At 38.8% G+C, this 478,844-nt stretch overlaps 11 protein-coding genes across 19 annotated transcripts; 3 read left to right on the top strand and 8 right to left on the bottom strand.

Annotated features, from left to right (window-relative positions):
* Positions 1 to 690: 690 nt before the first annotated feature.
* On the top strand, positions 691 to 16,595 carry LOC127427930 (ninjurin-1-like). Its single transcript, XM_051675876.1, has 3 exons — positions 691 to 858; positions 13,303 to 13,537; positions 15,786 to 16,595. The coding sequence occupies exons 1-3, from the start codon at positions 802 to 804 to the stop codon at positions 15,929 to 15,931; spliced, it is 438 nt and encodes a 145-aa protein (XP_051531836.1). The 5' UTR covers positions 691 to 801; the 3' UTR covers positions 15,932 to 16,595.
* Positions 16,596 to 18,363: 1,768 nt separating this feature from the next.
* Positions 18,364 to 30,336, bottom strand: card19 (caspase recruitment domain family, member 19). Its single transcript, XM_051675871.1, has 6 exons — positions 30,300 to 30,336; positions 29,379 to 29,518; positions 26,015 to 26,171; positions 23,369 to 23,431; positions 23,191 to 23,256; positions 18,364 to 23,066 (listed from the first exon to the last, which is right to left on the bottom strand). Exons 1-6 carry the CDS (start codon positions 30,304 to 30,306, stop codon positions 22,960 to 22,962), a joined length of 540 nt encoding a protein of 179 aa, XP_051531831.1. The 5' UTR covers positions 30,307 to 30,336; the 3' UTR covers positions 18,364 to 22,959.
* Positions 30,337 to 31,714: 1,378 nt separating this feature from the next.
* Positions 31,715 to 51,007, bottom strand: LOC127427855 (protein bicaudal D homolog 2-like). Of its 2 annotated transcripts, XM_051675702.1 has the most exons (9): positions 50,410 to 51,004; positions 37,703 to 37,915; positions 37,274 to 37,426; positions 36,615 to 37,055; positions 36,204 to 36,533; positions 35,403 to 36,077; positions 35,104 to 35,255; positions 34,703 to 34,949; positions 31,715 to 33,405 (listed from the first exon to the last, which is right to left on the bottom strand). In XM_051675702.1, exons 1-9 carry the CDS (start codon positions 50,647 to 50,649, stop codon positions 33,403 to 33,405), a joined length of 2,454 nt encoding a protein of 817 aa, XP_051531662.1. In that variant the 5' UTR covers positions 50,650 to 51,004; the 3' UTR covers positions 31,715 to 33,402. The 2 variants fall into 2 exon arrangements, with proteins under 2 accessions (XP_051531662.1, XP_051531661.1); XM_051675701.1 differs by lacking the exon at positions 31,715 to 33,405 and having other exon boundaries at positions 33,417 to 34,949; positions 50,410 to 51,007.
* A 1,639-nt stretch (positions 51,008 to 52,646) lies between these two features.
* Positions 52,647 to 61,291, bottom strand: LOC127427908 (uncharacterized). 8 transcript variants are annotated; one of them, XR_007894996.1, is made up of 9 exons: positions 60,412 to 61,253; positions 57,073 to 57,210; positions 56,793 to 56,932; positions 56,598 to 56,682; positions 56,209 to 56,356; positions 54,770 to 54,854; positions 54,378 to 54,525; positions 53,465 to 53,592; positions 52,650 to 53,319 (listed from the first exon to the last, which is right to left on the bottom strand). XR_007894996.1 is itself a non-coding variant. In XM_051675839.1 (8 exons), exons 5-8 carry the CDS (start codon positions 54,875 to 54,877, stop codon positions 53,017 to 53,019), a joined length of 687 nt encoding a protein of 228 aa, XP_051531799.1. In that variant the 5' UTR covers positions 54,878 to 54,958; positions 56,209 to 56,356; positions 56,598 to 57,210; positions 60,412 to 60,480; positions 61,273 to 61,291; the 3' UTR covers positions 52,755 to 53,016. The 8 variants fall into 8 exon arrangements, 3 of the variants coding, with proteins under 3 accessions (XP_051531800.1, XP_051531798.1, XP_051531799.1); XM_051675839.1 differs by adding an exon at positions 61,273 to 61,291 and having other exon boundaries at positions 52,755 to 53,319; positions 54,770 to 54,958; positions 56,598 to 57,210; positions 60,412 to 60,480; XR_007894993.1 differs by having other exon boundaries at positions 52,647 to 53,319; positions 54,770 to 54,958; positions 56,598 to 60,325; positions 60,412 to 61,264.
* Positions 61,292 to 66,292: 5,001 nt separating this feature from the next.
* Positions 66,293 to 98,809, bottom strand: LOC127427869 (transketolase-like). The gene is made up of 14 exons (XM_051675743.1): positions 98,570 to 98,809; positions 96,576 to 96,693; positions 95,602 to 95,715; positions 95,036 to 95,133; positions 91,805 to 91,996; positions 90,834 to 90,952; positions 90,523 to 90,719; positions 87,678 to 87,842; positions 83,945 to 84,101; positions 81,815 to 81,945; positions 81,462 to 81,545; positions 81,174 to 81,267; positions 78,286 to 78,408; positions 66,293 to 67,153 (listed from the first exon to the last, which is right to left on the bottom strand). The coding sequence occupies exons 1-14, from the start codon at positions 98,674 to 98,676 to the stop codon at positions 66,966 to 66,968; spliced, it is 1,887 nt and encodes a 628-aa protein (XP_051531703.1). The 5' UTR covers positions 98,677 to 98,809; the 3' UTR covers positions 66,293 to 66,965.
* Positions 98,810 to 146,959: 48,150 nt separating this feature from the next.
* On the top strand, positions 146,960 to 293,077 carry cacna1da (calcium channel, voltage-dependent, L type, alpha 1D subunit, a). Its single transcript, XM_051675488.1, has 50 exons — positions 146,960 to 147,139; positions 152,341 to 152,722; positions 157,239 to 157,344; positions 194,077 to 194,216; positions 196,465 to 196,631; positions 197,380 to 197,532; positions 197,856 to 198,052; positions 200,244 to 200,347; positions 205,915 to 206,081; positions 209,526 to 209,600; positions 212,820 to 212,907; positions 213,386 to 213,412; positions 213,517 to 213,677; positions 213,817 to 214,042; positions 215,815 to 216,022; positions 216,123 to 216,243; positions 216,399 to 216,489; positions 216,603 to 216,633; positions 216,714 to 216,744; positions 216,830 to 216,956; positions 218,123 to 218,252; positions 220,240 to 220,299; positions 223,526 to 223,632; positions 225,339 to 225,426; positions 225,598 to 225,705; positions 225,852 to 225,904; positions 226,227 to 226,373; positions 228,862 to 229,063; positions 230,901 to 231,059; positions 231,540 to 231,650; positions 236,352 to 236,435; positions 236,716 to 236,799; positions 250,669 to 250,701; positions 251,887 to 252,015; positions 252,134 to 252,199; positions 255,801 to 255,892; positions 263,662 to 263,821; positions 263,910 to 264,037; positions 264,122 to 264,218; positions 264,422 to 264,524; positions 267,410 to 267,511; positions 271,670 to 271,803; positions 274,912 to 275,028; positions 275,984 to 276,369; positions 277,685 to 277,711; positions 281,477 to 281,605; positions 281,698 to 281,837; positions 285,157 to 285,263; positions 286,889 to 287,206; positions 288,618 to 293,077. The coding sequence occupies exons 2-50, from the start codon at positions 152,469 to 152,471 to the stop codon at positions 288,921 to 288,923; spliced, it is 6,381 nt and encodes a 2,126-aa protein (XP_051531448.1). The 5' UTR covers positions 146,960 to 147,139; positions 152,341 to 152,468; the 3' UTR covers positions 288,924 to 293,077.
* Positions 293,078 to 293,889: 812 nt separating this feature from the next.
* Positions 293,890 to 299,604, bottom strand: parapinopsinb (parapinopsin b). The gene is made up of 4 exons (XM_051675505.1): positions 299,274 to 299,604; positions 295,480 to 295,808; positions 294,880 to 295,113; positions 293,890 to 294,125 (listed from the first exon to the last, which is right to left on the bottom strand). The coding sequence occupies exons 1-4, from the start codon at positions 299,602 to 299,604 to the stop codon at positions 294,006 to 294,008; spliced, it is 1,014 nt and encodes a 337-aa protein (XP_051531465.1). The 3' UTR covers positions 293,890 to 294,005.
* A 4,508-nt stretch (positions 299,605 to 304,112) lies between these two features.
* Positions 304,113 to 375,995, top strand: cacna2d3 (calcium channel, voltage dependent, alpha2/delta subunit 3). The gene is made up of 38 exons (XM_051675490.1): positions 304,113 to 304,276; positions 305,067 to 305,148; positions 310,950 to 311,066; positions 312,767 to 312,826; positions 315,609 to 315,771; positions 319,255 to 319,386; positions 319,828 to 319,888; positions 320,280 to 320,430; positions 321,299 to 321,373; positions 321,494 to 321,583; positions 325,081 to 325,194; positions 331,032 to 331,110; positions 335,062 to 335,195; positions 346,147 to 346,164; positions 350,339 to 350,410; positions 350,891 to 350,971; positions 351,111 to 351,185; positions 360,770 to 360,853; positions 361,271 to 361,342; positions 361,534 to 361,595; positions 361,904 to 361,971; positions 362,679 to 362,724; positions 362,868 to 362,965; positions 363,295 to 363,388; positions 365,146 to 365,241; positions 365,387 to 365,508; positions 366,724 to 366,801; positions 367,279 to 367,340; positions 369,134 to 369,178; positions 369,742 to 369,804; positions 369,940 to 370,010; positions 370,101 to 370,176; positions 370,261 to 370,301; positions 370,393 to 370,448; positions 370,755 to 370,869; positions 372,140 to 372,255; positions 372,430 to 372,509; positions 375,209 to 375,995. Exons 1-38 carry the CDS (start codon positions 304,149 to 304,151, stop codon positions 375,299 to 375,301), a joined length of 3,270 nt encoding a protein of 1,089 aa, XP_051531450.1. The 5' UTR covers positions 304,113 to 304,148; the 3' UTR covers positions 375,302 to 375,995.
* Positions 375,991 to 414,727, bottom strand: LOC127428028 (uncharacterized). The gene is made up of 18 exons (XM_051676053.1): positions 414,593 to 414,727; positions 407,620 to 407,680; positions 407,092 to 407,169; positions 406,591 to 406,884; positions 406,146 to 406,442; positions 389,333 to 389,638; positions 389,005 to 389,052; positions 388,844 to 388,891; positions 388,684 to 388,734; positions 387,473 to 387,523; positions 379,302 to 379,352; positions 378,657 to 378,695; positions 378,477 to 378,554; positions 378,351 to 378,369; positions 378,084 to 378,126; positions 377,888 to 377,954; positions 377,520 to 377,569; positions 375,991 to 377,370 (listed from the first exon to the last, which is right to left on the bottom strand). The coding sequence occupies exons 1-18, from the start codon at positions 414,725 to 414,727 to the stop codon at positions 377,281 to 377,283; spliced, it is 1,806 nt and encodes a 601-aa protein (XP_051532013.1). The 3' UTR covers positions 375,991 to 377,280.
* Positions 414,728 to 439,524: 24,797 nt separating this feature from the next.
* Positions 439,525 to 439,836, bottom strand: LOC127428025 (uncharacterized). Its single transcript, XM_051676052.1, has one exon. The coding sequence runs from the start codon at positions 439,834 to 439,836 to the stop codon at positions 439,525 to 439,527; it is 312 nt and encodes a 103-aa protein (XP_051532012.1).
* A 34,620-nt stretch (positions 439,837 to 474,456) lies between these two features.
* Positions 474,457 to 477,511, bottom strand: LOC127428024 (low-density lipoprotein receptor class A domain-containing protein 2-like). The gene is made up of 3 exons (XM_051676051.1): positions 477,424 to 477,511; positions 475,352 to 475,852; positions 474,457 to 474,629 (listed from the first exon to the last, which is right to left on the bottom strand). Exons 1-3 carry the CDS (start codon positions 477,509 to 477,511, stop codon positions 474,457 to 474,459), a joined length of 762 nt encoding a protein of 253 aa, XP_051532011.1.
* Between the last annotated feature and the right edge of the window lie 1,333 nt (positions 477,512 to 478,844).

The following is a 478,844-nucleotide window of genomic DNA, read 5'->3' as shown; positions in this document are numbered from 1 at the left end:
TATTAATAATAATTGTTTGCATTAAATATGACTTTTAATGTAATTGTCACATGTTCCATTTACTCGATGGATAATTATTCTTCAGTTATACTCTTGAGACACTACTCAAAGTTGTTGTTATTAATATTAGGCTACATCTATTCTAGTTAGTCTGCTGATTACAATTGCACTCTTTATCCGGTACACCATTACACTTATGTGTGTTTTTTGGAGCAACCGACCACTATGTCAAATTCCTTAGGACTTATTTAACAACTTATAATTTATTTGATAACTTATTTAGCTAATACAGGTAGCCTAAACTCTGATTTTGACTCAATTACCACTAGATGGCAGCAGATGTCTATTTATTTGGCCAATCACTTTAAGTCAAACGCAAATCTCGCTGTTGGATCAAAGATATCACCACGGTCAGTTCCCTTTTTTCGTGGTCAGAAAACCATCTCGAACAAGCTTGCGCATCTTTTTATATAGGTAGGGCCTATTTCTACAATAACAATGCCACCAGTTCATTTTGACGTTAAAGCTTTAAATTGAATATACATGTATACATGCATTAGGAGTGATCATGCGAGAGTATTGTAAATATCGAATATCAACACTGATAAGAGCATGAACTTTGGTATTAGCCTGTGGACGTTTGGCGGGTTTACAACAAAGAGGATCACGGCTGCAGTTATTGGCAGTTCGTTTGTCCAGCCCCTTTTCTTTCCTTTTCATCCACCATAAGCTCATAATGCACCACAAACACACTCAAACTCAGCCTTTTACGGAGTGTTAGCTTCAATCAAAGAAACGGCTATGGCTTCAGAAGCGATGGAACTGAATGGAATTGCGACCAGAGGTGATGCAGAGGAGGTGAGTGATGCTTGAAACAGCCTCACAATGATAACACACGAAACATACACACACTGTACGCCTATGGGATGTTAGTGCCAAGTTTATCCGTGTCTGCCCCTATCCGTTTGTGGATGGTAGGCTACATGAAAAGTTTATACCATACTTTTGCGGTTGCCAGAATACGATTGCTGGCCTGGCTTATAATGTTAGGGGTAAATATGTAAATTATAATGTCTCATCGGGATGGGCGATACTACTTATTTTCTTTTCGATCCGATACCAAGTACTTTTAGGCCAGTATCGCCGATATCGATACCAATACCGCTAATAAATTTAATTTTTACGAATTCTTTGGATAAAATTAGTAACTTAAATTATTACTTAATTTTTTACATATATTCATAGGCCTAAGCAGAAAATTATTAGGCTGCTTTGTTTACCTTTTAAAAATTAGTAAGTATAAGCAACATATAAAACGACAAAATTAACCATAGATATTATTATATGGTTACTATTACTATTACAGTAATACTGTAGCAAAACCATGGTTAATTGTATCAAAACCTTGGTTACTTGCAAAAAACTAATAAACAAAAACATGGTTACAACAGTCGTGGTTACTATTCATGGTTAATACAATATTACTACAGTAAATCCATGGGTAGTTTTCATAAGGGTATCACATATCAACGAGGATTAAAGAGCATGATCAGTGTTTTAACACCTGAATTTAAATAAGCCTGTAAAAATGGTCACACAAGCCCATTATTATACATGTCACGTCTATGTTTTTAATTACTTGGTGTGAATAACTCCAGATGCTGTTTGCCTGTCATTACCTCAGGAAAGTACTACTCTCTCTTTGAACGAGCGCTGTAACTTTAAGGGTGAGCGCTGTCTGCTGGTGTAATTAATAGTTCCGGTGCCATGCAACAATTCGCTAATATAATTCTTTTTTCCACTTCGAAGCTTATGAGATGCATTAATATTCATGTTATCTAAATAATAAGATCATTAGTTAAAATAAATAAATAAATAAATAAAACTTAAGAATCGATATTTTTATGTGAGGATCGATATTCTTGATACCACATCAGTATCGGAAGTATCGATAGTTTAGTATCGATCCGCCCATCCCTACTGTCTCATTGTGGTCACTTTAGGAATGAGGCTCCCCAGGTTACCTACTGTACACAATTGGATGAAATTGTTATGATTTTCTCGATTGTTACTCCCACGCTGTAATGCAAACTGGGCACTTGCGTGGATCAAAGAACTGCTGTTTTGTTGTGGCCCATTGATAAACCGTGATTGCATCGAAGCTGCTTTCGACTGTATGGGATGTTTACAATTACAAGTAACGGACTGCAGTGAGATAGAAGTGGCAACGAGTCGATTAGGTGTCACTGGTCAACATGAAAGCTTTACCTTTACAAAAGCAGTTCAAACTACAAAGTTTTCCAGCAAAACTCTCATTCATTTTCAGCTTCACCTGTTCCAGCTCAAATGTATAAATTGCCTTGCATTAATATCAAGAGTCACAAAATGTCTTTTTAGTTTCTTCGTGGCACAACAGAAACATATTAGAGAAGAGATCACTTTATAAACAACTGTTGTTGTTTACCAAAGTTATTAGGGCGTTCTTTGACAAAAAGCATGGAAATAAATGTTTTATTCAATATAGGAATTCTGATTGAAAGTATAATGGTACAAAAAAAGCTACTGTGACTGCTCTCCATTTCGTTAAGTTTTTAACCATTTTCAATCATTATAATTGTATAATTGTCAATTACAATAATATTATAGTCACTTGCACCAGTTTTTCTAATTCAAGTGCCACCAGTCAATAAATAGCCTTGCGGCCGTGGCCGGATGTAGGCACGGGCAGGGGTGGGCTGAGCCCACACAAACGTGAGTCTTGCCCACCCAATCAGACATTTGGGAAACACGGTTTTAAATGATATATATATATATATATATATATATATATATATATATATATATATATATATATATATATATATATATTTTATTTTTTTATTTATCTTATTAACTAACATTGAAATGGAGAAAAATGGGTTGAATTATTTTGATGTGGATTTTGTTGTTACTGCATTTTCACACAATGGTTACTCTGAATTTCAGCATATGAGACAAACTCGTCTGTCACTGGACAAATCATAAGAGACCTGTTTCAGTCAGAACTCAGTTCTCACCACGAGGACCTACTAAGTAGTGGGAATTGGGCATTCCAAATTGGGGAGAAAAGGGGATAAAAAAAAAAAAGGAAAAAAAAAAAGGGAAATGCTGTTTGCACCCTGGTGCAAATAATGGTATATGCTATTTACACCCCAGCGCAAATAGTGGCAGATATTATTTGCACCCCAACCCTGGTGCAAATAATGGTAGGTACTAATTGCACCCTGGTGAAAATAGTGTCATACTATTTGCACCCATATTTAAATAGTAACATACAGTATGGGCATCACTGCAGTGTGTTTATTGTGTTTATTTAGAGTCCCACAGACATACTACATTAACCTCTACCCCTAAATCTAACCTTAACCTTACCTTAAAAAAATAACCATGGTTTCACCAAGGTATTTTTTGTAAATTTACAGTAACCACAAAATTAACCAATATTACTATGTTAACAACATATTACTATAGTAAGACCATGGTTAATTGCATTAAAACTATGGTTTCTGCCAAAAAACATTGTTACTACAATATTACTATAGCAGGCAAATACAGTGATGCAATCTACACACAAGCGATGCCGAGCCGCGGGAACAAGTGCGATCAACAGACTCCGCCTCCGGATCAAACCCTTTTCTGCACTCCCCGACATTCACCGTGACCAAATCACTGCGATGCGATCAACATTTATATACATTTTTATCTATTATTTTAAGTAGTATTAAAGAAAATATTAAGAATGGAAACAGGATATCAGATGGGAAAAAGAGTAGGACAAATCGCTGATTCAAACCGCAGTCGCTAGTACAACTCTATACATTCACACACCATCTTTACATCCCACACCACTGCAGTGACACCTGTTGCTTAGTTTGTCGTGTATTTCTGTGGTTCCACCAGACCAGTGGTTCCCAACCCTGTTCCTGGAGGCTTCCCAACACTACACATTTTGGATATCTCCCTAATCAAACACACCTTGGGGTGTCGCTGGCCCAAAAGTTGTTGAGTGGGGGTTCCCCCTTCGGCCTTATCGCCGCCAATTGGGCCCCATTTCGCAGCCGGCCTATGGCCAGTCCGCCCTGCCTCCAGGAACAGGGTTCGGAACCACTGCACCAGACTATTGGGGTGCAAATAGCTGCACTGTGGCAGATGCTATTTACACTGTACAAATAGACACTCTGTTTAAAAAATTACAGTATTAGGCTGTGAGATGTGAATGACATCATCACAATGAATTGCAAGTGAACATCAAACTTCAGTAACATTATGGGGGAATTCTTTGTAAGTTAAGGCAGGTCAGGTTAGGGAACTCTCCAGATATTTTAAAAATGTTTTATTTTTTTATTTTTTGGAATTAATTTTTTAATGCCATTAACTGCAAAACGCATGATGTACAGTTCAGTCTAAAATGGAAACTTAAAGATGAAATTATGTTTTTTTAAACATGCAGTGTTTGGCTACCTAGAATTGGGGTAGGCAACACAATTTTTACACATCACTTGGTGTTGACACTGTTACAAGGTTTCAATTATATCTTAATTGTCCATGCTAAAGGAAACAGAGCTTTCACTTTTATATATATTATTGTTTAATTCTTGATTCTAATTGGCTGGAAGATGGTCCTAGGTGTTAATGAATTATTTTATGAGTGCATGGCTATGAAGAACTTTCTACAATGAAAACCCTAATAAGTTGACTTTACTTGATTGAATGAGTAAACTCATACCCTTATTTGAATTGAGTAATGGTGTCTCCAAAACATTTGTAATTAAGTTAACTAAACTTGGTGTTCGTGTAGAATTAACTAGATGCAAGTAGGATTAACTCAGATTTGCTATTTACAGTGCATTCATAAAGTATTCAGACCCCTTAATTTTTTCACATTTTGTTATGTTGCAGCCTTATGCTAAAATGCTTTAAATGATTTATTTTTTCACATCAATCTACACTCCATTCCCCACAATGACAAAGAAAAAAACAGATTTTTGATAACTTTGCAAATGTATTAAAAGAAAAAACTGAAATATCACATTGACATAAGTATTTAGACCCTTTGCTGTGACACCAGAAATTTAGCTCAGGTGCATCCCATTTCTCTGAATCATCTTTGAGATGTTTCTACACTTTGATTGGAGTCCACCTGTGGCAAATTCAATTGATTGGACATGATTTGGAAAGGCACACACCTGTCTATATAAGGTCTCACAGCTGAAAATGCAAATCAGAGCACAAACCAAGCCATGAGGTCAAAGAAACTGCCTGCATAAGTATCCAGAGACAGGATTGTGTCGAGGCACAGATCTGGGGAAGGCTACAAAAACATTTCAGCTGCATTGAAGGTTCCCAAGAGCACAGTGACCTCCATAATTCTTAAAGAGCACCTATTATGGTTTTTCAAATATTACCTTTCATGTAGTGTGTTATATAGCTGTTTGTGAATGTGAAAAAGTTTGCAAAGTTTCAAAAATCAAAGTGCACGAAATATGGAGTTATTGACACCCAAAATAAAGAACCGATTCTGAACACCTGAAATGATTCGTTAGTAATTCCAGACTTAATTCCTGTTCTAATTTAGGTAATTTGGTAACAAAAAACCCGCCTCTGGTCTGCTTACATGTACAGCCAGTGCACTCTGTTAGCCTGTTAGTTGTTAGCCTCTGCTAACCGGCTAACTCACGTTATTGTCAAACTACATATTTTTTACATATAAACTTACCACTGAGAAACGTCCTGTTCTCGTCGTGCTTACGATGGTGGTTTGGTTTGATCTTCTGATGTATCACTATCGTACTCGGGCTCAAATTGGTAAGGTAAAACAGACATTTTTTCAGATGGAGCTGAAACTCGGATATGGTAGTGGCCATTTCCTTTCTGACACACTTACAGACCAATCACAACAGACTGGGACATCTGACCAATCAGAGCAGAGTAGGCTCCCTGAAAGGAGGAGTTTAGAATGAATCCTTTAGAACGGATCATTGAAGGAGTCGTTTGAGACACTGGGAAAAAAATTCTAGGACTCTTCCTAGAGCTGGCCGCCCGGCCAAACTGAGCAATCGGGGGAGAAGGGCCTTGGTAAGAGAGGTGACCAAGAACCTGATGGTCACTCTGGTTGAGCTCCAGAGATCATGTGTGGAGATGGGAGAAACTTGCAGAAGGACAACCATCACTGTAACATGCCACCGATCTGGGCTTTATTGCAGAGTGGCCAGACGGAAGACACTCCTCAGTGCAAAACACATGAAAGCCCACTTGGAATTTGTAAAAAAGCACCTAAAGGACTCTCAGACTGTGAGAAACAAAATTTTCTGCTCTGATGAAACGAAGATTGAACTCTTTGGCCTCGATTCCATGCGTCATGTCTGGACGAAACCAGGCGCCGCTCATCACCTGTGCAATATCATCCCAACGGTGAAGCATGGTGGTGTTAGCATTGTGCTGTGGGGGTGTTTTTCAGTGGCAGGGACTGGATTGAAGGAAAGTTGAACGCAGCAAAATACAGAGATATCCTTAATGAAAATCTTAATGAGAGTGCTTAAACTCGGCCAAAGGTTCACCTTCCAACAGGACAATGACCCTAAGCACACAGCCAAGACAACGCTAGAGTGGCTTAGGGACAACTCTGTGACTGTCCTTTAGTGGCCCAGCCAGAGCCTGGACTTGAACCCAATCGAACATCTCTGGAGAGACCTGAAAATATCTGTCCACTGATGATCCTGATCCAGCCTGATAGAGCTTGAGAAGATCTGCAGAGAAGAATGGCAGAAAATCCCCATATCCAGGTGTGCAAAGCTTGTCGCATCATACCTAAAAAGACTTGAGGCTGTTATCGCTGCCAAAGGTGCTTCAACTAAGTACTGAGTTATGGGTCTGAATACTTAGGTCAATGTGATATTTCAGTTTTTTCTTTTTAATAAATCTGCAAAATTATCAAAAATCTTTTTTTTTGCTTTGTCATTATGGGGTATGGATTGTAGATTGATGTGAAAACAAAAATAATTAAAAGTTAATCCTACTTGCATCTAGTTAATTCTACACGAACACCAAGTTAAGTGAACTTAATTACAAATGTTTTGGAGACACCATTACTCAATTCAAATAAGGGTATGAGTTTACTCATTCAGTCAAGTAAAGTCAACTTATTAGGGTTTTCATTGTAGAAAGTTCTTCATAGCCATGCACTCATAAAATAATTCATTAACACCTAGGACCATCTTCCAGCCAATTAGAATCAAGAATTAAACAATAATATAAATGATTGCTCGAATCTTCCAGCCAATTAGAATCAAGAATTAAACAATAATATAAATGACTGCTAGAATTTCTGCCTGCCTGGCGGACATCTCGGCCTGGATGAAGGAGCACCACCTGCAACTCAACCCAGCCAAGACTGAACTCCTTGTCTTTCCAGCCAACCCTGCTGTTGAACACAACATCACAGGGCAGCTGGGTGCAACTACACTAACGCCTTCCAAATCGGTCAGAAATCTAGGGGTAATCATCGACAACAGACTAAATTTCACAGACCACATCTCAAAGACTGCAAGATCATGTAGATTTACACTCTACAATATCAGGAAGATAAGACCCTTGCTCTCTGAACATGCCACACAACTGCTTGTCCAGTCATTTGTCATAACTAGACTGGACTACTGTAATGCTCTCAATGCAGGCCTCCCTGCATGTGCAATTAGACCCCTCCAAATGATCCAGAATGCAGCAGCACATCTGGTCTTTAATGAACCAAAGAGAGCACGTTACACCACTCCTTGTCTCTCTCCACTGGCTGCCGGCTGATGCACGTATCAAATTAAAGGCTCTGATGCTGGCATACAGAACAGTCACTGGGTCTGCTCCAGCATACCTAAAATCATTTATGCAGAGCTACGCGCCCACTAGAAGCCTGCGGTTGGCTAAGGAACGTCGCCTTGTTCTACCAACACAAAGAGGCACCAAAACACTTTCCTGGACTTTCAGCTTTGGGAAGGTCCTTCCCAACTCCATCCGTGAAGCTGACTCACTCTCTGTCTTCAAAAACGACTAAAAACACATCTTTTCCATGAGCACTTAACCAGTCATTAAAAAAAAAAACAATACTGTTGCACTTTATTCTGTTTTGAATACTATTATGATGCTAGTGATACTTCGTAATACAGCACTTTTCATACCACTGTCTCCTAAGATGATTCACTTATGTTTTCCTCTTTTGTAAGTCGCTTTGGATAAAAGCGTCTGCTAAATGAATAAATGTAAATGTAAATAAATAAAAGTGAAAGCTCTGTTTCCTGTAGCATGGACAATTAAGATATAATTAAAACTTTGTAACAGTGTCAACACCAAGTGGTCTGAATACTTTAAGAATGCACTGTAAGTATTACTGTTTCTACTTAATAATGTATTTGAATAGGCTCAAATTTAGATCATACAATAACAGCTGAACTTATAAAGAATATTATAACCGATTCAAGGTCAATCATTAAATAAACTAAATTCTCCACTGAAATGCATAATTACTTGTTCTTAAGTTGCACATGCACAAGGTGAACTGAAATAGAGTGAACAGGGTACAACTTTACCAAAGGGGACACAGATCACCCTATTGGTGATCTCACACTAAAAAACTATTTGCAACAAAACACCATGCATAATACTACAAGAGAGCTAAAACCTCAGTGAATCCTTAACAACTATTTAAATGCACCAATATTAAATAATTCAAGCGTAAGGGATTATGGGTATTCCCAATAGCCTCAAGTTTGTCCTCAATCGTTTGAGTTATTAACACTTAAAATCTTTCCGAACTAGAAACAGTGACTTGAGGTTTTTAAGCAAGATACTTAATTGGTGGCACAAATAGGTAATTTTACAACAGCGTTTCAGAGATTATAACTTGAAAAATGGCTTAAGATAAACACATTATATAGACACATACACATGGTATATGTGGAATAATTGATAATGATAATGGTCTGATGCTAGTTATTCCTTACATATTTACAGTATTAACATAGTGATGGTATGGACTTGGTTTTGAAAATTCTAAATTGATGAATTGCCCTTCAAAATCATAGGCAGCCTTTTTAATTTATATACATCACAGAGGCGAATTAGTGAAAGGCATACAGAATTCTTCCTCTTAATGGTCTCAGAAAGGTATAATCTCATGGATCGCATGACGGGCGATGGATTGTCTTGTTTAAATGGAGAGAGGGATTTCTTGAGATAACAATTCATTCAAAGGCCCTTCGTGACCAGCAAAGAGAATTATGTGAGTTCCATAACTTATGGACAATAAGGACTCAAGAACGTTTGAAGTCCAAATTCATTTGACTTAAAGCAAGGGTCTACTTTGTTTTTTCCACTTGCTGTTCCATCTCAGGAACTGTTGAGTGCTCATCCTTCAACGTTCGATGCATGCACACTACGCAGCGCTAAAGACTGCGACTAAAATGGTCGCAAATGCGATCAAAAATAATTGATTGCGACAATCATTTTAAATCTAGTCGCCTTTGGCGACAGTCGTGTTGTGTGCGTTCATATGCGGTTCCGTCAGATATCATCTTGTGAGTTATTGAACACATCTTTAGAACGGCAGTGTGTCTTGCGCCGCTTTACACCCTGTCTGTTGTGATGTGCTCACAGCCGTGCGCAACAACAAACCAAATGTGAGAGAGTCATAAACAAATTACTCTTTTGAACTGGGTCTTTTTCATGAATCACCAGAAAAGAACTGAGGGTTTGAACTAAGGAGCTCAGTTTTTTGAATGAGATTAACTTTCTCAGCAAATCAGCCGTCAGTGAGTTCACAATTGGGAGAGCAGACATTTCAAAATAAGAGTCCCATGTGTATTTCGGGCTTCTTTATAATTAAAAGTCCCGCATTATGACCTCTTTTTTCTTCTGGTAATTATTGATTGGAATTGGAGTAGTAAAATAAACTGCATCTGGGATTTAATTCAGTTTGCATTGAAAGACTAAGGCAATATTTTTAAACAATTTATATATATGAGATCCAGCTTTTGACACTTTGGACAATTGAGGGTAGTTCACCCAAAAATGAAAATTCTCATTATTCATTCACCCTCATGCCATCCTAGATGTGTATGACTTTCTTTCTTCTGAAGTGATATAATAGGTGTGGGTGAGAAACAGATACATTTTTAAGTCATTTTATGCTAGAAATGCTTCTCCCTGCCCAGTAGGGGGCGATATGCCTGAAAAATATGAATCACCAAAAAGAATGTGAAAGTTAAAGCTTGACCGAGCAGGCAGGGAGAATTTCTTGCATAAAAGGACTTAAATATTGATCTGTTTCTCACCCACACCTATCATATCACTTCTGAAGACATTGATTCAACCACTGGAGTCTTAAGGATTACTTTTATGGTGACTTATGTGATTTTTTTATTAGCTTCAAAATCTTGGCACCCATTCACTTGCATTGTATGGACCTACAGAGCTGAGATAATCCTCTAAACATCTGATAGCATGAGGGTGAGTAAATGATGAAAGAATTTCCATTTTTGGGTGAACTATCCCTTTAACTTTTACACAAGGTGCAAACATTCATTAAAGCTCAAGAAGACAAATACACCACTATATGCATACTAGGCCTATACTTTATGTAAATATCTGTAATGTAGATTCTGAAGATCGGTACTAAATAAAAAAAACCCATTAATCTCTTATATTTGTATAAATTATGAAAGAGATGTGAATATTTATGAGACAAAAGGGAAACGCAAACTTATCTTCTCAACTCTATATACTGTATATTAAACCTCAGATTAATGGGTTATCAGCTGTCTTCCTTTTCTTCAGCTTTCTATCTTGTTTTTGAATGGTAATCTAACTCGAGCAATTCTGTGATTTGCCTCCTTAATGTTTCAGTTCAGGAGCCAATGGCTTCTAAGTCATTTTGTTAGTCTGCTTTGTAATACTCTTTTAGCACAGTCAACACCAGGCGCGTGTGCAGACACTGGTGAAGTCCGCGCATACGCTGCTGATGACAATTTACGTCTCACGTACAGTTGCACACCGGCATGTGAGAAAGTATACTTTAGCCTCTTTTTAGAATGCGAAGATTAGATTTGCACACCCGACAAACAAGTTTTTATTTTTATTTTATTTTTTTATTTTTACTGTGAGCGTGTTGAATGCATCCTCACCTGGCGATGAAATGCCCAGACCAATAAAATCGGAGCTTTGGATCATGTGTCAGGAGCCACTGCAGTTACCAAAACCAGCGCAATTGGTGGCGATATGCGCAGACAGATGTTTTGCTCACTGACGTCAAAGGAATACTCCAGTTCAATACAAGTAAAGCTCAGTCGACAGCATTTGTGGCTTCAAGGAATATTTCACCCAAAAAATTATAATTCCCTCATCATTTACCTATCTTTATGCTATCTAAAACTTGTATGACTTTATTTCTTCTGCAGATATTTTAATGGAGATACAGTATGTGTTTATTTCCATACAATGCAAATCAATCAGGTCCAACACTTGAAGGTCAAAAAAGGACATAAAAGCAGCACAAATGTTATCCATACAACTAGAGTGGTTTAATCCATGTCTTCTAAAGCGATACGATCGGTTTTGGGTGAGAAAAAAAATAAAAATGTAAGTCTGTTGTCGCTAGAAATCTTGACATCCGCAGTCTCCTTGGCGGATCATGATTTGAAGCGTGATTACACTTCCTTGCATTTGACGCATGTGCAGAGTACTTTGTTTCCGGACACAATCTTCTTTTTTTGTGTTCCAAAGAAGAAAGTCCAACGAGTTGAGACAGCATAAGTTTGAGTAAAGGTTGACAGAATTATCATTTTTGGGAGAAATATTCCTTTAATTTTGATTACCACAAAAAATTATTTTGACTCGTCCCTCCGTTTCTTAAAAAAAAAAAAAAAAAAAGTTGTTTTAAAGTTTTTGAATTTACAGTGTTATGTCATAATGGCAACAAAGTTGTAAAATTAACAACTACAAAGAAAAGATTAGAAAGCTATTTTATCTCACTAAAATCACGTTAAAACGTATATTGTTTACGTCTTGTGGCTATACTTTTGAAACAGTGAGTATTTTAAGATGTATGGATTGGCCCCATTCACTTCCATTTTAAGTGCCTCACTGTAACCCAGATTTTTGCTGTTTTAAAGTAAAGGAGGGACAAGTCTAAATTAATTGAGCTTAACTTGCATTGAACCTGGAATCTTCCTTTTAAATTATATTTCGATTATTATTATTGAATGTAACTGTTTATTGAACAATGGTGTCTTTTATCGTACTGCTTTAGCCACAGTTTAATAAAAGCTGTAAGCCACAACAGGCCTTGGTTTACAGTGTTTTTTTTTCTTTGCACTATGTGAAGAGGAACCCCATTGCCTTTTTCTAGAACTCTCTATTAACTCTTGTTGTTTGTGCAATGTCTTATAAGTGCAGACTAGTGCAATTCAGTGACCCCAGTGCCCCATAGTGCTCTTGTTTTCAGAACATGAGAGGAAGTCTGAAACATTTCCCCAAAAATCTGCTTTAACTGGATAAGTGTACTTAAGCTCACTTTTGAGGTTAATAAATATAAAATTCTACAGGCAAGAAATATTCAGGGAAGTTAATTCCACATTTAATGTTTCTGTGTTGCAGAAGTTTGTAAAAACCCATCCAGTGATTCCAGTGTCTTATACTACAGTTGTTTACAATAAAGGAAATTGTGTCAGGGTCAACTGACCACTCGCCTCTTCCTCGTTCGCCACAAACATCCTTTAATAAAAACAGAACTCATTGTAAGTTCCTTCTGAAACTGAGAACAGAAATGACCCAGATTTAAACCCCAAACCAATTAACTTTTAATAGCATTAGGCTTACTAAATATTTCCTTGTTCAAATTACTAAATAAATTCATGTAACCAAGTGAACTTAAATTAATTTAATTGTGAACAATTGTTTCATTGAAAAAAAAAAAAAAAGTTTACTTTAATCCATTTGTGTTTGGACAACATTAATATATTTTTTTGTTGTTGTTGTTGTTCAGTGAAAGGTCCTACTTAAAAGGTCCTAGGAACATGTCCTAGTTGGGTAAATCACATTAAACATAAAATAAAACAGACATAGCACTGTGTTTTACCTCTCTTTCCCTGTTTGTGTAATGCTGTAAAAATTGCATGTTGCTCATGTGCTTATTAAGGTGGTGGTATTACCTTGTCTCGTTCCCATGGATGTAATAAGTAATACGACTTTGTATGTTTGGGCTTGGTTGCTTGTGTTTAGCATCCTCGGCCGAGCCACTGGTCAAGGAACACACACATTAACATGAACCATTACGCCAATAAAAAGAGTGCAGCAGAGAGCATGCTGGATATAGCACTACTGATGGCCAACACGTCCCAGCTGAAGACCATCCTAGAGCTGGGTCCTGGTTTCTCCTTCTACGTTCCTCTCATCACCCTCATCAGCATCTCTCTCATCCTGCAGATCATCGTGGGGGTTTTACTCATCTTCATAGGTGAGAGGAGCTCTACACTTTTAAAGGGATAGTTAACCCAAACATGTATGTGAAAACAAATACATACCCAAAAATGTATGATCCATAGAATTTATAAAATGCATCAGAAACTCTATATATTTAATTATGTTTTAAATTGTTCCGCTCCCCGAATATGAAGCCTGTGGCTGGGAAACTGTTATGTGGTTAAAGGGATAGTTCACCTCAGAAGTAGTTCACTATGTTGCATGTTTAATTCAGCCAGTGGTATCAAGTTAACATCTTGGAAATAAAGTTATTTTGTGATTTTGATCCAATTATTTGTAAAAAAAAAAAAAAAAAAGTCTTAAAGGAATAGCTCACCCAAAAATAAACATTCTCTCATCATTTACTCACCTTCATGCCATGCCAGATTGTGTATGAGTTACATTCTTCTGCAGAACACAAAAGAAGATTTTTAGAAGAATATCTCAGCTCTGTAGGTCCATACAATGCAAGTGAATGGCGACCAAAATTTTGAAGCTCCAAAAAGCACATAAAGGCAGCATAAAGTAATCCATAAAACTAAAGTGGTTTAATCCATGTCTTCTGAAGTGATCCAGTCGGTTTTGGGTTAGAAAAGACCAAAATATAACTCCTTTTTCACTATAAATCTTGACATCAGCAGTCTCCTTGGTGATTATGATTTCAAGCTCGATTACACTTCCTTGCGCCATGTAGCGCTTTGTGCATGCATCAAGCACTACGAAGAGTAATCAAGCTTGAAATCATGATTGTGCCTAGAGACTGCAATGGCAAGATACACAGTGAAAAAGGAGTTATATTTTGGTCTGTTCTCACCCAAAATCAATTACATCACTTCAGAAGACACTGATCAAACCACTGAAATCATAAGGATTACTTTTTATGATGCCTTTACGTACTTTTTGGAGCTTCAAAATTATGGTCACCATTCACTTGCATTGTATGTAAATGACTAGAGATTTCTTGGGGGGGTGTTGTCTGTTCCTTTAACATTTGGGGGATTGATTAAATAATGTCAAGAAAGAGATGAAAAAACACACTGTATGTTTACGGTTTATTTGTGACATTGGAAGGTCAAGTTGAGAGTACTGCATTGTTGGATCCAATATGTCACACCGAGTGCTCTGGTTGTATATTGAACATTTTGACAAATGCAGTAGGCCATCCTGGTATTCCATGCACAAAGACAAATCGCATACTGCGCACAGTATACATACAGCATACTGCAAAAATAGTCAAGTATACAGATTATTCTGAACATACCAATAACTGCAGAGAGTGAAATAAAAAATCTTATGAGCATGTTTGCAAACTAATGTGATTCACCACAAACAAGTGGTGAAAGTGATATGGCGCCACTGCCACCAAAAATACCAACACGCAAATAATCTTGCATCACTTTGGTATTTCTTATAATGTTTTTACTTCCACTTTTATTTTAATCTGCTTTGTCCAATTTATTAAATTATGTTAATCACATGAGCTCTGATTGCCCCAATTTGAGAAAAATGTTCCTTCTTATTGTCGCTCTTCTCAACTTTGGAAAGCACCTGCCCCCTAACCCGTTTCTAACATTCATTAACTGTCTGGTATTTCCTCAAACACAACTCTGTGTGCATTCCACTGCAATCTGTTCTCCCAGTAAATGAAAAATCTGCCATCATTCAGTCACCCTTGTATAGTTAGAACCCCATATAACTTCCTTTCTTCCATGGAATACAAAAGGAGATGTTAGGTAGAATGTTAGCTTCAGTCACCATTCACTTTTTACTACATCTTTTTTCTATACAATGAAAGTGAATGGCGACTGAGACTAACACTTTGCCTAACATCTCCTTTTGTGTACCACAGAAGAAAGTCATACAGGGTTTGGAACAATATGAGGGTGAGTAAATGATAAAATGTTTATTTTTGGCTGAACTATTCCTTTAAGATTTCAGTTGTACAAGAACAATGATTCTAATAAGCCATAATTGGGATAATTGGGTTCATCTGTAGTATTGAGGGATTATTTTTTACATTACGTTCTTATTAACTTGAAGGTAAGTGTGTGGTGATGTTCTAGACACCTGTCTTACAAAACCAAACATTTGAAAAAAAAAAAAAAAACCATTTGTTAAATGGGTTTAATAACCCTCCAATTGCACTTTTATTTAAATTAAATATGAATCATTTAAAACCTGTGAGGTCACTCTGTACTGTATTACAGAATTAAACAGTTGTTGTTTTTGCTTTTTTTCTACAGTGAAGTGGAATCTGAATGACACAAGTAAACACTACATACTGAATCTACTGGAGAACATTGTCACAGCACTCGTCTTCATCATCATAGTAATAAACATTTTCATCACAGCGTTTGGTGTCCAAAGACCAGAAGAAAAGAAAGCGTAACCAAAGCTCATGTCAGATAACAAGGTTTCTTACAGGTTTGTATAGTCGTTCTAGATTCAAATGGACAATTACTATTACACATTTTCTCGTTGTCATGACGTTATTTTGTGTGCTCTAAATTCTATGCATTATATTTTTACATACAGAACTTTGTTTTTAGCCCCCAAAATAAGGCAACAACAGCTAAATTTGGGTATTTGTGGGTTATAAATTCTGTTGAGTGCAAAACTACTTTTAAAAATATAATTAGATCTACAGTAATTGTTATATTATTATTTTAATATATTAAGTAATTATTTATAATTATATAATAAATGTAGTTAAAAGACACTTTGATTGTGAAATTGGACCAAATATTGAAAAGGAACCATTACTTTGAGACTGAAAACAAATATGTTCAAGACAAAGGACAACATCTGATGTATCTAAGCTAAAAAAAAAAAAGAAGAAAAAAAAAAAAAGAAGAAAAAAAATGCACAGTACCAATGCACCATGCAGGAGATCTCCATACTGCCTACCTGATAGACTGTATCTATAGAGAAATATAATGTAATTTCTTTATGTAAAACTATGTAATTATGTAATGTTTGTGTGTTCATTTTAACTATCTGTTCACATAACCATCTGTTCACATAACTATTTTACACATAAATTGCACAACAAGCTTGTGTTTGGTGTTATTGTATGGTGTTAAGTGTGAGAAGCCTTGCAGCATGATTTTAAGAAGTGAATGAAGAATTAAATTATTAGAAAGGTTTATTGAAATCTGTGAAGATGGTAGTTGCAGTGATGGTAAACCAGGCTGTAGCGCTGTAATGGAAATGATCTCACCCAAAATTCAGTACTTTTAAAACACATTTACAATAAACCTTGCTTCCCATATGAAACACTCATCTTTTCCAAAGATCTTGTATTGTGCTTTTGCCCGAATTGATCATAAATTAATGTATGTGTATGGAAGTTTCTTTTTAGGGCCCAAGCTCTGAAAGTGCGGAGGCCCTATTGTTCTTCTAAGAATTATTTATTATTATTATTTTTATTATTAGGGCCCAAGCACTGAAAGTGTAGAGGCCCTATTGTTCTTCTAAGGATTATTTATTATTGTTATTATTATTATTATTATTATTAGGGCCCAAGCACTGAAAGTGCAGAGGCCCTATTTTTCTTCTAAGGATTATTTATTATTATTATTATTATTATTATTATTAGGGCCCAAGCACTGAAAGTGCGGAGGCCCTATTGTTCTTCTATTAGGGCCCAAGCACTGAAAGTGCAGAGGCCCTATTGGTCTTCTAAAGAATATTATTATTATTCTTAATTTTTCAAGGTTTTCAGTACTTTTGGGGTACTTAACATGCGTAAAAACTCTTGAAATTTTGCACACACATCAGAGGCGTTGGCCATTAAGGATGGGCAAAGTTGGAGGGGGGGGGGGCTCTGTAGCACACCCATTTTCACCTACAGTCACCAAAATTGGTACATATATAGTTCTCATAAAGCTGAACAACTTTCATAATCAGTCATTAGCTCCGCCCAACAGGAAGTCGGCCATTTTGGATTTTCTGAAAATCGCAGGCTCTGAACTTTTAAATACTCCTAGGGGATTCATGTGACTGGCACCAAATTTGTGCAGCATCAATGCCAAGACATTGTAGATGCTAAATTGCGAACTGATTTTTGATATTTTGAACGGTGTAGCCACGGCTGAAGCAATACATTTATGGCGAAAATGGGAAAGCCTTATATCTTCTGTGTGCATTGTGTGATTTTGATGAAAATTCAGGTGTATGTTTGGTAATGAGGGCTGATCACATTGATGTGGCTATTATGGGTCACGGTCATAGTGCCACCAACTGGCAGCAGGAAGTATGGCACTTTTAACAGACTTTGAAATAGCCCTCGTGTTTACATGAATTGCTTCAAAATACTTTAGAATAATATCAAGACACTGCTGATGTAAAATTGTGAAGGAATATTTGATATTTTAAATAGTGTTGCCATGGCAACACATTAATTGTTATTATTCCTTTCTTCCTATATTGGGTGTTTTTGAGGCACTTGGCATGCTTAAAATTTAATGAAATTTTCAAATTTTTCATGAGTCGTTAGCCATTAGGGCTGGGCAAAGTTTGCGTGTGGGGGGGTGGGGGCTCTGTAATGCCCCCTTTAAAATAGGTGTGTAAGACGGTAGCACCCTCATTTTCACCTACAGTCACCAAAATTGATACATATATAGTTCTCATCAAGCCAGACAACTTTAATAATTATAGTCATTAGGTCTGCCCAACAGGAAGTTGGCCATTTTTGATTTTTTTTTTTTAATATTGCAGTCTCTGAAAATGTTAAATACTCTTTTTCGAAATTATTCATCAACCAGGTTTTTAATTCCTGTAGACAAGCTAAAAGAGGGTCAAGGGCAGATGAAAAAGATGTAAAGAACAGTTTTTTTTAATTTATTTTTTATTACAATGACTGTAAAACACAGGCCATTTTCAATACTGATGATGATGATCTTGAGGGCAAACAATTGTCTGAAATTAATAAAACAGCACTTTTGTATTGTATTATGTTTGTCAGTCATTTTTTTATTGTAAAAATGTTATCAGTTTTTCGAAATGTATTAATTGTACTTTATTATTACGTTTTGATTTACCAAAACAATCAGACCCAGATACATTACTAGTATTACCAAAGCATTATTTTTCTTAAGCTAATCAAATATACTGAAAAATTGCCAATTTAAAATCCAAATGTGTGACTGAGCCTCATTACAATATTCATTAGTAAGTTTGTGCTAAAGATTTTCTAGATTCAGACAACAAATTTGTGATTCTCAGACTCTACACAAGTCTTAAACATTTCTTACAATTCTACTGCTGAAACAAGGCCACAAAAGTTACAAATGTCCTTTAGAAAATTAACAGACATGATAAATTATTAGTAGACAAACCAGTGCAAACATGCTGCTAGTATAAAAGTAGACAAAGGTATAAACATGATAAAATAACAGAAACCTTAGCCCTCAAAATGACTTGATTATTTAAAAGATATAAACAAGGTAACAAATACTCCTAGGTTTGGATTTATAGTCTTTAGTCCATATTAAAATATTCTATCTATTTCATATAGCAGTTTTGCAAGTACTAAATTGTGTAGTTACTTATAACCCTTGTCAGAATTTATTGTTAATAATTATATGCAAATGTTATATACATGAGAAACAAATCAAACAGAATATGACTTGAAACATTTATAAAGCAGCTCAGAAGTAAATCCTTGAGTGTTAAAATAAGCTTGATTCCTAAATAACCAGTATCTTGCCTTTAAAACCCAAAGTTGTAAATCTAGGTCCCAAGTCTTAGTACTGCAAATTTATGGCTATTATTTCAAATGCATGAATACAATGTTTAATTACTGCTGTTTTAGAATATTGTAGTTGTTAAAATATTATATTGTAAGGTTATATTTAAAGGAGCACTCATTTTTGTGTTTGTTGCGCTGACATCTAGTGGTGTAGATATAGCATAACGCCAGACCAAATGTTCTGAGCTCCAATGCCATCTTAAAAATGGGCTTTTCTCAGTCAGCCATGATTAAATAAAGCAAGTCATATTTGGCTGGTCATATGGTCTCAACATGGCACTGCTCATGAATGTGCATCCAGCACCATGTAGAATAAAGCAGCTTTTCTCTAAAACTGATATGGCAACAGTTATTCATCTCAAACATAATTTAAAACATATTGTTCAAAAATATAATTCAGTTGAAAAGCATTGAAAGCAAAATCACTGAGTGCACCTTTAAAAATGCTTCGCTCAGAGCCAAAAAGAAATTCGAAATAGCTGGGGCAACGACATACTGTTTGCAAATGTTTAGACACCCGCCACGTCGCTGTGGATGTACAAGACTCCATGTAAAACATCAACTACAGTTGAAGTCAGAAGTTTACATACACTTAGGTTGATGTCATTAAAACCCATTTTTAACCATTCCACAGATTTCATATTAGCAAACTATAGTATTGGCAAGTCGTTTAGTACATCTACTTTGTGCATGACAGGAGTAATTTATCCAACAATTATTTACAGACAGATTGCTTCACTTTTAATTGACTATATCACAATTCCAGTGGGTCAGAAGTTTACATACACTAAGTTAACTGTGCCTTTAAGTAGCTTGGAAATTCCAGAAAATTATGTCAAGCCTTTAGACAAATTTCCAATTAGCTTCTCATATGAGGTGTACTGAATTGGAGGTGTTCCTGTGGATGTACTTTAAGGCCTACCTTCTAACTCTGTGACTCTTTGCTTGACATCATGGGAAAATCAAAAGAAATCAGCCAAGAGCTCAGAAAAAAAATTGTGGACCTCACAAGTCTGGTTCATCCTTGGGAGCAATTTCCAAATGCCTGAAGGTACCACATTCATCTGTACAAACAATAGTATGCAAGTATAAACACCATGGGACCACGCAGCCATCATATCGCTCAGGAAGGAGACGCATTCTGTCTCCTAGAAATGAACGTAGTTTGGTGCGAAAAGTGCAAATCAATCCCAGAACAACAGCAAAGGACCTTGTGAAGATGCTGGAGGAAACAGGTAGACGAGAATCTATATCCACAGTAAAACGAGACCTATATCGACAGAACCTGAAAGGCTGCTCAGCAAGGAAGAAGCCACTGTTCCAAAACCACAATAAAAAAGCCAGACAACAGTTTGCAAGTGCACATGGGGACAAAGATCTTACTTTTTGGAGAAATGTCCTCTGGTCTTATGAAACAAAAATGTAACTGTTTGGCCATAATGACCATCGTTATGTTTGGAGGAAAAAGGGTGAGGCTTGCAAACCTAAGAACACCATCCCAACCTTGAGGCATGGGGGTGGCAGCATCATGTTGTGGGAGTGCTTTGCTGCAAGAGGGACTGGTGAACTTCACAAAATAGATGGCATCATGAAGAAGGAAAATTATGTGGATATATTAAAGCAACATCTAAAGACATCACCCAGGAAGTTAAAGCTCGCCCGCAAATCAGTCTTCCAAATGGACAATGAACCCAAGCATACCTCCACAGTTGTGGCAAAATGGCTTAAGGAAAACAAAGTCAAGGAATTGGAGTGGCCATCACAATGCCCTGACCTCAATCCGATAGAAAATTTGTGGGCAGAACTGAAAAAGCATGTGTGAGCAAGGAGGCCTACAAACCTGACTCAGTTACACCAGTTCTGTCTGGAGGAATGGGCCAACATTCCAGCAACTTATTGTGAGAAGCTTGTGGAAGGCTACCCAAAATGTTTGACCCAGGTTAAACAATTTAAAGGCAAGGCTACCAAATACTAACAAAGTGTATGTAAACTTCTGACCCACTGGGAATGTGATGTAAGAAATAAAAGCTGAAATAAATAATTCTCTGTACTATTATTATGACATTTCACATTCTAAAAATAAAGTAGTGATCCTAACTGACCTAAGACTAGGAATGTTTTCTATGATTAAATGTCAGGAATTGTGGAAAAACTGAGTTTAAATGTATTTGGCTAAGGCGTATGTAAACTTCTGACTTCAACTGTAAGTAGGAGGGTCTATAATACAAGCATAAGAAATGTCTAATTTTTCAAACGATGCATTAAAGTGTCAATATTACAACATAGCAGTGTATGAGTAATAGAGAGAAAAATAAGTTTTTATAAAGTCCTAATCAGCTTTTGACCTTATGATTTGTGTGAATGTGACTAAAACACAGTTGTTATAGTCCCTCTAGTGTTCATTTCATCTAGAAACAGCAGCTATTTGTACCTGAAGACACGTATAACGAGTTTTGCAAAAATGTTTTTAGAGTCACGTTGAGACCAGGTTAGCTAACACACTATAATATGCGCTGATTACCCTCTGTTATTGTATTTTATAATGCCACTGATACATACTACTGCAATCATGGGTGTCTAAAACAGTGTTAATGAGTAGAATACAGACAAAAGAATAGGGCTTTTCACACTTGAAATCGTTAACCCCAGGTTATTCTAATCCCCGGGTAAACGGAATCCTGGGTTATCCTGTTTCATACTGTTCATACTGTACCCTGGATTAATAATTAATCCTGGGTATTCATGTTCCACACTGTACATTCGTTAACCTGGGTTAACGTTCTTATTTGCGGTGTCAATAACAATGATTGGATGAAAAAAGCTCTGTCAATGAAGCTGCTCTGCTCTTCTCTGGAAATGTCTCTGTTCGTCTTTCGCCTTCTGAAATGTGCCACGAAGACAAGGAATCATGCCAGTTATCGCATTTGCCACCACTGTTGGACACTTTACCTGTTTCCCTCAGATGGAGAACATAAACAGCATGTGAAAGTTTCTGTACAAAGCGCATGGATATTTAATGAGTTAGGTACTGGGTTTTTTTTTATGATTGGTTGTCTGTTGCTGAACAACTTTCTGAAACATTCTAACACTGCATCATTTCACACTGTATACCTATGGCACCGCAACACGGGGTTAAGCCCGCAAATGCAGGGCGAACCCTGCCCAAGGTAAAAAGCAGTGCTAAACCCATTTCAAAATTACAAATTTGAAACGTTGCTTTACCCAGGGTTAAAAGTGGAGTTTAGAATGAAAATTACTCAAGGTTAAGCGCAGTGTGAAAAGCACCTACTGATGACATAGACCAGTGACAGTAAAGTGCACAGCAGCCTGTACGAAGTTTTCCTGAATGATCGTGCTGCCGAGCTGATACAAACCACCGAAACAAACTCAAAAACTCCTTTGTTCTGGCCAGATTTTGTTCTATATGACGTCACACCCATTTGTTCTTCGATTTTGTATGGAGTATGCCGGGGCCTTTAGGCACTAAACCTTAAATGTATATCTTTGGAATCCTGCCTCATGGCAAAAATTACTTTATATACACACTATGTACATATTTATTTTTAAAATCCTGAGGTCAAATATTTTGTGATAATTTTGTTGCAGATACTTTATCTGAAGTGCTCTTAGTGTCAAAATTCTCAGAAAGGCACAAACAAATTCCATTATTTTCCATCTTCTGTGTACCAGATTAGAACCTCTCGCACCTTTCTACCAAGACCCAGCGCAGCCAGACCCAGAGCACTGCTTGAGCCTGACACCTCTCTGGACTCTGCAGTTAATAATAATAATAAAAAAATAAATAAATTAGAGTGTTTTCAGCCTGGGGAATGAGTTGAATTGTTTATTGATGTTGGTATAAATATGTTTAAGATAGACAAAGTTTGTGTACTTACCACCATAGTAATACAGCAGAGCTACTCCTACTGCTACACTGAAACAACTGAGGAAGAATAAAGGACCTGTGCAATGACAAAAAACACACACACACACAAAAAAAAACAATCAAACCTCACCCCTAGGATGGTAGGTGTACATGCATGTAGGTGGCGTCACAGACAAAGGCTGACTTACTTCGGTCGTTCAGTACATATCTGTCTGTGAGACTCGTGACTGGATCGACTGGATCTCCAGACTCTACATAGAGGAAAAAAACTTGGTTGTCAAAAAATAAATAAACTGCCTTTACAGGCTTCTATAAAGTCCAGAGGTACAACCAAAGTGTTCCCACTCTTTTCAAGGCACAATTTTCCAGGACATTTTATCTGCCCAACGGTTGTAATATATAAACTTTATGACCACCTGCCTAATATGCTATTAGTCTTCTGCGTGCAGCCAAAACACCGCTGACCCGTCGAGGCTTGGAATCTACAAGACCCCTGAAGGTGTCCCGTGGTATCTGGCTCCAAGACATTAGCAGCAGATACTTGTAGCAGTCCTGTAAGTTGTGAGGTGGAGCCGCCGTGGATTGGACTCAATCGGATTGAGATCTGGGGAATTTGGAGGCCAGGGCAACACCTTGAACTCCTCAACATGTTCCTAAAACCATTCCCGAACAATTTGTGCAGTGTGGCAGGGCGCATTATCCTGCTGAAAGAGACCACTGCCATCAGGGAACACAACTACCATGAAGGGGTGTACCTGGCCTGCAACCATGTTTAGGTAGGTGGCATGCATCAAACTGATGTCCACATGAATGGCCGGACCCAGGGTTTCCCACCAGACCATTGCCCAGAGCATCACCCTCCCTCAACCTGCTTGTTGTCCCACAGTGCATCCTGGTGCCATCACTTCCCCAGGTAAACGGCGCATACGTACACAGCCATCCATGTGATGTTAAAGAAAACAAGACTCACTGGACCAGGCAACCTTCTTCCACTGCTCCAAGGTCCAGTTCCGACGCTCGTGCCCATTGTAGGAACTTTCGACTGTGGACAGGTGTCATCATGGCCACTCTGAATGGTCTGTAGCTATGCAACCCCATATGCAGCAGGGTGCGATGCACTGTGTGTTGTGACACATTCCTCCCGTAACCATCATTAAAATGTTCTGTGACTACTGCCACAGTAGACCTTCTGTCGGTTTGGACCAAACGAGATAGCCTTCGTTGCCCTCACGCGTCGATGAGCCTTGGGCGCCAAACACAATGTCGCCAGTTTGTGGTTTGTCTCTCCTCGGACCACTGTCGGTAGGTACTCACAACTGCTGACCGGGAGCGCCCCACAAGCCTAGCTGTTTCAGAGATGCTCTGACCCAGTCATCTGGCCATAACAATTTGGCCCTTGTCAAAGTCGCTCAGGTCGTTACTCCTGCCCATTTCTCTTACATTCAACACGTCGACTACAAGAACTGATTATTCGCTTACCAATCTACACAGACCTTAACATGTGGCCTTGTTAGGAGATGATCAACATTATTTGCTTCACCTGTGAGTGGTCATAATGTTTTGGCTCATCAGTGCGGAACACGTTGTTGATCACATTCAGGGGTCTTGTAGAGTCCATGCCTTGGCGGGTCAGTGCTGGTTTGGTGGCACGCGGAGGACCAACAGCATATTAGGCAGGTGATCATAATGTTTTGGCTCTTCGGTGTATATTTATTCCATTAAATTCCAGCCTTTTGCAGTTTAATACATCACACTAGGACATATTGCTATTTTAATTTGCTTAATTATGCATTCAAATATAAATTTTTGTCCCAAATATCAAATTCTGTGTTTTATAACTATTGCCATTTTTATGACTGTACTCAGTGATTCTGTCCGTGTTTTCCGCATCACGGAAATCATAGGACCTTACATTTGGTAACTAAAGGTAGATCGATATATCGGTTTTACAGATTAATAGATGCCAATAGTTGCTTTTTGGAACTACTGGTTATCTGCACAAATCTATGCCAAAACATACATTTTTCAATTCTGCTGGAGGATTCTATCCTTAGAACAGTTTGGTTCTGCAGAATAACAGCGGCCTCTAGCGGTGAATCGATCACTAGTGGTAACCTCAGTATAAGCAGACCCAATCCCTGAATTATTCAAAATGTATTCACATCCCGAGGTGTAATGGCCGCATCACCACCCTACCACCTCGGGGTGTGAATTTGTCTTTTTTTTTTTTTTTTGAACTCAGTAGTCTGACCGTTGTCACTGACTAAAGTTTACAAGATGTTTTTGTAGTTAACACAAGAGCAATGTTAGAATGAAAAAAATCCTATTAACGCTATATCAATCATTAAACTATTTAGTCTGCGCAAAGCAGAGATGACAGCAGATGAACAGAGAAGGTACGTGACAGGGCTTTGTTCATGACAGTCAACCGTTAATGTTGTTTCCAAAGCGCAGCCGCGATACTAATATGAATTTGTGTATTTGACACCTATCCTGAGTCGTTACAATGTCTGTGTACACGTAACAAAAACCTTGTTAGTGACACAGTCAAACAGTTTTGTTATAATAAAAACATTTCCAGTACAAATAATTATTTTCCAGGACATTTAGGTATTTTTCTCATTTTCCATGACTGGAAAACTGCACTGCAAAATTCCAGGTTTTTCAAGACGCATGGGAAACCTGAACCACTGGCAATAGGAAATTATATGTTCCATGGAAGAACATACATGAGAAATTGGATATAAATAGCCTCAAAAGAAAATTCTGATTCTCAAAAGAAAACTTTGTGACTAGTTATGAGTGGAAAATTTAGGATTCTCCATGGAACCGACCTCGGAGTCGGAGGCGTGTGGGTAAACTGAAATAAACCTCCTCCACATGAAGATGCAGTGCACGGTAAAACTCCTGACAAGCCTCTTCTCCTTTCTCCTGTAGATGAGACAGCAGCTCCGCCAGCCTGATACAGGTGGGAACATCCAAGTCCCTGAACTAATATTTGGAAAAATCATTTAAAAATCATCATATTGTGGCATTGTATTGATCATATTTAAAAAACACAAAACGCCATAAGTCAGATGCTTCAAAATGTTCACCAAAACCTTAGCACAACCCTCACAAAAATTGACCAAGCTAACCATAGTTTCTACTAAAACACTATAGTTCCCACAGTAAAACTGTGGTAACTTGGTATTTGCTGCCATTGTCACCAAAAAAGAAAAACAAAATGCAGAAAGATTATGAAAGTTCTTTAACCTCTTCAACTCAGGATTTTTGGGCTGCCGCATGCCATTTTTTCACACTCAAATTTAAAAGCTCACCATTCACACATACACTGATCAGCAACAACAATAAAACCACCTGCCTAATATTGTGTAGGTTCCCCTCGTGCCGCCAAAACAGCACAAACCTGCATCTCAGAATAGCATACTGAGATGCTATTCTTCTCACCGCAATTGTACAGAGCGGTTATCTGAGTTACCATAGACTTTGTCATGAATGGCCATTCTCTGATGACCTCTCTCATCAACAAGGCGTTTCAATCCGCAGAACTGCCGCTCACTGGATATTTTTGAATTTGAGTAAATTCTAGAGACTGTTGTGTGTGAAAATCCCAAGAGATCAGCAGTTACAGAAACACTCAAACAGCCCGTCTGGCACTAATAATCATCCATGCGATTATCTAATCAGCTAATCATGTGGCAGCAGTGCAGTGCATAAAATCATGCAGATACAGGTCAGGAGCTTCAGTTAATGTTCACATCAACCATCAGAATGGGGGAAAAATGTGATAGTGATTTGGAGCGTGGCATGATTGTTGGTGCCAGACGGGCTGGTTTGAGTATTTCTGTAACTGCTGATCTCCTGGGATTTTCACACACAACAGTCTCTAGAATTTACTCAGAAATTTCTGTTGCTGTGAATAGTTAAGTGAATAGAAGATGAACTGATCTCCAAAAGGCATAAAGTTAAAGATGAAACATTCTTTTCAACATTTTAAGCAATATTAGTGTATTATTTTTATTTTGTACAATTTGAATTTGAGTGAAAAAAAAAGGAAAGGAGCACCATGCAAAAGTTTGGGCACCCCAAGAGATTTGAGCTCTCAGATAACTTTTAACAAGGTCTCAGACCTTAATTAGCTTGTTAGGGCTATGGCTTGTTCACAGTCATCATTTGGAAAGGCCAGGTCATGCAAATTTCAAAGCTTTATACATTCTCTGACTCCTCAAATCTTGTCCCAACAATCAGCAGCCATGGGCTCCTCTAAGCAGCTGCCTAGCACTCTGATTGATGCCCACAAATCAGGAGAGGGCTATAAGAAGAGAGCAAAGTGTTTTCAAGTAGCTGTTTCCTCAGTTCATAATGCAATTAAGAAATGGCAGTTAACAGGAACAGTGGAGTTCAAGTTGAGGTCTGGAAGACCAAGAAAACTTTCAGAGAGAACCCCTCGTAGGATTGCTAGAAAGGCAAATCAAAACCCCTGTTTGACTGCACAAGACCTTAAGGAAGATTTAGCAGACTCTGGAGTAGTGTTGCAATGTTCTACTGTGCAGCGACACCTGCACAAATATGACCTTCATGGAAGAATCATGAGAAGAAAACCTTTCCTGCATCCTCGCCACAAATTTCAGCATCAGAAGTTTGCAAATGAACATCTAACCAAGCCTGATGCATTTTGGAAACAAGTCCTGCAGACTGATGAAGTTAAAATATCACTTTTTGGCTGCAATGAGCAAAGGTATGTTTGGAGAAAAAAGGGTGCAGAATTTCATGAAAAGAACACCTCTCCAATTGTTAAGCACGGGGGTGGTTCGATCATGCTTTGGGCTTGTGTTGATGCCAGTGGCACAGGGGAACATTTCACTGGTAGAGGAAATAATGGATTAAATTAAATACCAGCAAATTCTGGAAGCAAACATCATACCATTTGTAAAAAAGCTGAAGATGAAAAGAGGATTGCTTCTACAACAGGATAATGATCCTAAACACACCTCAAAATCCACAATGAACTACCTCAAGAGGTGCAAGCTGAAGGTTTTGCCATGGCCCTCACAGTCCCCCGACCTAAACATCATCAAAAATCTGTGGATAGACCTCAAAAGAGCAGTGCATGCAAGACAGCCCAAAAATCTCACAGAACTAGAAGCCTTTTGCAAGAAAAAATGGGTGAAAATCCCCCAAACAAAAATGGAAAGACACTTAGCTGGCTACAAAAAGCTTTTACAAGCTGTGATACTTGCCAGGGGGTGTTAAAAAGTACTGATCATGCAGGGTGCCCAAACTTTTGCTTCGGGCCCTTTTCCTTTTTTGTTATTTTGAAACTGTAAAAGATGAATATAAAAAAGTAAAATTGCCTAAAATATTAAAGAAATGTGTTATCTTTAACTTTATGCCTTTTGGAAATCAGGCCATCTTTTGCTCGCTTAGCTATTCACAGCAACAGAAATTTTGATAAGGGATGCCCAAACTTTTGCATGCCACTGTATATGTTTATAACCGTATGATGAATAGAAAGTTTTTTTTTTGTTGTTGTTATTTGTTTGTCCTAAATTTCTAAGCGTGTAATTCTGGTTCTGTTCTTTCTGGAAACAATTATTTTTCTCTGGAAAAATAAATTTTAATCCCCTTCCATATCACCTTCCTTGGCCTCTAGATGTCATTAGAAAGCTGAGATCCTCCTTTAAAATTTTATCATCAAAAGTCAATAACATATTTTTCTGATGATTTGTGTAGCATGCTTTTCCTGCTTGGTTGCATATATTGTTCTGAAAATCTAAGATATACCATTGGATTATTCACACAAGCAAGTAAAAACTGGCTCATTTTATAGAAAACTGCCTAAAGAAAAAGCAGATATAAAGCTTGTATCTATTTGGGGCAAACAGCAGCAGTGATCGGCACATAAAAGGAGACGTTAGTATTTGCTGTCTTACAAAAATTATATTTCAGTTTGTGATTATTTTGAAAATCTCATCTAAAATAAAATTACAGCATTTTACTGGTAACTATGATTCCCATGGCACATTTTAAAAGGGATTTTAAAGGGGTGTTTATATTTGAAAGTAAAATCACACATGAGCTAAAACTATCATGTTTCAGAAAAGTTGAAGAGGTTAAGAATCCTCACAGCTTTAAGTACAGCACTTGCACAGAAAATGATATTAACAGTTGATCTGTCTGAATGAGACCTATTACCTTGGTGGCCTCCTTGTCAGTCAGGACCTGTGGGTAGATTCTGTTGAGCTGCAGAATGAGTTTATCTACCAGCTCTGTGTCCAGACGCCGGTCCGATTTCAAGAACCGGCTGTCTCTCCGCAGCTGTTCATGGAAGCTTTCTGTCATTTACAGAATGAAGATATTTAATGACTTTTTATACTTCACTGTGCATGTAACATGGGCAATATAGCTTGTTTTTGGATTTTAGAAGATAATGTAATCCATTTACATAATATTTTGAGACTGTACTTCATGAATGCAATGCGCATTTCGGCCAGAAGTTGGGGCCACCTCATGAATCTTACGAGCACTAACACTGGAAATGGACATTCAAGACTGTCAAATGTTTGAGGTAAAAATAAAGGTTATTCTTCTCCCTTTTGGGCCTACAAGGCGCTTTTGTGTTCTTAAATACTTTTAAATGGTTAAAAAGCTTCTAAAATACTCAAATTTAGACACAATAATAGAGCGAAACTATTGGCGTAACAAAACTAGTGTAAGCAACTTATGCCACGTGAGCAATATGTAGGCTATATGGATCCTAGGGATCCTGTATTTCATAAAGTGCATCTCATAAAAGTGAAAGCTCTTACCTAGTGTACGAATATTGTTTCACAAGCGCAACAAGTATGAAATGGAGCTCGCAGTTTACCTTGTGGTGTTTAAGGTACATGCTATGAGAATGAGTTCATAAAATACATCTAAAGCCAAATAACTTTTAGTGTATCTCTTGGATCTAGGTTTTTGAGTATTAGTGTCAGTGACATAGCACAATTGTTGTTACTTAACACATTTGTATTTTAAAGAGTCTCTGTTTAATCATCGCTAGAAAACATGGGTTATTAGTTAATAATTATACCTCAGATCAAACTGCAGTTAGCAAATGTATGTTTGACTGACCTCCCATTCTGAAGTCTCCTCTGCTGTCTTTTGTTTGGAAACGCCCATAACATTGTTTATGGAGGGGAGGAGACAATGCTGTGAATTACCGGAAGTTCCGTCAAAAAAGGAAAAGAAAAGTGACAAAACAACGACTTCCCCCGTCTGGAAAGGAAGTTTCCGTAGTAAGATTCGATTTGCTTGGTATCAGAGAGGAAACAACTGAATCGAATAGTTCACTATTTTACAGTGTAACATGCTATAAGAAATCTTAACCCTTGTCCAACCTTAATTTTTGTCTTTTTCATGTTTGTTTTTTCCAATAATTTTGGCTGTGTTAATGCCAACGGCATACATTTTGCCAAAGGTGTGTATTTTGGGGGGAATTTTGATATTTCAACCTCAGTTCTTATAATACATATATAATACAATGTGTACACAAAATAGTTACACTCAGGACCTTCAGGTCAAAAATGTCCCCTTTGAAACCCATTAAAACTGCTATATTTGATCCCAGTGCCATTAAAGCATAAAATCATGAATTCTATGATATTATGCTATCATTCCGGAGACCTGGCTTCAAAATGTAAATTTTTAATATTTTCCACCAGATGGCACCATTTTCTCATATTTAGCCTATGGAGCAAATACATGCTTTTTTCCAATTTTTTGTTTGCTGTTTTATAGAGGCCAATGAATAAATGATGCAGCTAAAATCGTGTGGGTGTGTTGGTATGGATGTCAGTGTGTTTTGTATGCATGTATTGAGAATTTTGTGTGTGTGTAAAAAACAACAGTGGCATTATGTAAACAAACTGGCATTTAAAGGGTTAAAATCCAGAAAATGAATAAATATTTGGTAGTTATGATCAGGACTGATGTTGGTTAAAAAAAATTTAAAAGTCAGTGAAAGGGGAAAATAATATTAATATATAATATTTTTATGGCAGTTTTTTTGACGCAGACATTTTTGTCCTCCAAGGACCTCAGAGTAACTTTTTTTTTATTGACGCACAAGGGTTGAACACTTTAAATATAAATAATAAAAAAATACATTTATATAAGTATAGTTTTTTTAGTACCAGTATTAAGAAAAAAAGAAAAACAACAACATCCACAACCATAACCACAACTACACAAACTTAACATACTAAAATTAAATGAGAGCAATATAATGTTTTATAGTAAAAAGATGAATGGAAACAAATGGGGTAAAAAGAGTTTCCTCAAAGCTCTAAGTAGGGTAGTAGTCCATGTAGTGTCCTATAGTGTGACGTTACACTATTTTAAAACTGATTTAAATATTATTAAACTGAATTTATATACTTTATCTAATTTATAAATGTATAGAATGTATAAATGTTTAAAATATACTGTACATAGTATAGAAAAAATCATGTCTATGACATTTGTCAAGTACCTGATAGATGGGCAACTCAATTTAATATTTGTTTATTTTTTTTGTTTGTTTTTTGTCAAATGAGCAATGTTAAGACAGACATGGGCCTATTCATTTTTCATCATGAAGAACTATGTCAAGCACAATGTTAAGAAAAATCACAACATGGCATCAGCTCAAAAAAAAAAAAAAAAAAATTAAAATAAAACAGGCGAGGCAGCCGAATTTATCTTACCCTGTTCCTGTAAGAATTCAAGTAGAAATGCAAAGAGTGGCAGCGCATGTGCCAGTTATTATGCATATTAACCTAGTAATTAATACTGAACTGATAGCCAAAGTTATGAATAAATATGAACAAACACACAAGGTCATTTAATAGAAATGTGTACAAATTAAAATCAAAACGTCACAAAGCCATGTCATGGCCGATGAAGTGGTTTTCAGTAAATAGAAAACTATAGCATCCTCTCCAGAAACAGCATAAAATTGCACATAATTTGTGGTCTAAAAACGAAAACTACTCTGAAACTTTACAATGTCTTAAATTTGAAATGGCACAAATATTCTGAGGCAAAGTTTTCTGTTTGCTGAAATACAAACAAATCGAAATTAGTAGCAAGGTTACAAATAAGAAAATAATGAATAACAAGATCATCAGACAGTCATCATGATCACCATCAGCAACCATTACTTCCTCAAAGGAATGTATGAATTACACACCTAATTCCTACTAACATTTAAAAACTGTTCGTCAAGGCAATCTGACAGGTTTTGACCTTCAAAAGTTGTGCTTTATTTCAGTCTAAATTTGATCTTTCCATACTGGCAATATGTCAGAGTTACTGAGCCAAATGGGCTAGATCTGTAGTGAGACTGACAGAGAACTTAAGACTATGGCTCTCAAATTTCTTACTGAAAACAAAAACCTTGCAATAACTGCATAAAGGCACAGGAGGTCTTATGAGGGTTATACAAAACAGATTTTAGTTAAGTCAGTGTCTAAAAACAGATATGTTTTGCATTTTAAAATACAAAAAAAGCTGACCTTATTGCAGTATTTGGCAAAAGAAAGTAGAAATTTGAATTTGCAATTATAATTATAATATGTATATATATGTATATATTTGTATATATATTGTATTTGTTGTGAATTTAAAACATCTGTGAACAACTCTGAAAATTGGCTCCAAAATTTTCAGGACCAAGTCAAAATCTGTTCTTTTAGTGTCATAATGTCATAATGTTTGGCTATTCAAAAGAACAAGAAACATATACAGGCCTATTTTGCATATTTTGTTCTTCCTGGATTATGCTTAGAACCGGGCAGTTAAACATTTACTTTTATAATACTATAAACAAACAATAGTTCTTATATTATTTCTTCAATTAAATACATAAAATTTGACATGGGCTAAGTATACTGAAATGTGCATCTCTTACATAATACTAACCAATGCACCGAAGGTGCACAGTTACATTAAACAAAAACAAAGCAAAAGAAAACAGATCAACAAAAGAAGAACATTACCACAGTAACAGTCAGAATAAGTATTACATAGTAGACCATCTTCCTGTAAATGTGAGCCTGTTTTTCTTGCAATCACATCCAGGGACAAATCTCTCATTTCCAAAATTGGACCAGGGATGTTTGTGAATTCTTGGACATTTAGCATAGTTTGAAGAAGGAAATTATCATTTTGGGGCTATTCTCCAGGGCTAATAAAATTACTGCAAAATTGAGAAACAAACAAAACAATCATAAGAAACATCACATCGTAACTGACGTTAAAAACAATTAAAATGTAATACATCAAAATAATTATTTAATTATTTAAAGTCAAGCTGATCACATGGACATGGACAACATGGATGTTACCGTGACAGTGGTTGTCAACAATGAGACAGGTTACACCCATTAGTGCACAGCAAAATATGGAGGATTCATTTCTCCCCACTGCAACAGACTGCAGGAAGCAGAGGTCTCGCATGCATCACACAACATGCCAATGAATACAAAGTGTTGTGAGCAACAGGTCATGCACACTACAGTAGCTCAGGGTCACCAGTGCAAAGACAACATGGACAATGTATGTTATGCTGGTTAAATGGCATGATGAGACAGTATTAACAAAATTACTTTGTCATGAAAGAATTTTAAAACAAAACCAGCTCACAAACAATCTCAATTCATCTAGAAGACCGTTAGCCTAAACCTTGTTCCATTAACCTTGCCTTGCCCAATTTCTGAATTACGTCTTTTTCTGTGTACACAAAATTTATAAATCTAGACATCAACTTTAACAAACCCGTATTCAATAGTCCTTGTTTTTTTATTATTTATTTTTTGTTTTTTTTAGTAGTTCTTTATAGATTTTATATAATTGTTCCTTTATAGAGTTTTCCATTTGTTTATCAGCAGTGGTGCCCTTTAGAATTGTAACCTGGATTGTAAAGCTTCCAGCAGGCTCAGTAAGGTACATCTCTGTCTGGATTACACAGATTTATTCCCACTGACACAGAGATTAACAGGATAGCTTTGTGACACTGGATTTAACTCATTCAGTATTTTCCGTGCTAAAGCATATAGCTTAGACATTCAGACAGAAAAGACATATTTAGAATGTTCAGACATGTTAAGACAGGGGTCCTCAATCCTAGATATCCTGCAGAGATAGGTCCATCCCTGCTCTAACAGACCTGCTTGTAATATTGTGTCATTCTAGATATATCCAGTCTTTCCAGGTAGATCTACAAGAGCAGAATTGAGAACCCATGCAACAAGTATTAATGAAGTCATTAAACTGTCAGGACAAACGCTAAAGTGCTAGCATTAGTCACTGAGTCCCTGGCACACATGCAGGGAGTGTTAGTGAGCATGACAACAATGATGAGTGACAGTTAGACGAAGGTGTTAATCAGATCCAGTGTCACACAGAATTTTATACTTCTCGCTGCAGAAAACTGCAGGACTTCCAATTAGGCCATGTGGCTGTGGTCGATTCTTACAGGGAAGTCTGGGACTTACATGGGGGCTGGAAAACGAAGAGGGACCTCTGCCACGCCCAGATGACGCTTTCCCACGGCCACCTGGCCCAGCACCGGATCCTCGTCGGGCTTGCTCGTGGTCAAACTCCAGATCCTCAAGTCGCTGGGTGAGGGCAAGTTTTTGTTGGATCGCCATACGCAGGAGGGAGTTTAGAGTCTTCTTCTCGTCTTCTGCTGCAGCCAGCTGCCTCTGCATGTCATCCAATTGTGTTACATACTCATCACATCTAAAGTACAGAAGAAAGAAGAGGAGACTAAGAGAGATGTAGTAAACCATTTTGTCTGGGTAGTAACCAGGATAATGGTAGGATTATTTGGTTCAGGCAAACCAGACAAAGAGAGCTTAAGGAAAAATGACTTTCAGTTGTGGTCCCGCACTACCTGGTGGCGAACATAGCCCTGAGAGAGGAGAATGTGGCGGCATCTTCTTTCAGGGCCTTCAGCTCGTTCCTAAGCTTCATCATGGTCTCAGTGACAATGGTCTTCTCATTTTCGTATTTGCTCTTCAAGTTAGCCAGGGCCACCTCTGCTGTCTGCGGAAAGGACAGAAACACACCATGATTCAGGAAAAGCTCTTGGAAAAACTACTTGTCATTCAGTCCATTTGAATGGTCTACAGCATGCTCAATTTTCAATCTAGCATCAAACACCTATGCCAAGCTAATTGCCCTCATTCTCACATGTTTGTTGGCCTTGAGGACAGTCCTCAGCGTGGCAATCTGTTCTCTCTTAGTGCTCAGCAGGGACTTGAGCTTCAAAATCTCCTCCATGCATGCAGCTTGGTCTTTATCTGCAACTGCAGCCAACTCCAGAGAGGCAACTCTTTGCCTTGACAACTCCGTGGTGCGGTCTACCGCCTTCTGTAAGTGACTGATCTGATCCCGAATTATTGCTACAAGGTTGTAGATGTCCATTGGCTCTGGACGTGGGCCTTCTCTGACTGAGGTCCCAGAAGCAGAGCTGTTCATGGTGGTGAAGTTGATCTCAGGTGCCTGGGTTGTTCTGCCATTGGTTAGTGTCAATGGAGATTGCCTATCTTTACATTCAGTCTTGCTTCCTTTACCCTCTTTATAAAAATCAAGCATGACGCGATTCGGGGTTTCGTTGTTGCACATGCAGACATGGTGGTAGAGGTTGGCAAGCTCTTCACTAAAGGCGACAAGTTCATCCTGGGCAACACTAAGACTGCCCTCTGTCTCGCCCGCAACTGCACTCACTTCCTTTAGCTCCTTCTCAAGCCGAGCGACCTGTTCACGGTCTGCACGGCTGCTGCTCTCCAACTGAGATACTTGGATACTGAGGTCATGTACCTGTCCCTCCAGTCGTCCCCGTACCTCCTCATGCTCTGCCTTAATCTAAAAGATTCATGGATGAACGTTACAATCCAAACAAGCATCACAATGCACCATCAACACATTAACGAAAGGCAAGCAACAGAAGAGGAACATGGTCATGACCACTTTCCTTTGCTCCATCCTTACCTCATCATGTTCCACCTTTAAACCCTTAAGTTCCTCCCTCAGCTCGCTAGATTCCGCTATGGCTACTTCATACTTGCAGCGTAGTATCTCTGGCCCATTGATATCCAGCTCATAGTAATCCACATCATTGTCCTCTCGACTGTCCCTCTCTCGCTCACTGTCCAGGGCCGATCGACGCTCCTTGCCTGCCTGTAGTCTCCTCATGGCACCCAAATCATCGCTAAGTCTCGTCATAGCTTCCTGCTGCTCGGCTAATGCTCCTCGAGCATGCTCTAACTGCTTCTGAGAATCCTGTAGAGTGGTGAGCAGAGCCACCTTCTCTCGCTCTACCTGCAAAAGAGAGGAGAGACAATCTAAGAAAATCTGTCAATCTATTTCTTATTGCTGCATTATCCACAAAGACAGCCACACCTGTAAGAGCTGTTGCTTGAGTTTCTGGATCTCAGAGATGTTCAGCTCGCTCAACAAGTCATCCACCAAACTTGGAGCGGGATGGAAATTTTCACCTCTCTTGGGTGTGGACAATCTGTTATCTTCATCATTACCATCACAGACTTTAGCAAATCCATTTTCAAATGTCAGAATGGCATCATCGTTATTAGGTTCATCTGGACTCAATTTAAGTCCATCTAATGAGCTGGCAAAGAGTGAGTCCCCCAGGGTCATATGATGTGCCAACTCTTTCCGAAGGGCTGCTTTCTGCTCCCGCTCAGTCTTCACAGTTTCTAGTGCCTCTGTTAGCTGGCGCTCAGCTATCTCACGTAACCGAATGGCATCCTCTAGCTGGCTGTTTAGGAACTGAACTTCCTCTTCCAAGCGCCGATTCTCGTGCTTGAGTCCCTCAAACTCAACCTTTGGAAGAAACCAGAAGTCAGAAATAGGCTAGTTATTTGTTCTATACATTTAAGTAGTCCTTTAGCAGATGCTTTCATCCATACTTCCAATACATTTACAAGAACAGTGTCCCTGAAGCAACCTGAGGTTAAGTGCCTAGCTTCAGGGCCACAATGGTGATGGTCCCACAGTGGATCACACCATCCCACATTTGATCAAAGCTCAGTTCTACTAACCTGACCCTGTTTGAGGGTGGAGACGTGTTTCTGCAAGCTGATGTTCTCTTCCTCCAGTTCTGTGTAGTCTTGCAGCAGACGAGACTCTCGGATCTTGTACTCCCGGATGTCGTCACATAGACGACTGCATTTCATCTCCACTATGTCATTATTCTGAATTACAGAATAACCAGACAAGAACAATCAGACATTTTGCTATTCAATATTTTACCCTAAACCCCCCCCCCCCCCCAAAAAAACAAAAAAAAAAAAGGGGATAAGTCTGCAGGTATGAATGTATGGCTACATAGATTGTGGATTATTTATTTCCATATATTAGTCTATTTAATCCTGCAACCTTAGATGTAGAACATGCTATATATGACCAATTGGTTCATTCGTATTTTTAATTAGCTCATTACTCTTAACAAAGTGCTCTACTGCACAAACCTCTCTCAGCTGCAGTGTGAGGGTGGCCAGACGTTCATTCTCTGCCCGAGTGCTGGTGAGAGTGTTTTTCGTTTGCCTCAGGTCAGTCTGTAGTTCCAGCATTCTTTGCTCATAATACGCCTCTTTAGATGCCGACTCCAGGATGAGGGACTCCTCCCTGCTTTCCCCATCTGCAGCCACCTTTCTGTGGGTGGAGTGAACCTGACCATATGCCTGTGTGGACATGATTGTGGAGAGAATGGTTACAGTAATGTATGAAGTCTGTGCACTATGGCTACAAACCAACTACTTGTTTTGGAGGGAGGTAGATTTATATTTAGAATCACGGGTGTGTATACGAATCTTGAGAGTATTAACTAAAAGAACTCCATGGGAAATAATAGTTAGATGAATACTAATTTATATTAGTTATCAGAAAAGTATGTTACAGAACTAATATGGCTAAATGTAATTAAGGCCCAAGGACGGTAAAATCATAAATTTTTGACAAAACTAATAAGATTCATGTTCAATGGAAATGCTAACGACTTGAAGTCACATCTGATGCAACTTTTCAGAATAGTTTATTGGTTGATTGGTTCTGTGTGAGAAAACACTCAGACAGGAACCTCTGATGTACGAGAAGAAATTTTTTATTTCTCCCTACAGTACTTGGTTTGCATCATAGTGTCTCTTTGAGGAAGTCTTCTGCAGTCTTCTGCAGAAATTACACAGATTTCACTCTCAACGTACTTATCAGTGTTGATATCACATCAAATCTTTGAAAGATTTTGAGGCACTCAGTTGGAGGTAAACTAAATATTTACAGGCAGAACTGTATTTTCTATTTTGTTTCTTTAAGTCCCATCCACACTTATCCGTTTAAGTTTGAAAACACTGTTTTCAGTTTCCTAACATCATAGTTTCCAAAGTATGCAACATTTTCAAAAGTCTCCATTTTTGGTGGAGGAAAATGCTGTTCTAGTGTGGATGAGTGTAAACGTTTAGTGAAATTAATGTGTTGCAAATGAAAACGTATTAGTGTGCACCTGGCCTTAGTTACGTCTTAATTTAACATTCACACTGATTCCATTTTAACCTAATTAATGTTTTAGGTATTTTTTAAGGCAAAAATGTCAAGCGAGTATACCCAGAAGTTGTGAATAAATTTCCATTGCTAGTTTTGTGTACAAATGCATCCAGTGGTGAGTGAATGGACCATTAGTGTGCCATCTGAGGCTGACACTACAGGGAAATGGGCTTGGAAAATTAAGCGAGCTGGACTCAAACCTGCATCACCCTCATAAACCACAGCTCTGACTATTATCATCATCTTTTAATTAGACACCTGTAGAAATACACGTGGTACACTCCAGAACTCCACATAAAGTAAATGTTTAATCAGATAAAGCCACAATTTTGATGAAAGAACTTTCCATTTAAAAACCTCATTGACACTACATTTTCCACTGCTAGGCCTAAGAAACCTCAAATATTTATACTTCTGCTTCTTTCAAATAGTCACAAACCATATAACTCACAACAAGCCCATAGATGGCCTGTATTCACTCTGTGGTGAGGGAGTCCCATCCCTGCACAGCTGTGGACCCACCACACTGGTGGAGACTCTATTCTCAACCCCCATTATTGGTCGAGACTAAATTTGACTATTCTTTTACATTTTACACCCATTCTGATGGACTGCACAGCTGACAAGTAATTAATGTTAGGACAGAAAATCCAAATTAATCAGAAATCTAAGGAGTAAATAAAATGTGTCTCTGTAGTTAGAGGGTTTTTAACTATTATTTAACTTAATTGTTTATTTGACATATGACTCTGGTGGGCTTCTTAAATCTCCCCAACAGCACCAAACAAGCCCAGAAAGAGCCCACCAAATTGACACTTTAAAACTACACATTGTTCAAACCCAAGAAAAGGACAGCTGTAACAAGGGATGCATGATATTTTGGCATCCATATCAGTATTGATCAACATTACCATTTTTACAGCAAATATTGGTTTTGATCTGATAAGGCCAATATTGGAAGCAAATCATTTTAGGTCTTAGGTTTTCCAATCAAAACTTTAAATTCCTTTTCTGTGTCAGAACAGAGCTAGTTATTTTGTTTAAGTTTACCATCTTTTCCACTGTATATTAAAGGTTTACTATGGAACTGTGGGCTCTCTATGGACATCTGGTGGTGGCAGCATTTCAGTTATTTATAGAGGAACGTTGTTTTGTTTTTTAGGTCAGTTGTGCTTCCAACGTGATCATACAGAAAGTCAGAATGTTGCTTCAGACTGCCCCTGACTTCGGCCTGATTATGTTGAGTTACTGACAAGCGCCAACTCCCATCAGACATTTTTGCATCAGTTCAAACATGTTAACCTTCTCCTGTGGGGCAACCGGAAGTGCATAGCTTCAGCTACGTGGCAGACCCGGGTTCTAGTCCAGTGTTGAACTAGGAAGTAATCATTGGACTCCCAGAAATGTATTTTTTCCTATGACGTTAATTATCCGGTCTGTTCCAAGCACATGTGCACTCTTTAAAATTCTGTAAGGATGCAGCCAATGCATTTACATGGCCACAAAAGCAGAGTTCTCTGTGAGAAATCTGGGTGTGTTAAACCGCTTTCTATTAATCTTTTAAATGGCGTAAGAAAAACAGTGTTCTCGTTTACATGATGTTTCAGAAAGATGCTTTCTGCAAAAACCCTGTAATAAACCATTTTCTTAAGTGCATGTAAACAAAGAGTCTGTGTTTCCCTGATTAAAGCTCTAGCGGGAAAAAGTGAAAGAGGAACTAATATTATCAGCCTGATGCCCTGATCTCATGAATTACTTGAACGTGGCAACATTTCTGCAAAACAAAACTGCATGCCTTATTACATGTTTTGCTGCAATTACCCAGTAAAATGTCTAGCAGGGGGGCACCAAAAGTGAGTGAAATTGTGTTGTAATCAGATGAGGTTTTTAAGGTAAATATTAGATGGAGGTTTAATAAGTAAAACGTACAGTGCTGTGAAAAAGTATATGCCCCATCCTGATTTCTTCTGTTTTTGTGTACATTTCATACTAAATCGTTTCAAAAATTCAAACAAAATCTAACATAAAACAATGGCAAACTGAGTAAACACAAAATACCGTTTTTAAATGATAATGTTATTATCTATTGAAGCAAATAAGTTATCTAAAACCAACTGGGCCTGTGTGAAATGTATTTGGCCCCTTAGTTACTAAATCCCCAAATCTATGAAACTGCAGTTCAGATGGATTAGACACACCCACGCCTGATTACTGCCAGACCTGTTCAATCAAATCAACACCTAAATAGAACTTTATCAGCAGCACACTATGCTAAGGTCGAAAGAAATCCCAGAAATTATGAGGAAAAAGGTGATTGAAATACATCAGTTTGGGAAGGGTTACAAAGCGATTTGAAAGGCTCTGGGACTCCAAAAAACCACAGTGAGAGCCATTATCTCCAAATAGAGAAAACTTGGCACAGTAGTGAACCTTCCCAGAAGTGGCTGACCTTCCAAAATTCCTCCAAGAGCACAGTGACGACTCATCCAGGACGTCACAAAAAAGCCAAGGATAACATCCAAGGAACTGCAGGCCTCTCGTATCAATAAAGGTCACTGTTCATGAATCCACTATGAGAAAAACACAGCCAAGAAATGGCATGCATGGAAGAGTGTCGAGGCAAAAACCACTGCTAACCCAGAAGAACATTAAGGCTCATCTGAATTTTGCCAAAACACACCTTGATGATCCTCAAACCTTTTGGGAGAATGTTCTGTGGACTGATGAAAGTGGAGCTGTTTGGAAGACAGGGGTCCTGTTACATCTGGTGACATCATACCTACGGTCAAGCATGGTGGTGGTAGTGTCATGGTGTGGAGATGCTTTGCTGCTTCAGGGCCAGGGTGACTACCAATAATTGAGGGAATATCCCAAAGGAGAATGTCCGGTCAACAGTCTGTGAGTTGAAGCTCAAGCTCAACTGGATTATGCAGCAAGACAATTATCCAAAGTTTAGGATTAAGTCCACCTCTGAACGGCTCAAAAGAAGCCAAATTAAAGTTTTGGACCACTCCTAGTCAAAGTCCTGACTTGAACCCAATTGAGATGCTGTGGCAGGACATTAAACTGGCAGTTCATGTGCGAAAACCCTCCAATGTGGCTGAACTAAAGCAGTTCTGCAAAGAAGAGTGGGACAATATTCCACCACAGTGTTGTGAAAGACTGATCTTCAGTTATCGGAAGCGTTTGGTTGCAGTTGTTGCTGCTAAAGGTGGCACAACCAGCTATTAAGTTTAAGGGGCAGTTAGTTTTTCACATGGGTGATATAGGTGTTGGATAACTTTTTTGCTTTAGCAAAAAAATTATATTTGAAAATTATATTTTGTGTTTACTCAGGTTGCCTTTGTTTTATGTTATATCTTGTTTGAAAATCTAAAACAATTTAGTATGACAAATCAAAAAAATAGCACCGTACCTCCCTAACCTAAAACTTTAACCTAAACCTAACCAATAGTGTTTTAAAAGCAAATGAGAGGTAAACAAAACAGACATGCTTACCCTAAACCCCCGGTTTTCAAACCAGGAGGCACATCTCCTCAGGGTGGCGCCAGGGGATGTCAGGGGAGGCAAGGAGAATTATGATAAATTCACCAATTAAAATCAAAAGATAAAAAACAAATACAATGAAAATGTATTGTGAAGATAAATGAAAATAATTGGCTTAATAAACCACAGTCCAGCTTAATAGACAGTAGCTCTGTGGCGTTATAATTCTGTTAAATGTCATGAATGCATGCATATCATGCTAAAGTGCATCTTCCAGTTGGGTGAGCGCAAACGTCTCTGCCCGCATGTGGATTTACTATACGCTGCTCTATGAAATCTCCCTGCTCTCTTTCAGAGAGTGCGTGTATGCTCAAAACTGGTCATGTGTACTCACAAATCTATTATAAAGCCATATAGCTCTGCCTTTGTTCATTCATCCAAATATTCTGCGTCTGTAGACGTGTTATATCACGGAAGAAACAAACCAGAGTTTGAGGAATAAACTCGCCATTTGGCCGATAACGATTACAAGAAATGCAGTATAATACATGGTTAAATTTGTATTGAATAAGAATGATATTCTGATGGTTGCTGATAAGATGTGAGCAAATCAAATGGTCAACTAAAAACATCTGCTGTGACTCATGTCTTCTGTCACGACAATGGAAAACATAGCAGCACAAGTTTATCTAAGATGCAGAAAATCTAAAAATGTGGAACAAAATCACGACATTCAACATGATATCAGGTCCAAGTGTCTTCATGTGTCTGTGTTTGTTTAACATGACGAGACAGAGACTAGCTCATGTGATGTGATTTTATCACAAATATAGGTGAAAAAAGTTAAATAATCCCATTGTCATAAGGACAAAAAGGTAGGCTATTTTTTAAATAAAAATAATGTAGGGGGCCTGGGTAGCTCAAGTAAAGACGCTGACTATCACACCTGGAGTTTGAATCCAGGGCATGCTGAGTGACTCCAGTCAGGCTTTCTAAACAACCAATTGGTCTGGTTGCTAGGGTGGGTAGAGTCACGCTGGGTTAACCTCCTCGTGGTCACCATAATGTGGTTCTCGCTCTCGGTGGGGCGCGTGGTGAGTTGTGCGTGGATGCCGTGGAAAAAAGCATGAAGCCTCCACACGTGCTACATCTCCACGGTAATGTGCTCAACAAGCCACGTGATAAGATGTGTGGATTGACGGTCTCAGACGCTGACGCAACTGAGATTCGTCCTCCGCCACCCGCATTGAGGCAAGTCACTACGCCACCACGAGGACTTAGAGCGCATTGGAAATTGGGCACAAAATAAATACATTAAAATAATGCAAATACTGTTTCATATTATTAATAGAAATATTTATTGCCAAATATGTATCACTCATCCAGTGTATGACGCATTGCTGAATGAGTCTGTCAGACTGAATGCAAGGTTATTGATCATTATTGGTGAATTGTTCCAACACCTGAAATATGATATACCTGAGAATAATTCCTGATAAAATTTCAAATAAGTGGCCAAAATGTACTGCTGTTTTTAGTGGAAGATTTTATTTATTTTTTTTTACATTTAGCATAGGCTATTTTATTTATTATTTACTTGGCTATTGTAAAGGCCTATATACAAAAGATCTTTATGTATATAAATCCACAAAAAAAAAAGTCTTGCACATTTTGCGTTGGGGGGGGGGGCTTACTGTTTAAAACTTTGAAAATCCCTGCCCTAAACAAACACCTAAGCCTAACCGATAGTGTCCAAAAACAAAATACTTAGGTAAAAAAAACATACTTTCTGAAGCAACCACGTCATTTCGTGTCGCTTCCATGACAGTCTCATCTCACATTTTAGCTTGCGTGTTTGGCTGGGCTCAACACGCAGACTTCCAAGTTCAAAGTTCAAAAACACTCTATGAGGTGAGCTACCGAGCAAGCTAATAATGTCGGAATATACTGTAATACAAGCCTCAAAATGTATCATTTTCCAAATGATGCGTGTGATTATGGGGGCATGGTCATGTGTCTGTTTGCAGGAGAGAGGGAGTAGTGTGGCTTGTCAAGCTGGTTAACATGATTTCTAACAGCTGTTTCTCATTACAGTGATAGCGGAGAGAGCCCTTAAAACAGCTGAACACGCCAAAGAAGGGAGAGAGAGAAAACGAGTGTGCAGCGTTGGCATCTGTTCGGGGGTCTGGCCAACCCGCTGCAGAATGGCTCTCTTCAAGTCAGCGTAGACAAGGAGGTTGGCTGCAGGAAGCTGTTGGGCTGCAAGCTGCGCTTCCCCGGAGAGTAACGGCAACTGTCAGGCCACCCACTGGTCAGGCGGCCATTCCCACACCTCGGCCGTCTTCTTGAAGAGATCGAGGTAGGCTTCTGGATCATCGGCCGGCCCCATTTTCACAAGGGTGACCGGCTGGACAGTCGAGGTGGGCTCCGGGGCCACCACAGCAACCCCCTCGTGTCTGATCAGGCTCCGGAACACCTGTCGGTCCTTTGCTTGGGTCTGGAGCAGGAGTTGAAAACGCTCCTGCTCCAGCTGCAGCTCAACAAGGGCCTGATGCTGGTTCTGCTGATGTTGGCGAGGGTATTGATCACCTCTGCACCAATGTGACACCACGTCAGGGTTCGTGTGTGGAAATGAGGAGACGCAGAGCAGTGACACGCTTCAATTTTCTTTGCCTTAGTGTGCAGCGTATGCACTCTTTTCAATGTTTTCACACAGTTCAATAATCAACACTCTCAAAATAAACAACAACTTCTTCACAAATACTCAATAGAGTCAACACTCAATGTAAACAGATGCCAACGCTGCACACTCGTTCTCTCTCTCTCTCTCCCTTCTCTGGTGTGTTCAGCTGTTTTAAGGGCTCTCTCCGCTATCACTGTAATGAGAAACAGCTGTTAGAAATCATGTCAACCAGCTTGACGAGCCACACCACTCCCTCTCTCCCGCAAACAGACACAAGGCCACGCCCCCATCACCACAATGAGTTATTCTAAAAGTGTTTCGTTATCATAACATAGCAGTGTGTGAGTAACAGTGTGAAAAATAAGTGTTTATAAAGTCATAATCAGCCATAGTAGTTATGATTTGTGTGGAAGTTAATAAAACGCACCATTGTTGTAGCAACTCGTGTTACTTTCAGCATGAAACTATGATGAAACGTAGAACGCGGCACGTAAAAATCAGTTTGCAAAAATTTTGTTATAGTAACTTTCATTTAATGAGACTAGGTTGAATATTACCAACATCCAACACAATAAAAAGGCAGGGAACATTTTTATAAATATTTCTACAAACAATATTGAGATACTATAAATTATGCAATTAAATATGATGCAAAAAAAAAAAATATATATATATATATATACATATATATATATATATATATAAATAATAAAATAATGAATAATAATATGAAATAGTGACAATGAATACATAACCAAAAATGTTACATTAAGTTTAATTACATTTATGGCTTTTTAGTTCGACAGTTTGATACTAAGCCTTGTTCTTTATAGGGCTATGTCTATCTTAATATTGAGAATATTTTAAGTAAGCTTACTTTGTGTTTGTTTATTTGATTATCAATTAATCAACCTACAGTATTTTTCTCAGCAAAAACGGCAACAACTGTTGTATTACCAACAGGGTAAATCATTTAACACTGACAGTGAGCCGAAAGCTTATATATAACCACGTATGACAGATCTCCTTATAAAAGGTTAATGATCATCATCAGTATCGGCCGATCAGATGACAAGAAAATCGGTAATCGTATTGGCTGTAAAAATCCTGAATGGAGCATCCCTAGTAATGCTTGATTTTAAATTTAAGATTGGATCTCTAGTTTGAAAACTGTTTTTACAAGGAAGCAAAAAGCAAAAATGTATAATATATGCAATCATATTTGTTATCTGATAAAAAACAAAAAAAACAAACAAACAATGGACACATATCTCTGTGCAAAAACTGTGGCAACACCATGGTACAGTGATGATATTTGATGGTAAAACCTTGCTACATCAGTATACAGTATTTGGTATTTTTCATGGTACAATGTGATAAAAAAAATGTGTTCATACCATTGTGCTAACTTTTTTCAAAGTGCTAGCTTTTCTTGTCATATAATGACATAAAGAATTTATAATAACCTAATTTAGAAACAAAATCTTGAAACTGTCATCTTGTATAAGGTCTCTAATCTTGGCACAACTGTTTTTGTGTCATAAATTGCTATGTTTGTGCTGTGTGATTTGAGAATGTGTATGAGTGTGGGTGTGTGCGCTTGCTGAGCGAGCAGGTGAGTTCAAACAGATGATAGAGCAGATCTGACGCATGTCGGGTGGGATTACCTCATCTCCTCTTTTCACCCTGCCTGTCTGATCCAGCGACTCTGAGCCTTGATTGAGTACACCTATGTTTATTGTGTTTGGCTCTCAGGGTTTAACATTAGTGTCTCATACTAACACTCTTACCACAGTGAACACATTTACATGCACTTAAGAAAACCAGAGTTTTTGCAGAAAGTGGCTTTCTGAAACATCATGTATACAAGAACACTGATTTTCTTACAACGTTTAAGGGATTAAGAGAAAGCGGTGTAACACACCTAAGTTTCTCCCAAAGAACACGACTTATTGTGGTCATGTAACCGGTTTTTGAGGAGTGTGGATGTCCGTAAACAGAGCGGATACAAACGTCATAGGATGGAGCCCAACAACAAGTCAACACAGTGGAAAAAAATGCGACATTTCTGGAAGTGAAGTTATACACTAAAAACTATACCCATTTATACACACCAATGTAAAATACCAACTGTCCCTCATGTTCGTGTGTACACGCCCGTACATTGGGGGAATCCCAGAGTTTTACATAAGAGGGAAACCCCACTATTGCAGCGCAATTCCACTGCAGATCGCGTTAGAAGGTGAAGCAACAATTCTAGAATATCTGGAAATAAAGCGAAGAAACAGAGAATAAATTAGGAAAGTCTTCCTCGGATTCCATGTTTGTTATTTACACAAGCGTCACGGGAAAATTACGTTGCAGTTGAGAAAACTGCTTACTGACCGAGCTGCATGTATATGGGACTAAAGTAAAGCCATGAACACAGCTCATGTTAACCCATACACCGATTTTGAGTCTAATGCAGCTTTCTCACAATAAACGGCTTTCTGGTGTCCATGTAAACATAGCTAGTGTAATAAATGCGAGAGACTGTGGATAGACAAACTAGAAACGTTTAAAATTACATTTAACCCTGGAAATAAACAAAGTTTTAGTATTTTTCAAGTTTACGAAAAAGTTAAATAATTCTGCAAAAATATGCATTATTTCTAGGTCACTACTATTCAAATGTAAGCAAATTTGTGACACTGACCATGTTTACCTCTTTGCACAAAAGGTCAGAGAATGTCTGGCTTCCGCTGAAGCACACAATATGCTCTTTGGAACATTCTCAAATCGTGCTGGGATAACATGGATCATCAGGTTTTGCACAAACTTGTCCATGCCAGGCCTTACAACAGTAATAAGGTGTCATTATTAGATTTCTTTATTAATTGCAGGCGTATTAAAGAAAATTTTAGCGAAGGTGCCATTAACAGCACGCGCTACAGCAGATCAGGGGCGGATGCCATATCGCAAGTTATCCTCCCAATGCCCTAATCACTCCGAAGTGCAGAGCCCTTGAAGTGGGTACTTTGAAGGGAACATTGCATTACTGTATGAATGTACCCTTGTGGTAGGCCCTTTCGAGAAAACATTGATTTTCTCACTTTCGTTTGGAACAAACTTTTAAATGGTGTCCCCTCCCCGCAGCAGTGCCCTTTAAGGGACCAAAAATGTTGTTTTGAATTTTCCCCGGAACACCGAAGTGGCATGGCCTCAGCCGAGTAACAGGTCAAATAAAAAGTCCACTATGTATTGTATTGCAAGTTCATCAACAGAATAATACTCAACTGCAACCGCTTTTCTGACATCGCACACCTGCAGTGTAGACAGCTTTATTAATTATTATGGGAGTGGTCACGTCACTATCATTGTTAGAAATTCAATACCTTTTATAGAATACTGCCATACATTGAAGAAGCTGTCTGATTCAGCCAAAGCCAGTTTGGTTTACCCTTGTACCATATAATACAAGAAAACGCATAAATGCTCAAAAAGCAAAGAAATTATTTAAGTATATATAAGTATTTAAAAAAAAAAAAAAAAAAAATACAAAGTGCCTTTTTTTATCCTTCCACACCTGGCCCTGCTGAGGTCTGTGGACGTCGCCACTGATATAGTGTAATAATCATATAACACCACATCACACACATTTGCACTGCTTTTTAAGTGTTTATAATTTCTCTTGTTTAGCTGATATTTTTTGTATTATGTATTGCTTGTGTTAATAAAATGACTCATGCAGGATAATCTGCATCCAAATATGTCTCCATGTATTAAGTCTTTTTGTAGCTTAAAATGATTAAAAGTATTTATAAACAGAAAGAAAGTTTAATAGCTTGCAGAGTGTGTCCCGTCTGCGCAGTGGACATGAGTCAAGACGGAGAGGCTATTTTTAGCCTGATTTCTCCCCCCGAACTTCTTACTGCCATGACGAAGACAGCGCTCTTTATTTAGAATTGCGTAGAAAAGATTAGAGTAGTAAGCAGTGAACAAATATCACTTCCAAAATAAGCTAAATAAACTATCATTCTAATAATCAGGATTAATGTCTGAACTTTTGACATGTTTGTGTGTGTGCAGTATGTGTCTGTGTATTGACAGGAAGTTGTAAGTGGAAAGAAGTTGTGCAGATGTGCTAAGAGCACAAGCAAAACTTGTGTGTTCACGTGGTTGTTTTTTTGGCTAAAGCTTTATTTCAGAATGTTGTAAACAAAACGAAGGGGACTTTTGATGATTAAAGATGCTTTCTCGTTTCACTTCAAGATATCACTTCTCGCCATTGTTTCATTTTCAGCCTTTGTTCGGCACTACATATAAGACTTTTATATACACAAGAATGTTGAATATTAGCTATGAAATTAACTAAATGTATAACTGATTTCCTATTATCAGATTTAAAAAAAAAAAAAAACACTCAGGACCTTAGAGGACAAAAATGTCAGCATCAAAAAACTGCCATAAAAATATTATATATTAATATTATTTTCCACTTTTACTGACCAACATCAGTCCTTATCATAACTACCAAATTTTCATTCATTTTCAGGATTTTAACCCTTTAAATGCCAGTTTGTTTACATAATGCCACTATTGTTTTTTTACACACACACACACACACACACGCACACGCACACGCAAAACACACTCTGACATCCATAACAACACACCCACACAATTTTAGCTGCATCATTTATTCAACTGGCCTGCAGTGCTCTATAATACAGCAAACAGAAAATAGGAAAAAAGCATGTATTTGCTCCATAGGCTAAACATGAGAAAAATGGTGCCATCTGGTGGAAAACATTAAAAAAATAATAATTTTGAAGCCAGGTCTCCAGAATGAAAGCATAATATCATAGAATTCATGGTTTTATGCTTTAATGGCACTGGGATCAAATATTGCAGTTTTAATGGGTTTCAGTGGGGACATTTTTGACCTGAAGGTCCTCTGTGTCCTCTGAAGGTCCTCTGTCCTCTATTTTGTGAACACAGTGTATTATAGATGTATTTTAGGAACTGAGGTTGAAATATAAAAATTCCCCAAAAAATACACAGCTTTGGTTAAATTTATGCCGTTGGCATACAGCCAAAATGATCGAAAAAAAAAATGAAAAAGACAAAAAGGTCGCACAAGGGTTACACTTCTGATACCCGATTATCTCAAAATGGCCAAATATCGGCAACACTATCGGCCTATCACAAATTGTGTACTGCATTTACATAGAACATATAATTTTTTTACACTTCGTATATCATATTTTGTGATTTAGTATTAATACTTGACTTAAGAAAGAGTTACAAAAATGTGTAAACAATTAAATTAGCCTCCATTAATTGAGTAACAATGTAACAATGGGTGGAGATACAGACTGTTACAGTTTTCGCTTGTGCGCCGCTGCGCGCAAGAACAATTTGTTACATTCCAAAAACAAACCGCAACATTGTAACATCCTAAAATGTTATTCTATAATTCTTTCTCACCTCTCTGAGTTGATCCAGCTCTTGTCTGACGGTCTCATGTTCGCTTTCTAGATCTTCAAAGCGTTGTTTCAGCTGCTGGTTTTCCTCCAGCACCACCAGCCCGTATTCCGCCGCCTGAATCTTTTCCCGGGTCGTCTCGCTCAGTTCCCGGGACAAACGCTCAATCTCAGCACGGAGCCAGTTCGGTCCGGACTCTGTGACCAGCTGCGCCTCGGGATACCCGTCATCATCCCCAGACATTTTTTACCCCTTACCCGGCAAAGTCTAATACAAGTGATAACGGACCGAGCCCGTTAATTCCTCATACTCAACCATTGAGGTTACATTTAAATATTTCCAACTTGGTGTGCATACAATTTTATGGATGCACTGTACTTAAATCAAAGTAAGTACAGGATAAATCCAATTTTCAAAACTTTTTCGTCCATGATTTCCTCTTGTTCGGGTCTTAGATTAAGAGGGGAAGTCAGTTTGCCGTGAGATCATCCAGCTGGAATACAAAGTGATTTTTTTTTACTCATGTCTTATGGGTAATGTAGTTCTATTCACACTTGAATGAGTTGTGAAGCTGAACAATATGGCTGTCACTTGACTACAACAACCATAGTGCTTTGCTTTCTGTACACGAAGGCAAGTCTCTCTTGTGTGTCAGATGCACAGATGGTTCTTTAATAAAATGCCATTCTGCGCTCAAATGTTGCTCAATGCTTCCACCTGCTGGTTAATAATATTTTAAATTGTGAATACCAAATGCAAATTTTGAAAATTAAAGCAATATTTCGGGTTAAATACAAGTTAAGCTCAGTCGACAGTATTTGTGGCATAATGTTGGTTAACAAAATAGTTTTGTCAACAAATAATTTGGACTTGTCCCTCCTTTTCTTAAAAAAAACAACAACAACAACAACAACAACAAAAAAAACCCCGCAAAAATCTGGGTTACAGTGAGGCACTTACAATGGAAGTGAATGGGGCCAATCTGTAAACGTTAAAATGCTCAGTTTCAAAAATATAGCCACAAGATGTAAACAATAAGCGTGTTAACATGATTTTAGTGTGATAAAATCACTTACTAACCTTTTCTGTGTAAAGTTATATTCAGTTTTCCAACTTGGATGCTATGCTGTTAACCCTAAAACCTTAAAATGACCATAAAAACGTTCATTTAAACAACTTAACAGCTCAAATAATACACAAGTTTTAATAGAAGAATTTATGTAAATGATTTAAAAAAATTATAAGCATCACATTTCTGCCTTCTATTGTAAGTGCCTCACTGTAACCCAGATTTTTGCCTTTTTTAAAGAAAAGGAGGAACGAGTTGAAGTTATTTATATGCTGTCATGAAAATGAAGATGTTATGTTTGATATAACTTACACAGATAAGATTAGTGAACAATCTTATCACACTAAAATCATGTTAACAAGTATAACAGGTTTACATTGTGTGGCTATACTTTTGAAATGGTGTGTATTTTAATGTTTATGGACTGGCCCCATTCACTTCCATTGCAAGTGCCTCATTGTAAACATGTTTTTTTCTTACAAAAAAACAAACAAAAAACAAATAGATAAATAAATAAAATCGTATTATTTATTTGTTTGTTTGTGGTAATCAACATTATGCCACTAATAGAATTCTGTTAATCGAGCTTAAAGGAATCGTTCACCCCAAAATTAAAATTCTCTCATTATTTACTATCATGTCACTTCTGAAGACATGGATTTAACCACAAGAGTCGTATGGATTACTTTTATGCTGCCTTTATGTTTTTTTTTTTCTTCAATGTTTTGGACCCTGTTGAATTCCATTGTATGGAACTACAGAGCTGAAATATGCTTCTAAAAATCTTTGTTTGTGTTCTGCAGAAGAAAGAAAGTCATACACATCTGGGATATAATGAGGGTGAGTAAATCATTACACTCTAAAAAATGCTGGGTTAAAAATAACCATTGCTGGGTTGTTTGGTAACCCAGTGCTGGGTAAATATTGGACAGAACACATGCTGGGTTTTTGACTCAGCTTGCTTTTAACCAGTGTGCTGGGTTGTTTCTTGACATGATGCTGGGTTAAAGCGACTAATTTTTAAAGGTTCTTTATTTTAGATAATCTACTACTAAAAATAGTAATAAGCATGCTATGCTTATTTAAAAACATGTTTATAAAAAACAAAAACAAAAAAACATGTTTCACAAAAATTCAAATAAACAACAGTATACATGTACAACATGAAAGTATTTTATTTAATTAGTAAATGGCCAGCAAAAATTATCATTTTATTCTGAACCAGGCAGAAAATTAAAAAACTATTAAAAAGCTTTTGGATGACAAAATAATAGCAAATAGTTATTTTACAGCATATCAAATTAAATAAATACTATCAATATTTTTATTTAACATTTAATTTATTTAGTCCAGCATCAAATAATTCAAACAATGTTTAATTAAATTTTTGGAACAAGGCAGTGCTTTAATTATTAAGAATGTACATTAATTCCTAAATTGTAGCAAATCAATTCACAATACACCAAATAAATAAATAAATAAATAAATATAGATACATACATGGATACAAAATACCTGCATTAGTTAGTTTAATAAACAATTTAGTCCTCAGCAGCATAAATGGAGGCACGCAAAAAGCGAATTGTTGAATTTTCGGAACCAGGCATCTCATAAACTACCTGCTGCAAAAACTCCCATGCAAGGGCGCATTGTTTTGGAAAGTGGGTGTCAAAGCAAAAAAAGGACTTAAAACAAACATCTACTGCCTTGAGGAGAGTCTGCTCTTCTAGGGCTTCCCCATTCACCACCACAAAAAACTGTCCACCAACTCCAAGTTCTAAGACAAATGGGAAGGGCCTCTCCTCCCTCTGTTTTAGTAGGTACTGCACCATGTTGGTTCCAGACTAAATAAGAAAATAACATCAAACATTAAAGTGTATGTACTCCTTACCAAAAAATTGTTACAGGTTTAGTGCATTTGATGAACAGCTGTAATTTAAAATAAATAAATGAGCCTGCTTTGGTGTTGTTTTCACATGTTCTACTTACTGGTTGTACATCAATGAAAGAGGTTCTGGCTTCCTCAATAGTTGGCTGGAAGGTTTTGTTGCCAATCTTGTACACTGATGGTGGAATGATCTGAGGTAAAATTTTCAGTGCCATGGTGCCTTTGGTATCTAAAAGGAGATAAAAGTTCATTTCAGTGATCCGATCACAAGCGATCAGCACTAAATACAGGTGTAAATGGGGCCCAAAATGTTTTGTAACTGGATCACAAAAAGCATATACTATATGGAGGTCATCAAAGCACAAGTGACCACATCACATTTTAGGTGTAAACACTAGTCCATCCTCAATGCGTCCTGGACAGTAGCTAAAATACACCTCTCAGCTCCTAAACAACCGCTGCACTAACAAGAATTTTAAATGTTGCTGGTTTTGTGTGGCTTTAAAGGAATAGTTCACCAAAAAGATCTACTTCTTTCACAGTTTTCTCATCCTCATGCCATCTCAAACTCATATGACTTTCTTACTTCTGCAGAACACAAACAAAGATATTTTGAAGGAGATGTCTGTTTGTCCTTTTAATACAAGTCAATGGGGTCCGAAACATTCCAAAACTGACCTAAAGGCAACATGAAGGTAATCCATACCTTCCAGAGTCCAGTGGTTTAATCCTTGTCTTCTGATTCGATAGCTTTGTGTAAGAAACAGACCAAAATGTAACTTCTTTTTTCCAGGGCTCCAGATTGCAACAACATTTTTCAACTGGTGCGACAATTTTGTTATAGTTCGCACACATCAACAATAATTTGTGTTTTGCAGAGGAATGAAAGTTATTTGAGTTTGAGCTAAACAGCATTTTAGTGTTTTTAAAAAGTGAGAAAAGAGAAGATCAAGAAGGGGCAAGTACTTTTAATGCAACTGTTTCTTCTGCATTTGATTTTACATAATTACTAACCTGCAGACATGTTGTCTAAATTGAGTAAATCCATTTGTCGTCCATCTCTTTTAGCAAAGGCCAGGATCTTGTCAGCAAAGTCAGGCAACCAGGATGAGCACAATTTGTCAGCAGCATCAGGGTGAAGTACACTAAAGTCTTGAGATATCTGTAGTTGGAAATTATGATTATGACAATTATGATTATAACGTCATAGAATTTTAGTGATAAATTCAATGTATTTTTTATTGTATTTTAATTTTACTCAGTTTTTTAAAGTGATGAAAGTGAGGCTGGCACTTTATCACATGATTAATGTTATTACAGTTATTATTAAATCAAAATTAGAATTCATCTGCTTCAATCTACTGGGCAACAGAGCGAAAAAGACACTGAGGTTATGTTGCATTTACCATGCCTGGGGTATCCATTAGACGAGGGAACTCTGATAAAATCTCAGATATTGGTTTGGAGCTGTTCTGGCGAATCCAGTGAGCCCTAAAAAGAGCAGTTGCTTTCATATACTGCTCAACCTGTGGTCTGGTATTGTTTTTTTAGCCATTCTTTTAATTGAATTGCTCTCTCAGAAGACAAAGTTGATGCTGTTGAGAGGTAAGTTGGCAATGTGAAAAGTCATACTGGTTAATTTACATCAGCTGTATATGTACAGTGCCCTCCACAAATATTGCCACCCTTGGTAAATATGAGCAAAACAGGCTGATAATCCTCTTGCTCTTTCATTCAAATATTCACAAAAATCTAACCTTTAAGTCAAGTAAAATGATTGAAAAATCAAAGTAAATAAATGTGGGGGGAAAATCCACAATATAATTTTACTGGAGTATAAATATGAGGTGACACACAGGCCAAATTTCTACAGTCATAGAATACAGTATTGCAAAAAAAGGTTGCTGAGATACACAAATCAGGACATCTCTAAGTAAGAATAAGTAAGAAGTTTATATCTACTGGTAATGTTAATAATGAGAATGGAAAAGGACATGTGTCAGTATTGACCCCATACATAGTGAGGAGAATAGTTTGAATGGCTAAATAATCTCCAAGACGAGAGTCATGGCAGAAGCAGGTAATCACACAAGCCCGTTCATTCGCTCGCTCTCTCTCTCTCTCACACACACGCACCCTTGTTACCCCAATAACTGATTAAAAGCACCATAATTATTTCTAAAGTGACACTATCAACTAGCTATGAAGACTTGTGCCACATTACACAGCAAAAAAAATATTTTTTTTTTACCCAGTATTTTTGTCCTGTTTTACTGTAAAAATATCTAAACATTCTTAAAACAAATTTTCTTGTCAAGCAAAATGGCATAAGATATTAAGTCTTGTTTTCAGAGAAATCTGACTTTATTCTTACAACAAGAAAAATAATCTGCCAACGAGGTTAAGAAAAATAAACTTGTTTTCCCAATGAATTTAAGTTGATTTGTCTTACCCCATTAGCAAATAGTTTTTCATTGTTTTAAACAAATCTTACTAAAATTTAGATTTTCTCTAGACATAATATCTTATGGCATTTTTCTTGTCAAGTAACTTTATGTTGTTATAAGAATGTTTAGGAACTTTTACTTGAAAAAAAAAAAATTAAGAATCTAATAAAATAAATAAATAAATAAAAAGACTTTTGTTGTCTACCACCTCTGGTTGTGCATTTGTTTTTTCAATAATTCAATGGATCATTATCAATTATTCCTTAAATTACTTAAAGGTTATATTTTAAATATTTTAATGAAAGACTAAGAATATAGACAGGAAAGACATGTTTCCACAGCTTGATTTTCTTATATTTACCAAGGGTGCTGTAGTTGTTTATAAGCAGAAGTCTTACTAGGAATGAAAGTCAACCTCTCCTCACAGACAGGCACTACGGAGGGCTGTGTTCTTAATCTCCGCATCCTCTTTCTTATATTGCGAAGGCGCTCCTCAAGAAATCCTGTGGAAGGCCTGTGTTTTCGCCCCTGGCTGAACCAGGCCTCCTGAAAGATAATGTTTGTTGTTGTTGTTATATAATGTTTCAAAATCTACATAGTATCATTTGCAACCTTAAATCACCAATGTGCAAAAAACACCAGTAATGGTGGACTCACATAAAAATAAAAATAAATCATAAAAGGGAACGAAAAGTTGACCAGTATAACTCAATATAACAGAAAAGTTAAATGACAGCTGAGATAGGTAATGTCAGTCAGCAGAATAAAATAAGATGAATATACTCACAAAGCCATTTCCTTCAGGGTCACGGAGACAGGGAAATGTCTCTACTAGAGACATGGCCATTGCCTTTTTGGTCTCTGTTGATGGTCTGTATTATGATTGCCAAATAAGAAAGAAAAACATTGTTTCAAAATAGATAGTCTCATTCTGTCTTGATTTGGGTGAAAATACATGCAAATACAACGTATTTATACTCACGTTTCGCCATATTTCTCAATAAGATAAGAAACAGTAATTCGCACCATTGCACGTCTTTGCTTGGTGGTAATTTTATTACTCTCTAGACTCTCCACAATGGAGGGTCCATGTGGTGCTTTCATCAGTATTGCACAGATATCCTGGTACATAGCAGAGTTGTCAGTAAACTACAGTATCTTACTGAATGCAAATAGGAAATGTTACTTTACAAAAAGGTACTGACAACAAATTAAAAATAGTTGTCAGTAGTCATGCTTTTCCTAGTTGTCAGGAAACATACAAACGTGTCATCTGGAAAAAGATTAAGAACAAATGTTGGCTGTGTATTTTCTGATGCAGAGTTGGGCTGTGCAATTTCAGATGCAATGGTGGCCTGCGCATTTTCATATGCAGTGCTGTGCTGTGGTGGGATACTGTTCTACAGGAAAAAAATTAAAAATAAAAACAATGTTTAGGCAAATACAATATACAGTATTCTATATAAAAATATAAGTTAACTTAATGCATTTAAAATGAACTGAGAAATTGATAAGGAATACTTGGAAATACAAATCATATTTCATATTGCACTTTTTGACTCACACAACTGCCAAGCCTGAAATGTGCACAAATTCTATGTCAAAGGTCTACTGGTCCTGACCCGTCTCCATAGCTGGCTTGTGGACATAGGCACCTCTGGTTTCACAGAACTCTATGCATGCTTGGAGCTAGATAATGATGAAGCTTGCCTCCAACAAAAAAATATCTTCCCCTACCTAGACTGTATTTGTTTGACAAAATGCAAACTGATTTTCTAAATAATTTTTGAAAAGCCTACACTAAGAAAACTTTATATGGATTAAACCAGATATGGTTAGATTACATGGAATTAAATGACATTATATTTGACCATTTTAAACAATAACTGATTTCAAATTTTTTCAGACCATTACAACACCCTGTATCGGAGAGACACAAAAACAGTCATCATTCTTTCTGAATGACTGAACTGTATGAACAGGATGATGATCAGTCAGATCAGTGACATCAATACATGTGATGGCACGAGTGTGTTGCACAGCAAAGGCAAATAAATGCCTTTCAAATCCAACAGTGACTAACTTCTCAACCACTAATATGAATTTGGAGTTAAAAGCCAAGCAGTGTCTTATACATCCAAATTGTGGGTCACCACTTGAACAGTAAGACACAAACACTGTCATACCTGGCCTATATGTTGTTCCCTTAAGTTCTACCCAGGCTGGCACATACACCTCTGTGTAGGATGGAATATTTTCCAAGCCTCCTTGGATTTCATCACATCTCTCAAGATCAGCGAGAATAGTGCTGTGACCTTGGCCAACTTCAACACTGTGATCAAAGACACCTCCAGAAAAGAAATTGTAACACAACATTACTTGATGTCTAATGGCCATCGTCTTACAGATATTCCTGAAGTTGCACGTGATATGGCTTATGCGTTTAAAGAAGCCATGCTTCGCTTCAAATCGCATAGTCCAAAACTGCACCAATGGCCCAAGCTGTCTTATGGCTCTTGGATAATGCAACATGAAGTGGTGTTTAGGTTTCAGATGTTGATGTGGGTACAACTCAAGAAAGAGAGTATGGTGCTCCTCTATTAGCCACTTCAAGTAGATTGTGCTCTCGACAGTGAGAGATGGAGAAAAAAATAAATTCCATGCAGGAAAGAAGGAGAAGCAGTAGCTCCCAGAACCTATTTGACTCTGGGACTAGATCTCCAACCATTAGAGGAAACAGTCTCAAAAGGCACCACATCTGTGCTGCTGTCTGCTTCATGACCCCATCTTTGTTACGCAGGTAATGCTTTGTAATCAAAGTGGGCTTGTTGTGGACATCACTAATGCCATAGTCAAAGCTTGTGATCCTGTAATTTAGTGTCTACAGTGAAGTGTCCTTCCTCAATCAGTGAGTTATGATCAGCTTCATCTCATAACTCCCTACACCTTCTAAGATGTCATGCATAATGTCTGGCGCCATGTTTTTGCTGACATCAAAAAAGTGGAGATCATTGAGGGCACTTGCACATTTTAGGCCAGTGTCTGAGACATTATCAAGACCAATGTCTCTCTCATTGGACTCAGCAGTTCGGAGAATGCCACGGTCTTCTTTTATCTGTACCCTAAGGACTTCTTTTGGAACACGGCACCACCAGCAAGCATAATTGCTTGCAAAGCTTACAGTAAATCCAAGAACTGCATTCAGCCCCAAATTATCACCAACAACCTGGCAGATGCTGACATTTACTGTTCCCTCAAAGGATGCTGTTTTGATATCAACACCCTCTTTCTCTAATGATTTCACGTCCTCCACTACGGGCTTTAAAACGGCATCAATGCCATAGGTTTTGGTGTCATCAGTTTTGTAGACTGCCAGCAAAAATAGGGAGGTAAGGCTGGAAAGCAGCTCTTTCGGTAAACATTTGATAGCAAAATACATAAATCCTAATTTGTGGACAGATGTCTTTGAGCCAAGGGGATTCACAGTCTCTACATCATCAATGTAAAGAAGAAGAGGAATAGAGACTTCATGGGAGAACAGGGCATGGTTTTTGCAGAGCTCACCATCACAAAAGTCTTGCAGAGCACCACTGTCTTGCTTCTGCCATGCAACGACCTTAGACATGATACCTGGCAGTTCAAGTATCTTTTTTAGGAGAGGTCTAAGTGGAATACGCTGAAACGTGTCACGCACTGAAATTTGCTTAACTGTACCACTGTTGGAATCTGTGTGCTGAACATAGGAAATGCCCGGGAAAGCCTCCTCAACTGGCTGAATGAAGTTGCCAGACTGCATAAAATACTTCATTTGCCTATATTCAGTTTCTAGGCCTTTGAAAGGCTCAGAAGCTACCTCGAATTGACTGTTCAATTCTTGTGCTTCTATGCTTTTGTCTTGTCCAAGATCTTTAAGCAAAGACATTGTTCTTTCCTGAAGCTTGGAGACAATATCAGACTACAGACTTGATGTTTCCTGCACTGTAAAATGAACATCAGTGAAAGTCTGTGAAGACTTCGATTTCAGTTTAGCCAGGAAAAAAGCTACCCGATCTGTCATATCCTCTTCTTCCAAATCATCCAAATCACAAACCCCACTAAAGTCAGACACTTCCTTACAAGAATGTTCTTGAGCATCAAGTGCCTCAAATTTCAAACTGGGAGCCTGGTCAGAATCACACCTAGCTGAGTTGCTGGTGTCATGGTCAATATTGTGTTGAACTAGGTGCCTTCTGTATGATCTCATATAATAAAAAGTCCTTTGACAACCATTCAGATTGCATTCAAAATGTGCAGAAGCACTGTTAATGCTGTGGACTGCCCTTAAGTGTGTAAAAAATTGTTTCAAGTCAGCTATGATTGCTTGGCAACGAAAACAGATATATTGCATGTATTGCATTACTAATTTTAGTTCTTGGAAATGTTTTAAAAAGTTTAGTCGGAGGCCAATTTTTGGGATGAGTGCTGCAATTGTGTTCTCATCCAATAACAAGAAACTGTCATCATCTATCTGCTCATCTGGAAGATAACAAACAGTAAAAGCAGGCATGGATTACATTATATACATTCTATTTAAACTGAAAAAGATGTTTGTGAATGGTTACCTGCAAATTTTTCAACGAGGCACTCAAGATTCCAGTTGGTGAGTTTTTGTTTAACAAAAATGTCCATTGCTGTACAAAAACACAAGGAGACATCTGATTAGCAATATCTTGACTAGGTTAGCTAGCTACTGCTAACCAAACCTAGCTAGCACTGTTGTGTGTCTTGCTAGCTAGCTACTTGCTAGTTTTTTGTCTATTTCAGCTATTCTCAAAGACATGTTAGGCATATTTTTGTAATATGCCTAACAATTCAACATTGTAAGGGTTTTAAGTGTACTATTTCGTGTTTAATAAAACATATTGCACCCCTTTTGTGATGACGATGACATGACGTATATGCTGGTCATTGGTTGTTACACAGCAGATGCCGGGGTACTGCACTTTGGTTGTAGTGAGTCGTCTGCCTAAACCTTACCTTACTGAATCCTCTTTCCTTGGTTTACTTAACGGTTTCATTGTGGCCTGATATTTTTTCATCGTATCATCGTATAATTTCATCGTTTGATAAGGCTGAAAAACGCAATATGGAAATAACCTGTTTTATACAACCACTAGAGCATTTAAGACGAAAAAATGAATATGTCTAAATAAATAATAAAAAAAAATAAAAATAAAAAACTACGTCTTGAAACGCAGTAACCATGGATTAAACTGAATAATTGACGCCGGCCTATTGAATTATTGTCATTAACGGGCACCCGAAGAGTAACGGCCACGACGCGATTACAACCTCAGAGTGTTCATAATTTTTGGATGGTCACTTTTTCCTTAATTATGTAAATCCCAAAAATATAATACTTCTCACTAGTTGAAATAAAGCTAGTTTTATAGATTTATAGCAAAACAAATATCATCACTCACCTTTACTCATATACTGTCCAACGTCGTCCTCTTTAGAGAATTTTCAGTATCGGGTGAACTTTCCCTTTAACTTGCGTTCCTTTAATTGTATTTGTCAGCTTTTCAGGGTTTTGTCACAGCAATTTCATGTGACTATTGAGCATACAATGTTTTGCTACATCTGGTTTTGCTCATCAACCGAAAGTGAAAATATGTTTTGGGAATTTACATGCATGCCATTTTTTGACATTCGTCACTGTCAATGTTAAAGGTTACAACACAATTAAGCCACTGTATCAAAGCAAGGTGAATGTATGTGACCCAGATGAAGTGTCGACCCAATGGTAAGAATATATGGTTATCATTTTGCTTCATTTGACCAAGTGAATTTACAATGTTTTTTTTTTTTTTTTTTTTTTTTTACAGGAATTTAAACTTTGCAAGACTACTTTGAGACCATAAATAATAGACCCATAATTTTGAAAAAAATAAATAAATACATGTGTAGTCTATGTGTTTAACTCAAACTAAAAAGCCAAATAAAACTAAAGTCATGATTATAATTCAATTTAATAAGAATCTGCAATTCTGTTTTAGAATGCTGTGGATTACTTCAATCATTGTAAGTTTGCTAAATCAACTCTTGTGAAATCAAAACTGAAAGTTGTAGTTTTTAGTATTTATTTTAATAATAGTGTTGACTTTTTTTTTTTTTTTTTTACCTCACAGATAAATTTTACCATTTCTTCTCTGTTTGCTTTGGCCTGGGCTGTGCACTAATACTCTACAGGCCATATTATTGTAAGAAATAGACTTTGTTTTCCATTATTTACACTCAACAACCCTAAGTGTTTGTGAAACTGATCATTGTTCATGTTTAATAGCCAGCTTTTGAGATTTTAGTTTCTCTTTCACTGAATACAAAAGGTGTGGTTTAACTGATACAGTCAATATATATATATATATATATATATATATATATATATATATATATATATATATATATATATCTTTTTTTTTCTCTCTCAGCCGCTTCTGTTCCTTTGGTCCTTGGTGTGTTCTTCGCCATCATTTTTGAGTTTGTAGGTGCATGCTGTGGTAAGATAAGTTATTGTGACAAAAATGTATCAGGGACATTGGTAACACTTTACAGTAAGGTTCCATTTGTTAACATTAGTTAATGCATTACGTATCATGAACTAACAATTAACTATATATTTTTAACAGCATAATTTATCTTTGTTAATGTTAGGTGTTCATTGTTAGTTCATGTTACTTCATAGTGCATTAACTAATGTTAACAAATACAACTTTGGATTTAAAAAATGTATTAGTATATTTTGATATTAACATTAATTATGATTAATAAATGCTGTAAAAGTATTGGTCATTGTTAGCTCGTGTTAATTAATGTTGTTAGGTGCACTCAGAAGTTTTTGAATAACGTCGAAGTGGCTTACATTGGCTTACACTGACACCTAGTGGCCTGGATGCAGCATAATTTAAACAGGTGCCCCTGTTCCATGTAGAATAAAAGAGCTTTTATTAGGTTACTGATATGACTGAACTCTTCATCTCAAACGAGTGGTCATGATTTTATATATATATATTTCAAAATTGCTGCTCATTTCTTTAAAAGTAAAACTATTTAAATGAGGACAAAAATTACTGAGTGAATATTTAACCAATGTTAACAAATGGTACCTTATTGTAAAGTGTTACCGGGACATTGAAAGATGTCAAATGTGTAAAGTATAATAATTATATAAAATTGTTATAGTAGTGGGGCAAGATGGCCCCTTTTCATAATTTTAAATTTTGTGCTAAGACAGCAGTTTATATTTCCCTTGATAATATATTGGATGGTGCATCATCATCCTGTATGCTAAATGTATTTCTATATATGGTTCATTTTAAAGTAAATTCACATTGTTTTTAAGGGGGGCATCTTACCCCATCTTCCCCTAACTTGAAATGATAGGCTACAGTTGATATTATATAGGTTTGGTTGAGCAGTTACTGTGAACAGGAGATTTTTTATTTTAATTTATTTAATTAATTAACTTATTTATTTATTTATTTATTGTCCATAAGGTTTGCCACCACACACTAAAAGATGTAAAGGGCCACCTTACCATAGGAAAGGTAATTTCATTAAGTTTAAATCAACTGCTTTAATCTTTCCACAGACCATTTGATATATATATATAATTACTTTATATTGAAAAAGCCTGTTTTCTTCATTCTCTCCTACTCTACAGATGTTATCTGGGGTTATTGTGCTGCTTTGTTTGTGACTATTCTGCATCTACACTCTTATCATGGTACCTTCCTCAATTGTGCTTTGAGACCAAAGATGTGCCTCTTCTGTGCAGCTTCTACATAAAAAACAATGCTTGAAAGTGCTGGATTGATAGAGATCCTTAGCTAAAATCTGTGTTTAATTTCCTAACATAAGGTCCCATAAGGTCAGTATTAAAAAGTGACAGTTAGAAGTCATAGACACATTAAACAATGTTGTATATTATTTTATAATATGGGGAGATCAGGTTTATTTGTCACACTTTGTACTTCAATGATATATCTCATGTAGGTTTATTTCTGAAAGTCAAATTCTTCTTCTATAAACTCAGTTAAAAAAAAAAAATAAATTAAAAAAAAAAAAAAAAATTATTGAACATTTCAACATTATTGCCCTGGTAAAGTTTATTGTATCACCACCACTATATAGGGTAAGTTGTATCAGTGAAACCTGCCAATTCCAACACGGTCGCTTGAGAAGTTGTAATAATAGTACGAGGTGGCGAAATCGAGTTGACTCACTTACATAAACGTACAACTTTTACACCCATACAGAAAATTAAATGAACCAACAAACAATATAATTATTTTTTCATATACTGAAAGTTTAACCCCTAACCCAAACCTAAGCCTTACCATAAAGTCTGACCCCTTACCCAAACCCTAAACCTAACCATGATTTTACTAGGAAATTAACTTTGTATACCATAGAAAAAATAAAATGGAGTTCATAACAAAACGAGGGAAGCATATTTCAGGTTATTGACATACATCAGTCATTTGTATTGCATAAATAAATATGGAATGAGTAACCAAATTTGTTCACAGACGTTTACAGTACTTGCTTAAAATAAAGTATTGGATAGGAGGCTATAGCAAAAAATCTGTTGCCTGTATTGTATCGATTTGAAAATCTGTTTGTTGATTGATTGGTCTCAATGGGAATAAAAGTCATACCTTTTCATTCAAGCCAAGTTGTAAGCAGACTGATCTCACAGTGAAATCGGAAACAATACGTTTTGTTTTCTTAAGCTAAAATCAATCTGTGTTTTCCGAAATTCGAAAGACTGCTCCCAGTGGCCAAAGCGATAAGTGTTGTTGGGCCAGGTGTAATGTCCACTGGGGGGCGCCAAAAGCGAGTTGTGAAGCTAGTTGTTAGCTAGCTGTAATTCAGGCTGTAATACAGTGAAGAGGAATAGATATTTTTTAAACTACTTCCCAACCCATACCCATACCCCAATCCTAAATCTAAACATCAGTGGAGGAAAAAGGAAAAGTTAGAGGGAAATATGTAACTTCCGAGTCACGCTCGCAATTTCTTCCTGGTTGCATCGCAGGATCCAACCGCGATGCTCTTCCGGCTGCACCAAAGGGGAAGGTAAACACGCTAGAGCCGATGTAAAAATGTCTGATAGGCAATGGCACTTGTCGGTGAGTCGGCATAATGTGGCTGATCCTAGGATAACGGAACTCTCGGAAACAACATGCCGGCTTCCTGTGTGATCATGTCACAGTACGATATATTACAATTTCGTTATCTGTACAAATTAGATTTGTCAAGTGGCTATATTTCTTAATTCACAAGAAATATAATTTAAAAGAGTTTTTAAATTAGATATTTGAAACCAACATCCAAAACCACTAGAGAAAACACATATTTGTATAATTTGACTTTTGACTCAATGACAACTAGCCCCGGTTCCCTATAATAAAGTGATCTAAGCTTAATTTTATTTTAAATAACAAACTTCTCTTATTGATTTACAGTTTATACTCTGTCCTGTGGCTGGGGCATTGCTGTGTTTGCTGCAAGAGGAGCAATGCGTAAATACAGTGCTCTGTGGTGAGAAAACATCCCAACCCCAAGACTAATCAAACATTAAAGAACTATATGAAATATATTGCAGATAATTTGGAGTTTCACAATGTGTGGCATTAGAGTAACCTTATTTATACACACTCTCAACAGATTCTGTTGTTCTTGGTTTAAAACAGGGAGAAAAATAGATGGTATCACTATGATTGAAGTGCAGAGCTAAAGGTAAGGAAGAACAAAAGTTAAAAAAAGAAAAAGCGTTGTATTTTGGTTCACAAACTAAAAATGTGACTCATTGTCAATGTCTGTTGCAGGTGTCAATTTATGCATTCATGTGGATATGAGGATTATAAATCTCACATATTCACTCTCTAACTGGCATGTACTAATGTAAATTAAACAGGCAGGACACACTTGAACTCTCAAACTCAAATGCAGAAGGCTTTACTCAATGACTTGTTGAGATACATAGAAAATTAACTGAAGAAGTGTCTGTTGCAGGTTAACAGTTTATATGTAACAGCAACCATGCCTCATCTTCTAAGTCCAGAAATGCACCATGTTTCGTGCTTATAACACCACAAAATGCCATTCCATCTTTGTAAACACCATACTACAAACTGTTTCACAGAAGACAACCATTAATTACTTGACTGAACAGTTTGAATTGAACCACCATACAGACATTCTAATTTGATAATCTTTTCTTATTGTTGTTTTGTCTTTGGACAACACTCTACTAATGTAATGTCAAATAATGTTTTAGCACACTTATATTATGTTGTTATTTCCCATGTCCCATGGAATCCAGCCCCGCCCCATCTTTGTAACAACATCATAATAAAAAACGCATTAAAATATAATGTTGCAAAAAGTTTTATTATTGGGTCTTATCAAACAGCACTGTTAAGAACATATGAGCATCACATGATACACCATATTGACGATTTCTGAGGTCATGATGCAAAATTGCAGCCACTATTTTAGCATTGCTGACCTTTTCAACTTTGAGTTTAAAGTCAACATGAAATCAAAATTGACCCTATTTAGTTCCTTAATACACGTTTCTGATCTTATTGTGAATGATTCATCTGTGCCTGTTATTTTAAAGAAAAAAATATGTCTACGTAATTTTTCCAAGCTCCACCTCTGAAACAACTTTCCTTTTCAACTGATGTCATTAAGGCTGCTTCAGTTTCAATCAACAAGCCAGCAGAGTTTCAGAAAGGAAGTAAGTAGTCCTTCACAATTTTTCTCCTTGAATAAGCGATTTCACTTAAAATACATCACATGGAAATAAAATGGGCTGCGAACACCATTTCATGTTGACTTTATCCTGTCAGTGACTAAAATAGCTCCTGTGTGTGCATTAGTATTTATTTGCAAGAAAACCAAAAAAACTAAATATGACCAATACTTCAAAATGAACACCACTTATTATCTCACATTACTATTTTACTCACATAAGGGTCATTCACAGTGAACAAGGTGGTGGGAGGGGCCACAATCTGAGGAGAAGTCATGTGACACTGTGATTGTAGAGCTGGTTATTTGATTGGCTGGTCTGGGTGGAGTGGGCGGGCCAAAGTGAACAGGTTCACTTGGCATTGGCCGAGCTGTTTAGCATCTTCCTGACCATCTGCACAATGGAGTCACAGTCAATGCCGTAGATTTTGAGCAGGTCGGACATTTTGCCACTGTGGGGAACATGAGAGACAGCCAGACGCTGCAAAGTGAAGCCGGGCTCATTCACGATTGCAGAACACACCGCCTCCCCCAGGCCACCTGTGGAATTACAACCAGTAGAAATAAGAAAATAGGTAGAGAACAACCTGAGGCCCTGTTATACAAGCGCTATGCCTTAAGCACAGAGCTATGCGATACATCATATGCGCAATTTCAGTGGGCATGGCCATGAACAAGTGGGTTGGCAAAACCATACTGCAAAGCGCTAATGGGCTGGGTCAAGTGTAATTTCATTCTGAGATTCTTCTCCAGTTATTGCACCGTCTTTGTCCTATTATATATTCCATTTCCTGTCAAGCAACATCTATACAAATAAAGCCCATTCATGAGAATTTGGTAGAGTAAATGGGCTGTATGCAATGCATCCCCGCGATGTACTGTATGTGTTGTATGTTCTCAATCAGCCCCTTTGGGACTGCTGGCTCTCGTCCTGCTCGCATGTGTCTCACCTCATTGAAATATGCTTTGTTTCTCTCCCATTGTTCATTGTTTCGTAATCTATATTTGCTATACTTTACTCTGTTTAATGTTTTATGTTTAATTTCTGTACAGTGTCCTTGAGCTTTGGAAAGGCACTATACAAAATACACTTATTATTATGTCATATTGATCTACTGACACACAAATCATGGCTAGTATTAAAAGTGATCGATTGCTTTTTGATATCATCTGCTGGTGGAATTTCAAACAGCAATGCAGGAACTGATTTTAGACTTTGCGCCAAGATTAGACATGGTTCTCAAACGTCTTAGCGTAATCACCATTTTCTGAGGAAAATAGAATATTGCGCTTTGCGCCAATTCATTAACATACAATACATCCACAGTTTGCAAGCATACACCCACAGATAGCGCAAACACTTCCACCCACACCCACTAGCACTTTGCGCTGGCACGAAAATTCGATAAGACCTAGTGCATTATCGTTGCGCTTCGCGCTTCACTTACCACGGTCAGGAAAATAGAGCCCCTGGTCTCTATATTCATGTTACTTTTCCTATATATTTGACAAATTATTTTTTTGTTCCTTGTTGTTCATATCGCAGCAGGTTCCTGGTGAAATGAACACTAGAGGCGACACAACAACACTTTTTATTCACTTCTACACCAATCACTAGTATAAATACTTACTTTTGCCTTGTTTCTGACACAGTACAACACAATTATGACATCAGAATATGTCATGGTTACTTATGTAACCTCCATTCCCTGATGGAGGGAACGAGACATTGTGTCGATGTAGTGACACTAGGGGTCACTCTTGGGAGCCCGAGACACCTCTGGTCTTTGATAAAAGGCCAATTAAAATTGGCGAGTGGTATTTGCATGCCACTCCCCCGGACATACGGGTATAAAAGGAGATGGTATGAAACCACTCATTCAGGTTTTATGCTGTGGAGCCGATATAAGGTCCGGCCATTTCAGCGGGTAGTTCAGCGTTGTGGCAGGAGGGACACAATGTCTCGTTCCCTCCATCAGGGAACGGAGGTTACACAAGTAACCATGACGTTCCCTATCTGTAACTCACTTGACGTTGTGTCGATGTAGTGACACTAGGGGTCCCTATACGAAACGCCACAATTGGCTGAACTGTTACGTGAACTGGCGGTGTGTGGTGGGCAGACTATTGTGTGCCTCATAGCCAACACACCAGGTCGACACGTAACCTCCCCCAACATAGTTATGAGTGTCGAATGGCCCTTTTTGGGGACAAGTCGACTACCCAAAAGATAGAGACAGGCTTAAACCAGTCATGGCCTCTTTTCCCCTTCTTTTTTTCCACTCCCTAAAAAAGAAGGGGGATTATCTGACTGGGCCGCCAGGTCTAGTCGGGGGTGTCCCTCCCAAGGAGACCACACCTCGCCCAAAGAGGGGGGGATATTTAAGTGGAAGAATACGTCACATGGTTTTTCCAACCATGTGAAGAGTCTTCAAGGTAGATCCTGCCCAATGGGGGAGGAGTTACTACAAACATGGAGACTAGGGCAGATGGGCTTTGCCCAGGGAAGACGCAGTTTGCCAACAGGGAAACGAACTAGCAGAAGATATATATCGCATGGGGTTAGCCTTACAGGGAACCGCCGCATGTGGAGCACCTACCCCAGAACAGGACTCTTAATTAGCACGTGTACTGGGCCAGCAGCGAGTCTCTCCGAAAACTCGACAGCCACAGGGCTCGGAGGAAGTCAACCAGGGAACAAAGTTGTGAACACTACTGGGAATTAATGGCGCACGTCTTCAGCTCCAAGGGAGGTGGAAGGCGCTATGTGCAAGCGATACACCCGGCAACACAAGCCAGCTATCCCGGGCTTATCCGCTTGTGTTGCGTGCCACTACCTGGGATGAAACCGGTTCCACCCTGAGGTGGTAGAACCTTGCAAAGGTGTTGGGTGTTGCCCAGCCCGCTGCTCTGCAAAAGTCTGTTAGAGAGGCACCTCTAGCCAGGGCCCAGGAAGCCACTACACCTCTGGTAGAATGGGCTCGTAGCCCTACCGGGGGCGGCATGTCCTGGGCGAGATATGCCATAGTTATGGCGTCAATGAGCCAGTGGGCGATCCTCTGCTTGGAGACAGCACTTCCTTTCCGCTGTGCACCAAAGCAGACAAAGAGCTGCTCAGAAATTCTAAAGCTCTGCGTGTGATCCAAATAGATGCGTAAAGCGCGCACCGGACACAGCAATGACAGGGCTGGGTCTGCCTCCTCCTGGGGCAGCACTTGCAGGTTCACCACCTGGTCCCTAAAAGGGGTGGTGGGAACTTTGGGCACATAGCCCGGTCGGGGTCTCAGGATCACGTGAGAGTAACCCGGACTGAACTCCAGGCATGTTTCGCTGACAGAGAACGCTTGCAGGTCACCTACCCTCTTGATGGAAGTGAGTGCAGTCAGGAGGGCAGTCTTCAAGGAGAGTGCCTTAAGCTCAGCTGACTGCAAAGGCTCAAAGGGGGCTCTCTGTAGACCCTGAAGAACTACGGAGAGGTCCCATGAGGGAACGAGGCGCGGTCTGGAGGGATTCAGCCTCCTGGTGCCTCTTAGGAACCTGATGATCAGGTTGTGCTTCCCTAAGGACTTACCGTCGACTGCGTCGTGGTGTGCTGCTATGGTGGCAACGTACACCTTCAAGGTGGAAGGGGACAGCCTCCCTTCCAGCCTCTCCTGCAGGAAGGAAAGCACTGATCCGATTGCGCATCTCTGGGGGTCTTCGCGTCGGGAAGAACACCACTTAGTGAACAGACGCCACTTAAAGGCATACAGGCGCCTCGTAGAGGGAGCCCTAGCCTGAGTGATTGTGTCTACCACCGTGGGTGGTAGACCGCTTAGGTCTTCCACGTCCCGTCCAGGGGCCAGACATGGAGATTCCAGAGGTCTGGGCGTGGGTGCCAGAGGGTGCCCCATCCCTGAGAAAGAAGGTCCTTCCTCAGGAGAGTTCGCCAGGGGGGAGCTGTCACGAGGAGCGTGAGGTCCAAGAACCATGTCTGGGTGGGCCAGTAGGATGCTACCAGGACGACTTGCTCCTCATCCTCCCTGACCTTGCACAGGGTCTGTGCAAGCAGGCTCACTGGGGGAAACGCATATTTGCGTAAGCCAGGGGGCCAGCTGTGTGCCAGTGTGTCTATGCCGAGGGGAGCCTTGGTGAGGGCGTACCAGAGCAGGCAGTGGGAGGATTCTTGGGAGGCAAACAGGTCCACCTGTTCCCGTCCGAATCGACTCCAAATCAGCCGGACCACCTGAGGGTGGAGTCTCCATTCTCCCCTGTGGGTAACCTGCCGTGACAGCGTGTCCGCTGTAGTGTTGAGGTTGCCCGGGATGTGAGTGGCTCACAGCGAATTGAAGTGCTGCTGACTCCAGAGGAGGAGATGGCGGGTGAGTTGTGACATACAACGAGAGCGCAGACTGCCTTGGTGGTTGACACATGCTGTTGATGTGCCAATGCAGTCGCGGGCCCGTCCAGAGGCCGGCGGCTGCGTGCCCGTTGCAAACAGCGCCCCAGCCCATCTTGGAGGCGTCTGTCATGACCACGACGCGCCTGGAGACCAGTTCTAAAGGAACACCTGCTCGTAGAAACGAGAGGTAGGTCCAAGGGCTGAAAAGACGGTGACAGACCGGTGTGATGGCCACGCGATGTGTCCCGTGGCGCCATGCCCATCTTGGGACTCGAGTCTGGAGCTAGTGATGAAGCGGCCTCATATGCAACAACCCGAGCAGGGTGGCCACCGCTGAGGATGCCATATGCCACAGGAGCCTCTGAAAAAGTTTCAGTGGAACCGTTGTTGTCTGTTTGAACGCCTTCAAACAGGCCAGCACAGACTGGGCATGCTCATTCATAAGGCGCACCGTCAAGGGGAGTCCAACTCCAATCCGAGAAAAGAGATGCTCTGAACCAGGAGGAGCTTGCTCTTTTCCCAGTTGACCTGAAGCCCTAGTCGGCTGAGGTGTGAGAGCACCAGGTCCCTGTGTACGCACAACATGTCTCGAGAGTGAGCTAGAATTAGCCAGTCGTCGAGATAGTTGAGAATGCGAATGCCCACCTCCCTTAACGGGGCAAGGGCAGCCTCTGCGATCTTCGTAAAGACGTGAGGAGACAGGGACAGGCCGAAAAGGAGGACTTTGTACTGATACGCCTGACCCTCGAATGCGAACTGCAGGAGGGTCTGTGTCGAGGAAGGATCGAGACGTGGAAGTACGCATCCTTCAGGTCTACCGCCACGAACCAATCTTGATGCCGGACGCTCGCCAGAATGCATTTTTGCGTAAGCATCTTGAACGGGAGTCTGTGTAATGCCAGGTTCAGTACTCACAGGTCCAAGATTGGCCGCAACCCACCGCCTTTTTTCGGTACGATGAAGTAGGGGCTGTAAAACCCTTTCTTCATCTCAGCTGGAGGGACAGGTTCTATCGCATCCTTCCGTAGGAGGGCAGCGATCTCCGTGCGCAGGGTGGCAGCGTTTTCGCCCTTGACCAAGGTGAAGTGAGTACCACTGAACCTGGGCGGGCACCTGAACTGAATCGCGTAGCCGAGTCGGATTGTCCGGATCAGCCATCGCGACGGATTGGAAAGCATGAGCCACGCGTCCAAGTTCCGCGTGAGGGGGACCAAGGGGACAACGTCGTCGGACGTACCGGCAGGTGGGGCCTCGCGGTGGGGCGGAGCATGAGGTGCCACACCACGTTGTGGCCGTGCTGAGTCTAAGGACATCGAAGCACTTACCTGGCTCCTTGTGACCACCCCCAGAAACAGCCTGGGATGGGGGAGGAAGAGGCCTGTCCTCGTAACCTGTGGAGACTGCCACATCGGGGGCTGTGTGCCACAGCTGGGCGCTCAGGGGCGGAAAGGCCACCACCGGAGCGCCAATCCTGCAAGAAAAAGCCCGTGGATGATAGTCGTGGTGATGACCCTACACACCGGGTATGTGACCCAGGGAGGAAGGAAGCCGCTCTTTTGCTGAACTGTTGGGTACCGCAGCCACTTGGGCATGCGGTGAAATCAAACAAAAAGGCAACAAAAGATTTTCCACCTGGCCCTCCACCGCGGGATGAGTGGTCTTCTTACCAGCTCCACGTGAGTGGGTTCCCTCGTCCCTGGGTCGCCCGTCTCAGGGGCGCTTCGAGGACCTCCGTGGGTTCTTCGGCACCGGCTGTGAGACGGGTGGCGTCGGCTTCCTGCGGTGGGTTCCACGCCGGGGCTGGGCCGAAGGGGCGGGCTGCGGCGGAGCCGGTGCAGTCACCGCAGGGGGACACCCTTGGCGACGAGCAGACGGGGTGCGGGATCTTGAGCCGCGCCGGGGCAGGATGTGCCGGATTGCCTCCATCTGCTGCTTTACCGGCGAGAACTGCTGGGCAAAATCCTCGACGGTGTCGCCGAATAGGCCCGCCTGGGGAATGGGGGCAGCAAGGAACCGTGTCTTGTCGGCCTTGCCCATCTCGACCAGGTTGAGCCAAAGGTGGTGCTCCTGGACCACTAGTGTGGCCATCGTCCGCCCGAGAGACCGCGCTTTGACCTTCGTTGCTCGGAGAGCGAGGTCAGTCGCCGAGCGCAGTTCCTGCATCAAATCTGGGGCGGAACTACCCTCATGCAGTTCTTTCAGCGCCTTGGCTTGGTGGACCTGCAGGAGAGCCATGGCGTACAGCAGCACTGTAGGCTTTAGCCATCAGGGATGACATGAGCCTACAGGGCTTGGAAGGGAGCTTAGGGCATCCGCACCAGGTGGCGGCACTCTGCGGGCATAGGTGCACCTTATCCACCAGGGGAATCGTCATATAGACCCTGGCTGCCCCGCCATCAAGGGTAGTGAGAGCGGGGGAACTGCGGAGTTGGGGCCGGGCAGTAAAAGGTGCCTCCCACGACTTCGTCAGCTCCTCATGCACTTCCGGGAAGAATGGCACTGGAGCGGGTCATGGCTGTTTTGAGCGGCGCCGCAAGCCCAGAAACCAGTCATCAAGCCGCGAGGGTTCAGGCGAGAGCGGAGGGTTCCACTCTAACCCGACGCTCGCGGCCGCCCGGGAAAGCATGTCCATCATTTCGGCATCGGCCTGTGACTGGGCAATCATCCCCGAAGGGGGAAGCCCAGCTGAGGCTTTTGCGTCTGACTGGACAAGCCCGCTCTCCGATGCTGCGCTCGAGAGCTCATCATCTTTGCGGGCTCCGAACAAGACGCCAGACTCGCCGGCGAACTCATCCGGATGCCCGATTGGGGCAGACGAGCGTGCTGGGGAATGGGAGGTCCGCGGGGGGATACCCGGCAGAGACAATCCCATTGGGGTCCCCAAATCGCCCCCAGTGCTAGCCGCACTGGCCTTATACCCGTAGGTAGAAGGACCGAGGTGGTGAGCCGCTGGGGTGGCTTGCTTTCTTACGACTGCAACGTTGCCATGGTCATGTTCTCGCAGTGAGAACATGAACCATTCACAAATGCTGCCTCCGTGTGGGTCGCGCCCAGACACGAAAGACAGCGATCATGACCATCCGAAGTTGAGAGATAACGACCGCAACCAGGAATAACACACAATCGGAAAGGCATCTTTAAAAAGATGCATCTTTAAAAAGACGTTCCGTGTGTGCGCTCTTTTAGAGAAATATATATTCTTTTAGAGGGGAAAAAAGCTCTTTCAGAAAATATACTCTCTGCCGAAGCACCCAGGGGCGTTCTCTGCAGTGCACCAGTGCAGAGGAGGGAGAAGCCGCTGAAATGCGCCGTCAGATCCAGCAGAGGTGAATGAACAGTAGTATTCAGCTCAATGAGCATGACCGTTCTGCTCCGAAGAGAAAATCTGAATGAGTGGTTGCATACCAGCTCCTTTTATACCCGTATGTCTGGGGGAGTGGCATGCAAATACCACTCGGCAATTTTCATTGGCCTTTTATCAAAGACCAGTGGTGTCTCGGGCTCCCAAGAGTGACCCCTAGTGTCACTACATCGACACAAGGTCGAGTGAGTGACAGATAGGGAACCTATGCTTTAATGCATGACTTGTAAGGTCATATATTTTAACATTTGCATTACATAACCAACTACATTTACAAACTTAATTAGCCACGATCAAGTTGCACGGTAACTCAACTGATAGAGCGTTGCACTTGCAACGCCAAGGAATTCAGGGTGTATCCTATCTGGATTACTTGTGTCACAATTTCAAAATGCCAAGTTTCACCATATTTTGGATAATTTCAGTGAAATTCAGTTGAAAACTATCCAAACACAGAACTTACATAGCTTAAAGCCCTGATCACACTAGACTCTGAGCATGTGAAATTATTTTGGACATTGCAACAGACCAGGGTAAGATGTCATTAGCGAGGGCATCTGGTTTTAATATATTATAAATCACAAAAAACAAATAATGTTATGTTGAAATTGTTAGAATATACCATCTACTCACTTTCCTGCAACAATAAAACACACAGCTTTGAAATATGTTTTCTTTGCATTGAGTCAAGAGATCAGTATATGACATTTCAATCTTCTTTTGGTCACGTGTCTTCTCGACATTCGGATTGGTGGGTCAGAGTTCACCAAACTTGCATCTTTGTACGCAATGGAATGCGAAATTTCTTTCCATGGTCTTGCATTTCTTGTCTCCTGCTCTTGGATGTGTTTGAGTGGAAGCAAATGGGGTGCAAAGTGTAGTGTGACTACAGCTATACTATAAAAAAGAGCAAACAGGGCGGAGGGCAATGGTTGGCAAGGTAGGATTGGTCAGTAGCTTAGTGAAAGTGTCAATTGATATTTATTTTATTACTCCATCCTAACTCAACTGTGCATGAAAAAGGACATTTAAACCTGTCACTGTTTGACCTTCTGCCCCTATGTTCTGCTTTTAAACACATCTGAAGAAAAATAGAAAAATATCTTGGCTCAGTAGGTCCTTAAAATGCAAGTGGACATTTGAAGCTCCAAAAAGAACAGATTTTCCACCAGGCAGCATAAGCATCATCCATACGACTCCAGTGGTTAAATTAATGTCTTCTTAAATGACACGATTGCATTTGGTGCAAAAAAGATCAATATTTAAGTACTTTTTTAACTCTAAATCATCACTTCTGGTCAGCAGCGGCATACGTAAATGACAAAATCGCTTTGGCATGTTGACACGAGAACTAACGCACATGCGACACATCCAGAAGAACAGCGCTGTTTACAACTGAGTTGGGGGAATGCTGTACAGAAGCTTAGTTGTTTTGCTTGAGATCTGTATTTGTATCTGTTTGTTTACTCACAATGGTGCATTTGTGTGCTTATCCTGGATGTCTTAACTGAGAGAAGAACGTGAGATTATGTCTGTAACATGCCAACATAAATACGTCACACGAGAGACCCCGTGAACTCAGTGCTGTAAGGCTGGCACCAGAATGTCTACCATCAAAAGGCGCCATTTCCGGTAAAAGTCAAAGAACTCTGCGAGAATCAACGTCATAGAACTCTCTCACAAAAGCTGAAATCTACACCTGAATATCACCACAGTGTGATAAATTGCAAATCACCTTGCTGCCCCCCCTTCTCTCTCCCCCTTCTCCCCTTCATCAGCTCTGGACCAACACAAAAGACACAAGATTTATATGTAAAAAATATAACAAATACCATGAAAACAAAGAATGCAACTGTATGTGTTTGATATAATTTAAGAGGTCTCTGTGCGACTGGTATAGTGGTCTCTTTCCCATGTTGATAAAACTAATGGTAACAAAGTTATAAGGTCTTTGCCAAATACTGCATAATTCTGGAGGTGGCTCCCCCTCCTTGACCTACAATTGAAATTATCTCCTGTATGTTAACAAGGTTAAACCCCAGGAAGTCAAGAACCCATTCACCCCCAAATCCTCATTGTTCAAAGGATAATACCATTTGGTACACAATGTTTATTCTGTCTAGATATTTAAGGAAAGTTGGCATGAAGTTCTGGGAATCTGTATACAGATCTCCCATGCTGTACCACTGCATGTAGTTTTGTCAGGTATGTTTCTTTGACTTGTCTTTTATTTTTAGTAATGCTTGTTTATTCTGATCATGTGAAATTGGCTTTGATTTGAATTTCTACAACAATGTTTTATATCCTACCTGACAAATAAATTGTTATTATTTGATTTATTCTGAATTCCTCTGAAATCATTACTGGATCTTTAATATAGGAGGAAGCCATTTAAAGACTCTCAGTTTGAATTTAAACCACTCAGGACAACCAGGTAGGACAACCACCTAGGACAGCCGGGTAGGATTTGAATTTCAATAGACCAGGGTAGACCATACTGGAGCTTTAATATAGGAGAAAACACTCAGGACAACCGGGTAGGAGAAAGCCATTTAAAGACTCTGTCACTGCTCACCGCCCGTCTTGTACGTGACTAAGCGGCAATATCATCTGGTTATGAGAAAAGCCAAACCAGACAATATTAGTTAACCCTACAACCCCTGACTAAGAACGGAACTGGCTATCCATTTTCAGGAGGTTTACGTAATTTAATAACGGCCGGCGCAAGTCTTCAAAGATCAAAAGGACAATGAATAGAAGAGGATTTAGAGTAATCAATAACCTAAAAATGTTAAATTAAAAGAATGATCAGAAATTAATTAGAGCTTAAATATAAATTAGAGGTCAACTTAAAATTGGAGTCAGATTAATATAAAATTGGAGTCAGATAAAATGAATAACGGAATTAAATGTGTGAATTAACAATAATTGATTTACTTCAGCGCTCAGAAAAGACAGAACAACGCAGAGACCTTCAAGGGCAATTTATTGAAGTTCCACTCCGGAATGGATATGAAAATTATTTATCCGGATTCCCTTTTCCTTTTTTACAGTGCTCTCGAGAATGCATATACTGCTGCTGACTGGAAGCAATGGTAAAAGTACTTAGATATTGATCTTTTTCACACCAAAAGCAATCGTATCGCTTTAGAAGACAATCATTTAGACGTATGGATGACGTTTATGATGACTAATTGTGATTATTAGAGCTTCAAATGTCTGGTCACCATCCACTTTCATTTTAAGGAACTACTGAGCTGAGATATTTTTCTATTTTTCTTCAAATGTATTTTGCTGAAGAAAGAAAGTCATACACATCTGGGATGGTATGAGGGTGAGTAAATGATGAGAGAATTTTAATTTTTGGGTGAACTATCCCTTTAAAGGTCTCCCCAAATAGTGCCTCTTTCATTCTTGCTGCAATCACATGTTCTCTCTTTCTATCCTCTTAATTTTCCCTGGGCAAAGGAGATGCTTGCTTTCAGAATGATTTTGGATGTTATTCTCTCTCTCTCTCTCTCTCTCTCTCTCGTCCATCCGTGCACCACCTCTGGCACGCAGGCAGTAATGCCACGTCCAGAGCTGTTTATGTTATCTAGGTCACAACAAGCCTCGTGGGCATGCCTAAGAAGACCTGACAGCCCTCCGCTTCTCGCTTTCTCTTTATCCCCTGAATGAACATGATGCGACAAGGCCGAAAAATCTAACTATTATGACAAGACAAAGCCTCTTGATCTCTGATCCAATGACAATTTGCCAACACATCATCTTTCTTCAAAGCAGCCAATTACAGACTGCCACAACATCACTCGGAGGCCTCATAGACCAACACAACCTCCTCGGCTGGACATATTCATGCTACTTGGATGTGCAACCATGCCGAAATGTATGTTGGAAACAAAAGAGACTGTGCTCTAAGGTTAAACCCACCCTCATAATAGTGATCCTCCACTGTGATGACTCGACCCCTGGTGGCACGGACATGGTCGATGATGGTTTTGGCATCCAGGGGTTTGATTGTAAAAGGATCAATCACTCTGATGTAGATCCTCTCTGAAATACAAAATACAAATCATGAGAAGAGTGTACTTTAAAGCAGGGGTGGAGAACGTCAGGCCTCAGGGCCGTATAAGGCCCGCAAGACCATTTTACCCGGCCTACGAGTCCATTTGAGAAATAATTTGAAAAGCAAAAAAATGGCCTTGATTCAATTAACTAAAAAAAAAAAAAGCACGTAATGGAATGTGTATGTTAATTTCAACCCACAATCAGAAATTGCAAGTAGTTGTATGGATAATTTCGTAAATACTCGAATGGACCTTAATGGGAAAAAAGGTTCCCCACCCCTGCTTTAAAGGAATAGGTATTAGGAAAAGTGGTTATTAAAACATCCTCATGTCATTCCATACCTGTATGCTGATATTTTTACATGGAACACAAAGGGAGATCTCATCATTTACTCTGTTTTTCAATTGTTTTTCGATGTAAACATGCGCTAAATGGATGTCTTTTACATTTTGTTGCATCTCGCTGTTTTTTTTTTGTTTTTTTTTCAGCATCTAGCACAGGACTGGCATGTTTTTAGATGACAAGTTAAAAACAACTTTTAAAAACATGTATTGAGACACCTGCGTTCTGTTATATTTCTTGTGTTACTATCTAGCTTTTCTAGCGTAAAAACGTGTGGACAGACATCTGTGATCGCTGCAGTGTCTTACACAGGAGTGCTGGGACGCTGTGGCATTATAAAGAACTGAAACTGTTAAAAACATTCTCAAGACGTCTGTGTTCTGTTATATTTGTTGTGTCCCTCTATAGCTTTTGTTTAGCGAAAGAATGTGTTTGTTCTGAACAGCCCCTCAGAGGTGCGGTAGACAGACATCTTTGACCATTACATTGCATCTTGCTGGTTTTTTAAGCATCTTGCGCAGGAGCAGCACGCTTTTTAGACACCATCTCAAGTTAAAATGAACTTAACTGTTAAAAACATTATTGAGACACCTGCGTTGTTATATTTGTTTTGTGCCTATCTAGCTTTTTTTAGCACAAGAATGTCTTAGTTCTGAACAACCCCGTAGATGTTTGCTAGCTAGACGGACATCTTTGACCATTTTATCACAACTTGATGAAACTGTTTTTCAGCATCTTGCACAATAGCAGCACATTTTTTTAGACGAAGTGTCAAGTTAAAATGAACTTCAACTGTTAAAACCTTCTTAAGACACCTGCATTGTGTTTCATTGTAACATTCTAATATCTTTATGCACTAGACGGGCATTTTTGTGCATTGTGCCAGATCTCGCGAGTCCTGCGCAGGAGAGGCATATATTTAGACAAGATGTCAAGTTAAAAAGAACTTCAACTTTTAAAAATGCATCTCGAGACACCTGCATTCTGATATATTCATTATGTCTCTATCTAGCTTTTTACAGTGAAAAATGTGTTCACTCTGAACGGCCCCTAAGATGTTCTCTAGACGGATGTCTTTGACTGTTGCATCGCATCTCGCTGTTTTTCAGTGTTTCACGCAGAAGCAGCATGCTTTTTAGTAGCTGTGTCAAGTTAAAAAGAACTTTAATAGTTAAAAACATTCTCGAGACACCTGTGTTCCATTTTATTTGTTGCACCTATATCTATAGTAGTTTTTTTTAGCATATGAAAATTTTAAGTCTAAACATCCCCTTAGACGTGCGCTAGACAGAGTTACGAGTTTTTTTCAGCGTACTGCGCTGGAGCGGCAAATTTTTAGACACCAAGTCAAGTTAAAAACAGGTTTAGCTTTTAAAAATGTGTCTCGATACACCTGCATTCTGTTATTTTCGTTATGTCTCTATCTAGCTTTTTTCAGCGCAAGGATGCGTTCCTTCTGAATGGCCCCATAGATGTGTGCTAGGTGGACGTATTTGACTGTTCCATGGCATCTTGTGGTTTTCAGTGACTTGCACAGGAGCGGCATGTTTTTTAGACGCTGTGTCAAGTTAAAAAGAACAAAAAAAAAGTGTTTTTTTTGTATTGTTTTTTTTTCTCACCATTTCTCCCCAATTTGGAATGCTGGGCCAATATGGTTGCTTAGGAGACCTGGCTGGAGTCACTCAGCATGCCCTGGATTCGAACTCGCGACTCCATGGGTGGTAGTCAGCATCAATTCTCGCTGAGCTACCCAGGCCCCCTTGTGTTCTGTTTGTTTATTTTTTCATTGCATCCCTATATAGGCACATATTTTGGTGCAAGTGTGTATTTTTTCTGAATGGCCCTTTAGATGTGTTCCAGATGGACGCATCTCGCTGTTGTTCAGCATCTTTCTCAGGAGCGGCGCATTTTTTAGCCATATCAGATTAAAAACGAACCTCAGCTTTTGAAAATGCACTTACACACTAGATGGACATCTTGGTCCGTTGCATAACGTCTCTCTGTTTTGTCAGCATCTCACGTATAGGAGCGGCATGTAATTTAGATGCTGTGTCAAGTTAAAAAAAGAATTTTTCGAGATACCTACATTCTGTTATATTCATTATGTCCCTATCTAGCTTTGTTTTAAGCGCAAGAATGTTCTAAACGACCCCTTAGACGTGCACTAGACAGACTCCAATGCACACCTCTTGCTGTTTTTTAGCGTCTCACACAGGAGAAATGCTTTTCATTTTTTTAAGCGCCATGTCAATTTGAAATAAAAATTAAACTTATAAAAACATGTCTCGAGACACCTGTATTCTGTTATATTCGTTGCATCCCTATCTAGATTTTTTTTTTTTTTTTTTTTTGCACAAGAACGTGTTTGGTCTGAGCAGCCTCTAAGATATTAGAGGTTTCATTTGTACCTTTCTTGAGCTGCTCAGCAGCAGCCAGAGCTTCATGAAGAGTCATTCCTGCTCCAATCATGGTAACCTGATCGTCCTTGCTCTGGCACACCACCTAATCACATATATGTACAACATCAGTAATGCAACATAACAGGCTGAATCTATACACATTTATTATTGAGTTGTGGTAGTATTTATTCAGGTTTTGTATCTTTAATAGACTAATATATTCTCAAATATATTTTATTACACCTCAATGGTAAAACAAGCCAAAACTATATTAACAATAATAAGGGAGGGATTTACCTTGGCTTGGCCGACATGGAAGTCCTCACTGCTGTTGTAAATAATTGCAGTCTCTGGACGAGTGGTCCTGATGTAGCAAACACCCTAAAGCAAAAACACAAGTGACAGATCCAGCAAATAAAAACATTTTGTGAAAAGGAAAATAGAGGAAATTAATATTTTTTTTACGACAGATGTTCAATAAATTATAATAGTAATGCTAATAAAAAATAATATACTGTTTGTAATTTACTGAGTGTATCAGTTCCTAAATGTAATACAAATATTTTAAATATTTTGATTTTAATTTTGGGTAAATATTATGTATCAACATTGGTTATTAAAAATCTGTATTGACTCATTGTAGTGGATACCTTTGTATTGGCTGCAAGCTCCACAGCCTTTTCAGCAGACACGCCATCACTGGGGTAGAAAATGGTAGTGGTGGGGATGGCTCTAAAAATAGCCATGTCCTCCAGCCCCATGTGAGCTGGTCCATGCTCTCCTAAAATACACACACACACCCCAGCCACATACTCACACTATTAATTTAGGAAGAGCATTGTTGTTGTAGATCAGATATGTCAGGCAGGTGTACACACATGCAAAAGGACAAGCAGACAGACAGGCAAGCAGGTGTACAGAGAAACGGACCAACTAACTTGATCTCAGTATTCCTAAGTATTCGTATTTTAGGTGTACTATCCCTTTAACAAGACAAAGTATGTAATTTTGCTGCAAAATATTGTAATAAATATTTGTTATTATTTATATGTTAAAAGTAAGAATTATATCATTCTAAGAATTAAGAATTATTGTTATAAATAGTTAATAGGGAAAATTTATATGAAGTTTAATAAGAATGTTTTTGTCTTTCATGGAAAATATTGTTACAATTATGATTAAAACAATAACCAGATGTTCCCAGAAGCCAATCACATTTGATTTGATTTTATTGAAATAGCTTTGTTTTTTTAATGTTAGGTCATTCAAAGCAGGTGTTTGTCAAATAGGTTGAAATATTAACCTTGTATAATTTAATGATATATACAGTTGTGAACTGTAAACTAGACACACCAGAATGCCATCCCATAATGCCTGAAAGTTGTCACTATTTTTTGGTAAAGATCTGGCAACCATAGCATAACCATTTTTTATTATTTTATTTATTATTATTTATTAATTTTTTTACAGAATAGATTGATTCTATTGCATTTATAATACATTTGATTATTTAAATTAATGTATCACATTTAACACAGTTAATGCATTTACATAATTTGACATTGTAATGGTTTAATTTTGTTCTTTGTAAGACTGGTCAGTCAGAACCAGTGACACACACATACAAACACACACACAAAATCAGTAAATGAGTGAAATACACATTTATGTTACTTTGCAACTTCGACAGTGTTTCATTTACAGTATACTGTACTTCATACTTGTTGAGCTTTGATGATAATTAAATTCAGCCATACAAAGAGTGCAAATGTCTTTTATCAGCCCATCTGTATTCTATTTATAAATAACTATGCCATTAAAAATTAATTTTTTGGACAAAGTTTCTCCATCATTTACCTGCTATGGAATTGTATCTGAGTATCAAACCTGCAGTGATACTGTCATAAAGCTTCTGGTTATTTCAGTGCCAACTAGTCTTCAGAGAATTCATAAAGATGTGTATGTCTCTAAAATTATACATACGTAAAAGAGTTTATGTTTTAGATTTACGTTAGCTGCCAATAAATTGATGTTGTATATTTGGTGTTAATCCGATTATCAGGGACGGATTATGACTTGCAAAGGCCCCGGGACAATTATCTCCAAGGGCCCCCCTCCCACAATATTTACGTAGCAACTGGCCCAAAAGTTGTTGAGCGGGGGGGTGGGGGGTTGTTGGTTACATTTCTGTAAAAAAATTTCGTTTTCATTGTTGATGGGTTTTCGAGGAGGGGATCGCCAAACTGGATCACGCAACCTTAAAGCCCAGGGCCCCCCCGGGCAGTCAAGGGCCCCTGGTAGTCAAGGGCCCCTGGGCACTGGCCCCATTGGCCCGGTCGGTAATCCATCCCTGCTGATTATAAATACCTATGAATATGAATGAGATCAAATCTCCTTGGATAAACAGTCAAAGTGGCATGCAGTGTACCTGTGCTAACAGAAGGGATGCCTGGTCACCCGGAGACAGCCTCCGAGAATCACAGGGGGGATGGAGAGGGGGAAAGGGGTTGGGTGCTAAAAGTCGCACCACCTCCAAACGACCAGGAGAATAAAACACACATTAGAAAGAGAGATTCAGGAAAAAGGGGGTGAATTACACACAAATCTATGAAAAACTTTGCAATTAAAGTTGCAAGTGCAGTGTGTGAGAGTGGAGGATGGGAGGTGCTGGAAAGTGGGTGGGGCTAAAAAGGAAGAAATTGACTGGAGAGTGCTACTATCTGTCAGAAGATGGGTTGGTTTAAATTGTGGCTTGTAAAACAGGAGGAAAAATATTTTACCAACTGATAATCCACAGTGGGAACCGCAGAGGTTTATGTTGCTGTCAGAGATGGCAGCCATTCGGAGCTGGTCGTATGCGCGGGCGAAGAAGGTTGCCAAGCTGCTGGCAAACACAATGTTTCGCTCACGTGCGGCACAGCCTGTTGCAACGTTGACCTATGAGGGATGGATGTTGGTATGTTAACAGATTTAGAATTTAGAATTGAACTGTACCTAAAGCCTGTAATTTCTGAACAGTTTACTTATTTGTGGTGTTTGCTAAGGCACTAGTAATCACTATTTCTATTGCTCATACTTAAAATGAGGGATCTGAACACACCCCTAAGCCTAAGTGTTAAACTTTGGCACAATGGAAAGAAATATTCCAATAGACTGACATTGAAGGAGGGACCCCTGCCGTATGTAGGGACTGGAATATCATAGAGATTTGGGGGTGGACTCTTTTCACTTTGACCAGTAAGCAACCACCTAGTAACCACCCAAAGCAACCTAGCAACCACCTGGTAATGCTCTAGAAACACCCTAGCAATGCTCTAGCAACAACCCACAACATCCTAGCATCATAGCAGCAACTTTTACACAAGCAAGCATCAACAAGTCATATTTTTCTGAAGAAAATGTACAAATCTAGTAAACATGTACCTCAAAGGGCATGGCATTGATAATATATGAATAAATAAACCAGAGACAGACAATAAATCAGGTAGATAGGTGAGGGTGAGAAACAGATCAATATTTTTTACTATAAATCTCCATTTTCACATTCTTCTTCTTTTGCTTTTTGGTGATTTGCATTCTTCGTGCATATCGACACCTACTGGCTGGCTGGTAAAAGGTGGAGATTTATAGTAAAAAAGGACTTAAATATTGACCTGTTTCTCATCCATACCTATCATATTGCTTCTGAAGACATGAATTTAATCGCTGGAGTCACATGGATTACTTTTATGCTGCTTATACAGTTGTGCTCAAAAGTTTGCATACCCTTGGAGAATTGGTAATAAATGTACCATTTTTAAAGAAAATATGAGTGAGCAGGCAAAACACATTTCTTTGATTTCTTATGGGATTCATATTCAACTGTAGGTTATAACAGAATGGCACAATCATAAAACAAAACATGGCAACCAAGAAAAAAATGAAATGATCCCTGTTCAAAAGTCTGCATACCCTTAGTTCTTAATACTGTGTATTGCCCCCTTTAGCAATAATGACAGCGTGCAGTCTTTTGTAATAGTTGTCTATGAGGCCCCAAATTCTTGCAGGTGGTATAGCTGCCCATTTGTCTTGGCAAAATACCTCCAGGTCATGCAAGGTCTTTGGTCGTCTTTCGTGAACTGCATGTTTGAGATCTCCCCAGAGTAGCTCAATGATATTAAGGTCAGGAGTCTGTGATGGCCACTCCAGAACCTTCACCTTTTTCTGCTGTAACCACTTGAGGGTCAACTTGGCCTTGTGCTTAGGGTCATTGTCATGCTGGAAAGTCCGAGAGTGTCCTATGCGCAGCTTTTGTGCAGAAGAATGCAAATTGTCTGCCAGTATTTTCTGATAACATGCTGCATTCATCTTGCCATCAATTTTCACAAGATTCCCCATGCCTTTAGAGCTCACACACCCCCAAAACATCAGTGAGCCACCACCATGCTTCACAGTGGGGATGGTATTCTTTTCACTATAGGCCTTGTTGACCCTTCTCCAAACATAGCGCTTATGGTTGTGACCATAAAGCTCTATTTTGGTCTCGTCATTCCAAATTACAGTGTGCCAGAAGCTGTGAGGCGTGTCAAGGTGTTGTCGGGCATATTGTAACCGGGCTTTTTTGTGGTATTGGTGCAGTAAAGGCTTCTTTCTGGCAACTTGACCATGCAGCTCATTTTTGTTCAAGTATCATCGTATTGTGCTCCTTGAAACAACCACACTGTCTTTTTCCAGAGCAGCCTGTATTTCTCCTGAGGTTACCTGTGGGTTTTTCTTTGTAACCCAAACAATTCTTCTGGCAGTTGTGGCTGAAATCTTTCTTGGTCTACCTGACCTTGGCTTGGTATCAAGAGATCCCCGAATTTTCCACTCCTTAATAAGTGACTGAACAGTACTGACTGGCATTTTCAAAGCTTTGGATATCTTTTTATATCCTTTTCCATCTTTATAAAGTTCTATTACCTTGTTACGCAGGTCTTTTGACAGTTCTTTTCTGCTCCCCATGGCTCAGTATCTAGCCTGCTCAGTGCATCCACTTGAGAGCTAACAAACTCATTGACTATTTATATACAGGCACTAATTGCAATTAAAAAAGCCACAATTTCTGCCAGGGTATCCAAACTTTTGAGCACAACTGTATGCACTTTTTGGAACTTCAAAGTTACAGCCACCATTCCCTTACATTGAATAGTCCAACAGAGCCGAGATATTCTTCTAAAAATCTGCGTTTGTGTTCTGCAGATGACAGAAAGTCATACACATCTGGGATAGTATGAGGGTGAGTAAATGATGAGAGAATTTTCATTTTTGGGTGAACTATTCATTTAAGTTGGTAGTAATATACTGAGAAAGAGATAGCCTACATGGAATCTGCTAAACAGGAAGTCAATTTTATCCTTCATATGAGAAGAATTACCAACGTGCAGCTCATACACTTGCTATCATTTCCTGTTCCCTTTCTCAGATTCTCTCCATGTGGCTCACTATCTAGAATGGTTCAGGCTTTAACCACAATAAGTCTTTTCAATTCCAAATATGGAATTCTCCACAAAGTATGGATAAGATTATTATTTTTTCTGCAATTTGTGTCAACATCATTAAAATATTGCATAATGCATATTTATTCTTTGACAGACTACAGTGCACATATCTCCCTCACTAGTATGCATGCACCAATCTATTTGTATATGCCATCTAATTAGTAGTAGTAGTACTGCATTACAGTAGGTTTTGGAACCCTTTGGACCTAAACTTATCATTAATATTTAGCTCTTGAGCATTCATTTCACAATTGCTTTCTATCACATTTAAGAAAAACGAACATGACAAACAAGTGACCTACATTTTACCTACCACTTATACCAAGGGAAACAATGACTGCATAGAGACAAAGCAATAAACTGGTATTTTAGCATATTGCATATGTGCTTATGAGATGTAAAAGAAGCAGAAAGGGTTTTCTGCATTGCTTCTTGGGTGAGGCACTGCAGAAGGGTGTGGTGCAAAATGGAGCGTAAGTAGGTCACATCTTCACTGCTGCATTATGGATAGAACTCCATGTATTATTCAACAAACCAGTGACTCAGATGCTGTGAGGGGCATTTTATGTGACCAATCCCAAAGCAGTGGGGGATCTAGGGAGTGTTTAGAAATATGTTGTTCACTACACGAGTCGCAGACCACTGATTTAGCTTTTAAACCCTTCAAGGGTGTTACCATGAAGCAATTACTAATATTATTAATATATGAAATACATATTTCATCAAGGGATTCAAAGCTTACAATGTGAGCTTATAGTTTGAACTCCAAAAAACAGAAGGACTTACCTTCTTACCTTCTACTTTTTTGGTATGGCACAAAAATAACATACGGAAATATGAAAAAAAAAAAAAAGTATAATTCTTTGTGTGTTTTATGAAACCATTGGAGTTAATTGTCAATGATTTTTTGAGGAAATTTTCAATGGCAGCCTTTTTTAAACTTGTAACTTTCTAGTTTCAAATATATCCATGAAAATAATTCATTATTTCTTACCATGTTCTGCTCTGCACTATAGCACTCAATGAAACGATTGGGATGCTCATTTTTAAAGATTTCAGAGTAGGTGAAATTTTTAGTGTCGACATCCATAGCCACGACACGTTCATTGTAACGTCCCAGTTTGGCCACTGCCATTCCGTATGCCTTACAGGTGGCAATCTGTAGGACAAAAAAAAAAAAACCATGAAGATGAAAGAGAGACCTTGACATTAAACTGCAAACCCATCCATTCATCCATGCATCCATCCATCTCTCCGTTCATCTGTCAATCCATCCATCATCCATCCAGCCAGCCATCCATCCATCCATCCATCCATTTCTTCCATCTATCCATTTATTTTTCAATCCATTCATCCATTTTTACATCTATCCATCCATCCACTCATTATCCATCCATCCATCCATCCATAGTATGTCCCATCAACAGTATGTAAAGTTGAAGTCAGAAGTTTACATGCCAAATACATTAAAACTCAGTTTTTCACAATTCCTGATATTTAATCACAGAAAACATTCCCTGTCTTAAGTCAGTTAAGATTACTACTTTATTTTAAGAATGTGAAATGTCAGAATAATAGTAGAGAGAATTATTTATTTCAGCTTTTGTTTCTTTCATCACATTCCCAGTGGGTCAGAAGTTTACATACACTTTGTAAGTATTTGGTGGCATTGCCTTTAAATTGTTTAAATGTTTTGGGTAGCCTTCCACAAGCTTCTCACAATAAGTTGCTGGAATTTTGGTCCATTCCTCAAGACAGAACTGGTATATCTGAGTCAGGTTTGTAGGCCTCCTTGCTCGCACACGCTTTTTCTGTTCTGCCCACAAATTTTCTTTCGGATTGAGGTCAGGTCTTTGTGATGGCCACTCCAATACCTTGACTTTGTTGTCCTTAAGCCATTTAGCCACAACTTTGGAGGTATGCTTGGGGTCATTGTCCATTTGGAAGACCCATTTGCAACCAAGCTTTAACTTCTTGGCTGATGTCTTGAGATGTTGCTTCAATATATCCACATAACTTTCTTTCCTCATGATGCCATCTATTTTGTGAAGTACACCAGTCCCTCCCGCAGCAAAGCACCCCCCCCAACATGATGCTGCCACCCCCTTGCTTCACGGTTGGGATGTTGTTCTTCGGCTTTCTTTTTGTTTCATCAGACCAGAGGACATTTCTCCAAAAAGTAAGATCTTTGTCTCCATGTGTACTTGCAAACTGTAGTCTGGCTTTTTTTATGATGGTTTTGGAGCAGTGGCTTCTTCCTTGCTGAGCAGCCTTTCAGGTTATGTTGATATAGGACTCGGTTTACTGTGGATACTCCAGCATCTTCACAAGGTCCTTTGCTGTTGTTCTGGGATTGATTTGCACTTTTCACACCAAACTACATACATCTCTAGGAGACAGAATGCATCTCCTTCCTGAGCGGTATGATGGCTGTGTGGTCCCATGGTGTTTATACTTGCGTACTATTGTTTGTACAGATGAACGTGGTACCTTCAGGCATTTGGAAATTGCTCCCAAGGATGAACCAGACTTGTGGAGGTCCACAAACTTGAAGGTAGGCCTTAAAATACATCCACAGGTACACCTCCAGTTCAGTACACCTCCTATCAAAAGCTAATTGGCTAATTGTCTAAAGGCTTGACATCATTTTCTGGAATTTTACAAGCTGTTTAAAGGCACAGTTAACTTAGTGTATGTAAACTTCTGACCCACTGGAATTGTGATATAGTCAATTAAAAGTGAAACAATCTGTCTGTAAACAATTGTTGGAAAAATTACTCATGTCATGCACAAAGTAGATGTCTTAAACGACTTGCCAAAACTATAGTTTGCTAATATTAAATTTGTGGAGTGGATAAAAATGAGTTTTAATGACTTCAACCTAAGTGTATGTAAAGTTCTGACTGAACTGTATCATTCATCCATCAATTTTTTCATCCATCCATCCTTTTTTCCAACCATCCATCCACAGTATGTACCATCAACAGTATGTATCATACATCCATCCTTCCATCCATTTATCTACATTGTTGTATTATCCATCCATCCATCCACAGTATGTCCGGTCAACAGTATGTATCATTCATTCATTAATTTTTTTCATCTATTCATCCTTTTTTCATCCATCCATCCATCTATCCATCTATCCACAGTATGTACCATCAACAGTATGTATCATCCATCCATCCATCCATCCTTCCATCTATCCATCTACAATGTTGTACCATCCATTCCATCCATCCATCCATCCACAATATGTACCATCAACAGTATGTTTCATCCATCCATCCATCCATCCATCTGCAGTGTTGTATCATCCATCCCATTCATCCATCCATCCATCCATACATACATCAACAATATGCATCATTCATCTACCCATCAGTTCATTTTTCCATCCATCCATCCATCATCCATCCATCCATCCACAATATGTACCAACAACAATATGTATCATCCATCCGTCCATCCATCCTTCATCTATCCATCTAGTGTTGTATCATCAATTCCATCCATCCATCCATACATACAGTACATACATACATCCATACATACATGCATCAACAATATGCATCATCCATCTACCCATCAGTTTATTCTTATACATTATGTATTATCCATCCATCATTCATCTGTCCTTCCATCCATCCAATTTATCTATACATACCACAAAATTATGCATCATCCATCCATCCATCCATCTACAGTATGCATCATCCATCCATCATTCATCTCTCCTTCCTTCCATCTATCCATCCATCCATCTACAATATGCATCATCCATCCATTGTACATCTGTCCTTCTGTCCATCATCCATCCATTAATTTCTTTCTCTCACTTTCTCTCCAGGATTGTAGTTGGGGGCGCTGGGCATGCGAACATTGCGAAGACTAACAGGTGGAGCATCCTCAACGGGTGAAGCTGGGTACATGCGCTTGCTACTGTTGAGGATGCGGCTCTGCAAGTCTTTCATCACACTCTCTGCCATGTCCTTCGGCAGAACCTTGCCGTGCCATCCCATCTTATCTTCTGCCACTGAGCACAACAGAGTGTTTTTGAACAAAGGATAGATAATGTCTATTGTGTGAATATGGCACTGGTCAGTGGTTATACAGTATATTAGGCAGATATGGGAAAACTGAAATATACCAGGAATGCCTTTGCCCTTGATGGTCTTGGCAATGATGGCAGTTGGTTGGTGGCGTGTTTGGCTCAGGGCTTTACACAGCTCTTCCACACTGTGGCCATCCACAATGATGGCATGCCACCTGCAAGCATGCAGAAAATAGGTTGGTAAATTGCTCTTAAATGCATATTCATAAATGTAAACAAACAAACAAACAAACAAATAAACTTTTAAACATGTATACATCCCACAAAACAAAGTTGTCACAGACGATCACAATGTTGATTAAAAGGAATCATGATTTAGGCAAACTAGCTGAATAAGACAAAACCAAACTAGAATAAACACCAGGTTATTTGGATGAATCTCACAAAAACATGCCCAGATTACATTTCACCCCAAAGTCAAATAAAGAAAAAGAATTAAGGCTAATAAAAAAGGCTATTTTTAGGACCATGAAGGATTTTTTTTGTATCGCAGAAGCATAAATAAACCCCAAATTCTCATTACTGTAATGCATGTTGACATGTTATTTTTGAGTTTTTTTGTAATTCTCATTATTCTCAATGCTTATTCTCATGGATTAATTTTAATTTTATGGTATTAGAATGGCATTTCATATCAATCAGCATAAATTAAAGGCAGTATTACAAATACTACCATGATGTAAATACTTTAAATAATACGTCAATGTATAATTTTTGCATTACGGCAAGGATAATTAGATGTCTTTGCATCACGGTAATGATTTTTTACCTAGACATGTTCTTGACAGGTTTAATAAGATTCACTTATATGTCAGATAGCAGACACAGTTATCCAAAGCGTTCACTTAGCTACTGCCCTCTTGGGGCAACTTAATGTTAAGTGTCTTGCCCAAGGGCACAGTGGTGATAGTTCATGGTTCATCCTATCGGGTGTTTGAACCAACAGCCTTGTAGTAGCCAGCCTATGCCCTTAAACACCACCTCCACCCAACCTCAATAATACCTACCCAAAGGCTTCACAGCGTCTCTGATACTTCTCCACATGGTGTTGGAGGGGTGCTGGATCGCTCTGCCCCAGGCGGTTGATATCTAGTATGGCCAACAGATTATCCAGCTGGTAGTAGGATGCAAAGGCCATGGCCTCCCATATGGCCCCCTCAGACATCTCTCCATCCCCCAGCAGGCAGTAAACACGGTAACTGCAGCACAAGATTGACAAAGCATTGAAAGAGAAATACATATTTGTGAGTGGTTCTTGCCCATGCAAAATTTGAGTTAGCTAGGTAGTTGTTGGGAGTTACCAAGACATTGCTGTGTGGTTGCTAAGCTGTTCTGAGTGGTATCTTGCATGTTGCTATGTGATTGCTACGATGTTCTGGATGGTTGCTATGGTGTTTTGATGTTCTAGGGAAGAGTACACCTGCTTTTCAAAAGTTCCTAAGGTTTTCAACCAAAAACATACATGTTTTTTGAGCTATTAATAGGGGATTGGGGCATCTTAGACTCCAAAGATTTAGGTTAATACAACATTCATTGCCTAATTTTGGATTTTAATTATTATTATTTATTTTTTGATGATGATGATTTTTTTGTTTTTATTTTGATGAGTTTGTTTTTCATTTTTGATTTATTTTTTAACTATTTATTTTTTCTTTCAAATAATTTCATTTATTTATCATGATTTGTCCATTTACTTTGTTTTATTCTATTTTTCTATCTTTTTTTCTTTTTCGCTTTGGCCTACTTGCTAATGTGTTAAAACGCATCAACCCAGCCCTCCTAAATAACACCTGACACTTTTCTGTCACACCAGTTCAACTATCTTCCACGAGTGAGAAGAGATAGATTCAATCGATTAGAAATCAGCTGGGATTAAATATAGAGTGCTCTTACGCAACACAGCAGACAATGGGCATCTGCACATGAAGCTCAGACAGATAATTTATTTATAAACTCTTACTATTCATTATAAACAGTGCTGGGTAGATTACTTCAGAATTGCAATCCGGTACTGATTACAAAATACATGACAAAAAATTTAAATAAAATATATAATGTCTTGGATTATATTTTTAGGTAATGTTATCTAATTATTTTTGAATTACTTTTGGATTCCCACTTACCTAACTCTTTTGATGTCACATGCAGTTGAGTTGGATAATCTATACTAATTTGACAATGTTGCTTAAATGCATTTAAGAACACTTAGTTAATCAAAATATGAGAATAAATATGATTTGTGCATGTGTGTGTGTGTGTTTTACTTGATATTTTTGTGAATTATACTTTTTTTTTTTTTTTTTTTACTATAGTTTTCCAGGTTTAAAATTTTGTTGTCAAGACTTCCAGAATCAATAATTAGTGAAGGACACTGGATATGATGTAGACATATTTCACAGCTATACATCAAACATGTTTAGTAACTTGCATAATTATTCATCATGAGAAGGCATGGTTTAATGTACAGTATATCAGAGGTAGGCAGATTTAGAATGAAACATTTTAAAGATTAAAAAATAATAGGAATTAGGGGGATCAATAAATTATGAATAATTCACTGCAATATGAATAATATGCAATCATATAATCTATAATAAAGTAACTGTAATCTGATTACAAGTGTTTTAAAAATGTTACTTGCACTGATTATAAAGAGGTGAGTTAGCTGTTCACTACCAGTTATCATACAAAAATTGAGTTTAAATTTGGGAAGGAATTGTGCAGCTATGCCTAAATGCAGTTCTATCCAAGATAGGTGCTGGGGCTTTGATTATTAGAGTAGAAGAATCGGGAAAACACAGCTTGTCGAGAAACTCCACACCTTTAAAATCCACAACATGCTTATGAAGCTTCTATACAAACACAAAGAGATTATAGCAAGCACTTTCATCAGCCTTTGTGACAAATACATAAGAGGCAGGTAAACTTAATGAATATCGAACCACTAGACAACCAACAGGAAAAGTCTTACATTTGTGATTACAATGTCACCCTTAATATTTTCTGTACCTTTAAGTAGTGGTAAACCAATTTGGATTTTTTGAATGGCCAATGCTCATAATACAACTTAATGCAGCCTGGGCTCATGAACATTACGTGACCGTGGCAACATTTTTGCAAAACTATGGGCCATATTACACATTTGTCTGCAGTTTCCCAGTGAAACGTCGAGAAAGGGGCACCAAAAGCGGGTGAAACGGTGTTGTCATCAGACAAAGTTTTTAAGGTGAATATTAGATGGAGGTTTTAATGAGTAAAATGTACCTTCCTCATGTAAAACTTTAACCTAAACTAACCCATAGTGATCTAAAATCAAATGAGAGGTAAACAAAACATACCCATGTCCAATGCCTAAACCTAACTGAAAGTATCCTTAAACAAAATGCGAAATGAAAAGCACATTTTCTGAAGCAACCACATCATCTTGAGACACTTCTATCACACTCTTGTCTCATGTTTCATCTTGCGTGCTTGACTGGTTTCCAAAGTCCAAAGTCCTATCAAGTGAGCTGCCATGGAAGCTAATCACATTGGAATAAGTGTGTAAATGTAGGTGAGTCTGTCTACAGTCAACAATCATTACAATGTATCGTTTTTTAAATGATGCATTATAGTAAAAGTGTTTTGATGTTATAACATAGCTGTGTGAGAGTAATAGTGCGAAATAGGTGTTTATAAAGTCACAATCAGCAGTTGTAGTTATAATTTGTGTGAATGTGTCTAAAATTCACAGTTGTTGTAGTGCCTGTAGCGTTGATTTCACCAGGAAACTGCAACAAAACTTAGAATTTGTCACGTAAAAGTGAGTTTGCAAAAATGTAGTTATAGTAACGTTCATTCTATGACACTAGGTTCCAGCAGTGAGCAAATACTGTAAGATTCACAATAAATATTTGAAAACAGAAAATGTCCATTATCCATTGACATGGCTGTCGGTTGATTTTGGAACATGGACGTGCACGTTCACATTGTGAAATGACCACTTCTGTTTATTGGCCAATCAGGCACCGTTACTGTGTCGGTCGATGCCAGTAATCTAAAATATGGCCAAATATCAGCAGATTAATCAGTCTATCACTATGTTTACGTTTTAAATTGAAGAATTAAAGTGAATATTAATTATTCTTTTCAAAAATATCAAATGTAACCAAACAAAGGCAATTCATCTCTTGGGATTACTGTAGATTTATTATATGCTGCTATCATAAAAATATCTGTGTACAGATTAACATTCTTACCTGGACTTATCAAAGTATTTAGCCGTATAGGCCATTCCACAGGCTACGCCCAAACCCTGCCCCAGGGAGCCAGTGGCCACATCCACAAACTGCTGCTTCTGTCTCACACACACACACACACACACACACACACACACACACACACACACACAGATGTTACACAAATTAATGGTAGGCATTGGTTAATGGCTTAGTATGTGGTTGCAGCCGGTTTAACTGGAACAATAATTTCTGACCCAGTAAACTGTAATATTTCTCACAGAGCTACTAATGTTTGCTGATTTAAGACCAATTAAAATAATTTCTCTCATTATACAGTTCTGCTCCTAAATGTACATAGCCCTTGCAGAATATACTTACAGTAAATATCTGTTATGCATCTTCTTTAGGGCAGTTTTAAATAAAAAAACTTTTTTATAATCTCTTATTTAAAAAAAAACAAATACTAAAAGTACTACCGATTATGCAATGGGTATGTAAACTTAGGAGCACAACTGTATATCCACTTAGAGCATCAACGTAGAGCAACTGATTTTAGATCAGTGTGTATCTACAGTATGACTCACAGGTGTGGGGTGTCCCTCCAGCATGGAGTCCACCTGACACATGCTCATGAGCTCAGACTCTTTCAGGAAACCGATCTCCAGCCACACAGAGTAGAGGACAGGGGCCGCATGACCCTGTGGACCGAACACAAATATTCATGATGCAGCCACAATATGACTATTATGCAATCATCAAACAATTAAAAAAAAAAAACTCACACTAAAGGATGATAAAATAATTTGTGTAGCCCTATATAAATAATCTTAATATAATATAATATAATATAATATAATACAAATGTAATTATATTAAAAATTAAATAACTATAATTATATATTTATTACATATTCTAAATATATATTATAATACATTATTATTAATAATATAATATAATATAATATAATATAATATAATACAAATGTAATTGTATTAAAAATTAAATAACTATAATTATATATTTATTACATATTCTAAATATATATTATAATACATTATTATTAATAATATAATATAATATAATATAATATATAGCTAATTGTGTGTTTGTAATTGCGTGACCATGTTTTTACACACAATGCTCCTCAAGGATACCTTTAATTATTTACATTTTTTTTCCTGAATCATCCTTAAGGAATTTAGCAGACACTTAAAAGTATCATGGTATTACTATAGTTTTTTTTTTTTTTTTTTAAAGAAATGAACCATGGTCTCACTGAGGTTGTCTTTGAAGTACTGTACTTTGGGGTACCATGTAAATACCATGGTATATTGACACAGTAATCAATCAGTACCATGGTATTTATCAAAGAACTATGGTATTTACCAACACTGTACCATGGTACTGCCACAGTACGTTTTTGAAAAACACCTGGCTTGGTGCCATGTTGGTTTAAACTTGGTTTAAACACTTACAGTACCAAAACTTGAATAAGCCTACTACAATCAGAGTCCAGTGCTGTAGTGTCTCTTGTAACCTGGTAACCATCAGCCTCACCTTGGACAGGATGAAGCGGTCATTGTTGGTGTTTTTGGGGTCATCCGGCCTGTACTTCATGGAGTGGAAGAAAAGCACAGACATGATTTCTGCCACACTGCAACATGATGTTGGATGCCTTGGAAATATAAATAAAGAGCCTGAAGGTTTGCATGGAAAGGTAAAGCGAAGGACGTTGTAAATGTAATTAATCATCTTGATACAGATAAATGTTTTTGGTTTAATAGTTCATGCATTAGGTATGATGAATAAAAATGAACAATAGTTGTTTTTTTTTTCACAGCATTTATTCAACCTGGTTAATGTGAATTATACAATTATTCATTGTAAGTTCATGTTAGTTCTTAATGCATTAACTTATGTTATATAACTTTTATAGTAAACTTGTTTGCCTATAATATATTAGTTTATTTAGAAATGAACATTAATAACTGCTGTAAAAGTATTGTTTATTGCTAATTCATATTAACTTTTTTTTAACATTAACTTTTGCTTAAAGATTGGTGTGCATTCTGTCTGGAATGAATAAGACAATTAGTGACTGGCCTACCCTAAGGATTTTAAAGGTGATCTTTAATCCAAGATGCCCCACTGGCACCATGCTTGTGGCATAATCTAAAGCTTTGAGCAAACATGCCATCCACTAACACGCAAATGGTTCAAGATTAGGTCACGGACAGCGTTAAGCACAGGTGATTCTGACTTTTACTGTATACATGGCCATGTGTGTATATGTGTGCGTGTGTGTGTGTGTGTGTGTGTGTGTGTGTGTGTGTGTGTGTGAGAGAGAGAGAGAGAGAGAGACAGACAGACAGACATACAGATAGATAGATAGACAGATAGATTTCTGCACATCATTTGTAATCAATAATACTGGATACAGGGGTTTAGCAATCATTATCATGACATACCTATCAACAACTACCAGAGAAACAGTAAAATATATGTCAAATAAGTGTTTTTAAATGTAATTTATGGCACATCTCATCACAAATATGAATAAGTGTGCCATTCACGAGACATGCATATCCGTGTTATATAAATAGCAATTTACTATACTGTATAATTATTAGCCTATGAGTCCTACCCTATACGTTGAAAAAGTCAATCAGACTATACATGCACCACTAAAAACTACTGGGTTCACTTTTAATTACACTAAATTGGGATGTTTGCAAATTATATCATTATTATTATATATTTAACTAATATTAATATAATTATATTATATAATTATTTAATACAATCATTATATAAATTCTTAGGGGATTATCGGCGACCCGCGACAGAAATTGCAAAGAGAAATCCAGCTCACTCAGTAAAACTAAGCATGTGTCATTTTTTAAAAGCTTCTCTGGTGCGTTAAAGCCAGCTCGCGTGCTACAAAGAGCGCTGCATTCCGCGCGCATTTCTGCAGCCTAGGGGTGCTTTAATAATCAATGACCCGCGATTTTAAAAGATTATGAGAAAAACTAGCTGCAAGTGCATTGCTGTAAAAATGTAAAAAAATACAAAAATAAAAAATTATATTTTTTTTAAAAATAAATACTAGGAGGAAGTAGCCTATAGATGTTTAAAAACCAAACGTCTCTATTTAAAAGGTAAAGTATATAATTTTCTTAGGCTCAGTTTGTATTGGCTACAAAGGACAAGTTAACTGTATACAGATTTTTTTTTTTCTCCTTTCAAATCAAGAATATTATTTATTTATTTATTTATTTATTTTATTTTTATTATTATTATTATTCCTTTAGCCAGTTCCTCAAGCAACATCACTTCATCATATGCCTGTTAAGGTTTTGAGGACCAAAATTATGCCTTGCATGAGGGGGTGATTATTAGGCTATAATATCTAACTATCCATCCATCCATCCATCCCTTCATCCATCCATTGTCTATCTGTCTGTCTGTCATCTATTCAGTTAAGTCACACCAAATACCAGGAATCAGAGAATCTGTGTTAAATCTTGTTGGATTGATGTTGGAGCTCTTACCCATTGCCTGCCGCAGTGGTGGCTTTGATAGAGTTGATTCGGAGGCGGTTGGCAATGTTCCTCAGAGCCTGCACAGTCTGCTGGTCTGGTTTGTGGTAGTCTTCCATGGGTTCAACCTAAGAGCACAAGAACAATAATAGATAAGAATGAGGTTGTGGCGAGCACACAGGCTGCGTGTGTGTGAGAGACAGAGAAAGAAGCAGGAGAGGAGAGGGGGTTTTATGCAAGCGCACATCCAGTTGGCTGCAGTCTCTTAACTCATTAGCAGATTATTGAGACTGGAGAGGACGTGTCTGTGTGTGTGTGTGTGTGTGTGTGTGTGGGACAAAATTTCCCTTTGGGGACATCTGGGGATGTCCTCATTTGGAAGAATGTTTCCTAAATATAATTTTAATAATAATTTTTTATTATAAATATGCAACATGTTTTCTTTTATATGTGGGCAGGGTTAGGGTTAGTTTGTAGCATTATTTACATTATTGTTGCATTATTACAATACAATGACTATGTTATGTCGTCATAGGATAACCAAGTAAACGTGAGAGAGGGAGTAGGCTAAAGGTTGTTAAAATAAATGCAACTTGGTTTATTTTACTTCCAGACCCTGAGATTGCCTGTCAACCATCACTTATTAATTATTGTTAATTAAACTTGAAACCAATGTTTTTCCAATGTTTTAATTATTAATATCTGTTTAAGCTCATATTTCATCATTGTTTTCCAATCAGTGGGCATTTTGAAACCGGGATTGGCCCTTTATCGCCAATTGTTTTATTACAGAAACGCCTATTCTAGTTTGAAAACACCCACTGATTATTACTTTGAGATTCCCTAATTTCATTGGATAATTGAAAAATGCCCATCCCGGTTTAAAAATATTCACAGATTGGGAAACACCTATTAAAGTTCCACAGAGACCTATCCTTTGCTTTAACAGTCTACTGTAAATGTAAATGGAATCCATTAGACAGATCTGATCTGGCAATCTGCTGGCTTGTCCATATGAACTGAATTAATTGGACACATAGAGAAACGTATATTTTAAATGTATCAGTAAATCTTGGATGAATTGTTCTGTGGTGATTAATGACCTTATTCACAGCAGTGCCATCTTTGATTTTTGACGGGAATGACAACGAGGCTGTGAGGGATAGACTTACCATCTCTTCAATGGCACGAATGGTATAAAGCTGTAAAAATCTAACTGATCACATCTGATTTTCGATCTTCAGGTAGGCCATAAAAACTGAAGACATACTGGAACAGGTTTTCAGCACATTCTATAGACGAGGGGAGCTTGTGCAGAGGCATGAATCTACAGGCCGTAGAGAAGTGGTCCACCACGGTTAAGATGGTAGTGAAACCCTGAGAGTTGGGTAGATCCGTGATGAAATCCACTGCGATATGGGACCAAGGACGTCGAGGGGCAGGCAGAGGCTGAAGGAGACCAGACGGGAGCTGTCGAATAGATTTAGAGGTGGCACACACATTGCAGTTCTTTACATATTCAGCGACCTCAGTCGCTAGGTTCTCCCACCAAAACTTGCAATAACCTGCAAGTAGCATGAGCACCTGGATGTCCCAAGCAGGCCGAGTCTTGAACCCACTGAAGAACTCTGTTACGTAAGGAGCTGGGAACAAAGACCTTATCTGGAGGGCAGTCAGCGGGAGTGGGTTCTTGGTTCTGAGCATGGGTTATGTCTGCCATAATGTCCCATTGTACAGGAGCAACAATGAGAGTAGGTGGGATAATGGAAGTCACAGGGTTGTTGCCAGTAGTGGACCCATGAATGCGGGACAGGGCGTTGGCTTTGGTGTTCTTGGAGCCAGGTCAAAAGGCGATGGTGAAATCGAACCTGGAAAAGAAGAAAGACCATTGAGCTTGATGAGGATTTAAGCATTTAACAGACTGAATATTCTCCAGGTTGCGATGATCCGTGATTACCAGAAAAAGGATGAAGAGCTCCCTCCAGCCAATGTCTCCACTCCTCGAAAGCCACCTTCATGGCTAAAAGTTCATGGTAGGCTGACATCATAATTTCTCTCAGCAGCTGATAACTTGCATGAGTAGAAGGCACAGGGATGGAGCTTGGTGGGAGATCCTTGTCGTTGGGAGAGTACCGCACCAACTCCTGAATTGGAGGCATCCACTTCCAGAAAGAAGGGTCGAGTGGGGTCTGGATGATGGAGAATGGGGGCAGTAGTGAAGCGACGTTTGAGGTCATCAAAGGCTTGACAGGCAGGAGGTGTCCAGTTTAGTTTCTGGGTTTTACCACAGAGCAATGAGGTGAGTGAGGCATCCACCGAGCTGAAACCTCAGATGAATCATCTATAGAAATTAGCAAAACCAAGGAAGCGCTGTAGTAATTTGACAGACACAGGTAGTGACCATTGCAGCATGGCTTGTACCTTGGAAGAGTCCATGGTGACCCCCTTGGGGGAGATGACATACCCCAGGAAAGAGATGGTTGACTGGTGAAACTCACATTTCTCAATCTTGGCGTATAGTTGATGTTGAATGAGGCGGTTGAGCACCACTCTGACGTGTTGAACGTGCTCATCAACAGAAGAAGAGTATATCAGGATGTCATCGATGTAGACTATAACCCATTTTCCAATAAGATCGCGAAAAATGTCATTAACAAAGGCTTGGAAGACAGATGGACTGTTGGAAAGTCCAAAAGGCATTATCTGATATTCATAGTGGCCAGTGTGTGTTGAAAAGGCTGTCTTCCATTCATACCCTTCCTGGATGCAGATTAGATTGTAGGCATTACGAAGATCCAGTTTGGTGTAGATCTTGGTGCATCATAACTGCTCTAATGCTGCTGGTACCAGAGGGAGAGGATAGCGATACTTGATGGTGACTGTGTTCAGGCCTCGGTAGTCAATGCATGGACGAAGACCCCCATCCTTCTTTCCTATGAAGAACAAGGCAGCAGAAGCAGGAGAAGTATATGGTCGAATGAATCCTCTTTCAAGGGACTCGTACTCCGAAATGTACTCCTCCATAGCTTTAGTCTCAGGTTCAGATAAGGGGTATATCTGTCCGCGTGGAGGAGAGGAGCCTGGCAGAAGGTCAATGGCACAGTCACAGGAACGGTGAGGAGGAAGCTGCGTAGCCTTTAATTTGCTGAATACCTCCTGGAGATCTGAATAACAGTGTGGCAGGATCTAAATCTCCTTTTCAGGGAGGATCGTTGTGGTGCTTACAGGAGGGAGAGAGATGGGTTCAGGAAGGTTGAGACAAGACTGGAAACAGCACTCCAATGAGTGATTTGTCCATCTCTCCAGGAGATCTCTGGGTTGTGAAGTCTCAGCCATGGCAGGCCAAGAACAATTGGATTCTTAGGAGAGTGAGTGACTATGAACTGAATCTCCTCATGATGAATGAGTCCAACTTGAATACGAATGGGTTGGGTGATTTGCTGAATCTTGCCAGAGCCCAGGTGTCGTCCGTCTAGCACTGAGACATGTAGAGGAGGGACACAAGGGACAAAAGACAAATTTAGATTCGTGGCAAGACCCAGGTCAATAAAGTTTCCTGCAACCCCTGAATCTAAAATGGCAGACAATTGATGGTCTCTATTAAGAACATGCAAATCACAGAAAGTTCAAACTGATCAATACGAATTAAGTTTGAAAGTTCTAAACTCACCGCCGCGTCCCCCTTCCTAGGAGATGCTATCGTCGTTCATCGAAGGAGAGAGAGGATTGACCCACTTGCAAGGGTTTGTGATGACTGGTTGCTGCGATGTCAAAGTGATGTGACTGTAGAGAACTGACTGGCTTTGATCAGGTTATCCAGGCGAATGGCGAGTTTGATGAATTCATCAAGAGATCTCCCCTCATCACGACATGCTAGTTCAGATTGAAGGTCAGGATTTAACCCCTGATGGAACAACAGCTTCAAAGTTTCCTCCACCCATACAGCTTGCACTGCTAGCGTGTGGAAGGATAAGGCGAATTCAGCAGCAGGCTTCTTCCCCTGTTTTAAACTCAACAGAAGTTCTCCCGGGTCCTTACCACCCTCAGAGCGCTCAAAAACTTCCCATAAACAAGCTAGGAAGTGAGACAAGGAACACTTTAAAATGTTCTCATGACTCCGAACTGCCATAACCCAGTCTGGTGCCTTTCCTGACAGCAGTAATACAATGAAGGAAACATCATTGTGGATACATTTGAGGTAGTTGAGATAGAAAAAGCTCACATTGTAAGAAAAATCCTCGACACTTACTGGGTGATCCGTCAAACTTCTCTGGAAGCAAGAGTCGAGGATTAACAATGGTTGTAGAGTGCGTTGTGCTGCAGGCTGAGTTGTTTGTGGAAACCCCCTACAGAGATACTTGCGGGTTTGGCTGCATGGATTTAAAGAGTTCTTCCGTGATTGAGGTGAGCTTGCACAGCTGCTGATGGTGACTGGTAAGCATAGCTGCTTGTGCTGTAACAGGTTTGTGTAACTGTTGGAAAGCTGCTGGATCTAAGTTGGGTGAAGTCTTCTGTAGCAAAGATGCCAGAGCAGTTGTGTTAATATCCATGTGCAGTTTAATAACAGAATAAATAGTAAACCAAAGCAGCAAAATAAAGGGAAAGCAAAAGGCAGGCAAGGGTTCGGTACACAGGCAGACAGTCCAGAAAGGCAAACCAAGTAAATCCGAGAGGCAGAGGGGTAATCCAGTAAACAGGCAATAAATCCACAAAACTCACAAGCAAGCTGGGAAATACGAGGAACAGGCAGGAGTCAAAACAGAGGGAAAAACAGGACTGGTAAATAACGCTCAGAAATGTTGACTAGGTAAACAAGACTTTGCGCTGAATGCGAGAAAACAGGGAACTTAAATAACCAGAGTTAATGTGGAACAGGTGTGAGAGTAATCAGTCTGAACGGAGGATTATGGGAAATGTATCTTGTGAAAAGTTAATGCTCAGGGGATGGCGAACTCTGACGGCATACAGAAGAGATAGCAGGCACTGCAGGTGCAACAACAAGCTGGGGAGACATGGATGAGCAGGACGAGAGCCAATAGTCCCAGATGGGCCGAAAGAGAACATACAACACTTACATCACTGTGCAGCACAGGCAATAAACATTGCATTGCATACAGCCCATTCTGCCATACTGCTAAATTCTTATGAAAGGGCTGTCTTCATTTATGTCGCCATTGCTTGACAGGAAATGGAATATACACGCAGATGGTGCAATAACCGGTGAAGAATGTCCGCACTTGACCCAGCCCATAAGCGCTTTGTGAGCATGATTTCACCAACCCACTTTTGCCTAGATTATTCCCATGCTTGCAAAAAAAAATAAACAATTCTTGGCCATACCCACTGACTTTGCGCGTATGACGTATCGCATAGAGATGCGCTTAAGGCATCGTGCTCTTAAAATAGGTTTTGCCTAAATTTCCATCATGGTCTTTTTTTATCTGTCATATTAGTTTTAATTTCCCTGATTCATAGTACAATTTGTACTGTCCCAATGTAGAACATCTTAAATTATTTAAAATGGCAATGCCTAGTAAGCTCTTGTCTGATGAAACAAGTGTTCTATTAAATAATTTGAAGGGTTGGCAACATACTTTTAAAATTGTACTTACATTCAAAACCGCAGAATGATAGGCCTAACTGTAGAGAGCACATCAATATAAAGACAAACTAAATGTTTTTTGTTTGTTTTTGTTTTGTTTTTTTGGCTCTAAAAAAGTGGACATATCTGTGAAAAAGAGGACATATGGTCACCATAAACAGAAAAAACATAAACAGAGGGGAAAAAATGGCTGTGGGCTGTGTTTGTTTAGCCAATCAGAAGACTTTATGCACTTTCTGCCAGTCAATCAGTGGTGTATTAGTGTCTGAACAGGTGGGCATACTGTGAAGTTATGAAGCCAACCCCCCACATGAAATTACAAAATGTATATCAGGATAAGTTTCTTGCTGGCAAGGTGTACAGTACACTACCAAGAACCACGGTGTTCAATATGAATTTAAATTATTAGGTGTCATTAACATTCCTTTCATTAGGCTACTCTGAAAATTGTTAATACTTTAAGTACTCTAATTAATAAACGAATAAATACATAATACGCAATAAACTGTTTATTGTATATCAGTGTAGTAATGTTCACGTTAACTTAAAACGTTGTCTTGTATTACCATATATAGCCTACATATGTTATTTGTTTTATTTGTGTATTATAATGTACTTTTCTGTGTATAGTGAAATTGTTTTCCTACTTAGAAATATAAATTGAAATGATCTGATATCATGAGAAAAAGGCATCACCGACAGCAGTAAAAAATAAAATAAAAAAAAAATAAGACATTTTCTGTATATACGGGACACAGTTGTCCAGCATCTGCGAAGAGCATCAAAAACTAGCATGGGTGCAATAAAATGCTGTATTTTCTCAAAGTTTAATTGCATAAGTTAAATTGAAATGTACTTTTAGCAGGGAAATAAATTTACAGTAGGAAGTTGTAAAATCCGACTTTCCGAGTTGAATGGAACGCAGCACTACTTTTCAAAACTTGATCCGACACTGAATGCTCAAGCAGCCTAATTTACACTTAGAAAACTCCTGATGTTGCTATAAAAACGCAAAAAGCATTTACCAATTTGCTTGAAGTGAAAATCAGTCCTCCTTTCCTGTTTAATAAATTAAGCAATCACACAGTCATGCAGAACATCTCCTGTTTTTAAATCCATAAGGATATCCTTCTCAATGGTGATGTAGCAGTGACAGCCGACTGTCAGCAAGATCTCGCGCTCTTCGCTTTCAAATTATGTTCATCACTTAAAGCATGATTGCGTCACTCAAGGCCAGCTAGAAGGCCTCGACCGGGACATATCCTAAAGATCACACCCACCAAGAACAAATAAATCAATCTGGTTGGCTGATGAATCTGACAATCTGACTTTAGTTGCTCATTCATTTGCACTGTTGAGGGATTCTGTAGAAATTCTGAAGGCCTGAGGGGGTGGAGCTCAGAATCACGCACTGCTTTGTGCATGCAATTTGTGAAACAGCTGTCACACTTTGCTTGTAAGCATCAAGGAATAAATTCTGACTGGATACATTTTTAGTTTTTCTCTATTTGTTTGTAAGTTAATTAATCGTGCGTTCCATTTGTCTCAGAAGTCAGAGCTCCGAGTTATTTTCCGAGTTCCGAGACTGGAACTGACAAATGGAATGCCCCCCGATGTCAGAATTCCTACTCAGAAAGTCGGACGAACTCAGGGGACACTGAGTTCAGAAAGCAAGATGGCTGCGAAGAGCATCGACTGTAGTATGCTGTGGGTTTAAAGTTTTTTTTAGCACTTTTGTCTTTTTTGTGTCCAATTTAGTAAGTCGTATACACAATACTGTATTACCATTGCCTATAGGCATGTTGCTACGATCCTGTTATGCGTGAATTACCGCGTAATGTGTTGTTTATAAACTGGTACAGCTAAAATTGGCTAGGTCACTGCAGCTAACAACAACAATGGTCGCTGCTGCTACAAGAACAATGGTCAATGGTTCTACAACAACACTGCCTAACATTACAAACCGTAAAACCTTTTACACATAAACCCCGTTAGGCAAATTTATATTGCAAATATATGTTTGCACTTCCATAGGACATTGCCCTTTGTTTACACTGCTGGTTCGATTAAAAACGTGGTAAACATGTTTTGATACAATCAAATACGCGGAAACATTAACATACCTTCTTCGCTTTACGTCATCTTCCTTGAGGTCTCTAAGGTGAAGGGCATACTTATTTTGTAGCTCTCTGTATTCCAAAAGAGCTAGTGCAACAATTACTTTCCTGGAGGTGTCCATCTTTTTTTCCGACTTGTCGTGTTGTGTGTAATGGAATGCATCCAACTCGGATTTCTTTTTTTTTTTACGGATATGACATCGATCTGAGTCCTGAGCTCCGACTTCCGAGACAAATGGAATGCAGCATAAGAGTGGAAAGCAGTTAAAAATACATAGGCATAAAGGTGATTGAAAATGGCTTGTTAGGCCAGCAGAGAAGGCTTTGCTCTTTCTCTTTCCCATTTTTTTATTATTTTTTGTTTTATTTTATCAATCAATTATTAAACAGTGGATTTCTAGATTTTAATATTTCCACTGGAGTGTTTGCCATGATCATACCTTATTGTAATATAACAACACTTATCTTCAGTACAACCTTTGTTTAAAATCCAATTATTTAGTTTAAAGTAATACACTGGCCTCAAAGCTTTATTGTTTGTCCAGATAATGTGATTTCCCAAATGGAATTAAATCACTTTAAAGTTCTTTATAATTTCAATATAATATGTGATTTGAACTTTAAGCACAGTTATACCACTTGAATGTATAAATTCTCTGAATGAAGTCAAATAAATTTCTATGCTGCAGTCTAGTTTAGGAGTTATGATCTGGCACATGTCCAACAATCACAACAGCTGCTCTTTCTCAGTTTAGTTAATCTTATACCACGCTTCTTTCATGGCATGAAAAGAACAGGCCAAGGCTAAATTTTGTCCAGCCAGCTAAGAGTTAACTTTTTGCTTTCCTGCACATTTAGTTTCATGGGATACAGCTGTGTTGTCTTTTTCCTATTGTCGAATTATACTGTATTACATTTACCCAACCGTATTCTCCACTATCATACAATCAGGATATATGTATATTTTTTAAGTGCCCTCTTTGCCTCTAATGGTCAGATTTCTTCTACCTCATATATTGATGGATGGTCAAGAATAGGCCTAAATAGATTTTCATATATACTCCTTATTAGTTACACAGCAAAGATTGAGTATCTCTATCTGGATCAAAAATCCTACAGTCAGGAAAATGTCCAAACTTACAAAGCCAATATCTCGGAACGTTTTTTAAATTTTCTCTGTGTTTACAAAGAAAATGTCTTTCCAAATTTTCACAAGAGACAGGCTTTCATTCCCATTCAACATACAGTGCATCCGGAAAGTATTCACAGAGCTTCACTTTTTCCACATTTTGTTATGTTACAGCCTTATTCCAAAATGGAATAAATGCATTATTTTCCTCAAAATTCTACAAACAATACCCCATAATGACAACATGAAAGAAGTTTGTTTGAAATCTTTGCAAATTTATATATATACATTAAAAAAAAAAATCACATGTACATAAGTATTCACAGCCTTTGCAAGGTACTTTGTTGAAGCACCTTGGGCACCAATTACAGCCTCAAGTCTTTTTGAGCATGATGCTACAAGCTTTGCACACCTATTTTTGGGCAGTTTCTCCCATTCTTCTTTGCAGGACCTCCCAAGCTCCATCAGGTTGGATGGGGAGCATCGGTGCACAGCCATTTTCAGATCTCTCCAGAGATGTTCAATCGAGTTCAAGTCTGGGCTCTGGCTGGGCCACTCAAGGACATTCACAGAGTTGTCCCATAGCCACTCCTTTGTTATCTTGGCTGTGTGCTTAGGGTCGTTGTCCTGTTGGAAGATGAACCTTCGCCCCAGTCTGAGGTCCAGAGTGCTCTGGAGCAGGTTTTCATCAAGGATGTCTCTGTACATTGCTGCATTCATCTTTCCCTTAATCCTGACTAGTCTCCCAGTTCCTGCCGCTGAAAAACATCCCCACAGCATGATGCTGCCACCACCATGCTTCACTGTAGGGATGGTATTGGCCAGGTGATGAGCAGTGCCTGGTTTCCTCCAGACATGACGCTTGCCATTCAGGCCAGAGTTCAATCTTTGTTTCATCAGACCAGAGAATTTTGTTTCTCATGGTCTGAGAGTCCTTCAGGTGCCTTTTGGCAAACACCATGTGGGCTGTCATGTGCCTTTTACTGAGGAGTGGCTTCCGTCTGGCCACTCTACCTTACAGGCCTGATTGGTGGAGTGCTGCAGAGATGGTTGTTCTTCTGGAAGGTTCTCCTCTTTCCACAGAGAAACGCTGGAGCTCTGTCAGAGTGACCATAGGATTCTTGGTCACCTCCTTGACTAAGGCCCTTCTCCCCCGATCGCTCAGTTTGGCCGGGCGGCCAGCTCTAGGAAGAGTCCTGGTGGTTCCAAACTTCTTCCATTTACAGATGATGGAGGCCACTGTGCTCATTGGGACCTTCAATGCTGCAGAAATTTTTCTGTACCCTTCCCCAGATCTGTGCCTCAATACAATCCTGTCTCGGAGGTCTACAGACAATTCCTTGGACTTCATGGCTTGGTTTGTGCTCTGACATGCACTGCTAACTGTGGGACCTTATATAGACAGGTGTGTGCCTTTCCAAATCATGTCCAATCAACTGAATTTACCACAGGTGGACTCCAATCAAGTTGTAGAAACATCTCAAGGATGATCAGTGGAAACAGGATGCACCTGAGCTCAATTTTGAGTGTCATGGCAAATGCTGTGAATACTTATATACTCTTTTTCCGTTTTTTTATTTTTAATAAATTTGCAAAGATTTCAAACAAACTTCTTTCACGTTGTCATTATGGGGTATTGTTTGTAGAATTTTGAGGAAAATAATGAATTTAATCCATTTTGGAATAAAACTGTAACATAACAAAATGTAGAAAAAGTGAAGCGCTGTGAATACTTTCCGGATGCACTGTATAAAAGACAAACTTTCTTTGTTAGACAACATTTACTCCATTCAGTGTGTCCCTCATGAAACATTCACTCTGTGTTCCTTAATTTTTAAGGACTCATCATACATTCCAGTCCCTTTACTAGGCTCATGAAATTCATTCACACTTTGTCCTTTGAAAAAAGGCTCATGCACTCATTCTTTTGTCCCTTTATATTTTAGGGCTCATATTTGTACTCAGTCATACACTTCCATACAAAATCGCACTTCAGTCATACTTCACACACTTTCAGACACAGACACAAACACTCTCACAAACACAGAAACTTTCACACTTTTTTATAAACACAAGGCCTGTGTACACACAGAGCTCTCAATAAAAAATACAATAAAATCCTAAAACACAACTATTCTACTGCCTCTCTTAGACAACCTACCAGGCAGCCCTTCTCGCTTCACTTCCTCGACATGACGAAAAGCGGTATTAGTAGGATTTTTGCGTACCCATGCAGCCCTCTTGCTAATATAGCAGAGCGGTATCTGTAGGACTTTCTTTTCCTACCTACCCTTGCAGACCTCTTATCGCTACGCAATAGAGCGTTATACATAGGACTTTCTTTTCCTGCCTACCCATGCAGACATTTTATCGCTACACAGTAGAGCGGTATCCGTAGGACTTTCTGTTCCTGCATACCCGTGTAGACCTCTTTATCGCTAATATAGCAGAGTGGTATCTGTAGGACGTTCTACACATTAGTTTATCTTAAATTTTCACTGTTATCCATCAAGGCTCACTTAACAATAAAACAATTTTTGCATGCAAGTAAATTCTGTTGGAATCAGAAATTTGTCTGTTCTTTAATTTGAAGAAGTTTTTTTAAGAATGCTCTTAACACTACGGGCAGACGTGTGGTGAACTACACAAACAATTTATACTAAAAGCAAAGTTGCTTACCTCAAGTAGCCACCAGTTTGTGCAGCTCGCCTCCTACCAGACCGATGTGGCAGCCTGCATTCCGCTCCTGTTCCAATCCCACTTCTGACACCAAGTAATTACACTGGTCAAAAGTTTTGAAACACTTACTCATTCTTTATTATTTATATATATATATATATATATATATATATATATATATATATATATATATATATATATATATATATTTGTTTTTTTTTTTTTTTTTCTTTTTTTTTCACATATTAGAATAATAGTAAAGTCATGAAAACTATGGAATAACATAAATGGAACTATGGGAATTATGTTGTTACTAAACAAATTACAAAATAAATCAAAACTGTGTTATATTTTAGCATCTTCAAAGTAGTCACCCTTTGCCTAGAATTTGCAGACATGTACTCTTGACATTTTCTCAACCAACTTCTTGAGGTATCACCCTGGGATGCTTTTTAAACAGTATTGAAGGAGTTCCCATCTATGTTGGGCACTTATTGGCTGCTTTTCTTTATTATTTGGTCCAATTTCAAAAACAATTTTTTTAAATTAAATTTTAGTTTTATAATGAAATAATTTAATATGGTGGCACAATTATATTTTTTTCTACAAAACTAATTTCAAACATTTAATCATACGCCTTCAGATCAAAAGATTTTTAAGATCATGAGAAACATTTCAGTCAAGAGTTTCAAAAGTTTTGACCGATAGTGTAGGTTGTGGCAGATTCCTCAAAACCGCCATCGAAGCTCAGTCAAGTCAAAGATTTCTCGGAGGTGCAAAGTTCTGATTTCAAAAATAGACTTTTATTACAGAGTAACAAAGCCGAGGTGGTCCATGGAGCATCTGAAGTTACATTTTAGGACATGCCTTTTTATACAGTTTCTGTTCTCTTTGAGGATGGCCTCTTCGTCCAATAAAATTAACCCATGATATCATCCAATAATATCATCCAATGAAATCTTATACCTCGATTATTTACATCATCACTCCTTCTAACAGGCCATCCTGGCTTAACTTACTTCAGTGGTGGCAAAAGCATAACTATTTTATTTTATATGCATAAAACACACTGTAATCACTTCATATGGTTACGTATTTTATATTAACCAACAATCATTACTTTCTGCATTAATTTGATTAGCATATTAAATGATTTCCCTTATTTCAGTTTATTGGTCACACACAACATGTGTGAGATGGAGAAGTGTGTGTGTGCTGCCACAGGTGGTGTTTTTTTTTTTATCCTTGAGATGTCCTCTTGACGCATGTATCTCGATTCATCCCAATACTCCCAATTCCACATACTGTCTGCATCAAATCATGCATTGTCGGACTCCATTCTATTAAAAGCATTAACACATTATTCCTTGACACAACACATCATGCATTGTCTGACTCTTTTCTATTAAAAACATTCACAGAAAGGGCCTTTACAAGTAGACACAGAGAGAGAGACTGTAATTCTCCCTAGAGAAGCCAAGCTGCATTTTTCCATTGATTTGCACTTTGATTATTAAACTGAGTTAATGATAATAAAATCAATAAATGAATGGTTAAATGAAAATATACCATAGTACATTACATTAATATGTCATTAGAATGACTGTTCCTTTAATGGCTTGAGATAAAAGGAAGTGAAGATAACACTACGGTGTGACACGATGGCTGCATCCGAAACCAAAGGTAGCAGTCTTGTTGCCTCGCTGCCCTATCAGTCAATGACTCAACAGAGAGCGTTTGCGTACGAAGGCACCTCTAGAAACTGGTTTTGGACAGGCTACTGAGGCAGTGTAACGTCACCTCGTTGCTAGGATACCAGCAACTAATTAATGCCATCTGCTGCCCACTAAAGGTAACAGGTCTGCTTCATTCATCCAACCGATCTAAAATGGTCTAATAATCTAGAACAAAATCAGGAGAGGTTTGGCGATAATCAAGTGAATATTTCATAACTACAATACTCATTGCTTGCTGGAAATGAAATCAAAAGTTGGATTTTTTTTCTTCAGCTCAACCGCAGTGGATCCACGTGCACAGGATTGTGGGATTTCATAGGCATAGCCTTCAAAAATCGACCAGATGAAGGTAACTCATTAGACAGGATGTGACACGATCATTGGATTCGGACATGCCTTGATCCCTTCCTACCTCCGTATATAGCCTCCGGAGGCAGCATTTTCCTGATTTCGGATGCAACATCTGTCTATACTGGGTGCGTCCGTTGATGCAGCGCATCGCAACGGCTTGGGCTGTCTACACTGGACACGTCATCACAAACGTTGTAAACCGTTTAATTTGTTTGAGCGCAAGCGCATGCAGCACAAAATGGAACGCAACACCCATTTATTGTCGGAGTGATGGACGCGCCGCAACGGACGCTTCCAGTGTAGACAGCATCATTGATTATAATGGGGTTCTATTGCTTCTGATGCGACTCAACGCACCGCTCACATCCAGTGTAGACAGGGTGTGATTCTCTCTGTCTGTTTTGATCCGGTTAAAAAAAAGTGTATGGTGTGTTACAACAGTTAAGTAACAGAAAATGTAAACTCACCTCCGAGTCGTTCTTACGGATATAACAATTGGCAACGAGGATGGCAGACGATACTCCTACTCTGTCGTTACCTAACCCGAGTCCCTTTTTGCCCCATCCCTGCGAACCTGCGGCCCCATGGGAGCAATGGAAAAAGTCCTTTGAAACGTACCTGCTAGCAATGGGCCTCGATGCTGTGCCCACAATGAGGAAAATGGCAATACTTCTTCACTGTCTTGGTGCTGAGGGACAGCACGTTTTACTCACACTCAGAGACACAGACGATTACACAGCTGCGATGAAGATTTAAACAGACACTTATCTGTTATTGAAAGATGTTAATCTCACTTAAGATAAAGCTTTAACTATCGCCTCTCAAATCGAGGCTGCTACTTATTGTTTTGTACTAGCCACACCAAATGAACCGAGAGGAAGCAGTGGGCACATGATACAAGAATGCACACATGTCCATGGGGCCGAGGCAGACATATCTTCAAGTGCAGACATACAATATGTGGAAATTGTGGCTCCACTAGAAACTCCCTTGCCCTGGAATGTCCGGCATGAAGGCAAACCTGCCGACGCTGTCAAAAGCCCAAGCACTTTGCAATATTGTGTCATCTGCACCAGTTCAAGATCCTGAGCAGCGAAACTCATGTGCTAACGCTGCAAACCCTGCTATCATTCACTTAATCATTGTTAATTCAGCAGGTTTCTCTACATGTGTTGTTAACATAGCAAACTTTTGTATTCCCCTGTTGGAAACAGGGGCCAAAGTCTCACTACTCAACATGGCCATTCATGAACACTTCCTGCCACACTTGTCTCTCCAGCCGCCCACTCTGAATTTGTTTGGATATGGAAGTTCGGAAATCAATGTCATTGGTCTCATACATGTGCCTGTCCAGTATGGCAACAAGTCTCTTCCCCACTTCCCATTTCATGTTACATGCCACGGCAGCAACATCTTCGGACTAGACCTTTTTACGAGCCTGGCGTTTACTCTGCTGGACAAAAAAGGGGCTCAGATTCTGAATGTCGACTCCCTCTGGCGCCGCGAATGGTGACACTGTTTGATAGCCTTGAGTGCTTAGCTGCGTTCACACACCGACCCCGCAGTTAAACCAATATTTCAGCCACAGATCTTGGCAAACTGCAAGCGGAGGGCATTACTGAACCTGTGAACGCCTTCCTATGGGTGTCTAATTTGACTATAGCTAAGAAAAAGTCTGTCAGCCTAAGAGTTTGTGTGGACTTAAGGGCTGTCAATAAAGCAGTCTTTCCCGATTGCTACCCTCTGCCAAAAATAGTTGGCAGAATTGACCACACACATTCATGGCTCAACAGTTTTTTCTAAACTTGACCAACGCCAAGGCTATCTCCAGGTTCCCCTCTATCCAGACAGCAGAAATCTGACAGTTTTGTTCTGGTTTAAAAAAGTGTATGGTGTTTTACAACAGTAAAGTAACAAAAAACCTAAACTCATGTCCGAGTTGTTATTACAGATATAACAGATGGATGTTGAAATGCAGAATTTTTGTGGCTGGGAAAATCCATGTGTCTGATCACATTCAATTCCGTTTCAAATACTTATTTAAAGATTTTTTCTGGGTTTATTTTTGTGTGTCAGTGCATTAATCTTTACTTGGTTTATTTTTGTTTCAGTATGTTTTTGGACCTTTAGTTTAATCATATCCAATACATATACATCTACACTATTTAATTTATGGAATTAGATTTATCTGTGTTGTTACATATTATAACTAAAACAAATTTGTTTTCTATTTGGGAAGCTGCCCGTTCTTCAAATTTTTTTTATTTTTTTTTTACTTTATACATTTCACTCTGATGTTGTGGCTTTCGCCCCTGGCTTATACTATCAATTAAGGCTGAAGATGGCAATGTATAGAACCACCCTTTCAATATCTCTTACCTCTTATGTTGAAGTGTCAGGGGCCCTCAACTTTGTAAAGCTCAGGAGCTGCAAAGCAGGATTGTTAAAATTTTATTCAAAAAATATTTTAATTACGATTTATATTAGTGACCAAAGTTCAGCCATGCGACTCTATGTGGCGCAAGCTGATAGGTTCTTTGACTTGTTATCTGTTAACATGTGACATGTTAAGCCAATTGGTTCACATAGCGTAAGCTGATTGGTCCTATGACTTGTTATCGGGTAGCCAATCAATTTGCGTCTCTCTTTTGTCCAACATTTAAATGGCTCAGTTTTTCAGTTAAAGGTGCACTCATTAATTCTAATACAACACACTTTTTGTCAAATTCTGCAAATATCTCCTCACAGTCTGCTAGCTGTCCATTCTGTGGGTGGGCTGAAAAAAAAATCTAGTATTTGTACACAGCCCTGGCTCTGTAAATGGGACAAAAACAAAGTGGATTGGACCGATCCCCACAACAGTACTCCAGCCATTCACCAACAGGGGGTGGTTCTTGCATGTGCACAGGATGGGGGGTGGGGGCAGAGAGAGAGGTAAATTCATTAGAAGAGCAATGGCAAATCAGGCTGATGCGAACTTTCTAAACTCCGAGGGAAAATGGCTGAGGAACAGACCGAGAGAAAAAGGTCAGACGAATATAAACTAAAAAGAAGAATTATGATAAGTCGAGGGCTAGGAGCCGCATCAACATTGGCGAGGCTTTTCAGCAGTGGAGAGACCTCCGAGAGGTAAAAGGCTTGAAGACAGATGCAGAAGTTGCTCTTTTTCTTCTTGATAGGTGGGTGACATAAATTTTGCTATGTTTCACAGAACCCATATATGTTGTTGTTGTGATGTTAGATTTAGTAGCAGGAGAGTTGTGAGTGTCTAGAGCTGGTGTTCGTAAAACCAGCTGGTCTACTCTGCAAGTTATCTTAGCAGCAGCAACTTACTGAATTGGGGGGGGGGCGGAGCTTCCAAAGGAGCACTGAAGGGAGGGGTGTGTTTGTTTTGGCAGTTGAGTTCCAATATCAACAGTGTTTCTCATGAATCGCTGAGTGCACCTTTAAGCTGGTTGAGAGTTTTTCTCTGAAAATGCTAATTTCTCTGTTGGTTTGCTGGGGGTTTCCTTCTATCAGCTTGCATGGTATGGTCTAGTGGTGGTGAAATTAAGCTTTGCAAAGCACCAAGGCTTTCCCATCATCAGTATCGTGAAATGGTTCATTACTCTAAGCTTTTCAACATGTTGCACACTAATGACATCTTGTGGTCAAAAGGTTGAAAAGCTGCCTTTGCGTCCCAGAGGACCCAGAAATTGTTTGATTGTTTCATGTAATAAATCAATCACTTTGTACGCTGAAAACCATAAAGGCAATAAAAATAATTAATCTTTCATGTGTTATGTTTCACTGTTGATGTAGTACTTACACAATGTATGAATAAATGAGTCTATAAATGGGACGAATTAACTTGTACTCTAGCAATTGTTTGGAATCTGCTTTGATCAACACATGCAGCCTCATTCACATAAGGTTTTGCCTTAGTCTTAAACCTGTGATCAAAATAAATGAAGATTAATGTGGAATGGTCAGCTGAAGTGCTTGTGAACAGGGCAGTGAAAGTGCTTGTGAACTGGGAGTTGACATTTTATCATGTGGGAAATGGAAGATTTTAAAGATTTTTATTAAGGAACAGGATTTGTTCAACAGTGTGGGGGCTAAGGCTATTTATTTTTTTATTTACTACTTCCCCTGCCTTTGAGAATATTCTCTCATACGGGACTGAGGAGGCAGGAGTGTATAAAAATTCCAGGGCAAGATGATAAAACTTTTTGAATAGTCCAGAAATACAGGGGATCTTCTGTGTGTGGAATATGTGGGTCACTGAGGTACCATTGAACCTCAGTTGTGGCATCTGCAGTCACATTTTTCATCCTTCTGGTTTCTACAACATGACTGTCCAGTAGATCCCACAGACCTTTACCTGAAAAAGGATAGAATAATAAAAAATAAAAGTTTAATGGAATTCAGGTTCTCTGCAATTCATGCATGATCCATGCCAAATGTAATAACACACACACACACACACACACACACACACACACACACACACACATACCACAAACAGTACTCGAGTGGGTTGCATGGCTGCCTGTGGCTCCTGCTGGCTCTGGTTGTGATGAGGGGATTTGAGAGGATGTGGATGGGGTGTTTTGGACTGCCTCAGCTCTTATGATTGCAGCGCATTCTGCTGTGAGGCGTCTCACAGTAGTCTGTGCATTTGACTGGCTGCAGAAGCCTACAGATTTAACAAGTGGATCAAGCAGTGTTGCCAGGGTCATAATGCTCATAGTCTCATATATAGACATCCTCTCCGAGAGAAGCCTCAGGAGGTTGTTGCACAATTCCAAAGCCTTCTCATCGTCAACCTGTGAGCTCTTTGAGGTGATTGCTTGCCTCAGCATTCGTATAAGAGGAATCACCTTTGACACTGACACTCTCTTCTCCTCTTACAATTCTATGGAATCCTCAAGGAAGTGGCACAGTACACCAAGACATTCATTTACTGTCTGGTACTCTTCTGAAGTCAAAGGTGTGAGGTTTGTCTTTAGAGTAACCAAAGCAGCACCTACTGGCTCCCTCTAAGCAAAGAGGCGCTCTAACATGGCATGCGTGCTGTTCCAACGAGTATCTACCCCCTGAATTAACTTGTGATTTGGCTTACCCTCCTGATTTTGTAACAGCAATAGCCATTCTCTTGCTGTTGTGCTGGACTTGAAATGAGCCACAATCTTTCATGCCTTTACTCTAATATCCTCAGGTCCTGGTGTTTGTTCTATGGCCTTTTTCACAACCAAGTTTAGGGAGTGCTTTGCAGTTTGTGTGGTGGAGCTTCAGGATGCTGGCACATACTACCATATTGGCAGCAGCATCAGTTACAAGACATCGCTCTTTGTTCTGAATGCCCCACTCCTCCATCAAAGCTGTCGTCACTTCAACTATGTTCTTGGAAGTATGACTTTTTAAAAAAATGTCCCAACCCCAGTAAAACTGTGGGCAGCTGATCCCTTTCATTTATAAAATGACATGTCACCAGAAGTGGGTAGAGTAGCCAAAAACTGTACTCAAGTAAAAGTAGAAGAAAAATTACTAACATAAATAATTACTTGAGTAACAGTAAGAAAGTATACAATTAAAAGAGTACTCAAGTAGTGAGTAACTCGTTACTTTCACAAATAAAATAACAGACGTTATCTACCCTATATTCCATTACATAATATACATTTAACAATTTAATAAAGAATTATTATTATTATTAATGGAAATTCTGTCATCATTCACCATCATGTTTTTCCAAACCCATATGACTTTCTTTCTTCCATGCAACACTAAGTAGATATTAGACAGAATGTTTGCCTGAGTCACTATTTACTTTCAGTGAATGTGTTTTTTTTAATTTTTTTTTCATATTTTGAAAGTGAATGGTGACTGAGACTGTCAGTCCCTAACATTCTGTCTAACATCTTTTGTGTTCCACAGAATACAGAAAGTTACACGGGTTTGGAACAACATGAGGGTAGGGAAATGATGACATAATATTAAATTATGGCTGAGCTATCACTTTAAAGGGATAGTTCACCTAAAAATGAAAATTCTCCCATCATTTACTCACCGTCATGCCATCGCAGATGTGTATGACTTCCTTTCTTCTGCAGAACACAAATTAAGACTTTTAGAAGAATATTTCAGCTCTATAGGTCAGTACAATGCAAGTGAATGGGTGCCAAAATGTTGATGTTCCAAAAAGCACATAAAGGCAGCATAAAAGTAATCCATAAGACTTCAGTAGTTAAATCCATATCTTCAGAAGTGATATGATAGGTGGGGATGAGAAACAAAACAATATTTGTCATTTTCTTCTCCCTGCCCAGCAGGGGGCGATATGCAGAGAAGAATGTGAATCACCAAAACACAAGAAGAAGAATGTGAAAGTGATCTGTTTTTATCTGTTTCTTATCCGCACATTCTCATATCACATCGCTTCTGAAGATATTAATTTAACCACTGGAGTCTTATGGATTACTTTTATGCTGATTTATTTGATTTTTATTTGATTTATTTTTTTGTTTTAAAATGTTGGCAGCCATTCACGAATAGAAATGCTGTCTGTTCACACGAACAGCAGAGCAAAAGGCATTTACACTTAACGTGGCTGTTTACGTGGATTTATACAGTTAATCAGCCCGAAATAGATGCGATAGCTGCGTGGAGTAAATGCGCAAATACTGCTCATGACATATGGGACTCGGGACAAAGCACACTGATATATTGCTGCACTGATTTAAAAATATACAATTAAAAACTGATGTCATAAGTGCCCAGTTACAGAATCACCCTGAAAATGACCATCACATTCACACAGAAAAGCCCATGTTAGCATTAGAGTCATGACTTTCCTCAGAGTGCTGCCATAAGTTGAAGCTTCAATTTTAATCTTGAAATATCAGCTTGTCTTGGTGTTAAATAGATGCATTGCATGACGAAACTATTCTTTTTTCACTGTGCGGAGCGAAGAAAGTGTTTCACTTAGTTTGAAGAGCTTGATGCAGCAGTGATGGACTCGGCTTGAGTGACAGTCTGTGACAGCGTGTGCAGGTGTGTGAACTTCCGCTGTTGTAAAAGTCACATTCAATAATCTCTCAATAAATTATGCATTAACTAAAATTAAACCCAGTAATGTAACGACAGGAACGCTGCCCATTGTAAAGAAGTAAAAGTAAAAAAAATGTAATTGGAAATTGATTTGAGTGAGAGTAAAAAGTACCCACTTTTAAATCTATTCTTAAAGTACATTTTTTCCCAAAAAGTTTAAGTCTAAAAGTAAATGTAATGGAGTAAATGTAGCACGCTACTACCCACCTCTGTATGTCACTGCCAGATATGCATCCATATGTAAAGATGTTCACATGTCTGATGTGAGGCTTACAGCTTTGGCCTTTTTCACTTCTTCCTTTGCCTTCTCTTTGGCCTCCTTGTATTTATCCTCAGCCATTTTCTTCAATGACTGACAGGATGGAATAATATAGGTTGGGTCTAAAATTCCAACAAACTCCCAAAAGCCAGCATCTCCAACAATAGTAAATAGCTGGTAATCTTTTACAATCATGTTGACCTAGGCCCCATCAATCATTTGTTTTCTGATCCCTGCAATACAGTAAAGTATTTAAAAGATAACTGCAGTAATACATAACAGCCTTTAAAACATTCAAGTGTACAGTTTAGCTTCTTCTATTGCTAGATACATTATTATAAAGACTGCAATAGACAAACAAATAAATGACTGACCAGAAGTCTTATACATTGGTTGCTTGTAGCTGTTGGTCCACTTCCTGAAGATGTGTTCTCATGTTTAGCTCTAAAATGTATCAACATTGAGGATCTGTTGTTATTATATGACAACTGCTGAGAACAAATTAAGCACTCAACCTACAGAAGAAGCCCACATGTATTACATTGAGTACATGTAATATTTTCATATAAATTATGTAATATTTTACATAATATATGCTTATTACACATTGCATATACACAAAATGACACAATTAATAGTTATTCTTATTATGATTTTTTTATTATCAAATCGTATGATTCTTATTAGTGTTACTATTGATGTTATTATTATTATTATAATTTAACTGTGTTCTTAGCACCTGCCTGTAACCATCCATGTGTCTGAATCATGGTTATTTGTTCTCTAAATATTTAAAACGATGGAGTTTTGGTAATGCTTTATTATCAGTGTGTTGCTTGGAATTATTTAATAAAAATACATTTCCAAGAGTTAGTTTAAAGTGTGTTCCTTTACCCTATTTATCAGTGTCATGACTTTTCAAATAATAATTAGTAAAACTGCATGTATATGAAAAACATAATGTTTAAAAATGTATTATCTGCCTCAAGTTTTGAAAACAGTCCCAAATTCACACTTTTATAACTCATGAGCCCCAAAAGTACTTGCTGACTAGCACTCCATCTGTCAGCACTTGATTATTTCACCAAAGTCTGGACTCAGAGGAAGACCGCAAGAGCTTAGGGTGCCATTTGGGACAAGAGAAGAATATGAAAGTGGATATTCATAGTAAAAAAGGACTTAAAAATTGATGTGTTATTCACCCACACCAATCTTATCGCTTCTGAAAGCATGGATTTAACCACTTTAGTCATATGACTTCCTTTTATGCTGCCTTTATATGCTTTTTTGCCCTTCAAAGTACTGGCCACCATTCACTTGCATTGTATGGACCTACAGAGCTGAGGTATTCTTTTAAAATCGTTGTTTGTGTTCTGCAAAAGAAAGAAGTCATACACATCTGGGGTGGCACGAGGTTACGGTTTTTTTTTTTTGTTGTTGTTGTTGTTTTTTTTACAATTCTAACAAACTTAATACGCTTAACATCACATTATCCACTAAAAACATAAATAGATGCGAGTGAAAACATTGGAGACTGGAAAACGAAAACAGGCATTCGTTATGAATGCTCAGCAAAAAGGTGGACAGTCATGCACAGCAGTTAGACATGCAAGCTATTTCGATACATGCACAAAATGATAGACAGCTTTGTTGTCATTTTTGGGGAAAATGCTTATGATGCTGAACATTGCTGAATTCTCTTGTTGAAATGTGAATGCATTTTAATAATAATAATTATTGTAATTATTATATAAACAGTTATTTTTAAACTTTATAAATGTTAATTATAAAAATCGACAATATTCTGAATGAATATTAGCTGGCTTGCTTGAATGATGCGAAAACTGTTTTTTAAAAAAAAAAGTGTTGTACTTTTAAATCAGGACTGTACCCGTATTTTTAGGCGTTGCACTGGTGCTAGAGAAAACAAAAACAAAAAAACAACAACAACAAAAAAACAACAAATAAAAATTAGAATTACATAAATTATTATACGCCTGTATATATACTGAATATGTATGAAATATGAAATATTGAATATTGAATATGAAATATATAATTTCTACACACCTGTAAGAAAAAAACGTATTACTCAAGAAAACTTTTCCACTTCTGAAACAGACAATGGATTGAAAACTTAAAATAACTTGGCATTTTTCAATGGTGTACTACAATTTTAAGAATAAAAATAACTTATTTTGCATTTGTAGTATTTAAAGGTTGAAGTTTAAAGTTAAATCACCACTAGAGGGCACGAGAAGGCTGGGTTACACTTTAAAATAAGGTTACATTTGTTTACATTAGTTAACAACATTAGTTAACATGAACTAACAATGAACAATACTCTTACAGCATTTATTAATATTGGTTTATTTTAATTTCAACATATACTAACACATTTTTAAAATCAAAAGTTGTAATGTTAACATTAGACAATGCACTATGAACTAACAATAAACAATTGTATTTTTATTAACTAATATTAACAAAGATTAATAAATACTGTAAAAAATACAGTATATTGTTAATTTTAGTTTATGATACCTAATTCATTTACTAATGTTAACAAATATTATTATTATAAAGTGCTACCGTAGTCTGTACGATGGAGCACTGATATACAGTAGGCCTAATTAAGGAACAACTTTCTTCAAAAATCTTGGACCATTATGTTGGCAAAATCAATACTTTATGATCACAGTTTTGTGTCTTTTGTGTTTGAGTGAAATCAAATGTTATTTGCTTTATTTGTTAAATGTGGCAAATTCTTTTATAACTTTGTAATAAAGATCTGACCACATTTTAGTAGTAATTTATGCAGAGGTCCATTATGCAGTGACATTACTTTTTATGACAATCTAGCACTGCCTCTCCCCCCAACAGTAATGCAAAATAGGTTTTCTTTTCACTACTGTTATGGGGAAAACATGGTAATATAGTATTTAAATTGTAGAGTTTACACATACTATTTGTTGTACTGCCTTTATAAATTGTAGATACCATTAGTGCACTACAGAAATGAAAATCTTTATTTATTTATTTATTTTATCCCATTTTCTTCCAAATTGGAATGCCCAATTCCCACTATTTAGTAGGCCCTCGTGGTGGTTACTTTCCTCAATCCGGGTGGCGGAGGACAAGTCTTAGTTGCCTCAGCTTCTGAGACTGTCAATCCACGCATCTTATCACGTGGCTCACTGTGCATGACACCGCGGAGACTCTCAGCATGTGGAGGCTCATGCTACTCTCCGCGATCCACGCACAACTTACCACGTGCACCATTGAGAGTGAGAACCCCTAATCAAGACCACGAGGAGGTTACCCCATGTGAATCTACCTCCCTAGCAACCGGGCCAGTTGCTTGCTTAGGAGACCTGGCTGGAGTCACTCAGCATGCCCTGGATTCGAACTCGTGACTCCAGGGGTGGTAGTCAGCATCAATACTCGCTGAGCTACCCGGGCCCCTGAAATGAAAATCTTTATTAAAAATATTGGTAATGGCAAGTTGGGAACTATAAAAAATGCTCAAGAATAGTGTTCGGACACATTCGATTTTTTTTTTTTTTTTCTTCATTGTCATAATGTTACAATGAAAAAAATGTTTTTTAAAATAGGCTTCATTTCACAGAAGAAGATGTAAAATACGACATTTGCAATATCAGCATAGCAAAAAAAAAACATGTTAGTCTTGCTCCTATTGGAATTAGTTGTCATGATATAATTTCGTGTCTGTCTGTCAAGTGCACATTTGGCATGAATTAACACAGCTGGCAGTGTTTGCACAATGACCACATGACTCGACTGCCCCTCTGCATTGTCATGCCTAGCCTGTCCAGTGATGTCACATGTCGGGTTCTGCTATCTGATGCCACGTGTTGTTTCTGACTGTTGTGATGTCATTATACTGCATCCCTGTCAATCAAAATCAGACAAGGACTACAATGTCTAAAGGGAAGGTGTGGAACTTTGTTGAACAGAATCTAAATAGTGTTCACGTCCATAGATATTGTAACTACAGAAAACATGAGTGGTGCATGCTCATGCAGGGTGTTGCTATATGGTTGCCTGGATGTTCTGAGTGGTCGCTAGGGCATTGGTAGGTGTCTGATGTGTTCTTGGTGGGTGCTACATGGTTACTTACTTCCTAAATCAAAAGAGTCCATCGCAAAGTCTCAAAAATATTCTCATCACTAGATATGATGTTTTTAACGCCACACAGTGGACACTTCACCTCAGAACTGCCATGATTCGTGTGTTGAACCATGTAATATGATTTATATGTCACATTTATCACATAATATATTACATTTCTGTATGTTTTAGTCATGGCTGGGTCTAGGGGGGGACTGGGGCATTGTCCCCCTAATTTCCCTTGTGCCCCCACACAAACTTCTGATGCCACATAGAAATCTACAGTATGTTGCATATATTTACTATTTGATATATCTGGTACATGAGTGAAAACTATTCATAAACATCCATACTGTATAATCTGTTTACATGTATTGCCATATAGCAGATTTTAACCAAACTAAACTCAAGAGTTGATAAACTATACATTTCTCTACTCGAGCTCTCCATTGGACAAACTTGGTAACTTCTCTTGTCACAAATCCATTATGATGTCATAATGCACATAAGTAGCAGTAAGCAGTATCTCCTCTGAGCTTTCTATCCCAGTCAGAAGCAACTGCTCCAGTGTGACCCAACCCTAGCATGAGAACCCATACCCATATGACGTATATTAGCCAATCAGAGAGGCCCGTGGTCCCTCACCTCCTGAAGGGAATTTACATTCAGGGTGCATTACTGTTGCTATTTTTACTTTCTTTGGCAGCAAACGGTGCACACTACAACAGCCATTAAAATCATAACTAATGTAGCACCACACAATGTAATGATGGGAGACCTTGGTGTGAGCAGCACGGGATCAACGTGAGCAAAGTCCTTGGGATAATAAATAACACCACACCGGTGACACATATGGTAATTTCTCACATGCTTCTCTTCATACAAATGTGGCTATGCACATCATAAAGTGCAAACACACCGAAAGCAATTATTCAGTCTTGCATGAATGTGTGCACATGATTGCTTTCAAACACACATGGGTGAATCTCATGAAAACATGGCCAGGTGAAAACATTTCACCCTAAAATAATAAAAAAGAAAATAAATTATGTTGTACATAAAGAAAGGGAAGCCTATTTTTAGGACCATTAAGATTTTTTGCACTGTGACAGTACTGTCATGGTAATTAAGGACATTTACCTCCCACAAATTCTCATTACCATGATGCGCCTGGGCTTCATACTTTATTTTTCTTTTTTTTTGTAATCCCCTTTATTTCGTGATTCTGATTAAATTCTCATTAATAAGGTATATTTTTGTGTAATACAAATATTATTACATAATATATTTTATGTAATTACTGTATATATTATATTTAATTTAATTTAAAATATTTTTGGGGGGTGTTTCATTGTAAAAAAATAATTTCACATTATAAAACATCTTGATGGTCCTTAAATACATATATATTCCTGGTTCAAAACAAGTTAAGCTCAATCGACAGCCTTTGTGGCATAATGTCAAATAACCCAAACGATAACTTCGACTCGTCTCTCCTTTTCTTTAAAAAAAAAAAGCAAAAATCGATGTTACAGTGCGGCACTTGTAAATGGGGCCAATTTTTGGAGGGTTTAAAGGCAGAAATGTGAAGCTTATAATTTTATAAAATCACTTACATTAATTCTTCTGTTAAAACGTGTATTATTTGAGCTGTACAATTGTTTAAATCACTGTTTTTACAGTGGTTTTAGGGTTTGCAACGTAACGTTGTCATGGCAACAAAGTTGAAAAATTGGGTCTAACTTTACACAGAAAAAGGTTAGTCAGCGATTTTATCACACAGAAATCATGTAACACATATATTGTTTACGTCTTGTGGCTATACTTTTGAAACAGTGAGTATTTAACATTAACGGATTGGCCCATTTCACTCCACTGTAAGTGCCTCACTGTCACCCAGATTTTTGCTTTGTTTTGTTTTTTTAAAGAAAAGGAAGGATGATAGAAACATTTTAGTCTCAGATCATGCCCTGGTGAGTTTAGAGGTGTTGCCACATATGGAGAAAAGGAAATCATATAGTTGGTGCTTTAATATATCCCTTTTCAAAATCCTGAATTCCAACAAATGTTAAAGGCTGAAATCAATGTTTATATGGAGACCAACTCATCCTCAGTATCCTCTGTGGGCGTGGCTTGGGAGGCACTTAAGGCAGTTCTTAGGGGCCGGATCATACAGTATGCCTCATTCACCAAAAAATCCAAAGCACGAGAACTCGTGGAGTTGGAAGGGAATATTAAAAGTGCCGAGGCAGAGCTGAAGCGCCAAATGATGTCTGATGGCCTCAGAGAATTTACCTGATTGAAATACAGATATAATACTATTTTGTCACAGAAGGTGGAGTCATACGTTGAGTTGGGGGACAAGGCAGGAAAACTTCTGGCTAGATATATAAAACAGAGAGTGTCTTTTTCTACCATTCCCTCAGTGAAATCTGCTGATGTTGAATATTTACCTCAGCCATAGATATTAATAATGCTTTTAAAGAATTCTATCTTGATCTCTATAATTCCACATCTTCGTCTACTGATGAGGATATTAGAAACTTTGTGGAACCATTAGAACTTCCTAAACTGATGGCTGAGCAAAAAAATTATCTTGATTCTGAGATAACCTTGTAGGAGCTTGGCGAGGTAATTAAGGCCTTGCCTACAGGCATGGCTCCGGGGCCAGATGGCTTTGCCGCTGAGTTTTTTTAGATCTTATGCTACAGAACTGGCTCCACTTTTGCTAGAAGTTTATACGGAATAATTAAAGAATGGAAAGCTTCCGCCAACCATGACGCAAGCATGGATCAGTCTGATTCTTAAAAAGGACAAAGATTCAAATGAGTGTAAGAGTTACTGTCCATTTTCCCTGATCCAGCTAGACGTTCAAGTATTGTCAAATGTTGGCTAACCGATTAAGTTATGACGTCTCTTATACATATAGATCAGTTGGGGTTTATTCAGGGCCGTAGCTCTTCTGATAGCATTAGGCGTTTCATCAATATCATGTGGTCAGTGGCGAATGATCAGACTCTGGTCGCTGCCATCTCACTTTACGCCGAAAAGCCGTTTGATATGGTAGAAAGGGATTATCTTTTTAAGATTTTGGAAATGTACGTGTTCAGGAATACTTTTATTGGTTGGATTAAGTTACTTTATAGACACCCAGTAGCGGTGGTACAAATAAATGGATTAATTTCAGATTATTTTACTCTGGATAGGGGCACCCGGCAGGGTTGCCCTCTTTCCCCATTATTGTTCAATCTTGCCCTGGAACCATTAGCAGCCACGATAAGAAAGGAGGATGATTTTCCAGGGGTAGTGCCGGGAGGTGTGGCGCATAAACTTTTGCTTTACGCAGATTATATTTTATTATTCATCTCCGACCCTACTATATCTATCCACAGAATTTTTCATTCCTTTTCTAAGTTCTCGGGATACAGAGTTAATTGGTCTAAATCCGAAGCTTTGGCTCTGACAGCTTCCTGCCCAAACAGGGCATTAAGTATTTGGGTATTTTATTCCCAGCAAATTTGTGTGATTTAGTTAGAGTGAATATTGACCCTTTAATAAAAAGGTTTTCGAGTGATGTGGGCAGGTGGGCTTCATTACATTTATCTATGATTGGGAAGGTTAATGTTATTAAAATGAATTGTATTCCAAAATTCAACTACCTGCTACAGTCTCTCCCTATAGATGTCCCCCTCTCTTATTTCAAGCAATTTGATAGCATAGCGAAGTCCTTCATTTGGAATGGTAAACATCCCAGATTACGTTTCAGTAAGCTGCATAGGCCGATTGACAAAGGTGGGCTAGGCCTACCCAAGATTTTGTTTTATTATTATGCATTCGGTCTCAGACATTTGGCTCATTGGTCGCTTCCACCTGAGAGAGCCCCTCCCTGGTTTTGTATTGAACAGGAAGTTCTTGCCCCTATTTCCCTATTGCAAAGCCTTTCTATCAAACTAATCGGAGAAGTTAAGTTACACCTCGTTTTCTCGCATTTGCACTCGGTATGGACAAAAGTATCCAGAGTGTTTAATTCGGACATTTATTTAAATGTTGCCCGAGCATATGGCTGAACCCAAAATTATGTATTAATAAGTCCCCTTTCTGCTGGTCAGAGTGGATTGTGAGGGAGGTTACTATACTCGGTGACCTATATGAGAGTGGAGTGTTGAGATCCTTTGGTTAAATGTTGATTCTGTGTATATATGTTTTGCTTTTCTTTGTTTAATGTATGAATCAATAAAAAATGTTAATTACAAAAAAGAAAAAGAAAAGGAAGGATGAGTCACCTCTCCGCTCAAATGCTGTCAGTTGAGCTCAACTTTTGTGAAACCCGGGATATTCCTATAAAACAGGCTTTATTTTCTACAAGCAAAATGTAATTATTATTTTTATTTTGGGTAAAATATATCCTGGGCTGCGTTTCCCAAAAGCAATGTAAGCCTAAGTAGATCGTAGAAACCATTGGTGCTAATGGTCTCTACGATCAACTTAAAGGTGCACTCAGTAGCTTTTGTTTGTGTCATCTTGGACTTACAGTGAAACCTAGTGGTGTCGATGTAGCATTATTCAAAATCAATAGTGTTCAGTTACAGATGCCCTTGTAGAAATTCAATGTTCACAATCAGCCATGATTAATTTAATCCAAGAGTGAAAGTGTCCAATAACAAACCAGTTACTGAGATAAGCGAGTAATATTCAGCTGCTCATGTGATTCTAACACGGCAGCCCCCATGAGGGCGCCCCTCCCCCATGTATATTAAAACAGCTTTTATAAGGTTACTGATATGACTAGAGTCCTCATCTCATGTGAGTGGTCATGATTTTATACATGCCACCGAACAGCCACAAAATTAAAACCACTTGCCTAATATTATGCAACCCACATCTCAGAATAGCATTCTGAGATGCTATTCTTCTCACCACAATTGTACAAAGTGGTTATCTGAGTTACCGTAGACTTTGTCAGTTCGAACCAGTCTGGCCATTTTCCGTTGACCTCTCTCATCAACACTCACTGGATGTTTTTTGTTTTTGGCACCATTCGGAGTAAATTCTAGAGACTGTTGTGTGTGAAAATCCCAGGAGATCAGCAGTTACAGAAATACTCAAACCAGCCCGTCTGGCATCAACAATCATCCATGCGATTATCTAATCAGCCAATCGTGTGGCAGCAGTGCAGTGCATAAAATCATGCAGATATGTGTCAGGAGCTTCAGTTAATGTTCACATCAACCATCTGAATGGGTAAAAAATGTGATCTCAATGATTTGGAGCATGGCATGATTGTTGGTGCCAGCTGGGCTGGTTTGAGTATTTCTGTAACTGCTGATCTCCTGGGATTTTCACACACAACAGTCTCTAGAATTTACTCAGAATGGTGCCAAAAACAAAAAACATCCAGTGAGCGGTAGCTCTGTGGACAGAAACGCCTTGTTGATGAGAGAGGTCAACAGAGAATGGCCAGACTGGTTTGAACTGACAAAGTCTATGGTAACTCAGATAACTGCTCTGTACAATTGTGGTGAGAAGAATAGCATCTCAGAATGCTATTCTGAGATGCGGGTTGGCGCTGTTTTTGTAGCACGAGGAGGACCTACACAATATTAGGCAGGTGATTTTAATGTTGTGGCTGATCGGTGTATGTTTAAAAAATTACAATTCATTTCTTTAGGAGTAAAACTTTTTTAATGGGGAAAAAAATTACTGAGTGCACCATTAAGCTTTAAATGCTTTTGTGAGACACAGTTCTGGACATGTTCTAGACAGATTTTGTGAGACCCCACCACATACAAACCCTCACACATACACATATGAACAGACTCTGCTTATTCAGACACACTTGATTTTAATGCCAGATGCTCCTGGAGGGATGAGTCTATTCCTTAGTCTTCTCTCGATTACCCATAAGTCACTTTATGGTTGCCACAGCGATAAAGCACTTAGCCTCAGCACCCAAGGGGGAGGGGTTGTCAGCTGTCAGTTATCTACAGCTGTCACTCACTCCAACTGCAGCCAACTAGGTGGAAAGACAGCAAGCAATAGACTGATGGGACAGAGAGGTGAATCTCACGAGACCTGTTAAGTACATATCTAAGTCATATTTCACCCCAAAATCAAAAGAAAGATATAAGTATTGTATTTTTTGTATTAAAAAAATGAAGCCTGTTTGTAGGACCTTAAAGAGTTTTGCATTGTGACATTATGTTCATGTTAAATAATCATTACATTTCGTGACTGTGGCAAAATTTTTTGCAAAATCATATTACGTTGTTCATTACACGAATCGTGGCAGTTTCGAGTTGAAATGTCTACTGTGTGGGCTAAAAGCGAGTAACATTTTCTCATAAACAGAAGTTGTTAATGCTCGATCAAGTTATGAACAAAACCTACCTCCATACCCTAAACCTTTAACCTAAACCTAACTGATAGTGGCGTAATAAGCAAATGTGACATGAAAAGCGCGTGCTCTTTAGGACTTGTACATCGGCCCTTTGCATTACAAATGCAAAGATCAGAAAACACTATCAGTTGAGCTACAGTGCAAATTGATCGTGCTCAAACAAGCTTGTAAATGTAGTTGCTTTTGTAATACAAACATTAAAATGTATCGCCTTAAGTCATATGCTATAGTAAAAGGGTTAAGTTGTCATAAGGCAGCATTGTGCATAAAACCAGGCGAAAAGTGTTTATGTACTGATAATCTGCCGTTTTACTCGTTATTTGTGTGAAAATGTATAAAAGTTCAGCGCCTAGTGTTCATTTCACCATGAAAGTGCCGTGATTCATGCAATGGGCCATGTAAAAATTATTTTGCAAAAATATAGGTTTTGTAATGTGATTCTATGAGACCAGATTAATGATAAAAAAAAATAATAAAAAATCTTATTATTGTGATGCAAAAAAAACAAAAATGTCATTTTTGACTAGAAAGAGCAAACATGTAACTTTTTTGTGTGATGATGATTATGATACCATTTCTTCTTCCCTGAAGTAATAAAAATAAAATTATGCACTTCTATTGGGATTTTATGCTATTTTGATCTTATTTACATGTAAATTTCTCAATTTTACCATTCATTTACATATGCAAATAAGCTAATTTATTCAACTTTAGTACAGTAAAAACCTACACTTCTATAATTTGAAACATGAAAATATGAGAATGTGACACAGTATATTGGAGGCAGATTACTGCCATTTGGGAACAAAATATAAATAACATGACTTGAAAATCATGTTGTGACAATAATAGCCAGTAGATGGCTGCAGTGTTCTATGCAGCCACCTACTTTATAGTCTGATTGCTTGTTGTAACCTAATTTTTATATTTGTACATTTTATATTCTGATTGGCATCGCCAGCAGGTGGGTGTGTCTTTAAGACCCAGCTTATACAATCTAGAGGGGGTCCAATAGAATCAATGTAAAATCACCATGCTGGTTTTAATGTTTCTGGGAAGACAGTTCAGACAGTTTTATTTCTGTGTGTTTGTGTGCCTGTGTTATGTTGAGTGTTCTGCCTCCTGGCTGTTTTAGTCTCACTCATTTATTTCTGTGTGTGTGTGTGTGTGTGTGTGTGTGCGCACATTCTGCATTGTGGGTGTGTTATTGTCTCACTACCTCATTTTTGAGTGTGTGATTAGCATTGTGGCTGAGTTATTGGTTTTATTTTCAAATTTCTAAATAATGCTCTGTGTTGTAGTCTCACCATTTCATTTGAGTGTGTGTGTAAGTAAGTGTGCTTGTGTGTGTGAGAGAGAGAGAGAGTCAGTGTGCATGTTTTGCACTCTGGATGTTTTTTAGTCTCACCCTTTAATTTCTGTGTGTTTTTCTGCATTGTGGCTGATTTACTGATTGTGTTTGACAGATCAAATTGCTCTGTGTTATGGTCTTTCCCATTCATTTTCAATGGTCGGTCAATTTTGACCACGAAGACAAAAGATGTCGCTTTTTTATGACCACTTAAACTTATCGAATCATGCCCAATTTTTGATTATTTTTTTATGTTATGATGGAAAGTGGAGGAAAAGACACCAAGTCTTGTACCGCTCAGATAAAGGAAACCATTTTTATTAAATCAGCAAAAGTGATTCTGTTCAAAAATGACAGAAGACCATTGGAGGGTTAAATTGTAAAAAATTATGTGTACATTAAGGTAGTCTTTGTTGTTCTGTCTTAATGCTGATTTAAATAAAAATAAAAAATAAAATCACTGTATTACTGTATTATTTCCCTGTAATACACAAAAATGACTACATATATTACAGTAATGAGAATCACCATTAAGAATATGTCGTCAAATTTATTTGTATAGCGTTTTCAAAGCAGCTGTACATTAAATTATGCTATAATAGAAAACAAATTAATATAATGCCAATATTAGTTATTCATGTTTAGAACTATTAGTGGTTAAAATTAGTAAACAAAGTAATTGCTGTGGGTCAATGGTTAAACAAAATTATTTTGTATGAATTATAAGTTTTAGTGTTAAAGTCCTTGAAGTCAAGTCCACTGAATTTACTGAGGAAATGCCGTGTTATTTTGTCCTTTTGTCCTTTGATTTTGGCCGATGAAGGCTTTTGTTAGTGGTTAATTCATTTTCTATGTAGTTCTGTTTTTTTTAAGAGAGTGTTGTCTCTCCTTTGACCAAGTTGATATAGGTATCATTAGCTGCTTTTCCACTATCGGGCCAGCGCGAGCCAGGGCCATAAACTGGTCAGTCAGAGTCAATAGCCTCGGACCACGAGCCGCGAGACTAAAATCGCTCTGCATTCCCACCATCGGGCCAAAAGCCCCGCAGAGTTGCCCTAAAACCAGGCTTTAATATATATATAATATATGAATATATATTTGTATAGTGCTTTTCACAACACACATCATTTCAAAGCAGCTTTACAGAAAATCATGCATTAATAAAAAATGTAATATCTATAAAGTCTTAGTGATCATTGTGTAGTTTGATTAAATATGATTGTAAATTGTGTATAAAAATTAAACAATTAAATAATAATTGTATTTAGAACCCATGTGAGCAAGCTGAAAGTGACTGTGGCAAGGAACACAAAACTCCATAAGATGTTGGTTAATGGAGAAAAATAACCTTGGGAGAAACCAGGCTCACTGTGAAGGCCAGTTCCCCTCTGGCTAAACAACATGAATATAATGCAAATATTAGTTATTTGTGTGCAGTCATGGTTAAAAATTTGTAAACTAAGTAAATGTTAAGGTCCAGTGTTTAAAAAAAGATTTAGTAAGAACTGTAAGATTAATGACTAATGTCTTTGAAGTTCATCCTGGATTAACTGCAGAGGTTCACATAGATGCATTGTCCTTTGTTAGTTGGCTGATGAAGGCTTTTGTTGGCAATTTAATGATAGTCTATGTATTCCATTTCAAGAGTGTAATACATAGGCTATCATTCAAGATCACTATCAACAATTCAAGTAGGAATATCCCACATCCGACTCGAATGAAACGCAGCACGAGTGTCTCGCTAAACTCCGCCTTTGACTTTGACCGTGTCTCAATCCCCATTTGGCCTTCTTTGGCCCAAGGGTTATTGTGTAATTGGCCATTGGCCCCAAATTAGCCCTGAGGAGGCATGATTATGCCCCAGAAGTGACAGTTGGAATGCAACTGGCCTTGGCATGCACTAGCACACCTTCATTTGGCCCAACAGTGGAAACGCGGCTATTCAGTGAGGAGCATTGCAGTCCGGCTGGAAGCTTATGGTAGTTAATTTTGGTGAACTCATGCTTCAGACAGTGGCTCATGAAGAATCCCATGTATCTGAGTTTGCATCAATTCATACTTTGTTAGTAGACTGAAGTGAAGTCTGGCAGGCACATGCTGCAGTTGGTCATCATCACTCAGCAACACAGTGGGAGTCGGACCAGGACCGGAGATGAATCTGGCAGGCTCTGGTAATCGGGATATATTACCGAGGTTTAGACAGGGAAAGAAATAGAATAAAATGAGCGTAGATGCCATTCACTTTAAAGCAGGGTTAAAGAATAAGAGAAGTGTTTTCAGTTCCGGCAGACTAAAGCAGCATAACTATGAATTGAGGGATAAATTAGGTGCATGCCTGGCTGAATAGATAAGTCTTTAGTCTAGACTTAGACTTAAGAGAGTGTGTCTAAGTTCCGAACACTGCTAGGAAGACTATTCCATAGTTTAGGAGCCAAAGATGAAAATTATCTCCCTCCTTTTGTGGATTTTGATATTCTCAGTATTGTTAACAGGCCGTAGTGAGCGTGATGGATTATAGTGTGATAGAAGGTCACTTAAGTACTTTGGAGTTAGACCATTCAAAGCTTTGTATGTAATTAACAGAATTTTAAAATTAATACGGTAGCCAATGTAACGCCTATACATTGGGGCTGGTAGGATCGTATTTCTTGGTTCTAGTTAGCACTTGTCATGTGTATTTTGTTGATTCATGTCTCTTATTTTGAAATGTTTAGTTCCTGTTTCCCTTGTCATGTGATTTCATGTTTTCCCTCCATGTTCATGTGTCATGTTTTCATTGGTTTATTGTTTAATTAGCTTGTTATGAGTTCTGTTTGTTCATTGGTTTATGTTCTCCCATGTCTTGTATTTAAGCCCTCATGTTTGCATTGTCTAGTGGTCAAGTATTGAATGTGAATGTGAGTGTAGACGTTTATGTCAGGCCACGTTTATGTCAAGCCAAGTTTATATCAAGTCAGGTTTATGTCGAGTTCATGTTTATGTTTATGTTTAGTTCACGTGTATAGTTAGGGCATTCACTTTTGTAAATAAACTGCACTTGGGTTCTTCATCTTCACGTCTTCGTCATTGCCAGTGCCAGCAGCACCACGTTACAGAATACTTGACCCCAACCATGAACCCAGCAGTTCGGCTTCTGCACCTACGTCAGGGGAATCGTCCCCTGGCGGACTATGTGGAGGACTTTTGTGATCTGGCCTTCTAGGTGGACTTTAATGAGGTTGCACTCAAAGACTGTTTCCGGTTTGGACTGAGTGAGCCAATCTCCATTCTGATGCCAGGCGGTAAGAGTACCCTTACCCTCGCTCAGTATATCGACCTCGCCCTGCAGATCATTGGTTCCACATTCACTGTGGGGGAGGCGGATGCCGAGCCACAGGTCCACGACATGGCCGCCGCCGAGCCAGAGGTCCACGACATGGCCGCCGCCGAGCCAGAGTTCCACGTCATGGCCGCCAATCCAAAGTTCCTAGTCATGGTCGCTGAGCTAGCACCATCTTTTGCTCCATGCCACGTCACAGCCACACCTGAGCAGTTGGACCTGGAGATGGTTCCCACGCTTATACCCACCCTTCGTTCTCCTGAGCAGGCAAGGGGAACTTTCGGCCCTCCGACCCCGCCTGGACCCTCCGAGCCCTGGACTTCGCCTTGGCCTGTCAGTCCCTCAGCTCTGCGTTCCCTCGGCTCCACTGCGGTCCTTCAGCCTGTCTAGTGGTCAAGTATTGAATGTGAATGTGAGTGTAGATGTTTATGTCAGGCCACGTTTATGTCAAGCCAAGTTTATATCAAGTCAGGTTTATGTCAAGTTCATGTTTATGTTTAGTTCACGTGTATAGTTAGGGCATTCACTTTTGTAAATAAACTGCACTTGGGTTCTTCATCTTCACGTCTTCGTCATTGCCAGTGCCAGCAGCACCACGTTACAGCACTCTAGCTGCTGCATTTTGAACTGAAGTTTATTAATTAAACCTGCAGGACATCCACCTAGTAATACATTACAATAATCTAGTCTTTAGGTCATGAAAGCATGAATTAGTTTTTCGGCATCAGAAACAGATGTGTTGTAACTTAGCAATATTTCTGATGTGGAAGAATGCAGTTCTACAAATATTGGAAAACGTTTTTTCAAAGGTTAGATTACTATCAAATATAACACCTAAATTTTTTGCTGTAGAATTTGACATTACAATACATCCATCAAGAGTCGGATTATATTTTTGCATCTTATTTTTTTAGGTTTTTGTTCCAATAATTAGCACTTCTGTTTTATCGGAATTGAGTAGAAGGAAATTTCTAGTCATCCACTCTTTGATATCATTTATACACTCTGTTAATTTGGAGAATTGTGAAATTTCATCAGGTTTCGAAGAAATATAAAGTTGGGTATCGTCAACAGTGAAATCTAATTCCATGGTTCCAGGAACAATGGGAATTACAGAAGAAAAAAAATATCAAAAGCTCATGTTTGGACACACTATGACAGTGAGAGTTTCGGGGTAAAAAATTTGCTTAATTTTCATGAACGTAATGTCACAATGCAAAAAATAAAATAAAATAATCATAATGGTCCTGAATGGGCTACATTTTCCTGTATGCAAAATATGATTTCTTTATCTTTTCTTTTAATTTTAGGTTGAAATCTGATCTGGATATATTGAGTGACAATGTGTCAGTTTTACAAAATCTGGTTAGAAGTAAAGTACACAGAGATAGATGAGAAGGAGAGAAAAGGAATAATTAAAGGCATAAAAAATAAAGGACAGATAAACATTAAAAAAGAAGGAAAATGTTGGTGTGGCTATCCTTATGAGGACTCTCCATAGATATGAAGATTTTTATACTGTACGAACTATAGATTTTTAACCCTACCTCTAAACCTAACCCTCACAAAAAACTTTCTGCATTTTTACATTTTAAAAAAAACATAATTTAGTATGTTGTTTTTTTTTTGTTGTTTTTTTTTGTGATTTGAATTATGGAGACACTAGAAATGTCTTCATAAACCACATATATATATATATAGCATATAGTAATCTGTAATTACCAGTTTGTAACCTAAAACAAAATGTCCTCGTAAACCACCCAAACCCACCCACACACACACTAAACTGGGTGGCATGCAGAATAATCATAATAGGCACAAGACCACTTCCTAGAGAAAAAAATATTGCTCAGAGATTGCTATTCATAGCTCAGAAAAGTTTTGTTTGATTTAAGCATCAACTTTGTCTCTGATGTTTTTTCCTAAAATAAACACGAATGAGACAGTTGAGTATAGAGCTATACAATTAATTGTGGATGGCATAGCCCAGATAATTTCATCTGAAAAGAATTGGCTGAGAATTGTTTGACTTCATATTGAAATCTCTGACTTGATTTTGAAATCTCAGACTTCAGTATCTTGGCAAATCTGAGAAGAGTTTGTGTGCTCATTATTGGAGTTTTTTGCTTTGTGAATTAGGAGACTTAAGCAAGTTTTTATTTGCTTCATTCATTTAATCTCATTGCTGTCTAAACCAGTATTCAGATGGGAATTAAAGTACCATATGAACTTGCTGTTTGTCAAAATATAGAAGGTAGTTCCCGGGAGAAAATCAGTGACATATCTGATTCGGACAGCAAATAAATTGCAGACTGGTGCCTGTGAATGCTGAAATTGCTCTTTTCCATACAATGAAAGTGAATTACGACTGAGCCTGTCAGCCCCTAACTTTCTGCCTAACACCTCCTTTTTGTGTTCCACAGGGGTTATTGGGGTTTGGAGCCACTTGTGGGTGAGTAAACTATAATAAAAAATAAATAAATTAATTAATTAATTAAATTAAATCTCTTTAAGAAATAGAGATATTTTCTATGGGTCAAGGTTCAACAACTTGGTAATAAGGCAAAGTTCATATATGGAATGAGATGATGAGAAAAAACATAGCATGTTATTGGTAGTGATAGTGGTAAAGAACACCAAGGCACAAGCGTTGCTCTCACTGCTTGCAACAGATACCTCTGAAGCTATCTACACTCAAGGAGTCAGCACGGCAAACAAGGAAAAACACATGGTTGCAAAAACAGAGAAAAGACTCAAGCAGATACAGAGAAAGAAAAAGAGTGACAGAGGCAAAAAACAAAGGTTATGTTGAATGAGAACAACAATCACATGGAAAGTCAACATGTTGCTACTGAATGTTCAAGTACCCTGACATCAAACCTATTCTGCTGAATTACTGATGAGCGGCATCTCCCATCAGACATCTTTGCGTTAATTCAACCTTTCCTGCGGCGTGACCACTGAAATATATATAGAACTGGATTGCTCATGACGTCATATCAGTGAAGCCACTGTGCTGCCATATTGCTATACCCAAACATTCCAATGTCCCTATTGACTTAATAGGAAATCATCTAATTTCAGCGAGTAAACATTAGTCATTCAATCACTGATTTTATATCTGAAATCTGCATATACATCCCTTCAATGCAAATGTCCTGAACATATAATTATTTATTTATGTAAAGTCGGGAATTTTTCTTGTTACTTGAAAGCCCGAGCGAGTTATGTATATCTACTGTACATCAAACAGTATCCACCTCTAACAAACTTCATCAGCGAACAGATGTTCACTGAAACAGGTAAGATACAAACATCATTTTCAGACTTATTTATTGTGATCATCGAAGTGTTTGTTCAGAGTTACTTGTTTTATGTTTTTATCAAAAAGTGCCTTGATCTCGCGGTCACTTGAATAAGAGCGCACACTCTCTCTCCCTCTATCACACATGCAGCGGGCGCTGAGAATAGCATTTTTTTTTAAATACGTTGAAAATAATATGCACTCGCTTGAGATGAAGACTCATTTCAGAAACCCAATAAAAGCTGTTTAATTTCACATCAAGCGAGTCGCCCCCTCATGGGCGCTGCCATGTTGACAGCACATGACACTGTGTCATGCAATTGACTGAGTTACTACCTCTAATAATTACAATAACAACATATTTACTTTACATAGTGCTTTCAGCCAATGCTCAAACATAAAAGTATGTAAACAAAACAAGCAAACCAAACAAAAAAACAACAAACACAATATACTTACTACAAACAACAATGGAGTGCAAGTCAACAGTATAGTCCAGAGTGATGGAATGGTATTGATCAGCAGGAGTGTGATCCACCAGAGAGTCCAAACAGAATGAGTGTAAGTGAAAAGATAAAATGTCCAAAGAAGAGGTCCCTGCTGGAGTCATGAAACAAACTGCTACTACCTGCAGCTCTCACGGTGCAGATCACAGATGAATGCTGTGACATGAAACGCAAATCGCGAGCACAAGGCGGTGTTCAGCCGGCAGAGAGCTTGCAAGTCACAGTTGCACAACAACGCACAAAAATTTGCTTGGGTTGAATACAAGAATGTCCATTATAGGGATGTATATATTATAGGGATGCGTGTATTATAGGGATGAGTGCACCTTTATGCAAGCCATTTGTAGGTTAATTTTTCTCGAAAACTACAAACATTGTGTCTCTGTGGCATTTTACAAATTTCTCTGATTTGAGTGCTACAACAGCAAATTTGGAAGGCTGTTTAAAAAACAGACATTTATTTTTGCAATTCTGTTTGCAATACAAAATTCAGCTTTAATTCAATATGCATTCCTGTTCACTGTATCATCATTGGGTGTAATCTAATTACAAAGTAATTACAGTAATTAATTTTAAGAACAAAAAGTAGTGTAACACGTACATTTCAAATTCTTGTAATCAGATTGCAGTTTCTGTCTGTCAGTCAAGTTCATTACTGTAGGACATTATTTGGATTACACATATTTCTAAAGTAATATTATATAAAAAATATTTAAAACATGAATTACATATGTATTTACACCTGTTTGTGTTTCTGTGTGTTTCTGTGCCGAACTTTTCCATCTACCAACTTTTAGCGCTTATGTGTTCTTCACTTTGCTGGCACATGTCATGTGACAATGACAGAGGAAGTCATGAATAGTGACTGGCTGAAGTCTAAGATGCTTAATTATTAAAGTTGGTTTGGGAAGAATTGTCCATTATATCTAATAGACAGGTAAGAGGACACCAGAGGTAAATTTATCCAAGTCTCACTATGAGCCAAAGGCCTACCTGACCCTACCACAATACACTATTTCTGAAAAACAGATGGACTTTACTTTATCATGGGTTTTATGATGGAATTTTATCAGCTTCATAAATGCAACAGTCTTTAAGGTGAGCTAAAATTGATTTCTGCAGTAATCTGTGCTTCATTTCTTTTCAGTACATAGCTTTATGACGTATTGAATTGTGTAAAAAATTCATTAATTAGTTAATGCATTGGGGGAAAGCAGGAAAATGAATCATTATACATGCAGGCACAATATTATTTAATATGACTGAATTAACCTCACTACATTAGGTTACACCAGAAAAGTAATTTTTACTGTATTTTCTCAACTATAGAGAATTGATGTTGCATAACACAACTTGGAAAACAAGAATGTTGTTGAACATTCCGGTTTTTGCATGAGAGAGCAGAGAATATTCCAGACATGGTAATATGAGAGATATGAGTTTCTAGTAAAGCAGGTGGTGAACAGGTATTCTGTTTTCTATAGATGGCTGATAGAAGGGAAATTAATCTTTTGAAGCATCTGAATGAACAGGTGTTTAATAGAAGGGTTGTTCAGCAACAGTTTATTACATTATCAATTAAACTTACTGCATTAATGAACATACAAAATAAATGATTATTTTAGCTTTACCTCATACTTTAGCAACTTCTGAAACATTGTGAGGATGAGGAATGTATGTGTGCTCCATCTGCATGAAACTGGGCCTTCTGAAGTAATGTATAATTCAGATAACAAATTTCCACTTTGAAAATTATTCCTCAAGGGAAGTCATCACTCTCTGAGCTATAATATCTAATGTTTTTGAGGACAGAGAATTCTGTTTTGTGAACTCTAAATATTCACTTTCTGATAAGGCCAATTCCATGCTCTACACCCCCTGATTGTGTTCATCTCCAGTTTGGTGATGAAAATTTTGAATTCACCCTTTTTATCTGACCTTTTCTTACTCAATGGGTCACAAACTGTCCTTTATGCAAATATCCTTCTCAGTAACATATACAGTATAGTGCCCTTCCTACAGCATATCCTTGGATGTCAGTCGATAGAGTCTGTTGTTTAAGGCCCTATGAAATACATATGTCAGTGTATCTAATCTATTTACATAACTTTACTGATCTAGCACTGATTCTTAAGATAAGGGACAAAATATGTCTTGCATACAAAAGTCCTTTTATGTTAAAAATCAAGAAATTCATAAAAATAAAAATGCTGAAAAAGTTAAATCTAAAGGAAATGTGTAGACTCAGGGCATTAATTATATATATTTTTTAAAATTGTAATGATGCAGACGTGGAATGTGGATCTAAATACAGGTTTTAATGGAAACCAAAAATAAAGTAACTCAGAATAGAATGAAACAAAAACACAGTAAACCAAGCACCGGACAGACAACACATGTGAAGACTGACAAAGAAACCAGGGGCTTAAATACATGGAGGCAAACAAGGGAATGGGGAACACCTGTGGAAACAATCAGGGGAGAACCAATCATAAAATGAAACTACAAGAGGACTACAAACTAACAGGAAACAAGAACTAAACAAGAATTTCAACATAAGTCAACACAAAAACAGGGAATATGTGACAGAGCCCCTCTTTTTAAAGGAGCTGATTCCAGACGCTCCAAAAAACAAAAAGTCCATGGAGTGTGGGGGAAAACAGGTAGTTCAGGGGGGCACAAGGGGTAAACACGCAGTTCAGGGGGGCACAAGGGGAGCAGAGGAACAAGGCAAAGTCAGGGAGGTTTGAAACCAAGGCAGAGCTGGAGGGATGGAGAGCCAGAGCGACGCTGCAGACATGGAGGACCAAGTAGACCAGAGCAGATCAGGCGAGTGGCCAGGAGGCCAGGGAGACCAGGGTAGATCAGGCAGATGGCCAGGAGACCAGAGCTGATCAGGCGGACGGCCAGGAGACCAGGGCAGATCAGGCGGACGGCCAGGAGACCAGAGCAGATCAGGCGGACGGCCAGAGACCAGAGCAGATCAGGCGGACAGCCAGGAGACCAGAGCAGATCAGGCGGACGGCCAGGAGACCAAGGAGATGACCTCAAGGTGGGGACTGGGTCAGGAGTCCTGGGAGGCAGCCGCAGGGCCGAGACAGGGTCAGGAGGCCTGGGAGGCGTCCGCAGGGCCGAGACAGGGTCAGGAGGCCTGGGAGGCGCCCGCAGGGGGCAGTTCTAGGGTCAGGAGTCTCTGGGGGAGTGGGCGGAGCTGCTGGGGAAATAGTCTCTGGGGGAGCGGGTGGAGACTTAAGACTCTGGGGGGCAGAGCCGTGGAAGGCGGAACCATGGGAGGCTCGAGGGGCGGAGCCGTGGAAGGCGGAGCCGCTGGGGAAATAGTCTCTGGGGGCGGAGCCGCTGGGGAAATAGTCTCTGGGGGTGGAGCCACTGGGGAAATAGTCTCTGGGGCGGAGCCGTGGAGGGCGGAGCCGTGAAAGGCTCGAGGGGCGAAGCCGTGGAGGGCAGAGCCGTGGCAGGCTCGAGGGGCGAAGCTGTGGAGGGCAGAGCCGTGGCAGGCTCGAGGGGCGAAGCCGTGGAGGGCAGAGCCGTGGCAGGCTCGAGGGGCGAAGCCGTGGAGGGCGGAGCCTTGGCAGGCTCGAGGGGCGAAGCCGTGGAGGGCGGAGCCATGGCAGGCTCGAGTCAAAGAGTCCTGGATGAATGGGAAACGACTCGGGAATGACCTCTGGGGTCGTGGGCGGAGACTTGGGAACGACCTCTGGGGTCGTGGGCATGGGCAGAGACTCTGGAATGACCTCCAGGGTCGTGGGCATGGGAAGAGACTTGGGAACAGAAACTTTTCTTCTCCGGATGGCCGAGGCTGGCAACGCTGGCTCTGGGACGGAAGAGGCTTCTAGCTTGTTGGCCGTGGCAGGCGTGGGCTCGTTGGCTCGATGGCCGTGGCAGGCATGGGCTCGTTGGCCGTGGCAGGCGCGAGTACTGACAAGCTGTGAGGAAGGGTCTTCGTGACCCTACGCACCGACATAAGTGGTGGATAATTTAACTTGGAAACAAGGGCTGTGGGAGGCTGGGTTGTGGTATGGCGTGAGTAGACAAACTTGGTGGTGACATGGCGTGGAGCAGGCTGTGGTTTGGCTGAGATATGGTATAGAGCAGGCTGAGGCGTTGCTGTGACATGACATGGAACAGGCTGAGGTGTGGAAGACTCGGAAACCGGAACCGGGGTTGAGAGAGGAGGTTCCTCTGAAGCGAATGTCTCTAAAATTAACTCCACATATTCCTCCCACGTGTAATCACCGGTCTCCGGCAATTCCCTCCACTTGTGAGCTAGGAGACCGATCTGATATAAGGACTTCAAGTGGGAATCGGTAAATCCTGTGTATCTGGCAACAGTGCTAATCAGACGAGAGTATTCTTTAATTGGTAAGTTTGCTCAGCTCAACTGGACAAAGCACGCTGCTAGATCCATTCAGATGGTCAGTCTTTCTGTAACAAGGCAGACATGGAATGAGGATCTAAATGCAGCTTTTAATGGAAACCAAAAACAAACAAAGTAACTCAGAATAGAATGAAACAAATACACAGGAAATCAAGCACAGAACAAGACAACACATGTGAAGACTGACAAAGAAACCAGGGGAAAACAAGGGCTTAAATACATGGGGGGCAAACAAGGGAAGGAGGAACACCTGTGGAAACAATCGGGGAGAACCAATCATAAAATGAAACTACAAAAGGACTACAAACTAACAGGAAACAGGAACTAAACAAGAATTTCAACATAAAAGTCAACACAAAAACAGGGAATATGTGACAAAAATAATTTAATTAGAATTTTTTTTAATGCATGCTCTATACTTGGAAGTACATGTAACTTAACCTGTCCTCAGCAAGAGGTCACAATGTTAAACTGCCAAACAAAGTGTTTAAAAATGCAACAAATTCATAAATATAAATATCAAATGAAAGGTAGGGATCTCTATGATAACAAACAATACATAAAGTAAACTTTAAATTGTATTTTCCATTAAAAAAATTGTCTATCAAAGTTGTGTCCTCACTTTGCGTCAACTCTGTAAGATTTTTTTTTTATTTTTTTTATAATCCTGAATAAATCAGATAATGTCATGGTCAGCTATACCTCTAAGGACCCTTTCCCACTTCCTGTTCATGGTGAATACAACAGTAGGACACTGGTAAGTTTTATAATTTTTTTCATATTTTAAACAAACAATGTATAAGTCTCTGTGGTCACAGCTTCAACAAGTCAACTCCGTCATTCCCATTCTTAAAATTTCAGTTAAAATTGTGCTATACATTTTGGCATTTTAGTTTAGGCTATAGAGGCAGCTTCAACTGAGGAAAAAACTAGAGTACAACACAGGGTTACATATTCAATTTTGTCAACTCCGTCAGAATATTCAGAATAATGTAAAAACTGAAGAAAAAAATTCACTTATCTTATCACTTAACTGCTTTACTGAAAACTATTTTTAGATTCTTAAAGATGTTACACTCTTGTTGGATGGATCAAATTAAAATAGCACAAATTACAGTAAGATGTAAGTTATGTAGTGAATAAATGTCCATTTTCAAAAATAAAAAGCATTATTATAAAAAAACTGTTCCTTTACATGGTTCGTTAGCTGAGACCTTTGTCAACAAATATGTCCATTTCAAATTAATTTAGTATTCAAAAATAAAAATTAAGATTTTAAATGTTTTGTCCCTCAAGAATCAGTGCTTGAATACCTATCTAATTAGTTTAGATTGGCAGAGAACAATATTTTATATTATATTATAAATAATAAATAAATAATATTTTATATTTTAATTTTATTTACAATCTATAATCATTTATTTCTCATGCACTTTTGAAGAGAATGGTAAAATCTGAATTAATTGTCTGTATATCAATATCAAAAATACAGTACATCAGTTGTCATGCAGTAAAATCAATGACACATGTATTTCCCTGCAGTGTTTCAAATTATCATAAAAAAGTAAATAAAAAAAAAACCTGGACTTTATAGCATAAAAAGACTTATACTTTTGCTAAATATAGCATACTCTCACAAGAAAATAAACATTCATCAATCCTGTTCCAGCACTGCCAGAAGTATTACAGTTAGTTGTCCCTTCTTACAGTCTGATTTACGAATGAATATTTTTTTTTTAACTGACTCCTGATTCATTTGAGCTGATTCGCAAAGCATTTGTAAATCACTTTAACTTTTCTTAGCAGTAAAATTATGTGGGGACAATATTATTAACATAATTGGGCATAATTAACATATTAATAATATTGGGAACCATATTGTTATTGTTAACAATATATTGGTGAACAATGTTGGAATAATAATCACCACAACATGTGATGCCAGCTATATATTGAAAACATAGGAAACAATTTTACGATATGAATTCATTTTAAAATGATGCGGGGAACTGTTCTCTTTTCTCCATAACTATTAAAAGTTAGCCAAAAAGAATTCCCTCATAGCACATGTACATTACAAAGACATCTGTAATGGCAAAAGTATGTGAACCTCTAGGATTAGCAGTTCATTTGAAGGTGAAATTAGAGTCAGGTGTTTTCAAACAATGGGATGACAATCAGGTGTGAGTGGGCACCCTTTTTTATTTAAAGAACAGGGATCTATCAAAGTCTGATCTTCACAACACATGTTTGTGGAAGTGTGACATGGCATGAGCAAAGGAGATTTTTGAAGACCTCAGAAAAAGAGTTGTTGATACTCATCAGGCAGGAAAAGGTTACAAAACCATTTCTAAAGAGTTTGGACTCCATGCACCAATCCACATTCAGACAGATTGTGTACAAATGGAGGAAATTCAAGACCATTGTTAACCTCCCGAGGAGTGGTCGACCAACAAAGATCACTCCAAGAGCAAGGCGTATAATAGTCTGCGAGGATCCCAGGGTAACTTCTAAGCAACTAAAGGCCTCTCTCACATTGGCTAATGTTGTTAATGCATTACATTGTTAATGTTCATGAGTCCACCATCAGGATAACACTGAACAACAATGGTTTGCATGGCAGGGTTGCAAGGAGAAAGCTACTGCTCTCCTAAAAGAACATTGCTGCCCATCTACAGTTTGCTACAGATCACGTGGACAAAGCCAGAAGGCTATTGGAAAAATGTTTTGTGGACAGTTGAGATCAAAATAGGACTTTTTAGTTTAAATGAAAAGCGTTATGTTTGGAGAAAGGAAGACACTGCATTCCAGCATAAGAACCTTATCCCATCTGTGAAACATGGTGGTGGTAGTATCATGATTTGGGCCTGTTTAGCTGCATCTGTGCCAGGATGGCTTGCCATCCATTGATGGAACAATGAATTTTGAATTATACCAGCAAATTCTAAAGGAAAATGTCAGGACATCTGTCCATGAACTGAATCTCAAGAAAAGTGGGTCATGCAGCAAGACAACGACCCTATAAGCATACAAGTTGTTCTACCAAAGAATGGTTAAAGAAGAATAAAAGTAATGTTTTGGAATGGCCAAGTCAAAGTCCTGACCTTAATCCAATAGAAATGTTGTGGAAGGACCTGAAGTGAGCAGTTCATGTGAGGAAACCCACCAACATCCCAGAGTTGAAGCTGTTCTGTACAGAAGAATGGGCTAACATTCCTCTAAGCCGATGTGCAGGACTGATCAACAGTTACTGGAAACATTTAGTTGCAGTTATTGCTGCACAAGGGGGTCACACCAGATTCACATACTAATGCCACTCACAGATATGTAATATTGGATCATTTTCCTCAAACAAATAACCCAAGTATAATATATTTGTCTCATTTGTTTAACTGGGTTCTCTTTATCTACTTTTAGGACTTGTGTGAAAATCCGATTATGTTGTAGGTCATATTTATGTAGAAATATAGAAAATTCTAAAGGGTTCACAAACTTTCAAGCACCACTGTAAGACGTTTCCTCTCGGATTTCAAAAGGACCTTCAACAGATGTCTTGACATGTTTATGGTGAAGAATGTAGGCCTATGTAAATCTGCTCTTTTAAGAAGTTTATCAGATATTAATTCGAATGCGATGCTTTCCAAATGAAACGCTCACAGACATATCAGAGATTTTCGTGTGCTATCTAGGTTTGTTAATTATTTGAACAGGCTCATTGAAATGTCCGTTTGAACGAACCGATTAGTTAAAGTGATTCAGTCTTTTCAGTATATCCTGACCTAATCAAAAACATAACAATTTTACTACTAAAATAAAACGTAAAATGGCGCGCGGGGGACACTTTTGAGTTGCAGGCTACCTCAAAAGAGTTGGTGAATCAGTGAAACCGGTTCATTGAAATATCCGCTCGAACGAACCGACTCGCTGAAATGATTCGGACTTCTCGACGCCAAAAGTAAGATCGGTTGGTGCGCGCACAGCCAGAGGGGGAGTTTATCTCATTTTACTGTTCACAGACGCCGTGTAACTCTTAAACACGAGCGCTCACGCTCGCGCGGAATAACACTTTAACGAATGCATACTGATGAATTTGGATTTATCGTGTCAGTTCGGACCCGAGCGTTTTCGGTCTTTAAATCGATGTCGGAGTTATCTCTCTGGATATAAGCCGAAACACCATCAACATCAGCTGAACGGAAAGACCTCAGCAAAGGTACGATATTCACGCAGGGGCCTGGGGTGTTTCTGGTTAAAATGGTTTGATTTTAAACAAATGATGGAGTGCGATCTTTACATCCGCGAGAGAACTGAAAGGATGCTGATGATGCTGATGATGCTGATTCAAAGGATGCGCTCGTATAAGATCCGTTTGTCCTTCATGTGTTTTGGTCCCGTTAGATGTTCCGTGTGATGTTGTCACCGCTTGTCATATTCAGGCGTTTTACAAAAAATGAACAGTCGGTGACAAGAAAACGCATCACAGCTGTTAGAAATGAGCATCATTGGGATCATCTGATGCAAGACACAGATTTGGATGCCATATGGAACATTTGAGCATATTAACTGGCAGAAGCGCTACGGTGTCTCTGGGTTCAAGGAGACTCGGTATGTCTTTATTATTTAAAGGCTATTGTCTTTAGAGTCACAAGGCTCTGTGCATCATACATATATAGCCTACTGTTAAATGCATGATGCATTTATATGCACCATTGCCATGCAATGCGATATAAATGTTAGAACGATAAATCTTATATAGGCCATGTGCCATTGTGGACAAGGGTACAATGCACTTAATATCCTACAAGATTAGTTTAAACATCAGCATTAACTATCTATCGAAGCGCAACAACGTTCATATGCATAATGCATTTGTACGTCATTGTCTATAAGCATCATGCAACGATTTGTATCGACGTTAGATTGAGAAATAAATCGCATGTGCCATCGTGGACATTTAATGGCATACCCGATTAGTGATCAAAATGATGTATGGAAGTGTAACTGTTCTGCCTTTCTAAAAAAAAAAAAAAAAAAGAAGAAAAGAAACCAAATGTATTCATTTTGATGTCAGATTTCATGATCTGGTGGAAGACAAATGCTTCAAGGAAAATACAGGCGATATGACCTTTATATGCACGTCTTCATTTCCACTGCTGGGCCTAGTGGTTCAAGGACTCAGCTGATGGATCTGAGTGGCATATAAATCCTATTTAAGACTGGATTTGTTTGTGTTTCCATCATATTTTAATGCAACTGACAATAATTTGGTTTCATTTGTATATAATAGTTGCTGTTTGTATATGTAGATGTTGGTAGTGTAATCACACCACCACCATCTACATATACAAACAGCAACATCACATCTATTTGCAGGTTGGTTTTCATTGGGTCACGCTACATGCATTGATTTTTCCACAGGCTGTAACTTTTTTTGTTTTTTTTTGTGACATTATCCTGATAATACCGCTGTCAATGAAGTGATACATTCTTTTTCACCCGTTTTTGCTGCTCCAGTTTGTTTGAAGGTTTGCTAAGGCCAGTGGCATAGATTTGGCTTGAACACTGGGGGGGTGGGGGGGTTGTACTTGCTTGTTTTGGAATTTGGAATTTGAAGTTTAATTATGCTACCTCAGTGTTTTAAGTGTGACAGCATGATGCTAATGATTTCAGGTTTTGATTTTAGATTTAAAGGAAAAGTTCATCCGAAAATGAAAATTCTGCCATTATTTACTCACCCTCATGTCATTCCAAACCAAATCTGATCTCATCAAAATTACGTGACCGGGGCAACATATTTGCCAAACGAAATTACGTGCTTCATTACACGTTTCCAGCGGGGGGCGCCAAAAGCAAGTGAAATGGTGTCGTGACAAGGTTTTTAATGTGAATGTTAGTTGGAGGTTTTAATCAGAAAATGTACCTCCCTGTCGCAATTTCTCTGAGAAGGCAAGGGAGGCAATATAGCGAAAAGTCACGTGAGAGGAGACATTGACTCCAATTAGCGCTGATTCGTTCAATACGCTGTCATTCAATCAATGCGATAGTGCCTGCCTCTCATGCCCTCGTCCTCACAGCATGTCTCTACAGATCGCTATAAATGGGACGAACTGTTGGAAGTGCAGAAACTATTTGCACAGAAAACAACTAACTGACACAGAAAACCACACTTTTGGTCACAGCCAAATTAAAATTAACTTAAAATGACTTGGAATCTGAAATGATTGTGAGTGAAATGCTTTTTAGTGAACACTCACTCTTAAAGATACAGAACTGTGCCATCACAAACCCTGTTTACCAAGGAGTAGATGATAGATGATCCAAAAATAAGATGACTATTAAAATAATAGGCGAACAGATGAAACATTCATGAAATAAGCTTGTTGGTATTGTTTTTGTAGGTTTTTGTCATTTAGGCAATTAAAAAATAATAATTATATTTCAATGCATACACTTGATGAGTCTTTGATTTGACTTGATTTAAAAAACAGTTTTAATATCAACTTACAAAAATAAGTATTTCATGCTTATTTACAGTGTAACTTATTAAAAGGTATTTCATATGCCTTCCCCTACAGAAATCTGATATATGGCATATAATGTACATAGCCTATACAGATTTGATGATAATAAACTGATTTAAGAAAAATATATGTTACATTTAGAACAATAGCCATTAGTATTTTGTTATTATGTTGTTGCATATATAAGCAAAATATGTCACTTTCTTTAGGATATATTTTTATGCAGGCTTACTTTTTCCTATCATATGTTGTGATAAATCAGATTTCAGATTTGTATGGCTTTAACCTGAAAGATATTTAAATGTCAACTGGAGCTGAAATCAGAATTTATATTGCAATCTGCCTCATTTCAAAAGCCCACCACAAGCCACTGGTACCTCCCTAACCTAAAACTTTAACCTTAACCTAACCAATATTAAATGCAAATAAGAGGTGAACAAAACAGACATCCTTACCATAAACCAGAACCTAAACATAGTGTTGTAAAAGCAAATGCGACATGAAAAGCACATTTCTGAAGCAACCACGTGAATTTGTGTCACTTTTATGACACCTTCGTCTCACGTGTCAGCTCGTGTGCATTGCTGGGCTTGGGCCCCGGTCTTCTGAGTCCAAAGTCCAACACTCTATCAGGTGAGCTACCTCACAAGGTTTTCTTTCTTTCTTTCCTTTGTTTTTTTTTTTTTTTTTTTGTGGGACACAAAAGGATAATTTTTGAAGAGTCTTTACACAGCTCTTTTTCATACAACAATAGTTCATAGTGACCACAGCTGATAAGTTCCAAAAAGGACTAAAAACACTATAAAAGCACAATAATAATAGTCAATACGACTTGTGTTATATTCCAAGTTTTCTTAAGCTATGCGATAGCATTGTGTGCAGAACACATAGGAAAATAATTAATTCAATGAAAAACTTCCCCTTAGCTAGAGCTCAAAAATGTCTAATGTCATTGGTTCTTGTGTCTTCTCAACAAACATCTAATATTGACTCCAAACCGGCCTAAAATTCTGCTGAACATCTTTCTTTGTGTTCCACGGAAAGGTTTGGAACAACATGAGGGGAATAAATTACCATTTTTGAGTGACCTCTACCTGAAAGGTAGCAACTGCACATATCCACAGTGTAAATAATGACAGAATTTTCATTTTTGGGTGACCTGTTCCTTTAAGTATAGAGGGGTTCTTTTCGTGCCTACGTCTTTCACAACTTGGACTGCTTGGAAACCTTTGGTTAAAACACTGGCCTTTAGACCCAAAGACATACTGTTTACATTTTTAACACCCACATTATTGCATAATATAATGTAGCGGCGAAGGAAGTCATTGCACAGCCTCCCACTTTATTCTCTACTCTCTCTCTCTTTCTCTCTCTTTTGGTTTTTCTCATTCGCTCTCTTACAGTTCACAGACCACACTAGGAATGGGTCGACTGTGGTCGACTAGGTGTCCAACAACGTACTAGACAATTGCTGAGATCAACTAGTTTTAGATTTTCCTGTTTTTTTTTAAATTTTTTAATTTTTTATTTTTTTTTATTGGCGTGCTGATAGCATGCTGTGCTTAAGATGATAGACAGTTGCACGGTACTTGCAAACATTTGTCTTTAAATTCATCCCCTGAAAAGCATTGCTACTACAGCCATACATATGCAGAAGGATGTCTTTGTGTTGCGACTTGTGCTGTTTTTGAGCATCTCCCGCTGTGAGCGTTGTGTTTTAAGATAGCGTCTCAAATTAAATCTGAAGTGTGTAGCTTTTTTGGTTTAAAAATACTTTCTCCTATCCCAGCTTAATATGCAGAGACAACTATAAGTAAGCCATTCATTGTTTAATTTTCTCGAAAACTGTAAACACTGTGTCTCTGTGGCACTAAAAAAATTCCTCTGTTTGTTATGAGTGACCCGTCCATCCAACACAACAACATGGACTCAACCAATGGCATGAATTGGGAGCAGGATTATCTTTTTTTTTTTTTTTTTAGACATTAAGCGTATTCAAAAAGCTGTTTCAAAATAATGTTTATTTTTGCAATTTGGTTCAGTGGCACTAGTGGCAGAGAAATTACACATTTCAGCTTTAAGTAGGTTATGAAAATAGTTCAACTTTTAAAAAAGCGCCTTGAGATCCATACATTCTATTTCATTCCATTGCGCTTTGTTTACTGTAGAATCCAAGAATGTGTTTTATGACCCCTTTAGAAACGCATCTGATCGGGGTCTGGTGAACCCGAAATCAGTCTAATTATACAGGGCATCCTAAAAGGGTTTATTCACCCAGAAATTCAAATTCTGTCATCATATAGCACGTTTACATGCACACCAATACGCTGATAACTACCCCCCAAAAAATCAGATAACGTAAGGAAACCACGTTTACATGACATTTGAAATAATTGGGTTATTCTCTGCTTTTGATGTCAAAATGCTAACACTTGCGCATACTGGATAAACTGGTAAAAAAATAGGCAAAGGTGTTTACATGTAATGCATAATCAGGATTATGGGAAAAAAATCTACCTGTGTCAATCAGTTTTTGCTTAAACCATTTATAAATTAACCCATTAAAGGAAAACTGTTTAAGGTGTTTACATGACATTACACATTGTCAGCTTAACTGATGTAATTTTTGCTTGTAAACATGCTCATTTATGCACCCTCATGTCATTTCAAACCTGTGTAACTTTCTTTCCACCAGTAAACACAAAAGGAAATGTTAGGTGAAACGTTATGTTTAGAACAACATGAGGTTCGAGTAAATGATGACAGAATTTTAATTTTTGGGTGACCTGTCCCTTTATGACCAATTCGTTTTCTCATATTCAGATCATATGTAATTTCGTGCATCCCTATACCACACATACATTGTCTAACATGCCTTTTTATCTTTTTACAGAGGCAAATTATGCCAGCAGTACCAGAGCCCCTGTCTCTGGTGACGTGCCAGCCTGTTGGTGAGACCCTCCGCTCCTGCGCCCACCCCTGTGCCCTCTCCCCTGGCAGGCCCATGCTGGTGGACGCCCCATGCAGGCCCACGCCCACACCATGAGTGCCAACGGCCCTGCTCCGCCTGCCGCGCCTCCTGCAGCTTCGGTGGCAGTTCCGGTGACCGTACCCTCGGTGATACCCGTGGGCTCGCTGGCACAGAAGAAACGGCAGCAGTATGCCAAGAGCAAAAAGCAGGGCGGTTCGGCCAACACGCGGCCGCAGAGAGCTCTCTTCTGCCTCAACCTCAACAACCCCATTCGCCGGGCCTGTATCAGCCTCGTGGAATGGAAGTATCCTTTATCGTTTGTAAAGCAATCCATAAGCTAAGACTGGTTAACTTTTTTCACATTGCAACAGATCTTAGATCAGTTTCTGTCAAGATCGAGTAATTTGAAGAACCTTGATGTGTTCAAGACCAAAAACAGGCTTTATGGTTGGATGCTGTAGGTGCATTGAGTAATTTAGTCGCAAGGCATCACCATTGCTGTTGCTCATACATAAGGCTACGGTATACTTTAAAATAAGTTTAAAGCTTTCACAGACACACATACAAAAAATATACTGTGTATATATATATATATATATATATATATATATATATATATATATATATATATATATATATAATATACTGTATATATACACCGATCAACATTAAAACCACCTGACTAATATTGTGTGCTGCCAAAACAGCGCCTACCCGCATCTCAGAATAGCATTCTGAGATGATATTCTTCTCAACACAATTGTACAGAGGGGTTATCTGAGTTACTGTAGACTTCGACAGTTCAAACCAGTCTGGCCATTCTCTGTTGATCTCTCTCATCAACAATGCGTTTCCATCTGCAGAACTGCCGCTCACTGGAAGTTTTTTTGTTTGTGGCACCATTCTGAGTAAATTCTAGAGACTGCTGTGTGTGAAAATTCCAGGAGATCAGCAATTACAGAAATACTCAAACCAGCCCGTCTGGCACCAACAATCATCCTTGCATCAGCCACTCGTGTGGCAGCAGTGCAGTGCACAAAATCATGTGGGTCAGGAGCTTCAGTTAATGTTCACATCAACCATCAGAATGGGGAAAAAATGTGATCTCAATGATTTGGACTGTGACATGATTGTTGGTGCCAGATGGGCTGGTTTGAGTATTTCTGTAACTGCTGATCTCCTGGGATTTTAACACACAACAGTCTCTAGAATTTACTCAGAATGGTGCCTAAAACAAAAAACATCCAGTGAGCGGAAGTTCTGTGGATGGAAACGCCTTGTTGATGAGAGAGGTCAACAGAGAATGGACAGACTTTTTCGAACTGACAAAGTCTACGGTAACTCAGATAACCGCTCTATACAATTGTGGTGAGAAAAATATTGGATTGGTGCTGTTTTGACAGCATGAGGGGTACCTACACAATATTAGGCAGGCGGTTTTAATGTTGTGGCTGATCGGTGTGTGTGTGTGTGTGTGTGTGTGTGTGTGTGTGTATGTGTATATGTATATTGTTTTGGTTACCAATACCATTGTGATCTCAACATGGCAGTCACCAAAAAAGAAAAAAAAAAGAAAAAAGAAAGACAAAGTATTATCTATCTATTTCAAAGGTGTAAAACTTTTTAAGATGACAAAATAATGTAGTTCACCTCAAAGTCTTAAGGAATTAAGTATATTATATTTTAGGACAATATTTGAAAAAAGTTAAAGCTATGCAATAAATAGAACAGAATTCAGGTGTCTCGAGACGAGTTTTTTAAAGTTGAAGTGCTTTTTAACTTGACACGTTGTCTTAACACAGTGCTTTTGCGAAAGACGCTGAAAACAGTGTGACGCGGTGCAACGGTCAAAGATGCTTAGCGCATTTTTACAAAGAGAAACAATTGAAAAACAGATCACAAAGTTAGTTGTTTGTAAATATGTGGTGTAGGTCCTGCATGCATTAGGGTCCACGTTTCTAAAAGTTTAAGTCCTGTTTAACTTTTTAGGGTGTTTTTTAAAATGTTGCACTCGTGCTCAAGGCGTTGAAAAAAAAAAGTGCAACACCTAGTGCATGTTTCCATGGAAAATTACTGCAAAACTGCGCAGATGGATGCAAAACTGCGTTCTGTGTCAACAGACCCTTATCCCTATGAAAAACTGGCATATGGTGTGGTTTCCTTGTGGCCCTGCACTGAAAATAGTTGAAGGCGTGATGAAGCAATTGAGAGAAACATCAAGAGAAAAGGTAAACAAATTAAAGTGGTTCACCTTTGCGTCTAGAGTGGATATCAAGACGTCTCAGTGTGGAGAGCCAGATCCCCAGCAGAAGTCTGCCTGGTGGTCTTTATTAGAGAGAAGCTGTGTTCCCTGCAGCGAAGAACACCTTAATCTCCAGTGCAAGTCAGCGTGTATAGCCGAGCTTTGAAAAGAACATCTGTTCCTGAGTCCCACAGGGAAGACAAAGGTGCTATGGCGTCCAAGCTGCAGAGCTTCAATTCATTTACACAGAGAGGATATTTACTGACTCGATATAGCCCAGAAGTGTTAATGTGTTGGGAGCTGTTCACACAGAAAATGTTTTTGTGCACTGTTTTTCAATTTAATTTCTATATAAACATGCACTGGACGGACATTTTTGACCGTTGCGCAACATGTCGTTGTTTTTTCAAGATCTCGCGCATGAGCAACGCATTTTTTAGAAGCCATGTGACTTTTTCTTTAAGCTGCATCTAAATATAATATATGTTGTGAATTAAGAAACAAAAATTACATACAGTATTTGATACTGAGTGTAACTATATGGAAGCTAATGTTAGCCTAGCGCTACCACCCTTCCTTACTAAAGATTTTAGCTAAATCCACCCTAAGGTTTAAACTGGTTTGCTGGGTTCTCAGCTTGGCCAAGGTGGTATTTAGCTTGTTTAGTTGGTTGGCCAGTTGGTCCCCAAGTCTGAACAGCTGACAAGTGCAACAAACCCCTCTACAACCAGCAAAACAGAGCAGCCAAGCCATGTTGGCAGGACAGGGAGACAAACTAACCACCTTAAAGTTGCGCCCAGTAATTTATTTCCTCATTTAAAAAATTTTTACTTCTAAAGAAATTAATAATCATTTTGAGACATAAGTATAAAATCATGACCACTCATGTGAAATTAAAGAGATCAGTCATATCAGTAAGTTTTGACAGCTCTTGTATTGTTCATGGATCAAGGGTGCCTCATGGGGACCGCCATGTTAGAATCACAGGACCTGCTAAATACAACTCACTTCATCTCAGTAACTGCCCTTTTATTTCATACTTTCATTCATGGATTAAATTAATCCTTTCTTATGGTGCATAGTGAATTTCTACAATGGCATTGGTAACAGAAAACTATGTGTATAATGCAGCATCCAGGCCACTAGGTGTCAGTGTAAGCCATACTATAACATACTTAAAAAAAATCACTGACTGCACCTTTAAGAACGTTTAAGCTGTTTTTATCCGCAGGGTTGTCTGCACTCAATTTAATGTAGATGTTATATCTTCAATTCAATTGCATCATTTTCAGATTGTCTAAGGGGTCACACCAACGCGTTAAAAAAGCTAGTTACAGCTTTTTTTGTGTTTTCACTAAAGGCAGGGCACAGTTGGCAACAGTATCATTACATTAGTTTTCTCTTTTTATTTTTTAGACATAAACAAGTAGCTCTTCGCCACTATGTCTTGCTGACTCTCTAGACCAAAGAAAGGAGTTATGTCTTGAAACTGGTTAGCGGAGTTGGAGAATAACCGGCTAATTCCATTTGAATCAAGAATCATATTTGAGGGTATGAGTTGAAAGGTAATTTGCTATTAACATTTTGGCCTTGATTTTGTTACTTTTGAGTTTAATTCAACTTTGGCATATGCAGAATTGTAACTAATGTCACATCTACACTAATATATTTTCGTTTATGCCTCTCATCCACAGTGGAACAGCATTTTCCACCACCAAAAAGGAGACTCCCAAAAATACTCTCCATAACCGCATATTTTGGACAATGATGATGTTAGAAAACTAAAACCAGAGTTTTCAAACAAAAACATATTAGTGTGGAGGTGGCCTTGTTGTGGAGGTAACTGATAACTCATCCCGAACCTGACAGAATAACTTAGGCCATGTCCACACAAATATGTTTTCATTTGAAAAAGCATTAATTTAGCTACTTTTATGCCTCTCTTCCACACTAGAACATATTTTCCTCCACGGAAAACTGAGAATTTGAAAATGCTCTCCATTACCGCTTACTTTGACATTAGGAAACTAAAAAGTGAGTTTTCAAATGAAAACGTATTAGTGTGGACGTGGCCTAATACTGCAAAACATTTTACTGGTAACTCATCCCTACCCTGAAGGAATAACGAAGGCCACATCCACAATACGTTTTCATTTGAAAAAGCATCAATTTCGCTACGTTTACGCCTCTCATCCACAATTGAACCCATTGTCCTCCATTGAAAAAGGACCGGAAAGTGCTCTCCACTTTTGCATACTTTGGAAAACAATGATGATAGGAAACTGAAAATGGATTAGGGTGGATGTGGCCTTAGTTGTTCTTGCAGTATTGCGATTGAATAAGAATGTTTACATTACCCCTAATGGCATTTACTCATTTGGCAGATGCTTTTATTTAAAGCATATGTTTTTATAAAGCTACATTTTATCAGTGTGCTCACCAATGGGAATCGAACCCATGACGTTGCTGTTGCTATTGCCATGCTCTACTGAAACACATGACTAAATTTAGGTATTTGGTGCATCTGTCTTTGATTATTTTATATTCTCTTTGCTAGACTCCTTAACTTTTATTTCAGGCCATTTGATATCTTTATATTGATAGCAATTTTTGCCAACTGCATGGCCTTAGCTGTATACATCCCCTTTCCTGAGGATGACTCCAACTCAACCAACCACGATCTGGTGAGTAAATAGCTTTAACCTTTTGACCTTGTTGCATGTTATGGTCTGACCCCTGTTATGACCTCAGGCCCATACTCACAGTAATAATGGTGTGGGCATCGGAAGATGAGTCTTAGGTCAAAGGGCATCTCCCAAGAGACAAATATCTCATTGGCTAATGGAGCCTTAGCTCCGCCTTTTACATTGTGTACAGGTGTCCCCATAGAGCATCATATAGAAAATGTTACAGCGCGTATGTTTTTTTTCTACCAGTTCGATTTTTATCATAATCATAAGGAAAATAATGTTTTGAACAAATATTGAAGAATGTTACAAAATTAAAACGACAAAGGCCAGTCAGTTACTTATTTTTGTGTTATTTGTTTTGCTATTTGCTGATAGCAAAGGATGCTTTATGAAGAAGTCACAACTGAGCCTGATATTCTTGTAGATCATTTTGGAAATTGAATTTTATTTTAAATATTAAAGCAAGTGATGTCTGAACTGTCAGCTGTATGTTTGCAATAAAGTCAGTATGAAACTGTGTTTGCAAACTATTTTACTTCTGAAATGTGACATATTTCCAAATGAAACTGAATATTCACTGGATGAGAAAAAAAGGAGCAGACATTTCACAATCCAATCGGAAAATTGATTGAAATGTGAAATGTGGTCTGTATTTTACAACTGCTTAGAGGGGAGGGGTTGAAAACTTGAGGGATCGGTGAGAATTTCTTTCTCTCCACAAACAGAGCTAAGGCGTTGTCATTATTTCTGTATATTCCTGGCAGGTAATAGAGAAAATCTGTCTCTGTATAATCTTGATGATCATTTCTTAGAACAGGTGCACGCTCAGTTGAATGAAGCTAATGCTTCCTTGTTCGAAACGTCCTTTTCAAACTAACTTCATTTCTGCAAACTTCACTTGATTTATTTGTGCAGTTTAATAGATCTGATTTTGAACTCTTCAGATAAATGATTTATATTTAGAAAGAGCAGTGTTTGGATCACAGCTTTGGTGAGTTTGGAGGGGGACGGATGTGCTTCATGATGCTGTGCTCATCATAGGACTTGAAGAATTATTGTGAGTTGAGATAAGGCAGCTGTTCGATCTTGTGCCGAAGCTCAGCTCAGCACGAGAGCTCCATGATTTGTGAATAGCTCTCATGGCTACTGATGCGGGTTTAATTTAGTGATTTCAGCTCCAGAGACTAAAGCAGGAAAGAGAAACAGTAGGCAGAGATGTTACATCCTGGGTTTTTATTTCCCCAAAGTTTTGAGGGCCCATTTGACGGTGTTTTTTTAAAAATGATTTTTTTATGGCAAATCTGAGCTGCTTAAATGCTAGGTGGCATTTAAAAGACCCCAAGAAATCACTTTACGAGTATTTAAAAGTTTTCTTTGCTGTGTTGACATATTTCCAGTTAAAACAGGAAGTATGGATGGAATACATCTAAGAGCTTGTCCCTTTTTAAAAAAACAAACAAACAAAAAAATATCCAATAGGCTTTAGTTATGTCACAGCCGTAAACATTGATTTGCTACTTGTTGGTCTGTTGTAGGGGAAGGGACATTCTCTTTCTGTAGTGCATTTAATTGGATAAAAATCTGTGTAGTGCAAGATGATTCATCAATATGTTTGGTCCGTTTTCAAGGAATAAATGCGTATATCTGCTAAAGGTTAATTTTGTCAAGTTTAAGGAGAACACTAGCATAAATATGGCTTCAGAGCTAATAGATATGGAGTAAAAGCCACAAAACCCCAATTTTGAGGCAACATAGACATGCTGTTGACACTAAGGTTTCTATTTCCAAGACCGTTCTGGGTGCAGCACTACGCATCTTATCCAATTTTCATGAGAGCGTTAATTTTTAGCGCAATTTTTGTGCCAGCGCAAGTGGAAATGGATGGGAATGGTTGCACTATCTGTGGGTGTATGTGCACAAACTGTGGGTCTATTAAATGTTCACGAAGTAGTGTAAAGCACAATTTGCTTTTTTCCTGAGTAATAGGTTCCCTGTAATATTTCATTAAACGCCATAGCACTGGAATGATGGCAGACAAAACAGGAGAGAGTTCACAGTAAGGACGTAGTTATTGTGCAATAGAATGTAAGACACAAATGTTCCATATTTCTATTCTTCTATGCATTACATACAGCCCATTTACACTTCCAAATTCATAAAGGCTGTCTTCATTTACTTTGTCGACGTTCCTAGACAGGGTATGGGATATATAATAGGATGCAGACTATGCAATAACTGAAGAAGGACCCTCGAATTAAATTGCATTTGACCCAGCCCACTAGTGCTTCACGTGCAATTTCTTCAACCCACTTGCAGCTCGACTTAGCACATGCTTGCTCGTAAATATCAAAACTTCATGGCCATGCCCACTGGCTTTGCACATATGACGTATAGCATAGCACTGTGCTAAAAGGCATTGCACTCTTAAAATAGGGCCCTAGGGCAGTTGAAATAGGTAGGCAGCAACAGGATGCTACCTTCTAAAAAGTGGATGAAATGTTGATTATAAAAATATCTTTAATTCAGTACCGAAATGTAGCATTTCAAATAGTTCAATCTATTTAAAAAAAAAAAAAAAATTCTCTATATGTGTGCAGTATATTTTATGCTTATTAGAGTATCTTGTTGTTAGCTTAGCAACATGCTAATAGCAGATGTTATTATAATCAATTGTGAGTCGAGTTTCCCGTGCCCTTTGCGTGAGGAGTGCTATTTGTATACACCATTTCAAAGCATATTCGTTGGTTTGGGGAAGTGATGTCTGTTCCTAGAACATTTTCGGTTAATTGTCAAACACATTCAAAACAACAGCGGGAGGTGATTCATTCATAGTGAACATGAATGTCAAAAAATTTCAACATTGAAATTTGGACCATAAAGTGTTTCTGTTTAGATTTCCGAAAATAATCCACAGATGACTGCATCAGTGACGCAAGATGGCTAGTACGTTAGTTACGTACTAGCAACTGCTGGATATGTAGCATACTTTTTATCTCTGGTAAGTGAGTGAACTTTTTGCCAACAAACTGTAAGATGGATAGGTTAAGTATAGCGTTAGTTATATCAGAGTATTTCTTTACTGGCTCTAAAAGTGGCCTTATAGATCGCTTTAATTATAATGAATGAAGCTGCGCAAGTCATGCGCTTGCAGTGTCAACAGGGGAGCGGTCAAATAAAATAATTGAAATAATTGTAAACATCTTAACTATGATAAACTTTCATCGCACTCGGTGTCAGCAAGATTATGGTACACGTCTGGATATGTCACTTCAGTTAAACATTTGTTGTCCTTTGAGGAAAGTTGTTGCTTAAAATCTTATTTAAAGGATCCGGGAATGACACCTCATTGTTTATTTTAGTTTTTTGCAAATATCTGATTTGTTCTTTTTTAGCTAGTCTCTGAAAGACAGCACATGGAGTGATGCACAATGTGAATTTAACACTTCCTCAGCCAGATGAAGACTGTAGCTCGACTTCGCAAAATCTGCTGTAGTTTGATTATAACTGCATTGTAAACATACTGATTGTTTAGGCAGTTGGTTCAAGTGTTTGTCAGAGTCCATGGGCAAACATTTTATTTTTTATCAGGAAAGATTTTGATCAGAAATGCATTTGCGTTGAGGTCCCTTGAAATGTTCAACCTGGTCAGGTAACATTTCCAATAAAAATATGCTTACTCGTTTGTAATCCTTTGAATGTAGTGTGACTATCTGCTATATTACAGAACAGTGCAGATAACCGTAAACCTTAAGAGGGTTGCCATATTTTCTCAATGCACACGTGAAAACAATATGCACCCAACAAGTATCCTTTGGTCTCTTGCTTGATTTTCTTTCTGATCTGATCCCTCAGGTCTCCCATGTGTGTGTTAAACAGCGGGAGGTAATCGAAGAGCAAAATCTCATTAGAATCCCAGCAGATATAATGACATACATCCCATATCATATCACAAGGATGAGCTCAAGTCATGCTGGGGAGCATATAGGCACATTTGAGGGTCAGAGATGTGCTGGCAACCCATATAAACTGCCTCTGGGTTGTTTTTAAGCCATTTTTATTTCTCAATAAAACCGATATCTTAAAGGACTTGCTAACGAAACGCAAGTCTTTTCTATTTTCTTAACACTTGTCTTGCATGCCTGCTATTGAAATTTCGTATTGTGGCACTGCTAATATTGTTGGCTCCTTTATGATGCATTGCTTGTGTTTTCCCACATTTGTAAGTTGCTTCAACTGAAAATGAATAAACACCTTGGCGAGGAACCCAGAGTCTAAGGCAAAGTCCGAACCGCTGAGCAGCTGGTGAGGTCAGTAGTGGCCACAAAGGACTGGGCAGACTGGTCTGTAGTTGTTAGAGACAGGACTGGGTCAGACAAGTTGACAACCACTGGGGACAGGTCTGGGTCAGGCCGAGTGAGGACCGCAGAGGACTGGTCAGACTGGGCAGGGACCTCATAAGCCTGAGCAGAACAGTCAGTAGTCATTGGGGACAGGGCTGGTTCAGACTGGTTGATGACCACCGGGGACAGGATTAAGTAAGTAGCACACGCTGGGGACTGAACAGACTGAGCAACAGAAGGTAGCTGGTGTCCGACGGGTGCTGGTTACTGGGCTGAGCAACAGACTGGTCACTGGTGTCCCATGGGTGCTGGCTACTGGGCTGAGCAACAGACTGGTGGCTGGTGTTTGACGGGTGCTGGCCACTGGACTGAGCAATAGGCTGGACGATGGCCACTATGGACTGGACAGACTAGTCGACGGATACAGGAAACTGGACAGGCTTGTTGACAGCCTCAGGGAACTGGACAGGCTCGGGGAACTGGACGGACTTGTCGACAGCCACTGGGAACAGGATAAGCTTGGGGAACTGGACGGACTTGTCGACAGCCACTGAGAACAGGACAGGCATGTCTACAGCCACTGGGAACAGGACAGGCTCGTTGACAGCCACTGGGAACAGGACAGGCTCAATGACTACAGGGAAATGGACAGGCTCAATGACTACAGGGAAGTGGACAGGCTCAATGACTACAGGGAACTGGACAGGCTCGTCGACAGCCACAGGGAACAGGACAGTCTGGCAGCGACTGGGAAACCAAAAACGCTTACACCTATTATGAAACGGCCTCAGTGGCAGGGAATGCTGGCAGCGACAGGGGAACGGCCTCAGTGGCCTGGGGATCTGGCACCTTATTCGGCTTCCTTCTCCTCCGGATGGTCGGAAGCACAGCAGGGGGAACGGCCGGTGCCTCCTGGCAGTCAGCAGTGGACTCAGGTGTGGAGCTCCATCTCTTCCTCCTCCTACGAGTGCTGGGAAGAGGGGCTGCAGCACCCACCATCGTGAGGGGGCATCGCTGTCCTTGGGCTGGAATGAAGAGAGAGAGCCTTCCGAGACACAGGCTGAGATAAAATAATCCCACTTTAAAGTCAATTTTATGGTCTCAATAAGACTCCCTTCTTCACCCCCAACAGAAATACATGACTTGATGGGCTCACCAGGCCTGCCACAAAGAGATCAATGAGGCATTCCTGGTTGAAGCCCAAACAAGAGGCCAATGCTAGAAACTCCAGCAAATACTCTTTCACCGGCTGGTTCCCCTGACAGAGACCAAAGAGCTTTTCAGTCTTGGCAGCTCTTTGGTAAACCGGAGAATCAGGAAAAAAACTCATTCCTGCTGGGTCCATTAGTGGTCGAAGCGTTTTGTCAGGAAATGTAAGCAGTAAGGAGGACCCAAGCGCAGGAATGAGTAAAATGAAACATTTATTTAACAACTGAAACCAACAGGGAACACAAAACTCTCACAAGGGAGAGAAAAAGTAAATGAAACATAAACCAGAATATAAACAAATAACCTGGACTGACCGGAAACAGGACTGGAACTAGGACAGACGAAAATACTAACAAACTGACAAAACTCGGAAAGAGGGCACAGTAAATAGAGGAACATATGTACATGAGGGACAGGTGCAGACAATCAACATAATGAGGACTAAACTAGGGTGAGGCCAGAGGGAACGAGGGGGAGGAGTTGGGAGAGCACATGGCAAACGAAAACATTAGCCTAAGCCATGTGCTCATACATAAAACAAACTCACACAGACGAAAAACTGACAAAGACAGAAAGGCAGACAAAGAAGGATCATGACACTCAGATTTCAAATTGGCCTTTCAAGGTTATAAAGAGTTCAGAGGCTTAATTTGGTTGTTGACTATTTGAAACTTTAGGCCTATAGTATTTACATCAAGAGCAAATATTGTCACGAACAAGACTTGAAACAAACAATGAATTCCAATGGGCATTTTCTCATTGGCTACAAAATCATTTTGTAGGATTATATTTTTTTCTTTTGTCCTTGTACTTGCAAGGATGTCTGAAGTAAAATCTTGTTTTATCAGATGAGGTTTTTTTTTTTTGGTTTTTTTATTAAATTGAGTGAAATTCGCATGATCAGATTAGTTTATTAAATATGTACTGTAAATGACTAGAATGCATTAGTGTTTTGCCATTGATGTGGAAAGAACTTACGTCTACGATTTGTTCACTTTTACATTTCGTTCTCACTGTGAATGGGCTATTATTATTGCTCATACTTAAAGGGATAGTTTACCCAAATATGAAAATTTTTTCATCATTTACTCACCTTCATGCCATCCCAGATGTGTGTTGTGTATGACTTTCTTTATTCTGCAGAACACAAACCCAGATTTTAAGAAGAATATCTCAGCTGTGTGGTGGCCAGGACTTTGAAAGTCCAAGGAGCATATAAAGGCAGCATAAAAGTAATCCATATGTCTCCAATGGTTAAATCCATGTCTTCAGAAGTGATATGATAGGTGTGGGTGAGAAAAAAACTTTTGTTTTTCTTTTTTTTTACAATAAATCTCCATTTTCAGATTCTTCTACTTTTGTTTTTGGTTACTCACATTTTTCATGCATATCGCTACCTACTGGGGAGGGAGGAGAATTTATAGTATAAAGCAGTGGTTCTCAATTTTCTCCTTCTCGAACCCCATCATGTCTCAAAACCACACACTCTGTTTTTAACATTTTTACATTTATTTAATAATACCTTTATTTACATTATATTATTATATTACCATTTCAATATTTTAATTGCAATAAAATTTCATTTATCACAAAAAAGACATAACATTTGATATTAAATGAAAGTTAAACAAAACATGTTTCAGTAACAGAACAGTATTATAACACTTCATTTCCAACCATTTGTCTCACATTTGTTTGTTAATTTGTTAAAAGGATTCACATTAGACTGACCTTTACACTCTATTAACTGTTCAGTATTTTAAAGTTAATTTAAACAATAACATGATTTTTTTCTATTTTTGGAAATAATATTACCATGTAATAAAATATAGGCCTACCTACCGTATTTTCCAGTATACACTGATCAGCCACAACATTAAAACCACTGACAGGTGAAGTGAATAACTTTTATTATCTCGTTAAAATGGAACCTGTCAAGGGGTGGGATATATTAGGCAGCAAGCGAACAGTCAGAAGACCGGTCAGAGTGTCCATGCTGACCCCTGTCTACCGCCGAAAGCGCCTTCAAAGGGCACGTGAGCGTCAGAACTGGACCATGGAGCAATGGAAGAAGGTGGCCTGGTCTGATGAATCAAGTTTTCTTTTAGATCATGTGGACGGCCGGGTGCATGTGCGTCGTTTATCTGGGGAAGAGATGGCAGCAGGATTTACTATGGGAAGAAGGCAGGCCGGCAGAGGCAGTGTGATGCTCTGGGCAATATTCTGCTGGGAAACCTTGGGTCCTAACATTCATGTGGATGTTACTTTGACACGTACCACATACCTAAAGATTGTCGCAGAGCACGTACACCCCTTCATGGCAATGGTATTCCCTGATGGCAGTGGCCTCTTTCAGCAGGATAATGCGCCCTGCCACACTGCAAAAATTGTTCAGGAATAGTTTGAAGAAAATGACAAAGAGTTCATGTTGTTAACTTGGCCTCCAAATTCCCCAGATCTCAATCCGATTGAGCATCTATGGGATGTGCTGGACCAACAAGTCCGATCCATGGAGGCCCCACCTCGCAACTTACAAGACTTAAAGGATCTGCTGCTAATGTCTTGGTGCCAGATACCACAGGACACCTTCAGAGGTCTTGTGGAGTCCATGTCTCAACAGGTCAAAGCTGTTTTGGTGGCACGAGGGGGACCTACACGATATTAGGCACGTGGTTTTAATGTTGTGGCTGATAAATGTAAGTTGCATTTATTTTATATTTTTCATCATCCTAATTTTCTAAAGTTCCTGCAACTTATAGTCCAAAGCTAATTTTACATAATACGTACTGTAATTGATGTCTGCCGGTCAAACACGCTGCACACCAAAACACATATGCCTACACACAAACATTAAAACATCAGTCATCGAGACGGTAGCGTTTTAAAGTAGCATATTCAGAGTATTTTGCCTTTATAAAGTATTTTATGCAAAATATTCTATCCACCATAACAGTATTGTGTTAACAAACTCTAGCTGCTGACAAACGCAATTCCTCACATGCCTTCAAAATGACGTTTCGTAGTAAAAACATTCAGTCAGTGAACCTGATAATTAATGCAAAGCAAAGACAGTTGCAAATATCAGAAATAATAACCACAGAAAGGCAGCTGCAGATGTTGTTTTACTCAGACTAAAAGCTCTTTATTTGTATACAGCGTAAAGTTATATATAACGAGACGTGGCTTATTTGTTGCGTTTTTTCATTAACATGAACAGAATGTGAAAAACTGTTACACACCATTACTTAAAGCAAATTCTCCTGATTAAATCAAGACCCAATGCACTGTGATACGATGTGTAGATGCCGAGGTAATCTTCACAGAGCGTGTCTTAACATCAGATTCTGAGCGGCTGAAAGGAAGTCATGCAGGCAGCTGCTCCCGGGTGCTAATGCCTTCCGAATACAACATAGATGCGACTTGTCTGTGTTTTTTTCCTTCTCCCTCTCAACAATGCAATTTTCAAATATATTTTAAATGATTCTACGGACCCCCGATTGAGAAACACTGGGACAGTATAAAGGACTTAAATATTGATCTGTTTCTCACCCACACATATTATATCGCTTCTGAAGACATGGATTAAACCACTTGAGTGATACGGATTATCTTTATGCTGTCTTTATGTCTCATTTGGAGCTTCAGAGTTCTGGCAACCATTCACTTGTATGGACCTATAGAGCTGAGATATTCTTTTAAAAAATCTTTATTTGTGTTATACAGAAGACAGAAAGTCATACATGTCTATGATGACATGAGGATGACCAGTTAATGGGAGAATTTTAATTTTTGGGTGAACTATTCCTTTAAGGTTAGGGATTTTATACAAACCAGAAATAAACCAGAATATACTAGATACATGAGGCTCTCAATGCTCTTTTGATTTGGGCCAGTAAGCAACCACTTAGCAACTTTCCAGAACACCCTAGCAACTGCACAAAACATGCAAAAATCACTCAGAAACCAATAGCAATGCCCAGAAAGTCACTTCCAAAAGTTCATGTATCCTGAAATCAACCCCATTCAGCCAAATTACTGACAAGCACCATACTCCATCAGACATTTTTTGCATCAATTCAAGCATAATCACATTTCCCTCAAGCGCTACTGATAGCATGTTGCCCGAGCAATCTCCAAGGTTTCTAGTCCTGTAGGAACCAGGAAGTTAACGTGTTCACAAACAATAGTGAGTGTGATTTTGAGGTTGCGTTTTTGCTCTCAAATTAAATTTTTACTCCACTGACAGTTAGGTTTAGGGTTGGGGTTTGGGTTAGGGGGGTAGAGTTAATAAAATATCCATTAATGTTGACTATTATAGAATTAACAACTAAAAATACAACTCGCTGTTGGTGCCACTCTGTGGACATTTTACCTTGAAATTGGAGCTCACAAGTGCCCATATGTTCAACAACACTTCCAGCTTCAGCCACTGGGGCAGTAATTAAAATTTTGGTAAGCATAGACTAATTTCAGCAGCAAAACCTTCGACCTACAGTTGCCATCCCGAATTTACGGTGTGATGAGTCTTATTATTGTGGTGGTGAATTTTACATAGGCAAGCACAAACATTCTTTTTTACACAAAAATTTACTCTGAAAGTTCTACTTTGAAAGAGCTCAACTTCAGTTGATATTGCAACTTTGTCTCAGATATACCCATCGGATTTCTGCTTTGAGTATGCGTTAGCTTGCCCAAAACATCCTGAAACCACAAACTCCAGTTTGACTTACCTTTCTGAGCCAAGCATCTCTTAGCCTAGTGTACTCTACAATACTTAGCTTGCAGTTACCCATCCTAACGTACAATATGTTGCTCAAAAACATGATTTTGACTATGCATCAGTGAGGAATGTGAACATTTTTTACCTCTAAAAGGGAACAATCAGTTTGTTCAGCCACAAAGAGGACACACACAAACATAAGCCTCTTTAGACACTAAACACACATGTTTTCATCGGACACACTGCGACAGACACAAACACACTCAAATACACAACACACCTTGTTGAGACAGACGCAGACCCAGGTTTAAGGTTATTCTTGGCTGTTTCGTGTAGTAGACTTAGAGCTTCGGGCAGCTCCTGCTGAACACTGCTGTGCACAAGCGTGCCCTTTTCATTGCCAATAATATTCATATTGTCCAACCTTTACCCCCCAACCCACACCCCCACACACAGACATGGACATGATGTGTTATGTTCTGGTGTGAACCTTCTTTGACTTCATTTGTTCCTTTAAGCTAATAAATTGTGTTTGCTAAGGTTGGCCTACACATCGTAGATTTGTCCAGTTTAGCTATCATTGTTGGGACATTTGGTTCAGAAAAGGATGGACAATTAAGACAAAATTAAACATACAGTACATAAGACACACTTATGATCACTTTGCCGTCTCAGGCCACGTCCACACTTATATGTTTTTAGCTCTCATCTACACTAAAACATCGTTGTCTTTCACTGAAAAACCAACACTTTCGAAAACACTGTTGATGCATTCTTTGGAAGATTATAGCCTGCTGCCCGATTTTTCTAACGCGCAGACTGCGCATGCGCCTGGAAATATTTGCACGAATTACTGGGTCCACAAGGTGGCAACACTCACATTTGAGCTGTTGCTGTCATGAACAAATGCTAGAAGAAGAAGATGTAATCGCCGGTAAATAGCAGGAGACAAAGGTAAAAACAACAACAGTGGATTTGCAGGTCAAGAACGCGTGTGTTAGGAGGTCAGGAGAAAGCTGCATTTGTATAACTTGAGTCTGAAGGAATATAAAGACATCTATATGGGTCTAAACTCCTGAAGAGAAATAGTCCGGTATCTTATAACAGTAATAGCTCGCATGCGCCAACCGCCTGTGTATTCGCGCACAGTCAGATGGAGTATACTTTGACAGACTTGCGTTCTACTGTATGTAGACGCGTTCACATCAAAATCGAAGTATGCTTTGGCCTTAAAAGTCATTGTGAGTAAGGCATATCTTAAAACAGAGCAAAATAATTTAAACTTGATGTAATTTTTTTCTATATTAAATAGGGTTGGGTAAAAAAAAAAAATCATTTTCCGATTAATCATGATCTTTATTTAAATGATTCCGATATCAGTGCAGAGGGTGCTAATTACATTAATCACGATCTATCAGTTGATTGCAAGACAACCTCTGGTCGATCTCGATAACAGGCCAAAAGGACAAGAGAGCCGAAAGAGACACTAAACAAATAACTACAATCTTAAAGATCACTTTATATTTTCTCATTTCGTTACCAGCGTGCTGTGTGATTGACAGGTGGCCTATTATGTGCAGGTGTGCACTGAGAGAAATTATGACAATAAAATGTTCATTTTTACTGCAAACGTATATCGGCTCCAAATATCAGTTATCGGTCTCCTTCATTACTAATAATCGTTATCAGTATCGGCCCTGAAAAAACTATGTCAGTCGACCCCTAGTATTAATGTAAACACAGCCAGTTAAGTAAAGAGTGGGACAAATTATTATTATTTTTTTAATTAGGGCTGTAGATTTAACGTCTTAATTAAGTGCGATTAATTATATAAAAAGTAACGTGTTAAAAAAATTTACACAGTTAATCATGCCCACTCATACATATGTAAATCTGTAAAAAAAGTATGGATTTTCCTACAAGCAATTTAAGCTTGAAGTACATCTGTTTTTATGAGCCATGGCCATAGGTAGCAGCATGCCTCAACAAATCTCAAGCAGCACAGCTACCGAATGAGAACTGCTCACTGAGGATGAAGCACAACAGAACACAAGAATCTTGAGATGCAATTTTCAAATTTTCCACTACATTTAACTTGACACAGCATACTAAAAATGCGGTGTTTATGACGCTAAATACATTGGGAGTTACATTGTTGTATGGGAAAATCTCCCTAGCTCGACACAGCAACATTAGTTTAACTAATGCCATGAGTTTAGGGCAGGACTATCTGTTTCTATGACAAATGGAAGATGGGGGGAGTTTTCTAGAATTTGTTTAAAAACAGTGATTATGTTTGCAGTTCTGTTCGTTGATGCTAATGGCGCAAAAATGATACACTAATAGTCCAGCGTGATGTAGAAAGATGTTAAACTGATGATGTTAAATGCAACTGTTTTAGGGTGTATTGAGAAACCTGTTAATTCTTCTGATGGAGAAAATCCAAATGTGTTTGTATGTGTGTTTGTGTGTCTGGCTGTGTCTCTGGACCCCAGCCCCAATGAAGTGCTGAAGTGTGTGTTTAATCACTTAGCTAACTGCTTTTTATCACCCGATGTGCTGACTTCCCAGTGCTCTTTATCTTACTGTGTGTGCGTGCCTTTGATGGGTTTGGAAAGGCCTTGTCCGTGTGTAAATGTATGTAATATTAATGTAAATATTTGATTTTGTGTGCCACCTTGTGTAGGTGTTTTATGTATTTTGATTGGTAGGATGAAGTCTGATGGAGTGAGTGAGAGGGAGAGATTCATATGATGGAGTTTGATGTTTCTAGCTTACATGCTATCAGTGCATTAACCAACATTTTCAAATAGTATCTTCCACGCTAGTAGTTACTGTTGCAGCCATGTAGTTTATGCATATGTGGTTGGACATGTAACTTTATTCCCTGCTCTAATTTGATAACATGAAGTGGAATTCACAATGTATTTATTTCTGATTGAAACGGTATATTCTTTAGGAAATAATGTCATGTTGGACCATAGGTGTAGCAAGATCCTTTTTAGGATTTCATCATTTATTTGATCTTATTCCCCTATCTAAGGTTATTTCACTTTGAACGAGTCATAAAAAAAAGAACGTTTGTTACATTAAATATCAATTCTGTTACCCCTAATAACTAGGGCTGTCAATTGCTAAAAATTGTTAATCAAATTAATCACAGTACGTGATGTGGCGATTAATTAATCTAATTAATCGTATGTCAATATTTACTGAGAAAGGCCCTAAAAATAATAATTAAAAAAAGACAATTTAGTATATAATTGTAATTATGAATATAATATATAATAAATATTATGATTCAAAGACATCATATACATATTGTGGCAGCAGATCTATGATGCAAAAAGTGGCTTAAGACAAAATATTGTATTTCCGTATCACTGAACATAACTGAGTTATTTTTAATTGTTGTTCTGGGTAGTCATGTGTCAGATGGACGCTTTTGGAGCGCTTCACTTTGGTTGCATCACATTGAAACGTTGAAAAATGCATCTCGAGGTACCTGCACCCTGTTTTGCTCAGTCCATTGGTGGAAAGCTGTGCTGCCTGTTGCTTTCATTGGTTTGACTAGGTTTGTTGCCTGTACAACTAGAGCGCTGACTGCCCACTACTGCCACATCAAGGTGGTACATCAAGCTTGAATTGCTCCAATGGTAGAAACATTAGTTATTACGAAATTCCCAGATCAGAAGCATGATTAATTGCGTTTCTTGTCATGAGCGCTGTGTTTTTAGGACACTGTGTCAATTTAGATATACTTTGAAACACTGATGAGGTGTGTTGCTCTTACAGCTAGAGTGCTGACAGCCCCCTACTGCCACATCAAGAAGGTACATCAAACTTGAATTGCTCTGGTAGGACCATTCCTTATTACGAATATTACGGATGGATCGTAGGCATGATTCATTGTGTTTCACTAGTTTTCAGCATCTTTAGTCGTGAGCTCTGTGTTTTTAGGATGCTGTGTCAAGTTAGTTGTTTAAAATGTTGAAATATGTGTCTCGAGATACCTGCATTCTGTTTTGCTCAGTCCAGCTGTGGAAGGCTGTGCTGCCTGTTGCTTTCATTGGTTTGATGAGGCGTGTTGCCTGTATAGCTGAAGCGCTGACTGCCCTCTACTGCCACATCAAGGTGGGACATCAAGCTGAAATTGCTCCGGTATTTTTCATATAATTAATCGCACTAAATTAATGTGTTAAATCGACAGCCCTAATAGTAGCGCATTCCAGAGCTTTGCAGATACATTTCTGAACTCCAAAAACTGAATATAGCTATTGTACTTACTGAAGGGCCACATTTGTCGCTTATTCTTAATAATAGTGTATTTCTGGACTCTCGAAGTTGGAGATTTTGCCATTAATTTCTAAGTTCTGGCAGGAAATTCTGAATGGCAGAAGTTGATAGGTTCTTTACACTTGTGTAACGAGTTTCACAGCATGGGCAAGGAGGCGGTGGGAACTGGCTGAATAGCAACGTAAACTGTAATGACAGAACATAACTCAAACATAACAGAAAAGTGCTTTGCGGCAAACAAAACGAAGATGCACACGCACAACATGTGTATGTCTCTCTCTCTCTCTCTCAAACTGGTGTCCCGGACCCTCCTTATCTCTGTACATTTACATTTATGCATTTGGCAGATGCTTTTATCCAAAGCAACTTGCAGTGCACTTATTACAGGGACAATTCCCCCAGAGCCATCTGGAGTTAAGTGCCTTGCTCAAGGACACAATGGTGGTGGCTGTGAGGATCGAACCAACAACCTTCTGATTACCAGTTATGTGCTTTAGCCCACTACGCCATCACCACTACACTCTCTCCTGCTGATTAGACAACTCAGCACCATTCGTGCGTCATCATGGCCCGGCCACGCCCTCCTTGTCATCACAACTTGTTATCTGTTAACCAATCAACTCGCTCACATGTGATAAGTCAAGCAGATCAGCTCACATGGTTTAAGCTGATTGGTCCTTTGACGTAATTGGGTAGCCAATCAACTTGCGTACTTTCTCTTTGCTTGCATTTATATATGCAATAAGCCAGTTTTACCAGAAATCCTCCACCTCCCAAGCTGCACTTGTCTAGATCTGCTACGTGAGTGATTGTATTTGTCTAATTGAGCAGCAGCTTGTCATACATGCTTGTTATAGCATGTCTTGTTTTTCTAATTGTGGACCAGCAGCAGCAGCATGTTCACATGCTTAAAGGAATCAAATGAACCCAAAAATTTTAATTTGATAAAAAATTAAATATTTAGGGTGCATCAAAATAATCCACACAACTCCAGTCGATAAATAAGGTTCTTCTGAACCTTCTTCTGATTGATTATTTTTAGAAACAAAACAATACTTATATACTTTTTAACTACAAATGTTCGCTTCCTTACATCTCTGTGATGCGTACTCATGAGAGGGATGACGTAAGCTCGTTGGTAAGGTCATGCATCACGTGGAGGAGGAGGCAGGAAGCGTGTCATTGTTTACAAGAGAAACTTGCACAGACCAAGCGCCGTTCACGAACCAAAACAGTCCAAAGCAATTTCAAAACAATATAAAATAAAAAAATCATTGCCAAATAATAATTTAAAAAAAAATTACTGCAGTAAATAACCATCCTTTATTTCGGAGCAATGCCGTTGCATTATCTACTTGTGCTTTTTCTTTAGCAGAAATATATAGGCTTATGACTGTCAGGAATTCAAGCCACACAAGTAGTTAGTGAAACCAAGTGCGAGAGCGTTTACTGAGATTCACAGGATTTACACAGTGAGATCAATGGTACAGGTGATATCACACAGAAGAGAAGCTTCACAAACTGAAGTGAGTGAAATGAGTGCAGGTGCGGTGAATTAGATATTGGGTGATGAGGAGTGGAGCGCTGAGGGAGGTGCAGAGCCGAGGGAGTTTTCACACATGCCTGAGTTTGCTGGAAAAAACAGCACGGGCACAGCCGATGAATTCAGATATCGACCCTTTGTTTCTTTCGATGGTCTGAAATCCTCAGGGGTAAAATGTTCACTGCACACCCTCCAATATTTGAGAGAATGTAGGGGTGTATTGATATCCAGGTTCAGTGCGATAACCCAGAGCTTCAATCGCTTATGATCATGTATAGGCAATCGATGAAAATTTATATTTTTCCCGGCGTGCATTTTCTTTGGGGTTTCTGAAGGTTGAAGCATCCAGGATACACACACCAAACGACCATTTTGAACAATACACTTACACTTATACAAATAAAATCTTCAGCAAAGACAATTAAACTTATGTACAGCGCTGCTCCTCTTGTAAACAATGACGCGCTTCCTGTCTCCTCATCCACGTGACTAACCAACGAGCTTACGTCATCCCTCTCATGAGCGCGCTTCACAGAGATGTAAGGAAGCGAACATTTGTAGTTAAAAAGTATATACAGGTGCATCTCAATAAATTAGAATGTCGTGGAAAAGTTCATTTATTTCAGTAATTCAACTCAAATTGTGAAACTCGTGTATTAAATAAATTCAATGCACACAGACTGAAGTAGTTTAAGTCTTTGGTTCTTTTAATTGTGATGATTTTGGCTCACATTTAACAAAAACCCACCAATTCACTATCTCAAAAAATTAGAATATGGTGACATGCCAATCAGCTAATCAACTCAAAACACCTGCAAAGGTTTCCTGAGCCTTCAAAATGGTCTCTCAGTTTGGTTCACTGGGCTACACAATCATGGGGAAGACTGCTGATCTGACAGTTGTCCAGAAGACAATCATTGACACCCTTCACAAGGAGGGTAAGCCACAAACATTCATTGCCAAAGAAGCTGGCTGTTCACAGAGTGCTATATCCAAGCATGTTAACAGAAAGTTGAGTGGAAGGTAAAAGTGTGGAAGAAAAAGATGCACAACCAACCGAGAGAACCGCAGCCTTATGATTGTCAAGCAAAATCGATTCAAGAATTTGGGTGAACTTCACAAGGAATGGACTGAGGCTGGGGTCAAGGCATCAAGAGCCACCACACACAGACATGTCAAGGAATTTGGCTACAGTTGTCGTATTCCTCTTGTTAAGCCACTCCTGAACCAAAGACAACGTCAGAGGCATCTTACCTGGGCTAAGGAGAAGAAGAACTGGACTGTTGCCCAGTGTTCCAAAGTCCTCTTTTCAGATGAGAGCAAGTTTTGTATTTCATTTGGAAACCAAGGTCCTAGAGTCTGGAGGAAGGGTGGAGAAGCTCATAGCCCAAGTTGCTTGAAGTCCAGTGTTAAGTTTCCACAGTCTGTGATGATCTGGGGTGCAATGTCATCTGCTGGTGTTGGTCCATTGTGTTTTTTGAAAACCAAAGTCACTGCACCCGTTTACCAAGACATTTTGGAGCACTTCATGCTCCTTCTGCTGACCAGCTTTTTAAAGATGCTGATTTCATTTTCCAGCAGGATTTGGCACCTGCCCACACTGCCAAAAGCACCAAAAGTTGGTTAAATGACCATGGTGTGGGTGTGCTTGACTGGCCAGCAAACTCACCAGACCTGAACCCCATAGAGAATCTATGGGGTATTGTCAAGAGGAAAATGAGAAACAAGAGACCAAAAAATGCAGATGAGCTGAAGGCCACTGTCAAAGAAACCTGGGCTTCCATACCACCTCAGCAGTGCCACAAACTGATCACCTCCATGCCACGCCGAATTGAGGCAGTAATTAAAGCAAAAGGAGCCCCTACCAAGTATTGAGTACATATACAGTAAATGAACATACTTTCCAGAAGGCCAACAATTCACTAAAAATGTTTTTTTTATTGGTCTTATGATGTATTCTAATTTTTTGAGATAGTGAATTGGTGGGTTTTGTTAAATGTGAGCCAAAATCATCACAATTAAAAGAACCAAAGACTTAAACTACTTCAGTCTGTGTGCATTGAATTTATTTAATACACAAGTTTCACAATTTGAGTTGAATTACTGAAATAAATGAACTTTTCCACGACATTCTAATTTATTGAGATGCACCTGTAAGTATTGTTTTGTTTCTAAACATAATCAATCGTTTGGGTCGTGTGGATTATTTTGATGCACCCTAAATATGCATTTTGGACAGTCAAAACATGGAGTACATTCACTTGCATTGTTTAAAGGAGGAGGCCTGAAATGAAATCCTAAACATTTTAAATTCTGTTTTGATGTAGAAGGAAACTCAGATACATCTTGGATGGCCTGAGTGTGAGTAAATTATCAGCAAATTTTCATTTTTGGGTGAACTATTCCTTTAACTCAGTATGTCTGTGTATGTTTTAGCAGTAGCAAGTCTTCGTACTTGCTCTGCAGCAGCAATGTAGCAGATATAGCTGAATGCTAAAATGCTACATTCCAAGTCTCTCCGAAATTATTATTATTATTTATTTTTTTACCTGTAGTTTTGCTCCAAAATGTTCAATTGCAAATCCCCTCCCCCCATTTAAAATAATGGATTACTAATATTGGTCCATGCTATTTATTATTTTGGCTTTCATCATCATTTAGTCTTTCTTTCTTCAGAAAAAGTACACTTTATTGCATGTCCCTTTGCTCTGCCCCAGTCCGCCCCCACACACTGCCTCTTGGTGGTCAGGGGTGTAACAACGGCCTAAGGACCACCTGATTCTGAGCAGCACTGCATAATGTGAAATGGAGTTTGTTGCTGGGTTACTGAATGAGTGAGGTTCAGGACCGTAAGACTGAGAGAGAGAGGAGGTGGAGAGGATGCTGCATTCAACTAGCTTTCTTTATGCATTCAAAGTTTAGCATTGCAAGATCATTAGAAAAACCATCATACACACTTTTGTTCTATAAAGCATTTGTAATCGGCTTTTCTTTTTTTCTATTTGTGTTTCTGCATCTTTATCAGTTCTTGTAAGAAAACATTTTTTAATGTGTGATGGGACACGGTCGTTTGTCACTCTTTTTTCTACAAGCCCACACAAATAGACACACACACACACACACGCACACACACACACTCACTCACTCACTCACTCACTCACTCTGTGGGAGGTTTGTTGAGGGGCAACTCCACTAAGTGATCTCCACTCCCTCCAGCTTTCTTGGTAAATACTGATTGATCTTCACAGACAAAAGAGAGAGAGAGAAGTGGAGGAGGTAATCTAATGCATCTTCCTGTCGCTCACAAACACCAAGCTTCAGTATTGTCACGACAGTCAAATTACATCAAAACCCCAGTGAACATATACATTACAACTAAACTGGATTTAGTATTGACAATTTCATAATTTGTGGCCTTTGTAAAAAGTGTACTTTTTGTCATCTTGGACTTATAGTGACACTTAGTGGTGTGGATGCGGCATCATTCAAAAGCAATAGATGTCAGTTACAGATGCCATTGTAGTCATTCACTATTTACAATCAGCCATGATTAATTTAATCCAAGAGTGGAAGTGTCCAATAACATGATGGTTACTGAGATTAAGCAAGATATCAGTATTCAGCTGGTCATGTGATTCTAACATAGCAGCACCCATGAGGGCAGTAAGGTCACTGATATTACTAGAGTCCTCATCTCATGTGAGTGGTCATGATTGTATACATATGTTTCAGAATTACAATTCATTTCTTTAGGAGTAAATCTTTTTTAATGGGGAAAAAATTACTGAGTGCACCTTTAAGGCAAGTATCACTATCACATTACTATATTTAACGTTTTGCAAAAGGATTTTTACATGGCTTGTTGTACAGCAGTTTCCTGGTGAGATGAACACTAGAGGCACTACATCTATAATGACTTTGATTCCCTTTCACACAAATCACAAGTAAAACGGCAGATTATCACTTCATAAACACTTACATTTCGCCATGTTCCTTACACAGTGCTTATGATGGTCACATAATTTTTATGAGATCAGGGATGTGTTTTAAGGATGTTTAGAAATTTCTGCTGGAATTCAAGATGCAAATACTGATAAGGTGTGTCTCAATCAGCTCCCTAGCTCCCTATGTCATGAATCAGGATATCATGAACACGAATTCGGGCACTGGCAAGGGGGTTCATCCACTGAACATTGGAACACTTATGACTCAATCACCTGCGACACAATAACGACCTAAAACATTCAAGCGCAGCTGTTTTTAATCAACAACATTACACTATTGTTCATTATTCAAAGGTACAGTGTTATAACAGATAAATCTCATAAATAAAGAAATAAAAAGATAAAGGAGTGTATTTTAAACCTTCATTTAACAAGATTAATATTTAGTAGATTGTTTCCCTTTCACTGAAATTATGGATGAAAGACATTACAAGCAACATCTCTTTTAAAGAGAAAATAAGGCTTTGACATCATATATTTACACTTGTGCTCGTCATCTAATGACGATGTTTCCAGTAAGGGAAAATAGTGAGCAATGATGCTTCCTGGTTTTTATGGTACGTTGTGAGATTTTTTTTAGGGTGCGAATATTTCAGTGCACTGGAACGATTTTGTGATTTGAGACAACCCTAGAAATGTCCGTCTCACTGATCAGTGCCCTGACTACTGAACTAGGGATCTGATTGAGATGCACCCAAGGAAACTTGGGCCAGTAACGAAACACCTAGTAACCGCCTAGAACACCCTAGCAACTTCATAGCAATGCCCTGGCAACCACCCACAACATCCTTACCTCGTGGTAGCATGTTTTGAACAGCACTCACATTTTTTTTATAAAATTATTTAACTTTCATTTTGTGAGCCATAGCAAATGTTCTTCAAATAATTTTTTATAACAGAGGTTATTATTATTGCTATTTTGTAGCAAGAAACATTTTGTAGCAGTGCATGTCCTGTTATGTGTCGACGTCGAGCAGAGGACTTTGTGATGTTTTGTGATGTTGTCACAATGACTCATGTCACTGCAGCTTTTCACCACATGCACAAATGTGCCTGCTTGCATGCGTACATCTTCAAGCTTCATTTTAAACCATACAGTTAAATGATAATGTAAAATAAAATACTTTATATCATGGTCTGTTCAAATACTCTATTCTGATTGGCTGGAATGCGTGCGGTTCAAACCGTTGAATGCACAGGTAGTTCCGGTCAGTTTTAATCACCGTTCGATATTAATGCGCTGTTTGTAATCCTAGCAACATAACATTACAGAGCAAGCAGAGTGAGCGATAGCAACTGAAAACATTTCCTAACCACTTTGAACAGCATAGCGATTATAATGTAATTCAGCTTGTTTTGCACAGAGGGTGAGAGAAGGAAATCAGGACCTATTAAATGCGTCTTTCGCTGTCCAGCAAGGCGATGCAAGACGATTTAAACTGTAATGTGTATGTTATGTGCTTAAGTGCCGCCTATAGCCACTAGAGGCCCGCTGCACTCAAAAATCTCTGATTCAAACGCTGAAGGAGAAGCACTGTTTGTTCACAAAATGCACGCAGCATTATGCGGTGAGCACTACCGTTCATGGACAAATTGCAATTTCATTCTTAAGTCAGTCAATCATGCAGCCTTGATGGATAACATACCGATGTCTCAGAGGTCAAAATCTGCAGGTTCCAGAATGTTTTGAATGATTTTCACCTTATCATACAGTAAGTGCTACTTATACTGTTACTGTCACGTAACGTCGGTTTTTCCACATTTACAGTACTCTGCAAAAGTTTTAGGCACTTGTGAAAAATGTTGCATAGTGAGGATGTCTTCAAAAATAATGTCATAAATAGTTTTCATTTATCACTTAATGTCATACAAAGACCAGTAAACATAAAAAAGCCAAATCAATATTCGGTGTGACCACCTTTGCCTTTAAAACAGCCCCAATTCTCCTACGTACACCTGGACACAGTTTTTATTGGTTGTTGACATATAGGATGTTCCAAGCTTCTTGGAGAATTTGCCGCAGTTGTTCTATCTATTTAGGCTCTCTCAATTGCTTCTGTCTCTTTATGTAATCTCAGACTGACACGATGTTCAGTGGGGGGGCTTTGTGGGGGCCATGACATCTGTTGCAGGGCTCCCTGTTCTTCTATTCTAATCTTTTCTATTTGCAAAAGTAATGTTTGTGAGTCTAACATTTATATTTCCTATTGACACACTAAAGCTAAAGATATAAATGACCATCTTAAGACAAATGCTTTTATGAAACATCTTATGTGCCTAAGACTTTTGCACAGTACTGTATGTGAAAATGACAATGAATAAAAATTAAATAATACATTTTCTCTAGAGTGCCAACTCCTCTACATTCTGTGGATATTATTATTTCTGTATTGTGCATTTAAATTAACAGTTTTGACCAAGTGTGTGGTCTCAGTAGGCAGAGCTGGAGATCTAACGACACTTATATAAAGTTATATTTTTGTTTTTCCAGTCAGAATTTGTGGTGCAAAAAATGTATGACAGCTGTAACTAATCAATTCTGGGAAGTGACCATAGTATAAGCGGGATAATCCACTAATCGTTAAACGATTTTAAATGCACTTCGCTTCACGTCGGGTGGTTCTTCGCCTCCATGTCGTGCATTTAAAATTGTTTAATGCACACCTAGCCGTGGATTATCCCTTATGTATTTAACGATATTAGAATGATTCAAAACAATAAATGGAACCAAACCGAAATCAAATTTGCCTTCTCCATGGATTTGCATTTATAAATGATTCCGTTTAGATGGAATTTTGGAGTGTATGGCAACATTTTGCAATGAATTAATCACTTTTCTGTGAATCAGTTCAATATGCATCATTCCATCATGCACTTCCGGATCGACTTTATTCATTCAAATAGTCAGACTCTGAGTCAAATCCATTGAAAGTCACCTCTGCACACAATGAATCAGTTCGGCATTTCCGCTCTGTTGTATTGATTATACTGTAATATACAGAGTGGATTTGCATTAGGGCTGAGGTTAGCCTACAGTGTAAAGGAATTGTTCACCCAAACATTTTATTCACTCTCATGTTGTTCCAAACCCATACAACTTTTTTTTTTTTTTTTTTTTTTAAAGGAAAACATATGGATATAAAAACATCATGAGGCTGAGTACATGATGACAGAGTTCTCATTTTTGGGTTAACTATTTCTTTAATAATATATAATGTGGATACAGTAGGACACTGAGGTCATTGTATTAATGTATTAAGAGGTCAGGTATTGAGAAATCGTCCTTTGGATGCATAAGACCTGCATTTGATTCAAATGGTATGCCAAATCAGTTTTGAAAGCTGATGGATTTTATAGAATATTAGTTTGCTTTTAACAATAACAGATATTAAGACAAAAATGTATCATGACACAAATAATTAAAACAGGCATAATTAACATAAAAGGGCAGCTGAGCTGTTGATTATCTGCATGTTTTAATGGAATAATAGGGCATGTGTGGTTGTGAAATGTTTTTGTTTTAGTAAACAAGTTAATGATGGTGTGTGTGTGTTTGTGTGTATGTGTGTGTGAGAGAGAGAGAAAGGGATATGTACAGTTAGTCTTTAGAGCATAAGTAAGCAGAGATGAGTCAAGAGATATTTATGGATTGCCCCACAGGCCTCTCTCTCTCTCTCTCTCTCTCTCTCTCTCTCCTCACACTCTGCTGACAGATGAATTAAGTGGAAGGGTATTGTACTTGGAATGCTGTTTTACTTTGTCCTTAGCCACACGTATCCCTTAATGAAGCTCTCTTGTTCTACTTTGTCTATTTGATATGTAAATTAGTTTTAGTGTTGTTTATTTGCGCAATATGAGGTGTTAGAGGCTGTTAAGTTTGCAAAGCTCCAAATTTAAAGGGGACATACTGTATCATGGAAAACTAGGGCTTGGAAATGTAACGTCTTCTTTTCTGTGATTAATAGTTTTTGTTTAACAGTAAAAGCAAAAAAAAAAAAAATGCAATTAATGCAGAATCCATTTCCCCCCCCTCCTGAGCCATCGCGAGATGGGAGAAAGGTGTCTCGAGTTGTTCCTTGTAGGCTGCTCTGCCTTACTGGCTCCATAAGGTTAGGATTAGGGTGGGGGTGGGGTTATGGCATCTGCTGCCTGCCTGGAACAAACAGAGACATCTTTGTACAGTGGACAAAACTTCACTCTTTTTTTCCCCACTTCTGTGGCTAACTGGCATATATACATTTTCAGGAGGTACACACTTGACATGACTGTTTCGGGCATAATAAACACGGGAGTGGATTTACTGTGAGAATGGAGACTTCACGTGAACCAGGCATGCAAGCTGCTGTATCTCTTTGCATTGCCTGTAAATGAGCAACTACTGTCATCTGAACCAGTTTCAAAAGCGGAACTGCGAAAGAGAGACCCCGCGTGTGGGGCGCGTGATAGAGACTGAAGGACGTGTCCGTTCAGCAACCTGCAGCAGGTATACTTGTAGAGACTGAACGGCAGCCAGAGAAAATAATAGATTTGAGATTTTAAACATCAGCAAATTAAACTTCTGCATTCTATATTTTTTATATCTGTATATATAGTGTCTAACAGTGTATTAGCAATGTACACTTAAGTTTATCTTGTCAGTAAAGTTTGATATGAATTGAATCTGCCCATTTGATCCTGTTATTAAACAAAGTCCACTGTAAAACGGCAGAAGATTTTGCTCAGCTTTTAATAACATCATGTCCACTGATTTTATGGCATGTATAGACATACTTGTATCAAAGATTACTACCTGTAAAAATGTGTCTAATGAACTATCTGCAAAAAAAAAATAAAAAAATTTGAACATGTACATATTTATTTATTTTAATAAAAATAAATGATGACTAACCAACTTCTTACGAGTTCTTTGAGAGCAAGTATAAGTAAAAATAGTTACGATTTTTTAAATGTTTGTTGTAATGTATCATGCATCATAATTTAATCGCAATTAATCACTTTAGTTAAAAAATGTATACAAATTTGTATCGATTCCCAGCCCAATGGAAAACAGGATTTCTTTGCTCTTTAAAGTCTTGGAAAACCTGGAAATTTCAGGGAATTTTTCAATTGTGATTTTGAGGCCTTGAAAATTCATGCAAATTAACAAGATGTGTAAAATATTTAATCTGCTCTTTTTTTTTTTTTTTTTTAAAGTGCAATCTGTTTGAAGTAATTTTTAAAAGTCCTTAGTGCCTATAGAATGCAACAGTGCCCGCCCACTTTTTCAGTCGTCTTGGTTCCTGAAGAATTTTCCCCACACATTTTTCAAAAAGGATTTCATAAAATCTTTACCAAACTGTATAGCTCTTATGTGAATCACAATATTGAAAACTTTTATTTAAAGCAAAAAAAGTTTTTACATTTCTGACAAAAATACCAAGGTACAAAAATGTGTACTTAACGTTTTTAAAAAGGAAATGAACTGCAGTCCCGTGAAGCATTGTAAATGATGTAATCAAAAATTACAGAAATATATAAAACCATCGATTTAAAGTTAAAAAAATTTTTAAGTATCTATTTTTAAAGTTTTTTGCAAAATATTCAGACTGGATTGCATCATTCGCAGTGCATCATTGGAGTGGGTTTGTTTTCCTTGATGTTCTGATAGGTGGTGGATCTTTCTTGAGGATCATGGGTAGTGTAGTTCTTCAGCAGGATTTCAGTTATTAAACACAATTTTTTTTAAATTAAGTTGAAAAAACACGGACTATTGGCTTGGGCAGAATTGTATACCATCGATTAACAACCTCAGAGGTCATGGTAGGTCTGTCTTAAAGGTTCCTAAGTTATCATAAAAAATAAAAAAAATCGATTAAAAAATAGAGAGAAATTAATAGGAATTTTATTTCGGAACCAGACTGTTGCACTCTTCATCCTCTCAATCCACCCTGATAAACAACAATGATGCTGGTTCGCAGAGGTTAGCCAGTCATAACAGAGGTCATGTGTTCCAAAATATGGCAGAATGTAATCTGTAACTCTGACATTTATCTGAAATAAGCTGAAACTGTCTTCTTTTATGGTCAATTTCCCTTTTAGGTCAATTACTGTCATGGTGGAGCAAATTGTAAAGTTAATCTTGCTGAGCAAATTAAACTGTCGATAAATTAAGTTACTTTAGCTACCTGAATAGTAATCCATGTAGTTTAATTGTACAGACATTTGAAGATATCTCTATTGCCCCCTTTAGGACTTGAAATGGATGTAAATACTGTATACTTAAATCTTAAATTATGGTTTTGGTGCATTTAACCTTGACTGTTAGGTTACATGCACCAAAATCTGAATAATTGCGCTTCAGATGTGCTTGCTTCTCATCTGTGTCACTGCCTGTTGATATCTGTATACTGAAGTAGATCCATCAGGTATTTTTATACATATGAATACGATTTAAAGCCGTGCGAAGCTGGCAAAGTTTTAAAATCTTGCTTTAGCACAGCGGTTAAATGACAGGTAGAACTTTCACCCTAGAATTTCTTGGTTTTACCAGACTTGTGTTGGGGAATCAAAAAAATCTATCATATATCCACTATTGTGTACAGTATATACCATTATATGATGGGTGCTACATGCCTCTGAATGTATCCCTAGAATAGACCGATAAAAATTAGACAATGACAGAAATTCTACAACTCGGTCCGTCAGAGTGATAAAGATTTTTTTTCAAGCGCAACCTCCAAGTATGGCAAAGTATTTGTTTGAAGATCAGAGAACAGTATGACATTTCGGTAGAATCCTTCTCATTCGAAATGTGTAAAATCTTCATGAACAGTCAGTTTACATAGATTGTGCTAGTTGTAACGCCTTCTCCTGATTGGTCAACTTCACGTAGATCGCAGAATCGGCTCGTTCAATCACACACACATCACGAATTCAAGCTGACAGTGGCCAAATATTTTAGACTTGTTTAAAAATTATCAGGAGGTCGCAAGCTGCTTGTTAGGTAGCAATTGTTTGGTAGCTTGCACACCCAGGCTTAGTCAAGGAGAAAGAAATGCTACAAATATGTACTTTTAATACATTACATTTACAGCAAGTGCTATCATGAGGTTTTCTGTGTCATTTGACATCCTGAATATATCTAATTTCATTGTAGTGACCTCTCTCCAATGCTGTCACTTGTACTATCACTCCCTCTCTCCAGCAGCAATATCAGTGCTCCTGGGTTACTCTTTTACTGCAGTAACAAAAAACTAAATCTCTCTTGCACAAGGCTAAGTGCTGCATTCAGCCGTCTATAAATTGTTGGCAAAACGCGGCCCACAGCGTATAAAAGCTTCCCAAATGTCCTTACACTTAAACACACATGCACACATGCCAACTAACCTCTTTCATTGTGCAGCCTATGCACAGCTGTCACACACACATAAAGTGGAAAGCTTGAGTTAGTGTTTGTGTGTTTTTGTGTAAAAGGTGGTATTTGACAAGTTAAATGGCTGTCAAACACTGTCAGTGCACTGAAAACATAACACATTCTCCGCTGCCATGACTGAGCTGCATACATTTATGCTTTAAATATGAATGAAAACAAGCTTGCCATTTAAGTTACACCATACTGGTATTTGCAAATACATATTGCTTAGATACAAAGAAATTGAAATAGTGGGGAAATCAATATGGGGATGTGTTAAGTTTTCAGGTATTTAGATATAAAGCAGTGGTTCTCAACCTTTTTTGACTCCAAGGCCCCCCACTGTCCAAGACAATATTTGAAGGCCCCTTCACCCGAAACTAGATGTGTAAAATAATTAATCATGGATCATTTTTAATTCTAGAAGTTTCAGAAAGAGTCAGAAATTTGTAGGCATACATCTTAAAGTGTTTTTTAGCATTTTAATTAAGTTGAATTATTTTAATTATTTTAATATTTCTTATTTTAAATACATTTTAAGTCAACTTGAGGCCCCTTTGGAAGTGTGCTGAGGCCCCCTAGTGGGTCCCGTCCCCCTAGTTGAGAACCACTGATATAAAGGGTTGATCTCAAAAATGGACAATGTCCATTTTTATATATCTCAATGTTGGTATTTATGCTTGTTTATGTGTGTGTTTGCCAATGTACTGTATGTACTCTATGCGTTTCTTTAATTTCTGGCACTTGTTGCACTGTAAACTTATAGAGAAATATAACTTAGAAAAGAAACTTATTTTTTCTCACTAGTTTTAGTTCATTTGGCTACTAATAATGTCCAACAGTGTATTTACAGGCATATAAGACATTTATGTAATTTTTGTCAATTTGTTTCTGAAAGTGAGGAAAATTCCTAACACAATATCATTTCCAGCACATCTTAAATTCTGTATTGTTTAACAGAATTCCGTTGTGGAATGACTGTGATGGAAATGACATTTTAATTTTTTTTAAAATAAATGACCAACTCCTTTGTCTTGCTAAGGCTAATTTCATAGCATTTTTGTGTCCTATATACACACTTTTTTACACTATTTTCACAGCTTGATTGGAAATGACGGCCAATAAAAATATTCTGCTCACAAGTGATATTTACCTTGATTTTTCTTTGTTTTTTTCCAACATAACTGTTATATTTAAAGGTGCACTCAGTAACTTTTTGTTTGTGTCATCTTGGACTTACAGTGACACCGAGTGGTGTCGAAACAGCATCATTCAAAATCAATAGTTTTCAGTTACAGTTGCCATTGTAGAAATTCACTATTCACAAACAGCCATGATTAATTTAATCCAAGAGTGAAAGTGTCCAATAACAAGACGGTCACTGAGATTATGTGAGTAGTATTCAGCTGGTCATGTGATTCTAAAATGGCAGTCCTCATCTCATGTGTGTGGTCATGATTTTATACATTTGTTTCAAAATTACACTTCATTTCTTTCGTGGTAAATTATTACAATTTTTTATGGGGAGTGCACCTTTAACATTATTTAAGCATGCTCTTCACTGACAATTATGTCGACTTGGATAACAGGTACACTAACTTTTGAAAAACATTATTAGGGGCAAAATTGTTTAGTGTGGTAGAAATGCCATCACAACAGTCATACATTTTTTTTTTAAATTATAGAATAATTTTCACAGAATAAATATTGATATGGTTTATGTGTATTTCACTCTTTGTTTATATTATCATAGTTTAAAACGTGTTATAATTTATATTTTTATACTGGATTTTCATAATTTAATATTGAAAGCCTGGTTCTGGGAGGCTTAAACAATTAAATCTCTTCATAAAATGCATTTGAAAAGTAACAAATTCAAATGATGAAGGCCTGATAAAAAGTTTCAGATTCAGTTTTAATTAGACCATCATATAACAAAAAGTTTGTTGGGATATGAACCCTGGGATATGAAATTGCCCAAAATTGCTTGAAGTTGAAGAAGTTGGCCAGGCCATTTTGGGATTATCTGTAAATTGACCCTTTTTACAGGGTTTGATTAAAGTTTTCTGAAATCATTTGGCAGAGTAAATAAAATAAAACTGTAAAAAAATATATATATATATTTTTGGAAACATCCCCTGGATTATTGAAAACATTTAAATTACAGGGGGAAAAAAGTTGAAAAGAGGTACCAGTACAAATTTTTTATGATGCATATTTCTTCAATTATGAAGGTGAATGTGACTATTTTCCTGTTTTAATTGTTAGCTAGCCAGCTACTTTGCTGAATGAATGAATCAGCATAATTTTATTTTAATTTATTTGTGTGAGGAATGCAATGGGCTATGCTAAATGTGAAATCAAATATTTTAGTACTGTTTAGTACTGCAGAAGTATTAACTGCATCACTGGCATAACTACAGGAAGGGCAAGGTGCCTTGGTGCCTGGGATGAGAGGGTGCCAAAAGGGAACCACAATCTAGCTGCCACAGATGTTTGTCAACTAGAAACATTGTTTTGGAATTAGATTTTACTACTCTTTGATTTGGAATTTAATAGGATAAGCTGGTTCCAGGGCCAGTGCAACAATATGTTGCAGATATTATGTGGTCTGTATGTTTCAGTCACTGCTTGTGTGAGTGATCTTTATTAGTAAACCATCTGTTTTAAACATGTTTATTCCATATCATTAGTCATTTTCATTTGAAGAATTATTTTGCTCTCAGATGACTGAGAGATTTTGTTTCCCAGACTAAATTGTCCTCTCTTACTGTGTACAAAGTAAGGATGTGCATGGTAACCATTTGCACTATTCAGCTAACCACAAGATTTCACGAAAGTTTATTCAGTTACTCGTTGGGTGTCGGGAAAAAACGTTTATTGCAGTGGATATGTGTCATGTGAGGTGTGAGCCTAAATAACACAACTCATAAAGATCTTCAAATGATAAAATCAATCACATTAATTTCAAACAAAAATAATCAGTGCCTGCAACATCTAATTTAAGTGCCAAACTTAATATGTGCTTTGCCTAGTCAGGTTCACTTTTCCGTGAGGCAACGAACGCTACTATTGTCATGTGCATGGAGTTTCACTGCTGCAGTTTATTAGCCTCTTCGGGATGGTGCTTTGATTTTTAAATGGTTTGGCATTTAACTAATGGAATTATTGTCTGAACACCATGATAAAAGGGAAAAAAAACATTGGCTTTCCATATATCAAGTTCTGAAACTTTGCCGGATGAGAAACAATCTGGAATCATGTATAACAGTGTACCAGTAACAAAGTTCTATTTGCAACCTGAACTTCTTCAGGGGTGTGTTTCCTTAAAGCATCATTAGCCAACTATGGCCCCAAGGTCCATTGTTACCAACAGAATTCAACGATTTGTTTTTTCCCGAAACCGTAGTTCCAACCAGGGGCGGTGCTAGAGGTGGGCTTACCGGGCTTAAGCCCCGAATGTTTTAGGAAAAGCCCAGAATGTTTTTATTACCTTGTACTTAGCACTAAGTTTTCATGCGTGCAGTAAAATAAAATCCTTTAGAACTGCTATTCTGCTTGTTGTGCATCAAACAATGTCTCCTGTTATGTTCATTCACTCCTGACAAGAGCCGCAAACTGGAACATTGATAAGTTATATATGATCCAGCAAATTATCTTTTGGATGTAATTACCTCCATTGCTTTAGACGGTTTGTAGGTGTGCACTTGTCTTGGTAAGGAGATTTATTAGAAAGTTGAACTGGACATTCAAAATTCTTTAAGAAAAAAGAAGTAAAACAACCTCAGCCAGCATTAGAACTTGGTACAGGCATTGGCACAGCCATTGAACAGGAAAATAAAAAATGGCAGTCCATGTCAAAAAGGTTGCCGACCCCTGGCATAGCCTATAACGGGATTTCACTTGATCTGATCTGGATGCATAATGTTGTTTGTGCAAGACTTTTCTCAGTGTTTAATTATAATCCCTTACAAAAAAATCAAAAGTTCAGACAAACTTGCCACAAATTTGATGCAAACTAGCCGCAAATTGAATGCTCAAGATGGCACCGAGTATGGCTGCTGCGTTGCGAGCTCCGACCCAATATTACAGTTTTTTGTTTGTTTTGTCTACAATTCTTATATTTTTGTCTTGGATGTTGTCTGCCTTATTGTCTATGATAGACAAACACTTTTGGACATTGGTTCTGCAATAGCACACCGAAAACCAGACTTTAATTACCTCAATGCCGACCCGCTGTTTTCAAACACGACAGCGGAGCCCTTTGTCTGGGCAGCCCAGCCGTGGAATCGTAGCCGGAAAAGGGGAAGGAGAGCCGCCGTTCTCGTCAGACTAAGACGTTGCACAAATCAACCCCCCCTACCCAGCATTCTACTGGCAAATGTTCAGTCTCTGGACACTAAGCTCTGCGAGCTGAGAGCACGGATCTCTTTCCAACGAGAGACGAGGGACTGCTGCATTATCTGCCTTACAGAAACTTGGATGTCTGTGGAGATTCCAAACTCAGCCATCGAACCCGTGGGGTTCTCAGTGCACCGAGCGGACAGAGTGAAAGACCTCTCAGGTAAAAGCTGAGGAGGTGGTGTATGTTTTATGATCAACAAATCCTGGTGTGATCAGAGGAACGTACATTCTATCAAGTCTTTCTGTTCTCCTGGTCTGGAATTTCTCATGCTTCTGTGTCGACCATTCTGGCTACCGAGGGAATTCACGGCGGTCATTATCACAGCTGTGTACATCCCACCACAAGCCGACACAGACCGGGCACTCAAGGAACTGTAAGGAAGTATAAGTGAGCAGGAAACCACACACCCTAAGGCTGCGTTCATTGTGACTGGGGACTTTAACAAAGCCAACTTCAAGTCAGTAGCACCGAAATACTACCAACACATCAGTTTCAGCACACGAGGGGAATGGGTTTTGGACCATTGCTACTCTCCTTTCTGGGATGGCTACAAATCCCACCCACCATTTGGCAAATTGGACCACTCTTCCATTCTGCTTCTGCCCACTCACAGGCAGAAACTGAAACAGGAAGCACCTGCCCTCAGAACGATCTAGTGCTGGTCGGACAAATCAGATTCTATGCTACAAAACTGTTTTGATCATGCGGACTGGGAGATGTTCTGGTCCGCCTCTGATGACGACATCAAGGTCTACGCTGATACCGTAACATGTTTCATCAGGAAGTGCATAGAAGACATGGTGCCGACCAAAACAATATGGATCTACCCCAACCAGAAACCATGGATTAATAGCGATGTTCGTGCGGCACTTAATGTGCGGACCTCCGCTTTTAATTCCGGGAATGCGGAGGAGCATAAACAAACCAGTTATGCCCTCCGCAAAACTATCAGAGCAGCCAAACGCCAGTACAGGGACAAGATTGAAGGACAGTTCAACACCACCAAGCATGTGGCAGGGAATTAATATCATCACGGACTTCAGAGGGAATAAAAACTCTTCCAGATGAGCTTAATACATTTTATTCTCGTTTCGAGGGAAATAACACCGCCCTCGCGGAGTGAGCTCTCATGGCCGAAGCTACAGAGGTTAGTTCATTCTCCATCTCTGTAGCGGATGTAACCCGATCCTTCCAACGGATGAATATCCGTAAAGCCGCGGGTCTAGACGGCATTCCGGGCCACGTCATCAGAGCATGCGCGAACCAACTGGCTGGTGTTTTTATGGACATTTTCAACCTTTCCCTCTCCTCGTCTGTGGTCCCCACGCGCTTTAAAATGTCCACCATTGTGCCTGTACCAAAGCAATCCAAAATCACTTGCTTAAATGACTGCCGTCCTGTTGCTCTGACCCCCATCATCAGAAATGCTTTGAGAGACTAATCAGAGATTACATCTGCTCTCTGCTGCCTGCCTTTCTGGACTCACTGCAGTTTGCATACTTCAACAACCGCTTCACTGATGATGCCATTGCATCTACACTACACACTGCTCTCTCTCACCTGGAAAAAAGGAACACATATGTGAGAATGCTGTTTGTAGACTACAGCTCAGCATTCAACACCATAGTGCCTTCCAAGCTTGATGTGAAACTCCGGGCTCTGGGCTTAAACAGCTCGCTGTGCAGCTGGATCCTGGACTTCCTGTCAGGTAGACGTCAGGTGGTTAGAATGGGCAGCAACATCTCCTCATCACTGACCCTCAACACTGGAGCCCTTCAGGGCTGTGTTCACAGCTCACTCCTGTATTCCCTGTACACACATGTCTGTGTGGCAACACACAGTTCCAATGCCATCATTAAGTTTGCTGATGATACGACGGTGGTAGGTCTGATCACTGACAATGATGAAACAGCCTACAGAGAGGAGGTGCACACTCTGACACGCTGGTGTCAGGAGCTAACCTCTCCCTCAACATCAGTAAGACCAAGGAGCTTGTGATGGACTTCAGGAGAAAAGACAGAGAACACAGCCCCATCACCATCAATGGAGCACCGGTGGAGAGAGTCAGCAGCTTCAAGTTCCTCGTGTCCACATCACTGAGGAACTCGCATGGTTCGTCCACACTGAGGCCATTGTGAAGAAGGCTCACCAGCGCCTCTTCTTCCTGAGACGGCTGAGGAAGTTTGGAATGAACCGCCACATCCTCACATGGTTCTACACCAGCACTGTAGAGAGCATCCTGACTGGCTGCATCACCGCCTGGTATGGCAACAGCACCGCCCTCAACCGCAAAGCCCTGAAAAGGTGGTGCGAACTGCCAGACATATCATCGGAGGTGAGCTTCCCTCCCTCCAGGACATCTATACCAGGCGGTGTGTGAAAAAAGCATCAAAGAATCATCAAAGACTCCAGCCACCCGAGCCACGGGCTGCTCTCGCTGGTACCATCAGGCAGTATCACAGCATCAGGACCCGCACCAGCTGACTCCATGACAGCTTCTTCCCCCAAGCAATCAGGCTTTTGAACTCTTGATCTCTCACGATCAATATACATCAGCACTGCACTTTATTAATCTCACACTGGACTGTCATAAATTATATTCTCTCTAAACAACACACTGGCAACTGACTATCAACCGACAGTCTGAATGTCAATACAGCACAATACAATCTATTGTATATTTTATATACTGTTGTGCTCAAACGTTTGCATACCCTGGCAGAAATTGTGAAATTTTGGCATTGATTTTGAAAATATGACTGATCATGCAAAAAAAAAAAAAAGTATTTTATTTAAGGATAGTGATCAAATGAAGCCATTTATTATCACATAGTTGTTTGGCTCCTTTTTAAATCATAGTGGTAACAGAAATCACCCAAATGGCCCTGATCAAAAGTTTACATACTCTTGAATGTTTGGCCATGTTACAGACACACAAGGTGACACGCACAGTTTTAAATGGCAATTAAAGGTTAATTTCCCACACCTGTGGCTTTTTAAAATGCAGTTAGTGTCTGTGTATAAATAATCAGTGAGTTTGTTAGCTCTCATGTGGATGCACTGAGCAGGCTAGATACTGAGCCATGGGGAGCAGAAAAGAACTGTCAAAAGACCTGCGTAACAGGTAATGGAACTTTATAAATAAGGAAAAGGATATAAAAAGATATCTAAAACCTTGAAAATGCCAGTCAGTACTGTTCAATCACTTACTAAGAAGTGGAAAATTTGGGATCTCTTGATACCAAGCCAAGGTCAGGTAGACCAAGAAAGATTTCAGCCACAACTGCCAGAAGAATTGTTCAGGATACAAAGAAAAACCCACAGGTACCTTCAGGAGAAATACAGGCTGCTCTGGAAAAAGACGGTGTGGTTGTTTCAAGGAGCCACTCTTGCATGTCTTGGCTGTGTGCTTGGGGTCATTGTCCTGTTGGAAGGTGAACCTTCGGCCCAGTCTGTGGTCATGAGCGCTCTGGACCAGGTTTTCATTAAGGATATCTCTGTATTTTGCTGCATTCAGCTTTCCTTCATCTCTGACCAGTCCCTCAGTCCCTGCCACTGAAAAACACTCCCACAGCATGATGCTACCACCACCATGCTTCACCGTTGGTATGGTATTGCATAGGTGATGAGCGGTGCCTGGTTTCCTCCAGACATGACACTTAGAATTGAGGCCAAACCTTCCTTTCATCAGACCAGATAATCTTGTTTCTCACAGTTTGAGAGTCCTTTAGGTGTTTTTTTGCAAATTCCAAGCAGGCCTTCTTGTGTCTTGCACTGAGGAGAGGCCTCCATCTGGCCACTCTGCCATAAAGCCCAGATCGGTGGAGTGTTGCAGTGATGATTTTCCTTCTGCAAGTTTCTCCTATCTCCACACACGATCTTTGGAGCTCAACCAGAGTGACCATCGGGTTCTTGGTCACCTCTCTTACCAAGGCCCTTCTCCCCCGATTGCTCAGTTTGGCCGGGCGGCTAGCTCTAGGAAGAGTCCTGGTTGTTCCAAACTTCTTCATTTAAAAAATATGGAGGCCACTGTACTCTTGGGAACCTTCAGTGCAGCCAAAACATTTTTTGTAGCCTTTCCATTTAAGAATTATGGAGGCCACTGTGCTCTTGGGAACCTTCAGTGCAGCCGAATTTTTTATTTTTTTTGTAGCCTTCCCCAGATCTGTGCCTTGACGCAATCCTGTCTCTGAGCTCTGCAGGCAGTTCCTTTGACCTCATGGCTAGGTTTTTGCTCTGATATGCATTTTCAGCTGTGAGACCTTATATAGACGGGTGTGTGCCTTTCCAAATCATGTCCAATCAATTGAATTTGCCACTGGTGGACTCCAGTCAAAGTGTAGAAACATCTCAAAGATGATCCAGAGAAATGGGATGCACCTGAGCTAAATTTCAATGTCATAGCAAATGGTCTGAATACTTATGTCAGTGTGATATTTCATTTTTTTATTTTTAATAAATTTGCAAAGTTATCAAAAATCTGTTTTTTTCTTTGTCATTATGGGGTATGGAGTGTAGTTTGATGGGAAAAAAATAAATAATTTAACATTTTAGCATAAGGCTGTAATATAACAAAATGTGAAAAAATGAAGGGGTCTGAAAACTTTCTGAATGCACTGTACATTTAGCTTCAAGTTAATATATCTTATTTTAAGGATTTTAAGATAGTTTTACTTTTAAACAAGATAATAAAACTGAGTCATAAAAATATTTTTTGCAGTGTGGGGTAATCTTCGTAATTTCTAATGTTGCTTTTAAACCATTGTGTGCTTTCCACCATCATTTATCTTATATATTATTTTCTTTCTCTCTCACACAGGAAACAGTTGAATATGCCTTCCTTATCATTTTCACGATCGAAACCTTCCTGAAGATTATAGCGTATGGCTTGGTGATGCACCAGAATGCATATGTCCGAAATGGATGGAACATGCTGGATTTCGTCATTGTCGTCATTGGGTATGTTTCATCCGCCAGCATTCCAAAGCTTAGCTGCAGTTTGCATTGTTTGTAGACACTTCTTACAGCTAAGTAGTAACATTTGAGTTCAGAGATGAGGATAGACTTTCGTCAGAATCAGTGGCATAATTGCTTTGATGCAAGTGAAAATTGGCTTTGAGTGATGGATGTACAACTGGTAAACTAAGAAAGTGACAATCAAGAAATTTAACAATAAGGGACGAATGAATTATTAGACAAGAATTAAATGACTAGCACTTTAGCAATAAGGATAAAGATGAAAAATATAATTCAGTTTGTCATTAAATCATTCTTTTTTCTTCTGCTTCCTCTTTCTCATTCTCATTCTGTTTCTCTTTCTCTTCCTCTTTCAGTTTCTCTTCCTTTTCCACTTCCTCTTCATATTTCTTGTTCTCATTCCATTTTCTTGTTCCCTTCCTGTTTCTCTTTCTTTCTGTTCCTCTTTTTACTTCTCTTTATCTTCCTGTTTATCTTCCACTTCATCTTTCTCTTCCTGTTTCTTGTTCTCTTCTGGTTTTTACTTCCTCTTTCTATTTGCTCCTCTTTTTATTTCTCTTCACTTTCCTATTTCTCTTCCTCTACCACTTCCTCTTTCTCTTCCTTTTGTCTCTATTTCTCTTTATTTTCCTATTTGTTTTTACTGTTCAACTTCATCTTCCTATTTCTCATTCTTTTTCTTTCTCTTCCTTTTTTAATTGTCTTCAAAGGGCCATTTCTTGGTCTTAGATTAGAGTTAATTTTAAGATTAATTTATTTGCTGAATTGTATGATTCTGCTCTGCTGCCCCTATCTTCTTATTCCACTTTTTACATTTTCATGTCCTATTTCGTCGTTTTCGTTTCTATTCTTCTCACTGCTAATCATGTCGTTAGCCTACTGTTTGAGTCTTCACTCTAGATCATCTCACACTGTGTATACTCTTTATTCCTCTGTATTTCTCTCTCTCTGTCTCCTTCTCTCTCTCTCTCACTCTCTCTCTCATACACACAGTCCACTGGGTAGCTAGGTCACATTTCGATCAGTTCGCCTCATGCAAAAAGGCTCTCTCTCTCTCTCTCTCTCTCTCTCTCTCTCTCTCTCTCTCTCTCTCTCTCGCACTCTCTCTCTCGCTCTCTATGTCTCTTCATCTACCGTCGCTCTGTTCATGAAGCTGTCATTCTTGATCATTGGTGCCCACACAGTAACCCCTCTGTGGTTAAAGATTAGCCAGGAATACTTACAGATAGATTGTCGGTTATTGAAGGTTTTATTATACAGGTTTTGTGATTATGAAAACACATTCGTAGTCAGCATATCTGATACTTCGATTACAAATCATAGTAATCATTTAAAATTATAATTATAGTAAAACTTAATACAGTAAAATAATTAAACATAATAGTAATCATTAACCAAACAAAAAATAATAAAACAATAAAATAATTATTAACTAATAAAATAAATAATTATATGTGTTAATATTATATGTTCATAAAAAGATACATTAAAGTTTTCATTTTTAAATAATAATTAAAAATAAATATATTAAAATATTCTTTTGTATATTATTTATTATTTGGTGTCATCACATTTACATGCTTTATTTCCTGTGTTCTGCAAATGCACATACAGCAGATGATCCCTCGGATTTTGTTCAGATAAATTGAGTTCTTGTTTATGTTCTGGCACATTCATTGAAGGTCGAGACACCTGCATTCTGTTCTATTTGTTGTGCTGCATCTAGTTTGAGCTGTGTCTAGCTAACACAAGAATGCATTTGGTCTAAACGGCCCCTTGTGTAATACCTGCACAATTTGTGCTGCAGAAATAAATGTTCCCTAAGATCATGGCAGTTGTTAAGGAAAGGTATACCATCACTTTGTAATCAGACTGAAGATTTTCGATCTAGGTACCAGAATACCATAGACTTTTGAACTGGAGCTGTAGGCAACTATAAAGAACCCACCCAGAACACCCTAACAACGCCCTTGCAACATTCTAGTAACCATTGGGAACTCTATTAGAAACCACTTTGCAATGTCCTAGCCACCACTCTGAACACCTTAGCAACCGCAAAGCAAAGCCCCGATAACCACCCACGGTACCCTTGTATTGTGTCAGTGACTTATGCATAGGCAAGCACCACTTACATTTACTTAATAAAATGTAAAAGTATAGTTATTTTTCATGTTGGTCACTGTCTATTGTTGTTCTTCAGAGTGTTTACCATTCATTTGTTGCTTTCCAGGTTGTTTAGTGTTGTCTTGGAAGTTTTGACCAAAGATGGAGAGAAGGATGCTGCTAAAGCCCACCCGCCTGTGCACGGCCATGGAGGAAAACCTGGAGGTTTTGATGTCAAAGCCCTCAGAGCCTTTCGAGTGCTGCGACCGCTTCGTCTGGTCTCAGGAGTGCCCAGTGAGTAAAAGCACACATCTTGGCTTCATAATTAGGTGTTACAAATGTTAAAGTTACTAGCGGTTGCTCCTATTTAAAACCAGAGATCTCCTAATATTGTGAGAAGCACAAGAGCACAACGGTTTTCCCATTTATTTTCTCTATAGAGAAATTTATTTTGAACAATAACATATTCAAGAGGAAACCTTTCAAGACAGACCTACCATGAGGTTTTTAAGCCATGATGTATGCTTACGTAGAGCTACAGTACTTGTTTGATTTCAGATTCATTAAGAAATTTTATTAATAGCCGAATTGCAGGTGAAAACTACACAACCCATAATTCTGAAGAGAGATCCACCAATCGGAGTTCATGTTGCTGTTACAAGTAGTTGGAAGCCAGATCATTGCTAAACAAAAACCCCTCACCTTCCACTCCAATTCAGCATTGCAAATTATGTAATACAAAAATATTGACAGTGTCCCCTACTGAATCCCCAGAGCACCGGACCCCCACACAGGGGAGGATGTGGGGTGAGAGATGCCGCAGAATGTAGCCATATGGCAGGAAAAGAGCAGTATTCCTTACTGCAGCCCCTTAGGAGTGTTCTCCCGGAACAAGCTGTCAAACTTAATGCCCTGAAGACATAAGTGTGTGTCTGTCTCTGTGTGTTTGGCATTGGAAATAGATGCAAAAGTTTGGACTTAAGTGCACTCAAAACACTGTGGACAAGTGTACATTTGCGCTTGAATACTTGTGTATCTGCAGGTTTACAAGTGGTGCTGAACTCCATCATTAAAGCCATGGTTCCTCTCCTTCACATCGCTCTACTGGTTCTGTTTGTCATTATAATCTATGCCATCATCGGACTTGAGCTTTTCATCGGAAAAATGCATGCTACCTGTTACTTTAAAGGGACAGGTATGTGACTTTTGTGCTTGGATTGAATATACAACTAATATTGTTAAATATTAAATATATATTGGTTTATTTGTCAACCTGTAAATCATTTTATATAAATCTACTGGTGCTTTTCTCCAGTTTTAGAAGCCCCATCTTGACAGAATATCATAATTTTGACTCTTAACTTTGCATCAGTGTTTACACTGTCATAGAAAACCTGGAAATATCTATTATATATCTATAATAATAATACGTTTTTCTAGTTATGCTCAGCTCTGCAATATTTCAAGAGTGTACTGTTGTAATTTATTCATATTGTATCTCTGCTCCTGTCTCTGCAGAATTAATAGCAGAGGACGAACCAGCTCCGTGCGCTGTTAACGGTCATGGCCGCACATGCCCCATTAACGGTACAGTATGCAAGGAGGGCTGGCATGGACCCAATGGAGGCATCACAAACTTCGACAACTTCATGTTTGCCATGCTAACTGTGTTTCAGTGCATTACGATGGAGGGCTGGACAGATGTACTTTACTGGGTGAGTATTAACATGCTAATTAGCATGCTAAACACTTTGGTATACAGTTAACTATTAGCTCAGTTTAGTCTCATAGTGTTAACATGTTATCACTCTAGCAACAAATATCCATGGACCACCAAAACATCTTTCTGTTGGAACGTGTCAGAAGATCATGTAAAGTGTTAGTTTTCTTTGGATGTTATAATGTGTTTGGAGGATTACCACTGTTATAATGTGGACTACGGAAGTTGCTAGGATGGTAGAACAATAAAGTAGCTAGATATTAGCTAGAACAATATGGTATTTTTATACTCAGCTTGATCAAGTATAATAACACAGCATGCATAATGAAACATGCACATTAGTAGTTAGCAAGCTAACATACATAAACACAATAAGAGTCATCTATGGTAACAGGCAAAACATTTATTTTGATTCATCCATCCTTTTCTTAAAAAAAGCAAAAATTGAGGTTACAGTGAGGCACTTACAACAGAAGTGAATGTGACCAATTTTTAGAGGGTTTAAAAGCTTATAGTTTTATAAAAGCACTTACATTAATTCTTCTGTTAAAACTCATTAATTATTTAAATTGTAATTTTTACAGTCATTTTAGGGTTTTAGGATTGTTGACATTACATTGTCATGGCAATGTAGTTGTAAAATTGACTATAACTTTACACAGGAAAGGTTAGTAAGCGATTTTGTCACACTAAAATCATTTTTACACACATATTGTTTATGTCTTTTGGCTATACTTTTGAAAAAGTATTTTAACATAAGAAAGTTGGACCCCATTCACTTTCATGGTAAGTGCATCAATGTATTCCCAGATTTATTTTTTTTTAATAGAAAATGAGGGTCAAGAGTAACAGGCGCCAGCTGGTACGTGATAGCTGTGCGGTATGTGTAAACATCACTCCCCTGGCCTCAAGAGGCGCAATAGCGACTGATGCTAGGGGCTGTAGCCTTTAGCCTCCTTGTTAGCACGCCCACCTCCCATGCCAGCTGACACAGTATCCCGCTTGGAGTGGGTCGAGCAGGACCAGTTACAGTACTCCGCCCACTAAACCTCACTCCCATCTGGGCACCAGTGTCACCGGTCCTTCTCGACCCACACCATTCAGGATTCGTGCTAGCAAGGAGGCTAGAAAAGCCATGGCCTCTAGCCTCTGTTGCTAGTATGTCTCTTAAGGCCAGGAGAGTGAGCTTAACACACTGCACAGCTATTTCTTATCAGCTGGCTACCGTTACACAAGTCAAAAATATTTTTTGGGGTAATCAGTTTTATGCTACAAAAACTGTCGATTGAGCTTAACTCAGAATATTCCTTTAATTGATAATTATATGTTTGCGCAAAGGAATCATGTTTTTGTTTATGCAGATGTTGTACTCAACAGTCATTTCTGCTTTGAGGAGACTGTGAGATGCTCAAACTAGCAGCCCACACTCTGAAGCAGGAATTCAAGGGTCTGTGACTGACCATTGCGCTCTGCTGAGAAACACCCACCTCTCACATTATCCTCTGGAATAAATTTCCTACAGTTCTCCATACCACACATTTACAGCAACATATGATTCAGTTAGTTAAGCCTAAAAGCCTTGAATAATTTGACTTCAAAGCAACTGGACTGGTTTTTCCAGTGGTATAAACCTAACCTAACCATTGCTTGAGTGAAGTTTCCTTGTGAGACTATGTGAGTTTAAAGCAAATTAATGTTTTGACAAAAATTTTATTAGACTTTCTGCAGTGACCTGAATGAATAAACTACTTTATAGATGTTTTATTGTTCAAAACAAGTGTGTGAAATTGTTTGCTTGTTTGAAGTTTGTCATTCAGTAACCTAAGTAATAGTGTGTATTTACTTGTATTTAACTTAAAATCTTTTACATTTGTTTTGATATAATGTATAAAAGATACTCATGGTGTGTTAGTGTCTTTCATAGTCCCATCACTCATCTTCTATCTTCTGCAGGGCTATATTTGAACTTTTCCTCATTAGTTTTCTGTTTCATACTTTTTCATTGTTTTCTATTTCTCTCTTCCTTTTTCTTTTTTCCACTTCCTATTCTTCCTCTTACCCTTTCGCTTCCTCTTCCCTTTCCCCTTTCTCTTCCTTATCCCCTTCCCCTTCCTTTTGACCTTCCTTTTACACTTCCCCATTCTCTTCCCCTTCCACCTTCCTCTTCCCCTTCCTCTTTCTCTCAGATGAATGATGCTATGGGTTTGGAGCTGCCGTGGGTGTACTTTGTCAGTTTGGTCATCTTCGGCTCTTTCTTCGTCCTGAACCTGGTTCTGGGTGTGTTGAGCGGGTGAGCTGCTCTTCTTTTCTCCTAACCACAGTCTCTGATCTCCATTTTCACCGTTTTCTCTCTCTCCCAGGACTAAACTTCTTGGAGTTTCTCTCTGTTATACTGTAGATAGTCTCGCTTTCTGGGTTAACCACCCTGTTTGGGCCCCTGTAGGTAAATGATGCCATTGGCTGGGAGACACCTTGGATCTACTTTGTTAGTCTGATCATTCTGGGTTCATTTTTTGTGTTGAACCTTGTGCTAGGTGTTCTCAGTGGGTAAGAATAATGAGAAACGCTATGTGCTGTGTTGTTTGCGGTGATTTCCTATGTTGATCTGAGGACAGTTTTTCTGTACATTTGCATGGGTTGAAGAGTGCAGTTTGACGATAGATCTGATCGTGGATCAGTTTTAAGCACACCTACAGTCATGGCCAAAGAAAATCCACATTTTATTATTAACTAATTTATTTAGCTTTGAATTAACTAATTTCTAATAATTTGTTGTACTGTCTTCCTCTTCCCCTCCCTCTTCTACTGACAATGACAGCCTTGACCAGCTAAAATGGTTCAGCTGGCAGGGTCGGATTATGGTAAAGATGAAATCCCTGGGCATACATCTTTGCTGGCCACCCCGTCGCCGAAAGGGCCCAAGGTTCTAGGTCCATCATCAAGCACTGTCAGCTGGTAACCAGCACAAACGACCAGTTAAACCAATCCTATTTTGCTTATTGACCAGAATAATGTATGTTTTGTGGTTATCCATCAATAAACATCTTGTGCCATTAACAGATTAGCTTTGCACAGCTAAATCATCAAACCACCTCTAAACCAACCATCTTGAAATTTAAGCTGGTCCAAACCGTGTTTTTTTAACAGAGTAGAAAGCCCATTTAGCATAACTGGTCTGTTCAGCCATGAAAACTTTTTAAAGATTTAGCATGTTAATGTGGTTATGACATATTCATAGGATATTGGTCTTGGCGGACTAAATCCGCTAAGCTGCTGCTGCAGAGCAAGTACTGAAACTAGCTACTGCTAGAAAAAATAGTCATACTAAGCTAAGCATGTGGATGTGCTGCTGCTGCACAATTTGACCAAAAGCAAGACATGCTGCATTGAGCAAGTAGGGCATGCTGCTGCACAAATAGACATACAAACAATCACCATGTTGCAGACCTAGACATGTGGAGCTGGGGTGGAGGTAGGTTTCAGAGAAAACTCTCCCAGCGTGATGCAGTGAAACCAGTTTATCTGCAAATCTGAGCAATTTAAATGTTAGATTGGCTTAACATGTCACATGTGAGCAAGCCAGTTGGCTAACAGATAGCAAGTTCAAACCTATCAGCTTACCACATAGAGTTTCATGGCTGAACTTGGGGCTAAACTCAATATGACTCAGCATTCAAAATCACAAATTAATGTTTTCCCAACTAAATAAATTACTACCTGAAAAAAAAAGTATCATATTTGAAATCTGAACCTGTTTTCACATTTGTCCACGCTGTTTTTTTAATTTGTTTTCTTAAGTAACATGCTTGTCCACGCTCGATGGATGTCTTTACCAGATTTAGATAATCGATGTAAAATTGGCAGGGTTGGGGAGTAACGGAATACATGTAATGGGATTACGTATTTAAAATACAAAATATAAGTAACTGTATTCCACTACAGTTACAGTTTTAATCATTGATAAGTAGTATACAGTTACATTCAAAAAGTATTTTGATTACTGATGAGATTACTTTATATTTTATTGTCATTTGTTTCATATAATATTTAGTCCTTTCAGATGGAAAACATTTATACATATAAATGATGTGATCCAAAGTGCATTTGAACAGCGGTGAAACACTTTCTTATGATGTGTTACATTCATACGAGCAGACAGAGAAGAAAGTTTGAAGTAAGTTTGGAGCAGAAGAAATAGAATTTCTAGCCATTTTACATGCACATGTTACCAGGCACGATCATATTTTTTTAACAAGAAAATTCACGTTGGATAATAATTTCTTTTTTACTAGTAAGACCTTTGATATTAGGGTAAAAAACATATTCTTGATAATAATTTTTGTATTGTTTTCCTGTAAAAATATCTAAAAATCCTTAAAACAAGATCGATTTGATTGATCTTGTTTTTGAAATAACACTGCATAAGATATTTAGGTTTTCAGAGAATGTGTATTTTGTCTTACTGTACTGGCAGAGATTTATAGTCAAAACAAGTGAAAAAATCTACCAGTGCTGAAGAAGTAATCCAAAGTATTTAGAATACGTTACTGACCTTGAGTAATCTAATGGAATACGTTACAAATGACATTTTACAGTATGTATTCTGTAATCTGTAGTGGAATACATTTCAAAAGTAACCCTCCCAACCCTGAAAATTGGCAACATTACAGTTTGGATGTGTGCAATCATTTGTCCATGACTGTATACAGTGATGTTTCTACAGATCATGTGTTGTCTGGAGTGTGTTTATGACATCAGAGTGATGTGTGCTGTGAGATGATACTCGCGTCTACTGGGCGAATTGTTCTTAACTGCTGACAGTATTGAAATAGGTTGAGTTTCCCAATAAGACTGGAAATCACACTCTTAAAAGGGTCATATCATAATGAATCAAACTCTCCTTGATGTTTTGAGATAAAAGTGTCCTTATCATATTCTAACATTCTCAACTCTCATGAACAATGTTATAATGTTCAGATATTTGGTGTTAATTCATCATAGGTCTAGCTAGTGTTTGCTTCTGAAACTTTACGTAGACAGTAACAGAACCATAACTTTGAGGCTTTGAGCCACTGAATACAGAGTTTAGTAAAGCTGGAAAGAGACAACTAGACATTGAGAGATGGGCAGGAGGGGATGAGGAAGAAGGACTAGCCAGAAGAAGGAAGGGCAGAAGAAGGAGAGCAAGAAGAACTGAGCTAGACAGGTGATGGGTTGAAACAGACACTCGGCTCAATACTGTTGTTTTGTTTCCACATCAGAAAGAGAACCCATGTCTCTCATATTCTCCTCTTGTCCTTCTGAGAGGGGCACTTGCAGATTTTCTGACCTCCCCCAAAGGGTGAAATTAATTTGCTTCCTGTGTCCATGAGTTCTGCAAGCTCTTTCTTCAAGTGGTTATTAATATTCTGCTACAAGATGTAGACACTGTGCCCTACGGTGGAGCATACTGTATACAATTTGCAGCTCAAAAAATCTTCTGGTTTGGATTTTATTTTTGTGCATATGCTGTTTTATTAAGAATGCCTCTGACACTGTGTGACCTTTTGAGTGTGTTTGCAAGTGAATTGGACAAGCATGCACCCTGCTGGTAGGACGTTGAAGCGATTGTGTCTGGGTTATTTGGCTTTATGTGAACATAGAGCACATTTACTTTAGTGGTGGGAATTGCTTGCGATTTATAAGTGTTTTTGTTTTTATTTTACAGCAATAAAATGGAATTGCTTGCAATAAGCATGTAAAATATAAGGTGAACTCAACTATTAATTTTGAATTTGTGAAGCAAAATTACCATACATTTTGTAATTTGAATTTTATTACTTTCTCTTTCAAATCACAACTTTACTCTTGCAAAAATAAATAAATAAAGATGGTTGGCTAGTCTTAGCTACTCTCACAGCCTGATCATAGCTGGTCAGCCTGGTCTTTGTTGGTCTTCCATGCTGGTCATAGCTTTTTTTTCTCCTAGCTTGATCTTGGCTGGACAGGCTGGTCTAAGCTAGTCCGGTTGGTCTCCCAGCCTGATCATAGCTGGTCAGGCTGGTCTTAGGGAGGTTTTGAACACTTTCAAGCTGGTCAGGCTGATTTGAGCTGTTCAGGCTGGTCTTTGTTGGTCTCCCAAGCTGGTCATAGCTGGTCAGGCTGGATTTAAAGGGGTTTTAATAACTTATTTTTAGCTGTTCAGGCTGGTCTTAGCTAGTTGGGCTGGTCTCCCAGCATGGTCTTGGCTGGTCAGGCTAGTCTTAGCTAGTCTTGCTGGTCTTAGCTGCGCAGGCTGGTCTTAACTATTACAGCTGGTCTTAGCTGGTCTCTCAAGCTGGTCATAGCTGGTCAGGCTGGATTTAGAGGGGTTTTGAACACTTTTTTTAAGCTGGTCAGGCTGGTCTTAGCTAGTCGGGCTGGTCTCCCAGCATGGTCTTATCTGGTCAGGCTGGTCTAAGCTAGTCCGGTTGGTCTTAGCTGGTCAGACTGGTCTTAGCTAGTCTGGCTGGTTTTAGCTGTTCAGGCTGGTCTTAGCTGGTCTCCCAGCCTGATCATAGCTGGTCAGGCTGGTTTTAGGGAGGTTTTGAACACTTTTAGCTAGTTAGGCTTGTCTTAGCTGGTCAGGCTGATCTTTGTTGGTCTCCTAAGCTGGTCATAGCTGGTCAGGCTAGATTTAAAGGGGTTTAATTGCTTTTTTTAGTTGGTCAGTCTGATCTTAAGGAGGTTTTGAACACTTTTTTATTTTTTTTTATTTTATTTTTTTTTACGTGGTCAGAATAGTTATAGCTGGTAAGGCTGGTTTTACCTAGGCAGGCTGGTTTTAGATTGTCAGGCTTGTCAGGCATCTTTGTTGGTCTCCTAAAATGGCCATAGCTGGTCAGGCTAGATTTAGAGAGGTTTTAATCACTTTTTTTTTATCTGGCCAGGGTGGTCTTAGCTAGTTGGGCTGGTCTCCCAGCATGGTCTTGGCTGGTCAAGCTGGTCTTAGCTAGTCCGGCTGGTCTTAGCTACTCAGGCTGATCTTAACTATTACAGCTGGTCTTAGTTGATCTCCTAGCATGTTTATAGCTGGTCAGGCTGGTCTGATGGAGGTTTTGAACTTTTTTTTTTTTAGCTGGTCAAACAAGTTATAGCTCATAAGGCTGGTTTTACCTGGTCAGGCTGGTCTCCCAGGCTGGTCATAGCTGGTCAGGCTGGATTTAGAGGGGTTTTAATCACTTTTTTTAGCTGGTCAGGGTCGTCTTAGCTAGTCTGGCAGGTTTTAGCTGGTCTCCCAGCATGGTTTTCTTGGCTGGTCAAGCTGTTCTCATCTTGTCCGGCTGGCCTTAGCTGGTCAGGCTGGTCTTAGCTAATCCGGTGGCTGGTGCGGACAGTTCTTTCATCATCGTGCGCTCTGGCCCGGCGGCTTTCACTTTCGCGTGCTGTCTCCATGTTTATATCCGTGTCTCCAGCTGAATGTGCTTAGATGCAATATACAATATGGAACAGCCTTTCTGAGGCCCACCCTCCAGTCTGGCAGGGGCCCCCCCTCAAGCTGGGCCCGAGACAAAAGGTCCAGTTGTCCCCCCTTATCGGCGGCCCTGCTCACTGTATATAATTTTTTACCACACCTCTAATGTGTGTGTATATGTGTGTGTGTGTGTGTGTGTGTGTGTGTGTGTGTGTGTATATATATATATATATATATATATATATATATATATATATATATATATATATATATATATAATTTTTTTTTTCCTTAAGGTTTGAAATAAGATTGCTGTATTTGCTGTGGGTTGAGAGAAAGATGATTTCTAGACAGACAGATAATTTATTGCAGTGTATGTATGTATAATCATAAGTATACTGAGGTAAAACTGTTTCTGAACCCAGAGAGTTCTCTAAAGAACGAGAGAAGGCGAAGGCTCGTGGAGACTTCCAAAAGCTACGTGAGAAACAACAGCTGGAGGAAGATCTGAAAGGTTATTTGGATTGGATCACACAGGCAGAAGACATCGACCCGGAGAACGAGGAGGATGATGAGGAGACCAAACGCAATCGTGAGTACCTGAATACCCTCACAGAATGGAAATATGTAAAAATGTAAGAAGAGGTTACACCTAAAAATCATCTGGTTTCATGTCATGCTAGAGCATAACTTTTACAGCTTTTAAAGTAAAAATATGAAATTTAAGTAACGTGAAACTGGCATGTTCATCTCACCTATTTTAGTGACTGTCATTTAAAGCTAAAGTTTTTAATTTTTTCTAAAAAAAATTCTCATTTCCTAGCTCAATATGCAGTAAACTATAAGTATGCCATTTGTAGATTGATTTCACCTAAAAGTGTAACACTGTGGCACTATCAAAACATACCTCTGTTTGAGCATCCCAACTAGCAACACTGGCTCAGTGACGTGATTTGGGGGTGGGACTATCTGTTTGTACAACAAATGGAACACAGGGGTTTTTCTGGATTCCGTTAAAAACACTGATTGTTTTTGCAGTTCCGTTTGTGACGATAGTGGCACAGAAATTTCACACTTCAGCTTTAAGATGACGTTACAGCTGACCAAAGATTTGCCACTTTTTGTAGCAGCTACCGAGGCAACTTTAATTGGCCTGTCATGCCTATAAAACTGTTGTGTGACACAGAGCAGACGTCAGCAAGCCCAAAACAGCTGCCTCTGGTGTATTTCTGATTAAATACTTGGAGAGCAGTCAGCACGCACTGATGCCGCGAGTGCTAGCTTTGCTGTTGAAATGCACATTCGTCTTTCAAAGTCAAACATTCCCCAGGTCAGCAGGTACACTACTGTACAGTACTGTATGGGCAGTTTGCTTGATTCCTATCAGTGGCATTCATTGAAATAAAAAATGTTCCTTAATTTATTGCTTCCATTCTGATTATTGCACTTCATTGTCTCTATTGTCTCATTAGATTTTTATTTCCCCTAATCAATTTTATAAGAAACATCTGAGAAAAAATTGGTACATTAAGGAAACATTCAGTAATTTAGAACTCCATTAAGGATCCTGAGTTATAAAGTTGCAGCCTCTTAGCAATCCTGGAGAAATTCATTCATCCAAACATTTCACCATGATGGTGACCGCTCCATCTGCTTTCAACAAAAGTGACGCTTCTAAATGTAAGTGAGCCAGTAAGGGTGGTATCTGCTGAATGAAAGGAGTTTGCTTGGAAGTGGAGAAACTGAGCAAAATAAGGACTAATCCTAATCCCTTTTATATAAGCAGCACACATGATCGTGAGCCGCTACAGTAGGGCAGATTTCAATTTCGACTGTCATTGGAACCCGAGCGGGCAGCTCTTTAAAATGACCGAAGAGTTCAGTGCTGTGAGAGGGCAGTCGGGTTAGATTAGCACTTCAATTCTGAAAGGGTTCTTTGCTATAATTGATTGATACAATCCCACAGAATTCTTAAAGGGGATAGTTGAAATGAAAACAAAAATTCTGTGATGACTTTCTTCTGTGGAACACAAAAGAAGATATTAGGCACAAGGTTATTGTGTGGGGGAAAAAATGCAGTGCAAGTGGATGGTCACTGAGGCTAACATTCTGCCTCACAGCTCCTTTTGTGTCCACAGTGGAAGGAATGTTCGTACAGGTTTGGAGCAACATGATTGTGAGTCAGTTATGTCAGAATGATCATTTTTAGGTTTAGCAGTTACACAGAAATGAATGTGGAAATGGAATATCAAGTTGAATCCCATTTTCAATCATCAAAATTCAGAGAATCTCTCTAGATGTAGATTTTGCCAGTGCCAATTTGAATTCATAGATTTTTTTAATTAAAATTGGAATTTCTCTTCTCTATTATATACTAAAGGGCTGCTTCATTTGTTAAATTTGTTCATTTGAATAACACATTGTAATTTGCAAAATGAACATTTTATATATTATTGCCACTGCTTAGGTATTAAGATTGAAAGTACATTAAGGCATACAATCACATTGAAAAGGAAAGGATATTTTTGGCAGCTTAATTTTTTAAGACTTAATAGTCTTATTTCATGAATGGGCCATTTGCTTGTGGTGGGATTTTGATTCATCCCAGTGACTCAAGTCTTTTGAATCCGTTCGCCAAAAAGATTTGTTCAGATTTGGTCATTGACAATTTCTGCAAATTACGCCTTTGCGCCAGTAGATGACGCCAAATGACGGTACGTTTTGAACAAGTAATTGCATTGTACCCAAAGCACAGAGTCAATTATGACCAGAGCAAGTCTAATTATACTTCAGTAAAATTTGTGTGTCTACAGTTCTGCTAAGAGACTTCAGTACGAGTGTTAATGCATCATAAGCGTTTCCCCACAAATGCCAACAAAACAAGTCTATCAAATTCTGCTGAGCACAACTTTTTATCAAGCTATACAAAAAAAAAAGACAATACTAGCCTACAAAATTATTATGAGTTTCAGTAACATCCATATTGTAATGTGTGGCCAACATCACTCACTTTTATTCATAATTAATCTGGTCCCTTGTTGAATTAGATTAACTAAATGAACAAACAATGTGACTCCTACTCCTCTTGCTTAGCCAGTTAGCAGATCCTCATTCATAAATGAGATGACTGATTCATTCATTTAGTTCGCAAATGTGAGTCAAACCAATGATATGCTCCTACACAGCCAGCACTCTATTGCTATTGGCTCACACTATAGTCAGTCTTTAAAAGCAGGACAAAGCCACACAAAGCGTACCACAAATGATAAGAAAGCAGGTCTTATTTGTCTTATATTTTGTCAAATGGGCTTCAATTTTATCAAGACATGGTAAAAGTTTAAGAAAAGCCTAAATATCTTCTATCTGTCTACACTATGCACCAAAGCACAAAATATCCATTCAAAATTCATGCCATTTTTCACACATTCATAAACTGGGAATTATGTCTTGTGCACCTATAAACTTGTCTTAAGTGCATTTCTCTCCTTGTTGAACGTGATTGACTCACATGCTGAACTGAACGAATGATATGCCTCCTCTCATTCACTCAGTCAGCAGATTCTCATTAACGAACAAAATGACCGAGTTCATTTCGTTCACGAACGAGTTTCCCAGTACATTCAGTTCATTTATGAACAAGACGTTAAGTAAAAAAAACTTGAGACACCTGCCTTCCGTTCCATTTGTTGTGCTGCGTCTAGCTTTTTTTAAACGCAGTAACATGTTTGGTCTGAACGGTCCTTTACTATGTTCCCTTTGCGTCAGTCTAATGCTTTCAGTACATGCATTGCACCATGACATCATAAAAAATCCTGTTCTCATTCACTCTTACTAACAACTACCCGTCGTCCTCCTTTCCAGCTTACCAGTTGCCTCAATGTCAATATTTTTGTTGTTTACTGTTGTTGTTAATTGTGTTGGTGCTGTTCTTGTTCCCGTGCTTTAACCTGTGTCGCTGCTCGTTCTCGCCCCTGTGACCATGATGCGGCTGTACTGTGTATATCATGCATGGGCTTTGGGTGCATGGGATATGAAGGGGTTACACTGGCCAGCCTCATGGGGAAGAAGAAGAAAGGGTTTGGCTGGTTCAGCCAGTCCTCTGACACTCATGGTAAATCTCCCTCCAACCCCTCTGTCCCTTTCAACTGATAAAGTGTGTCTATGTGAATGTGTGTGATTACTTGAGAATTCTTTCAATACTATCTGTTAGAATCCTTTTCATCCCAGAATAAAAATAAAATCTGTCTCTAGACCATATTAAACTATAATTAAACCATATTAAAAAAAAGCTGTAGTAAAATAGGTGATGTATGCCAACCCGTAACTGCAAATTAGTTAAATTCTATATTAGGACGCCTACACACTAGGGAAAGCTAAGTCGGAGCGTTTGACACATGTAAATCCTAAGGTCCATTTGGAAGGCATGTACTAGAGAGAGCAGGTGGTTCAGTTCAAACAGAAGCTGCAGTCCATTGGCGATCACAGATAGCACTGATTATCTAAATTATATTTTTTCGACAGTGTACCACTGAAACACTTCTCCAGGCTCTCCCACTACAATAACTATATTTGTAGCCTGGCAGAGAAACATAATAAAGGACAGGGAATAAATATACCATGTGTATGAGTTTGTCCTCCATGTTTTTTTTGTTTTTTTCGATTTCACAGCGCAGCTAGTCCTGCCTTTCCGAGATTCTCATTGGTCAATGCATCCCTACGTCAGAATCCGTTGCAGCAAAAGTTAAAATGCTCTCAACTTTTGGTAGCATGACGGAGCGTAACTATCGCAAACCCTTGCGTTTTCCCTCTTCGTCCTTCCAACTCACCATCCCCATTGAAATGAATGCATTCGCAGCGTTCAGCATGAACTCTAGTGTGTAGGCACCCTTAATGTGCCAAATTGCAAAACAGCCTACAATGCCCTACAGTGCCTGAAAAAAACCTGAAACTGAGAAAAATGGCTTGAAAGTTTGTTGATTGTCTATTCAAATGTTGATGGTAAAAAAAAGTCTCTCAGTTTTAGTTTTAGTTTTTTTTTATTTTATTGTAGCATCGTTGAGTCAAACCGGTCTGTTACAGAACAGATAATAGTTTAAGGCCACTTGCACATTAATATGTTTGACAAGACATTGAAACATTGAAAGGCTTTGGAATGGCGTTTTTCCCAACCGAAAATTATGACTTTCGAAAATCTTTTGACTTTTGGAAAACCATGACGTTAGTAAACTGAAATTGGAGTTTTCACCACACTAATAATTTTTTTTTTTGTTTGAAAACGCATTGATCTTGCTACATTTACAATTCTTATCCACACTGGAATGACATTTTCCTACAGTGAAAAATAAGCATTCAGAAAACGTCCTACATTACTGCATATTTCGTAAAACAATGACGTTTTCAGAAGAAAACTAGAATGTTTTTGTTTAAAAATGCATTGATTTTGCTACATTTATGCCTCTCATCCACACTGGAATGATGTTTTCCTCCACCAAAAATGGGGTGTTCAGAAAACACCCTCGGCTACAGCATACTTCATGCATAATTATGATGTTATGAAACTGAAAACGTAACAATAACGGATTAGTGTGGACGTGGCCTAAGTCATGACAAAATGTGTAGTTACTGTATTTTGCCTTTTCAGGGCTGTGAAGGCTAATGAGCTATATTATTTGACAGAAGCACTCTTTATTGCGATTATTATTATCAACACAAATAATTATGTATTGAACATTGGTGTGTTTTATGATATTCCCATACCCAATGTTTTACAAAACATAAGATAAGAAGTAAGCCACAAGATATCGAGCGTTACAGTGATTTTACCGCGATTTACCATGGGGTTTAGCTTGATGAAAATGTTTTGCTAAAATGTGTATGATATTTATGAATGATGTGGTGTGTGAATGCAAAACCAATTCCTTTTCATGCGACTTGTGCTTTTACAAGTGTGATTTTCCTTATGTTTGAACATAAACACATGCTGTATGGTATGTCTTTGCACCCCTCATTTTTCCCTTAGCATTTTTCCCTTAGCATTACAATCTCTTTCCTGCACTAATTTGTCCCTCTCATTCTCATTCTTTCAAAGTCAGCATGAGACGGAAGCGCAGTGTATCACCAAGTTTCAGTGTAAATCCCACTTTAAAACAGTGACGGAGTTGATACTGTAGAAATGAGGTTAAACCCAGATCACCAGGCCTGTGGTTAGCAGTTTAAAGAGCAGTTACAAAGTCCAGTCACACTTGCTTATTACTGTCTACTGATGTATCAGAAATTATCTGCGTATCCCAAGGGAATGTGAGGGCTGAGTAGAGCAGTCTTTTTTTTTTTTTTTCTCCAGCAGTCATTTGTTGTATCATTAGTGAACTTTTACCCAGTGCTAGGATCAAACTCTTGGCCTTTCAATTTGATCTATGTGAACTGAACCGACTAGAGCCGAACTATTATATTAAAAATCATGTTTCGCAGATATCAAGACTTAAGACTCATTATCTTATTGCTTTATTATTTGCCCAGAGCTTAGAAATCATGGTTATAATAAATTGATTTTTCTTCATGGTTAACACATGTACACACACATATGGGTAGTCGACATGAAATGCTTTGGACAGTTGACATTTCCTGCAGTGTGACATGCTATACTCCATCTAAAACTATTTTAAATGGCATTTTGCACATTCTTTTAAAAGTACGATGCATGCAGTTTTTAGGAATACATTATTTGAGAGACTGCTGTACATGGAGTATTTGTACTTACAGTAATTTGTCATAATTTGTTAAACAGAAGGACCATTTAAAATGAACTTGTAAAAAGGTGATTACAAACTGAAAAACTTAAAAGAAATGTTGGCCAGGTACAGCATTTAAAATATTCTTTGCCATTTGCAAATACATAATAAAATCTTTATGACGATTTAAAATATATATACATACGTATATATATATATATATATATATATATATATATATATATATATATATATATATATATATTGGACATGTTGTGGGTCAGCTACCCACTACTTTTTAGCGGTTTCTGCATGCCCTCTTTTATTCAACACAAATCCTTTTTACAAATGGAGCTTGTAACTTTTGGATTGGGTTTCTATATCGATATGTCTCAAAATCACATTATCTTCTTGTTGGATGCTTGTTTTTCTGAAAGGTCGACAATCATTTTGTGCACAAGCTAGTTTTTGTCCACAAAATTATTATTTTGGCAGAGTCTGTGTGAACATGCTGTGTGTTGATAAATCTTCTGTGTAGTGAGTAAATGTTCAGTGTGCATTTTAATGTGTGTTTGATGAACCTTGTATTTGTGACACAATAGCAAGTATGCCTGCAAGTGAGACGGAATCGATGAATACAGAAAACGAAAAAGGAGAGGACGAGAAGGCAACATGTTGTGGCCCAACATGGTGAGAAGCCGCTCATATACACAAATACATCCAATAAACATATGTATTTACATAAAGGTGATGTGTTTAATTTTTTTGATGTTGCATTTTCTCTAATTTCATATTGTGCAAACACAACTACATGTAAATAAGCTATTCCCTGGTTTATGTCTATGAAGAGTTTAAATACTGTGGCTCTATGGTGCTATCAAAACATTGCTCTGTTTGTTTGACCAGTGGCGTGAGTTTGGAGCGGGACTATCTGTTTGTACGACCAATTGCGGATGAGGGGAGTGTTCATGAAACCTGTTTAAAAACAGTTTTCTTGAAAATCAGTCATAATTTGTTTTATTTCATTTGGGGATACTGTTGAGACACACATTACACACTTCACCTTTAATCTGTAATGTACGATATTTTGTTATATGCTCTACCAAGTGAATATATGAACACTCTGCTTTATTTTTTAACTTTACAATTTGTTTATTTTGATTTACAGTCAGAAAATTTCCAAATCAAAATTCAGGTTAGTACACCCATTGAGTGCATGCAAGTGTCTGTCTTTCTGTCTGTCTTCATTTTTCTTCCCCTTCTGTTTATCTTCTTTGACTTCACTGCCTCCTCTTTCAGTCGGCGCTGGCGTCGCTGGAACCGGCTCTGTCGGAGGAATTGTCGTTTAGCAGTCAAATCAGTGCCGTTTTATTGGCTGGTAATTATTCTAGTGTTCCTCAACACTTTGACCATCTCTTCAGAACATTACAACCAGCCTGAGTGGCTTACACAAGTACAGGGTGAGTGCTCAGTATTTTTGTGCCCTCTTGAAACCTCCCTAGCTGTGAATGTAAAACAATTAACCACTGAATACCTTTGTAACATGACTGCTTCACATCTTTACTGAATTCTCTTTTCTGATTGGCTCTTGTCCTGCAGATGTGGCCAATAAAGTTCTGCTGGCCCTGTTCACTTGTGAGATGTTGGTGAAGATGTACAGTCTGGGCCTGCAGGCTTATTTCGTTTCCCTCTTTAATCGTTTTGACTGCTTTGTGGTGTGTGGAGGCATCACGGAGACGATTCTAGTGGAGTTTGAGATCATGTCACCTCTCGGCATCTCAGTGTTTCGATGTGTGCGACTGCTCAGGATCTTTAAAGTCACACGGTAAGAGATAGGAGCAAAATGAAAAATTATCAAGAAGTGGACATTGAGTTTTATAATTGTTTATGTATGTTAAAGGAATAATTTACCCAAAAAATAAAAATAATTTACTCACAGTCATGTCGTGTCAAACACATGTGACTTCCTGGCCATCTTACTTGGAACACTTTCCTTCACTTTCTTCCTTCTGATACACTTAAATCTCAATGGCACTTTTGCATATTCCAACTTTCCGCGTCCTTGTTTGTTATGAGACAGGCAGGAAGCAGTGGTGTTTGGCATCATTAAAGTCAAACCTTGCTGACACATGACAAGTCATTTTCAGGTGAAGTATTACTTTAAGGAATGTGTTTACACAAGGAAAACTGATGAATTCATATAGTGCTTTTAGCTATAACTGGAAGAAAAAGCAAATAAAAGAGCAAATGAATCAAAGAATGAGGGAGCAAATCAAAGAGAGGAAACAAAAGAACGGACAAAAGAGGGAACTAACGAAAGAAAGTGAAAAAGAGCAAGCAAACAAACAAAGAGTGAACGAAAGCGCGAACATAAGAGTGAGCGAACGAAAAAGTGAATAAAAGAAAACAAAAACGATAGAGAAAGCAAATAAAAGTGCAAATAAATGAAAACGAGCAAATGGTCAAAAGCGGAAACAAATGAAAGAACAGTGAACGGAAGTGCGGACGAAAGAGCAAATAAATGAAAACGAATAAATTCATAGAGTGCTTTCAGCTCTAACTGAAAAAGACGGAAGAGCTGACGGAAGAGCTAACAAATGAGAGTGAACGGAAGATTAAGAAAACAAATGAAAAAGAACAAACATAAGAGCAAGCAAACGAAAGAAAGAGCGGATAAAGAACAAATGAATGAAAGAGCGAACAAACAAACAAGTGAACAATAGAAAAAAGTGAATAAACGAAAACAAGAGTGAACAAACGAAATAGCGAACGACAGCACCAACAAAAGAGCGAATGAATGAAAACATATGAGTTCATATGAGAGTGCTTTCAGCTCTAGCTGAAAAGGAAGGAAGGAAGAGCGAATAAATGAAAGAGTGAACGAAAGAGCAAGCAATCAAACAAAAGAGAAGGAAAGAGCTTTCCTTTTCAGGTGATTTTCAAACACTTTCCCTTCCAACCACCTGTTATAAAAAGAAAGAGTGTTCGAACTAAAGAAAATGCAAACAAAAGTGTGAATAAATGAAAGAGATTAAACGAGAGCGAACGAATGAAAGAGTGTGAATGATAGAGCGAACAAACGAATAAACGGAAGAGTGAATGAATGCAATAAAGAGGAAATGAATTCAAGAAAGTCAAGAGAACAAGACAACTGAGAACTGAACACAATTAAGTGTGTAAGGTTGCTTTGGGCACTAGACACACATTAAAGTGAAATTTAAATCAAAACTGATCCTATTTGCTTTTTAAATATACATTCCTGGTCTATTGTAGTCGATTCATTGATGCATGCTGGCGCAGTGATTCACTTGTGCAACAAACTAACTTTGCAATCTTTCATCTAAATGGAGCAAGTTAAACAATCTTAACTTGTTCCACCTTTGAAACAACTTTCCTTTTCAGGTAATTTTCAAACACCTTCCCTTCCAACCACCTGTTATAAAAAGACCACTTTCCACAATCCCCAGCCCACATTTCATCTTGTTGAATATCATGTTTCACTCAGACATACATCACATAACAGAAGTAAAATGTGTGGCAAACAGCTCTTGTTTGTTTTATTAGCAATCTCATGGTCATTTGTTTTTGTTTTTTTAGTCACTGGGCATCTCTCAGTAACCTGGTGGCATCTCTGCTGAACTCCATGAAGTCCATCGCCTCTCTCCTGCTCCTGCTCTTCCTCTTCATCATCATCTTCAGCCTCCTTGGAATGCAGGTTTTCGGTGGGAAGTTCAACTTCGATGAGACACAAACGAAGAGGAGTACCTTTGATAACTTCCCTCAGGCCTTGCTCACTGTGTTTCAGGTGTGTGTCCGCATGTACCTGTGAAGTCTTAACCAGTTAAGGATCGGTATTGGATTATTTTGATTGTTTATGTGCTCATGTTAATATATGCTGCTTTCAGATCCTGACTGGTGAAGACTGGAATGCCGTCATGTATGACGGCATAATGGCGTATGGTGGCCCATCATCATCCGGAATGATGGTGTGCATCTACTTCATCATCCTCTTCATTTGTGGAAATTGTATCCTTTTCTACTGACACACTATATATATATATATATATATATATATATATATATATATATATATATATATATATATATATATATATATTATGTAGTTTTGTGCTTATAAATGTGTTGGTTTGATATTGTGTTGTTTTGCTTAACAATGTTAGACATTCTTCTGAATGTATTCTTGGCTATCGCTGTGGACAACCTGGCAGACGCAGAGTCCCTGAACACAGACAACGACGATAAGAAGAAAGGGTAAATGAACCCTTGTAGAGGTCATTTATCACAGACTAGAGTGCCTGAATCGAGTTTCTACTGTTTGTGTGCTGCATTTTTCACTGTGCTTGTTTTCTTGTTCTTTTTTCAAGCGATGAAAATGAGGAAAATGAAGATGTCAAGGTAAATCTTTTGCATTCATGTGATTTTATGGCTGTTTGTATTTGTAGCAGGATATAACAACTTTGGTTTCTATCTTCCAGGCTGGAGAGGAGGATGAGAAGGACAACGCAGGTATGAGCTATGTGTAAATGCGATTTTATATTGAAGATGATTGTGTTTTAGTATGTATGTCCTGATGCCCTTGTCCCTGTAACAGAGGAGGATGAAGATGAGCCAGACGTTCCAGCAGGGCCCCGCCCACAGATCTCAGAACTTGTAAAGAAGGAGAAAATCACTCCGATTCCAGAGGGCAGTGCGTTCTTCATCTTTAGCAAAACAAACCCGTATGTGTCATTTTTATTGACTCAGAAATTTCAAGAAATTGTATTTTGATTTCTGAAAATGAAGCCTATTTTAGGTCCATTAAGATGTTTTGCATTGTGACATTAATTACATTAAAGGAATGTTCTGGGTTCAACACAATTTATGCTCAATTGACAGCATTTGAAACATAATATTGACTACCACAAAAATGATTTTCGACTCGTCCCTCCTTTTCTTTAAAAAAAGTAAAAATCGGTTCCAGTGAGGCACTTACAATGGACGTGAATGGGGGCCAGTTTTTGAACGTTAATATACTTCCACAAGACGTAAACAATATGCCTGTTAACATGATTTTAGAGTGATAAAATCGCTTACTAACCTTTTCTGTGCAAAGTTATTTTTTAATTTATTTGTAACGTCATTGCCATGACGATGTTATGTCAACAAAACCTAAAATCCTAAAACGACTGTAAAAATTATGATTTAAACAACTTTACAGAAGAATTCATGTAATTTTTAATACAATTATAAGCTTCACATTTCTGCTTTTAAACCCTCCAAAAAAAAGTGCCTCAGTTTAACCTCCATTTTTGCCTTTTTAAAGAAAAGGAGGGACAAGTCGAAATACATTTTTGTGGTAATCAATTTTATGCCACAAATGCTGTCGATTGAGCTTAACTTGTATTGAACCCAGAATATTCCTTTAAGCATTTAAGAAAATTAAGGGTTTCACCCCAGATTTCATTACTGTAATAAAAAAAACAATCCCTTAAATTGTAAAGTATATATACATCATAGTAATATTTTTTATGCTGATTTAAATGAAGAAAATCACTATATTATAGTATTTTGTTTTATTGAATACAGAAATAAGAATCTAATTACAATTACTATTAAGAATAATAAGGATTACAAAATAATTTAAAAATAAACTGTTCGGATGTAATGAGATTTTAGGGGAAAAATCATGTGTCCTGGGCATGTTTTAGTGAGATTCACCTACACGTACATATGGAAAAATGTATGGGGAAAAATGAGTGCTACAATGCTACCACAGACATCGATTCTTTTGTACTTTGTTAACATATACATTTCATGTCTGAATTTCTATATTGCTAATACACACGTTAAATGTTCAAGATGTCAAGACTCGATCTTTTCAAATGTTCTCTTTTCTCTCTCTTAGAATTCGAGTCGCATGCCACAAGCTGATAAACCATCACATCTTCACCAACCTCATACTCGTGTTCATCATGCTAAGCTCCGCCTCCTTGGCTGCTGAGGATCCAATCAGAAACTTCTCTGCCCGCAACATTGTAAGTTCATCTTGCAGAGACACCCACACCAACATGCTCTAGAAAGACATTTCACAGGGCACAAAAGATTATTCATGAATGTCCAAAAATTCTGTCATCTACACAATTCATTTAATTAAAACAGAACTGTAAAAGACAGTTAATTGTTACATATTAAGTAAACCTTTTTGTTGTTCTTAGGTTCGAAATCTCACCTGTGAAATTTTTTTATTTTGTTTTCTGGATAAATTTATATTGTAAATATGAAAACTAAAACTAAAGAGCATTCCAAAAAAGTTACAGATAAAGTCAAATAAATCTTTTTTAAAAATGTTGATTTTGATATTGTGAGAAACTGAGGCCTTGACAATAGGGCTGCCCCCTGATAGTCGACCAAACGTTAGTCGATGAGAAGAGTCTTGGTCGACCAAGTTTTGATTGGTCGGTTGGTCGCAGAAAAAACTCAGCTGGTTGGATGCTAGGTGGTAATATGGGGTAATTTTTGTTAAGCAGGGTTAAAGTTAAGTCTACACAATAAAGTCAGTACTGTTTAAAAAGCAACCCAGGGTGATACCTCAAGAAGTTGGTTGAGAAAATGTCAAGAGTACATTCTGCAAATTCTAGGCAAAGGGTGACTACTTTGAAGATGCTAAAATATAACACAGTTTTGATTTATTTTGGATTTTGTTTAGTCACAACATAATTCCCATAGTTCCATTTATGTTATTCCATAGTTTTGATAACTTTACTATTATTCTAAAATGTGAAGAAAAAAAATTATAATAAAGAATAAGTGTTTCAAAACTTTTGACCGGTAGTGTATAGGCTGCAGAGTTGGTCACAATAAACTGCTCTGTGGAAATAAAGCAAACTGAACTCAAACACCTCCTGAGCTGAGATGTCTGAGGTCATTTGCAGCACTCATAGATGATACTGTTCTTGAAGAAGAAAAAAATAAATAAATTCAGAAGACAGAAACAAAGAAAGAGTGAGAACCTTTTACATGCATGTGTTCCACGAGACTGCACACCTCCATATCAGCGCGTCAGACATGCGCATAGACACTTTTCTGTCATCTGTTCTTAATAATATAATAAAGTGTGTTTCTTCAATCACGTGTCTGTGTGTCTACATGCAAATTATTTGTAATATTAATTTGATAATAATAATAATAATAATAGCCTAATTATAATAATTTAATACATGGAATAACGAGCCAAAAATCATCTTGATATTGACAAAGGCATCAGCTGTTGGCGATCACTCTGACCATCATCGATCCCTGAGATCATCATCTGTCGGCACATCCCTAATGTGCATTTCTCTCTATAAATTAACAAAATGTTCAGACAGTCTCCTTGCTGGTTTTTCTGACACATTCAGAATCATTACCACTTTTGCCGGTGTTGCTGCGGCTCGCTTCGTGTGTGCGCTTGTAAAATTTATATTTTAATTATTATGATTTAGTATTTCTCTGTAATGTAGAACAGTGTTAGCAATGTTACTTATAATATTCTTTCTCAGCCCTGGAACTCAAACCATTTTCTGATGTCCCCCAATATATATATATATATATATATATATATATATATATATATATATATATATATATATATATATATATATATATATTTAAGTAATTAAATTAATATCATAAATGTGCGACTAGTCAACTAATGGCTTAAATTAACGCCTACTAGTCGACTAGGAAAATCTTTGGTCGGGGGCAGCCCTACTTGACAATGTATTGGCTAGTGAAGTTGTAAATGGTTTGCTGTGTTATTTTCTCTTTTCATATTTTCTTCTGCCAGACTTGTTCTAATCTTGTTCTTTTGTACAAAGGAAACTTCCCTCTCTGAAACATTAGTGTTTTTTATGGTGTTACCATAACAGACACCCTGGTACACCTTGGTATAATTAATGTACATACAGAATAAATATTCTCATGATAAATGATGATTGATAAATGTCTTTAATCCTTGTTAAACATGTACGTTGCTCTTTGCAGATACTTGGTTACTTTGACTATGCTTTCACGGCTATCTTTACTGTAGAGATCGTGTTGAAGGTAAATGTCGTGCCCTGTGCCTCTGTGTTGTGTGTGCTGTCTGTACAGTAATGCTGTAATCGTCTGGTTTATTCCAGGTCCTAGGCTATGCAGATTATGTCTTCACTAGTATGTTTACATTTGAGATCGTATTAAAGGTAACCCTTCGAAACACAGGCCTAGCTACATTATCTCCTTGTGTGTCACCTGCTACTTCAAAAACTACCTGGCTTGATCAGTCTCTTTCTTTTCTTACTCTTATTTTCAACCATGGCACCTCTTTTACTAAAAGACTACAAGAAAAGAAATGTACATGAAATTCCATCTTCATCAAACACACACTCGCCACAAGAGTTGTCAGGTTTTCACTCACGCCAAGTTTGAACTCAACTCCGATTGGTCAAAGTGGGGTTAAGGAAGTGTGAAGGAAATGAGTTTGGAAGAATCAAGAATCTGTCCCTCATTTAGGGGAGAAAAACACTAATTATAGTTAGATGAAACTATGCAACTCTTTGTGAAATGATAACAGCGCTGCCTCTCTCATGCCTTCATAACTGATTGGCCTGTATCCAGTCCATAAAAGAGGGGGCAAATACAACCATGCTTGGATAGAACATGGTTCAGTCTGCAATCCCCTTGGCTGAGTGCATATCAATGCAATGTGACCTCCAGAACCACAGGGGGCAGCACAATTCCAGCTTTAGCTAGATATTATTTAACAACTCCGAAGAAATCTCATTTTATCAATTTTCATTAGTGCTGATTTTGGACCAGCGATCACAAACTTAAGCTACTAGTTTTTAAAGGAATGTTCCAGTTTCAATATAAGCTCTTTTGGCATTTGTGGCATGTTGTCGATGACCACAGAAAATAATTTAAACTCATCCCTCAGTTCTAAAATATCCATTGTGAGCATTGTTTTTTAAAGTATAGCCACAAAATTTACAGTAAACATTTTGCATGTTAACATGAAAGTAGTGTGATAGAATTGCTTACTAACCTTGTCTGTATACTGTAAGTTACAGTAAATCCAATCTTTCAACTTCACCTTATGCCACGTGTAAAACTGGTAACTTTCACACGATACATGCAAGGATACCAGAAAGGAACTTGATATAGATATACATAGAGTACTGTTTACATGGAGCAAACTCAACTCTCAGGAATAATGTTTATAATGTATAACTAGGAATTTATCCACCTCAACAAGGACAATTTAGACAGCTTTACAGGTCAAATAATAAACCGTTTTAAACAGAATAATTCATGTAAGCACTTTAAATGTGCACTCAGTAATTTTTCCCCATTAAAAAGTTTTACTACTAAAGAAATGAATTGTAATTTTGAAACATATGTATAAAATCATGACCACTCACATGAGATGAGGACTCTAGTCATATCAGTAACCTTGTAAAAGCTGTTTTATTTTACATGGGGAAGGGGCACCCTCATGGGGGCTGCCATGTTAGAATCACATGACCAGCTGAATACTACTCACTTAATCTCAGTAACTGTCTTGTTATTGTACACTTTCACTCTTGGATTAAATTAATCATGGCTGATTGTAAATAGTGAATTTTTACAATGGCATCTGTAACTGAAATCTATTGATTTTGAGTGAAACTGCATCCACACCACTAGGTGTAACTGTAAGTCCAAGATGACACAAACAAAAAGTTAAAAAGTTTAAAGTACATCTTTAGCAAAAATACGAGCTTCAAATATTTCCTTTTAGACCCTCAAGAACACTGGCCCCATAGATTCCCATTGTAATGCTGCATTCCATTTAACTGTGTAAGTTGGAATTTCCAACTTCCTACTAGGTAAAATGCAATGGAATGCCCCTTGAGGTTGGACTTCCAACTTGGAAACTCATGCGGAAATCTTTAACTCCGATTTCACCGAGATGCAGGTGCATGACGTCACACAAACGTCAGCACACAGCGAGATATACAAAGTTAATGATAAACATTCACTTTTATAAAAAAATTAGCAAAAATTTGCAGAGACAGGTGTTCAAAATACAGTACGTATCACTGTCTTTTGATTATCCTACACCTGTATTGAACAATGAACAGTGCTAGAATTGCTGCATTGTTTATCAATTTGGTTGCTAGAAGATGTCTCTGGTGACAATCAAACACCTGCTAAGCCAACGGGAGCATAGCAGTTTTGTTTGCTATTACGTCATCTTCCGAGCATTTGGCAATGGAATGCTTTTATTGTCGGAGATCGGAGATATCAAGTTGGAATTTCCCACATCCATCTTTGAACGGAATGCAGCATAAGTGTGTTTTGGGGAATTTTGCTTCACAAAAATACACTTAGAATGTACTTTACAAAGTACAGAAAGATAAACCTAAGTGACAAGTCAAATTTAAATTCTGTGGTAAGTGACATTTATGCTACAAATGCTATCGATAGCATTCATCTTGAACTAAAACTAAATGATCCTTTAAGAAAATGTACTCAAACTTTAGCCAAAACTGGTCTCAGATCAGCCACCAAAAGTAACATAATGCAGTGCTTGCCTTTGTGGTTTCTGGTAGCATCTGTATTCATATACATTTAGCAGATGAGTCCTTTGCATTCATGATTTTGGAGCGATTATTCTTTGGTTTGGCTGGTCTTTTCTCTGCCTGCTGAATATGAGGTTGCAATTGGAGCTTTCTCCCCTTATTTCATTAACAGATTTTGCCGAGGGAACAGGGTGAAATGTTCTCAATGATTAAACAGCTCACATGAATGTGACAGTAAGGGAAGTTCTCATTTCAGATCGCCTAATAGATAGAGACTTTCTCTTTTTTTTCTGTTCTTAACTCTTCTCTTGACTTAAGCCATCTACTAACTTCTCCTGATCTTAATTCTCACTATCCATCTCTCTCTGTCTCTGTTTCATTCTGAAGTTAGGTTCTTTCAAAGCTCGGCAACAAACAGCATGTTTTATTGCCTGGCCCCCTTGTGGCAGATTGTGAAACAGAGCTTACTACTACATTCATGTTAACTAAGCTGTGAGGGTTTGGCGGAGTTAGCGTTAACATTTCGCCTTTAGTCCAACTCCAAGCACGCCACCCTTAAGAAAGTGTGATATTAAGGTGTGTGTATTTGTTTTGCTTTCTGTTTGGGAGTGTATATGTGTATGAGTGAATGTGTATTATTTCTGAGAGTGTGAATTGCTGTGGAATGTGTGTGTGTATTTTCTCTGCCACTGTAGGGCAAATCCTGACCATGTATTCTTGCTTCTCAGATGACAACGTACGGTGCATTTCTCCACAAGGGGGCTTTCTGCAGGAACTACTTCAATCTTCTTGATCTGCTGGTGGTCGGTGTGTCTCTGGTCTCTTTTGGAATACAGTGAGTGACGTTAGATTTCAGTTATGTTTCATTTTAATTCATGTTTAATGTAACTTATTTTAAATGTAACATCTAAGAAGCAGGAGACGTAAGCAGAAGTCTCAATTTACTTGGCCACATCTAATGTGTTTCCACCAAATGGATATAAATCTGATCTTCAATTCCCTCGCTACAGTATATGCAAATGAAACAGAGTTCACTTCCGTAATTATGCTAATGCTGTTCAGCGAATTTTAAAAAGATGTGATTTATTATTTGATTCCAAGTCACTTTATTTCTAGTTTGCCCCGTGTGCATATCTGTCTCAAGGCAAAAAATACAAACAATATTAACAATCCCCAACCAAAGCAGGCAAGCTGCACAAAATGCATAACACATAAACACAAAACACAACCCCCCAAACAAGTAGATTGTAACGGGGTTCAAGGATGGATGAAAGGAGGAAATGGGAAGACGTGGACTTCAATTCAAAAGGTAGGGTTTTAATAACAAGTCACTCAAACAGTTTCTCAGCTTCCACACATAAACACATTGACAGGCTGTTGAAGCGCGACTCTCTCTCTCTCTCTCTCTCTCTCTCTCTCTCTCTCTCTCTCTCTCTCTCTCAGTCTCTGGTGTGGTTCCTCATTATATCGCTCTCCCCATTTCTCACTGCAATCAGAAACAGGTGTTAGACATATAGCACTCAGGTGTGTGAACCCTTACCGCTTTCTCTCCAGACGAACACTCCACCACGCCTGGCCTCCACACAGATCTATCGCCAAGACTTGTGTTCTGCTGCTGCTCTGAAGAGGCATGTGCATGTTAGCTAGGTGTGCCAAATGGCATAATGCTACTGAATTAAATTTCTATGTGGACTGGCACAATGAACAGTAGCATATATAAATATATACTGTATACTTAACATACAGTATAATTAACATTAACAGTCTTATTATCTCACACACTTTGCTTCTTAAATTAAATTGAAATTGATTTTTTACTGGAAACTAAGACAAAAATACTAATTAAGAATTTTTTGTAATTGTTTGTAAAAACAAATTTGTCCAATGGGTTATACTGGTTAGTGCTGCTTTGGTGGTTGTTTAGCTGGTGGACCAGCATCGCCTTGCTGTTCACCAGCAAACTTAGTGTAACACTCCTCAATGGAAGGAGGAGGCAAGAGCGCAAGGTTTCCTGTTCAGGTAGGCGTTTAATTGTGCACCCTGTCGCTTACAGTTCCACACACACTCAACAGTTTCACAAGCAAATAGTTACTTAAAGAGTCCCACTTCATTACATCAAAAGCATAACAATATATAACACCGTGGCCTTCCTTGCGCCAATCTCTCTCCCCGACTGCTGGCGGTGTGGCTCTTTTAAGCCGCTCTCCCCGTGCTCACTGAAATTAGAGACAGGTGTTAGACATAATTTAGCTCAGGTGTAAGCGCCCTTACCGCTTTCTCTCTTTCCGGAGAGATGCTTGACCACGCCCCCGCTGCCACACTTAGCTTAACCTTTTTTGTAAAGCTGGTTGACTATGGAAGTCTTTTTGGTTAAGCTAGTTAAGAAACCTAGGTAGCTCGTAAGCACAACAGCATAAAGTCAACATATGCCAATATTTTTTGCAGGGTTAATCATTCTGTAGAGTTTGATGACATAGATTTCATCGTAATTTTTTTTAAGCATGTTTCTGTAGATGTGAACACTTCTTGTGTCTCGCACAGATCATCGGCCATCTCCGTGGTGAAGATCCTGAGAGTCCTAAGGGTGCTACGTCCGCTCAGGGCCATAAACAGAGCTAAAGGACTCAAGGTTCTGCATATTCACTTTGCTTCAATATTAGTTCTTATTAGAATAATCAAGTTTTAATGATTATTTGTGGAAAAACAGTTTTAGGGCTTATATGCCCGTCCAGCTGTTTAAGTGATTATTAATGTCTCTTCTGTCTGTCAACCTCTGACCTTTGACCTTTGTCCTCTGCAGCATGTGGTCCAGTGTGTGTTTGTGGCCATCAGGACTATTGGAAACATCATGATTGTCACTACACTGCTGCAGTTCATGTTCGCCTGCATTGGCGTACAGCTCTTCAAGGTGAGCTATGATGTACAAACAGCAAACTCTCGCTTTGTATAAGTCTCCTTTTCTCAAATCTTGTTCACTTATTATAAGAAAGACTATTATGCTTGTGTTATCATTAAAGCCTGTTATATGACCCTAACTTTCTTCATTTTCTTTAGGGGAAGTTTTATCGTTGTAACGATGAAGCCAAGTCCAGCCCAGAGGAGTGCAAGTCAGTCTAATTAAAACTTATGTTTTAAAGTCACCTGACATTAATTAGCACTACTTAATATATTGCACTTTAAGAAGAATTTTGCTTTTCTGAAGTGTCTCAAATTACTGTAATAACTAGAAGATTACAAAAAAAGATTATCATCACTTTTGTTTGTTGTGCTTTTAAACCAAATTAATATACAGTATATTAAACCAAATGTAGGGGTGTTTTTGTATTATCGAAGTCTTTTAAATACATGCATGTAAAATTCATTGCAGAAATTGAAGCTTTTATGTTTAAAGATGTTCACTTTATGAACTCTCCTCTCTCTCTTTTTCAGGGGAACGTATATAATGTATAAGGAAGGAGACATGAATCAGCCAATCATTCAGAAGCGCCAGTGGCACAACAGCGATTTTAACTTTGATAATGTTCTTATGGCCATGATGGCTTTATTCACAGTGTCCACATTTGAAGGCTGGCCAGCGTAAGCATCTTAGAACACATCTCAATATTGATCACATATACAATATATACACACTTCAATATAGAACAGTTATAGAACAACACCTTACATATACACTTGCATAACTCCTTTTATTTGCATCTCAACATAGAACAGTTATCACCTTATATAGCTTGATATAGATCAGTTATAGACCAACACCTTAGATCACATTATAGAACAAAACCTTTTATATACACCAGAGTATAGATCCATTATAGAATAAAACCTTATATACAGTATACAAACATTGATATATATCAGTTATAAAACTACACTTTATATACAGTATATATACCTTAGAATAGATCAGTTATAGAATAACATCTTATACACCTCAATATAGAACAGTTATAGAATAACAACTTATATTTACACACCCCAATATAGATCAGTTATAGAATAACACTGAATATTTACACATCTCGATATAGATCAGTTATAGAATAACACCTTATTTTTACACAACTCGGTACAGTAGATCAGTTTTAGAATAACACCTTAGATATACACAGGGTTGGGAGGGTTACTTTTGAAATGTATTCCACTACAGATTACAGAATACATGCTGTAAAATGTAATTTGTAACGTATTCCTTTAGATTACTCAAGGTCAGTAACATATTCTAAATATTTTGGATTACTTCTTCAGCACTGATAGATTGTTTCACTTGTTTTGACTATAAAAACTCTGCCAGTACAGTAAGACAAAATACACATGTTAAAAACACATTCTCTGAAAAACCGAAATATCTTATGCAGTGTTGTTTCTAAAACAAGATCAGTCAAATTGATCTTGTTTTAAGGATTTTTAGATATTTTTACAGGAAAACAAAACAAAAATGATTATCAAGAATATGATTTATGCCCTAATATCAAAGGTCTTACTAGAAAAAAGAAATTATGATCCAATGTGAATTTTCTTGATAATAAAATATGATCGTGCCTGGTAACGTGCATGTAAAATGGCTAGAAATAGCATTTTAGCTTAGCGTGAAGCTGACAATTTTCACAAGGTTTATTTCTATTTCTTCTGCTCCAAACTTACTTCAAACTTACTTCTCTGTCTGCTCGTATGATAGTAACACATCATAAGAAAGTGTTTCACCGCTGTTCAAATGCACTTTGGATCGAATCATTTATATGTATAAATGTTTTCCATCTGAAAGGACTAAATATTAAATGAAACAAATGACAATAAAATGCAAAGTAATCTCTTCAGTAATCAAAATACTTTTTGAATGTAACTGTATTCTAATTACCAATGATTTAAACTGTAACTGTAGTGGAATACAGTTACTTATATTTTGTATTTTAAATACGTAATCCCGTTACATGTATTCTGTTACTCCCCAACCCTGGATATACACCTCTTAAGATCAGTTATAAAATATCACAAAATATTTGCACCTCAATATAGAAAATGCATAGAATAGCACCTTATAGTGTAAACACATTTCAGTGCAGAGCAGATATAAAATAACACCTAATATATACACCTCAGTGTAGATCAATTAAAAAAATAGCATCTTATATATGTACCTCAATATACGTAGATCAGTTGTAGAATAACACCTCATTCTGTATATGCACCATATTATAGTTCAGATATTGAACCTTTATACTATGCTGTGCACATTCTATATACTGTGTTCAGTATACAATGATATAAACTCATACTGTATGAAACTGCAAATCAGCATTAGGCTGCAATATTAGTGATTTTTCAAAGAAGAGCTGAGAGTGGCCCCATTTTAGTGTGTATTATTAAATAGCAAATGTTAGTTCTTTCTTTTGCTAATTCTTGTTCTGGCAGTAGAGTGCCTTTGTTGAAAACCACAGGGGGAAATTAATGAGTGGTATAGGAATTTTTGTGTTTGTATTGACGCTGTGGGTAAGTGCCACTGTGAACAGTATCACGCTGTCTCTGTAATTACAACAAAGAAACTTAAAGTGTTCAGTTAGTTACACACTCGCTCAGCTCAGTGTCACATTGCTGACACACACTGTGACAGAATGATGGAAAATAGTTTGAAATCTTTTTTTGTCCCCAGAAGTAAAAAAGAAAAATGGAAGCAAAATTGCTGAAAGCTTGCAACATCCACAATCAAAACTAAGACTAAATAAGACTTTATTTTCTTTCATGGAATGCTGAAGAATATTAATGCTGCTGTTTTGTGTACAATGAAAGCATATAGTGACCAGGAGATGTCAAGCTCCAAAAAGAACAACAAAGCACCATGTAAAAGCACCATAAAGCAGAGGTCAAGATTTCAAGTGAATACATTTGGTCTGATCATATGTTCTTTTATCCTTTTTGGAGTTTGACAACCCAAAAATACAGGTTTGGAAAGAGATGAGGGTGTGAAAGTGGTATCAGAATTTTCATTTTTAGGTGAATCTATTCCATGAAGTACTTTTTCCTTGGCTCTCGTTATTATTGTTTATTTCTTCTCATTGTCTTTCCTTAGGTTGTTGTACAAGGCCATTGACTCCAACCGTGAGAACATGGGTCCCATCTACAACTACCGTGTGGAGATTTCCATCTTCTTCATCATCTACATAATCATCATCGCATTCTTCATGATGAACATCTTCGTGGGTTTTGTGATCGTGACCTTTCAGGAACAGGGAGAGAAAGAGTACAAAAACTGTGAGCTGGACAAGAACCAGGTGAGAGGAGACATAAAAAGATTATGTGGAACATTGGCTCTGTTTCAAACTCAAGTGAGCGGCCTACATAGACATCATTTGTATACATCAGATATGCGCTCTCCTTGTTTTGGCCAAAATCTCAGACATCATTGTATTTATACTTTATGCATTACATCGAGCTCAGTGAGAATTGTCATTCAAGATAACAGACTGGCACCCAAGTCAAATTTGAACATAAATAGAATTATTCTGCTCTGTTTATGCAATTTAAGTATAACTATTTATTCAGTACTAAATAGTATGGATTGAAAATAATTACATCGAATTAAAAATGGGGCTATTTTACCCAAAATTTGTGTGTGCTATTATTTTTAGGGAGTTGTTAATTTAGCAACATGCTAACGTCAAACTCTACTGGAATCAACTATAAGTGGTTAGGATGCTGACTTAAAGGCCATTCACACTGAACACGTTAGTGTCTGTCCGCACTCTTTTTCCATAGTTCAGCCATGAAAACTCTCAGAAAGATTTATCATGTTAATGTTGGTATGAAATATTGATAGGATATTGATCTTGGCGGACTAGCTACTGCTGTTGCTGCAGAGCAAGTACTGAGACTTGCTACTGTTAGAAAAGTTAAGCTTGTGGAAATGCTGCTGCTGCACAATTAGACAAAATGCAAGACATGCTGCATCGAGCATGTAGGGCACGCCTGTGGAAACCACCTGAGCAAATAGCATTTTTTGAGAAAAGCTCTCACAGCGTGCTGCTGTGAAACTGGCTTTTCTGTTAAACTGAGCAATTTAAATGTTAGACAATGAGAGAAACACAAGTTGATTGGCTACCCGATTACATGTTAAAGGACCAATCAGCTTACACCATGTGAGCCGATTGGCTTAACATGTCACATGTAAGCAAGCCAACTGGCTAACAGATAACAAGTTCAAAGAACATATTAGCTTGCACCCCACAGAGTTTCATGGCTGAACTTGGGTCATTATTTCTATGTAAATATGCGGTAGACAGAGCATCAGCGTCTCACGCAGGAGTGTTATGTTTTTTAGGCCACATCCATACTAATACATTTTTGTCTGAAAACACATTGATTTTCCTACGTTTATGTACCTCTCATCCACAGTAGAATGGTGTTTTCCTCCACCGAAAAAAGAGACTCTTGAGTACAAACGGATTAGTGTGGATGTAATTGTCGATGTTGTGTGAAGTTAAAAAGAACGTCAGCTTATAAAAACAAGTCTCAAGACATCTGCGTTCTGTTACGGTATATGCATTGTGCTCCGACTAGCTTTTTTTAGCGCAAGATCATGTGTGGTCGGAATGGCCCTTTAGAAGGTAGTTGCCTATGTAGACAGTAGACAGTGAGGCAGCTCACTAGGGTTTAGTACAGAGCCATTGTGTTTTATTTTTTTTTAACATTGCACTATATACTGTTGTAACACAGTTCAATGGAAAGGAGGAGGAGAGAACCGGCTTGATAATATAAATAATAGTTTAATGAGAAACTTAAACAAAAAGACACACACACAGGTGTCGGACAGCTGCCTGTAACTCTCTCTCTCTGTCACTCTGCCGTCTCAGGTCAGCTTTATCCCTTTTGGGCTTCATCAGCCTAATTAGGGGCCGGGTGTGCGGAATCACGACCAGTACATTTGAATAAAACAATACAAATTCTATTGTTTTCTCGTTAATATATTTACATTTGAATTGTGCCATACACATACTATGACTGTTGGCTCATTCCTTGAGCTTTACTAACATACTGAGTAAAGCATTACCTTACATGCATTGGCAAAATTAAAAAGCAAAAACATGAACAGTTGATCTGTGTCGTTCTCAGCGTCAGTGTGTGGAATATGCATTAAAAGCACGTCCTCTGAGAAGATACATCCCAAAGAACCCGTATCAGTATAAGTTCTGGTATGTAGTGAACTCCACCGGCTTCGAGTACATCATGTTTGTGCTGATCTTACTCAACACCATCTGTCTCGCCGTGCAGGTACCGTTCTTTATATTATCCTAGATGATGTCCTCTTATTTTATGGTTTATTAGAAGTGTACTTTCTTGCTTAAAGTTCAGATAGTTGTTGAAACGTTATAATTATTAAAAGTTCTATGCTTTATATGTTATACATTCATACATGTAAGTTGTAAATCATTGTGTTTTGTTAGTTCATTTTTATTAGCCATATGAGGTATGTTGTAAAGACAACATTAAAAAGGCACTGGCAATGGATTTAACTTCCATAATGTGATGTATTTCCAAGTGACACAGAACATTCAGTGGGAAATAGTGTTAGGTGGAACTTAATTATCCATCTGGATTAAAGTTGATCATGGATTGTTGGCTGATGATATTATTGGTTAATTTTATTTTTACACACACATTTGAAGTTGGTTATGTCAGTAGAAAAGTTGTTTCAGAGGCAGAAAAAAATATGATATTTGATTTCTTAAGTAAATTTCTTTTGCCCTCTAGCATTACGGTCAGTCTGAGCTGTTTAACTATGTCATGGACATTCTAAACATGGTCTTCACTGCTGTCTTCACTGTGGAGATGGTACTCAAACTGATCGCTTTCAAACCCCGGGTGAGTCATTTAAACACATACACACAAACAGATGCACACCTACAACATATCATTTCTATTATCAAAGCTGAATTGTATAATTTCTACAGCACTAGCATCATTGCATTTTAAATGCAAGCGGTCTCCTACATTACCTTCCTTTGCCCCACTTCCCACTTTAACACTTGCAGGTTTGTGTTCAGAAGAAGGACAGAATGCTAGTAAGCGGCTCAGTGTGCAATGCTGCATATTTTGCCTTTTCTGTGTGCATTGACTTGCAGTGTCTTCTTAGACTAATTTAGACACTGCATGCACATAGTCCATAAACTGGCAACAGCATGGTTCTTCCTTTGTGCAAGATAAATGCATGATAATTGTTTTTTTCAGTAGTTTTATTTAGTACATTTTCCAAATTAAAGGCCTGTTCAGATCAAGAACAAAATGTAAAACCAAAATAAATTGACAACGAAAGCCACAAAACCATATGCTAATACAAATTTTGTGCACTTTTTCTGACGTGATATTTCAGCAAGATCAAGTGATATTGATTTTATACAATGGTTGCAAACAAGTAAATAATATGGCTGTCGATTTAATGCATACATTCACTGTGTTTAATTATATAAAATAATACGTTAAAAAAATGATTAATCATGCAATTAATCATGTCCCCAGACCGTAATAAGGAATATTCCTACCATTGGAGAAATTCAAGCTTGGAGTACCACCTGTTTCCAGCAGGGGGCAGTAAGCAAAACTCCAGCTGTATAGGCAACGCACAGCTGTACAGACAACAAACCACTAGGGATGGGTGATACGATTTTTGATCCGATACCAATAATTTCAAGTCCAATATCGTCGATACCAATACCGATACTTCTATTAAATAGATTTCGCGATTTCTTGGGATAAAATGGGTAATTTAAAATATTATTTTTAGTCATAATTCAAGTCATGTTTTTTACATTTGTGAGCCTAAACAGAAAATTATTAGACTTCTGTTTTGTTTACCCTTACAAAAATGAACCATGGTTTCACTACAATATTGCTGTAGTAAAACCATGGTTTCAGGCCAAAAAACAAAACAAAAAAGCAAACATGGTAACTACAATATTACTTTAGTAAAACCATGGTTAACTATCGCTGTGTCTGAAACCACCCCCTATCCACTATATTTCGGGTCTCCGCCATTTTGTAAGAGTGTCTGAGTTCTGCTGTGTCTCATTTTGAAGGCTGCATCCTCCGGAGGTCACATTTGTCGGCCGCATACGTCATCGTGGCTGTCTCATTTCAGAAAAACGAGTAGGACACTCCGAATGCAGCCTTCGAATGCGACATTCTTTCACGGGAATTCAGAGGATGCTCGAGGTGTATCCTTCATGGGCACTCACAACCCACAATTCTTTGCTTCAGCGGAAATGTCTAAAAAAAATTATGCCAAATTGCCCAAAAATATGATGTTCAAACAAGTAAGTGTTAATTCCCAAGTTAACGTACCTCAGTAGATGGGTGCAGAGTATATAATATGTAGAATTATAGTAATATATAATTAAAACAAAGTATTATAGACTAAAAGTACACCTGTAAAATCTATTTTCTTTTCTCTCTACATCATTATAACGCTCCTAAAATTTACCTCATACATTCCCTTCCAAAGGGACTTTGTTCCCTTCTCACTCAAAGCGCTCGTGCCTGTTAAAGAGTGGCTTACTATAATAGCAACCATGATAAGATCTATTTCCGTTTGTTCTACGAGGCTGACTCGTTTAAACGAGGCATGTATAAAGGAGGACGCTCCGTATACTGCTGCCTTCAAAGGACATGTCCTACCTAGCGTGTAGCCTTCGAAATGAGACATAGCTTGAGTGAGCCACTCATTCCCTACTTTTGTTCACTCATTCTTACCCACAATGCACTCTAATAATTCGACATACACTCGACGACGGTTAATTGCCCATAATCCACAGCGGAGAAGACGCACGAGCTGGGTGTTTACTGCATCCTTCACTCCTGCAATGTTTTATTTCATGCTGAATGTATTAAATTACTTTTTGACATATCATTACTTGATTCAAATAACATAATAAAATAAAGAGAGGCAAAACATACAGATACATTTTAAGATGTACACTTTATATTTTATACAGAATTTGGTCACACTTTATATTAGGTAGCCTTAACTACTATGTACTAACATTAAATACTGTACATACAAGACTATGTATTTACTGTGTAACTACATGTTGTTCTTAGTTGAGGTATGGGTAGGTTTAGGAGTAAAGGTAGGGTTAGTGTTAGGATAAGGGTTTAGAGTTAGGTTTTGGGGTAAGGGTTGGGTTAGGGTTAGGGGTAAATTTAACTGTGTAACTACAAATGTAATTAAATGCAAGTACTTTAAATGTAATTACAATGCAACAACATGTATGTACATAATAAGGACATTGTATCAAATGGTTAAGTACATAGTAGTTAAGGCCACCTAATATAAAGTGGGTCCCAGAATTTTGCCATTAAGCTGAAGAATTCTTTATTTACTAAATAATTCACTGAGGTGATATTATTTTAACTCAGGAGACAGCACTCAGTGGAAATGATAATTCTGTGGATGATTTAAATATTCGGTTATAACATGTAGGTTATGATAACTTTGGTGCTGTTTATGGTCGGATGAGGGCGCTATGCACTCAGAAACACTACCCAGCTTGTATTGGAGTTTAAAGATACTAAAGTATAACAAATAAATACAACAATAAGATGTCAGCATCCAAATTCACTCACTCATTTTGTTCACTCACTGCTGAGATATAGTGAATGAGTGAACGATTTCGGACACAGCCTATTTTTTTTTTTTTTTTGTATTACTTATTATTAATAACAATTACACACAAACTCATTATAAGAAATGTCACCTTTAGATATGTTGTTATTTTAGTGTGAATTTACTCCAGAAGCTGTTTCTCTGATTTTCTATCATTACAAGGCACTGAACCTTCTTGTTTGAACGAGCCTTGTGATGGCACAAGCGCTTGTCTGCTTGTGTCTTTCAGCATGCATGTTGAGATGAGCGGAAGAAGAAAAGTTCCCATCCTGCACAAGTATTTGCTAATATAGCCTAATCCTTTTTATTTCACTTTGAAGCTTATGATTATTGTACATGTTCATGGTAACCAAATAATAATATCCCTAGTTTGTTTAAAAAAAAAAAAAAAAAAGGTTAGAATCGATATTTTTGTGTGAGGATCTATATTTTTGATACAACATCAGTATCAGATTGATCCTAAAGTATCGACTTTAGGATCGATCCGCCCATCCCTACAAACCACACTTACAAACAGCAGACAGCACAAGATGAGGACGTTTTTTTGCATTCAAACAGCTGGATGGAGCACAATTCCGAATACAGGGATCTTAAGACGTGTTTTTCTAAGTTCCAACTACGTTTAACTTGACACGACAACCTAAAAACACTGTGTTTATGATCAGACACAACCAAAGTGAGAAGCTCCAAAAGCATCCGTCTGATGCATGTGTACATTGACATGTCCTTAGAAAAGTATATAATAAATCTATCTTGGACAGATTGATGAATTCAATTGCAAAATGGATTGCTGTGGACTGTTGGCCAATGATAGGCTTATGTTTAATGCAACCCGATCTCACAAGAATTCATCACAAAAGTACGAGGTGGCAAATTCGTACCGATTCAAGTTATACACCCACCAAAGAGAGATGCTTCCCTCTTGTCCTGGTAGTTCACGATGTGCCGTTTGTTCCATGTTAATCCAAAACTGTTTTTGTAACTTATAATATATTGCCTTCTAAAGCCAATTTTTGTATTGTCTTATCACTGCTTAACTCGTCTGCCACAATAATATAATGCATTCTAATTATCTGAATTATTATGTTGATAATATATATTATATTTATAATTATTTTAATATAGGTATGGTATTATAATTATTTAATCATCATATATCGAATTACTGTTATTTGAGGGCCTTTCTCAGCAAAGATAGATATATATATGCGATTAATTACAATTAATTCAAATAATTAATCAGCATATCATGTAATTGGTTCGATTACAAAATTTCATAGTTTAACAGCCCTAGTAAATAAAATGAATTGTTTAAGACAAAAATTGGTCAGTTAGTTCTCCGCCAGCAAAAATAGCTCCAAAAGAAGCCAAATCATCAAGCACAGCTCCATTCTCTGCACTGCTCTCAATAATCTGCTTTAAACAAATGGTGTTTCGTTCATAAATGAATCAGTGTTTTTGAATGACTCTTTTTAGTGAACAAATTATTCTTAGCACTTCCATTGTTTTGGTCGTGAACGATTCTGTGTTTTTAAGCAAATCAGTCAGAGTCAATGTTAGAATGACTCACTCGTGACATAAAAGATGCTCATTTGTGTACTGGAGTAAATATGTATTCTCTAGAAATGGTCATTGAAAGAATCAGTGAATAAAATCAAAATGATCAATGAATCAAAGTACCCACCACTATTTGCTCTTGTCAGATATTTGCTCTTGGTGCGAAAAGGCCTATTAATTTAGTTTGTGTGTTAATTGATACAGTACATTAATAGTAGTATATGAAATAGCCAATAAAGTTTTACACTAAGAATTCCTGCATAGTCACATTACTAATGCCAATTATGCTGATTGCTAACCAATCACACATATTATATCCTGGCCGTCCACACCCTTGCATCTCTCAGGGGTATTTTGGGGATGCCTGGAACGTCTTTGATGCTTTGGTTGTGATCGGCAGCATTGTAGACATAGTGCTCAGTGAGACTGATGTAAGTAAACCACAGTTTAAGACCCTGTCCCCTCTTATATCTGCTGACAACCACATCTTAAGACATCTTCAGTCTCATACAGACTCAGATTTCAGCTCAGGCTGAGCTACTTTTCAATGACAACTTGCTTCCTTGACTACTGAGATCTAATTTCTTTATTTCTTTCTTGTCTTACCCTATGTGTCCTCCACAACATATGTTTCTACTCTTTAATTTCTCTCTTTTCATTTCTTTCCCCCTTTCCTCTCTTCCTTGTGTGTGGTGATCTCTTTATCAACAGCATTATTTCACAGACGCATGGAACACGTTTGATGCCTTAATCGTTGTCGGTAGCGTCGTAGATATTGCTATCACTGAAGTCAACGTAAGTACAACCGTCTTCTCTTTTCTAAGTGTAGACTTGCAAAAAAAGTCTGATCTACTTATGCTTATATCTATGCCCAACACCAGACTACTGTGCCAGACACCAGTATTATGTGTTGATCATTTACTAGATGAGTCCACGAGTTAATTTTCCACTCTAGGTTACCACCTTTTATAGGAATAGTTCACCAAAAATGTTAATTCTCTCATCATTTACTCACCCGAGTGCCGTCCCAGATCGCATATGACGTTCTTTCTTCTGCTTAATGCAAACAAAGATTTTTAGAAGAATGTTTCAGCTCTGTAGATCCATACAATGCAAGTGAATCGGTACCAACATTTTGAAGCTCCAAAAGCACTTAAATGCAGCATAAAAGTAATCCGTACGACTCCAGTGGTTAAATGCATGTCTTCTGAAGCTATATAATTGGTGTGGGTAACAAAACAGATCCATGTTTAAGTCCTTTTTTACTATCAATCTCCACTTTCACATTCTTCTTCTTTGTTTTTGGCAATTCTTATTATTTATGCACATCGTCACCTTCTGGTCGGGGCTGGTCAAAGGTGGAGATTTATCGTAGGTAGGTCTTGTGACCGAAACATTGCAATAAAATGTTATGATGTTCTTTGCAAGCTAAGGTAGTGTGCAGGATTTTTTTCTTTTTTGGCTTTACTATTGTATGTCCTATGCACCTACAAACTAATTTTCAGGTGTGCAAGGTTATTTGGTTATTGGAGATTTTAGTAAAAAAGAACTTAAATGTTGATCTATTTCTCACCCACATCTATCATATCACTTCTGAAGACATGGATTTAACCACTGGAGTCTTATGTATTATTTATGCTGACTTCATGCGCTTTTTGGCGCTTCAAAGTTCCAGTCACCATTCACTTGCATTGTATGGAGCTGAAACCTTCTTCTAAAAATCGTAATTTGTGTTCGGCAGATGAAAGAAAGTCAAACACATCTGGGATGGCATGAGGGGGAGTAAATGATGAATGTAGAATTTTCATTTTTTAGAACTATCCCTTTAATAGTTAAAAGAGTTCAACAAATTGACAATACATTTTCACAACAACAAACATTTTCCCTGTCAGTTTTTAATCCTCAAAATGGCACCACACATTTTTTTGCAAGGCTTCGCTCTACTGTATGTTGTCTTGAGTTATTTGTGTTGTGAATACACTAATGTCTAACATTAATAACTTTAACAGCCACTCTGTTTCTCTCCCTTGCTTATCTGAAATAAAACAACACCCGGTGAACCCAGGGGACTCTGCTACTAAGAAAACATTAACTGAAATCTGTTTTTGCTTTACTGTTCACTGTGATATGAGTATTTGTGTGGAACATGAATCAGTGGTATCAAATCCAAATGTGTCAGAATGCTGTGAGAACTGCAGAAATCCATCAGTTGGTTTCTCTAACGCTTGTTCTTCCATTCTGTCTCCATAGAAACTTGTAGAGGCAAGTATGGCAAGATGTGAAGCTTGTTTTTATGCTTCATAATGACTTTATTTTTACAAAGTGTTATGAGGCCAAACATGTCCTTGTCAGTTTGACAATATTGTGCTGGTTTAAGAGTTGTCATATTGTCATCAAGACCAATCTAAACCAAAAGAAAAAAACATACTTGTGTCTTACTGATTTTGCATGATAAAAGTAAAGCTGAGCTTTACTAATTACAAGCCAAATCAGCATAATATATGGTTTGTTTTTGAGGGCAGGAAGGTTGATGACTTGTGCTCCACCACTTTTCAGCATCAAATTTAGTCAATGTGCAGTTTTAAATGCCATCTTTCTTTGTTTATACATTTTTAATCAATCCATGTCTCTTTGAATCAAATATAAATTCACTTACCTGAAAAGCAAGTTGGATTGAGAACACTTAAAACACTTACAATAATACCTAAACTTACTATAAGCTTTTTTATATGGAGACACTTTGTTGTTGACTATGATGATCAAATGCTGATCATGAAGAGGGTGATGCTGGAAAGCGGTGGAGTGTTCCTTTAAGAGCCATAACAAAGTTTTTCTGTGTGGTTTCTTTAATGGTGCTACAGTGTTTATAATCCTTTATCTCACAATTACTGTCCAGTTTCAGACATATAGTATGATGTAGGAAAAACTCACACTTTGTTACACGTGTCTGCTTTTAAGTAATTAAGATACTATGCACAGTATGTAGATAATAAATCAACAGGTAATTATTGATACTATTATCTACACTATCAAGCTGAATATTAGTTTCATATCTCATCTTACACCCCTGTCACTCTGCTGTCTGAGCTACAGTGCTATTTCTCTGGAGTTCTTACATGTCCCAACGTCCATATATAAGTCTATATATGTGTATATTGTCCCTATAGGTGTTTGTATTGTGGCCATTTTCATTGGTTGTGTAGTTGTGCATTTATTTTCTACATGTGTGTGTATGAATGTGTACATTTAATGAGAGTATGTGTATATTTTGCTAATAGATTTCAGTTTTGTGTGTTTGACTATGTGTAAGAGAAGATAAGAGAGTACTTGCGTCTTGTCTTTGTATACGTATGTCTTTATGCTCCTTTTTTATGTTCTTTTCTAGATATATTTGTCTTCATCTGTCTTGGTGCTTTTCATTGGTGATAAAACTATCAACGGGTTTCACAAGGTTTTCTATCAAACGTAGCAGCACTTCTAGATCCCTGTTGTGTTTACAAATTTAAATTTGCCTATATCTCTTAATCATCATTTTGAAAGCCTTATGAAACTTTTTATCACATATTGTTTTATTTAGTAGCTTTTAAGCTTGCTAGATTCAGCTATTATAGATATAAAGCCTTAGATCCAACAGCAAGTACATATCATCCATTTATACTGTGTTGTGTCTTGCTGTCTGATCTACTTATGCTTATATCTATACCCATTAATACCCACTCAGGGGTATGTGTGACTTTCACCCAATCTTGGAGTGGTTGGAGTGACTGGTTTGCCCATCCCCTGTTGCATGATATGTAGCTGCTAACATTAGCTTCATTTTCTGCAGATGGCGCTTGGCCACCCGCTCCATTCCCCTCCGGTCAGTGCCCAGGCGGTGTAGTGCTTGTTGAGTTTGAAATTTCTCTCTTTCAAAACCTCCTTCTCACCTCCAGACAGAATGGCCCTGGAGCTCAGAGCTGATTGAAATAAAAATCTAAATAACGAAGCTGAGTGTCCAATCACTGGCAAACCAAGTTACGGATTTTATTTATTTATTTATTTATTTTTATGAAATCACTTTGCCTTATGGCATCCACAGAAACAGCTACCATCATTAAACAACTTTAAAAGTTTACATTTTATTGCTAAAACTATGGAGATTTGGTATGGCATTTTTTTAAATTTATTTACGAAACCTGCTGCGCAGTCATTCATAAAAACAAATTCGTTTTGACACCAAATCTATAAATGGTTGTTCAGTGCTAATAGATGGAGTTAAATTTATGTGTGTAGATGTGGTGTCTGTCTGCTGAGTGACTGTCTGTGTCTCTGTTCTGTCTTTCTTCAGTGAGCTCTTAGAGCTCTGACGAGTGAGAACTTTAGTTGAGCAGGTGTGTAGAAACAAGCCAGGCTGCATGATCCTGTTCAATTGCTCTTTTCCTTTTTATTTATCTTTCTTACTGCTTATTGCTGATCTTTCTTCCTCCTATCCTGCCCTCTTTACTTCTTTCCATCCATCCTTGCTTTTATTCTTCCTTCCCTCCCTCCCTCTTTCCTTCCAGATTCTTCCTTCATTCCTTACTTCCTTCTTTCCTTCCTGGCTTCCTTCAATCCCTCTTTCTACCTTCCATCCATTCTACCTTTCTACCATCTTTCTGTTGCGCTTCCTTCCTTCTTTCATAATTTCCTTCTTTTCCCTTTTCCTTCCTTCCATTTTGCCCTTCCATTCTGCCCTCCTTTTTTCTCTCCTTTTCCTCCTTTCTTCTTTTATTCCTTCATCTGCATTGTCTCTTACTGTTCTCTCTTGCATTGGATTGTTAGAGCACCCTCGTGTGGTGACTCTTTTGCAGGAAAATGCATGAAGATGCCACAGTGCTACTGGAATAAAGAGCATTGTATTGCTGCTATTGCGAGCAAGTGTGTTTGAGAAAAACTTTAAATATACACTGGCGGCTAAAGGTTTGGAATAATGTACAGATTTTGCTCCTATGCAAAGAAATTGGTACTTGTATACAATGTATAGTCAGGACATTAATAATGTGAAAAATTACTATTACAATTTGAATAAAATGTAATGTAAATTTAAACTACTTCAAAGAGTTTTCATCAAAAAATCCTCCACATGCAGCAATGACAGCTTTGCAGATCCTTGGCATTCTAGCTGTCAGTTTGTCCAGATACTCAGGTGACATTTCACCCCACGCTTCCTGTAGCACTTGCCATAGATGTGGCTGTCTTGTTGGGCACTTCTCACGCGCCTTACAGTCTAGCTGATCCTACACAAGCTCAATGGGGTTAAGATCCATAACACTCTTTTCCAATTATCTGTTGTCCAATGTCTGTGTTTCTTTGCCCACTCTAACCTTTTCTTTTTGTTTTTCTGTTTCAAAAGTGGCTTTTTCTTTGCAATTCTTCCCATAAGGCCTGCACTATTTGCATACCACTCTCCCAAACATACAGGTATAAAAGGAGCTGGTATGCAACCACTCATTCAGATTTCCTCTTCAGAGCCGAACGGTCGATGCTCACTGAGCTGAATTCTCACGGCTGTTCATTCACCTCTGCTGGATCTGACGGCACATTTCAGCGGCTTCTCCCCCTCTGCACTGGTGCACTGCAGAGAATGCCCCTGGGCGCTTCGGGAGAAAATAAAAGAGTATATTCTAAAAAAAAAAAAAAAGAGTATATTTCTCTAAAAGAGCGGCACACACGGAATGTCTTTTTAAAGATGCCCTTCCGTTTGTGTGTTATTTCTGGTTGCGGTCATTATCTCTCTCCTTCTGACGGTCACGATCGCTGTCTTTCATGTCTGGGCGCTACCTATGCGGAGACAGCATTCGTGGATGGGTCATATACTCATTGCGAGAACATGACCATGGCAACGTTGTGGTCACAGCTTGCCTTCGTAAGAAAGCAAGCCACTCCAGCGGCTCCCTGCCTCGGTCCTTCTACCTATGGGTATGAGGCCAGCGCGGCTAGCACTGGGGGCGATTTGGGGACCTCAATGGGACCACCTCCGCCGGGTATCCCCCCACGGACCTCCCATTCCCCAGCACGCTCGTCTGCCCCGATCAGGCTTCCGGATGAGTCCGCCGGCTCGTCTCACGGCAAGTTCGACCTCTTGTCCGGAGCCGCGAAGGTGATGAGCTCTCGAGCGCAGCATCGGAGAGCGGGCTCGTCCAGTCGGATGCGGAAGCCTCAGCTGGGCTTCCCCCCTCAGGTACGGTCGCCCAGTCACAGGCTGACGCGGAGATGACAGACATGCTTTCCCGGGCAGCCACGAGCGTCACAGCTCGATGATTGGTTCCTGGGCCCACGGCGCCGCTCACAGCCATGCCCCAGTTCCTTTCTTCCCGGAAGTGCACGAGGAGCTGAAAAGGTCATGTGAGGCACCTTTTACTGCCTGGTCCCGATCTTTCAGCTCCCCCTGCCCTCACTACCCTCGATGGCGGGGCTGCCAAGGGGTATTTGGCGATCCCCCCGGTGGATAAGACCACCGAAGCTCCCGTCCAGGGCCTGTAGGTTTACGTCATCCTTGACGGCCCAGGCCTACGGTGCCACTTGACAAGCCACCTCTGCCCTGCACGCCATGGCTCTCTTGCAAGTCCACCAAGCCAAGGCGCTAAAAAAACTGCACGAGGGTAGTTCCGCCCTGGGATTGATTCAGGAACTAGGCTCGGTGACTGACCTCACCCTCCGGGTGACGAAGGTCACGGCGCGGTCTCTCGGGCGGGTGATGTCCACCTTGGTGGTCCAGGAGCACCACCTTTGGCTCAACCTGGTCGAGATGGGAGAGGCCGACAAGGCACGGTTCCTTGGCTCCCCCATTTCCCAGGATGGCCTGTTCAGCAACACCGTAGAGGACTTTTCCCAGCAGTTCTCGGCGGTGAAGCAGCAGACGGAGGCTATCCAACACATCCTGGCCCGGCACGGCTCAAGATCCCGCACCCCGTCTGCTCGTCACCAAGGGCGTCCTCCTGTGGTGACTGCACCGGCTCTGCTGTAGCCCGCCCTCGTGGCCCGGCCCCGTGTGGAGCCCACCACATGAAGCAGATGCCACCCATCTCACGGCTGATCGCCAAGAACCTGAGAAAGGCTTTGCAGTGCCCCTGAGATGGGTGACCCAGGGACGAGTAAACCCACTGCTCTGGAGCTGGTAAGCAAACCACATTTCTACGTGCAGGCGTTCCCCTAGAGCAGGTCTCCAGGCGCGTCGTGGTTATGCCAGACGCCTCCAAAACGGGCTGGGTCGCTGTATGCAATGGGCACACAGCTGCCGGCTCCTGGAAGGTGGTTTACGCTCCTGTTGTATGTCACAACTCACCTGCCGTCTCCTCCTCTGGAGTCAGCAACACCTCAAGTAGCTGCGAGCCACTCACATCCCGGGCGACCTCAACACTGCAGCGGATGCACTGTCACGACAGGTTACCCTCAGGGGAGAGTGGAGACTCCACCCTCAGGTGGTCCAGCTCGCGCTCCTCGCGACAGCCCTCCCCCTGGCGAATTCCCCTGAGAAAGGACCTTCTTTCTCAGGGACGGAGCACCATCTGGCACCCACGACCGGACCTCTGGAATATCCATGTCTGGCCCCTAGACGGGACGCAGGATAGACTATCACTCAGGGTAGGGCTCCCTCTACGAGGCGCCTGTATCCCTTGAAGTGGCGTCTGTTCGCTAAGTGGTGTTCTTCCCGACGCGAAGACCCCCAGAGATGCGCAGTCGAGTCAGTGCTTTCCTTCCTGCAGGAGAGGCTGGAGGGGCGGCTGTCCCCCTCCACCTTGAAGGTGTATGTAGCCGCTATAGCGGCACACCATGACACAGTGGACGGTAAGTCCTTAGGGAAGCACGACCTGATCATCAGGTTCCTGAGAGGCGCCAGGAGGTTGAATCCCTCCAGACAGTGCCTCATTCCCTCATGGGACCTCTCTGTAGTTCTTCAGGGTCTACAGGGAGCCCCCTTTGAGCCCCTGCAGTCAGCTGAGCTTAAGGCACTCTCTTTAAAGACTGCCCTCCTGACTGCATTCTCTTCCATCAAGAGGGTAGGAGACCTGCAAGCATTCTCTGCCAGCGAAACATGCCTGGAGTTCGGTCCGGGCTACTCTCACGTGATCCTGAGGCCCCGACCGGGCTATGTGCCCAAGGTTCCCATGACCCCATTTAGGGATCAGGTGGTGAACCTGCAAGCACTGCCCCAGGAGGAGACAGACCCAGCCCTGACGTTGCTGTGTCCGGTGCACGCTTTACGCATCTATTTGGATCGCACGCAGAGCTTTAGAGTCTCTGAGCAGCTCTTTGTCTGCTTTGGTGGACAGTGGAAAGGAAGCACTGTCTCCAAGCAGAGGATTGCCCACTGGGTCATTGACGCCATAGCAATGGCATATCACGCTCAGGACATACCGCCTCCTGCAGGGCTACAAGCCCACTCTACCAGGAGTGTGGCAGCCTCCTGGGCCTTGACCAGTGGCACCTCTCTAACAGACATTTGCAGAGCAGCGGGCTGGGCAACACCCAACACCTTTGTGAGATTCTACAATCTCCGGGTTGAGCCGGTTTCGTCCCTTGTAGTGGCAGGCACAAGCAGGTAAGTCCGGGACAGCTGGCCAGGTGTATCGCTTGCGCATAGCGCCTTTCACCTCCCCTGAGCTGAAGACGTGCGCTGTTGACTCCCAGTAGTGTTCACAAAGTGTGTTCCCTGGATGAATTCCTCCGAGCCCTGTGGCAGACGAGTTTGCGGAGAAACTCGCTCCCGGCTCAGTACATGTGCTAACTAAGCCCTGTACTGGGGTAGGTGCTCCGCATATGGGTGACCCCATGCATCGTATATCTTCCGCTAATTCGTTTCCCTGTTGGTAAACTGCGTCTTCCTTGAGCAGAGGCCCCTCTGCCCCAGTCACCATGTTTGTTGAAATTCCTCCCCCGTTGGGTAGGACCTACCATGGGACTTCTCCACATGACATACTTCCGACCATATGATGTATTTCCACTCAAAATCCCCCCCCTTTCTCTGGGAGGGGTGTGGTCTCCGCGGTGTCTTCCCCTTGGGAGTCCCCCTCCCCCCCCCCGACATAGACACTGGTGGCCCCAGTCGGTTAACAAATTTCACTCTTTTTTTTGGGGAGAGAAAAAAAAGAGGATAAGAGGCCACGACTGGGCTAGCCTGTTCCTATCTTTTGGGCAGTCGACTTGTCCCCGAAGGGCCGTTCGACGCTCATAACAGCGTTGGGGGAGGTTACGTGTCATCCTGGTGCGCTGGCTATGAGGCACACAGTGGTCTGCCCGTCTCGCACCGCCAGTTCACGTAACACAGTTCAGCTAGTTGTGGTGTTTCGTATAGGGACCCCTAGTGTCACTACATTGACACAACGTTGAGTGAGGGACATATAGGGAACGTCCTGGTTACTTTCTTAACCTCCGTTCCCTGATGGAGGGAACGAGACGTTGTGTCCCTCCTGCCACAACACTGGACTACTTGCTGAAATGGCCGGGACCTTGTCTCGGCTCCTCAGCACAAAACCTGAATGAGTGGTTGCATACCAGCTCCTTTTATACCCGTATGTTTGGGGGAGTGGTATGCAAATACCACTCGCCAATTCCCATTGACCTTTTTTCAAAGACCAGAGGTGTTTTGGGCTCCCAAGAGTGACCCCTAGTGTCACTACATCGACACAACATCTGGTTCCCTCCATCAGGGAACAGAGGTTAACCAGGACCTTGAGCAGGTAGAGTTCAGTGAAGCTGTCAGCTGAGGACATGTGAGGTGTCTATTTCTCAAACTAGAGACTCTGATGTACTTATCCTCTTGTTTAGTTGTACATCTGGCCTTCCACATCTTTTTCTGTCCTCGTTAGAGCCAGTTGTCCTTTGTCTTTGAAGACTCAGTTTTTTGGCAGTTTCAAGCATTGTATAGCCTTCATTCCTAAAAACAATGATTGACTGACGAGTTTCTAGAGAAAGCTGTTTCTTTTTTGCCATTTTTAACTAATATTGACCTTAAGACATACCAGTCTATTGCATACTGTGGCAACTCAAAAATGAACAAAAAATTTTTTTAAAAAACATTTAACGAACCAAATAGCTTTCAAATGTGTTTGATATACATCAAGTGATTTTCTTGTCCAAATTAGCAATTTAGCATGATTACTCTAGGATAAGGTGTTGGAGTGATGGCTGCTGGAAATGGGGCCTGTCTAGATTTGATCAGAAATGACTTTTTTCAAATAGTGATGGTGCGGTTTTTACATCAGTAATGTCCTGACTATACTTTGTGAACAGTTGAATGCCACTTTGGTGAATTAAAGTACCAATTTCCTTCTTAAAGAGCAAAATCTGTACATTATTCCAAACTTTTGGCCGCCAGTGTATGTCTGTATGTGTCCAAGTATATGTGTGCGTGCCTGTCTGCAGATTGCCAATGCTTAAACGCATGCTTCATCAAATACCACGGCCAGATAATGTAATATTTGCCTCTCATGCAACTGTAAATAGTTAATCAAAGAAAGTGATTAGGGTTGTTAGACTGTATGTGTGAATCCATATCTGTCTGGAGTCTCTGTTCTTTTGTTCTTTTTTTTTCTTTTGTTCTTTCCTTCTTCCCAGATGAAGGATACATCTTTTTTGTTATTTCTGTTTCTTATTTTTATTTTTTTTATTTTTTTTATTGTTTTGCCACTGTTTGACTGTTTTAATATTTATTTTTGATTTTTTAATAATGATTTTATTTTTGTTTGTTTTTGTTATTTTATTATTAAGCCAAATGTGCTGACGGAGTATATTTTGTGTGTTTGTATGCAAATAAAAGCATATATTTATAAGAGAGTAAAAAGTCTTTGTATCCCGGGCTCGCTTTTTAAATTCCTAAATTAAAAGGATTTATTTTTATTGCTTTTTTTTTTTTTTTTTTTTTGCTTTGCAAAGATACAGACATGTAGTTACAGTTGAAGTCAGAAGTTTACATGCATTTAGGTTGAAGTCATTAAAACTCATTTTTTCACAATTCCTGTCATTTAATCGTAGAAAACATTCCCTGTCTTAGGTCAGTTAGGATCAGTACTTTATTTTGAGAATGTGAAATGTCAGAATATTAGTAGAGAGAATTATTTATTTCAGCTTTTATTTCTTTAATCACATTCCCAGTTGGTCAGAAGTTTACATACACTTTGTTAGTATTTGGTAGCATTGCCTTTAAATTGTTTAACTTGGGTCAAACATTTTGGGTAGCCTTCCACAAGCTTCTCACAATAAGTTGCTGGAATTTTGGCCCTTCCTCGTGACAGAACTGGTGTAACTGAGGCAGGATTGTAGGCCTCCTTGCTCGCACATGCTTTTTCAGTTCTTCCCCAAATTTTCTATCGAATTGAGGTCAGGGCTTTGTGATGGCCACTGTGATGGCCACACAACATGATGCTGCCACCCCCATGCTTCACGGTTGGGATGGTGTTCTTCGGCTTGCAAGCTTCACCCTTTTTCCTCCACACATAACGATGGTCATTATGTCCAAACAGTTAAATTTTTGTTTCATCAGACCAGAGAACATTTCTCCAAAAAGTAAGATCTTTGTCCCCATGTGCACTTGCAAACTGTAGTTTGGCTTTTTTATGATGGTTTTGGAGCAGTGGTTTCTTCCTTGCTGAGCAGCCTTTCAGGTTTTGTTGATATAGGACTCACTTTATTGTGGATATAGATACTTGTCTACCTGTTTCCTCCAGCATCTTCACAAGGTCCTTTGCTGTTGTTCTGGGATTGATTTGCACTTTTCACACCAAACTTAAGTTCATCTCTAGGAGACAGAATGCGTCTCCTTCCTGAGGCGTATGATGGCTGCATGGTCCCATGGTGTTTATACTTGTGTACTATTGTTTTTACAGATGAACGTGGTACCGTCAGGTGTTTGGAAATTGCTTCCAAGGATCAACTAGACTTGTGGAGGTCCACAGTTTTTTTCTGAGGTCTCGGCTGATTTCTTTTGATTTTTCAATGATGTCAAGCAAAGAGGCACTGAATTTGAAGTTAGGCATTAAAATACATCCACAGGTAGACCTCCAATTCAGTACACCTCCTATCAGAAGCTAATTGGCTAATTGTCTAAAGGCTTGACATCATTTACTGGAATTTTCCAAGGTGCTTAAAGGCACAGTTAACTTGGTTTTTTGTAAACTTCTGACCAACTGGAATTGTAATATATTCTATTAAAAGTGAAACAAATCTGTCTGTAAGCAATTGTTGAAAAAATGACTTGTGTCATCGAATTGGCTAATTGGAGTCAATTGGAGGTGTACCTGTGGAGGTATTTTAAGGCCGACCTTCAAACTCAGTGCCTCTTTGCTTGACATCATGGAAAAATCAAAAGAAATCAGCCAAGATCTCAGAAAGAAAATTGTGGACCTCCACAAGTCTAGTTCATCTTTGGAAGCAATTTCCAAATGCCTGAAGGTACCACGTTCATCTGTACAAACAATAGTACGCAAGTATAAACACCAAGGGACCACGCAGCTATCATACCTCTCGAATCCAATATCGACATAACCTGAAAGTGTGCTCAGCAAGAATGAAGCCACTGCTCCAGAATCACCATAAAAAAGCCAGACTACAATTTGCAAGTGCACATGGGGACAAAGATCTTACTTTTTGGAGAAATGTCCTCTGGTCTGATGAAACAAAAATTTTACTGTTTGGCCATAATGACCATCATTATGTTTGGAGGAAAAGGGTGAGGCTTGCAAGCCGAAGAACACCATTCCAACTGTGAAGCATGGGGGTGGCAGCATCATGTTGTGGGGGTGCTTTGCTGCAGGAGGGACTGGTGCACTTCACAAAATAATTGGCATCATGAGGAAGTAAAATGATTTGGGTATATTGAAGCAATATCTCAAGACATCAGCCATGAAGTTAATGCTCAGTTGCAAATGGGTCTACCAAATGGACAGTGACTCCAAGCATACCTTAAAAGTTGTGTCAAAATGGCTTAAGGACAACAAAGTTAAGGTACAAATTTGTGGGCAGAACTGAAAAAGTGTGTGCGAGCAAGGAGGCCCACAAACCTGACTCAGTTACACCAGTTCTGTCTAGAGAATTGAACTTATTGTGAGAAGCTTGTGGAAGGCTACCCAAAATGTTTGACCCAAGTTAAACAATTTAAAGGCAATGCTACCAAATATTAACAAAGCGACCCACTGGGAATGTGATGAAATAAATAAAAGCTGAAATAAATCATTCTCTCTACAATTATTCTGAAATTTCACATTCTTAAAATAAAGTACTGATCCTAAATGACCTAAGTTAGGGAATGTTTTCTACGATTAAATGACAGGAATTGTGAAAAACTGAGTTTAAATGTATTTGGCTAAGGTGTATGTAAACTTCTGACTTCAACTGTACATCACCAATCGACAGTCTATAGTGAATTCAGCACGTTTCCAACGATAATTGACCTACCTGTTTATAAAGTGTTAATTATTGCAATTTTTTACTGCAATAGTGAGAGTCTGACATGTGGTTGCTAGTTAACTGTTATTGTAATAGTAAATCAGTGCAATTCTTTTAATCCTTTTAGGAATATATATTTTTGATTCTAGCACTTGTCACTGCTAATTTTACAGTTTTACAGTACATAGCACTTCTATTTCTAATACACACTGGTGTTTTCATCACAGGGTTGACACTGTGTTTCCAAGACATCTCTGCATGAGGAACATAGATGTTTAAATTGAAGTGAAATACCCATGTGGCATTATGGCACTGTTACTTGTCTGTATAGTTGTCACTTAGACTTTACTGGATAATTTTTTTTGTTTACAAAGTTGTAATCGTTGCTTAAGTGTGTGCTAGTCCTGCATTGTCCTGTTAAAACGTGTGTGCGTGCCTGCGTGTGTGCGTGCGTGCGTGTGTGCGCGCGCACGGTATTGTACGTCGAATGCTGTCCATTGCTGCTTATGTAATCCACGGGAGAAAATCATGTCATGTGATGGACTGTCATGTTATATAAGCTCCTTGTGTGAATATAGTCCTGGTTTTCTCTGATTGCTGGTCATTTTTCCATCACTATAAGCAGAAACAGGAAGTTTTGGAGTAGGATTGTCTATTGTACATTAGGTCAACGTGAGGTTGTTCTATGCATAAGTTAAGATAATTTTTCTGTGATAAGCGTCAAATACATTGCAAAATTATTCAGTTAGTCAATATTTTTGTCTTGCTTCCAGTAAAAATATCTAAACAGCCTCAAAACAAGATACATTTACTTGGAGCAAAATTGTGCAAAAAAAAAAAAAAGTCTTGTTTTCAGAGTATATAACATGAATTTATTTATTTTCATCAAATAGTTTTTTTTTGTTGCAAGCATAAATCTAACAAAAGTTTGTAAGGTTGAAATTATTTGTCAATGTGATAAAAAAAATAAAAAAATAAACTTAATTCAAGATACATATTAGACATATTAGCGTACACAATTTTGCTTCTCACGAAATGAATTATTACATATTTTACTGGGAAAGAAGACAACAAAACTAAGATTTTTTTTTTTTTTTTTTTTTTAATAAAATATTATTTGTTAGAAATGTAGTATATAGAGTTTGTTAAATCCTGTCTGAACGTTGTCTCAAAGTTGTGCCAATAATGTGTGTGCGTTTTAAAGCATAAGTGAATATGCAAACATTATGAGTGAGTGATTAATTGAGGTCTTTGATTTTAAAGCCCACAGAGGCACCACAGGTGGATGAGGCGGGGGTAAGAAATTCTGCCCCTCCTGGGCTTTTTGCCCAATTTTACAGTCTGCATTTCTTTTCAGGTTTCCGTTTGAGTTCTGAAATCTTGATTAAACATTGTTAACTCTCATCTCTACCCTCCCCTACTTCAATTGTTTGAGTTTTTGCCTTTTTTCTTATTGCATTTGTTTGAGTTTGATTTCTCTTCATTTACTTTGTTTGCTTTGTCAAGATGTTTCTTTGTTTTTTCATGTTTTTACTATTTAGTCGATTAGGGAGAGTGTCACCCAAACGTGACAAACCGTGTGAGTGTGTGTGTGGGGTTTTGGGCCCTTCACGTTTGTAGCGCTGACACTGATGCATGGTCAGTGGCCCCTGAGGTCAGGTCAGGTCGGGTTGGATCAGGTGAGGTTGTGACCTCAATCTGACCTTTTTACCTGTGAGGTTTGGGGGCCCACTGTAAGTTGGCATGAAGTAGCTATTGGTCCAGAGAGCCATGCTTGTGCCAATGCCTGCTATCAAGTATGGCAAGGTTTTTTTATCCAGCATGCACCCTACTTCTCCCCTCCTTTCCTCTCTAGGAAGTAAGCCTGCAACACTGGGTCTCTGGTTGTGTTTTAAACTGGTTTAGTCAAACTTGCCTTATAATTACACTGCAAAAACATTTTCTAAATCAGATTTTTTTTGTTGTTGTTGTTGTTTACCAGTAAGCATATCTACACATTCTAAAATAAATTTACTTAAAAAGCAAAATTGTTTTCACAGAATATATCTTGAAATAATTTTATTTTTCTTACCCCATTGGCAATTATTATTATTTTTTCTAAGCATAAATCTAAGTTAGATTTATGCTTAAACACACACACACACACACACACACACACACACACACACACCAACAATTATCCAGTGGGAACAGATTTAAGATAATGTATATTCTCTAAAAACAGATCTCAATGTCTTACACAATTTTTCATCTCAAGTAAATTTATGATGTTTAGATATTTTTCTTGGAAAACAAGTAACAAATCCTTCTTATTATTTATTTATTGCAGATTTTAAATAAATGTTTTAACTCACCATGGATTTCAAAACAACATTGTACTGCCCTCTGCTGGTCAGACTGCCATAATACAGCCAGATACCCTGTGTTTTCTCTTTTTTCTGATTGGTTGACTAATATTGACTCTCTACACCCCCCCCCCAGAACACAGAGGACAGTGCTCGCATCTCCATCACCTTCTTTCGGCTTTTTCGAGTAATGCGATTGGTCAAGTTGCTGAGCAGGGGGGAAGGCATTAGGACCCTTCTTTGGACTTTCATCAAGTCTTTCCAGGTCAGATACAGTCAATAATATGCAACATATCTTGCCTCATAAGTTCATATTGGATTTTTTTAAATGTTGTTTATAATGTGACAGTTTAATAACATGAAACCTGTGCTTTTTTCCTCAGGCTCTGCCGTATGTCGCTTTACTGATAGCTATGCTGTTCTTCATCTATGCTGTGATTGGCATGCAGGTGTGTTTCCTTGGGCTCTGTCACAGAAGTTAGCAATTTGGGAAAAGTTCATAATATATGCAGAAAATGCAAGTTTTGTTCAGGTTATCACAACATTATCAAAATCACAATATCATAGTACTTTTTATTTATAAGTGTCCAACCGCAAATTATTTATATGCACAGTTTTATTTTGAAGGCTTTGCATAAATGTGGATGGTGTTACAGGCAACCATGGGCCATCAGAAATGTGCCAAATGAAATTTGAAAACCAAATGCATTGTTAACCCTTTATGGGTACTTATTAGAATATTATTATTTTTATTTATTGTTTTTATTTTTTTAACACTGTTTATACTTTGGTTGTTATGCTTGTCTTGTTTATAATACATGCTTGAAAATGGCTAATGTTTTAAAATCATGCAAATGCCCATATTAAGCACCTTGAAAAAGTTTTGTTTATGTAAAGTTTTAGTTCACTAGAATTATTGTTAAAAAACAAATACCAAACCCATGTGCTTTTTTTTTTTTTTTTTTTTTTTTGTAAAACAAATGATGAAGTTTAAAAGATTATCTTTTTTTTTTTCATTTTTTTTTTTATGGGGATTGGGGCAGGCTGTTAAAGCTATTAAACATACCATGAAAGTACACTGAAAATAATTATGTGTTGGATTTACTTAAAATATATATCTGGCATTTTTGTATCACGTTTTTTAAGTAAATTCAACTTATGGTCATTTTATGTCAGCATAACTAGAAAACCTTGTTAGATATACAGTGCATTCATAAAGTATTCAGACCCCTTCATTTTTGTCACATTTTGTTATATTTGCCTTATGCTAAAATGCATTATTTTTTTTACACATCAGTCTATACTCCATACCTCATTATGACAAAGCAAAAACCAGATTTTTGATAACTTTGCAAATTTATAAAAAAGAAAAACTGAAATACCACTGTAACACTCTCAAGGTCAGTTCAGGGGAAATGAAGAAGTTACACACTTTCAGGCTATTTATTTTCATGCTGCTTTTCAGCGCACACCCAAAAAAAACTCAGTAGCTCATAACATAAACAAAAAGCACTCTCTGTAACAGGGTGCCATTCTAGGACTCAGGTCTCTCTCTCCTCAACTGTGGCTCTTGCTGCTCTATATCTCTCTCCAGCTCTTCACTGTAACACAAAACAGCTGTTAGAGTTAATTCCTCCCAGGTGTCAATCCTTCCTCTCCTGGCCTCACACTCCACAGACGTCGCTCGGCCACGCCCCCATCACCACAATCACATTGACATAAGTATTCAGACCCTTAACTCAGTACTTAGTTGAAGCACCTTTGGCAGCGATTACAGCCTCAAGTCTTTTTGAGTATGATGCGACAAGCTTTGCACACCTGGATTTGGGGATTTTATGCCATTCTGCAGATCCTCTCAAGCTCTGTCAGGTTGGATGGGGACCGTCGGTGAACAGCCATTTTCAGGTCTCTCCAGAGATATTCGATTGGGTTAAAGTCTGGGCTCTGGCTGGGCCACTCAAGGACATTTGAGTTGTCCCTACGCCACCCTTGGGTTGTCTTGGCTTTGTGCTTAGAGTCATTGTCCTGTTGGAAGGTGAACCTTCGGCCCAGTCTGAGGTCCTGAGCGCTCTGGAACAGGTTTTCATTAAGGATATCTCTACCGGTCGATATCTGCCACTGAAAAACACCCCTACAGCATGATGCTACCACCACCATGTTTCGCCGTTGGGATGGTATTGCACAGGTGATGAGCAGTGCCTGGTTTCCTCCAGACATGATGCTTGGAATTGAGGCCAAACAGTTCAATCTTGTTTTCATCAGACCAGAGAATCTTGTTTTTCACAGTTTGAGAGTCCTTTAGGTGCTTTTTTGCAAATTCCAAGTGGGCTTTCATGTGTCTTGCACTGAGGAGAGACTTCCGTCTGGCCACTCTACCATAAAGCCCAAATCGGTGGAGTGTTGCAGTGATGGATGTCCTTCTGCAAGTTTCTCTAATTTCCACACATGATCTCTGGAGCTCAACCAGAGTGACACCAGGGTTCTTGGTCACCTCTCTTACCAAGGCCCTTCTCCCCTGATTGCTCAGTTTGGCCGGGCGGTCAGATCTAGGAAGAGCCTTGGTTGTTCCAAACTTCTTCCATTTAAGAATTATGGTGGCAACTGTGCTCTTGGGAACCTTCAATGCAGCCACATTTTTTTGTAGCCTTCCCCAGATTTGTGCTTTGACACAATCCTGTCTCTGAGCTCTGCAGGCAGTTTCTTTGACCTCATGGCTAGGTTTTTGCTCTGATTTGCATTTTCAGCTATGAGACCTTATATAGACAGGTGTGTGCTTTTCCAAATCATGTCCAATCAATTGCATTTGCCACAGGTGGACTCCAATCAAAGTGTAGAAACATCTCAAAGGTGATTCAGAGAAATGGGATGCACCTGAGCTAAATTTCAAGTGTCATAGCAAATGGTCTGAGTACTTACTGTATGTCAGTGTGGTATTTCAGTTTTTTATTTTTAATAAATTTGCAAAGTTATCAAAAATCTGGTTTTTGCTTTTCATTATGTGGGCATGGAGTGTAGATTGTTGTGGGGGAAAAAAATTATTTAATGCATTTTAGCATAAGGCTGCAACATAACAAATTGTGAAAAAAATAAAGGGGTCTGAATACTTTCTGAATGCACTGTACACAAATGTATCAGTTCATTCAACTTTATTAACTTAAAAAGGTATGTCACACAAATAAGATTTAACAACTAATAGTACATTGTTTCAAATTAATATATATATTATTGTTTCTACTTAATTTAATTAAGCTCAAAAGAAAATAATGACTGAGGTCAGTCATTAAACTTGATTCCTCAAAGAAGTGCAGATAAAGATGCAGTTCATCTATGCACATTCACGCACGCAAGGAAAAATTAAATGGACTGAACAGGATCCAACTTCAGCAAAAGGAAGGGAATACTAATCACCCTAATAGTGACTTTATACAAAACAATTAATTACAGTAAAACAACATCAGTAATACTAAAAATATTTATGCATTCTTAAGAACAACTAATTAAATGCCCACATAAGTTCCTTTTGATGAAACAAACATACTTAAATTATTCAAGTGCATGGGCTTATGGGTATTCCCCAAAACCTCAGTTCTGTACTTCAAACTGATCATTTGAGCTAGTAGTTGTTAAAATCTTGATTTTATGGATTGTTTAGTTAAAGAAGTTCAGGGAACTCACAATTGTTTATTTACTTTATGTATCACTCTAAGATAACCTTATAATTTATATTTTGTATTGTACACATTAATGCAGATGAATTAAAGTTAAACATTTTATAAATACGAATGTACATTTCTGAGTAGGAGCGATTTATCTTCATATGTTATGGTTGTTGAGCCAACGCCTAATTTTTTTCTGTGTAGTCCATACAACATGTATGCTATATTTCACATTTTCTAAAGCCATACAGTACTGTAGCTTTGTGTGAGGAACATACCAAAACTAAGCCATCAGGATCAAAATCCTGTTTTAGAAAAGCATTAACTAGTTAAGTAAGGCACAGTGCAACTTGATTAATCAGAAACCATTGTTGAAACTCGCTCCATCTTTCAGGTATTTGGGAAGATTGCTATGGTGGACCACACGCAGATCAACAGAAACAACAACTTTCAGACATTCCCTCAGGCTGTGCTGCTGCTCTTCAGGTCAGTCATCAACACTGTAGCCAAGAAGGTCTTTTTCCATTTTTAGGATATAACTGGTGCAGCTTGTCATGTAAGTTTATGGATACAAGGTTTTTAATAAAGGGGCCCTATTTTAAAAGCGCTAGTGCTAAGCACAGCGCTATGCTTTAAGTCATAAGTGCAAAGTCAATGGGCATGGCCATGAAGTTTTGGTATTTTTGCGTAAGCATGCGCTAAGTCTAGGTGCAAGTGGGTTTGGCGAAATTTCGCAAAGCGCTAATGGGCTGGATCAAGTGCAGTTTAATTCAGAGATTCTTCTCCGGTTATTGCAACATGTGCGTCCTATTATATAGTCTATTCCCTGTCAAACACCAGCAATATGAACAAAGACAGAAGTTGGTAGTGTAAATGGACTGTATGCATTGAATTAGAATAATATAAATATTTCTATGAAAATGACATGCCGCTTTTATATGCATAGAAAATGTGATTCTTGTCAGGTTTTGGATGTATGTTCCATTAAATTATAGAGAATGTAAGTATTATTAATAATTTTCATGTACTGACACACAAATCATGGCTAGTATTAACAGTGATTGTGTCGGCACGCACTTCAATTCTACCTGTCGATTTTGAAAAATTAAATTAACTTATTGAAACAAAAAAATTAAACAAAAAATATTTCTAAATTCAAATTACACCTCAAACAAAATGAACATAATTAAATTAAGTAAATGGTCAAAAAAAATCATACCAAATCCTAAATTTTACCCTCTCCAGCTTCTTTCACTGGCCCCTTTTGCAGTGACTTAAAAATCGCTCTTAAGACAACAGGTGGAAAAATACAGATACAAATGAGATCATAAATATAATTGTAAATATGAACATAATAATAATAATTTAAAAATAAACCATGACCTATAGATAGTTTAACATAAATCTCATAGATTTTGTTTCATAAAATAGCTACGACATGATTGTAAGGGACTTAATTTGATGTTCCACTATATTTTCAGAGTTTGGACATGAACTTTATTATCACCAGCTGGTGGAATCTCCAACCTGCGAAGACTTTGCACTGAAAATAGACCTGCTTTTGAAACTTATTAGCACAATGACCTACAGTTGAACTCAGAAGTTTACATACTCTTAGGTTGAAGTCATTTAAACTCATTTTTTAACCACTCCACAAATTTCATTTTAGCAAACTATGTTTTGGCAAGTAGTTTAGGACAGTGTTTCCCAACCACTGTGCCGCGGCACACTAGAGTGCCGTGAAAGATTGTCAGGTGTGCCGTGGAAAATTATAAAATTCTACAAAATAAATAAATGCATGAAAAAAAAATGTCAGGGATCCAAACTCCTGACCTTTCGGAGAAATTCACTGTTTTGAAACCATAATCGGTCACTTTTGTAATTGTGAAGAGCAATGATTAATGTGCAAAAGTGACTGATATTTATATGCGTTGTGTCTTTCACATGACTCGTGTCAGCGCTGCAGAATACATTGAAGTCTATGAAGTGACGCCACTTTACACCAAAGTGTTTTTCACACACACGTTTTTGCTTCACCAATAATGTCTTTGAGTGTACTAAGCAACAAGAAATATTAAAAGATCAGTTCTTTTAATTAAATATTACCTTATCGTTTACAAATATCAGAGACCCCAGTTATTGAACTAATTTAAATTCACCAAGAAAACGCTAAGACCTAAACATAAACGTCCTTTTATTACTTTCTGCCATCAAAGCAACTGCAAGCTTTTTTTTTATCTCTTCCAAATACGTTTTCAATGTTTATTGTGCACACCTCCCGCTTTTTTACGTGGCAAACTCGTAAACTCGCCCCTCTGTGATGCTTTCTGCAACTCTTGTCATGTGGAGGGCAATGCGGCGCTTGACGCTGGCGTTGAACGGAGCATTGACGCCTCGACTCAACTCATGTGAAATGCGCTTTACAATGACGAAAGAACCTTATTGAAACTCAAAATTATTATTATTTGTCTATTACTGTGGTCTTTTCTGATAAAAGCCATGCTCAGCAGTTTAAATAGGCTGCTGTAGGAAAATGATACCGTAGATCTTGTGTTTATAATTCTTATATTGAAGTCAGTAGATTTGTAGCCATGCAAGTTTTAATAAAGGAGAAGGTAAGGACGTTATTGAAACTCACTATTATTAGACTATTATTGTTGTCTTTTTGGATGAAAAATAATGCTCAGACTGAAGGAAGACTATAGATCTGCTTTGTTCTTTTAATGCTTAAACACCATAAAGTCTCTTGGTAGATTTCGGTCATGAATGACTCAAAATGATTCACTGACTCACTCATAGCACATAAGACGCTCATTTATCGCCACCTAGTGACATTTCCAGAAGGGGTCACTGAACTAATCAGTTAACAAAATTGAACAAATTTGTGAAACAGAAGCAAGCCTCACCAAAATACTCTTTATTTTGCAGCTAATTCTGCACAGTTGTAAACTTGAATAAACTTGAATCACTAAAATAGCTGGAATTGGTGCTTTTAGCTTATTCTTTAAAAAAAAATATCCCCAGAAAAAATTTTCATGGAAATTTCACTCCTCATGAGTTTGCATCCCTGTAATTTGTTGTGGCATTGCAAGAACAAATCTACAAATTAGAAAAGAAGCAAATTTGTTGTTTTTTCATTACCCATTTAGCGCTCTTGCCACCTGTGACCTCACACAGCATAGCCTACCTATGTGACTTGTTTTTTTTTTGTTTGTTTTTTTGCATAGCCGAATTTCAAATATTACAGGTAAACACGCTACTAAGATGGACAGAAAACATGGACAAGTTCTTGAAAAGGAAAAATATTGACGATGGTTAGCCTATGTGGGATAGTGGTGTGCCGTAGAATTTTTTAGTTGTAAAAAGTGTGGAGTGGCAGAAAAAAGGTTGGGAAACACTGGTTTAGGACATCTACTTTGTGCAAGTAATTTTTCCAACAATTGTTAACAGACAGATTGCTTCACTTTTAATTGACTATATCATAATTCCAGTGGGTTAGAAGTTTACATACACTAAGTTAACTGTGCCTTTAAACAGCTTGGAAAATTCCAGAAAATGATGTCAAGCCTTTAGACAATTAGCCAATTAGCTTCTGATAGGAGGTGTACTGAATTGGAGGTGTATCTGTGGATGTATTTTAAGGCCTACCTTCAAACTCAGTGCCTCTTTGCTTGACATCATGGGAAAATCAAAAGAAATCAGCCAAGACCTCAGAAAAAAAATTGTGGAACTCTACAAGCCTGATTCATCATTGGGAGCAATTTCCAAATGCCTGAAGGTACCACGTTCATCTGTACAAACAATAGTACGCAAGTATAAACACCATGGGACCATGCAGCCATCATACCGCTCAGAAAGGAGACACATTCTGTCTCCTAGAGATGAACATACAGAACTGTGCAAAGGTTTTAGGCACTTGTGAAAAATTTTGCATAGTGAGAATGTCTTCAAAAATAATGTCATAAATAGTTTTCATTTATCAATTAATGTCATACAAAGTCCAGTAAACATAAAAAATCTAAATCAATATTTGGTGTGGCTACCTTTGCCTTTAAAACAGCCCCAAATCTCCTAGGTACACCTGGACACAGTTTTTCTTGGTTGTTGGCAGATAGGATGTACCAAGCTTCTTGGAGAATTCACCACAGTTCTTCTGTCTATTTCGGCTTTCTCAATTGCTTCTGTCTCTTCATGTAATCCCAGACTGACTCGATGTTCAGTGGGGAGCTCTGTGGGGGCAATGCCATCTCTTGCAGAGTGCCCTGTTCTTCTATTCTAATTTCTTTTCTATTTGCAAAAGTAATGTTTTGGAGTCTAAAATTATTTTTTGCTATTGACACACTAAAGCTGAAGAAATAAATAACCATCTTAAGACAAATGTTTTTTGAAACATCTTAAGTGCCTAAAACTTTTGCACAGTACTGTAGTTTGGTGTGAAAAGTGAAAATCAATCCCAGATCAACAGCAAAGGACCTTGCGAAAATGCTGGAGGAAACAGGTAAACAAGTATCCATATCCACAGTAAAACGAGTCCTATATCAACATAACCTGAAAGGCTGCTCAGCGAGGAAGAAGCCACTGCTCTAAAACTGCCATAAAATAGCCAGACTACAGTTTGCAAGTGCACATGGGAACAAAGATCTTACTGTTTGGAGAAATGTCCTCTGGTCTGATGAAACAAAATTGAACTTTTTGGCCATAATTACCATCGTTATGTTTGGAGGATAAAGGGTGAGGCTTGCAAGCCGAAGAACACCATCCCAACCATGAAGCATGGGGGTGGCAGCATCATGTTGTAGGGGTGCTTTGCTGCAGGAGGGACTGGTGCACTTCACAAAATAGATGGCATCATGAGGAAGAAAAATTATGTGGATATATTGAAGCTACATCACAAGACATCAGCCATGAAGTAAAAGCTTGGTCGCATATGTGTCTTCCAAGTGGACAATAACCCCAAGCATACATTCAGAGTTGTGTCAAAATGGCTTAAGGACAACAAAGTCAAGGTATTTGAGTGGCCATCACAAAGCCCTGACCTCAATCTGATAGAAAATTTGTGGGCAGAACTGAAAACGCGTGTGCGAGCAAGGAAGCCTACAAACCTGTCCCAGTTACACCAGTTCTGTCGGAGGAATGGGCCAAAATTCCAGCAACTTATTGTGAGAAGCTTGTGGAAGGCTACCCAAAATGTTTGACCCAAGTTAAACAATTTAAAGGCAATGCTACCAAATACTAACAAATTATATTTAAATGTCTGACCCACTGGAAATGTGATGAAAGAAATAAAAGCTAAAATAAGTCGTCATTTTTATTTCGTTTCAAAGCAGCTTTACAGAAAATCATGCATTAAAAGAAATGAAACGTAATATCTATAAAGTCTTAGAGTGATCATTGTGTAGTTTGATTAAATATGATTGTAAATTGTGTATAAAAATTAAATAATAATTGTATTTAGGAACCCCTGTGAGCAAGCTGAAGGCGACTGTGGCAAGGAACATAAAACTCCATAAGATGTTGGTTAATGGAGAATAATAACCTTTGGAGAAACCAGGCTCACTGTGGGGGCCAGTTCCCCTCTGGCTAACCAGCATGAATAAAATGGCAGTATTAGTTACTTATATGCAGTGCAGGTCATGGTTTAAGATTAGTAAACTATGTAAGTGTTATGGTCCAGTGTTTAAACAAAAGATTTAATTAACTGTAAGATTAATGACTAATGTCTTTGAAGTCAGTCCTGGATTAACTGCAGAAATTCACATAGAATCATTGTCCTTTGTTAGTAGGCTTTTGTTGGCAATTAAATGATAGTCTGTGTATTCCATTTCAAGAGTGTATTCAATCAATAGACAGAGGTGATGCAGGCAGAGATCAATGAGGTGCATCACAGTTCAACCGGCAGGTAATTTCAGTGAGGTTTGGTGGGGTCCATCCTAAATCCAGGGTTCAGGCAGTGGCATATTAAGTGTCCGATGTCTTAGCATTAAGGGTGTGTTCACACTTGGCAGGTTTGGTTCGATTAAAACGAACTCTTGTGCGATTGCTCTGTTAGTGCGGTTCATTTGAACAAGTGTGAACGCTGCCATCCGAACCTTGGTGTGCACCAAACAAGCGGACCGAGACCGCCTGAATAGTGGGTCTCGGTCCGCTTCCAAACGAACTCTGGTGCGGTTCAATTGATATATGAACGCAACATGGACCAAAGACGTCTAAATGGACCAAAAACAGGAAGTAATTTGCCTAATACTGACCTCAAGCATACCTGGTTCTGCTCATCATAGGAGCTATGTTGCCCATTACAGTTTGGTACAGGCGTCGGAACCGCCGTCAGCCGTCCTTGCAGCATATCTTCGTTTGTGTGTGCAATGGAGGAATTCATGGCGCTGTTTTGACTCCTTTACACATTTTATTAGCTCTTCGTTTGTTCTCAGCTGGTAAAAACACCACCATATATACATATATAAATATAACGAGCACATTTCGCCCAGCAGCCAGTATTGTTTTGGATGATCGGCAAGTTCCGTCAAAAAATATACATCATAAAAGCTGTCCAATCAAGTTGTGACTTTTCCTGATGCCTTTGGTTTTGTATTATTAGGTTCAGTGTTAAAAATGCCAGTGTGAACGCTAAGCGAACCAGGACTAAATGTATCATTTTCTTTTTTGGATCGGACCAAGAAAAGTGAACCGAACTACAAGTGTGAACACACCCTTAGTCGTCATCTAAGGGTGTGTTCCCTTAGTCATCATCACTCAGAGACACATAGCAGTGGAGTCCAACACCAAGCAGGAATGGAGCTGGATCTGGCCGGCCTTGGTAACCTCGGGATATGAATCCCAAGGTTGAGACATGGAAACAAATAGAATAATATTAGCGTAGATGTCAGAAAATTGTATGCAGATTTATAGATCATGATAGATGTTTCTGGTTCTGGCAGACCTAACTAAAGCAGCCTAATTGTGAGTTGATGGATAAATTAGGTGTATGCCTGGCTAAATAGATTAGTCTTTTGTCTAGACTTAAACTGAGTGAGTGTGTCTGTGTCCCGAACTGTGTTAGGGAGACTATTCCATAGTTTAGGAGCCAAATAGGAAAAGCATCTACCTCCTTTTGTGGTTTTTGTTATTCTAGGAACTATTAACAAGCCAGGATTTTGTGATTGTAATGAACGTGATGGAATGTAGCATGTCAGAAGGTCAGGAAATTATTGTGAAGCTAGACCATTCAAAGCTTTGTATGTAGTTAACAGAATTTTAAAATGAATGCGAAATTTAATAGGTAGCCAATGTAATGACGATAAAATAGGGCTAATATGATCATATTTCTTGGTTCTAGTCACCACTCTGGCAGCTGTATTTTGAACCAATTGAAGTTTATTTATTAAACTTGCTAAATCATTCTCTCTACTATTTTTCTGACATTTCATTCTTTTTTTTTTTTTTTTTCTTTTCTCTCCTTTTCTCCCCAATTTGGCATGCCCAATTCCCAGTGCGCTCTAAGTCCTCGTGGTGGTGTAGTGACTCGCCTGAGACAGTTAATCCACGCATCTTATCACGTGGCTTGTTGAGCGCATTACCGTGGAGACCAAGCATGTGTAGAGGCTTTCACTATTCTCTGCGGCATCCAGCACAACTCACCATGCTCCCTACCGAGAGCAAGAACCAAATTATAGAGACCACAAGGTGGTTAACCCAACGTGACACTACCCACCCTAGCAACCGGGCCAATTGTTTGCTTAGGAAGCCTGACTGGAGTCACTCAGCATGCCCTGGATTTGAACTTGCGACTCCAGGTGTGGTAGTCAGCGTCTCTACTTGCTGAGCTACCCAGGCCACCCGACATTTCACATTCTTAAAATAAAGTAGTGATCCTAACTGCCTTAAGACACGGAATGTTTTCTATGATTAAATGTCAGGAATTGTGAAAAATTGAGTTTAAATGTATTTTGATAAGGTGTATGTAAACTTCTGACTTCAACTGTATTTCTCAGGTCACGAAAATATCAAGTTGTGCTTTGCGCCACTTCATTAACATACAATAGACTCACAGTTTGTACGCATACACCCACAGATAGTGCAAACACTCCCACCCACGCCCACTTGCGCTTTGAGCTGGCATGAAAATTTGATAAGATGGTGCGCATGGTCGTTGCGTGTAGCGCTTTGCTTTGCGCACTTACGAAAATTGAGCCCATAGTGTTAGATGTGTTAGATCCAGTTTCAGAATTTTCATTGTTTTTGTGTGTTTTGGGGTATAGATGTGCAACAGGTGAGGCCTGGCAGGAGATCATGTTGGCATGTATGCCTGGGAAGCTGTGTGACCCAGAATCAGACTATAATCCTGGAGAAGAGATGACCTGTGGAAGCAGCTTTGCCATACTCTACTTCATCACCTTCTACATGCTCTGCGCCTTCCTGGTACACACACAGGATATGTCACACATGTGACCTCCATTTGCATGCATAAAGATACAGAAACTGAATAATAATTTTTTTTTTGTTTTAGATCATTAACTTGTTTGTGGCTGTCATCATGGATAACTTTGACTATCTGACACGTGATTGGTCGATTCTGGGGCCACATCACCTTGACGAATTTAAGAGGATTTGGTCAGAGTACGATCCAGAGGCCAAGTAAGAAAGTGTGAAAGCGTATATGTGTGCATATATGTGTATGTATTTCTCTGTCAGTATTGTGCTCTCTATCTTTTATTACAGAGGCAGAATAAAACATCTCGATGTAGTGACGTTGTTACGGCGCATTCAGCCTCCTCTTGGCTTTGGCAAACTTTGTCCTCATAGAGTCGCTTGCAAAGTAAGAGATACTTGCATTCACACAAACATAGACATGTATTGTTTTTACATAAAACTAATTAGAAATATTATTGACTAGCCCTAACCTAAATCCTAGCCCTACCCCTAAAAGAAAGATAAATGTTTTATTAATTGAAATAAATTTTTACCTCTCTCTCGTTCTGTCATTTTTATTTATTCTATTTATTCTATTGTCTATTCCAGAGACTGGTGGCCATGAACATGCCTCTGAACAGTGACGGCACTGTCATGTTCAATGCTACACTTTTCGCTCTCGTGAGAACCGCGTTGAAGATCAAAACGGAAGGTACGTAAATACTTCGGAAAACCACAAAATAACGAATAACAAAGTTCTGTCAACAAACTGCTTCACAGTAGTTCTTTTCCCTAGTTAAAGTGCCAATTTTTGATGTCAGGAATGGAATTACTGCAGTGAAAGTGCTAATATTTGACATAAGCAATAGCATTTGCACTAGTACAAATGGCAATTCTTCATATAAAAAATAAATAAATAAATTGTCAAAACTCGCAGAAATACACATTCTTGATATCCAAAATAGAATTTTAACTAGTAAAAAAAAAGCATGATTCTTAATATCTGTAATGCATTTTTATTAGTAGAATTTCACATCATTCACTCATATCTATAATTAATCTCTAACTAGTTGAAATTTCAGTTTCTTATAGCAGCAATGCACTTTGTACTAGCAAACATTTTCATTTTTGATATCAATAATTACATTGTTACTAGTGCAAATGTCCATTCCTGATATCAACAATTGAATTGCTTGTGGAAAAAAAATAATAATAATAATATATATAGTAGTGTAACAGTGATAGTATTCTCAGGGCAAGTGGAGGGGTCAGGAGGCAGCGAAAACAGTCAACGTGAGTACTTTATTACTCTTCAGCTTCATTCACAAAACACTAATAAAAAGGGCACTCAGTGGCCAAATGATCACACAGAAACGAGTCACTCAGTCGGGTGTACACACACAGCAAGAGTTTCTCTGTGGTCCCTCTTGTTCTCCTAAACTGATGCGCTGGTGCGGCTTTTAAGTCTCCCTCTGCCGTCACTATAACAAGAGACAGGTGTTAGAGATAATTACAACCCAGGTGACGGGCCTTCCGCTCTCTCTCTCTCCCGTAGACAGATACACAACCATGCCCCATAACCACAAGTATACAGTATATATATATATATATATATATATATATATATATATATATATATATATATATATATATAATATATAATATATATTTATATATACACACACACATACATACTGTGTGTGTGTGTGTGTGTGTGTGTGTGTGTGTGTGTGTGTGTGTGTGTGTAAATGTATTTCAGCATGTTAGATTTGGTATTTCAGATATCTGGAAATGGATTTCGGATATCAATAAATTGGAGAGTAATTAAAGATATCTTTAAAAGCTTTCTAAATAGCTACATTCACATAACAGATATATGAAATTAACATTGCATTAAACCAAGAGTGAAAACCAAATTACAGATAAAAAAAATTTGCATTTTACTAGTTGAAATTGTATTCCTGATATCGAGAATTAGCATTTTAATGAAAGGGTCAACCGATAAAGGGTTTTTAATGGCCATTGCCTATATCTAGAGAGCAGGGTGGCCAATACAATGCAGATATATCAGACAATTAAATATTATAGTATGACATATATATATATTGGCTAAAAAAATAATTTTATTTTATTTAGCATTATATTTACTCAAACATTCATATAAAACTTTAACTATTATACAAAACTATTAATAAAAAATATGATTTTTTGTGTTTTAGATGGTAGATCTAGGCAGTTTCTCTTGGTTTCTGATTAGTCTTCCCATTTTAGTAATTGTTTGCACATAAGGAAATTGTAATACAATAGGAAGAAGGAAATAAGAGTGCACGCAGTAGTCCAGCAACCACGGATGGTATATGTGCGCATTAGCGATCTTATTTTGTAACAAAAAGACTGAATCAAACTAATTGTGAATACATTGCACAGTGAATATGACATTTACTCATCGTGCACATTAAGCACTTTTACCAAAGTTGCTCTATCGCTCTCGTACTGAACGCTTCCAGTTTACATGACCCGGATCGCCTGCTTGGAGTGTCATGGACTGACCATCGCTCAACATTAGTGAGTCAGAGGGACACCGTTTTGATCCAGGCTATTATAAAACACTTAACTTATATCCCTCAAGAGGAATGTATATGAGCTCTCCACAGGAAGAAATCGGATTTGCTTAAGTTTCGTGAGGTTTGTGAATGAAATCTGCTTAAACTTGATTTACGCATACTATTTGCAGATGATATATGATATTTGCTTTTTTTATCATTGGACAAGACAGTTAAAGCTGAAGTATGTAACTTTTCAGTGTTTAAATACTTCCTTCTGTCCCAGCTTAATATGCAGAGACAACTACAAGTCATCCAGAGGTTCATTTTCTCGGAAACTGATAACGCTTTGTCTCTGTGGCACTATAAAATTTGTGTTTGTTTAGAGGGACCTGCTTAGACCCACCCCAACAACATTACTCAACCAGTGGTGTGAGTTGGGGCGGGACTGTCTGATAGCTCGAGGGGCGTATTCAGAAAGCTGTTTTGAAAACATTGATTATTTTTGCAGTTCCATTCGGTGGCGCTAGTGTTGCAGAAATGACATACAGGGAACATTTCAGAATTGAGAGAGGGAGAATGAAACAAGTGGGCACTTTAAAATTCATAAGCTTATACACGTCTATCGTGGCTCTGATATGAGGACCGTTTGTTGCACACTGGTCTATTATTGTGGTAACAGGATGGCACGTAACAACAAAACGAACAGTGATTAGTCATTTACATGTGTCAGACAACTCCTTCACGTGCAAGCAGGTGATTCTTGGCGCTGTGGCGGCTTCAGAAACGAATTCGCCAAACAAGAAAATATATCGGCCAATGCCGATCATTTAAAAATTCTGAATATCAGCCAGTTTATCGGCCTCTGTGATATATTGGTCGATCACTATTTTTAACAAGTGAAAATTGAATTGTTAATGTCTATAATTCATTTCCTAGATATGAATATGGATGCATGACATTTCCAAAATGCATTCAAACATATTTTGCTTATTTGACTGTAGTTTAGTACCTACTAACTATTTTTTTATGTTTTAATGTTGTTTTGACACAGGTAACCTAGAACAGGCAAATGAAGAGCTCCGAGCTGTTATTAAGAAGATCTGGAAAAGGACGAGCATGAAACTTCTGGATCAAGTGGTGCCCCCTGCTGGTGGTCAGTCATATCAATCTCAGAAATTGTGCCTGCTAGCGGAAATACGCATTTACAAAAGAGCGCAGATACACACACACATACACGTACGAACTAAGTAGTTAAAATGCATAGTGCGTACACAAATCCAAAAGAGCTAACTTGTACGTCCTACAACAAATTATCTCCTTAGATATAGAATAAAAATTGGTACACTTAGAGTGGGGTCCAAAAGTCTGAGATTACTTAGAAAATCTGGGATTCAAAGTTTAATGTAAACCTGGAAATAAATAGAAAGTTTTAGGAATTTAAAAAGTAAAAAAAAAAGAAAAAAAAAGTTATGACATAAAATGAAGGACAAATACACTATATTGCCAAAAGTATTCGCTCATCTGCCTTTAGACGCAAATTAACTTAAGTGACATCCCATTCTTAATCCATAGGGTTTAATATGATGTCGGCCCACCCTTTGCAGCTATAACAGCTTCAACTCTTCTGGGAAGGCTTTCCACAAGGTTTAGGAGTGTGTTTATGGGAATTTTTGACCATTCTTCCAGAAGCACATTTGTGAGGTCAGACACTGATGTTGGACGAGAAGGCCTGGCTCGCAGTCTTCGCTCTAATTCATCCCAAAGGTGCTCTATCGGGTTGAGGTCAGGTCTCTGTGCAGGCCAGTCAAGTTCTTCCACACCAAACTCGCTCATCCATGTCTTTATGGACCTTGCTTTGTGCACTGGTGCGCAGTCATGTTGGAACAGGAAGGGGCCATCCCCAAACTGTTCCCACAAAGTTGGGAGCATGGAATTGTCCAAAATCTCTTGGTATGCTGAAGCATTCAGAGTTCCTTTCACTGGAACTAAGGGGCCAAGCCCAGCTCCTGAAAAACAACCCCACACCATAATCCCCCCTCCACCAAACTTCACAGTTGGCACAATGCAGTCAGACAAGTACCGTTCTCCTGGCAACCATCAAACCCAGACTCGTCCATCAGATTGCCAGATGGAGAAGCGTGATTCGTCACTCCAGAGAACGCGTCTCCACTGCTCTAGAGTCCAGTGGCGGCGTGCTTTACACCACTGCATCCGACGCTTTGCATTGCACTTGGTGATGTATGGCTTGGATGCAGCTGCTCGGCCATGGAAACCCATTCCATGAAGCTCTCTACGCACTGTTCTTGAGCTAATCTGAAGGCCACATGACTGTAGCGACTGACTCTGCAGAAAGTTGACGACCTCTGCGCACTATGCGCCTCAGCATCCTCTGACCCCGCTCTGTCATTTTATGTGGCCTACCACTTCGTGGCTGAGTTGCTGTCATTCCCAGTCGCTTCCACTTTGTTATAATACCACTGACAGTTGACTGTGGAATATTTAGTAGCGAGGAAATTTCACGACTGGACTTGTTGCACAGGTGGCATCCTATCACAGTACCACGCTGGAATTCACTGAGCTCCTGAGAGCAGCCCATTCTTTAACAAATGTTTGTAGAAGCAGTCTGCACGCCTAGGTGCTTCATTTTATACACCTGTGGCCATGGAAGTGATTGGAACACCTGAATTCAATTATTTGGATGGGTGAGTGAATACTTTTGGCAATATAGTGTATGAAATTTTCTGCGCCCTTTCAAGATAATTCATCAAATAAATACATTTGTTACGTTGACTATAGCTGGGATACCATCCATAGATTTTTATGCGTAATTTGGGATATCACATGAAAAATGCTGGATGGAAAGAAAATGCTTGCTTTGAGGTAGAAATATTTTTTGTTTGTTAAAAAGACATGTGCTTAACACATTCACCGAATATATTCCTATATATTTATTATAGGAATATAGATGTGCATAAACATTCTTGTGACTTCGCCTCAACGAGCCATGTGAATACATAATTCGCTCAGAGAATATTATCAGTATCATTGGATAGGATTCTCAGATGTTGCTCTAGTTTTTCTGAAATGCCAAAGTCTATGATCAAAATGATTGGCTACTATTTCCTCCCATAACTGTCTGACACGCTTTCGCTCAAAGACATCTGCTGTTGAACACTAGCAAAATATTAGGCTCATCAGAGTGTTATGTCTACGTGCTCTAAACTGCAAGTAATTTATTACATTTAATGAAAGAGCTACAATGGCTTCAACTTCCATTTGAATTTCTATTTTGTGGCAATTTCCCCATAATTGACAATTTTGTTCTCTTAAACACAAGGGATAGAAATGCCTCTTTATTCGCTAATTGTTTTTGAGATATTCAGATTTTTTGCATAAAGTAAATTCACAACTTGGATGTAAACATATGTTAACTGTTTATCATATTTCCTTGCTTCCACTGAAACACACAAGATGACATAACAAATACTAAGAAATTCTGAAATTCATGTTAATTGTTTTAATTCATCTTTTCACTCAAAGTGAAACTGTTAAGCCGATAGTGTATTTTGTAATGAAAAAAAAAAAAAGTTTAGAAATAAACATTTATAAATAAAATACTTTTGGATCCCACTGTCTAAAAAGCACACAATGACTTTTTCACATGTAAGTATGCACACATGCACACTTGACAACAGTTCATGTGACATTCATACACATGCACACACACACCAGCTGTTGCATTTGTTCTCTCCTGCTGTTTCTATTCTTAGTTTCTCCTGGTCGGGTCTTTGCAATGTATGTTCTGTTCCGTATGTGTCGTGAATGCTCTCCTCTCCTGCTCGGTACTCTCACTACGTCCACACTGGAACCCTGATGATGTGTGTTATCGTGTGTGTGTTATCGTGTGTGTGTGTGTGAGTGTGTGTGTTGGTCTTTGGGCTTGCATGGCAACACAGGCATGCTTTGTCCTTTTAAAAACATATCTCTCTCTGTTTCTCTCTTTTTCCTCCTCTGTCGATCTCTCTTTATCTGCTTGAGCTTTTCCACAGCTTCTGTTCCTCATTAACTGTTTTTCTGTTCATGTAACAAGTTCAAATCTTCAGAATATTCTGAAGCAATTCTGTTTTAGGGTGGTGGCATGGAACTAATGTTGCCTCTTCTTTCCTGATCTGTCCCCAACTGCTTGTTTAAAAAGTGACACAGACCCCTGCTTCAGAATGATTCTCACACACATATACATATAAACACTCACATGCATAAAGCCATGTAGATGAAACATTTACAGATGATCAAACATGCACATGCAAAAACTTGAGCTAAGCATACAGGATATTACACATGCACAAATGCACCAACTGACATGCAATGCTAATGTGCAAATACATGCAAATACATGCTGACATGCTTGCTTGCATGTTCCCAGTAGAACATAAATGCATATAAGACTAGATTTTAGTTTAGGCAGCTTAGCTTGAAACAGTTCTTTGGAAAACTTCAAAAGATATCCCATACCCTCTTGCTATTGCAATGCTAATATGCTAATGCTAGCGTGTTGTTGACTAGCATTAGTCCGGTGCAGTTTTTTTCCTAAACTTGTTAACTTGCCTTAGATTAGCTTATTTTGACTTTTATAATACAGTCTGGAGTAAAAGTTTGTGAACTATTAAGTGCTAATTGTAATTATCTATAGTATATTTCTGCATGAGTGGCTTGTAAAATGTGACCTGGTCTCAGTTTAAGAAATAATAAATGAAGGTAGCCTTATTTAACAAACACAATATTTTAAAGTACCATGTGGAAACAAGTGAAGTTTACATTAAATGACAGTTATAAAGGTGTACATTTTTCCTGTAACATATAGAAAACAAAAACCTTTGGATACATAATGCTAAAACATTCAGGCTATTAAAAATATTTCACCTCATTAGATCAAAACCTTATCACAGCAACGATTCATGATACAGAGAGTAAACTAATGTGGAGCTGCTTGCAATCTTTAAGGAACCAATTAATTCCAAGTTGTTACGCATGTGGTTGTCTACCTGTGATCTACCACTATGTTGTTTGTTAAATAATTCTGTCTATCCTTATTATTAAGTCTTAGATCACATTTTAGGAGCCAGTTGTGTAGGAATCCAGATGATTCCAAGGGAAATTGTAGGTGTTTTTCAATGAGTATTTAGTAAGCTTAACGTAGGAAATATCACTCGGTGTCAAATTCTGTCTCAACGTACGACACCGCAGAGGTGTATTTGTGTACGTTGAAGCTGCCTGCTGACACAGAAGCCGTGTGTGTGGTCTGTTCACTCAGATGATGAGGTAACGGTGGGGAAGTTCTATGCCACTTTCCTGATACAGGACTACTTTAGGAAATTCAAGAAACGCAAAGAGGAAGGCCTTGTGGGCGTGCATCCAGCACAGAACAACACAGCCATCGCACTGCAGGTAAGCAGAGTGTCTGTGTTTGCAATTAAGCCATAGAATTGTGTGAATGGACCTTTGAAATGTATTTATTAGATATTTGTTCTTTGACTAAGGCAAAATACCATTCTCAATTTAGTATTTGCTAAATCTTTATGCATTCTATGTATATGCATTGATTTTTCCAGTCTCAGCTGGTGTGATGATTTTGGCTGGTCAAACAGCATGGTCAGGCTGGCCTGGTTTGCTGGTTTTAGAGAGGTTTTGGTTCTTGTCAGGTGATCAGGTTGGGAGACCAGCTGGCTGGCCAGTTAAACCAGCACACAAGCTGGGCCAGGCTGGACTAGTTTAAACCAGCTAAGACTAGCAAACCAGTTTAGGCTAGTTTAAGATGGCTTTTTTCAGCAAGATTGTGACTTAATGTGCGTTCACACTCATGGTGGTTAAATTGCAGGAGTTTACCAAGTCACTGTACTGTTGGTTAAGGCCAAAATATACTTTCGTTTTTCGCATGCTGGTATGTCTAACACATAGTGCACGTGATGGAAATTTTGTCATCAGCACAGTGTGCGCGGACTGTACGCGTGCAGGCTAGTTTTTCTAGACATGCAGACAGTCTGCGTCATTGGCCCATGCACCTGCCATTAACTGTGCTAAAAGAGTATCACAAAGCAGTCGTAGTGCACGTGTCACAATCAAAAGAGTATACTTTGAAAGACTGAGCACTCTAGCATGTGCGAGATGGAACGGCACTTGAAAAAATTAAGTATACCCTAGCCTTTAGTCTCAACCTCAGGTGGCACACGGACTGCCCCATTCACTGAACGTCAGGGACGCAAGGCTACAAAAACTGGGCTGCACATGGACTAGTCCACGCAGACTGTGCTGATGATGAAATTTACATTACACACACTGTGCACTGGACGAAGCACACAGAAAACCAAAGAATACTTTAAATAATTTCTTCTGAGTTGCGTTACTTTGTAGCTAATTTTCTGTGTTGTCAATACTGAACACTGAATTTTTTAGATAAACCTGCTCCGAGACACAAAAAAACAAAAGCACTTTACATGTCGATAAAACAATCTCTTTCTGAGTGGGTGGTTCTTTGCAAGAATAAGCTCCAAACTGGACCAGACTTTTTGCCATTAGTCAAAAGTGTGGATATGTGAGAATATTTGCTAGTAGGCCTTCCTAATCGACTGAAGCAGGGAACTGTATTAGCAGGTGAATCCAACATAGGGGCAGATTCACTGAACAGTTGCACCACTTTTGTGTGTGGTATTTCAGTGCAAAAACCTGCATCTTATTCACTAACCACTCACAATCTATTTAAGCAGGTGCAATCAGCACTGAAATTGCGCTGCATCTTGAGTATTTAAATTAAGTCATTGCCATTCCTTTCAGCACAAACACAGCTCCGTTCTATGTAAATTAGGCTCATTGTAGATTGCACTTCATTCACTAAAATTGCCTGCCGTAATTTAGATCGCGTTATCACTGCCAAATGAAAGTAGGCGGTAAAATGAATTTAATGTAAAAGAGATATTTGTGAACATTTTTAACCGATCATATCAGCAGTAAATAATCAAGTAATCATCAATATACATAATATGTACAGGTGCATCTCAATAAATTAGAATGTCGTGGAAAAGTTCATTTATTTCAGTAATTCAACTCAAATTGTGAAACTCGTGTATTAAATAAATTCAATGCACACAGACTGAAGTAGTTTAAGTCTTTGGTTCTTTTAATTGTGATGATTTTGGCTCACATTTAACAAAAACCCACCAATTCACTATCTCAACAAATTAGAATACATCATAAGACTAATAAAAAAAACATTTTTAGTGAATTGTTGGCCTTCTGGAAAGTATGTTCATTTAATGACAGATGGAAGTCAATAACCTGTAATACGCTTCCCTCGTCTCTAATACTCCTCCCTTTTCATCTCCCAAACCCCAATATTTCTTCTTCTGTGGTACACAAAAAAGTTATTTTCCTATTAAAATCATGGTTATGTTTAGGATTTGGGTGAAGGGTTACACTTTATGATTAGGTTTAGCTTTGGTTTAGGGGTTAAACTTAGAAAAAAAAAATTGTACAGTAGCTTGTAATTGTAACAGTTGGCTTTGTATGAGCCAACTCGTGCGATTTCTTATGATTTCACCATCTCGTACTTCTTATGATACCGGGTTGGGTAAATCACATGAGCTCCACTGTTCGCACTCCCACTGGTTGTCACCACATCATGTTGTGGTCCATTTGCATAAACTCTTCTCAACTTTGTTGCATCATTAACGGTCACTGTCATATTGGCTAAAATCGTTAACGCTGATTGGAAATTAATGCCTTCTGGTCACTTGTTTCCTGCAATCCGCTGTTTGTGTGAACGCCCCTTAAGATTTAGACTCATTTGAACATTGAAATAATTAAATGTATTGAAAAAATTAACCTTTGCATGATACCTCCTGTACCTCAACTGTATCTCTCTGTATCTTTATGAAAGCACAAATGTTGTTTTAGCTTGAATATGGATCCCTCAATGTGATTATAGTGATCTGTAAATGTATTTTTGTCTGTTTTACGTGTTTAAAGTGTTTGTGATTGTTTTCCATCACATGAGACTTATAACTCATGTACCATTGTTTTGTTCGTCTGCATCCTCATAAATCAAACACCATTAGTGTGTTTGACTTCACTACAAACACTGTCTTTGTTCTTATGTTTTCAGCGTTTAGCTAATAGTTCAACAGAAGTTTGTTTCCGGTATTTCTTGCAGTAAATTTACACAACCTCTGTGGCTAGCATTGCTTCTAAGTCGCACTATGAGTATAAATAGCGTCTTAGTTAAATTGGATAGTTCAAGTATTAGATCAAATGTACACTTAAGTTATTTAAGTGTATGGAAGAGCTTTTGTGTGTTTTTACTCTTTGTCTACTGTGATTGTTTTTGTCTTTCATAAATTTGTCCTGTCTGGTAATGTTTCATCAAAGCCTGTTTATGTCAGTGTGTCTGGTAACCTGACCCCTTGTGGCATGTAGTGAGTCTTCGTTTTCAACGTGCCAATGCTGTTCAAAAGGGTTCCATCAAAGAGCAGGTCCTTAGTTATCTTGTCATCACGATTACAGGCTGGCCTCCGTACACTGCATGACATTGGGCCAGAAATTCGCCGTGCAATATCATGTGACCTGCAGGATGATGAGCTAGTAGACTTTTTACCAGAAGAGGACGAAGAAATTTATAGGGTAAATTACTCAACTTTTATGACCCCCCCCCCCCCCCCCCCCCAAACCCCTCCAGTAAAATCGATCTACACCTCATTCCCTTACTTTAACTGCTTGGTCTTGATTTGTTTTTAATAGTAACGGTTCCTTAAAGAAGTTGCGATAAATTGTTCGATTTCCCTGAAGGTCGTACAAACGTATTAGTGTAAAGTTAAGACATTGTACAAGGATAAATTCGCCCGGGCTTAAGGTTGACAACTTAAAAAGTTGATCACTTACTTGACTACTGCTTATTTGAAGTAAGCCTCAAGAATTCATGCTGACTTTATGATCTTTGCAGTAATAACTGATAACTGTAGCGTAGCATATGTAATCCTATGTAGTATATTGTACCTGCGTTTCTTGATTTTGAATTCAGTTCTGATTTAATAAGTTCATTAAAGCAATAGTTCACTCAAAACAGAAAATTTTTGCATTAATTGCTCACCCTCATGCCATTCCATGAGGGTGAGCATAATTGCTGTTATTAATTTTGTGGAAAACGAAACAAGAATTTTGAAGAAATTATACGCAGCTCTTTTTCATTCAACATTTCATAGAGCTTATGTCCACAATATACACACCAAAAAGCACCATTAAGTAGTCCATGTGACTAGCTTTGTGTAAGGAATAGATGGGAATCATTGAAACAGATGGAAAGAGATCATTGGTACCTGCAAGATATGCCAAACCTGTGCCATAGACACCATATCTGATTTAAGACCTGCATACAGTGACAGAATTTTCTGTCCCAACTTTTGGTGAACTATTACTTTAAATTCACTTACACCATATACCATTTACCTACTTTACAACTTTTCCCCATAAGATCATTAAAAAAAACACAATTAAATAGTTTGCCATTGGATAATCGATCATTGCTTATGCTAGGCAGTACAGATTCTTCAGCCTTATGATCAGAATTATTTGTTCACAGCGAAATGGTGGACTTTTTGGCAACCACATCAACCACATAAATGGAGACCCGAGAAGAAGCTCTGGCCACCAGACAAATGCGACACAGCGCCCCCTACAAGTGCAGCCTCCTCCACATTACGCCCACATGGAACAACCCATGGGGCGTCTGGGCCGTGCCAATGCCATGGCGCAGCAGAACCACCATCGACACCACCACCATCATCACCACCATCATCACAATTCCTACAAGTCGCCAAAGTCTACCAACATCAACCTCAACAACGCCAACATGTCCAGTTTACCCAACGGAGGACACAATCGGTACTATGAGCATATGCCTCCTAACGGCTACCCAGGATCGTACCACGGGGAATACGACAAGTCCAGGACCTCACACGGGCAAAGGTGACTGGCTGATTTAGTTCATCCAACCTTTCTGTGGAACATCTCGCTCTCACTGATATTTCAGTTATGCTTGTATTCAACAGATTGACAAGTAGCGATATGCCAGCAGAGTATGGTCTTGTGACTATTTCCAATATCACTACTTAAGAAAATTCCTTAGATCCTTCAGATTGGTTGGAATATTGCATTAGGAAGGATGTTTTCTTAGAACTTGATTTCTTTATTGATAAACTAAGTGACTTGAATTCTCCATTCATTGATTCATTAACTCATTCTGTATCATCATCAGCTTTAGACATGGAACCATAAGATTCTAAATCCTTTTCCTTTTTTAATAGTTATCCACATATAAATCATACACCTGCCCTCTCAAAAACCCACTGTACTCTTCTCACCTACGTTGGTCCATTATGTTCCCATAGTGGTACCCTGCCTCTATTGTCATGTTCTTTTTAGGGTGTTTTCACTCTAGAGCTTTTGGTGTGGACCCGAGTTTATTTGATGTCAAGAGTTCACTTCACGGTGTGTGAGCTGTTTTCCATACTGTACACCGAGGAACCATACCCGGATCATGGGGTATAATTAATGTGCTCTTCAGTATGGTTCACAGTTATTATAAAAGCAATCCAGCCTAATTTGTGGAAATTAATTTAAAACTGATGTTCCCAGTGTCATCTATTAAGTTTCATATTAAAAAGCGAAAGATTGCAAAACTACAGCTTCACTTCCTGTTTGGCAGCTTCACTGTCAGGTTTGTTAACGTGTTACAGGAATACAGTTTGGAATATCAAAAATCCAATTAATAACTTATAATAATAAAAAATGTTTAAGCTATCAAATATTGAGATTCATTTTAATCATCCAAAGCATTGCCAAGATACAGCAGTGCTTCATGTTTGGCGCCCTCACATGTTCATGAGGCCATTTTTGGGGAATGTTTTAAAAAATAATTAATTTTATAAGAAAAAAATATATATTTTTGACTTAAGTGAGGCCTGGTCTAAGATTATTTGAGCAAAATTTGATGAAGATTATGCTAAATTTGTATGTGGAATTTTCATAAAAATCCTTGTTGTGTAAAAATTGACCACCAATGAACACCAATGACCAAAGGAAAAAAAATCAAACTAGAAAGAAATTGAACTAAGGGTGAAAACAGCCTCACATATAAAAATGCTGTATATATCACGTATATACTGTATCATATGTGTCCATCCAGTTTCTTTCCCTTTTCCCCTTGCTTTTTTCCACTTTTCTCTCTTTCTTTCCTAACCAAAATGCTTTCTCTTAATCATTTCTCTGCTTTCTGGAACAGAAGTCGCTACTATGAGACGTATATTAGGTATGTTAAATTAGGCATTATATGCCCACATAGCAGGTATTATTGCTTGTAGAACAACAGATGGTGAATGAAAAGCAGAACTGTGGTCAGTTAGTAAAAGCATTGTTGAATGGCTGGATGAATGCTTTGTCTTTCTACCTTGGCCGTGTTCCAAATGCCACACCTTGGACCCTGTGCCAATTTTTACCCAAATAGTATAAAAAGTTCATTTCGTGCTTTTAGGAGTCCTCTAGAAAAAAAAATGAATGAATGAATGAAATATACACCGATCGGCCACTACATTAAAACAACCTGCCTAATATCGTATAGGTCGCCCTCGTGCTGCCAGAACAGCTCTGACCCGTTGAGGCATGGACTCCACAAGACCTCTGAAGGTGTCCTGTGGTAAGTTGCGAGGTGGGGCCTCCATGGATCGGACGTGTTGTTCCACCACATCCCATAGATGCTCAGTCAGATCTGGGGAATTTGGCGACAAATTCAACACCTTGAACTCTTTGTCATGTTCCTCAAACCATTCTTGAACAATTTTTCCTGTGTGGCAGGGCGCATTATCCTGCTGAAAGAGGCCACTGCCATCAGGGAATACCATTGCCATGAAGGGGTGTACTTGGTCTGCAACAATCTTTAGGAAGGTGGTACGTGTCAAAGTAACTTCATATGAATGCCAGGACCCAAGATTTCCCAGCAGAACATTGCCCAGAGTATCACACTGCCTCTGCCGACCTGCCTTCTTCCCATATTGCATACTGCTGCCATCTCTTCTCCAAATAAATGATGCACACGCACCTGGCCATCCACATGATCTAAAAGAAAATGTGATTCTTCAGACCAGGCCACCTTCTTCCATTGCTCCATGGTCCAGTTCTGACGGTCACGTGTCCATTGTAGGTGCTTTCGGCGGTGGACAGGGGTCAGCAAGGGCACTCTGACCGGCTTCATAGCCCCATACGCAGCAAGCTGCTATGCACTGTGTGTTGTGACACCTTTCTATCATGGCCAGCATTAAGTTTTTCAGCAATTTGTGCAACAGTAGCTCTTCTGTGGGATTGGACCAGGTGGGCTAGCCTTCGCTCCCCACGTGCATCAATGAACCTTGGGCGCCCATGACCCTGTCGTCGGTTCATCGGTTGTCCTTCCTTGGCCACTTTTGGTAGGTACTAACCACTGCATACCGGGAACACCCCACAAGACCTGCCATTTTGGAGATGCTCTGACCCAGTCATCTAGCCATCACAATTTGGCCCTTGTCAAAGTCACTCAAATCCTTATGCTTGCCCATTTTTCTTGCTTTCAACACATGAAATTCAAGAACTGACTGTTCACTTGCTGCCTAATATATCCCACCCCTTGACAGGTGCCATTTTAACGAGATAATACATTATATTCACTTCACCTGTCAGTGGTTTTAATATTGTGGCTGATCAGTGTATGTGATTCATATCACTGCTGAAAAAAAACAACAAACAAACAACAACAACAACTATAGCCAGCTTAAACTGGTGGGCTTGTTTTAGTTGGTCTCCCAACCTGATCAGACTGGAAAGTTGACTGGTTTTAGAGGGTTTGCACACTTTTTTAGCTGGGCAAGCTGGGAGACCATTGGCCAGGCTGTTAGACCATCTTAAACCAGCCAACCAGCTTAGGCTGGTTTCAGCCCATTGTTTTCAGTAGCCAGAAGGCATGGTTACTTGGAATGGCTGTTAATGGAGAAACAAGTTTTTTGCCTCCATTTTTCAGCTTTTTGCTGGTGTTTGGAACAAGGCTCTATAAACACAGAGATTGACTACAAAACTGGAAAGAGTTGGTAGGCCCAGTAATGCATTAACAAATTAGAATGAGTCTTGGAGTTGCTGTGTGTTGTGATTGGGTGATGAAGGGAAAGAGGAGGGGCTTGCTGCATGTGTCTGCTGGATGATAACCGGTGCTAATTAAATGAAATGCTAACTTTAAAGGATGACTCTTTAATACTTTAAAAAAAAAAAAATGTGCGAAAAACAGTGTTTATTGCTTATTAATCAGTTATATTTTGTTTGTTTGTTTTATAACCCTAAAACAAGAGTTGTCCTTTAAGTTCACTTCCGCAGAAATGTCGATTAAGTTGGGCTAATGGGGCTGCTAGTCTGTTTACCCTATAGACCTCAAAGTAGATGCCATATTTAATTTGATGTAAAAGAAAACAAGGCTGTAAGGGGTAGCGGTACTGTCAGTTCCTTTAGCCTCATTCATAAAACACAGTGAAAGTACATTTCTGTCTGAATCGTTCGTAATACATTTATTACACAAGTTGATGCACTGACTACATCGTAAGAATGGTTTTACGAGCAGTTTACACAGAAATTTGTCCTGTTCGTGTTTCATGAACGAGGCCCACAATGTCTTCTTAAGTCACATCTGGTTTTTCAAGTTTTTTTTTTTTTTTTGAGCACTGGAAATTCAACATCAGTATTCTGGTCAACATCAGTATGTATGATATAGATGTAATTACCGTGACGTCACACCACAGGCAACCACGCTTCTCGGTTCTTTTGAGCAGCAGATTTCAATGGTGAATATGGGCAGCACTGCAGTTTTAATAATCTTTTAAAGGTGTCATGACATATTTCAAAATGTTCCTTCAGGTTCTCTTATAATATTAGTAAAGTCATATATTTGTAAAACATGATCTTTTTCCACCCTCATTCCAACCCTCTATTGGAAATGGTTGGTTTTGTTGCTAGCTCTCCTTTAAGACTTGACAGTAAACGCCCACTGTTATGATACGGCTCTATGATGACTGACCTGCTCTCTCCTCTTGCCATCACACTGCTCACCACTACTGGGAGGGCCATGGAAGTAGGCGTTGATGTGTTGTTGTGGAGGCGGTCAGATGCAAACATCTACCACAGTGTCACATCACAATGTGGAGAAAGTAGAGAACAAGTAGTTTTGGCAGTTTGATTTCAACAAATGTTTTTGTTTTTTTTTTTCAGTAAGAAGGACTTTTGAGTTCTGAAATTTACATTGTGTTACAATCATCATTATGTCATATTTTACCTCATGTCTGTCACAGCGATTGCACTTTGGAAATTAAAAACAGCCATATGTGTTCAAAGTTTGTGCGTTTCTTTGTGAAAAGTTCAAATCAACCAACAGCAGCTGCGGGGTAAGTGGGTTTTATTAGAACAGATGCGATAACAATGAGGGTGATCCATAAAATATCATAAAGCTTGTCCTGATCCACCGATCCTGATGAAAATTTAAAGAAGCCCAAATCTCCAACAGTCTTTCACCCCCACAAACAGCACTTTTTGGACATTTTCAGCTCAATTTGAGCGAAGCACCCATTGAAAGCAGTTCTTTTATTCAGTGCCAAATGAACCCGGAAGTGCCGGAGCTGAGCTCATGTTTCATGAATGAGGCCTTTTGCACAGACTGTACTTTTGTCCTTCACAGCCTTGTTTTTGTACATCAAAATAATGATTGTGTCTACTCATAGGTCTATACTTCGCGGTTGTTGAAGACATCTAAACTCAGCACAAGGAAACTACTGAGGAATTTTCGAATAATAGAACATCTTTGAGCTGAGACTAGATTTCTAGACTTTAAGCTAGATAATCAAGGCTACAACACTGCTAACTGCTATCTTGATAAGGTTGTGCTCGTTTACTTATGAGGTTTAAATGCATCACTGCACTATGGAGCTACTCGTCTGCATGGTAGTGCATGGCTATGCGTCAACTCATTTAACAACAATCTAACCAACCTTTCAATAACCCCGTGACACAGATCACATGGCAGTGAGAGAAGACGACCAATAATACGTCGTGAAGAGGAGTACGATGAAGATCGCTACTCTGGCGAGTACTACAGTGGAGAGGAGTTTTATGAAGATGACAGCATGCTGTCGGTTGATAGGTAAAACCATCACTATCAAATGCATTCACACAGTTTAATTTTAAATGAACAACTTTATAGTAGAGGGATGTACCGTATATTTCCTTGTCTAGGTACCCCAATAGTGACCAGGAGTACGAGACGCCACGGGGTTACCATCATCCTGACAGTTACCATGATGATGATGAGCAGCCCCTTTATCATGATTCACATAGGTCGCCAAAGAGAAGACTGCTTCCTCCAACACCACAAGGCGAGTCTTTGGGTTCCATATCTTAAATAGCATTTGGTTAGTTCTGTGGAAAAAGGCTCTGTACTTTATGATTCAACTTTATTAAGCATTTCAGAGAAATTTGTGAAAATATTACAACCCCAATTCTGAAAAAATTGGGACAGTATGAAAAATGCTAATAAGAACAAAAAGGAGTGATTTGTAAATTATATTTACCCTTTGCATTATTGAAAGCACTACAACTTCACATTATATGATGTTTTACCTTGTGAATTTCATTGTTTTTTATGTACAGTAATTTCAAATCAAATGATTATAAGACACTTCAAAAAAGTTGAGAAAGGGGCAATTTAAGACTAATAACAATTTGATGAGTCAAAATAAAAAGACAATGTGAAACAGGAGATATGTCATAGTATAAAAGGAGCCTCCAAAAACAGCCTGGTCCTTCAAGAGCAAGGATCATTTGAGACTTGTCAGTTTGCCAACAGATCTTCAGCAAATAATCCAGCACTTTGAGAACAATGTTCCCCAAAGACATTTTGGGCATTTCACCCTCTACGGTGCACAATATAGTTAAAATTTTCAAGGAATATGGTCAAATCTTGGTGCGTAAAGGGCAAGACGAAAACCACTTCTGAATGCATGTGATCTCTAATCCCTCAGACATCACTGTCTTAAAAATCAGCATTTATCTGAAATGGATATAATGAACATGGGCTTGAGATAACTTTAGTAAACCTTTGTTTGTCAACACCACTCGCCGCTGCATCCACAGATGCAAGTTAAGACTTTACTATGCAAAGCAGAAGCTCTACATCAACACTGTCCAGAAGCACTGCCATCTTCTCTGGGCTCGGTCTCATCTTCGATGGAAAGTAGAACAGTGGAACCGTGTTTTATTGGTACGATTACTCCACATTTCAAATAGTTTTTTAAAAACACAGCCATCGTGTTCTCTGGGCCAAAGAGGAAAAGGACCATCCAAGCTGTTATCTGTCCAAAAGCCAATGTCTGTATGGGCCAGGGTTGTGTTAGTGCCCATGGCATGGGTATCTTGCACATCTGTGAGGGCACCATTAACACAGACAAATATGTACAAATTTTGGAGCAGCATATACTGCCATCCAGCACCGTCTTTTCCAGGGACATCCTGGAATTTTCAGCAGGACAACTTCAAACCACATACTGGCTGAATAAGCAGAGAGTGTGGGTGCTAGATTGGCCTGCCTGCAGTCCTGACCATCTCCAATTGAGAATGTGTAGTGCATTATGAAGCGCACAATACAGCAATGAAGACCCCATACAATTGTGCAGCTGAAGACCTGCATAATGGATGAATGGAGGAAAATTCTACTTTTTAAACTTAACAAACGTGTCTTCAGTGTCTAAAAGCTTAATAAGTGTTATTAGAAGAAATGGTGATGTTTCACAGTGGTAAACACTCAACTGTCCCAACTTTTTTGGAGCGTGTTGCAATCATCTGATTTAAAATTACTGTAAAAAAATATATATATATATATATATATATATATATATACAGGTGCATCTCAATAAATTAGAATGTCGTGGAAAAGTTCATTTATTTCAGTAATTCAACTCAAATTGTGAAACTTGTGTATTAAATAAATTCAATGCACACAGACTGAAGTAGTTTAAGTCTTTGGTTCTTTTAATTGTGATGATTTTGGCTCACATTTAACAAAAACCCACCAATTCACTATCTCAAAAAATTAGAATACATCATAAGACCAATAAAAAAAACATTTTTAGTGAACTGTTGGCCTTCTGGAAAGTATGTTCATTTACTGTATATGTACTCAATACTTGGTAGGGGCTCCTTTTGCTTTAATTACTGCCTCAATTCGACGTGGCATGGAGGTGATCAGTTTGTGGCACTGCTGAGGTGGTATGGAAGCCCAGGTTTCTTTGACAGTGGCCTTCAGCTCATCTGAATTTTTTGATCTCTTGTTTCTCATTTTCCTCTTGACAATACCCCATAGATTCTCTATGGGGTTCAGGTCTGGTGAGTTTGCTGGCCAGTCAAGCACACCAACACCATGGTCATTTAACCAACCTTTGGTGCTTTTGGCAGTGTGGGCAGGTGCCAAATCCTGCTGGAAAATGAAATCAGCATCTTTAAAAAGCTGGTCAGCAGAAGGAAGCCTGAAGTGCTCCAAAATTTCTTGGTAAATGGGTGCAGTGACTTTGGTTTTCAAAAAACACAATGGACCAACACCAGCAGATGACATTGCACCCCAAATCATCACAGACTGTGGAAACTTAACACTGGACTTCAAGCAACTTGGGCTATGAGCTTCTCCACCCTTCCTCCAGACTCTAGGACCTTGGTTTCCAAATGAAATACAAAACTTGCTCTCATCTGAAAAGAGGACTTTGGACCACTGGGCAACAGTCCAGTTCTTCTTCTCCTTAGCCCAGGTAAGACGCCTCTGATGTTGTCTGTGGTTCAGGAGTGGCTTGACAAGAGGAACACGACAACTGTAGCCAAATTCCTTGACATGTCTGTGTGTGGTGGCTCTTGATGCCTTGACCCCAGCCTCAGTCCATTCCTTGTGAAGTTCACCCAAATTCTTGAATCGATTTTGCTTGACAATCATAAGGCTGCGGTTCTCTCGGTTGGTTGTGCATCTTTTTCTTCCACACTTTTTCCTTCCACTCAACTTTCTGTTAACATGCTTGGATACAGCACTCTGTGAACAGCCAGCTTCTTTGGCAATGAATGTTTGTGGCTTACCCTCCTTGTGAAGGGTGTCAATGATTGTCTTCTGGACAACTGTCAGATCAGCAGTCTTCCCCATGATTGTGTAGCCTAGTGAACCAAACTGAGAGACCATTTTGAAGGCTCAGGAAACCTTTGCAGGTGTTTTGAGTTGATTAGCTGATTGGCATGTCACCATATTCTAATTTTTTGAGATAGTGAATTGGTGGGTTTTTGTTAAATGTGAGCCAAAATCATCACAATTAAAAGAACCAAAGACTTAAACTACTTCAGTCTGTGTGCATTGAATTTATTTAATACATGAGTTTCACAATTTGAGTTGAATTACTGAAATAAATGAACTTTTCCACGACATTCTAATTTATTGAGATGCACCTGTATATATAAAATGAAATTCACAAGGTAAAACATAATATAATGTGTAGTTGTAGAGCTTTCAATGTAGCAAAGGGTGAATATAATTTACAAATCACTCATTTTTGTTTTTATTAGCATTTTTCATACTGTCCCAACCTTTTCGGAATTGGAGTTGTACTCTTTACGTAGATATTACTCTCTCTCTCTCTTTCATACTTGCATAAATGAATATTTCCACAGGTAATCGGAGACCGTCTTTTAATTTTGAGTGTCTGCGCAGACAGAGCAGTCAAGATGATCTTCCTCACCAGCGTACTGCTCTTCCGTTACATCTCATGCAACATCAGGTAACATTCATTATTAAATAATTATGTGGTATTATTACACTGCAGCTTATGGAGTTTAATTAATAAAATAATAATTAATATAAACAATATTGTATAATACAGATAGTTCTGGCTCTCAAATCTGATTGGATGAGTCACATTCAAACTCGAAACTGTTGTAAAAATGGCCAATATACTTGTTACCACACATATATTGTTGGGCTGTCAATTGATTAAAAATTTTAATCAAATTAATTACATAATATGACTCTCAATAAATCAAATTAACCGTATATCAATATTCGCAGAGAAAGTCCTCAAATAAAAATAATTTAGTATGTAATGATTAAATAATTTGAAATGTATACTGTATATCAATCTGTCTGAGGTACTGTACACTTAATATAAGGGTTTATTCTAAGGACATGTCTATGTACACTTGAATCAGAGGGACGCTTTTGGAGCGCCTCACTTTGGTAGCGTTGCCTCATAAACAACATGTTTTAGGATCTTGTGTCAAGTTTAACGTAATGTAAAACTTAGAAAAACATGTCTCAAGACCCCTGCATTTGAAGTTGCGCTCTGTCCAGTTGTATTTGAATGCAAAAACGAGTCCTCGTCTTGTCAGTGTGGTTTGTTGCCTGTACAGTTGCGCGTTGCCTGTACAGCTGGAGTTGCGCTTACTGCCTCTTGTTGATGGGGACTTGCAAGAAACAAGGTGGTGCTTCAAGCTTGAAATGGTAGAAATATTCCTAATTACGATCTGGGGGCATGCTCATTGCATTTTTTTATATGATTAATCGCACTTAATTATTGAGTTAAATTGAGAGCCCTAATTAATTGATTTCATGTTAAGGGTGCTGTAGATCTATATTACCTAACAAATATATCTGAATTAGGTGTCCTGAAATATCACCTGTATCTGTGAAAGCTGCAAATAAAAAATAAAAAAATATACAAAACTATTTGACCAAAGAATGGCACAATTGATCAGTTAGAATCAAAGGACAGCTTCTATCATTCTGCTATGGCCGCTGTTTTATTAAAATAATTGGTCCCACTTTATATTAGGTGTCTTTAACTAATATGTACTAACATAAGAATACATACAATGCAATGTATTTTTTGTGTAACTGCATGTTGTTCCACAAAATTCTCACAAGATTCACATTTGCTGCTACTGAGGTTGAAGTATGGGTTGGCTTAGGAGTAGGGTTAGGGGGTAGGGGTTAAGTAAATGAAATATGCCCCAAATAAAAATGTGCACTTGCACATAGGTATCTTTCCTAAACATTCAGAAGAAATCACAATAATAAAATGAACTGGAATCAACCAGAATAACAAGAAATAACCAGAGGAACCAGGGATAGGGGTAAAGTTAACAGTGTAACTACAGATATACAATAATTAAATGCAGGTACTTTAAATATAAGTACAGTGCAACAACACATATATACATAGTAAGTACAGTGTATCAGATGTTTAAGAACATAGTAATTAAAGACACCTAATATAATTGTGGTAAAATCACATGACGTATAGCTTCTTGCATTTTATTGCATTCTTGTAAACACGTGCCAGTATAATAATAAATTCAGTAGATTTATACAATGACACCTGTATTTGCTGTTCATCTTCGTCTCCAGGTGATGGCAGTAGCAGGTCTAGACTCCAGTAGGGCTCACAAGCTTTCACCTACACAATCTACCAGATCATGGGCGTCACCTCCACCCACTCCTGCGAGTAAAGACCAAACGCCCTACTACACACCACTCATCCGCGTGGACCGCCCTCTAAGGGACAGCGTCAGCAGCAGTCACTCGTCCATACGGAAGAGCTCCTGGTATACAGACGACCCTGAGTACCAGCAAAGGAAAAACTCGCCTGTTCATCTGCAGGTCCCACCTGAGTACAGAAACCAATACTACCAAAAGAGAGGCAGTGCAACCAGCCTGGTGGAGGCGGTGAGTCAGAGACCTCCGATTGGGGTGAATCTCTTGACAACATGTCCAGGTCACATTTTAACACAAAATCAAAATAAATTGTGCCATTGTTTTCTTCATAATTAATACAATTTTCCTCCCAAATTCTTTCTGACTTGCGGCCAGATGTTTTAGTTTGGATTTTTGAGTTCTCAGTGGTGATTCTCATTAGATTCTTATTACTGAATGTGGCCATTGTGTCAAGTAAAAAAAAAAAAAAAAAAATATATATATATATATATATATATATATATATATAATATATTTAAACAAGCACATTGTGCTGTGTCAAGATTTTTTACCACAATAATCTGTTTCTTTTTAAACAACCCTTAACACAGTGATATTTAACTGTTTTAAAATTATTTAAAATAAAGATGTAATATAATCTCTTTGGTGAACAATGATCATTTAAACAAGATACATTTACTTGAAGCAAAACGACATAAGATATTTTATCTTGTTTTCGGGGAAATCTGGGAAGCAAAATGTATTAATGTTTATGCTTATGAGAAGAAAATATTATTTGCCAATGGGGTAAGACAAAACACGTGTTTCAAAGGGAAAGCAAGTTTATTTTTCTTACCCCATTGGCAAATACTGTCGTTTTTTCTTATTTTAAGCATAAACAAAATTTTGTTAGATTTATCTGAAAACAAGACTTAATATCATAGGCCTTATTTTAAGACCGCTACATCTTAAGCATAGTGATAGGCAATATGTAAAGTTTTGGTATTTTCGTGAAAGTATATGCTAAGTCTTAGGCATTAGTGGGTTGGCAAAACACTGCACACAAATCATCTGCGTCCTTTTATAGTCAATTTCCTGTGAATCAAAGTTGATATCAATGAAGACAACCCATTCATAAACATTTGGTAGTGTAAACAGGCTGTATGCAATGCATTAGAAGAATAGAAATATGGACCATTTGTGTCTTACGTTCTTCTGCACATTAACTACGTTCCTTGTTAAATGTCAGACATATGTCTATGACAGTGACATGCTCCTCATATATGCATAGAAAATGTGGTGCTCATCAGGACCAACTGGATTTAGGCTCTGCTAAATCATAAAAAATGTAAGTATTATTAATCATATTGATTTTTGGACACACAAATCATAGCTAGTATTCAAATTGATCTATAGATCTTTTATATCATCTGCTGGTGGAATCCCCAAACTGCAAATGCAGGAACTGAGTTTAGTTTGTGGTTCTCAGATGTCTTAGCACAGTTACCTATTTCACAGGAAAATAGCTAATTGCTATTTGCACCACTTCATTAACATACAATACACCCACAGTTTGCAATAATATGGTCATCTGTGTCATTGAAGATAGAATCTAAGACTTAGTAATAACCGTTTTTCTTTTCTCTGTCCTTTCTGTGAGCAGGTCTTGATATGCGAAGGCTTGGGTCGATACGCCAAGGATCCGAAGTTCGTGGCTGCCACAAAGCACGAGATTGCAGACGCATGTGAGATGACCATCGATGAGATGGAGAGTGCTGCCAGCCACCTCCTAAATGGCAGCATTACGCCAGGAGTCAATGGCGTTACTGTGTTCCCTAAACTGGGTCACAAAGACTACGAGCCACAAGATGTCTCGGCTAGCTACAGTGATGAAGAACCGGAGCCAGAACCTAGACCGCAGTACGAGGAGGACCTGGCAGACGAAATGATATGTATTACCACTTTATAGCATCTGGTTAGCGGCTAATGCTAACATGACCACTTTATAGCATCTGGTTAGCGGCTAATGCTAACATGACCACTTTATAGCATCTGGTTAGCGGCTAATGCCAACAGATTAGTATGTTCCTCAAAAACTGATAAACGAAACAAATATAAAGAATATTTATTGGCTTACCACCTAAAGAAGTGCCTTTACAGCGGAACAGAAAGGCACCAAAAGAATGGATGCGTTGGGCCCACCCACTCACTTACTGTTCAGCCAGGATCTAATTTGCCGGCATTTCGACTTGTTTTTTAATAGAATTAATATGGGGACTGCCCCTAACTTGATGTCGAGCTCTGGAAGTGAACTTTGGTTGTCTGTGCTTTCACTGCTGGAAATGGACCAATGAGCAGCGAGGGGAGGTACCCGGAGGCAGTCTGTTTCCAAGGTGATGACAATCAAAGCAAATATGTCATTACCTCAGTCATTTTATTGAGGGTTTTGCATATCAAGCACGTTGCAAGCTCAATGCAAGCTAAGTATGGCATATCCCTCGACAAAGGCTTTAGTTTAATTTTACAACCCACACTTTATTTTAGTAACGTCAAGGTACAACTGCATATTTTAGAGAACAAATGCTAATTATACAACGCTGGTTTACAATAAGGATATCATGCAGAGTTGTGGTAAACTGGACACACTTTACAAGAGAATTTCAGCATTTTTGTTGAATGCACTAGCAGACAGGTTATTTTTTAAATTTAGGATAGCCTGTTTTATATTTCATAATATGCTGTAAATGACTTGTAACATATAATGCAAAAGAAAACTTTGTAAAGAGACATATATTTTGTAATTATGTACTGTACAAAAAAGTCAGCAATATTAATCCTAATTGATGTTATTGCATTACAAAAAATAAGAAATTTGGTGTTATTTTAATAGGAACTGGACTTTATTAAATTATTTGCCTTTATTCTTTGCTCATATGCATTCTTACTCGTTTGTGAAAAATATAAAAAAGCCAATTTTATATGAGGTTATGTCTGTGACACACCCGCACAAGATATGCAAGTTGTTTCTTCAGTGTCTGTTTTCATAGGCGTAACCAATGTAGTGTTCCTTTAAAATCTACGGCATGCAGTATTGGTCACAAAACGTTGACCTCCTTTAAGGAGATTTCAGTAGGGCTTACAGAATTGTCTTAATTGTTCATGTGTGTATATTGAAAGAGTCTTTTGAATAGGACTTCCCACTTTAAGGGTTTGTGTGTGTTTTGTTGCATATTTTGTGCAGGGGAGGTGCACAGTAGGGTGCAATGGTAAATGTTTTGTGCATTTACAATGCTGCTTAATTAGTCTGCAGGTAAACTGTACGACCCTCTCCAGGAACATGCTGCCATATGGAAAAGCCTGCTGCCATTGGCTGATCTATAAACAGCTGATCTTGGAATAGCATACCTGCTCCCTGACTACTGCAAGGGGAAACCCAAAGCTAGTTCCAGATCAACGATTCATTTCCAACAAAATTATTGGGTGTTTTGTGCCCTTATATATTGAAATATTCCTTTAGGTTTTATAAGAACAGTGATGATGATAAAGAAAAAGATTATGACAAAAAAAATGTATTATGTGTAAGTTATGGGTTGCTTGAAGTGTATGTTCACATCATGCTTCCTTAAAGGGATAGTTCACCCAAAAATTAAAATTCTGTCATTATTTACTCACACTCATGTTGCTCCATCATTTCATGTTGCTCAAATTTTTCAAGAATCTTTAAAAGTTCATAGTAGCCACATCTGTCAAGCCCTAAAAAGGACAATAAAACATAGAATTACCTTAAAAGTAGTCCATATGTTTCATGCGCTATATTCCATGTCTGAAGCTGTATGAGAATGTTTGTGTGAGAACAGGCAAAAATTTAAGTACATGTTCACTGAAGATCTTCCCTTCCACTGGAGCTTTCAGTTTTCTATGCTGCATATTCAAATTGGCACTGTGTTCAGTTACGACACACACATACACATACATATATATGTGTGTGTGTGTGTGTGTGTGTGTGTGTGTATATATATATATATATATATATATATATATATATATATATATATATAAAATTATTATTTTTATTTTTTTTATCTGAATGCAGACACAATGAGATTTCAGAGTGTTCGCAAAGGGGAAGATTATTAGTGAATAACGACTTTAATTTGTTCTGTTCCTCATACAGAGCTTTTGTTCAGCTTTCGTAGACTTGAAATATAGCACAAGTCATATGGACTATATTTATTTATTTATTTATTTTTGGTCCTTTTAGGGCTTGACATGTGGTTACTATGAACGTTGTATCAAAAAGTTCCACGTTAATATTTTTAGAATAGTTTTCTTTTTGTTCAACAGAAAACAAATAACAGCGTATGGGTTTGGAATGACATAAAGGTGAGTAAATAATGAGGGGTTTTTTGTGCGTGGGTTTTTTTTTTCTTTTTTTTTTTCTTTTTTTTAGATTAACTATTCCTTATAGGCAGGGCAAGAAACTGGTTAAGCAATACCGATCCCCCTTTCCCCCTCCTTTGTTTCTCTATTTTGCATTTATATTTTCTCACTTCAGCTGGCTTCTGCAAATACCTCTTTTAGTGCAGGGGAAACATATCAGCATTTGAATCATCCTTTTTGTGAGCGTTTTTACCTTTTAAGGTGTTGTAAATTCTGAGCCTTTTCTTTAGGCCTCAACACTGGATTACATGATTCATCTGACCTTTTGTCACTTCCAAAAAACAAATTAATGCTAAGCATTAAGGGCAAAACATTTTTGATTGCAAAGGCCATTGCCTTGAAGTGTAAAGCTTCAGAAAAGGGATAGTTCACCCAAAAATAACAATTCTGTCACCATTTACTCATGCTAATGATGTTCCAAACCAGAATAATTTTCTTCTGTGGAACACAAAAGATGTTAGACAGAACGTTAGCCTCAGTCACTATTCACTTTCATTGCATCTTTTTTCCATGCAATAATAGTAAATGGTGACAGAGGCTTTTTGGAATGATGTGGTGGTTAATGGTGAAAACGTTTTTATTTTTGGGCGAACTATTCCATTAGATTAGGGGAAAAATGGGTTTGTTGGAATTATTGTTTGAGTGTTGTTGATCTATTGTGTTTTGGAAGAGTACTGTGCTTTTCAGTCAACCGAATACTGTCATGAAACTTGTGGGTTCAACCACTGCATGTGCACATCTGAAAGGGCTCTTTGAAATGATCCGTGCGAGAAAAAAAAATACATTTGTGTTTTGGTCTTCATGTCGATTATACTGTATCTTGTAAACGGACCAATGCACATTCTTGGCACATTGTACTATTCGTAGCAATTACTTGTAAGGATAAAAATATATGCATTATTTTTAATTAAAAAAAAAAAAGTTTAAAAAAAAAACTTGGTAAACTAAATATTTAACTTTTACCTTGTGTCAGGGACTACTGAAAAAAAAAAAAACAACAACAAAAAAAAAAAACATTTTTCTTAATATACCAGTGGGGTTTTACTCTTAGCACATTGCTGTTTGTCTTTGCACAATTTACTGTAACGTGCAATTTGTTTTCCCTGTTTTCTATTCATATTTTGTGTATAAAGGTGGGCGAATTTTGTACTTTTTTTCTGTGACTGTACGTATGGTTTTGTGAAATATATATTTGTCATTTGCATCTCACCTTTCAGTGCTGGGACTAACAGAAAATGAAAAGTATTATACACGTTTTCGGAGCCACATCTGTTGATTTATCATATTTTCATCTAGAGTTGTTGCCACTACTATTATTTAATTTTTCTTATTAATGCTGTAAGGGAAAATAAGATTATATTGTAACATATGTACAAAAGTAATGGCAAAATGCGTGGTAATGCTTTCCATTTGAAAGTTCTTATCTTTGCTCTGATATGGTTTTTACTCCATGAAGGAAAAAAAGAAAAAAAGATTTTCTCTTCGTAGCAGATGACTTCTAATATCCCTCTAGGTTTTGTTTTGAATTTTTTTTTTTTTTTTTTTGGCCTGGACTTGATTTTAATCAATACTGAAATTTTATTTTCTAATGATTAATAATGAATAAAACCTAATGAAAAAACAAAGAATTGTGTCACTTATCTGTTTGTATACAAAAACATGACATTGCAATAAATAACATAGTTTTACCAATGAAATGTTTTATGTCTCCAATTTATTATATTGCATAAAATATTAAACTTAGATTTTAAACATTTTTGGATTTTATGACAATTAAGTGGACATGGGGTAAATATCAAAATAAGGGCCAAAAGTTTATCTGGGAGAAAAAGAAATAAAAAGATAAAAAGTTTGCTTACAGAAAATGAGACTGGATGCTAAAAGAAAAGAAAAGTGAAATTTAAAATGTAAAAAATAAATAAATAAAAAGGAGCACTTCCATTTATGTTTCTATTTTACAGATTCAAAATACTTTTGTCTCTAAATTGACTCTACTAATCATTTTCCTTTTCTCTTATCAAAATGTTTCAAACAAAGCATTTCTAGGGAATATTGTTACAATTGGTAATCATTTTAAAATTTTACTTTGTCCTCAACATAACTTTACAACGTGCAAGTCTTTTTTTAATATCCCTTTTAAGTATCAAAAGCCATTTCTGTAAATATGTCATCCTCCAGGAAGTAACATGATTTTGGATGGAAAACAACAGCACAAACATTAGTACATATTAGCAATATAGATCTATAGATTCTGTTATATTTAGTGGTATTAATTGTTTTGTTTCCTGCCTGAGCTTGACCAGAGCATAATCAGGAAGTCTGGTGTACCCTTTTATAGAAATACTTACTTAAATAACAAACACATGCATACCCTTTTGTAAAAGTTACATAGTTCAAAAGAAATTATAAAGCTAATGTGCATTTACTGAGCAAAGACTTTACAGCTTTACACAAAGGTGCGAATAAGCTGGTCCCAGTAGATGTATATAGGTAATGATGTCTAATTGGAACATAGTATTAAATATTAAATCTGATTACATTTCAAGACTTTGGATTCCATAAAATTGCCAGATGATCTAACCAGCTGTAGCAGACTGAGGTGAATATAAAGTCACTCTGGGCTGATTTTGTTGTTCACTTGGGACACGGTAGTCTGAACCTCAGATGCATCGTCCTCTGAAGGCCAAGGGTCCTTTCCACACAGTAGAAGTGGAACTGCATACTTCCGGAACTGGAAAGAAAGTCACAATTCCAATTAAATGTGAATTTTGAAAAAGTAAACTTGAAAATAGCTAAACGTAAAGGGTTAGTTCACCCCAAAATGAAAATTCTGTTGTTCCATGTTATTTTTATTTTGGGGTAAACTATCTCTTTAAGGTCTGTTTACACCAAGTCTAATGCAACTTAACAACAAAGAACCCTTGCGCACAAAGGATCAGCCAGTAAAATGCCAGTAAATGTGTTTACATGTGGTGCAAAATCGGTGTAATGGGCAAAAATCAATCTAATCTTTATGACCTTAACCTGATAAAGGAACGCTGTTTAAGCATTTACAAGACCACACTTGTTGTCGGCTTAATAAGCATAATCGGTGTAAGAATGTGCATGTACACTCAATGTTTCACATCAAAATTGATTATGGAACACTAAGTTCAATGCTGAATTGTTGTTATTCTCTGAAAACTTCTCTGGATACTTGAATGAATTGTTTGGTTTGAACAGTTAAAATATTGACCTAGTCTCCGAATAAAAACAGAACAGATCGTCATAGTGCAACGTTTCACACCTGGGTGTGAACAGTTTCATTAAAATCTTGTCATGTTTTTCATGCTGTAAAATTGGGACTTTGAATAGGCCTTTATGATGCTAAACTGGGCAGATCGTACTGATGCAAATGAAATTCTAGTTAGAACCTTTTACCCAACTATAAGTTCTACTTAATAGCCATCTGTTTCAATATTAGCTACAGTAATCATGTGACTCACCTGTTTATTCATGTAAATATAGATCATGGGGTTGTAGACAGTGCTGCTCTTGGCCATGTATATAGGTACCACCTTCACAAGAGCATCCAACTGGACATCAGGGTTGAAGACGATTGTTAGAGCCAGTGTGGCATAGGGGAGCCAGCTCACGAGAAATGCCAACACCATCATCACCACCATCCACGCCACCTTAGCCTCTGCTCTCGCGGCTGCCCTTCCACCCACTTTAGCTACCTGACAAAGATCAGGAATACACAATGTCAAATAACTTTCTAGAATTTCTATACAAAAAATAAAGATATGTTATGCATCGTTGCAAATGACACAGGTTATAATATAGAAAATAGAATTTAACTGCTTGGATCTGAATTGTGCAAAATTAAAAATTGCTCTTTTTTTTTTTATTATTATTATTATTATTGTATGCAATTACATGAGGACTTAAAGGAATGGTTCAACCAAATATGAAAATTCTGTCATTATTTACTCATGAATAATGCAAGTTGCTATTCACTGAGAATCACTTTATTTAAATATGGTGTCTTGATGCATCATGCCTGATTCAAAAAAACTAAACATTTAAACAGGACAATGTCATACTTGTCTCAGTGTATAGAGCAGCCATGAATATGAGACCACAATGATGGCAAACGGCACAGCGAAACACAGTGAGAAGTAACAGATGATGTAAGACATGTTTTTGAGGTCTCTGCTTTGCCAGTCAGGTCCGCAGGATGTGCCAACACCTTCCAGCTGGTAACTGCCCCAGCCAAAAAGAGGTGGCATATTCCAGATTAGAGACCACAGCCAAGACAATGCCACACCGCTTGCAGCGTGCTTGGTCTGGAATTTGATGGTGCCCAGAGGCTTGCACACTACAAACAGCCGTTCCACAGCAATCAGGGCCACTGTGCATAATGCTGTTATACCTGTAGGGTCAAGAGAGAATCAGAGTCAATTGAGGCAACAGAGTAAATTGGATAATGAAAATTCGATTAACGTTAATGAGAGTTCACTCCATTTGAATTTAAAATTTTTACATTTTAAGGACTGGTAAGTAGTTGAAAAATGGAAGTCACTTTAGGATAAGCTATTCACAATTTTAATAACTTTCTGTTTAAGCTGCCGTTACATCTAGTGTACACTCGGTCGAGCGCTCAGCCTTTCAAAGTATCTTTTGCCTGCAAGCCCGTATGGACGCATTCAACGTATGTGCATTCAACGCAATGCAAGGTGTACGTACATACGACATGCACAGACGTGTACTGTCCACATCTACATTTGTGGCCAAAAATATTGGCACCCTTGGTAAATATGAGCAAAGAAGACTGTGAAAAAAAATTTGCATTGTTTATTCTTTTGATCTTTCATTCAATAAATTCACAAAAATCTAACCTTTAATTGAATAAATATTTTTCTCCAAAACACTTTGGCCACAATTATTGGCACCCCTACAAATTCTTATGAGTAAAATATGAATCGGAAGTATACTTCCGATTCATATTTTACATTTTTTAGTGCACCTGGGTGACTAGGAACTTGATATTGTTCAGCCATGACTTCCTGTTTCACAGGGGTATAAATATGAGGTAACACACAGGCTTAGACTAAAGAATCCAGTGCTGATGTGCAGCAAAAAGTTGTTGAGCTTCACAAAATGGGAAGTGGCTATAAGAAAATAGCCAAAGCATTGAAAATGCCCATTTCCACAATCAGGGCAATAACTGACAAGTTCCAATTAACTGGAGATCTTTAGAATCGACCTGGAAAAGGACATGTGTCTATATTATCTCCACACACAGTGAGGAGGATGGTTCAAGTGGCCAAAGAATCTCCTAGGATCACAGCTGGAGAATTGCAGAAATTAGTTGGGTCCTGGGGTCAGAAAGTCTCAAAACAAATATCAGACATCATCTACATCACAAGTTTTTTGGGAGGGTTTCAAGAAAAAAAAAAAAAGCCTCTGCTCTCATCCGACAACAAACTCAAGCATCTTCAGTTTGCCAGACACTAGTGCAACTTCAAATGCAACCAGGTTGGTCAGATTAAACAAAAACAGAGCTTTTTGGCAGCAAACACCAGAGATGGGTTTAGCGCACACAGAGATAAAAGCACCTAATGCCCACGGTTAAATGTGGTGCTGGGTCTTTAATGATGTAGGGCTGTTTTTCTGCCAGATGTCCTGGACATCTTGTTTGGATACATGGCATCATGGACTCTATCAAATACCAACAGATATAAAAACAAAATCTGGCTGCCTCAGCCAGAAAGCTTACAATGGGCCCTGGTTGGACCTTCCAGCAGGACAATGATCCAAAACAAACATCAAAATCAACACAAAAATGGTTCACAGACCACAAAATCAAGGTTCTGCCATGACCATCCCAGTCCCCTAACCTGAACCCCATAGACAATTTATGAGATGAACTGAAGAGGAGTGTCCACTAACATAGACCTCTGAATTTGAAGGATTTGTAGAGATTCTGTATGGAGGAATGGTCTCAGATCCCTTGCCAGGTGTTCCCCAACCTCATTAGGCATTATAAGATAAGACTCAGCTGTTATCTTGGCAAATGGAGGTTACAAGAAGTATTGAATAAAAGGGTGCCAATAATTATGGTCAATGCGTTTCAGAAAAAATATTTATGTGGCAGGGTGAGCAAGAGACACAGTGGGTGTGGCGTCAAGCCTCCGAGAGGCATTTATTGGAAATAATAATAAATGTAAAATGTCCATAAAAGGGGATAAAGTATCCAGGGAGAATAGTGTTCATAACAAAGGGGGAATCTGGCATCCTCGCAGTGAGACGGGGCTCCGTGAAGGGTGGGGTAGTGTCCATGTAATGGCCCAGGCATGAGCTGGGTCCGTCGGCCGCACTCGCTCTCCTCCAGGGTCCACGGCGCGAGGGGCGGCGGCTTCCTTGGCGGCCTGACTTCTCAGGCCCACGGCAGGTGAGAGGGGAAGGCGGCCCGGCCTCTAGCCTGTCGGCCGCGACTTGTGCAGTTCTCCCCCGGCGACTCATTTAATCCGTCCGGGAGTCCGAGGAGCGGGGCTCTGGTCCTGGGCGTGCGAGGATGCCAGTGTGTGTGTACACACATGGAGATTTGAAGCTGACCCCCCGAGAAGAGGTGCGCTCTGCGTTTTAAAGACAGCGGTGATGAAGCATTATTCACATCAGGTGTGCTTCATTCACCGCTGTCAGAACGAGGATTATTAATTATGCACCTCTTCTCGCTCTCCTGCCCAACTCCCGTCGTGAGCCTGGCTGAAGGGCGGCCCTAAGAGGCGGGGTGACAATGAAGAGTCGGAGGGGCGGATCATTCCGCCCTGTTTCAATTGAAGGTTAGATTTTTGTGAATTTTTTGAATGAAAGATCAAAAGGACAAACAATGTAGCTCATATTTACCAAGGGTACCAAAATTTTTGGCCACAACTGTAATAAATTGGGCTGTAAGCAGACAGTAAGCACATCCTCTGCTGATGGCGAAATCTGTGTAATGTGCAAGGTGTGCAAGGTGTACAAGATGAAGTGGTATGCAGAAAACCCAAATATACTTTGGCATTTATTTTGACTAATGTATACTACCTGCTAATTTAAAATGTGTCCATGTTACAATCATCATAGTGTATTACATAAAGTTCTCATTATGACACTCCTATTATGTTTAATTTCCACCCCAATATCATACCTTGGACATTTAAAATCTTGAAAATTCCAGAAGATAATAGATTACAATGCTAGGGTATTGCTATATAGTTGCTAATGTGTTCTGAGCAGTTCTTAGCTCGTTGTTATATTACTAGGATGTTTCATATGGTAGGGTATTTATTGGTGGTTGCTTCCTGGCTGAAGTTAAAAGTTTAATTTAAACTTCCCCATGTAACTTTGAAATTCTGTTCCCTAGATATGGCTTGTATACATCCCTCCATTTAAGTTTGTAGGATTTACTTTTTTTATTTTTTTCCAACCATTTTTTTGTCTCTCAGGTGAAAATTTTAAGTCTGATTATTTAGAAGAAAGAAAAAAACACCTTCTCAACAAGCCACACAATTTGAGGTATCATTCAAGTTTGTTAAACAAACAGCGTGAGATGGGTTTGCAAAGTTTTGATACTTACAGTTAGGGATCTCAACAAACCCTACCATAAGTACAGTATGAGCATTTGTAATGGATTCTTGCCGAGGACCACTAATAAAACATTGTATAAAATGATTCTATTTAGGGTTATAGTTTCTTCCAGTCAGATTAAAGTAAAATGAATTCATAAATCTGAAAAAGCCATATTGTTTTAAGTCTTGTTTGCGAGAGTCCTAGAAGCCCAGCAGGGGTGCACATTATATAATACAGTCTAAAATTATTCTTTTGTGTTGGAATGAACCCAATACAGACTTACCAAATAAAGCAACACAGAATCCCTCCAGAACACATCCGACCCGTCCCATGATGTAATAGCCCACGGCATTGGTCACCACAGATGGTAGACTTCCTGTAAAAGTAGTGCCCAGGTCGGCAACGGCAAGGTTCACCAGGGCAAAATTCAGAGGCTGCCGCAGCTGTTTATGCTGGAGAGTGACAACGATAACTGTAGCATTGAGCATGACAGCTGTCATGGAGAACACGGCCATGAGGACAGATAGTGTGATGAATCCTGCCCGTGGCAGGGGCATTTTTGCAACATGGTCTTGGAGGGATGAGCCATTCAGGAATTCAGAGAAAGAGGCCATTTATCAGAATCTTAAATAAAAGCAGTCGGACAAAAGAATAATCTGGATGAAAAGCGGTTCCTTTAAAATTTAGCTTTGTCTTCTGTGGTTTTAGTAGTTTTCATATATTAGTTGTCATTCTAGTTCATTAAACATGGAAGTTTCCATCATGTGTTCTTCAAGGAGGTGACAGACACAAAAAAGGATTCTTATTCAGATTAAGTTCTGTAAGACGAAAAGTCTCACAGATCCAGACTTAAGACACAATAAGTCCTCGAGGCGTGAGCTCTGATCCAACTCTTTCTCTGATTGCAGTAAAAGAATGACTTGAATGACTGAATAAAGTGTTGTTTGGATTTTATCAAACTCTGAAGTATTTTCTTTTCCATCTGACTTTTGTATAACAATAATGTATTAAAGACCTCATGAATTTAAAATTAGAGTTTTGTGGCTTTTAGTGCAAGCACTGAGGCCATCATTATGCTAGTGTACTCCTAAAGGTTGACCTAAACTTCCAGCAGCAAGACGAAAGTAATTTATAAAAGTAACTTTTTTTCTGGGAAATGGATTAAAAATGTTGATGATTCATCACACTCACATTACCCACTGCTGAAGTGAAGACCCACAAGGTATTTTAACTGCTTGATTAGAACATCTTAGTGGAAAGACTGGTTATCAGCAAGGTTCTGTGGTCAGTCTGGTCTGGACTGCATTTTGTTAGTGTAACTACTATGGGCTACATCTGTATGTAAGTATTTGATGTGTAAGGTTGGTACTGTATTTTTATTTTATTTTAAAAAGTCTTAATTATTCACTACCCTCATTAAAATTATCATGGTTTGCTGCAATATTTATAGCAAAAAATATCACTAAAAATTGCATAAGGGAAATCACAAATCGCATACTTCTGTACTATTTCACGTAATATTGTAGTGTAAGCAGTGTGCGTATTGTGTTTATACTGAAAATGCAACAAACAAAAGAGTACTACGATGTACTTCTTCATTCGAAATAACAGTGTGTGGAATGTTGGACACTTCATGCACTCAGTGGTCGCAGCTTGCCCTACGTAGGGGTGGGGTTACCTGGCCATGATGCTATCCTGACAAAACAATTGTTAATAATGAAAATGTGGTATCTATAGAAACTTGTGTAAAGACTGCGTCTTGGAAATGTTAGTTGAACGCATCATCCCACGTTGTGTGAACATGTCTGTCATTTGAGATAAAAGTGTTGGACTGAGGATGGCTAATGTCACTTCTGTTAGCTGAAAGACAGCGAATGCTTCTGTGTATTAAAAAAAACAAACATTAGTGTTCCATTTGAGACAACACTACACTTTGAAAATTCATACACTAAATAGCAGAGTGCATAGTAGTGCATGGTGCAAAATTTGAGGCACAGCTTTTGTTTTATGATTAAATGTTTGAAATAGCTCTATGTATTCCAAAAGTAATTCAGGTAAATTTAAGTAAACACAAAAAGTGGCATCCATTTACCTGTATTGACCCAAAAGTATATCAGTGCAGAAGATACTGTAAGAACTATTACCATGTATGTTTTGTAATGTGTACCAAGAGTCTTTATAATTGCTTGTGTATTTAGGGATTCACCAGCCATCTGTATCTAAATACAGACACAGTCCTAATGAATAACACTTGAACCAAATGTCATCAATATGATGCACAGTTATTTTGCCTTAAACAATCTGAGCTCTTTCCAGTATTCACTGTCTAAAATGGAATATAAGATGTCCATTCACATACAGTAGATGTGTTTGTGTTCATGCACATATGTACTGTAACAGATTTTATAAGGGATTCTTTGATTAGCAGTGAAGTGTGGCCTCTTAACACCTTGAGTGCCAGATGTCACATCACCTATATTTGACCCCCTAAGAGTTTTACCGTCCATTAAGGTGAGACTGAAATTACAGTGTTTGGTGCCCTGATTAAAATAGACATGTGAGAATTCCAGCACAGATTAAACGGCTTTGCTTCAGGAGCTGTTAAAACTATTGCTTCTGTCCCTGAAAGACTTATAATTTCTTAATCTTGTTGTTGACTTCATCATTCTTATTAAAGAAGCAACCTGTAGCACCATGCATTTACTGTAACAAAGGCATCTATTTCTGGATGTACATCTCCATTACATACTGTCTACAGTTCAGTGGCCACAAATGGGATTTGGGCTCTTAAGCCACTCTTAAAAAAATTATCAAACCACATAAATGTAATAAAACAATACATATACCGTTCAAATTAATACAAAAATATTCTTGTTGTCAAGTAGTATTGGAACATACTCATAGTAATGTGCTGAACTACACCTGTAGTTATTATACTAGGACACCTGTATAAACTTAAGGGGAACTGACTTCAAACAGCCACTAAAAATCACTTTTGGAGCAGTTGGTGAGAAGTCATTGCACAAATGGCTAAGTGAAATTAGGTCTAGCATAATTTGTTTGCAGTTGCCACTTGGTTTGATATGTTGTTATATAATGAATGATATTCAGACATTTTTAAGTGTGACTTGAGTGTCCGAATACTTATGGAGCCAATTTTTTATTTTTTTTTCACCTAATTTGGAATGCCCAATTCCCAGTGCGCTTTTTTAAGTCCTCGTGGTCGCGTAGTGATTCGCCTCAATCCTGGTGGCGGAGGATGAATCCCAGTTGCCTCCGCGTCTGAGACCATCAACCTGCACCTCTTATCATGTGGCTTGTTGAGCACGTTGCCACGGAGACATAGCGCATGTGGAAGCTTCATGCCATCCACCGCAGCATCCACACTCAACTCACCATTCCACCAAGAACGAACCACATTATGGCGACCACGAGGAGGTTACCCCATGTGACTCTACCCCCCTTGCAACCGGGCCAATTTGGTTGCTTAGGAGACCTGGCTGGAGTCACTCAGCACGCTCTGGGATTCGAACTAGCGAACTCCAGGGGTGGTAGCCAACGTCTTTTACCACTTAGCTACCCAGGCCCCCAATATTTTATTTTGTTAACATTTTGTTTACATTTAGTTACATATATTTTCTCTTCACTGTAAAACTTGCATTGTCACAAGTGACTCTAACTTTTCATTTAATGTAAGTCGCTATTTTGCCCCCATTTTGTGGAACGCAAAATGAGAAAACCTCCAAGGTTTGGGTTCTGATCCCATGAAAACCAAGAAGTAATCGTGTTCACATACAGTAAACAATGGTAAGCATGATTCAGAGGTCACATTTTTGCTCTAAAATAACATTTTTACTCCACGGACAGTTAGGTTTAGGGTTGAGGTTTGGGTTAAGTGTATGGTTAATAAAATATGCATTCCTTCGACTGCATAGTTAAAATAAATAAATAAATAAATAAAATTTAAAAAAAAAAACGCACTTTTTGTGCCATTCTGTGGACATTTCACCCTGAAACTGGAGCTCCATACATACATTCCATACACGACCATATATTCAACAACACTTCCAGCTTAGGCATTTGGGGGTAGCGATTTAAATTTCGGTCAGCGCAGAACTTTCAACTTACTGTCCCCAAATTCTGAGGAACCCCAAACTGTGTCTCAAATATCAGTGTATTCTATTCTTCTATAGGAATCCCTTCTAAATTATAAAATAGAAAAAAAAAGAGATGAACAGAGAGAGAGCTGTTCTCTTATGCAGCAGTGTTAAGACAGTTCCATCACACTCTATACCACACACACACACACACACACACACACACACACCTCATCATTTATGTGCTCATTGAGTAATTAGAGGAACAGAAAAAGGGAAAGAATGGTAATTAACTCCTGGATGCTATTGTTAAGCGTCAGGGATCAAGAGGTCAACACTACATTAATGACGGGCTCATACATCTTATTCACTTACTCCTTCTGCTCTTTTATGGCATCTATTGAAGAACAGTTGTGAGAGTGGCAATAATACATCTGGTTGAGTTAATATGCCTGTATATCTAGGGAAACAGCAAAATAGACCTTATTCACGCTAGCGCCATCTTTGATTTTTAATGGGAATGACAACGAGTCTGTGAGGGACAGACTTATTATCTCTTCAATGGCACGAACGGTATAAAGCTGTAAAAAGCTCCTTGATCACATCTGATTTTCCTCAACTCATTTTGTCTGGAGTTCTTTGTATGCTGAATGTTATTGGAAATATATTTTATCTATGTTTTGTCTGCGGAACGATCCCAAAACACTTTAAACTGCAGTACAACCCACTGAAGAGACTATAAGTCTATCCCTGACAGCCTCGTTGTCATTCCCATTAAAAATCAAAGATGGTGCTAGCGTGAATAAGGTCTATGCAGAATTATGTAAAGTAAGACAGGAAAAATACTTAAAATTGAAATTCTGGGGGGGGGGGGGGGGTCCGCGGCGTTTGTGACAGCTGGGCGGAGAGACTGAAACTCCGGAGGCAGCACACGCACTGGGGTGGGCAGATGTGATGATGAATCGGCGCTCAGTGCTGTTTTTTTAACCGACTGGAAATAGAGAAGAGAGCGGGACAGACGGCCGGTTCCGTTGCAGCGGGAGAATTTTGGGGGGGCAAACATGCAGCGGAACCGGAGGATTCCACTGATGCACGCGCGCTCCACGAGCTGCCTGCTCTTCTGTGTGCTGAGCGCGTGCTGGACGGCGGCGGAGGTGCGGGGGTCCCAATCAGAGATCCCCTTATCAGTGTGAGTAGAAGAGAATAAGAGGCCCTAACAGTTGCATTTAATAATAATAATAATTATATATATATATATATATATATATATATGTGTGTGTGTGTGTGTGTGTGTGTGTGTGTATATATATATAATTCAGATATTTATGTGTAGAGAGGCTAAAACTATCTTTATTGATGGCTTCGGTAGTTTTTTGTTTGTTTGATCTACAGTGCAAATATATAGTAATAGGTTTTTATAATATGTGCATAATGTATGACATGTAGTCTAAATAAGCAGAATATAGAGCAGAAGCCCTGATTATTAAATTCAATATTAATTTCTAAATAATGATTTGGTTGTCTTTTTAGGGTCTAGTTATTTCTAGAGTGCAAATATGAACGGCTTCTGCAATATATACACATTTCATTATATAAATATCTGCAAATAGAGAAGAAGCATTATGCATATAGTGTAAAATAATTGCATTTAATGTCTATTTATAAAAAGAGAGTTTAAATCATTTATGGTGGCTTTGGTGGTATGTTAAAGATCTAGTTATTACTAAAATAACTCCTTTTTTCTTAAGTTGATATAAATGAGAAACATGAAGGAGAAAAAAAAACTGTATCATACATATCATTTAACATAAAGACCTTAATGCTTGTCTATATAAAGGAAACAATTCTCATTTATTACATTAGCTTTTGTCAACTGTTTTATTCCTAATTTGTCATTATAATATTGCTCAAACTTGCTGGCATATGGTGGCATAATTTGTTGTGATTTTGTGTGATTAAAAGAGTTCTTCCCCCAACAGGGTTAAACTGTGGGCTTCAGCGTTTGGTGGTGAAATAAAATCAATAGCGTCAAAATACTCAGGATCTCAGCTCTTACAAAAGGTATTTCCCCTCACACACACACATACGCTGACACACATCTCCTTGGCTTACATGAATACAGATGGTTTGCTGTACAACATTCAGGTGTATAATCAGAGACTCGAGTGAGTAAGTGTGTATGAGTGGGGTGTTTTGGATAAGGCTCATTTCATTCAGTTTCTCTCCCCCCGATCTGTCTCTTGCACCTTCCAACACCTAAACACCTGGATAGCTGGAAGAGATAAATAGAATAATTGAATGTGTGTATAAATGACAAAGGAGCATCTAATGATGCAGAACACACTTTGGCCACACCGTGTCAGCAGAGAGACTTAAATTATGAACTGAGTGTTTAAAATCTTTGTCAGTTTTAGAGGGTTCTGATTTTAAGGCTTGCGTTTTGATTTGAGGCATTTACAGGCATAAAATGTTGTACTTTTCTATAGATTGAATACATTATTATGCTCTTTCATTTTGGACTGTAAAAGCCGTAAAAGGGGGAAATTAGAAGCAGACAGTATAAAGCAGGTTTCTACATAAAACAACTCTTGTGGTTATTAAATTATATGCATTTTCCCAGCTCTTTATTTTGAAATTTAGACTAAAAATAAGATGGTCACTATAGTTTTGTTTACATTGTGGTGTCTTTTTGGTAACTTTGATGGTTTAGACTATACTCAATAGTTTTTACTTTCGATATGGCAATGATTCCCTACTGATTACGCAATACCAGATAAGCCAACAACAGAAAAAGTGGACGGAAACCAAATACTAATATTAATATTTTAATATTAAAGTTCACATATATTGACTGCTGGTGTGTGACATACAGTAGTGCTGATGTTTGCAGATAAAGGTAGCCCACCCCATAGACAGTGTGCAGTGTTGTAGATATTAGTGTTATTTGAATGCACAATGCACTGGCGTTATATACTACAGAACATATTTAATTTCCTCTCAGTTTCTATTGAAGGAAAAACAGAGATGTATGTTTGGAGATAAACCCCTCTGTCTGTCTGTCTCTCTCTCTCTCTGAAGTATTAATAAGTCTCTCAGTGTTGTTGTGAGATAAGAGCAGAGCTCTCATCATCAGCACACATGTTATCATTGTAATTACCTTCTCACAGAATGCGCGTACGTGACTCCTCAACTGAACTACCTTGGGTTTGTTTATAAAACAGCAAAAATGACTGCAACTGAGGTTTGTAGAATAACAGCTGAGAATTATGGCAGTGTTCATGTGTGATTTCGTTGTGAGTGCGAGGTATATAAAGATTCTCTAAATGACTGTATCTCTCTTTGTGTATGTGAGTTTTTGTACAATAGAAATAGTACATATAAAAGAGTCAGTTTTGCGTGACCACAAATAATTGTTTACCTAAAACAAATGAATTTTTATTTAACGACTGATCTGAGACCAGTGTTGTCTTAAATTCTCTCATAATAAAGAAAACGTTCACCCAAAAATGAACATTCTGTCATTATTAACTTACCTTCATGTCACTCCAAACCTGTATGCTGTTATTTGTTCTGTGGAGAAAAAAAATAAAAATTTTTGAAGAATCTTATCATAGCTCTTTAATAAAAACCCGTAGTGACCACATCCGTGAAGCATCTAAAAGGACAATAAAATAGAAGTACCTTAAAAGTAGTCCAAATCACTTGTGCGCTATATTCTTTAGTCTTCTAAAACTATATGATAGCTTTGTGTGAGGAACAGACCATGTTAGACCAAGTTCAGAATATTGCAAATCGGAATCGCAAAAAAAATTCAAGAATAAAGCAGCGTTTGCATCCATGTTTTTAAGAAAACTAAATCGTCACTTCTCGGGAAATTAGTGCAAAATACAAATTAAAATGGAAGTTGAAGGTGCTGTGGCTCTTTTTTTATTAAATGTAATAAATTATTTGCAATTTATCCTATATAAATTCTATGGGGGTATTTACATTGGGTCACTTTATGTGTTTTTACTGATCGGATTGCTATCCGATTGAATACGCACATTCCATTTTCACTTGGCCCAATCAATGTGTCTCCACCAAACGAATATAAATCCGATCTTTAATTTCCCGTGCAATATGCAAATAAGTTCACTTCTGTGATTATGCTAATGCCAGGCAGCAAATTTAAAATATGTGATTTATTATTTAATTCCAAGTGGCTCTGTACTGTGCGCAGGTATCTGTGTGTGTGGGCGCTATGTATTTTTCCCCTCGGGGCTTGTCGTAGGTAAGATGCATCAGCTGCGCTTATTGTCAGTGTTTAGTTTCAGTTTCTTCAGTGATCTGCATAAAAAAAAAAGGTTGTGTCTCCTACAACGTGCATCCTGTGGACTATATTTTATCATGCTTTTTTGTCCAATTTGAAGCTTGACAGACATGGTCCCTGTTGTTTGGAAAAATGTTCTCCTTTTGTCTTCCACTGAAAAAATAACAGAATGCAGTTTTGGAAAGTTATGAGGCAGTGTAAATAATGTCAGAATTTTTTATTTTTGGGTAAACTACTAATGTGTTACTAATGTAATTTTTTATTTGGAATCTGTTCCCAGTTCAGTTCTAAAGTAAATCTTCAACCTTAAGGTCATGTCCACACTAATCCGTTAAAATTTGAAAACTCTGTTTTCAGTTTTCTAAAGGCATCGATTTCCAAAGTACGCAGTTATGGAGAGCATTTTCTAAAATCTCACTTTTTTCAGTGCTGTTCCAGTGTGAATGAGAGCCATATACGTCATGAAATTAATGCATTTTCAAAGTGTGGATGTGGCCTAAGTGTTAATAATGAACTTGTTCCATCATCCAAAAAAGAATTCCCCTTACATTTACACATTGTAAAATGTCCCAGCCAGTTGTGTTCTCTCGTTATTGCTGTTTCTGCATATGTTTGCACTTTTTCCCCATCATCTTGCTCAGTGGGCGTGACCGATGGGTGGGGCACATTGCCAATAAACTGTCTTTCCGAGGAAGTGGAAGCAGAATGGGAGGGATGAGGCAGCAGGCCGGTTCATTATGGAGGATCGTTAATGGTGATCATTAAGCTTGTTATGCAAAATTACCTGATTTTTACACAGAGGAAAAACAGCCATACAAATGTTACCCTTTGTTGCTTCCAACTGTGTTTCATTGCTGAAGTTTCCACATCGTAGCAACAAAATAACAGATTGTTCAAATACATTACCATTAAACATCATTACAGTGAACAATTTTGCAGCATCTTGAGAATATTATGGCAAAAACCTTGTTAATGTTTACAGTGTCTTGTCCAAATGCTGTGTAGGAACATACGGAAGAGTCGGGTACACTCCCCGGGACTATTTTGTTACGGTGTTTTGAATCAGTGGGACGATCATCACTATTGATGAGTGCAGTATTAATGGCTTTGATTATGGCTTTTTGGACTGGGGAGGGTGCCAGGAAAGAGGGTGAGGGGTGGGGAGGCAGGACAAGCGTGAAATGAACTGTTCTGCCTCAATAACTCTCCATGGTCTCTCTCTTGAAGTGGTAATTTGCTGTATGGTGTCGAGATGTGCGTGTGCGAAGGGGGTGGTGGAGTAGAAAACATGTTTGGGGCGAGTTGTGCGAAAGTGTTTTTTTCATGGAAATTGATGTCCTATATTGTCTAAAAAATGAGAATGTATATGACTGCCTAAGGGAAAGTGTATATGTAAGGTACTGTAACTGGTCACCGTTAATTTTTAAGCAATTTTCCCCATTTTTAATTAGATATTTTCTATTTATTTGGATATTGTTTTTTTTTTCAATAACAGGCCTACTGATAATTTATTGTTATTATAATAACATTATATTATTATTGATTATTAATTATTGTAATTTTTATTAGTATATTCATAATGAATATTATGTTTTTATTTTTTTGTAAGATTATTCCTTATTGTATTAAAAACAGAAATACAACACCAATTCAAAATCAGTTCTACAGATAGAAACTTAAACATAAAAATAATCTGTACTGGTATCAGTCGTGAAAAATATTCTTTCTTTTTTATAATCTCTATCAATATATATTTTAACTGTCTTGATGTGACAAATGCATTTTTAAAAGTGCACATACAGGTATTCCATGTAGTCTCAATTAATATGATCATAAAAGCTACATGCACAATTATTATTAAAAAAATAAATATAAATAAAATGCTGTTTAAAATAGTTTTAGATGAGATAGTTGTAGATCGAAGAAAGCATGTCACAACACAGGACATGTCAAGTTTCCAAAAGTATTTCATATCAACTACCCATATCTGTTTTGTTAACTGGAAACATTTTTTATTATTATTATTTATTTATATATTTTATTTAATCAGAAAGGCTTTTTTGAAAGTAGAAGGTGTTTCCATTGAATTCCATGTAGTCTTGGAAGAAAGAAAAAAAGATAGAGAGACATGTATGTATGAATATCTGTTTTGCTTACTTAAGCCTTTTTTTAAGCTGAAACGGCTGTGTTGTAAAGACTGTGTTGTTTGAAACTGTACCTGAGTGTGCCTGAATAGTCTTAAAATCACAATGCCCGTTGAGTGGTGTTGCTTCAGGTGTCGCTTGTACTACAGACTCAGCGATATCAGTGGTGTAGTTCATTATCCTGACTTGCCCAAGCTTGACACCTTACTATCTTTCTCCTCAATTCTGACTCCATTTCAATAACCCTCCACCAGTGCCAGGCCCTTTCGACAAGCCACGCCCAGCTTCCCCAAAACAGCCCACCCACAACGCCTGCCACCGACCAATAACAGACACTGCAGCAGCAGCTCCACCAATGACGGACACGAGATAGAGCGGGAGAGGATTTGTCTTATCAGCCAATCAGTGCGCGGCTGCTGTCAGCGCGAGGAGCAGCACAGCACGCTTACATGAATGCTTGTAGCACTGAACTCGAGGAGAACGACAGCTGTATTAAAACAAAGACTATGCTGCAAAGCGCAGGTCATAGAGACTCGTGGAGACCTGCGCTTCCAGCCCCCGTCTGTCCATCAAAGTCTTGCGTCATTATTTCAACTTGTCTCGTCCCTCCATCTTCCACTACCACACGCGACTGCCTCCGGCAGATTTGCATGTACGTCTACATGTCCACCATCCCAGTTTACTATTTACTGATTATTGACAAATTAACTTGTCATGCTGGTTATTGATCTCTTAAACACATATCTGTTGGCAGTGTATCCTTTTTTGTCTATCATATGGCAAAATGATATGATCCCCCCCCACATAGGCTATTCTTTGGCAAAGCAGATATTTGCTTATGAGGTCATTAGGTGGAGCTGCCTAAATTATCTATGTGAGATATTATGTGAGAATTTTTAAACCTCAACGCGAAATACACAGCATAAATAGAAATGTCTGTTTCGAGAAGCGATCGCTTTATTGACCATCAGAATAAATGAGCAGTATTTAAAAGGGAGCTCAAAAATATAGCTTACCGTTAATATTAGTACAAATAAATTAGTTTTCATTTATTTTAATATGAGCAATATCGTTGTTCTCTTAATGTTATAATGTTTCCTATGTGTGTTTTTTTTTTTTTAGATTTAAAAATAGAATAACTTACATTTTCATTTTCTATTAATACAATTGCCAGACAAGCTGCATTAAAACATGTCATGAGTTTTTACAAGTGTTAATGGACTTAAAGAGAACTTTGTGCACATTTGTGATTTTAAAGGTATTTGTGTTTTCAGATCGATGTTTTTTAAATGTTTTTATCGTCCACTTGATCTAATCCAGCCTTGAGCACACGTAACGCGCACAATTTCCCTCTGTTCTTCTCACACTGCATGTTGCGTTAATTTTTTAATTCATTTGTTTATCTTTAGAAATACAAGGAATATGAGAAGTCGGTGCGGATAGAGGACATTGACGGCGCAAAACTTGTGAAGAACCTGGCGCAGAATATGGAGGAAATGTTTCGAAGGAAAGCGGAGGCCACACGAGTAAGTCTAAACGTTGTAGACTGATGTTTAATTAACTAAAATTAAGAGTAAATTAAATTCATGAGTCTAGTTAGGGTTTTCAGCAATTTTCCAACAAATATCAGAGCCTTAATGAAAAAAGAACTAGCCTTTAATAAATACAATGTGTTAATAAGTAGGCCTAAAAATAATTATTATTAGCCTTTTAGGCTATTAGACTTATTGTTGTTGCCGCTGATGTTTTATAGCTATATAGCCTATTGTGTAAGAATTCTGCACGAATTGTGTAAATGTTTCATTCAGAATTTTTCATTACTCATTTATTTTCTTTGATGCTGCACTTTACGACTAAGATATTTATTACCAACGTATAAACGCATCTCGATTAAAGCGTCTCCCTTCTATAGTATACTGTAGAAGACCATATTTCCCATCCAGTCTTTAATTGCCTGTATGTGTGTGTGGAGGAGATAGTCTTATCTAACTCCTGCAGATACACACTGTCATTCTCCCTCTAAGTTTATGTTGCAATGGAGTCGATTAACCATGAAAGGATAAAAGAATAATAAAATACACCTCATCCATGTGTACTGATTTTATAAAACGAATGCACATGTATTTGTGGAAAACACCACAAATCTGCACTTTTGCCGGATTTGAAAGCAGCTGATGCCATTTACACCACAGAAACGTAGACCCGGAGTATTTTACCTTACCTATATATATATATATATATAATTTTCTTTTCTTTCTTTCTTTCTTTCTTTCTTTATTTATTGTAGCCTTTTTCGGTTTTCTATTTACTCTGCTGTAATTTTCGGGGAAAATTCGTCTCGCGCAAGACTCTGAAAATGTAAAAAAAAAAAAAAAAAAAAAAAAGGATTCCCTTCCCTAAGCAGTAGCTAACCTCATTTTCATTTTACTATACTGAGCAGCTTGGTGTAATATGTCTATTTTCAGAGGGCGTTTATAAAGTTGGCACAAAGCCTTGTTTTTGTTTATGTTGCTATAATTTCCCTGAAACGCGACAGATATTAATTTTTTTCTAAAGCGCTTTGCGGATTGGAAGCAATTATAGCACAAAGTAACTAAACATACACGCCAGCACTTTTCAATGACGACAAAGCATACACTGTCCTTTAGCGTGTCAGTGTCTCTCTCTCCCTCTTTCTCTCTCTCTTTCTCAAACACACATACATGTAGCACCTGTGAGTTGACATTGAGCGCAAGGAAACAACACAAAAAAGAAAAAAAACAGGTATAAAAAAAATAGCAGGTATAAAGATCATATTGCCCTGTTTTTCTCTAAAAGAATCTAAATAACATTTATAATAACTTTAATTAATGAATCATTAACAAAATAAAAATAAAAAACAGTCCTTGTGAATTCTATAGGCCTACTGTATCAATAGCCTATGAATCAAAGTTTCATTACTCTTCTAACTTGCTGTTTTGAATGTTTAATTCTTAAAGATAGCTATATAAATAGTTATATATACTATAAATATAGATACTGTATATGCATGTAACGAAAGTATTTATAAAGTAATTAATGAGAGTCTTTGAGATAGCTAAAGAGTAAAAACAAATCTGCTTGTTTAAAATCTGCTGCATAAAGACCATGTGATTTGTCAGGAACAAATCTGGATATGCTGTCAATTATGTTAAAACCTGCTACATGGGCCTTTTATTGTTCTCTGTGTCATGTCACTCATGTATAGAGGCTTGTAGAAGCAGCAGAAGAGGCTCATCTTCAGCACGAGGAAAACCCTGACCTACAGGTGAGAGAGTGTGTCAGTTATGTATTTGCTGCATTATAAGAGGAAATTTCAGCACCATGGACAGATCTCATTCACATGGAACATAAATACAGTATAAACAGTATACACATAATATGGTATATATTTTAATGTTCCATGTTTTGATTAATATTTAACAGAATCTAATCGAATCAAATATAATAGAATATAATCTTATGGGATTTTCTTTTTTAATAAAGCCCCTGCACTTTTTGCCATAACGTTGTGGCCTTGCTCTATATGCAAATATCCTGTATGTGACCTCCAGCTTAGATCTCTCTCTCTCTCTCTCTCTCTCTCTCTCTCTCTCTCTCTCTCTCTATATATATATATATATATATGTATATGTATATGTGTGTGTGTGTGTGTGTGTGCGTGTGTGTGCGTGTGTGTGTGTGTGTTGGAAAGCCCTCCCCTCTCCGGCCTCCACACTCTGACTAAGATAAATGACTCCACATTGGCTGCGCTATTCAGGGACAAATGGAAAATTCACTGAAGCAAAATACGTTTAAAATAATGGTAACCCCCCTCAAATAACGAATTCATGCAATTATGCACTCATACGTAGGAATACATTTCCAATGTTTCATAAACTCTGAATTTTTTAATCCACGTAAATAATTACAGTGAAAGAGTCGGTTTGCAGCCTCTTTTTTATATGTAGTTTTTACAAGCTGTATCCGGATGGTTTTAAAATACCAACAAATCCTTGGCAATATTTAAAGTTTCAATGTGTCTATGTGACTAAACGGAACATTACACCCAAGGATGTTTATTTTAGAGTTTACTTTAGAACTCTCTATTCTCACACACTCATTTTTACAAACTTATTCTTTTGCTCATGTGACACACAGATCAGTCCTGTTGATTAATAATAATAGTGTATTTATGAGTAATCTGATAGATAGACAGACAGACAGATAGATAGATAGATGATAGATAGATAGATAGATAGATAACTAAATTTAATTACACCAAATATGCACTGAAATAAAAATAGTGAGAAAATAATTCTTTTATTATTATATTATTTAAAAATTTTCCTCACATGTGTTTATATAAAAACACACCTTTCAGTGAATGCTCTGAGATCTGGTTGAAATAGTTCTGACCGTGATGAGAAGTTCTGACTCAGAACCCACTGACACCTGCACTCAGTCGGGTGTACAGCACCTGCTCCTGGTGTTTGTTGATAACCCTCAAAAGCTTGTCGCAGTACTGTCAGAAATGCTGAGTGTGGAGCGTTTCTCCACTGCCTCGCTCCACTCCCCTCCAACCCCCCAGGGGTGTATCACTGGAGCGCCCAGCCGTGGTATGAGCTGTCATTGCTGGGCTTTGTAGTGATGCCCCCCTCCCCACCCAAACATGAACGTTTAGCCAAATGGTGCAACGTGCACACACACACACACACACACACACACACACACATGTTGGTGTGGCTATCCTTATGAGGACTCTCCATAGACAAAATGATTTTTATACTGTATGAACTATAAATTCTATCCCCTAACCCTAACCCTCACAAAAAACTTTCTGCATTTTTACATTAAAAAAAAACATAGTTTAGTATGTTTTTTAAGCAATTTGAATTATGGTGACACTAGAAATGTCCTCATAAACCACATTTATAGCATAATACCCTTGTAATTACTAGTTTGTAACCTAAAAATTTTTCATCGTAAACCACCCTAACCCGCCCACACACACACCACTTAATGGTAAACACAAAGGTTTAACCAAGTACACTCACCCTACCGATAGATAGCCTCTTTTCACAAAATGACCTCTGGTCCAGTAAAGTGAGAGGTAGTTTAATCATGCCGTGCCTCTTGACATGAACTAAATGTTCTTAGTGAGTTATCCTTTATAGTTCGGCCATAGAGTGAGGTGCCAGCATACAATTTTGTAGCTGTAGAGTTCATAAACTGCAATTTTGTTTTAATGGTTTAATCCAAACTGTTTATGTATTTGGAAATAAAATAACACAGGTAACACTATACAATAAGGCTGTTAATTTCAACATTTTTATAATTAAAAGTTGTATACATTAGCACTGCTTAATGCATTCTGAATTAACATGAACTAACAACGAACAACTGTGTTTTCATAAATTAATATAACCAAGATTATACATTCTATAAAATAATAGTGTTCATTGTTAATGCATTAGATATTATGAACTTACGTTAACAAATAGAACCTTATTGTAAAGTGTACCAAAACAGAAATGAGATCACTTGCATTTTCTCAGTTGTTTCTCCTAGACAGCAATTGTATTAAATGGAGAGTAAATAGAGTGCTCCTGATTCACATATTTTTATCCTGAGAAAAAGCTCAGTAATTTCACTTGTCTCCTCTAGAGTTTCAGAGATCCCAACAATGTCTTAAAGTGTGCTCGGATTTGCCAAGATAACAAGATCTGCTTTCAAACATTATTATGAACTCAAACCTTTCTCATCAAATTATTCCGAGACTAAACTTTTTGAGCTAAACCATAAACATTCATTTTACAGCTCTATACCCTTACTGGTTTATTAAGTTTAGTAAGTTTAGTAAGTCTAAGTATGTAAGTAAGTTAAACAAAAATGAGATTAAGCTGAAAAAAAAAAAAAAAACTTGTGCATACCACAACCCCAGTGAATGAATGTTTGTAATATACACTACTAATATAAAACACTACTAATATAAAATGTTCCTTTTTCATTCACTCTTTCTGTGACACGTTCCATAGTTCGTTTATTTGAACTATATTTGTTTCGTACAGTATGAGTATTTCAACGCGGTTCTGATAAACGAAGTGGATGAAGATGGGAACAGTGTGGAGTTGGGAGGAGAGTTCATCCTGGAACCTAACGATCATTTCAATAACCTGTCCGTCAACCTCAGCCTCAGTGTGGTGCAGGTGCCAACTAACATGTACAATAAAGGTAATGCATCCTGTTTTTAACTGGGCACACAGAACATGAAGTTCAGTGTTGCCTGCTAAAATCAGAAGATGTTTTTTGTTATTTTGAGCAAATTGGGGAATAATTGTGGTCATTTATTACAGTAGCAGAGAGAGAGAGAGAGAGAGTGAGAAAACAATATGCACCTTCCCTAAGAATTTTAAAGGTGTTATGTTTTCGATGTTAGAAGTGTATGACTTTTTTGGGATGTTAAAATACCCTCTCTTAATCCACCTTAATATCAGAAACAACATAAAGCCATTTATTGACTGATTTTTCTAAAAAGTGTAAACATTGTGTTTCTGTAGTGCTTTCAAACCTTTGGCCTCCAATTGGCTGACCAAATGCAGATAGAAATAGTGTTCAGGAAACCTCTTTGAAAATATACAATAAACATTCTGATATATATATATATATATATATTTTACGTATATGCACATAAATATACATTATACACTGGCAGCCAAAAGTTTGGAATAATGTACAGATTTTGCTTTTATGGAAAGAAATTGGTACATTTATTCACCAAAGTGGTATTCAACTGATGTATAGTCAGGACATTAATAACATGAAAAATTAATATTACAATTTGAAAAAAAAATTCAGAACTTCAAAGTGTTCTCATCAAAATATCCTCCACGTGCAGCAATGACAGCTTTGCAGATCCTTGGCATTCTAGCTATCAGTTTGTCCAGATACTCAGGTGACATTTTACCCCACGCTTCCTGTAGCACTTGCTATAGATGTGGCTGTCTTGTCGGGCACTTCTCATGCACCTCCAAGTGTAGCTGATCCCACAAAAGCTCAATGTGGTTAAAATCCATAACACTCTTTTCCAATTATCTGTTGTTCAATGTTTGTGTTTCTTTGCTCACACTAACCTTTTCTTTTTGATTTCTGTTTCAAAAGTGGCTTTTTCTTTGCAATTCTTCTCATAAGGCCTGCATCCCTGAGTCTTCTCTTTAATGTTGTACATGAAACTGGTGTTGAGCGGGTAGAATTCAATGAAGCTGTCAGCTGAGGACAAGTGAGGCGTCTGTTTCTCAAACTAGAGACTCTGATGTACTTATCCTCTTGTTTAGTTGTACATCTGGCCTTCCACATCTCTTTCTGTCCTTGTCAGAGCCAGTTGTCCTTTGTCTTTGAAGACTGTAGTGTACAACTTTGTATGAAATCTTCAGTTTTTTGGCAATTTCAAGCATTGTATAGCCTTCATTCAACAAAACAGTTTATAGAGAAAGCTGTTTCTTTTGCCACAGTATGCAATAGACTGGCATGTCTTTGCCATTAGGTCAAAAATGGCAAAGACATGCCAGTCTATTGCATACTGTGGCAACTCAAAAACAAACACAAAGACAATGTTAAGCTTCATTTAATGAACCAAATAGCTTTCAACTGTGATATAATGGTAAGTGATTTTCTAGTACTAAATTAGCAATTTAGCATGATTACTCAAGGATAAGGTGTTGGAGTGATGGCTGCTGGAAATGGGGCCTTTCTAGATCTGATCAAAAATGACTTTTTTCAAATAGTGATGGTGCTGTTTTTAACATCAGTAATGTCCTGACTATACTTTGTGATCAGTTGAATGCCACTTTGGTGAATTAAAGTACCAATTTCCTTCAGAAACAGCAAAATCTGTACATCATTCCAAACTTTTGGCCGCCAGTGTATATTATAATAAGATGTATAACAAATGTGCAATGCACTGTATGTAAATATATTATAAAATAATACATTTTGCAATTCCATTTGAGGATGACAATGAAATTACCCTCACCTTTAAAATACTTTGTCCTACGCCAGTTTAATATGCAAAATAAGTAATGCATTCGTAGGTTGATTACCCAAAAAAGTGTAAAACTGTGGCTCTGTGGTGCTTTTAAATGTTGCTTTGTATGTTTGAGCATCCCGACCTGGGGTGCGTTTCCTGTACAAAGATGTAACTCGTGTAACCTCCATAGTATGATGCATCGTTGGAAAAATCAACCATCACGACTGTTTCCAGAAACAGAAGTTACTATCGCACATCCATTGTTTGAACCACGTTCAACAACAGAGCTGTCATTAATGACTGTTGTTAATGGTAGAGTAATAACTACCACAAATATTAAATTATAATTACTCACGGACACCAGAAAGCCGTTTAATGCGTGAAAGCTGCTGAAAACACCAAAGCACTTTGTAATGCGACAGACTGATATGCTGCAATAGTGGAGTTTCCCTCTACACCAGACTTAGGTGTTCCCCTTATGCACTTGAGCATACACGCACATGCGCACTCTTCAGAAACACATTAAAAAAGCTGTGTTCTCTTACTGAAACCGTGTGTGATAAAGTGCTTTCTTTTAACATTTCCTGATGATTATTTGTCTATATCAGCATTTTCTCATTGCACAATAGTCTTTGTCTCTTAATACATATTTCTTCTAATCAATGTATTGACATTTTATGACGTTTTAGTCTAGGATAGCCCCTCTGTTTCCCAATGGAACGTGACCCTCAATGCAGAGTGAAATATAGAGAGAGAAAGATAAGTTATTGTGTCATAGAGCAGCGAGAATAGCCAAGCACCTCAGGTCATTCAGAAGTTACTGATCCAGGAACAAACTTCTCAGTGTCACTGAAGCACTATGAGTCAATAACTACCTGGGGACGATGCAATGAACAAAGCCAAGGGCTCAATGCCCCTGTGAAGAGTGTGGTGAGAACAGAGTAATCACTCTTAAAGTAGCTGCTCCTTTGTTATCTATGGTAGCTTCAGTGGGTGCTCACACATGCTGTGTGCACCTTGTCCCTTTGTGTGCACCCATAATAGCCTTTCATTGGCATCGCTTTGTATGCTGGAGGACAAAGGAGAGAGTTGTTTTTTTTATGGATTCAGGTTGGACTACAAGCAAAAGGAGGGGTGGAACTATGGTGTGATTTAACTGCTCTGCTTGTGTCTTGTAATACCACAAATGGAATTAGGGTTTAAATTCAAATTAGAACTGTGTTTTAGCAGTTATTGCAAATGATGTTTCAAATTAATTTTGTACTCTTTAGCTCTATCTATCTGTATATACAGTATTTGGACACTTAAACCACACTTAGATAAGGACACTTTAGAGCAAAACATATGACAAAAAGCATTTTGTAATGTTTTAAATACTAAAACAATAGATATAATGTTCAAAATGAAGACAAAAAGTACTTTGGCACTTATAGTTAATGTGCTGAACTATATCTGTAGTTACTCTCCTAGGACACCTGTGTGAACTTGATAGGAACTTCATACATCCACTAAAAATCCCTTTGACACCAGATGATTAAAAGTCATTACAAAAATGACTCAGAAAAAGAAGGTTGACTTGGTTTGACATTCATAAATTTATGAGGCTTAAAAAGTGTGGCTTCTAAATACTATTTGGGGTGAATGTATATCCTATCCTGTCTTTTTCACACTCTCTCTCTTCATCCTTTTAGACCCTGATATAGTTAATGGAGTCTATTGGTCGGAAGCCTTGAACAAAGTTTTTGTGGATAACTACAAAAGAGACCCATCCCTTATTTGGCAATACTTTGGAAGTGCTAAAGGTTTCTTCCGACAATACCCAGGTACGTAATGTGTGTGGAATGTCAGCGCTAGAAATTGATGAAGATCAAACTGGCTGATTTCGCTAATGTTTTAATTTTACAGACCATCAGAGAGGACATAAAGAAAATTCATTCCATTAATCATTGCCTTTGCCGGAGTTATATAACTAAATCACATCTTACGTCTTGTAGCATTATTGTAGAGAATTTACATATATAAGCTCTTTGTGCTAAATGGATGACAATGTGGTTATTGAACTCCTCTGTGGAGATGTACTTCCACAAACTACAAATCTGTACACTATAGAACTGTAAACGGTAAAACATTAAATGACAAGACTTAAACTGAAATTGTTCTGAGATACATGCTGTAGATATGAGAAAAATAAAACATTTGAGTTAAAGATTTAAACGTATAATTTAAACATGATAAAAAAGATCTTTATGCATGTTTGTTTTAAGGTGTAAAGTGGCATCCAGATGAACACGGAGTCATCGCATTTGACTGCAGAAACAGAAAATGGTATGATTTAGAATTACAGCTTGTCTGATTTTAGATTTTGAGTTGTCGATTTTAGTTTTTACAAATGTTATGTTCTAAAGAATAGTTCATCCAAATAATTTACTTACCTCCATGCTGTTCTAAAGAAAGAAAGAAAAAAAACTTGTTTATTTGCATTTGTTTTTATTTTTCATGAAACACATTATTGTAATTAATCCTGTGTTAACATTTAAATTCATCATAAGGTAACAGGAATAATCTGGGCATATTAAATTAATTATTATGTTATATTATATTATATTGTATTGTATTGTATTGTATTGCATTGTATTGTATTGTATTGTATTGTTATATTATATTATAGATTTCATTTTACAGATGAACACCTTTATTCCAATGTTTGTTTTCTCAGGTATATCCAGGCAGCCACGTCTCCTAAAGATGTGGTGATTCTGGTGGATGTCAGTGGCAGTATGAAGGGTTTAAGGTTGACTATAGCTAGACAGACAGTCGCTTCCATACTGGACACGCTGGGAGACGATGATTTCTTTAACATTATCGCAGTGAGTTTAACTAATAAATGTGCTTATATGACTTATCATTGGTTTGATGCTTGAGATTTATGTGTTGAAATTGTAGTGAAACACTCATTACATGTACATGCATTTAAACATTTTTTATTCCAGTCAGACTAAAGCAATACTTCGTCTTTTTTATGTAGTCATGTAAATGTATTAGTCCGACTGAAATCGCACCAGTCCGAATTCTGAGAAGTCGGACTAACAGACAGAGATAATGCGATTGTAGCTCGGCTTCGTCCAGCATGCATACACATTAATTGGATCATGATTGGCCTCTATTCGTTGTGCACATACATGCTCTGAAAGACAGAAGTGACATGCAACATGTATTAAATACTTCCTCAGCTGATGTCCTTCCTTCAACTATCTGATTACACACTATTATACTTGGCCAGACAAATGAATACTGCATAGACTACTCAAAAACCCGCTGTAACTCGATTTTGACTTAGCATGTAAACATACTGACTGTGTGTGTGTCTTTTGTTTTATCTGAAGTGTTTTAAATATGTCATAGAGTATTTTATATTTATTTTATTTTATTCCTTGGGTTAAAATGACCATTTTCCTCCCTCTCTGAGCCTTAAAAGTAAACAAGCCATTTTTTGTTGCTGTTGACTTGTAAATGTAAATGCCCTCTTTGCATTCGAAATGAGTAACATATTTTACTCATTTATTAATTTATACAGAACATATATCATATAAAAAACATTTTCCTGCAAAATATCAAGATTAATTTTCCATTTCATCACGTCTCCTTGTAATACCTATGAGTGGAGAAATTTGTGAACTTTTTTCTACATATTTTCACTTGAAAAGCTTTAGTAGTGTTCACTGTGTGTGTTCCCAGTACAACCAAGAGATCCATTATGTGGAACCCTGTCTAAACGGCACGCTCGTTCAAGCTGACAGTACTAATAAGGATGTATGTCTTTCTTTTATTAAACAATGGTGCACACTTTCTGTCTGTAATTACCTCATTTTCAATGAAATTATGGCTCCTAAAACATATCTGAAAGCCATTCTTCATGTTCTGTTTCATCAGCACTTTAAAGAGCATCTAGACAAGTTATTCGCCAAAGGAATCGGGCTCCTGGGCAATGCCCTGAGTGAAGCTTTCACAATCTTGAATGAGGTGGGTGAAGATTACCATAGTAGTGAGCTTACAGAGGCCTCCTTTCATTAGTAGTTTTGGCCTTTGTAGTTTTGGTGCATGCTGTACGTGTGTCTGTGAGCATGTATTTTATCTGCTGGATTTACAATGCTGCAACGATCTTGCTTTTCCGCTCCCTCTGCATGACACCTCTATCTCTTCCTGTGATTAATTGCGGTAATTCGCAGTGCTGATTAATAAGCTGATGAAAGAAGGCAATTGCGGACGAGATAGTGCTCAAAGTCAGTCCGGTTGCACCCTTTATCTCTCTTTTCTCAGGCCACTACTCTTGCAGAGAGAGGGAGGAGGGGAGATGCAGAGAGACAGAAAGGAGGATGGGGTTATATCTGTATTTGTCACATTCATTAGAGTCAGGCCATTAATATGGTAATCGTAAAACCCAGTGTCCTGGCCCCTTTAAATATCTGCATGCATTGTTTGTGTCTTGCTTGGTCGAAAGTGAAATACAAATCAGATGCAGCAGTCTTTAAAGTTTTGGAATGACATCATGCACTGCATCACAGTAAAGTTTGCTTGGTGTAACAAATAATAATGGAAAATACTCAAGCCTGATTATCATTGTAATGCAGGTTGGTCTGACTGAAACATTTTCATCCTACTTCAATTAGCCCCTAATTTTACACACAATAATAACCTTTAAAGTGATTTTTTTATGCTAAGCATGTCACAAAGATTTGATCACATCTTGCTAATCAAATATGTGATTGAGCAACTTACTGCTAGCACATATAGTACATATTGTGCATAAACAACATAATCATAAGGCATAAAACCAGATTTGCATTTCATGAAAGAAAATTGCTTGCAAGGCATTAATAGAATAATGTCACTTAGTATTTTGGCAAAATGACTGTAAAGTAAAACCAAATAGAGGGAGAAAGGGGAAAAGGGAGAGAGATATAAAATAGATGTATATAAATGTAGCCTATTTAAAAGAGTAATATACAATATAGATGGATAGACTGATGTTAGAAAGAAATGACCAATCACTATTCCCTATGCAAATAGAGCTAAGAAAGAGGACAAAACACAGGGTGTGTTCCATTCCAAAGGGCTCATTCCTATGCCCTAATCCCTTCAGAGAATTTGCCCTTCTGAGTGAGAGCTTCAGAGGGTTGAAGGGTGTAGGGCTCAAAAATATTAGTCATTCAGAATGCACTTCAGTATCATTTATCCAAGCCAAAGGAGCTGCTGCTAGCACAAAGTTTGATGCTAATGACCATCACCTGCACCTATTCAGAAATATTTATACATGACTTTGCCTCACTATTAACTATTTTCAGCATGCAAACCGAAAATAAATGCTTTAAAACTTTTAGACTTTATGAAGAAATTTAAGCTTTATGTTTAAATATTAGTTTTATTTATATAACAATTATGAACCAAAAAATTAACCAGTATACAAATGTACAGTAATATTACATTATTAAACAACTAAAATGCCATTGTGTATATTTCTTTTATTTCAACTGCTTTATTAGTGAATAAGTGAAGTGAATTTACAGGAATTATGAAGTTTGGTCCATCAGTTGAACCCTACGGAAATGCCCATTTTGAAGGACCTCTCTCAACATGGCGGCCACGATAATTTCCCCTTCGAAGTGCCTTTCGGAGGCGTATTTATCCCATTTGGAACGTAGAGTGCCTGCCCAGTTTTTCAGCCATCTCGGTTCTGGAAGTATTTTTCCCATTCTTTTCTTCCATAGGGATTTCATAAAATCCTTCATAAAAGAATTCTAAACCATGAACCAAAACCAGCCTTTATTTGAAGCAAAAATGTATTTGACAATTGGACAAAAATACAAAGCTACAAGACTGTATATGAACTACAATCCCATGAAGCATTGTTGATTATAGTATAGATTATATATGCAAGTATTTTTGAGTTTGAGATAAATATAAGTAGTTTGAGAAATTAGGGAGACCGATTCGATTGCTTAATTCACAGACATGCTTTGTTTGCTGCGATTCTCTAATTGGTGGATCCTTTCCATTTAGGATCATGGCTGTTAAGCAAATTGTTTTTTTTTTTTTGTTTTTTTTTTAAATGAAGTTGAAATAAGGCAGACTGATGGCTTCAACAGAAGTACAGTATATACCATATATTGACAATCTCAGAACTCACGGCAGGTCTGTCTACAAAGGTATATAAGTTATTGTTAAAAATAAATTCCCCTATAGAAAAAATTAATGGGATTGTTTACTTCTGGAGCCCATCTATTGTGCTCTACTCAGTATGCAAATATTACAATGACTCAATGAATTTAAATGGTGAACTTTCTAACAATGTAAGTCAATGGAAGATTTTCAAACTTTAATTTAAAATTTCTTTAAAATAAAAATATAAATAATAATAATAAAAAAAAAAAAAAATAGCACAGCTTGAAATTATCTACAAAACTAATTTTAAATTGAGTCTATTTAAGGTTCAGGGTTTTGGACAAACCCAAACCAGAATTTTTGAGGAATATTAATACAGTGCTGGTGCCTTGAAAATACTGTAATCAAACCATAATCAAATGCAATATAAATACACAGCTATTTTCACAAGTATTAAAGGAATAGTTCACCGAAAATGATAATTCTCTCATCATTTACTTACTCTTATGCTGTCTCAAACTCATATGATTTTCTTTCTTCTGTGAAACACAAACAAATAATTTTTTTTGAAGGAGATTTAATGTGTGTTTGTCAATACGACTCAAGTCAGTGGGGTCTAAAACTTTCAAGCTCTTAAAAGGACATAACTGCAGCATAAAGTTTATCCATACATACTGAGTGGTTTAATCCATGTCTTCCAAAGTGAAAAAATCAGTTTTAGGTGAGAAACAGAGTAAAATGTCACTGCTTTTTCATTATAAATCTAGAAATCAGCAGTTTCCTTGGCACGTTCATGAGAGAAGCTCATTCACACACTTCCTCACGCTTGATGCATACGTAGAACACTGTACACGTGCTATGCACATGCATCAAGCTTCAAATCATGATCGCACCAAGGAGACTGCAGATGTCAAGAGTTTTAGTGAAAAAGGAGCTACATTTTTGTCTCTCATCCAAAACTGGTCATATTGCTTCAGAGGACATGGATTAAACTCTTGACACAAATGGATTACTTTTATTCTGACATTATGTCCTTTTGGAAGTTTGAAAGTTTTGAACCCCATTGACTCTTACAGGCTGATAATGTACTGCACACATTACTTTAAAGATAATTTCCTGTTTGCTTTCTTGTTTTAGTCTTTTGTCCTCACCAAAACAGATCATATTGTTAGATGCTAGGTTTATGTGTTATTGAATATCACTAAGGTTATGTAACATTTTTAGTAATAAATGTGTCTCTCTATTCTGAATGTTGTACTAAATTCTTGCAATAAACTTTGTCTTCCTGTATCACTCTCTCATGTATCTTTATCTCCATCTCTCTCTCTCTCTCTCTCTCTCTCTCTCTATCTCTGTAGATTAATCAGACAGGTCGTGGCAGTTCGTGTAGTCAGGCGATTATGCTGGTGACAGACGGAGCCACTGAAATGTATGATGATGTTTTTGCCAAATATAACTGGCCTGAGCGAAAGGTAAGCTCAAAACTATTAATAAGAGTGTTCAATTGTAAAAACCACATTTTCTGCAAAGCATCCAACATGCAAACCTAAATGATAATCATTAAAACCTAAATAACAAGCATTATCAAATAAAAAAGCATTATTACTATTATTATTATAAAGTAATAAAAAGCATTATTAAAATGAAAAAACTGGATGTTGTAACGAAGCTCAGCAGACAATGACAGGGAGACGAAGATGATGATGAAGTGAGAAACCCAAGTGCAGTTTATTTCCAATCGTGATAACCAGAAACCCTAACTATAAATGTGAACAAAACATAAACATGAACGACTTGACTTGACATGGAAACAACGTTATATTAACATAAACATGGACTTGACTTAGCATGACAACCTTACACCAAACAATATCTGACAAACAACAATGGCAAACATGAGGGCTTAAATACAAGGACATGGGTAACAGGTAAACAAGACAACCAATCACAAGACTAAACTATAAACAAGATAACAATACTAAATGAACTTTAACCAATGAAAAGACAAGACTAATAACAAAGTAATCAAACAACGAACCAATGAAAACAAGACACATGAACAGGGGAAACACATGACAAGATCACATGAGGGAACAGTAATTCACATGACATGACACCACATGACCTGAACAGGAACTAAACTTTAAAATAAAAGACAAGAAAACAAGAACAAAACACATAAACATTACAGATGTACAAAACTACATATTTTCATATGAATAGTCAGTGGGTTGCCTGAACGACTAGTCGATTAAAATGGTATTCTTCATTTTTCCATGTACCGCTATGTCTCGTGCACAGTCGAACGCTCAGCCTTTCAAATTATATTCTAATGACTGCATGCCCTTAAGGATGCATTCGACACATGCCCACAACAACTTTGTTATACGCTTTGGTATATGTACAGTCAACGGCAGGTGGACACATAGACGACAAGCACAAACGCAAACTGTTCTCAGGTCAAGAAAAACTTGGCTGCACATGACTTAGTGGCACACGGAAAACCAAAGTATACTTTGGCCTTCCGTGTAGCCTTACATACTTTTAAGCATCTGTGTGTGTCGTCTGCACATACGCCTGGGGTTGAGAGTACTACAGAGATTCACAAAGCATTAGTAGTCATAGACTGCTTTGTAGTCAATAGAGTATACTTGGAAAGGCTAGAACGGCACAATGCGACATAACGCAAGCGTAAAAAAGGATACCCTAGTCTTAATCGGTCTTAAGGAAGCCCTGTATTTGGGTTCACTTGACCCAAATTAGACATGTTTTTAAGGGTTTTTACATAAAGTGCAGTCTCTCATTCAAAAACAGCTAGACAGTGCGCAACGCATTGGAACTGAATGCAGGGGTCTCAAAACGCTTTTTTAAAAGTTGGACTGTTTTTAACTTAACACGCTTTTTAAAAGGTAGCACTCATAACCTGATGCTCAAAAAACAGCGCAAAGTGAATTGTAACGGCCAAAAATATCTTTCTGCATGTGTATGGCCGTAGTAGCTGCATTTTAAAGGGGATGAATTCAAAGATGCCACTTTTGCGAAAGGGTTTTATCATTCAAATTGTCTAACAGCTAAAGCACAGCACGCTGTCAGCACATTAATTAAACTGCATCACAAAAAATATCAAAACTTAAAACAAATGTAATAAATTGGATGACCTCACTAATGGACTAGTAGGTTGTCAACGATGAGTTAACTTGTTGACAATCATGACAAATCTTTAATGTACTGCAGTATTTCTTTCAAGAATGTCTTGCATATCTACTAAATTTCTAACGTTTTCCTTGACTTCATATATTCAGTTATCATTGCATTTTTCCACCCCTACGCGAGTGCATAATTCCCTTTTGAGAACATGTTGACATTTTGAGGAATTGTGCTCAGTTCCTCAGGCGATTTCCCCATCGGTGGTTGTTTGAAAATGTGTGTTAATGTGTATTGAATTGCTGACAGCACCAGCGTATTTGACACGCTCTTCAAACATTTGAATATTTTACATTTTGTAAATAAACTGATTTGGAGAGTTTGCACATGTATCTGCCTTTGGCAGTGCTGAATCAGTCACCTGATTGACCTCGGAAACCAGCGTTGGCCAACAGTGCTGCAGTTTGAACCACCAGATGTGTTCATAAAGGACTCTGCATTCACGTGAACATGTTAAGCAAAAATTCCTGGCCTGCATTTGCTGCGTGTAAGTAAGTCTGCTTCTCATGTCCTAATCGATGGGGGGTGAAATGCATTTTTACAGTGTGCAGAAGGTGTGCGTGTGTGAATGAATTGTCGCTGGACCACTGCGGTGTAACCACTCAGTATTGGTTGGAATAAAAAACCATTTATACATGAGAGACAGGTACAATGTACTGAGAAATTGAGGTATGGAGAGAAAAAGGATGGAGGGAGTGATGGAGATTAGATGAGTGAGAAGGAACATGGACAAATAAAAACATAAGGCTGAGAATACGATGTAATTATAAGATTTTTAAAAATACATGTCCGCCTACACATAATCAAAAGCACGAATTTGAACAAAAATAACATCACAAAATATCTTTTTTGTTCATTTATCTTTTATTATCCTTTATTAATGGGTCCATATGCATATGCAAAATTGGTGTTTGGCATACCCAAGTAGAAATGAGTAGTTGCACCCCTATTTCATGTCAGCAACTGAATGAATTAATTCATAATGCATAAAATAATTAATGTATAAAAGTGTAAAAGTACATTTACAGTAAAAGTGAATTTTAAAACATATGGTGAACAAATTTACTGGCTGATTTTATTATTTTTATTTTTTTTTACACCAATTGTGTAATTAAATAAATGCACCAAGGCAGCTGGTTTCCAATGAGTAGTCAAGTAATCAGGTTTTATACTGACGTTTGTAAATTGTATGGTGGAAGATGAACAGATTTTGTGTTGTTGTTGTTTAAATGCAGAAAAACTGCTTTGTGAGTGTTTTCACTGTGTTAGATTCCACAAACAGTCTGGAGAGACAAAGGCACTGTTCCAAAATCTATTGAGCTGCCTTGCTGTCTTCAGCCTACATAGGCAGCTGCCTTATAAAGCAGCATCCTCACTGAAATGGAACCTTATACTGTATATCACTAGTTTTGGATATTTTACATGGGCAGCTGTGTTGGGGAAGCTACTTTGAAACTGTAGCTTCCCAAGCTACAAGTTATTTACAACTTAAAGTAGTTAAACTACAGTTAAGCTACTCTTTTAAAAAAGTAGTTAGCTACACTACAAGCTACTAACAAAATGTAACTACATTAAAGGTATTTAAATATATGACAATCAGATGATAATATTCAATTCTGCAATCTTCCGATTGACAAAAAAAAGTGACAAGCATTAAATTGAACATACATTCATACTTAATATAAACTATTCATTTTATATTTTATGTAACTGAATAAAAATATAGTGTTAAACAGCAACAATTAACTAAATATTTCACTTTAAAAAAAGAAGGCAAAGTCCCTTTAAGTCTGCGTGAGGCTGCGCGCAGAAGAACCTACTCACTAAAGTTCAGTTGACTCATTTATATGAACTGTCTGAAAGAAGCAATTCACTTAAATAACTTGGTTTTCCGAGCAATGCATGAGAGTGAGGACTGTTTAGTTGAGCGAATTTGATTACTGCCTCAGCTTCATTGTGACGTTCACAATACAATGTAATAAACGTAGCAATTTGTGACGTTACACTGCTACTTGTTGGAAACTGTAGCAAGTTACTGGAAAAGCTACACTATTATGAAAATAGCTTAACTACTGTCATGTTACTGAAAAATGTAGTTTAGGAAGTAGAATCACAACTTTGGTCAGCAACACTGATGGTCAGCAACTGTGTCATACTGTGTCAGTATATGTGTCATACAAATAGCTTTCTCTACGCAAAATGCATAGATGTCTTTGGTGTTAGTATGCTGCTTAGCAAATGATGCAAAACTAACAAGCATAAACATACAGTACATGTCACACATAAATATTGGGTGAAATTGTCCTTATTTAAACAAATTCAACTCTTTTATTAATATTTGTGGGTATTAATTTAAGTATATATATATATATATATATATATATATATATATATATATATATATATATATATATATATATATATATATATATACAGGGTTGGGGAGTAACGAAATACATGTAATGGGAATACATATTTAAAATACAAAATATAAGTAACTGTTTTCCACTACAGTTACAATGTAAATCGTTGGTATTTAGAATACAGTTACATTCAAAAAGTATTTTGATTACTGAAGAGATTACTTTGCATTTTATTGTCATTTGTTTCATTTAATATTTAGTCCTTTCAGATGGAAAAATGTATACATATAAATGATGCGATCCAACGTGCATTTGAACAGCAGTGAAACACTTTCTTATGATGTGTTACATTCATACGAGCAGACAGAGAAGTAAGTTTGAAGTAAGTTTGGAGCAGAAGAAATAGAAATAAACCTTGTGAAAATTGTCAGCTTCACGCTAAGCTAAAATGCTATTTCTGGCCATTTTACATGCACGTTATCAGGCACGACCATATTTTTATAATTAATTTCTTTTTTTCTAGTAAGACTTTTGATATTAGGGCAAAAATCGTATTCTTGATTATAATTTTTGTATTGTTTTCCTGTAAAAATATCTAAAAATCCTTAAAACAAGATCAGTTTGATTTATCTTGTTTTAGAAATAACACTGCATAAGATATTTAGGTTTTTCAGAGAATGTATTTTAACATGTGTATTTTGTCTTACTGTACTGGCAGAGTACACTTGTACTTGTATAGTCAAAACAAGTGAAAAAATCTACCAGTGCTGAAGAAGTAATCCAAAGTATTTAGAATACGTTTTTGACCTTGAGTAATCTAGCGGAATATGTTATAAATTACATTTTACAGCATGTATTCTGTAATCTGTAGTGGAGTACATTTCAAAAGTAACCCTCCCAACCCTGTATATATAGAGAGAGAGAGAGAGAGAGAGAGAGAGAGAGAAAGAGTACTGTGCAGAAGTCTTAGGCACATAAGATGCTTTACAAAAACATTTGTCTTAAGATGGTTATTTATATTTTCAGCTTTAATGTGTCAATAGGAAATATACATTTTAGACTCCCAAACATTTTTTTGCAAATAGAATAGAATAGAAGAGCAGGGAGCCCTGCAACAGATGGCATGGTCCATATTTTAACCCCTTTTCTCCCAATTTGGAATACCCAATTCCCACTATACTTAGTAGGTCCCGTGGTGGCACAGTTACTCACCTCAATCCGGGTGGCGGAGGACAAGTCTCAGTTGCCTTCCGTACATCTTATCACGTGGCTTGCTGTGCATGACACCGCGGAGACTCACAGCATGTGGAGGCTCATGCTACTCTCCGTGATCCACGCACAACTTACCACGTGCCTCATTGAGAGCGAGAACCCCTAATCGCAATCACGAGGAGGTTACCCCATGTGACTCTACCGTCCCTAGCAACCGGGGCCAATTTGGTTGCTTAGGAGACCTGGCTGGAGTCACTCAGCACGCCCTGGATTCGAAGTCGCGACTCCAGGGGTGGTAGTCAGCGTCACGCCCCCTTAATTTAAGTATATTTATAATAAGCATCCTTCTTTGTTGGATTTTTTCACAAAATTTCACATAATGTATCATGGGTTTGCTCTCTCCACGAAGGATGCATAACAAGACAGTGTTAGAATTTGGCCAAAAGATGATATCTTCTGGGTGAGAAAATCCAAAATAGTGAAGATGGAGTGGGAACGACACAAATAAATATTTTTCTTTTTCTGCACAGGTTCGAATATTCCCCTACCTGATTGGCCGAGAATCTGCATTCGCTGATAACCTAAAATGGATGGCGTGTGCCAATAAAGGTTTGCCATTTACTTTCAGTGATTTTGTAAATGATGAGTTGAATTTGATTCACATTAAATATAAATTTTTGCTAATTAGTTAATTAATTAGCATGCCCAGTATGGAAGCTTCAGTTCAAAATCTGAACAGGATGGCGAATTAGCGTGCCAGCACTGTGGGTTTATTGGTTTGATGGCTGGAGGAAATCACGTGGGTGTTGAGCACTTGATGGGAGTGTGATGGGAACTGGCTCAGCTCGCAGACATGCAGAGGTCAAGGGTCAACTCAGGCTAAATCACTCTTCCTGTCAGCTCGGCTCCTGTGGCTGCGCAGCGTTGATCACTTCCATGTGCCCGTGCTACGGATGAGTTGACGCGGGATGAGGAACACTGTCTCACACACACAAAAACTCGCACACATGCTGAGAATTCCTAGCTCTGCACCTGGAGCCACTGCAGTAGTACTTGCACATTTTCAACACTGCCAAATGGATGAAAATATAAAACTTTGGTAACACAAGCCTGTATATATAATGGATTAAAAGAGTTTTCAGAATGCATTACAATTTTACAAAACATTCATAATGCCTTATAATACACATTATGATACATTCTATCTTTTCATACATAATATTAACCATATTCATAGTACATTATCATGCTTTATCTATTCATGATCAACTCTTCAGAACTATATATATATATATGGGTGTGTGTTTGTGTGTGTGTGTGTGTGTATGTATATTGATAGAAGTCATAATGTATTGTGTTGATGTGTCATTAGAATTATTTATGAAAAAATATAATAGATTATAATGTCTATTATATCAGTGGTTCTCAACCATTTTGACTCCGAGGCCCCCACTGTCCAAGACAATTTTAAAGCCCCAGAATCTGAAAGTGTCAATAGATTAAAATACTTATCATGTTTAATTTTGTGATTCCAGACATTTCAGGAACTGTCAGTTTAAATGTTGTAGACCTACATCAAGATTTTAACTAATTTCAGCAGTTATCATATTTCAATATAGCTGATTTTAAATCATTTTAAGACATCTTGAGGCCCCCTTGGAAATTTGCTGAGACACCCTAGTGGGTCCCAGCCCCCTGGTTGAGAACCACTATATTATATGACATAATGAATACATCTAAAATCCATTGTACTGTACAAATACTACATGGTTAGTGTTACTGTAGCTTGTAATTTTGCTTGTATTTTCTTTCATCATAATATATCCACATATTTAGGGGAAACAATTATATCAGTTGACTACTAATCTGAATATAGGTGGTTATTGCGCCAACAATAATAATTAACCACGTGGTACATCATACAGAGTTGAGTTACACCTAACCAGGCGCGACGCTGCAACACGCTATAAAAAGTATCTTTACATGTTAATCAGAGTTTTGTCCTAACAAGCCGCGACACACCACGATCAACAGTGACAGGGCGTTCTATTTTTGAAATGGTTTTTAACTCTGCGACGTCGCGCCGGCCAGCTCAGTCACCAAATGGGTCTAAAATTATTCTTATAGTAGTATATTGAAGCCAGCATCTGACTAGCCGGTTCACAACAACTTGATTTTGGCGGGGGTGTCACACACCTACCAAATGTTATGAGGTCTCGCTCTCTTCAGCCGGAGCTCTGTCACACACACACACACACACACCGGTTCAGAATGGCAGAGGGGTACGGAAGCCCTGAACCGCAGGGTGAAAAAAAAAAAAAAAAAATAGTGTTTCAGTTCCTTCCTGAGCCTATGTCTTAAATTTTTTTCTCTCTTCCTAAATGTTAAAAAAAAAAATTTTCTCTCTTCAAAAAAATAAACATTTTTCTCTTCTCTTCATGTAATTGATGATGGCTATGTATTTAGCATGAGTGGTATTAATGGCATGTATTGACTAATCATTGATAATGTGTATTTATGATGTGTGGTATATAATTATGTATTTTGTGGATATTTATGTGTTTTAGGGATTTGCTGTGTAAGGAGTTTGTGTATACCGGGTGGTCATATGAATTAATTTGGTGTATTGTACAATAATTTTTAAATTCCCCTAATGAATATGTAGACTCGTTTGTTGATGCTCTAAATGCCCCAAAGTCAATCTACTGTGGATTGTTAGCAATATCAAATCTTTGCCAGGATAATTGTACTTGTATTAATGGGATCAACCTGCAGCTTCCCCCCCGGGGTTTTAATACTTAAATTCTTTAATACTTAAAATACTTTTTATTTTTATTTCTGTACAGCACTTTGGTTAGCCCGCTCGCAGTTTTTAAATGTGCTCTATAAACTGAATAAACTTAAACTTAAATTATTGAATAAAAGTAAAACTTATAAGTATATTGAGTTGTGTACTTGAGTGTTTTCCTTGGTTATTTGATGCCCAAATAAATATTATGGTCCAGTGGAGGACCTGTTGGTGAGCCCCTGCGCTCGGGGGGTTCCATCTGCCAAGCCACGGAACCATACATCACAGCATCTCTGGCCAGAAGTGAACGTTATCACATTTTAAACTTATTTAGCGTTCTGTTATAATTTACACAATTGAAAAATATTTTACTTATGGTAGCCATCCAGCTTTTACCTTACAGTATTTTTCATTACAAAAGATTCCACTCATCTTTAATTACCTCATGGATATTTTACAAATTGCACTTATTCTTACATTCACATTCGCAGTACAACCTCAATTAGGCACTTGCAACTTCTCAAATCTGTCACTGTAATTTCGCACCTTGACTTTTGCAACTCTTTTTGCGATATATCTGATACTAACTTGTGCAATTGCAAACTCAGTGTTGGCGAGAGAGAAAGGCGGGGCAGGGGGAGGGCGCAAAGGAGTCATTTTATAGATTGGTGCCTAGCCAATGAAATCGGACTTCTTTTGTACACGATGTCATGACCATAGACATACGTGGCCTTAATATTACCAGATGTACCCCTAACACTTCAAAAGGACAGACATAATAATAATTTCCCCACGTTTTCCGTTTTCCTCAATACATTCCTTCGCTTCCACCATGTAACACTGAGCAAACGGCATAGATGGTTTAGAAAGACCAACAATTTCAAACAAAAAAATAACTCCAGTTGTTACATGACAATGAATGCCATATCAAACATATGTAACCTGATTTTGTCTTGATTAAGGTTTGCAAACCCTTAAATATATAATTATTGTATTAATGTATTATTCAGCTATATAGCAACAGAGAGAGCATTAAAAGCATAAGATTACATGTTTACTGATAGTGGCACCTGGTGGCCAAGGTTGGTACCGCATGCATTTTTTGAAGAGAGAAAAAAAAATGTTTCTGAAGAGAGAAAATTTTTTTTGAAGAGAAACATTTTTTTTGAAGAGAAGAAAAAAAATTGAAAGAGAGAAAACATTTTTTTTTTTTTTTTGAAGAGAGAAAATGTAAGACAGGCTCAGGAAGGAAATGAGACACTATTTTTTATTTTAAATTTTTTGTTTGTTTGTTTGTTTTTTTTTTTTCTCACCGTAATTTTTTTTTCCACCTTGCGGTTCATGACTTCCGTAGAGGGGAGACAAACCGGCTCATTTGGATTTTCTCTCTGCTTCCCTGTCACGTGGAGATCGGCGAAATAACAACAAGAGTACCGCGTTAACATAAACAATCGTAACAGACTGAATTGGGATGCGATTCATGAAGTAAATTTGCCTTGTATATGTGTGTGATAGTGTATTTATCCCCTCGGGATTTGCCATAGAAAGAGAATGCCCATACGGAGCTTCAGTGAGAAAATGAGTTGCGTTCAATAAACAACAGATTGTTTCGTCATTAATTGCTCTGGTTTCTACATTTTGTTGTCTGTCTTCATTTTAGTGTATTAATATCACAGTGTCGCGTCGCGCCTGGTGTGGACAAGGTGTAATGTGTGTGTCTGTTACCTCTTTGTTTCATTTGCAGTGATGCTGTAATCGTGTATTTTATGCAGGTTATTTTAGTCAGATTTCTACGTTGGCTGATGTACAGGAGAATGTGATGCGGTATTTGCATGTGATGAGCAGACCAAAAGTTATCGACCACGAACATGACACAGTGTGGACTGAAGCATATGTGGACAGCGCAGTAAGTATATAATATAAAGATAATCCCAAAATGTGTATATGAATTTGTTTTTGTATAGCAGCTCTTTAAAAAGTCCCTTACAAAAAAAAATACCTTGCTAACCATATTGTACAACAAAATACTGTAGTTAACTCAGTTATCGGATATACAATCAACTGTGGTTGTTATTAACCACCACTATAAAGTTCATACACTGTTTGAAGGAAATCCCATATTAAGTTAATGATTTTACTGTGTGTAACAATAACTGTACATTGTACAAATATCTTTGTTAAATCTAAAATCCTAAAAATGTACTTCATGTGGAAACATATAAATCAACCTGACTACCTTAGGTTGCACCAACTAAATAATTTTTTTGAGAGTCAGTTCAGGTAGAAATAGCTGTGTGAAGAGATAGCTCACCCGAAAAAAAAAAAGTAATAATTTTCTCAACTTCATGTGTCCCATACATATTTTTACTTTCTTTCATGGAACACAAAAGGAGACGTGAGGCAAAATGTCAGGGACTGACAGCGTCAATCACCATTCACTAGTATGGAAAAAAGAACTGCATCACCATGAATAGTTTCTCTCTTTGTGTTCCACGGTAGAAAGTAAGTTATACAGTACAGGTTTGAAACAACATGACAGTGAGTACATGATTACAGAATTATAATTTTTTGGGTGAACTAACCCTAAAGTAAATTATTATTATTATTTTTTTTTTTACTTTTTACAGTATAGTAACGTAAGTTATGTCTATAATTACGGATCTATGAGACCGAACGATGTTGGCCACCACAGTCTTACACTGTATGACGCCATTCTACTACCTATCCTCGAGACACAAATGACAACAAAGTCAGGTGACTTACCTTAAGGGGTTGCCTTAATAAAAACATCTGGGTGAGCTGACCTCATCCTCCTGCCTGGAACGTCGCAGTCCATCCCAAGAGACAAGAGATGGTGACGGTCATCGTTCAGTCTTATATATCCATAGTTACAGACATGACATACGATTTATTTCAACCTCACTCAGATCATCACCACGGTCTTACACTGGATGACTAATACCATCAGAGCCGTGAAGGATGGGGGCCTCTCTCCCCTCACAACCCCGATTAGCAGCAGAATTTAAAACAGTGGAGCCCAAAGCGAATCTTTTTGCCACATTAACCCTGTAAAACCTTGCATAGGTACAGGGTGTACTCCAGGTTTTCACTGCACAGATGTATGAAAGTGTCACCCCCTAAAGTGCTGCCCAGGATGTGGCCATACTTCTGGTGGAATGAGCCACCTTCCCACTGAGCCTGTATCTTGAGTATAATGGGTCAGGCCAAAAGGACTCAAGCTCAATCACCTGATTAACTGAACTGGAGTTAAGCACTTTATATAGGAAATATGGATTAAGCCACAGGGAAACCCCCAGATGGTCTAGTCCTCACTGACTGATAAAGCATGTAACTCGCCCACTCTCTTTGCTGAGCAAATTTCCAGGAGAAAAATTATTTTACAGGTTAGAAGCTGGAGGTCTGCCTGCACCAGAGGTTCAAAAGGAACTTTGGTTAAGACTACAATTCAAGACTACAATGAGGTCCCAGGATGGCGATTTCAAGGTGTTCCTTTCGCAGAGACAGATTGCACCCTTGAGGAAAATGGGAGATATATGCAATGTAGACCTTAATTGTGGCCATCAAGATGGACTCAAGATGGCGCCGAGTATGGCTGCTGCGTTGCGAGCTCCGACACAACATAGTAATGTTTTGTTTGTTTTGTTCACAATTCTTATGTTTTTTGTATTGGATGTTGTCTGCCTTATTGTCTACGACAGACAAACACGTTTGAACATTGGTTCAGCAATTTCACACCGTAAACCGGACTTCACATTCCTCAATGCCGACCCGCTGTTTACAAACACGCAAGCGGAGCCCTTTGTCTGGGCAGCACGGCCGCAGAAACGCAAAAGGAAAAGGGGAAACAGAGCCGGCGTTCTCATCAGAGTAAGACTCCGCGCAAATCGACCCCCACTACCCACTATTCTTCTGGCAAATGTTCAGTCTCTGGATAACAAGCTCTGCGAGCTGAAAGCGCGGATCTCTTTCCAACGAGATACAAGGGACTGCTGCATTATCTGCCTTACGGAAACTTGGATGTCTGTGGAGATTCCAGACTCAGCCATTGAACCCACGGGGTTCTCCATGCACCGAGCGGACAGAGTTAAAGACCTCTCAGGTAAAACTAGAGGAGGTGGTGTATGTTTTATGATCAACAAATCCTGGTGTGATCAGAGGAACGTTCATTCTATCAAGTCTCTCTGCTCTCCTGATCTGGAAATTCTTATGCTTCTGTGTCGACCATTCTGGCTACCGAGGGAATTCACAGCGGTCATTATCACTGCTGTGTACATTCCCCCACAAGCCGACACAGACTGGGCACTCAAGGAACTGTATGGGATTATAAGTGAGCAGGAAACCGCGCACCCTGAGGCTGCGTTCATTGTAACCGGGGACTTTAATAAAGCCAGTTTAAAATCAGTCACACCAAAATACCACCAGCACATTAGTTTCAACACACGAGGGGACCGGGTTTTGGACCATTGCTACTCTCCCTTCTGGGATGGCTACAAATCCCTCCCCCGCCCACCATTTGGCAAATCGGACCACTCTTCCATTCTGCTTCTGCCCGCTTACAGGCAGAAATTGAAACAGGAAGCACCCACCCTCAGAACGATCCAGTGCTGGTCAGACCAATCAGACTCTACGCTACAGGTCTGTTTTGATCACACGGACTGGGAGATGTTCCGGTCCGCCTCTGATGACGACATCGAGCTTTACGCTGATAGCGTAATGTGCTTCATCAGAACGTGCGTAGAGGACGTGATTCCGACCAGAACAGTACAGATCTATCTGAATCAGAAACCTTGGATTAATGGCGATGTTCGCGCGGCACTTAACGCGCGGACCTCCGCTTTTAATTCCGGGAACGCGGAGGAGCATAAACAAGCCAGTTATGCCCTCCGAAAAACTATCAGAACCGCAAAACACCAGTACAGGAGCAAGATTGAAGGACAGTTTAACACCAACAACTCTAGAAGCATGTGGTAGGGAATTAACATCATCATGGACTTTAAAGGGAATAAAAACTAAACCATGAACACCGCTGCCTCTCTCCCGGATGAGCTAAATACTTTTTATGCTTGTTTCGAGGGAAATAACACCGCCCTCGCGGAGAGAGCTCTCACGGCTGAAGCTACAGAAGTTAGTTCACTCTCCGTCTCTGTAGTGGATGTAACCCGATCCTTCCGACGGGTGAATATCCGCAAAGCCGCGGGCCCAGACGGCATTCCGGGCCGCGTCATCAGAGTGTGCGCGAACCAGCTGGCTGGTGTTTTTACGGACATTTTCAACCTTTCCCTCTCTTTGTCTGTAGTCCCCACATGTTTTAAAACATCGACCATTGTGCCTGTTCCAAAACAATCAAAAATAACTTGTTTAAATGACTGGCGTCCTGTTGCTCTGACCCCCATCATCAGCAAATGCTTTGAGAGACTAATCAGAGATTATATCTGCTCTGTGCTGCCTCTCTCTCTAGACCCACTGCAGTTTGCTTACCGCAACAACCGCTCCACTGATGATGCCATTGCATCTACAATACACACTGCTCTCTCCCACCTGGAAAAAAAGAACACTTATGTGAGAATGCTGTTTGTAGACTACAGCTCAGCATTCAACACCATAGTGCCCTCCAAGCTAGATGAGAAACTCCGGGCTCTGGGCTTAAACAGCTCGCTGTGCAGCTGGATCATGGACTTCCTGTCAAGCAGACGCCAGGTGGTTAGAATAGGCAGCAACATCTCCTCATCACTGACCCTCAACACTGGAGCCCCGCAGGGCTGTGTTCTCAGCCCACTACTGTATTCCCTGTACACACATGACTGTGTGGCAACACATAGCTCCAGTGCCATCATTAAGTTTGCTGATGACACAACGGTGGTAGGTCTGATCACTGACAATGATGAAACATCCTACAGAGAGGAGGTGCACACTCTGACACACTGGTGTCAGGAGCACAACCTCTCCCTCAACTTCAGTAAGACAAAGAGGCTTGTGGTGGACTTCAGGAGAAAAGACAGAGAACACAGTCCCATCACCATCAATGGAGCACCAGTGGAGAGAGTCAGCAGCGTCAAATTCCTGGGTGTCCACATCACTGAGAAACTCACATGGTCCATCCACACTGAAGTCGTTGTGAAGAAGGCTCATCAGCTCCTCTTCTTCCTGAGACGGCTGAGGAAGTTTCATCCTCACACGGTTTTACACCTGCACTGTAGAGAGCATCCTGACTGGCTGCATCTCCGCCTGGTACAGCAATAGCACCGCCCACAACCGCAAAGCACTGCAAAGGGTGGTGCGAACTGCCAGACACATCATCGGAGGTGAGCTTCCCTCCTTCCAGGAAATATATACAAGGCGGTGTGTGAAAAAAGCTCGGAGGATCATCAGAGACTCCAGCCACCCGAGCCATGGGCTGTTCTCACTGCTACCATCAGGTAGGCGGTATCACAGCATCAGGACCCGCACCAGCCGACTTCATGATAGCTTCTTCCCCCAAGCAATCAGACTTCTGAACTCTTGATCTCCCACGATCAAATACATCAGCACTGCACTTTATTACCCCTACTCTTATATCTCACACCGGACTGTCATAAATTATATTATTATTATATTATATTCTCTCTAAACAACTGACTATCAGCCGACAGTCTGAATGTCAATACAGTACAATACTGTACATTCTATATATACTATATATACTTTTTGTATATATTTTTATTTTGTATTTTTATTGAATAATGTGTATCTATATAGTGCGTATTGTATACTGTACAGTGTATGTTATTATTTGTATATTATATTGTTGAGTGTAATTATGTGTATATCAGATGTTTAAATTGTGTTGTGTTAATTTGATGTTATTGTAAATTGGTACTGTCTCATCACTGTCACGACTGCTATGTTGATCGGAACTGCACCCAAGAATTTCACACACCATTGCACTTGTGTATATGGCTGTGTGACAATAAAGTGATTTGATTTGATTGATTTGATTAATTGTGTTGGCTTTCCTTCTGAAGTTTAAGAGTGTAAATTGATGGAAGAATAGAATAACTTGACCAAACATATGGCAGAGACCAACCGCCTGTCTTGGCACCAGGTTGAAAACGCTTTCCACTTATGTAGGTAGTTTTCCAATGTAGAAGATGCTTTGGCATTAATAATGGTTCTTAACGCTGCCTCATCTAATCCTTGAGGGAGGGACCCCGTGGGCGTTTTTACGTCTGTTTGGCACCCCTGCCACTGTCAGACATTTGAAAATTCCCACTTTGTCATTTGTACCCCTACGATTCAAATCAAGGGCGGGTAGTCTGTGTTGAGTACCCCTGTATCCATACCTAGCAGCTCTTTTCTGACCGAGTGTGAGCTACATAGATTATTTCCTGCAGCGTGCTTGCTCAGCTATATCTAGCACTGACTGAGTGTCTGGATAGAACTGGCATGTTGGTCAACTCTCTTCAGATTGTGTCAGGTAAGGATGTCTGGGCTAACTAGATCTGCCTATGGGCCAGTACTACAGAGGACATGGTAGCACTAATGTAAGAAGAGCCATTTCAACAAGTCCCATGACATCACAATCCTCGGGATTGAAAATTTTTCTCAACGTGGCAAGAGCTGTCGCCAAAGCATTACCTGATCGTGCCTCACATGTAGCCACACTAGTCGGTTTGTCTTCTGACATTCTTTGCCTGGGCAACTCGGGTTATCAGAAACACGATCTGGCCCAAGATGGGTTAGCATTGCAATTTCACACACTACTGTTTTCACCCATACCAGTCTGTGGTGCATACTGTACCTTTACAGGTTTTCTACACCCAGCATTGAACTTGGGTGCAGCTTTGGGATTATTCCATGCTTTTCATAAAATTGGAGTGTAATCTTCAGCCATAGTGATGGAAAAAGAGGGCTGAGTATGGGGAATACCAGTCCATACTCCCTGTTTTGATGCTGATATTGTAGCTTCTGAGCCTCAAGTCCAAGAGTCCTAGATTCCTAGAAAGAATATCAAACTGTGAACTTGCATCCTCAGAGCTGCAAGACCTGGATTCATCCTCTCGATCATCCCCTGACTCTGCCTGGTCATCACTTCCATATAGCAAGTTATTTGCATGAAGCAAAATAACACCCACAGCTTCATCATCCTGCCCCTTATATGAGGGTAACTCACTAGAAGAGACTGCAGATGGAGCTAGGCTCTGCTGTGATCCAACAGTACCACTTCGGTGATCAAGCTGGTTCACTCTGTCATCTAGATCATGTAGTACTGCTAGAATCTGTAACAGAGTGTCATCCTGTTGATCTTGGACAACTGAGGCAGTTGCCTGCTTATTCTGAGTCTCATCGTAATGCTGCGGGTCTCTAAGGGACATATCCGGGGTGTGATCCGTCCTACGTTTTCAGAAATGCCCCCCAAGCAATGGTCTATTGACATTGGCTTGATTACTGAGCATGGCTCTTTATAATAACAGCTTGACAAAAGCAACACAGGGGTGAACTCATACTAAAGATCAAAGCAGACCAGTCACAGAAATAAGATGTCTGTAGATCTTTTTTTTTTTTTTAAAGATAATAATATACACTGACAGCCAAAAGTTTGGAATAATGTACAGATTTTGCTCTTATGGAAAGAAATTGGTACTTTTATTCACCAAAGTGGCATTCAACTGATCACAATGTATAGTCAGGACATTAATAATGTGAAAAATTACTATTACAATTTGAATTTTTTTTTTCAGAACTTCTTAAACTACTTTTCATCAAAAAATCCTCCACGTGCAGCAATGACAGCTTTGCAGATCCTTGGCATTCTAGCTGTCAGTTTGTCCAGATACTCAGGTGACATTTCACCCCACGCTTCCTGTAGCACTTGCCATAGATGTGGCTGTCTTGTCGGGCACTTCTCACGCACCTTACAGTGTAGCTGATCCCACAAAAGCTCAATGGGGTTAAGATCCATAACACTCTTTTCCAATTATCTCTTGTCCAATGTCTGTGTTTCTTAGCCCACTCTAACCTTTTCTTTTAGTTTTTCTGTAACAAAAGTGGCTTTTTCTTTGCAATTCTTCCCATAAGGCCTGCATCCCTGAGTCTTCTCTTTAATGTTGTACATGAAACTGGTGTTGAGCAGGTAGAATTCAATGAAGCTGTCAGCTGAGAACATATGAGGCAAATGTTTCTATTTCACAAACTAGAGACTCTGATGTACTTATCCTCTTGTTTAGTTGTACATCTGGCCTTCCACATCTCTTTCTGTCCTTGTTAGAGCCAGTTGTCCTTTTTCTTTGAAGACTGTAGTGTACACCTTTGTATGAAATCTTCAGTTTTTTGCAAATTCAAGCATTGTATAGCTTTCATTCCTCAAAACAATGATTGACTGATGAGTTTCTAGAGAAAGCTGTTTCTTTTTTGCCATTTTTGACCTAATATTGACCTTAAGACATGCCAGTCTATTGCATACTGTGGCAACTCAAAAACAAACACAAAGACCATTTTAAGCTTCATTTAACGAACCAAATAGCTTTCAACTGTGTTTGATATAATGGCAAGTAATTTTCTTGTACCAAATTAGCAATTTAGCATGATTACTCAAGGATAAGGTGTTGGAGTGATGGCTGTTGGAAATGGGGCCTGTCTAGATTTGACCAAAAATTACTTTTTTCAAATAGTGATGGTGCTGTTTTTACATCAGTAATGTCCTGACTATACTTTGTGATCAGTTGAATGCCACTTTGCTGAATTAAAGTACCAATTTCCTTCCGAAACAGCAAATTTTGTACATTATTCCAAACTATTGGCCGCCAGTGTATATAAATACAAATATGTTAGTATGTAATATATATATATATATATATATATATATATATATACACAGTGCATCCAGAAAGTATTCACAGCGCTTCACTTTTTCCACATTTTGTTATGTTACAGCCTTATTCCAAAATGGATTAAATTCATTATTTTCCTCAAAATTCTACAAACAATACCCCATAATGACAATGTGAAAGAAGTTTGTTTGAAATCTTTGCAAATGTATTAAAAATAAAAAACGAAAAAAAAAAAATCACATGTACATAAGTATTCACAGCCTTTGCCATGACACTCAAAATTGAGCTCAGGTGCATCCTGTTTCCACTGATCATCTTTGAGATGTTTCTACAACTTGATTGGAGTCCACCTGTGGTAAATTCAGTTGATTGGACATGATTTGGAAAGGCACACATCTGTCTATATAAGGTCCCATAGTTAACAGTGCATGTCAGAGCACAAACCAAGCCATGAAGTCCAAGGAATTTTCTGTAGACCTCCGAGACAGGATTGTATTGAGGCACAGATCTGGGGAAGGGTACAGAAAAATGTCTGCAGCATAGAAGGTCCCAATGAGCACAGTGGCCTCCATCATCTGTAAATGGAAGAAGTTTGGAACCACCAGGACTCTTCCTAGAGCTGGCCGCCTGGCCAAACTGAGCGATTGGTGGAGAAGGGCCTTAGTCAGGGAGGTGACCAAGAACCCGATGGTCACTCTGACAGAGCTCCAGCATTTCTCTGTGGAGAGAGGAGAACCTTCCAGAAGAACAACCATCTCTGCAGCACTCCACCAATCAGGTCTGTATGGTAGAGTGGCCAGACAGAAGCCACTCCTCAGTAAAAGGCACATGACAGCCCGCCTGGAGTTTGCCAAAAGGCACCTGAAGGACTCCCAGACCATGAGAAACAAAGATTGAACTCTTTGGCCTGAATGGCAAGCGTCATGTCTGGAGGAAACCAGGCACCGCTCATCACCTGGCCAATACCATCCCTACAGTGAAGCATGGTGGTGGCAGCATCATGCTGTGTGGATGTTTTTCAGCGGCAGGAACTGGGAGACTAGTCAGGATCGAGGGAAAGATGAATGCAGCAATGTACAGAGACATCCTTGATGAAAATCTGCTCCAGAGCGCTCTGGACCTCAGACTGTGGCGACGGTTCATCTTCCAATAGGACAATGACCCTAAGCACGCAGCCAAGATAACAAAGGATTGGCTACGGGACAACTCTGTGAATGTCCTTGAATGGCCCAGCCAGAGCCCAGACTTGAACCCGGTTGAACATCTCTGGAGAGACCTGAAAATGGCTGTGCACAGACGCTCCTCATCCAACCTGATGGAGCTTGAGAGGTCCTGCAAAGAAGAATGTGAGAAACTGCCCAAAAATAGGTGTGCCAAGCTTGTAGCATCATACTCAAAAAGACTTGAGGCTGTAATTGGTGCCAAAGGTGCTTCAACAAAGTATTGAGCAAAGGCTGTGAATACGTATGTACATGTGTGGTGTGTTTTTTTTTATTTATTTTTTTATAAATTTGCAAAGATTTCAAACAAACTTCTTTCACGTTGTCATTATGGGGTATTGTTTGTAGAATTTTGAGGAAAATAATGAATTTAATCCATTTTGGAATAAGGCTGTAACATAACAAAATGTGGAAAAAGTGAAGCGCTGTGAATACTTTCCGGATGCACTGTATACAGTACTGTGCAAAAGTCTTAGGCACATAAGATGCTTCACAAAAACATTTGTCTTAAGATGGTTATTCATATTTTCAGCTTTAGTGTGTCAACAGGAAATATACATTTTAGACTCCCAAACATTTCTTTTGCAAATAGAATAGAATAGAGTAGAAGAACAGGGAGCCCTGCAACAGATGGCATGGTCCCCACAGAGCCCCCCACTGAATATTGAGTCAGTCTGGGATTACAAGAAGAGACAGAAGCAATTGAGACAGCCGAAATAGATAGTAGAACTGTGGCAAATTCTCCAAGAAGCTTGGAAGATCCTGTCTACCAACAACCAAGAAAAACTGTGTCCAGGTGTACCTAGGAGAATTGGTGGTGTTTTAAAGGCAAAGGTGGTCACAGCAAATTTTTTATTGAGAAAATGAGCCTGTGAACAGGATCTCTCCAGTAAAGAGATCTTAGCTGCTTAACAAGTAGCAGCTAAGAGGTACAAACACAAGTGGGTATTTTCACGTTGTAATTGTTTGCCTAATGTGCATGCAAACGTGCAATAGCAGGGAAAAGAAAATCACCTGCTGCAAATTGCTGGTTAATGAGAAAACCAAAACTGTCTTTCTCTAAACTACTACTACAAAAGTATTCCTGAAAAAGTAAAACAGTTAGAAATTACAATTAAAATCCACTCGTTTAACTTATTAATAAGCAGCAGAAATAATCAATATAGTTACTACAAACTATAAGTACTAATAGTGAAAAATGACAAGGGTACTCACCGATCACTTTGCGATCAGCTGAAATAAATATATGGAGAAATCCACCGCAATCCTCAGGGACACAAGGCCACAATGGTGAAATTTCTCCCAGAACAGTGTCCAAATGCGAGCTACCAAATTGGTCTCTGATGAGGTGAGAAAGGCAAGAGGAAGAGGTCGTCTTACCCAGATATTTTTATAATGAAGCCAACCCCTTAAGGTCAGTCACCTGACTTTGTTGTCATTTGGGTCTCAATGATAGGTAGGCCTCATTCAGTGTAAGACTGTGGTAACAGTCTGAGTGAAGTCGAAATAGATCTGGTATTTTGGTGGAAACTATGATTGTCATGGTACATTTTGGGGGCATGTCTGAAGAAAATCAAAAATGTTTTCTTTCCTAAATGTATGTGTGTTCTACAATCCCCCCCCCCCCCCCAATAAAATGCAGCCCAGACCTTATTAGTAGCTTCATTAGCTCCCTTAAGGTCTCATCAAGACATTTCACCATTCACGAAACACTATGAGAACAAGAACGGGTCTAATGTCTCTTGTAAGTGTGTTGACATAAGCACATGTCAATGACGTATTCTTTTTTTCCCCCCCTGTGACCCTATAGCTCGCACAGGCACACAAGGTAACAGTCGTAACCGGTGTCTCTGAGGCTCTATTACGAAATCTAGTGAGCTGCCTACGGAGACAGCATATTAAAATCATAATAGGTGTGCTCCCAACACTAAGGCAGTTTAAAAGGCTTAGATTAAGGCTAAGGCCTTCTAAGATACCTTGTTTTGGACAAATTCTAAAGCATCATCACATGTATCCTTTGAGAATGCATTGTGATGTAAAAAAAAAAAAAAAAAAAAAGTATTTTTATTGAATATTGATGAAGCAACAAAGTTTTTGTAAAATTAAATAACAAAAGGTTGTTTAGATTAAAATGTATTTAAAAAACTATATTATAGTTATATAGTGTATTATAAGGGCAATAGTTTAAGATCAAATTTGTCAACTTATACAAACACTTTTAAAACAGCAAGATGCTTTTTGAAATAACAAAGTAAGATAATGCTTATTCAAAATAACCACTTTAGAAAAGGGGGAACAATTTTCTGTTAATTTTAATCACTTCAAGCATTCTATAAACAAATGAACTTCCATTGTGATTGGATTGGTCAATGTGAGCCCACTTTGAAAGTTCTTCTTTACAAATCTATTTATTTTGTGTCAAAATGTGATCATTTCAGGGATTCTCTTTAGCTACATACATTTCATTTATAGATTTTCATAAATAAATGCTAGCCCTTTCAAAAATCGAGAGTTCATGACAAATTTGGCACTGATAATTTTCACATGCAAATGAGCTTTGCGGTAAACTTTCGGCAAATTATCCATTGTTGCCAAAAGTTTGCCGGAGGTTCACCACTAGCGGTGAAGAGCTGCAAACTTCTGGCAAACATTTGCGGCAAATCACAAGCTCATTTGCATGTGAAAATAATGAGCGCCAAACTTGTGGCAAGTTTGCGGCAAGTTTAGGTTTTTTGAAAGGGAGATCCAGTTACCTCAAAATCAACCTTTAGGTTTAGATCAGGAAAATATTTCAGGTCATTGTGGCAAATAATGTGTTTAGGAAAGTGCCGTGGTAGTTTTGGTTGCTATTTAGTGTTTTAGGAGAAAATAAAATCAAAAGTGCCCTTTACACCAGGGGGCCTTTAGCCCAGAGGTACCCTATTACAAAAATTACAAAATCTAATGAAAAATGACTGTTAACTAATTTTTATGCTTACTGGATATTACTATGTTAGCTTAGCAACATGCTAACACCAAATTGTGAGTCGAGATTTCCACATGCTTCACATGAGTGGCGCTATTTTTATAACACATAGAGGTTGCTGCCCATTTAGAATGTTCCAAATCGGTTACTTTTAGAGGTTCCATTGCCGTTACGATACCTATGTAGACAGTAGACAGCAAGGCAGTTCACTAGGTTTTGGAAATGGAGCCTATCTGTGTCCATTCTATCACTCAAAACCTGGTGTCTTGCTGCATTTCTTCATTGTGATTTGCTTTCAGTATTCCTCTTCTGGAATCTGAAATGTTTTATTAGTTGCTGAACATTAATGTGGTGCAAAATGCCACAGTGACACTCCGAAATGAGAGAGAGAGAGAGAGAGAGAGAGAGAGAGAGAGAGAGAGTTTGAGTGAGGGTGAGATATGGTCAGAGATAGGACTTGGCTTCACTATGCTGGGTATGTTGAGAACTGCAACACCAACTGCTAGGCCATTTCATTGCTGATAAGTCCAACCCATACACACACAAATGCATGTATTCTCACCCACCCAATGCATTTGACACTCTCTCTCTCTCATACACACACACACACACACAGACGTTGGCGTGGGGTGTTGGGAATTGTTCTCTCGAGTGTGTGTTGCTGTATCTTGGCCACTGAGACACCCCGTTCATCATTTTGAAGATCATTGCCTTTTATCTCCTAAAGCCGTAATAAAACTGACATTGGAGCATAGGGGGTGAGAGAGAGAGACAGAGAGAAAGAAAGAAGGGCAGAAAGAAAGGAAAAGGAAATCACAAGGTTAATTCACAGATTTCAATTTGGCTCTTGCAGGATACACCTCCAGTGTTCTGCACGGAGCCAACCAGACTGAACAAATGTTGGACAAAAATCAAACTGAGCTGGAGGAATTTTTTTATTTATTTATTTATTTTTATTTATTTTTTTGCAGCTATTGAATGTAAGACAGAACAAGAACAGCCTTGCAACCATCTTCAGTGGGACTGAGGGAGAGTTTTTCACTTGTTCTGGAAATAAAACTTTAATGAAAAAAGCAAGACAAAACATGACATAAAACAGTATACTTAAATTCAATTTACAATAGTGTGAAAATATTAAATTGCTTGTGCTATATTCCAAGTCTTCATACAATAGCTTTTTGTGAGGAACAAAACAAAATGTCAGAAAAGGGCAATACCATGAAAATGTCAACCATACCATGGACATGAACCTTTTTAATTGTTCATTTAGGCCTATATTTACTGAATTATAGAGATATAATATTTTTTTTTTTATTATTGTTTTTTTCAAATGAGGTGTGCCCAATTTCCAAAACAAAATTGTCATCTCTATTTCATGGTCAGAAAAGAGGGCTCAAAGGACTCTTTACATTTACTTCATGTTAACGAGAATCATTTTCAAGAAAGACAAGCAATTGTCTAAGAAATGTATACACTGACTTTGTCATAACAGTGCTTCTTTTTGTAATTAGAAGAGCCAAATTTATGAGGTTGCTGCATTTCAGTGCTATGTCATGTCCATAATGTTTTAGAAGTTTATATTAGAAGTTAAGATCACTCAAACAATTTGCATGCAAAGTATTTGATCATTTCTGTACAAAGCTAACTTACATTAATATTAAGGATGATGAAATAAATGGTCTTCCTTCTTTATATACTCATAATAATTCATTACGGAAGTGACAGTTACGAACGCTTCATATCAAATCATGTGGATATCAATGGGAAAATCAAAAACCTCCACTTCTCATACTTTTTCCATGGTGATTCTGATAGATCGCTGACTATCACTTTGATTTGTGATGTTTCAAGCTTACTGTATTTATACAGTACATTTGGAAATGTATATAGCTAAACGTTTATCATGTGAGATTGCAGCTGCTTAGTGTGTGCGGCACACACCCGCTAGAGAGCGCCGCTCCTTCACTCTGGCTCAAGCGGTGAATGCAGACTATATTTTAAAAGTAGACTTTTGCAGTTTAGTAATCAATCCATCATGCAGCTTTATGGATATCATGCCAATGTTTCAAAGGTCAAAGTCTGCAGGTTTCAGAGCATTTTGGATGGTGTTCCCTTATTATGTAAGTGCTGCTTTCACAACAGTCATGTCCGTAATGGAGAGATGTCACGTCCATAACGCCCCCATTAAAGTGAAAACGACAAAAACTAAGAAATAATGTTCTTGGGAGTGCCAACCCTTCTGCATTGTGTGACTATTGTTATTTCTGGATTTATAACAAAGTGTGCTGTCTCCCAAAAACTCATGTCCATTTTTGTCATGTCCATTCATTTCCCAATCTAAATTGGAAAGAAAACTTGTCTAGACTGAAAATGTATGTCTGGATTCTATTCGCAGTGGTTTATGATTATACATACAAAGGGTTTTATATCATTCATTTCTGGGTAAACAATACCTTTAATATCTGATGCATTTCTGCTTCTCTGGCACATATATTTTGTTTTAAGAGTGTTTTAGTATCTGTACTGAAAAAAAACATGGACAAAAATACCATTTAAAGATAGGATTTTTTTTCTTTCGGTTATTCTTTTCAGAAACACAAACAGCCGCATAAACAAATCCTCTCAAGGGCCACTGTAAAACACACGTGTTGTGGACATAAGCACACAAACACACACACACACACATAAGGGTTAGGTAGGGGAATAGCAGACCTACTTTCAGTGAGCTCATGTGTTAAATGATGTCAGCTCTCATCGTGGTCACAGCTGAGCTTACAGTTCAGCTACAGAAATGAACCATCCTCACCAGATCACCCATCACTTGTCTACACCACGCATGGCCATTAATCAAAATGTCGGTTTGAATATTTCATATTCGCAGTAACTTCTTTGATATAAAGAAGGCCTGTAGGACAACAAAATAAGAGCGTTTGAACTGGTCCTGGTGTTTAATGTATATCCAAAATTCTGTATTTTATGTATTTTACTATTTTACTCTGAGTTTAAATCGGAAAGTCTTTTTTCGATTTGTCAGCAGCTTGGTGAAAACAAAAGTCCAAATCCGATGACTACTGTGGCCATGCCTGTGTTTAGCACCAAGAATGAAACGGTGAGGAGAGTTTCTCTGTGTTTGTGTGTGTAAGAGCAAATGTGATCTCATTAGCATTCCTGGATCTCATTAAGTGTAGTTAATGGTTTCACCTACTGTATATTTCATACATATTGAGCTTTGATGATAATAAATATTCAGGATTGAAAAAATGCTAATTAATTTACTTTTGTTAAATGTCCCATCTAGGTTTGATTTATATTAAAAAATTATTTTTAATCATTTAAAAGTGAAGTGTGTAATTTCTGTGCCACTAGCGTCACCAAACAGAAATGCAAACGGAGTGTTTTTCTGAACACTCTTTTCTGTCTGCAATTGGTCGGAATAACAGATAGGCCTGCCCCCAAACTCATTGGCTGAGCAGGTGTTGCTACATCTGACTATATTTCTGTCTAAATAAAAAAAAAAAAAAAGTCCAATCTCTGTACTAAAGCATACATGTGAAAGTAAAATGGTTTCACAGTATGTGTCTATCCGCAGAAAAACCAAGGCATTCTGCTAGGTGTCGCAGGCACTGACATCCCCATTCAAGAGTTAATGAAAACCATTCCAAAACACAAGGTAGGACATTAATAGGACTAAATAACTGGCAGGAATTCAAAATCAATGTTAATCTCTTCAATTTTACATGTTCTGTATCTTAAAAGGTGTTAGGAGTAGTAATGCTATAATTTTTTTTATCTTATCTTTTTTTCTCCAGCTAGGAATACATGGATATGCGTTTGCCATTACCAATAACGGATATATCCTGACACATCCTGACCTGAGGCCCCTGGTAAGTAGTGAAATCTTGTTTTGTGTCCACAAACGCACACATCCAACCTCATATCAGGACTATCTATTGCTGCATTCCATTCATAGTCAGAAATTGTATATTCCTATTTTTTATCGACTTCCGACCATAAAGGCGTTCTGTTACCCAACACTCGAAGATGATGTATAAAGAAACAAAAAGGTATTGGTACCATTAGCTTTAACGTGAAAGTGTCCTAGCAACCAAATAGTGGAGGATAGACAATGCTATGCAATGTATCCCAGGTATATGTTCAACAGAGAGGATCATTTACCGCCAACAGCCAATCAAATTTAAGAAACTATTAACTTAAAAATAAGTTTTTTTTACAATAAATTGTGAACAGCTGATCATTCTGAAATTTGCCATATACAGACAGGAAGTCTAGATAAGGCTGTGTAATGAATGTTGTGAGAATAGGCCACAAGGTGGCACTTTATATAAAATGCTAATTAATTTTTTATTTTTTTTGCTGAACACTCCTGAATCATACAAAATGGTAAAACAAAAAAACAACAACAACAATAATAACTCTAAAGCTATTTTATCAAGGAAGTTGAAATTTCACATGCATCTTCTTTGGATAATTTGCTAACATTTGATTGGTTGCCAGCAGCTAATCAAATCTCAGCAGCTAATAAGTTGCGCTGTAAATGGTTGATCATTATGAAATTTGGCATCCACCTACAGATTAAGATGAGAATCGTTCACAAGTTGGCACTATAATAAGCTAATTTATGTTCCCTTTCAAGAAGGTAACTTTGATGCTGCATCAGTAGCTTTGGGAGCTCTTCCCAGGGGAGGTGACCATGAAACCCTATGCCATTATGCCAACTTGACTGGCTGGTGATGCTTGGTGTTCTGCCACATGCCCACGTCTTTGCAGGTATAGGGCATTTTTGCAAATATTTCCACAAACAAACAAGCAATATACCCCTGATGTCCCTATATCTGATGTCTGAGTGCTGTTCCTGACAGAGCTCATTGAAACTCATGACAATTCCCTCTAGTGGCTAGCTTTTGTTCTGAAAGCAGAAGCCACTCCCCTCTCCTCCAGCTTGCTCCTCTGTGGCTCCTGAGGGATCAGATGAATGAGAGGATGCGATATAGAGCATGTCGATTTTTGGAGGGTTTGTCACAGGCTCAAGCCTTGCGTGCCACCTTTTTACCGTATTAGACAGCTCACCCGTTGAGGATGAGCGCTGTATGTAGCCTGGGCTGAGCCCTTGCTGAGACAGCCCTTGCTGAGATGCTCGCTGAGATTGTGTTCATGAGGAACACAAAAAACTCAACACGTTTCACTCTCGGCTCGCTTTCATTCTGAAAGATGAAGCTGATCCCCTCTCCTCCCACTTGCTCTTGCTCGTGCCCGGGATGCTATATCGCTGGTTCTCTGAGTTGCTTAAATTTCTCGTTTGAGCCTTAAAAAAAAGGGGGAAGGTGTTCACCGCGTCAGCATGCCTTTGAGCTTCAGAGCCGGTGCTGCTCTTTCCTGAGCTGTACACTATGTCTTGATGTTCTCCCTGTTCAGTGAAAATTCAGGTCTCTGGTTGAGCCGCCTTTGTGGTGCTTGTTAAAAGCACCATGCCATGAATTGGCACTCCAGCCACCAAGATCTCTGACCAGGATATTGGGAGGTCAATGACATCCCTGGCTAAAAAATGTTCAGGGATTCATTTTTCACTTTCTCCGCTGTATAAGCCGGTAACAAAATCAGGATGGTTTAGCCCTGTTTTACTGTTGTTGACATAATGTTGAAACACTGGGATTTTGGGTCCCTCCATGTCACTTGTTTTACTGTTGTCAGTGACATGCTGGAAGACTGCCATATCACAACACAAACTTAAGACCTCGTTGCGTATGCATGAGGCATGCATGCTGTATAAACCCTGTAAAGCGTTTTCTTCCGGATTTCCAGGACAGTCCTCTCATTTTCCCTGCTGTTGTATGCCGGGAACAAGAACACTATTCCAGTCTTTGCTGTTGACAGTGTGCCAGAAGTCTGCTTTGCCCCAGCACAACTGACAGATCTCGTAGCAACTGCATGAGGCAAAAGCATTTTAACAAAAGTGAGCAATATCCAACTGAACTGACTCTGTTGTGCAAAACTACTGACCCCTGATCCAGTCCCTGGGTCCTTTGACCATGCTTAGCGCAGTCTCCCAGGGGTCTCCAGCTGGGAACTGAGCATAGTCGAACATGGCTACATGCTTCAGTTCATAAGGTGACCGCCTCAAAACTTCAGTGGCTTTCTGGCCTCCACCGTACGGTGCAGGACACGCAGATTTTACGCTCAGAGGTACGATACCTCTTTGCCAAAGATAGAGATAGAGGAAGTACAGCACGCGAGGTACAGCAAGGCATCTCCAGATGCTAATTTTCTTCTCAAGTAGGATGGTGGGCTGTGGCCCATACTGGAATTGAGTCACCTTCACTGGACACTTAAGTCTCTGTAACATGGGTTAAAATGGGCAAGGAGGAAGCGGGAACCAGATGAAGCATCAAAGCATTATCCCTGTCCTCGGCTGATTAGCCCGATTGGGGGCCGGCTGTGCGCACTCACGGCCCACCCTCCTCCTAGTCACACTCCTCCTTCCTTTGCCTCAGGCTGGGGAACCCCTGACATGATGTACACCCCCCCCCCCCACTTTCTGAGGGGGGGCGTTACCCTTCCTGCCGAGGGTAGGGAAAAGAGGAGAGGGAAAGGGCAAGGTGGAGCAACATTGAGAGAGAGAGAGAGGAGAGAGAGAAAAAAATTGCTCGCTGGTTCCCAGACACGCCATCGCCTGGTCCTCAACCACTCCTTCACCCTCTGGTGGATGACAGCCACTCCCCCCTGGGCAGACCGGAGCGAGTCCTCCGACCCCTGGCAGATGGAATGCCTCTCTGCATTCAGGCGGCTGGTAGCGAGCCCCTCTGCCCCTGGCAGCGGCTCCACCACTCCAGGCAGCTGGCAACGAGCCCCTCCTCCCCTCGCAGATGGGGGCCATTCCTCTGTGTCCAGGCAGCTGGCATCCCCTGGCGGATGGCCACAGCTGTTCCTTTGGGCAGACAGCAGTGGTGAGGACTCCACGACAGCGCATCCCTCCTCCTTCCCGTGTTTTGGCCCCAGTGTCACAGGATTTAAAATGGGCAAGGAGGAGGCAGGAACCAGATGAAGCATCAAAGTAATATTTTAATGAAAACTTAAACAAAATACACAAACATAAACACACACACGGCAGCTGTGTGTGGCTCTCTCTCCCGAACTGTTGCATCCGGCTCATCCTTATCTCTCTCCTTGGCTGATTAGCCTGATTGGGGGCCGGCCGTGCGCACTCACGGCCCACCCCTGCCCTCCTCCTCGTCACAGTCTCCATTCAAGGTGGTCTCAGAATTTGTCTCATGTCCATCCTCTGGAAAGGTTCGTGTCAAGCGATTTGAAAGATGCATATGTGCAGATATCCCCTTGCTGCAGACCATTCATGGGACTCGCTTTTAGGGGGAATGCATTCCAGTTCAAGGTCCTGCCCTTCGCATTGTCCTGTGGCCCCTTGCACATTTACTAAATGTGTTGATGCGGCACTCCCCAAGTTTGGTGGAGAGCCGAGTTTTATCTGAAAAGTTTGACACTCGCCAAGATGTTCGCAAAGTTGTCAGCACAGACAAGTCCAACAAAGGCTGAGGAGACCTGTGCAACAGACATCTGGCATTTGGAACCTGGAAAAGTGCACAATCTGTATGACACATAAACCAGTGGCATATATAATTGCCAAGAAGAAGTAAGGTCATGCCCATTGCTGAACCTGACAAGTTGAATTCTCCTCTGGAGCGAGTCATGTGTCCTATAGATACATGTGATGCATGTCCACCAGGAACCTGAACAGCGTAAACCACACATTGTTGCCCTCGGGTCCTCTATGACAACAAGCTTCACTAATGGCTCAACAGCCACTGGTTCCCAAAGGTGGTAGAGCTGTTGGATGCTCCCCCTGGAAACTTTGAGTATGGATCTGCTCTCGCAAGCTCGAGACACGATTTGAATCACAGCCAGACCTGTGGAGACTGCATGTCTTCCCTCTGAACAGGGCTCATCTGACAAAATAGGGTTGTCGCAACTGATGCTAGCCACCATACTGTAGGCCAGGGCCCCCTCAACGAGGTGTCTGTATGCTTTGAAATGGCGATTTATTTGCTGATTAGTGTTCATCCCCAATTGAGAAACCAACACATTCATAAAATCATAAAACAGTCATAAAATCTGCCTGTTTTAGCAGGCTACATAGCCCTGCTGCCATGGAAACCGGCAATGAGGCTAGGTAGCTGCTAGCTAGCTATCTGGCTAATTTTATCTCATTGTGTACCGAAAAAGACAGCACTGACAATGCAATATACAGCTGTCGACTGAACACAACAGTAACTCCAACATCAACACCATTTTTGTTTATTTATGTAATATTTAGTTAAATATTTTTCATGATCCATAGTGCTGTCACAGGCAAGAAAGTGTTTCTTCTTCTTGTGATGTTTATTGGCAGTTGGCAATCTGCCACCTATTGAGCTGGAGTGTGGCACGTCACAATAAAGTCTTTCAGTGGAGTCAAACGTCTGCTGAAAATGATGAAATTGACAAAATTTCATCCAAAAGAGGTCACACACCTTATATAGGATCAAATCCTAAACTGAGTATACTTGAAAGGTAGCTTATCCTCTGGAGTTTACTTGTAAACAAAGATGTTATGTTTACATTCATTCTTGAGGTCTAACAAACATGTGGAATGTATTTCCTCCCCCATTAATGGTATGAAATGTATATTGTGTGTGGCGGAGTGAGCAAGAGACAGACACAGTGGGTGTGGCGTCAAGGCTCGGAGAGGCATTTATTGAAAATAATAATAAACATAAAATGTTCATAAAATGGCGAAAATAGTGTCCAGGGGGAATGGAGATCAAAATAAAAGGGGATCTGGCATCCTTGCGGTGCAACGGGGCTCCGTGAAGGTTGGGGGAATGGAATGGCCCTGGCGTGAGTGGGGTCCGATGGCTGCACGCGCTCCTCTCCTGGGTCCGAGGCACGTGGTGAGGTGGCATCCTTGGCGGCCTGTCTTCCCAGGCCCGCGGCAAGTCAGAGGGGAAGGCGGCCTGGCCTCTTGCCCGTCGGCCGCAACGCGTGCTGTTCTCTCCATTGATGCATCTAATTCGCACCGGGGGTCCAAGGAGCAGTTCTGGCGAGGCATCTAACTCGGCCAAACCCTCCCTGCTCTGCTCCTGGGCCAGTGAGGATGCCAGTGTGTGCACACATGGAGAATAGAAGCTGGCTTCTCGAGAAGAGGCGCACTCTGCGTTTATTTGGCAGCTGTGATGAGGCTAAACACACATTCAGGTGTGCCTCATTCCCGTGCTGCCCAAACGAGGCTTATTAATTATGTGCCTTTTCTCTCTCCTGCCCACTCCCATCGTTAGCCTTGCTGAAGGATGGCCCTCAGAGGCGGGGCGACGATGTCAAGAGGGAGGAGCGGGTCGTTCCGCCACATGTGATAAATATCAATATCGAATGATATGAAAAATATATCGTGATCAAATTTTTGGTCATATTTCCCAGCCCTACTAAGCCTCCACCCCCCCCCCCCACCTTCCTTGTCTGGGATGTAGCGCTGGTGTTAAACATGCTTATGGGTTCTCTGTTTAAGCCAATAGAGGCAGAAAGCTTACACATACTCTCTTTGAAGACTGTGCTGCTACCTGCTTTGGCATCAGTCAGATGTTTTGCATACCTTCAGGCCTTTTGGTCAGCAAATTTTATTAGAGTTTGAAAGGGGCATGTCAAAGGCCCTTCTCAAGCCCAGAGGGGGTTTTGTGCCCAAAGTGCTGGCAACCCCTTTTAGGGCTCAGGTTGTTACCCTGGAAGCATTCTCTTCTTGACCCCTTGAGTTGGACAAGGCTAAGAGACTGCACATGCTCTGCCCTGTGAGGGCATTACACATGTACATTGACCTAACAAGTCAATTCAGGGGGTCTGAACAATTTCGTGTTTGCTTTGGAGGCAGCTCACAGTGGCCATCTCCAAGCAAATTTCCTGCTGGGTCATGGATACCATTTTTCTCAATTATGATTTGCAAGGCATACAATGCCCCATGGGTATTAAAGCTCATTCCACAAGGAATATTGCCTCCTCCTGGGTATGGGCAAAGGGCGTGTCACAAAAGACATACTTTATGTCTGGCTGCAGGTTGGACTTCCCCTAACAACTTTGCCAGGCTTTATAACCTGTATGTATCTTCCTTCTCTTCCCAGATTTTCACAGAAGAATAGGATTGATTTTCCAATGACCACTGGCCAGTTAGTTAGTGTCATTGTATTTAGTGTTAAAACTGTGTAAAGTCTCTATTTCCATGAATGTGGATGAGAACATGCAAACAACGTTTTACTACACTATTGGCTAGTGTCATTGTACCAGAGCCCTTGGGCAGGCAACAGCCCTGCTCCCCAAATATCCGTCTCACTAATTGAGAAGATTTGTTGAGACATTGCACCACTACCCAATATGGCTAATGTATCTGTCTTGACATCGAACCATATGGTTTATTGTTCCTCCACTCTGCTTCCTATTTTCCAATATGAAGGGATGGTTATAGTAATGCCTTTTACTAACCTGTTGGCTAGTGGGCATTTCCCTATCACTAGCATGGCGTTATGGTATACGGCTCCCTCAGCGTCAGCTACTGACGCAGCATCGAAGTTACCTTCTTGTTACTGATGTAACCTTGTTTCCCTGAAATGTGGAAACGAGATGCTGCGTAGCTGTGCTGCACTAATGATTTTTCACTTTTAAGGGACAGAGAGATGCGCTCTCCTCCCTTCAGTCAGAAAATCCTGATGATGTGACACTGGGCTTCACCTTATATACCCACAATGGTCCAGGTATGGGGTGGAGCACCAAGAGTCACCAGCCAATCAAGTTGGCGGGATGGTATTTCCTCTGAATCATTCAGTGCCCTCAAATCATTGGTTATGTGGATTTCCATTTCCACAAGAACATTTTTCTATCATTTTATTTGTTTTTTGTTTTTTTAACTCATCCTAGGCCATTTGTCTGATTCATTCTCAATTTGGTATGTATGATCTACAGATTTCTGACAAAAAGTTATCAAAAGAAATTTGATTTATTTAATCATTTAGAAAATATGAGCCAACACATTTTTGGTGTGGTCTATAATGACTAATTGGCCTGTATCTTTAGAGCACAGTATCCAAAACTAAAACTTGGTACACATGGACAATAAGACATTCTGGTTGGACACGCCAAATTTAAATTTCAGATGCTAGGGGGTACTATGCTTTAAGAAAATTATTGTGTAACTGAGATCAAAGAAATTAAAATTTTACACCAAAACAACTATATCCACTAGATCTATTCTTTCAAATTTGGCTATTTTAGTCATGTCCTCTTCACATGTGCTTGGGCCCGATAATATTTATTTTTATTTTGTTTACAAACATTTTTAATATAGGTTTGGCACACCACTCTCACCTGAATCTCTGCAAAAAAGAGTTTCCAAGTTGGAAGTGTGCATTTTCCCAAGTAGATAGTTGGAAATCCTGACTCCAAGTTGAATGGAATGCAGCGCACGTTTTTAACATGGCCTAAAATAGATATAAAATGATGATAGTTCAACAAAACTAGCTACTAGAGAAACTAAGAACTCAATATATCCATACCCAAACAAGCTGGCTCAGGTAAAATCTATCCACACATGCACTGTGTGCTTGTGAGAGTGCTGGTGGGACGCTGAGGTCATGGGAGATGTAGTTTTTGTAATCCCAATCCTTTTCCTCTGATATATTGCATGCAGGAGTAAAAGCCCATTCATGTGCTTGCCAGGGCTGATCAGAGCACCGAGGTAACTCACCCTTCACAGGGACACCCCTCACCCTGCTCTCAGTCACCACCTGTGACTGTGTGTGTGTGTGTGTGTGTGTGTGTGTGTGTGTGTGTGTGTGTGTGTGTGTGCGTGTGTGTGCGCGTCTCTGTGTATTTGTGAACGTGTTGGTGTTCTCGTCATAATGTGACTCAGTGCTGCTGTGTATTAGCTTGTGTTTATGTAGAGGTGGTGTGCATCAGTCAAGGCTTCAATAAACCATTCTGAGTGTATGTAAAGAGTGTTTGTTCAACAATCTAGAGTGTATTTACAGAGCACATGAACTCTCTGTTGTTGTACACTGCTACACACGGACAGTGTTTACTATTATTAAATGTAATTAATGCCAAGATGAGTATTATTAGCATTGTTCACAACTGTTTAAAATTAACTGGACTCAAGGATAACATTTTCTACATTTATACAACTTAATATTCTTATTAAACTTTACAAGCATAATTAGGCTCTGTTCCAAACCCTAATGAGCTGTCTACTCTAATAGCATTTTTAGGCATTGGATGTGCACTTCTGACACAAAGACCATATGCGTTTCATGTGTTCTTCATAGATAATCTGTCAGGAATTCAGAAGAACTCAGTCAAATTTTCATTCAAGAAGCCATAATATAAGCATATTTAGTTCTGTACTAATGAAATATTACACCCAATAGTTGTGGTTGGTAGGTATACTTGGTGTTTATTTTAGTATTGAGTTGTTAGCTTAGTAACATGCTAACATAAGTATTAGGGCGCTTACACACCAGAGAAAGCTCTGATGGAGTGTTCAACAGATATTACTGTATAAGGTGCACTTTGATGGTGTATAGAGAGTTTGAAATCAAGAGGAAATACAGTGAATTGGATTTCTGAAAGCACAATTAGACCCACATTTCTGACATTCTTTTTGGTCAAATGATGCCTAAGTGTGTTGCAGCAAAAATTAATTCTATTCCTCGAGACTCTAGTGTGTAGGTGCCCTAATTCATGTCTTTTGTGTGCTTCATGCGAGGAACTTTATATGTGTATATCTCTAAATTACTGTTAATGGAGTTGCGGAATATGTTGAGCATTTAAATTCAGTCACTTTGGTTACGATTCTGCCTCAGAAGGTAGCTGCCATTTTGTAGACTGTAGATAGCAAGACACCTCAGATTTGGAACAGAGCCATCAAATAACTGACCTTACTAAACCAATCTGGGCAGTTACAAGAAAAAAAAAAAGAAGATTAATTGGACTAAAAAGATTAGCCCGATTAATTTGAAACTACTCTCTATATGCCTAAAAATGGCTGCTTAGATACGTTGTAAACTGTAAACATTCTCTTAAACCATTGTTTGCAATCCTGCAATCCTGAAGTCCCCCAGCACTGCGTATTTTTGATGTTCTCCTTATTTAACACACCTATCTTATATAATCAGCTCAAAAGTAGATGTTCCAAGACCCAAACTGGGTGCATTTGATTATCGAGACACCTAAAATAAATGCATCACAGGACAGGGGCCCCAAGTAGCAGGATTAAGAGACATTCTCTTCAACAAAACTCAGCCTAATGGCCTATATCACCACGTTTGTTTCTGTCTCCATCATGTTACTCGTATGATCCCAGTTCCTTACTGTAACTGCACTGACTTTTAAACACTTCTTGTCCTCTGTTTGTCTCTTCCCGCAGTACCAGGAGGGCCAGAAGAGGAAGAAACCCAGTTACAGCAGCGTTGACCTGTCTGAGGTGGAATGGGAAGACACAGAGGATGTAGTATGGACCAGTTTATGTGTTTATTTGTACTGCACACAGTACAATATACTAAGGGGCTGTTCAAACCGAAGCGTTTTTGTGTCTGTTTTTGATGCGTTTTTTTAATAGATTTTCTATGTAAAGATGCACTAGATAGACGTCTTTGACTAGTGTTTCATGTCTTATTGTTTTTATTTTATATTTTTTCAGTTTTCAGTACAGGAGCATCGATTTTTCCGACACTCTGTCAAGCTAAAAATAACTTGTAAAAGCCTTTTGAGACACCTGCCCTTTTTTTCGAATTCTAATCTTTTTTTTTGTGTGACTTTTTTAAGCACAAGGATGCGATCAATGCGAACAGCCCCTTAGAGGTGTTTACTTACAGCCTTAAAGTGAATACATACTGCTTCCCTGTTTCATCAATGTGTTTATTTGTAGTTGCGCACAGCAATGGTGAACAGACGAACAGGCACTTTTTCAATGGAAGTGAAAAGAACTGCGGACAAAGGGGTAAATCTAAAAGGATGAAATAAAGAATAAATGTTATCACTGTTTGCGAGAACAATCACAGTTGTAAGAAAAATAATATAATAAAAACAGATTGACTAATGCGTGATGTTTAGGTTTATAGCAAAATTTTGAAAATACACCTCATACAGTATGAAGGCTAAACTTGACTTGATCTGTTTGTCCCCCACCAGAAACGTGTCCTGACAATGCACAATGATTATTACTACACTGATATTAAAGGAACTCCATTTAGGTAGGAGATGTCTGTTAACGACTTAGGCAGTTTTTCTTTACCATGGTCGGCTTTGGCTTGCTTAATTTAATTTAATTTAATTTAATTTAATTTAATTTAATTTAATTTAATTAAAGTCAAAGGTGACAGTGGTAAAGAAAAACTTATTTCATTTCATTGATGTCTGGACCCTAAATGTGATATTCTACATACAATGTATTTGTTTTTTAAGATTTGGGATATAAAATGAGTAATTTGAAAAGTGAAAAGTGTGACAGTGTGTTAAAATGATTATTTTTTTTTTTTTTTTTTTTTTTTTAACGTTAAAGTGTAGGTGTGGCCCTCTCTCGAGGACATGGCAAATACTTCTTCAAGGGAAATGTTTCACTTGAAGCAGGTGAGGATTTTATTTGTTAACTTTATTAGTAGACATAAATGAAGTATGGTCATAGCAAATAAAGAATTGTCATAGTAAAGGAAGTTATGAACATATCTTCAGAAGAACTTAAATACAAATATAATAGAAAAATGTTTTATGATTTATTTGACATTTTACCTATTTTTGAAACTCAGTATAGGCAGACTAACAGTTCTGTAATAATAATTCAGTATTTTAAAGAGTTATATATTTACCTAAAAGGAATTTGGGAAATTCCAATTTATTTATTTTATCTTTCTGTTTTTCTGCTTCACCCCCCTCTTTTTTTTAGATGTTTACTGGTATATTTATTTTGCTGAATTGTGCATGTCCATCATCTTTAAATATATTTCCCTATATTCATCAATGCCTTCATAACCAGTTTACAACTCCTAGATGAAATTTGCCAGTGAATTATGTGTGGTGCTAAATTTTAAGATGTCTCCTCTGTAGGTGAACTGACATCTATTTACTTGAGATCTACTTCTCCACTGAAATGTCATAATTCCTTTTTTATCCTGAATACCTGTTAGTGCCCTTTCTTGACAACACTCCTTTTTGAGAGACAGAATCTGCTCTCTCTCTTTCTCTCCGTCTCTCTTTCTCTCACTCATCTGTTCACTCTGCAAACACCACAGAAGTTGTTCATCTGGAGTCCTTTCTAATTTGTAATCCCCACCGTTTAGGTCTACATGACTTGGAGCAGCCAGATGTTGCCCTTGCTGATGAATGGTAAGATCTATCACACTTTTACTAATAGTCAAGATACAGTAAAGACAGCAAGTGATAAGTTACAACCTTCACTACTGTACTATTTTTACAATCACACAAGTGAATATATTGTATCCTTTTTGTTTTGTATATTTCTATCTCAGGACGTACTGTAACACAGATGAGCACCATGAACATCGTCACCTGACTCAAGTTCAGGCCATCAAACTTTACATGACCAGCCGTAAACCACACCTCAAGTGTAAGCACTACTTTTGCACATTTTTAATATTAATAAAACTCAACATCAAAATCAATCAGTTTTAGCCTATAATCTGAAATAATCAACCCAGCTAGGTGTTAAAACCAGATTATTAAGTCATACTGTAAAGACTTAGTTTTAGATTGTCTATTCAATTTGCAGTACACAAACTTAACTGCAGTGTAGCAGTTTCTCCTGCAACACATTGTCATGATGTCCTTCCTTTCGATTTTTGTATCTTGATTACAAATTGCATCAGTTGTCCCCATTACATTTATTGTCAAGGGAGTATTGGGGAGCGTGTTAATGTCCTCTCTTGCTTGTTGTAGGTGACAGAGAACTGATTCAGCAAGTTTTGTTTGATGCCGTGGTCACTGCGCCTTTAGAAGCGTACTGGACAGGACTGGCTCTCAATAAGTCTGAGTGAGTTTAGACTTGTACTCCTTAATTGTTCATATTCAGATAAGTAATATTAAGTCTTGTTTAGTAACTATAAATCAACTTGAAATCAAATTTGGCACTGTTTTCTTTCTTAATACATGTTCATATTGTGCGTTCAAGTCCTCCTGGGAAGTTTGTACTTACGGGGTCTGAAAACGTAAAATTGATGTTATGTGCGTTGTTATGTGAGTAGGCAGGAAGCTTTTTCGCACCAATGCAACAAAATGAAGAGCAAAGCCATGCATTAGATGTGTAATTAATGCTTTTTCTATCTATTTTATCAAACTTGTGCAGCCACATATAATGATGGGAAATGTGGTTTTGTTGCAAACGGTTGTCTGCATAAACCAGCTAAATAAGTCTTATTTTCATCGTTATTTTAAAGTTTAATTGTTATTCTTCATTAACAGTAAAAAAAAAATGCATACAAACTCAACTGCACAGTCAAATTCCTCATGTAAAACTAAATTATTACCAATAACAATTTGCTTCCACTATGATTTTTAAATCGACACGCCCCCAACTTAGAAAGTCGGGACTCTCCCAAGTTTCCCACTCGTAATTACAACTTTGTGGAGGGGTTCATGTGTGCTCAATTTGTAAATACGATTATTCTGACATGACTTGAATGCACCATTCATCTCATTGTCAACATTTCATTGATGTATTAACATCCAAAGAAATAAAGGTGTGTCTTCATAATCTTTCAAAAATATATCAATTCCTCCATCTCTGAAACAACTTACCATTTCAGCTGACATTTTCAAGCCCTCTTATTTTTCAGTCCCTCCCCTCTAACTACCTGTCATATAGTGACCAATTTTCATGATTTAATAAATTCTTGATTTATAAAATCAATACATCAAATACATTTTTTTTCTCTGTGAAAATCCGCCAGGGCTTCAGGCCAGATTCGGGTCAGTTTTTCAAGTATAACTTCGGGTTCGGGTTAGGGGCATCATGCACAGGACTGCCTTAGTTTTTAGACAATGTGTCAAGTTAAAAAGAACTTACATTTTTAAAAACGCATCTCGAAGCATCAACGTACGGTTTCATTCGTTAAACTGTGTTTAGCTTTTTTAGCACAGGTTTCACAAAGATTCAATGTTCTGAATAAGGTTGCAAAGAGGACTTCATGTGGTTTTTACACTGTAACATATGATTGACATTTGTTTTCCACCAAGTTTCAGTGCTTGATAAACGGAAAGCCAATTTATTTCCCGTTTCTGCCCTGATGTGCTAAGGGGCCTCCATGTCTTGTTAAAATGGCGCATGTTTACCGCTACCATACTGTTACAAATGTTGCCTATGATGCTTAAATATAATACAGCCTATTGCAACAAATGTACTTTTATAAAGAGAACGGGCACTTTCTGGTTCGGATCGAAGATTTGACACTACCGGTCAGATCGGGTCACACGGTCTTGGGTACCCAGGCTGTGCAGAGATCTAATCCTCTTTCATAAATGTTACGGAAGTAAAATGGGTTGTAAATGGCATTCATGTTGAAAAGCTGTAAATATCTTTTCAATTCTTCATACCATCTTTTTATAAGCAGCCACATGACACATTTGCTACTGTAGAGTCTGTTAGATTTATGATAATGCTTATAATGTGAACTCACTTTTCTCAGATTTATTCAGATCCTCACTCCTGTTTTTGTGGATTTGACCATTCAAATACCATCTTACAATATAAACGTCTCATCCAATACTGGTTTTATTTGTGATTTTTACCAGGAACTCTGATAAAGGAGTTGAGATCGCCTTTCTTGGCACCCGCACTGGCCTGTCCAGAACCAACCTATTTGTGGTGCCAGAACAACTGACAAATCAGTGAGTCTTAATGCAAGTGATTGACCTATGACAGATTCTGATCTCATTCTGCTGGCCACTTAAAAAGCCTCCTGGCATAACCAATGAATAGTGAAGTAATCTAATAAACAAGTGAGTGCAATGTCTTCCTTGCATGTATTTGCAGAGATTTCCTGACTGCTGAAGATAGAGAGGGTGTTTTCAATGCTGATCACTTTCCTTTGTGGTACAAAAGAGCTGCAGAGCAGGTTCCAGGCACCTTTGTTTACTCAATTCCCTTTAGTTCAGGTAAGATGTTCAAGCACAGAAATGCACACCCAAAGCTCTGTTTGCATCTACTCTCAAGACTAAGCATTTCATCCAGCCTCTTAATGATAATTTCTTGCAGTGGGGTAAAAAAAGCATTTCTCTGAAATTGGTGGCTTGTAATGAGTGGAAAAAGGATTTTAAACGAGTCCTCGTTTCATTCTGATTAAAATGCTTTATTTATTATGTTCATTATGTAGTCGGCATTATTTCAAGAAGAGCATGCACATGATATGCACATGCAGAAAAACACTGCCTCCTACAATGAAAGTATTTAGGATTCTTTTGCCGTTTTATCTCCCACCTGGTGAAAATCAAAAGTCTTATTGATAAGAAAAGTAATAGCAAACCTCTCCTCAACAAGCTGCACAATTTGAGGTATCATTTATGTCTGTAGCACAACCTTGTGGAATAAATCTGAAGCTTAATACTTAGGTTTAGTGGTTTCTTCCAAATTCGAATCCTTAACCCTGTGTACAAGCAATAGTAATAATGATGCCTGCCTTAGCAAACACCACTAATTATCACAATTATCAGCAATAATCATACCAGCATAGCTCCACCACACATCTTTGCTTGGTTTTTGCATTGATCATCATTTAACGTGAACATATTTCAGCTGGATTTTAAGAATTGCAGTTTTATGACACACCAGTAAATAGGCTGTATATAATGATTTAATAGCGTGTCTGTGTATATCGAACGCCTGTGGTTTGTTACTATAGCTACACCGAACTGCTTTCCTCTTACAGGCTGTCTGCTTATCGCTCTTTTCTTCGCCTGTAATTAATGTGCCCTACTTTTACATCCACACACTATGTGTGTGTGTGAGAGACAGATCAGGATCATTACATCCCACTCAACAACTCTCGGAGTCCTTATCACAAAGACAGTGTGATCTTTCGTCTTCTCTCAGATCAAACGCTCTCTCGTCTGCATGTACCGCTGTAAATTATCTCTATTTTTTTCATGTAACTGAGTGTTTGTTTCAATCCATGCATGCTGCTTTTGATCTGAATATGCAAACTAAGGAGCATGCCTTGATGCAATTAGGCTTATAAATATTTATGCAAATAAATGACGCCATCTGGTGTTGGAAATAAACAATAGAACAAACCGTTTGAAGGATTATTGACTTGACCGGTTTGCCTGTGATTTTGGAGAGTATTTATGTTAAATTGTGTTATTTCTTTTAAGGAGGAGAAAATAAAAGTGTGGTTTTGGCAAGCACTGCTATCCAGTTACTAGATGACAGGAAGTCTCCTATAGTGGCAGGTACTTGTCTTCTTATGGCAAAGCAAGAAGAATATGTTAATGTACACTACTAAATGTTTATGTTTATCATAATCTTAAAAAGCCTTTTCAATCTAATATGCTTAAATGCTTGAAATTATTTTTACAGACAAATATGAATTTCTTTAAAACAACTTTAAAAAAAATTTTTCCTTCAAACTTTTTGGTGTGTGTGTGCAAAGGGTAGTTACTTTGAAGAAGCTAAAATATAAGTTTTAAATTGTTATTGTTATTTTACACTATACATTTACCATACTTCCCTGTAAGTTATTTCATAGTTTGGGTGACTTCACTATTATTGTAAAATTTAGTAAAGACAGAGTAAGAATAAAAAAATTAGCAGTTATGTCTGAACTTTTGACTGGTAGTGGATACATTTTATATATTGTTGAATTACACTGAACACAGTTAAACGTCATTATACCGAATGTGTTTTTGTGTATTTTTTGACACCCAAAGCTGTGGGAATTCAAATGAAGCTGGAATTCTTTCAGAGAAAATTTTGGACTGCCAGTAGACAGGTAAGAACACAAATATGCGCATATATATTTGGGCTGTCAATCAATAAAAATTTAATTGAATTAACTACATGACTTGCTGATTAAGTGATCGAACTAATCACAGTTAATCACATTTATCAATATATATATATATATATATATATGAAAGTGGCTGCGTTTTTAGGACTCTGTGTCAAGTTAAAAGTAGTTTTGGCATCTCGAGACCCCTATTGTTCAGTGGCGGAGCTAGGGGGTGGCCAGGCTTCGCCACCCCACTCGCAACTGCCGCTTTGGTCATTTTTTGTCTTGGGCACAATTTCGTTTTTAGAGGTGGAACTGTCTCTGTACAACCGCAACACACATGAGTCTTAACATGTGCGCACACCAAGGTCACCGCACCTCTCTGTCCCAGGTGTCACTGTATCACCCCCACCCCACCCCCCGTCCCAACGATACGGAAATGCTGCCTGAAATTTCTGTGCCACTACAGACTGATAGCTGGCCCCTGCCAGGCCACCCCTGTGAAAAACTCCTGGCTCCGCCCCTGCTATTGTTGTGCTTTATCCAGCTGTCCATAGTCTCTACCTGTAAGGGTTTGTTGATGCACGCTGACTGGCCCCTGCTGATGAGGCTTGTAAGAACATATTGTACTAAGCTGCACTAAGGAGGTGCACTATTTGTGGTTAAAACTTAAAATTTTGCGGAAGCAATTTGCGGAAGATCACTTTACATGAGATGTGTTTCAACACTGCTCTTCTGGCGGATGAATCTCATGATTTGAGCTTACCTGAACATCGCCTGTGATCATGACAGAGATATTCAGAGCCAGAGTCATAACGTGCTATTTTCATGTTGATATTATGTTATTGGATTAAACATTTAAAACCAAAATATGACTTGCTTTGATGAAGATAAACAACATTCGTATTTAAATATTTTGTGACACTACACTCAAAGCAGAACAGGGGGCTCTCCTCAGTCACCACCAGTTACCAGTATATTTCAATACGATTATCTGTTTTATCTACTATGAAACTTGTGATATGGCTGATACAAGCTCAATGGAAGACTTTATTATTTTATTTTATATTGTACAGCCTCAGTTGATGATGCAAGTAAAACCGTAACTACAACAGTACAACAGTACGTCTATGCACTACACACAATAAAACTGTAAACTAAAAACATAAAACGAGGGTTCAGTAATGATAGGGATGAAATCTACTTTATTAAACATGAAAATAAAATGCAGAAATGTGCAATATAACAATCATAATAAACATTTCCATTAATCATTTCTTTAGCAGTAAAGTTATAATAGAGAGTTGGTTACACACATAAAATTAATGCAGACATTACTGTGCTATGAAATCGGCTCATTATAAACAGCTTGAGATGAGCATACATTTCATAGGAAACTACCTTATAGTAACTTGGACATAGTGGCTTTTAAACAGACAGAAAAGGACAAGAGATAGCTTGTGCATTTCTGTGACTGGGACAAAAGAAATGAGAAAACAGTGGCACATGGGTCAGGGGGCATGATTAATTAAATTTTGATGCGTTATTTTTTTATATAATTAATTGCACTAAATTAACACGTTAAATCAACAGCCCTAATATCTATATATATTTTTTGTAAATGTACATATATAGTAAATATACATAATTAACAATACTGAGATACAGTAAGTTATACTTTGTTGTTCTAAACTTATTTTAACTCCATATGGTGTAAAAGGGATTTAAGAAACTATATGCAAATGGAATGCATTTTATGCAGTTGCTTCAACCTTTTGTATCTGCCCATACAGTGTAATGCTTTGGATGGCAAATGCATCATCAGTTGTGATAATGAGGTAAATGTGTTTCTCTTTTTCTCTCCCTTTGGCCATTTTTCCAGTGATGGAACTCACCAAATGGCCTGTATTCAAAACACACTCATTATAAAAGGGGCAGTTTGAACGTGACAGAGCAACTAAATGAGCTGGCACTTCCTGTATGATGTGTGACATGTTCTATGCCCTGAAGGTCTAGATTAGAGTGCCTTTAAATATTCATTTTAGTATTAAGCCACTCTTAATAAAACAGGAATGCTTTCACTGTTTTAATGCACTTATTTGTAGAAGCATTTGGCCTGAAAGTGCAAGCTCAGTGGATGTATTTTGTGTTTAAAAAAAGAACACGGCTAGATTCGATTATTCCCTTTCATTCCAAAGTGCAACACATTAGATTCCACAAAAAAGAGTGATATTTACAATCTGAATTGGTAATGTTTGCTTAAACTGTACTTTAATAAATGGGGCGACACATTTGAGTCTGAGCTTTAACATTAGGAATTAAAGCTAAAATGTCTTGCTTGCCATGTCCCTTCTATCGTGTTTTACTGTATACAATAATCCTCCTTTCTTACCCCCATCAGGACATTAAATGTTATCTCATAGACAACAATGGCTTCATCCTGGTGTCTGAAGACACTTCTCAAGTAAGATATACTCAGTACTTTACTATGGTATTAAAAGAACTTCCAAGAGTTAGGCAGAGTAAAGTAAAACCATTATGAACCAGCATTAAATATAAAATGTGACTAGAGTACTGGTGCATAATGTGTTCCTTACAGACAAATCTCTTCTTTGGAGAGGTGGAGGGAGCTGTCATGAACAAACTGCTTCAGATGGGATCCTTTAAAAAGTGAGACTTTCGATGCCTTGTAAGTCACTTTGGATAAAAGTGTCTTCCAAATGCATAAATGTAATATTCCTCTCTTTTCGCCTCTGCTAGGATTAATTTATATGACTATCAGGCTCTGTGTAAAGAGTATGCAGGCAGCAGTGATAGCGCACGCAATTTACTGGACGTGAGTACATCACTATCATCAGGAGTGTTTGACTATAGGTGCCTTTGGATTCTTTCTCTGACACCCTATGCTCTTTCTTTTCAGCCCTTCACCGCAGTGAAATGGCTCTTGACTGAACTTGTCATGTAAGAAGGAAGCCTTTTGCCTTAGAATTTTTAATGACAATTTGGAATTTTCACTCTGTATTTCTGAGCGGAAAATGTCTCTTTATCACAGATTTCTGCTGGAGTTTAACCTGTACAGTTGGTGGAACTATGACTCCACAGTAAAAGGTATCTTTTAGAAACATGTTCACCCATGTTTAAACGGTTAATGGTGTTATATTCTGACCCTTGTCGTTTTTCATTGCACGACTTTGAATGTTCAGCACAAAATCAGCACAAAGACTAATAAGCCTATAAATCCCAATTCTGAATGCTGGTTCACAGCTGTAGGCCAACTGCATACAGTAGTACTGTAATGGCACATCACATAATATGTGGTTTATGTATAATATTAAATACATTCATATCTTAAATGCACAGATTTGGATTATATGGGAAAGTTAAATTCGTTGAGTGTGTCCATTTGTCCATCAGCCCAGAGAGCTCAGAGGACGATGATGGTGCCATGTGACACTGAGTATCCAGCCTTTGTGTCTGAACGCACCATCAAAGAGACCATAGGCAACATTGCCTGTGACGGCTGTATACGGTGAGAACACTTTTGTCCAGAATGTGCATGTTTATACACCAATCAGCCACAACATTAAAACCACCTGCCTAATATTGTGTAGGTCCCCCCGCTATAACAGCGCCAACCCGTATCTCAGAATAGCATTATGAGATGCTATTCTTCTCACCACAATTGTACAGAGCTGTTATCTGAGTTACTTTAGACTTTGTCAGCTCGAACCAGTCTGGCCATTCTCTGTTGACCTCTCTCATCAACAAGGCATTTCCGTCGACAGAACTGCTGCTCACTGGATGTTTTTTGTTTTTGGCACCATTCGGAGTAAATTCTAGAGACTGTTGTGCGTGAAAATCACAGGAGATCAGCAGTTACAGAAATACTAAAACCAGCCCATCTGGCACCAACAGGTTTAGGTATAGGGTGTGGGTAAGGGGTTAATGATTCACAGATGATTACAAGACCACCACGACTCAATTTTAAGGTCAACATGAACGGCAACTGTGACCCATTTAACTTCCATAATGTAACATATTTGTGAGTGAAAGACTTTGCGATGTCAGCTGAAAAGGAATGTTGTTTCAGAGGCAAGCTGTCACATTTTTATAAAAAATTACAAGTGACAGACTAAAGTTTCAGAGGGATCACGTCAGAAAAAGAGACAATGCAAAGTGCAGTAAACATTCTCACAGTCACCCTCTTCTCATACTTATAAATAAAAAGCATGAAAACCCATCGCGCACATCATTGACACCTTTCTGCGGAAAGCTATTTTAGTCTGTCTGTGGTCAATGGGACCAGCGCACATAGAGTAGAGCTGAGTCTAAACACAGCATGCTCTGACATTTGCAAAAGCTGTACTGAACTGTTTCTTTCAATTTTATATCTGACATACTGTATTCTAGTGCTTACAGTTTTTACCGGTCAGATAGTGCTTAGTTTTCCCAAAAAAGCCAATAAGGCCAATGATGTGTTTTACAGTTGATTAACATTTATTATGGATTTCAATAGCAATTTAGCAGGACCGTAACCACCATAGACACTCCAAATATTCTGTATAATGATCAATCAAAATGTTTGGGTTTTTTTATGATTAAAATAGGTAATTGTGTGTGCTCTGTAGTTCAGACTGTACCAGAATCAACCCCTTCATAGATAATTACAGCAGTGTCACCCTTAATATCGAACTGCCAAAGCAAACAAGAAGCAAGCTTGTTTTTAGAGACAACTGTTACTTTTCAACAGTTCTTCTATACAAGACTCTCACTTCTTGATTTCTGTTTTCCCCACTCAGGACGTTTGTTATTCAGCAGATTCCCAGCAGTAACCTGTTCATGGTGGTAGTTGAGAATAAATGTGACTTTAGCTTGACTCCTCCAGTTACCATGGAACCCATTGAGATCATTTATATCCTTTCATAAGCTGACAAACACAGATACAGTATACTTTTTTGTCATGTTAAAGAATTGTAAGTTTCCACTGTGGTCATGATGTAAAAATCTTTTTAAATTCGTTGTTGTATTGTACTTATCGAACTTCACACTAGTAGTTTTCTAAGTATGACCCTTTACCTCTGAGCACATAATGAATCTCTGAAGTGTGACAGACTAAAGTTTCAGAAGGATCGTAGACGACCGCAGTCCTGTCACCCATTCCATCCTGAGGTATGTGTGTTAATGTGTGTGTGTGTTTGTGTTAATGTGTGTCTGTGTTTTTTGGTAAGGTCCATCTCAGAAAGCGGTGAAAAAAACGTTAATATTATATATATATATATATATATATATATATATATATGGTACATCATTATATTCATTTACTACATTTAATTATATATTTATATGTTTATTTATTTATTATTTACTTAATATTATTTACTCAAATGTAAAAATATATATATAAAAATGTTTATAATTAGGGCTGCAACTAACAATTATTTATTTATTTATTTATTTATTATTATTATTATTTATTTATTTATTTTTTTTTTGGATTTTTCCCCTTTTTCTCCCAATTTGGAATGCCCAATTCCCAATGCACTCTAAGTCCTCATGGTGGCGTAGTGATTCACCTCAGTCCGGGTGGCGGAGGACAAATCCCAGTTGCCTCCGCGTCTGAGACAGTCAACCCGCGCATCTTATCACGTGGCTTGTTGAGCGCGTTGCCACGGAGACATAGCGCGTGTGGAGGCTTCACGCCATCCACCGCGGCAACCACGCTCAATTCACCATGCGCCCCACCGAGAACAAACCACATTATAGCGACCACGAGGAGGTTACCCCATGTGACTTTACCCTCCCTAGCAACCGGGCCAATTTGGTTGCTTAGGAGACCTGCCTGGAGTCACTCAGCACGCCCTGGGATTTGAACTAGCGAACTAGTGAACTCCAGGGGTGGTAGCCAGCGTATTTTACCACTGAGCTACCCAGGCCCCTACTAACAATTATTTTGATAATCGATTAATCTAATGATTATTAGAATGACTATTCAGCGATTATTGCAATGATTAATCATTAGCTCTTAACCGATTATTCAGCTTGTGCCCTGACTTAAAAGGTTGTATTAAACATGCTTACTAACAACAAAGAGGACAAAATTATCTTTTAAAAATACCTCTAAATGACATTAAACTGAATTAAAGGGGGAAAAAAATACTTTTTATTAAGTTTAATTCAGCAAAGAAATTCACTGCAAAAAATCCTATTTTTATCAAGTGTTTTTGTCTTCTTTTTTCCATTTAAAATTGTCTAAAAATCCTTAAAACAAGATACATTTACTTGAGAAGTAACATATAAGATATTTAGACTTGCTTTAAGAGAATGCAAATATAAGTGTATTTGGTATATAAGTGTATTTTTTCACTTGGTTATACTTCTGTGAGTGCAGTAAAGACAAAATACACTTATATTCAAGATCTGTTCTCTAAAAGCAAGTCTAAATATCTTATATGATGCTTCTCAGGTGAATGCATCTTTTTTTAAAGGATATAGATATTTTAAAATATTTGTATTTTTAATATTATATTCAACATTCTCAGATAACAATTTTTCTTCTGCAGTATAGCTGCTAAATAAAATTAACGTTGTTTTAAAAGGATTTTTGATATTTATATTGGGGAAACAAGCCAAAACAAAAAGAAATCAAAAATGTATTTTGTAGCAATATAATGGAGCGAAGACTACCCTCTCTCACTTTTTTGTTCACTTCAATCCATCTTTAACTCTCAAAAAAAACAAACTCTCTCTTATTAATAAAGCTGCGTATTGCCAATTTTTTTCATAATAAGAAATGCACAGTGACATATATTATGATTCAATTAGTCGTGAGCCATCACGTTATAATCTAGCTGCAGCAAGCGCGTGTGTTCGAGGGATGAGTGTCCCCGCGACAGAGTGTGCATCAGCCAGTTGCAGTTTCAGTCTCTCCCCCTTAGATCGGGACATTTGCGCAACTCATAGAAGAGGCGCTGACTGCACAGAGAAATGCCAGTTTCGGATATCGTAGTTATCTGCTTCCGTATTATTTGAACTTTAATAAAGCTATAACGCATTAAATATAACTGCATTAAAGATGTAACTTCGGGGTGTTTCCTTTAAAAACGCTCGACACTTTGCTTCAGCAGAGTGGCAGCTTTTACAACGCAAGTGCTTCTGTATTTACTTATTTTGTATTTTTGTATAATTCCCTCATACTTTGCGATCTACATCACCTGAAGTTGTTTGGAAAGTTTAGAGTGCATCTGGACTGTGAGCTGTTTTCTTCCTCTCCTCAGTCAGGCGCGAACTGCAGTGCTGCTCTCCCGCGTCATCATTAGTGTTTGATCTCATGTTACGTTAAATGAGATCAAATGACTATTCGACAACAAACATTTTTGTCTACAATTTTTTATTGTCGACGTTGTCTAACATACTAATCATTTCAGCCCTATTATAACATGAATCACTGTGCAAATTCTAGTTGTGTCACTCAGTTTTTATATGTGCCTTGTGATCACACGTTATTGAAAAGAAAAACCATTAAACCATGACATTTCTCTTTCAAAACCTGTTTTGCGCAGTGATTATTCAACTCTGATATGTTCCAAAATGTTTTGGGGTTGAATGTTCAAAGGTTTAAGATGAATTCAGAAATCACACCAGACCACATTATTTACAGTTAATATTTTTTGTGCCATAAAAAAAATTTGTCAAATCTAATCGTTATGATTTTTCCCCTATTACAGAGTTAAAATATTAAGCTTGATTAGGTTAATTGCAAATGTCTTTCCTACTTTCTGTCTATTCATATAAGACTCATATATGTAAGACTTTCTGCATTTTTGTAGGGTTTACTAGCTAACACTGTTTTTGTTTTTTGTTTTCTACAGGAGAACGCTGTGGAATGTGGATCAGCGAATGCTTTGAATTTTCCAATGGTGGCTATTCTATTCCCAGTATTATACTTCCTCATCAGCAGGTGACCTTTGACCACGGCCTTAACCATTGGGCTTATATAACACTCAAATAAGAGAGCCTTGCTTCCGCCAAACATGAAATCTCAGTCCACTGAGACAAAATCATCTATGTGATTTTTGGATTTCAAAGGATAGATGATATTTATTACCATCAAAGACATTTTTAGAATGTGCAGAGTGTTTTACTCTTACATATGGACAAGCAAATATAACTGGATATTAGTGGCCACTATCAGCCACCACAGCAGCTGCAGTCCATGTAGTTGTGATATAAGATTATTTCATACCTGACTTTAGTCTTAATCTGTACTGTGTTCAGCACAGAGGAAAAAATTAGCAGAAATGTCATTCATTTCAGAATTATTTGCCTGCCTCCCAATTAAAATAAACATTTTATTTAAAAGATGCATGACGTGGAAAAAATAGGAATATTTCACATTGCTTTGTAAGAATAGCATACGTTGTCATCAAAAGATGAGATGTGGGTTCTTCACAAACTTTATAAGTTTTGCTTGCTTAAAAGAAGTACTTGAAAAATGACTTTTAATTGCTTAATCCCTTTACATCAAAGGAAAGCCATGTTATGTTAATAAAAAACATATTTTCCATCAGTTTTCTTTGAATTATTTAAAAAAATATATCTTGGAATGCCCCATTTGCATTTTTGGGAGATAGTAACATCTGTCATAGAGGGCCAGCAACCTGATTATTGAAAATATTCCAATTTAGATTATTATAATTTTTATTATTCCGGTGGCACTAAGAATGATCCAGAGAATTTAATGTAGGACATTCTTTAGTCAATCAATCAATCATATTTATTTGTATAGCACATTTAAAAACAACATATGTTGACCAAAATGCTTTACACTAACAAAATTTAAAATACAGTCACAATTAAAACATGCACAATATAAGCCAAAACAATAACAGTAAATCTAAGAACAGTTATAAGCAATAGAGTGAAGATGAGTCTTCAACTGAGGCTTAAAAGACTCAATGCTATCTAATATGAATCGGCAGACTATATAAAGGCGATTGGCTGCAACAGAGAAGGCACGATCCCCTTTGGTTTTCAAACGGGATTTATGGACACTTAAAAGCAGGCTCTGTGAAGATCTTAAAGGTCTAGTGGTTTGATGTTGATGTAAGAGCTCTGAAATTTAATCTAGTGCAAGTCCATGTAAATCCTTAAAAAACCATTAAAAGTACCTTGAATTGAACTCTGTATCTGACTGGAAGCCAATGCAAAGAGGCTAAAAATGGAGAGATACTAGTATACTTCCTGGTGCCAGTCAGGAGTCTAGCCGCTGCATATTGCATTAACTGTAAACGTGATAGTGAAGCATTTGATATTCCCAAATATAAAGAATTACAGTAGTCCATTCTAGATGAAATAAACGCATGAATAACATAGCAATACTCACATCCTAAAGACTTATTTCAATAGGCAAAAGAATAGCCTAGAGATGCCTTGAATCATGTTTGCCACCCTCACTGTTAAATTTATTGGTGTGATACTATCAAAATCAAAAACAAATGTTTTCCAGTTTCAGAAGATCATTTGGCCTAGATTTGTTAATAATGATAACAATAATAATAATAATAAAGTAAAAAAAAAAAAAAATGGTTGAAAGTCTTATGGTGGACCTTGATATTTGGTACTGGTAAATAGTATTCCATAATACTCAAGGAAAAAAGCATGACTATTCATGGGTGTTCTGAAAATCAAAAATCCATTTGGTGTCAGACTTTATGAGGCTTGTTGAATTGCCACAACCAGGTTGAAAAAAATCAACATGGCCCAAAGTATCAAAGGAAAATACATTTGTAGGCTAAAAAGTATAAAAGTTGTTAACAGAAAGCAAAACAAACGTTTTTGGTGGCACTAGTTTGAGAGCAACACCCTCAAAATTGGCACCAGGAATATGCAAACCCTGTCCAATCTCTGTGCGAATAACAAATACATACTAAAAAACAGCACATCAGTTCATCTTCGCCAAACTGTAGACTTGATCGCCTGTATTGGAGTTAACTGCTGTGTCAGGGATGGTGCAGTACATGTGGTAAACATTCTTAATGAAGGAAAAAAGAAAAGAAACAGAAAGATTGTTGCCAGTCCAGAAGACCAAAGTTAATGTTAGGTTTCGGTTCATAATGGAAATTGAATGTGGTTCTGGTTAAATTTGTCATGTGGGTTAGTGATGTGATTGTGTTCACACACCTCATTCTCCTCAGCACTTCCCTCTTTCTGTTGTTTGCTAACCAAAGCAACTGCAATGTAATGCAGAAGCTTTTGTTATTTGAAGAACATATTTGTATTTTTATAAACACATTTTTTAACATGAACCTGTTTTATGCACCTTAAAGGGATGGTTCACCAAAAAATCTCAGTCACCATTTACTTTTATTAATTGGAAAGAGAATATGCATTCTGCTTAACATCTCCTTTTGTGTTACATGGAAGAAAGACGTTCATATGGGTTTGTAACAACATGAGGGTGAGAAAATAAAGACAGCATTTTCATTTTTGGGTGAACTATCCCTGTGAGGGAAGGTGTGGAAGTCCTGTATTTACTGATGTTTTCATACCTGTGGGCTGAGATGTGGCTGGTACACAAATGATCAAAGAATATGCCTCTGCAGTTCCAGAACCATTCTAAATAACAGAGTTCATAAACCATTTATAGAAATTGTATGTCTTTTATTCATTCATACTTCACTTATAGTACAATCTACTCATTACTGTATACTGAAAATATATTTATTACTTTGCAACTTTACTCACCTTATCTCCTGCAATTGCATGACTGTCAAAATTTACCTGAGGGCTAACAAATAATACAACAGAATCTCAGTACATATTGTTTATCTTTCTTCCTAGAATCAGTCAGTCATTGACCTTTATGGATGTACAATGATGCGTATGTGCATACAATTATAAAATAAACATTTGGAAATGCTTTCTAGACTACAAAAAAATATATGTTATTACCTACAAAAACCTGCATATACTGTACGTATCACAGACTATGGAACAGATGAAAAAACTTACCACGCAGTTCTTTTTTTACCTGGAAAACAATAAACTGCTGTGTCATATGTTCATTTCCTGCTCACATGGTAAATTCTGTATTGAACAGTGTAGAGCTAAGTATATCAATTTGTAAACTTTACTTACTTGAGCATAAACAGATAAGCCCAATGAGTCCAGATATAAATAAACCTACACCAGTGGAAATCACCATAATCCATGTGCCTAAATAAACAGAAAAACAATGCTTTAAACCATGATTATGTGTATTTGTGGAAAATAATTACAAATCAAATTCAAATCGATGTGTTGTGTTATAGACAGAACCTTTAGGACTCGCTAAAATGTGAGTGGTGTGAGGAACAGCTGCAACAGAAACAATCTCAGATTAATTTATCTAACAGTCAATAAAAAAAGTACTGCTCACTTGACTAATGCATTGTGAATATAGACATCAGTGTTTTCATCTTGATGATATGACCGTAAAGTGAAGGGTGCATGTTTAAAATTTAAAGCTTCAAATGTAGTTCAGATAAAGCAGAAAAAAATGCAGTACTGTAAGTCACCAAGTAGGGCATGTTGGGTTTGGGCAAGTGGGACTGAATATTCAATTTTACTCGCAGCTTTTTGTTGCATTTTTGAAAGCATTGCTAGTAGAGGTTGCTGTTGAAACTGCAATGACAATTTAACAATGTCACAATTGGAAAATGGAAAGACTGGCATTAAATTTTAATCAGCTGTCCTTTTAATATTATTGTGGTAACTGAGAAACTGGCTAATTGGAAAGTGGTGGAAAGATCCAAAATAAACTAAGACAATGAAATTATTACATAAGAAAAATATGTATTTATTTTTTTTAAGTGAAATTACAGGACATGATCTCAACTAAGTTGAGTCTCAACTCAAGTGATTTACATCTATTTAAGTGTTTTAAAAGTTAGTATTCTACAAGCAAAGCCAAAATGTACTTACAAGGTTTTGATGTTGTTTTGATAGCAGGCTGTGTAGATTTTGGATTGTTAACTGCAGAAAGAGTTCAATAATGTTACAGGGTGTAGATTCACTATTAAAATAGAATGTTTTAAAAAGAGTATCAAGAAGGGCTGATTTCTAAACAATTTCTAAACAATTATTCTTAAAAGTCATGGATATATTGGACATGAATTTAACTATTGTATAGCAGATTGCTTTTGATGTTACTTATTTGTAAATAGGGACTAAAAACGGTTCAAAAATGGGAACGAAGACCCTTTCAGTTGTTCCGGAGTGAAAACGTTATTGTTAAATGCTGTTAACCGGTTACTAATCGATTTATTTCATTCAAATAATTTTTTTCATGAAACAAAAGACCAAAAGCCAAATGACATGTTTTCATGATCACTATTAGTAGAAACCAGAACTTCGCTAGCTCCCCTGCTCCACCTGTCCCATAACACCGGGAAGCCCCCTCCATCTCTACTTTGAAAACTATGACAAACGCTTTTCAAAATATGACGCTCACAGTATAATCATACCGGTGTCAGTACGTTATTTGTTATTTGTGCTATTTTTCTCAAAGACGCACTACCTTCTCAGCCAGTGTAAGCTCCACGAGAGCCAGAAGAATCCAAAAATAACTGCTGACAGAAAGCTTTTTTTTTTAAAACAGTTTTTTCAAGAAAACATACTGACACCAGTATGATTACACTGCGAACATTGTGTCTTGCAAAACAACGTTTATCATTGTTGTCAAAGGTGTTAGCGGACGGACGGAGCAGGGAGCTAGCGAAGTTCTGGATTCTACTAATAGCGACCATGACTGAAAATGTCATTTGGGCCCAGAATTCAAAATACTTAACTATTCCTTTAATATGTAGCTACATTCAAAGATAATTTTTTGTATATTTACACAATCAGACATTTTAAGGATTTAACCAGTTTTTACACATTCGTTTTTTAAATATAGGTTTGAAGATTAATTAATTTTTTATAATTAATTTTCTTTATTTATCACACATTATACATTTGCACATATACGGTGAAATTCTTCTTTTTCACATATCCCAGCTAGGCTGGGGTCAGAGTGCAGGGTCAGCCATGATACGGCGCCCCTGGAGCAGATAGGGTTAAGGGCCTTGCTCAAGGGCCCAACAGTGGCATCTTGGCAGTGCTGGGGCTTGAACCACCGACCTTCTGATCAGTAACCCAGAGCCTTAACCGCTGAGCTACCACTGCCCCTAAATGTAGAATGAAGATGTACAAATGTCAATAATTATTGCAAAATACATCCCCAAGTAATTAATACTGACTGCAAATCTCTATTTACACTATTCAGCTATTCTCTATATTCACTATTGAAAATGTCAAAATGCTCAAGAACTCAAAGTATATCACAAGTTGCTTTTGAAAGCAAATCTCTTCACATTTACCGGGATTTACATCAGCAATCCAGTCTTTTCACATTAAAATGCAAGTATATAAATTTTACAAGTTTTTAAAAACTAAATAGTAAAATTAGAGTACAGTTGACTACTTAAAAAAAAAAAATTGTGTATTATTTTAGTACATGCTTAACCACACATCACATATGTCAGAGGGTTTAAACTCAGGGGGTGTTATTTTAATTTATTTCATGGCATAGTGGTGAGGCACTTTGAAGGGTAAGGCCAGTGTACAAACACCATTTCCAGAAAAGTTGGGATATTTTGTAAAATGCAATAAAAACAAGAATCTGTGACTTGTTAATTCTCTTGAAACTTTATTTAACTGACAAAAGTACAAAGAAATGACTTTTAATGTTTTGGCAGACCAACTTGATTATTTTGTAAATATATATATATATATTTAATCTGATGCCTGCAACACACTCAAAAAAGTTGTGACACGGGCAAAATAAGAGGGAAAATTTTATAGAATATTTATACCACGGGTGTGTTGAATGCTTGATTCTGATTGGATGACGGACGTAAGGCGTGCAATTATTTTTCAAGGAAACGCATGGCTTGGAAGTAGTTCCAGGTCTTGACCACATAACGGTTCCATATCTCTCCGCCAAGTTAACTGAAATAACGGAAAAGTTATAGGCTAGCCTACAGTCCACCACAGCATACAGATCAAACAACAAACAAAAAGATCAAACATCAAACAAAATGACAGACAATTTCGATTTTCCAGAAATGACTTTTAATATTTATATAAAGCATGAGAATTTAAACAACTGGGCGGCAGCTGAATTGGACAGTCCAGATGAAAAACGTTACAAACGAAAGAGAACATCAAAGGGAACCAGCAACAGCAAACGACATAAAACAATCAGCGATGAACAGCTAGACAGGCTTGAGGGTGAAAAAAAAAAACAAAACAGCTTGGGCAGTAAATGTTTTTAAAGATTGGCTTAAAGCCAAAAATACTTCTGTGGAAGAGATAGAGAGAGAGGGGGCAAACGCCCTAAATACCCAGATGCAAGCTTTCTGTGCCACAGTCAGAAGTGCAGCGGGCACAGAGTATTCAGTGTCAAGTTTTCTCTCCCTAAGAGCTGGACTGAACCATTATATTTCTAAATATAACATAATTGAGCAAACGGAATTCAGATCATCTAACGATGTATTCAGGGCCGTCCTCAAAAAATTTCGCTAGGCTGGGAAAGACGTCAGCTCTCATCATCCTCCAATTTCCACTGCTGAAATAGAGCGCATTCGTAACTCTCCATATCTGTCACCAGACACAGCAACTGGGCTGGTATGCAAAGTCTGGTTTGACATTCAGCTGAACCTGGCGAGGAGGGTACGTGAAGGAAATTGAGAGTTAAGAAAACATTCATTCATCATTAAAAAAGACGAAGATGGTGTTGAATACGTTTGCTTGTCTCATAAGGCAGAAACTTAAAACCACAAAAAGCCCAGTGATCCCAACAAAGACAGCTACCGAGGATTCATGTTTCCCAATCCAGGTGACCCTCTTTGTCCAGTTAAAAGTTTCAAAAAGTACATCACAAAATGCCCACCTGATGCCATATCCTTCTACCTTCATCCAGAGTCCCACTGGATGAGCTTGACAGGAGAAAGTATTGGTACTCCCACGAACCGATGGGTGTGAACTATCTTGGAAACATGCTTCCGCGCATCAGCGAGGTAGTTGGGTTATCAAAAAGATACACCAATCATTCCCTGAGAAGCACCACAGTTCAAATGTTGACAGAGGCAGGGCTGGAGAGCAGGCAGATCATGTCTGTCACTGGTCACAAGTGCGAAACAAGCCTGAGAAGCTACTGGGCACCTTCGGCAAAAGACAGAAAGCAATGGAGCATGATCCTGTCGGGAAACAAATGCCACTGAAAATCATCCAAATGCCACAGAAAATCAAACCAACGATCCCCAACGACTCCGCCAACAAGCCGCCCCCTGCATTTGATCTGCCGTTTTCCATGTCAAACTTTACAATTAATGGAAACGTGCAGTTTAATTCACATACACACACACACACACATACACACACAGACACTCACACTCGTGGACACACAGACATTATATGCATAACGCACACACTTAAGGCCCAAACATACTCGTGAGAGAAACTCCTGCATCTCAGTGGGGATGAAAAAAGGTTGTTATGGATTTTAACGGGAATATGGCGACACCCATCTTGGCGATTTTGAAATGATGTTATTTCTGAGTGAGCTGCAACAAAAAAGGTAATCCCAGAAGCGATCTCTCTAATTTTCTGAGTTTCTCTCTTTGGATCCCTCAAAAACAAACTCACACACATGCACAAACGCACTACCTTATTACTCCAGTACGTCCTCAAGTAAAGCAGCGCATCCTTCATTGCTAGTTCTAACGTGATGTTTTCGAATTAGCAAGGAAGGCTCTGACTGTATTAAAGCAAGATGCTGAATACTTGGCGGAAGAAAGTTGTTCCATTCACAGGAGCGTTTTAGGGACGAAAACCAGAAAATGTCTTGAGATAAAACCCTGAACGATGTCTTAAAGTGTGGTAACCGTGGTATAAGCGGAATAATTGACTCCTGCCCATTGACGCTGCTCGTCGTGACCGCACTACCACCTGGGGTGTGCATTATTTTTAAACAATTCAACAGTCCCTCGTCAATTAATCCTTACTCAAGTTACACTGTTTTGAAACATTCCACAATAAGCAGATGAATTGGTAACAGATGAGGGTATCATGATTGGGTATAAAAGGAGCATCCACCAAAGGCTCAGTCTTTGCAAGCAAAGATGGGTCATGACTAACCACTTTGTGCCAAACTTTGTGAGAATTGTCAAACGGTAAAAAATTCAATGCAAGATTACCACGAATTTAGGTCTTTCACCATCTACATATTATTGTGAAAAGATTCAGGGAATATGGAGAAATCTCAGTCCATCCTGACTTTTATCAGTGAAAGGTGCAAAAGCCAACATCTGTCATGATATGGGGGTGCATAGGTGCCCACGGCATGGGTGACTTGCATATGTGTGAAGGTACCATTGACGCGGAGGCGTATATTGGGATTTTAGAGAGACATATGCTGCCATCAAGACGGCGTCTTTTCCCGGGAAGTCAATGGTTATTTCAGCAAGACAATGCCAGGCCTCATTCTGCACATGCTACAACAGCGTGGCTTCGTAGACACAGAGTGCGTGTGCTTGACTGGCCAGCCTGCAGTCCAGATCTGTCTCCTATTGAAAATGTATGACACCATGAAGAGGAGAATCAGACAACGACGACCTCGGACTGTCGAGCAGCTGAAGTCTTGAATCAACCTAGAAAGGGCAAAAATTCCACTTGCAAAACTGCAACAATTAGTATCCTCATTTCCCAAATGATTAAGCAGTGTAATTGAAAGGAAAGGTGATGTAACACAGTGGTAAACATGCCTCTGTCCCAGCTTTTTTGAGTGTGTTGCAGGCATCAAATTGCACATTTGTTTATATTTACCAAATACAATTAAGTTGGTCAGTGAAAACATTGGAAATCTTTTCTTTGTACATTTGTCATTTAAATAAAGGTTCAAGAGAATTAACAAATCACAGATTCTTGTTTTTATTGCATTTTACAAAATATCCCAACTTTTCTGGAAATGGGGTTTGTTTGTTTATACTTATTGTCACCATGGCCTATTAAAAGAGCAAAACCTACAGTGCATTTCAGCTATGGCCCATATAGCCACCATCAGAAACACCTTATATTATGTAACTAATTGAACTTCTCTGTATTCCAAAAATCACAGTCACAGACCTATATTTTATCTTTGATCAGCACAATTCTTCATTACACTTTTCTGGGAAACTACTTCATGAAGTGTCATCGTAACGATAATTTATGCAGACCAAGGCAAAATTGCAAGTTTGTGACTTGTTTTAATTTTAGAATACCATGGAGTTCAATTAGTTGCATGATAATAAAGTATTTCTGGTGGTGGTGAGATGCACCATAGTTGTTAAAAAGCAATGCAGTTTTTGCTCTTTTCACAGGCCATGTTTACAATAAGTAAAATCTCAAATTACACCGGCTTTATCCATTAAAGTGATATTGGATCTTGGTAGAACTTTGTGTTGTACTGTCCATGCTGTAAGTCCAAAGACAAATATTGATCTTGACGAACAGAGATCTTTCACACTGGTGCCGAAACCCGGGAAAGGAGGAAGAGCACGCTGTCTGGGAGAACACACCGCGGCCATCCGACAGAGGGTGGAGGAGCCGTTACCGGCCGCCAGGAGGCAGAGGAGGACCGGGTGGAAAAGGTAGCTGGGGGGGGCGGGGGTCCGGATGGCACCCCGGCCTGAATCGGGTGGTGGAGGAGTGTGACGAGGAGGAGGGCGTGGCCGGGCCGTGAGGATGCACGCCCGGTGCTGACTTGCCTAATCAGCGGGAGAGAGATAACGGAAGAGCCGGGGATGCCAGAGAGAGAGAAAGAGAGAGAGAGAGAGAGAGAGAGAGAAAGAGAGAGACACACGCGGCCGCTCTGTGTGTTTGTTTATGTTGCTGTGTTTTCAGTTTGATGTTCTGTCTGATTAAAGTTAATTTAATGTGGATCAGACTCCCGCTTCCTCCTTTCCCAGACGAACAGAGATATTTCACAATCCCATTGCAAACTGCGGCATCATGTTTGCTCTCTGGGAAGGTTATGTCATGTAGTACAGTGTGATGGGACTCTGATCCCCATTTGCGTTAGCAGAACGTAATGTCAAGTGTACTGAGTCATAAGGGAATGTCTCGGTTACGTATGTAACCTCGGTTCCCTGAGACGAAGGGAACGAGACATTGCGAATGCTGGCTGCACTACAAGACTCAAGAGTTCTTTGAGGTGCGAGCGATGCGCTCTTTGTCCCTGAATCAGAAAATTCTGAGGAATGGTGTTTGAGCGGCTGCTTTCATAGCGGACAGCTTCATGCCTAAAAGGGCGGGGCTCAAACACCATAGCCAATATAAGAATATTGGCATTATTGTAGAGAGGATTCAGCTAGGTCGTGTAGAAGGACACTCCCCATATGCATTAGCAGAATGCATAGTCTCGTTCCCTTCATCTCAGGGAACCGAGGTTACGTACGTAACCGAGACGATATACTATGGCGGTACACTGGCGGGGAGAGAAAAGACCATTTTTTTATGTATGTATGTTTTATGTATGTCTTCAGTGTGCCGAATAACCTGCTTTTGTGAGGAAACAGCTCATTACTTAATGAATTCAGCACCTGTCTGCTAATCTTCAGCATGTTTTATACTAAACAATTCTTTTGGAATGGACTATGTGGAGTTTACTTCGATAAAATTGCTGTTTTATAAGAGAAGTCACGGACAATTTTGCGACAGGTAGGTGTCAGTTTATGGCTCCCTTTTCATTTGTATAATATCCGCAAATGGTTATTTACTGTCGTAACATGCTAGTTGACCATTAAGCTCTCTTCTATGATAGAGCCGTGGAGGTTGTTATCTCAGTAATTAAAAGAATCTCTGATGGTAAATCACATCTTTATTAGCATAATTAGCATAATCAGGGAGGTGAACTCTTTTTTTTTGCATATAGCATGGGGATTGAAGATCAGATTTATATTCATTTGGCAGAGACACATTGATGTGGCCAAGTGTAAATGGAATGTGCTTATTCAATCGGATAGCAATTCGATCAGTAAAAACGCATGAAGTGACCAAGTGTAAATAGGCCCTTAAATGTAAGACTAATCAAGTGACATCATTGTTTTCATCTTCATTATATCACTGTAAAATGAAGGATTACTGTTTAACATTTTATTCTGATATTTAGTTCAGAATAAGCATAAAAGATGTAGTTCTTTAAATTACCAGCTAGGGCACATTGTGTTTGGGTAAATGGGATTGAAAATGCTATTTTACTCACAGCTTTTTGTTGCAGTTTTGAAATCATTGCGAGTATGGAAAGACTGGTATAAAACTCTAAATGGAGTAAACTAACAGAGGTTCAGGAGGAGCATGTTAATTTTAATCTGAAAAATCACGGCCCACGAGTAGGAGAATATAAGCCGCTGCTTACCTGCTTCCCGTGACAATTCTCCTGACATCCCTCCTCCACCCCATCTACACTTGTTTTCTAGATTCATCATTTATCTAAATAAGTAAAGTCCGGGGGGTAATCAGGACTTGAGTTGAGTCTCGAGCTCCGAGCCCTCCAGTATACGGACAGCAAGCCAAATAAGTTTACCTCTTCTATACAAGATTATATTAACATATGAACTACTGAATTAGCAGTGTTTTTAACATTATAGTGATAACAGAGAAACTGCCAAATTGGAAAGTGGTGGATAGATCCAAAATTAACTAAGACAAAGACTTCTGAAATAAAATTATGATATAAAAAAGTAAATATGACCCAGACTATCTTTCTTTAACAGAACAGTCATTTTTCGAGTGAAATAACAGGACATGGTCTCAGCTACACAAGAGATTTATATCCAATTAAGTTGGAAAAGACAAGGAAGTATACTGTGTGCATTATAGCAGTATGAAAGACTGTCATTCTGTTGACTTTTTTGTGTGCTTCCTGCTTTACACTGTTTACCAATACACCTGTTTACAATAAGCTTCGCAAATGGATCATAGATGTGTTTTTGAATCTGACTCACAGACAGCAATGATTTAGTTCTCCCCGGTCATGTATACAGTCATTGAAGAGCAGTGGATAAACTTACTTGTGGTACCCTTTTTTAAGTTTGTTGGTATGGTTGCCTTGGGATGGAAATCTACAAATAAAAAAATATTAAAAAGTCTGCAAATTGTATGATATTGAAACAAAGGTTACAGTCCTGTTTGTTATACAGATAGATATTGCAACTGTTAAAAGTGTGAAAGGATTTTTGAGAATTGTCTCTTAATTTTAAAAAAGCTTGGTATGATATATGGAATTCAGAAATGGTCATTACAGCTAAAGCTGTTGAAATAACAATGTAAAAATTGTGTTATATGTTCTATAGGCAGGTTTGGGAGGGTTAATTTTGAAACTACAGATTACAGAATACATGCTGTAAAATGTCATTTGTAACATATTCCGTTAGATTACTCAAGTTCAGTAACGTATCCTAAATACTTTGGATTACTTCTTCAGCACTGGTAGATTGTTTCACTTGTTTTGACTATAAATCTCTGCCAGTACAGTAAGACAAAATACACGTTAAAAATACGTTCTCTGAAAAACCTAAATATCTTATGCAGTTTTATTATCAATTATTCATCAAGAATACGATTTTATTATCAATTATTATCAAGAATATGAATTTTGCCCTAATATCAAAGGTCTTACTAGAAAAAAAAGGAATTATGATCTAAAGTGAATTTTCTTTATAAAAAAATATGATCGTGCCTGGTAACATGTTCATGTAAAATGGCTAGAAATAGCATTTTAGCTTAGCGTAAAGCTGACAATTTACACAAGGTTTATTTCTATTTCTTCTGTTCCAAATTCACTTCAAACTTACTTCTCTGTCTGCTCATATGAATGTAACACATCTTAAGAAAGTGTTTCACCGCTGTTCAAATGCACTTTGGATCGCATCATTTATATGTATAAATGTTTTCCATCTGAAAGGACTAAATATTAAATGAAACAAATGACAATAAAATGCAAAGTAATCTCTTCAGTAATCAAAATACTTTTTGAATGTAACTGTATTCTAATTACCAATGATTTAAACTGTAACTGTAGTGGAATACAGTTACTTATATTTTGTATTTTAAATACGTAATCCTGTTATATGTATTCCGTTACTCCCCAACCCTGTCTATAGGTATAATGAACCTGAAATAACGATGGTCACTTTGAGGTCATTCAAGATGGAATAAAAAAATGCATTTTTATTGTCTTCAGGTACTGTACAAGTTTTGCTTCACAAACTGGATTACTCACAAGTTTTCACTGCTGTTAAAGTAGCATGAGCAGTGGTAGTTGGTGTTCGTACTGCAGAGAGAATTTACACGCATTACAAGGAGAAATAAATAACAATATTTGCACATTTTAAAGCTAAATTTTGTTGTGTTCAAGAAGAAATATGGATTTGCCAACTCACAATTTTTCATTGCCATTGTAGTAGCATGTGCAGTAGATGGTGTTAAAACTGCAGAAATAATTTACCACCATTACAAGGAGTAACAACATTTGCAAACTTTAAAGCAAAATGTAAAGCTTTGTTGTCTTCAGGTACAAGTTATGATTTGCAAACTCACTCACAAGTTGTCATTGCCATTTTAGCAGCACGTGCAGTAGATGGTGTTGAAACTGCAGAGAGAATTTACCACAAAGAGTAATAAAAATATTAACAAACTTAAAGGTCAATTTGCTGTTGAAGGTTTAAATCCTTGAAAATGTTTTATACTATTCTTTACCAACATATATTTATTATTATTATTATTATTATTAAAAATTTAAAATACCATTTAGGCCTATTACTTCAAAACTCTGAAACTCTGATATGTATCTTTTACAGTCAGTATATTGGTTAAGTTTACTTTAAACAGATGATAATAAGTTGTTTCAAGATATGATAAAAAAAACTTACTCAGGACTCTTACTGAGACTGGATCAGAGTGAGGAGATGGTATGAGAACTTGTGATTTCTTCACACTGTAAAAGCAGGTTATGTTCACAGTTGACCTCTGTTCTTCTGACCAAATAATGATCTCAGAGCCAGTGAGTGACAGCTGACATGATGTGTTCTGTTTCATGTTATTTTCTCTGCCATTAATGTTGAAGATACACTTCTCTATCTCCATTTTCTGATCCTCAGTTTTCTTACAGTTCAGCTGCACTGTTTCTCTTTCATTAATTACTGAAGCAGACTCTGTTAACTTGGCCTGAGAAAGACCTAATGAATAAAAAAGAAAAAATACTCACTATTTCATAAAACCAGTATTGCAGTATAAAATATACACCAATCAGCCACAACATTGACTACCACAACTGGAGTTGCAAATTCGAATCCAGGGCATGCTTAGTGACTCCAGTCAGGCTTCCTAAGCAACCAATTGGCCCGGTTGCTAGGGTGGGTAGATTCACGTTGGGTTAAACTCCTCGTGGTCACTATAATGTGGTTCTCGCTCTGAGTGAGGCGCGTGGTGAGTTGTGCGTGGATGCCGTGGAGAATAGCGTGAGCCTCCACACGCGCTAGGTCTCCGCGATAACACGCTCAACAAGCCACATGATAAGATGTGCGGACTGACTGTCTCAGAGGCGGAGGCAACTGAGATTCGTCCTCCGCTACCCGGATTGAGGCGAGTCACTATGCCACCACAAGGAGCTAGAGTGCATTGGGAATTGGGCATGCCAAACTGAAATAAAAAAAGAAAACACCTGCCTAATATTGTGTAGGTCCCCCTCATGCCGCCAAAACAGCACCAACCTGCATCTCAGAATAGCATTCTGCTATTCTTCTCACCACAATTTTACAGGGTGGTTATCTGAGATACTGTAGACTTTGTCAAACAAAGTCTACGTTAACTCAGATAACTGCTCTGATAAATGCTATTCTGAGATGCGGTTTGGCTCTGTTTTGGCAGCACAAGGGGGACCTTCACAATATTAGGCAGGTGGTTTTAATGTTGTAGCTGAACATTGTCAATGTTCCTCAACTCTGAGGATTGTTTTTTCCAGCAGGACAATACTCCATGCCACACAGCCAGGTCAATTAATGTGTGGATGGAGGACCAACAGATAAAAACCCTGTCATGGCCTGCCCAATCTCCAGACCTAAACCCCATTGAAAACCTCTGGAATGTGATCAAGAGGAAGATGGATGACCACAAGTCATCAAACATAGCCAAGCTGCTTGAATCTGTGCACCAGGAGTGGCATAAAGTCACTCAACAGCAATGTGAAAGACTGTAGAGAGCATGCCAAGAAGCATTAAAGCTGTGATTTGGTTATTCCACCAAATATTGATTTCTGAACTCTTCCTAAGTTCAAACATTAGTATTGTGTTGTTTAAAAATGAATATGAACTTGTTTTCTTGCATTATTTGAGGTCTGAAAACACTGGATCTTTTTGTTATTTTGACCAGTTGTCATTTTCTGCAAATAAATGCTCTAAATGACAATATTTTTATTAAGAATTTGGGAGAAATGTTGTCAGTACTTTATAGAATAAAACAAAAATGTTCATTTTACTCAAACACATACCTATAAATAGTAAATCCAGAGAAACTGATAATTTTGCAGTGGTCTCTTAATTTTTTCCAGAGCTGTGTGTGTGTGTGTGTGTATAGGTTCAAAGCAGATGTCTCTCCTTAAAGTTGATCTTGTAGTGACTGAATCACAATAAGTGTACAGACACTGCTCTTGCTTCTTCAACAAATTAATGGTTACTGACCCCGATTCCTGAGATGGGAATCTTCAGAACAGTGTATTCCGGATTTATATATTAATTAATTAAAGAGTTAGTTCCAGTTCACTCATTTGATTGGATAAGTTGCATTCCAACAGTGCTGATGTTTAATATCACATCACTAGATAATGTTTGTCTCACTCTGCTTGTCACTGTTCACTATATAGGATTCCCATACTATGGTTCACAAACTGGCAACTCGCAATTTCGGTTGGAAGAGCAAAAATACACCAAATGGCTGGTCAAATTGTGCCTGAAATTTCAGTTACTCAGTATTGACCTTTTGTTCATATAACTATTGAATAAATGTAATGTCATATACACAGTTGCTATTGCACAGAATACCAGCACAGCTGTAATTCAGAGGCTACGGTGGCTGTGAAGGGCAAAGCAACAAATCTAAAATCCAAAGACAAAATAACAATTCAGAAACATAAAAACAAATAATAAAACACAACAGCATTTCAGAAAATACAGCAGCAATTCAGTCGAAACGGAAACGGTGTTTTACCCTAAACTAAAATGAAAACGAAATCTCAATGTAAAAAAAAAATAAAAAACTGAAATAAAAAAAAAATAAATAGCATAATTGGATAAAATAAAACTAAACTAAACTAAAAATGAATGGCTCTGAAACTGACTGAAATAAAATATCGATTGTGTTGCGGTATGTTTTTAAACCTTTAAACCCGCCATTGCATCAGCAACAGAGCGAGAATCACTACCAGTGAGGCAAAACAGGTAGATAACAGTGTTTTCACTGATTCTGTCTTATCATGTCAAACTGTGATTTGTCTGGGACAAGTGGAATTTTGAGGGGCAAGTAAAAGAGAAAAGTACCCTGAATGTCAATAACGAAAAAATAACCTGCTATATTTGTGATATAGCCAAGGCCTTATTACAAAGTTCATATCCTTGTTCTGCTGTTAAAAATAATCCAGAGCGCATAATTTTATAATTCGCCAGGGATCTAATAATAGCTGATCGCTTTTACTGACAGGCGGCTTTTTGTGAGTTTACACACGCGTGTGATCCGAGATCCGAGATTACGTTCGTAATGCGGATACCCGCCTGAAATACATTTCAAAATTCCGCCAAAATGCCCGTCTTGGTGAGGTATTCATGTAAACGTAAAGTTATATCTAAAGAGAACATAAACAGTGTGGAAAAAGCTGATTTGTATCAAAGCATCAGGCTTGATGTAACCAAATAGACCTGCTGCTGTCTCTGTGTTGTTAATTTCAAACAACCATTACATTTTTTTTTTTTTTTTAAATGGGAAAACCACTCACTGTTCTTGGCTGAATAACTTTATTAGCTTTAAAATTATTATACAGTACATTATACAGTGAAGACCAGAAGTAGTTTTATTTAGCATTTCATTCTGAGTGTTTACTTGATACTGCTGTTAAAAACATTTAAAGCTGTTAACAAAAGCACTGTTTTCTTAATTTTTTTATTTTTTTGTTCTATTACTTTTAATTTATTTCTATTTATTGCTGTATTGTTATTTTATTACTGACTGTTTAGTAGTCTTGAATAATTATTTGAGTACAATTCTTACATAAAATAGTTAGTGTTATTATTTGTTGTGATAATCTGGTATCAAGAATTGTAAAATCTCACTAACAAACTACAGAAATATTGCTATTGTGACAATATATATACTCTATACTGTGCATGGTAGATATTACTGCAATAGCATGAAAAGTAGATCTCATTCCATAGAAGTGTGAGCACTCCTGCTGTAGATAATGGAATGAACTACATAGAGATGGAGGCTTTTCTTTATTTGACTATTGTACGTAAAATAATATTAAAATAATATAACTACCATATGACAATAGCATCCTCCCCTCCCCTACCCAGCACAGTTTACGTTTCTGTCGCAGAGAATCGAGTTGATTGTGTAAGTGTACATTCAGCAGGGCCATTTCAAAGCATGTCCTACTTGGAGGCCACCCGCAATAATATTATTTACAAATTGGACATTGGGGAGTCCAGCAATACGACCTATATTACACAAATGCCTGTTTTCCCCATTCTCCAATATCCCTTTTTTTAAATTTTTTTTTTTTTTTTTTATTAACATTTTTATTGATTCATATGCACATGACAGTGAAAAACTCAACACATATATAAAGAATCAACTTTTACATTTAATCCCCACTAATACAATCCCACCCTGACCCCTAACGAACATCCCTGTGGTCCCACATAACACACACACACAAAATTAAAAAAATACAATAATAAATAAATAAATAAATATATATATATATATATATATATATATATATATATATATATATATATATATATAAAATAATAATAAGCATACATGATTAAACTAAACTACACTCTCCACATCCCCTCCCCGAGAGTACCCCACTAAAAAAAAATAAAAAATAATATTTGCCCCATTTTTTAACAAATAAGTCCCTAAACCCCAGCCTTCTACTTACCGCTTCCTCAAATGCAGCTACCCTCCCCATTTCCACACACCACTCCAAAAAAGAGGGTGCTCCACTTGACTTCCAACCCCTTAAAATTACTTGCCTGCCGATCATGAGACTGGTCAGAACCCAATTTTTAATGTGATTATCCCCTAAATTCATGACCGCCCCATCACCCCAAATACAGAGTCTGGGACAAAGCAAAACCTGAATGTTCAAAACATCACACAAATAACTCCGAACCCTCAACCAAAACTCCTGGATCTTAACACACCACCAAAAGACATGGGTAGTGTCTCCAACTTCTGATTGGCATCGCCAGCAGGTGGGTGTATCTTTAAGACCAAGCCTATATAATCTAGAGGGGGTCCAATAAAATCTATGTAAAATCTTAAATTGCATAAGGCGAACCCTTGCATCTCTAGATACAGACTTGACATTTTTCAGAATCTTAGTCCACACTCCATCCTCCAATACCAAATTCAAAATCTTTTTCCCATACTCTCTTGAGAGAAGTCAAGGCTCCATCCCCCAAACTCTGAATTAGCAGGGAGTAATACACTGATGCTTCATGACCTTTTCCAAAACCAGCAATCACCTCTCCTAAAGCACCTGCCACTTTAGGGGGGTGTGTGCTACTCCCAAAAACAGTACAGAGCATGTGGTGCAGCTGTAAATATTTATAGAACTGAGATCTGGGAATCCCAAAATGATGAACCAAATTCTCAAAAGATCTCAACACTCCAGTCTCATACAGGTCGCCAAGTGTAGTAACCCCCCTCACAATCCACTTTGACCAGCAGAAAGGGGACTTGTTGATACATAATTTGGGGTTCAGCCATATGCTTGACGCAACATTTAAATAAATGTCCGAATTAAATACTCTGGCCACTCTTGTCCAAATCATGTGCAAATGTGAAATAACGGGATGTGATTTAACTTCTCCGGTTACTTTGATAGAAAGGCTTTGCAGTGGCAAAATAGGGGCAAGGACTTCCTGTTCAATAGAAAACCAGGGAGGGGCTCTTTCAGGTGGAAGCGACCAATGAGCCAAATGCCTGAGGCCAAACGCATAATAATAAAACAAAATCTTGGGTAGTTCTAGCCCACCTTTGTTTATTGGCCTATGTAACTTATTAAAATGCAATCTGGTACGTTTACCATTCCAAATGAAGGACTTCGCTATGCTATTAAATTGCTTGAAATAAGAGAGGGGGACATCTACAGGGAGAGACTGTAGCAGGTAGTTACATTTTGGAATACAATTCATTTTAATAACATTAACCTTCCCCATCATAGATAAATGTAATGAAGCCCACCTGCCCACATCACTTGAAAAACTTTTTATTAAAGGGTCAAAATTAACACTAACTAAATCAGACAAATTTGCTGGGAATAAAATCCCCAAATACTTTATGCCCTGTTTGGGCCACTGGAAGGCGCCCGGCTGGAAAACCGTTACTGGACAGTAGGCTGTCAGAGCCAAAGCTTCGGATTTAGACCAATTGACTTTGTATCCTGAGAACTTGGAAAAGGATTGAATAATTCTGTGGAGGCAAGGCATCGATCTAGTAGGTTCAGAGACAAATCATAAAATATCATCTGCGTAAAGCAAACGCTTATGCGCCACACCTCCCGCAACCACCCCTGGAAAATCATCCTCCTTTCTTATCGCGGCTGCTAATGGTTCCAGGGCAAGACAGAACAATAAAAGGGAAAGAGGGCAACCCTGCTGAGTGCCCCCATCCAGAGTAAAATAATCTGAAATTAATTCATTTGTTTGTACCGCTGCTACAGGGTGTCTATAAAGTAACTTAATCCAACCAATAAATGTACTCCCAAACCCATACATTTCCAAAATCTTAAAAAGATAATCCCATTCTACCATATCAAACGCCTTTTCGGCGTCAAGTGAAATGGCAGCGACCGGAGACTGATCATTCGCTACTGATCACATGATATTGATGAGACGCCTGATGTTATCAGAAGAGCTATGGCCCCGAATAAATCCCACCTGATCTATATGTATAAGAGATGTCATAACCTTACTTAATCGGTTAGCCAGAATTTTTGACAATATTTTTACATCTAGTTGTATCAGGGAGATTGGATGGTAACTTTTAAACTCGCTAGGATCTTTGTCCTTTTTAAGAATCAGACTGATCCAGGCTTGTGTCATGGTTGGAGGAAGCTTTCCATTCTTTAATGATTCAGTATAAACTTCTAACAAAAGTGGAGCCAGTTCTTTAGCATAGGATATAAAAAATTCTGCGGCAGAACCATCTGGCCCTGGAGCCTTGCGAGTAGGTAGGGACTTAAATACCTCATCAAGCTCCTCCAAGGTTATCTCAGAATCAAGTTTTATCTTCAGTTTAGGAAGATCTAATGGTTCCACAAAGTTTCTAATATCTTCATCAGTAGACAAAGACGTGGAACTATAGAGATCAAAATAGAATTCTTTAAAAGCATTATTAATATCAATGGCTAAGGTACAATTTCACCACCAGCAGATTTCACTGAGGGAATGATAGAAAGAGACTCTCTCTGCTTTATATATCTAGCCAAAAGCTTCCCTGCTTTGTCACCCGACTCAAAGTATGACTGTCTTGCCCTGAATAACCAAAACTCCACTTTCCGCGACAAAATAGTATTATATCTATATTTCAATTGGGTCAATTCTCTGAGGCCATCAGCTGTAATACGGTGCTTCAGCTCTTCCTCTGCACTTTTAATATTCTCTTCCAACTCCACGAGTTCTCGTGCTTTGGATTTTTTGATGAATGAGGCATACTGTATGATCCGACCCCTAAGAACCACCTTAAGTGCCTCCCAATCCACGCCCACAGAGGATACTGAGGACCAGCTGGTCTCCATATAAACACTGATTTCAGTCTTTAGCATTTGTTGGAAATCAGGATTTTGCAAAAGGGACACATTAAGGTGCCAACTATATGATTTCTTTTTTTCTGTATATGGCAACACCTCTAAACTCACCAGGGTATGATCTGAGACTAAGATATTTCCAATTGAGCAATCAACAACAGATGAAATGAGGGATTTGGATATAAAAAAAAAATCTATTTTAGAATAAATCTTATGGACTGATGAAAAAAATGTATAGTTCCTACCAGATGGGTTCAAAAGTCTCCAAATATCCATAAGACTAAGATTTTTACACATCCTGTGAAGCGTCAATGATGCTCTAGGGGGTTTACACACTTTTGCTTCACTGTGATCAAGGACTGAGTCCATCAAAAGATTAAGTCTCCTCCCAATATTATATCATGAGGAGTGCCAGAGGTTTGCAGCATCCCTTCAAGATCTATAAAAAAAACCCTGATCATCAGCGTTAGGTGCATAAATATTAGCCAAAATCAACCTTTGCCCTTGAATTTCAGCTAAAACAATAATGACTTTTCCTAATTTATCTTTAATCTGTTTGAGATATTTGAATTGTAGATGTTTATTAATCAATATAATGACTCCCTTGCTCTTACTTGAGCCAGCACTAAAGAAAATATGTCCACCCCATATCTTCCCAAATTTTTCAGCTTCCTGCGGGAAGAGATGTGTTTCTTGAAGAAACACTATATCATATTTCTTACAATTAAGAAAAGTAATAACCTTCCGTCTTTTTATGGGGTGCCCCAACCCATTTACATTCCATGTGGAGAGAGATAGTACACTCATATTAACATTTGACATTTTGATATAGTAGAAAAAATTAATTGTGTGTCAAAAACAAAATTATGCAGACCACATTCCCCATTAGTGAAACAATCAAACCCTGAACTTCCCCCCAAACAAAACAAACAGAAAAAAGAAAAACATGCACATTAACCCCGCGCACGAAAGCGCCAACCAGCAACAATCCCTCTAAACTCAAAAGGTCCACGAATGCCCACGAGCTCCCACGACAACTTTGCCATCAGATTGCTCAATTTTGCTTCACAAATTTGTGAGGCAAAATTACATAACAGAAAATACTTTGTAAAATAAACCCCAGCCAGTAGGAAGAATGAACACAAAGAACGTGTTGATTCATTCACAGAACTGTCTCAAAGGTGTGATCTTCCACAAAACAAATTCCAGCTGATATAAAACCGTTCAGATTCCTCGGACAGACAAACGAATGTTCAGTGAGCCGGCTGTTGAGTTCAACAGATGACGTAATCATTCCAATGTCCCGTAAAAATATTCATCAAAACAAACTACAGCCAGCAGGAGGAATAAGCACGAAGAACGAACAGATTAATCCACATCTGTTCCAAAAGAGTGTTATTCAATAGAACAAGCTTCAGCCGCTAGGCGGAACCGATACAAAAAGAAACAAAACCGGCATCCCGGTTCCCCGGATGGTCGAGTCAATTCACTCGGAGGCCGCATAAAAGTATATACTATGACTTACACAATCCGTCAACTTTATAAAAGACATCCTTTGTGTGAGCAAAGTAATCTTTCGTCAATGCAAAAGTAATCTTTCGTCAATGCAAAAGTTTCTTTAAGGAAAAGTGTTATTCACAAAACAAGCTCCAGCTGCTCGGCGGAGCCAACGCAAAAAGCAAAAAGAAACCAAAATGACGCCCAGCTTCCTCAAAAGCCAGAGTAAGTACAGCGAGTCGACCCACTCACATGAGAAACACCCAGTGGTTTGCTCACCCATTGATTCAATAAAAGACTTTGTCTGATTGGGACATGTAAATACTTTGCGACCGACCTTCGTTTCTATTCTCAGTTTGGCCGGAAACAACAGAGCAAAAGTGATCTTTCGCTGATGTAAGAGTTTCTTACATTCCTTGAACCGATCGCATTTCTCTCTTGTTGAACTCGCAAAGTCCGGGAACAAGAAAATATTATGGTTCTTCCAAGAAAGTTTCCCTTTGCTCCTTGCCTGGCCCAACACAAGATCTTTATCGGATGATCTCAGAAATCTGGCCAGGATCAATCAGGGCCTATCTCCCTCAGCAAATCTGTGAGCTGGGACTCTGTGAGCTCGCTCGATCTCCAGCTCGTGGCCTGTTATGTCGAGCAGACCTGGGAAAAGCTCATCTAGGAATTTCACCATATCTCTGCCCTCCTCATGCTCAGGAATTCCAACAATTTGAACGTTATTTCTGTGGCTTCTATTCTCAAGATCTTCAAGCTTTTCAAGGAGATTTTCCAAATCAACTTTGGTCGCGGGCAGATTAGCGGTTAATTCCCTCTCCGAAGATTCCAGAAAATCGATTCGTCTCTCAACATCAGTCACTCTTGTAACTATCTCAGAGAATTTTATTTCCATCGCCGTAATCGATTGACGTATTACAGCGAGATCCTCCAAGTCAGCAAGAACCTTCGTCAACATCACCGACATGTTGGACAACGGACGCTGGATCACCTCTCCCGCAGCGCCATCCAAATCGAGTCCCCGGTCTGTAGGCCTGTCGGGGCTTTCATCCAGAACACATAAGTGTTAATGTCTCCAGAGCACGAGGATTTTGACTTCTTTGCCATGTTTTGCCTCAAAGAGCAAATGTGTAACTGGGTGTATCAAATTTCACCATATTATAACTCATAAATTTAGCAAAGTGCACAGAGCTCGTTGCTCACACGTCTCCCTCTTGCATGGCGTCACATAACCCCCTTCTCCAATATCCCTTAATATAAATACTAAATGTACTGAAAAACTAAACTAAAACTAACAAAGAATTAACAAAACTAAACTAAACTAGAGTGAAAAATTGAAAATGAAAAACTATGAAAATTCTAAACTATTATAACCTTGTTTCTCACTTGATTGGCTGTGTGAATGAGAGTTATCCTTTCTTCAGGATTGGTCCACTGATTATATAAAAATCCATGCCAAAAGGCCACTGACTGAAAAACTAAATAATTTGGAGTGTTTTTTCTCTCAGGGAAAACAGTAACAAGAAACTTTATAACACAGAGATTAAAAACAGTGAGCGGGAAAAGTTAGTTTTAGGTACAATGTTCATCTACGGTATGGTCTCATGGTTCATCTAGTGCATAAGAGACCATCTTAAAGTCCACAAACTGTGGTAAAACGTTGGTGGCATCCAAGCGTTCATTCAACTTGCATGTTCTAACTTAAAAAAAAAAAAAAACTGGTTTTTACACATTTTAAAATAAAAATAAAAAAAAAATTCAACCAGATGTAATTTTTACATACAAAGATTGTAGCAGGCTGCCAGTGGTGTGAATGACTAACTTACATTGTTGTTGTTGTTTTTTTAATAATTAAGTACTGTATATGTATAACTCCACATCACAATCTCACCTAGAGTAAGTCAGCATATCTAATAGCAGCCTTCTACAACCTTCACAATATGAAAATAATATCTTGTTAAAATTTCAGCAATTTTTTTCTAAAATAATTGAACACTATACTCATAATTGGACATGCTGGCTTAAAATGTAGAAAGGGAGCCATCACACCGGAAGCCTACTGTACCTTTAGAATGACCTTTAGAAGTCAACTGAATGAACGCTTGGACACCGGTGTTTTAGCGCAGTGTGAAAGCTCTAGGTTCGTGGGCAATGGAGGAGTCAGGAGACAGCGAACAGTTAAGGTCAGTCTCTTTATTTTTGGTCACAATGACACGGCTTATAGCCAACTCAAAATGGGACAATTGTGTAGCTCTGCTTCTTACTCGTCCCTGGCGCTCTCTCTCTCCCCGCTCTGACACCCTGGCTTGCCATTTCAGGACTTCCTCCATCATCACTATGATCAGAGACAGTGTTAGAGTAATCATAACCCAGGTGACGATCCTTACCGCTCTCCCTCTCCCGCAGACCGACACGTGACCAGCCACACACCCCCCCCCCCCATGCCACATACCCCCACCGCCAACTCAGGCCGGGGCAACAACTAGCATTTCTGGAGAGAAAGTCAGCCACAACCATCTGCGCCCCCGGTCTGTGGACCACCTCGAATTTAAAGGGCTTAAGAGCCAGATACCAATGGGTGAACTGCGCGTTAGTATCCTTCATGCAGTGGAGCCACTGCAGAGGAGCGTGATCGGAACAGAGGGTGAAGGTCCGCCCCAGCAGGTAGTAGCGGAGGGTAAGAACAGCCCAATTAATCGCCAGACATTCCTTTTCGATGGTACTATATTTTGTCTCCCTGAAGGAGAACTTGCGACTAATAAATAGCACTGGCCATTCCTCCCCTCCCACCTCCTGCAAGAGCACCGTGCCCAGCCCCCTGTCAGATGCATCAGTCTGCAAAATAAAGGGGAGAGAGAAGTCACAAAGTGTGGACCTTACCTTAAGAAAAGCCTGTTGGCATGACTCTGTCCACTGGACTGGATCGGGAGCCCCCTTTTAAGTAAGGTCAGTCAGCGGTCTGGTGACATCTGAAAAGCTAGGCACAAACCTCCTTTTTGGTCTTGGGCACCAGGCAGGCTGCGATCACTGTGGTTTTGTTAACCTGTGGACGCACCTGCCCATGACCCAAGTGGAACCCCAGATACCTTACTTCCACCCGCCCAATTGCGCACTTCTTCGGGTTGGCCGTGAGTCCCGCCTGCTGCAGTGCTCTCAGGACAGCCCTCAGATGTTGCATATGCCCCTGCCAGTCATTACTATAAATTATAATATTGTCCAGATATGTGGCGGCATATGCTGTGTGCGGTCTGAGGATCTTGTCCATAAGGCGCTGAAATGTGGCCGGGGCCCCGAACAAACCGAAAGGAAGTGTCACGAATTGGTGTAATCCGCACGGTGTGGAAAAATCTGTTTTTTCTCGGGATATTGGAGTTAAAGGGATCTGCCAATAACCCTTTGTTAAGTCCAGCGTTGAGTAAAATTGAGCTGCACCCAAATGATTGAGTAACTTGTCAATTCGCAGCATTGGATAAGCGTCAAATTTGGACACCGCGTTCACTTTCCGGTAGTCAACACAGAACCGGACCGAGCCGTCGCTCTTCGGTACCAGAACTACCAGGCTGGCCTAATCGCTGTGCGACTCTTGTATTATGCCCATTTCAAGCATTGCCTCTAATTCTTCCTGAACAATCTTTTTCTTGTGTTCAGGAAGACGATAGGGGCGGCTACGAACCACCACCCTCGGGGTGGCCTCGATATGGTGCTCTATGAGGTTCGTGCGACCGGGAAGGGGTGAAAACATGTCTGTGAATTCCACTTGCAACCGGGCAATGTCTGTTGTGAATGAATTTGGTTTGGGAGATACCTCCGGCCCGAGCTGTGCCCGGAACTATCATCGCCAAGGCAACAAGCACCGCCTCCCTCCATGGTTTGAGAAGGTTGAGGTGGTAGATTTGACATGCCCCTCCCCTATCTGTTCGCCTCACCTCATAATTGAGATCTTCGAATCGTCGTGTGACCTCAAAGGGTCCTTGCCACTTGGCGAGTAATTTGGAGCTTGAAGTGGGCAGCAATACAAGCACTTTATCTTCCTGTGCGAATTCCCGTAGTTGAGTGCCCCTGTCGTATAATCGGCGTTGACATTCTTGCACTTGGAGCAAATTCTCCTGTGTTACCTGCCCCAAAGTGTGGAGTTTTGCTCGAAGGTCAGAACGTATTGAATTTGGTTTTTGCTATTCGAAGGTCCTTCCTCCCAAGCTTCCCATATGATGTCGAGCACACCACACGGCCGGCGCCCATACGGTAACTCAAATGGGGAAAACCCTGTGGAGGCTTGTGGGACCTCTCGTACTTTAACAACAGGGGTTCGAGCCACTTATCCCAATTTTAGTGTCTTCGAGTACAAACTTACAAATCATGTTTTTCAAGGTCTTATTAAATCTTCTGACCAACCCATTGGTTTGCGGGTGATAAACACTGGTGCGAATCGATTTAATGCATAATAATTCGTACAGTTCCCTTAGTGTACTTGACATGAATGTTGTGCCTTGTTCAGTGAGGATTTCCTTTAGAATCCCCACTCGGGAGATAATTTTGAACAGTGCCTCCACAACACTACGTGCTGAGATGTTGCGAAGAGGCACTGCTTCCGGATATCTCTTTGTATTAGTTCTGGTGGACTATGCAACGCGATATCCGGAAGCAATGCCTCTGCACCCCTGTCCGATCGGGGACGGCCTGTAGAGCATCAGGGATCCAGACCCTTCATCACCAGACAACGATCCTGACTATGTCCGGCTTCCCTACAGCTCCAGCAGATCGGCCCAGGCCTTCCTTCCGCACTTGTGGGGGCGGTCTCGCTAACCTGGGGGGGATGGCGGAGGGAGACAGGGGGAGTAGGAGGGACAGACAAGGGGAGGGGTCCCCTGGAGCGGGGATGGAGTTTGGGCGGGGCTCCTCCCCACTTCTGGGGAGCCGGAACTGGGCGGGACTGGGAGGGACGGGGTGGGGGGGGGGTAGGGGAGTCGGAAGGAACATGAGACACAGGGGTTGGAGAGAGAAGAGGGAAAAGAAAAAAAACTGGATCACTGCCTCCTGGAAACATCGCCATGTAGTCCTCTGCCAGCTGGACGGCCTACTCCAGTGACATTGGGCGGTGACACTGGACACACTCAGACATACCTCGTGGAAGCTGGGCGATGAACTGCTCCAGTACCACCAGGTTGACTACATCCACGATGCCACGGGTTCCCTCCACCAGTAACCATTTCCGGCAGGCATCCTGGAGCTTTTGGGCAAAAGCGAATGGGTGGCCTGCTTCCCGAAACTCAAAGACTGGGAGAGCTGATGGCTTTGTTCGGGGCTACGACCGACCCATTGCTGGATGGCCTTCTTCAGGTGTTGATAATTGAGGAGGCTAGCAGACTAATTGATTGAATGACATCAGTGTTTGTGTGACAGACTCCAATCCTTGAGATATTCAGATGTTGATATTTATGAGAAGAAAATATTGTTTAAATAAAAAAAAGACTTTAGTGATTCTTCAGCAGGAAACCCATCTAAAGGACACACTTTCCTGTGTGCGTCGTCGGGTGTCACTGGCTTGCCAAGATTCATCATGCATAATATATTGGATATTAAAATGAATAAATGGCAGTTTTTCCAGTCTGCTGTGTTTTATTTTTATTCTCATATTAATTTTGCATACAGTTCCTGAATATCAGCCAATTATTTACATATTTAAATATACTATGCATTATATTTACTGATTTATTTTATGTATCATATTTTAATAAAAATGTACATGAGACAAAAAGGGTTGCACATCAACAACAATAAAATAAACCTAAAATGCATGGCTTTTCAACACATCTGTTTACAAATTTGAAGGATGCTGGATCAATAAATGGATCATAATAATGTCATATTTTGCTATTTCACATTGATTTACATTTACAGAGAGCTTACAACCTACTAGCTAAGTCATACGTTGAGAACATCTGCAACCAAATGAAGTAATGACTTAGTTATAAACTAAAGAGTAGTTACTAAGCCCAAAGTTTATATTCCAACTTAAATGAGATCTTACACACAGCTGGTGCAACAGAACCCTTAAATCCCCAAACCCAACCCAGAATGCTCACTTTCCAGCACAAGCTCTCTCTCCTGTGAGCTAAATCTACCAATCAGAGACCCACATGCAGACTGTGATTCTCAAGGTGCGGCAGTGCTGTTTACGAACTCCATGGTTAAGACACTCTCTGATGTAAAATGAAATACTGTCAAATTATAGGAACACATTGCGATAAATGTTGGAATTTTAATTAAATTAGCCATACCTATGGTAATGCGGTAGTTTTGGGGGTGGGGGTGGGGGGTGGGAGGGGATTATGGTGTGCTTTGGGTGGTTTTGCTTAGGGCCCCAAAAACGTAAAAAACACCACTGCTGTAATTTGATACAATTTCTTGCACATTTTCTCTTCTCTCACAATCGTAGTGCATGTCCCCATGTGACATACATGTCAGTCTGGCTCTCATACATCTAAACCTTAATCACACAATCAGCTCAAGCAGCTCTTCCTTCCTGTGTCAGTCGATCAAAGTGAATTATTTACCAAGTCTTACAAACAGTCACGCTGTGGTTAAGTGTTGTCTGCAAAGAACCTACAAGTTATTCTGAGTAATCAGCTGGACAGTCGAGACTACACTACAACAGTGTCTAACAGCATCAGGTTTATTTTGCTCTTTGATTAGATTATCAGTTTGTTTTTTTTGTTTTTTTTTCAATTTGGAATGCCCAATTCCCAATGTGCTCTAAGTCCTCGTGGTAGCATAGTGACTCACCTCAATCCAAGTGGCGGAGGACGAATCTCAGTTGCCTCTGCGTCTGAGACCGTCAATCCACGCATCTTATCACGTGGCTTGTTGAGTGTGTTACCGCGGAGACATAGCACGTGTGGAGGCTTTACGCCATCCACCGCGGCATCCACACACAGCTCACTACGCACCCCACCGAGAACGAACCACATAATAGCGACCACGAGGAGGTTTCCCTATGTGACTCTACCCTCCCCAGCAACCAGGCCAATTTGGCTGCTTAGGAGACCTGGCTGGAGTCACTCAGCACGCCCTGGATTCGAATTCCCAACTCCAGGGGTGGTATTCAGCGTCTTTACTCGCTGAGCTACCCAGGCCCCCAGATTATCAGTTTTTAACATGTAAGAAATTGTACTTTTGTAATGGATTTTCATATTTTAATATCGAAAGTCTAGGACTGGAATAAGGCTAAAATCTGCATATACTGTATATTTCGGAACTGTATTAAACTTTGACAAGTTTAAATCTTTTAGTTCTAATAAAAATCAACCCCTGGAACATACCCCTTATCTAAACCTAACCAATCAGTAGAGTGTGTAAACATTAACCTGTTGTGTGTGACAGAAGCAAGTAATTGTAGCGTATTAGATGGAAACAATTTCCAGCGACGTCATTGGCTGTAATGAAAGTCATAGGTATTCAAACGAGTGCAGTCGCACGACATCATACGAATTAGCCAAATTTAGAAAAGTTGTACGAATCCTGACAATTTTACCTTGAGAGTGTGTTGAATTGGACGAAGTTGAAAAAACAACTATATATTATATGTATATTGTACATACGTATATATATATATATATATATATATATATATATATATATATATATATATATATATATATATATATATATATCCTATTGTGTATTTCTATATATACTTTATTTTCTATTCACTTTTTATTTTTATTCTATTTTTTTTTTTTATTATTATCTCTGTCTTGTTGTTGTATTGTTTGTGCACTGGAAGCTTCTGTCACCAAGACAAGTTCCTTGTATGTGCAAGTCTACTTGGCAATAAAGCTCATTCTGATTCTGATTATATTGATACAGATTTTGTAATTAGTATAAACACACTACTTCCAGACACTTATGTCACCTAAAGGTAATACACAGGTAGTCCAATTCTATTTTTATAATTTTAGTTTGTTTGTTTGCACTTGATCAGGTACTTCATTAGTTGTTGTGGATTTGCCAAGATACTGACTCTTCTTTTATTTCACAAAACACTTCAGGGGGTCATAATAATGGAATAAATCATACTAGCTAAATTCTATAGATTTACATGAGCATTTCTCTGTCAAAAGTATAATAGTAACTCATATAATAGCACTCACCTCTGATGGTGTATACGTCACTGCGTGGTGATCTTTCTACAGGCTCTGTGTTGAGTGAATAATCACAACTTAGCTGTCTGCTGGACACTGTTCTTTTGAATAATTCACTATGACTTAAATAGAACACACAGTGCTCTCCAGTCTGTCGCCTCAGAGAAAAACTTTTGAATGCCAGAGCAGTATCCTCAGTGTAGAGATTACAGGTTAAAGCAGCATCGACAGAAAGTGATATTTCACATGCAATCAAGATCTGAGCAGTACTGTCATCAATACTCATGATGGGTTTCTGAAGTGCATCTGTATGAAGTCAAAGAATCCATAGTTATGCAATAACTAGTTATGAAATAACAATTGGGAATCAAACATAAAATAAAAAAACAAAAAATAAAAAAAACAATTGCAACGATGAAGTTTAGTCAAACAGATAGATATAGAAGTATCTCACCTAGAACTGTCACTGTGGCGGGAGGAGAGTGTGATGATGGTTTATCAATCCCACCCTCGTTTACTGTGTAGAAGCAAGTAATGTCGAGTGATACAGGTGATTTTTTATCTGTCCATAAGAGCACTTCAGCCCCAGTGAGGACGAGCAGACATGATGGGCTGACATTTGTTTCAGTTTGCATCTGTGTGTTAAAATAACACTGTTTCACTGTAACATCAGGTGGAGTCTCACAGGTCAACTGCACTGACCTTAACACTGTTAGGACATCTGGAGACACTTTTACGTTAGGGAACTCTGGAAAAATCCAAAACAGATTTATCACTAATAAAATCTCATTGATTAAAGTGCATTTAATCAAATAGAAATGAATACATTTCTGCTGAATTTACTTTAAATATCATAGTCAAGTAAACTATCACAGAATCATCAATTGCAATAAAACAAAATAAACTTTATATGTACCTAATAGAGAAAGAGTACTGAATAATAGCGATCACTTACTATTAGTGTGAACCTCCATTAGGAGATAAAAAGCAATGATGATGAACAACTCCATTACAGTGAGCATAAGAAAAGAGACTGAGTGTGAGAGAGACACAAAGTGTGAGAATTAGGAAGTAGACCATCAGACCACTGAAAACCACTTAATGTATTTTGCAGTCAGCTTTATGCATACAAGTGTGAATCATGAATCCAAATATAAAATGTTGGAATGAATGAAAGATTGCTGTCAACAACTCAGTTTTATGGCAATATATTCTCATAAACATAATTGACAATATTCTTTTGTGGGCTGGAATGAAGAGTGACATAGTAAAGCATATTTATCTGATGTTTTTTGTCAAATAAATTGTTAAATTACACAGTAATTTGATTGAAAACTATGGAGACTGTGAATCAGAATTGAGGCAAATTATCATCACAGTCATTTGAAGAGCAAAAAGCATCATTTGATAGCGATTACACATCTAATAACATTAATGTAAGTGAACAGAACTGTTTATAACATCTCATAATACACTCACATACCTGCCAACATCAGACTGTCAAGAGCAGGGTGATCCTTTAGGACTGGCAGCCGATGGAGTTTCTGGTGCCCCCGTAAGGAGAAGGTGCACTATGCTGACTGCGTAATATACATATTAAAGAGCAGTAGTACTAGTCAGTAATACTAAATTATAGATGAATAATACCAAGAAATGTATTCAGATGGTCCCTTACCACATCCTTCACAGTTTTTGCAATAAATGCTTTTTGAGTTATTAATAATAAAAGTGAATATCCTTTCTTAAATGTTGAGAACTTTCCTGACCATGACTTATAAAAAATATTATTTTTATTTCTTCAGTTATTTATGTTCTTTATTTTATGTATACATCTGTGTTGGTTTATATGTTTGTTTGGTTTTTTTTAAATGTAACTTTATTTTAATTATTCTTTTTTCTACACTTGTAATTCTTGTCTTTATGACTCAATGATAGTATTCATACATTGTTCGATCTGTGTAATTTTGATTTTCTTATTGAACATTTATATGGAACCTTCTGTTTTTAATAAAAAAAATCCACAGTTTAAGAACAATGTGTGGACTTTTCAGATGGTCCCTTACCACACCCTCAACAGTATTAGCACGTTTCAGCACAATGTGTGGACTTTTCAAATGAACCCTTACCTACCTGTGGTAGTGACCAAGGCAGTCAAAAGGAGAGAACACCAGAAGGAATGGCGTTCCAAAAATACGTTTTAATACGTAGAGGTGCAAAATGTGCAAATGAATAAGTGTTTAAAAATTTGAAAGTGTTTCACAAACTTTCCACTTTCAAATGATAACTGTACCAATATTGGTCAAATTGCTATACGGTTCTAGCAATATGAATTTTTACATTCACAGATTTGCATCCCACAACAAACTCTCCAAGCATGAAAAAGGAAACAACATGTAAGTGAATTTATATACAAAAATCACAGACAGTCAGCATAAATGTCATCCATATGACACTAGCTGTTAAATTAATGTCTTCTACAGCAACATGACGCTTTTGGTGCGAAAAAGATAAATATTTAAGTACTTTTTTAAAACTCTAAATCATGCTTTTAATCAGCAGTGGTATGCGCATGTGAAGTAATCGCATTTGCATTTGAAACACGCAAGAACTGACGCACGTGCGTCACAGCTGGAAGAGCAGCGCTGTTCACAAGTGAGGAGGAACGCTGTACAGTAGCTTGGTTAGTTTTGATATAGATCTGTATTTTTCTGTTTCTTTACTCACAATGGCGCGTTTGTGTGCTCATCCTAGATGTCTCAACGAAGTGGAGAACGTGAGATTTCGTCAGTATTATGGCAATGGGAATACGTCACAATATTACACTGAAGATGAATAATACCAAGAAATTGACCATGTATTCAGATGGTTCCTTTCCACATCCTTCACAGTTTTAGTAATAAATTATTTTTGAATTATTAATAATAAAAAGTGTATATCCTTTTTTATATGTTCAGAACTTTCCCGACCCATGACTTATAAAAATATAATATATTTATTTTATTTATCTTTATCTTATTTATGTTTTTTGTTTTAATTATTTATTTTTTTCCTTCACCTGTACTTCTTGTCTTTATAACTCAGTGATTCTATTCATACATTGTTGGATCTGTGTAATTTTGTACATCTTATTGAACATTTATATAGGATCTTCTGTTTTTCAATAATAATAAAAAAAGGTTATTTTATGGATTCGCACATTTTTGACAATTTTTCTCAAAATTCTGTGAGCGTGAGATTAATTCGTTATAATTCAAAACGCTGTCCGTTATTTTGACAGAATGCTAAGTAATTAAGTGAAATAATTGAAATAACAGAGCTTCAAATGTGCATGCTTAGTCCATCGCATTACAGCACAAAATAAACACCAAAATTAGATGACTGGATTTTTTCCAATTTGTCCAGCAAATTAAATCATTCCCTGACACATTGGCCATGCACAGTGCAAGGCAGGTGTTCAAATGGCAGCTGTCTTGCTGCTGCGATGATGTTACAATGTTCCGAGCTCTATCTGTGCTTTGCTGGCATGTTCTACTGCTATGCTACATTGATAAAATGCTTGGCGCAGGTCTCAGCATAATGTCTCCCACCATCTGTTTTCCCGAAGGTCAATGCATTTGACATTAGCGGCGTTTGCGTGAACTGACTGGCTTCTCATGAACTATGGTTTATTCAATGGGTCATATTACGCATTAACAGCGTTAAAAAAAATTTTAGCGTTAAAATTTTACACAAAATGTTGTTAAATTGCATTAAATATGTGTTCACAAGAGTCATAATTTAAAATGTAGTGTTTGTTATGGATAATTTTTGAAGGATGCATATGGATTGCATGTGTGGAGTATGACCACGTTTTTGCACATGCAGGACTGGGTATATAAATTTAGTATTAATCATATCTCATTTAATTATCTAAAGCCAAGAGTGTTTTCCAATTAAGTGAGCATGTGTAATGAGAATTTTATTATTTTAAATAAAGGTAGGGATTCACAAAGATCTCAAACCCCCGCTGGTCAAAAACCACCACCACAACAACAACAAACAATTGCGGTAAGTCATGGCATCCGCATATATTATAGCTTTGTGAATTGCATGCAACATGTTTACTATAGCTTCTTCCATCAGCAGTGAGGGATCCACATTTGATAAATGTAAGGAATTAGTCAGGCTGATGGAGAAGGTTAATAAGTTAGAGACATGCATCCAAATGCTAATGGAGGTCAGTGAGAAAGAGAAGCCGGTAGATACTGTTTCGGATGCAGGTAGAACAGCGAGCAAACACACACACTTTGGTTCCGGCTGTTGAGCCCCCACAGCAGGGTGTTTGGGTGGCATCTCGGCAGCATACTTGTAGGGCAAAGCGACACCACTCTCCCATTCCTGTTAGTATTTCCAATCAATTCTCTCCACTCAGTGATGCACCCACTGAGAATCATGCTGAAAGTGCCCTTGTTATTGGTGACTCTGTTGTAAGAAACGTGGAAATAGAGACTCCAGCCACTATTGTTAAATGCATTGAAATCTGGATTAAACAGATTAATATATGAGTTAAATGACTACTCCCTCAGGTTATTGTTATAAACATGAGCCTGAGAGGTTGAGGAGGAGGTGTTGCTACAATTTACAGTGATATTTTCAGTGTTACTCAAAGGTCTAGATATAAATTGAATTATTTTAAACTGATAATGTGTAATGTGACATCGTAAAAAATCTTTGTCATCTTTTGTTCTTGCAACAGTACATAGACCACCAGAGCCATATTCTGAATTCCTTTGAGAATTTGCTGATTTTCTGTCAGATCTAGAGGTTGCTGTGGATAGAGCTTTAATCGTCGGTGACTTCAACATCCACATAGATAAAGAAAATGATACACTGGGATTAGCATTTATCAATATTCTCAACTCTATTGGGGTTAGACAAAATGTGACAGGTCCAACCCATCACCAAAATAATTTGCTAGATCTAATTTTGTCATATGGAATTGATGTTGATAATATAGAAATTCTGCAGCAGAGCAATGATATGAATTCTCTTGTATGCAGCGCTTAGCAAAGGTAACTCAATCTATGCAACGTTACCATTCAGGTAGAACTATTCTTTCAACTGCTAAAGATAGCTTCACTAATAATTGTCCAGACTTGTCTCAAATACTCAGTACGCCAAAAAGTTCAGTAGAACTTGATGTTGTCACAGAAAATATGGATACAGTCTTCTCTAGCACTCTAGACAGTGTCGCCCCCCTTCAATTAAAGAAAGTTAAAGAGAAAAATACAGCACCATGGTACAATGATCACACTCATGCTCTCAAGACAGCAGCTCAGAAAATGGAGCATAAGTGGAAGAATACGAAATTAGAGGTATTTTGCGATGCATGGAAGGATAGTGTCTCTAACTACAGACAGGTTCTAAAAACTGCCAGGTCTACATATTTGTGCAAGTTCATAGAAAATAACCACAACAATCTAGGTGTTTATTCAGTACTGTGGCAAAATTAGTTAGAAATAATTGAACCAGATATTTCCATCGCAGCATAATAGTAATGACTTTATGAATTTCTTTACTGATAAAATCGAAATCATCAGAAACAAAATTGGAATTATGCATCCGTCTGCCACAGCACCCAAGAAGACTAAAATTATTCCCTACGAGTAACTTCAATCCTTCACTGTTATAGGTCAGGAAGAGCTAACAAAAATGATCAAAACATCAAAATCAACAACATGTGGAATTTAAATAATCATCGAAGTTCACGTGTGATATTACCTACGAGTGAAACACACCATAAAATCGAAAGACAGCAGGAAAAACTGCATTACATATTTGTAAGTTAAGAAAAGTTATCTTTATTTCATATTTCCATTGACTGGCTTGCATTCATATTTTGATACAGTTAAAGAAATATAGAAACTGTGTATTCTGAGTGAGTGACTCAAGCAAAGAGCGCCATTATATAAATCTACATCTGTATATTTTCATATGCATATTTAAAGGTGCACTCAGTAATTCTAATCCAATACACTTTTTGTCAAATTCTGCAAATATCTCCTCACAGTCTGCTAGCTGTCCGTTCTGTGGGTGGGCTGAAAAATAATCTAGTATTTGTACACAGCCCTGGCTCTGTAAATGGGACAATAACAAAGTGGATCAGACCGATCCACACAACACTACTCCAGCCAATCAGCAACAGGGGGTGGTTCTTGCGCATGCACAGGATGGGGGGTGGGGGCAGAGCGAGAGGGAAATCTGGCTGATGCGAACTTTCTAAACTCCAAGGAGGACAAATGGCTGAGAAACAGACCAAGAGAAAAGGTCAGACAAATATAAACTATTAAAGAAGGATTATGATAAGTCGATGGCTAGGAGCCCTGTCAACATCGGCGAGGCTTTTCAGCAGTGGAGAGACCTCCGAGAGGTAAAAGGCTTGAAGACAGATGCAGAAGTTGCTCTTTTTCTTCTTGATAGGTGGGTGACATAAATTTTGCTATGTTTCACAGAACCCATATATGTTGTTGTTGTGATGTTAGATTTAGTAGCAGGAGAGTTGTGAGTGTCTGGAGCTGGTGTGCGTAAAACCGTCTTGTCTCCTCTGCAAGTTATCTTAGTAGCAGCAACTTACTGAATTTGGGGGGCGGAGATTCCAAAGGAGCACTGAAGGGAGAGGTGTGTTGTTTTGGCAGGTGTGTTTGTTTTAAGGTTTGAATATCAACAGTGTTTCTCAGGAATTGCTTAGTGCACCTTTAACGTGCAATCCAAACAAATTGCTGAACCCAACTGTTGAAGCCTATACTTTTATTTTCTTTCCTTAAAAAGAAACTGAATGCATAGACAGATATGACTCGCATGCAAATCACACCTGCAAATGACGAATGTTGAGGTAGATTCATGTAAAAATCACATTGAATCTGACCTGGCTGTTCACACCGAAGACACATTGGAAAAAAATCAGAAACGTATCCGATTTATGTCCACATATGAAAGTGTCCCAGATTTTCTGTCTTAGAAAATGTCAAATTCAAAGAGCTTTTGGCCGTTCACACAATCAACCAATTAACAGATCTGTCACATGTAAGTGAAAAATCAGATTTGGGCCACATTCAGCTGCAGTGTGAATGTAGTCCTTGTTTTGATGCCCTTTGGAGGTGTTCAAGCCTTGATGAGGGGGGTCAAACAATGCTAGCATTAGTGATGGTAGAAACGAAGCTTTCCGAAACTTCGAGTCAATTCAATTGCTTCACAAAATGATTCACTGTTTCGAAGTTCTTGAATTGGCCTTATTTAAGCTTGTTTTAAAAAAAATTTTAATACCAAATGATTTATATTTTTTATTCTAAACAACACTTTGATTTGTTTAAACAATTTTTCAAAATATTTATGCTTTGACAGATTGTGCAATAAACATTTGAAAAAGAAACGTTATTATTTAGCGTACTAAATAAAAAAAAGAAAGTGAAGGCGAGTTATCATGTACAATAGCTGAAATTCCAGATTCACTTTTTGTAAAACAAACAAATCTCTCTAAATATCATGAAATCTCAATGTCTCTGTTTAATTTCTTTATCACAAACACAACATTTTGATTTTCTTTCCTTTGGGTGCACAGCTCAAGGTGATTGACAGGGAAATTAAAATGACTGAATTAAAATCAGCAACTCTTCTTTGAATCTGTCTGATTTTATAGACCTAAATTATTGCTAAACTGACTCGAAATCAGTTACAGCCTACATTTAACAGTGATTCACGGTTTCACTGTGGGATTAATGCACTCTAACATAACTGAAACTCTTTCGAAGCATTATGACATAACGAAGCCTCGTTTGATGAAATCATGTGATTTGGCCAATTTGATACGCGTTCCGAAGCATTGATTCGAAACAAATGATTCAGTGTTTCAAAAGCTTCCATCACTAGCTAGCACTGCTTGAGTGCAAAGAAACGCCGGCCTCCATAGTTGACGGAGGGGAGTTGGCACTGCTTTAGTACCTAAAACAGGTCTAGTTTTTAGACTTTTTTAAAAAAAAAATGTTTTATGTAACCTTGGTTTTATGTTCGCTTTTAAGAAGGGAATTGCTTGCTTGAATTTAATTCAGAATATCAAGAAAAAAAATGCTGTAATCTTTTAGATTTATTGCTATTTCAGAAATGGAAAATACAACCACAGATGTTGAAAATACATTGTAAAATTTGCAATGATGCATGTTCTACAGGTATAATGGGCTTTTTTTATTTTTATTTTTATGAAAGAACGATTATGATGTGTTTCAGAGTGGAATTAGAAAAACTTGGGAATGGGCAGGAGAGAGGAGAGGTGCAATTTAATAAGCCTTATTTAGACAACGGATGATGAGGCGCACCTGATTTGAATAGCCTTATCATCGCTTCCATAAAATCATAGAGCGCGCCTCTCCACAGGGAGCCAGATTCTCTCTCCTAGTTCTCTCTCCACAAACTGGCGTCCTCACAAGTCCAGGAGCAGAGCAGAGCAGAGCGGGGAGGGTACCGGCCGACTTAGATGTGGCTGATGGGCTTGGATGCTGGGCCGCCTTCCCCTCAACACTGAGTCCCTTGGGAAGAGTCCCGCCCACGTCCTGGACCATCTCATGGACACACCCCCTTCCTACACAGAGACCCGTTCCCAATCTGTCACTCACTCGACGTGAGCTCCCCTCGGCTCCCCGCCTCGGTCCTTCTACCGACGGGTATGAAGCCAGCGCGGCTAGCACTGGGGGCGATTTGGGGACCCCAATGGGATCGTCTCTGCCGGGTATCCCCCCGTGGACCTCCCATTCCCCAGCACGCTCGTCTGCCCCAATCGGGCTTCTGGATGAGTTCGCCGGCTCATCTCACAGCGAGTCTGGCTTCTTGTTCGGAGCCCGTGAAGATGATGAGCTCTCGAGCGCAGCATCGGAGAGCGGGCTTGTCCAGTCGGACGCAGAAGCCTCAGCTGGGCTTCCCCCTTCGGGGACGATTGCCCAGTCACAGGCCGATGCCGAAATGACGGACATGCTTTCCCGGGCGGCCACGAGCGTCGGGTTAGAGTGGAACCCTCCGCTCTCCCCTGAACCCTCGTGGCTTGATGATTGGTTTCTGGGCTCGTGGCGCCGCTCAAAGCAGCCACGCCCCGCTCCAGTGCCATTCTTCCCAGAAGTGCATGAGGAGCTGATGAAGTCGTGGGAGGCACCTTTTACTGCCCGGCCCCGGCCCCGATTCCGCAGTTCCCCTGCTCTCACTACCCTCGATGGCGGGGCGGCCAGGGGCTATACGGCGATTCCCCCGGTGGATAAGGCGCTCGCGGTGCACCTACACCCACAGAGCGCCGCCACCTGGCGCGGACACCCTAAGCTCCCGTCCAAGCCCTGTAGGCTCACGTCATCCCTGACGGCTAAGGCCTACGGTGCTGCTGGACAAGCCGCCTTTGCCCTGCACGCCATGGCTCTCCTGCAGGTCCACCAAGCCAAGGCGCTGAAAGAACTGCACGAGGGTAGTTCCACCCCAGATTTGATGCAGGAACTTTGCTCGGCGACCAACCTCGCTCTCCAAGCGACGAAGGTCATGGCGCGGTCTCTCGGGCGGACGATGGCCACACTAGTGGTCCAGGAGCGCCACCGTTGGCTCAACCTGGTCAAGATGGGCGAGGCAAACAAGACACGGTTCCTTGCTGCCTCCATTTCCCAGGCGGGAATATTCGGCGACACTGTCGAGGACTTTGCCCAGCAGTTATCGATGGTGAAGCAGCAGACGGAGGCAATCCGGCACATTCTGCCCGGCGTGGCTCAAGATCCCGCACCCCGTCTGCTCATCGCCAAGGGCGTTCCCCTGCGGTGACTGCACCGGCTCCGTCACAGCCCGCCCCTCCGGCCCGGCCCCGGCGTGGAGCCCACCGCAGGAAGCCGACGCCACCCATCTCACAGCCGGCGCCGAAGAACCCACAAACCCGAAGGTCCTCAAAGCGCCCCTGAGACAGGCAACCCAGGGACAAGGGAACCGACTCACGTGGAGCTGGTAAGAAGACCACTCCATCCCCCAGTGGAGGGCCGGGTGGAAAACCTTTTGTTGCCTTTTTGTTTGATTTCGCCGTATGCCCAAGTGTCTGCGGTACCCAACAGTTCAGCAAAAGAGCGGCTTCCTTCCTCCCTGGGTCACATACCCGATTTGTACGGTCGTCACCATGACTACCGTCCACGGGCTTTTTCTTGCAGGATTGGCGCTCCAGCGGTGGCCTTTCTGCCCCTGAGCACCCAGATGTGGCACACAGCCGCCCCCGATGTGGCAGTCTTCACGGGTTACGAGGACAGGCCTCTTCCTCCCCCATCCCAGGCTGTTCCAGGGGTGGTCACAAGGAGCCAGGTAAGCGCTTCGACGTCCCTAGACTCAGCACGGCAACGACGTGTTGTGGCACCTCGCGCTCCGCCCCGCCGAGAGGCCCCACCTGCCGGTAAGTCCGACGACGTTGTCCCCTTGGTCCCCCTCGCGCGGAAGTTGGACGCGTGGCTCGCGCTTTCCAATCTGTCGCAATGGCTGATCCGGACCATCTGACTTGGCTACGCGATTCAGCCAGGCACCCGCACAGGTTCAGCGGTATTCACTTCACCTTGGTCAAGGGCGAAAATGCTGCCACCCTGCGTGCAGAGATCGCTACCCTCCTATGGAAGGATGCAATAGAACCTGTCCTTCCAGCCAAGATGAAGAAAGGGTTTTACAGCCCCTACTTCATCGTACCGAAAAAAGGCGGTGGGTTGCGGCCAATCTTGGACCTGCGAGTACTGAACCGGGCTTTACACAGACTCCCGTTCAAGATGCTGACGCAAAAACGCATTCTGGCGAGCGTCCGGCATCAAGATTGGTTCACGGCGGTAGACCTGAAGGATGCATACTTCCATGTCTCGATCCTTCCTGAGGTTCGCGTTTGAGGATCAGGCGTATCAGTACATAGTCCTCCCTTTCGGCCTGTCCCTGTCTCCTCGCGTCTTTACGAAGATCGCAGAGACTGCCCTTGCCCCGTTAAGGGAGGTGGGCATTCGCATTCTCAGCTATCTCGACGACTGGCTAATCCTAGCTCACTCTCGAGACATGTTGTGTGCACACAGGGACCTGGTGTTCTCACAGCTCAGCCGACTAGGGCTTCGGGTCAACTGGGAAAAGATCAAGCTCCTCCCAGTTCAGAGCATCTCTTTTCTCGGATTGGAGTTGGACTCAGTCTCCTTGATGGCGCGCCTTACGAACGAGTGCACTCAGTCGGTGCTGGCCTGTTTGAAGGCGTTCAAACAGAAAACAGCGGTTCCACTGAAACTTTTTCAGAGGCTCCTGGGGCATATAGCGTCCTCGGCGGTGGCCACCCTGCTCGGGTTGATGCATATGAGGCCGCTTCAGCACTGGCTCCAGACTCGAGTCCCGAGATGGGCATGGCGCCACGGGACACATCGCGTGGCCATCACGCTGGTCTGTCACCATCTTTTCAGCCCTTGGACCGACCTCTCGTTTCTATGAGCAGGTGTTCCTTTAGATTTACACAAGTAACCATGACGATTCACAGGGAGGGCGCCAGATCCCCCTATATTTTGAACACTTTTTCCCTTTAAAACATTAATTCCCCTTTTTGGACATTTTATGTTAAATTATCATTTAAAATAAACATCTCTCCCAGGCCTGATGCCACACCCACTGTGTCTGTCTCTTGGAAATGTATTAAACATATACAGAACATCAGCCTGCATAAAGTCACCAAGAATATTGTGTGGTCACCTTTATATGGGAACATAAACCCTCACTTATCACCTGTTTGCACATGTGCACAGAAATATCTGATACAAAGCGGTAAGCTAATAAACTTTTTTTCAACATTTTACAATAGCATTAAAAATGCACTTATATTAAAATGCATTAGCAGTGGAGAAGTGGCAAGGTGTAATTAATTAATTATGATTAATTTTATTTTCTTAATATAATCAAGTCTGAAACAGACTGCACGACTAGTGACACAAATACATGGGTGTATGGAATAAAAGCACATGGTTAAAATCATCAGAGTATCTATACACAGACACAAGGAACAAAGAAAAGTCCACTAGAGAAGTGAGAAACAGGGCAGAGACTGTATGTGGCCTTAAATGTACAAACCTCAAAATCAAACCACGACATGTGCCTGGCAGAAAAGTATGTCTTGTTTTTGTAACAACCTTTTTTGACTATATATAATGTAGACTTTAAAGTGTATGTTCATGGTGTAATATTGCTAGTGTTTCCACAAAGGTCATGTTTAGCCATATAGGCCACAGACAGACCAATTCATGTATCTGACTAATTACAGTATCTGACATCAGTTATGCATTTGTCTAAACTTCCCTCTAACAAGATACAGCAGACATATTTTACCATAAAGATTTTCGTTTTTATTTCATTAAAACATGCTTAAAAACCCAACTAAATTGGCAAAGTATGGCTTGGCATCAGTGCTAAACTGTATAACATATGACTGTCTGCCGAGACATCAGGGATGGTGCACTACACATGGTACGCTTCATTCTGAAGAAAAACAAGAAGTAGATGATAAATATATGAATAATTATTTAATCATAAATATAGAAAATATGAGGAAACCTCAAACTGGTCTCTATTCACCTCATTTTCTTCAGAACATTCCTCGTTGTCTTCCGTTTTAGCTGACAAATTGGAAATACAATTTTAGCCTTTATTTGATTCTGACACTTCATGTAAAGCAAGGGATAGTTCACCCAAAAATGAAAATTCTCTCGCTATTTACTCACCCTCATGATATCCCAGGTGTGTATGACTTTCTTCACCAAACACATTTGAAGAAAATTAGAAAAATATCATAGCTCAGTAGGTCCTTAAAATGCAAGTGGATGGTGATCTGATAGTCAGCATAAATGTCATCTATACGACTCCAGCTGTTAAATTAATGTCTTCTAAAGCGACAAGATCGCTTTTGGTGTGAAAAAGATAAATATTTAAGTACTTTTTTTAACTCTAAATCATGCTTCCTTTCTGCAGCGGTACGCACGTGTGACGTAATCGCATTGGCATTTGAAACACATGAGAACTGACGCATGTGAGTCACAGCTAGAAGAGCAGCGGTGTTTTGAGTAGGAGGAAGCTTCATTAATTTTGGTTTAGATCTGTTTTTATCTGTTCCTTTACTCACAATGGTGTGTTTGTGTGCTTATCCTGGATGTCTCAATCGAGTTGAGAATGTCAGATTACGTCCATATCATGCCAACGGTAATACGTCACACGAGAGACCACGTGATTTCCACCCTCTCATGAAGCTTACAGGAAGTGATGGTTTATATTGTAGTTTGTTTTTTTGCACCAAAAGTGATGGTATCACTTTAGAAGACATCAGTTTAATTGCTGGAGTCATATCGATGACGTTTATGCTGACTGTCTGTGATTTTTGGAGCTTCAAAGAGAAATCTCCATTCACTTGCATTTTAAGGACCTACTGAGCTAAGATATTTTTCTATTTTTCTTCAAATGTGTTCTGGTGAAGAAAGAAAGTCATACACACCTGGGATATCATGAGGGTGAGTAAATAATAAGAGAAGTTTCATTTTTGGGTGAACTAACCCTTTAAAACCACCTTTATATGACCTACTGATATTGCTGAAATGTGTTTTTCCCCTCCCAGATTAAGTAGCCCCAACTCCCTGTTTAACTTCTGTATGAACATTATAAAACATTAAAATTTCTGCTAATGAGATTGACATAATTTGTATAAGAGATAATAGCTATGTTCAAATTCATCGAATTTACAAGTTAAGCACAATGAACAGCTTTCATGGTATATATAACAATTACAGTTGAAAAGAGCCTCCTGATTTGCTGTTCTCCACCATTTTCATGTCTCCTGTGACCTTATGGGATAGCAAAGTGTCCAATGGATGCGCACTTCATAATCTCACCGGATGACGGCCCTAGTAGGTTATCAGAATGTTTCTCGCCTACTGTTTTATATGAATACTAATGATTCAGACACCGTACTCATTTGACACACTGCTTTTTGGCATACTATATAGTAGGGAAGAATGCATATTTGGACGTAGGGAACGATTTACCAGGAGTCTTTAAAGTGGGTGTTATGGCAGGTATCATAGAACAGGCCGTTGCAGTTTCTGAAACTCTCTAAATAACCCAGAACCCATAATTAAAATCTGTATGTGGTGACGTCAATTCGGCCATTGTATTCACTAAACTCACGGTGACTGCAATACAACATTAACTCTGTACCATGAAATAATACTTATGGTATCTGCATTGAACAGAGGCATCACAATATCTGGTAAACAGATATGATAATTTTAACAAACTTTCTTTTTTTTCTGTATCTCACTTATTTATTCATTTATTTATTTGTAGTTTTTGTTTTTTGATGAGAGCACTTCCTCATAAAAATCTTACCCGGACGTTGACTGGGTGAGCTGCTCCTAATTCTGCTGAAGATAAAATGTATGCATTAATATTTTGTGTATAAACCAGATATTGAAACTTTATGAACATAAATGATTTGTTCATGCACTGTATTTTAATGCGTGTGTAACATGATGAACTTACTACTGAAGCGGCATAGACAGATTCCCATGAGTCCAGTCAAAGCGATGCTGCCACTGGTGGCAGCCAATGCAATGATAAGCCATGTTCCTTTGAGTCAACAAAAAAATAGAATTTTAGTATTTATGTCATGCTTATGATCATTTGTTGAAAATTAAGTTTGTCATTTCTGTGCAGCTAATGGCACCAAACGGAATTGCAAAACAAAAAGACCCGTATGCGGATTTCCGAAAAGTAGGATGGCAGGGGAAGAGTCATTCATATTTATGAGTAAAGCGATTTGTGTGAAAATTAGGGATGTCATAAAATATTGATATACAGGTGCATCTCAATAAATTAGAATGTCGTGGAAAAGTTCATTTATTTCAGTAATTCAACTCAAATTGTGAAACTCGTGTATTAAGTAAATTCAATGCACACAGATTGAAGTAGTTTAAGTCTTTGGTTCTTTTAATTGTGATGATTTTGGCTCACATTTAACAAAAACCCACCAATTCACTATCTCAAAAAATTAGAATATGGTGACATGCCAATCAGCTAATCAACTCAAAACACCTGCAAATGTTTCCTGAGCCTTCAAAATGGTCTCTCAGTTTGGTTCACTAGGCTACACAATCATGGGGAAGACTGCTGATCTGATAATTGTCCAGAAGACAATCATTGACACCCTTCACAAGGAGGGTAAGCCACAAACATTCATTGCCAAAGAAGCTGGCTGTTCACAGAGTGCTGTATCCAAGCATGTTAACAGAAAGTTGAGTGGAAGGAAAAAGTGTGGAAGAAAAAGATGCACAACCAACAGAGAGAACCGCAGCCTTATGATTGTCCAGCAAAATCGATTCAAGAATTTGGGTGAACTTCACAAGGAATGGACTGAGTCTGGGGTCAAGGCATCAAGACACAGACATGTCAAGAAATTTGGCTACAGTTGTCGTATTCCTCTTGTTAAGCCACTCCTGAACCACAGACAACGTCAGAGGCGTCTTACCTGGGCTAAGGAGAAGAAGAACTGGACTGTTGCCCAGTGGTCCAAAGTCCTCTTTTCAGATGAGAGCAAGTTTTGTATTTCATTTGGAAACCAAGGTCTTAGAGTCTGGAGGAAGGGTGGAGAAGCTCATAGCCCAAGTTGCTTGAAGTCCAGTGTTAAGTTTCCACAGTCTGTGATGATTTGGGGTGCAATGTCATCTGCTGGTGTTGGTCCATTGTGTTTTTTGAAAACCAAAGTCACTGCACCCGTTTACCAAGAAATTTTGGAGCACTTCATGCTTCCTTCCGCTGACCAGCTTTTTAAAGATGCTGATTTCATTTTCCAGCAGGATTTGGCACCTTCCCACACTGCCAAAAGCACCAAAAGTTGGTTAAATGACCATGGTGTTGGTGTGCTTGAGTGGCCAGCAAACTCACCAGACCTGAACCCCATAGAGAATCTATGGGGTATTGTCAAGAGGAAAATGAGAAACAAGAGACCAAAAAATGCAGATGAGCTGAAGGCCACTGTCAAAGAAACCTGGGCTTCCATACCACCTCAGCAGTGCCACAAACTGATCACCTCCATGCCACGCCAAATTGAGGCAGTAATTAAAGCAAAAGGAGCCCCTACCAAGTATTGAGTACATATACAGTAAATGAACATACTTTCCAGAAGGCCAACAATTCACTAAAAATGTTTTTTTATTGGTCTTATGATGTATTCTAATTTTTTGAGATAGTGAATTGGTGGGTTTTTGTTAAATGTGAGCCAAAATCATCACAATTAAAAGAACCAAAGACTTAAATTACTTCAGTCTGTGTGCATTGAATTTATTTAATACACGAGTTTCACAATTTGAGTTGAATTACTGAAATAAATGAACTTTTCCACGACATTCTAATTTATTGAGATGCACCTGTATATAGATTATTGATCGGATTTTGATAAGAAAATTTGAGGCATCGATATATTAATATTAGCCGACATAAATTAGAAGCCTAATTTTTGTGCTTTCCAATTCACTGTCAGTTGACTTCCATTTAATGTAGTCTTGCGTAATAGCTTTGGGAACTTCAAGGGGGTGATGTAACATTTACTGAAACCGGTGTCGTGCTGATTATTTATTTTATTTTATTTTTTTATCCCCTTCTTCACCCAATTTGGAATGCCCAATTTCCACTACTTAGTAGGTCCTCGTGGTGGTGCGGTTACTCACCTCAATCCGGGTGGCAGAGGAAAGTCTCAGTTGCCTCCGCTTCTGAGACAGTCAATCCGCGTATCTTATCACATGGCTCGTTGTGCATAACACTGCGGAGACTCCGCATGCTACTCTCAGCGATCCACACACAACTTACCACGCGCCCCATTGAGAATGAGAACCACTAATCGCGACCACGATGAGGTTACCCCATGTGACTCTACCCTCCCTAGCAACCGGGCCAATTTGGTTGTTTAGGAGACCTGGCTGGAGTCACTCAGCACACCCTGGATTCGAACTCGCAACTCCAGGGGTAGTAGTCAGCATCAATACTCGCTGAGCTCCCCAGGCCCCAGTGTCATGCTGATTCTTGACTCCCTATTATGGTTATGGTTAGGTGTGGGTGTAGGTGTGGCCTTTAGGGAGAGGGACCAATGACTCCCTACTGTGGTTAGGGTTAGGAATGGGTGTAGAGATGGGCTTTAGGGATAGAGACCAGTCAGGTAGTGTGGAGTAAGAATCTGGCGGGGAGTCAGATCTCAGCACAACACCGGTCATGGGTAGGAAAGGCACAAATATCACACACAGGACGAGGTGATGCGGCACAGCAGATGTCAGTCCTAAATTATTAAGGTTTTGTACTCCTTCAACAATGAACAAAGTGATGATGATGAGTTTGCAGGTTAGTGGAAGAAACTGGTGTAACTGGAATGATTAGAAATGGTGACATTTATTATGCAATTTCTCTGTATTTAGCATTGAATATGTCTTTCATTCAAGCTGTCAAACAACAAAAAGATATTTGTAACTGAAAATACGTTGTGAAGGCTATAAGAAAGATACATACAGTATATACAATATATTATCCAGTGATGGCTAGAGTATATAATCTATGTCCTTTGATAATGATTTAGGCCGAATTTATTGGAAAACTATGCAAGTTGAGCTCTGAGGCGCTGCAGATTTTTAAACAGCCTCCGGGGACAGTGAGCAGCCTCGCACAATGAGTCATTTGGAGCGGTTTATTACTCAGTAAAACAGTAACGTGATACATTTTGGGGGTACATGTACCCCCTCGAAAAGGCCCCTGTTGACTGCAACGTTTACTTAAAGCTAAAGTGTGTAATTTCTGCACCAATGGAATTAAAAATAAAATTAAAATAAAATTGTTTTCAAACATCTTTACAAACACACCCTCCATCTGCTATTGGTAAAAAAAAAAAACAGGTAGTCCCTCCCCAAACTCCTGCCATTGGTTTAGCCAATATTGCTGTGTAAGGCTGGATGGGCCGCTCAAAACACAGTGTTACACTTTAAGGGGAAATCAACCTACGAATGATTTACTTATACTGGTCTCAACATAATAAGAGAAAATATTTTAACATTGAAACAATAACACATAACAGCTTTAATGTTTTGCTTATTAATAACAACAAAAGAAGAAGAAGAATGTCCTGCTATTATCAGCCGTGAGTGTTGTTGTGGTCTCAAGACAAGGACTGGATTCCATAACCAGAGCTGCTAAAATTTATAAAAACTTACTACTGTATATAACATATAGTAACATAAAAATACTTTCCACAGAGTAGTCTGTGCTTTGGTTTGTTGGTAAAATCATCACAAGGTCTTCATTTTGTTGTGTAACATTTGGGTACTCACTTTTTGACTCTGTTGTAGTAGTGATTGTGGAGAAAGTTGATGTTGAATCTACAGAGAAAATTTTGCAACATCACACAATGCATGAGAACCACAAATGCATGCCATTCATAAATAGCAGATTAACTTACATAATATGGATCTCCTTGTTGTACTTGGGGACTGATTTGCTACAGGTAAAAAAGCTTTTTGGAGAAATATACAAATTACAAGAACAACATTGCTGAAATTTGAAGAAATAATTTCATGCCAAATGGAAATTGTGAATATAATATTAATCATAAAGAATACTCACCTGTTAGGTTGTATTTATCACTATGTTGTGAATGATTGGATGTTGCAGTTTTTAGAGAATAGATGCAGCTCACTGATTTACTCTTAGCTGACTTCATACGACTGAGCAATGCATTTTCCATGATTGTAAAAATACAAAGTGCTCTCCAGAAATTTTCACAGACACTGTCTTTATAAAGAATTGACGCTCATCTCCAGAGAAGAGGTAACAATTATAACCAGCATTATCTGATTGTGGTATTTCACAGTAAATCTTGAATTCAGAAAGTTCAGATTTATCGATAACTCTTATTGTTGGCCTCTCATCTGCAAGATACAATCAAGACACAGTAGAACATTAGCGTGGACTGAACCACTTCAGTAGACAGGATTATGACAGTTTACTATAATAGTTATTGCATGATGTTTGTTATAAGTGTTAAAAGTGTCCATTAAGATACTCCATAAAGTTAAGATTTTACTGTAACACATTATAAATTAAATTTGAGGAATGAAACAGCAAAGTGTTTATAGTATCTTAGTGAAAACAGCTTTCGTCTATGGTGTAGACTGTTTTTGTGACCATGTGATTACCAATTAATTAGAATGAGTACTGATTAATATGAACGAGTGATGGAACTGACACACTGAGACACACACCACTTCAGAATTATATGAGGAAGTAGGGAGCAATGAAAGGAAACCTATTTATAACTAATTAAACAAGAGTAAATGTTAAACATCAGCAGATTTCTGCATTATTAACCTCTTTGCAATCTAAATGACCAATATATATATTCAAATTTAACAAAAATGATACCTTTTTGTTCCTTAATTTCTACACTGTATAAAATAGTGGCAGAAATGGTGAGAAAGTGAGATAAGAATGCAGTGATCTCTGCAAGTCCCTCTGTTTGACAGCATAGAGCACCCTTCTCACCTCAATATTAACCACCAGTGGCCGCTACACATCTGTCTCAGTCTTGTATGTTTGTGTTGTTCTTACCTGCAGTGACGCAGCGTGCTACTTTAAGTGTCTTTTAAAGGCCAATGGGTGTATTTTAACATGATGATGGCCTTTCATTTAAGATGCAGTTAGTTTATCAAGTAATAAACAATAGATCATATTTGTATGTTGTATACAAAATGTTGTATTTTACATTCTTAAGTGGGACTTAAAAATCCAGTTGTTTAATTATCCATTAATTTGCAACAATAAAAACAAATTAAGCTATTAATTAAAAGTTGTTAACCCATTTATTGGTAAACTAAGGCTTTTCAATTTTTATGAAATATGCAGTGATATGGAGCATGCTTTCCCAATGTCATCTGAAAAATTTTATTTTTCACACTTTTTCATTTTAATATCAATTGCGATCAAATCTGTTTTAGCCAATAAAATGTCAACTGGCATGGGTTATAAACAAGTAATTATTTCACAAAAGAAAATAAAAGCCTGTGCTAAATATAATATTAAAGCTTGAAAATTTGCTAATAATCTAGACATTCTTCCTTGCTGTTGTCTCATGAAGGCATTTACATGCAACAATTAATTTGAAAACAAATTAAGTTATTATTAATTTGCATCAAGGCACAAATAACTCAAGGCTCACAGCAGATACAGTACATAGGGGATGGTGCTGTACACAGGATAAACTTTGTCCTAAAGAAAATATACAGGTATTGAATTAACATTATGTAAGAACAATAAAATACAAAATGTAAAAATACAAGCCAAATAAATTTTTTTTTTTTTTACTTCTCTGTTTTTGACATTTTTCCCTTGTTTATTTTTAAACATTAAACATTTAATTTAAATGGAGAGATTTTCTTACCCATACGTTGATTTGTTGAGCTATTCCTGACCAAGTTTTCTTTATTTCTTCGCTTGTGTAACTAAAATTTTGGTTCTGAAGTTTATTCGAAATTAACACTTACATTAACACTACTAGCATTTTGGGGGCCCTAAGCAGATTTTCAAAACAGGTAGACCTTCCAGCCAGGTCTTCTAAGCAACCAAATTGGCCCGGTTGCTAGGGAGGGTAGAGTCACATGGGGTAACCTCCTCGTGGTTGCTATAATGTGGTTCTCGCTTTCGGTGGAGCGCGTGGTGAGTTGTGCGTGGATGCCGCGGAGAATAGTGTGAAGCCTCCACATGCACTATGTCTCCGTGGTAACGTGCTCAACAAGCCACGTGACAAGATGCGCGGATTGATGGTCTCAGACGCGGAGGTGACTGAGATTCATCCTCTGCCACCTGGATTGAGTCACTGTGCCACCACAAGGACTTAGAGCGCATTGGGAATTGGACATTCCAAATTGGGGAGAAAAGGGGAGAAAAAAAAATGGGTAGACCTATAAATTCTGCAAATAAACATGTCTATTTATTTAAAAGCGTAATGCTTAAAAATGCAAAACTATTAACTTTAGTTAGAACAGGTAGGCCTATAACTACTTCAAAATTCCAAAAAAGAAAGAACACAATTTTTAAACTAACCAAACACCACATATAGTTAATGAAATTCTGTGCAAATGAATAAGAAATAATTAAATGACCAAATTAAGGTATGGTACAGAGTATTTGCTGTAAATAGTGGCATATGGTATTTGCACCCTGGTGTATAATAAAACAGTATATGATCTAATAAGTATTGTGACGGAACTTAACTACATCGCTGCCAGCAGGAATTCAGAAATGCACCTAATGTGTCACCTAATACGCTGATTTCACACACCCGCCATTTTCAGATTGAAAGCGAGGCTCAGGTGGGAAGAAACCGGAAGTACCTTCTAACTATCGTCTGGATCACTGGAGCTGCGATGTTGTATTGTTGTGTACCAGGCTGTACATCCTACCAAAGGAAAGAGTGTGATAAAGATTTATCCTTCCATCGCTTTCCAAGTGACCCAAAAGCCCGTTGTGAATGGGTTGTCAAAATAAGAAGGGATATTGGACCTCATTTTCAGGTAAGCAAAATAATGCTAGCACACTAGTATGCGAACTGTTGATTCCTTGGGCTGAAAGTTAGACCAGATAAGCTGTTCAGAATGTATCTGAATGTATCTGTTAGCTTAGTTAGCAACCTGTACACAGGCTCCATTTCTGACAAGGAAATTACCAGAAAGAGTCAGGCATCTTAAACCTTCTCGAGCCAGGTGATGAAGTAATGGCTGATAAGGGCTTTCTTATCAAGACCTCCTTGCTGACATCCATGTCAGTCTTGTAACCCCAACATTCACAGAGCCAACTGGGCAATTCAGTAAAGATGAAATTGCACACACACAAGAGATTGCTCGCTTGAGGATACAGGTGGAGTGTGCAGTAAGACGAATCAAAGAGTATCATATTTTGATGGTGTCCTAATAGGGCCAGAGTGGGATTCAGATTCAGCCCGGGATGTCATGTTCAAGTCAGCCCATACCATACCCATTCAGCCCTACAAAAGGGGGGTGGGGGTTGGCGGTGAAGATGATGACAATAAAACAAGATCACAGCAAAAATATCCAATATATGCAATTACTTGAAAATTATTTAAGATTTTCTCTTTCTGACATAAGACTACATTGTATGTGTTGTAAAAATAACTGAATGTTAAAGGGATAGTTGACCCATCATTTCCTCACCCTCATGCCATCCCAGATGTGTATGACTTTCTTCTGCAAAACATGAATGAAGATTTATAGAAAAATATCACAGCTCTGTTGGTCCATTCAATGCAAGTAAATGAGAAGCGGTGAGAAACAGATAAATAATTACGACATTTTTTTACTATAAATCTCCACTTTCACTTTCATAAACGCTCTTCTCAAGAGTTCTTCTTCTGTTTTTGGTGATTTACATATTTCATGCATATCACCCCCTATTGGGCAGGGAGGAGAATTTATAGTAAAAAGGACTTAAATATCTAAGATCTGTTTCTCACCCACACCTATCATATTCTTCTGAAGACATAGATTAAACCAATGAAGTTGTATGGATTACTTTTATGCTGCCTTATGAGTTCTGATAACCATTCACTTGCATTGAAAGGACCAACAGAACTGAGAAATTCTTCTAAAAATCTTAGTTTGTGTTCAGCAGAAGAAAGAAAGTCATACACATCTGGGATGGCATGAGGGTGAGTAAATGAATGAATTTTGGGTAAACTAAGTTTATTTTAAAGACTATCTAGGCAAATAATAACACCGTAGAACTGTAACTGTTTTAAAATATTTCAAGACGTACAGGCTCACACTTTAAATGGTCATTGCTTTCTATTTTAGATAATTAAAATAGCAACAGATCCATTGAAACAATGAAGGTTGAGTAATTGCTTTTACATTTTTAAATGCCATTCAAAAACGTGCCTTACAACAATAAAAGTTAAATAAAAGACTAAAAATAACACATTTGTACTTTTATTTTACTTGGAATGTAAATGTTCAGGACTAAATGGTTACTGTCTCTTTAAGAGGGTTTTATCGCATGATACAATAGTGAAGGCACTCTGTGCAGTTTAATTTAGTTTAATCTTTTGAGAGCTGTAAAGTCTCACTATTTTCGTACCGTGTCGTGCTGTTGCATCTTTTTTCATTTACTTTAAGTATTCTGTTATTTTGTGACAAAACATAACTTTGTTATTATCGTTCTGCACTGCTAAGGAAGAGGATTTCAGAGATTAACTGACTGAGATTGTGACACTACAGTCAGTATTTAAATTGTGATGATCTTGTACCTGAAGCACGTTCATCCATTCAGCTATTAGTAGCCTGTCTGTTCTCTGTGGATCTTCTGTGATCCTTCCCGCGCTGTCAAGTGAAGCGGCGCAACATCAAGCTTCAGCAACATCAGTTTCGTCTCTTACAGGCTACAGTACTCTCTAATTTGTTTTGGTGTGAGATGATAAAATACAGACTGCGTCCGCTATAATACGGAACGCAATTCTGGTCCCTTAAATACATGATGTTACGGACTGTTGGCAACTGTTATGCGACACATGATGTAAGTTTTTAATCAACACGCAGGCCTAACTGGCCCAATTTTTGGCCGGCCCAGAGGGAATTCTCCCCATATTCCCGATTAGCCAATCCGGCCCTGTGTCCTACCCCTTTTACTATGTGGTACGGTCAACCAGATGTGCACTGTGTGTGCCCTGCTGAGGAATTTCCAAGGACCTCTGATTTAATTCTAAATGACTTTTAAGTTACAGTTAAACACAGCATGTATGTAGTTGCAAATTAATTAGGTTAGTCATTTAAATGTTATAAATTAATTTATTGTTATTTGTTGTGTGTAGAGTAGATAGACTATATACATGGGAATACACTTTTAAATAAAAAAAATGTTTTTATCTATTAGCAGTCATTGCTATTAATGTAGTATAATTGTTTAAAAATATGTACAAATATTTTCTTAAGACCTGCAGTGCTTAAAGGGATAGTTCACCCAAAAATGAAATTTCTCTCATAATTTCTCTCAGCTCGATTACACTTCCTATAGCGCCATCTAGCGCACTGTGCATGTGTCAGGCACTGGAAAGGGTAATCAAGCTTTAAATCATGATTGCCAAGGAGACTGCTGTAAAGATGTACAGTGAAAAAGGAGTTACATTCTGTTCTGTTCTCACCTAACTGGATCACAGATTACACTGATTAACCAACCGGAGTCGTGTGGATTACTTTAATGCTGCCTTTATCTGCTTTTTGGAGCTTCAAATTTCTGGCCACCATTCACTTGCATTGTATGGACCTACAGAGCTGAAATATTCTTCTAAAAATCTTCTTTTGTGTTCTGCAGAAGAAAGAAAGTCACACACATCTTAAATGGTATGGTGGTGAGTTATTATGAATTTTCATTTTTGGGTGAACTATCCCTTTAACACATTAATGTTAAAAAGAAAGTTCACCAAAAAGGAAAATGTTGTTGTCATTTACTCACCCTCATGTTATTTCAAACTCATATGACATTCTTCCACAAAGCAAAAAAAAAAAAAAAATGTTTTGAGCAGAATGTTCAGCCTCCGTCACGATTCACTTTCATTGCAAAATCTACTTTTGTGTTCTGCAGAGGAAAGAAAGTCATATAGGGTGAGTAAATGATGTCATGAGGGTAAGTAAATTATGTCAGAATTTTCATTTTTCAATGAACTATCCTTTGAACACAACTGTCAATATTTTCTTAGAATATTTTTATTAGTAAAGTCTTATGTAACATACAGTATGCCTTGAATGTGGATAGACAATGTACACATGCGTTTCTAAATAAAACTGTTTTTGTACCCATTGTCATTCATTGCTATTAATGTTAACTGTAAACAACTGTTATAGAATATATATAAATATTATCATATAAACTGTGTATACATATTTTCTTAAGACCTACACAGTGCTTAACACAAACATTAATGTTAAAGGGATAGTTCACAGACCTGTGTGAACTAACCATTTACTTGCAAGGATATACACAGTTCCCGTTAACCTGCTCATGTTGTGCAGCTGCATCTGGCTCCAGATCCAGGCCTGTCTTCATTGCCTGTGTCTGAACTGAACTCTTCTGTCTCTGCATACTGGTGGCAAGGCTGGTTAAGTCTGCAACTCATGAGACTATCCTCCTAAATGTGGATGAAGTCAGACGCTTGGAACGGACATGGTGCCATATCTTACTGGTGCTCTGCCCCCTTGTTTCTAACTCTAGTGCCTCAGCGTCAGAGAGGGTAACAGTCATCCTGCTGTAAAAAGTGCTCTCCTTTTCACTGAAAGCTGTTGAATAAGTGCATGGTTGTGGTGGCAAAGGTAACGTTGAGTGGTGGTCACAGGTGGTGGTGGGCAGGCCAATGACTTGGTGGGTCAAGACTGATCCACGGGGCAGATATCCAAATTCAGTTTCAACTTTGTCCACTGGGTATTTGCTTGATGCCATCAGCAGATTGTACATTTGGCTGTTGCTTCCGATTTTGGCAAGGTTGTCTTGAAGATCATTAGCAAACTGATCGCTTGGTAGGGGGGTTGGAACAGGACAATATGATTCCATAACAGGATATTTTATAGGTTGTTGGAGGGGGATGAGCTGTTGGTGGCTTTAATTTAGAAATTTTTACCATTTTTATAGGTTTAGGGGTTAGGCCTAAAGTACGAGATGGAATATGCCATGTCTGTGGCAGGGAGGTTTTATTAACAATAGGTGGGACAAATTTGCATTCAAGTTTAATATAATATGCCAGGGTATACAGTAACCCAATTTGATGATTGCAGTGACCAGGACCAGCTTTACAAATGCAATTTGACTGACCAATGACAAAGGAACCATCAGATGGAAATACCACCTGGAACAACAGTTAAAGAAACAAATGAGATACACTATATTGCCAAAAGTATTCGCTCACCTGCCTTTAGACGCATATGAACTTAAGTGACATCCCATTCTTAATCCATAGGGTTTAATATGATGTCAGCCCACCCTTTGCAGCTATAACAGCTTCAACTATTCTGGGAAGGCTTTCCACAAGGTTTAGGAGTGTGTTTATGGGAATTTTTGACCATTCTTCCAGAAGCGCATTTGTGAGGTCAGACACTGATGTTGGACGAGAAGGCCTGGCTCGCAGTCTTCGCTCTAATTCATCCCAAAGGTGCTCTGCTCTATCGGGTTGAGGTCAGGACTCTGTGCAGGCCAGTCAAGTTCTTCCACACCAAACTCGCTCATCCATGTCTTTATGGACCTTGCTTTGTGCATTGGTGTGCAGTCATGTTGGAACAGGAAGGGGCCATCCCCAAACTGTTCCCACAAAGTTGGGAGCATGGAATTGTCCAAAATCTCTTGGTATGCTGAAGCATTCAGAGTTCCTTTCACTGGAACTAAGGTGCCAAGCCCAGCTCCTGAAAAACAACCCCACACCATAATCCCTCCTCCACCAAACTTCACAGTTGGCACAATGCAGTCAGACAAGTACCGTTCTCCTGGCAACCGCCAAACCCAGACTCGTCCATCAGATTGCCAGATGGAGAAGCGTGATTCGTCACTCCAGAGAACGCATCTGCACTGCTCTAGAGTCCAGTGGCGGCGTGCTTTACACCACTGCATCCGACGCTTTGCATTGCACTTGGTGATGTATGGCTTGGATGCAGCTGCTCGGCCATGGAAACCCATTCCATGAAGCTCTCTACGCACTGTTCTTGAGCTAATCTGAAGGCCACATGAACTTTGGAGGTCTGTAGCGATTGACTCTGCAGAAAGTTGGCGACCTCTGTGCACTATGCGCCTCAGCATCCGCTGACCCCGCTCTGTCATTTTACGTGGCCTACCACTTCGTGGCTGAGTTGCTGTCATTCCCAATCGCTTCCACTTTGTTATAATACCACTGACAGTTGACTGTGGAATATTTAGTAGCGAGGAAATTTCACGACTGGACTTGTTGCACAGGTGGCATCCTATCACAGTACCACGCTGGAATTCACTGAGCTCCTGAGAGCGGCCCATTCTTTCACAAATGTTTGTAGAAGCAGTCTGCATGCCTAGGTGCTTCATTTTATACACCTGTGGCCATGGAAGTGATTGGAACACCTGAATTCAATTATTTGGATGGGTGAGCGAATACTTTTGGCAATATAGTGTAAGTCAGTTGATAGTTCTATGAAATTATGACAATCTAAATGTCCAGCATGTTGTTGTGGGTAGTCATGGAACATTCCAACAATACTTTCCTAAACTACATGCTGTCCATTCAGTGGGAACAGACGGTATATGTTTGCTGTTCACCATATGCTATTGGTTCCGGTGGTAGGAAACAACAGGGTAAGTTGACAAGAGCCAGTATTGTTTTGTGTTGTAGCAATATTGCAACAAGTGATTGTTTGTAATTATATTAAAAAAGGCTGTCATGTCAAAATTCATAGCATTAAACTTAGCCTACAATGTAAAAACGTGCACACAACACTGTCAACATCCCTACTGTGGACAAACTTGCCACAAAAGCTATTTCATGTAGTGTATGTCTTTTATCCTGGATTGCTATTACACACATACAAACACACACAAATACAGACCAGTGGTCATACGTTTGCATACCCCTTTTGTCTCATTAGTTTACACATGTAACCTTTTAAACATGATCGATCATTTGTGTACATCCAGTTTTTATTGTTTTGTGGAATATATGTAAATGTCTGTTTAAAAGCTTCAAGGCAGTACTAAATAAATGATAAACATTTTGATTGTGCAAGGGGTGTGCATTATGAACTGAACTTTGTGTGTTTGTGTGTTTAAATCTAAATGTTAAGGTATACATGAATACATAAATCAAAATGTAAAAGTATCTCTGTCCTGACAAATAACATTACTAATTTGACTGTAAAATGTGGCAAATTGGCCTGTTGACCACCCCAAACAGCAAGTCTCACCGCAAACAGGTGAGCAATTCATGACATTGCAAATTTTTAAAAAAAAAACAGCAAGAACTTTGGCGCTTGAACTCTGGCAACTGAACGTGAGAACTTGAACGTATGTTGTTTACTATCTAGTCAACGTTACCTGCATCATGTAAGGGATTTTATTTTTTCGCATTGAGCGAAATGACCTTGCTCTCACAATGCTGCCTGACTCGCTTTTCCTGACTATAAACATTGGAATTATATCGAAGTTCATGCTACATAAAATGCCAGCTTAAATTTGCTACAAATTAACACAGCTTGAATAAACACAATGTATTTCAATCTGAAAGTCTGTAATGTTAACGTAAAACAACCAATATCAGTGATATAACCCTCTATCCAATTGCTGTACCCTTTCAGCAAAACAGCTCGTAGGATTCGACATCCCTTCTCAACCCATTTTTCAACGTCAAAACTCATAAATCGTAGCAGCAGCTCCAGGTTGGTGGTCCAAGACATTGTTGTTTACCATTAACTCTGAGATACTTCCCACCTGCACCTTGCTTTCGATTTCAAAATGGCCGCGGCGTGAAATCAGTGTATGGTACCTCGTCGCTGTTGTTTTAAAATGCCGAGAGTGGCCACATATGTCGCTTATTAGTGTCTAGTTTTTCTGCTAGGGAAATGTTATATCATATTCAACACATTGATGTAATATTTTACAAAAGATTGTAAAAGAGAACTTTTACTGTATGTTTACAGCTTTTCTGAATGGGCATGAAGTACAGTATACTTACTGCTGAAACAGCACAGAAAAAACCCAGTGAGTCACTGGCCTTGGTGTTACAAGAAATTAGATATTTAGTGTTTATGCTTGTTTTTTGATGATCATAACATTTTCAGTTTTAGAGAAAAAAAAAATAGTAAAATATAATGAGAAAAAGAATAAGATAACACATTTTAAAAATCATTTTAGAATCAAACTCACAAATGTTGTACAGTAACACACCAGTGATGGAGTTCCATGAGAAATTTTTTTGTTGTTGTTGTTTTTGTTTTTTTTCCATGGCTAAGCCATTTCACCGAGAGTTGAAGCTTTCAGAACTGAAAAAGGGAATTAGAGGAATAAAAATAGATGGACACCCTGACACTATAAGCAGTACTGTAGCTGCTCTAGAACAGTTACTCAGTTCAGTAACTGACAAATTTAGTACGCAACCTAACACATTAGCTGACAGCTGTGGTGTCATGTGAAACAGAGGTGGTTTGAAGGCTTAGGAGTTCCTAAACACCAGTGAAAGCATTGTTAGAAGTCAATATTTCTCATTTATATAATTTATTGTCTTGTCAATAATTTAAAACAAAATGTGTTGCTCATGAAAATCAGATTTTCCACATTTTAGTCTTATGAACATGATTAGTTTCAGCAGATGAAAAGAATATTCATTTCATCAAACTGTAACGTGGCAGCCCCCAAAATAAATTGAAACAACTATTTTTAAAATAAATTTGGGCTCCAGACTTGGGGCATGACAAAATACATTTTGACCCTGGATAGCTTTTAAAAACCATCGGTCACAGCGATAATAAAAATCTTTTTACTGTACAAGGGAATTATCACCAGACAAAAGATCTCTTTGAAGATTTAATTTTAAACAATAATGAAATTCAAACAAACAGTCTGTTAAATTAAACAGCGGACTTAAAAACTTTAAGGAAATGGTGACCAGTTACATCACCTATAAACATACAGTACTCTTTCTTTATACATTCTGTATCTGTACATTTTAACCTGAAAAAGACATGCTATTTGCAAACTATACCAATTAATCATAAACACAAAAATAAAACTTGCTCATTTGGACTTCTTTCAACATCTATTAAATAGTTTATACTACTTTATACAATAACATAATATTTGTGTTACTAAGTTATATATTAAATCAAGCTGATGATAAATATATGTTTGGTGTACTAGTCTGATATAGTTGAAGAACAATATGAAGAGTCATATCTGTGTTGGGTCGCAGGGTTGTCAGTGGTTTTCTTTCTTAATGACCAAACAATGAACTACACTGTAAAAAATAATTGTTGACCAAACTTATAAAATCAACGCAACATAATGCAGTAACTTTTTTGGAGAGAGAGAGAGAGACGCACCAAGCTCTCTCTCTCTGTGTGTGTGTGTGTGTGTGTGTGTTTGAGTGTTGGCTGAAAAGCAACACGTTTTTGTGAAAATAAAGAGACTTACGTTGGATTGTTATCCAGCTCCCGCTTCCTCCTTTGGAGTCATATGCTTCCTTAATGTGCTCTTGGAACCTTTTGGGGTAACTATCCCTTAATAGACCAGTTCTTTTGAATTTTGATACTTAAGTACATTTGAAAGCAAATACTTTTGTACTTTTACTCAACTGGAAATTTAAAAGGAGTAATTTAATTTTTACTGGAGTAATATTTAATCAGGGTATCTGTACTTTTACTTAACTACAGGATTAGTGTACTTTGTCCACCACTAGTTATTCAGCCAGTGTTTGTGAGAAGCTCAATAAGATAGTTGGTGTGTTTGCATGAGTTGTACCCTGAAGATACGCGTGCTTTGCAATCCACATTTTTCTTTTTTACTGTTGACCGCTTTTAAACAGTTTCTAGTATGAAATAGCCAACTTAAAGGCGGTTTTATTTAAGATTTGAAGAGTGCCTTGGAACCTACTTATTGATGATTTGAAGCAGAACACCATGTTTGTAAGATTTCTAGAAGTATCTATACTGTTCACCTGTCAGATCTCTGTACTCATAAGAGATTGTCAATTAATTTGCATATGCCGATAATTACTGTTGTTTTGGTAATCTAAGTTAGTTTGAGGTTAGATGCTCAACTCATTTTCTCTTTGTCTTTTGCCTTTGGAAATGTGGAGAACTTTGTCTTCAGTAAACTCTCTCTCTCTATTGATTGAAACTTCAACTTTATTCCTGGTCATCATTGTAACATACTGGTCTCTCTCATAGGTCTAACTATTTCTGTAGCGAAGACACCGGGGCAGTGATGTTAAGATCCATATGCAGTTTATTAAAATTATAAACAGTACAACAAAGTAGCAAATCAAAGGGTAAACAAAAAACAGGCGAGGGTTTGGTACACAGGAAGACAGTCTAAGAAAGGCAAACCAAGTAAATCCGAGAGACAGAGGGGTAATCCAGTAAACAGGCAACAGGTCCAAAAATACACAAGCAGGCTGGGAAATACGATGAACAGGCAGGAGTCAAAACACAGGGAAAACAGTAATGGTAAATAATGCTCAGAACTGCAGACTAGACAGAACAAGACTTCGCACTTAAACTTAAACAGACAGAGATAATGTGAAACAGGTGGGTGAGTAATCAGTCTGAGCGGAGGGTTATGGGAAATGTAGTTCATGAAGGAAGGGATAGTACTCTGGAGATGGCGACCTCTGGTGGCGTTCAGGAGAGATAGCAGGTGCTGCCGGTGTAACAGAGCCACATCCCCCCCCCCGCGCGAGCGGCTCCTGATGCAAGGAGGTTGTCTGCGTCGGGGTCTACCACGACCTCTGGGAGCGGGACGATTAGGGAAATCATGGATGAGAGCAGGGTCCAGAATGTCCTCTGAGTTCGTCCAGGAATGCTCCTCAAGACCATAGCCCTCCCAGTCAACCAAGTATTGGAGAGTCCGACCCTGGTGTTGAGAGACCAGGAGCTTGTGTATCCGAAAGGCCTCATCTCCATCAATGAGGAACGTAAGGAGTCTCTGGGGTCTTTAGAGCCCTCCTGTCTCAGAGGCGCTGCGGGTTTGAGCAAGGAAACATGAAAGGTGGGGGAAACTCGGTAATTAACAGGGAGCTGAAACTTGAAGTACACAGGATTGATTTGACGAAGGATTTTGAAAGGACCAACATACCTGGGACTTAATTTCTTGCACGGGATCCAAAGACGAAGATCTCGGGTAGATAGCCAAACCCACTGCCCTGGAGCATAGTTGGGGCCAGGCCGCCGATGGAGATTGTCCTGCTCCCTCTGTCGGTGAATAGCATGTTGTAAACAGACGTGAGCTTGTTCCCAGATAGCCTCACTGCACTGCATCCAGTCGTCGACTGTAGGTACATTGGACGGCTCCCCAGACCAGGGAAAGAGTGGGGGTTGAAAACCTAGGATGCACTTGAAAGGAGTTGTTCTGGTGGCCAGTCTGAACAGGTAGTTTTGAGCATATTCGGCCTAAGGAAGGAAACCGCTCTAGTCGTGCTGGTTCACTTGACAATAAGCCCGGAGGAATTTACCTAGGTCCTGATCTAGGCATTCAGCTTTCAGCATTGGATTGAGGGTGATATCCAGAGGTTAGACTCACGTTGACGTTGAGCAATTTGAAGAATGCAGACCAGACTCGGGAGGTGAATTGGAGACCACGGTCAGAGACCATGTCCTCTGGAAGGCCATAGAAGCGGAAGACATGCTGGAACAGGTTCTCGGCACATTCCATAGATAAGGGGATCTTGGGCAGAGGGATGAATCCACAGGCCTTAGAGAAGCGGTCCACCACGGTAAAGATGGTAGTGAAACCCTGAGAGTTGGGTAGATCCGTGACAAAATACACAGCGATATGGGACCAAGGATGATGAGGGGCAGGCAGAGGTTGAAGGAGACCAGACAGAAGCTGTCGAACAGACTTAGAGGTGGCACACACATTGCAGTTCTTAACATAGTCAGCAACCTCAGTCACTAGGTTCTCCCACCAAAACTGGTTTTGAACTAACCTGCAAGCAGCTTGTGTGCCTGTATGTCCGGAGCAGGCCGAGTCATGTACCCACTGAAGAACTCTGTTGCGTAAGGATCTGGGAACAAAGACCTTATCAGGAGGGCAGTCAGTGGGAGTGGATTCCTGGTTCTGAGCTTGGGTGATGTCTGCCATAATGTCCCATTATATGGGAGCGACAGTGAGGGTTGGTGGGATTATCGAAGTCGCAGGGTTGTTGCAAGTAGTGGACACAAATGCGGGACAGGGCATAGGCTTTGGTATTCTTGGAGCCAGGTTGAATGTTTATGGTGAAATCAAACCTGGAGAAGAATTAAGACCATCAAGCTTGACGAGGATTTAGACACTTAGCAGACTGGACGTATTCCAGGTTGCAATGATCCGTGATCACCAGGAAAGGATGACGAGCTCCCTCTTAATGTCTCCACTCCTCGAAAGCCACGTTTATGGCCAACAGTTCATGGTTGCCGACGTCATAATTTCTTTCAGCAGCTGACAACTTGCATGAGTAGAAGGCACAGGGATGGAGTTTGGCAGGAGATCCTTGTCATTGAGAGAGTACTACACCAACTCCTGAATCAGAGGCGTCCACTTCCAGCATGAAGGGTCGAGTGGGGTCTGGATGTTAGAGAATGGGTGCAGTCGTAAAGCGTCGTTTGAGGTCATCAAAGGCTTGATGAGCAGAAGGTATCCAGATTAGTTTCAGAGCTTTTCCTTGGAGCAATGAGGTGAGTGGAGCAGCCACTGAGCTGAAACCTCGGATGAAACGTCTGTAGAAATTGGCAAAACCAAGGAAGCACTGTAGTTCCTTGACAGACACAGGTAGTGCCCATTGCAACATGACTTGCACCTTAGAAGAGTCCATGGTGACCCCCTCGGGAGAGATGACATATCCCAGGAAAGAGATGGTAGATTGGTGAAACTCACATTTCTCCATTTTGGCATACAGTTGATGTTGAACAAGGCGGATGAGCAACACTCTGACGTGTTGAACATGTTCATCAAGGGAAGAAGAGTATATCAGAATGTCATCTATGTAGACAATAACCCATTTGCCAATAAGATCGCAAAAAATGTCATTTACATAGGCTTGAAAGACAGATTGACTGTTGGAAAGTCCGAAAGGCATCACCTGGTATTTGTAGTGGCCAGTGTGTGTAGAAAAGGCAGTCTTCCATTCATCCCCCTATCGAATGCGGATTAAATTGTAGGCGTTACAAAGATACAGTTTGGAGAAGATTTTGGCGCATCGTAACTGTTCTAATGCTGCTGGTACCAGAGGCAGAGGATAGCGATATTTGATGGTAACTGTGTTCAGGCCTCGGTAGTCAATGCATGGACGAAGTCCCCCGTCCTTCTTTCCTATGAAGAAAAAACCTGCAGAAGCAGGAGAAGTGGATGGTCGAATGAACGCTCTTTCTAGGGACTCCGACATGTACTCCACCATAGCTTTATTTTCAGGTGCAGATAAGGGGTATATTCGTCTGTGTGGAGGAGAGGTGCCTGGCAGAAGGTCAATGGCACAGTCACAGGAACGGTGAGGAGGAAGTTGCGTAGCCTTTGATTTGCTGAATGCCTCCTGGAGATCCGAATAATAATGTGGTAGGATTGACATCTTCTCAGTGAGGATAGTTGTGGTGCTTACAGAGGGGAGAGAGATGGGTTCAGGAAAGTTGAGGCAAGACTGGAAACAGAAAGCACTCCAACGAGTGATTTGTCCATCTTTTCACGAGATCTCAAGGTTGTGAAGTCTCAGCCATGGCAAGCCAAGAACAATCGGGTTCTTAGGAGTGTGAGTGACTAGGAATTGAATCTCCTCATGATGAAGGACTCCAACTTGAAGACGAATGGGTAGGGTGATCTGTTGAATCTTGCCAGAGCCCAGAGGTCGTCCGTCTAGCACTGATACATGTAAAGGAGGGACACAGGGGACAAAAGTCAGATTTAGTTTCGTGGCAAGACCCAGCTCAATAAAGTTACCTGCAGCCCCAGAATCTAAAATGGCATATACATGTTCATTATTTAACACATGCAAAGTAACCAAAACTTCAAACTGTTTGATAAGAATTAGGTTTGAAAAGTTCTAAACTCACCTCTGCATCCCCCTTCCTAGGGGGACGAGTAGGGTAGGCAGCCAGTATATGTCCCGACTGTCCGCAGTAGATAAATAATCTCTCCCGGAGACGGCGTCTTCGTTCTTCAGAGGAGAGAGAAGACCAACCCACTTGCATGGGCTCGTGATAACTGGTTGCAGCGATGTCAGAGTGAAGTGTCTGTAGAGGGCTGACTGGACGACAGGCTTTGATCAGGTTATCCAGGCGAATGGCTAATTTGATGAATTCATCAAGAGATCTCCCCTCATCACGACATGCTAGTTCAGCTTGACGATCAGGATTTAACCCTTGACAGAACAACAGTTTCAAAGTGTCCTCCACCCACACAGTTTGTGCTGACAGCGTGCGAAATAATAAAGAGAATTCAACAGCAGACCTCTTCCCCTGTTTTAAACACAATAGAAGTTCGCCCGGGTCCTTACCACCCTCAGAGAGTGTTCAAAAACCTCCTGTAGATGAGCTAGGAAGTGAGACAAAGAGCATTTTAAAATGTTCTCACGACTCCATACTGCAGTAGCCCAGTCTAGTGCCTTTCCTGACAGCAGTGATACAATAAAGGAAACAAGCTTCATCACTGGGATACATTTGAGGTAGCTGAGAGAGAAAAAGCTCACATTGCAAGAGAAATCCTTGACGCTTACTGGATGATCCATCAAACTTCTCAGGAAGCGAGAGTCGAGGATTAACAACAGCTGTAGAGTGCAATGTGCTGCTGGCAGAGTTGCTAGTGGATACCCCCAGTGGAGATACTTGCAGTTTTGGCTGCACGGATTTAAAGAGTTCTTCCGTGATAGAGGTGAGCTTGCACAGCTGCTGATGGTGACTGGTAAGCACTGCTGCTTGCACTGTAACAAGATTGTGTAACTGTTGGAAGGCTGCTGGATCTAGGTTTGGTGAAGTCTTCTGTAGTGAAGACACCGGGACAGTAATGTTAAGATCCATATGTAGTTTAATAAACGTATAAACAGTACAACAAAGTAGCAAATCAAAGGGTAAACAAAAAACAGGCATGGGTTCGGTACATAGGAAGACAGTCCAAGAAAGGCAAACCAAGTAAATCTGAGAGACAGAGGGGTAATCCAGTAAACAGGCAAAAGGTCCAAAAACACATAAGCAGGCTGGGAAATACGATGAACAGGCAGGAGTCAAAACACAGGGAAAACAGTAATGGTAAATAACGCTCAGAATTGCAGACTAGGCAGAACAAAACTGAATGCGTGTAAACAGGGAACTTAAATAGACAGAGATAATGTGAAACAGGTGGGTGAGTAATCAATCTGAGTGGAGGGTTATGGGAAATGTAGTTCGTGAAGGAAGGGTTAGTACTCTGGAGATGGCGACCTCTGGCGGCGTTCAGGAGAGATAGCAGGCGCTGCCGGTGTAACAATTTCCTTACACCGGTGCTGAAGAAGAAAAATCAGGCGAAGTCACCAAAGAGTGTTGGTTTTGTCTGTTCCGTGAAAGAAAAACTCCTAGTGGAAGTTGACTCTGTATGATTTCTGTGAATGCTAGTTTTAAACGTGGTTGTTCAGCCACTTTAAAAAAACCTAGATTAGATCCCCGGGACTTCAAAAATTTTAGACCAATCTCTAAATTACCATTTATAAACAAGATCTTGGAGAAGATTTCGTTCTGATAGTTTTTTTCATGAAATGAAAGTCTAAATGGTTTATCACAGCACATTTTTGGAATTACACCACTTCCTGCTGCTAAAATTTTTTTTTAGTTGAACATGATGAGCATGTGATTTAATTCTGTAGGAAACTGCTGTATCACACATTTGCCTTATTGCACATTGTAGATGTTGCCTTTTGTGAAATGCTGAAGACCCTTTTAAACAACTATATCTAATTAATACGTATACATGCATGTTTAATTTCTCAGTTGTTTCTTCACTGTCATCACTGAATAATTGTTAGATGCTGCCAGCTTCTAACCGAGAAACAGACCTGTTAATTCAGCCCGCATGAGATGACGTTTAGTCCAAACATACCCAAGCAGTGTGTGCATGCATGCAGGAGAGAGATTTTGGCTATTTATTGATTTTAAATGGCCAGATGTATTTTTGAAATATTTGAAATATTTTTGGGGATATAATTAATATTAAGAATACATTTATTGAAAAGATGTTATTATTTGTAGGCTACTGTTTACTATACTTGTTATGATTTCTATGCTGATAATTCCCCCACATGTGAAAACAATTTTATTGCTTAAATTGTGTTGAGGCAAGTCCCTTATTTTGAGCTTGTTTTTCCAAACCAGGTCCCTATTTTTTTTTTTTTTTCTTGAGAGATCTGGTAACACTGCAACTGGTTTATCACGCAGTCTTAGCCCAGAGTTCTGTCATTTAAAAAAGAAAGAAGGTCATTAACAGTTATTTTATTTCATTCTAACTGGTTACCATTTGGAAGTGGTTTGCCAGAACCAGAATGAAAAAAATACAGTTTCTGCTCAAAACTAACCAAAATTAAAAACATTTAGTTTTTAGTCCCTAGTACGCAGTGTTGGGGAAACTACTTTGAAACTGTAGTTTGACAAGCTACAAGCTACTCATAATTTTAAGTAGTTAAGTTACAGTCAAGCTACTCTTTTGAAAAAGAAGTTAGATACACTACAATTTACTATCAAAAAGTAGCTAGCTTCATTTAAGCTACTTAATGAGGCAATATTTTTTTTTAAATGTTACTATCAAACCAATAATATTAATAACAAAATGTACGCTAATGACATTTATTAATTAATGTATTAATTAAATGCATTTATTGTGTTTAATTAAATATATTAAATGTATTTAATACATTTAATGCATAGTGACATTAATACAGTTAATAATGGCCATAAAATAAAATACAACAGTATAAAATAAAAACAAAAAAGATAAGACACTATTAAAAAATCATTTTTATACTATACTTCACACTTTTCAGTCCTGCTGTGGCCAGGTGTAGCCTACTTCCCTAAAGATCACATTTTTATGAAAAATTCTCCTTGGGCTAGCATTTTTTGTTCTTGCCATATAATATTTAGTGTGGATAATATGTGAATAAAGACTCAGGGCTTGTTTCTCCCCTCACCTGGGTTCATGCTCATTGTATTTTCTGACTTTTTTGCCATTGACATGCACGTGCCAGCTTTACAGGTCACATCCAGAGGTTGCTCTACAAATATTTGTTCACTTTGTTCAAGTCCAAAAAAAGTGGACGTATGGTCATCCTAGATTGTTGCATAATAATACATGCCATAAATGATTTCTTTTACCAATCACTTTATTTATTTTACATGAAAATAATAGTTAATTAAATGCTAAGAAATGGAGAAATCAAATAGATCTGCATGATAGTAAGTATTATAATAATATATACTGTATATTTATAAATATTATAATAATAATTCACTCGCTGCTCCCAGTAATGCACAGATGATGAGAAGCGAAATAAACATGTTTAGAACAAAAACAAAATCCCTCAAACTTTTTGAATTTTTTTATTTAAAATAGTAAAGGTAAATATGCTGTTGTGCGATCTATTAAGAACAAAGTGTCTGAAACATTCTTTGTTACATAGAAGAATAAAATGGTGTTCTTTTATCATTTTCAGATTTACCTGCCCCTGTACCTCTTGTAAAGATAAACAAACTGTGGTTGCTCGCATTACATAACCATCAGACAATCTCTTTTTATCCAAGTGAGCTGTAATAAGCTCTCAGTAGATGGCGGTAATTCACTATTTTTGTATGTGATCTGCCATTACAAAAGACGAAGAAGATGCTGCCTGATTCTGATCAGCAGACAGAAATATGCTGCCAGATCGTCGGATGTTTTGCCGGTAAAAGTTTGGCTTCTACACAATAAGGAAGGCTATTAGTTATAATCTGACCAACATGATGTAGCGTTTGGTCACGCTGCACCACTACTTGCTTGAAAAAGTAGTTCGCTACTGGAAAAGCTACTCTGTTTTAAAAGCAGCTGTCTATGGTATTGCTCAATGTATACACTCTGATCAGGGGCATAGTTTGAAAGGGGAGCTACTTCAGAACCTGTGTAAGGTTTATGGAGTTAAAAAGAGCTGTACTACTCCCTACCATCCTCAGGGAAATGGGCAATGTGAGCAGTTTAATCTCATGCTCCATGACCTTTTGTGGACCCTTCCGTAAGAGAAGAAATGGTGCTGGTCACAACACTTACCACAAGTTCTTTTTGCCTACATTACAACTGTACATTCTACTACAGCTTACTCCCCATATGAGCTAAAGTTTGGACAGAAACCACGTTTGCCCATGGATTCGCTGTTGCGGATTCCAGAAGAATATGAGACCAAAGGGACAGTGGAAGATTGAGTGAGGGAGCACCAAGAGCATTTGGGATCAGCTTTTAGTGCTGCTAAGTGTTATATAGAAGAGGCAGCAGTACACAGGGCACAGCAGCAACCTGAAGGGAATGCCTCTCTTCTCTTGTTTTTTCAGTGAGGTCACCGGGGCGATGACTTCAAAAGTGGGGGTGGATGTGGATAGTGGAATTGTAGTTCTCGTGAGAGGAGCTCTTGTTTGACTTATACTGTAGCCTGTATACTGAAAGATCACGAGATTTCAAATAAAAACTTTCAGTTTACTCACCTGCATGTTTAGCATCAGCCATTGGCTTAGGTCCCTATAAAGACGAGCAGCATTTATTTGTCGAGATAGCACACTTTTGGTTGGCCTTCTTTTCGTGGTGTTGTGTGTGAGTTTATGTTTCCCATTTGGATTGGCAATTGTTGCAGGTAAATGCACATTTTATAAGGGGCTTTAGGATTTATGTATGTTTTTTTAATGAAATCCCTGTTATGAGTGAATCCAGGTGGTGGTATACAGCCAAGCCTGACTGAAATGTAGGGTGTAACCACTGTTTTTCTCATAGTATTTTTATTAGTATTTTGTTTAAGCTTCAAAAGGATTTTGTGATGCAAGTTTTTGATATGTCATTTGACTTGTGTATTTTGTAAACTGGTGTGTTGCCGGTTAACGTTGTATTTGATTAAGAATAATGCAACATTTGACAATTCTATGGTGTATGCAGTTTCTAAATCCTTTTATAATCATATAATGATGTTCTTAATTATTCTGATTTAATTGGAATAGTGCAATACTCTAGTGCTCTATGGTGCAGGTTATGATATCTGACTATTTCAAATATAGTTTTACTACATTTGAGCCAATCATGTTCTAAGTCATTTAATCATACCCTAAATCATTCTGATTTGTGTAGAATGGTTAATATTCTGCATTACTTTATCTTACTACAAATCTTTTATCTGACCGGGATCATTTGTACTTTAAGTCACCCCTATTGAGTCTATTGAAGACCCACCTTCCATGCTCTGCGAGCATATAAAAGACAGAGTGAAAGACAGACTTGTCAGAACCTTCGAGAACAGATCTCCCTCTACACGCCCTTCATTGTGAAGAAAGCAAAGTTCAGCTGAACAAATTTATCTCCCTATTACCCAACAGTGCGAAAATGTCGCCTACAAGGTTTAACGGAAGATCCCTTGTTCCCTGAGTGTCCAGCAAAATTTATATTGCAAGTTTCTTTTTGTTCTGCTGGTGTTGTTTTAGACCCACAGCAAACAGAAAAATCTAAAAGAGTAAAACATTTACGATACATATGTCCTTTTAAGGATGGAGTATCGTAAATGCATCCCATGCAGCAGACAGAACATCCTGCCACATGACAGACATGACCACTGCCATCTATGCTTGGGCAGCGTCCTTACAGAGGCGGCGTTGGTGAATGCCCAGTGTGTTCATTATGAGCGGATGAACATCAAGGTGCTACACTCATGGATGGTGGTCTTAATGAGTGACACCACAGCGGCTGCAGCTTCCCGCAACACCCTCGCTGTGACTCCGGATGGAAAACATGTGAGTGCTGCACTAAGCTCAAACATGGAGCATGGAGAGCTTGAGGAGGGTCTCTCACCAGCGCAAGCCTTGCAGACCTCCGGCTATCCATATACAGTGTATTCGCCCGTGATGTTTGCCAAAGGAAATCTCGGTCTTGCTGCTGATTTAGTCGGCTTGATTTCCTTTGCCATTTCTTTGGACAATGACATGGTCTCCATTGCAGCATCGGAAGGTGAAACATGGTGCTGTTCGGCTGATGATCTGAACAGCTGTCTCGGCTGCATTAGCGAAAGGGTTAGCAGATCAGAGGTCAAATTGGCTCGTATCCTCTCCAGGGCAGTTGAAGAGCTCAGACTCGCATGAACTCCTCCATCTGAGCCCAAGCACTCACGGCTGAATAAATGGCTCCCCCGTGTAAGGTACCATTCTTGCCGGAGGTCCATGCTGAACTCTCCAAAACGTGGCATGCACCCTATTCAGCGTGCACACACATTTCGGGAGTAACCGCCTTTACCACGCTGGACCATGCGATGCAGAGAGGCTATACCACACTTCCACAGGTGGGAGAGGTGATTTCATTACATTTATGCCCCGCCTCTGCACATGGCTGAAAGAAGCGCCCTTCTATTCCATCCAAACCATGCAGACTTATGTTCTCTCATGGCTAAGTCTTACTCGGCCTCAGGACAGGCTGCATCAGCCTTGCACACCATGGTGGTTTTTCAGGCCTTTCAAGCTTAAGTCCTGAGGGATATGGATGAGCGTGGTCCTGATATCGCGCTCTTTCAAGAGGACATCGCACTGTTTGCCACCAAGATTACTGCGCAGGCCATCGGAAGATCGATGGGCAGTATGGTGGCACTCAAGGGGCATCTGTGGCATCAGATGCCTGGAGATGCCTGGAGCACTATACTGGGCATTTCTCGGTGGATTGTCAAAGCCATAAAAAATGGTTATACAATCCAGTTCATGAGGCAGCCACCTTGCTTCAATGGCATTCTGTCCTCTACAATGTTAGGATGAAGCTTGTCAGTTCTGAGCTTAGAGGTGAAAAACCTCCTTGCCAAACATGCATAAGAAGTTGTTCTACCGAGCAAAGTCCAGAAAGGATTTTACAGCCGTCAATTTCTCATCCCAAAAAAAGACCGCAATCTTTGACCCATTTTAGACTTGCATTCCCTGAATCAGACCCTGGTAAAGTTTCCGTTCAGGATGGTTACGCAGAAACAAATATTTGCACACATCCGCGAGAACGACTTGTTTATAGCATTGGACCTGAAAGATGCATACTTTCACGTTCAGATTTCCCCTCAACACAGGCCGTTTTTGAGATTTGCCTTCAAGGGGATCTCATACCAGTTCAAGGTCCTCCTGTTCGGCTTATCATTGGCTCCCCGCGTATTCACAAAGTGTGCAGATGCAACGCTTGCCCTTATCAGAATGCAGGGAATCCGCGTACTGAATTACCTAGACGACAGGCTAATTTTGGCACATTTGGAAGCACAGTGCTTCAAGCACAAAGATATCTTGCTTGCACATTTGCAGTGGCTGAGTATGAGAGTCAATTGGGAAAAGAGTGTTCTTGTACCGGCTCAAAGAACCTCATTTATCAGACTGGAAATAGATTGGGGCATAATGTGAGCACGTCTGACGGATGCACACATCCACTCCATTATCCACCACTAGCAAACTTTCAAGTTGGGGAGAAAAACACCTCTGAAATAATTTCAGAAAGCTCTAGGATTGATGGCAGCAGTTATAGCAGTCACACCATTGGGCTTACTGCACATGAGACCCCTTCAGTGCTGGGTGAATGAGAGAGTGCCATGGTATGCATGGCATCTTGGCAGATTACGCCTACTGGTGATGTGCAACTGTTTAGCCGCACTGTCGCAGTGGAAGAGATCCTAATTTTACCCAACAGGCTTTGTATTGCATAAGTTACCAGATGCAAGGTGGTCATCACAGATGCATCCAACACAGACTGGGGAGCTCTGTGCAAAGGGCGTCCAGTTAGCGGCACCTACGAAGATGCAAAGCGGACGTGGCACATAAATTGCCTAGAGTTGTTGGCAGAATTTCTGGCTCTGAAAGCTTTTCATCCAGTACTTCATTGTCAGCATGTGCTGGTCCGGACGGACAACACATCATTGGTGGCTTATATAAATAGCCAAGGGGGAGTTCGATCATGTCCAATGTCGGATCTGTGGTGCTATCTTCTTTTTTGGCATCATAGACTCTCAAATAGGTCAGGGCGGTTCATATTCCCTGACGTTTGAATCACGGGGCCGATTTGCTTTTGTGTCAGGGCATTCGCCATGGAGAGTGATCCTGAAAATTTGGGGAATATTCGGTAAAGCAGAAGTGGATCTGTTCACTTTCCAGAGACCACACACTGCCAATGGTGGTATTCACGAGACTGGGTCCTGCTGGGGATGGATGCCTTAGCCCACAAATGACCAGCAAAGAAATGCAAATATGCTTTTCCCCTGATCTGCTTGATACACCAAGTGCTGTGCAAAATCAGGAAGTAGTGCTGTTAGATGTGCCGAAATGGCCCAACCATATCTGGTTTTCTGAACTGATCGAGCTACTGGAATTTCCACCATGGGAAATACAGCTGAGGAGAGATTTACTCTCTCAAGCACAGGGCACGATACGGCATCCACAGCCAGAGAGGTGGAAGTTGCACATTTGGCCGTTGAACGGGACATTGGCGAAATAGATGGATTGTCACACATGGTCCTTGAAACCATCACACAAGCCAGAGCCCCCTCTACCAGGTGCCTGTATACATTAAAGTGGCAAGTCTTCTTAGACTGGTGTGCATTACGGAACGAAAACCCAGCAGTTTGCTTGGTAAATGTGATGCTGCACTTTCTTCAAAAGTGCTTGGATGAGGGTTTGTTCCCATCAACACTGCAGGTATCTCCTGACCTCCTCACACACCCTCTCTTTTTTTCTCCCCTTTTCTCCCCAATTTGGAATGCCCAATTCCCAACACGCTCTAAGTCCTCGTGGTGGCGTAGCGTCTCGCCTTAATCCGGGTGGCGGAGGACGAATCTCAGTTGCCTCCGCATCTGAGACCTTCAATCCATGCATCTTATCATGTGGCTTGTTGGGCATGTTACCGTGGAGACAAAGGGCATGTGGAGGCTTCACGCTATTCTCCGCGGCATCCACGCACAACTCACCACACGCCCCACCGAGAGCGAGAACCACATTATAGCGACCACGAGGAGGTTACCCCATGTGACTTTACCCTCCCTAGCAACCGGGCCAATTTGGTTGCTTAGGAGACCTGGCTGGAGTCACTCAGCACGCCCTGGATTCGAACTCGCGACTCCAGGGGTGGTTGTCAACGTCTTTACTCGCTGAGCTACCCAGCCCCCCCCCACACCCTCTCTTTACAGTTTGTGCACATCCACTGTTGTTGTTTCTACTTTGTCTCCTGTTGTATAGCAGCGATTACATCTTCTTGCACTTCATCGTGACAGCAACGGCTCAATTGTGAGTCTCACCACCTTTTTGACCCACTAATTAGTGCAAATAATTCTAGGAACATGCACATTCTCTGCGTTCGGAGTATGCACGGTAACGCTCGAGCACTCTTCTGATTATGAAATTTGCATCACGTCTCCTCTTGCTATGCAAATGCCTAGCATCTAACCAAAGTATACTTTGGGCTTAATGGTGTGTTCCAGCATTTCCCCCCTCCTACTTGGAAATGAAGCAGGTAGCATCATTTGACATCATTTCCAAGATAGCAGTGACCGACAAGCATAAACCGGAGCTGGGTTTTGTGAAACAAAAAACCATACTTTTCATTATTTTAACTGCATGAAATGTATGAACATTCAACATACAATAAATATACAAGAGTGTCACGGATCCACCGGACTCCCTCTCTCACGCCACACTCAACATTATGGATGTTGCGAGTCTGAAACCTTAGTTTATGTTTCCTATTTTGGCAAGGATTGTACGTGAAATACTGATCTGTGGATCTAGAGGCAATCAGTTGATCGCCTTCTGCCTATGTTCTCTGGTTTTACGAAAGAGTGTGTTAATAAGACTGTATACTTGCTTGAATACTCACCTCATGCTACTTACCTGTTTTCTCTGTGTTATGTTTAATAAACTCCCGCACCTGGGTTCATCTCCAGTTCCTGTGTTGGTGTGTTATTACAGAAAGGCCAGACTGAAAAAGAAAAAGAACCCAGTGGGAGTTGCCGCAATTACAGATGAAGATCCGCTCGTGGAGCTTGTTCGTCAACTATGAGCATGGAGCTGACGGGGGCGTTCATGGAACTGTTCAGGCAGGATCTTCCTCTCAGGGAATATTCAACTAAGTTTTACCAACTCGCTGCTAAAACCACTATATCGGACTCATACCTCAGAACCATCTTTGGAATGGGAATATACTTTCACAGACATACAGCTCTTCCGTAGGTGGAGAATCTTTCCTCTTCGGATTATGTCCGAGCCACGCTGGACATCCATTACCCCTCGCCATTTTCGACACATGGGACAGAGAAGGTCACTCCCATCACCCCCAAGGTAACTCCTCTCCCAGCCTTCTCCCCTTACACTGTGGGTTATGGCGGGAACCCCATGCCACCACCGCCGCCTGCTTCGAAGACCAAGGAGTTTACCTCGTTATTTTCTGCACTCACTTCTAAGTTGAATGATCCCCCACTGATGTCGGTACGTAGGGCCATGAAGACCATTCAGATTATCAGTGCCCATGCCTGCCACGGTTAATGAGCCAGTGCCAATGCCTGCCACGGTTAATGAGCCAGTGCCCATGCCTGCCACGGTTAACAAGCCAGTGCCCATGCCTGCCATGGTTAATGAGCCAGAGCCAATGCCAGTAGCCTCGACCGTCCCAGAGCCAATGTCAGTAGCCTCGACCATCCCAGAGCCAATGCCTGTAGTCTCGACCATCCCTGTAACAATGCTCCCAGCTGTCCGGAAGAAGAGGAGGAGAAGAAGGGCTCCTACTCCCCAGTCACTGCCAGTGCTCACGACCACAGAGGCTGTTCCCCAGTCTCTGCCCATGTTCACGACCACAGAGGTCATTCCCCGGTCTCTGCCCATGCTCACAACCACAGAGGTCATTCCCCAGTCAGTGCCCATACTCACTACCTCAGAGGTCGTTCTCCAGTCTCTGCCAGTGCTCACGACCATGGAGGTGGTTCCCCAGTCGATGCCATTGCTCACGACCACAGAGGTCGTTCCTCAGTCCCTCCCAGTGCTCATGACCACGGTGGTCGTTCCCCAGTCACTGCCAGTGCTCACGACCATGAAGGTCGTTCCCCAGTCGCTGCCCATGCTCACGACCACGGAGGTCGTTTCCAGTCTCTGCCCATGTTCATGACCACGGAGGTCGTTTCCCAGTCCCTGCCCATGTTCACGACCACGAAGGTCGTTCCCCAGTCTCTGCCCATGCTCACGACCACGGAGGTCGTTCACCAGTCTTTGCCCATGCTCATGACCACAGAGATCATTCTCCAGTCAGTGCCAGTACTCACTGCCTCAGAGGTCGTTCCCCAGTCGCTGCCAGTGCTCACGACCATGGAGGTTGTTCCCCAGTCGCTGCCAGTGCTCACGGCCACAGAGGTTGTTCCCCAGTCGCTGCCAGTGCTCACGACCACAGAGGTCATTCCCCAGTCGCTGCCAGTGCTCACAAACACAGAGGTCGTTCCCCAGTCTCTGCCTGTGCTCTTGACCACAGAGGTCAGTTCCCAGTCACTAATGGCTCCTAGCCCCGAGCGTCCCTCGGCTCCGCCTGCCTTTGTCGAGCCTCCCTCGGCTCCGCCCTCAGAGTCTTCCATGGTTCCGCCCCTCAAGCCACCCACGGCTCCACCATCTCCAGCTCCGCCATTGGGATCTCAAGTCCCTACTCCTGCTGCTCCGCCTCTGGATCCGCCTATAGCTCCACCCCCTAAGTTTCCACCTCCTGCGGTCAAAACACTGGACTCTGTCCCTGCTCTGTGGCCACCTCCCAGGCCTCCTGACCCTGTCTCTGCTCTGTGGCTGCCTCCCAGGCCTCCTGACCCTGTCCCTGCTCTGTGGCTGCCTCCCAGGCCTCCTGACCCCGTCCCCGCTCTCACTTGCCTGAGTGTTAATCATGCACACATGCAGCTCATCATCACCCTGTTTGGACTTGCATTTAAACCTCACACTCACACTCAGTCAGCGTCTGGCCTTGTTGTAGTTTCCTTGGATACACCTTTCGCTCTGCTTCAGAGGAAAAGAACTTACCTGTATGTTAACTTGCTTGTGTATCAACAATCTGCTCTGAATGTGCAAGATAAGTGACTTTGAGAACCCTGAGTTTGCAGTATACCTACTTACCTGTGTGTAACTTACCTGTTTATCAATGATCTGCTCTGGATGTGCAAGATAAGTGACTTTGAGAAGCCTGAGTTTGCAGTATACCCACTTACCTGTGTGTAACTTACCTGTTTATCAACGATCTGCTCTGGATGTGCAAGATAAGTGACTTTGAGAAGCCTGAGTTTGCAGTATGCCTACTTTTCGGTGTGTAACTTACCTGTTTATCAACGATCTGCTCTGGATGTGCAAGATAAGTGACTTTGAGAACTCTGAGTTTGCATTATACCTCTAAATACTGACCTGCTCCTCAGTTTATGGATGTTGTGAGTCTGAAACCTGGTTTGAAGTTTATGTTTCCTGTTTTGGCAAGGATTGTACCTGAAATACTGATCTGTGGATCCTAGTGGCGATCAGTTGATCGCCTTCTGCCTATGTTCTCTGGTTTTATGAAAGACTGTGTTAATAAGACTGTATACTTGCTTGAATACTCACCTCACGCTACTTACCTGTTTTCTCTGTGTTCTGTTTAATAAACTCCCACACCTGGGTTCATCTCCAGTTCCTGTGTTGGTGTGTCATTACAAAGAGGATGTAAAGAAGAATTGTTTGTGAATTAATCAATGCCTACATTTTCACCTATTTTGCTCATGAAATAGCTACTAGACAGCCAGCAAGCTAGCATCTGGAAGGCTTTGCATTTGGCTTGTGTTCAGGTGGCCGTGGCACATAATTGACTGGAACACTGAGGTCAGAAGTGGGAAATTTCAACTCGGATATTCCCATCTCCGCTTCTTCTGGAATGCAGCATAATACCATTCATTATTCTTACCCCCTAATCAATACATAACTACTGCTGCAACCTGCATGTGCACTTGTTATGGTTTGTTTGAAACTTAATCACTTTTTTATCACCACAGTTTGCTCTGATTTTTCTTCACTGTTTTCTGCATAAAATGAAAATTGTTTGACAAATTGACATTATTTTGAATGATTATAATTCCACTGAGCATATCATAATATAGTATGTTAGTAGTTTTTACCTGGAAGTTGGGAAGTGGATGGTGAAGAGTTGATGGTAGAGTAAAATTCTGCATCTTCCTCTCCACACTGGACAACCGGACATGCTTTATCAAACAGTAGTGGATATTAAAATAATCAAACATTAAAAAAAAATGATTACCTACCGAGTCTGAACCGATCATTAAGGCAGCTTATATAAAACAGACCAAACCATATTTACTTTTATTTTAGCTACATGTTTTCTTAAATTGATTTTTTTTTTTAAACACCCTAATTCTTGCTGGTTAATGAAATCCAAATCCTGGTAAATGTCACAAAGATATTCTAAACACACTGAATCTATTATTTTCTCTCTTTTTTTCTCATTTACTGTGTGTATTGAATATATTTAAAAACATTCTCACCTCTCATCCTTAGGTTTTCCTGTGTTGAAAGAAAAACAGTCATCAAAACTGTCAAGTTAAACATTTAATCTTCCAATCTGAATGTTGAAACTGCTAAATCATATGGAAGAAATGTTTATTATGTCACAGTATCTAAGGTAAAATGTGTAGAGTGTCTGATGAACTTACTTGTACAGCCATACAAACACATACCAATGAGTACAGTTAGTAAAATTCCTCCAGCAGTTGCAACCACCACAATGTAGACGAGTGTTGCTTTGTGAGAGAATTAAAGATATGAAAGATTAACATGTACCACACACCATCTGTGTTGAGAACAATTGTACGTATATGTAAGATACTTTAATATATATATAAAGTACATTATCTTCAATATCAAAACTATCAAAATTTAACATAGCACTCAATGCTGCACAAAAAATAAATCAAATTAATATGCTTCACTACTGAAATTACTTACTTGTATTTGAGTTCTTTTTGATTTGAGGTACTTCCAAGATGAAAGAAAATTAAAGGGACCATTGATTATCATACTTTTGTATTTTGTTACTGTTGTTCAATATGCTTAATGACATAATTTTGGCTGAAAACGTTCATACATCAAACATTAACATCATGAAACTCTGCTATGGATGATGAAAACTGTAACTTTAAGGAATATATTACATTATAATAAAAAATATATATATTTAAAATGAATTTTAAGAAAGATATATATATATATTTGTGTAATTTTAAGACTCTTTAAATGTAATACATCAACTTACCTGATGTAGTATGTTGTATAGTTTCAATAGGTGTAGTTGAAAAGCCTCGCCGATGTTGATGCGGCTCCTAACCCTCGACTTATCATAATCCTTCTTTTTTAGTTTATATTCGTCTGACCTTTTATTCTTGGTCTGTTGTTGAACGTGTCGGCAGTGCTGACGAAGGTCATTGCTGACTTGGACGATCTTGCTGTAATACGTAGATCGATCACTGCCATGGAGATGAAATTCACTGAGGTGGTTACAAGAGTAGGGGATGTCAAGAAACAGATAAATTATCTGGAGTCATCGGAGAGGGAATTAGCTGCTAATCTGCTAGTGACCAAGGGGGATTTGGAGTGCGTCTGGGAGAAGCTGGAGGATTTGGAGAACCATAACCGGCGGAATAACATCCAAACTGTTGGAATTCCTGAGGACAAAGAAGGTCGGGATATGGTGAAATTCCTGGATGGGCTCTTCCCAAGTCTGCTTGAGATAACAGGCCATAAGCTGGAAATCGAGCGAGCTCACAGGGTTCTGGCTCGGCGATCCGCTGATGGAGACAGCCCCTGATCAATTCTGGACAAATTTCTGAGATCATCCGATAAAGATCTTGTGTTACACGAGGCGAGGAGTAAAGGAAGGTTTTCTTGGAAGAACCACTGCATTTTCTTGTTCCCAGACATTGCGAATTCAACAAGAGAGAAACATGATCAATTCAAGAAACTCTTACATCAACAGAATGTCGCTTTTGCACTGATGTTCCCGGCCAAATTGAGAATAGATACTAAGGATGGCCGCAAAATATTTACATGTCCCCAGCAAGCGATGTCCTTCATAAAGTCAATGGACTGAGTAAGTTATTTTGTGGTACTCACATTGCAGCCAAGTGAGCACTGAACTTTCACTTGACCGTCCGTGGAAACTGAGCACCTTTTTTGTTTCTTTTTTGCTGGTTCCGCCTAGCAGCTTGAGTTTGTTTTGTGGAATAACACTCCTTCAGGACAGTGTTGTGGATGAATCTGCACATTCTATGTGCTTATGCCTCCTATTGGTTGGAGTTTGTTTTGTGGAGTATTTATTGCAGGACATTGGAGCGATTGGATCATTTGTTGCACTCATGTAGCAGTCGAATGGGCCGGCTCACTGAACATTTATCTGACTGCCCGAGGTAACTGAACGGCTTTTTTTTTTTTTTTTTTTGTGCTGGTTCCACCAGTGGCTGGAGCTTGTTTTGTGGAGGAACACACCTTCGGGACAGTTATGTGGATGAATCTACATGTTCTTTGTGTTTATTCCGCCTATTGGCTGGAGTTTGTTTTATAGATTATTTTCTGTTGTGTAATTCTGTCTCACAAAATTTGCATAGAAACACCAGACTTGAGCAATCCGATGGCAAAGTTGTTGCGGGAGCTTTCGTAGGCGTACATGGACTGTTTGAGTTTAGAGGGATGGATGCCATTTGGCGCTGTCGTGCGCATGGTTAATGCACACATTTTTCTTTATTCTGTTTGTTTGGTTCGGGGGGAAGTTTGGGGTTTTATTGTTGCACTAATGTTGGAATGTGGTCTTTATAAAAAATTTTTGTACACACTAATATATCAAAATGTCAAATGTTAATATGAGTAAATATGATAAATAAGCATCTACAATTCAAATGTTTCAAACAGATTCAAGATAAATTAGGGATAGTCATTATTGTTTTAGCAGAAATTCAGGGGCAAAGTTTGATTTTGCCTAATATTTACGCACCTAACACTGATGATCAGGGTTTTTTATAAATCTTGAGGGGATGTTGCAAGCCGCTGGCACCCCTCATGACATAATATTGGGAGAAGACTTTAATCTATTGATGGACTCAGTCTTTTATCATAGTTAAGCAAAAATGTGTAAGCCCCCTAGAACAACATTGATGTTTCACAGGTTGTGTAAAAATCTTGGTCTTACAGATATTTGAAGACTTTTGAACCCATCTGGTAGAAACTATACATTTTTTTCATCAGTCCATAAGATTTATTCTACAACAGAGTCCCTCATTTCATCTGTTGTTGATTGCTCAATTGGAAACATCTTAGTCTCAAATCATGCCCTGGTGAGTTTAGAGGTGTTGCCACATATGGAGAAAAAGAAATCATATAGTTGCCATTTTAATGTATCCCTTTTGCAAAATCCTGAATTCCAACAAATGTTAAAGGCTGAAATCAATGTTTATATGGAGACCAACTGGTCCTCAGTATCCTCTGTGGGTGTGGCTTGGGAGGCACTTAAGGCGGTTCTTAGGGGTCGGATCATACAGTATGCCTCATTCACCAAAAAATCCAAAGCACGAGAACTTGTGGAGTTGGAAGGGAATATTAAAAGTGCCGAGGCAGAGCTGAAGTGCCGAATGTATTCTGATGGCCTCAGAGAATTGACCCAATTGAAATACAGATATAATACTATTTTGTTGCAGAAGGTGGAGTTTTGGCTCTTCAGGGCAAGACAGTCATACTTTGAGTCGGGGGACAAAGCAGGGAAGCTTTTGGATCGATATATAAAGCAGAGAGAGTCTTTTTCTACCATTCCCTCAGTGAAATCTGCTGGTGGTAAAATATTTACCTCGGCCATTGATATTAATAATGCTTTTAAAGAATTCTATCTTGATCTCTATAGTTCCACATATTTGTCTACTGATTAAGATATTAGAAAATTTGTGGAACCATTAGAACTCCCTAAACTGACGACTGAGCAAAAATTCTCTTGATTCTGAGATAACCTTGGAGGACCTTGGCAAGGTAATTCAGGCCTTGCCTACAGGCAAGGCTCCGGGGCCAGATGGCTTTGCCGCTGAATTTTTTAGATCTTATGCTACAGAACTGGCTCCAATTTTGTTAGAAGTTTATACAGAATCATTAAAGAATGGAAAGCTTCCACCAACCATGACACAAGCCCAGGTCAGTCTGATTCTTAAAAAGGACAAAAATCCAAGTGAGTGTAAGAGTTACTGTCCAATTTCCCTGATCCAGCTAGACGTAAAAATATTGTCAAAAATTCTAGCTAATCGATTAAGTAAAGTTATGACATCTCTTATACATATAGATTAGGTGGGGTTTATTCAGGGCTGCAGCTCTTCTGATAACAACTGGCGTTTAATCAGTATCATGTGGTCAGTGGCGAATGATAAGACTCCGGTCGCTGCCATCTCACTTGACGCCAAAAAGGCATTTGATATGGTAGAATGGGATTATCTTTGTATGATTTTGGAAATATATGGGTTTGGGAATACTTTTATTGGATGGATTAAGTTACTTTATAGACACGCGATAGCGGCGGTACAAACAAATGGATTGATTTCAGATTATTTTACTCTGGATAGGGGCACCCGGCAGGGTTGCCTTCTTTCCCCATTATTGTTCTGTCTTGCCCTGGAACCATTAGCAGCTGTGACAAGAAAGGAGGAGGATTTTCCAGGGGTGGTGGCGGGAGGTATGGCGCATAAGCTTTTGCTTTATACAGATGATATTTTATTATTCGTCTCCGACCCCACTAGATCTATGCCTTGCCTCTACAGAATGATTCATTCATTTTCTAAGTTCTCAGGATACAGAGTCAATTGGTCTAAATCCAAAGCTTTAGCTCTGACAGCGTACTGCCCAGCTATGGCTTTTCAGCCATGCGTTTTCCAGTGTCCCAAACAGGGCATTAAATACTTGGGCATTTTATTCACAACAAAATTGTCTGATTTAGTTAGAGTTAATTTTGACCCCTTAATAAAAAGGTTTCAAGCGATGTGGGCAGGTGGGCTTCATTACATTTATCTATGATTGGGAAGGTTAACGTTATTAAAATGAATTGTATTCCAAAATTCAACTACCTGCTACAGTCTCTCCATGTAGATGTCCCCCTCTCTTATTTCAAGCAATTTGATAGCATAGTGAAGTCCTTCATCCCAGATTACATTTCAATAAGTTACATAGGCCGATTGACAAAGGTGGGCTAGGCCTACCCAAGATTTTGTTTTATTATTATGCATTCGGTCTCAGACATTTGGCTCATTGGTCGCTTCCACCTGAGAGAGCCCCTCCCTGGTTTTGTATTGAACAGGAAGTTCTTGTCCCTATTTCGCCATAGCAAAGCCTTTCTATCAAACTAATCGGAGAAGTTAAGTTACACTCCGTTATCTCGCATTTGCACTCGGTATGGACAAAAGTGTCCAGAGTGTTTAATTCGGACATTTATTTAAATGTTGCCTCGAGCAAATGGCTGAACACCAAATTATGTATTAATAAGTCCCCTTTCTGCTGGTCAAAGTGGATTGTGAGGAAGGTTAATACGCTCGGTGACCTATATGAGAGTGGAGTGTTGAGATCCTTTGAAAATTTGGTTCAACATTTTGGGATTCACAGATCTCAGTTTTTAGGTATTTACAGCTGCACCACCTGCTCTGTACTATTTTTGGGAGTAGCATACACCCCCCTAAAGTGGCAGATACTCTGGGAGAGGTGATTACTACTTTTGGAAAAGGTAGTGAGGCATCAGTGTATTACTCCCTGCTAATTCAGAGTCTGGGGGACCAAGCTTTAACTTCTATCAAGAGATTATGGGAGAAAGATTTAAACTTGGTATTGGAGGAGGGAGTGTGGGCTAGGATTCTAAAATATGTCAAGTCTGTATCTAGAGATGCAAGGGTGTGCCTTACGCAATTCAAGATTTTACATAGATTCTATTGGACCCCCTCTAGATTGCATAGGCTTCGTCTTAAAGACACACCGACCTGCTGGCGATGCCAATCAGAAGATGGAGACACAACCCATGTTTTGATGATGTGTTAAGATCCAAGAATTTTGGTTGAAGGTTCAGAGTTCACATTTCATTTTGCCCCAGACTGGAGGATGGGGGCGGACAATAATATGGGGGATAATCATATAAAAAATTGGGTTCTGACCAGTGTTATTATAGGCAGACACCTTATTTTAAGGGGATGGAAGTTGGCTGGTGCGCCCTCATGTTGGGAGTGGTGTGCGGAGATGGGGAGGGTGGCATCTTTCGAGGAGGTGTCATGTAGAAGGCTGGTGATTTGGGATTTGTTTGATAGGAAATGTGGCAGTTATTTAGCGTTTTTGATATATATATATATATATATATATATATATATATATATATATATATATATATATATATATATTGTGTGTGTGTGTGTGTGTGTGTGTGTGTGTGTGTTTGATCTTATGTGTGACCACAGGGGTGTTCATTGGGGGTCGGGGTGGGGTTGGTGATTGGGAAAGGGTTAAATGTTGATTCAATGTATATATGTTGTGTTTTTCTGTGTTATATCTACGAATCAATAAAAAAAATTTAATCGGAAATGTGCACAAGCATTAGAATAGAAGTGGACAATGGAATCTTGTCCAAAAGTGTTTCACAGGAAATGAGACTTTACATTAGGCAAAAATCAACATCTGGAACATCCATTCAACCTGAAACCTTTGTAGAGGAAGTGTAGCAAACCATTTATCATGTATCAATCTGGAAATAAGACAATCACAAATTGTCCATATTACCAAAGTAAAAAAAGGTAATGGGCAAGTGATGATGAAATCATGATCTGACAGTGAGGGGAGTTTTCAAAAGAAGTTTCACCAGCACACTTTCACTTCACATGTATCAGCTTTTGTTATTTGTTGTAGAGAAGAGAAAAACGAGACGTGCAGTGGTCCTTCAAGTTTGACTGAGTTACAAAAAGCCTTTTGTGACCTTTTGTGCAAAACAATTATGTTGTTGTCTGAATAGCAAACTTTTGACAAAAGGAAAAAAGGCTAAATTGCCAGGGTTGGTGGTCTAGATAACTCTATATGATATGCTTCTGTGTACAGTAAATACATATGGAGCTGAGTAAACTTACAGGAACAAACTGGACTTCTTAATATCTTGAACAACTCTGTCTTTGTTCTGTTTGATAGTCAAATGGATTCAAAACTGAATTTCAACTACCACCATTAGCATTAGCATTCTGTTTTTCAATATAATATGTCCAATATTGTCTTATATGCCTCCTGTGGTGTCAGCAAGGGTGCTTTCTTTATTGTTTTTTGATAGAGGAGTGAGCCTCATTTATAAAACCCAGCAAATACTGAGTTTTAAAGTTGCAGCACGACAACATTGTGTTCATCCTTGGTTCAGGTGATGGAAAATATATATTATTAGCCTTTATAGTATTGTGTCATTCTGTTTTGGGTGGTATTTACTCTTCCCCTCATTTATTGATTGACACCACATAATTTAGGACTGTTGGGTTAGTGGGTCACAATGACACTTGCAACCACTTGTGCAAGAGAGATACCGAACGAACAATGCAGTGCCATTAATTTAAAGCATTTATGGTTGGTTTTAAAGGGGTCAGTGTACCAACAATCCACGCCCATTTCTGTGGCCTTCAAGGTCTGAAAAGAACCTACTTCATGTGCTCAGAGAAAAAAAAATCAGGTCACCTTACTTTTAGATATTAAACGTCAAGGGCACTGCTTAAACAGGGGGTTTGGTGATTGTATAAATTGATCAAACAGAGAATAGGAGAATCTTAGCAAAGAGGATCTGCTCTGAAAGGTTGCTAGGAAGAACAAAAGCAACAGACGCAGTTTGAAATGGAAGGGCTTGCCAGACTTTCTCTCTCTTTTGTAAACAGTCACAAGAAGGAGAATCTGAAACACTCAGCTGCATTAAAATATTTTTTTAATGACTGAAATGGTCCATTTGGTCCATTTACATTTTTATTTAGTTCTTACCTCTATCAAGCTTTAAAGGAATAGTTTACCCAAAAATGAAAATTCTCTTATCATTTACTCACCCTCATGCCATCCCAGATGTGTATGACTTTCTTTTTTCTGCAGAACACAAACAGACGTTTTGAAATGAATATTTCAGTTCTGCATGTCCATACAATGCAAGTGAATGGTGACCAGAGCTTTGAAGACATAAAAGGTAGTAAAAAAGTAATCCATAAGACTCCAGTGGTTAAATCCATGTCTTCTGATGCAAAATTATAGGTGTGGGTGAGAAACAGATAAATATTTAAGTCCTTTTTTAACTTTAAATCTACACTTTCACTTTTACAATCAGCCACCTACTGGTTTAGGGCTGGTCAAAGGTGGATATTTACAGTGAAAAAAGGACTTAAATATTGATCTGTTTCTCACCCACGCCTATCATATTGCTTCAGAAGATGTGGATTTAACCACTGGGGTCATATGGATTACTTTGATGCTGCATTTATGTCCTTTTTGGACCTTCTGAGTTCTGGTCACCATTCACTTGCATTGTATGGACCCACAGATCTGAAATATTCTTCTAAATATCTTAATTTGTGTTCTGAAGATGAAAGAAAGTTATACACATCTGGTATGGCATGAGGGTGAGTAAATGATGAGAGAATTTTAATTTTGGGTGAACTATCCCTTTAATCAGTTCAACCCTGACAACAGAGACTTAACACAGACTATTTGACAGAGTCAAAGCTGTACAATAAACATTCAATTTATGAAATCCGAATTTTAATAATTTGGATTACAGTGACTTATTTTTGCAACCAGGTCTCATGACAAGTTGTTATGATAGTACGAGATGGCGATATTGTAGGAATTCATACATGTTGGATTATAAAAAATGTACGACATGTACTCCCATAAACGAACAAACAAATTATGTTATTTAGTTTTTTCCTACGTTTAACCCCTAAGCCAAACCTACTCCTAACCATAAAGTCTAACCTCTTACCCAAACCCTAAACCTAACAATGATTTTAATAGGAATATAACTTTTGTGTACCACGGAAAAACATCAGGGTGTGGAACGAGGTTTGAGACGAGGAAAGCGTATAACTGGTAAATTATATACGTCAGTCATTTGTATTGCATAAATAAAAATGTAATGAGTAACCAAATTTGTTCACAGACGTTTCCTTTCTTAAAATAAAATATGGTATGAGGCTAAATAAAATTTTATGCCTGTATTGTATCAATTTGCAATTCTGTTTGTTGATTGGTTGGTCTAAAAGTCATATAATTTTGTCATATAATTTTGTAATTTCTTATGAATTATAATTAGTTGATATAAGACTATGTTGCCTTTTTGTTAAAAAAAAAAAAAAAAAATTCAAGCTTTAACTGTTTGCATCTGGATTTTTAAAGTTTTTGATTTTATTCAAACACAAATGGACACATGGTGGTTTCTCTGATGACCACATTTACAGTATAGGGTCTGGCTAAAAATTGGCATAATTATACTGATTGTTTTTATTTTACATTACAGTTATTAAAGTTAAAAAAGTGTCATTTATGTGGTACTATCATCAGCAAACTTTTGCAATAAAATTTGTGTTTTCCTACAGGTTTTCAGAACACTGCTCCTGTCTTCCATTTGTCACACATACAGATACTCCCGCCCTAAACTCACACCATTGGTTGAGACATTGTTACTGGGTTGGGCTGGTTGGTATGTTCAAACAAAGCAATGTTTTGAAAGTGCCACAATGCCACAGTGTTTACACTTTTAGGGATGTCAACTTTATAGTTGACTGCATATTAAGCTGGGATAGAACGTTTTTTTAAAATCCAAAAAATGACTTCACACATTTTGCTCATTTACAAAAATATCTACAGTGGCATGAATAATTGCCTGTTATAAGTGAAAACAAGATTTGGATTTAAGAAATGCTTTTCGGAAAAAGACTTAATGGCAGGAAACCTAAATGGCGGCACGCATGGTTGCATCGGCCACTCGTCCCTAAAACGGTGCTTTGTTACTTTTTTCTTTACGTTTGCACGAGTGATACACAGAACAGAACATTTAACATGTGTACCGGAATATTGGGTGCACATGAATATGATCGTCATACATTACTTGACATCAAAAAAGGGAAATACATCCAGATGGAGGCATGCTGAACCGCTCAATCGACAACAGACTGGACCATATAAGACTGCTTCTGACCTCCCAAAAGGAAATGAGGCTTTGTTGTACACTTATCTTCACTGAGATGTGGCTGCATGAGTGTATTCCTGACTCTGCCATTCAGCTCGATGGGCTAACTGCTTTCAGGTTGGACAGAATAGCTAACCTATCCGTTAAGACTCACGGCAGTGGCTTATGTGTTTATATCAACAATGAATGGTGTGCGGATGCGACAACTGTCTCTGCGTATTGCTCAGTACTCGTGGAGGTCCTGGCAAATAGATGCAGACCCTTTTATCTCCCAAGAGAGTTCACAATAGTGATCATCGTTAATATCTACATCCCCTCTAGCACTAATGCTAATGCTAGCGGAGCCCTGGGTGAACTGCACGAGATAATCAGCGAGCTACTGACGGCTCACCCCGACAACTTCAACAACACAAACCTGAAAACTGTACTACCAAAATTCCACAAAAACATAGATTTTTGCCACACATGGGGAAAACATGTTGGACCTTATTTATACAAACATTAAGGGTGCTTACAAGGCTGCACCCCGCCCCACCTTGGACAATAAGACAACATCTCCATTCTTCTCACCCCAACATACAGACCCATCCAAAAATGGGTCAAACCAGTTCTGAAAGAGGTGAGAGTATGGCCACAGGAAATTGAATCAGCAGTCCAGGACTGCTTTGGAAACACAGATTGTGACATTTTCAGAGAGGCTGCCACCTATGGTACCTCCGCAGGCCTGAAGGAGTAAACAAACTCAGGTACTGGCTACATTAGCAAGTGCATTGAGGATGTTACTGTCTCCAAAGCTATCAAGACTCGGGCAAACCACAAACCATGGTTCACTGCAGAAGTGTGGGCTCTAGTGAAAACCAGGGATGCTGCCTACAAGTCTGGAGATGAAAGGGCTCTCAGTATAGCCAGAGCTGAACTGTCCCGGACCATCAGAAAGGCAAAACACACCCATGCAGCGGAAATACAGAACAACTTCACAGACTCTAAGGACACACGGTGCATGTGGCAGGGTATATAATTCATCACTGAATACAAACAAACACCCCAGGTATGCAGCAGTGACACCCCCCTTCCAAATGCACTAAATGACTTCTATGCACGATTTGAGGCACAGAACACAGAACCCACAAGGAAGACAACCCCTTCTTCCAACGATCATGTCCTCTGTCTGGCCACAGCTGTTGTAGGACTACTTTGCATAGATTTAACCCACGGAAAGCTGCTGGTCCTGACAATATATCTGGCCGGGTGTTCAGGGAATGTGCTGATCAGTTGGCTGCCGTTTTCACCGACATCTTCAAGACTTCCCTGAGCTCGTCAATAGTTCCTGTCTGCCTCAAAACAACTAAGATCATCCCAGTGCCTAAAAAGTCAACTGTGTCTTGCCTCAACGACTACCGGCCTGTAGCACTCACGCCATCATTGCAAAGTGCTTTGAGAGGCTGGTACTTAGGCACATGAAAGACCACCTCCCAGACCACCTTGACCCCCTGCAGTTTGCTTACCACTCCAACCGGACCACTGACGATGCCATCTCCACTGCACTTCACTTCACACTCACACATCTGGACAGAAAGTACAATTACGCCAGAATACTGTTCACAGATTTTAGTTCAGCATTCAATACAGTTATCTCGATGAGGCTGGTAGGAAAATTGAGTATACTGTGCATGAACATCTCCCTCTGCAATTGGATCCTGGACTTCCTGACTAACAGGCCCCAGTCTGTCTGTATAGGAAAGAACACCTCCAGGGTCATCAAGCTGAGCATTGGTGCACCGCAGGGCAGTGTGCTCAGCCCTCTGTTGTTCACCCTTCTCACCCACAACTGTGCTTCCAAGCACAGCTCAAACCATATCATCAAATCTGCATATGATACAACAGTGGCCGGCCTCATCAGTAACAACGATGAGACCACATACAGAGCAGAGGTCAGTCAGCTGGTGGACTAGTGTAGAGACAACAACCTGTCTCTAAATGCTGACAAGATTTAAGAGCTGGTTGTTGACTTCAGAAGAACCCGAGTCGCCCACACTCCCCTGAACATTAACGGGTCCGCTGTGGAATGAGTTCAAAGTGTTAAGTTCCTGGGAGTGCAAATAGCGGAGGACCTTACCAGGACTCTCAACACCTCAAAAAAAACCCAGCAGCCCCTCTCCCATCCTCACCATCTTCTACCAAGGAACCATAGAGAGCATCCTCTGCAGCTGCATCACTGTCTGGTTCAGAAACTGCAGTGTCTCTGACCATAAGTCCCTACATCGGATAGTGAAGACAGCAGAGAAGATCACTGGAGTCTCCTTCCCTCCTCTCAAAGAACTCTTTGGCAAAACATTGCATCTGCCATGTGTCCAGCATCATCGCTGACACCTCACACCCATCCCGCGAACTGTTTGCCCTACTGCTGTCTGGAAAATGGTTTAGGAGCATCCGTATTGCTACTACCAGACACTTAAACAGCTTTTCTCCCCAAGCTGTTAGGCTGCTCAACTACTTACCACTACCTCCTACCCCATTGGACTGAATAAATGTTGCACTCTGTCTTCTCATGTTGTCCTAATTTGTATGTAGCATCACAGAGTCTTAGAGAAACGGTATTTCACCCCCTCTGTATACTTGTATATGGCTGGTGTGACAATAAAGCTCTCTTGAATCTTGAATTACACTAAACCTTTTTTGGCATAACATTTTTAAAAGTAGTCAGTCTCACATTGTGATAATCCAATTTCTTAAACAGTGCATATATTTAAAAGTAGGCTACAACTCCAAACATGTTATTAATTTATATAGACTGATATGTTTATACCAAGTTACTATAACATGCCATCGGGTAGACTTTATAATCAACCAAATATTTAAAGCAGTGAATGCATTATAAACACAAAGCACAAGAATCTGCACAATCTGATGACAGATTGGTCCAAACATGTAAATTGTTCACAATATTCTGGAGGTACAAGCACTGCGGGGAGGATATTGCCATGTACTGGACCAACAACTACCTGACAAATGCTGCAAATAATAATGCTCTCTGCTAGCTTTGCTATTATGCAGCATTATATGAGCATTCACTGGAATGTATAAAAAAAGACTAGAAATCTGTGCTTGTAGATTCAGCATCTCTGAAATATACATATCACAAAAATGAAAAGTTGTGGATTTTGTTTAATTATATTCTATAATTTCATGCAAGTGCAAAGAATCCACCGCCCAGAAATTCTTATAAAAAAACAAAAACAATACAACAATTCTAGTAGTAAAATAAAAAGGAGCACTTCTACTGTTATATGACTTCATAACATTTTCAATATATAGTCTCATACTATTATGAGTCCTTTATGGAGTTATGAATGTGTTCTGGCAGTTTCAATTGGTGTATGATGAATTGATCTAAACAGCCACTGTGGTGGTAGAAGACACAGGTGTTGTCGCTCTTTCTGGTGTTACTTTAGCCAATCGGTGGTCTTTGTGTGTTGAGCAGCTCTGCCCACAGAGCTGGCAGGATGCACAGCAGGAGTTGCAGCAGGGTAAGAATCGAAACACGCTCACACGCCACAGGAACCAGCCAGGAGCCCAACAGCACCAGCACATGAGAACTCCCCCTGCTATAATGCCCAGAACCACATATAGGGCTAATAGAGAGATGGAAGACTGGGAGTCTAGAAAAAGTGAAGATTTCATGAAAACGTTAATCAAGGGATGGGAGTTTATAGACTAAGACATACAATCAACATTTAAGGACCTGATAAAGTTACTTAACAAATATAGTTTTCTTCTGCCTGATCTTATAAAAATAATATGGCTGTGGCAACATTTTTGCAAAATGACATTATGTGGTTCATTACACTTATCGCTGCAGTTCCGACGTGAAATGTCCACTGTAAAAGCATGTTAAATATTCATAGAAATGAAAATTATTTTATAATTTACTCACCCTCGTGCCATCCCAGATATGTATGACTTTCTTCTGCTGAAGACTAATGAATATTTTTAGAAGAATATCTCAGCTCTGTTGGTCCATTCAATGCATGTGAACTTTGAAGCTCCAAAAAGAACAAAAAGGCATCATAAAAGTAATCCATATGACTCCAGTGGTTAAATCCATGTAAGTGTGGGTGAAAAACAGATCAATATTTAAGTTCTTTTTTACTGTAAATTCTCCCTGCCCAGAAGGTGACGATGTCCACAAATAATGTGATTTGCCAAAAACCAAAGAAGAAGAATGTGAAAGTGAAGTGGAGATTTATAGTGAAAAAAGGATTTTAATATTGATCTGTTTCTCACCCACACCTATCATATCACTTCTAAAGACATGGATTAAAACACTGGGGTCGTATGGATTACTTTTATGCTGCCTTTATGTGTTTTTTAGACCTTCAATGTTCTGGCCACTATTCACTTGGATTGTATGGACCTACAGAGCTGAAAAATTATTCTAAAAATCTTTGTGTTCAGCAGAAGAAAGAAAGTCACACATCTGGGATGGCATGAGGAAGAGTAAATGATGAGAGAATTTTAATTTTTGGGTGAACTATACCTCCTTACCTTAAACCTACAGTAAACCTAACTGAAAGTGTCATAAAAGCGAATGTGACATGAAAGATGCTATTGCTGAAGTGACCACGTAATTTTGTGGTGCTTCTATGACATTTTCGGTCACATGTCGACTCGCATGCTTTTCAGGATTCATACCACCGTCCTACCGATATACCGTCCAATTTGATTAAACCCAAACAAGCTTGTAGTTATTAATGTTATGTAAACGTTAAAATGCATCGCCTTACAAGTCATGTACTATAGTAAAAGTGTTTTGATGTCATAAGATAGCATTGTGTGAGGAACAGGGTGAAAAGTAAGTGTTTTTAAACTGATAAACTGCAGTTTTTTCTCGTGATTTGTGTGAAATGAGTAAAAGTCGTTGTTTTAGTTCCTCTAGTGTTCATTTCACCAGGAAACCGATGTGCTATGCAATGTACCAAGTAAAAAATTTGCAAAATCATTGGTATAGTAATGTGATTCCAGGTTTGTATAAAATTATACGTGTATTAAAATTTTGTCATTTTGTTTGTAATACAGATCACTTCAAAGCTACAGAATTTTTTGTTGGAAATATCCGTTTTATAATAATTTTAAAATGAATAGAAACTCATACTCAGAAATCTGATTGGAAAAGTAAACTTGACTAAAGCTTTCTTTGCAAATTCTGCCCCCTCAAGTAGTAGGGCATTGTTAAATATTTGAACACCTGTGGATTTTGTGGAGGTAATTTAGGCCTTAAAATGTGAAGCTCAATGATAACTATTTGTTCAGATGCACAAATGTGAGCATAGTGGCCGTATTTAGCAGACTTGCTCTTGAGAAGCTTCAACTCCTAGCTGATTTACAACTCACTTTTTGCAATCAATGTTTATGTGCTCCTCAATTAGCTTTGTGTCCTACACCTTTCAGAGCTCACCATTACACAGCAATAAAAATAAATATATGGACACTTAAAAAGATCTACCTTTTTCGGGAGTAGTCATTATATTTGGGTTCTGATGCATTTATGTTCCTCTTCAGGATCATTATTGTTTATCCAAAGCATATTACTGAAGTATAATTTTCATAGTTTACTACTAATCTGATATACAGCCAATGTAGTAACTTCAAACCTACAACCATAAAACCTACTACAAATAAGTGCACAGCCCGTCTAAACAAGATACAGACTCAAGTGGCTAATTTTGTCAGTGGGGTGCAAAGAAGGTAAACGACTATAATCAACTTTATCCTTAAAGTCAACAGGAAATCAAATTTACTTAGTAATTAAAAATGTGATTTCCTTAATACATGTTCCTGGCCTTAATGTGCATGAGGCATTAGTGCACATTATTCCAAAGAATTATAAAATCCCAGGAGATCAGCAGTTACAGAAGTACTCAAACCAACCCATCTGGCACCAACAATCATCCATGCGATTATCTAATCAGTCAATGTGTGGCAGCAGTGCACTCCATAAAATCATGCAGATATGGGTCAGAAGCTTCAGTTAATGTTCACATCAACCATCAAAATGGGGGAAAATATGGGATATCAGTGATTTAGACAGTGGCATGATTGTTGATGCCAGATGGGCTGGTTTGAGTATTTCTGTAGCTGCTGATCTCCTGGGATTTTTACACACAACAGTCTTTTATACAAAACTAAATTGTGGATGAGAAATAAATGCATAAATCACTGTGTTGAACAGAATAATGCACAACTGTAAGAAGATTTAAAATCTTTTTTGAAAATTACAGGGTGGACAAGTACAGGGTAGTTATGTTCATTATAAAAACAGAAAAATAATAATATTGTTACATGAATTATTGAGCCAATATGAATAAAGGATATTATCATGTCTGACATGATGCAAACAGATGGTAAGTAGAATGCTGATTATGATTTGCATCACAGTATATGCATTCATAATGTATTTAGACCCCTTCGATTGTTTCATGTTTTGTTATGTTGTAGCCTTATGCTAAAATGCTTTAAATTATTTATTCATTTTTTCACATCAATCTACACTCCATACCACATGATGACAAGCAAAACAAGGTTTCTGATAACTTTGTAAATTTATTAAAAAGAAAAAACTGAAATATCACATTGACATAAATATTCAGACCCTTAACTCAAGACTTAGTTGAAGCACCTGTGGTAGCAGTTACAGCTTCAAGTCTTTTTGGGTATGATGCGACAAGCTTTGCACACCTGGATTTGGGGATTTTCTGCCATTCTTCTCTGCAGATCCTCTCAAGCTCTGTCAGGTTGGATGGGGACCGTCGGTGGACAGCCATTTTCAGGTCTCTCCAGAGATGTTCAATTGGGTTGAAGTCCGGGCTCTGGCTGGGCCACTCAAGGACATTCACAGAGTTGTCCCTAAGCCGCTCTTGCATTGTCTTGGCTGTGTGCTTAGGGTCATTGTCCTGTTGGAAGGTGAACCTTCGGCCCAGTCTGACGTCCTGAGCGCTCTAGACCAGGTTTTCATTAAGGATATCTCTGTATTTTGCTACGTTCAGCTTTCCTTCAACCCTGGCCAGTCCCCCAGTCCCTGCCACTGAAAAACACCCTGTGACAAGGAGGAGGGCGGGGCCGGGCGTACGTAGTCACGCACTAATCAGCTAAGAGATAGTCACACGCAGCTGCCGTGTGTGTGTGTGTGTTTGTGTATTTTTGTTTAAATTAAATATTACTTTGACTGTTCAGCCGGTTCCTGCATTCTCCTTGTCCATTTTAAACCCTGTTACATTGGTGCCGAAACCCGGGACCAATGTAACAGTATAAAGAATGGGCAAGGAGGAGGCGGGAACCGGCTGAACAGTCAAAGTGAAAAATGAAGAGATCCGAATACTTTATGAATGCACTATAACATTTACTGAACCAATAATTGATAAGTCTGATCTTTAAACCATGCAGGGTCACAAAATTAACATAATGCCATATAACTTAATGCATATAACACGTTAAGGACCAATAGGCTAATGGTTGCGAGTAAAGGCGCAGTACAGTTTAGCCTACCTTTTCAAGCATAATCTCCATATATTCCACAGTATGCATACCATATCATAATTGGGGAAGAAAAGATTGACAATTAACTTATTTTGCTAATATTTACGCATGCAATTATGAACAATGAGGTAGAAATCTGAACTCAGTAGCATAAACTTTCTTCATTAATAATGCACGCTTGTTTCCTCAGTCACGCATTCTGTGTCTGCGAGGTGTTATTATAGTCATTATAATTGATTATTCAATTCTGTAATCAACACTTTGAAGTTTCAGTATAATATTGTTGCATAACACACCCCTACATACTTTAATTAAGCATAAAAAAAAACGTAATTTCATTTAAGTGTGCAAGCTTACGTTTTGGGTGGCATTTGCCCACTCTGGCACACCCGTGGCTACGCCAATGTTATGGACTGGCCACATTCTCTTCCATTATAAGTGCTTTAGTGTAACTGCAGAAACACATACTGTAAATGTGTTGCTTCGCAAATCAGCTTTCACCATAATAAGGATTCTTTATTCTGGAATTTCTGTTTAGTTGCTTTTATGAATAATTGGAGAGCTTACCAGTCACAGAGTCTGTATCAAGGAAGGCATTTGGAGTGGCACAATTATTTAGAGTGGACACTGTCAGAGTGGGCGAATTCAGCATAGTTGCCGGTTGGGTGACATGAAGCTGTGGGGACTTGGGTGTAGATAGACGACCTAAAGCTTTAAAAACAAGAACAAATATTTGCCCCAATCCTGATTTCTTCTGTTTTTGTGTATATCTCATACTAAGTTGTTTCAAAAATTCAAACAAAATCTAACATAAAACAGAGGCAAACTGAGTAAACACAAAATACAGTTTTTAAATGATAATTGTATTTACTGAAGCAAAAATGTTATCCAATACCAACCAATATGTGAAAAAGCATTTTCCCCTATCTCCACATCTATGAAACTGCATTCATAATGGGGTTCAGCTGGACTAGACACATCCAGGCCTGATTACTGCCAGCCCTGTTCAATCAAATCATCACCTAAATAGAACTTTTTCAGCAGCATGAAGTTAGGTCTCACCCACTAGCACACTATGCCAAGGTCTAAAGAAATTCCAGAAATGATGAGGGAAAAGGTGATTGAAATACATCAGTCTCGGAAGGGTTACAAAGCTATTTCAAAGGTTCTGGGACTCCAAAGAACCACAGTGAGAGCCTATCTATAAAATGGAGAAAACTTGGCACAGTAGTGAACCTTCCCAGAAGTGGCCGACCTTCCAAAAGTCCTCCAAGAGCACAGTGACGACTCATCCAGGAAGTCACAAAAAGCCATGGACAATATCCAAGGAACTGCAGCCCTCTCTTGTATCAATAAAGGTCACTGTTCATGAATCCACTATCAGAAAGACACCGGCCAAAAATGCCATCCATGGAAGAGTGGTGAATCGAAAACCACTGCTAACCCAGAATAACATTAAGGCTCGTCTGAATTTTGCCAAAACACACCTTGATGATCCTCAAACCTTTTGGGAGAATGTTCTGTGGACTGATGAGTTGAAAGTGGAACTATTTGGAAGACAGGGGTCCCATTACATCTGGTGTAAATCAAACACAGAATTCCACAAAAAGATCATCATACGTACGGTCAACCATGGTGGTGGTAGTGTGATGGTGTGGGGATGCTTTGCTGCTTCAGGGCCAGGGCGACTTGCAATAATAGAGGGAAACATGAATTCTGATCACTACCAGAAATTCCTAAAAGGAGAACGTCCGGTCATCAGTCCGTGAGTTGAAACTCAAGCGCAACTGGATTATGCAGCAAGACCATGATCCAAAGCATAGGAGTAAGTCCACCTCTGAATGGCTCAAAAGAAGCTAAATTAAAGTTTTGGAGTGGCCTAGTCAAAGTCCTGACTTGAACCCAATTGAGATGCTGTGGCAGGACCTTAAACAGGCAGTTCATGCTTGAAAACCCTCCAATGTGGCTGAGCTAAAGCAGTTCTGCAAAGAAGAGTGGTCCAAAATTCCACCACAGTGTTGTGAAACACTGATCTCCAGTTATCGGAAGTGTTTGGTTGCAGTTGTTGCTGCTAAAGGTGGCACAAAAAGCTATTAAGTTTAAGGGGGCAGTTATTTTTTCACATGGGTGAAAAACTTTTTCCAACATGGGTGATATAGGTGTTGGATAACTTTTTTGCTTCAATTAAAATATATATTTGGAAACTGTATTTTGTGTTTACTCAGGTTGCCTTTGTTTTATATCTCATTTGAAGATCTAAAACAATTTAGTATGAAAAATGCACAAAAATAGAAGAAATCAGGAAGAGGGCAAATACTTTTTCACAGCACTGTATTCAATCAAAAAATATTTTATAAACTTTTTATGATCTGTTTTTGATCTTTAACCAAATTGAAAGAATAAAAGTTAAAATAAGTTCATTTAATTTAGTTAAAGATTAGGCATACTCAGTTTAATTTCATGGAAATGTTTTCTAAAATTGAAATGAGTAAATCTTAAAAATAGGTTAAAATATTTTTTGAGTGAAGATTAATAGACATTAAAAGACATTATAATATGACTAAAAGACAAGCAGTCTGTACTGACCATTACAACCAGGGTAATCAATTAAGTCACTCCCATCGCCACAGTTGTCAATGCCTTTATCATCTGCACAAACCAGGCTCATTGGAATGCATTTCCCATTCTGACAATTGAAGAAAGGCTGTCCACTGCACTCTGATTGGTTAAAACCTGAAGAGAAAAACAACATGAAACACTGATTGCAGTTTGTTGAGTTTCTATCACACTTCAGCTTTTAGAAGAAAAAAATCCCAGCTAATGCTGTAGTGTAATTTTTTCATTGCTAAACACACTTTCTTGTATCCCAGCTTAATATGCAGACAACTATAAGAAATCCATATGTAGGCTGATTTCTCTCAAAAGTGTAAAATCTGTATCAGTGTACTGCTCTGTATGTTTGCCCTACAGAGAAACACTGGCTCAATCAATGGCATGAGTTTGGGATGAGATCACAAGTTTGTCTAACCAATAGAGCGGTCTGGTTCCGGAATACACACCCGTCTGCTGTTGGTCAAACAAAGCGATAGTCCCACTCCCAACTCACACCACTGGTTGAGTAACGTTGTTGGGGTGGGTCTAAGCGGGTCACTCAAAACAAACAGGGCTGCATTTCCCAAAAACATCGTAAGCCTAAGTAGATTGAAGAAACCACTGGTGCCAGTGGTCTCTACGATCAACTTAAGCTTGTGATGCTTTTAGGAAACGCAGTCCAGAGCAATTTTCAAAGAGCCACAGAAAGACAGTGCTTACAGTTTTTGAGAAAATTAACCTATGAATGACTAACTTATATTTGTCTCTGCAGACTCTGCGTATTAAGCTGGGATAGGAGGAAGTATTTTAAGATGGAAAAAGTTACATACTTCAGCTTTAATAATAAGTATGCATTCTCTAACCTAGCCTGAATGAGGTAAAGTCTCCAACAAAGTCCACCCTTGGCTGCGTTCCTCGTGTCACCAGACGTAGAGTTAGAAAGTTGCCAGTAGACAACACTGGTCGTGGAGGGCTCTTTCCACAAAGTGGTGGGCCAATAGGAGGTGCAGACTTATCCCGCCCATCGTAGAACTGGATGTAGGAGCCAGCATGGCAGGGGTCCTCTGGCCCCTCCCCAGTGGTTGGCTCCATGCTGAGGTCAGGGCGCGTAAGGCCAGATGACGAAGACCCCCTGGGCGATTCCGGGAAAATGGGTGCAGGGCTGTGTGGTGACACTCTAAGCAGGCTGTAGACCAGGAAGAAGCGAAAGTAGAATTGTACCTTGTCCCGGAGTGTTGCAGACTGCATGGTGAGGTGGCAATCCGTCCCTAAGGAGACAAAGTAGTACTTCCTGGACTCCTGGTGGGACTTTACGATCATGCCATCCCTCTGTATCGTCTGTCCACAAAAGTCCACAACATTCACTGTTGGATATATTGAGATGGTAATGAGACTTAAAGAGATTGTTCACCCAAAAATGAAAATTCTGTGATCATCTACTCATCCTCATGTTGTTCTAAACTCATATGACTTTCTTTCTTCTGTGGAACACAAACAGAGATTTTAGGCAGTATGTAAGTCTCAGTCACCATTCACTTTCACTTTGAAAGTAAATGGTGACTGAGGCCAATATTTTGCCTCTCTCCATCTGTGTTTCATGGAAAAAAAGAACATGTACAAAATGCATGTCTCCTAGATGAGAGACTCAAACTTCATTTAGAAACAAAATGTGTCATTGTTGTTTAGAATGAAAGAAGGAAACCAGGAATAAAAGGAAAACAGCACAAATCCAATTCAAATCTAGAAAGACCACAAGCGGGAGCTGGCTTTGCATCCCCCCCATCTGGGGTAGGAACCAAATAATAGGAAGATTTACAACCTCTCCTTGGTTTATTAGCTTTGTTTCCAAGGGCAACTAGTGGATCCGTGATGTATCACTGCCAGGAATGTCCAGAGAAACCTTCTATTGTTGGATAAATGCCAGTACCTCAAAATATTCCGTATTCATGCATCCTAAACTGAGTTCCCACAAAAATGAGCAGAAGGAGAATAGAAAGTTCCCTATAAATGTTTTAATTGGGTGGGATAAAGCACTCTGAGCTCAGAACAGACCTGGGTTCCCTCTGTAATTTCAAACTTTTGTAAAATAGCAGAGAGCGTGCCAACTCTGTGGGTAATGACACAAATGAGAGCGGGTTTTTCACCAGACTAGATGAGGATATCACTCTTAATGTAAGGTCAACTGAATCATCCTTAGCCAGATGCCTCGTCTTATAAAAGACAATGAATGAGTTTAAAATGAAAGAATAACTATATTAAATATATACAATTTGTTACAGAACATTGTTGTAATAAACAATAAAAGATATTTAAAAAGCGCTATTGTCAGTCACCCAGAAAAAAAATAGGCAAGAAGAAAATAATAAATTGAAAATATAACATATGGAAGCCAACATCAAGTAAATATGGTTATCTGAGTTTTTTTCTCTCTTACTCTTATATACTATCTATATTCTACATAGTCTCTATTATATTAGAATGGGATTATATATAAATAAACAGATACATGCATTTACTTTTTATTTTTAAACAACTTTTTAAACAGTTTTTAAAAGATGAAAAAAAAAGTAAAAAATCAGCATAATGTTAATTGCAGGTAAATCATGAAACTATTAGCTTTTTTGTTTAATGGTATTATTTTATGTTTTTTTATTATTTTTTTTAATCTAAACAACGTTGCAAAGGCTTTAAAGTAATTTCAATTCTATTCTAACTTTTTTAATTGTACTTTATTAGATTACAGCTGGTTTAAGACAAATTACATGAGATAAGCCAAATGTTTGTAATAGAGGACCCATCAGTACTCTCCCACTATACTTCTAATGCCAACACACACAAATTAAGAGCACGAGAAGAAAACTTCTTGCAAATGAGTGTCTGAGACGACCAAGTAATAGTGGGATAAATCTTGAAAATTGTGCCCCCATCACCCTACCTGTCTCAATGGCGTGATTTTGGTGTGTCATTAAGCCGAGGAGAACAAACCATCCTGACAGGTGCTGAATACATCGCACTTTGGCCATCTCGGGTGTCCAAGGCATGCAAAGCACTTGCGCCTCCAACGTTAAATGTAATTGGTCTGTTGCATTTTTATCGAGCAAAGACTACTCTCACAAAAAGCAAAAATTCCCTTTATTTATAAAGAGCACAAATAGTCCGTGTAAAAAGTGTCTTTTAATACTTTTAAGCGTGTGGTCCAGAAATATTTGTCTGTGGAGTGTCAGATGCGTCGAACATAATCCGTGTTCATCATCTTGGCTTTTGTGCCTTTAAAGCCTCTTTGTCAAATTAATGCATCTGAACTATTTCCATGACAACAGGCCCAGTGTCACGGATCTAAAGGAGGAGTCGTGCGAGACCCCCTCAAAGCTGCCCCTAACCCGAGCACCATCTAGAACTGTAGCCCACAACTCAGAGGACAAGGGTAAACATCTGTCACACACTGCCTGATTAAATTGGGCCCCACTCACAGTTGCAAAACCTGCGGTATACTCAATGAAGAGTTTGCAAAGTATCCATTTTATAAGTACGTAGACCCATGCCTTTACTTATATTAATATACAAGTTTTCTGGAATCCTTAGAATTGTTACATTTGCCTATCACAAAATAGAGCATTCCACAGTAAAACACCATCAACCATCACAAATTGTAGTGGTACTGTGATTGCAGGTTGTAAGCATCAGGACAACTGTACAAAACAGCATTCAGAATGCCTGAAATGAAGCTGCATTCAAGTAGTGGGCCCTAGTCTAAGTCCAGACCTAAACCCAGTTTAAATGCTGAAGTGGGACCTGAAATACACATTTACGCTCTCCAAAAATGACTGCGAATGTTGACATAACTGGAAAAATTAAGTTGTCTTAATTAAACATTACTTGAAATGTCACGTGGGATGGCACAGTGGGTCATTGGGTAGCACTGTTACGTCACAGCAAGAAGGTCCTGGGTTTGAGTCCTGGCTTGACAGGGCCTTTCTTTGTGGAGTTTACATGTTCTTCCCGTGTTCGTGTGTGTTTCCTCCGGGTGCTCCAGTTTTCCCCACAGTCCAAAAGACATGCTGGTTAAGTTAACTGGAGACTCTAAATTGCCCGTGAGTGTGAATGTGTATGTCAGTATGTGTTTCCCTGTGATGGACTGGCCACCTTCGGCCTGAGACAGTTGGGATAGGTTCCAGCACTACCTGTGACCTATAGGACAAGCGGTTATAGAAGATGGATGAAATGTCACATTTTGGGCTCATAACTCAAATATAAAAGTTCCTTGAACTTATTTTTTTTTTAATCATAAGTGCTAATAACTCAAACTACTGAGTACAAAATTGAGGCTATAAGGATTACCCACAGTGCCTTGCATTT

The sequence above is a fragment of the Myxocyprinus asiaticus genome, chromosome 37 (assembly GCF_019703515.2).
Source record: "Myxocyprinus asiaticus isolate MX2 ecotype Aquarium Trade chromosome 37, UBuf_Myxa_2, whole genome shotgun sequence".
NCBI classification, from domain to species: Eukaryota; Metazoa; Chordata; class Actinopteri; order Cypriniformes; family Catostomidae; genus Myxocyprinus; species Myxocyprinus asiaticus.
The sequence above is the reverse complement of the archived record's forward strand: the minus strand, read 5'-3'. Positions and strand labels throughout refer to the sequence as shown.

Bases quoted from the DNA above. Each gene is read 5' to 3' on its own strand.
- LOC127427908 (XM_051675839.1), bottom strand. From the start codon at position 54,877: ATGAAAGCAACTGCTCTTTTTAGGGCTCACTGGATTCGCCAGAACAGC. The intron at 54,526-54,769 runs GTAAATGCAACA...TTCCAACTACAG, and splicing joins TAATGGATACCCCAGGCATG to ATATCTCAAGACTTTAGTGT. The intron at 53,593-54,377 runs GTTAGTAATTAT...ATCTCCTTTTAG, and splicing joins TTTAGACAACATGTCTGCAG to ATACCAAAGGCACCATGGCA.
- LOC127427930 (XM_051675876.1), top strand. From the start codon at position 802: ATGGCTTCAGAAGCGATGGAACTGAATGGAATTGCGACCAGAGGTGAT. The intron at 859-13,302 runs GTGAGTGATGCT...GCTTGTGTTTAG, and splicing joins CCAGAGGTGATGCAGAGGAG to CATCCTCGGCCGAGCCACTG. The intron at 13,538-15,785 runs GTGAGAGGAGCT...TTTTTTCTACAG, and splicing joins GGTTTTACTCATCTTCATAG to TGAAGTGGAATCTGAATGAC.
- LOC127428025 (XM_051676052.1), bottom strand. From the start codon at position 439,836: ATGGAGAAATGTGAGTTTCACCAATCTACCATCTCTTTCCTGGGATAT.
- card19 (XM_051675871.1), bottom strand. The intron at 23,432-26,014 runs GTCGGTTCCATG...TCCTCTATGTAG, and splicing joins CACACGCCTCCGACTCCGAG to AGTCTGGAGATCCAGTCGAT. The intron at 23,257-23,368 runs GTAAGTCAGCCT...GTCATTGCACAG, and splicing joins ATATGTACTGAACGACCGAA to GTCCTTTATTCTTCCTCAGT.
- parapinopsinb (XM_051675505.1), bottom strand. From the start codon at position 299,604: ATGGCCTCTTTCTCTGAATTCCTGAATGGCTCATCCCTCCAAGACCAT. The intron at 295,809-299,273 runs GTAAGTCTGTAT...TTGACCCTACAG, and splicing joins ATTCTGTGTTGCTTTATTTG to GTATAACAGCATTATGCACA. The intron at 294,126-294,879 runs GTGAGTCACATG...CTTTCTTTCCAG, and splicing joins ATATTTACATGAATAAACAG to TTCCGGAAGTATGCAGTTCC.
- LOC127428024 (XM_051676051.1), bottom strand. From the start codon at position 477,511: ATGGCCAAAGTGCGATGTATTCAGCACCTGTCAGGATGGTTTGTTCTC. The intron at 475,853-477,423 runs GTAGGGTGATGG...TATATCCAACAG, and splicing joins AAATCACGCCATTGAGACAG to TGAATGTTGTGGACTTTTGT. The intron at 474,630-475,351 runs GTTAGAGAATGC...TTTTCTCTTCAG, and splicing joins CTTTACCTCATTCAGGCTAG to GTTTTAACCAATCAGAGTGC.
- LOC127428028 (XM_051676053.1), bottom strand. From the start codon at position 414,727: ATGGTCCAGGACGTGGGCGGGACTCTTCCCAAGGGACTCAGTGTTGAG. The intron at 388,892-389,004 runs GTGAGTGAGTTT...TTATTTCTGCAG, and splicing joins TAAAATGGCAATGACAACTT to TTTTAACACCATCTACTGCA. The intron at 378,696-379,301 runs GTAAGTACATTT...TTTCTGTTGCAG, and splicing joins CAAAACAACATCAAAACCTT to CTGTTCCTCACACCACTCAC.
- cacna2d3 (XM_051675490.1), top strand. From the start codon at position 304,149: ATGCAGCGGAACCGGAGGATTCCACTGATGCACGCGCGCTCCACGAGC. The intron at 304,277-305,066 runs GTGAGTAGAAGA...TTCCCCCAACAG, and splicing joins TCAGAGATCCCCTTATCAGT to GGTTAAACTGTGGGCTTCAG. The intron at 321,374-321,493 runs GTATGTCTTTCT...CTGTTTCATCAG, and splicing joins CTGACAGTACTAATAAGGAT to CACTTTAAAGAGCATCTAGA.
- LOC127427869 (XM_051675743.1), bottom strand. From the start codon at position 98,676: ATGGAAGACTACCACAAACCAGACCAGCAGACTGTGCAGGCTCTGAGG. The intron at 95,134-95,601 runs GTGAGTCATACT...TGTGTGAGACAG, and splicing joins TGGAGGGACACCCCACACCT to AAGCAGCAGTTTGTGGATGT. The intron at 84,102-87,677 runs GTAAGAAATAAT...CATCCCTCATAG, and splicing joins ATAGTGCAGAGCAGAACATG to GTCAACGTTGCAACAGGCTG.
- LOC127427855 (XM_051675701.1), bottom strand. From the start codon at position 50,649: ATGTCTGGGGATGATGACGGGTATCCCGAGGCGCAGCTGGTCACAGAG. The intron at 37,056-37,273 runs GTTAGTAGAACT...TTTCTTCCAAAG, and splicing joins CCACCCTCAAACAGGGTCAG to GTTGAGTTTGAGGGACTCAA. The intron at 34,950-35,103 runs GTAGTGCGGGAC...TCTGTACTTTAG, and splicing joins AGGGCTATGTTCGCCACCAG to ATGTGATGAGTATGTAACAC.
- cacna1da (XM_051675488.1), top strand. From the start codon at position 152,469: ATGCAGGCCCACGCCCACACCATGAGTGCCAACGGCCCTGCTCCGCCT. The intron at 236,800-250,668 runs GTAAGTACAACC...TTGATTTTAAAG, and splicing joins TTGCTATCACTGAAGTCAAC to CCCACAGAGGCACCACAGGT. The intron at 264,525-267,409 runs GTACGTAAATAC...GTTTTGACACAG, and splicing joins GTTGAAGATCAAAACGGAAG to GTAACCTAGAACAGGCAAAT.